The sequence below is a fragment of the Bos javanicus genome, chromosome 21, assembly GCF_032452875.1.
Source record: "Bos javanicus breed banteng chromosome 21, ARS-OSU_banteng_1.0, whole genome shotgun sequence".
NCBI lineage: Eukaryota > Metazoa > Chordata > Mammalia > Artiodactyla > Bovidae > Bos > Bos javanicus.
In genome coordinates, this window is record NC_083888.1 from 43,908,013 (window position 1) to 44,484,728 (window position 576,716).

A 576,716-nucleotide genomic window follows, 5' to 3' on the forward strand; every position below is an offset into this window, starting at 1 on the left:
ATGATCTATTGCCTCATAGTTTCTGCTTATTGCCTTCTCTTTCCACATCTCTGGCTTTCTTTCTGACAATGGGCTACCTTGTTTGCTGGTTAGTCTCCCTTCTCTCTTTTCTTTCTGGGTCTTTCTCTCCCCCTATCTCAAGTTCAAACTTCCCAAGAGAGAGGCTTTGATTGGTTCAGTCACAATCTGGTGCCATTTCAGGCCTCCTCACAGGGGCTGTCTTTGGTTCAGGTGTTGGTTCCTGGCTCAACCAGTTGTGGCCAAGGTTGTAGGGGAGATGGACCTGAGCATGGAGAATTCCCCATCGTCTCTTTCCAAAAAGAGGCAGTGGGCGCAGAAGCTTCTTTGAGTCTTAATGACCTCTGGCATACAAATCCCTGAAAGAGTTAATGATAAAAATGGTTTGGTAAATGCATTACTATTTAGAGAAGAGTTTTGCACAGTGTAACTTCTCCCATGATTGATATTGTGTTAAATATGTGAACTTTATTCAGATTTTATATGGAATTTCTCAGGCAATCAGAACTTTAAGTAAACAGTTGTTCTATTAATAAAACTTGGATTTTTAAAAAGCACTTTTAAATAAAATCTTTAGAGTTTTTAAAAAATAGTTCAAAAACTTCCTCTTCTGTGTACAGATTTGTTCTATATGGGTTTTTCCCTTTACTATTACCAGCAACTACCTGTAGTACTAAACCTCAAAGTGGCATACACTGGCAGCTTACAGATGAAAAAACCAAGGTAGTGATATAAAATTCGAGCAAGAAAGCCTTTGATAAACTGAAAAGACCTAAGTTACTTCAGCAGACTCTGCTTAACCTTAGCCAGTTAGTTCCTGCTCTTTGTGCTTTTCATTCGTTGAGCACGAATACCTGCTAGGCATTTTCCTAGTCTGATAAGTTTATAAAGATGGTCAAGACAGAAACGCTGCCCTCAGGGAGCTGCCTCCCAAGAGGGGAGGAAGGGGCTGCCTCTTCCTTCTCATCTCCCTTTGGTCTAGTTCATGCTCTCTTTCCTCCCTTCCCCTTTACTTTGTGCATCTTTGGGAAACAGGTTTGTTGCTATTCAGTTTCTTCTTTCTCTGTGTTCCTTTACTGCCCTTGTCAAGGGTTCACAGACACCCTGACTCTGGCTCCGTGAACAGGTACAAACTGAATGCGACTGGAAGAAATGGGACTGGGGAGGGAGCATGTGTTTTCATTTATGTGCCTTAACATTGTTCAAATTATTCTAAACTTTTATTATAAACTGCTCTGTATAATAGAAAAACAAAGAAGTTCAAAAGGAAGTTTTTATCTATAAAGAAGGAAAAGAAATGAGAAGGGATGGGCAACTGTGAACAAATGGAGTGGGTAAAATTTTCCATGACCCTACTGGCAAGATTATTTTGTTTTCATTGTTTTAAAAAAACCGTCTCAAAGGAAGTATTGTGGAGTGAAGGAGGACCATACTATAATCTGCAAATGACTGGGGAAAAAAATCTCTTTTGTCCTTTAGATTTGGTTGATTTCTGTAGATTGCTTTCTTATTCTTGAAATTCAGGAGACCTATTCCTCCTTCACTATAGAAAAGTAATTGGTGTGATAAAATAAGCAAGCATTTGGGAAGCTGAGATTTTAGAGGCAGGGAATGGAAAATTTGGTGGTGAGGGGCCAACAGGGCATGGTCTCTTAGATGTGTGAGCTTCCTGTAATGCAGAATGCGTACGTGTAAAATCACCAGTCACTACATTTGCAATAACTTAATAACATGACCGTTCCTCCACCCTATCCTCCTTCCCCACACCAAGTTCTAGTTTCACTCTGGGCTACTTACTGTAAACCTTCACAAAGAAAGAAGGAAGTAAACCTACGAAGGAGGCAGCAACGTGTTCCTCAAACCACATTCTTAACCTGATGAAAGCTTCTTTTATCATCTTTATTAATAGTGCTACATGGTTCAGAGTGGATGGTCCAGATCTTACATTTAATCATCTCTTTGTGCCCTGGATCTTCCAAAGTTATTCATAATTATTCAGAATCTCACTGGGGTAGAGTTAGCAGGCAAAAACAACCCTAACCAGGGTCAGCTTCATTCTGCCCCAAGACTGTATCTGGTCCCTCACCTGAACTAAAAAGGAAGTAAAATATGTGATATTTCAGTCACCAGTTCCTTTCCAATGTCAGGGAAGCAATGAGAGCTCCTGTTTATGCCATTCCTGCTAAAAGGTCTCCGTGTGTGTAACACCCAGTGGAATCAGTTCCCAGCTCCCTAAAATCAACTACAGCTGCAGAGGAGAGGCAGCAGCTGGCCAGGGCGGGGGTGGGGGTGGGGGGGGTGGATTGGGGGGGGGGATTGGAGGGGGGTTTGCGGGGGGCGGTGGAGAGACACCCGCAATCCCAGGCAGAGCACCAGGGGCAACAGGGGAGATAACTGTGTTTGAGGAAACTGATAGGATCTGGAGAAAAAACAAAGCTTAATACCTTGTCTGTCATTCCTCTGAAAAATTAGGAAATAGCAAAAGTAAGCAAATTGCTGTTTGAGTGGTGACTAAGGGAAGAAGGAAACTCGGGGCCTATAGCATTGTTCTAAGGCAGCCCTTGGATCCCAAACTGGGCTTGGAACCAAGCCAGTTAAAGGCAGATAGGTCTGTGCCAATGATTAAGTTCGTAATAATTCAGAATAATGTTACACCCTTAGACAAATTCAAAGTGGCATTTTAAACGCTATTCAGTTAGCAGAGCCTACCGGCTGACAAATGTGACCTTAAGAGAAGGCAAACCATGAGCACGTAAATATTTTAATTAAAGCTGAATAATATCACTGTGCTTAATATTGAATCTGAGACTATTATCACCCACTGCTTATGTTCTGACAATGGTAAACATGAGTAGCTAGTGAGAATGTGATGGTCTGCTTAACCAAAAAAAAAGCATTTTTGAAATCACCTGAGGCTAAGATTATTAACAATTCAAAGAGCAATAACAAAAGTTATGAATCTTGGTTTACAAATTCTAGAAAAATATTGTTTGTCTGTCCTTTGATTTTATGAGGCAATTTTGAAAAACATCAATCAAAGACCTGCACGGAATCGCCAGGTGTGAAGACAGGGTATGATGGGAAATCCAGATGGTCAAACCATCAGCAGAGTTTTTATATTTGTGATTGGTAGAGAGGAGGAGGCCTATGTTTGAAGTACAACAGATGGGAAATGCCAACTTCATCACTTAAAGTATTATCCTCGCTCCCTCCCCACAATCTGGAAACGAATGATGATGTTGCTGTGTTTAAAGACAGCAGTCCTTTTCTACATGAGGGGTGACTTAACAGGCCCCTTTAAGTACCCTTACACACCTCTTTGGGTTAAGATGTCACGATCACTATCTCCATCAGTTAATAATAAGAGGAGTGACTGCCAGTCATTAAAAAACAACAATCTTAGTAGAAATTTGAAAATTATGAACACATTTTACAATTCTGAAAGGCAAAAATGAAAAAATACTTTTAACGATGAACGATCAGGTAACAAAATGTGTAAACTAACACACACGCGTGTGTGAGTACAGCCATACTTGAGCAATATTTACATTTTTAAGTAGCAGGGGAAAAATGATACTTTGAAATGATTAGGCATCTTAATTTTGGAAAATACTACAAGCTTAAAGAGATCTAATTGGTGTCTCAACCAGCCCCCCCAACCCTCTTGCCTTAGGCAGGTAGCAGCAAAGAGAGTTATTTAAGGTCATATAACCAATAATGATCATAGCAAACACCCTCTTCTGACAACACAGGAAAAGACTCTACACATGGACATGACCAGATAGTCAATACCAAAATCAGATTGATTATATTCTTTGCAGCCAAAGATGGAGAAACTCTATATAGTCAGCAAAAACAAGACTGGGAGCTGACTGTGGCTCAGATCGTGAACTCCTGATTGCAAAATTCAGACTTAAAGAAAGTAGAGAAAACCACTAGACCATTCATGTATGACCTAAATCAAATCCCTTACAATCACACAGTGAAAGTGACAGATTCAAGGGATTAGATCTGATAGACAGAGTGCCTGAAGAACTATAGACAGAGATTCGTGACATCGTACAGGAGGCAGTGATCAAGGCCATCCCCAAGAAAAGGAAATGCAAAAAGGCAAAATGGTTGTCTGAGGAGGCCTTACAAACAGCTGAGAAAATAAGAGAAGAAAAAGGCAAAGGAGAAAAGGAAAGATACACCCATTTGAATGCAGAGTTCCAAAGAATAGCAAGGAGAGATAAGAAAGCCTTCCTCAGTGACCAATGCAAAGAAATAGAGGAAAACAATAGAAAGGGAAAGACTAGAGATCTCTTCAAGAAAATTAGAGATACCAAGGGAATATTTCATGCGAAGATGGGCACAATAAAGGTCAGAAATGATGTGGACCTAACAGAAGCAGAAGATATTAAGAAGAGGTGGCAAGAATACACAGAAGAACTATCCAAAAAAGATCTTCATAACCCAGATAACCACAGTGGTGTGATCACTCACCTAGAGCCAGACATCCTGGAAGGGAAGTCAAGTGAGCCTTAGGAAGCATCACTATGAACAAAGCTAGTGGAGCTGATGGAATTCCAGTTGAGCTATTTCAAATCCTAAAAGATGATGCTGTGAAAGTGTTGCACTCAATATGCCAGCAAATTCAGAAAACTCAGCAGTGGCCACAGGACTGGAAAAGGTCAGTCTTCATTCCAAACCCAAAGAAAGGCAATGCCAAAGAATGTTCAAACTACCGCACAATTGCACTCATCTCACATGCTAGCAAAGTAATGCTCAAAATTCTCCAAGCCAGGCTTCAACAGTACGTGAACTGTGAAATTCCAGATGTTCAAGCTGGATTTAGAAAAGGCAGAGGAATCAGAGATCAAATCACCAACATCCGTTGGATCATGGAAAAAGCAAGAGAGTTCCAGAAAAACATCTACTTCTGCTTCATTGACTATGCCAAAGCCTTTGACTGTGGAATACAACAAACTGGAAAATTCTTCAAGGAATGGGAATACCAAACCACCTTACTGGTGAGAAATCTGTACGCTTCCTGAGAAATCTGTATGCAGGTCAGGAAGCAACAGTTAGAACTGGACATAGAGCAGACTGGTTCCAAATAGGGAAAGGAGTACGCCAAGGCTGTATATTTTCACCCTGCTTATTTAACTTATATGCAGAGTACATCATGAGAAATGCTGGGCTGGATGGAGCACAAGCTGGAATCAAGATTGCTAGGAGAAATATCAATAACCTCAGACATGCAGATGACATCACCCTTATGGCAGAAAGTGAAGAAGAACTAAAGAGCCTCTTGATGAAAGTGAAAGAGGAGAGTGAAAAAGCTGGCTTAAAACTCAACATGCAGCAAACTTAATCTTATCAGATTGTTTGAAATATCTTACAAGTTAACCAAAAGATAAACAACATATAACATAAATGATCAAAAAATTATAAGTAATTTTTAAATGGACAACAATCATGGCATCCGGTCTGATCACTTCATGGCAAATAGATGGGGAAACAATGGAAAAAGTGACAGACTTTATTTTTTTAGTCTCCAAAATCACTGCAGATAGTGACTGCAGCCATGAAATTAAAAGACACTTGCTCCTTGGAAGAAAAGTTATGACCAACCGAGACAGCATACTAAAAAGCAGAGACATTACTTTGCCAACAAAGGTCCATATAGTCAAAGCTATGGTTTTTCCAGTAGTCATGTATGGATGTGAGAGTTGGACTATAAAGCTGAGTGCTGAAGAATTGATGCTTTTGAATTGTGGTGTTGGAGAAGACTCTTGAGAGTCCCTTGGACTGCAAAGAGATCAAACCAGTCAATCCTAAAGGAAATCAGTCCTGAATATTCATTGGAAGGACTGATGCTGAAGCTGAAGCTCCAATACTTTGGCCACCTGATGTGAAGAACTGACTCATTGGAAAAGACCCTGAGACTGGGAAAGATTGAAGGCAGGAGGAGAAGGGGACGACAGAGAATGAGATGGTTGGATGGCATCACCGACTCAATGGACCTGAGTTTGAGTAAGCTCCAGAAGTTGGTGATGGACAGGAAAGCCTGGCATGCTGCAGTCCATGGGGTTACAACTGAGCACAACTGAGCAACTGAATGGAACTGAACCAATAATGGAGAAAGAGAAAGGAACACAGTATCATCAAACTTTCAAATTCTTAGGAGTTCCTTTTGTCTGTCTTTAAGTTCTGACTCCACTTGGATTACTCCTAAAATAGGTGAACAGTATGTCCATGCAGTCCAGGGGGTACAAAGAGTCAGACACGACTGAGAGACTGAACTGAACTTTTGAGGAAAATAGAGGAAAAAACTACCCCACCCTTGAAGCAGCTGAATTAAAAGAAAATATAAATTGACCTTTAAAAATATTTTGAATTAAAGTTCTTTGGAAATGGGTGATATAAATATAAGATTGGCTAATGTTCAAAACTGTTTATAATTTTTCTTTATTTTGCTTCAAGTAATTATTTATCTCAAAATGAAACCACAGTTATTTGTAAAGATGATGCTTTCTGGCTCTCAACTTGGGAATATTTGCCAGAAAACAACTGAGGTATACACTCAGTCAACAAATACATCCACACACTGGGGGAAAGCAGCCGGGAGCAGGCTTTGTCTCTGTAACCAATCTCAGCTATACTGCTCTTCCTCTAAGGAAAAATCTGCCTCACTTTCATTTCAGTAGAGTCTTATCAGATTGTTCAAAATATCTTACAAATTAACCAAAAGATAAACAACATATAACATAAATGATCAAAGAAATTATAAGTAATTTTTAAATGGACGATGATTATTTGAAAGAATGTTTAACTTAAGAAGTTAACTCAAAGGAGTTAAAATAATAAGAAATATGAGATACTATTTTTCACTTGTCAAATTGGCGAAAATATTTAAATAATATCTAATGGTGGGAAATTATATACAAATATGTACAACGGTGTATACACACTGCTAGAATAAATTGAGCCAACCTTTCTGAAGGAATATATGTATATGTATAGGTTTTAAAGCCTTTAAAAGAGTACATATTCTTAGAGCAACTAGATATCTAGAAATTAATCTAAGGAATCATCATAGATGTTGATATAGTTTCAAGTATGGTCATTACAGAGCTACACACATTGTCCAGAACTTGGAGGCAACCTAGATGTCCAACAATAAAGAATTTTTTCAATTTTTATAAAACAATCATATGACAGAACATTATGTAGAGGGAGAAGGACATGTAATGTTCACAAGGCATGAAAAGATTTCAACACGACTTATTACGCTATTTCAGTTTTGTATTCATGTACCCAAGATAATAGAAAACAAATCAGGCTGCTGCTGCTGCTGCTGCTGCTAAGTTGCTTCAGTCGTGTCCGACTCTGTGAGACCCCATAGACAGCAGCCCACCAGACTCCCCTGTCCCTGGGATTCTCCAGGCAAGAACACTGGAGTGGGTTGCCATTTCCTTCTCTGGATTATCATTGGTTTAGTTTTGTTTCTTATTGTTTACCTGTCTCTTCTATAATCCTCTTGCTACTATTCTCTAAAAACAATTGTTTGAGATATAATTCATATATCATACTATTATGATTTACTTCTACAATCAAGAAAGAAACATAAAGTTATTCTTACCAATTGAGTTAAAGCTTTGAGAGATAAACATTTCATTAATATTTCATTTCCCACTTTGTACAACATGTTGCATCTCAGAGCACCTTTACCTTACACAGGGTCTTCTAGTCAAGTGGACCTCGATAAGATGGACAACTAATGATGTGTTCCTGCCACAGTGCAAGTAATTAAATCTTGTTGGTGTCTTTGCTCCCTCTTACCAGAAATCACACTATGAATAAGACAGCAGAATAGCCTTATTTTAAAGTCCTAAATATACATCATGTCCCTCTTTCTGACACACTGTGGGTCTTCATAGAATGACTCATACCCAGCATGACTCATACCAAGAGAGATGGTGTCCATTACATCAAGGATTTACAACCACAAAGAGGTGCAAAACTTGGGCGGCTATGTACACAATTGAATAATGCAATTTCTAATGTTTATTTCCTCTTCCATTAACACCAAAAAAAACCTACCTTCTTAAATGTGAATAAAATGTGCATTCAGAGACATCTAAAATACTGGCCAGTTCCTCACTGAAAAGAGCATAGTGATGCTGGGAACGCTGAAGAGGGGAGTTGGGGGCAGTTTGCAAGCTTTTGGTTGCCAGGGGACACTTACCATCTGTGGGTCGAGGAAACTGAATGCTCTCGAACTGATGGCGGAAAGAGCCAAAGCGCTGAAAAACAAGGGTCAGTACAAGGGTTAAGTGAAAGTGAAATTACGCTGACCCAGAAATGCAAATCAGTGTGCCTTAGCTCTCTGTAGAACTCGAGGTGCCCAAACACTCCATTGTTTCTTCGGATTACCTAGTGTCCCAAGAGAGGCTTCAGTGATTCAGAGAAAAGAGATGAAATGCAGAGGGAAACAGCAGGCAGTGGCAGAATCCAATTTTATTTGAGAAGCATCTCCACAGTTTATAGTGGCCTTCTCATAGGGAAGAAAAATGCACTTTTGAAGTTCTGTTCCCTTTCTTTGTACTGCTTTTACTACCTTTAATAGGCCAAATTCAAAGCTCAAAATCAGAGGTGATTTTAAAACTGAAAGCCAACCAATCATAAGAGTAAGAGGACACAAGCTTAGACATTTATAATTCTCATCTCCATTTTGTTCTACCAAGTTGCCTAGTGTGCAGGACTTCTGGCTGCTGATAGCTTCCTGAAATATAAGTTTCAGGTAAGTAACATCATGGTTCTCATCTCTAACAGAATTAGGACAGAGGAGGGGAAGGAAGATGGAGGAATGGAGAAAAGGAGTTAGGGAAGGGAAGAGAGGTGATAAATTAAAGAAGAAATGAGTACAAATTTACAAGAAAAGGAACAGAACTGAAGGTCAGATAGGGACTCACAGTGAGGGGGTAAAACAAGGAACAAGGTAAAGACAGTTAGCAAAGGGTTACAAACATGGGTAGAGGGAGAAAGGGCCTAGGCTTGAATCTAGGCTTCCAGCTTGACTTCTGGGGGACTTGGCAAGTTACTTAACTTCCTGAGGGACTGTTAAGAGGGATTAAATTTGAGAATGAACAAAGTGCCTGGAATGGGGCGGGAGCCCAGTGAATCTTCAGTGACCACAAGCTCAACTGTCAGCCCCTTCCTGTCCCAGAGGGAAGAGTGAGCCAGACTCCCAATCTCGACCCTCCTCTGTCCCCACACCTGACCATTTAGAGTTCTAGCCACACACTAAAGACAGGAGACACTGAGCTTTTGAGTTGAAATCTCAGCTCTGTCACTTGCTGGCTGTTAGTGCATTAATTCATGCAACAAATACTCATCAACTGTTTGCTGTCTTCAGGTTCTGAACTAAGATTTGGTGAATGCAAACAGACCTGGCCCGGGCCCTCATGCACCTTACAGACTCGTGAGACAACCAGATATTAATCCAATAATGAAGCAAATAAATATAAGATGAACACTATGGAGGAGAAGCACATAATGCCAAAAAAGTACACACAAGTCCCTTGAAGAAGACACTACTGAGCTCAGCTTTGTCAGCTGAGTGGGTATCAACCTAGGCTCTGAAAGGGATGGTAAGAACATTCCAGGCTGAGGGAACAGCTGGCTGGCTCGAGGCCCAGAAAATGAGGAGACTGGGTTGCCACATGGGGCCAGGCGAGGAGGGCATGGTGAGCCTGGTTAAGGACCCTGGTCTCTACCAGTGAACAGAAGTAGCATTGGAGGATTTTTAATCGAAAAAAAATCACATGATAATACATGACTTTTGAGAAGACCACTTAAGCTTAGTACTGGGACTAGATTTGAGGAGGTCTACTTTAGACCACTGGGGAGGCTCCTGAGCTGTCCACGGAGGGCAGACGGTGGCTGGGCTGGAATGGAAGTCAACAGGGAGTCTACGGGTGGACACTATCTCCACAAGACTTGGAAGCTTGTATCAGGAGAGGATTTCTCACTGGAGGAACTGGATGCTAAAATTTTCACTCACCAAGACAGGGAGTGCTGGGAGAATGCCAACCTGGGGCAGGCTTGCTCATGGGTTTGGTTTTTGACATATTTATCTAGGGGTCCATGGGGAAGCCATTTAACCCCTCTAAGCCTTGGAGTCCTTGTGAGGATTAAATGAGATCATATGCTTGAATGTTTGGCACAGGGCAGATGCCAAGGAAATGGTAGCTAGTGTGTTACTGGGACCTCAGACAGGAAATATGAAGCAGGTTTGCCTTGGCCCTTCCACAGAGGGAAGCCTTCCACTTCACAGCTCACATGGCATCTTTCTTGATATGATATATGATCCACACATACATGATCCTAAAGCAGAAAGTCCCATTTGAGCACAAAGTAAATCAGGATCCTTGGATCACGCTAGGGAGATACTCACATTTATTTATCAGGAGATTCCTTTATCTGCCTCCTTTAAGTTATTAGGAAAAGTAAAGTTCTGAGACTTGTATACACAGTACTTTCTTTTTCACCTCTTGCCTACATGCTGCTGCTGCTGCTAAGTCGCTTCAGTCATGTCCGACTCTGTGTGACCCCATAGACGGCAGCCCACCAGGCTCCCCCGTCCCTGGGATTCTCTAGGCAAGAACACTGGAGTGGGTTGCCATTTCCTTCTCCAATTCATGCAAGTGAAAAGTGAAAGTGAAGTCGCTCAGTCATGTCCAACTCTTAGCAACCCCATGGACTGCAGCCTACCAGGCTCCTCCATCCATGGGATTTTCTAGGCAAGAGTACTGGAGTGGGGTGCCATTGCCTTCTCTATCTTGCCTACATGGGATGGTTCAATTGATGAATTTTTAGGATAAATATAATCTGTTTGACAAATACTTCTTAAGCACCACCTTTATGTATGAGCTATAGAATATAAAGATAAATGAAACCCATTCTTGTTCTTAACTCATTGGAAAAAAACTCTGATGCTTGGAAAGACTGAGGGCAGGAGGAGAATGAGGCAACAGAGGATGAGATGGTTGATTGGCATCACTGACTTAATGGACATGTTGTTGTTCAGTCGCTCAGTCATGTCCAACTCTCTGTGATCCCATGGACTGCAACACGCCAGGCTTCCCTGTCCTTCACCATCTCCTGGAGCTTGCTCAAACTCATGTCCACTGAATCAGTGATACCATCCAAACATCTCATCCTCTGTCATCCCCTTCTCCTCCTGACCTCAATCTTTCCCAGCATCAGGGTCTTTTCCAATGAGTCAACTCTTCACATCAGGTGGCCAAAGTATTGGAGCTTCCACATCAGTCCTTCCAATGAATATTCAGGATTGATTTCCTTTAGGATTGACTGGTTTGATCTCCTTGCAATCCTAGGGACTCTCAAGAGTCTTCTCCAATGGACATGAGCTTGAGCAAACTCTGGGAGATAGTGAAGGACAGGGAAGCCTGCTATGCTGCAGACTTTTTGCATGGGATTGCAAAAGTCAGACACAACTGAGTGACTGAACAACAACAAATTCCTTGTTCTTAAGGAACTTGAGGTCTGGGAGGAGTCACAGGTACCCACTGAAATGCCAAGAGGAAGTGTATGATAACAAATAGTGGGAAGCAAGACTCTCAAGTCTAGAAATAGCACACCTTCAGTTTCAAATTAAAACCTGAAACATTAGCTGCTTTCAAATGCTAAGCCAGTCCCACGTGGTGAAGGGCACCATTTAAGTTTGGAGTCTGGAAAGCCAGCTGGATGAATATTGTCTCAACCCATGGCAGAAGAGAAGACAAAGATACTATCTGGTATAAATATAATAAACACAGACAGTCAAAATTCACAAGTAGAATGAATTTTGGGAAGAGGGGGTTGGGAGACATGTTAAGTGCTAAATCTAAAGAAAAGGAGTATTTTTACAGTGAAAGATTTTCTACAACATCAAATTAGAAAACTATTTGTACAGCCAGGGAAGTGATGGATATTATGTCACATGGTGGACACCCATGGTTTTTCCTCATAAAGGTAACTTGAAAAAGATCCACAAAATTCTGCCCAGCACTGGATCTGCTACCCACCTTCCAGGGTCAGTTGTCTACAGAAGAGCAAACTCAAGGAGCCAGCTTACCTGTTAGGTTCATGTACTTTGTAAAATGTCCTCTGAAATTTAAATTAAAACCCATTCTTCAGTAGTGGTCTTTCTTTTCACCTACATAGCAATTTAAATATGCCATTTATTTTCTGTCTGCCATGAGACTGGGAAATTAGGTATTATTAAACATAAAGCAAAGTTAATTCCAGGAGTTCCACAAATCAAAACTATCCCTCGAACATTTTTACAACAGGAAACTTGAGAGTGAGTTCCAGAGAGTCTGCTTTCCAGATGGTCTCTTCCTCCAATAACTGAAATACTTAAAGCCTAAATATTCACTGAATTGCTTGAAGTCAGAGTCTAGACTTTGCCTAATGGGTTCAGTCAGCTAGTTTACTGAGTGAATCCCAAACAAGTTCTCAGTTTACACTTCCCCCTTTAGCAGGCTGGTTGCCATTACTCAGAAAAAGTAAGCCCATTAGTGGCAAAATCAGTTCCAACACATTTTCTAAGACCTGACTCACACGTCACCTCCATCAGTTCCTCATTGGTCTTTATACACAACTCATTTGGAGTCTCTGTCACGTCGGATGAAAATTTTTTCCTGGTGCCATCTGCTCTTCAACACTATGAGTCCCTCAAAGGAAAGGACAAGGGGATATGTGTTATTGTGACGTAATACCTGACATACAGTAGGCATAGTCAAACAGGAGAAAAACTCAAATACATTCAGAGGGACAAGTGGTCCAGAGAAATAATGAAATGGCACCCTTCCGTGGGCATACACAAAGAGGAGGACAATGAAAGCCACTGCGGTTACGGCGCCACACCCAGGACCACGCTGCTCGAGAAAGCTGGATGCCAAGCTAAGACCCAGGCTTGAGGACCTGTCCTTGCTGCCTGCAGTCCCTCTCTTGGAGGGTGATTTTGCCTTGCTATTTCCCCTCGGGTCTGGCTCAGTGGTCAAGGGGATGGAACAATTCCAGAAGCTAGGTGTCTTGTCTAAGGCAAGTCTAGGCTCCCACCCAAGTAATACAAACATGGCAGGGGCTTGAGGACCTTGCTGTTGGCTTCTGTTTGCTGAGTTTTAACGGGGAGTGTAGAGGGGAAGGGTCTTAATGCCAAAAGTGCCTCATAAACTAACAACACAATCTCTGAATGGGCTACGTGCTTCAGGAGTAAATCTAGTTGCACAACCCCCTGGAGATACACCATGAAGCTGCATCAACCCCATTGGGAAAAAGCCTTTATCAAAGCAGGAAGCAGGGTATAAATTCTATACCCAAACAGGAGTTCAAATGAAAATCCTACATCTTTTGACTCAGAGGCTTTTCAAAGGAAATGTGTATCTTTGTAAACTCTCCTGGGAGCTGTTTTTATAAACATGATTTTTAAAGCAATCTTTTAGATTAGACATGAATAAACAGCACCAGAAATGTTACATACACTATTTTGATTACTAATTTTAGTCTTCACGTTCATAAAGTTAAATTCTTAATTCTATGCGCAGATACACTTAAGACACTTTTATTCATTTTTAAAATCAAGAATCAACAAACCTGAGAGCTCAAAGGGACCCCATCAGTCATGTGGTTCAATATACACAACTGGACTCTTGGCTTTGCAGAAGTAGAAAGAATCATGTTTTGCCCTGTCAAGAGGCAACTTGTGTACTGACATGAATCCAATAAATAGGGTTTGATTACAGATTACTGAAGACAGTATTCCCCCAAAAGTGTTTCCTATAAAATTAGAGACTTCTGAGGTAATTTTTTTAAAAGATTCTGTAATCAAATAAGTTTTATAACTATAGGACTAAACAAAGCTTTAAAAAGCTCTTTTTGTTTTGATTCTAAATTGTCAGACTTATAAGACTTGTCAGACTTACCAGAACTTATCAGATACCAATATATACATCATGAATATCCAAGAAGGAGATAAAGTATGTGACATGAAGGACCCCAAAACTCCTCTTCCCTCCAGGAAATATCCATAGTGTCAGAGAATGTCAGAGAGCAGTGGAACACTGCTTAGAAAAGCTGCCTACAAAGTTTTCAGCTATAATAAACATCTGTAATTTGTAGTAGCTACTGGTTCTATTCACAGAGATAGAATGTAAATTTGTTCCTGAGCATTCCTGCTGCTGCTGCTGCTAAGTAGCTTCAGTCGTGTCCGACTCTGCGTGACTGCATAGTCGGTAGCCCACCAGGCTCCCCCGTCCCTGAGATTGTCCAGGCAAGAACACTGGAGTGGGTTGCCATTTCCTTCTCCAAGGCATGAAAGTGAAAAGTGAAAGTGAAGTTGCTCAGTCGTGTCTGACTCAGTGACCCCATGGACTGCAGCCTACCAGGCTCCTATGTCCATGGGATTTTCCAGGCAAAAGTATTGGCGTGAGTTGCCATTGCCTTCCCCCTGAGCATTCCTAGTCAATGCAAAAAGCACTGATCACAAGATAACAATCACATAAAAAGTTCTGGGCATTCATCAGATGAAAACAGTTGTCCCAGGAGCACCAGCTATTTCTGGTACTTGAAAGATACGGCCCCTCAGGTGTCTTCATAAACAGGATCAGGATGATGTCCTCAGCGACACCCACTTCAGTGCATAGAGTTTATAGGCAATCTGATAAGACCCTTTTCTGGACACGGATGGCATGCTGCCACAGCTCAGTTAAGTAGAAGCAGCTTTATAAGAAGTCACACCATGTTTCACATGTTCATAGCATTCAACTGACTAACTTGACCCGAGACTCTAGCCGTGCATGCTCTGCCAATAACCAACCATGCCTGTCTCCAAGGGTAAATCATTTGCCTATTCAGGTCTTGAACTTGATGGCCCCTGCAGTCTAGCTTTAAAGTTCTAGAAGTCTATAGGGTTTATTACTTCATCTTTCAGAAAAGTGTCAAGTTTCCAGTCTTCTTCTGAAAGCATGAATTCATCCTGGTAGGTATGTGTACCTTAAGTAGCTTACACTCATGAAAGAAAGGAAGTGAAAGTGAAGTCACTCAGTCGTGTCGGACTCTTTGCTACCCCATGGACTGTAGCCTGCCAGGCTCCTCCATCCAGGGGATTTTCCAGGCAAGAATAGTGGAGTGGGCTGCCATTTCCTTCTCCAGGGATCTTCCCGACTCAGGGATCAAACCCAGGTCTCCCACATTGCAGGCAGACTCTTTACCATGTGAGCCACCTGGGAAGCCCAGCTTACACTCATAGGGGATATATTTAACACATCACTAAAACCTTAAGCCACGATAATGATCAGACACATGGCAATGTATCAGAAATCTGCAAGAGCCAGAAGAAAAGAAGAGGGAGAATACCAAAAATAATTTAATCTACCTGAGCATTTTGCTTTAAATCCTTAATTTCTTTCAAAGACTGTAATAATGATGGAAATAATACTCTCAATAATTTTCATTAAACCAGTCTATACATTCTCAGGAAATAATAATATAGTAGTAGCAGTAGAAGCAGCAGCAGCAAACACTTATTTGGTGCTTCCTATCTACTAGGCCTATTATAGGCCACACATAACTACTCTTTAAATGCTCGCAATAACCCCAAAAGGTAGATCTTTCTTATTCTATTTCACAAATGAGGAAATTGTGACTCCGAGGGGTTGGATAACTTGCCTAAAATCCTGTGAATAGGGGCAGCAGATCCAGAACTGGAGCCCCTTCTGGAGCTGAGTTGTGACCAGCCCATACAGCTGCCTCTGGTACCTGTGGTCAGAGATGGCCCCTGTCTGCCAGGAGGCCTCACTCTAGCTAGATCTTGGATGGTAGACAGAGCACCTTCCTCTTAAGTCTTTGCTGAAGAAAAGATGTTCTAAGAAAAGCAGATTTGTAAATGTAGAGAATAATAAAGGTTTTAATGACAGATGATTGCCACCAAAGTATTAATGCAACAGAAAACAATGCTGTAGCTCTCTTGAAAAGCAAAAGGTGGTTTTCACTGTGACAAGACAGCAGGTATTACATCATTTGGGAAAACTTGACCAAACAGACCACCCTAAAAGGCAACAGAGTTCAGACTGCAAGAAGGCAAACTGCCCTAGGGAATGAAGGCAGGCCCTGGTCCCTCCCGGGTCCCCAGGCTGTCTTCCTCTTGGTTAACATAAAATACTGCGGGTTTTGCCCAACGTCCTCTCCTCCTTCCAGCCCTGCTCCCTCCTCTCCCAATACCCATTTTCTTGTTTGCTGGAGAAGTAGGAGAGGAACATATTCTGGAATATGTGGTCTAGTGCCACTCCAACATGAAATCACATGCTGTCATCACACTCCAAGACTGATATCTCTGACTTCTCATTACCTTTCATCAGAGGATCTCAAATCACTTTTCAAACAGTTATGAATTTCTTATGTACTTTCCTAAGAGCTGAAAGTAGAAACACAACGATTCTGTCTTATTCCCTAAACTACCACGTCTCTTGAAATTCTCAGTCTAAACACATATACACATATGCATGTGCAGAGAGAGACTTTTTCTAAATGGTGACAAAGCTATGGAATTACTCACATTCTGTCCTCTGCTCACAATAGGGTGGGCCCCTGTCATCTGTATACTATAAGCGTTAATAATGACGTCAAGTATTCTGCACATCATTAATCAAGGGAGAATTCATTTCCTTTTGTGAAGTTCCCTGTCTCCTTTTATTAATATGTCTCCTCTGACTCATCCCATATACTGACTTCACAAAATCCTGACTTCACTTCATCCTTTTCTCATCTCCCAGCTGTGTGGTCCTGAAGTGTGCTGCTGCCTCCATAAAGAAAACTGTGCATTTCAGAATTGGGTGAATTGGTTCTTCAAAGTTGGCTACTTTCAAAGTGAATGCAACTTGCTTGGCTCTTGAGAATGAATTACAAACTCATCACGGTCATTGTCCTAATGGATATGCACAACCAAGAGGTGGAGTTTTAGCCTAACTTGCTTAGCTCCTGCTACTTCTCCGGTTTCTCCCCTACCTGGTGTGTTAAAGCCTGGGAGTAACCTGAGACAGCTGCTGTCTCAATATTCACTGTGGCTTCCTTTTAGAGCCCCACTTCCAAATCCAACATCCAGCCCCAGAGGCTCCACCTGGCCTAAGGGGCAGCTCCAGGCCATTTCAAGGTGGTCCCTGAAAGATGGAGCTGTGCTGCTTGTGCGGCAGACCACAGGGCCAGGAAAGCCCCTTGAGGCCCACAACTTCACATCACCTTTCTTAAGAAGCCATTGTGTAACTTATTGTTCTCTACAGTGAGCAGAATAATCTGGAAAGCAGATTTTTATTTCTTCATCTGTGATCTATAAGATTTAAGGTTTCATCACCTGTTATTTTCTAGTTCTCTTTCTAGGAAAGTCATGATTTAAAGTTATTCCCTCCCTGCTTTAGGCATCATATTAGAATCCCTGCCCTCAGACTTCCCTGGTGGTGCAGTGGGTAAGAAGAATCTGTCTGCCAATGCAGGGGACATGGGTTCGATCCCTGGTCTGGGAAGATTCCACATCCTGTGGAGCAGCTAAGCCCAGGCACCACAACTGCTAAGCTTGTGCTCTAGAGCCTGGGAGCCACAGCCACTGAAGGCCCCGCGCCCTAGAGCCACACACTGCAACTCCTGAGACTAAGTACTAAGTACTAACTACTGCAACTATTGAAGCTCGAGTGCCTAGAGCCTATACTCTGCAACAAGAGAAGCCATGAGAAGTCAGCACACCGCAAAGAAGAGTAGCCCCACTCGCCACAACTAGAGAAAACCCTTCCAGCCATAAAGACCCAGTGCAACCAAAAATAAAAATAATAAATAAACTTAAAAAAAAGAATCCCTGCCCTCGACTTTTCAAGGAAGGGGGGTGGGACTCTGATGAGACCTTGCCAGGCCTGACTCAAGTTCTTCTGGATGTCCCTCCACCCATCTGGATATGCATTATGTCTCATTGTTTTTCTTCCATTCATTCAATCTACTAACACACAACTAACCTAATATGTACCAGGCTTCATGCTGGAGAAAAGTAATGAACAAAGTAAACAAGGGCCCTGCTCTCCTGAAGCTACAGTCTTGAGGGCAAATGGCAAACAATCAGGCAAAGAGCTGCATTATTGCAGAGCTGTGATTTCGAGAAAAGTATAGGAAGTCACAAAGGAGCATAACAGGCAGATCTAGTGGAGAATATCATGCAAGAGCATTTGTCAGCCCACCTGTCGTGAACAATAGCCCCCATAGGTGTGGGCCACAGTCAGGGTGTGCTTCTCCTTGCCTTCCCAGTCTGGTGAGGATTCCCTAAAAGAAAAGCAACATCATTCAGGGTTTGCATCAGAGAGAAATCTAACTCAGCATCCTTGTTTGTTTTGAGACCCAAAGGGCTTCAGGAGACTGCAAGAAGCAGGATCACCTGTCACACTACTCCAGGGCTGTCCATGCAGCTACTTAATGACAGATCTCACATCTTCTAAGTAAGATCTTTAATTCAGTGGGAGAATATTTGAGCAACCGTGGATCTTCCAGAGCCTCTATCACCACTTCTCTCCCATTTCTGCAATATAGAGATGGGGAAGTGGGAGGTGCAGACTACTGGGTATAAGACATGTTCATGGATGGATTATACAACATAGGCAATGTAGCCAATATTTTGTAATAACTGTAAATGGAGTATAACCTTTAACAACTATACAAAAATAGAATTTTTAAAAAGAAAAAAAAAGACATCAGCAAACAGATTTCATCCCTCCTCAACAACTCTCCTCAGGAAGCATAAATTCCCCTAATTAACCCCAGATTTTCTAGCTTGGGCTTGTGATAGTGGGCGCCAGCCTGGATCAGAACCCTAGGCCTGGGTGTGATGCCTGGGTGTGGCTCACAGAAGTTAACTAGAGGTTCCTTGAGACCTTCACAGGGACACGGGCCCTAAAGCAGAACAGTCACACTGTCCATGAGAAAGCTATGCATGGACTTGACTACCCCAAATGTGTGCAGTGTGAGGCATAAGGGGCAGGATCTAGAGTCAGACAAGCTTGAGTATGTATTCCAGCCCACTACTGGTTAGCTACAGGACTTAGAGCATGTCATTTAACCTCTCTGGGCCTCAGTTTCCTCACTCAAAAACCTCATGTTCTCTGTGTACACGCATGTGTATAGGTTAAATTAGATAATGTATACAAAATGATTAGCAAACTACCCAACACAAAATCCTCAAATATATATGAATGCAGGTCAAAATCCAACAGTTAGAACTGGCCATGGAACAACAAACTGGTTCCAAATTGGGAAAGGAGTACGTCAAAGCTGTATCTTGCCTCCCTGCTAGTTCAATTTATATGTGGAGTACATCATGCAAAATGCCAGGCTGGATGACTCACAAGCTGGAATCAAGATTGTCAGGAGAAATATCAACAACCTCAGATATGCAGATGATACCACTCCAATGGCAGAAACTGAAGAGGAACTAAAAAGCCTCTTGATCAGAGTGAAAGAGGAGAGTGAAAAAGTTGGCTTAAAACTCAACATTCAGAAAACTAAGATCATGGCATCCAGTCCCATCACTTCGTGGCAAATGAGGGGTGGAAATGGAAACGGTGACAGATTTTATTTTGGGGGGCTCCAAAATCACTGCAGATGGTAACTGCAGCCATGAAATTAGAAGACGCTTGCTCCTTGGAAGGAAAGCCATGACAAACCTAGACAGCGTATTAAAAATCAGAGACATCACTTTGCCAAAAAAGGACCAGTAGTCATGTATGGCTGTGAGAGCTAGACCATTGTGAAGGCTGAGCACCAAAGAATTGATGCTTTTGCATTGTGGTGCTAGAGAAGACTCTTGAGAGTCCCTTGTACAGTAAGAAGATCAAATCAGTTCATCCTAAAGGAAATCAACCCTGAATGTCCAATGGAAGGACTTATGCTGAAGCTGAAACTCCAATACTTTGGCCACCTGATGTGAAGAGCCGACTCACTGGAAAAGACCCTGATGCGGGGAAAGATTGAGGACAAGAGGGGAAGGAAGTGGCAGAGGATGAGATGGTTGGATGGCATTATTGACTCAATAGACATGAGTTTGAGAAAACTCTGGGAGATGGTGAAGGACAGGGAAGCCTAGTATGCTGCAGTCCATGGAATCACAAAGAGTTGGCCACAACTTAGTGAATGAACAGCAACAAATGTATGTATATATGCATGTGGGTGTATACATATATATTATATATACATATATATTCTATATTATTGGAGTAGGAAATGCTAACCCACTCCAGTATTCTTACCTGAAGAATCCCATGGACAGAGGAGCCTGCTGGGCTACAATCCATGGGCTTGCAAAGAGTTGGACACAACTGAAGCAGCTTAGCATAGCATTCTATATTATATGCATATATATTCTATATTATCTAAAAAAGTATACATATATAAAATAGCAAGTACTTACATGTCAGGTACTTGCTCAGAATCACACGGCTATTAAGTGACACAGCAGTTTGCTATTTTGAACCTATATGATGTGACTCTGGCAGCTTAACCATATTGCTATGAAAGTGAAAAGTGAAAGTGAAGTCGCTCAGTCATGTCCAACTCTTTGCAACCTCCTGGGCTGTAGCCTACCAGACTCCTCTGTCCATCGGATTTTCCAGGCAAGAATACTGGAGTGGGTTGTCATTTCCTTCTATAATAAATAGCAAAAAAAGAAAAGAAAAAAGTGGGGGGAGGGGCGGGGAGCAGAGGAAGAACAAAAATAAGAAGGAAGAGGGGCAATAAAGATAAAATAAAATCTAATAAAGTATTTTTAAAAGTCAAAATGAATGAAAAAAATCCACAATGAACAAAATCTCAAAATGTTAAATGAAGACATGATTCTCCAAAATCACTTTAGTGGTATCCAACTTCTTGTAACCCTATGACTGTAGCCCACCAGTCTCCTCTGTCCATGGGATTTTCCAGGCAAGAATACTGGAGTGGATTGCCATTTTCTTCTACAAGGGAGCAGACATGATTGGTAAAAGTGATTTTTTCTTTTTGGTCTTCTCTGGTGGCTCAGAAAAGGACATCTTTTTTGGGTGTTAGTTCTAAAAGGTCTTGCAGGTCTTCATAGAAACAGTGGAAATGAGAAATAGATTTAAAGGAGTGGATCTGATAGAGTGCCTGATGAACTATGGACGAAGGTTCATGACATTGTAGGGGAGTCGGGGATCAAGACCATCCCCAAGAAAATGAAATGCAAAAAAGCAAAATGGCTGTCTGAGGAGGCCTTACAAATAGCTGTGAAAAGAAGAGAAGCAAAAAGCAAAGGAGAAGAGGAAAGAAACTCATTTGAATGCAGAGTTCCAAAGAATAGCAAGGAGAGATAAGAAAGCCTTCCTCAGTGATCAATGCAAAGAAATAGAGGAAAACAATAGAAAGGGAAAGACTAGAGATCTCTTCAAGAAAATTAGAGATACCAAGGGAACAAACATTTCATGCAAAGATGGGCTCGATAAAGGACAGAAATGGTATGGACCTAACAGAAGCAGAAGATATTAAGAAGAGGTGGCAAGAATACACAGAAGAACTATACAAAAAAGATCTTCACCACCCAGATAATCATGATGGTGTGATCACTCACCTAGAGCCAGACATCCTGGAATGTGAAGTCAAGTGGGCCTTAGAAAGCACCACTACAAACAAAGCTAGAGGAGGTGATAGAATTCCAGTTGAGCTATTTCAAATCCTGAAAGATGACGCTGTGAAAGTGCTGCAATCAATATGGCAGCAAATGTGGAAAACTCAGCAGTGGCCACAGAACTGGAAAAGGTCAGTTTTCATTCCAATCCCAAAGAAAGGCAATGCCAAAGAATGCTCAAACTACCGCATAATTGCACTCATCTCACATGCTAGGAAAGTAATGCTCAAAAATTCTCCAAGCCAGGCTTCAGCAATATGTGAACCATGAACTTCCAGATGTTCAAGCTGGATTTAGAAAAGGCAGAGGAACCAGAGATCAAATTGCCAACATCCACTGGATCATCGAAAAAGCAAGAGAGTTTCAGAAAAACATCTATTTCTGCTTTATTGACTATGCCAAAGCCTTTGACTGTGTGGATCACAATAAACTGTGGAAAATTCTGAAAGAGATGGGAATACCAGACCACCTGACCTGCCTCTTGAGAAACCTATATGCAGGTCAGGAAGCAACAGTTAGAACTGGACATGGAACAACAGACTGGTTCCAAATAGGAGAAGCAGTACGTCAAGGCTGTATGTCACCCTGTTTATTTAACTTATATGCAGAGTACATCATGAGAAATGCTGGGCTGGATGAAGCACAAGCTGGAATCAAGATTGCTAGGAGAAATATCAATAACCTCAGATATGCAGATGACACCACCCCTGACAGAAAGTAAATAACTATAGAGCCCCTTGATGAAAGTTAAAGAGGAGAGTGAAAAAGTTGGCTTAAAGTCCAACATTCAGAAAACTAAAATCATAGTATCCGGTCCCATCACTTCAAGTAGATTGGGAAACAGTGGCAAACTTTATTTTTTAGGGCTCCAAAATCACTGCAGATGGTGACTGCAGCCATGAAATTAAAAGACGCTTACTCCTTGGAAGGAAAGTTATGACCAACCTAGATAGCATATTCAAAAGCAGAGACATTACTTTGCCAACAAAGCTCCATCTAGTCAAGACTATGGTTTTTCCAATAGTCATGTATGGATGTGAGAGTTGGACTATAAAGAAAGCTGAGTGCTGAACAATTGATGCTTTTGAACTGTGGTGTGGGAGAAGACCTTTGAGAGTCCCCTTGGACTGCAAGAAAATCCAACTGGTCCATCCTAAAGGAGATCAGTCCTGGGTGTTCATTGGAAGGACTGACGTTGAAGCTAAAACTCCAATACGTTGGCCACCTGATGCAAAGAGTTGACTCATTTGAAAAGACTCTAATGCTGGGAAAGATTGAAGGCAGGAGGAGAAGGAGATGACAGAGAATGAGATGGTTGGATGGCATCACTGACTCAACGGACATGAGTTTGGGTAAACTCCAGGAGTTGGTGATGGACAGGGAGGCCTGGTATGCTGCAGTCCATGGGGTTGCAAAGAGTCAGACATAACTGAGCGACTGAACTGAACTGAACTGGTGGCTCAGATGGTAAGGAGTCTGCCTGCAATGTGGGAGACCATGCTTGATTCCAGGGTCAGGATGATCCCCTGGAGAAGAAACTGGAAACCCACTCCAATATTCTTGTTGGCACAATCCCATGGAAAAAGGAGCCTGGTGGACCATGGGGTCACAAAGAACCGGACATGACTAAGCAACCAGATGATGATGAAGGCTCCAATATGGTTCAGCATAACTCTGAAAGCAACACTCTCAGGAAAGAGTACTGCTTTGCTTGTTCTTCCTGAGGTTTGAGAATAAATGGACCTTAGTGAGTGAATGGAGCTGGCTTGCGGTGGCTGGTGAGAGCCAGTTCTCTGTACCTCTTCCCAACTCCACGTTAAGGACATCACCACGGTAGCTTGATATCAAATATGGTGAGAATATTTATAGCAGGGAAATTGGCAAAGGAGATATTGGTTTACCATCATCTACCTACTAGAAGGCTTGTTAAGTCTGTTTGGAAACAAACATCACTGGGGAGGGCAGGGTTTTAGAGCTGGCTATCTTGCAGGGAACAACTGAGACTTGGGGCCAGATGACCATTAGCTGTCACATGCATCACAGGATGCTGAGCACCATCACTGACCTTAGATGCCATTAGCACCATCTCTCGGGTGGGGACAACCCAAAGTGACCAAACATTGTCCAGTGTCCTGGGGCTGGGGAGGAGTTGCTTTTTAGAGAACCAACAGTGAGCAAAGGAGACAGCAGCAGGCTGAAGAAGCCCAGATACTAGAAAGAGTTCCTTCCAGCCCTTTCCCAGCAGGGAGAGGCAGCAGTCAGAAAGAGCCTACTTAGCCAGGGGTTTCCTGACTCTTGGGTAGAGATTTGTCATGCTCTCTGGGGCCTGAGGATTGGTCTCCTCAGACAAACATTTGGTTAGTATGAGGGGTAATCCAAATTATGATTAGAAACAGATATCCAGCTCAAGACTTTTGTTTGGCCCAGAACAAAACCACACACCGAAATCCCTAATCACTTTCCAGGAAAAGGCCTCTCTTCCACTGGGATTGGGGACATCAGCCTCCTCTTGAACTTTTAATCCATTCACGTATTTCTAGATTCCTGTGCTTCTCCCTGAGGCAGCAGCCTGGAGGCAGTTTCCAGCAGACCCTGCTGCTGCTAAGTCACTTCAGTCGTGTCCGACTGTGCGACCCCATAGACGGCAGCCCACCAGGCTCCCCCGTCCCTGGGATTCTCCAGGCAAGAATACTGAAGTGGGTTACCATTTCCTTCTCCAATGCATGAAAGTGAAAAGTGAAAGTGAAGTCGCTCAGTCATGTCCGACTCTTAGCGACCTCATGGATTGCAGCCTACCAGGCTCCTCCGTCCATGGGATTTTCCAGGCAAGAGTACTGGAGTGGGGTGCCACTGCCTTCTCCGCCAGCAGACCCTAGACTCCCAATACCCTCCACTGCCACTGTGGCCACGGTGTGCCAGCAACTGGGTCACCTGCAAGTTGGGGACCCTGAAAGTTCTAGTCACCAGGATTTGGAATAAAATAGGAAGTGAAGTCATCTTTGGTACAGCATTAAAACTTTTAAAAGAATATTTAATATTTAATTTACTTTAAAAAGTTGGCCAGTGCTTCTTCTAGAAAACATCAAATGATGGATGATGCCGTGGGAGGGCCTGGAGGTCCTGGAGAAGCCCATGGCCCTTAAAAATGGGGCCAGAGCAGCTGCCAGCTCCAAGACCCACAGCTGTCTCACCGTTGACCTCTGGAAAGAGATGGCGTTCGCCAAGCTTCCCTGTTGAGAATTCACTGACCATCTTGTAAAGACTCAAACTAGTGCTTCTGTGCAGACTCCACAGTAACACAAGAAAACTAAAGTGAATTAAGTCTGTTTAAAAAAGAGAGACAGCCAGCAATTTTGACCCACACCCTGCTATGAGTTTCTCTCTCTCTCTCACACACACACATACACACACATGCACGCTCATCTCCGCAGCAGCTGTGGCCCGACAGTGCGTTCATCCTGGACGCCTGCTTGGTTTCCAGCACACAGCTGTTGAATTGACCCTCACTCACCCTCCAGCTGTTGTTTGCAGATTGAGAAGCTGGACAACTGAGGGAGAAGAGGCAAAACTATGCTAAGTAGAGGAGGACAAGATTAGCCTACTCCTTTCTTGGAATCTCAGGGATCCAAGGACTGTGTTGTGCGGATCAGGATCAGCCATTCAGGCCCCAGAAAATACCCGTCCACCTGTCTTCACTCACACAGCCAGAAAGCCAAGCCCTTGTTTAGGCAGCTGAGGAAGCGAAACAATGTGCCATTGGAACTGTGACCACTGTGAGGCCAACTCCCAAATCTTCCTCTTGGGCCCTGACTACAGTCTTGAGCTCCAGACCTGCCTTTCCAGTGTCAGGTCCCAAGGAACATCCTGCCAGACCCTCAAATGCAGTGTGAGCTCGAGAAGATCCCTATTCCCAGCCTAGCAGACCCTCCTCCTGGGTTCTTCCTCTCAGTAGCATCCCTCCCCCAGCCCCCTGCCTGCAGTATGCACAGGCTAGAAACCTCAGGTCACTTTCAAAGCCCTCTTCTCCTCCACTCCACACCCCTTCCATCTCATAGATCTGCCCCTTACATTCATTTCTACAGAAACGATTCTCTCTCACCTAAATCACTACACGGCTCTGGCAACTGCTCACCCTGTCTCATTTCTGTCCTTCCTTAGACACTGTTTCCTAATCAGCTCAAATTCTGTCCCCTGCTTATAAAACAACAATGGCTCTTCTTGACCTATGACGCTCCTGAACAAGGTTTTCAAGGACCACCATGGTTACCCACCACTCCACTTTTCTCATCTGTCCTTATGTAATAGGAAATAACCTTTGTACTCCATTCAGTATTACAAGTTAATCACTAAAGGGATTTTGCCTATAAGCTTAAATGATACATAATGGGGGGCTTCCCTGGTGGCTCAGTGGTAAGGAATCTGCCTGCCAATGCAGGAGACACAAGAGACAGGTGTTTGACTCATGGGTCGGGTCACACCAATCCTCTGGAGAAGGAAATGACAACCCATGCCAGTATTCTTGCCTGGACAATCCCACGGATAGAGAAACCTGGTGGGCTACAGTCCCTTGGGGTCCCCAAAGAGTCAGACACAACTTAGTGACTAAATAATAGTACATAATGGCTCATCTCTGGGAACCCCGCTTCCCAGGTAATAAGCATTAAACTAAAATACCTTTGTTTAGCTTATAGGAAACATCCTGACCAGGCCCACCTCTGAATGACTGCAGGGAGGAAGAAATTAACACATCCCTTCCAGAGGCTGACCGGAACCAGGAAGTATTTTAATTTACTCCCTCTTCCCACCCTTCTTTTGTCCTTTTTTGTCTGGATTCTTTCACTCAACCTAATTACTCAAAATAATTCAAAAGTCTAAAAGTTGAATGAACTTCAAAAGTTCATTCATCTTGTTGCATGATATCAATAGTACATAAACAGTATTCCATTGTTTATCCAGTCACCTGTTGATAGACATACAGGTTGTTTCCAGTTTTTCTTGCTTGTTCAAACTTTGAATTTTTACAAATTGTATTAGTTTTGCCTCAAAATGAATCCATCACAGGTATACATGTGCTTTGAAATACCATCCCTCTGGGTCTTTTAAAATTTTTTAATTGGAGGATAATTGCTTTACAATATTCAAATTCTAACTGAGGCAAGATAGTTCTTTGGGGCACAAGCCCACTATCTCCTTGCTTTGCTGGCCTTCCAAATAAAGTCATTATTCCTTGCCCCCAAAACTGGTCTCTCAATTACTGGCCTGTTGTGTGGTGAAATGTATGAGCTTAGACTCAGTAATGCTTGGATCCCTCCTAATCTTCCAGCCATCACAAACTCCTTGTCTCCCTAAAACATGGCAAACATGCCCCACCGTTGCTCATACTACTTCCTCAATATGGAATCTCTTTCATCCCTTTCTTTGATTAACCTGAGTCTTAGATCAAAGGCTGCCTCCTCACCTCCTCCTTGGAAAATCTGTTTCTTCTTCATTCCCATGATTCTTTGAGATATAGATTATTTTTTGAGTGTAGTTTATGTTTCATGTCATCTTATGCCTTAGCCAGTTCACCCCTTTCATTCTATACATTAAAATACTGAGGCACAATATCTACATTTACTAGTAAATTACTTAGCAAATAGTGGTTGAATTAAAACCAATTCCTAGAAAGAACAGGCCAACTCACCAGGTAAAACTAGGATAAGATTAGCTTCACAAGGCAGCATGGGGTTGAGGGGATATTCAAAGAGTAATACCAGAGAAAAGAGTTGAGGGTGGAAGGCAAAGACGGATCACCGCCTTACTTTGGCAGTGAGCAAAAGGGAAGAGGCCCACCCCGCTCCAAATCCCCAGTTCTCTCAGGGATTCACAATCTTTATCTACAGAAATAAAAAACCCTGACCAGTGTCCCAATACCTGTGCTGTAACACAGAACAAGCCGAAAGTGGCCTTGGGGTTAATAGTTAAGAAACTGACCCCAGCAGTGAGCTCACTGGGCCAAGCACACATCACTGAGCCTTTCCCCTGGGATTTCTTTAAATGTGGTAACTGGATAGTAAATCTTCCCTTGGTGCTGATCGTATATTTAAACTGTGGTTCTTTTTACTTGAAATATTTTTAAAGAACGAGCCTCAGGGGACTGTTGATGAGAGTAATTACAAGCGAAGCACACATCCTCAGCCAAAAGTTTCTTCGAAAACTTAAACATCAGCTCAACTTAAGTGACTAGGAAAGCTGAAAACGTGGGCAAGACACAAACTGTTACTTCTTGAACTCATACTCAGACCTTACTGTTGAGCACCTACCCGGTTCACAGAAGCCACTGCGTCTAACTGTTACATGTCACACAGATAGGAGGAGTTATTTTCATTTTAGAAATGATGGCACTGATGTTCAAAAGAATGCATGTGAGTTTACCTATTTCTCAGCAAGCTGATGAGCATCTAGTGAAAGTCACTCAGTCGTGTCGGACTCTTTGCAACCCAGTCCTGTACAGTCTATGGGATTCTCCAGGCTAGAATACTGGAGTGGGTAGCCTTTCCCTTCTCCAGGGGATCTTCTCAACCCAAGGATCGAACCCAAGCTCCCATTGCAGGAGGATTCTTAACCAGCTGAGCCACAAGCATCTAGAGGAGAAGTCATGTACAGTTAACCCTACAGTATCTTCCATGGCATCAAAGAATAGTATGAGTTGAAAAAATACTTGCTGAGCCTCAAAATTAAGATTTCCCACCCTTCTGAGGAAGTCCTACCTTTGGTAATTATACGCTACCAACTACACGCCGGGAGCTGCTCGGCCACGCCTCCATTGCTAGGCCACGCCTCCCATGGTGTTCCCAGCCAATGAGTCAGTGCACTGTCCTGAGAGATGGGGCATTCCTCTGACCATTGATTCCCTCCATGGTCTCGCTGAACTTCCCCTGCACTGGAACATACAGTATGGTCCTCCCCATCCTCTTTACATCCCTTCTCTCTAGGATCAGACTTGCATCACAGTCTGATGAGGTTCTAGACTCCCTCCCATTTTTTTTTTCCATATTCCTTCCCCCAGTAAAATCCTGGCACATTTAATCCTGTCTTGATGTCTGCTTCTGACAGGACTGGAGACTGCTGCTGCTATTGCTGCTAAGTCCCTTCAGTCGTGTCCAACTCTGTGCGACCCCATAGATGGCAGCCCACCAGGCTTCCCGTCCCTGGGATTCTCCAAGCAAGAACACTGGAGTGGGTTGCCATTTCCTCCTCCAATGCATGAAAGTGAAAAGTGAAAGTGAAGTCGCTCAGTCGTGTCCGACTCTTAGCGACCCCATGGACTGCAGCCTACCAGGCTCCTCCGTCCATGGGATTTTCCAGGCAAGAGACTAACATGCCCCAATTTTTGCTTTAATAAATAATTGATAACCTTCATTCATTTCTGAATATTTGTGTGCTCAGTGGCTAAGTCGTGTTCAGCTCTTTGAGAGCCGATGGACTGTAGTCCGCCCAGGCTCCTCTATCCATGGGATTTCCAAGGCAAGAAAACTGGAGTGGGTTGCCATTTCCTTTTCCAGGGGATCTTCCCGACTGAGAGAACAAACCTGTGACTTCTGCATCTCCTGCATTAGCAGGTGGATTCTTTACCACTGAGCCACTAGTGAGCACTTATTATATGTATGCCACGAATACAGTGGTGAGCAAGAACAGGATTACTGATGCCCTTAAGAAACTGGTGTGAATCAAATAATTACAAAAATTAAAAGCACAGGGAGCCATGATGAGATGTAACAGGAAGAACCTGACCTAATCTATGGGCTTGAGAACTGCACTGTGTTTATTTGCTCAGTTGTGTCCAACTCTTTGCAACCCCATGGACTGTAGTCCACCCAGGCTCCTCTGTCCATGGGGATTCTTCAGGAAAGAATACTGGAATGGGAGGCCATGCCCTTGGAATCCTCTCAACCCAAGGATCAAACCCAGTTCTCCCGCATTGCAAGTGGATTCTTTACTGTCTGAACCACCAGGGAAGCCCAGGCTTGAAAGAGAATCCCCTAAAGATGAATAATTCAAGATGAGACATGATGGATGAGGAAGAGTTAATCAGGCAAAGGTGCAGAGCATTTCAGGCTGATGGAATAGAAGGAGCAAAAGCCCTGAGGTGGCAGGAAGCTCAACAAACCAAAGGCCACAGCGGCAGGGAATGGACAACAATGAGACTGAAGAGGAAGGCAGCGCCCATCTCAGAAGGCCTTGTGGAATATTTGGGAAGATTATTTATCTTTCTAAAGTGAAAATTCTTTAAAAGCAAGTAGCCCATACAGGCCCTCTTTGCCAGATCTAGTATAACACCTGGCACAAAGTAAATTTCACTAAATGTTTATTGAATCAAAGCAGTAGAAATCAGTGAAGAAATATACTATTTGCATTATTATCCCTAACATCAAGGATGCAGCAAATTAGACAAAAGCATCAACCAGGAGAAGTTTCTGTGCCCCACGAGCTGGTAAGACTGATGGTAACAATGAGGATGATCCTTCTCAGGCATTGGTCTCATCACTGTTGAGGCGGAAGCAGAGAGACACCAAAGCAGCAGCCACCAGAGTAGGTAGAAGATCAGGCTGCTTGATTTAAATACTGACATTACCACCTCCTCCCTGGGTGACCTTGAGCAACTTACCTAATAATGTCAATGCATCTCAGGGGCTGCTGCTGCTGCGGCTAAGTCGCTTCAGTCATGTCCGACTCTGTGCGACACCATAGATGGAAGCCCACCAGGCTCCCCTGTCCCTGGGATTCTCCAGGCAAGGATACTGGAGTGGTTTGCCATTTCCTTCTCCAATCCATGAAAGCGAAAAGTCAAAGTTAAGTCGCTCAGTCATCTCTGACTCTTAGCGACCTCATGGACTGCAGCCTACCAGGCTCCTCCGTCCATGGGATTTTCCAGGCAAGAGTACTGGAGTGGGGTGCCATTGCCTTCTCCTCTCAGGGGCTAGGCAAAGCTGATTATACTACTCCATTTGAGTGCTGGTGGGGGGACTGAGAGAAATCACTATGTAAAGCCCATAGAAGGCTACCTGGGGCATAGCATATGTTCAATTAATGATACCAATTGTTAAAAATCAAACGTGTTTCTCTCTGCTGAGATAAGAAAACATTAGCAGGGAGACTTCCCAAATAGGGGTGAGTTGTCATAAATCATCAGTCATCAGAACTGCGTGGGATCACTTCTGACTCAAGAGGCCAGCTTTGAGGACCAGCTGGGTGGGCTGAAGACCCTGGGGCCTGGCCAAGAAACAGGCCCAGACATGCATTTTATTAGACTCTGAATCCCACACTGATATCTGAATCAAGATCTGAACATCAGACCAGACAGTTCATCACTAATGTGGAGGTATATGCCATACACTCACACGGCAGGCTGTGAGAAAGGACACGCTGCTTTCAGCAGCTTCCTGTTCTGGAGGGCAGAGGCTGTGCCTTTTGGCTTCATTTCAGAAGAGCAAAAGGCAGCACCAGAGCAGATGCAGCTCAGTTCCTGACTTTCGGGTTTGTTTTCCCATGTTGGACACTGCAGTTAGAGCCCAAGCTTAGAAGAAAATACTGATGGAATCATCAGATGAATGGAGGAAAAATACCTGGCTCCCACCCCAAGTTCGGTGTCCCAGCTGGCTCTGGTTGCCTTGGAATGGGGCAGGGTGTTTGGGATGTAATTGCCTGGGCAGAGATATGAGGTATGCGGGCCTACGTGCTCTGCAGCACACACCACCAGGCCGGGAGTGACTCTATTTAGTGAGTGTCCATCTGATAACAGCCTGGATCCTTAAGATGCCAGCTGCCTGCCAAGCTGGACATGTCCAAACAGTGGCACCCAGAGGTCCAGGAGACAGAACAAAGGACCTGTTATTGGCTAGACCTGTGTTGGCATGTTATCTCCACCAAAACAAGTCTTGAGCCAGGCTGGCAGAGAGGCTGTATCCAGGCATCCCGGAGTCCAGAAGGGAGACTATCAAATTCTATAAGGGCTCTCTGATGGCCGTTTCAATGTCAATGGTTGAACCTGGGCTGTCCCCTTGGGATTTAGCACTTGGGCTTATATCTTCCTAAGAGTATTCTTTTCTATGCTGCCCATTGTCACCAACCCCCTAGAGTGCTGGCTCTCTTGGTACCCTCTTCTTTAGAGCACAGCATCCCTCAAGGTCTGAAACCTGCCCTCTCCCCACTTCACTAGGACATAATATTAATTATGACCAACATATATTTACTGCTTACACCTGCCACATACTGCTTTTCATACATTTTTAATTCATTTATTCATGGCAGCAACCTTATGTGTACAGCTGTTTCTCCATTTAACTTTCAAGAAAACCAAGGCACAGAGTGGTGAAATAATTTACCCAAAGTCACATAACTAGTAAAGCAGCAGAGCCGGGAAGCAAGTCCAGGTCGTTTGGATACAGAGTCCCTGTTCCTATCCATTAGGCTGTATTTTCTGTCTCTCCATAATTGATTTCTTACTGATACAAAAAATTTTAAAGGCCTCCCATTTCTAAGCCTGTTTTTCCAGAATGAACTGCAGCCCAGTGCAGAGCTAGGATTTTATAACTTCCTATTTTATGTATGGGCTTCTCTTGTGGCTTAGCTGCACTATGAATCCACCTGCACTATGGGAGACCTGGGTTCGATCCTGGGTTGGGAAGATCCCCTGGAGAAGGGAAAGGCTATCCACTCCAGTATTCTGGCCTGGAGAATTCCATGGACTGTATAGTCCATGGGGTGGCAAAGAGTTGGACACAACTGAGTGACTTTCACTTTCACTATTTTGTGTATAGGAAAATTGGGAAAAGCTGACAAATTAGGAGAGACTAGGAAGGAAAGATGAATGGCTCAAGAACTTGACAGCAGCACTCATACTGAGAACTCTGGTGTTTTAGCCAAGTGAGTACTTGGGCAAAGTATCTTTCTGGGTAGCAGCTATGTCTTGGAGCATCTGGTTTAAGAGAGACATAACTTAGCCCAGTCGAGGAAACCGGGTGCATAGTTAGGAAAAGCAGCTACTGACACATGGTTTATTTATAGCACTGTCTCCCCACAGAGAGAAACAGCAGCCTTGCACAACTAAGCTCTGCATTCATATTGGTGAGCCATTCCCAGGAATTCACCCCAGAAGGAACTCCTTGCCGTCATGGAAATGCCCGAAAGGAACAAACACCACTGAGCACTTAGCCAGAGCTCCCAGAAAGCCTAGACGTGGTTGTTCCTTTCTCCACCTTATAGATGAGGATTCTGGGGCCCAGAGACCTTACATACATGTCCATCACAAGTCCTAGGAAATCCATGGACTCAAACTACATCTGATTCCAAAGGAGGGAAGGACTCAGCACCAGTGCCAGCCCAGCTTTCCCAGGAATCTTCCCTGATTCCTCACATCAGTCCCTCTTTCTGGAATACCTGTACTACTTGTGATCTTTGCCATCATCTAGTGCTAACCCTGTTTCATACCGGGCTAATTTTGCTAGCCAACCAGGCTATAAATTTGTTGGGGTTGTTGGGGGTGGGTACAATAACTGGGGGTTCAAGTTTATTTCAAGCTATTTCTGGGTATTTCAGGGCAGGAAAATTAGGAAAGGTAAAGATCTAGAACCACAGCCTGGTGTCCTGGGTAAGAAGAGTCAGTCACTTCATCCCCAGAAGGTGCACTTTATGAACCCAGTGTTAGTCGCTCAGTCATGTCTGACTCTTTGTAACTGCAGGCTCCTCTGTCCATGTGATTTCCCAGGCAAGAACACTGGAGTAGGTAACCATCCCCTTCCCTGGGGATCTTCCCAACCCAGGGATTGAACCTGGGTCTCCCACATTGCAAGATTCTTTACTGTCTGAGCCACCAGGGCATGGCTTTACGAGTCTCTAAAACATAAGCTAGGAATGGCATTCATGATACTCTTGCCCTCCTTTGTCAGTCTCTCTAAAACTCCTAGAAATTGAGTCCAAACTTTGCCAAGCATCCCCCAAAGCAGGCGACCATGACTGCACTGTCACTAACTCGGGTTTGGTCCAAGGGGAAAGGAAGCTGCACTTTTGTTAATAACCCTGCTTCTGCTTTACTCTAGCCCACCCTGCTGCAGGCCCACCTCCTGGTCTAACTGCAACCCCTCCTGAACGCCCAGCACATCAGACGAGAAATAATGCCACACGGCAGGCGCACTTAGACATGCACGAGTTATTACCAGTCAAAGCCAAGATGTATTTCAGGAGAATTTATAAGGCAAAAAGCACCCTCTAATTTAACAAAAAAAAAAAAAACATGAGGGCTGGGTGTTCCTTTCTTTTCCAAAGCCAAGACACAAAAGCTCTTCTCATATGAAAGAGCCTGAACCCACCCAACCTGATTCTCTCCTCTCATTCAACAAGACTTCAGTGTCAACGACGGTGACCACGGCATACTGAGTCACATCAGAAAGAGGCCACAAGAGGAAGGTGTCATCCTGTCCTGCAATAAGAAAATGATGTCTTCCTGTCCTGCCACCTATCCAGAATATGGGACAGCGAGGGAGCTGACTGCTCCAAAGGCAAGCAGGGCAGAAGGCTCTTCCATGTGCTCTGGGAACCACAAGATCACCTCATATCATGATTTACGACAAAAACAGAGCTGGGACGGCAGAGCCGGGTCTGAAATAGGGTGAAGTGAAGTGAAGTGAAGACCTCATTACAGGTCCTCCGTGATGCCTCTCAGCTGTGTGATCACCCTGTTTTAAGACAGATAATGAGGTTGTCTTATGTTCAGCCCTTTTCTCCCTGCTTTCTAGAGGGACAATTCCTCCAGTCAGTGGTTTCATAGAGATATGTAGTGTATTCTCACATATTACAGGGCAATGACTGCTGGCCTCTCCCCTCCTGCTCCTAGGTCAGATGAACATCTTGTATATAGGTGACTCTCTTCAGTGGGACTCACAGATCTGGCTTCACTCCAGCTGTGGCTCCCCTCAAAGCCTTATTTGTCACCTGCTTCCGCCACCTGCTCCTGAGGTCCACTGTGAAGAACGTCTGCAAGAGTCAGGAGTTCTGTGTGATAACCCAGGTCTCTCCTGCCATTCCTGCCCTTCTCAGACTCTTTTCTTCTCTAACTGCATTCCCCTCCGATTTTGTCTCGACTGGTTACTCTTGGTGTTTGCTTCCCCAGGGATGTGTGTGTTCCTGGGTCAAAAAGTGAAAAGAACTACAGGCAAAGGGAAAGCCCCTTGTCCTCCCCCTCCCTGGTTCTGTCCCCATCTCCCTACAGGTCACCTGCCATCTCTGTGGGAAGGAACATGACCCTTCAGAACTGCCCTTCAGAGGTCATGGAAAGAGCTCAGTGCTTCTCAAATTATCTGAGATGAAAAACTACTTTATTTATTTATTTTTTAACAATTTCCAATCCATTATGAATCAAACCACTTGTAAAATAAAAATAAATTACTAAAAAAGAATTTTAAGTGAAAAGAATATAAAATACAAGCCTAACTTTTCTTGTTTTTAGATTCAACAGTCCTAACATGAGTCTAGAATTTTGTTATTAAAGTTTCTAAACGCTTGCTCTCAAATTCTTACTTGGTTTCCAGGCCAGCACAGGTTGGAGAAGCCCTGCTCTAACTTAGCTATTTACTTAATCACTTAGAACCTGGATCTCTTATAAGACGGTAGACCTCTACGTAGGTCAACCTCTAGGTAGGTCCACATCTGCACATTCCAGCAACGCATTTCTGATGCTTCCTTAGGTTTTACAAATATTTCTGACATTAGAATAATGCTGACTTCCTGAGCAGGGGATTAGTCTGCACTTTGTACTGCTGACTGAGAGCCACCCAAGTCTAAAGCTCCTTGGAGAACAATGAAAGAAATGTCTGAGAGAGGACCAGGCAAACATTGGCAGCTCACTGTCTCGGCTTTTCCTGTGTGGAACCAATGGGTGTTTTGAAAAGCATCCTGAAAACATGTCAAAGGTCTAAGAACTGTAATCACTGGAGCTGGTGAGTCACGGCCCAGGCTGGCAGTAAGGCAAATGCCAGCGACACAATGGGTGACTGTCTCTTCAAAAACCTTCCCCTGGAACCCTGAGGGGGCATCCCATAAATGACTACAGACAGGAAAAGAGGGTGCTTGTCAATTAACTGAGAGGGAATGGTGGCCCCGTTAAAATAATTTCTCTGCTTCCAGAAGAAGCAAAGAATTCTCAGGATCTACCCTAACAAAGGACAGATTGCACTGCAGGAACAAGATTGGGTGTGATCGTCCTTTACTACGAGAAGCTGGTAAGGGAGGTAGGACCCAGAGCAGGGGCAGATAGGGCATCATTTCCTAGAGACAACTGCAAAAACACCTTTATTGGCATCCAATCACTTCACCATACACTTCAAATATTTACAGAGCACAATTCGACAAGCTCCGACACACACAAACCTGTGAAACCACCACCAAATTCACAATAAGTAGCGTACCCATCACGGCCCAAAGTTTATTGATGCCCTTTTTTAATCCCTGCCTCTCACTTCTTCCCACCCCACCGACCAGGTGACACTTTCTGTCACTAAAGACTAGTTTGTATTTTTCTAGAATTTTATATAAATGAGAGCCTACAGGATATGTTCATGTTTGATCTGACTTCATTCACGCAGCAAAATTATCTTGAAAAACAAGTCTGAGATTCATTCATGTTTTTCTATCATTGTTCATTATGTTTACAGCTAAGTAGTCTTCTAGTTAGAAGTGATCTTACATCTCAAACAACGTTGTCTTGGGACTAAGATTCTGAGGTGTTAAGGAAAGTTTATGAAGATTTAGACCTTTCTTAGAGTGGAAGCGTGCAGCTCCTATCTTAGGAGATAAACTGTTTTTATCTTACGAGGTAAACTGCTTTTGCTTCAAAGTTAAGGAGAGAACAAAGAAACGTCAGCTGATCAAGATTCTTAAATGACAAAAAGGACTGTGCATTATCCAAGGTGTGGGGGCTGTGAGGAATAAGGAGAAAGAGACCCAAAGACATTGTTCTTACTCAAGATAATACTCAGACTACCCTCACTCTCAATTTTCTATTTGGTGTGTTTCTTGTCTTGTGGTAGTAAATGCTCTGAATGGAATCTTCCCACCACAGTTAGGATTTTGTGTTTGGAACTGCTATAAAGGAAGACTACTCTGCAACCACAGTTAGAGTTATTGGTTTATTTGTTCATTCACTCACTGGGTTACATGTGTGAGGTGTCATCTGTAGGCTGGGCATCATGATGGGGGTATGGAGACACGCCAAAGATGTGGAGAAAGACTTGGTTCCTGCTTTCACAGAGTTATAGGGTGTGCAGGCTTCATGGCTGGTTCATTTTACAATGAACTTCTTCTCAATAAATGAGTATCAGAGATGGCCAGGCTGACACCACCATGGAGACTAGAAGCCAGGACTGAAGGTAGATATGATGGCAGAAGCAGAGCTCTGGTTCACAGACTACCATCGGAAAGCACGGTGACCCACTGACAATGACGGCAAATGCAACCCCGACTCCCCAACACGGGGCAATGGGCAAGACCTGGCGCGTCTGTCTCTAAAAATTAGCTCTGGAGGTGTACATTGTTGTTTGCACCAAAAAGCAGAGAAACCTATTTTTCTAACTAGATGACAGTGTTCTAAAGATTTCTGTAAAAAGCAGACCAGTACTTACTCGTAATCCTTCTGTAATAAAGTTACACTGTAAGAGCACAAGTGGAAAATGGCAGGATATGAAACAGAATGAGTTGGATGATGATTATAATAAATCAAACAAGCAACCAAGTCCTTGGAAAGGAAGCACAGTAGAGAAATGTCCAAACAAAATGCCAAAAAATGTGAAAAAAAAAAGTAAAAAAAGCACTTGTTTGTGTCTTCATCAAATTTCCTTAGTGAGTATTTTGCTATTCAGGTTTTGAAGAATTACTCTGAAACACATTCTTCATGAAAAGTCATAGATTCTCAGCGAAAGGAAACCAAAGGCAACAATCTGAGTTTGCCTGCAGTCTAGAGAGGAACCTGCAACCACAGAGGGACTTTGGGGAAACCAGTGACAGAAGAAGGGTGAAACCTTGCAAAGGGGCTTTGCCAACTTGATGAGTTCACCTGAGGTACAGACAGTGACAGAGAGATGCGGATGGAAGTGGGAACTGGAGTCCAGCTGAAGAGCAGCAGTGCAGACCCAGGCCTACACAGCCTTCAAAGGGCTAGGGCCTGGCTGAGGGACCACAAGAAACTCATTTTCTCTGGGCCTCTAGAATCCTTGTCTGTAAATGGAAAAACAAGACTGGATGACCTTTACTATAACTCTAAATGTGTAGGAATCTGAATTGTCTGGTTCATTTCGATGTCTACCACTGAAGACCTTCTATGTGTGAAGAACCACAAACATCTCTTCAATTTAACTCACATCAATGCTCACATCAGTCAAAAACAAGTTTTTTTGATTGCACATTGATTGGACACCTATTAATAAATGTATAGTGTTGCATATTTTCTAGAAAAAGAGTTTTGCAAAGCAGTCTCTGATTAGAGCAAAGGCTAACAGAGCAAATCTACCTCTTCTATAATGTGATAATTCATTCTGATTAGAGACATGGGAAAAAGGATTTTGCAGAAGTCATGGAATAGAAATTGACACATATCTCAGTGGGAAGATGCCAAGGTGTTGAGCAAAGGCCTGCTGCCCTCATGGGCATTGCTATGGGAAGACTTATCCCATTCTCTCTCCCAGAACCATCTCTACTCCCAGCTGTCGACTGAAGTCAGAAGTAAGCTGTTGTCTGTTGATGAGGAATGTGAGAACAAATGCACAGATGGGTGGAGCAGGAAGCTTGAGGGAAGGTCAGAGAGAAAACAAACGGGGTTTCCTGTGATGAGTCACGGCCTTCTGAGAAATAATTTCAGAGGACACCACAAAGTCCCCAGCACCTGTCTGTCCACGGCTTGCACTTTGTACAGAGGAAAATGTAGCAAATGAAGTACCGAGCCACATCTGACAGCCCACAAGCCATACGCAGGGCAGAGGCCTGAGAAGGAGTCAGGCTGAAGCCAGGGACATGTGACAATTTGCACGTTGTCTCCCGGTATCTCCAGGGCACACTTATAGGTGGGCTGAAGATTCTGGGTTCAAGTTCTCCTTTTCTTTTGGCTGTTCTTTTCTTCAATAGTCACAGCTTGAATTTTCAGATAAAGAGTTTTCTTCTTTTTTTTTTCTATTGTTCTGTGATGAAGTTCAATGTAAATCAGATAAAGTTTTTAAGTGTAAAAAACTTACTGAATCTAGAAAGAAAACAAATTTGACCACCCCTGGTTCCTCTGTTGGTTTCTAGAGTTGCCTCTTACTCTATTCTTACATTTTGCTTCCTCTACCATCTTTGTAGCTCTCAGTTTTATACCCAGTCTCCTGGGCACAGTATCAACATGCCCTTGAGCAAAAAGAAAGTCCAGCTGTCTCTGTCTCCTTAGCTCTCAGACACCAAGGCTCTCCTCTTCCCTCACAAGGGCCTCCAGGAGCTGTCCTCCAAGAGGACAAGGTCCTCCAAACTACCTGGAGGTGGGAGTCACTGAACACCCAGAGGGACAAGAAGCCCAGGAGGTACCACAGGGCTCTTGATAAAGTAATGGGATTTTTGGTCATCTTAAGGACCTACTCTTTGCACAAAAATGATTATATGAAAGTTTTGAGTTTTAAAACTCAGTCCTCAATCAGTCAAAGTTACAAACTTAAAAATCTAGGTCTTCCTTAAACTTTTAAGTTCAATGTAGAGAGATTATTTCTCTTTCTCAATATAGCAAATTTTAATCACATTTAAGGGAGCTTTTAATCAATGCTTGACTCCAGTCACAAATTTAGTTCATGAAACTCAAACATTTTAAACCATGTTTATATAGTTAGCATTTTTAATCTCTCTTATATCAACTGACTAAAAATAACCTATTACAGATGCATTAAATTTAGTTTTAATGTATAAAAAATCTTTGATTCTCTCAAATATCCCAATATTGATTGATTGGAATTTTAGAATATCTTTTAATTTAAAATCACAAACCTAAATCAATTTCTTGATTACATATTTCAAATTGGTATCAAATGGGAGATCATTACTCTAATAGGCCAATTTCTCTTAACTATTGCAAATGTGTACAAATTAACAAAAATATTATGAGTCTGGTATTTCTCTTAAACATTTCAACATATATGTACAAATCCTCACAGGATTAAAAATGCTTACCCAATTCCAGACTTTACATTACAACTCACTCTTGGTGTTGTACATTCTATGAGTTTGGATAAACGGATGGCGACACTATTACGTAAACTATGAACTTTGGGTGATTGTGATGTGTCAATGCAGGTTCATCAATTGTAACAAAAGAATTGATGCTTTTGAACTGTAGTGTTGGAGAAGACTCTTGAGAGTCCTTTGGACTGCAAGGAGATCCAACCAGTCCATTCTAAAGGAGATCAGCCCTGGGATTTCTTTGGAAGGAATGATGCTAAAGCTGAAACTCCAGTACTTTGGCCACCTCATGCGAAGAGTTGACTCATTGGAAAAGACTCTGATGCTGGGAGGGATTGGGGGCAGGAGGAGAAGGGGACAAAAGAGGATGAGATGGCTGGATGGCATCACCGACTCGATGGACGTGAGTCTGAGTGAACTCCGGGAGTTGGTGATGGACAGGGAGGCCTGGCGTGCTGCAATTCATGGGGTTGCAAAGAGTTGGACATGACTGAGTGACTGAACTGAACTGAACTGTACCCCTGTAATGGGGGATGTTGATAATGGGAGGCTATGAGGCTATGGGGACAGTGGGTAGATGGGAAATCTCCTCCCTCTTTGGTTTTGTTGTTTAAAATTAAACCTAACACTGCTCTAGAAATATAAAGCCATAATTTAAAAAAATGTTTACTCTCCATGGGGATGACAAGATGGAAGTCTTGCATTCCCCTCCCAGGCCATTTCAAGGTACCATCTCAGCGGGGTTAGGTTTGGTAACAACCCCTGGGCCTGGTAGCGACACCACAGACCCCTGCATCCACCCCACTTGTCATGTTGAGGTGCGGTTCTGAGTTGCCTTTTCTCACAGTTTGCCTCCCAAAGATTCTAGACAGTCCTAACTTGAGACTTTTCTTTCCCAGTTCACCACCTGGTTAGTTTCAACCAATCTATCTGCTGCTCTACTCCAGTCTTAATTTTTTCTTTGTCATCCTTTGAGCACCACAGCTCTGACAGATATTTGGTTCTACACCATGGACTCCCTGACAGCCTTGTCCAACTCTGGTTTACAGTTCCAAGTTCATGACATTGATAAGTAAAAGATGGTAGGCAGAAAAGATGGAGAAGGTAAAGCATATTTAGATTTCTAGTTGACTTCCTGCAGGGCACCCTCTTCTCTACGAGGACCAGGGAACAAGCAGGGGATATATCATTAAGGCTGCATTCTTTCTCCCTAGTGGGGTCATCTCAGTCACTGCTCACTTGCCTGACCTCAGGATCCTCCCTGAGGAGTCCAAAAGGTCTACCAGGGTCCAGGCATCTCAGGTCAGTGCACAGAGCCAAAGGGCTAATCAGATCGACAAGTGACTTTGCTCATCTCTCTGTCTCTATTTCTCTTTCTCTTCTCTCTCTCACACACACCTCTCTATGCAAGTGATCCTCTGCTGCTTGGATCTCAGACTCAAAAGCATTCTCTATTTAAATATCATGAGGTCAGATACTTCCAAACTGAAAGCTCTAAGCAGGGATTACACTTATTCTATATCTCCTTCAACTATTGACCATGGAGCTACCTAACCTATTTCCTTTTTTGTCTTCTTTACAGCACTCTCACCTAAATATCAAATAGGTTTTTGTACTGAGGCAGACAAGTTGAACGACTAGTTGAAAACACATCATTTTGGAGAGAGGGGAATAACTGAACAAAATAGACATGGCAGATCTCCCTTTTTACCCAGGCAGTGAAAGAGTGCTGGGCACAGCATTGGAGGGCTTGGTCTCCATGCCAATTTCTGCTACAAACTGCATCTTGGACCCAACCTCTGTGAGCTTTAATGAAAGTGATAAGGGTGTTTCCAAGATTAAATGTAAAAGCATGGGAAACACTGTAAGTCTTTTCTTTAGTTGGGTACCAGGATCTGACATGTTCCTTGCTCTCCTCCTGCCTCATTGACAGGCCTTAGTATCTTTACTGGTTCCTCTTCGTCTCCCAACCTCTGTTGATTGGGTTCAATATTTGGACTTCTGCTTTCTATATCTTCTTACTTACTTGGTGATATTATCCAGTCTCATGGCCTTTAATATCATCCATTGGCTGATGATTTCGACACTCTGCTCTGCAGCCCAGAACTCTCCCCTGACATCCAGACTTGTATTTCCACCTGCCTACCCATTATCTCACTTGGGTGACAAATAGGCATCTCAAACGATCCGTTCCAAGCCTACTCTCCTGCTGTCTTTCCTTGTTCAGTAGATGGCAATTTCCATCCTTCTAGTTGATTGGATCCCAAATCATGCATTCATCCATGACTCATCTCTTTCATGCTTCCTGTCTATTCCATCAGCAAATCCTTTGAGTCCTATCCAAAAGCTATCCTGAATCTGATGGTTTTTTACCACCTCCACTGCCACCACAATGCAATTGAACATTATATCCCACCTGGATTCCTGCTCTAGTTTCCTAAGTGGTCTTCCTAATTCTGTCCTTGCTCCCTTCCACCCTCCTTGGTCTGTTTTCAACATGGCTGATATCTTGATCTTGTTAAAATATAAATTAGATCACGTCATTCCTCTCCAAGAAACCTTCCAGTTTCTCCCCCATCACATTCAGAGAAATTATCATTATATATTACTTACCATAAAATAGGGGTCATAACAGTATCTACTTCAGAGGGTTGTTGTGGGGATTAAAAGAGTCAATATAGGATCTTCCCTAGTTACCCAGTGGTTAAGAATCTGCCTTCCAATGCAGGGGACTCAAGTTCAATCCCTGGTTGGGAAACTAAGATCCCACATCCCGCAGGGCAACTAAGCCTATGTGCTACAACTAGAGAAGCCCCGAAGCACCTCAACAAAGACCCAGCACAGCCAAAATAAAAAAAGAGTCAATATATATACAACACTTGAACTAATATTCACTCAGTGTTTCCTGTGTATCAAGCACTGTCCTACTTATATATATGTCCTCATTATGCATTAACTCATTAATTCTCATAAGTATCCCAAGATATGTACTGTTATTATGCCCATTTTACAGTTGAGAAAACTGCACTACAGAAAGGTTCAATAACTCCTCCAAGGACACAGCTAATGAGTGACATCTGGCCTCCACAGCCTGTGCTTTCGCTACCCTGCCTAGTCAGTAAGGCTTCTTCTGTGACATACTCTGTAGACGCTGAATAACAGCCCATCATATGGAAGGGCCATTCCTTCACTTAACCAATTTCTCACTAAGCCATCTGATCATTCCAGAGGTTCTCACTTAAGCCAGAAAGTCCATTTATTCAATAAATATCATTGAGTGACAATATCCTAGGCACTGGGGACATGGCAGTGAACAATCAAAAAATGGACACAAAACTCTGTCTTCACGGAGCTTACATTCTTTTAGAAGTATCACTAGAGGCTTGACTTGTATGTCCCTAATGGTTCTTCTCAGACGATCAGGTCAGCTTCATTCGGCACGTCTCTTGGGCAAGGCACTTGGCTAACCTCTATGGGAGGAACATGAATGATTCAGATGTGAACCTTGCTCTCAGGGAAGTTGTACGTTAACGTGGGCCTGGGTATCTCTAGGAAGCAGTTCTTGTTTAACTTGTTTCTGGGTCGGTCCCATGGTTTTTCATTTGCATACTTCTCATCAAACATCAAAGGTGCCTACGGGGGACGAACATTCATGTGGTTTCCTATTTTTCTTCCCACAGAGCCTAAAAAAGTGCTTTGAGTACAGTGGCTTCTCACTTTTATGTTCTCTATGAAGGATCAGTTCTAGGAGTCCTCAAAATACTATTTAGTCACAAATTTTATTCCCCGTATTTCTGCCCTTATGAAGGCCACAGGAATTTAGTTCATATGCAGATAGGAAGAGGAAAGAACTAAGGCTATGAGCTAATTTTATAATTATAAATATTTTAATAGTCCACTCCCTGACTATTTTTAACCATTTGACCACCAGGATTGAGGAACCCTGATAATCTAACAAATCTGCACTTAAAAATACATAAGACTAATTGTCTCCACAGGTATACATGTGTTCCCTATCCTGAACCCTCCTCCCTCCTCCCTCCCCGTACCATCCCTCTGGGTCATCCCAGTGCACCAGCCCCAAGCATCCAGTATCATGCATCGAACCTGGACTGGCGACTCGTTTCATATATGATATTATACATGTTTCAATGCCTGTGGCGGATTCATTTTGATATATGGCAAAACCAATACAATATTGTAAAGTTAAAAAATTAAATTAAATTAAAAAAAAAAGACTAATTGTCTCTCTCTCTCTCTCTCACACACACACACACACACACACACATATACATACATACACATCCTTCTTAAAGTCCCTCAATGATTTCCCATTTTAGGAAAAAAAATAGCCAAGTCCTCAGCCATGTATCCAACTGCCAAAGGCCACGAGGGTCCTGGCTGCCCCTGCCTCTCCAGTCTGGCCTCACAGAGCACCATGAGTCCCCTTGCTTTCTGCACTCCAATCACAGGGTTTGTTCTCCAAACAAACCCACTCCATTCTGCCACATGGCTTTTGGATGTGGAGTTCCCTCTTCCTCGACTGCATTTCTTTTCTCCAACCTTCAGATTCAACTCAGTCATCACTTCTTTGAGCCAGTCTTCACTGGCCCTGGCCCCAGACTCTTCCACCCAATGCTGCACCTTCCTAAAACATCAGTACCTCTCCTTTAGGCTCCTAGTCATCTGTGCACTCAAACCAGTTGCAATTTTACTTGTTTAAGTGAAAATATGTCATTAATATCTCTCTTTTCCACTAAATATGCATCATGAGTCCAAGGGCCATTTCTCATTTTACTCACCGTTGTATATCCAGAGCTGAGGACAGCACTGGAAACAAACAAATAAAAAGTGCTTATTCATCCAGTGAATGTTTAATGAGTCCCTTCTTGTGCCCAGTCTTGTTCTATGTGCTAGGAATACAACAGTAAACAGGCCAAAGTCCCTGTCTTCCTGGAGGTTACATTCTAGTTTTGGAGAAGAATTAATAAACAAATAAGCAAGATGATTTCAAGGAATGAGTCTTCTCAGGGTAATGGGGTAGGATGTGACCACTGGGGACGGGATGGGATGCTACTTTAGAAAATAGTCAGGGAAGGCCTCTCTCAGGAGGTGGCATGGGAGCAGTGTCTAGAGCCTTCTGAAAGACAGACTGAATTTTCAGTGCAGAAATTGGGACAGTCTCAGGCAAGCCAGAACAGTTGATCACCCAGCACCAAATGCTGCTGGGAGCCTGGCAGCCTGCCTTCAGCCACTTACCCAGGAAAATGCTGCTCCTACACCTTCTAAATCTCTTTTCCAGAAATACTTACTTTGGGAGAAATTAATACAACTTAGGACTTAATAAATGCTTTGTAATGATGAGGAGGCTTCCTAGCAACCACACCCACTCAGCTCCGGAACAAGGCTGCCTTGGGGATTCCCACTCACACCAGGCCCCCTCTGTGACCCTCAGGCTCTTAGAGGTCCATATTTGGATTTCCATTTGGGTGGAATCCACCCACCAGGAAAAGCTCATTTCCTCCCCTTCTCTGGCTCACACTCCCAGCCTGGAAGCTTCCCCCATATTATCCCTTGGCAAACTCCCTCTGTGCTCCCTCCTGGCTGGTTATGTTCCCAGCAAGTTCCACCCAACAATAAACTGTCTGTAATCAACTACAGAGTGGTGGATTCCTGGCCCATGGTATTCCCACTCTTTGGGGAACACGTTCAAGCAGACCCTGCCTGAACAAATGGGTGGAGGCCCCTTGGCACAAGCGCTAATTCTTCCCACTCTAATTGCTCTAAATTCCCTCTTTAATAAATTTCAAAACAGTTCAGTTTGAGGGCTAAACTTACTGTTTCATCTTCAGTCAAATTCCTAAGCCACTGTCAAATCTTTCTTTCAAATAGATGTGTGTGTGTGTGTGTGTGTGTGTGTGTGTGTATAAATCACTTTGTTGTACACCTGAAACTAACACGACATTATAAATCAACTATACTTCAATGAAAAAAATAGTGCAAGACAACCTCCAGACTGGGAGAAAACACTTGTAAATGATGAGAACAACAAGGGCCTAGTTTCCAAAATATACAAACAGCTCATACAACTCAACAACAATAAAAAACCCCAATTAAAAAATGGGAAGAAGACCTAAACAGACATTTCTCCAAAGAAGACATACAGATGACCAATAGGCAAATGAAAAGATGCTCAACACCACTAATTATTAGAGAAATGCAAATCAAAAAACCAATGAGATACCACCTTTCACCACTCAGAACAGCCATCATTAACAATAACAAATGCTAGAAATGGGGAACCCTCTTACACTGTTAGTGGGAATGTAAATTGGGGCAGCCACTATGAAGAACACAATGGAGGCTCCTCAGAAAACTAAGGAACTAGAGTTGCTACATGCTCCATCAATTCCATTCTTGGGCATATATAAGGACAACACTATAATTCAAAAAGATATACGTGCCCCTATGTTCACAGCAGAACTATTCAAAATAGCCAAGACACAGAAACAACCTACTGCTACTGCTACTGTTAAGTCACTTCAGTCATGTCCAATGCTGTGTGACCCCGTAGATGGCAGCCCATCAGGCTCCCCCATCCCTGGGATTCTCCAGGCAAGAACACTGGAGTGGGTTGCCATTTCCTTCTCCAATGCATGAAAGTGAAAAGTGAAAGTGAAGTCACTCAGTCGTGTCCAACTCTTCACAACCCAGTGGACTGCAGCCTACCAGGCTCCTCCATCCATGGGATTTTCCAGGCAGGAGTACTGGAGTGGGGTGCCATTGAACATCCATCAAAAGATGAATGGATACGGATGTGGTACATATATACAATGGAATACTACTCAGCCATGAAAAAGAATGAAATAATGCCACTGACAGCAATATGGATGCACCTGGAGATTATCATTCTAAGTGAAAAAGTCAGATGGAGAAAGACAAATATATGATTTCACATATACAAATAAACTTATTTATAAACAGAAACAGAGTCACAGATTTAGAGAATGAACTTGTGGTTAACAGGGGGAAATGGTGGGAGGGGAAGGATAAATTGGGGGTCTGAGATTGACTTATAAGCTCTGCTGTATTTAAAATAGAAACCAACAAGGACCGACTGTATGGCAAAGGGAAACCTGCTCAATATTCTGCAATAACCTAAATCAGAAAAGAATTTGAAGGATACATGTATAACTGAATCACTTTGCTGTACACATGAAGCTAACACAGCACTGTTAATCAACTGTACTCCAATATGAATTTTTTAGAAAGGGAGACAAGTATAAATACATAAAAATAAAATAAGATCTGACACAACCTATCTATGAAACAGAAACAAACTCAGACACAGAGAAGAGACTTGTGTTTACCAAGAGGTAGGAGGAGGAGGAGAGGAATGGATTGAAATCGGAGGATTAGCAGACAAAAACAATTATATATGGGATGGGTAAATAACAAGGTCCTACTGTATAGCACAGAGAATTATAGTCAATATGCTGTGATAAGCCATCATGGTAAAGAATCTAAAAAAAGAATGTGTGTGTATGTGTTTGTGTGTGTGTGTGTATAACTGAATCACTTTGCCATACAGCAGAAATTAATACAATATTATAGATCAACTGTACTTAGAAAAGCCTGGCCCACAATGCAGAAATTAATTAATGAAAAGCATATTAAATAGAAACAATATATGTTCTCTTTAAAAAAAAAAAAGCTTCTCTTTCTCTCTTACTCTCTCTCCCATCTTCCCCTCTCCCTTGCCTTCTCCCCCTTCCTCCCTACCTGCTCCTACTGCTCTGAGTGTCCTGGCGCACCAGAGTCAAACATGCAGAGTTCCACTCCCAACTCTCCTCTCACCATCTCTGTGGGCAATACTAGCACTTACCTCATTGAGATATTAGGAGGATGAAGAGAGCTAATACATGTTAAGCACCAAGAACAATAGTACACATAGGCCTTCACAGGATTTACCAAACAAATGTTAGTTCTTATTGTCTCTGAGATCTGAGGGCCCTTCGTGCCCTGCTCAGAGAGTAAGTGACTGCCACCCATGGTTTTACTTGAAGGGACAAAATATCCTTTTGTCCATATGCCTTCCTGCCAACTTTAATATCCCCATAACTAGCATCTGTATGTAACAGAGCACATGAGGAGGAAGAGAAATCATGTAACAACTCTTCCCCATCCTTTTTCCAGAGGTGTTTATCTCATTAAATGGATGGGAAATACTAGAGCTGGACGGGGAGGAAAGAAGATGTGGCTTATTTACAAGAGATCAGAAGCTGGGGGTAGGCGGCATGAGGGCACTGGGCTCTTGAGCAAGTGAGAGCTGGAGCAAAAGGCATGGAGAAATAGAAAGAAAGTGTGTGGAGAGGAGAGACTCAAAGGAAAAATTCATCTAGGATTCTGGAACCAAGTCCTTTCAAAATCAGCACACCTTCCCCCACCATGTCCCCACTCTACCCAGATCCAGCTAGGCTGCTTACTGCAGTCAGCCTGCTCAAGAGAAAAGAACCTGGATTTTCAAGCCAGCATGAACTCGGAGCAAATTCCAGTTCTGCCATTTACTCATTGACAAAGTAAACCAACCTCTCTAAACCATAGAATCCTCCTTTGTAAAAATAAAAATCAAGACATTCTAGAAGAGTAGTTGTGAGGATTAAATAAGGTAACACATGCAACAGGCCAGCTTAGAGCCCACTAACTCATAGGTGCACAAATCACTCTACTTCTTCCTAATCATGACCCCGTGTATGCCCAGAGGTTACCCAGCCAGCTTTCTCAACGCACACCAAATGCATAACCTCTTGCACACGTTCACATCTAGTTTTTACATGTAATTTATTACATGTAATGCAATTCAACAAATACACCATTTGTAGATTTCATAGAATATAAACCAAGTATTAGGGATATAACAGGATCAAGTCCTACTTGCTCCTTTCCCCCTTCCCAAAATTTATAATCTATAAGGAAGATTGGCAACACTAATATACAGTTACAATGGTAATGAGCATTCCTGTAAGGGAAATATAAGCGCTGTCAGAACACAAAGCTTTCACATAATAAATACATTGATGAGACCTATGTCATTCATGCTGTGTCAAGATTCAGCAATCAAGTACAACCACAATAGAAACCCACACAGACATCACAGTGAAGCTGATTTTTATGTTCAAGGAAGTTCCAAAGTAGGCACATAACTGAAGACTACATAAGCAATCACCTTAAAAAAAAAATTCCCTAAATTACCTATCAAATACAGTATACATGGTTTTTATGCAAAATCATGCATAGCTATGTGTATGTAAACATGCAATAGCATATAATACAGAAAATTTATTGAAGAATAAATATGTAAAATATAAGTTTATAGATTTTTTTATTACATAGAAGAGAACAAAAGCTGAATTAGAAAAAGTTTGCAAAATCAATCTTCTTCATGTAAAAACTTTCTGTAGAAATGCATGTTTATTTCTGATAAAGTCCTGAAAGGCCCAGGAAACAGCAGCAATGCAAAGCACATTCACATTCATTTATCACTCTGATTTTTTTCTCAAAAAATGGTAATAAACTCAGGAAATCATCCTTTGGTTCTTACAGGATCTAGTTAATCTAACAGAGTAATAGAAAACTGGCCCCCAAAACCATGCTAGCCTTGTATCCTTGAAGAAATCTCGAGGTTTTAAGAAAACTTAAAGGTCACTAGTCCAACCTCTCATTCAATGTTTCAGTCCCTCCCAAGGGACCAAACAGCCTTTACTTAGATCACCCCAGTGGTTGGAAGCCATCCACTCCACCTAAGAACACCTCCAGCAATGAACAATCAGTTACTTCAAAAACTTAATACAACAAAATCATGTGTTGTGCATAAAAAAGAGTGAAATGATGCTATTTGCAACAACATGGATGGACCTAGAGATAATCATAATAAGTGAAGTAAATCAGACAGAGAAAGACAAGTCCTATGTCCATATAAGGTACACGTCTAAGTATAAAATCCATATTATATGTGGAATCTTACAAAATGATACAAATGAACTTATTTGCAAAACAGAAATATACTGACACACATGGAAAACAAACTTATGGTTACCAAGGAAGATAGCAAGGGGCAGGGAGTAGGGAGAAAAACCAGGAGTTGGGGATTAACATATACATGTGCTCAGTCATGTCCATGGACTGTAGCCCGCAAGGCTCCTCTGTCCATGGAATTTTCCAGGCAAGAATACTAGAGTGGATTGCCATTTCCTACTCCAGGGAATCTTTCTGACTGAGGGATCAAACCCACATCTCCTACATCAGCAGGTAGATTCTTGACCACTGAGCCGCCTGGGAAGCCATCAACACACACACACTGCTATATATAAACAACAAGGACCTGTATAGGCACAGGGAACTACATGCAATATCTTATATAACCTATAATGGAAAACTCTGGAAAACAATATATGTATATGTATAACTGAATCACTTTGCTGTACAACTGAAACTAACACAACATTGTAAATTAACTATACTTCAATTTAAAAAAAATAAAGGGAGAAAAATAATGTGTTGCATCAGGATCCTCCTGGCATTGCTTCACTTAAAAAATATTATGAAGACTTTACCCTGTAATATCCTTAGGTGTATCAAAGATTCACACAAATTGAGTTTTTCAACCACGAAGCTCTCAAATGATAAATAACAATGCAGATAATCACAACATCCGTATTAAAAAGTTCAGTCTAGCTCATTTAATAGGCAAAACAGATCTCACATTGCACTTCATTAAATAACAAAGGTTATGAAAATGATAATATGTAACGTTAGCAAAGGAGCAATGAAGCATGCTTAGGAACTGGTGGTAGAATGTAGATTGCTAAACACTTTTATGTATTTCAGTTTGGCAGTACTCATCTGTCAAAGAATAAAGACTAAGATCACCAGCGGTTCATCAGTCTGTTTGCTTGCTTTCAATCACAGTTGAGTCAAGCAAACACATACCAGTGTTGATGTTAGCAGAGTACTTGGTTCCCTGAGGAGGAAAAAGCTGAGAAGGGAGAGTATGGGGAGGAGGTTTTTTTCTCTTTGTTTTTGAAGTGCTAGGGAGGAATGCCTGGTGGTTATTTTAACTAAGCACTGAAAACTAGTGTTCTGGGTAGGCACTTCGTTTTAACAAGTCCCATTATTAACCAGTGAGAAAAGCCTTTCGTCAACTCTGGGGGTTGGGGGTAGGGAGAGTCCCTTAAAGTTCACAGTCCTTTATTAGTCTGAGCACGTTAGAACCAGTTGGGATGAAACACAATCTTTAGCTTTGATATTTCCTAGGCAAGTTCTGCTGCAAGTGACAATTTTTCATTCACTGATTTGACAATGAGTATTAAGAACCAATTCCATGCTGGATGCTGACAATGCAGTAGTAAGGAAGACAGATCAAGTCCCTACACTCATGGAAACTGCTACTTAGTAATGTGATCTTGTCACGAAAATGTTGATGTTACTTGATCTAAAAATTCCACCTCAGGAAGCCCATGCTAAGGAGATAATAAATAAAGTGGTCAAATATTTATACACAAAGATATTCACTGAAGTATTGCTCAACAAAAAAAAGAAAAAATGGAAACAACCTAAACGTCCAACAATAGGGAAACTGTTGGAAAAAAAATTCATAAAATTGACTACAATAGGCTTAATAACATGGGAAAACATGCTACAACTTTAAACAAGGCAAACAATATAACATAGACTGTGGTCTCAATTATATTAAATGAATTTTTAAATACCTAGACAAAAATATACCTGAAATGCTAACATTATTGGTATATGAATGTTAGATTATAAAAAGATTTTTCTCTTTATATTTTCCTTTGCTTTTATGAAAGCATGTGTTAATTTATAATCTAGAGTTTGGCAAGCCCCCTGCCCCTTTCAAAAAAAAAAAAAGACAAAAAGAAATCATAACACCGCCCCCCCCGAAAAAATAGGCAAAACTGAAAAGTTCTCCACAAATGGCTTAGCTGTGTGTTTGCACTGTAACCTAGGACTCGGTATCTAAAGGCAGAATTTCCATGAGAATGAATCTCAATTTTGCTCCTACTGACTCTATAAGAAACTATGCTCTCCATGGTTTACCCCAAGAGGAGCAAACAAGAACGATACACACTTTGGGAGGTAGACAGTGTCTCTCACTCTCCATCTCTGGTATTGTATGACCAAGGGAAAAAACCCATGTCTCATTTCTGTGGACCATGTAGTTAAGGAGACCCCCTCCACATACATTCTCATCTTGAGCCTCACAGCAACTCAAGACATGAAAATAAACTCAGAGATTGTCAGCGGCCCTGTGCCGAGTCTCTCAATGGTGTAACCAGGGCGTCACGACCCAGATGCAGGCCTAGGGGCTCCAGACCCTGCCACGTCCGTGGCAGACATCCAAGGACTCACTTGGTGGAGTTGAGAACTGGCCAGTTACTCCGCAAACACTGGTTTTACTGTAAGCTCAGCTGTTTCTACTTAAATCTACCAAAAGACACCAGAGCTGTAGATACTGAGATTTCACACCTACTAATACAAACTCTCCATCCTCCTCCACCCCTCCTTTTCCTACTTTCATTCGTCTTTCCATTGAACACAGGAGAATAGGAGATGTCGCAAAAACAGGCTACGCCAACACAAACACTTATTATCCAAGAGCTAAGTACTTCTATATATAAAAGTTATAGTAAATCGTTCTCCTGTCACCAGATAAAATACCTAAACACAAGTTCTGATTTCCTCATCTGCCAACAGGATTGACATGCGCTTGCCCTTCCTATCATTTCCAAGTCACAGGGTTGTTTAGGGATCAACTGAGATGAAAACGTGCAAGAGAACACGGGGACTAGGAGATGGCTTTTTCCTTAAGTAAAATGCAAACCCAGAGGCCTGGGTCCCGTGGAGTCCCCCAGGAGCAAGGAACGGCTAGCCCAAAGAGCCCCTGCGCCAGGGCAGACTAACGTGATCCTAGTTGCCTCTTCCTAACAGAAATCCCCGGGTGCTATCGCCGGGGATCAAAGATCACAGCCCCGGGGTAGCCATCAAGTCATAAAGATGCTCAAACTCCGCAGCAAGCGGGCCAGCGGGGGATGAAGTCCTCCGCAGGCAGGCGGCGGCCGGGACTGTCAAGGCGCACGGCGCCTGCGCGCGCAGCTGCCCCCGAATAAATAAATAACCGCGCCGGCGGGCGGCGGCCCCAGCTTGGCGCCCTGCCGGGCCCCGGCCGGCTCGCAGCTCACGTAGCGAGAGCGTGAGTCAGCGCGTTCGACCGCAGCCCAAACCCGGGTGGGTGCCCTCGACAGCGCCGGCCGCCTGCACGTACCGCCGGCTCTGTGCGCCCGGCGCTCCTGGCTGAGGGCACCCCTTGTGGCCCGGCGGGAGGGGCGCCTGGGCTTGAAAGCCACGTGGGGCGAGCTCGGCTTTCCCCTACCGGATCCTCCGCGGGAACTCGACCTTGCCCTCGTCCCTGTGTGCCTTCCCACTTGGAGCCGCAGTTTGGCCCGACCTGGTGACTCCCCCTCCCACCCTCTCCGAGAGGTCGGGAGGTAGATGGAGAAGGGGGCTCTGGGCTCCAGCTGCAGGGGTCGAGTCCAGGGCAGACTGGGGAGGCTGAAGCCAATAAATTAAGGGAGGAAAGTCCCTTATCAATTTAATCTCACACGCAGCCGGGACTTCACTCGAGTTGGCCTGCATTTCCTCAGATCTGCACCTGTTTAGTTGCTACAACCGACTTTATAAGAGGAAGTTGCCTACGTGCCTGCCGGCTGAAGGACGGAATTAGAAGTACTGTCCCCTGAACGTATGAGCAGAGCAGAGCCTTCTGTTCCGCTGTGGATCTACAGAGTTGCAGGACTGGGTCTCCTGAGGCCCAGCAAAAATTCCAAGTCCTCCTTTGCCCTTTGATACAACAGCCTTTCCCGCAAGTTAAAAAGCTTTCCTCTTCGTGCATCTGAGATGTGTCACTTTTCAAAGCCTGTGTGAGGGGGTAGGCTTGTTATGGGGAAGGAGACAGGAGAAGGATGCTTGTGAAGGGAAGGACAGAGATGAGGAAAGGAAAAGGAAAAGTTAATTAGGAAAGGAGCACTGAAAAATAAGTGATTCACGGAACATTACTGTGCCCCTAATGAAGGTCCACTCAAAATCCCATGGACGGAGGAGCCTGGAAGGCTGCAGTCCATGGAGTCGCTGAGGGTTGGACACGGCTGAGCGACTTCACTTTCACTTTTCACTTTCATGCATTGGAGAAGGAAATGGCAACCCACTCCAGTGTTCTTGCCTGGAGAATCCCAGGGACGGGAGAGCCTTATGGGCTGCCGTCTATGGGATCGCACAGAGTCGGACACGACTCAAGTGACTTAGCAGCAGCAGCAATGAAGGTCCGCATATCTGGGCACTGGAGATACAAAATAAGTAGCTCTCATGGTCCCTGCGGTCAAGGGTTCACAGTTGAGAGGGGGACACCTACCAAGTAGAGAGTTAAACATAAGGGAGACTTTAATGCAATGTTCAGCACCGAGGCTCAGGATTCAAGCTGTCCAAGTCACCATGCCAGTTTTGCAGCTTACAGCTTACATGTGACCTTAGCTAACCCACTGACTGTCCCCAACTCCCCTCACTTTCCTCGTTTGAAAAATAAGAATGGTAAAAACACTACATTTTAGGACTTTTCAGAGAAATAAATACATTAATACAAGCAAAGTCCTTGAACAGTGCCCTATATTCACTTGGCACTCAATAAATACTGTCAACAGAATGAATAAAGGAGACCCTGGCACAGCCACGTTCAGCAAGGCAGGCTGTGTTCTGCACCGCTCTGGGAAGTCACATACACAGAGATGTAGATGGAACTTTCCAGAGCTGTGCAGCGTGGTATTCCTGAGGACAAGTATGTCATTTTAAAATCATTCATAATAAAAATTGAAAATTCAAGTGCATTTATTCATAAATAAAATGTGGCCTATTCATAAAATAGAGTACTATTAAAGCCATGAAAAGGAATAAATTACATCTATGTGTATCAAAATGAATGTATCCAAAATATATTGAATGAAGAACAGTAAGTTGCAAAATGATACAGACTATGCCATTTATATAGAGAAAACATGCATGCAAAAGTTCTTTATATTTTATATATGTGTGTTTTTTAATACAGTGAGAATACACACAAACTTAAAAGTATCTCTAGATGGAGGAAGAGGAATTAGGATTTGAAATAATGGTCATTAGGAATTTAGCTTATTCCAGATTCTAATTGTTTCAAAGAACAATGCAGTTACCTACCCTGTAGTTTTGTGTATTTTTAAGGTATGGATACGTAAAATAAAACCAGAAGCAACTATGTCAACACTGGCTAATTTGGGGTTGCAGAAATGTGAGTGATTATTGGTTTTTCATTTGTACTTTTCTGTATATTCAAATTAAAAATAATTGCAACCTTGTAGTTGAAATGTTATGTAAGGGGTGGGCCTGAAAGCTAGGCTAGCTTACCCAGAACCTTTGGTAACAACAGAGGACAGAGCTGGCTTCCCGAGCCCCCTCTGTTCTAACTGCGCCCTATGGTGGAAGTGGGTGCCTCTGGCAAACCAGGGCTGCCAGCAGTCTGGGCCAGGACTTCCCTGAGTATGGTGATGCTGGAGCCTATGCTTGGCAAATTCCTCTTTCAATCTTTAGCATCCCTAAAATATGGCATGCTGGTGCCTGCTGGGGAAACACCATAAGACAGTAGAATCCCGGAGAGAGGGTACCATGCTCCACAAGCATGTCATCGATGATACTGAACATTTCAGTAAGCTGTTGAATGTCACACACAAGTGAATAGTACAGGTGGCCACGGAAAGCATATCCAGCTCCCATCACTGAGGTCCTGCTCTCCCCAGCCTCTGCTGAGATCCCTTTTATGGATGTTGCCCTCTTTGGTAGCAGCTCCATGCAGCGGTGAAGATTCCAGGCTTTGCAATCACTCAGAGCTAGGCTCAAGTTGCCAAGGACTATGATTTGGGACAAGTTACTCAACTTCCCTGAGCCTCTGTTTCCCCTTTTATCAAGTGGGGATAACTGCCTGCTGGGAAGACAGGACAGGAGCCCTGGGTCAAGGTGGCTAAGTGTGTAGCATCAGGAAGAAAAGTCTTTTGATAACTGAGCCTGTTTGAAAGAGGAGATTAGTTCTTATCCTGTGGCTCTCCTTTACCCTAATAAAGGGTTAAATAGCTGTGTAGAAAGGATGAAAGCCCTTGCCTTCATCACGTGACACTGAACTTGATATGGACATTCTGAGAGAGTTTTAGGGCTAGGAACAGTTGTTTAAAGAATGCCATCCCTCCACCCCTTAAAGAAGCAATTGTGTTTTTGTTTCTTAATAGCCAGAATGAGCCACTGAATGCCCTCATCGCCAAACAGGATGCTCTCACATTAAAAAAAAAAAAAAAAAATCACTGGGACACCAGTGACTTCTGAAGGAAGGAGATGGAACTTCTGATTTAAGTGAAACACACTAACACACTTTTTCCTCCTTTCATTGCTTGTTCTCCCTGGCACCCATAAACAAAAGTGTCTAAGGCATTTTTAACTTAGTCGTGCTGAAAATCCACAATTTAAACCCGATTCCCAGCTGTTCCTTTAGAACAAGTTGCACGAGATGTTGTTCAGTCCAACCAGCCCTGGGGAGGGTAAACACTTACAGCTGGATGGTGGGACGTGCAGAACATCAGGGGAACATAACCAAGCAGAGGGAAGCATGTGCTGTGACTAATAAAGAACAACCTGGGGTGTGGCTGTCATGAGAGAAATCACCTCCCCACAGGCCCTGGCACCTAAGAGAGCTGGGGAAAACAATGTCTGACTCCCAGGCAGTGTTTACCCAGCCAAGGTGAACAGGGCTTCAGTCATCACATTTGTGCTTTTCCAAGCTGCCCTCCTGTGTTTGTTCAGAAAGGGGATGCTGCTGCAGGGAGTGTAAACGATCGCCTTGGATGAGCCCCATGTCTATGAACACAGCAGCTAAGCCCACAGCAAAACAGAAAAGCCCCCACCCTTGGCCCAGCCTGAGCAGAGATGCCCAAACATTTTCCCTGAGCCTCCCTGGCCCAACACTCCACCCTATTCTCTCACCAGGGTTTGGCTAGGTATACAGGGAGGCTCCTGGCATAGGGCACCACCATCAGCTCCTCCCTCTCCTTTTCCTTCTACTCCAACCGTCCTCCCAAAATCTACATAAATGTCAAGCTCTGAAAACCCTTCCTGTGTAACATTCATAAATCCATCCTCCTTCTCCAGCTACCCTAGCTGAGGCTCCAGATCGAGATCAACATCAGCAGTGATAAATCATGTTGATACTATCTGCCCTTGATCTGATGTGATGAAAATGACAGTTAACTTCTGTGATCTTGATCCTCAAAACCATAACCCCAGTCTACTTGTGAGGAAAATATCAGACAGATCCAAGTTGAGAGACATTCTACAAAATACCCAACCAGCACTCCTTGAAACTGTCAAGGTCATCAAAACCAAGAGAAGTCTGAGAAACTGTCACAGCCAAAGGGAGCCTAAGGAGATGTGATGACTAAGTGTAATGTGGTATCCTGGATAGGATCCTGGAACAGGAGAAAGGACATTATATAAACGCTAATGAAATCTAAATAACTATGGTCTTTAGCTAATAACAGTGTATAAATATTGGCTTATTAATTTTGACAAATGTGCCATACAAATATAAGATGTTAATAACAGGGGAAACTGGGTGTGGATGTATACATGCAAAATCTCTGTACTTTCTTTGCAGTCTTTCTGAAACTTCTGAAACTACGCTGTCAATGATGAAATCAAATAATAAATTTAAAAATATCTTAAAAATATCTTGAGGCAAATGACAATGAAAAATACAACCACACAAAATCTATGGGATGCAGCGAAAGCAGTTTATACCAATATGGGCCTTCTTTAAGAAACAAACAATCTCAAATAAACAACCTAACCCACCACCTAAAAGAATTAGAAAAAGAGCAAACAAAACCTCAAGTCATTAGAAGGAAGGAGATAATAAATATCAGAGAGGAAATAAATAGTAATCAAAAACAATAGAAAAAAAATCAATAAAACCAAGAGCTGGTTCTTTGAAAGGGTAAACAAAACTGACAAACCTCCGGCCAGGCTCACCAAGAAGAAAAGAGAAAAGACCCAAATAAACAATATAAGAAATGAAAGAGGAAAAATCACAACTGATACTGCAAAAATTAAAAAAAAAAAAAATAAGAGAATATTATGAACAATTACATGCCAACAAATTTCACAACCTAGCCTAGAAGAAACGGACAACTTTCTAGAAACATACAACCCACCAAAACTGAACCAAGAAGGAATAGATAACTTGAACAGACCAATCACTAGAAGTGAAATAGATTCTATAATAGTAATTTTTTAAAACTCTCTACAAACAAAAATCCAGGGCCAGGTGGTTTCACAGGTGAATTCTACCAACCATACAAAGAAAAACTTATATCAATCCTTCTCAAACTCTTCCAGAAGGTTAAAGAAGAAAGAATACTCCCAAAGACACTCTATGAAGCTTCCATCATCCTAATACCAAAACCAAGTCACTACCAAGAAAGAAAATTACAGGCCAATATCCTTGATCAATATAGATGCAAAAATTCTCAACAAAATATTAGCAAACCAAATTCAACAACACATAAAAAATAATTATATACCACGACCAAGACGGATTCATCCCAGGGTCATAAGGATGGTTAAATAAACACAAATTAATGTAACGTACCACATCAACAAAAGAAAAGGCAAAAACCACATGATCACCTCAGTAGATGCAGAAAAAGCATTTGATAAAGGTCAACATCCATTCATAATAACTTTTATCAAAGTGGGTATGTAAAAGTGGTTCAGTCGTGTCCAACTCTTTGCGATTCCATGGACTATACCGTCCATGGAATTCTCTAGGCCAGAATACTGGAGTAGGTAGCCTTTGCCTTCTCCAGGGGATCTTCCCAACCCAGGGATCAAACCCAAGTTTCCCTCATTGCAGGTGGATTCTTTACTAGCTGAGCCACAAGGGAAGCCCCAAAGTGGGTATAGAGAGAACATATCTCAACATAATAAAAGCTATTTATGACAAACTCACAGCCAATATAATACTCAATAGTGAAACACTAAAAGCCTTCCTGCTAAAATCTGAAACAAGACAAGGATGTCCACTCTCACTACTTCTCTTTAACACAGCACTGGAAGTCCTAGCCACAGAAATTAGACAAAAAAGAAAAGAAAAAATGCATTCAAATTGGTAAAAGGTATTCAAAGAGGTAAAATTTTCATTATATGCAGATGACATGATACTATAAATAGAAAACTCCAAAGACTTCCCACAAAAACTACTAGAACTGATAAATGAATTTAGCAAGGTAGCAGGAAACAAGATTAACATAAAATTGTTTGCATTTTTATACTAACAATTAAATATCAGGAAGGGAATGTAAATAAACAATCCCTTTATTGCAGCAAAAACAAAATAAAATATTTAGGAATAAACCTCACCAAGGTGAAAGACTTACATGTTGAGAATTATAAAACATTAATAAAGGAAACTGAAGATGATTCAGTGAAATGGAAAGATATCCCATGCTCTTGTACTGGAAGAATTAACATTGTTAAAATGGTCATACTAACTAGAACTCTCTTATACTATTGGTGGGAAATATACACACACACACACACACACACACACTGGAATGTTACTCAGCCATGAAAAAGAATGAAATAGTGCCGTTTGCAGCCATGTGGCTGAACCTAGAGATTACTATACGAAGTAAAGTAAGTCAAAAAGAAAAAGACAAATACCATATGATATCATTTATATGTGGAATCTAAAATATGACACAGATGAACGTATCTACAGAACAGAAACAGACCCACAGACAAAGAGAACAGGCTTCTGGTTGCTATGGAGGCGAGCGGGGTGGGGAGGAAAGTGCTGCAAATTTGGAATTAGCAGATGTAAACTAGTATATATATAGGATGGATAAACAACAAGATCCTACTGTTTAGTACAGGGAACTAGATTCAATATCCATATCCCATTATGGAAAAGAATATGACAAAGAAAATATATATACATACACACACACATGTAACTGAATCACTTTGCTGTACAGCAGAGATTAACACAACCCTATAAATCAACTATATTCAGTAAGATGTTTAAAAATTAAAAATTAAAACCAAGCCAAAAAACAAGATTATTAAAAATAATAATGGGAATTTCCTGGCAGTCCCACAGTTAGAACTTGGAGCTTTCACTGCCATGACCTGGGTTTAATACCTGGTTGGGGAACTAAGATCCTGTAAGCCATGAGGCACAGTCAAAATGAAAAATAAAAAAGTAAATAACTCTGCGTGTATAGGGCATGGAGCTGGTTGTAGATGAGGGGAAGGATGTGAATAATCAGGAGTGTCCTTAGGGTAGCACATCCCCTCTTGGCCTGAAAAATCCTAATACCATTAGCTCATCCACTCCTACCTCCCAACCACCAACAAAGGTGTCTCTTCAAATGTCTCTTAAAATAAGAGATGAAGACATTTTCTTTCTTTTCTTGATTACATTTCAGAGAAGTAAAAAGAAACCAATCGCATACAGGTTAAAATTGTTACCTATTTTAAATAGGTCACTATGTTAAAATTTAGTATATTGCCCTAGCATGGTAATGTAGTCCTAAATTATTGTACATCCCATGTTTTAGCTCAAGGTGTTCTACAGCAGTGGTTCTCAAGCTTTGTTGTACTTCAAAATCACCTAGCAGGTTTGGTAAACAGATTTCTGAGTTCTTCCCTCATTAGGTCTGGAGCGGGGCCTGAGTATTTGCATTTCTAACTAGTTCCCAGATGATGTTCATGCTTCTGGCCGGCGGGACTATAATTTGAGAGTGGCGGGTCTAGGACTTTCTTCCTTACCTACTCACTTTTTTGCCTTCCTACCCCTGTGCCTTTGCACATTTAGAGTTTCATCTGGAACGTAGTCAACATATTTCATACCAAACATGCCGACACGTTTTCAGGTTACAACAGTGAACAAAAGAAATAAGGTTCCAATCCTCGTGGAACTTACATTCCAGTAGTTAGACAATAAATAAATAAATATACAAGAGAATTACAGATAATGGAAAGTGCTCTGAAGGAAATAAACAGGAGGATATAACAATAACTAAGAGGAGGACATTTGAATGTCTTCCCATTTATTTGTGCCTGCTTCAGTTTCTTTCATCAACATTTTATAGTTTTCAATGCGCGGATCTTTCTCCTTGTTGGCTACATTTATTCCTAAGTATTTTTTTTTTTGATACTATTATAAATAGGACTGCTTTCTTAATTCTTTTTTGGATAGCACATTGTTAGTATATAAAAATGAAACTGATTTTTGTATGTTGATTTTGTACCCTGAAACTTTACTGAATTTGCTTATTATTTTATTAGTCTTTAGAGTTTACTATATACAAGATTATGTCATCTGCAGAGATAATTTTACTTTTTCCTATCTGATTTGGATGCCTTTTACTTCTTTTTCTTGTCTAACTGCTCTGACCAGGACTTCCAGTACCATGTTAAATAGAAGGGATGAGAATGAGCATCCTTCTCTTCCTAATTTTAGAGGAAAAGCTTTCAGCATTTCAGTGCTAAGTATGATGTTAGCTGTTGGCTTGTATATATGGCAAGTCTATATGGCCTTTATTTTGTTCAGGTACACTCCTTTATACCTAATTTATTGAGATTTTTATCAGGAAAAGATGTTAAATTTTGTCAAATGCTTTGCCTGGCTCTATTGAGATGATTATATGATTTTTATCCTTCATTCTGTTAATGTGGTGCATCACCATTTATTGATTTCCATATGTTGAATCACCCTTGCATCTCAAGGATAAATCCCACTTGATCATGGTGTGAAAAGAAAGTGAAAGTGAAAGTGAGGTTGCTCAGTCGTGTCTGACTCCCTGCGACCCCATGGACTGTAGCCTACCAGGCTCCTCTGTTCATGGGATTTTCCAGGCAGTAGCACTGGAGTGGATTGCCATTTCCTTCTCCAGGGGATCTTGTCCACCCAGGGATCGAACCCAGGTCTCCCGCATTGTAGACAAACACTTTACCATCTGAGCCACCAGGGAAGTTGATCATGGTGTATGACCCCTTTAATATGCTACCGAATAGGTTTGCTAGTACTTGGTTAAGGATTTTTACGTCTATGATCATCAGGGATAGCTGCCTGTAGTTTTCTTCTCTTGCAGCATCCTTGTTTGGCTTTGATACCAGGGTAACACTGCCCTTGTAAAATATCTGGGAATACTCGCTGCTGTTGCTGTTTAGTCACTCAGTTGTGTCTGACTCTTTTGCGACCTCAGGGACTGTAGCGTGCCAGGCTCCTCTGCCCATGGGATTTTCCAGGCAAGAATACTGAAGTGGGTTGCCATTTCCTTCTCCAGGGGATCTTCCTGACCCAGGGATCAAACCTGTGTCTCCTGCCTGGCAGGTGAATTCTTTATCACTGAGCCACTCTGGAAGCAGAAAAATTCCATTATTTCCTCTTGGAAATGTTCCCTCCTCCTCTTCTCTTTTGGAAGAGTATAAGAAGGAGTGATATTAATTCCTCTTTAAATGTTTCGCAGAATTCATGAGTAAAGCCATGTGATCTACAGTTTTTCTTTGTTGGGGAATTTTTGATTACTGATTCAATCTCTTTCATGTTATTGGTCTGTTCAGATATTCTGTTTCTTCATGAGTCAGTCTTGGTAGGTTGTATGGTTTTAGGAATGTATCCATCTTTTCTAAGTTGTCCGATTTTTTTGGTGATGGACATGAGTTTGAGCAAGCTCTGGGAGTTGGTGATGGACAGGGAAGCCTGGCACGCTGCAGTCCATGGGATTGCAAAGAGTCGGGCATGACTGAGCTACTGAACTGTTCAATTGTTCATAGTAGTCTCTAATGATCCTTTGTATTTCTGTGGCATCAGTTGTAATAATTTTGAGTCTTTTCTGATTTTGAGTCTTTTTTTTTTTTCTTTTTTAGTCTACCTAAAGGTTGCCAATTTATTTTTTGAGGAAAAACAGCTCTAGTTTTGCCAGTTTTTCTAGTCACTGTTTCATTTATTTCTAGTCTGATCTTCATTATTTCTTAGCTTCTGTTAACTTTGGGCTTAGTTTGTTCTTCTTCTCCCAGTTTCTTGAGGTATAAAGTTAGATTTTTTACTTAAGATCTTTCTTTTTTCTTAATGTAAGTGTTTATCACTATAAACTCACATCTTAGAATTTTGCTGTATCCCATAAGTTGTGGTATACTGTGTTTCCAATTTCCTTTGGTTCAAGATAGTTTAAAATTTTTTTCCTGTTGATTTCTCCTTTGACTCATTGGTTGTTTAATTTCCACACATTTTCCAGTGTTTCCCCTGTTACTGATTTCTAGTTTTATACTACTGTAGTTAGAAAGGTACTTGATATCTCACAGGTATTTCTCAAAGAGCTCTTACCACCTGAATCACTAACTTGGATTCTGCTTCTGCAAAATGACCTAAGATAAATAAGCCCAAGACCCATATCAGGATTATTAGGCCAATGTGTATTTTTGACTCAATTTCCAGACTCTGGATGAGTTGTTGACAGGCTCTGGGAAGAAGAGAAGAACCATGCTGACTTTAAGGAAATAGAGTAAAAAATGGAAAACAGACCTTCATCATTTTGCTTGAATTGTGGCCAGATCCATGACACATCATTTAGTTATGTGAGACAATAAACCTTTTTATAAGTCATTTCAAACTAAAATCTCTGTTACTCGCAAGGAAAATTGTCCTAACTGCAATACAGGAGGGTCATCAGAGAAGCTGACCTTGAAGTGACATTTATTTATTTTTAATTTAAATTTATTTATTTTAATTAGAGGCTAATTACTTTACAATATTGTATTGGTTTTGCCATACATCAACTTGAAGTGACATTTAGATTGAAATTGAAAATATGAAGAAGAGCCATCCATTATATATCTGGGGAAAAAAACAAAAACACTAAAGTGAAAAGATAAATGTACTTCATTCATAGCAGCATTTCATAGTAGCCTTATTTACAATCACCAAGATATGGAAGCAAATTAAGTGTCCATCAACAGATGAATGGATAAAAAAGATGTGGTACATAATGTACAATGGAATACTACTCAGTCATAAAAAAGGATGGAATTTTGCCATGTGCCACAACATGGATGGACTTGGAGGGTTTTAAGTAAAGTGCTGTAAGTCAGACAGAGAAAGACAAATACAGTATGATATCACTTCTATGTGGAATCCAAAAAAATACAGCAAACTAGTGGATATAACAAAAAAGAAATAGGCTCACAGATATAGAGAACAAATTAGTAGTTAGCAGTGGGGAGAGGGCAGTGGGGAAGCAAAATATAGGGTAGGGGATTAAGAGGTACAAATCATTATGTATAAAATAAACTATAAGGATATATTGTACAACAAAATATATATTTTATAATATACTATATATTAAAATAATATATCTTATATTATAGAATGTAATCAATACTTTATAATACCTGTTTAAGAAGTTTAATCTTTAAAAATTCTGAATTACTCTATTGTACACCTACAACTTATATAATATTAGGCATCAACTCTACTTTAATAAAAAACAAACTAGTTAACTAATTTTTAGAAAAGAAAAACAGCCACTGATGCAAAGAGGCAGGAAAAGGAAAGGAGAGAGAATAACTAGTACAGAGGCTGTGCAACGGGAAAAAGTTTACCACGTGGAGTGATAGAAAAGAGGCCAGTTTAAGTGAGGTGGAAGGAGACAAAGTTGGGCCAGTGAACAGAGCAAATCTTACTGGACATTTTACCAATTAAAAAATATATTTTTTCAACCACATAGGCAAAAACAAAGCTTTAGTTCGTATTTCTTTTACTATTGAACTATATTTTTTATTTGCCTATTGGCCACTTATAATTCTATTTTGAATTCCTAATAGGTGTAACTTATCCAAGCAAGGTGAACAGAACTCTACTCAGCAAAAACCCTTATTCAAAGAAACCTTGTCTTAGCAAAAGATTAATGAACAATTCAAACTTAGATAGTTTCAGTGAAAATTTTGCTTAAGGTATGTATCTATCGGTTCTTATGATTTTTCCATTGAAAAAATTCAATTAAGCAAATACCCATCACAGTTCACATCAGATCAGAGCATCCTATCATATGAATATACTATAATCTATTTAACCTTATTGACTTTTGCCAGCATTTCATATAGTAATTAATAGTTTTGCAGTGAATGGCCTTGTACACCTTTTCACAGTTATTTAAGTAAAACCTGTAATTTTATAAACATAGACATTCTGAATCACAGAAAATCCACATTTCCATTTTAAATGGATTTCACCAAGCTGTTCCTGAAAGTATGTACCAATTTATACTCCATTTAGAGCAAATCTTACTGGGCATTTTACCAATGAAAAAATACATTTTTCAACCACATAGGCAAAAAGAAAGCTTTAGTTAACATTTCTTTTATTATTGAACTATATTTTTTATTTGCCTATTGGCCACTTATAATTCTATTATGAATTCCTAATTAATGTCTTTTTTTAATTTGATGTAAGGAGTGAGGCAAGGATTCAGCTGAATTTATTTTCCAGAAGTCTTGACAGGTGTCCCACTATAATTTATTGATTAATCAATATTTTCCTCACCAATTTGAAATGAGATTATTATCAAATATTAACTATTTTTATATGCTTGGGACTATTTCTACACCCACTATTGAAGTTCATTAATATATTTATTCCTACATCAGTACCAAACTGTGTTAATTTCTGCAACAAAAATGCTTGCTTTATACCTGCCTTTTCTTGGCTATTCACATTGCCAAGTTTTAAGGGTTATTTATTTGTCTTATCCCCCTAGTAAACTTAAGTTCCTTTAGAGCAGGAACTGTTGCTTAAGCATTTTTATAGCCTTGACAACTTGGCTGAGTATGTATTTATTTTTCTTAGTAGATTTCCATCCTGCTCCACCACCCCACAGTGCCTTGCTCAGAGTAATCATTCACTTTAATAATCACGTGCGTTAAGTTTTAAGTGTTAAAGAAGGAAAGGCAAGATGTTCCAAGATAAGAGATGGAAATGAAAAGAGTAAATTCATGAGAGGCTGAAGCAGATAGCCCTCAAGGTAAGAATGGAAGGCAACAGGATGATAAGCAGTCCCAACAGGGATGACAGTCTGTTCAGAGCAACACCGAACTACTGGTGTCATTGAATCAGCCTTGGTGTTTGATTAAGTGCTCTAGTCAACAGATCTTGATGACCAAAGGACTGACTGCCTTTGTCATCCAACTCTGAAATGGCAGCATGGAGAACTGACCACCCATTTCCTCCTGCACTTCGTGAAGAATGACTGTCACTATAAAGTACTGAGACTTGGCATACACATACCTAATCTTCTTGAGGAGCCCTCTCCCTTTCAGAGTAGACACCCGCATGTTGATGAATTGCCTGTGTTAGGAAGCTGTATATTTATTCCAATGATTTGGCTGTAGACCAAGAAGTTGTGTTGGCATTGCTCTCAGAGCCTAGGGATAATCCACGTGTAAGAGGATTTGGGATGAAGATGCCAGCAGAGAGTTAAACTCCCAAAACTAACACAGAATCATCATTTTCCAAAATTTGCATCCATGTTAAATTGTTAAAATTTTGGCTTTTCAGTCATGTGGAGAGTCTGGTTTTCGAGGCCATGGTGTGTTTGAATATGTATAACAAGTGCCCTTGGTGATTATTTATCAGTTTGGGAAACACTAACATAATAGATTGGATTAATCTGGGTAGAAATGGGTGCTCTAGGAGGCTTACAAAACAGGGGAGTCCAATTAAGTTAATTAGGGTGCATCCTTCAAACGAAAATGTAGCCAAAGAAAACCCAGCCTAATTATTTACACAGAAATCTTTTTTTTTTTTAAAGGCAACCTGTGCTGATAAAAGAGTATGTGTAGGACTCAAGTCTAAAAAAAAAATCAGAAAACATGTATTATTAAAATGAAAGAATGAATGACTACACAAACCAGCAAAAGCAAATTTTCAGTTCCCCTTTGATAAGATAATTTCAGAAAAGCTCTAGCCATGGCACTTGCTAAAATTAGGTAGACAGCTGGCCAGGATGACACCCACCCACCTGAATGCAGGAGTTTCAATATGGATTACTTCTGAAAAGTTTTTTACTTTTAAGTCACATTACATAGAACTGATGGACACAAAGTTTGGGACCTTGGGCAAGCTACTTAACTCTGTGGGCCAATTTCCCACCTATACAATGAAGTTACACTCTTTCTTAGTCCAGGTAATCTGTAAGCCCTCCCACAGGCCTTCAAGTCTTTGGTTGGTTCCAGGACGTAACCATCTTTCCTGTGATGCACAACACAGAGGTCCCTGATGCGGACACTGGCTTGGAATCTCATGGCCTCACTTTCTCCAGTCCTTCCCTAAGACAAGACCTATGACTCAACCTTAGGATGTAGACAGAGAAGGCAAACCACTTCAGAGAACATAGCCTCCTCTACCCATTATTTCCTGCTCTCTGAAGGGGGTCCTGAAAGTCTATAGATTCAGATCAGATCAGATCAGAACAGTCGCTCAGTCGTGTCCGACTCTTTGCGACCCCATGAATCATAGCACGCCAGGCCTCCCTCTTCATCACCAACTCCCAGAGTTCACTGAGACTCACGTCCATCGAGTCAGTGATGCCATCCAGCCATCTCATCCTCTGGCGTCCCCTTCTCCTCCTGCCCCCAATCCCTCCCGGCATCCGAGTCTTTTCCAATGAGTCTATAGATTAGATAAGAGCATTATGTCAGTTTCAAATTTTTCTGCTTTGATAATCAAACCATGGTAGAATGAAAAGAAAGAAAGAGGGAAGAGGGAGGGAGGGAGAATGGAAAGGAGGAAGGAAGAAATCACCTGGGCATCCCCGAAGCCAAATCAAAACTATCAGGTATTGTTCTTGGCTTTTGTGTAGAGATTGAGAATTACCAGCTGGGTAACAGGAAAGCCCTGAGACTTCAAGACACCCTCACTCAGACAAGAACTTGTCCTAAAGAATTCTAGTCTCCTACACTGAAGCCCTCGGGCCTCTGTCTGTGAGGTCACTAGCTGGCCCACTAACATATGATCCTTACAGAAGGGAAGAGCAAGTCTCAAATGCCCAACTCATAGCCACAACCCCAAACTGTTCATGACTGCTTTGTTACAAAAAGTAGGAAAAATACCTTTTTAAAAAGACAATGCCAAATTAAAAAAAAAATAAAACACCTAATCCAAAAAGATACATGTACCTTAAGGTTTATAGCAGCATTATTTACAATTGCCTAGACATGGAAACAAGCTAAGTGTCCATCAAAAGATGAATGGATAAAGAAGATGTGGTATTTATGTGCAATGGACTACTACTCAGCTATAAAAAAGAACAAAATGTTGCCATTTGCAGTAATATGGATGGATTTGGAGGGCATTATGCTAAGTGAAGTAAGTCAGACAAAGAAAAAAAAATATTGTATGATATCACTTATATGTGGAATCTAAAAAATAAAACAAAATAGTGAAATAACACGAAAAGAAATAGACTCACAGATGTAGAGAACAAACCAGTGGTTATCAGTGGGGAGAGAGAGGAGGGAAGAAAATCAATATGGGGATAGGGGAGTGGAAGGTACAAACAATTAGGTATAAAATAGACTTGAGGATATATTGTACAACACAGAGAATATTTTGTAATAACCGTAAGTGAAAAGTAAACTTTAAAATTGTATAAAAATTTAGACAAACATATATACTGACGTGTATAGCACACAAATTATGCTCAGTAATTTTTTTTTCATCTTTCCCACAAATGATAAGAATGTGCCTGATAGTATGAATATCTTTAAGATTGTGGCCAATATTCAAACATGAGAGTAAGTGGGAAAAAAATTCAAATTAACCAATGGTAAACAGATTAATTAATTCCAATTAGGAGGTAAACTAGCCAGAGCTGCAGGTTTAAATCAGAAGAAAGAATTCATTAAGGGTCTAATTTGAAACCAGAAGCTCAGCTGTGAAGATAGCCCTATTTGTAGAACATATATAAAGAGTCACTTGTTATCTCTGTGACTATTAAAAGGTGCTCAGCATCTCTTTCAGGCAATGGCACCCCACTCCAGTGCTCTTGCCTGGAAAATTCCATGGATGGAGGAGCCTGGTGGGCTGCAGTCCATGGGGGTCACTAAAAGTCGGACACGATTGAGCAACTTCCCTTTCACTTTTCACTTTCATGCATTGGAGAAGGAAATGGCAACCCACTCCAGTGTTCTTGCCTGGAGGATCCCAGGGACGGGGGAGCCTGGTGGGCTGCTGTCTATGGGGTTGCACAGAGTTGGACACGACTGAGGTGACTTAGCAGCAGCAGCAGCATCTCTTTTGGTGCATAGGCAGGGCATTCAGAACTTACAACTGTTTCCCAGCCAAAACTCTCAGTCAAAAGCAACCCCACCTTGCTTGAAACAGTAAAAACTGTCAACTCTGGAATGTTTAAAATTATAGAGAAGATTAAATAAACCAAACCATGCTGTTAATGGTTTTTTTCAGACAGTTAGGAATGATCTCTGTATATTTTATATTTTAAGTATCTGGCACTTTTAAGAAATTTTAGGAAATTTGGACTTTCATTCTAACTTAAAATGTATTTATTTTTCAGTGCTCAGTCGTGTCCAACTCTTTGCAATCCCATGGACTTAAAACATATAACTGAGTTAATTTTAGATTTAGATCTTCAATTGAAAGATAAAGAGTATTATGCAGTTTGTAAACAAAATTGGAGTGTATATGATTAACTTGAGAGCACCACATTCATTAATTTAATTAGATTTATTAGAATGGGAAGGTTTAGATAGGTAGGCTAGGCAGTCAAAGTGCTTTAAAAAAATGAGATTTAGTCAATTATAAATGCAGCCTAAAATGTTCAAGGGAATTTCATAAATTAAGATGTAAACAAGACAAACAGTTTAAGGCAATTTGGCCTGTTCAGCTACTCAATCAGATAATCAAATACCCCCCCTGGATTTATTATGTTTATTAATAAAATAAGAATTGTAATTTGAACTTGAATGTTTCAGGAACAGTAGATTTATTTTTATTTTTTAACTTTTCTAAATTGAAGAATAATTTTTAAATCTCAAGGTTTAAGTTCTATTTAGTATCCACAAAAATATATTGCACAAATACTAAATAACTCTTTCAACAGTACCAGTTTTTAGGTTGATGACCACTTAAGATTTCTATTGTATTCGGAGAAACAAAATTGATACAGAAAATGGAATTTATTCAATTTTGAATGAAATATTTTTAAACTATTTTAACCCTTAGAAGAAGGGGGAAAGGAAATAGAAAAAAATTCAAGAGCTGATAATAATGAGGATGATATGATAGCTAAAACTTATTTTGTGCTTAATATATTCTTTCAGTTCAGTTCAGTTCAGTCGCTCAGTCATGTCCAACTCTTTGCGACCCCTTGAATCACAGCATGCCAGGCCTCCCCGTCCATCACCAACTCCCAGAGCTCACTCAAACTCACGTCCATCGAGTTGGTGATGCCATCCAGCCATCTCATCCTCTGTTGTCCCCTTCTCCTCCTGCCCCCAATCCCTCCCAGCATCAGAGTCTTTTCCAATGAGTCAGCTCTTTGCATGAGGTGGCCAAAGTACTGGAGTTTTCAGCTTTAGCATCAATCCTTCCAAAGAACACCCAGGACTGATCTCCTTTAGAATGGACTGGTTGAATCTCCTTGCAGTCCAAGGGACTCTCAAGAGTCTTCTCCAAAACCACGCAGCACAGCTCAAAGATCTTCACACGTAGTTCCTAAGAACTCATGAAATCATGGAAGAATAGCTTACAAGAAAGGAAGTATGTGGGCTATCACAAGCTAGGAAAAACTCTTCTTAATATACATCAATCTTTTCTTTTCTAAGGTAGCCCAGTTATAATACACAGCACCCTGTGATATACCTGTTCACTTATTCCTTCACTTTTACAACCAACATTTATTAAGTTCTTACTATGTGTCAGGCTACTGAGCAGTGCATAGCGTATAGGAAAGCATGCCTAGAGAACAATTAGGAGGCTGATGTCGTGATCCAGGTGGACTTCACAGTACCTGATTTAGGGCAGTGGAGGTGTTGAAGAAAGGATGGACTGAAGAGCTACTTAGAAGTTAGAATTGATATAACCATTGGAAATAGGACATCAGGGGAAAGGTGGTATCTTTTCGCAGCTCCTCAAAATGCAAGGCCTGAGACCAGAGTTAAGGTCACAGCAATTGATTTGCTAAATGCAAGCCCAAAGAATTGAAGATGAGGAAAAAGGGAAGTGAACCAGGACAGCTATGCAAATGACAGCGTGCTGCATGGCCACCCTGGGTCCTGGTTCATGGCAGAACATAGAAAGAGAGACAGTGGGTCACTCAGTAGTACGTTTTTTGTTTTTTTTTTTTTAGCACACAAGACTCCTTACAAGAGCTACAAAAAACAAACATTACCTGAAGCAATCCACAGAAAGAAAAAGAGGGACTTTATCCCACAAGTTATCTCCTGTCTTCTGTTTACCAAAACAAACAAACCCTAAGGAAGGAATGTGTGGAGAGGTAGGAGGTGAGAATTCCATTTTGAAGAGTTTCACTGGCTCTTAAGAGATGTCCATATGGAAATTTCCAACAGGCAGTTGAACGTTGACAGAGTCTGGAGCTCAAGAGGGAGAAAGTCAGGTTAGAGAAAACCGGGTAGTGAGCACACGGTGTGTTCTAGGCTGTGCCCCCCAGAAGCCCTCTCTGGGAATGAAGCACTGACTCCCCCAGCCATCAGAATTGCTGCCTGCTGGTGGCCATGGCCAAATCCCTCTCCAAGAATGATCCTCTATCAAAGGAAACTAACTTACCCAAGTCTATGCACCTATCATGTGCATGCAGTGACAGATTGATGTGGGATTGCAAAGGCCTGTCCTCTCTGCCTCAGTACAGGTCATTTCTGCAAGATCATCCCAGCTTGAGTTCCCTAGAACTGGATGATGTCAGTATGAAACCACACTGCCGGTCCTGTCTCCTTCATCCCACTCCCAGGGTGGTTTCTAAGAGCAGCCACCTGCATGCAACTCTGTGAGTCAAAGTCTCCCAGAGAACACTATGCAACATAGAGTAGAAGCTTGTCTGTGACAAGAACGGAAGATACCTAAAGAAGGGTACTGTCAAAAGAGGGTCTTTTGAAGTATAGTTGATTTACAATGTTGTGTTAGTTTCAGGTGTACAGCAAAGTAATCAGTTGTTGTTGATCAGTTGCTAAGTCATGTCTGACTCTTTGGGACCCCATGGACTGCAGCATGCCAGGCTTCCCTGTCCTTCACTATCTCCTGGAGTTTGCCCAGATTATATATATTCATATTTTAAAGATAATTTTCCATTATAGGTTATTACAAGATATTGAATATAGTCCCCTGTGCCTCCAGCAAATCCTTGTTTTTTTTTAGTCTATTTTATGTATGGTAGTTTGTATCTGTTAATCCCATATTCCTAATGTATCCTTTCTCCCCTCCTTGCCCCTTTGGTAACTGTAAGTTTGTTTTCTATGAGTCTGTTGCTGTTTTGCATATAGATTCATTTGTACTATTTTTTATATTTCACATATAAGTGATATTTTATAATATTTGTCTTTCTCTGTGACTTACTTCACTAAGAATAATATTCCCTAGGTTTATCCATGATGCTACAAATGACATTTCACTCTTCTTTCTGATAAATATTTTATTTCTACCACATCTTCTTAAGCCACTTCTTAAGTGTCTATTGATGGGCACTTGGGTTGTTTCCGTATCTTGGCTATTGTAAAATAGTGTGGCTATGAACATTAGAGTGCATGTCTCCTTTTAAATTAGACTTCTTGTCTTTTCTGGATATATAACCAGGAGTGGGATTGCTGGATAATAAGGTAGCTCTATTTTTAGCTTTTTAAGAAAATTCTATACTGCTTCACATAGTGGCTGCACCAATTTACACTCCCACCACAGTGGAGGAGGGTTTCCTTTTCTCCACACCCTCTCTAGAATTTCTTATTTGTAGACTTTTGACAATAGCTATTCTGACTAGCGTGAAGTGATACCTCATTGTGGGTTTTGAATTGCATTTCTCTAATAATTAGTGATGTTGAGCATCTTTTCATATTACTGTTGGCCATCTGTATATCTTCTTTGGAAATATATCTTTTCAGACCTTCTGTCCATTTATTGATTGGGTTGTCTATTTTTTCAACATTGAGTTGTATGAGCTGTTTGTATAATTGTGGTATTAACCCCTTATTGGCCACACTGCTTGCAGATATTTTCTCTTACTCCATACCTTGTCTTTTCATTTTGCTAATGGCTTCCTTTGCTGTGAAAAACCATTTACGCCCCCATTTGTTTATTTTTGCATTTATTTCTATTGCCTTAGGAGATGTATCTAAGAAAATATTGCTATAATTAATGTCTAAGAATGTTTTGATTATCATCTTTTTGGTGTCATGTCTCATTTTTGTTGTCTTATTAAAGTATAATTGATTTACAATGTTGTATTGGCATGTCTTATATTTAGGCCTTTAAACCATTTTGAATTTATTTTTGCATATGCTGTCAGGGAGTGTTCTATTTGATTTACATGTAGTTGTTTAGCTTTCCCAGCACTTGTTGAAAAGACTCTTTTCTCCATTGTATATTCTTACCTCCTTTGATGGCTCAGATGGTAAAGCATCTGTCTACAATGTGGGAGACCTGGGTTCAGTCCCTGGGTTGGGAAGATCCCCTGGAGAAACAAATGGCAGTCCACTCCAGTACTATTGCCTGGAAAATCCCATGGACAGAGGAGCCTGGTAGGCTACAGTCCATGGGGTCACAAAGAATGGGACACGACTCAGTGACTTCACTTCCACTTTTGTTAGAGATTAACTGACCATAAGTGTGGGTTTATTTCTGGGATCTCTATTCTGTTTCATTGATCTATATGTCTCTTTTTGTGTCAATAGCACACTGTTTTGATTCCTGTAGCTTTGTAATATAATCTGAAGTCTGAGAGGGTTATGCCTCTGGTTTTGTTCTTTTAACTTGGGACTACCTTGGCAATTCTAGGTCTTTTGTTGTCCAATCTGTAGACTGCTTTGAGTAATATAACCATTTTAACAATATGAATTCTTCCTATTGAAGAGTATGGCATTATCTTTCCATTTCTTTGAATCATCTTCAATCTCTTTTATCAGTGTTTTACAGTTTTCAGTGTATAGGTCTTTAACCTTCTTGGATAAGTTTATTCCTAGATATTTTCTTTTTTTGATGTGATTTTAAATTGGGCTGTTTTACTTTCTGATATTACATCATTAGTGTAAAGAAATGCAACAGCTTTCTGTACATTAATCTTGTATCTTGCTACCTTGCTGAATTCATTAGTTCAAATAGTTTTAGGGTAGAAACATTAAGGTTTTTTATAGAGAGTATCATGTCACCTTCAAAAAGTGATAGTTTTACCTCTTCTCTTCCACTTTGTATACTTTTCTTTCTCTTATCTGATTGCTGTGACTAGGACTTCCATTACTATGTTGAATAGAAGTGGTGGGAGCGGGTATCCTTGTTTTCTTCCCAAATACAGCAGGAAGGCTTTCAGTTTTTCACCACTGAGTATTAAGTTGGCGATGGGGATGTCATAAACGGCTTTTATTATGTTGAGCTATTTTCTCACTATACCCATTTTCGTGAGTTTTTTATCAAGAATGGATGTTGAATTTTGTCAGATACTTTTTCTGCATCTATTGAGATGATCACGTGTTTTTTGTCTTTCCTTTTGTTCATGTGGTGTATCACATGATTGATTTGCATATGTTGAACTATCCTTGTGACCTTAGGTGAAAACAAATTTATCATGGTGTATGATCCTTTTTATGTGCTGTTGGACTTGGTTTCTGAATATTTTTTTGATGATTTTTGCATCTGTACTCATGAAAGATATTGTCCTATAATTTTTTTTCTCTTAATTTTGTAATGTCTTTGTTTGGTTTTAGTATCAGGGTGGGTGATGGTGGCTTCACAGAATAAATTTGGGAGTGTTCCCTCTTTTTTTGTTTGGAAGAATTTCAGTTCACTGGTAGAATTCCCCAGTGAACCTATTCAGTTGGTCTAGGACGCTTGTCTGCAAGGAGTATCTATTTCAATTATTCAGTTCAGTCGCTCAGTCCTGTCCGACTCTTTGTGACGCCATGAATTGCAGCACGCCAGGCCTCCCTGTCCATCACCAGCTCCCACAGTTTACCCAAACTCATGTCCATCAAGTTAGTGATGCCATCCAGCCATCTCATCCTCTGTCGTCCCCTTCTCCTCCTGCCCCCAATCCCTCCCAGCATCAGGGTCTTTTCCAATGAGTCAACTCTTCGCATGAGGTGGCCAAAGTATTGGAGTTTCAGTCTCAGCATCAGTCCTTCCAGTGAACACCCAGGACTGGTCTCCTTTAGGATGGACTGGTTGGACCTCCTTGCAGTCCAAGGGACTCTCAAGAATCTTCTCCAACACCACAGTTCAAAAGCATCAATTCTTCGGTGCTCAGCTTTCTCCACAGTCCAACTCTCACATCTATACATGACCACAGGAAAAACCATAGCCTTGACTAGACGGACCTTTGTTGGCAAAGTAATGTCTCTGCTTTTCAATATGCTATCTAGGTTGGTCATAACTTTCCTCCCAAGGAGTAAGCATCTTTTAATTTCATGGCTGCAATCACCATCTGCAGTGATTTTGGAGCCCAAAAAAATAAAGTCTGACACTGTTTCCACTGTTTCCCCATCTATTTCCCATGAAGTGATGGGACCAGATGCCATGATCTTCGTTTTCTGAATGTTGAGCTTTAAGCCAGCTTTTTCACTCTCCTCTCTCACTTTCATCAAGAGGCTTTTTAGTTCCTCTTCACTTTCTGCCATAAGGGTGGTGTCATCTGCATATCTGAGGTTATTGATATTTCTCCCGGCAATCTTGATTCCAGCTTGTACTTCTTCCAGTCCAGCGTTTCTCATGATGTACTCTGCATAGAAGTTAAACAAACAGGGTGACATTATACAGCCTTGACGTACTCCTTTTCCTATTTGAAACCAGTCTGTTGTTCCATGTCCAGTTCTAACTGTTGCTTCCTGACCTGCATATAGGTGTCTCAAGAGGCAGGTCAGGTGGTCTGGTATTCCCATCTATTTCAGAATTTTCCACAGTTTATTGTGATCCACACAGTCAAAGGCTTTGGCATAGTCAATAAAGCAGAAATAGATGTTTTTCTGGAACTCTCTTGCTCTTTTGATGATCCAGAGGATGTTGGCAATTTGATCTCTGGCTTCTCTGCCTTTTCTAAAACCAGCTTGAACATCTGGAAGTTCACAGTTCACGTATTGCTGAAGCCTGGCTTGGAGAATTTTGAGCATTACTTTCCTAGCGTGTGAGATGAGTGCAATTGTGCAGTAGTTTGAGCATTCTTTGGCATTGCCTTTGGGACTGGAATGAAAACTGACCTTTTCCAGTCCTGTGGCCACTGCTGAGTTAAAATTAAATAATTTTAATTATTACTATAGATTAAACTTCTAGTAGTTGATCTATTCAAGTGATTCATTTCTTGTTATCTCAGTTTTGGCAGGCTGTATGTTTCCAGAAACTTGTCTGATTCTTCTAGGTTGTCCAATTGGTTAGCATACAACTGTTCGGAGTATTCTCTTCTGATTTTTTATAATTCTGCAGTGTCGGTTGTTATTTCTTCTCTTTCATTTTTTATTTTATGTATGTCCTCTCTCTCTTCTTCTTGGTGAGCCTGACTAGAGGTTTGTCAAATTGTTTAACTTTTTAAAACACTCGTTCTTGGTTTTATTGATCTTTTTAATTATTTTTTTCTGGTCTCTATATAATTATTTTCCTCTCTGACCTTTTATTATTTTTTCCTTCTGCTTAATTTGGGTTTTATTTGTTGAATTCTTTTTGGTGGTAGACGAGGTGGCTTACTTGAGGTTCTTCTTGTTTCTTGAGGAAGGCCTGTATCACTATGAACTTCCCTCTTAGACCTGCTTTTGCTGCATTCTGCAGATTCTGTAAGGCTGTATTTTCACTGTCATTTGTCTTGAGGTATTCTCTGATTTCTTTTACTGTTGACCCGCTGGTTTTTAAGTAGCATGTGACTTAGCCTCCTTGTGTTTGTTCTCTGTTTTCTTTCTGTGGTTGACTTCTAATTTCATACTGTTGTGGTCAGAAAAGATGCTTGAAATAATTTCTATCCTCTTAGATTTATTGAGACTTGTTTTTGTAACCTAGTATGTGGTCTTTCCTAGAGAACATTCCAACCAAACTTGAAAAGAATGTGTATTCTGGGTTTTTTTGTATGTAGTATCTTAGACATCAATTAAGTTTGTAGTTTCTTGTTTTTTAATCCCATCTGCCACTCCATGGGGCTTCCCAGGTGGCCTAGTGGTGAAGAACCTGCTTGCCCATTGCAGGAGACCCAGGAGACGCAAGTTCAATCCCTGGATTGGGAAGATCCCCTGGAGGAGGGCATGGCAACTCACTCCAATATTCTTGCCTAGAGAATCCTATAGACAGAGGAGCTTGAGGGGGCTACAGTTCATAGGGTCACAAAGAGTCAGACACAACTGAAGCAACTTAGCACTCACGCACACCATTCTATGGCTTTTGATCACAAAATTTAGTCTATTGACATTTAAAGTAATTATTGATATATATGTACTTATTGCCATTTTAAACCTTGTTTTCTAGTTGGTTCTGTAATTCTTCAAAGGAGGATTTTCTAAGTTTAGAAAGACTAAGTATTTTTATCTGCTGATGAGAAAGAGCTAGTTGAGAGGAAAGAATGGAAGATTCTGGATGAAGAAAAGACTTAAAAGAAATGGCATCCAAATCATAGGTACAACAACTATCTAAGAGGTACAACAACTGTCCCTGTGATGAGAATGAGGAAGAAGGAGAATATAAGTGTGAATGTAGGTAAAATGTATTTTCACTGTAGGGAAGGTTAGATCATCTACTGAGAGTACGAGGAACTGGAAGCTGGAAGTCAGAAGCTTGATGAGAGTGGGGAATGTCAGAAATAGGTAGTGGGGACAGTGGCTGGGAGAACCACCCAGTAGAAGCCTATAGAACTGCTGAGCAGTGATGAAGTCCAGGTTGAGAATGAGGTCACCAGGAATTTATGGTGGCAGTCATCATAGTACTAAACATGGAAAGTTATAATTATTCACAGGCCTCTCTCAGCACATGTGCCTGACAAGTGTATCCACTCAATGCTGGACAAATGGATGGACCCAGTTTGAGTGAGCCCTCTAGTTGAAGGACCACATCTCCTCCACCAACAGAGTTTAATCAACTAAAACCATATAAAACCTATCTTGGGTCAATCTCTCGCTGATATTTTTAGTCTAAAGACATGTTAAATCTAAAGACATATATATGTTATATGTGTCTGTGTCTGTATATATATATGCTAAGTTGCTTCAGTCATGTCTGACTCTCTGCAATCCCATGGACAATAGCCCACCAGACTCCTCTGTCCAAGGGATTCTCCAGGCAAGAATATTAGACTGGGTTGCCATGCCCTCCTGCAGGGGATCTTTTCAACCCAGGGACTGAACCCACATCTCTCTCTGTCTCCTGCATTGGCAAGTGGGTTGTGCATAGATACAAATATATATGTATATGTATTACATTATGTATGGATGCTTTTTAATTCATGTATGCTATGCAATATGTGTATGCATTAAGTAGTTTTCCAAAGATCACTGGGCAGGGCAGAGCTCAGATCAACTTGGGTCATCTGACTTGCATTCCATATACTGGGATATATGATATGCTATGTGAAACTGCCAAGGAGTTCAGATGATTTACTACGCTTCCAGTGTTTCCTTCCTTCCTTCCTCCCTCCCTTCATCTTTTGTCTCTGAGCATGGTACACCTCTTGGAATCCTTTCTGATCTCCCTACCAAGCTGTCCTCCAGCTTCATTATGTTCAGCCCTCATTTGCACATGCTCTTGACACCTGGTGTTTGGTGGCAGAAATGGCTGATAAAATTCCACACTGATTAATTTCATGTTTAATCTAACTGATACTTCTGTAGCTTTTGCAAATAACCTTTTTGAACAAAAACTGCAACAGCTCATTCCAAACCCGATCAAAGAGGTATGCATGACTCACAGCCACTAAATAAACATTGATGCCTGATGGCAGTAATATGGCTATTTATATTCAGAGCCTGATTTAACCAGTGGCATTCCTGTAATAAGATAATAAGCATGAGCTGTTTACTAGAAAAAAAGGAGAGACTGTGGTGCTGGTGTTCAATAAAATCTCTTAACAGGCAAATGAGTCTCTGAAATTGGTTGGCAAATACATCCAGAATGAGATGTGCTAATTAGTTGCTGTTACTGATTTTCTAAAATAAAGAGTTTAGACTTAAATTAGCCCTGAAATTTAGTACAATAAAAATATTGGATATATGATATCATGTTGAGAGTCTTATAGATTATATCTAATATATGTCCAGCGATACAATTAAGAAAAAAGAACTCTGCATATAAATCACGGGATTTTAAACAGAAACTGTCTAAGAAGAGGTTTTAAATGTAAGGAATTAGATATTTGTATCTCAGGTTCAAGTTTTTTTTTCTATACGGAAAGCATTTGTAGGTGAACCTCTTGGCTATGCAAGCAAAGATGTCTATTACTATAAGCACTTTAATGTTTAAATAGGAAGAGCGAAAGAATATAAGAATTATCTTGATCACTTCTGGATATCCTTTAAAATAGATTAAGCCATTCAAAACCAAGATCGCAGAGGTTCTAGGTGAACATATAAGAGATAATCGTCTGGATTCAGAAATACATGATGAAAGTGTCAAGCTTATGAAGCCTCTCCCAGCACCATCCAGTGCTGTATTTCCTCCACTGCAGTAAGAGCAGCAGGCACGCTGTGTTTGCTCCCTTTCTCCTTCTGCCATCACTCCAGGCAGCGCCTTCCAGCTGCTAAAGATGCATGTTCAAGCTTCCATTTTTCACTGCTTCTTTCACCAACCCAGAAGGAGCTGCCTCTAATAGGACTTGCAATTTCAAATAGTGAGATGATCTCAGAAGATATCCAAATACTATTTTTAATCAAATATTATATCTAAAAAGATATGGCCAAGTCATAACAGGATTCAGCTTGTATATCCATCCTATATTTTCCCCAAACCAACTGAATTCAAGAACTTGTTGTTTGAACTTAGCTGTGAGATGATGCTTGTTTTCCCAGAACAAATAGTCATTCTTCTTTTAAAGCCAGCTAGATGGCTGATGTCAGTGCTATAGCCCCAAAGTAGTAATGTTTCTAATGTTAGCAATGAGTCAGTTCATTCATTTAGGTTCTATTTATCTATAGCTAAACTAACAAAGGTTGATTATTTATTTACTTTAATTTAGATGTTCAGTCTGTATCAGAGTCTTTAGTTACCAAGGGTAATTGATGATGTACATTTTTGTTTCCATGTCACAGCCGTGCCCCAGATCAGGTAGCAACATTTTCAGCTAACACTAAAATCTAGAATTGTTAGGGACACTCTCATATAGTCTAGCAAATAACTGAAATTACAAACAGAATCCTAAGTCATAAACATGTGGTCTTCCCTATATTTTTCAACAATATAACTTAAGGTTCTTTTGAAACTAATTCTAGCTAGCTTAAGACGAAAACTAATTTACTTGAAAGGATATTAGCAATCTTATAAAAGGTAAGGAAAACTTGACAAGTTGCACTCCAGAAGAGCAAGAACCACAGCCAGAAACATGAAAACACAAATTTCTAGGCTTATTCTCCTGTTTTTGGTAGCTCAAAGACTTAACATCTCTTGGTTCCTTTCTTTTTTAAGATTCCATACTCTTAGACAAAAAAAATCCAGTTGGTCTAACTGGGCTCAAACAAATGACCTGAACAAACCAGTTATGACTAACAAAGAGAGGGTCAGTATCACATGACATAGACATGGCTTCTGTGCAAGTCCCAAGAGACTGGAGGACGGTTATCCCCTGGGCAGCAAACCCAAGGGTCCTCTACACCAGTGCTCCTCCAAGTGCTGGTCCCCAAAACAGTCTGAGGCCAATCCATGAGGGTACTGTTTAAGGAGCAGGCACCAGAATCCAAATCAACACACTGATTACTTCACTGAGAGAATCTTGCTATTAAAAATTGTCAGCTGAATTAAAGAGAGTGCTAGTGACACACTGGGTCACCTCCTGGGCAGCACATCTTACCTCCTCGAGGACCAGTAGGGTACAGTCTGCAGACCACCCTCGAGTAGCAGTCTCTTCTCTTCAGCCCTTGTCTGACCTTATGGGACTCATACCAGGGCAACCGAGAACACAGACTTTGAAGCCACCTGGGATTCAGTTCTCACTATGTTGAGTTGCTGAATGACCCTGGGCTAATAAATACTCTGAGCCTCAATTTCCTCATCTAAGCTGGAGGTAATGATACTACCATATTTGTCAGGATTTCTTCAATTGCAGGCAGCAGAAAATCAAGTCATTAAGGTAAATCAGATGAAATTGTTGATATCCAATCTGCAAAAATGGCAATTTTATGTGGTTCAAGCTAATAACTTTAGCTAAAAACAATTTTATTTGCTTATGAAACTGGCAAGTATAACAGTGGTTCAAATGAATAAAGAGAACTAAGGCTCCAGTCTGAATCTAAGGCTCAAATGAATAAAGAGAAGCTCTCTCTTTTCCAGCAACCAGAGTTGGATCATGTGGCACAGTATGAGGCTAACCAGCCCTACTTGATGCTCCCAGTCCCTGGCCCAATCACTGTTTAAAAAAAAAAAAAAAATATATATATATATATGTTTCCTGATGGGCCAGACTTGGGTCATGAGCTTGGGAGACGATCAGGCAGGTCTGTCAGATAAACCCTTTCTGTTTTGTTCAGTCATATACCTAGTGCCTAGCACATAATAGATGTCCTCAAAATTAGGTTAATAAATGATTAAGGAAGGGGTATTGTGCAGCCTCTCCAGCCAAAAGGAGGCAGACAAAAGCAACAGATCAGATCAGATCAGATCAGTCACTCAGTCGTGTCCGACTCTTTGCGACCCCATGAATCGCAGCACGCCAGGCCTCCCTGTCCATTACCAACTCCCGGAGTTCACCCAGACTCACATCCATTGAGTTGGTGATGCCATCCAGCCATCTCATCCTCTGTCGTCCCCTTCTCCTCTTGCCCCCAATCCCTCCCAGCATCAGAGTCTTTTCCAATGAGACAACTCTTCGCATGAGGTGGCCAAAGTACTGGCATTTCAGCTTTAGCATCATTCCTTCCAAAGAAATCCCAGGGCTGATGTCCTTCAGAATGGACTGGTTGGATCTCCTTGCAGTCCAAGGGACTCTCGAATCCCATGATAAATGCCGACATCATACGGTTGTTGTGAAGATCAAATGAGAATGTGATGCACGTGGGACAGAGACAGGCACACAAGAGCACTTTTATCAGCCGCATTGATCAGGTCAGAGTGGAAGCCCCTCTCTTCCATGCGGTGATTTGCACATAGCAGGCACCCAGGTTTTTTAACTGACTGGATGAGCTAATAAGTGAACTCATGGACAGACAATGAGTAATCTGGATCCCATATCTTCCTTTGGAAAATGTTCTCTATCCTATGGCAATTCTGATTTTGTCTGAGGTTTTCCTATAACAACAGACACGAATCACATGATCAAATAAAAGCAAGAGCAAACAGGTGATAAATTACAGCTGGAGGCATTTTAGGTGAAGACCTACATTAGGACAACTTTCTAGGGTCTAGAAGACAAATCTTCAGTGACACCTAAAACAGGCTGGTTTATACTGTAATTCTTTCTGATAGAAAAAAAAGATGACTTCTATGAGTTCTTGCCCAGCAACTGGCAGCACTGGTTGGTCACATTCCAATCCAAGTGAGGACAGAGGAAAGGGGACAGGAGCAGCAGACACAGTATCATAGCAGGATGCTTGACCTGGAAGTGTTCACAGTGCTTGTCAGCCTAATTTCCTCTTTTTATCGAAGGGGAAACTGAGCCTGGACAATGAAGGGGCCTGTCTAAGGGGTGGAGCTGAATCCAGCTCTTCTTAGTCCATGTCAAGTATCTGTCCACGTCACATCACAGGCAGTGATGGCGTCCCATCAAATAAGGTTATTTTATTTATTAGGTTATTTCATTTTCTAAATTAAAAATGTGAACTTAACAAAGAATAGTTGAGCCTTTTCTGAACAGGAAAAACATACATTTAGATGCTAAAATATTAACTCTGTCAGCAGACTGTCTGCAATCAGGATGAACCAGGATATGTGCTCACTTACAGGGTTTGGGCATCATATTTCTGGCAGACTATTAGTTCCCCCAGTATAGACTCTCCCCTTCATCACTGGCAGAGCTCCTTCATTGCTGGGAATGACAGGATTCCCAGCCTAAAATTGTTTATGACTTGCTTGAAATGTAGGTAACAGTGACAGAGGCTTTCCAGAAAGCCCCCATTACAGGGACTGTCTTTCCTCTTTCTACATCTTCCAGATGCTAATCAGATGGCTGGAGGAACGGAAACCATACTATAAACATGAGATGAGGGTCTATCCTAGGGACTGTGGATGGCGAGCTGCCAGGAGTTTGGGTCCCCCTAAACCTCATGGCACCACCACATCAGCCCTACACTGACTACTTCTTGTTAGATGAGAAGAAAAGAAAGCCTGTCTTATTTAGACCAATCTTCAGATCAGCTGAGTACAGTTTCTGACTGATTCAAGCTTATAGCATGGTCTTGGCAAAGTTCTTTAGTCCCTTCGTGCCTTAGTTTCTTTCCCCTTAAAACTGAGTAAGAGTAATAAGCAGCTTTAAAAACACATAACACAGTGCTTTAAAATTCTAGAAAAATTTTGGATGTAATTCAACAGAGTGAGGGGGTGAATATATAAGCATCTGAACTTGACCACTTAGTCAATTCGAAAAGTTCCTGTTCTATTTAATTTTTACATGGAATTTCCAAGTAAGATTTCATTTGGAGGAAAGAAAAAAAGAATGTAAAGGCTAAAATAATTTGAAAATCACTGGCATAGAAAAATGTTTAATTCTTCACATGTGAAAAGGACAGATGGGGCACACTGCTGGTCCTGAGATGACAGTTTTCTAACATTGCCAATGGATCTGCTGATGCTCTTTGGGTCCTTCTTGGAAACAACAGCCCACACTTACAGACACTCACCTACCTATCAAGCAGTGAAAGTGCCCTGACCCCTGCACGAGAAAAACCAGCCACCCAGCTGGTTTAACCCCCGGGAAATAACTAATGAAGACTTTCCTAGTGGCTCAGTGGTTAAGAATCTGCCTGCCAATGCAGGGGACACAGTTCCATCTCTGCTCCAGGGAGACTGCTCATGCTGCAGGGCAACTAAGCTTTTCCCCCAGAACTACTGAGACCACAGACCGCAACTGCTGAGACGGAGTTTGAGAGCCCACGCTTTACAACAAGAGAAGCCACCACAATGAGAAGCTTGCACAACACAACCAGAGAGGAGCCCCCGCATTCCACAACTAGAGAAACCCTGCGCATAGCATCGAAGACCCAGCACAGCCAAAAAAATTTTAAATTATAAAAAACTTGAAAAGAATAACTAATGAGCCTGAGCGCCCTGTGGCGGCTGCTCTCTGGGCTGTAATAGAGACCGCAGGAAGCTGAGGAGCTGTGTCCATTAAGAAGTGTCTTGTCACTCAGTGGCTCCTCCCACAGCCCTGACCTCTCTGACCTGTCTGGCTCCATGCACCACTGTACCCAAGGATTCAATAGCCTTCCACGTGGGAAAGAGAGCCCTTCCAAAGGGAGGAAGGAAGGAAGAAACGGAGACGGAGGGAGGGAGGGCGGGAGACAATGGAGGCAGAGAGGAAGGCTGGAGGGGAGAGAGAATGAGAGGAAGGGAGAGAAACGGAAAAAAACTCCTGAGCTGTTCCCACACTTGGATTCCTAATCAAGCTGTCTCTCAGCAGAACATCTCACCTGAGCCCTGGCGAAAGAGCTAAACCACAAGGTTCTTGAGACCTTGGAAATCAGCCTTTGTCTGACAAAATCCCGTACCCATCCACAGAAGTAGCTTCAAAACCCCAGAAAATGATCCAAGCAGGGCCCTCTCATTATAGAAGGCTCCCCTCTACACTGCTGTTGCTGCTGCTGCTAAGTCGCTTCAGTCATGTCCAACTCTGGGCGACCCCATAGACAGCAGCCCACCAGGCTCCCCCGTCCCTGGGATTCTCCAGGCAAGAACACTGGAGTGGGTTGCCATTTCCTTCTCCTCTACACTAAGCCACCTCAAATCAGCACAGCTGAGGCTTACATGGTCAGAGTCCCTGGAGCAATCTCAGACACTGACTCCAAGTTCTCTTTCCCAACAGACTTGATATCAACTTTGACTTGACAATCGAGTTGCAGCTTGTTCCGCTCAAATTCTCCAGCTGTTTCTCTGAGTGTGATCACTGCCTGTCTTCCTCTCACTCTGTAGGGTCATGTCCCATCCCTGAGCCACAGATACCCTGTGAGCCCTTGTCTTTAACTCTTGCTGACTCTATACCCAGTCTCCAATCCACAGGTGCCAATCCAACCACTCCCAGCTGCCAAAATTCAGACTCTTCTGAAGACGGTCAGGCTCTGTCTGCCTTCCTTTCTCACATTCTCAAATATTTCTACATGAACACAGCTCATTCAAATACATCACTGAAACAGAATATATTTGATTTGCATTGCATCTGTCTCTTTCTTTTTCCACTCGACTTTCCCACCCCAAATAGACTGCAAATACTTCCCTCTGAATGGGTTTTTGAATGGTGATATGAGAAATAAAACAAAAAAGATGGCATTAAAAATTAAGAGACTTAAGGGAGAGTAATTGTGAAAAGACAATGGAAGGTCCCTGGTTTCTGTAAGATTCATCGAGGTAGAAAAGAGTGCTAGATCCTACCCCTTGGTCCTCAGCTTCTATTTCCACCCTTTTCTATGCTCCCCTCTGGATCACAGGGGCTGGGAAGGCATAAAACCATATTTTCCCAACTTCCTTTCTGCTAGGGATCTAGATGAGATTTAGCTTCTGGTAATAAGATACACACATATGCTATCTGGAATGCAGAAGAGAAGTGGAGTGATTCTCTCTGAGAAGTGGTGACTGGTGAGTGTGCTCCCATAAACACAAGTTTCACAGTGGCCACACTCCATGGTATACTGTCTGATGACCAGTCTCATGGGGATTAGGCAGTTGTCAAGCTAGCAGCATTTTCCTGACCTCTGGATGATAGTAGAGAGTAGGTGGAAAGGAGAAAAAAGGAACTGTGTTCAGTGAGGTGGACTGAGCTGCATGCTGTTTGCTAGAAGAACTCTAGCTTCTGATCCCCACATTCTCTCCCCACAAAATAGGCTCACATGATTAAGATACTACTCCTTATAAATGAACTTTAAAATGAGATAGTATCAGAAAGCCGGCTGTTCACAAATCAACCAATGTAACCCATCACACTAATAAATTCAAGAGGAAAAGTCACAAGTGTGTATCAACTGATACAAAAAAAGCATTTGACCAAAATTCAACACCCATTGATGATAAAAACTCAGAAAAGTAGGATAGCAGGAAATTTTCTAAATTTGATAAAAAAATATTTATGAAAAACTAACATTATATTTAACTCTAGAGGACTGAAAGCTTTCCCCCTAAGATCAGGTCCAAGGTAAGGATGCCTACGAGGATGTCTGCTACCAACACTATTACTCAGCCATGATCTAGCCAGCTTGATACAGCAAGAAAATGAAATAAAAGGCATACAGATACAAAATGAAGAACTAAAACTGCCCCTATTTGCAGATGCCATTATGGTCTACATAGAAATCCCAAGGAATCTCAGAGAAAAAAATCCTTTGAACTAATAAGTGCATTCAGCAAGTTCACTGATAACAAGATCAACATACAAAAATCAATTGCAACAATGGAAAAAAATTAATTGTATTTCTATATCCTAACACTGAATACATGGGAACAAATTAAAAATACAAAACCATTTATTATCAGTCAAAAAATACAGCAACAGAGTGACTGCTGTTCACAGGTCTCTCAGCTACTAGCAAGCCCAGTTCTGAGAGAAGACACCTCTCCACCCTGACTCTAGTAAAGAGGTCAGGAAACCTTGAGTAAGGTTGGAGGTATTAATTTCGGGCAGTTAATTACATTCTTTCAGCATCCATCTCCCTGAAGTTTTCACTGGGCAAATCCTTCAGGAGGACATTCACATTAGCTATTCATTTCCTTCCGCACTGACTAGAGAATGAAGTGACTATTGGCTATGTCACACAACTCGTCGAAATTCACCCCTGGGTGAAGTGATCCTCAAATAATTACCAAATGTAGGTAACTGAATTAGTGAATTACCTTGGCTCCTTTGAGATGAAAGACTCTTTAGGAATGTGAAATACTTTGGCTCTTTGTTATTAATAACCTGAACAATGAAAGAACCCAAAGTAGTATTCGATATGCTCCAAGAATAGGATGACTAAAATTAAAGAATGCAATTGGTTTTCATTTTCCATACTTTTCATTTTCTATCCTTTTCATTTCAATAGTCAGGACTGAATATGACAAGTCATCAAATCTCCTCTGATGTTAATAAGGCATCAACTAAGGAGCTCTGGGAAGAGAAAAATTCAGCCAAAGTGTGACAAGTACGTGGTTCTCCTTCCTTCTGTGACATATTATTATACCACTTCTTCTCATCCACCCTATTAGACTACTCTACAGGTGAAAACCTCCTACGTTGCTTTGTTTTCTTCTGTCCTAGTCTAATTTTCCAAAATTAAGAGTCTCAACTACTCTTTCACTCTCCAAACAATTGCTCCTATCAGTGATGCCCACCAGAGAAATACAGGATGCCCTCGGCTTAGTGCTCTCCCCTGGGTGTGAAGAATACAGAAGCCTAGAGGAGAATCTCAGGCAGACAGCTTGGCTTGGGGCTGGAGGAGTGCAAAGTGGTGGGGAGGGAGTTGAGGGCAGGCAAATCAAGGCCCAGTCTACCTGAGTTGGGGGGCAGAGGGCTGAAAATGGTGCAAGAGATGCTATGCTCCACTTATGCTGGATATGGGTATGCTGCATTTACTGAATCCAATTTATAGTCAAACATTTTTAGTTTTCACTTGTTGAAGCACTGAGGGTTTTCTACTTCTCTCCCTGTCTAAATATCTTTTTAAGTGTAATTTATTTATTTTGGAATTGGAATGGGTAATACCTTCAGATAGTTCACAATTCAAAAAGCATTCAGTGATATACAGTGAAGACTCCCTCCCAACTACATGCTCCAGAAACTCAGTTCTCCCTCCAGAGGCATCATCATCATCACCTTCCTACTTTTTCTTGCAGAAATATATAAGCGAATTTGTATAAGGCATACATTCACCATCTTTTATTTACACAAATGATAACTCACTATTCTGTTCTATACCTGCCATTTCTCACCTAATATATCTTACAAATCATTCCACACCAATACACAAAGACCACCTCAATCTTTTCTTGATGATGAACAGTAATCCATTATATTCACATTTCTTCATTTGTCTACCCACTCTCCCATTGACATTATATTATATTTGGACATTATAATGGACATTTCCATTATATTCAACTTTTTGATACTACAAATAGTGCTGCAATGATTACCCTGTCAATAAGTGATCTCTGGTGAGCAGCCAGGAGGAGATATCCCATGTCCAACGTAAGGAGCAGCAGCTGCACTTTGCTGGAGCAACCATGAAGAGATACCCTACGTACAAGGTAAGAGAAACACCAGAAAGACGCTAGGTGCTGAGAGAGGGCATCAGAAGGCAGACACACTGAAACCACTAACACAGAAAACTAACCAATCTAATCACACGGACCACAACCTTGTCTAAGAAGCGAAGCCATGTCGTACAGGGCCACCCAAGATGGACGGGGCTTGGCGGAGAGTTCTGACAAAATGTGGTCCTGGAGAAGGGAACGGCAAACCACTTCAGTATTCTTGCCTTGAGAACCCCATGAACAGTATAAGAAGGCAAAAAGATAGGACACTGAAAGATGAACTTCCCAGGTCAGCAGGTGCCCAATATGCTACTGGAGATCAGTGGAGAAAGAACTCCAGAAAGAATGAAGAGACAGAGACAAAGCAAAAACAACATCCAGTTTTGGATGCAACTGGTGATAGAAGCAAGGTCCAATGCTGTAAAGAGCAATATTGCATAGGAACCTGGAATGTTAGGTCCATGAATCAAGGCAAATTGGAAGGGGCCAAACAGGAGATGGCAAGAGTGAACGTCAACATTTTAGGAATCAGCGAACTAAAATGGACTGGAATGGGTGAATTTAACTCAGATGACCATTATATCTACTACTGTGGGCAAGAATCCCTTAGAAGAAATGGAGTAGCCATTATAATCAACAGGAGTCCAAAATGCAGTACTTGGATGCAATCTCAAAAACAACAGAATGATCTCTGTTCATTTCCAAGGCAAACCATTCAAAATCACGGTAATCCAAGTCTATGCCCCAACCAGTAATGCTCAAGAAGCTGAAGTTGAACGGTTCTATGAAGACCTACAAGAACTTCTAGAACTAACATCCAAAAAAGATGTCCTTTTCATTATAGAGGACTGGAATGCAAAAGTAGGAAGTCAAGAAACATCTGGAGTAACAGGCAAATTTGGCCTTCAAGTACAGAATGAAGCAGGGCAAAGGCTAATAGAGTTTTGCCAAGAGAACGCACTGGTCATAGCAAACACCCTCTTCAAACAACACAAGAGAAGATTCTACACATGGACATCTCCAGATGGCCAACACCATAATCAGATTGATTGTATTCTTTGCAGCCAAAGATGGAGAAGCTCTATACAATCAGCAAAAACAAGACCAGAAGCTGACTGTGGCTCAGATCAGGAACTCCTTATTGCAAAATTCGGACTTAAACTGAAGAAAGTGGGGAAAACCACTAGAACATTCGGGTATGACCTATTTCAAATCCCTTACGATTATACAGTGGAAGTGAGAAATAGATTTAAGGGACTAGATCTGATAGACAGGGTGCCTGATGAACTATGGATGGAGGTTCATGACATTGTAGAGACAGGGATCAAGACCATCCCCATGGAAAAGAAATGCAAAAAAGCAAAATGGCTGTCTGAGAAGGCCTTAAAAATAGCTGTGAAAAGGAAGAGAAGTGAAAAGCAAAGGAGAAAAGGAAAGATATAAACATCTGAATGCAGAGTTCGAAAGAACGCTGCTGCTGCTGCTAAGTCGCTTCAGTCATGCCCGACTCTCTGCGACCCCATAGGTGGCAGCCCATCAGGCTCCCCTGTCCCTGGGATTCTCAAGGCAAGAACACTGAAGTGGGTTGCCATTTCCTTCTCCAATGCATGAAAGTGAAGAGTGAAAGTGAAGTCACTCAGTCATGTCCGACTCCTAGAGACCCCATGGACTGCAGCCTACCAGGCTCCTCCGTCCATGGGATTTTCCAGGCAAGAGTACTGGAGTGGGGTGCCACTGCCTTTTCCATCCAAAGAATATCAAGGAAAGATAACAAAGCCTTCCTCAGCAATCAATGCAAAGAAATAGAGGGAAACAACAGAATGGGAAAGACTAGAGATCTCTTCAAGAAAATTAGAGATACCAAGGGAACATTTCATGCAAAGATGGGCTCAATAAAGGACAGAAATGGTATGGACCTAACAGAAGCAGAATATATTAAGAAGAGGTGGCAAGAATACACAGAAGAATTGTACAGAAAGATCTTCATGACCCAGATAATCACGATAGTGTGATCACTCACCTAGAGCCAGACATCTTGGAATGTGAAGTCAAGTGGGCCTTAGAAAGCATCACTACGAACAAAGCTAGTGGAGGTGATGGAATTCCAGTTGAGCTATTTCAAATCCTAAAAGATGATGCTGTAAAAGTGCTGCACTCAATATGCCAGCAAATTTGGAAAACTCAGCAGAGGCCACAGGACTGGAAAACGTCAGTTTGCATTCCAATCCCAAAGAAGGGCAATGCCAAAGAATGCTCAAACTACCGCACAATTGCACTCATCTCACACGCTAGTAAAGTAATGCTCAAAATTCTCCAAGCCAGGCTTCAGCAATTCATGAACCGTGAACTTCCAGATGTTCAAGCTGGATTTAGAAAAGGCAAAGGAACCAGAAATCAAATTGCCAACATCTGATGGATCATCAAAAAGCAAGAGAGTTTCACAAAAATATTTATTTCTGCTTTATTGATTATGCCATAGCCTTTGACTGTGTGGATCACAGTAAACAGTGGAAAATTCTGTAAGAGATGGGAATACCAGGCCACCTGACCTGCCTCTTGAGAAATCTGTATGCAGGTCAGGAAACAACTGTTAGAACTGGACATGGAACAACAGACTGGTTCCAAATAGGAAAAGGAGTACGTCAAGGCTGTATATTGTTACCCTGCTTATTTAACTTATATGCAGAGTACATCATGAGAAATGCTGGGCTGGAGGAAGCACAGGCTGGAATCAAGATTGCTGGGAGAAATATCAATAAGCTCGGGTATGCAGATGACACCACCCTTATGGCAGAAAATGAGGAGAACTAAAGAGCCTCTTGATGAAAGTGAAAGAGAAGAGTGAAAAAGTTGGCTTAAAGCTCAACATTCAGAAAGCGAAGATCATGGTATCCATCCCATCACTTCATGGCAAATAGATAGGGAAACAGTGGAAACACTGGCAGACTATTTTTTGGGGCTCCAAAATCACTGCATATGGTGACTGCAGCCATGAAATTAAAAGACGCTTGCCTCTTGGAAGGAAAGTTATGACCAACCTAGACAGCATATTAAAAAGCGGAGACATTACTTTGCCAACAAAGGTCCATCTAGTCAAAGCTATGGTTTTTCCAGTAGTCATGTATGGATGTGAGAGTTGGACTATAAAGAAAGCTGAGTGCCAAAGAATTGATGTTTTTGAACTGTGAGAGTCCCTTGGACTGCAAGGAGATCCAACCAGTCCATCCCAAAGGAAATCAGTCCTGAGTGTTCATTGGAAGGACTGATGTTGAAGCTGAAACTTCAATACTTTGGCTACCTGATGTGAAGAACTGACTCATTTGAAAAGACCCTGATGCTGGGAAAGATTGATGCTGGAGGAGAAGGGGACAACAGAGGATGAGATGGTTGGATGGCATCAACGATTCAATGGAGATGAGTTTGGGTAGACTCCGGGAGTTGGTGATGGACAGGGAGGCCTGGCGTGCTGTGGTCAATGGGGTCGCAAAGAGTTGGACACGACTGAGAGACTGAACTGAACAACTGAAGTGATCTCTACATATAGGAGTATGTCTGTAATTTAATAGAATTAGGGCTTCCCTTGTGGCTCATCTGTTAAATAATTCACCTACAATGCAGGAGACCTGGGTTCAATCCCAGGGTTGGGAAGATCTCCTAGAGAAGGGACAGGCTACCCACTCCAGTATTCTGGCCTGGAGAATTCCATGGACTGTATAGTCCATGGGGTCACAAAGAGTCAGACAAGACTAAGCAACTTTCACTGATAGAATTATTATAAATAATTCCTGTAATTAGAATTCCTGAATCAAATATTTAGTATTTGTCATTCTGATACTGCCAAATTGCAAATTCATGTCACCTGACACAGCATCCTTTGCCACCTTTCTATCGCGTTTATTTTTTTCTTACCTATTGTGTAGTGATGACATAAAAATATTCCCTGATTTGTCCATTGACTTTTGACCCAGCTATGATTGTTTTTGCATGGATATATTTTTTAAAACCTGGTTAACATTTTCAATCTTTTATTTTATGACTGCTATAACTTGTCATATATTTAAAGGTTCTCTTCAGTCATAAATTATAAGAAAATTGTTTATTTTTTTTCCTATTTTGTGGTTTCATATTTTTCTATTTAAAAATCTGTAACCCATATGTAATTTATTTGGTAACATTTGAGGTATGGCTCCAATTATGTACTTACTATTATAGCTAACTACCCTGTTGTCCAAATATCATTGATAAAAACCCAGTGGTTCCAGTGATTTGAAATGGGACCTTTTGTTTTGTGTGTTGTCTAGGCGCTAAGTCACACCCAATTCTCTGTTACCCCATGGACTGTAGCCTGCCAGGCTCCTCTATCCATGGAATTTCCCAGGCAAGAATATTAGAGTAGATTGGCATTTCCTTCTCCCAGGGTTTTTCCCAACGGGGATCAAACCCTCATCTCCTGCATTGGCAGACGGATTTTTTTACCACTGAGCCACCAAAGGAGCAAAATGGGACCTTTAGCATGTGCTAAATCCCTATATATATTTGGATCTACGTCTTAATTTTCTATTCTATCTCTTCATTTATGTACCAGTAGCACCCTCGTTTGATTTTTTTTAATGTAACTAAAAGTAGTTGTACCTTCAATTTTTAAAAATTTATTTATGTATCTCCTTAAGTAACTCTTTCCTTGGGTCAGTGATCCATGAAAACAAGGTTTCCTGTCTGTGTCTTACAACTTTGTTTACTTTCCCTCAGATAGCTCAGGACTAGATTTTTCTTAGTCTTTCAGGAAAAGAAATTTAGCCTCTACAACCTAAGTGCCATAGTCAAATGAATGGCATAACCTTGGGCTTATGAGATGACCATAGGAATATCATATTTTACTTTTCCAAATCCTGGTGCACAACACAGTCACAAGGAACAGGCTCTTTGATTTCTATGCTAATTCTAAGTCACTTCAGTCATGTCCAACTCTGTGCGACCCCATAGACGGCAGCCCACCAGGCTCTGCCTTCCCTGGGATTCTCCAGGCAAGAACACTGGAGTGGGTTGCCATTTCCTTCTCCAATGCATGAAAGTGAAAAGTGAAAGTGAAGTCGCTCAGTCGTGTCTGACTCTTAGCGACCCCATGGACTGCAGCCTACCAGGCTCCTCCATCCATGGGATTTTCCAGGCAAGAGTACTGGAGTGGGGTGCCATTGTAGCCACTTTAAAATAAAAGTTGTATAATAAATGAATATTTACTACATAGCAAGTTGTTTCAGTTGGGATGCCTTTGGTTTCAAGTCATAGCAACAGATTCAAACCGCCTTCCAGAATAAGGAAATGCATGAACTGTGATAACTAGTTCTCAAAGAGCAGGGAGATGGATAGGCAGTGTCAGTACCCTGGCCATGTCATTATAAATCCAGGCTCTTACCATTTTATGTTCCTCCATCCTCAGTCGTTGGCTCCATTCTCAGGCTGATGGAAAAATGTCTTCAGCGATTCCAAGTATCCTCTCCAGACATGACAACACCTTGAGAAAGAAGAGATAGCATCTATTTTTGTTCTTTTAGGCAAGGAAACATTTCCCAGAAGTCTCCCATGTATGACTGGTCAGAATTTGGTGACTTTCCCATTTCCAAATCAATTACTGACAATAGGAATGTAATCACCTTAAGGTGAATCAGACCCATCCCTAGGGTGGGTGAAGGTGAATTCCCACCAAGGTACACGGCTGCTTGCAAGAAAGTGAACATCTGCACAAAACCTGGATTCTGGTAGTGACAGGAGTGGGCAATGGAAGCTGATAATGAGTCTGCCCCATGCCCCTCTCTTTTTCTCTCTCCTGCTGTTTCCCTTTGCAAGACATCCAACAACGTCCCCCTTCACGTATACTTAGTGTTTAGTCACGTATTAACTGCAAACTACAAATTCAGTCAACACTCATGGAACTCATACTACATGCCCAATACTATGTGAGGAGCTGAGGACTAGAAGAAGGAAAGACAGGGATCCCAATCTCCATGATTTAACGGGAGAGGCAGAAAATTAATGAATTTCATAGTACGGTGATAAGTGCTCTATGTACATAATCTAAGGGTGCTATGGGAGTTCAAAAGAATGAATAACTTCATAAGGAACTTCACAGTAAAACAAACGGAATATTCCAGCTGAGCTTTGAAAGATAAGTAGGTAATCAAGGAAGAAGGATATTTAGGCAGGGAAATTAGCTAGTACCAAGGACCAAGAGGACATTGGGCTGGCATGGTCAGGTCACTACAAGTGTAAGATGGCAGTGAGGTGCTGCTTTAAACAAAGAATCAAGGCATCTGGGGGAAGTTTTGGGTCCTGATTAGCAACTTGTTTTATGCTGTTTAAGAGACATCATCAGTGGATATCATCCCTAAGAAGCTCTGAGAGAGGTTAAAGCTAATCATAGCATTCAAACACAAACAGCATATTATGAATCAACTATAGAGTGGCGCTAGTGGTAAAGAACCCATCTGCCAATGCAGGAGACATAAGAGATGCAGGTTCGATCCCTGGGTGGGGAAGATCCCCTGGAGGAGGGCGTGGCTACCCACTCCAGTATTCTTGCTTGGAGAATCCCCATGGACAGAGGAGCCTGGTGGGCTACAGTCCATGGGGTCGCAAAGAGTCTCACACAACTGAGGCGACTTAGCACACAGCACATTAGAGACAACACACCTCTCAGAGACCCCCAAATCTTCCTCTCACTTCACAATCACACTTCTTGCAAGTGATATCCACACTAACAATCTTCTTACTTCCATTCAATCCTTAATCCCAACCCTCTGAGGTTAGCGATATGGTAGTTATTCCTGCAAAGGTCACCAGTGGCCTCGATAACTATAAAAACATAATAAAACCAACAACAAAATAACTCTTCTTACATCCCACCTTCCAATCACATGAACTATTTATAATTCACAGATTACATCGATTAATACATTTAGAGACCATAGGTACTGAAAGTATGAATTCTTTCTCCCTTCAATATAAAATTAAAATTAAAAGCATTCCTAAATCATAATCTTTTCCATAGGGACTTCATTTATCATATTCTGTCCAAAAAAATTCCCTTTCTCTGTACCTCTGCTTTATTGCTTATTTAAACACATGCCCACCAATTGAGTAATCCAGCAATAAACATACTCATACCTCGTTTGTAGTAGGTAAATTGTGTCCCCCCCAAAAGATATATTCATCCAGAACCTCAGAATACAATCTTATTTGGAAGAAGAGCCTTTGTAGATGTAATGATTCTTAGAGATGGAAATACCAGATCACCTTACCTGTATCCTGAGAAACCTGTACTCAGGACAAGAAGCAACAGTTAGAACAGGACATGGAACAATGGACTGGTTCCAAATTGGGAAAAGAGTACATCAAGGCTGTATATTGTCACCCTACTTATTTAACTTATTTGCAGAATACATCATGCAAAATCCTGGGCTGGATGAAGCACTAGGCAATCAAGATTGCCTGGAGAAATATCAATAACCTCAGATACATAAATGATACCATCCTAGTAGCAGAAAGCAAAGAGGAACTAAAGAGCCTCTTGATGAAGGTGAAAGAGGAGAGTGGAAAAACCTGGCTTAACACTCAACATTGAAAAAACTAAGATCATAGCAACCAGTCCCATCACTTCAGAATAGAATACAATAGAAGGGGCAAAAGTGGAAACAGTGACAGATTTTCTTTTCTTGGGCTCTAAATTCACTGTGGCCGGTAACAGCAGCCACAAAATTAAAAAAAGACACTTGCTCCTTGGAAGAAAAGTTATGACAAACCTAGACAGCATATTAAAAAGCAGAGACATCACTTTTCCAACAAAGGTCCATATAGTTAAAACTATGGATTTTCCAGTAGTCATGTATAGATGTGAGAGTTGGACCATCAAAGGCTGAGCACTGAAGAACTGATCCTTTGAACTATGGTGCTGGAGAAGACTCTCGAGAGTCCCTTGGACAGCAAGGAGATCAAGCCCGTCAATCCTAAAGGAAATCAACCCTGAATATTCATTGGAAGGACTGATGCTGAAGCTCCAATATTTTGGCCACATGATGTGAAGAGCCAACTCATTTGGAAAAGACCCTGATGCTGGGAAAAATTGAGGACAGGAGGAGAAGGGGTGACAGAGGATAAGATGGTTGGATGGCATCACCGACTCAGTGGACATGAGTTTGAGCAAACTCTGGGAGATAGTGAAGGACAGGGAAACCTGGTGTGATGCAGTTCATGGGGTCTCAAAGAGTCAGACATGACTCAGCTACTGAACAACAACAAGATGTAATGAAGGTAAAGATCTCTAGAAGAGATGATTTTTGATTAGGGTAGGCCCTAAATCAAATTGATGAGCTTCCTTGTAAGAGATAAAAACAGAGAATCACAGAGACACGTGGGGAGAACACCACATGAAGATGAAGACAGAGATTGGAGCAATGCTTCTACAAGTCGAAGAATACCAAGAATTATTGAAACCCCCAAAGCTAGGGGAGAACATGGAAACAGATTCTTCCTCAGAGCCTCCAGAAGGAACCAACCCTGCCTGATGGGGACTTCTGGCCTCCAGAACTGTGAGTGAACACATTTCTGTTGCTTTAAGTCATGCAGTTACAATAATTTGCTATGGCAGTCCTAGGCAACCAATACATTACTGTGTAACGTTTTGAATTAAAATCAGGGAATTTTTTATTATAAGAAGACGAAACTCACTCCAGTTAGCTCAGGAAGAGGGGAATTTATTTTTAAGAACTGCAATCTCACAGGACACAAATATGAGAAATCAAGCCTCCTGCTTTTGGATCTGGAAACCAGGGCTGGAACGAAAAGTGACTCTCCATCTCCCAGAGACATCTAATAAGCTCTCTCATATTGCTCCCTTTGTGAGTCATCCCATGCTGTCCCCTGGCTGGCTTCCTTTGCTTCATCACTCTCTGGATATGTGTGGTTCATTAAGGTGTCTTCAGCCCCAAGTCTCTGTAAATTTCAGCTTTGTTCCCCACATCTGACTTTGTCTCTCCAGCATCCTAATTACAAATTGTCAAGTAAGAAACTGGGTTGGCTTGGCTTAGTTGTTAGTTGACCCTGACAAACCATCAGGTGCCCATCTCTGGCCTATATACAGCACATGAGGGGTGGAGCCCTGTGGCATGAGGGCTGTGCCTCCCAGGCTCTGGGCAAGAACTCCCCCTGTAGAGTTCACAGGAGTGCAGGTGAAGCTTGGCCTCTCTGGTACAATCTGGTCGTTTTTCTGCCTACTTCACTAGACTGAAAACCCCTCGAGGACAAGAATGTAGGTCTCAGTGCCTGAGACGTGGTAGATGTTCAAGATGAGTTTATTAAATACAAAGGAATTAGTTGAGCTTTGTAGAATTATATCTATTCAGTAGACCAAAAAAGGTAAATGTTTACGCCACTTTCTCTGTTCACTGTTTATGTCACTTTCCTGACAGAGTGGTCATTTTAAAGCTAACTTCCTTCCCTTAGGTCATTCTTGGAAATAGTAGAGAGATTATCTCTGTTTATTTCATAAAATGACACTCACAAAGCCACACAACCTCATCAGGTCCCTGATGAGTGGATATAAGGTAAACAGTTGTCTGACCTCTTTCTCTATTGGTGTCCAAACACCCTAGTCTTTTGGCCCGTGCTATGATCCTTCTTAACAGAGAGCTCAGGCAAAGAGGTTGTTTGAGTTATTCTTTGCCTCTCTTTCCTTTTCTTGTCTTCCCTTTCAAAAAATGGATTTTCCCCTCCAGAGAAGATCTCTTTCCAACCTTTTTTTTGAGTATAGTTGATTTACAATGTTGAATTCTTTTGCATACAGCAAAGTAATTCAGTTCTACGTGTGTATATATATATATATATGTATAGAGACACAGAGAGAGAGATTTTATTTTAACAAAACAATCTGATGGAACATTCTTTCAGAAGCCTGTTTAGCTTTCTAGAAATTTTTCCTTTGCTTTGGCTACCACTAGTTTGTTGAGTGGAGAAGGCAATGGCACCCCACTCCAGTACTCTTGCCTGGAAAATCCCATGGATGGAGGAGCCTGGTAGGCTGTAGTCCATGGGGTTGCTGAGGGTCGGACACGACTGAGCGACTTCACTTTCACTTCTCACTTTCATGCATTGGAGAAGGAAATGACAACCCACTCCAGTGTTCTTGCCTGGAGAATCCCCAGGACGGCGAAGCCTGGTGGGTTGCCGTCTATGGGGTCACACAGAGTTGGACACGACTGAAGTGATTTAGCATAGCATAGCATAGCATAGCATAGTTTGTTGAGACCCTTTCCTAATAGCCTCTCCCTTGGGTCTAAACTTCTCTAAGTATATAGTGCTGTGTCAGGGCCTGGTGAAGATAAGAAATAACAAAAGATCCAGAAGACATAAACTCAGTTACTGCAGAGTTCATGCAGTGTGGAGCACCCAGCTAGGCCAACACTGGGAGGGCTCAGGAATCTTCAGGGCCTCATTTGCATGAGATTTGCAAATTAAAAGGATCCTGGTCAGGAACCCATTCTTCTCAGGCTGGTGGGGAAAATCTGATCATTGTTGTGCTAATCAGGTGGACTGACTCAGCCTAGGCAGGGGAGGAGGGAGAAAGGTTAATTCCCAAAACCATTCCCTTTCTCCAAGCCCAGCAGCCAGCATCCCTCCTGGCTCATCTGAAAGCCCCACAAATTGTCATTAAAGCTGCCCCAAAGGAGAAATATTGGAAAGGGAATATATGTAGGAATCTTTTAAAACCCTGCAAGACCTTCACACCATGATTCCTTCTGTGATGAATTACAAGTACCGAAACCTAAGTAAAATAACTTGTCCCTAAATTTCTAACTTTAAATATCAATACATCTCATCAATACATATCATCTCTTCTATGTACCAGCAAGAGGTAGCCATAGGTGGTGTCAAAAAGCTGTGTAGATGGCAGACCCCACACACAAGGCATTATGGCAACACACACACACCACACACAAGGCATTATGGCAACACACACACACATCCCACACACAAGGCATTATGGCAACACACACACACCACACACAAGGCATTATGGCAACACACACACACATCCCACACACAAGGCATATTATGACAACACACACACACACCTTGTCCAGAGAGATAAACGGCCCAATTGTCCTGCAACCAAAACCCAGTTCCCAGCTGGCCAGATTTCCAGAGAGCTAAAGCGAGGGAGGCTGGTGTCCCCGGCATGGGGTAACTGCCAGGGTCCCCCATCAGGTAACCAGTAACTGTGAATGAGTGTTTCTTATGAATGAATGGGACCACTGGGCAGTTTGACCAACATTAAAACAAAGCATAGGATCTGGAGTCTTGAACATCCACAGAAAGGGCCTGAACCAGAGGAAGCTAACATAGAACATGGGACCTCTCCTCCCTGGAAAACTACCCTTCCACCCCAGCCATCCGTTTCCCAATTCTCTCCTCACCCTGCTGAGAGCTCCCAGGAGGTGTCCTACCCACCCAGCTCACTTCCTATTCATTCATTCACTCATTCAACAAACATTAACAGGCACCTACTGTGTGTCAGCCAGTGTGCCAGGCCCTGGAAAGACAGGGAGGCCAGACCCAGCCTGCTTGCCAGCCCTGCTGGGGACAGGGAGGCAGCCATTCCTCTGCTCCTCTCATCCCAGGCACGCACCACGCCAGGCCAGCTCTTCAGAGAACTACGGCTTCTCCATTTCTTCTTCCTGACACTCACCTCGTGCAGGAGCAGTGGCTCAGAAAATCTTTCTTTTCACTCGCATTATAGGATTTTTTTTAAAGCAGCAGCAGCCTTACCTTCCAAGAAGCCTGTGGCTTAGCCTAATATTTATATGTATTTGCATTTCCTTTGTACACATGGATGGGGAAAGAAAGGGTGGGGAAGGGAATTTGGCTGGGAATGAAAATTAGCCCTGAGCCAATCCTCAAAGTGTTATTGCAATTGCCAATTTAAAATCAAGATGCAACTTGTTTAGCTAAAATTCAGATTATTTCCATCACTCCCACCCTGACTCTTCATCCCCTGCAAACTTGCAGCTCCTTAGCTGGCCTGTGCATCACTCCCAGTCATATATGAGGGAGCTATATTTGGTGTTACTCTTAGATACACTGAAAATTTTCTAATTCTGCAGGTTTGGGTCATTTTCAGAGAGCTCTGCGGGCACCCTCTGGTGGCTGACTGAAAATTTTACCTGCAAAAATTGCAGTGGAACTGAGATGGCTTTATTTGGCAGTCGGGCTTTGCAGTTGGACGGTAAACATTGTAAGTTTATTTGCTGTACTTTGTACCACCTCTTTCGTCACACGATGCATGGCTGGAACCATGGCTCTGTGGCCTGTCAAAAGGATTGGCACCTTATAGAAAGGGCAGAGCTAAGGCATGAGGCCTACCTGTGGGGCAGTTTTTTCAAGACAGCCAGAGTGAGGAGGGTGAGGATAGCCCTTCCTTGGGCTCTCAGAGGACTCACCCAGGAGGAGAAGCCGCTGCAGGCCAGGCTTGAAGGGCTTTCTTCCCAGACTTCCTGTTTCTCTGCTGCTCCTAGGAGCAGCCATTCCTAAGAATCATCCTGATCTGCAGGAAAGAGCACCGATGGAAAAGTGGAGGAGAGGCAGGAAGAAAAACTCTCTCCACCTGAGGATGCCGCCCCAAGCCCTACAATCAGAGAATCTGAAGCGCACAGCTGCTCTGTCAACACAGTAAATACCCACACCTGATTTTCCTTGGCTCTTTCTCCAGGGATTTTATTAGTCTCGGGATACCCCCTCAAAGTCAGCTCAGGTGGCCTTTATTTTGCAAAGAGTGAAGAACTAATGTGATGTCACCCAACCTGCTGGGGACGGGGGAGATTCAAGACTGGAGTTTTCTCACCTGCCCATTGATGCTGGGGAATATTTACCTGCAGTGGTCTCAGTCACCCCTACCCTGCACTCTATCAGAGCAAACTACTCTTGACCAGCAAATCATGATGAGACCTCTAAAGGGCAAGGTCTTAGGGAAGGGTACACTTGAGGGTCAGGAGAGTAGCCATGTCACAAGTGGGTTCCAGAAGCTGGCAAGAGAACCCAGTACTCAGATTCCAGGTTCCCTCCATAGGCTTCATTTGGCCCAAACTCTACCGTTTACCTGGAATCAAAGAGGCGCTGTCTACTGGGAGCAGCCTTCTTTATTGCTACCATTTTTCATTTGCTTTCTTTCACAACCAGGCCCCAGGGCAGAAGAGAAGGCTGGTGAGCCATCAGTCAGCCCACACTGACGGGGGCAGCCCCATTCTGCCCCGCTGGGTCTGAGAGCACCACTGGAGCAGACAGTATCTTTGGTGGGCAGCCCAGAAGCTAAGATGTGACTGGAGCACAGCGAGAAAAAAAACTTTAAAAACCAGTGTGACCACACCCTGGGAATAGACAGATCAACTAGGTTCAGAGCCATTAGCCTGGAGGCAGGGCAGTCTGGGAGCTCCTGTTGAATGTGAGCTGAGCTCATGGGTTTCTCCCTTTAGCCTGTGCTTCCAGCAGAATGCAAATACTATGGCAAGGTTACTATGTGTCAAGCCCGCGGAATGGAGTGGACAGCGTGCTCACTGCAGCTCAAGATGCAGTGCAGCCACCACCTACCCTAAACCCTTCATGCAGATGAACTCATCAGCCCTGGTGACAATCAAATGAAGGAGGTGCTGATGCTGCGGCTAAGTCGCTTCAGTCGTGTCCGACTCTGTGCGACCCCATAGACGGCAGCCCACCAGGCTCCCCGTCCCTGGGATTCTCCAGGCAAGAACACTGGAGTGGGCTGCCATTTCCTTCCCCAATGCATGAAAGTGAAAAGTGAAAGTGAAGTTGTTCAGTCGTGTCCAACTCTTAGCGACACCATGGACTGTAGCCTACCAGGCTCCTCCATCCATGGGATTTTCCAGGCAAGAGTACTGGAGTGGGGTGCCATTGCCTTCTCCATAGTATATGATAGCAGTACCATTTTACTGTTGAGGAAACAGAGTCATAAGTAAGTAAAGTGTTAGTCGCTCAGTCGTGCCCGACTCTTTGCGACCCCATGGACTGCAGCCCACCAGGCTCTTCTGTCCATGAGATTTTCCAGGCAAGGATACTGGAGTGGGTTGCCATTTCCTTCTCCAGAGGATCTTTCCAACCCAAGGATCGAACCCGGGTGTCCTGCACTGCATGCAGATTCTTTTACCAACTGATCTCCAGGGAAGCCCTTGTAGAGTCATAGAGGAGTTAAACAAGGTTACACAGCTAGCAAGAGGCAGAACCTGAATTCAAATCCAGGCAACTAGACTCCCGAATCCCAGCTCTAATTGTCACACTCTACCACCTGTCTCCCAGGGCAGTGTTGCAAAGCTCCCACTTGTTAGGTGTTGCAAAATTTCTGCTAGACGTTGGTGAGCAACCCTCTGGCTTTGTGGCCCGCCGCAGAGCCCAGGGAGTGGCCCTCCTGCCCCCTAGAGCTGATGTGGAGAGGGCCCTGGCTCTGGGCACTGCTCCAGGGATCTCTTCCAGGAGCTTGGGGTTCACTGCCACTTCTGACTAGCAGAGTAACATGAGTCTTGACTCTGCCCAGGTAGCCTGGGTCTGTCTATCTAGGGCTTCAGACCTGGGCTGGTGTCCCTCTCTCCCTTGGCCGGATTATTCCGATTACCCTGGAAGCACAGATGTTTAGTTTATGGGACATAAAGACAGAGCCAGTTCCTTCACTGAGCATCAGGCTCCCCAGGGCTCTGCTTAGACAGCCACTCAGGAAATTGGGGAGGGGGGCTCAATCCCAGAGCTGCTCTGAGGAGGCAACATCCATAGGGTGTTACTCTACTTTCCATTTGCATTAACACTGATTAAATCAAACACTTAGCTATTTGATTAAGAAATGTCTCAGACAGATTTTCCTCCTTCCTCACTTACTGATCACATACCTGGCCACCTTCCAAAAGAGATCTGGTCTTTGTCTTTTAAGATTTGTATTCTGGCAGGTTGAGTTTTATCGAATGGGATCAACACCATGACACCAACGTTAAATTGCCTGGTGCCTGTGCTGGCTGTTTCCCATCTGTCCCTCCAGATCTCACTTCACACTTCTCCAACTGCTCTGTGTGACCCAGGGAACTGACCTACAGGGGGCCATCAACGGGTTCCTGTTCTTCCGGCTTTTGTTGAGTCCACCCAGTGGTCACTGGCAGTAAATAAGTAGGCAGGAGATGAGATAAGTCAGTGGGGTTGTCTCCCTGGCTCCCCTCCTGCCAGGCTACCGTGGATTATCTGTGTCCCTCTACTGAGGCCACAACTCATATAGCCCAGTAACCACTGATAGTTATAAACTACCCCCCGACACTTAATAGCTTAGCTCTGTGGGCAACTCATCTCTGTCCCACATGGCGTAAGCCAGAGCAGCATGCCTAGGGTTGGAGAATCCACTTCCAAGATGGCTAACAAGTCAGTGCTGGTTATGGTCTGGGCGAGCTTAGTCAGGGCTGTCAGCGGAGGTAGCAGTTTCCCAGGTGGGCCTCCACTTGGGGTTGTTAAACTTGCTCCCAGCAAGTGTCCAAGGGAAAGGAAATGGAAGCTTCTAGTCTTTAAGACCTGGGCCTGGAAACAGCTATACAAACTTCTGCCAGGTTCTGTTGGTCAAAGCAGTTGCAGAGGTCCCTTTGATTCAAGGTGAAAGACCACAGACCCCCACTCTTGATGAAAGGAGTATCAGAGAATTTTATCCGTCTTTAACCCACCACATTTTGTAAGTGCCCCTCCTATGGCTACCCACTCCAAGATCCACAGCCAGTCCCTCCCTTTCTCCATGAGGGTGTGGAGCAGCTAGCTCCCCATTAGTGTTCATCCCAGGGTTCTACAGTTTCCCTGGTTTGATTTCCCTAAACTCTGATCACACATTTCTAACAGTCTCTTTATTAAACTCCTCCTCAAAACATCCAGTTGCTGTGTTCCCAGGTATCTGGTGGGATCCTGGCAACATTCCTCTGCAAAGTTCCCACTTGCCCCCCACAGGTATATCCCCTGAAACCACCTCCTTAAGACCTTTCCTGCAAACTCCCACTAGCCCCCAAACTTCCCACACTCCGTCTGCTTCCTGCTTTACCCAGTGCTTTCCTTCTGGCCCTGGGAGAACTCTGCTCAGTCATTAACTGCACAGACGTATCAAAATAATTACTGCCTTCCTGCTTCCAGGGTGCTCCTGGCTTCCTATCCACCTCACCCAGAAAAATGTTAGCACTTTTATAGAACTCTATAGTCAAATCTAAACCCAAAGAGAAATCACTAAAGACAGATATTTGTGACCCTCCAGTTAAGCCAATAAAGGACTCCTCCTGGTCAAGCTAGGCTTTCAGATCCCCTCAGACCACACTGGCAACCTCCAAACCTTCCTGCTTTCAGCCTCCCCTAGATGTTTACCTTGACCTAGGGTCTCCATGCAGAGCTTGAAGATCTATTTTCCTTTCTTTGACTTTTTCATGAGGACTCTCATGCTTTTAATGTGGGAACTATAACTGATAAATTCAGAGCCAGGGCAAAAGGGCATATTTATTGCTCCAATGCCTCGTTTCATTCAAAGACAAGTATAGTTCTAGCAATTGAGAAGGAACAAAGGTTCTATTTCTATGACACTGTAAAAGATAGCATTTTCTGGATTCTTATCTGGAACTCTGATAGTTACGGTATCTGCCATGTACTTAATCAGCAGAGCCGAGAAAAGCAGCACTAAACTATTTCTAAAGCACTTTCTCATCTTCTATTACTTCTAGAATGTCTTTTCAATATTTAATTCATTGACGAAATATTTTTTGAACACTTGCTATTATGTGGCAGTACTGGGAACAATGATGAACAAAAACAGATGGACGAGAAGACACATGACTCAAAGAATTCCACAAATAAATCTAAGATAACACATTGCAATACCAGTTTCCTTGTAATATGACGGTGTAGAGAAGGGAGATATTGATAATCAGTCAGGTCAGAGATAGGTATCTGTCAGCCTTAAGTTCCACCAATGCTCTTGCCCTCTACCAAACTCAGCACTGCCCAGGGGATAAGGTGAAACAGCTAAAACGAAAGTGCTAGCCCTGCTGCTTGTAGCCCTGAGCTGCTAAGTGCTTAAGACCTCCACCTACAGCAGCCCTGTCAGGTCCCTAGTCCAACACACCCACCCTTTGAGATATCAGGAACCCTGGGCACCACTCCCGTCAGTGGCAGGCATATGGAGTCCATCCTGGTAAGAGGCTTCTTCCGAAGCACAGTGAAGTTGCACCTTGTCAAGGTCTTCCTCATGATGTCTACCTGTTGCCATGTTAAGCTGCCCAAGGTCTCTCATCCAAGCAGCCCCTACCCCATTATCTGAGATGCCTCAGGGGAATGTTGCCAGAGATGCCAGTGGCATATTGCCCAGGTCTTTTTTTTAATTTTTTTTTTTAAATTGAAGTATAACTGACTTATAATGTTATGTTAGTTTCAGGTATATAGCAAAGAGATTCAGTTATACATACATATATGTTCTTTTTCAGATTCTTTTCCCATATTGCTGTTGCTGTTTAGTAACTAAGTCATATCCAACTCTTTGTGACCCATAGACTGTAGCCTGCCAGGCTCCTCTGTCATGGAATGTCCCAGGAAAGAATACTGGAGTCTTTTCCCATATAGGTTATCATAAAATATTGAATAGAATTTCTGATGCTATACAGTAGATTCTTATCTATCTTATATATAGTAATATGTATATGTCACTCCCAACCTCTCAGCTTATCCCTCCCTGCCTCTTCCCCCCAGGTAATCATAAATTTGTTGCCTACACCTATGACTCTATTTCTGTTTTGTAAGTAAGTCCATTTGTATCAACTTTTAGATTATATAAATGTGATATCATATGATATTTACTTCACTTAATAATATGACAATATATAGGTTCATCTATGTTGCTATAAATGGCATTATTTCATTCTTTTCCATGGCTGAGCAATATTCCATTGTGTGTGTGTGTGTGTGTGTGTGTGTGTACATATACACACATATACACCACATCTACATCGTGTGTGTGTGTGTGTACATATACACACATATACACCACATCTACATCCATTTGTCTGTCAATGGACATTTAGGGTATTTCTAAGTCTTGGCTATTGTTAATAATGCTGCCATGAACATTGGGGTGAATGCGTCTTCAAATCAGAGTTTTCTCTGGATATATGCACAAGTCCAAGTCTTTAAAGAACTGGGCTTTAACCTTCCCTTAGTTCATGTGCAAATGGAAGTCTTTCTACCATGAATCTGGGCATTACTACCCTGATATTTAGTTTTAGTTGCTCCTCTCCTCATAGCTAATTATGGGTAAAAGTATACATTTAGGCAGTACCCCAGGTTCTCTGGGCCCATGTTCATCCTGTCTTCTAAGGAGAGCCAGGTGCAGTGGGCAGCCCACAGGGATTCTGTGTTGCCCAGATACTGCCTGTGTAACTACAGCAGGTACTCCACCAAACCCTGCCCTTCCCTGCTCCTCCCTGCTGGTGTGTGCACAATGTGTGTCTGCCTCACAGCTGAGGCCTACGTGCTAGGATGAATGTTCCCATCTGAGGATGCTAGTCTGGTGAGGCAACAAACCATCACTGAGAGAAACATGAGTCAAAGTTGGATTTAAATGCTGGTGCTGCCACTTACCAGGTATGTGCTTGTGGGCACCATCCTGAAACAGCCTTGGTTTCTTCATCAACCAAAAAAAAAAATGAGATAATCATTTCCACCTTCCAAGAATAAATAAAATAACAACCACCCTAGGACACTGCTGGGAACCCAGAAGGTATTTGACAAATATCACTTCTGCTTCTGTTCTGACACATCTGCTACAGCCAAAGACCCTCCAGCTAAGGCAATACTCAGCCATCTGCCTCAAGACTAAAGCAAAGGTGCCGATTATGAAAAACACACTCCATTTGCTGAAATAAAACACACTTCCCCAGAGTGAAGGATGGCATCCTGAACACTTTGGAAGCAGAGAAGTCAGATCCCACAAAGAACACCAGGGCGTGAGCTGAGTTAGGATTGCAGGTGCAGCTGGATGCTGGAGTGGGAGGCCTGCCAGATCTAAGTTGTTTTTGTTGTTCAGCCGCTAAGCCGTCTGACTCTTTGTAACCCCGTGGACTGCAGCATGCCAGGTTTCCCTGTCCTTCACCATCTCCCGGAGCTTGTTCAGACTCAAGTCCATTAAGTCAGTAATGCCATCCAACCATCTCGTCCTCTGCTGCCCCCTTCTCCTTCTGCCCTCAATCTTTCCCAGCAACAGGATCTTTTCCAATGCCAGATCTAAGAGATTCTGTTAATCCTGAGGGAGCAAGTGTGGATATGGGAAACATTTTGGATACAGTGGGCCCACCGCCCTAAAATGCTGCAGTGACCTTGACTCAAGCCAGCCAGTCCATGCCCACCCCCATCCCGTGAAGAAAATGATGGAACGGCACAGACAAGGACCCGACACTCCTGAAATGGGTGAGCTAGTGCCACGCCACTTCTGGGACCAGAACAGGATCTGTGAAAGCGTCTGACGTCACTAACAACACTGACAAGTGGGCCTTGATGACTCTCCAAGCTGAGTCCAGAGGGAAAGAGCCTCCCTCTGCCTGGCTTGGAAACAGGCGGCGAGAGGCAGCATCCTCTGGGGCTCAGCACAGTGGGCTGGCCTCTGGAGCATCTGAATCAATGTGTGTTGTTCTGTGCGCCCAGACTGCCTTTCCTTGGGTGACCTTGCTGCCAGCAGCGTCTTTGTTAGCGCATGGACTTTCATCATATTCAAAAGAGTCTACATTTGAAAGAAGTTAAGCTGAAGGAAGCTGGGAAAAAAGGATTCAGAGAAGGCCTGCTGGGATAGCACAAACCTTCAGCCAAGGGCCCGAGTGGATAGTTCGCAGAGGAGGCTTTTTCTCTCACACACACTTTTCCAAAAGCAAGGCTCACCCGAATCACCATGATCATCGTCACCATTATTGAAAGTTGACCATGTGCCCAGAACTCTCCAGAGCATATCACATCTCTTCTGGAATTTAACTCTCACAACCACTCTGTGAGGTAAGTGTATCTCTATTATCACCAGCCCCAGGTCATTCTTGTTAATAACTGATAAAGCTGCAATTCTCAATTTATGAAGAGTAATGAAGAAAAGGGCTTCCCTGGTGGCTCAGTGATAAAGAATCCACCTACCAATGCAGGAGATGCTGGTTTGATCCCTAGATCAGGAAGATCTCCTGGAGAAGGAAACAGCAACCCACTCCAGTATTCTTGCCTGAGAAATTCCATGGACAGAGCCTAGCAGGTTATAGTCCATGCAGTTGCAAAGAGTGGGACACAACTTAGCGACTAAACCAACCAAACAACAACGAAGAAAAGTATAGCATCTTCAAATTAGAGTCCCCTCAGGATAAGGACTTCAAAGTTATAGACTCTAAAGGGGTCTTCAAGCTGCCCTAGTCACTCCCTCCAGCTTCCTCTGTTTCCAAGGGCAGGAAGGATGGGTCCCTAGGCCCTCAGTGAAACATCACCTCTTTACTGTGCTCTTCCCTGTTGGCACACACTGTAAATTATATTCGGGAGGTTTTCAGTACTGCCTTCTTATCCTATCTTCTTATATATATATATATATATATATATATATATATATATATAATTTAATTATTTGCTTATTTTTGGTTGCACTAAGTCTTTGCTGCTGCATGTGGACTTTTTCTAGCAAGTGGCAGCTACTCTTTGTTGAGGTACATAAGTTTCTCACTGTGGTGCCTTCTCTTGCTGCACAGTATGGGCTCTAGTCCCACAGGCTTCAATAGTTGTGGCATGCAGGCTTCGTTGCTCTGCGGCATGTGGAATCTTCCCAGACCAGGGACGAAACCCGTATCCACTGCAGTGGCAGCCTAGACTCTCATCCACTGCACCACCAGGGAAGTTCCTTAATCTCGTCTTCTTATTTAGGAAGATCAGAGCAAGATCCAGCCCCTTGTATGACCTGTGATTCACCTGTGCCCCTTGCTCAGAAGAAAACCACACTGGATTTTCTGCTTTGCTGTCACTGCCTTAAAATTCTTAATAAAATTTTTAACAAGGGATCCTGTATTTTCATTTTGCAATGAGCCCCACAAATGTCATAGCTGACCCTGGACAGAGCTTTAGGATTAGGGCAGGGAGAGGCAGCCATTCAAACCACAGTGAGTGTCTTGCCTGCACCCTCTTCTCATAAGTGGGCTTCCTGGTTAGAATACTGCATGTGATAAAGCGCACTGATGTGCCCCCCTTCCAACAAATGCAGATGAAATAGTTACTTGAAATGTGTCACTATGACAAGTTCAGTAGTAAATGTGTTTTTTCAAAAATTTAACTGTATGGTACCTGGTTTCAATTGCTAAAGACAGCCACCATCTCTCCCAGGTTTTACTTGATTTCATAAAAACCACAAAGAGCTCGCCACCTTTTCCTCATCACTGCTGAGTTCAGGAATTTCAAGTGTACAATCATAGCAATTATCACAATTTTGCGCAGATTTCCACAGCAAGACAGAGGGTCATAAGGAAGAAAAGGAACATTGTTTGCTGTCCAATTATGACTAGCATGTACGAACAGGACTAGAAGCCCTGATGTCAAAAACTCTTGTGTTGATCCTACCCTAGGCTTCTGGACATGCTTTAACAGATAAAGAGACAATAAGCCTAAATCGTTTTCCTAGGGCTGTGATCTGGAGAAGGCAATGGCACCTCACTCCAGTACTCTTGCCTGGAAAACCCCATGGACGGAGGAGCCTGGTAGGCTGCAGTCCATGGGGTCGCAAAGAGTCAGACACGACTGAGCGACTTCACTTTCACTTTTCACTTTCATGCATTGGAGAAGGAAACAGCAACCCACTCCAGTATTCTTGCCTGGAGAATCCCAGGGACGGGGGAGCCTGGTGGGCTGCCGTCTATGGGGTCGCACAGAGTTGGACATGACTGAAATGACTTAGCAGCAGCAGCAGCAGCAGGGCTGTGATCCCCTGAGATAGCACTTGTTTTTACCCAAAAACAAAAAGGAAAATATGAATAGGGAATCTGTTTGTGGAGACTTAGGGTCGGGCATGACTGAGGGACTTCACTTTCACTTTTCACTTTTCATGCACTGGAGAAGGAAATGGCAACCCATTCCAGTATTCTTGCCTGGAGAATCCCAGGGACGGGCGAGCCTGGTGGGCTGCCGTCTATGGGGTCACACAGAGTCAGACACGACTGAAGTGACTTAGCAGCAGCAGCAGCAGCAGGTTCCTCCAAATCTTAAGTTCATGGCACTTAAAAATATGTCAGCAATATGAACCCAGGTAGATGTAAAATATTAAGTAAAAAAATAAGCAGAGTTTCCAAGATTTTTAAAATGAGGAACCACAGGACTTCCCCGGTGGTCCAGTGGTTAAGAATTCATCTTCCAATGCAGGGGCTGTGGGTTTGATCCCTGATTGGGGAACTAAGATCCCACATGCTGCGGAACAACTAAGCCTGCGTGCCGCAACTGCTGAGCCCCTGCATCCAACTAGAGAGAAGCCTCCACGCTGTACCAAAAGATCCTGCATGCTGCAACTAAAACCAGCACAGCCAATAAATAAATATTTTCAAAATAATTTAAAAAAGAAGCCACTATTTTGACAGGTCTATTAACCCCTCCTCGCCACACATACCATTTTACCTCATTAATTCAAAGCCCAGAGATTTTCCTTCTCTAGGTTTGGTGCTAGAATAGCTGACACTTAGTGATATTTATTCCAAGGCACCATTCATTCATTCATTCCCTCATTTACTTACAAGGTCAAGTCAAAACATGTGGTCTCCTGAATAGGCTAATAGTTTAGCATCCCTTCCACCAATGTGCTTTTTATTGTTTGTTCAGTGTCTGCTTAGTGGAGGTGGGGAAAGCTGACTTTACATTAATAAAAAATGAAAATATCTTTGTTTATAACCCACATGTCAGCTATTCTCTCATCCTCTGAGTATTTTCAAAGCAAAACTCCACTTGCAGAAGAGCATTGGTAAGCGATGTAATTTACCGACACATTTGAAATGGTGATATAGAAAGGCATTTACATTGTACAGGAGACAAAACTGTGCTTGAAAAATCCCAATACCACATGTGTAGGATGATATATGTTCCAGGTAGACAAAAGAAAAATGTATTTAAAATAAACCTGCTCCTTTTGTCCTCAACTTTTTCTTCTAACTCTTGCCCTCACTCACCTTCCTGTCTTCAAAGAATCTTTGATATGTCGATAGAATTAGTGGATCCTTGGTTAATCCAGCCAGTATGACCAGGAAGCCGAACAAAAGCAGGAAAGTCGGCTCTAGTGAGCGAAGACCAGCATCTCAAGGTGGCTACTGAGTCTGTATTCTCCTCCCCTCTCCCAAGCATCTCTACTCCCGTGCCCAGCTACACCTACTCTCACACCTGCCTTCAAGAAAACTTACCTCCCCAGTGGCCCACATACCCCAGAAAAGCCAGACACTGGCACACTCTCTTAGTCTAACTCTAAAGGGATGCTACCCATCTCATACTTGCCTGGATTTCCTCCATCGGGGTCCAAGGACCCAGGGCCCACTCTGAAATTGCTTCTGTAAACTAGATGGATGATCCTCTCTGATGGGTCACCCTTATCTGGGATCTCTTCAGTAGAAGGCCTCCGGCAAAAAAGATCGTAAGTTCTGGAAACAGAAGATAGGGAGTTAGAAGCCCTTAGGACTCTGGGTACCAGGGAGAAAAGGTCCCTGATGTGGCCTGCAGAGAGGGGAGGGGCATATAAGAAGCCAAGGGGAAAGTTCCCGCTAATAGACCTGCAGCAGGAGCTGTTCGAATTTCTACTTCTCCCTCTTTCTTTCTGTTCCAGAGCTCTTCTGAAGGCCCTCCTGGCATGTGCAGAAGTGCATAGTGACAGCTTCTTGCTCCCCTTTACTTCTTGCACAGTCTTCTCTCCTATCCATAGAGACGGCTACTCCTTAAGCAGTTTTGATAGAAAACCAACAGTGATGACCTAAAAACAAAAATCATTAACTGAGCCTCAGAATGATGGAACATCTCCAGAATGAGACACACAAAATCCTCCCCTCAGGTCATGTATATTGAATGGGTGTTACTCCCAGGCTTTAAATTATTTTAATATGCCTTTCAGGTCACTTTCCTCTCTGTATAAGCCCCGTACTGAACCATTTCTTTCTGTCATTGTTACTACCATTGCTGGTGCCCCTGAACAGCACTTAGAGCTGCCCTCTCTGCCCAATCTCACATTCTGGGTGGAGAAACAGGGAATACAGTAAAACAGCAACAACAAACCCAAATAGGATAAAGGGTGCAAGTGTCCAGAAACTGTTGCAGAAAGAAAGTAATAGAGAAATCAAGAGGAGAGAGAGCTTTAACCAGAGGCCCACAGAATAGGAGAAGCATTAGAAGCAGAGGTTAGTGGTGCTGATTGTAGACAAAAGGCAATTCTACTCAGGTGAAAGTGAATTCCTCAGTCCCAACTAGTCCGTTCATTCCAAGTGAAAGGGCTCAAGACAGTGGTGGTCCTAGACACGTTGGGCAACTGGCTCTGATTCATAGACTTTGCCAATTTCCATGGTGCCAATACTCCTTCTGTGGCCTGTTTCACGCTACCAACTTATGACTTAACACAGAGTTGTAAAGATACACACAAAGTTGACTGTGGCCAAGCACGTGTAAGTTGGTTCAATCACACTACAGGGGCAAGACCTCTGATACCTACTGCTTAAATTTAATCAAGTTCCACCAGCCCCCAAATAGCACTTGTCAAGATGGAGATGTACTTACACAAAGCACCAAGCAGCTACATCAAAACCTGATGTGCTGCCTTCATACATAGAATAGAGAATATGACTTATCTGTAGCTCTGCAATTCCCTGACTATTGTTTGTAATTCTCTGGTCCACCTCTAGTCTTAGTAAGTATTCCCTTCTGTAAAGGACAGGACATATTATCAGCCTCTGCTCAACCTTTTGGGCTAGAGAGAATGCGTACCAGCCCAATCTATACTGTTACCACCATTGCCGTGCCCCCTGATAGCACCTCCCCAACTTCTGTCTGGATGTGCCTAACAGCAAGGTGGTCACATACTAACTATATCCATTCACAGTGCTAAAATGGTGACTTGGAGCCTCCAGTCTGGTAACCTATACTAATAGAACTCCTAGAAGTAAATATACTTCAAGACCCTCTGAACTCAAAGCTGCTTTTTTGCTGCAAAGAGAAACTGGAAACATCAGAAAGCAAGAGTGAGGGCTCTTCACAGACCTCTAATAGGAATCTCAGCTTTCCCTGGGGCCCTTTCAGCATTACCCCTCTACCCTTTTACAGCCACTCAACAAACAAACTCTACTATGGGGGTCAGGCCATAGCAATACTTTAGGACCTACTACCAGCGCAAGTACAGTAGGGCGGTGGGAAGCAATTGGCTGAGGGTAAGAGGGAGCCTGTGAGAGACAGGTGAGGCAGTGTCTAGTCTGAGTCTATACAAAGGACTTTTCTTCCAGTCTATAAGTGTGTCAAAGGCAGAGCAGTTTCAAATGTAAGGATAAAAAAAAAAAAATCTCCCAAGTTCTCCCTTATCCTCTCTTCCAGTTGGAGATAAATGCAGGCTTTCTCAGAGAACAAGACAGAAATAAGAGACAAAAAAGATGTCCTGAAAAATAAATGTAAATATATATGTGAGAGGCTTTTTTTTTTTTACATCAAAATACTCCTGCCAATTATTTTTGAAGAACTTGGTTATGGTTCATTTGGAAAGAACTGTTCTGAGTAGCTGTTCTGAAAAGTAGTCAATAAGTCCATTTATCATTTCTTGGAGCCATCTGAGCTTTACAACCATCCTCTCTTTCTCTTGGCCTCTACCCTTTTGCTTTCCAGGTGAATTGCACTAAATTCATTATGAGAGATTTTATTGTCTCATATTCCCCCTTGCTAAATACCTGACTGATTTCATTGTTTTCATGAACCTAAAAACCTAATTGACAGAGGGATGTGTGTTCCCTTCAAATTGCACATTCACGCACTGGCGGGGGGTCTGAGTGTATACGAGCATTCCAGAGTCCCTGGATATCGATCCTGATGTTGCACAATTTTCCAATAAAGATCTGAATCACACAGATATAAGTTAGCAGAAGTATTGAAAATCTTGGGCTTTCAAGGTGGCTCAGTGATTTAAAAAATTGCCTGCCAATGCAGGAGATGCAGGAGACACGGATTCAATCCCTGGGTCAGGAAGATCCCTTGGAGGAGGAAATGGCAACCCAATTCAGTATTCTTACCTGGGAAATCCCGTGGACAGAGGAGCCTGGCAGGCTGCATTCCATGGGGTCACAAAGAGTCAGACACGACTGAACACACACGCGCGCATGCACTGAAAATCGTAAAGATGCACTGAATAAGAGATGCAGGTGGCTTCTTTGACTTAAAAAGCCTGCAGGCAATTGTGCGCCATGTTGAGAAGGGGAAGAGAATGCCACTGGGAGAGTTTATCATTCCTTAAATGTTTACATTTGTTTTCTCAGTTATAAAATTACCACATCCCTTTCAAGAACTCCACCAAATATGTCTATTGTCTGAAGAAACTGATTTTTTTCTTTTACTACAGCCTTCAAGATAGTCCAGGCTTCCCTTGTATATCAGGTGGTAAAGAATCCACCTGCAATGCGGGAGATCTGGGTTCGATCCCTGGGTTGGGAAGATCCCCTAGAGAAGGGAAAGGTTCTATTCCTGGGCCCAGAAGTTCCACTGGAGAAGGGATAAGCTACTCACTCCAGTATTCTTTGGCTTCCCTGGTGGCTCAGCTGGTAAAGAATCCTTGTAATGTGAGAAACCTGGGTTCGATCCCTGGGTTTGGAAGATCCCCTGAAGGGAAAGTCTACCCACTCCAGTATTCTGGCATAGAAAATTCCATGGATGTCCATGGGGTTGCAGAGTTGGACACAACTGAGTGACTTTCACGTTCAAGATAGTCCATGCACGACTTTTTAAAACACAGTTCAATAAGTCTGGGGGCTCTCTTTTGTCACAGGAGAGATGTGTGGGCTCACCAATTTCTTTAACATTTCTCTTCCCTAACTGCAGTGAAACACCATTCAGAACATTTGCAACACTCTCTCAGGAAGCATTGTCCATGACAGGAGAGAACCTAATACGGAACACACCTTGCACCTGACATTTTATAAACCTTTTCCTTCCTGCAGCAAAATCTTAAAATTTCAGAGTCAGATGAATTTATCTGCAGTGACCTTTACATTTTAATTAACTTCACTTTTGCTATCAGCAAAATGGGGAGAAACATATCTGCTGCTACCCTACAATGAAAAAAGAATGGATAGCTCGACTTCCTGGGGTAAAAGGCATTCCAAAGAGCACAGGGTAAGTGCTGGTGGATATAAAAGAAAAGCTTCCCAAGTAACTTACAATCCAAGAGACTAAGATGGGCCAAAGTCTACAACACAAGCCCAGAGACAACTCTATTCATTTATATTCCAGGATAAGACCTCCATCGTCCTTTCCTAATTTCCCAAGGTGCTTAGCACATTTTTATGTCCAATAAATGTGACTATGTAACTAAACGAAAGATGAATAGTCAACTGAATTAGTGTCTTATCTTTGGTTAACAGGTATACAATATTTATTCTTTCAAAATTGGAAATGGACAGATTAATAACTCTTGCTTTGAACTATAAAAGGTCCAAATATCCAAATGAAAAATGTCTTTTTGTTATCATTAGTGTAATTTTGCTATCATATCTTAATTTTACCCCATTTATCAACTTTCTAAGATACAAAGTAAAATGATAGAGTCTTATAGACATCTCCTGAAAAATCCAAGAGATGATCTCATCCCATATTTTACTTCTCAAATTCCTTTGGCATTCTTCTGTTTAACACCAGTCAAAATATCATCAATATGTTTTCATGTGACTTGCTAATTTGCAGAGAGGATGGTATGAATTTTAGTCTGAATTCAATGGTCAGAGAATGTCTTAGCTGGATAAAGAGGAATTGGAGTGGTTTTAATGTGTGGTAAAGCTTATCTCTACTTGATTTCTCTGAAATATTACCTGGGAAGTTAACTGTTGAGAGTGAGCTTCCGTGTAAATTATACTGTTATTCTTGAAATTTTTACTTTTACCCACTAAATGGGCTGCCATATTTAGAGGAAAGCCATCAGAGCTGATTAGCTTATTTTACAAGTGGGTCCTTAATAAGTATCTCTCAGTGATAACCAAGACAATGGTGGCAAAGATAAGCTTTGGGGAAGGGAGATGGAGGGAGGTTCAAGAGGGAGGGGAAATATGTACACCTATGGCTGCTTCATGTTGATGTTTGACAGAAAACAACAAAATTCTGTAAAGCAATTATCCTTCAATTAAAAAATAAATATTTTTTTTAAAGATAAGCTTTTAATGGATGCAGAAAACCTTTAAGCATCATGGTGTCAGATTTCTTATACTGCCATTTTCCAGAAAATTACTCTCTGATAATGCTTAAAGTATAAAATGTTTCCAATTCTTAAATGTCTATCATCAAAAAGAACACAAATAAGAAGAGCTGGCAAAGACAGAAAAAAGGTAACCCTCATGCACTGTTACTAGGAATGTAAATTGGTGCAACTACTGTGGAAAATAGTATGGAGGCAACTCAAAAAACTAAAGAAGGAACTACAGTATGACCCCACAATTCCACTCCTGGGTGCATGTTAAACACACACACCACAAACCGCAAAAAACACTAATTTGAAAAGATACATGCACCCCAATGTTCAGAGCAGCAATATATACAGTCACCAAGATTTGGAAGCAACCTAAGTGTCCATGGACAGATGAAAGGATAAAGAAGAGGTGACATAGATAGATACATACACACACACACACACACACACACACACACACACACACACAGATACATACATGGTGGAATACTACTCAGCCAGAAAAAAGCATGAAATTTTATCATTTACGGGAACATTAGTAGACTTGGAGGGCATTATTCTAAGTGAAATAAATCAGAGAAAGACAAATACTGCATAATATCACTTATATGTGGAATCTAAAAAATACAAAAACTAGTGAAAATAACAAAAAGAAGCAGACTCACAGATAGAGAGAACAAAGTAGTGGTTACATTAGGCAGACAGAAGAGGGGAGGGGCCGTAAAGGATACAGGAGATAGCTAACGGAAAACATTACAAGCTAGCGCATGGTGCTACTGCAAATCCATCAGTGGTTGGTTTACTTTTAGCACCACTACCTTCTTTGTTTATACAACATTAATTTGAATAGTTTATTACATTATAATCTTAAATTTTTATAAGAAGAAAACTAAAGTACAGGTGCCAGTGATGTAATGAACAGATTTTATAAACTTATTCCAATTGAGTTCAGCAAAGAAATCATTAGTAGTGCCAAGAAACTCATTTAACATTAACCTAAAAGAGACTCCTGAGCACTTGAGACAACCTTGTTTCTAATTCCCAGCATTCTAGACAGAAGCCATAGCCAGCCAAGTTCGGGTCAATCAAATTCACCTCATCAACATTCACAGCCTTTCTGAGGAAGGATCCTAACTCCAGAAATTGGAGGGATGGCAAAGGGACCCTGAGGCATCTGTGTAAATAGCCAAACAACTCCAATATTTTCTTTGAGCCAACATTTTCTGGATTGTCCTCTTTCAAAATCCAAATTAACTGCAGGAATTGCCATACCTTCCCTCTGCAGACATAGGCTTTTTGAACTCTTTGGAGGCAGAGCATCTGATAAATAAACCACTGCATAATAAATTAAATTTGTATCACTGCATCTCCCTCCTAGTAGGAAAGAAGCTCTTGGTCTTATTCTTTCAAGGTTTATATTTCAAGGCAAAACTTCAGCATAATTTAGAAAGTTTCCTTTTCTATTGAGTCAATTTACTGTTTTTGAAATATTGCACAAATAACTCACATACAGTGCGTTAGATGGGTGAATCATCTATCTTTTGATGAAAAGCATAAGTTCTCTTTAGAAGGAATCATTTATTTCTTAACATCCCCAAGGCAAAAACCTCCCAAGATAAAGCTAGGACTCTTACCTCTCTGGCTTGACAACATATTTATAAAATAAATTCTCTAAATCAAATGATCTTCAACATATGACTTTGAAAGAAGAAGGCTATTCAGAAATGTTCATTTATTCATTCAATCTTTCATTCTCTAGACATTCATTGAGTGCATAGGGTTTGCAGGGCACTGAACTAGGTATTAACACTAAGGATGGGGGTAGATAAAAAGACTAAGAAGGAATCCCTGTGCATTGGGAGCTCAAAACTTTACAATGAATGAGCCAGGCACTAAATACAAGGAGAAATTAGGAGGAACCAGTATACTTCCTAAATCTGGTTGCAGGCCAAGACCACTTGAAAAATTAAAATTAAATTAAAAATAAAGATTCTTGGGCCCTAACTACTGGGCCCAGATCTACTGAAATCAGAGGGGCCTGTAAGAACCTGACAATTAGTATTTTTATAAATAGCCCAGGCAATTCCAAGATTTCGGCCAGATACTGAGAATCACTAAAACTTAGAAAATATTCTAGTGGCTAGAAAATCCCACCCAGCCCCTACTACAGCCATTGAAAGTGTTTTGCTTTATGCCATGATCAAGATCAGGGTCATCAACATCCTCACTAACAAAGCCAGGAAGCTAGACTACAAAGAAATGGCCTGACTTGCTCAAAGAGAATTTTCAGGAAGAGATGCATTTTTGACCAGGAAGTCAAAGCTTTCTGAATGCCATGACATTATTAGGAATTTGAATACCCATTTCAGCAGTAGGCACAATGATTCACACAGAATCACAGCTCAGCAGAGCTGGGCAGAACCTCAGAGATCGGGGTTCACAAACTCAAATGATGACAGAGCTCTGGCAGCGACATATGACAGAAGCAGGCAGGGGGTGCACAGAGTTTAAAGGGGGCCTCTGTTACTCTGCTCCAGCTGAAACTTGCCGTGAAGAGTGTGGGCCCAATGTGCCAGGTCCTCCAAATTTTCAAGAAAAGCCAGAAATCTGGATTTGAAAAACTAGCCATGCAAATAAAAGACTTCTCAATCAGATTTGACATGTGAGCCACCAGATATATGAGGAAATAGCCTTGTCCCATTCCTTGTGTCTTTTCATTTGGCCCACCACAGTGAGGAGAGAGCGCTGTTGTTGAATTTAGTCTTGCTTTTTTTCCCTGGGTTTGAATTTTTCAATTTTCTCTATGGGTCCAGATGTTCAAAGGCAAGTATGACAACAGCCACATGCAGCATCCACTGTGCTGTTCCACCCAGATCCCTACTAACCCAGTTGGCTGGCCTCAGCTCCAAGCCCTCTCTTGCAGTTGCCTTCAGCTCCCTCACTCAAGTGTGTGTTCCCTCCCTCGGCATCCGGCCTCCAGTGACAGGAATATGCTCACGTATGAAGCCCCAGCCCCCAGCACCAACTCAGCACAGCTCTGCAGGGCCATCCCAGTTTCAGAGCTCCCATGGAGTCGGCTCAAGCTTTGCTGCAGCTGCATCTCAGCTCGGCTTCTCCCTCTGCTCAGCCCTGCCTCCCCTACAGGTGTGGATTCCAGAGTGGTCCCCCGTCCACTGCCTGCACCGTATCTCTGCCTTTGAGCCTTCTTCCCAAGAATCTGGACTGCAATACCAAGCACATCAGGATCTCAGTGAAAATAACCTCACCTAATGAAGTCCAAATTCACAAAGTCAAATCAGAGAACAATTTTTTGCTTCGTGAAAATGTCTTGTTTTTTCCTCGTGGTTTTATTAGTGTTGGAAAACCTATACCATAGTAGATGTCTCCTGTTTCATGTCCCCACCTCTGAGCTCAGATTTGATAGGCAGTCTAGAAGCTCAGACTCACCTGGTGCTCACAGAGGCCACCTCAAGGGTGGGCCATGCCTTTCAGCCTTCAAATGCAGGGCCTTTTCTGATGTTGCAGAGGTTCACAGGGCCCTCGAAAGCAGAGTTTGCAGAGGAGGAGAACTTCTTGACAATAAGGACTAGGAGACTACTGCTCCTGTTACCTGGCCTTCAAGCAAGTCCCCATGGCAAGGCACTCCCACTGCTCACCTTCACAGCCTGAGATATCAGACATGAGTTCCCCTCCCCCGCCCCACCTCCTTGCTCCATTATCCCTCATTTGGGGACCATGCCCCAGATCAACACACCAAGTATTCTCCATGAGGATCTGCTTCAAGTGGGACCCAGACTAAGACCAATGAAGGCTAGACTTCTAAAATCTTAACAATAAAGAAAAGTACAAGAAGAAAATGAAAGTTCATTTTTTGAAACATCCCTCCAGTCTTATTTCTGTGCATTAACAAGCTTTGGGCTTCCCTGGTGTCTCAGTGGTAAAGAATCCATCTACCACCAGTGCAGGAGACATGAGTTCAATCCCTGGGTCAGGAAGATACCCAGTAGAAGGAAAAGACAACCCACTCCAGTGTTCTTGCCTGGAGAATCCCATGGACAGAGGAGCCATGGACAGGGCTATCCCATGGACAGGGCTACAGTCCATGGAGTTCCAAAAGAGTCGGGCACAACTTAGCAACTAAACAACCACAACACAGTGGGCTTTAGAAACTTTAATACACCTGATCAAGCTAGATATTCTGTTCTGTAACCCTGCAGGTCCCTTCAAAGTGGTCTTACTGAGTACACTTTGTGCTTCATGCTCAGTCACTTTAGTCCTGACCAACTCTGTGCTACCCCCATGGACTGTAGCCCGCCAGGCATCTCTGTCCATGGGATGCTCCAGGCAAGAATACTGGAGTGGGTTGCCATGCCCTTCTCCAGGGGAGCTTCCCCACCCAGGGATCAAACCTGTGGCATCTCCTGAGTCTTCTGCGTCACAGATGGATTCTTTACTGCTGAGCCACCCAAGAAGCCCCACTAAGTACACTTACTTCAGTAAATTAAATTCTACAATTGTTTCATTCATTCACCTATTCATTTAACAAATGATCATTTTAGGTCTTACCTATGCAAGGCACAGGGCTAAATATTGTAGATGTTACAAAGATATGTCCCATGTCCTTAGGATGTTTTAATACTCTTCTATTTAATTTTTTAGGGGCATGTTGATTGAACAAATTAAGGCACATTCGTTTTCAAAAACCATATTAGAATTCCTTGAAATCTAATGCATAACCTTTAATTAAATAGAGTTTTCACCCAGATGGTATATACAAGATGAATGGATTCATGGGTTCAAATGTTGGCTCTGCTACCAAGCAGAAGTGTGACTTGAGCCTCATTTTTCTTATTTGTAAAATGGGGAATAAAAAAGATAACTACTGTAAGCAGTTGTGGGAAAAAAAGAGAGAATCAACATAAAGAACTTGGCATGGTACCTGACACAAAGAGTGAAAAAGTTGGCTTACATTTTCTCTGTAGTAACAATTATTATTTTCATCTAACCTCAGGCCCATTGCGTGTGTAGCATGGTTCCAGGCACCATGGGAACTGAGCAGAACAGACTGAACCTGAAAATACAGACACTGCCCAGCACTGTTCCACCCGTCACAGTTTCACCAGTTTGGGAACCTAAAGCACCAGGAAAGTATTATGCTCATCTGGTCAGTCCCTGGAACCTCGGAGGGCTTGGGCTCACCTGTGGAGGTGATGCCAGGGCACAGGTGCAGGCGGGGATTTGGCCACAGCTGAGTTTACCTCAACCCCTCAGAGTCTTGTACATTGCGTTTACCAGCCCTACAGGGTAAATACAAACCAAACGAATGCAAAGGGGATGTAAATACCAGATTTGCTCAGCTGTCTAGGCAAATATCTTTCTGGCTGGAGATTCACATCATGTCTCAACTCCCCAGGAAGTATTAGATCAGGCAGTCACTGCCCAGGACACACTGTCCCCACAGCAGGAGGGGTGTGTTCTCAAGGAGCTACTGTCTTCCTTCACGTGTAGTCTTCCTACTACCCCGCGTAGCCTCTTTCTTCAAGATGCTCGGTAAATATTTGTCAACCAGTAGATCAAGTGCTTAGAGAGTTCCTTGAATATTGTCTTGGTATAGAAAATATGTATGCAGTGTGGGCAATGTCGTAGGCAGTGCATCATTTTTAAAAATCTGACTTTCCAAAGACTTCCAGCTTATGCTTTGTAAAGTGCTTTTTACTTATTTTTTTTTTGTAAAGTGCTTTTTAAAAGAGAGAAAGCAGATGAAATTTCATTCTCTTCCTCATGCTATCGTGAGTGTCAGGTGGAAGTAGAACAAGGGTGGATGTAAGTACAGAACATCTGCCCCTCCGTGCCCAAAAGACTGCAAAACCAGAGGAAAGAAAAACATGGATTGGGAAAAAATGTCTAAGATAGTGAAAAGAACAGGTGAGAAATGAGATTGTTAAGGACAACAAGCCACTGCCTGAAGAAGAGTTTGTCTAAATCATTTGTTTGTTAAGACAACCCCAAAAATTGTATCCAAGTTAAATCAGAAATGCTAGAAACATCAGATACAAATTCTACAAGGTAACAATTGTCTTCAGTAGATTCACATTCAGGAGCTCATTCACTGTCTAATTACCTACCTGTCTCCACCGCCCTTCCCTGTCCACCTGCTGTAAAGTTATGTTTGAACTGCCATTTATCATCATGCTTCTGCTCCTGTTTTTCTTACAGATAAAATTAATAGTAAAATTATATATTTTTGCACTCTTGTCTCTATCAAAACCGGAAAAAATGAAAGATTGGGCTGAAAGAACCACATATTTCATTTAAAAGTTTTTACATTTTTATACATAGCTGACTTTATTCATTTGCGGTACATTCTGGACCTTACGGGCATTGTAATCTGTACCCTGTATTAAGTTTTTACTGTTATGAAAACAAATTACTATAAATTTAATGGCTTAAAAACAACACAAATTTATTATCTTGTAGTTCTGTAGGTGAGAAGTCCAAATGGATTTTGCTGGGTGAAACACAAGAGGTCAGCAAGGCTTGCATTGCTTTTGGGGGGAAGAACATGTTTCCTGGTCTTTCCAGCTCTCGAGGCTGTCCACATTCCTTGGCTCGTGGCCGCCACCCAGCAACAGCAACACTCCAAGCTCTACGTCGGTCATCACATGGTCATCACATCACATTGCACATCGCATCTCTGATTCCCACTTACCTGCTCCCTCCTTCCCTTCTAAGAACGCTTGTGATACATCAAGCCCATCTGGATAATCCCGGACACTCTCCCCTCTCAAGACACTTAATTTAATCACACCTACCAAATCCCTTTGGCCATGTAAAGTAATTCTCTGATTCCAAAGATTAGGATGTGGACATCTTTGAGAAGCCATTATTCTATCTACCACAATCCTGTTATAAGAGGCCAGGTATTACTATGCCACTGCTTTGAACAGGAACTTCTAAAGAGAAAAAAAGGATCGAATGCTTCAAAACTTTGGAAAATAATCCAATTAAAATTCAACTTACTCAAAAATAAAATTTAAATAAATAAATTAACTTGCTCAATAAGGAAATAGAATAGTAAAGTGTTGTGTCAACACTGAAATCTCTTTCCACGTCTGGAGAATTCCCACCTCATGAGTTTTGGGTGAGTATGAGGACAGCTTCCCATCACAGAGTACAGATATGCTGGATACTGGCTTCTACATCACCTTTTGCAGCTGGAGCTCAGGCCTGGGAACTGGCTGCACAATCAGACAGAGCCTCATGGGCTTGGAATAGAGAACTGGTGGCATAGAAAGTAAAGGTTAACCTCATGAAGGTTCAATGTAATAGCAATAGCACTGACCCTAAGTCCTCAGCATGTGGGCATTATTAAAGGATAATACACAGCAAGGCCTTAGCCCAGTATTTAGTAATGGTAATAACTCAGTCAATAGCAGCTATTATTAATTTTTAAAACTTTGAATTAACAATCAGTGGGGAATGCTATTGTCCTCCAATATTCATTCTCCTCTTTTTATTTAATAATAGAATTCCCAGTTTTCAGCCAGGCACAGGCCACAGGGTATAAAGCCTATTATTTTAGGCTCCCCAAAGCTCAGTGTTCCTGTGTGACCACGTTCTGGCCAATGGTGTATAAACAGAACAAAAAACCTCTAGGAAGTATCCTTAAAGGGAACAGGCATGCTCTAATTTGTCTGTTCCTACTAACTGGAATACAAATGTGATGGCCCTGGTGGCTCAGATGGTAGAGTCTCTCTGCAATGCAGGAGACCTGGGTTCAATCCCTGAGTTGGGAAGATCCCCTGGAGAAGGAAATGGCAACCCACCCCAGTATTCTTGCCTGGAAAATTCCATGGATGGAGGAGCTTGGCAGGCTACAGTCCAAATCGGACATGACTGAGCAACTAACACTGGACACTGGACTGCACTGAAAGCTTGAGCAGCTTTATTAGACCATGAGGTGGAAGCCAAGTGCTAAGTAAAGTGTAGGAACAAGACTGAAAAAAATCTCTGAGTATCATGACACACTCTCACACCCTGTACTGGTTACTTTTACTTCAGAGAGAAATAACCTTCCATGTTGTCTCAAGTCTGCGGTTTTTGGGGGTTGCCATGATTCACAGCTGAATCTAATCCTAACTGATCCAGAAGGGAGCTTCTAGTTTACCATTCAATATAAGAATCCCTTACAGTATCCCTAATGTCAAATCACTCAACTTTGGTTCAAACACTTCCAGTTATGAAAGCTTCACTACCTAACAGGGAGCCCATTTCTAATTTTTAAAGGCTTTTTTTTTTTGGTATTATGTAGCTAATACATGAAACCATTGTTATAGAAAATACATTAAAAGTAAATAATAAAACATTTTAAAGTATGAAACCCCCATGATTCACCCTCCCTGCCATGGATTTCCTTCCCAGAACCGACCATGGTCAACAGTCCACTGTGTGTCTTTCTAGCCCCCAACTCAAGGCAATTACATACACACCAGTAGTGTGAGAGTAGTGTAGTGGGAATAAAGGGGGGACCAGCACCCAACAGTTGATTCCATAAGGGAATGGTGGAAAAGAGAAGAGACAAGGGTCAAAAGCAAAGTCCAGGGATCAAGCATGGGTGAAACTGGGCAGAAAGAGGTGGCAAAGAAGGAAGAGGAGTAAGGTTGATAATAAGTCCAGTTCTGGACAGTTTCATCTGCTAAAGTTGGCTGAAGCCCCAGGCAGGCGTCAAGACAGGCTGGAAACATTGGCCTGGAGCTGACATTGAGGAATGCAGTCTCACACAAATAGCTAGAGTGCGTATGAGAATATCAAGGGCATAAGGGAGATGTCGGGGTGGGAGAGGGTAGGAGGGGTAAGGCAAGGAGAAGTGGGCCAGAGGCAGATTCAGAAGGAGTGGGGAGCATTTGCCTTTAGGAGAATAAGAGACAAAGCAACCAGAATAGAAAATAGGAAACTGGAAGGTAAGGGGAGATTTCCCAAAATAAGAATGTGTTACTTTTTTCATTTAAAATAATGACTCAAAATGGACTTCCTGGTAGTCCAGTGGTTGAAAGTCTGCCTGCCAATGCAGAGGACACAAGTTCAATCCCTCGTCCAGGAAGATCCCACAAGTCACAGAGCAACTAAGCCCCTGCACCACAACTACTCACGTCCATGCACCCTACAGCCCGTGCTCCACAAGAGGAGCCACCACAGTGAGAAGCCCGGGCACGGCAGCTTCACAGCATCCCCCGCTCACGGCAGCTAGAGAAAGCCCAAGCACAGCGAAGACACAGCGCAGCCAAAAATAAACAGATAAAAATAAAACAATAACGCAAAGGTTTAAGTGAGAAAGAACAGTTCCAAGCACACGAGGCAACCCAGCAGTACGTAGGTGATTAGTAATTACGGATGAGGTCATTGCTAAATCTTGAGAATTGTGTTCCCCTGAGCAGTGAATGGACACAGGACTACACAGAATCGAGGGGCAGGTAAGTGGTGAAGGAGCAAAGCAGCTAGCACATCCACTGTGCTGATGAGGATAGGGGGCCATCCATGCAGCCATCCAGACTAAACACCCACATCCCAGTGGTCAATAGAATAAAGGTGTGATTTCTTAGTCACATGAAGCCCAATGAAGGTCAAACCCCCATCTTGAAGCTGTAGTTGTGCCTTCCTTGACACAGAGCAGATGAGGGGAGAAATGGAAGTAAAATACTAGCTCTTTTTTCCCCTCCAGTTTTTTTGAGTTAAAATTGACATATAGAATTCTATTTATTTAAGGTGTATGATGTGATAATTTTTAATATGTATATGTATGTATGTGTCTGTGTGTGTGTGTGTGTATATACCTTGTGAAACGATTGCCACAATCAGGTTAATTAATACACCTATCACCTCACACAATTAGCTTTTGTGTAATTATAGATATAGACAAAAATGGTGTCTTTATCTATTCATCTATTGACAAACACTTGGGTTATTTCCATGTCTTGGTTGTTATGAGTAATGCTGCAATGAATAAGGGAGGGCAGATATCTCTTTGAGATACTGATTTGTTTCCTTCAGCTACATACCCAGACGTAGGATTTCTGGATCACATGGGAGTTCTATTTTTCACTTTTTGAAGAATTTCCAAACTGTTTTCCTGAGTAGGTACACCAATTTACATTCCTTCCATCAGACACTGGCTCTTTATTACCTCAATTTGGAAGCCACCTGTGTCAGTTCCCTGGTGGCTCAGACAGTAAAGAATCTGCCTGCAGTGCAGAAGTCCTGGGTTCAATCCCTAGGTCGGGAAGATCCCCTGGAGAAGGCAATGGCAACCCACTCCAGTGTTCTTGCCTGTAAAGTCCCATAGACAGAGGAGCCTGGCGGGCTACAATCCATGGGCTCGCAAAGAGTCGGACACGACTGAGTGTCTTCACCTGCTGCTGCTGTGTCACTTCTGCTCAGACTGCCTTGGCCTCAACCCAACAAGACAATACGTAGGACATACAGTGAGCACCAACTGTCTGCCACAGCACCTCGTTCAGGAGAAAAAGAAGGGCTGGAAAGGTAGCAAAAAGGAAGAGAGCCTGTGCTCACATGGGATTCAGAGGGAGAAGAGGACAAAGTTCCAGGGAAAAGAGGACAAAAGCGGGGAGGATTTCAGTTCTCAAGGCCCAAAGGAAACCTGAGCCCATCCCTGATGTAGCAGCTGGTCCTCACAGCCTTTCATCTTCTGCCCCTTGAAAAACCTCAGTCCTGTGCCCACCTCCAAGCCTTGGATTTATGATTTGATTCATGTGCTGTACAAATCGACACCAGGAACCTGCTAATCCAACAAAGGCTATTAGAATAGATAAGACCTTCCTGCAAAGTGAGACGACCATGCCTCACACTTGCACTTTGCAGAAGGCCTTAAATTGCACAATTTCAGTTGGTTTTTATTATAATATTGTGAGAGCGATGTGACCTGCAGAACTAGCATTCTCATCAGTATCCTTATTGATCAGAGGAGGGAACTAAAGTGCAGAGAATGAAAAAGGCCTACCCCAGGTCACCTGCTAGGGCTTAAGTCTGGGGCTCCAGGCTCCTGCTCAGTCTCTCTTTTCCATGAGATGCCATCCGCTTCTTTCTGTACCTTTGGGGGAAGATGTAAAATGGCTGATCCTCCCTGCAAACAGAGTGGACCATTACCTTGTCAGGTCTTTGGAATAGTTTGTTAAGCTTATTTTATTTATAATACTTGGCATAAACACAGAAATTGTTTCAGCAACTTCCACTCCAACCTTGGACTCTACCAATCCCAGTTCTGTCTGGGAGCAGATTTCAACTGGCCTAAGAAACAAATGTCACCACATCCCAGCTCCCTCCTCCGTGTACCTTGCTGCGAAGACACTTCGCTAGTGATCCAAGGTCAAATTGGTGGGGCACCATGTGCTGCTAGTGTGTGCTGTGCTTGGGCGAGTCCTTCATCTGCACCTCCACAGCGTCTGCTTTTTGTCAGGAGTCTCAAAAACGCTGCATGATCATTCAGTGAACTCGATCACCATTCACTGGGTGCTAACAGCTACCTGGGGCTTCGAACAGACTGTTCTACTGAATGCTCACAGAAGCCCTACAAAGTATTAATAGGTATTATTCTCAGTTTGTAGAGACCAGAGAATTATCCAAGGAACATTATCCAAGGCCCTACAGCTGCAAATAGTAGGACTGGGATTCAAAGCTAAGACCATCTCTCTCCAAGGCCTGAGTACCTTCTACTGGTTCACTAAGCCTCCTGGCTGAGAGACATGATAGGAACAAAGGAAAGCAGATCAACAACAATCTAAGAGCATTGCACAGTGACCTTTCTAAGAGTATATTTTCTCAAGGCAAGAAAATAAGAAGGAAGGAAGAGAAAGGAGACACTATAGACGCTGTCTAGAACACTCTATACATAGCTTGGGTAGCTGAAGATATGTTGTCCTTGGTTTTAAGAGCTACTGGTGAGTACCCAGGCTGAGCAGAGGACAGGGCCCTGGGAAACAGCAGCTGAAAATGAGAGGAAAACTAGAAGCAAGGGTCCAGGGGCACCATGGGCAGAGAGAAGACCCCATACCTTTCTATGCCAACATAACCAGTCCAATTAAGAGATTGCTTTCAGCTTTTTCTTTTCCTATAATGCCAAGCGAGGCTTCAACAGTACATGAACCGAGAACTTCCAGATGTTCAAGCTGGACTTAGAAAAGGCAGAGGAACCAGAGATCAAATTGCCAACATCTGTTGGGTCATAGAGAAAGCAAGAGAGTTCCAGAAAATCATCTACTTCTGGGGAAACAATGAAAACAGTGAGAGACTTTATTTTCTTGGGCTCCAAAATCACTGCAGATGGTGACTTCAGAAATTAAAAGATGCTTGCTCCTTGGAAGAAAAGCTATGACCAAACCAGACAGCATATTAAAAGGCAGAGACATTACTTTGCCAACAAAGGTCCATCTAGTCAAAGCTATGGTTTTTCCAGTAGTCATGTACGGATGTGAGAGTTGGACCATAAAGAAAGCTGAACACCAAAGAATTGATGCTCTTGAACCGTGATGTTGGAGAAGACTCTTAAGAGTCTCTGGGACTGCAAGGAGATCAAACCAGTCAACCCTAAAGGAAATCAGTCCTGAATATTCATTGGAAGGACTGATGCTGAAGCTGAAGCTCCAATACTTTGGCCACCGGATGTGAAGAACTGGCTCATTGGAAAAGACCCTGATGCTGGGAAAGCTTGAAGGCAGGAGGAGAAGGGGATGACAGAGGATAAGATAGATGGATGGCATCACTGACTTGAGGGACATGAGTTTAAGCGCGCTCCAGGAGCTGGTGATGGACAGGGAAGCCTGGCATGCTGCAGTCCATGGGGTGGCAAAGAGTCAGACCAGCGACTGAACTGAACTGAACTGACATTTAAACACTCTAAAGATTAGCATTTGAAGTTAAATGGAGAACACTAAATGTTGTGCTAAAAACAAAAAACAATACACGCTTTTTCCTCTTCCTCCTAAAGCTGCTCCCAGGCTGCAAGTGCAGAGATGCTTAATCACTGAGACTCAGGCAGCTCCTTTCACCCACCACTTGCAGGAAGGAAGTGACAGGCCCACATCAGAGTTCCATCTGATGTGTTTCACCTCACAGTCACTTGCAAATTCAGCCCTGATTCCTGGAACTGCCTCTGAGCCCACATTTGCACATCACGGTGTGTGTACGTGAGTCCCTTCTCGTGCTGCAATTAAAACCTGAAGCAACTACTATTTTCAGCCCAAGCATCTGCCCCGTCTTCATAGCCAGGCTGGGGAAAACAGCTCTTCACGCCTAAGCTGCCCAGTTGTGCAACATGAAGAAAGCATCTGAGGAGGTCAAAACCCTCAAGTTTTCTGGAAATGTGAGTTTCAGACACTCATTTCAGCAATATCCGTATAAACAGACACTTTTCCTTATTGCCAAAGCCCACTAGAAGGAGCCACAATGGCAGGTTGCATCTTGATTGGGTTTTCTGAAGTATCAGTGTGATGGAGGGGCAGGAGTTTGGGTGTCCCCATCCCAGGACCCCAAAGCATACAGGATGCTAAGGATTCTAAGATTTCAGCATGCAGAACAGGGTAGGCAGGAGCCCAGAGCCCCAGTCTAGACAACAACTGTGGCTCCCAGAGCAAGACTCACGAGAAAGGAGAGCTCTGATTTTTAAGATACACCTCAAATATTGAAGGACCAGCCCTTATTTTTCCCTTTGCCCTAAAATAACCACAAAGTAAAGAGTGAAGGTCATCAAGTTCAAAGAGATTCCACAGAAACAATTATGGGCTCAACTATAAGGCACAGGCCAATGGGTTCCCAACTGACCCGATGCATACGGTCAACTGTCTCAAATGCTTCTTCTCCTGGGCCAGGCTGATCCAGTCCACACTTAGAGTAGATGGACTGTTGTGTGTGTCCCATCAAAGGGCATGAAGTACAGCACTTCAGGGAGAGGATGGCCTAAGCCAAGCCATAATGTACCCACCGAAGCCACTCAAGTTCCACCCAAAAATCAAAGATGAATTTATGATACTCCCAGGGGTGTTCCTGGTGGCTCAGATGGTAAAGCATCTGCCTGCAATGCAGGAGACCCCAATTCGATCCCTGGGTCAGGAAGATCCTCTGGAGAAGGAAATGTCAACCCACTCCAGTATTCTTTCCTGCAAAATTCCATGGACAGAGGAGCCTGGTAGGCTACAGTCCATGGGGTCGCAAAGAGTCAGACACGACTGAGTGACTTCACTTCACTCAGGGGTGTTCTCCTCCCAGGAGACAGCTAGAGTTATTCTGACAAAACAGAAACCCAATCTGGACCAAGGCCAAGTTGGTCCAGGAAGGCAAGCCATGGGTGTGGAGAGGCAGGAGAGGGGAAGGAGGGTTTATTTGGGGCTCCCACAGAAGAGAAAGCTGTCTCCCTGTGTCTTGGTCATGTGCTCCATGCTGCCCCCAGTACGTACATTCTGTTACCCCAGCCTGGCCCCTGTGGTTGCCCAGTGTCCTTTCTTGGGCTACAGGCCTTAGTCTTGCTCAACTGAGGGAAATCATGAGAGGTTCAGAAACAAAAGCAACCTGCCAGCACTAGCTTAGAGCCCAGTTGCCTGACTTCTAGTTCAGTGGCCATTCCCACCAGAACAGGGATGACACACCCTGTCTCTTCAGCCACAAATAGCAATCTTCACAAAACTATCCCCAAGGCCTCTGCAGTTACATTCAGTCACATGGTCATTCTTTGAGTAGCCTGGGATCCAACTCCCAGGACACTTGGTGAGGGACAGCCATCTGACTCCTTTCCTTTTCTGAAGTGAAATCCAGGGGAAAGAGCACTTTCCCACTCTGGCAAAGAAGGCTAGAACTAGAGGTCTGAAGTGACAGGGCCAAAGGTCACACAGGCAGTCGGTGCTGGAGGTGAAAGCAGACAGACAACAACTGCACCACCCAGATCACAACAAGGCTCCCCTCTTATCCAGCCTCTGCACACCGTGGACCCATATCTGCAGCCCCTCTTCCCTGATGCTCTGAGCCCCCAGCCAAATGGTCTTTCCTCCCATGCACCCAGTATACAAAAATACCATCCCACCAGCACAAGGGGACTAGATAGATGGCCAATGTGTTAAGCGGATTCTAAGGGAGGGAGCCAGATTTTTATCTTCTTGTCTTGGGTAACAGTGCCATTGTGCTCAGTTGTGTCTGATTCTTTGCAACCCTGTGGACGACAGTCCACCAGGCTCCTCTGTCCATGGAATTTTCCAGGCAAGAATACTAGAGTGGGTTGCCATTTCCTTTTCCAGGGGATTTTCCCAACCCAGGGATCGAACCCTCATCTCCTGTGTCTCCTGCATCGAAGGCGAATTCTTGATCCACTGAACCACTGGGGATTATGTAACCTCAAAGTTTTAACGCAAATAAATGTCTCTAGGGCTGAGGAATTTCAGGGTAAGTAGGATATCTGGATAGGAGGGTTTAGCCCCAGGGACTCACAGCTGCCCACGGGACTCTGTCCACAGCCCCACGTCTCCCCTGGGAGCTTCTGAGCAACAGTGAGCACCTCTGAGCCTAACTGTGGGAGGTCACTGGAAGCCTCTTGAAATGCAGAGTGAAATCTGCCGCCTGACACGTTCACCCTAGCTGTTTGGCTGCTTTGCATGCCTATGGGGCAAGCAGGCTATTTTGAGCAGATTTCATAACCCTCTTTGTAGCTGCTGATTGCACATGTGTTTCCAGCTCCGTTCTTGTGGCGAGAATGTTTACAGAGACGGTGCATTGTCAGAGAATGAAGAGAAAGCAAGATTGGGAGATTAGGAGGACAATTTCCATGTCTAGACAGAGTTCGCACAGCCGGCGTCTGCGCCAATCAGGGTCCCTGGAATTCGGCACCCTGTGCAGAACACCCTCTGAACCCTTTGTCTCATCCGGAGAACTCTACTCTGAAATCTCCCAGGTGGTGGCAAGGGGAGAAGAGAGCTCTAGGGCATCCTTTCTGAGACTAAATCCAGAGTGGATTTCTGAGTGTTGTCATAGGAAATCAAAATATTGGAAAAATCTGTGAAAGCCTGCATACAATTTTCTTAAAAATCTCAAATCTCAAGCCTGATTCTAGCGCTGGTGCACGCTGCCTTTCAATGTCTTGGCCAGCAGGACTGTCTTCATCATTGTGTTGCTTATTTATTTATCCCAGTCTGTTTACCTCCTGTCAGCCTGATGGTGCGCCTGCTTACCTGTCTTGTTTTTAATTTATCCCTTTGCTCCTGTTTGCCACCTTGGCCCACTGCGTTCACGCCGTCCAAAAGCACTGCTACTCAGTTGCATTCAGCTTTCATTTTTGAGCCCCACCATGTGTGAACAACTGGCTCCATCGATCCCCTTCTTGAACCTTTGATTCCATTTGTTATGTGTCCCTTTTGCCCTATTCTTTCCTCCTGACTCCTGTCACATCCTGTGTCATGACTGCCCATCATAAGCTACCTCAGGGCAGGATCTGTGCCAATTTACTATTACCACCATCACAGCCGTCTGAGATGGTATTTACAAGAAAAGAATACCAGCCCACATTGAAACCACGAAACAGGCACTGCACTGGTGCTTCACATGCATTCTTTCATTTTCACTTAAACCTCATAACAATCTTCCAAAGAGGTTGCTGTTATTTTCTCAACTTTACACATTAAAGAATCTGGGGCTTTGAGAGGTAAAGCCATTTGCCCAAGCACATGAAGGTAACTAGTGGCAGAAACAAGCTTCAAATGTACATATGCTGAACTCTGGAGCCAGAATGCTTAAGATTCTTGAAGAATTTAGGGATGAACAAATGCATACTCAAGATGTAAAACTTTCTGGTCGTCTTGCTTCTCATATTTGCTTCTGACTCCTTTCTGACTCTAAAGACACTATAACAGTCTGCAGAGAGTTCTATGACTGACACCCAGAAAGTAACCCCCATTCTCCTAACAGCTGCTAGGAACTATGCACCTTTGCTTACGCAGCCTGGCAGAGAGAGGACAGTGGCCTCGCCCTTCATGTGGCCCCGGATCCACACTGCCGCCCTCTGCATAGATCTCCTGGCCCAGCGAGCGCCCAGGGTGGGCCAGCCTCCGCTTCAGAGAACATGCAAGTCAGGCCACAGCTGACTGGATAAACCGTGGCAAGACCATGATTTCCCCCCAAAATCAGAAGGGAGAACAAGGAAACCACCAAAGCAAGAAATTATAAACAAAGTCCTAACAGAGCCAAAATAAGCCAATTTTCTGGCAAAGTGACAGCAGAAATCTAAGTTTCTCTGAAACTCTTTCATACATCTGACTTCCTGAGGTAAAAGAGCCAAAGGAAAGCAGCTTCTTAAGATCAAGGTACTAGCCTGAGAGGACAAGAGCTTAAGTCCTAACCTTAGCCCAAGGTCTCCTGCGGATCCATATTCCTGGAACCGGTTACCCAAGATGGCAGAGTTTTCATGTTTGACAGGAAAATGTCATGTTACTCCTTCTTTGGAGGCCACCATTGGAGAGAGGTTAGTGTGAAAAGGCATCAAAGACAACTCAGGGTGCGTCACTACCATATCCTTCCGCCCCTCCTGCTGGCTAGAGCCAGAGCCTGTGTGTGAAACATGCCTTGCTGGCCCGGACTCTGCTTGGTGCCTGCTTCCTCAGAGTCAACTCCACTTAGCAAGAGTTACACCAGCTTCTCCCAGGTACTGGTACCAGTCACTATAATGGACTGAGAGGTAGGACACTGCTACTGCTACTGCTAAGTCACTTCAGTCGTGTCCGACTCTGTGCGACCCCACAGACGGAAGCCCACCAGGCTCCCCGTCCCTGGGATTCTCCAGGCAAGAACACTGGAGTGGGTTGCCATTTCCTTCTCCAAAGCGTGAAAGTGAAAAGTTAAAAGTGAAAGGGAAGTCGCTCAGTCGTGTCCGACTCTTAGCAACCCCATGGACTGCAGCCTACCAGGCTCCTCCGTCCATGGGATTTTCCAGGCAAGAGTACTGGAGTGGGGTGCCATTGCCTCCTCCGAAAAGAGGTTAAGGTATCAACAAAAGGAAGGAGAGAGAGGGAAGGAAGACAAAGAAGACAAGTATGGGGTTGATGCGTGAGATGGTCCAGAGCGCCCTCTAGAGGCTGGAGGACTGGAACAAGGCAACGATTAAGTTAGATGCATGGTTTATGAACTGGATCTTGTTTAGACTCTTAGAGTTGTTATTCTTGTTCAATCCCTAAGTCATGTCTGGCTCTGTGACCCCACGGACTGCTGCACGCCAGGCTTCCCTGTCCTTCACTGTCTCCCAGAGTTTGCTCAAATTCATGTCCGTTGAGTCACTAATGCTATCTAACCATCTCATACTCTGCTGCCCCCTTCTCCTTTGGCCTTCAATCTTTCCCAGCATCCAGTTCTTTCCTAATACCTCAGTTCTTCACATCAGGTGGCCAAAGTGTTGATGCTTCAGCTTCAGCATCAGTCCTTCCAATGAATATTCAGGGTTGATGTCCTTTAGGATTGACTGGTTTGATCTCCTTGCAGTCCAAGGAACTCTCAAGAGTCTTCTCCAGCACCACAATTTTAAAGCATCAACTCTTCAGCGCTCAGCCTTCTTTTTGGTCCAACTCTAACATCCATACTCGACTACTGGAAAAGTCATAGCTTTGACTGTATGGACCTTTGCTGGCAAAGTGATATCTCTGCTTTTTAATATGCTGTCTAGCTCTGTCATAGACTCTTAGAGAGACCCTGTAAAATAATGAATTCTTTAAAATATATATATATATATTTTTTTCAGTGGCATTTCTGCAAAACTGTGTTGCTTTAGATGTGATTTCATGTAAAAACTAAGCAATATGCCTCTACTTTTAAAAACTGTGAAAGGAAGCATTTTGAATCCCTTAATATCTTTAATATAGAAATATGATATTAGTTTTAAGTCTTTGTGCCCAGGGTTGCTCTCTTGATTCTTTGACTCCTGGTTTCTTCCATTTCCTCCCTGCTAAATAGATGAAAAGTGGAGGAGGAGATGGCTCCTTGAGGAGAGAGGGAAGTTTTCTAATTCACAAAAGAAAGCCCAAAATGGGTGCACAAATGCTTATTAAATGCTTATTAAATTAAGAATTCAAATGCCAACAATTTCATGTCATGAAAAGATATCCATATTATATCATGTGATCCAATAATTTATATCATATAATCTCAATATATATCGTATTGATGTAATCTCAATTTATAGCTCATATCATGAAAGTGAAAGTCACTCAGTAGTGTCTGACTCTTTACAACCTCATGGACTATACAGTCCATGGAATTCTCCAGGCCAGAATACTGCAGTGGGTAGCCTTTCCCCCTTCTCCAGCAGATCTTCCCAACCCAGGGATTGAACCCAGGTCTCCCACATTACAGGCAGATTCTTTACCAGCTGAGCCACAAGGGAAGCCCAAGAACACTGGAGTGGGTGGCCTATCCCTTTTCCAGTGGATCTTCCCGACCCAGGAATCAAACCAGGGTCTCCTGCATTGCAGGTGGATTCTTTATCAGCTGAGCTATCAGGGAAGCCCAGGAAGCTCATATCATATTTATATCATATAATTTCAATTTTCAAACAAATGTATATACCTATACATACATATAAAAAAATAAAATTACCAAAATATTAACAGTAGAGCTCTGAGTGGGGTTTTTTGGTTGTGTGTTGGGGGAGGGGTCTGTGTATTATCCAAATTTTCTGTAATAAACATGCAGTTCTCCCCATCTCCAAAATATATACTTTTTTAAAAGGCAAGAAAATTAAGATTGGTGCAATTGGCTGGTGGGATAGGTCTTTTGAGGAGAGGGAAATAGTCCAAACAGACATGAGATTCCTAGAAGGTCTCAGCCAGGAAGAAAATGAAGAAACCATTCCCCAGTTTACCATGGCAACCTTCCTGGCAACAGTTCTGTGCTCATGGGTTGGCTTACAAGTTGAACTTTCAAAAGAGAAGAGATGCAATTGTCCTTCAGTTAGGAAAATGTATTTGTTGTCAATCCCATGGACCTATAAACTTCTGGAAACAGGGAGAAATATTTCCTTTCAAAGCAACCATACCATTTTTATTTACCTTTCTTGATATTTATCACTCTCCACTTTGTTGTTGTTTAGTCACTAAGTCATGCCTGAGTTTTTGCAAACCCATGGACTATAGTTCACCAGTCTCCTCTTTCCAAGGGATTTCCCAGGCAAGAATACTGGAGTGGGTTGCCATTTCCTTCTCCAAGGCTTCTTCCCGACCCAGGGATATAACTCAGGTCTCCTGCATTGGCAGGCGGATTTTTTTTATCACTGAGCCACAAGGGAAGCCCCTACTCTCCACTTTGCATTGCATCAATTTATGGGAAAGACAAGAGGGTAGAAACTTAAATCAAAAGTTACAAATTCAGGACCTGACTGTATCACTTACTAGCTCAGGGACATCGAGCAAGTCATTTATCCTTTTCAAATCTCACTTCTCTTGACGTTCAAGGAATGCTGTACCATAAGAATAATAAAAGGGAAAAGAAGGACACAAAAGTCAGAACCAAGAAAAGACAAGGAATACAAGTAAGCTCCCTATGAGGGTTGATAATGCTTCTTTTTGGTCTGTTTTTCCTGACATCCGTTTTTGTGGCTATCCAGCAGGCACCATCCTTTCCATCAGTCTGCTAACCTTCCCTTTGGAGACTACATCATTAATCTTTTTTAAAAATTGAAGTATAGTTGATTCACAATATCGTGTTAGTTTTAAGTGTACAGCATGATTCAATTATATAGAGAGATAATTTTATATATACACATATATTCTTTTCTCAGATTCTTTTCCCTTATAGGTTATTACAAAATATTGAATACAGTTCCATGTGCTATACAGTAGATGCTTGCTGGCTATCTATTCTATATATGGTAGTGTGTATATGTTAATCCCAACTTCCTAATTTATCCCTCGCCCGCTTTCCCCTTTGATAGCTAGAAGTTTGTTTTCTATGACTGTGCTTCTCTGTTTTGTAATAAGTTCATTTGTACCATTTTTTTAGATTAAACATGTAAGTAATATCATGATATTTGTCTTTGTCTGGCTTACTTAACTTAATATGATAATCGCTTGGTCTATCCAAATGGCATTATTTCGTTCTTTTTAATGGCTGAGTAATATTCTGTGTGTTCTTTATCCATTCATCTGTTAATGGACATTTAGGTTGCTTCCATGTCTTGGATACTGTGAATAGCCTCCTATGAACATTGGGGTGTATATGTCTTTTCAAATTAAGAGATTTCTCCAGATATATGCCCAGGGATGGAAATGCTGGATCATATGGCAACTTTATTTTTAGTTTTTTAAGGAACTATATTCTCCATTTGCTAAGTAGCTTCAGTCGTGTCCGACTCTGTGCGACCCCATAGACGGCAGCCCACCAGGGTCCCCTGTCCCTGGGATTCTCCAGGCAAGAACACTGGAGTGGGTTGCCATTTCCTACCCCAATTCATGAAAGTGAAAAGTGAAAGTGAAGTCACTCAGTCATGTCTGATTCTTAGCGACCCCATGGACTGCAGCCTACCAGGCTCCTCTGTCCATGGGATTTTCCAGGCAAGAGTACTGGAGTGGGGTGCCATTGCCTTCTCCATAGTGACTACCAATTTACATTCCTAGCAACATATAGGAGCATTCCTTTTCTCCACACCCTCTCCAGTGTTTTAATATTTGTAGACTTCCTAATGATGATAATTCTGACTAGATGAAGTGATACCTCATTGTTGTTTTGATTTGCATTTCTCTAATAATTAGCGATGCTGGGCATCTTTTCATGTGCCTTTTGGCCAACTGTATGCCTTCTTTGGAGACTGCTTCATTAATCATGAGAGTGGGTGTCCCTCCTACTGTTGACATCAAAGGAACTAGCTCCCAAACTGAAGTTGAGCCAGTCAGAAGGTTCTCTCAGGACTTGATCTTGAGTGAGTGACCCAATCGCGAAGAGAGTTGGGTGTCTTCCTCACTTTGACCCAGCAGCATGACAATCAGCTTCTGTGGCCTCACTTTCCATAACTCCTTTGGTTCATATCTGTTTTCCAAACTTGGTCTTGGAATATCCCATCTATTTTGGGAGTTCCACTCTGATCGTACAACATTCTTTCAATGGCAAGTAAGTGAAATCTGTAAAGGATAAATGATTTGCCTGGTACCCCTGAGTGAATCAATGGGATAGCCAGGTCCTGAATGTATATGTTTTGATTTAAATATCCTTTCAACAAATTCCTCTTTTTTGCCTAAGTTAGTTGGAAATAATTTTTGTGGTTTGCAACTTAGAATCCTAGCTTATTCACAGAACAGAAATAGAAACGTATTAAGTTACAAAATTCTCCTATCTAAAAAGAAGATGTAGACCATTTCCTCATTTAGTTCCGGAGACTACATTCAAATAGTAATTTCCCAAGGGCCAATAACTGGAGAGGGTGACGTCATTAAGTAACATAAAAAAAAATTATGTCCCTATGAGACTAGATACTCTGTGAGAGCCAAGAACTCTGTGTTTTATATCTTGTTCACCTACGTGCACCCACAACATTAGCTGGTCCTACGTGATTGCCTATAGGATGGTTATTTTCTATATCACCTGATTCTTCACTCTCCCTCTTTACCAGCAAGAATACAACCTGTCAAAATTTATTCTTTGTGCTTCTGTCCTTTCTATCAAATCCAAAGCCACAGGTGGAAGGCAGCCTGGGATAGCAGAAGATCATGGACCTCATCCCTGAAGACTGCACAGACTGCATGTCAGGGACATGGAGCAAAAGAGACAGTGGGCCACGCCCTCTGTTCCCGCAGGCCCAGAGCCCTTCCCCTACATCTCTGGCTGGCTTAATAACATGATAAAACAGGATTTTAAATGCCACTCATACAACCTCACATGGTTAGAACAACAAGCCAGATCTCAGGTACAGAAACTACTACTCAGTGGGCCCTGCTGGCTCCATCTGCAGGAGGCACACACCCAGGGTACCATTCTGCTAAGAACTTGCCTTTTCCAACCCCATTGTTTAAGGACACTTTCTGCTTCTGTATCAAGTCATGTTGATAATAAGATACTCATTTTCTTGAACTTCTCACTTAAACTATAGACATGTGAATATTAAAAAGTGGACCAAGAATCCAGTAATATTTTCCAGAACAGTATTTTCCTCTGGAGGGTTGGGAAGGTCCATGAATAGTAGCTTCCATTCACCCTAGAGAAGCCTTTGCCTGGAGTCCCCCTGACATAAGTTGTGTTTCCTCAGATACCAGGAAACATCAGAGTGTGGAATAGGACTCTAGAAGACAGACGCTTTTCCCCCATCTCCCCTTTGCTCTCAGTTTCCTGGGTAAGATGTGTGCAAGCCAGGAGAATAACTTCCTCCAATACAGAACCAGAGTAAGGAAAATGGTATCCTAAGAGGGCTGCAACTTGCAATGCCACAGTGCCTGTTTTAGTTGAAAATGGGCAAAGCAGCCACTCCTACTTTGTCCTGAAGTCAGTCCTCATAATAGAGTCAAACTGTTTCCATCATCTTGATGAAAAACATTGTTTAATTCCTAGAGAAGCAGTGGAAGCTATTCAGCTTGGTGGGATCCGCTTTTCACTGTCTCCCTAGTATGGAGTCATGTAAAATTATGTTCCAACACCATCAGGAAAGCAAAGTATTACAGATCTGAATTAAAAAGCCCAGGGCCACCTCAACTCATTAGCATTTCCATGGATGGCTGGGCAGCTTCCTTCCCGGCTCCCACTGCAAAGAGACTCCTTGCCAGTGCTTGAGCCTTGTTCACCAAGTCAAGGCAATTCTCCAGGAAAACAGGTCAGCTGATGCAAAAAGGGAGGCAGCAAACAAAGAGCTGAGGCCACCAGTGGCCTTTAGCGGAGCCTCAAGGGTTACCCCCTTTGCTTTTCCTATTAAGCACTTATTTAAACTGAAATTTACATGTTTGACTGCAGTCCAAGGATTAATATTTTGAGCCCATCCTATTTTAGGCATATAGTAATGAAAATCAGACCTGGTTTTTGTCTAGCATCTCTCGATTTCCCAAGAAGAGAGAAAACATATTCAATCTATTTGTGATTTGTAGCCTGAGGATGCAAACTTATCTGCATGCCCTCCTAAATTATTACTTTCACAGATTTCCAGGTATCCCTCTCAGTAACATTTTTCAGAAAGCAAAGCTTTGAACAAGTAAGGGGGAAAAAACTTGTCTGAACATGTGGGAATTTTATAAATGTGGAGTTCTGTTAAGCTTTCAGGTGTCTGGGAAGTTGTGTAAATATGGACCGATGCTTGACAGTCTTGTAGCTGTGGTTTTCTGTTTGAGCCAGAAGATGACAGATGTCTCTGGGCAGCATTTATGTGGTCACTCCGATTGCTTCTCACAGAGCAATCAATGAAGCGGCAAAATGGCATTTTAAGTGCAGTGTTGGGCAGAGTTGGGGGAGATGGAGTGGGAGTAGGAGGGTGGGGAAGAGGAAGAAAGAATTGCACACCTGAACACAAAGTCAGCAAGCACTTGTCACTGAGGCCACACTTTCACATGCCCACATGTGTCGCTATAATAACCACTCAGTGAGTCAGGACTAAAGACAAATAAGAAAGTGGTGTCCAAAGGAAATTTTGGTCTGAAATACTTCACATACAAATCTACTTTTTTAAAAGCTTTATCAGGTTGCTGCCATCTTCAAAGAACATCAGTATTATTGTCACAATCCTAAAATCAATTCCCAATAGGCACTTGAAGCTTTCCCAGGGATAAGAAGTACATGGTTTGCTTGTCCATTTCTATTAACCAGGTCTTGACTTTCTAAAATACCCTCCTACCTTTAAGGTGGATTTCAAAAAGTGCTCACCTACAATTCTTTTCAATTCTGATCCTCTCCCAGATATATAAATGAATATACAGCATCCTGTTCAAATGGAAAAATGGTGGGGGGTGCGGTGACTGGGATGGCCAACAGGACTATGGCCTGGAAGTTATGGGCAGGGAGGGGGAGTCTCTCTTTGGGGATCTCTTTGCGATCCCCTAACGTGTGTCCATGACATCCTCAAAGTCACATTAGACTCACTGCTGCTTTTCCCCCAAACTGACACTTTAATACAAAGATTTCAAATCATTTTGAGGAATATCCTGTAGAACTAATGCTCTGTACATTTATATCTCAGATTGAGTACATACTTTCAAAATTAAACATTAATAATACAGGTGGTAAACAGCTATTGACAAATGAATGGATTAAGAAGATGTGCATATATACAATGGAATACTACTCAGCCATAAAAAAAGAATGAAATAAGGCCATTTGCAGCAACTAGATGGACCCACAGATTACCATACTACGTGAATTAAGTCAGATAGAGAAAGATAAATATCATATGATATCACTTATATGTGGAATCTTTAAAAAAAAATGATACAGTGGCAGAACCAATACAATATTGTAAAGTAATTAGTCTCCAATTAAAATAAATAAATTTAAATAAATAAATAATAAAATTTTAAAATGATACAAATGAACTTATTTACAAAACAGACACAGACTCATAGACATAGAAAGCAAACTTATGGTTACCAAAGAAGAAAGGCAGGGGGAGGGATAAATTAGGAGTTTGAGATTAACATATACACACTACTATGTGTGAAATGGATAACCAGCAAGGACCTACCATATGGCACAGGGAACTCTATATGCTCTAATAACTTAAATGGGAAAAGAGTTTGAAAAAGAAAAGGTATATGTATGTTTAAATCACTTTGCTGTACACCTAAAACTAACACAACATTGTAAATCAACTATACTCTAATATAAAGTAAGAATTTAAAAAGAATACAGTTGGCATTTGCCCTTTTATTAACTCACAGAATTCTCACATCCACACTGCAAGTGGGTATCACCATACTCAATCAAAAGATCACGAAACTAAAGCTGGGAGAGATCAACTGTCTTAAGTGAGGTCCCACAGCTAATGCACAGCAGAGCTGGGCTTGAATCCAGGCCTTCTGCCCTTTCCTACTGCATCATAATTGTCTCTCCAATTAGTAATAGAACACGCAAATCTTAAAACTGGTGAAATGCAAGTCCTAAAAAACAGAGATTATTCACAACATTTCCCAGTGTCAACGTTAGCTCTTGCCCAGTGTGATTCTCACCAAGAATATGCTGACTAAATTAAGACAATTTGCAGATTCTTGGATGCTCTGCATTCACATTTTGCCCCTTTCCAGTTCCAGAGGGGTAATTAGGTTTATTAAGAGTAGAATGGGGGTTGGAGGTGACTTACAGGGAAACTGAGGCAAGTGTGATGCCTAGAAAGCCACGAAAGAAAAGAAATTCTCTGGGAAGTGACCTCTAGAGACTAGTAAAAGGTGATGGAGACATAGAGATAAATAGGGAATTCTGGATCCAAATAAGCACAGGAAGGAGTGAATGGCTTGTGTTTCTCCCCAGTCCTGCCCTCCCCTCCCACCATTTCCTCTCATAAAGCAAGAGAACAAAAACAAACCCACACTAAACCCAACCCAAAAATACAAACAAAAGGATTAAACAGGGAATTCTAGCCAGAAGCAAACTCAGGATAAAGGGAGGAGAAAAGGGAGGATCTTGACCTTCCTAGGTATCTGGGTGGCTGGCAATCCTTTTACTGTCATTTTCAAAACCTGGGTTTTTCTAGTGTGCAGATGAGACAACCCTGGTATGTTAATATGAAACCCAGAGTGACATGGTAAAGAGAACATGAGCAACACATACCCATGGTAACCATGACAGCCTTGGATCAGCATCAGTTCGAAGCATCTTCACACAAGTACAGTGACTACAACTTTAGATAACATGTCAGATAGGATTGGTACTGCTTCCTGTTCTAACTTTATGATCTGGATAATTACCAGAGCTCATTAAGTTCTTCCTTGTTGGCTGGAATCTAGGGCTTTCACAACTGAATCTTAGTTTTACTGAGGGTATTTAAAAAAAAAAAAAAAAACCCTAATGAAGCTAAGAGTTTCAGGAGCTCAATCATTCTTTCCCAACACGGGTTTGAGACCTGTTGAGTCTAACACTGCACCATGTACACCTCTTCCCCATCATCCTCTTAGGCAGCAGCTTGGTTCCCTGTACACTTTAACTTTCATGCTTATCTCTCTTCCCGTGTCTAACACAGGAGATGTTGATCTGGGAATCTACAGTAGAAAATGTGATATTTCGCTTGTCTGTGGCATAATATGGATAGGAAAACATTATTGTAAGGCTCCCCTTTTACAGCTTAAATAAATAAAATACAAGGTCCAGGGAGAGTAATGGTTTCTTCAGGTTACATTAGCTTGAATCCTGGGATTAAACTCATGTCTTCCAAATGCCAAGCCACTGAGCTTTCCCCCACTCCACACTGGACTCCTATAAAGTACCATCCAGTTCTAGTTCCAGTTCAGTTGCTCAGTCGTGTCTGACTCTTTGTGACCCCATGAACCGCAGCACACCAGGCCTCCCTGTCCATCACCAACTCCCAGAGTTTACCAAAACTCATGTCCATTGAGTCGGTGATGCCATCTAACCATCTCAGCCTTTGTTGTCCCTTTCTCCTCCTGCCTTCAATCTTTCCCAACAACAGGGTCTTTTCAAACGAGTCAGCTCTTCCCATCAGGTAGCCAAAATACTGGAGTTTCAGCTTTAGCATCAGTCCTTCCAATGAACACTCAGGACTGATTTCCTTTAAGATGGACTGGTCAGATCTCCTCGCAGTCCAAAGGACTCTCAAGAGTCTTCTCCCATACCACAGTTCAAAAGCATCAATTCTTCTGCACTCAACTTTCTTTATAGTCCAACTCTCACATCCATACATGACCACTGGAAAAACCATAGCCTTGACTAGATGGACCTTTGTTGGCAAAGGTTTTTAATATGCTTTTTAATATGCTGTCTAGGTTGGTCATAACTTTCCTTCCAAGGAGTAAGCATCTTTTAATTTCATGGCTGCAATCACCATCTGCAGTGATTTTGGAGCCCCCAAAATAGTCAGCCACTGTTTCCACTGTTTCCCCATCTATTTCCCATGAAGTGATGTGACCAGATGCCATGATCTTAGTTTTCTGAATGTTGAGCTTTAAACCAACTTTTCACTCTCCTCTTTCACTTTCATCGAGAGGCTCTTGAGTTCTTCTTCACTTTCAGATTTTTGTTTTGATTTTAAGTATATTCTATTTTTACTTGTTATTGTTTTCATATTTTAAATGTTTACCTTTTTATTTCATATTTCCTATTTTTAATCTTTAATCTCTTTCAATATTTTGCCTTTCTAGTTCATGGAATATTTGTATTTTCTCTTAGATCTTATCTTCTTCATTTTTTATGTTTTTTTCTTCTACCTCACTGGTTTATAACCTGTCTTCTATTTTAAATCTCATCCACTTTATCTTGTTATTTAAAAAACCCTAACTGTTTCCCTTTATTGCACTTATGAGCTTATTTTTACCCTGTACTCTTTTTTTCTCTTACCTTATACTCTTTTTTATCTTAATGGCTTCCTAAGTTTCTACTCTACCTTCATTTAAAGATTTTCATTGATTTTTTACTTATTTATTTAAAGCTTTAAAGCAAGTCAAATTAAGTTATCATGAAAAAAATAAGAATAGTTGTTGCCACTGATGAGTGAGGGGTAAGGATATATCAGAAAGAGTATAATGGTTGTTTTCAGTGTAATGGCCATGTTCTGTATCCTGATGGTCATGTTCTGTATCCTGATAAGGATTTGGATTATATGGGAGAACTGCATTTATTACAACTAATTAATGGTACACTTAGTATTTATGTATTTCATCATACACTTTATGTCAAAAGAAAAAGAAACGCAGACATGCAACAAAAAGAAAAAAATATCCAGGAATAAACTTACCTAAGGAGACAAAAGAACTGTACACAAAAAATTATAAGACAGTAATGAAAGAAATCAAGGATGACATAAACAGATGGAGAGATATTCCATGTTCTTGGATAGGAAGAATCAATATTATGAAAATGACTATACTACCAAACACAATCTACAGATTCAATGCAATCCCTGTCAAATTACCAATGGCATTTTTCACAGAACTAGAACATAAAATTTCACAATTCATATGGAAACACAAAAGGCCCCAAATAGCCAGAGCAGTCTTGAGAAAGGAGAATGGAGCTGGAGGAATCAACCTTCCTGACTTCAGATTATACTACAAAGATACAGTCATCAAGACAGTATGGTACTGGCACAAAAACAGAAACATAGACCAATGGAACAAGATAAAAAGCCAAGAAATAAACCCAGGCACCTATGGGTACCTTATTTTTTGACAAAAGAGGCAAGAATATACAATGGGACAAAGACAACCTCTTCAATAAATGGTGCTGGGAAAACTGGACATGTAAAAGAATGAAATTAGAACACTTCCTAATGCCATACACAAAGATAAACTCAAAATGGATTAAAGACCTAAATGTAAGATCAGAAACCATAAAACTCTTAGAAGAAAACATAGGTAAAACACTGGATGACATAAATCAAAGCAAGATCCTCTATGACCCACCTCATAGAGCAATGGAAATAAAAACAAAAGTAAACAAGGGGGACCTGATTAAACTTAAAAGTTTTCCACAGCAAAGGAAACTATAAGCAAGGTGAAAAGACAACCCTAAGAATGGGAGAAAATAATAGTAAATGAAACAACTGACAAAGGATTAATTTCCAAAATATACAAGCAGCTCATGCAACTCAATACCAGAAAAACAAACAACCCAGTCAAAAAGTGGGGAAAAGACCTAAACGGACATTTCTCCAAAGAAGACATACAGATGCCTAACAAACACATGAAAAGATGCTCAACGTTGCTCATTACTAGAGAAATGCAAGTCAAAATTACAATGAGATATCACCTCACACCAGTAAGAATGGCCATCATCAAAAAGTCTTCAAACAATAAATGCTGGAGAGGATGTGAAGAAAAGGGAACACTCTTGCACTGTTGGTGGGAATGTAAATTGACACAGCCACTATGTAAGATAGTATGCTGCTGCTGCTGCTAAGTCGCTTCAGTCGTGTCTGACTCTGTGCAACCCCATAGACGGCAGCCCACCAGGCTTCCCTGTCCCTGGGATTCTCCAGGCAAGAACACTGGGGTGGGTTGCCATTTTCTTCTCCAATGCATGAAAGTGAAAAGTGAAAGTGAAGTCACCCCGTCATGTCCAACTCTAGCGACCCCATGGACTACAGCCTACCAGGCTCCTCCATCCATGGGATTTTCTAGGCAAAAGTACTGGAGTGGGGTGCCATTGCCTTCTCCAGGAAGATAGTATAGATTCCTTTAAAACTAGGAATAAAACCACCATATGACCCAGCAATCCCACTCCTAGGCATATACCTTGAGGAAACCAAAACTGAAAAAGACACATGTATCCCATTGTTCATTGCAGCACTATTTTCAATAGCTAGAACATGGAAGCAACCTAGATGTCCATCAATAGATGAATAAATAAAGAAATTGTAGTACATATACACAATGGAGTATTACTCACCCATAAAAAGGAACACATTTGAGTCAGTTCTGATGAGGATGAACCTAGAACCTATTATACAGAGTGAAATGAGTCAAAAAGAGAAAGATAAATATCATTTTTCTAATGCATATATATGGACTCTAGAAAAATGGTACTGAAGAATTTATTCACAGGGCAGCAGTGGAGAAACAGACATAGAGAATAGACTTATGGACATGGGGAGGGTGGAGGAGAGGGTGAGATGTATGGAAAGAGCAACATGGAAACTTACAATACCATATAGAAAATAGATAGCCAACAGGAATTTGCTATATGGCTCAGGAAACTCAAACAGTGGCTCTGTATCAACCTAGAGGGGTGGGATGGGAAGGGAGATGGCGGGGAGGTTCAAAAGGGAGGGGAATATATGTATACCTGTGGCTGATTCATACTGAGGTTTGACAGAAAACAACAAAATTTGGTAAAGCAATTATGCTTCAATTAAAAAGTAAATTAATTTTTTTAAAGAAATGCAAACAACCTAAGTTTTCATTGACTTTAATATTAGCAAGAAATGTGGTAGGGAGAGCTCATACAATAAATACATTTTGAAGGCCCACCCTTTCCTTTGGCTTCCTACCACCACCCCTGATTTTCCCTTAAAACTATTCTAATTTTAGGAATGGCTTTTAAAATACAGCTCACAGAAAGAAACCCTCCTACATTGCTGGTGGAGAATCCCTCCCAGCATCAGAGTCTTTTCCAATGAGTCAACTCTTCGCATGAGGTGGCCAAAGGACTGGAGTTTCAGCTTTAGCATCATTCCTTCCCAAGAAATCCCAGAACTGATCTCCTTCAGAATGGACTGGTTGGATCTCCTTGCAGTCCAAGGGACTCTCAAGAGTCTTCTCCAATAGCACAGTTCAAAAGCATTAATTTTTCGGTGCTCAGCCTTCTTCACAGTCCAACTCTTACATCCATACATGACCACAGGAAAAACGATAGCCTTGACTAGACGAACCTTTGTTGGCAAAGGAATGTCTCTGCTTTTGAATATGCTATCTAGGTTGGTCATAACTTTCCTTCCAAGGAGTAAGTGTCTTTTAATTTCATGGCTGCAGTCACCATCTGCAGTGATTTTGGAGCCCAGAAAAATAAAGTCTGACACTGTTTCCACTGTTTCTCCATCTATTTCCCATGAAGTGATGGGACCGGATGCCATGATCTTCGTTTTCTGAATGTTGAGCTTTAAGCCAACTTTTTCACTCTCCACTTTCACTTTCATCAAGAGGCTTTTTAGTTCTTCTTCACTTTCTGCCATAAGGGTGGTGTCATCTGCATATCTGAGATTAATGATATTTCTCCCGGCAATCTTGATTCCAACTTGTGCTTCTTCCAGCCCAGTGTTTTCATGATGTACTCTGCATATAAGCTAAATAAGCAGGGTGACAATATACAGCCTTGATGTACTCCTTTTCCTATTTGGAACCAGTCTGTTGTTCCATGTCCAGTTCTAACTGTTGCTTCCTGACCTGCATATAGATTTCTCAAGAGGCAGGTCAGGTGGTCTGGTATTCCCATCTCTTTCAGAATTTTCCACAGTTTATTATGATCCACACAGTCAAAGGCTTTGGCATAATCAATAAAGCAGAATTCTAAAACCAGCTTGAACATCTGGAAGTTCATAGTTCATGTATTGCTGAAGCCTGGCTTGGAGAATTTTGAGCATTACTTTCCTAGAGTATGAGATGAGTGCAATTGTGCAGTAGTTTGAGCATTCTTTGGCATTGCCTTTCTTGGGGATTGGAATGAAAACTGCCCTTTTCCAGTCCTGTGCCACTGCTGAGTTTTCCATATTGAGTGCAGCACTTTCACAGCATCATCTTTCAGGATTTGAAATAGCTCAACTGGAATTCCATCACCTCCACTAGCTTTGTTCGTAGTGATGCTTTCTAAGGCCCACTTGACTTCACATTCCAGGATGTCTGGCTCTAGGTCAGTGATCACACTATCGTGATTATCTGGGTCGTGAAGATCTTTTTGTACAGTTCTTCTGTGTATTCTTGCCACCTCTTCTTAATATCTTCTGCTTCTGTTAGGTCCATACCATTTCTGTCCTTTATCGAGCCCATCTTTGCATGAAATGTTCCCTTGGTATCTCTAATTTTCTTGAAGAGATCTCTAGTCTTTCTCATTCTGTTGTTTTCCTCTATTTCTTTGCATTGATCGCTGAGGAAGGCTTTTTTATCTTTTATTGCTATTCTTTGGAACTCTGCATTCAGATGCTTATATCTTTCCTTTTCTCCTTTGCTTTTCGCTTCTCTTCTTTTCACAGCTATTTGTAAGGCCTCCCCAGACAGCCATTTTGCTTTTTTGCATTTCTTTTCCATGGGGATGGTCTTGATCCCTAAAAATAGAGTTACTATATGATCCTGCAATCCCACTCCTGAGTATATATCCAGAGAAAATTATAATTTGAAAAATACATGCATCCCAATGTTCATTGAAGCACTATTTACAATAGCCAAGACATGGAGGCAACATAAATGCCCATCAACAGACGACTGGATAAAGATGGAATAGGGGAGAAGAGGGGCGGTAAAGGAGCTATAGATAACGCTATTAGGAAAATATACACATTTTAACATAGGCTGTGAATTAGATAATAATAATAATGTATGAACATTAAACATTCTGATTTTGACTACTATGCTGAGATTATAGGGCTTCCCAGGTGACTCAGTGGTAAAGAATTTGCCTACCAATGCAGGAGACTCACGTTCCATCCCTGGGTCTGGGCACATACAGGGGTCAGAAAAAGTCAATACAACTGAGTGACTGAGCACACATGCATGGTGAGATTATGTAAAGGAATAACTTTGTTCCTAGGAAGTCACACTAAAGTATGTGGGGATAAAAGTCTATGATGTCTCACTAGCCAAATCTGGGTCATTTGGGGCATCAAAATAGATAATGATGGTAATGAATTATAACCCAAGGGAACAGAAAGAGGAATTTATGAATCCATATAGATATAAATACATATATGAAATGAAATGAAAAGCTCTTTCTTACAGAATTATTCCCAAATTAAGAAAGAGAGTATGTGTGAGAGAAAACATATAAAACAAGCAGGGAAAATTATAACTGGTGCAACTCAGTCAGGGAGAGTTTGAATGCCGTATGCTACAGCAGGCACTCAGATGGGAAGGAAGGTAGACTGACTGTGGGAAGGTGCTGGATGAATTAGGTCTCCACTTCACTCAACTCTTGTGGGAGAGAGACAGTGGAGGATTCTTTTTTGGGCTCCACACTCCAGCCACCCTCTAATATATTTCTTTCCAGATTGTTTTATGTCCCTCCTCAGTAAGGTCAAAGGGGCAAAAGTCAAACTCTTGGAGAGTTCACTGCCTTCTTCATGACAGTTATGCTGGCCAGACTGCAGACTATTTCAACTGCTTGAAAATACATCAACACGTATGGACAATTAATCTTCGTCAAAGGAGGCAAGAATATACAATTGAGGAAAGACAGTCTCTCTAACAAGTAGTATTGGGAAATTTAGACAATCACATGTAAATCAGTGAAGTTAGAACACACCCTCACATCATGCACACAAAAAAATTCAAAATGGCTTAAAGGCTCAAATATAAAACAAGATATCATAAACACCTAAAAGAGAACACAGGCACAACATTCTCTGATGTAAATCATGTAAATGTTTTCTTAGGTTTTCTATTCCCAAAACAATAGAAACAAAAGCAAAAATAAACAAATGGGACCTAATCAAGCTTGTAAGATTTTGTACAGCAAAGGAAACCATAAACAAAATGAAAAGACAACCTATGAATGGGGAGAAAATATTTAAGTGATGCAATCAATAGGGTTTAATTTCCAAACTATATGAATAATTCATACAATTCAATAACAAAAAAAATCAGCAACCCAATGGAAAAAAGGGCAGAAGATCTAAATAGACATTTCTCCAAAGAAGACACATAGATGGCCAACAGGCACATGAAAAGATACTCATCATCACTAATTACTAGAGAAATGCAAATTAAAACTATAACGAGGTACCACCTCACAATGATTAGAATGGCCGTCCTTAAAAAGTCTACAAATAATGAACGCTGGAGAGTGTATGGAGACAAGGAACCCTCTTACACTGTGGGGGAATGTAAGTTGGTGCAGCCACTATGGAAAACAGTAAACTAAAAGTAGAGTTGCCATATGATCCAGCAATTCCACTCCTGGGCATATACCCAGGCAAAACTATAGATATATGCACCTCTGTGTTCAGAGTAGCATTATTTATATTAGCCAAGGCATGGAAACAACCTAAATATCCATCAACAGATGAATGGATAAAGGAGATGTGAGATATATATATATATATATATGACTGAATATTACTCAGTCATTAAAAAGAATGAAATAATACTATTTGCAGCAACATGGATGACCTAGAGATTACCATACTAAGCAAAATAAGTCAGACGAGGACAAATACCATGATATCACTTATATATGAAATCTAAAATATGATACAAATGAAACAGAAACAGACTCACAGGTATAGAGACGTAGTGTTGCCAAGGAAATGGCAACCCACTCCAGTACTCTTGCCTGGAAAATCCCATGGACGGAGGAGTTGCAAAGTCCGTGGGGTCGCAAAGAGTTGGACACGACTGAGCAATTTCACTTTCACTTTTTTAAAGGGGAAGGGGCTGGGGGAGAAGTTTTAAGAGTTGGGGATTAGCATATGCAAATGACTATATACAGAATAAATAAATTAAGTCCTACTGTATAGCACAGGAAGCTATATTCAATATTCTGTGATAAACCATAATGGAAAAGAATATATATATATATATATATATATATGTATAACTTACTTTGCTGTACAGTAGAAACTAACACAATATTGTAAATCAACTATATTTCAATATATATTTTTTTAAATTACCAATCCTGCCTTTTCTAGTCAGTTGCATTAGGCAACACAGGTCTACACAGGAAATCAGGAAAGCCTGTTTTAATCCAGGTCACAGGCCAATGTAATCCCTTGGAATATGTCTCAGCATGTAAGACAGTGGCTGACACAGGCTCTCAGATCCACTATCTGGCTTCTTCAAGGAGAAGATGTTATGGAGTGAATGGTCCTGAAGGACAAGTCAAAGCTGAGAATCTTGGTTTTAGTGACAGTGTACCTTTCTGCCCCACATCCCTTGTTAGATCCTCTTGTAGAATTCCACTGAGGGTCTTTGTACCTGTTTCAGGAAGTAATTTTCCCTGTAGAATGAAAAATGGAATCCTCAGGCCACTCAAGCCCACTGCTGTCAGACATCATCCACACTCTCTGGGGAAATTCTTGACTCCTTGTATAAATGAACCCACACTGAGCCCCACCCTAGTACCAGTGCCCTGACCCAGAAAATTCCAAGTGTTCCCTAATTCTAGGAATTGGTTTATGTTCCACCTTGGACTGGAAAAACTTGATTTGCCAGATGTGGGAAAAATCAGGTTACCTGAGAAAAGAGTTTAACTGGGTGATAGGCCTTAAGTTGCTTCCCTTTGGGCTTGGTAAGTTTTTGCCCCTTAATGAATAAGTTATACTAGTGTGGCAAAAATTTTAATTGAGTTTGTTGATTTTTTAAGTGGGTTCTAATACCTGCTTATAAGAAATCTCAATTTTGAGATATTAATCTCTCCAAATTAGTAATGAAAAGTTGAATAGCTGTGAGAGGAGAAAAGAGGAACAAGATATATGTAGCCACAAAATATTGCTCCACACATAATGCCCGTTGGTTACAAAGGGGAAATAGTAAATTTACAATAAGACATCTGAATAACACCAACTCAAACCAAGTGCCTCCAGACATGATACACTAAGAATACAATAACAATTATTGAGAATGACTGAGAGACTCCTTTCCCTTACCTCTGGACTGCTCCTAAGCTCCATCACTCCTACGACTGGAACCTCTTCTACCCAGCTCCCATTAATGCCCTTGGAAGCCGGCTATGATTTGTTTTAGCACCTTTCCTACACTCACCCTACCAACCTCCAAAGTTCACATTGTTTGCTCTCCATATGGCCTTTTTATGATGCTGTTTAAATCTCACGTTACTCAGTGTCTTCCATGGCAGAGTAGCTCATCTCTAAGACTCTGAACACCAGACCTTACAACCAATGAGACTGCCAAGAATCATTTAGGAAAGGATGGGTTAATTTCCTATGTGGTGAGAGTGTTCCTTTAGAGACTCACCAAAATTCATTATGAAAAGAATCTAATGGTACTAAAAGCTAGCTCATGGGAAAAATTAAAGACAAATTTTATTATCTGTCTGCCCCCAAAGTTACTATATTAGAGCTAGGTCTTGTCTCATTGCTATCCTTGGAGTTAATATTTAGGACCAAGTAGAAAGAGACAGCTTTCCCTAAGTTTTAAGTCTATGTATCTCCAACAACAGTTAGAACTGGACATGGAACAACAGACTGGTTCCAAATAGGAAAAGGAGTGCGTCAAGGCTGCATATTGTCACCCTGCTTATTTAACTTCTATGCAGAGTACATCATGAGAAACGCTGGACTGGAAGAAACACAAGCTGGAATCAAGACTGCCGGGAGAAATATCAATAACCTCAGATATGTAGATGACACCACCCTTATGGCAGAAAGTGAAGAGGAACTAAAAAGCCTCTTGATGAAGGTGAAAGTGGAGAGTGAAAAAGGTGGCTTAAAGCTCAACATTCAGAAAATGAAGATCATGGCATCCGGTCCCATCACTTCATGGGAAATAGATGGGGAAACAGTGGAAACAGTGTCAGACTTTATGTTTCTAGGCTCCAAAATCACACCAGATGGTGACTGCAGCCATGAAATTAAAAGACGCTTACTCCTTGGAAGGAAAGTTATGACCAACCTAGATAGCATATTCAAAAGCAGAGACATTCCTTTGCCAACAAAGGTTCGTCTAGTCAAGGCTATGGTTTTTCCTGTGGTCGTGTATGGATGTGAGAGTTGGACTGTGAAGAAGGCTGAGCACCAAAGAATTGATACTTTTGAACTGTGGTGTTGGAGAAGACTCTTGAGAGTCCCTTGGATTGCAAGGAGATCCAACCAGTCCACTCTGAAGGAGATCAGCCCTGGGATTTCTTTGGAAGGAATGATGCTAAAGCTGAAACTCCAGTCCTTTGGCCACCTCATGCGAAGAGTTGACTCATTGGAAAAGACTCTGATGCTGCGAGGGATTGGGGGCAGGAGGAGAAGGGGATGACAAGAGGATGAGATGGCTGGATGGCATCACTGACTCGATGGACGTGAGTCTGAGTGAACTCCAGGAGTTGGTGATGGACAGGGAGGCCTGGCGATTCGTGGGGTTGCAAAGAGTCGGACACGACTGAGCGACTGATCTGATCTGATTTGATCTCCAACAAGGCAAAGTGGTTGTCTGAGGAGGCCTTACACATAGTTGAGAAAAGAAGAGAAGCAAAAGGCAAAGGGGAAGGGGAAAGATACACCCAACTGAATGCAGAGTTCCAGAGAATAGCAAGGAGAGATAAGAAAGCCTTCTTAGGTGAACAATGCAAAGAAATAAAGGAAAACAACAGGATAGGAAAGACTAGAGATCACTTCAAGAAAATTGGAGATACCAAGGGAACATTTCAGGTAACAATGGGCACAATAAAGGACAGAAATGGCAATGACCTAACAGAAGCAGAAGAGATTAAAAAGAGGTGGCAATAATACACAGAAGAACTATACAAGAAAGGACTTAATGACCTGGATAACCATGACACTGTGGTCGCTCATGTAGAGCCAGACGCCCTGGAGTATGAAGTCAAGTGGGCCTTATGAAGCATTACTATAAGGAAAGCTAGTGGAGATGATAGAATTCCAACTGAGCTATTTAAAATGCTCAAAGATGATGCTGTGAAAGTGCTGCACTAAATATGTGGAATTTGAAAAACTCAGAGTGGCCACAGGACTGGAAAAGATCAGTTTTCATTTCAATTCCTAAGAAAGACAATGTCAAAGACTGTTCAGACTAGCATACGATTGCACTCATTTCACATGCTAGTAAGGTAATGCTCAAATCCTTCCAACTAGGCCTCAGCGTATGTGATCCAAAAACTTCCAGATGTTCAAGCTGGATTTAGAAAAGGCAAAGGAACCAGAGATCAAATTGCCAACATTCGCTGGATCATGGAAAAAGGAAGAGAGTTCCAGAAAAGCATCTATTTCTGCTTTATTGACTATGCCAAAGCCTTTGACTCTGTGGATCACAATAAACTGCGGAAAATTCTGAAAGAGATGGGAATACCAGACCACCTGACCTGCCTCTTGAGAAACCTATATGCAGGTCAGGAAGCAACAGTTAGAACTGGACATGGAACAACAGACTGGTTCCAAATAGGAAAAGGCAAGGCTGTATATTGTCACCCTGCTTATTTAACTTATATGCAGAGTACATCATGCAAAATGCCAGGCTGGATAAAGCAAAAGCCAGAATCAAGATTTCCAGGAGAAATATCATTAATCTCAGATATGCAGATGACACCACCCTTATGGCAGAAAATGAAGAACTAAAGAGCCTCTTGATGAGGGTGAAAGAGGAGTGAAAAAGCTGGTTTAAAACAACATTCAAAAACTAAGATCATGGCATCTGGTCCCATCATTTCATGATAAATAGATGGGAAAAAAGTGGAAACAGTACCAGACTTTCTTTTCTTGGGCTTCAAAATCACTGTGGATGGTGACGGCAGGCACAAAATTAAAAGATGCTTGCTTCTTGGAAGAAAAGCTATGACCAACCTAGACAGCATTTTAAAAAGCAGAGACATCACTTTGCCAACAAAGGTCCACATAATCAATACTATGGTTTTTCCAGTATTCATGTATGAATGTGAAAGTTGGACCATAAAGAAGGCTGAGCACTAAAGAATTGACGCCTTTGAACTGTGGTGCTGGAGAAGATTCTTGAGAGTCTCTTGGAGAGCAAAGAGATCAAACCAATCAATCCTAAAGGAAATCAACCCTGAATATTCATTGGAAGGACTGATGCTGAAGCTAAATCTCCAATACTTTGGCCACCTGATGCAAAGAACTGACTCATTGAAAAAGACCCTGATGCTGGGGAAGATTGAGGGCAGGAGAAGGGGAAAACAGAGAATGAGATGACTGGATGGCATCACCAACTCAATGGATATGAGTTTGAGAAAATTCTGAGAGATGGTGAAGGACAAGGAAGCCTGGTGTACTGCAGTCCACGGGGTCCCACGGAGTCGGACACAACTTAGTGACTGAACAACAACATGTCCATTCTGGAGTCAGACTACACTCATATTTTTCTGGGCTGGCTAGGAAATCCGGGGATGAAGAATAAGTTAATGGACTTTCAATTTCTATTGGTGGAGTGTTACCATCTTATGACCTTTCAGAATTTTACCTCTAAGCCTGAAGGAAGACATGTCTTTGTTCCCCTCATTGCAATTAGTTGCTAATCACTTGAAACCTGCTTCACCCACACTGAGGCTTAGCTGCATAGGACTTTCCCTCCAAGTCCCTATTAAACTAAAGAGAATTAGGGATTGCAAGACAGGAAAACCAAAACAAGAGGAAACAAACAAAACTGTAAAACTTAAATCATGATAATCAGAAGAACTTTCTGGGAGTTTACAAAACCTAAATATTACCATAAACTTCTTATCACATTAAAAAATACTTTATTATCAGTCTATATTGTAAGATCTGTTTGACCATTAGATACGGAAATGGGGACAGATTCTGAGACATTGTTATCAGAGCTATGAATTAGATGAATGAGGTTGTAGAAGTCCAGGTCTTGGTTAACTGCTGAGAAGCTTGTTTTCCCAGCTCTGTGAACCCAAGTATCTTTATGTACAGGCTGCTTCCTTGCTGAGTCTAAGTAGTGCTCCCTTGTATTGAACAACTGATTTGTGAAAATAAATATAACCAAATAAATTACCGGGGGAGACCTCCCAATACCAGAACCATTAATGAATTGTTTGGAAGTGTGTCCTTCAGGTCCCTATTTGTATATATTTTTATTATTTCTACTACTATAACTACCAGATAAAACCATTTTGAACTCCATCACAGTTTTTAAAGGGTAACTTCACTGTTCCCAAATTACAGAATCAGAGTGTTAGCAAAGTTAGTCCCCAAGAGCAGTCACCCAAAGGTGGTGGTATCCTCTAGGTCCACATGTCCCAGGACCAACCATTTTCTTGAACATCATTGCTGAGACCCTGGAAAGCTTTATGGGCAATTACCACAGAAGGGTGCCACTTCGCAGCAAGTCTACTCGAACCCTGACAGACAAGAAACTGAAGAAAGTCTTCTTCCCACCCAATCAAACTCTGTCAGCTTCCTATTAGATAGTTGCAGCTAAATGTTATGCTTCTGCAGTATCAAAAACTAATGTCACAGGGAACTTGCATGCTGAAAGAACCCAGCTAAAGAGAGCTGCAGCTTGTGATCACAGAAAAGGATGCTACTGATAGCAGTATGCTTATTTCCTTCCTGGTAAATTCCCAGCAAGCCAATACCTTATGCAGAAGGAGGTGACCTTTGGACATAGCTAATCCACTACTGATCACTGACAAACTCTGTTAACGTGTATGGAAATGTCTTCAGAGTTACACAGGATTACATATGTTCCTTTTAGATTTTTTCTTTATATTTCAGTGAATAGGAATTGATTATAGATGGAGATCACAAAATAGATGCACTATGGACCCTTGTTTTTGATGCTTCATGAGAACCTGATCCTTAACCCACTGTCAGAGTTATGATCTATAACTGATCAGGAGGAAATTGCATCAAGGGTGTCACCACTGTTTTTATCTTGTATATTCATACCACTCTCCACTGGGCTAGATCTGTACCTTGTCATGGATAGAGAAGAAAAAACACTCTCACATACAGACCCTATTCTTTCATCATTTGTAATATAGTGGCCTGCTATATAATTCCTGCCACAGAGAAGGGCTACATATAGGTCAACAATTCAGAAGTAAAGTCATTGTTTTGGGTAGGCATCTCCATAACATTTGGACTTGCTGCTGCTACTGCTACTAAGTCGCTTCAGTCGTGTCAGACTCTGTGCGACCCCACAGACGGCAGCCCACCAGGCTCCCCCATCCCTGGGATTCTCCAGGAAAGAACACTGGAGTGGGTTGCCATTTCCTTCTCCAATGCATGAAAGTGAAAAGTGAAAATGAAGTCGCTCAGTCGTGTCCAACTCTTAGCGACCCCATGGACTGCAGCCTGCCAGGCTCCTCCATCCATGGGAGTTTCCAGGCAAGAGTACTGGAGTGGGGTGCCACTGCCTTCTCTGAACATTTGGACTTAGGAGCCAGTTTATCTGGGTTTGAATCTCAGCTCTGCCACCAGTTGCAGTACCAGTTGCATGACTCATCTGTAACACGGCAGTAACAGCATCTGCCTCATGTGATTGTTCTGAAGGTTAAATAAATTCACTTATGTGAAGTGCTTATGTAAGGTACATACAGCATACAGTAAACTCTATGTAAGCATTAGTTGTGAATGTTGTTACTTGACTGGAATACAGTACACTCATTTATTCAGTACAGTAAGTCAACTAATTTAGGTAACTATACATAGACGTCTTTTAATAACCAATTTCTGGCCAAGGTGATAATTTACTATATCCGATTTAATTTTTCCCGAACTAAAATTCATGCAGCCATTGGGACTTCATCACCCTTTTGATTAGGCACTGATACACACCTAAGACTACTGAAGGAGAGATACTTAGCCATGCCCTCAAGTCCTTCTTGGCCCATGTGGAGGCAAAGTGCTCTTCTATTTATGCTTTAGTTTTAAAAATACTTAACTATGAGGCTATATTCCAGTTACTGCTCATAGAGCATCATTTCATATTCACTGCTCTCAAAACTTATCAAAAACTCAACTGTAAAAGTATTACTTATAAAAGTTTGCCTGAGAGACTCTCCTGGTGGTCCAGTAGTTAAGAATCCACCTTGCAATGCAGGGGACATGGGTTCGAGCCCTGGCTGGGGATGAAGCAACTAAGCCTGAGAGCCACACTACTGAGTCCAGGCACCACAACTAGAGAGTCTGTGTACACAAAAGATCTCTTATGATGCAATGATGATCCTGTGTGCCACAAGTAAGACCTGATGCAGCCAAACAAATAGATTTTTAAAAGTTTTCCTGAAAGATACACATTCCTCAAAACAATTAAATCATCATCATCCTAAAAGAATTTTATTAGGGTTATTGTTCTTTTCATTAGAGTAACCTCTCAAGAGGCATTCAAGGAGAAATTTCTTTCTGGTCTCACTGTCAGAAATTATAATAGAAGTCAGTGTTTATTGAGCATTACCAAGAACCTATTACTTGTCAAAGCACTTTGTGTGTATTAACTTGTTTAATCTGTGAAACATTTCTGTGAGTAGATACATAATAATCTTTGTTTTACAAGTGAAAACACTGAAAAACAGAGGTTAAGTAACTCACCCATATTTACATAGATCGTAAATTATAGAAATTAGAACTCAAGTAGTCTATCTCCAAGGAATAGTTTCCAAACCACCGTCCTATACTGACTCTTGGAAAATATATACTGACTCCTGAACAGCTTTTTGATCTTGTCTCATTGACTTTTATGAATCAAAAACTGATTTGAATTCATTACTAGGAAGTTCAGAGCCAGTTCCTAACCACATAAGAGATCTTATGGCATAAATTTTATATCACAATCTAAATTCTAACTTTCATCTTTTCTTATTTACATTTTTCCCTTGTCCCATCATCCTTATTCACTTACAAAAATTATATGTGCCTGATATCAAAACCTGTCCAGAACAGTAAGGAAAGAAACATCATAAGCCAGTCTTACTCATGAACATAGATGCAAAAATATTAAAAAACATTAGCAAGCTGATTTAAGCAATATACTTAAGAAAAAAAATATCATAACCAGATTAGATTTATCTAAGGCATGCAAGAGTAATTTATCATTAAAAAACATGTGAATAATAAAATTCATCATACCAACAAATTAATGAGAAAAATCACATGATTACCTGAATCTATGCAGGGAAAAACATATAATAAAATATAATATCCACTCATAATTTTCCAAAAATCTTAACAAGCTTGGATTAGAAGGGACCTTCTTTCCCTTCTATTAATAAAGGAATTTTAAAGATAAACCTATAGTACACAACACATTAATGCTGAAATACTGAAAATATTTCCTTTAAGATGAGGAACAAGACAAGGGCTCCCATTATCTTACTATTCAACACTGCACTGTACCTAGTCAACAGAGAAATGCAGGATAGAGAGGAAGCAAAACAATGACTATCTGGTGATGATATGACTGTGTATATAGAAAATAAAACTCTATGGGTAAATCACTAGAATTAATAAGAATCAATATACAAAAGTCAATTGCATGATACATACAACAAAAAATAAATAAGGATCAAAGTTTTTAATAGTTACCATTCTCAATAGCATTTTTTAAAAATTTATGGAGAAAAATTATAATCTACACTTAAACTCATTTTTTAAAGCCTAAATAAGGTCTTCCCTGGTGGTCTAATTGTTAAGAATCTGCCTGCCAATGAAGGGGACACAGGTTCAATCCATAATCCAGGAAGATTCCACATGCTGGGGAACAGCTGAGCCCGGGTTTCATATCTACTGAAGCCCATGCGCTAGAGTCCGTGCTCTGCAACAAGAGAAGCCACTGCAATGAGAAGCTCACTTACCACAGCTAGAGAGTAGGCCCTGCTCACCACAACTAAAGAGAGCACACGCACAGCAACAAAGATCCAGTGCAGCCAGAAATAAACAAACGAATATTTTTAAAAACCTAAATAAAAGTAGAGATATACCATGTTCATGGATTGAAAACCTCAATAATTTAAAGATGTCAATTTTTCCCAAATTGAGGTCATCTCAGTCAAAATCCCAGCATTCTGTGTATTTTTTTGTGAAACTTTACAGGACGATTCTAAAATTTATATGGAAAAACAAAAGGCCTAGAAGAGATAAACTCCTACCAACAAAAGACATAGTAAGATAACCTATTCTACCAGATATTAAGATGTTTTACAAACTATAGACTTGAGACAGTACAGTATTTGTGCAGAAACAGACAGATTGATCTAATTAAGTAATGATTCCAAAAACAGTCCAATACACACATGGACGCTTGATGTCTGACAGAGGTGGTTCTGTAAACCAAATAAGAAAAAAGACTTTCTAGTAATGGTGCTGAGACAATTATCCACATGGAAAAATGTAAAACTGGATTCTTACTATACACAAATATGAACTGAAGAATTAAAGTCCCAAAAGGAAATGGTAAAATAGAAAACTTTTAGATGAAAATATAGGAGGATATTTTAATTACCCATGGATAGAAAAAAACATTTGCAAATAAGGACAAACACATAAACCATAAAGTTAAAGCTCAATAAATTTGATGGAATTAACATTAAGAACTTCTATTTATAAAAAATCCTATAATAAAGGAGAAAATATGTCATAAAATTGAAGAAAATATGAGCAATTCATACAAGCCACAAAGGAATCATAACCAGAACATATAAATAACTCATATGAATCAATATTTTAAAGGCAAAGACTCAGAAAAGAATTTGAATAGGTTCTTTCACAAAAGAGGAACTCTGAATGACCCACAAACATATGAAAGAATATTCAATTTCATTAGCGATCAAGAAAACACAAACTAAAATACAATGAATTATAATTTTATACCTATAAGACTGACAAAAATGTAAAAGTCTTTCAATTTAAATTTTCAAATAGCATGCATTGATGAGGACATGGAGCCAAAGGACTCATCACCCACTTTAGGTGAGAGGGAAACTGGAGAAGTCACCTCAGTAAATGGTTTAACATAATCTAGTACGGAAAGATGATGAAGTCATACCACAAGTTTATATATAGGCACGGGAACTGTCTTTGTTAAGCAGACAATCAGCAAAGCATGGATGGTTCATTGCTGGCTCAGTCTCCCACAAAGAAGTATGAAGGGCCAGGGTACCACTAGACGCACCCGGGAGCTCTGCTCCAGAGGCAAGACCCCATGAGAATGGCCTTGCTAATGCGTGGAACAAGGGGTGGGCATGGGGTTTGGTCAGTGTTAAGCAAAATAGAAATTATTTTATATTTTCCTTTAAATTTTTATATAATTTTTAAAGGTTACTTTCCATTTACAGTTACTTCAAAATATTGGCTGTATTTCCTGTGTTGTGGAATGCATCCCTGAACTTGCCTTACACCTAATAATTTGTATCTCCCACTCCTCTACCCCCAGAAAACAACAAAATTGTGTAAAGCAATTATCCTTCAATGAAAAAATAAATTAAAAAAAAAAAGAAATCAGCAACAGAATTCAAAAAAGGCAAAACAAAAGTATATATTTTTTGCACGTGTGCTCAGTCATTTCTGACTCTTTATAACCCCATGAACTGTAGCCCTCCAGGCTCCTCTGTCCATGGAATTATTCAGGCAAGAATACCAGAGTGGATAGCCATTCCTTTCTCCAGGGGATCTTCCCAATCCAGGGACTAAAGGTGAGTCTGCTGCATTGCAGACAGATTCTTTACAACTGAGTCACCTGGGAAGTCCATATATTTTTTAGGGATATACTTATAAATGGTAAAACTATAGAGAGGAGCAATGGAATAATCATCACAAAATGATAATTTTATTATTATTGCAAATGTATAAAAGATTTGGTAGTGGGGGGTGGGGGGTGCGGTCCTTCCCTGGTGGTCCAATGGCTAAGACTCCAAACTCCCAATGCAGGAGGCCCAGGTTTGATCCCTGGTCAGGGAACTAGATCCCACATACTACAACTAAAACCCAACAAGGCTCAGTTAATTAATTTTAAAAGCAATTTAGTTAGGAAACAGGGGTAGGGATGTAGCTGCAGAAGGACCCAAAGGGTGCTTCTAAAGCACTGTCAGTGCTCTTTATCTTAACCTGAGTGGTCGATGACCAAGTGTTTGCTTTATTATTATTCTTTTAACAGTACATATACATGCTTATCGGAGAGGGCACTGGTGACCCACTCCAGTACTCTTGTCTGGAAACTCCCATGGACGGAGGAGCCTGGTAGGCAGCAGTCCTTGGGGTCGCTAAGAGTCTGACACGACTGAGCAACTTCCCTTTCACTTTCCACTTTCATGCATTGGAGAAGGAAATGGCAACCCACCCCAGTGTTCTTGCCTGGAGAATGGGGGAGCCTGGTGGGCTGCCGTCTATGGCGTCGTACAGAGTCAGACACGACTGACGTGACTTAGCAGCAGCAGCAGCATACATGTTTATACTCTTAAGATAGTTCAACTTAAAAACCAAAGTTACAAGTATATGAAAAACAAAGATAAACCTTTGAGCAGATTTTAAGTATTATCCTTGGGATAAATTTCTCAGGACATTATTGCTAAATCAAAAGGCATGAACACTTTGGAAGGGTCGGCATGTATACACACTTCAGTGGTACCCCTTATTTTAAGCTTTGTTTTATTATATATGCATATATGTAAATTGCCTTCACTCTTTTGGATCAAGATGAAGCCTAAATAAACCAACAATAAGATGAGGATGTGGGAGTATATGAAGGGAACAGAGTCCTGTTGCCTGTGTGGCAATTTTCCCCATTGGAAACATTAATAGATTAGATTTCTGAGAAGGAGACAAGCAAACATGGTGGTGTTATCCCAGGATCACAGATCTGGAACCTTCCTCACGACCCAATGTAAGGGACCAAAAACTCTTCTCACCTTCAGCCTATGAATACGCTTCTGGGCTTTTCTACCTGTCCGTAGCTGGAGGCCATCTCAGACCATCTAATATCAGCTTTCCTATCCACCTGGAACTCACTGCAGCCTTTTCCTATTTGTGCATGAGATTCTTTTTCAGCTCATCTTGATAGAAGTGACCAGTGACTTCAAACCCAACAGTAGCTCTTAGCAAAAAGCATAATGTAAACATCCTAAGAAATACTTCCTTTCTTCTGAGGCTTTGTAGGTTGTGAAAATAAATACTGTTGACTGGTCCTGGAGAGAAATAAATCTCCCCCTGCTACAAAGACTGCAGGAAAAGTAGAAGCCTCTGCAGCTCCCATGTCCTTGGCCTAACATTGTCCCAGGGACCACCCTGCTGATGCCCCATTGCCCTCTCCCTACGTTGCCAACAGAGCCCTTCCCAGGCAGAGGGAAATACTTGTCTCAATGCCTGTCTCCCTCTTTCCCCATCTGGCTCTATCTCATGTGCCTTTTATCCTCCTTTAATGACTCTGCTTCTGAAAGAAATCACCCTCAAAGACCAGTAACACTGCCATCTTTTTACCCAAGGGAAAATGTGGGTACAGACTGGCAAAGAAACATGCTACAGCTACAGAGAGGGTGGCAAGAGGCAGAATTGTTAGTCTTCTGAATCCTATTCCCGTTTACTGCCAGGATATGAAGTTTTCAGTAACAACTATATTGAATACAGTTCTTGCACTCCTCAAGTCTGTATCTCTGCCCTGGCAGAAACAAAATGAGCTAATTAAATGCTTGCCACTGGCTTATTTTGGAAACTTTATGGAGTGTGTGAAAGCCTGAATGAATTTCAGGCCACTATTGATTACTTCAAATGCAGAGGAAATCATCCAAGCATGGGAAGAAGGTGAGGAAGCTAAACCCATGGCCGAGGGTTATTAATATTGTAATGCCTTTGCTTATTGGCGCAGAAAAGCAACTCTTGGTATATAAGGGACTAAAGCTTTAAGACTATCATGGAGGAGAGTAAATAGAATCCTTCAAGGTTGAAGAAGAGTCCAACCAAATACTCTATCTAATTGCTTTGGAATAACCAAAATCACCCTGCTTACTGTGGGGGAAAGAAAATCAATGGATTGTATTTAGAGGAAACTAACGGCACACTTAGAGGAAACTAACAGCACATTTGGGTCATTCTCTGTGGGGCTAGTAGTGAGTGTTACTTTGGCACAGACCCCCAGACGGGCAGCGATTAAGTGAAAAGTAGTTCATGCTGCTTAAAATGATCTAACAACTTTTAAATATAAAATAGGCCACTGCAAAATGTAAAGGCTTCCACTGGATCTGCACAACTCCCTATGATTAAGAGCTTTCAGAAGGTGTATGAATCTTCCCCAACCCTCCCTCCAGCACGTACACCAGGAAGGTGTGACTGAACCAGTGGTAATGCTGATAAGGTTTTGGGATCACAGCATTAGTCTCCATCACAAAGATTTTTGGGAACCAAATTACATCTCTCCTATTTCTCATCAAGAAGGTTTTCTTATAGGCTTTCGCTCCAGTTTGGCATGTCCAACTTTTGAACTTTCCTATCCAAAATAACCTGACATGGTAATTTCCATCACATGGTGAAATCACTTCAGAGAACAAAGCATGCTTTGAAGAAACACGTACCATCCTTCAATAGTTGGCACAGGACTGACCCAGACCAAACAGCCTTGGGAACACCTGGCCCTGAGCTCTGGCTCTTCCAACTCATCACCTCTCTGTATGGACCTTTTAGTGGTAATATTTAGGAAGCCACTAATATATGTGAGAGCCTTAAGTTGGAATTCGGATGGATTTTTAAGCAAGGAAGATTAGTTTCAAAATAAATTATGGATCAAGTGATTTCCAATACAGTGTCAAACTAAATGATTCTAAAAACACTTTAAAAATTAAGAAGAGCTTTTTTCAATGTGGATTTTCAGGAGGTAGTATTAATTTATTCTCTGTTAGCAAAAAAAAGGGGAGGAGGGGAAAAGTATAATTCATTCTCTGCTAGCCAAAGAAAGTGTAACTTAATTTACAGATTATTCTACATGTCTGCCAGAATATGGCTCATGTGTCCCCTGGAACTTTTCATTCAGTCCATTGGCCATCAGACCCAGAAACCCCTGCTCTATAATCTGTTGGATCTTCTCCCTCCTCATGTTCCTCCAGCTGCTGGCACAGCCTCTGTCTGAAGCCTTTGCTCCACCTCAGGCCTCCTCACATCTCCTGCCTTTTACATCTTCTCAAGCTCTCCATTGCCTAGAGACAAAGTTCAGACTCTTCAGCAGCACCATGACCACTCATGAGACCCTTAGTCTACACTCCAGCCTCACCTTTGTCTGCCTTCCAGCACCCTATGCTCCAGCAGAGCTAGAGTCCCCCACCTCCGCCACCACCCCACCCCAACTGGTGTGGCAATTCATGTCTCTGTCTTTTAATACAGTACTCTGCCTAAAATAACTTATCCTTGCTCCCATATCAGAAAAAATTCTACTATTTCGATACCCAGCTCCTCACAACTTCTTGATATTTCCTCCTCTCCCCTCTCTTCTGCACTTCCACTTCTTTCTAGAACTGTATCAGTTACGCATTTATCATCCCAGGTACAGGACCTTGTGGGCAGGGCCCTTGCTGGCCTTACTTGTATATCTCTGCTGCTCTCAGTGTCCAGCACACAGAAGCCACAGTACATCTTTGCTGAAAGACTATATTCTATTGCATTTCCAGAGAAATGATATTGTTCCCAAGAGTCGAAATTGGAGAGATATCATACACTTTACAAGGAGCAACCACGCAGTGAGGTAACAGCCACACCCACTGAGTTCACAAAAGCACTTAATATATCACCAGGTTTCGATACATAGTGCTGATACTGCTGTGTTGACAACATTGCCTCTCTCCATAGTCACATATTTTCCCAGGAAGATGCTCCTTTTTTAATCTCTATCCAAGAAAGGTATTCTTAATAGTGTCCTCTCTAAACTTAAAGATTGGAGCTGCTTCCGTCTCAGGAACCGAAACGTTGCCTGTATATCTCCTTTGGTTTTAACTTTGTCATAAAAAGTAGCACTCACCATGTGGACTCATCTATTCGGTAGAGCTCTGGGACATAGGGACAGTACAGGCACATCAGTTCACCCACTGACTGCACAAACCATGCACCCAGGAAGTGATCACTGAATTATAACTGTTGGCCTGATTTTTAAAATATATATTTAAAGGATACTTCTCCTCAGTCTTAAAAATGTCCCTCTCCACTCTTGGGTCTCCACTTCCAACTCCAAAACAGAACATATTCACCTTTACGGACATGACTTTTAATATGGTTCTGGTTTGTTTCAAATGGTGTTATCTTTTTTTTATTTCTGTATTATTAACTTACATATAATCACATGGCACAAATTTGAAAGGAATTATACATATATTAAATATAACAGATCACGTGGTACAAAATTCTAAAGGGACCAAGATTGAAAGGAAAATTTCTTCCCCCTCCCCTTGTCTCCTACCCTTCTTTGAAGGTAATCGATGTTGCTGTTTTCCATCCTTCCAGGGACAGTCTATTCATATACAAGCAATCCATATTTTTTTCCTTTTATCACGATTGCCAATGTTTCATATACAGTGTTCCACACTTGCTCTTTTCACATAACATACCTTGAAAGTTGTTTTGTATCTGTTCATAAAAGCATTCTCACTTTTTTTTTTACAGAGGCTGGTCTTCCACTGTGGCTCTAAATTACTCCTCCAAGTATGGCAGGTGGAGTGCCCTGTCCCTAAGACATTCAGGCCACCACTCAGTGGCTGCTGTAGGACAAATGCCACGGATCAACCACCAGGCAGCATAGATCTCTTGAAAATGGATAATGGCTTATATGTATCTGGCACTTCTATGGACTGATGCCATACTCTGGCCTCTGTTGTACCATATCTAACAAAGCCAACTGACCAAAAAAATGAAGAAAATAGAAAAATACCCTTGTGACCTCCAGTGCATCCACAGGGCTATAAGCTCTGAACATAGTCTTTGGTTGATGACTCATGATGAACATATGGTTCCCTTAAAAATTACTCGGCAAGTTTCTTTGGAACTTGCAGTAAATCCAGTGAAACTAGGATTGGTGAGATATGCTTGTTCAGCTTTATCATCTGTGTACCACTTACACTTTATTTATATTACATATAATTATTATAGTTCATCTATATACATATACATATAATCATACAAGTTCATCTCCATCATCATCATTATATGACTGGAATAAGAATCAACACAACTTTGGAAGATATATTTAAGGTACTTTCTCTCTTCCTTCTTCTCCTTCTTTCTTCCCTTCTCCTCCTCCTCCTCTCTCTCTCTCTCATTCTCTGCATTGTATAATACATGAGTCATCAGGCACACGTGACTTGAGTTCTTAAAATGTGACTAGTGCTATAAGCTCAAATTATAATCAGATTTTGAAGATTTAATATGAGTAGATATATGTACTATCTCGGTAATAATTTTATATTGATCATATATTGAAATGATATTTAAATGTGCTGTGCGTGCTTTGTCACTCAGTCATATCTGACTGCTTGTGACCTTATGGACTGTAGCCCACCAGGCTCCTTTGTTCATGGCATTCTCCAGGCAAGAATACTGGAGTGTGTTGCCATTTCCTCCTCCAGGGGATCTTCCTAATTCGGGAATAGAACCCACGTTGCTTGTGCCTCCTGCCTTGCAGGCGATTCTTTACCGCTAAGCCACTGGAGAAATCTGGTATTTTGAATATATTGGATTAAATAAAATACATCATTAAAATTAATTTCACCTGTTACTTTTTCATGTGTCTTCCAGAAGATTTTAAATTGCAACTGTAGCTCACATTTATATTGGACAGTCTTGGTCTATGGCATACATTTATTTCCTACTTTATATGAAGGCAGACTAGTGGGATAAAAGTATATTGTTTTAGCTCTTAGAATCCAGGTTTTGCCTTTCCTCTTGTTTAATACATGTAGAGAATTTAAAATTCAGAACCTAAAACATGGTTTATCAGAAGGTAACAAAGAGAAGAACCAAAAAATGAGTTATTGAAAGTACAATTGGTACTGAGGATTAGGAATTTCAGAAGCATCAAGGAAGATGTCATTTTCACCAGCAGGTAACATTTGGAAAGTCTTGGAGAGACTCCCAACTCACTGGGAACAGGTGAATGGAGCATGGCTAGAAGGAACAGCAACTGAAAAGTCAATTCTGGCTTAACCAAGTCTAAACTCCTCTCCAAACATCCTCTGATGCTCTCTTCATCCAGTTTCTTTTTTCCTCTAGCTGTTTACACTTGAAAACTCAAAAGCAGAGTGTTGATCAGACTCAGCTTAAAAAAAAAAAAAATCCAGGATCTCATACTGTCAAAATAAAAATATCACAATTTCAAGATGTCTTTTATAAAGAATATGAATGATCAGACCTGACTTTTCATTATCAAATCTTTTCCAAGTTTTAATCATAAGAAGAACATTTTGCCAGGCACCAAGAATGCAAAGTTGTTCAATCATTCAGTCATGTCCAACTCTCTGTGACCCCATGAACTGCAGCACACCAGGCTTCCCTGTCCTTCACCGTCTCCTGGAGCTTGCTCAAACTCATGTCCATTGTGTCAGTGACGCCATCCGACCATATCACTGTCTGTCGTTTCCTTCTCTTTCTGCCTTCAATCTTTCCTGGCATCGGGGTCTTTTCCAGTTAGTTGGCTCTTTGCATTAGGTGGCCAAAGTATTGGAGCTTCAGCATCAGTCCTTCCAACGAATATTCAGGACTGATTTCCTTTAGGATGGACTGGTTTGATCTCCTTGTATTTTGCCAGGCACCAGGAATGCAAAGTACACAGTCCCTGTTCTTAGGAGGCATAGAGTCTACTGAGGACAGCAATCTGTCCATCCACAGTAAGCAAAGCTCTCTCCGTTCTCTTTCCTCAATGTCGCCTTCTCCCTTTGCTCTTTTCATCCTCATTCCTTCCCCATCAGGAAAGATATATTTTTGTGTTTAGCCTCCTTGGAGTGACCCAGGGGAACTCATTTGCCACCATTAAGTAGCTAGGGCTTCCCTAGTAGCTCAGCTGGTAAAGAATCTACCTGCAGTGAAAGAGACCCTGGTTCAATTGCTGGGTTGGGAAGATCCCCTGGAGAAGGGATGAGCTACCCACTCCAGTATTCTTGCCTGGAGAATTCCCATGGACAGAGGAGTGTCAGATGTGACTGAGCTTCTAAGCACACAAGCACAAATAGCTAATCTCCTGTGGTGCTGATACAGTACATGCTGTGTAGTTGTCCATCGGAGACACAGCTCAGTCCCAAACTGCCTGCAGTCCCGAGCATGGGCCCTTGTCACACTAGGTTTGTGGCTCACATGTGAATCACCCCGGGTGTCTTCTGTCCTCAGCCTCTGTAATATGGCCAGCGACTCCTAAACAGAAGGGACACAGGCCTGGAAACTTCCCCCTGCTGAAGTGTATCTTATTCACACAATATGGCCTATATTTTGAGTCAGAACATTCCACCTACAGCCTCCAAATCTCAGGAAAACCCAGCTAGCCAGTCCTGATGGTGTAGAAACAGTAGAGAAAAACTTCATGACATTTGTATAGACTGTTGAAAGTTTTTTTTGCTCCAACACAGATGGACAGTCAAGGGGAGGAAGACTTTTGGACGATATCTGTGCCCTTTTGAAGTCATATTCCAGCATTTGGCATTTTATTCTATTTCTTCTTGGCTAGATCCAGCCTGTTAGTTCCTTGGCTCCCACCCCTCCTTGACTTCCATTTACTCCACGTTCTTTTCTCCGTGTTAATGGGTAACAGAGCATGTACTGTAAATTAGCATTTATAAAAATCAATTACTCTGCTTCATAAGACAGAGCAGAAACTCAGATTGTCTTCATCAGATCATTTGTATTTATCTGTTAATTATAAACCCTAATTGTCTCTTTTTATCATATTAATTTGCACAAATTGTACAACTTCAGAGTTAGGCAGTTTTCAAGTCCTTGAAATACAATTATTCTCTCAACATTCTTTTCAGAAACATAGTATTCATTAATGATTAGGTTGGTAAAAATTAGCAGTTCTGATAATTGGCCTTGGCTTCTCCTTGGCTTTTTTTTTTTTCCTTTCCCCACTAAAATCCTCGTTCTCACAATTATGCATGCCTGTTAGCCTCTGACTGTGCCCAGCTCTGATTTAATTGGACTTTGTAGCCCATGAGACTTCACAGGGTTTGGTCTCTTGTCAAAGTAGCATACAGTTCTATGCCAGTGAACTTCTTCCAAGTAGGTCTGACTCCCGCCCCTCTCCCCAGCAGAACCTGGACTTCTGTCCCCGAGGATTAGTCTACTTGCCCATCCCTTGCTATCAAAAGACTTATACAAGAAAGGAGGAAGAAGGCTTTCCAAACTCCAGTCCCAACTGTGAAATCATTGCAGACTCTTACCTTCGCAAGTTGGCAAGTAAGCAGGAGAAAGAAGGGCCTCTCCAGGCTCTCCCAGCCTCCTCTCTACCATGGCTCTATTTCCACTCAGTGTGGCAGCCACTTAGGAGGAGTCATATGTCACGGAGCACATATCGAAAGGCCAGAACAAGCTTTCCTCTTTTGAGAAGCTGCACGAATCTGGATTATGTGAAGGAAATGATCCAGACTGAAGGTAAGGTACCCTGACTGCCCTGAAACCAAGTGGCTTCCTGCCTAGGGGACTGCGGGCACATTCCAGAGGCCTTGCATCCAACTCTGATGACACTAGCAGACAAACTGCAGTGTCCCAAAGGAGCAAAGAGGAAGGGGACCCCTGCTTCTGCTGCTCCCCATAAGGGAGCAAAGATGAGGATTCTGTCCTATCCCATTTGGGAAACCCAGTGTCCCAAAGGAGCAAAGAGGAAGGGGAGAAAGCTGAGGATTCTGTCCTATCCCATTTGGGAAACCCAGTGTAAGGGAGCAAAGATGAGGATTCTGTCCTATCCCATTTGGGAAACCCAGTGTCCCAAAGGAGCAAAGAGGAAGGGGACCCCTGCTTCTGCTCCTCCCCATAAGGGAGCAAAGATGAGGATTCTGTCCTATCCCATTTGGGAAACCCAGTCACCTTCCCTTGAATAGTGGGCTTCACCAAGCATGGGATGGCTGTCTAAGATTATAGAACCTAGCATCTGATACCGGAGAAGGCAATGGCACCCCACTCCAGTACTCTTGCCTGGAAAATCCCATGGATGGAGGAGCCTGGAAGGCTGCAGTCCATGGGATCGCTGAGGGTCAGATACGACTGAGTGTCTTCACTTTCACTTTTCACTTGCATGCATTGGAGAAGGAAATGACAACCCACTCCAGTGTTCTTGCCTGGAGAATCCCAGGGATGGGGGAGCCTGGTGGGCTGCCATCAGTGGGGTTACACAGAGTCGGGCACGACTGAAGTGACTTAGCAGCAGTAGCAGCAGCAGCAGCATCTGACACAGTTAGAATTCTGTGAATTCTCTTACTGGGTGTCTGTATATGATTAACTCATGATGATTCTTGCCCCTTCAGAAGCAACAGTTCAGAAGTCAGGCCAAATTTCCTCATCTATATGCTCTAAGCTACGACCCTAGCCAGGTACAAATTTGCAAGTCAATACCTTAAGTCTGTGAGCTGTGGTTCTCCAGGAATTTTGTTCATTTTATTGATTGAGGGGGTGGTTCTGTGGGAAGACTGGCTGACTGGAAGAGACACACTAGACAGAGTATGGGGTTATTTGCTCCATCAAATAGGAAAGACTTTTCTGTATGTTCCGGAATCAGAAACTCTCTATGATACTCTTCAGATCAGGTTACTTTTAAGAAAAGACATGCTTTCCCACATAAAACCACTTACCAGCCAGATCTGTCGACAGTCTCTCTGCAGCCTAATTTCCTCTCACGCTGGCTGGCACCAGCTTGTGTCAAAAAATGTGGTCAGAGTGCCTCTCAACAATCTCTCCCCAGCCCACAGTTTCCACCACATGGGGCGGTTCATCGTCTTATGCCAGCTCCTTACCTCAGGTACCAAATTCAGTGACTAGGTAGGAAGTTATTCCTGAAAATGTACCAAAAATGTTTGGCTGAAAATAAGGCACTGCCTTAGCCGTGTAGGGCTAAACTGTCACTTCTGTGAACAAGAAGACGAAACAGCTACCACTCCACCAGCAGAGTTGATAAGCAATGGCCAGGGGGGAGAATACATCTGCCTGGCTAGCACCCTGGGGAAAGGGTGGGAGAGGGAAGTAGGACTTTCCAGACCAAAGAGCCCCTTTATGGCATCTGGGCACTTTTAGTCACCTCATGCTAACTGCAAGTGTCTTTGCCAGTTATTTTCCTCCTGAAGGCCTACTGTGAATCAACAACAGTGTGCCAGACATACAGACCCACCCTTGTCTCTCACACATCCTCCTTGATAGATCTCTCTATACTCCCTTCTGCAGCTCAGACCTTACCCTCCTTAGACCTTGGCACAGCACAGATTCCCAGATGGCTCAGCTGGCAGGTCATCTGACAATCCCAGACTAAGGAGAAGCCATGGGGTTGATGAAACTGTAGCCACTGGTTGTCACTGAGTTCCCATAGGTAAAGAGAAAGGTGATAGCCACTTGTTCCAAGTGTAACCACATAGTCAAGACTATGCTGGGAACCACAATTTCAAACTGAGGCAACAAAGGAAGCCATTTGAACTCCACCTCAGGCAGGCTGCTGCTAACACATACCACACCTTTGTGAGAATGAGGAAAAGGTCCTCCTTCCCCAAGATATTTGATTTATTTGCATCTGTCAAAATATCATTATAATAAATACATAAATCTACCCCTTAGATATGGACCCTGGTACAGTGTATAACCTGTGCTATACCTGTAGTATCTCTATCAAAGATGTAAATCAAGTAATGGTAAGAGAAGCTAATGAGCTCTTTGTGTGAGTCAAGACCTGGGCTGAGCGTTCCACATGTATTATTCTCATCTAATCCTCACATCAAACCTAAGTACTACTATTATTCCATTTAGATTTTTAAAATCATGATACTAAAATTTAACCACGTGCCCAGACCAGAAGCTACTAGGTGACAGAGCCAAGATTCGAATGTAGATGGATCTTATTACAGAATCCAAGCTCTTGCCTACTGTGCTCTATGGAAGTGGAAACACAGCAACCTGTGTGACTTTGAATGTCTATCGAAATAAATGGCACTATCTCAGAAAATATATCCTTAAATTAGAGCCTTGAGGAAGGAATTTGGGCGCCTGTGAGCTGTTGAGGGCAATCCCTTCAAGAGAACTCCATATGCTAGCAAGGTAATCAGGGTAGGGAAAGAGAAAATGCTGAGCAGGACATGGACTCAGCTAACATGCAGCCTGGCCTGATCCACGAGGCTCTGGAGCATAAATCATACAGCAAAACTGCCCCAGCTTGAGACACAAGGGCCAACCTGTTGTATATCCATATATCATCCAGTCATTGGCCATGGGGATCAAGAAGTAGAAACTTCCATATGTTTCTACATAGTATGTGTAACTATGAGTTACACATACACGCTCAGTTGTGTCCAACTCTTTGCAACTCCTTGAACTGTAGCCCGCCAGGCTCCTCTGTCCCTAGGATTTTCCCGGCAAGAATACTGGAATAGATTGCCATTCCTTTCTCCAGGAGATCTTCTCGACCCAGGAATCAAATCCACATCCCCTGCATTTCTGGCATTGGCCAGTGGAAACTTTACTACTGAGCCACCTGGGAAGCACTATAGTACATACTAAAGGTACCCAGTACATTTTGGCTGAGTCAGCAAGTGAGGCCTTGGGATGTTTTTACGGTACAACTTCACTTGAGTTAAAAGTGGAATTTTATTATCATGTAACACTGACGTTATAAGACAACCACCACCAAGCTTACGGCACACACAAGGTGCTTGTCACTGTCTATGAAGACGGCCATGACACACTGGTCAGACTCTACCACTCTGCAATTCAAAAGCCAGCTAGGTGAGATCAGGCACATTCAGGATGGTATGACCATAGACAACTGATAACAAATATATGTAGAATCTAGAAAAATGGTGTAGATGATCTTATTTGAAAAACAGAAATAGAGACACAGACATAGAGAACAAATATATGGACACAAGGGGAGAAAGGGAGGGGGTAGGATCATGGAATCTGGCCCCATCACTTCATGGGAAATAGATGAGGAAACAGTGGAAACAGTGTAAGACTTTATTTTGGGGGCTCCAAAATCACTGCAGATGGTGACTGCAGCCATGAAATTAAAAGACGCTTACTCCTTGAAAGGAAAGTTATGACCAACCTAGATAGCATATTCAAAAGCAGAGACATTACTTTGCCAACAAAGGTCCATCTAGTCAAGGCTATGGTTTTTCCAGTGGTCATGTATGGATGTGAGAGTTGGACTATGAAGAAAGCTGAGCACTTAAAAATTGATGCTTTTGAACTGTGGTGTTGGAGAAGACTCTTGAGAGTCCCTTAGACTGCAAGGAGATCCAACCAGTCCATTCTAAAGGAGATCAGTCCTAGGTGTTCATTGGAAGGACTGATGCTAAAGTTGAAATTCCAATACTTTGGCCACCTCATTTGAAGAGTTGACTCATTGGAAAAGACTCTGATGTTGGGAGGGACTGGGGGCAGGAGAAATGGACGACAGAGGATGAGATGGCTGGATGGCATCACCAACTTGATGGACATGAATTTGAGTAAACTCCAGGAGTTGGTGATGGACAGTGAGGCCTGGTGTGCTGCAATTCGTGAATCTCAGCAGGGTCGCAAAGAGTCAGACACGACTGAGCGACTGAACTGAACTGAACTGAGGATGAATTGAGAGATTGAAATTGACATATATATACTATTGATACTATGTATAAATAGATAACTAATGAGAACCTATTGCATAGCTCAGGGAACTCTACTCAATGTTCTGTGGTGACCTAAATGGGAAAGAAATCCAAAAAAAGGGGGGTATATGTATATGTAACTGATTCACCATGCTATACAGTAGAAACTAGAACATTATAAAGCAATTATATGCCAATAAAAATTTTTTTTAAAAATGCAGCCAGACTCCAACTGCCTACTCAAAACTAAGAAGGGAATTTCTAAGGTTAATACCAGCTTCCAGACCATCTTTCCAGCCTCATTTTTCCATGCCATCCCTTCAGATACCCTATGCTGCAATGCCCATTTGTAGAACTCTTCCTAATTAACCCTGAACTCTCTCACTCTCATGCTTTTATTAATGCTGCTGCCTGAACTTAAAGTGCCCGCTTTCATCCCTTCTCTGCCTGTTAAAATCTTAGTTAAGACTCTTCTATTCCAAGAAATAGAAGCCCACTTGAGTTAGCTTAAGCAAAGTGGGATTTATATAAGGAACCCAAATCTCTTAAGAATAATGGAAAGGGCTTCACAAATGAAATGCTAGCAGAGCTGGACAGTCAGCTCTCTCCCTGACCTGTAATGCTCTTTTTATAGCACAAACCTTTGATGGTAGCTTCTCCATTAAGGCCGACTGCTTTTTTGCTCTCTCCACCCAGGAGTGGGCCTCCTATAGCCACATCCAGGCCCCATAATCTGCTCCCACTCTGCAGCCACAGGTATTGAACCAGGAAGAGACACTTGGTATACTCTGGAGCAATTAGAATTTGGAAGTAAGACTAAAAGTTGGATTCGAATTCAGTCTGGCTGGTGTCTTGATCAAGAAAAATGAAATGAAGAAGGTAGGGGATGGCTATCCTGCACCCACAAGATAAACCAATTAGCAGAGAAGGCCAGTTTGCAAACAAGAAAGGACAAAGCCACCATGCGGTGAGAAATGGCCAGGTTTTGACACCTTTTCAGTCTCTGGTTCCCATCTCAGCCCTGCTCATCCCTGTGTGTCTGTTTCAGTCATCTCTTACCCCTTCCCTCCCCTCTCCATCTCTTCTCTTCCCTTTTATTCCTCTTCCTCCTCTTCTCTTTTCTCTCCTCCTCCCTTTCCCCTTGTCCTCTCCCTGCCCCACCACCTTCTTCTCTCCTCCTCCTCTTCTCTCTCTTCCTTATTCCCTCCATCCTCACTGCCCCCACCCCCTTGCTTTACTGATCTGCTGTTCAAATCCACATGTAGCTGCAGCAGCCTCCTTCATGTCCTCTCAGCAACAAAGCCACCATTCAACTCTTCTCAATTCCAGATTCCCCCCCAAAATTTATTAACCCAGCCCTTGTGCCATCTCCCCTAAGACTTGGTCTGACCAAGGAAATCCAGAATCCCTTGCAAACACAGGTGCAGAGCCCATAGCCCCTACAGGCAGGCATGGACTGAATCACCCCAAATAACAATGTGCCTGGAAAGGGCTTCCATGTCCCCCAGTCAAGACTTACTGCTGCTCCCTCTATTTCCCATCATATGGTGCTTGCATCTCTAATGACTCTACCATTTTCCATTCTATTAAATCTTATTTGTGTATATAACCTGACAGCAAAACCTTCTTGTGTGCATTGTGGGCACATCATAGGCACTAAAAACAGTAACTTTAATCTAATTGGTGTCTATCAATAGAGGGAGGTAATACCTGCAGTTTGATGTTTGATGGCTGGTTCAAGAGATGATATGCATTTAGGAATGGAGAACCCTCCCAAATATGTTTTCTTCTATTTTTCTAATTATTTTGTCTTCTCTGATCCAGGGTACTTTATATGTATTTATTAAACACTCATCATGTTAAGCTGTCCTTATTTATCTAAATATCTAATGTCTCAACTGGACTAGCAGCTCTCTGAGGGCAGGGGTCATATCTTTTTTATCTTTCTATCCCTAACCTAGTACCAGCCTGACCCAAAGAAAATGTCTACCAAGACTGTTGGAGTGAACTGAATCCAAATCCACGTGAGATTTGGGCTGAGGACATCTCACCTGCTGGCCCTCAATCACCTGCTTTCCTGAGTGCTCTTTGAGGCCAATTGTGCTAAAACTTTTCTTGGAAACCACAGTTCTGGCAAGACTAGCAACCTTCCTTCTCTGAAAGGGCTTGCTTTGTTTGTTACAATAGAAGAGCATGATAAATAATTTTTCCCATAAGAAACATGCTTCCGCATTTTGACAGTTTTGACAGCCTATTGTTTAAGTTTGAAAAAGGAACTCAGAAATAATTTACAGCGGAAACATGGCTCAGGTGTCTTCCCCTGATGCTATTGGTATCTTGAGACTATCCAGAAATGTAATTTATACACACAAATGCATACACAACAGAATTTAAGTGCGCTCTGTGTTCCCACCGGGTGTCCAAATACTAACATTTGCCATCTGGCCTGCTCAGTTGGCTGATTCTGATGCCTTTCCCAAAGCCTGGATGTGCCTTTGTTTACTAGTCAAACATCTAAGGAATCTGAGCCCCATGCTAGGCACAAGGAGGCAAAGATAGAAAGCTGCACCATACAGAGTGAAGTAAGTCAGAAAGAGAAAAGCAAATACTGTATATTAACACATATAAATGGAATCTAGAAAAATGGTACAGATGAACATATTTCCAGGGCAGGAATAGAGACACAGGTGTAGAGAACGGACACAGGGGTGGGCAGGGGAAGAATTGGGAGACTGGGATTGACATATATACACTGTGTGTGTGTGTGTGTGCTTAGTCGCTCAGTTGTGTCCAACTCTTTGCAACCCCATGAACTACAGCCCACCAGGCTCCTCTGTCCATGGGGATTCTCCAGGCAAGAATACTAGAGTGGGTTGCCATGCCCTTCTCCAGGGGATCTTCCCTACCCGGGGATCAAACCTGCTTCTCCCGCATTGCAGGCAGATTCTTTACTGTCTGAGCCACCAGAGAAGCCCCATATTTACACTACCATGTGTTAAAATAGATAGCTAGTGGGAACCTGTTATAAAGCACAGTGAGCTCAGCTCAGTGCTCTGTGATGACTTAGAGGGATGGGGTATGGGGGGTGGAGGAAGGGAGATCCAAGATGGAGGAAATACATGCATATATATTGCTGATTCATTTTATTGCACAGTAGAAATTAATACAACACTGTAAAGCAATTATATTCCAATTTTTTTAAATGTGAGTTTAGACCATGAAAAATCATTGCACAATAATCTCATTAGGAAAAAAAAACTATCATGTGCTAAAGTAAATCTTAAAACCAGATGCTGTGTGAGTGTAGGAGATGGATAAATTAAGCCTGTATTGGCAAGACAAGGAAAGATCACACAGGAGTCAACTCTTGAGAGCATGAGTAAACAGTAAAATTATCAGAAGGCAAAGGGTGGAACCTGAGGAGACACCAACATTAAAGGATAAATCAGGACTCTGAGAATTCAGAGAGAGTAAATCCATGGAAAGGAAAGGAAAGAGAAAGCATGGATGTTCAACCTAGGATGAGAACACAAAGCGACCTTAGGATTTGGTTTTTTAGAAATCACACTGAACTTTAAATGCATGGTCTCTGGAGCACCTGCATAGAAACCTGCCAGAAATATGTAAAATCTTCTTTAAAGTTTGGTCAGCAGCATCTACATCACTTGAACACTTGTCAGAAATGCAGAAACCCAGGCCCGCCCAGGAGATTCATGTGCACATTAAAGTTTGTGAAGCAATCACATCTCTTCCCAGAAAAGACACAGTTTGGGAAGGATGATGAGATAGGTGACCTACAAGGAACTGGTTTCACAAGGTTTCAGATTAAAAAATCAACTTGACAGCTCAACATAACAAAAATATATATAAAGTATTCCTTTCCATAACCTTAATTTAAGCATTATGAATCATATAGAAGATACTATTACTCCCATTCACTGACCATTAAACAAGAGGCTGAAGGGGCTAAATGCCTTGTCAATGACCACAGTGATGATAAATAACCGAGTCTGCACTTGAACCCAGATCTTCAGATTCACTGGTAGAGGGGGAGAATTCTGTTCACTGAAAAGAAGAGGAAGTTAGAAATGGGTCTGAATAAAATGTCATTTATGACAATTCAGTTTTCTTTGCTGTATTGATGGGCTTGTCAAGCAACCTTCTGATGACTGCTCCGACTTCCTTTGAGTTCTAATTCAGAGATGGGGTGTCCTGGAACAAAGAGAAATGACAAGGAAATGGACAAAACTGTATATGAATAAGCTGACATTATTGTTGATCTTTTTTTTTTTTTCTGAGGTGGTTAGAACAGACCAGATTTTCTAAAAACTGAGTTTATGAATCATCAAAGCTCAGGGTCTGTCATAACCCATGTGGCCTTCACAGTAAGATATGCTGCAGCAAAGGGTCCAGGAGAGAGTACATGGGGAATGAGCAGGGCTGAGAATCCACCAGGCTTGGTGTTGGTTTCCTCAAGAGGATCGACTCTTCAAAACACAGTGTCTAAATAAGCTGGGTCTGATCTGGGCCAGCAACATTACCCAAGAGGTTTAATCTAGAGGATGAGGTGTGGCATCAGATGTTTCTGAGTTGATGTAATCATTTTTCTAACTAATTGGTAGACAAATTATGGTTCTGTGGAAGTCAGTCTAGGTTGAAAGAGTGTTGACCAATAATGGTACCCTCTCCTTAGGAAAGGAGTTGGCAAGAGTTAAGTTGGGCTCTAACCAAATGGTCTTGCTGCTGCTGCTACTGCTGCTAAGTTGCTTCAGTCGTGTCTGAATCTCTGCGACCCCATAGACGGCAGCCCACCAGGTCCTGCCGTCCCTGGGATTCTCCAGGCAAGAACACTGGAGTGGGTTGCCATTTCCTTCTCCAATGCATGAAAGTGAAAAGTGAAAGTGAAGTCACTCAGTCATGTTCGACTCTTAGCGACCCCATGGACTGCAGCCTACCAGGCTCCTCTGCCCATGGGATTTTCCAGGCAAGAGTACTGGAGTGGGATGCCATTGCCTTCTCCCATAAATGGTCTTGAGTTGAGGGCAAAGGGCCAGCCTCTAGTGGGAAGTAAAGTTAAGAAAGCAACACCCAACAATATATCATCCTATTTACAAGCATGGATTTGGGGATCAGGTAGGTCTGGTTTCAGATCCCAACACTTCTACTTACGGTATAACCTTGTCACTTAACCTCTCTAAGACTCATCTCTGCTGCTGCTGCTGCTGCTGCTAAGTCGCTCCAGTCGTGTCCAACTCTGTGCGACTCCATAGACGGCAACCCACCAGGCTCCCCCGTCCCTGGGATTCTCCAGGCAAGAACACCAGAGTGGGTTGCCATTTCCTTCTCCAATGCATGAAAGTGAAAAGTGAAAGTGAAGTTGCTCAGTCGTGTCCGACCCTCAGCGACCCCATGGACTGCAGCCCACCAGGCTTCTCCATCCATGGGATTTTCCAGGCAAGAGTACTGGAGTGGGGTGCCACTGCCTTCTCCTAAGCCTCATCTCTAATACTCAATTAATAATAACTGCCTCAGAAAGTTGTTAAAAGGATTAAAGGACAATAAATTATATAACACACTTAACATAATGTTATAACTCAGAGATGACAATTCAAAAACTAGAAGTTATTAACATCATCTTTATCATCTGGTCTTGGCATTCCCAATGGAGCTGAGGGTCAAGGTTTCAGTGGGTAGACCCCTGGGTGGGGTAGGGCCCAAGAACATCAGAAATGAAGTGGAAGACCTCAGCTGTAAGTGGATACGTGGCTTTGGAAATATTACCAGTTCTGGGCTGGGCTGGCTTCATCCCTGGTCTGGGCAGAGCCCCTTGGTGGAAGGATTTAAGTACTGCACCTTGTAGGGCCTAAGGGACTGGACAAAAAATAAACAAGTTTCTGGACAGGAATTTATTCCTGAGGCCTAGCTCTAGCTGCTAGTCAGCTAGCTCTTTTCTCTTTATAACAATGATAAAAGCTTTGATAAATGCCTTATAACTATTGACTATAAAAAATGATCTACATCTTTCTAGTCAGCCTTGTCTTTCTCACTCTTCATCCCACCCTACCTCTCCACCAATCTGAAAAAATACTAAAAAGTGTATTGGAAATGTCCTGCTATTTATTCTATGATGGAATGATTTCCCTGGAATATAAACAAAGGGAAAGGCCTTTAGGTGGCATTCACTCAAGCTGGTAGGAGAAGACAGAAATATCCCTCTACACTTGGGCAAACTGGAGATCACTCCTAGGATTTCTTGATAAGACTAATACCCCAAATTTCCTGGTGAGCTTTCTTATACTTTTGGAGGTGAGAAAAACTGTTTCCAGGGCTCCTAAGAGAGACCCACTATGATCCAGATAGCTAGTTAACATCTGAGGCCAGGCAAATAAAACTTCCATATTACACTATTTCATCGCCACTAACTCAGCAACCAAGGCTGAACTCCCACAGATCTACTGTCTGTCCACTAGGCCCGGACCTTTCTAAAGACCACAGAACTGCAAGTCATTCTTAGTCAGTAAGGAAATGATGAAGGTTTTTATCTCCTGGTTTTTATCTTCTGATTTTTATTCTCCTGGTTTTTATCTTCACTCTGTAATGTACAGATGATCCTGCCCCAGCAGGATTAGTCTCCCCTCTCTCTCTTTGTGTTCTGGGGTCATAGTTTGGCCTCAGGCACCAGCTTTCCAGTCCCTTCCATCTTAGCTTAGAGTCTTTTTGGTGAAATGCTAGAACTGAGAGTTCAAAACCATGAACACGGTCAAGGCTACCATTTCCAGCCTGAGAGCTGAGGCCAGAGCTGCTCAAAGGGTTCATCAAAGGCTGGCAAGGGAGTCTGCTGTTAGGAGAAACAGTTTGACCTCTGTTTCTCCAGCTCACAACATGAATAGGTTTTATTTAAGCATAAATGATACAAAAATGTTTGCTAAAGTTAAAGACAAAATTAACAGACTATGACTGGTAGAGGGGGTGGGTAAACATGCCAGCCAGGCAGATCAGAGAAAGTCTTTCAGCTACAACCCTCAGGTGAGATCACAACAATAATCTACCCCATCCCACCCCTCAAAATAGTCACCCTGTCTTTTTCTTAAAGGAATTGCTGGAAATGTGAGCCTATTTTAATTATGCCAACTCAGAATGCTTCTTTTTACTCTTTTCACGTTTGTCATTAGAAAAATAAAAATCTTGCATTTAGGCCACTTCATATAGCTTCCTTCTATAAGTTTTCAGTCTGTTTTGAAGTTGAGCTATGTTTTCCTTTAGGGGGATGTCTTGCTTAAAAAAAAAAGCAACAGGCTGGTTTGAGGCTTGGAAGCTGCCCAGACCATCAGAAAATCCTGGGGGCCTACATATCAGTCTCTTTGAAATTTGATTTCCCTAAAATAAAAAGAAGGTTGCAAGGAACCTCTCTAAGCCCCAGCCCTCCAGGGCCAGCTCTCTAGGGCCAGTGATTTGTAGCCATCAACAGGCCTAAGCCTCTTCCTTATGGAGCCCTTTGTCCTCTAAAATGTCAAATGGTTGTAAGAGCAAGAAACCCAAGGTCAACCTCCACTTGGAGCAAGCCTAGGAACTGGGGAACTCTGCTGGGGAGCAGCAAGGAGGTGTATTTTCATTTACATTCGACCTGACCTTCTTCTATTCCCACGGATTTTCCTTATTCTCTTTCCCCTCTACTATCCCAAAGGGAGACTGCTCAAGGTTTCAATAGTCCAGCACCTTAAAAAAAGAAAGAGCAAAATCACATGGCCAGACCCTTGGCATCCCTCCAGTTGCTACAGCTTGAGGTAATCATGGTCAGTATCAGGGCATGACGTTTATTTGCAAAATATCAATCTGTCAACAGGCACAAAATCTTAACTGCCTGTTAAACGGCAAATGGACCCATGCAGAGACTGTGTGAAACAAGTTCCAAGTTCTAACAGCAAAGCCTTACATATACAAGGTTATGCTTTTTCAAATAAAAATAAATAATCTGGCAATGTTTACCACCAAGATCTTGAAAACAATGGTACTCTCTAGGTTTCTTGATTTAAGTTTCATCCCTCTAATCTTTTTAATTGAAGGCCTACTCTGTGCAAAAACTGATGGACAGTGACAGTTCCTCTATCAGCCCTAAAACCTTGGCTTAATGGGTTCAGGGGGTGAATGAGAGCATTTGACCCAGTGGAGATGTATGTTCAAGATGACTACTTAGAATGGTAGAATTTCAGAGCTTGTTGGGGACTTCAGAAAAGACCAAAGTCTAGAGAGATGAAGTGACTTAGTCAAGGTCAGTCACACTACTCCAAAGCCAGGACGAAAGACCAGGTCCCCGAAGGTCCACTCCAGAGTTCCTTGCCTGCAGTCACCTCTTTAGTTTAGCAGAGGCTCATCAGCGTGAGCAACAAGGAGAAAGGCAGACCCTTTGGCAGCAGAGTGGGTGGGACAGATAGCACTGGAAAATTCATGTCTGGGATTCGCTACTAGGGAAAGCTACTGTAGCTACTGCTCATGTCACAAGAAAAGGTTGGGAAAAAATCAACATCGAAAGGGCCTGCCTGACTCTGAAACATGGAACAATGGGAAGAACAGAACTATTCACTCCGGTGGCAGCCAGTCTCCCCAGTGAAGCACAGTTCACAGTATTTGCTCACTTGCGAAGCCTGCTCAAATCAGTCCAGTGCAACAGAAATCATGCTAACCTTTCATCTTTCATCTTGGAATGCTCGCTCTTAGGATGCACCTTCTCAGAACCTGGCCACCAAGCTTTGAAAAGCCCTAGTTGTCACTTGTAGAGACCAAGTGTAGCTGGAGTTGTTCCAGCTACACTTGGTACAACTCCAACTGAGCCCTCAACCAACAACTGCCAACCATACCAGTGAGCCTGATGGTTAGCCAGCCCGTTCAGGTCTCCTAGAGGCCATGGCCATACCCAACATCTAACCAGAAGTGCAGGAGAAGGCTCTGGTGAAAACTGTCCAACTATGCCCAGCCACCCCAAAGACCCATTAGAAATAAAGACAGTGCTCAAAAGCACTCAGATTTGGGTGGTTAGTTACACAGCAATAGATACTGGAGATTTGTTTACACAGAAGGAAATCCTTAAGATCCCTGAAAACATATCAATTTTAACTGAGGTCTTCCATGTGATTAAAAAAAATCATACAACCTGAAAGAGAGATATGAATTTTTGTGGAGTGAACTCTGGCAAACTGTGAGGTTTATGTGAACAAATAACCAAAAGCATCACACATCAAGGACACTGAGGGGAAATAGAAACTGTTCAAACTTAACCTTAATGAATGCCCAAGGACATTCATTATGCACGTCACCCTAGCAATAAATACTCCAGAAGTAAATCAAATGGAGGACATTGCAGAAGAGTTAAGGAACGCAAAGAGTAATCAAGGGAAGAAGGAGGCATATGCTCTGCATGGTACAAAACCATCTGGAATGCTCCAGAGGAGGGTGAAACCACGTGGGATGAACAGAATAGCTTGCTTTGGAGACTACAAGAGATCTCCCAAGTCATTCAGAGGAGTAACAAGCAAAGTTAAGAGGGATAATGAGAAATGTTTCAAATGTGCATGGAGAGAAATGTCAGGGCAGGAGACAAGAGGTCTGGGAGTGACAAGGAAGAGCATTTATGAACAGCAGCAGCAATACAAGCTAAAGGAGCGATTATCACACAATAATCAGGCTTCATTGCTAGATGTTCACAGTCACTGCCCAGGGTGGGCCTTGGAGTAATGCAGCCAGTTACACAATCTTAGCAGAAATGTCAAAATCTCTCCCTAGGTCCCAAAGTTCACAAAGGTCGCTGTTGGAGTCTTGGTTAAAAAAGAAGCTTCTTATTCCTTCCTTCAATGACCACAAAGATTAAGAGCAAGTGCCTGAGTCAGACTCACTTGTGCCAGGAGGAGACATCTGATGGACATCAAGACTGGCTGAGAATGGGGTTCTAATGACCTCAGGGAGCACGGACCTCATTCAGAGCAGCGAGACTGCTTTGGAGACAATTTCAATTCTATGTTTCCTATCACTATCATAGGCAGCCTGGTATTACCTATACATTTACATCTTCAGGGCCTCAAACATAGCAAGGTAAATCAAGCTGAAGTTACTAATCATATATTAAAATCAAATATTCTTAAAAGAGCTTCTACTATGTACCAGAAATTGAGCTGGAAATTTTGCATGTATTCTATGTCCAATGGCCATGTTACTGGCCCTTGCTAAAGGCCAATTGTTAGAATTTGGAGTTGTTCTTGGGGTTTTTCCCTATAAAAATCAGAACTGAGAATGGCTCACTGAACTCTGGGTGAAAGAAACAGGGAACAGCTCAATGAGAAAGTCGGTATCCTGATACTATATATACCTTCAAGATCAGAAAGGCAAATAATATTATTTTATTGCAAAATGAGAAAGCACAGAGAAAGAGGAGATAGGACTAAGTGGCAAAAACAGGAAGAAATGATCAGCTACTAAAAGAACAGAGAGACACAGGTTGCAAACAGAAACCCATCTGCTTGGTTCTCACACAGAGGAAAAGGCAGGAGAAATGATGACACAGGCACAGTGTGAGATGTGCCTGTCCTGCCCAGGAAGTCTTTTCTCCCTTTAACAGTGCATGCTATCTGAAAGCTAGCACCTTCAAATTGTTATTAAAAATTCCTTTTATCTTAAGTTAATCTTCAGACAATAAGAATCGCACAATTTAGGGTTGCTGCTGAGGTTGTTTTCCAACAACAACAGAAATGACTTAGCTCCTGAGTTATTGGAAGCAAACACCCTAACACCTAAAGTAAATTTCATGGCCCAGAGAACCCAGCGACCATAAGTTTTATATAACCGACTTCACCATGGAATCTCTATACCAATAGCCAGGTCCAGGGGAGGCAGAAGAGTTTACAATGAGAATCCTAAGTAAGTATCATTTAGTTGTTCCCTACATTTGTTTCTCCACAGGCTTGGAGCCCATTTCCCATTCAGCTCTCGCTTGCTACCCGCCAAGGAATGTGCTTTCAATACACACAGCCCAGAAGGCTCAGCGCGAAAACAAACACAATTTCAGAGTTCTCCAAACACTGTTTCAGAGTCAGAACAAGCCTTTGTAGAATACATAAAGACAGGAATATCTCTGAGAAGCAACCAGAAGAAGGCATGAAAAACTGAAGAGATTTCACAACTCAAGTAGGTTTATAGTCACCCTGGGGGCAGAGGGCACAGAAAAAAGCCCTTTTGTCCCTCAGGGAGGGCACAAGGGAACAACACGGATTCATATGCCTATGTGCATACAACTTACGTGTGTACACACATACATACACACCGATCTCAAATTTCCCCATCCCTCCCCAACTGTACTCTCTGCGGACCTACAAGGTGAAGGCCAATCATACCCTAAGTTGATTAAAGTGAGCATCTGAGCAGGAATCCTATCCTCACCTACAAATGGTCCAGAGTAGCTATCACGGCCTCCTGTGGTGTGTGGGGTGAGACCCAGGATACATGGGCCTTTGTATCAGTGATTCATGCAACAAGTAATCCCACAATTTAACTGCCCAAAATAAGCATTTATCATTTCCTATGGTTTCTGATCATATATACAGTAACCCTGAAACCACTGGGTGCTTCTGCCTCAGGGGGTGTCACCAAGGTTGCAGACAAGACGTTGGCAGTTGTCTGAAGGCTTGACTAGGGCTGGGATCCACTTCCAAGATGACCCACTTAATAGCTGTTGACTGGAGACCTTAGTTCTTTGCCTCATGGAGCTCCTCATGGGGCTGCTTGAGTGTACTCACGATATGTCAGCTGGCTTCCCCCAGGTTATATGATCAAAAAAGAGCAAGACAGAAGTCACAATGTCCTTTATGATCTAGCCCCAGATGTCACACATTATTTCCACAGTATCCTATTGGTTTACCCAAGTCTGCCCTAGTCATTGTGGGAGGGAAATTCACTAGGATATGAATTCCAGGAGGACTGTGTCACTGGGGGCCTTCATGGACACTGAAGTTCCCACAGCTTTAGAACTGTGCTCTGCCTGGTTCCTCGTGTCTCATCAGTTCTTGCTGGTTCCTTGGCCGGCCTCCTAGTTCTTCTACTTGATAAACCTCAAACTGCCAACTGAACTGTGATCACTGGTGACTTCAAATACTTGTCTATTGTTTGGAACATTTACAGTAAGAATATGTTTTATAATTTAAAATGTTTTCAAACTAACATACTGCCAAGTTGATCAAGTTTCCCAAATTTTTATGGTCTTTCCATTGTTTATCATTACTAAGAAATTTAAGGCTATAATTTTCTGGATTTCTTACCAACTCAAAAAAGATTTGTGGTATATATGCAATTATTCAGAGGCACTCAATTTCTCCATTGTAATTGAACTTAACTACTTGGTGACCACAATTGTAGTCAGTGCTCACATGAATATATCTTAAGAACATAGTTACAATTTCTTAGTTGCACCAACCTATCATTACAAAAAGGTCATATTTCATTAAATACTTAAGAGTATTAGTTGGTTACAAGTACTAGAAAATCTAATGAAAAGTGACTTAACCAATAAGCAGATTTTATTCTCTCACAGCTCATGAAGCTCCCACATCTGTTACACATCTGTGGGAATCACTAGCTCTACAGCGCCACCAACTGCTCATGTCCTTTCCATATTCTGCTTTATCACTCTTAGCATGTTGGTAACACTCATAGTTGCAAAATGGACTCTGTCAACTCTTTGGTATCACATCCCCTCACAGCCACATCCAAAGCAGGAAAATAACCTCTTTCTCATCTGCTTCTCCCTTCTAAGAACAAAGAAACCTTTCCACACAAGTGATCCAGAAAAGTTCCCTTTGTCTCTCATTGGCCAGAATTGTATCACATGTCCATATTTTTCAAATCAGCAAGAGGGATGGAATTATCATGATGGACTTATTCACCCCTAACCCTGGGGTCTGGGGGTGGGGTAGGTGGGAAACAGCCTCCCCTGAAGATGGTCACTCAATACTTGAATGAATGGTAGTGCTGTTAACAAGGAAAAGGAGTGTTGAGTCAATGGTTTGAGCGTTCATCAACCAGTTGATACTGCCAGACATCAACCTCTTCTTCCTAACCCCCATAGAGACTCAGCTATTTCTGAGAGGTCCCACAGGATGCTATCTCAAGAAAGCCTGGAAAGAAAAAAATGATGACAAAATCATCTCCGCAAAAGAAGTACTCTTGTGCCTTCCAGTTCTCCCCAGAACTCATACCTAACCTCCACAATGAAGTGAAATTGCAGAAGTTTCCTCTTCTCAATCTAAGGTGTGCTTCTTGAGTCTCCTCTTCCTAGCTCAGAGTTGCCTTCTTCCCAGGATGACTGATAGTGAGGAAATATCACTTGCACCCACCCACATGGCATGACATGAAGCCTGATCGTATGGCTCTCATTACAAATACATCAGGAAATGATAAATCAATACTAGTAAAGTCAGGGTTATTCAGCTTGGAAGAACATCAGGTGCAGGACAGCAACAGTACAGCAGGTATGACTTAGGCCAAGACCAAGTTCAGGTCATTTTTGAAGTCTATTCACAAGTATGACATGAAGTTCAGGGCTGCATATCTTGCCTGTCATTTTGTAATCTCTGGCTCCAAAATGTGTGAGCAACTGTTTAAGAGCACACACTTAAGAATAAGCAATAATAGAATGCAGAGGGTAGCAAACTTTTTCTAGTGAAAGGCTAGATAGTTAATATTTAGGCTTTGAGAGCTATACACTATCTGTCACACTACTCGCTCTTGTAGCAGGAAGGCAGCTATAGGCAATATGCAAACAAAAGAGTGTGACTGTGTTCCAATAAAACTTTATTTACAAAACAGGCAGCCGGCCAGATTTGTACCATAACCCATAGTTTGCCAACTCCTGGTACAAGGCATAGGGCAACTTAAATCGACATAGAGAATAGTTTTACCACAAAGAAATAAAGATGTCTAGAAATCTCTGCTTTGATCAAATATACACATAATTTACATTTATAGTATTTAGATATTTCCTCTCAGAAAAATCTTGAGTTCACAGTTTCCCCCTCCAAACAATGCATAAGTACTCAAGATATTTTTACAAACAGAAGTTCCAAAGCTAAATTTAAGCTTTTATCTCTTAGGAGACAGACACTGCTTTGAGATTTATTTATTTAATTGAAGTATAGTTGATTTACAATGTTGTGTTACTTACTGCTTTACAGTAAAGTGATCAAGATATAGATATACATAAAGATATATACATTCTTTTAATATTCCTTTCCATTATGGTTTATCACAGGATATTAATACAGTTCCCCGTGCTATCCAGTAGGAACTTGTTGTTTACTGTTTTAAGTGACGGTCTTTCTAGCTTCTGGTAATAAATGAAGTTTAGAAGAAGGTTAGGAGTCAGAGCCTGAGAAGGATGTTTTTTCTAGGGGGTTGATATGGAGAAGGAAACGGCAATCCACTCCAGTATTCTTGCCTAGAAAATCCCATAGATGGAGGAGCCTGGCGGGCTACAGTCCACGGGGTCAAAAAGAGTTGGACATGAACTGAGCGACTTCACTTTCTTTCTTTGATTCGGTGTAAAGAATCAGAATCCAGGAGGAGAGAGGAAGGCATTACATTTATGAGCAGTTTATGAGCAGCTCAGTGTGGAGTGTCAGAGCCCAAGCAGGTCAATTAGGGTATTTTCACGGAAGGGTGGTCTAGCATGGGGATTCAGAGCGTGAGTAGGAAAAAAAAAAAAAAAAGAAGGTTAGGTTTCAACTTTCAGCCAAGACACCTATTGCATCAATGCAGTTCACTACTGCAAAGAATAAAGTTTACTCCAGAGTCATCAGTAGGTTCAAAGTCTCAGCACCAACCTCCACCACTTAAGGGGATCATGCACAATATGTCGTAAAATGTAGAAGCCGTGACAATATCCAATAATGTTACAGGAAGAGATAAAGCTGTATCGCTTGCAATCTGTAGATATTTGCTGCCCAGCATCACCTTCTCCTTCGTCATATCCCACAAACACATATATTTCATCAGAGAATTGAGTTCCAAACTGAACAGATTTCTTTTTATTTCAAACTGGATAGATTTCTAAACTGCTTGTTTTACTACATGCTTTTACTCAAAAGGCACAGATGCTCTTCTGACTACCTCCCTAGAGGAAACAGTAACTCATCCTCTGCCACCAATACCACTGTAGCAGGAGGATTAAGTCTAGGAAATTTTAATCTCCTTTAAAATAATGCCCATTGATTGTACATAGTAAGCACTTACTGTCCTGATCCACTCTTGTGTGTACTTACTGAAATTTATTTACTCTCTCCCATCATCAATCACAGAATCCCTGCTTAGAAAGGCACTGGGGTAGGGTAGGCAAGCTTGTTGTTCCAAAGCTTGGACAAGCCCTGACTTGACACATAGGGTCAGGACACCTGCAGGTGTGCTCTCCTAGGTGGGGAGCAGGTGCCAAACGCCCTAAAATGGGTAGAGAAAACACAAACTAGCAAACAATAGGAACGAACTACGGCTAAATGCTGGGAAGATCAGTGAGTGGGTAGATGGGTTTTTATATTTAGATCACTGTACTATGTAAAAGGAAAAAATATTTAATAACTGCTTCTTATTGTTATAAGAATAAGACAAGTCACGGCTTTTAGTTTCAAGCTGCTTCCTGGCATATATCTTTTGAAAAGTGTGATGATTCCCACTATTTTATCATAACGGCATGTCAAGGGGAGATGAGGTAAATTGTAACCAAAAGAGATTTGGAATACTTAAACCAAAATATCAGTGTGCTCACCTCTGTATTTTTTAAGAACACTGATAACATATTCTTTCCTATCTGCCCCTCACATACAACTCTTGTTTCTTTGGAGGTTTTTCATTACAGCCACCCAAATCAGTTTCCTCACAGCTCCATGGTACACGGTCAGGGGCTGAACCACCTGATTTCTCATGTTTTCCCCTTCCATTTTCTTTTCCCAATGAGATAGCCATGGTGGAGCAACTTACTAGTTGGGTGGCATGGCAACCCATGAAAGAACCACACCTTCCTGTCCTTCTTTTCCTGAACATTTCTAATTTAAGCACATTCAACAATAGCCCAAGCAAAGATTTGAACCTATCAGACGCCCTCTGACCATGACCCTAGGGCAGCGTTCTCAAATTTTAGTGTCATCAAAATCACCTCCAGGGCTTGTTAAAACTCAGATTGCTGAATTCTACTCCCAGGGATTCTAGTCTGAAATTCTGCATTTTTAACCATTTCCCAGGTGATGCTGATATTGCCAGTCCAGGGACTTTACTTTGAGAACCACTGCCCTGGGGCATTAGACCAGGATGTGGACTGATAGAATCACTTGGGTTAATAATAATAAATAATTCTGTGAAGACCACCAGATACCTCAGCCTTCACCTCTATGGCTACCAGATATAAGATTTGGAAGCAAAGGCAAGTTCAGTCAGGGAAGGCCAGGCCTGGGAATCCAAGTAGATCCTGAAGCTCAAACACAGACTACAGGAGATGGCGAGCCTTGTAATTAGAGCCCAGGACTGGAACCAGATGACTGGTTTGAATTCCTGCCTGCTCTCATGGGCATCCCTGGTGACTCAGATGGTAAAGAATCTGCCTGCAATGCAAGAGATTTGGGTTTGATCCCTTGGTCAAGGAAGATCCCTTGGAGAAGGGAATGGCAACCCACTCCAATATTCTTGCCTGGAGAATTCTATGGACATGCTCTCCTACTGCAACCATGGACGAGCCCCTTTCTATCATTAAAATAATTTCTTCATCTATAAAGTGGTGTTGATAATCATAGCTACAACCACAGGGAGTGGAGGCAATCCAGGTAAACCATGAAAAGTACAGTGTTTGGAGAATTCCAAATAAGTTAATTATAAATGCTCAATAAATTCCTAGCATGAGAATAAGGCCAAGTTGGGCCTTATTGGACTAAAGGGACTAACAGACAAAGCCTAGCCTGATGCTAGATGACCAGTCTACATGGGGAAAAGAAAGGTAACATATAAATAATACATTAGCCAGAGGTGGAAGTAAGGTCTCTAATACAGATTTTCTGCCCAGCAAGCCTTTGGATTCAATGTGCCCAGATCACTAGCACTAATATAGCATATCCCTCTGGAACTGAGCCCTCCCCTGCTTAGATCTGAAGTCTGCTCCTTTGCTAGAATGACAATCTCTTACCCTGTGACCTGTCCTGTCACCTTGCTGCCCACAATGAAAAAAACAAACTATGCTCAAGCTTGTACCCCAAACACCTTGCTGTGAAATCGATTAACTCTACAAGACTTCTTTAAATAAGCAATGCTCTAATCATACTCATAAAAATGATTTTCCTACCCTCACAGTTTTCATGTTGCCCAAATAAGCACGACTGTGCTGTTTGCCCATTCCAATTACTTAGCAATGGCTGCCTGGATTTATGCATATTTTTAATTATTAATTAAGTTTCTTTTTATTGTTTTTTTTTTAATTTTTGCATCATATAAGTATGCGTGTTTAAAGTTAATAGTCGAATAATTCTACAAGCTTTACTACAAAAATGTGGTAGCTTCTTCTCTCCCGTAGCCCCATTTCCCCCTTTCCTGCAGTCATTACTTTCACATCTTTTCACCAATTAAATGAAATTGGTCTCTGGGTCTTTAAATAACACTTTGTACTCTGCTACTTGATTGTTTTTTTTTTCTCCCAGGTTTACACATTATTTCTTAACCTTCTGCTATAAATTTTAAAGTTTTTATTCTTTTCCTTTTATCCATCCCACTGTACTCAAGTACCTTTCCCATTTTTTCATCTTCCCATAATTAAAATTCCACGATTTTAGATAGATCAGTATTTGTAATTTATAATATTATCACTATATGAATGCTATTCACAGATGAGTCATGTAATAATTATAATTACTTTTCTTTTTCTGCACAACTTTTTTTTCTCCCTGGAATTGTCTTACTGTCTTTACCTAGTTTTCTATGTGAAAGTGAAAATTGCTCAGTCATGTCCGACTCTTTGCAACCCCATGGACTGTAGAGTCCATGGAAATCTCCAGGTCAGAATACTGGAGTGGGTAGCCTTTCCCTTCTCCAGGGGATCTTCCCAACCCAGGGATCGAACCCAGGTCTCCCACATTGCGGAAAGATTCTTTACCAGATGAGCCACCAGGGAAGCATTAAAGCCTATCTTTGTCAGTTGTCTAACTCTTTTCTCAAGACATTCACACACGGGATATTCTGTGAATCACACCTTCCTGGATGTGTTCTGGAGATTTCTGATCTGCTCCAATATGTCTGTGCCTGGTACTCTCTCTGTCTTGCTGGTGCCTCCCTTCACTGGCTGATGATTCCTTTTGCTTCCAGTGAAGATGTCTTTATTCCTCCTTTACATTCAACTGATATTTTGAATGGGTATCAAATTCAAGACTGGCAATCATTCCCCTTAGAATTTGAAAGCATATTTTCTATTGTTTACTAGATTCTAATTCTGCTTTTGAGAAGTCCTAAGCCATTCTGATATTGACCCTTTATGTGGTGTACTTTTTCTCCTTGCTAAAAACTTGTAGGATCTTCTTTGTCCTCAATATTCTGAAATCTTATGCGGAACTTTGGTGTGAGTCTATTTTTATCCATTTTAAGGGGGTATAACGAATGAACCCTTTCAGTCTGGAAATGTATGTCTTTCTCCAGAAAATTGTCTTGAATTGTTTGATTGATGAGTTTCTCTCCCCCTGTTTTCTCTATTTTCTTCTTCAGGAATTTTGTTATTTAGATGTCTTGAACTGGTCTGTAAAATTTATTAACATGGCATCCTTATTTTCTATCTTGTTTTATGTTTGCTTTATTTTAGGAATACTCACTCAACTTTATCCTTAAATCTTCTATTGAGTTTTTCAAATTTGCTATTATATTTTTAAAATCTAAGAATTTATTTTTTAATCCACTTAATGTTCCTTAATATTGCTTTTTAAATATTCATCTCCTGGCTTAGTCTCTGATTCTTCCAAATTGCTTTGTTTCTGTTTGTGCTCCCTCTCTCTTCCCACCACCCTCCTTCCCCTTCTCTGTCCCCATTTTCCCCCTCATTAGACACCTCCTCTGATGTTCTATAATCTTTGGTTATATGCTAATAGTTGAGTGAGGACTGAAAAGCTGATTGTAATACAGGCACATCCCCAAATATAATTGCATGTTTATCCTAAAGAATGGTCAGGGTTGTTTCTATATCTTATTAATTGCTTTTCACCATAGTCACCAAAAAGGATCCTGTGAATGTCACCTTGAAAAGTGGATTGGTTACTATGAAAGGTAGAAAAGAAGAAATAAATGAGCAACATCCATAGCATGCTATATATAGGAGAAATCATCAGATCTGTCTTCCAAGTTTCTGGAATTACTAAATGTCTTTCCACTGAAATGTTTAAAGAATGAAGCAGACAAATGGGCTTTCCAAATGACTTAAGGACAAGTCCCTCTTACCTAGCATTTTAATCAGATGTTTTTTTCACAAGACTGACTTGTTGTACTATGTAGAGATGCTAACAACTGCCCCCCAACCACATGCCTTTCTTGGATGACTTGTTCACATCCCTAGGAAGGACATTCTTGTGTTCCCTTCTCCTCTGTCACAACTCAGTGGGCCATAAATGGGCTTAACTCAAACTAGGCCACTCAGATTTTCTCTGGCAGGGAATTGGAAATAGGACACTGAGAGACATGGTTAAACAGTGGGGATTCCTTGAACTTAGAGTTTAAATAGGGTTGAAGCCAGAGTTTGTGCCATGATCAAACTAAGTCAGAAAATCCATGAGAAAGACAGACAGAGAATGCCAATAAACAGAGAGCAGCAGAAGAAAGCAGATGTAAAAGAGTGGAGATAAGAGAAGACAGGTTGCCACCAGCGACTGAAGAAATGGTTTAGTATACTGACTGACTTTCCAGATAACTGGGTGTATGTTCCATACCTGCCCTGTGTCTTTTCAGTAAATTCACTTTGTACTTGAGCTAGTATGTGTGAGCTTCTGTTCTTTGTCATCAAATGAGAAAATATTCACCAAGTACAATAGTCAGAATCCAGCAGGAAAAGATGCCATACTTAAAGTGGTAACAGAGGAAGGTCTAGTAAAAAGAGGTTATTTACAAAAAGGGGCTGCATGTAAGCCCCTCTACAACCTTGGGTGTAGCCAAAGAAAAAAGTGTGAAGTGAAAGTGTTAGTTGCTCAGTCGTGTCCGACTCTTTGTGACCCCATGAACTGTAGCCTGCCACGCTCCTCTGTCCTTGGAATACTCCAGGCAAGAATACTGGAATGGGTACCCATTCCCTTCTAAGGATATCTTTTCCATCCAGGCATCTAGCCCAGGTCTCCTGCATTGCAGGTGGATTCTTTACCATCTGAGCCATCAGGGAAGTCCCAGGTAAACAGTAAATGGTGTCTACTGCTATAGTCTCCCATGTTCTTTTTAAGGCACACAATACATCACAGTTGTCATAAGATCCTCTTAATACATATTTATTTACTACTAAAAATTAAAACAGCATATCAAAAAATGTATTACAATTCAAGTTTTTGAAAACCAGAAAATCTACTTAATGCACTTTGCTCTAATTAGGCTTTAGCCAAACCACTAATGTTTTCTTTACATTTCTTCTCCACAAGTTACTTTGCTTCAAATTCTTGATATTGGGTTTCACCTCACTGACTTCAGGTTTCTAAAAGACATAGGCAATGCTTCTTATTAGTGCTTCTTTTGTTCAAAGACGCTGAAAGGGCAAGAAGAGAAACCATCTATCTTAGCCTCTCATAGAGAGTATGAACTTCCTGGCAAGACTTGTGATCATAGATAGATGGACACAGGCAACTCACAGCAACCTAGCAAGAAGGGATCTGAGAGAATAAATATTCTGACCCTGCTCCCCTCCTAACCTCCAGTATACAGTAGATGTTCCTACTATCAAACCTACCAGGAGACAGAGGGCAAGGGAACCACCAATGCCATCAACAGGTGAAGAGTTGACAGAGAGGCAAATGGAAAACTTCAAGGGCACAAGGTCACTTTTGTCTACATCTTCAGGAAAAAGCAAGCCTGGATTCCCAGGTGGCTCAGTGGTAAAGAACCTGCCTGCCAATGCAGGAGACATGGGTTTGATCCCTGGGTCAGGAAGATCCCCTGGAGAAGGGAATGGCCACCCACTCAGTATTCTTGCTGGGAAAATCCCATGGACAGAGGAGACTGGCGGGCTACAGTCTGTGAGGTCACAGTGAGTTGGACACAACTGAGCATGCACACACTTCTCCTGATCCCTGGGCAGCCTCTCTTTAGCCCATCTGTTAAACCGGAAGTAGAAGAAGCAAAATCAAAATTCAAACCAGTCCCAAATTCAGCTTCCTCACAGATGAGTACATTTAATTACAAAATAGCACCAACCTTTCATTCACAGGTAAGACATGTTCATCACAGATTTCCTACCAAATATTTTTTATTTCTTTAATTGGAGTATAATTGCTTTACAGTGTTATGTTAGTTTCTGCTGTACAGCAACACGAATCAGCCACAGGTATACATATATCCTCTCCCTCTTGAGCCTCCCTCCACTGCACCCCCCGTCCCACTCCTCTAGGTCCCTTTCAAATTTAGAAATATGAGTTGTAAGGTGTCCACTTTTGAGTGCAAAAGGAATACAAAAGTATGAAAGCTCATTTACTTTCTTGCAGAATTTCCAAGGCAGGAGTCTATGCCTTCTCTTTCCCTTCTAGCTCCCCCAGAGCTCCTTATGTAGTCATTCTCAATGTGTGGGGATGAAGCATAAAGTAATTAGTGAATGAGAAACCGCACACACGCATGTATACAACATTCTCGGAGAACAGCGGCTACATAAATGAGAGGTTTACCCTCAGAAGAAGAGCTCAGAAAAGTAAAACTCTTACTTAAGAATATTATATTTCCTTTAAATTTACCAACATTCCTATTAAGAGTATATCTGGATAATCTTCAGTTATGACAGAAAACTGGCATGAGAAGGTCAGAATTTCCAGAACCTCCCCTGTGGCTGCAGAATGTCTTCATCTCCCCAGGAGGGCCTGGCAGAGCCCTCTCAGGGCAGGCCAGTGAGCCTTGATTGCATGTCACCACCACTGTCTGGTTTTTGATAAGCAGATAAAATTGGTGATGGGCCTTTCATCTTCAGATTGTGGTTAGAAGCCCTGCGTCACTGAGTCATAGTTAAAAGCTGCTCCTTCTGGAGATGGTGGGAAATGAGTAGGTGTGCTCAGCCCACCTCTTCCTAGATGAAAGCTGCCTCATGAAACTACCTCAGTACATCTGGCACAAATTAACCAGTGCAGATTCCTGTGGTGAGGGAAGGGGAGACTGAGAAGAAACTCTGAACTCAGACTCTGAGAGTGAGGGGGCCCAATTATGACAAAACAGAAAACACCCTGGAAAGACTATTATTAAATTACTAGCTCTAATCACAGGATCTCAGAGGATAAGAAAGGTCACCTCTATCTTATGCTGGGGAGCTGGGACCACATAAATAGCATCCTTCCTTCATGAGTGAGAACCTTTCCAAAAGTGTGAAATCCCTACACAAGGTGATTAAAGTAGAAGCCAAATCTCCCAATCCTCAAAGATTTTCCCTGATCTCTCTTTTCTACCAATGGATACTGACATGAATGGGCAGAGAGCGGTATCGGGTTATAACTCTTGGCAGAATCAGTCCTCATGCCTTCCTAATGCTTGGTGTGAAATCATCACTCAGATCACTACTATTGCAGGCCCAAAGAGACTGGGAATATGGATTAAGGTGGGAGGCAGGTGAAGGGCAGAGCATGAGTAATGTCAATTTGTCTGTCTGACAAGGGCAAGCCACTGGCCCACCAAGGAGATCAGTCTAAACAAAAACAATGGTTAAAAGGAACAAAATCAGGTCATTTGCAGTAACATGAATGGATATAGAGATTGTCATACAGAGTGAAGTACATCAGACAGAAAAATAAATATCATATATTAATGCATATATGTGGAATCTAGTAGAATAGTATAGATGATCTTATTTGCAAAACAGAAATAGAGACACAAATGTGGAGAACAAATGTATGGACACCAAAGGAGGAAAGGGAGGGGTGGGAAGAATTGGGAGATTGGGAATGATACATACACTATTGATACTACGTATAAAATAGATTCCTCCGTCCATGGGATTCTCCAGGCAAGAACACTGGAGTGAGTTGCCATTTCCTTCTCAGGGGATCTTCCCAGCCCAGGGATCGAACCCAGGTCTCCTGCATTGCAGGCAGACGCTTTAACCTCTGAGCCACCAGGGAAGCCCATAAAATAGATAACTCATGAGAACAAACCAGCTCTGAGGTGCACTGGATAGCACATTGGACTTCTAGCCAGCCTGGGTGTAGTTATTCAAAGGTTGTGGGTTCAAATCCCACCAGAGTTGAATTTTAACAGCTTCTCCTTCACTCCTATTTGGATATTTTTTACTTCCCTGGTGGCTCAGACAGTAAAGTGTCTGCCTGCAATGCAGGAGACCCGGGTTCAATCCCTGGATTGGCAAGTTCCCCTGGAGAAGGAAATGGCAACCCACTCCAGTATTCTTGCCTGAAAATCCCATGGACAGAGGAGCCTGGTAGGCTACAGTCCAGGGGGTCGCAAAGAGTTGGACATGACTGAGAGACTTCACTTTCTATGTGAAGAACATGCTACGTATATGAGAACTTGCTATGTATCTCAGTGAACTCTACTCATGCTCTGTGGTGATCTAAATGGGAAGGAAATCCAAAAAGAAGGGATATATGTGTATATATATGTGTGTGTGTGTGTGTGTGTGTATATATATATAGAGAGAGAGAGAGAGAGGACACTAGCTTTTCTGTATATGTGTGTGTGTGTGTGTGCGCACGCGCATGCCAATGCAGGAGATGTAAGAGATGCAGGTTCGATCCCTGAATCGGGACGATCCCCTGGAAGAGGGTATGGCAACCCACTCCAGCATTCTTGCCTGGAGCATCCCATGGACAGAGGAGCCTGGTGGACTCCGAGTCCATAGGATTGCAAAGAGTTGGACCCGACTGAAGCAATTTAGCACACATAGCTGGTTCACTTTGTTGTACAGTAGAAACTAACACAACACTGTAAAGCAACTATACTCCAATAAAAGTTAACTAAAAAGAAAAAACAATGGTTGCCCATGGTTACAGATCAGCAAGACCCAACAGGTTAAAGTACACAGCACTGTGTGCCCTCCTGTGGGTCTCTTCTATGGAAAATGGGAGGAGGGTCAAAAGGAGGGGCTTCAAGGAACGACACAGGTGACAGTAGCAGTAGACACACTTATTTACCCTGGCTTTTGTTAGGGTAAATAAAACAGATTGCCCTGTTTGGCAAACCTTTTGCAAAGTCCAGAAAGTACATTGTATAGGCTCAGTGATGTACTCTCTCTACTGAGTAGAGGAAAAGGACACGTGCGGGAGAAGAGTGCCAAATAAGTCTCACAAACTTTCCATCGATGAGATAAGACTGTGTCATCCATCGTGTCCTAAATTTGGGACTAAAGATGCTCCCAGATCTGGCACGAAACACCCATTAGCATTTTCTGTGAACTGACCCTTTGTTGAGTAAATTGCAAAAGAGCATTTATATTATGATTTCATTTTACATAAAATCATATATGCAAACATAGACATATGTCTATATGCACATAGATGCATAGAGAGATGACTGGAAGAATGTTGTAAAAGTATAAAGAATAAAAAAAAGTAGAATAATTATCGGAAAAGGCAATGGCACCCCACTCCAGTACTCTTGCCTGGAAAATCCCAGGGATGGAGGAGCCTGGTAGACTGCAGTCCATGGGTCACTAAGAGTCGGGCACAACTGAGCAACTTCATTTTCACTTTTCAATTTGATGCACTGGAGAAGGAAATGGCAACCCACTCCAGTGTTCTTGCCTGGAGAATCCCAGGGACGGGGGAGCCTCATGGGCTGCCGTCTATGGGGTCACAAAGAGTTGGACATGACTGAAGCGACTTAGCAGCAGCAGCAGCAGCAGCAGCAGAATAACTAGTCTAAAAAGATGCAGAATAATTATTCCTGGATTGTAGACATTCATAACTTCATAATTTTCAAAACTGTTTTATTTTCTACAACGAAAATGTATTATCTTCATAAACAGAAAAAAAATTGAAATCATTTTCCTTAAACTATTCAGAAAACAACATATTCAGAAATTTTATTATAAAAGGCAAGAGAAAGAGCAAACCTTTATTAACTGCTTCCCTTGCACTCAGGACTACATGTGGCACAGACTCTGTGAACTGTCATTTTTATTCTACACATAAGAGCTGACTTCTCACTAGAAATCATGTAAGTAAGGAGAGTGTTGAAAGAACAAAACCATCAATGTTTAATTCTATATCCATTCAAATTATCCATCAGAAGTGAAGGAGAAACAGCAATTTCACACTCAAGACAAACTTGATAGGATCCATTGCAAGCCATTTTGCCCTATAGGAAAAGTTAAAAAATCTTCAGGCAGAAGGAAAATTTTGTAGGTCAGAAGGTTGGAGATACATAAAGAATCAGAGAAGAAATAAATGAAGATAAAATAAAATACTTTATTTTCTATTTTTTTAAAACTGAGAGTGCTTAGTTTGACCAAGATTTCTGTAAGTGTTATCAATCTTTCAGCAAAGCAGAGAATCCTAGGGCTGAATACTTTCCCCTTCAGCTTAGGAGAGAATCCTAGGGAAAGAGCATGTTTCATGTAGAAAACACCAGCCTGGGAACTGGCTCTCAAAGGACCCTCTGAGCCTCCCCCAGCTAATGGCAGAGCTGAGCTCTGAGTCCAAAGAATACTGCCTACCTCACAGAGATGTGGCCAAAACAAGTGAGAACAAGATGCCTCATGATCTTTGAGTAGCAGGTTAACTGTGAGGAGGCATGTGCTACCCGTGACACATGTTCTGGGGTACATCCACAGTGAAAGCAGCAGACCATTTTCTGAGGCCTGGTTGACCCTGCATTAAAACATAGTGCTAAGCAATCAGGAAACCCAGGTTCTAGCCCCATGATAATCGTTCAAAATAGCCTAGCTTCTCTGAGCCTCCCTTTCCTCACTGTAAGCAAAAGGCTTTACATAGAAAATCTCTAAAAGTCCTTTCCAGTTCTAGGAATCTATAATCCACAATCTAATTCCAACCATTGCTTCTGGATTCATTAAACAATTGCCCTAGCACGTTCAACTGGTCTATCAGACATTGCTTCAGGGCCCAAAATTATGTGTGCTAATGCAGAGATGTAAAACGTCTTTTGTAATCTGCGTAGGATTTTCTACCTACTTAGCTTTATTTCATAACCCACAATTATCTGAAAAACAGACAAGTCTATTTACTCTCTATTATCTGTATTCCAAATGGGGCCAAACCCTTCCTCCCCCTTCTTTATGGAAAATCCCAAAATCTCAGGTGGGAATCAGGATAACTCAGGAGATTTGTCACTATGAGCTTGGAATCTTTCCCACCGGGTCTCAAATGCTTTATTTCCTAAGAGCAGCTTTTGTAAGGCAGGCAAAAAAGGCTGAGTTAATAGTTAGAATTTATAAATGGTTTTTGCAAATTAAACAGAATTCTATAACTAAAAGGTAACCAGTAGAGTGGATCTGTTCTTCTATATTATTTCCTCACAAGCAAAAATTCAAAAAGCCAATTAAAGCCCCCAGGTACAGCAGGTAGACACTTTCTTATCAAAATGGGCCAGAAGAGTGAATCAAACCACCCAGGAAATCATATATCCACCCCTTAATAATATTAACTGGAAAAGTCTCAGAAACAATGATACCATGCACAGTTCTAAACATGGACTGCAGATGGCTGAATCACAATAGTCAAACTCAATTGCTTTTGGAAAGAATTAAGCCAGAAATGAATTTAAATATGTGGCTCAGAGGTCAAGTTCTAATATTTTATCTGGTGCAGTCCACATCCTGTTTGCCAGGGTAGGTGGGCAAAGACATCAAGTCTTTCAGATAGAGGGCCGCCTTCTCTGATTTGGAAATTCTTCATAAACAATATCAAGCCACTATTCATCCCCTCCTCCAAAAGGCTTATTCTTTTGTTCACTGTGGAGACACCATGGGCCAGAGATGCACTAACACCTTCCTCTCTTCACATCCTTTGCAGGACAATGTTGGCCCAGGGGATCCACCAGAAATTGCCCTCTTCATGGTCTCTAAACAGTCATTTGCAGGATTCACTCCTAGAAATCAATTTTCTGAAGTCTATTTCATAGATTTTAATAGGTTCTCTATTTTAAAAACAACCTTTGAAACTACTCAAATATATTTCATGCATCTCTATTGAGTCATTCATTTGACAAGTCTGTTGTTATCTGCTTACTCTTTAAAATATATTTTAATTGAGCCAAGTATGTGTGTGGAGAGAATTTTTTTTCATTTCTAGAGAAATCTTGTATCTAAGGGTACATCTTAATCCAAGTTAGTAAAAGAGTCTATTTACTTTCTCTGCCTTGGCATGTTCTACCTTTTAATGAGGCTAATGAGGTGACTCATATTTTTGGCTGACTTCTTGAATATCAGGTCTTCTCTGAGCAAGTAACTCATCTTTTACATAGATACTGGACACCTGCCCGCCCATCCCAGCTTAAATATTCTTTGTCCTGTTTCCTCTGATAGGAAAAAATATTCAGGCTCTGTCTTCCCACTAAGAGACTGGGGCGGGGATGGTTTGAAAAATTTGATGACGCCGGCTCTGAGATTTGCCCTTATTGTCTCTACTTTGGAACATGTCACCACTAGGCACCAGGTGACCCTAATTCCATTTACAATTTTCTTCTTGCATCCATGGATGCTTTCAAACCTGGTTCTAAATACCAGCATAATGCAAGGAACTGAACATACTCAGTAAATGGGAAAGAAAGTCAGAGATCTGCTTATAGTTTCATATATTTACCATGCACTGTTTCTTCCCTGCCTTTGCCAAAAATGCTCATCTTCCCTCTCACCCAACTCACCCCCCATCCTCACATCTTTAAGGTGTCCTCTGTTCCAGGAAGCTTCCCCTGGCCCCAAAAGTACACATCTTGGTTATCTATCACTCCCCTCTGGCTGCTCACATCTCTACCATTGCATTTAACTTCACTACATTATAATTACCTGTTTATAGGTCTATTTCCCCAATGAAAACAGGAACTAAGTGTTTTCATTTTTGACTGCCTAAGCTTGATCCAGTCTGGCACATTAAAAAGCATCCAGTTGGAGTGAGAATGAGTGGGCATTAATGTTGTTCAAGGGTTCTGAGTCATTAAGAAAATAAATACCTGAGACTTAAAGGCAAAAATACATGCAAATAGTTAAAAAAAAAAAAAGCCTGAAATTCCCTGTTTTTAAAATAATACACATGGCTGCTTGTTCCTCCAAGCACCAGTGCACGTACCTCACTCTGCCTGGTATTAAGATCAGATATTTATGTAACCCACCACTCCACCAGCTCTATCATCTTGGCTGCTGCCACATGTATCTCCATCAGCACACGACCACCTCCTGCACTACTCTTTCCATTGCCTCCATCACCTCCAATACATGGCACATTTCCACTTCCACCTACACCAGCATCCTCACCCTAATCTCTACTGCCTCTTCCACTTCCCCGACCACCTCCTTCACCTTCTGGCCACCATCTCCACTGTCTCCACTGCCTCCAAAACGCCATCACCTTCCCCAACTCTTCCACCACCACTTCCACCTTCATTCCTTTCATTCCCATCTCCATTACTTCCACCAGCTCAATCAAAACCTTCACCACCTCTGTTATAACCACGACCTCCACCATCATCACTTCCACCCCCTCTATCTCCAATTCTAGGTCAATCCTGAATATTCATTGGAAGGACTGATGCTGAAGCAGAAGCTCCAATACTTTGGCCATCTGAGGTGAAAAGCTGATTCATTGGAAAAGACCTTGATGCTGGGAAAGATTGAGGGCAAGAGGAGAAGGGGGAGACAGAGGACGAGATGGGGAGACAGAGGACGAGATGGTTGGATGCATCACTTACTCAATGGACATAAGTTTGAGCAAATTCCAGGAGATAGCAAAGGGCAGGGGAGCCTGGCATGTGCAGTTTAAGGGGTTACAACGAGTCAGACATGACTTAGCAACTGGACAACAACAAAGTGATTTTACAGTATTAATTCAATTCTCAACAACAATCCCAAAGGTATTATTATCAACTCTACTTTACTGACAGAAAAACTAAGGACCAGAGAGGTTAAGCCCTATGCTCAAGACCACACAGCACAGAAAGTGAAGCTGGTCTTCAAGTCCAGACAGTGTACTGGGTACTAAGAACCCGGGTACTAAGTCCCTCCCCTTGAGGGAGCTGAACTGCCCTGCTGGGTGTGCAGGCTCTAACTGTGTCTGTGTCTGTGTCTAACTGTGTCAGGCTCTAACTGTGTCTGTGTCCATAGTCCACTACACATCTTAGCTATACATGAGGGAGTAAATAAAAATTTCACCTAGAAAGCAGTCCATCAAGGATCAAGGATGTGGATAATATCTACCATCTACTTGGAGGAATATCATTACTGTCCTGTCCTTCTCCTGCTAACACTGGACTGCTGGTGTTAAGTAGTGACCTTCCTCTCCCTTCCTATTTCCTGAGTTCTCTAGGCTTAAGATGGGAAGAGAAAGTAGGGTGATAAGACAGAGGTACAATCTATCTGTCTCACCTTCAAATCATCTGTGATTAGCCTCAGGTGAAAAACAACTCCAAGAGTATTCACTGGAATGTTTAAATTATTTTCAAAATGAATATATAAGGTATTAAAGAAAAACACAATACCTAAAACATTTATGAAACATTTTATGTTTTTCAACTCTTACATACAGGAAAAGAATAAAAACTAGGAAGGATACTCCCACTCTGAGTATCATATTCAGGTAAGAATCCTTGGATAAAATGCAGAAATCCCTGTTCCATAGCTATAAAAAACTTAGTTCTCTCAATTCATGGGCTTTTTAAATTTTTATTGAAATATAGTTGATATACAAAATTATATGTTACAGGTATACAATATAGTGATGAACAATTTTTAGAGACTTACTCCATTTATAGTTATCATGAAATATTGGCTATATTCCCCATGTTGTACAGTATATGCTTGTAGCTTATTTTACACCTAATAGTTTATACCTCTTACTGCCCTTCCCCGGTATTGCCCTTTCTCCTTCCCTCTCTTCACTGGTAACCATTAGCTTGTTCCCTTTATGTGTGAGTCTGCTTCTTTTTTGTTATATGCACTAGTTCGTTGTATTTTTTACATTCCACCTATAAATGATATCATATAGTATTTGTCTTTCTCTGTCTAATTTATTTCCCTTTTTATAATACCCTCCATATCCATCCATGTTGTTGCAGGTGGCAAAATTTCATTCCTTGTTTACAGTTGAGTGGTATTACAAAAATAAACAAATGAGACCTGATTAAACTTAAAATTTTCACATAGAAAATGAAATCATCAAAATCACAAAATGAAAAAACAATTTACTGAATGGGAGAAAACATTTCCAAAGGATATGACCAATAAACAGTTAGCCAGTTCAGTTCAGTCGCTCAGTCATGTCCTACTCTTTGTGACCCCATGGACTGTAGCACGCCAGGCTTCCCTGTTCATCACCAACTCCCTGAGCTTGCTCAAACTCATGTCCATCGAGTTGGTGATGTCCTTCAACCATCTTATCCTCTGTCATCCCCTTCTCTTCCTGCCTTCAATCTTTACCAGCATCAGGATTTTTCCAAATGAGTCAGTTCTTTGCATCAGGTGGCCGAAGTATTGGAGTTTCAGCTTCAACATCAGTCCTTCCAATGAATATTCAGGACGGATTTCCTTTAGGATTGACTAGTTGGATATCCTTGCAGACCAAGGGACTCTCAAGAGTCTTCTCCAATACCACAGTTCAAAAACATCAATTTTTCAGTGCTCAGCTTTCTTTATAGTCCGACTCTCACATCCACAGCCAACATATAAACAGCTCATACAACTCCACATCAAAAAGTAGCAATCTGATTTTAAATGGGCAGAAGAACTGAATAGATGCTTTCCTAAAGAAGACATGCACATGGCCAACAGACACATAAAAAGATGCTCAGCATCTCTAATCATCAGGGAGATGCCAATCAAAACCACAAAGAGACAACACCTCACACCTGCCAGAATAGCTATCATCAAAAAAAGAAAAAACCCACAAATGACAAAGGTTGGCAAGAATGTAAAGAAAAGGAAGCCCTCTACACCGCTGGTGGGAATGTAAATTGGTGCAGCCCCTATGGAAAAACAGTAAGGAGATTTCTCAAAAAACTAAGAGCAGAACTGCCTTGTGACCCACAATTCCACTCCTGGATATATATCAAAAAAACAAAAACATTAATTCAAAAAGATAGATGCACCCCCAATGTTCATAACAGCATTATGTACAGTTGCCAAGATATCAAGTGAAAGTGAAGTCGCTCAGTTGTGTCCGACTCTTAGCGACTCCATGGACTGTAGCCTACCAGGCTCCTCTGTCCATGGGATTTTCCAGGCAATAGTACTGGAGTGGGGTGCCATTGCCTTCTCCAGGGGATCTTCCTAATCCAGGGATCAAACCCAGGTCTCCCACATTGTAGACAGACGCTTTACCGTCTAAGCCACCAGGGAAGTCAAGTGTGTGTGTGTGTGTATGTGTGTGTATATATATTATATATATAATATATATAGTGGAATACTACTCAGCCATAAAAAAGAATGAAATTTTTCCATCTGCAGCAACATGAATGGACTTGGAGGGCATTGTAAAATAAGTAAAATAAGTCAGACAGAGAAAGAGAAATACTGTAATGATACCAATTCATGTTTATAGAGCCCTAAAGCATGTCCACAATAAGAGCAAGTGTTAGGTTAGGACTGATTTCACCCTCCACAGCAAACGAGACCAGAATTTTCTTCCCACCCTTTGCTTTCCTAAACAAACCAACCAAAAAAAATAGCTTCAAACAAAATTACACCACTATGGTGAAAGATACTGTGACGTGGCATTCATATCCTCCTTCAGAACTGAAGGGTTTATTACTTCTTGCTGTCCCCATCGGAGCTGCCGGACTGAAAATAGCCACCAGGCTGAGGCACTCATTCAGCACAGACTTATTTGATGACTGGTAGTAGTGAGATATAAAGTTTAACTCAACCCGAAAGTGTTATCCCAGCTTCAGAACTTTGCTTTATCGCATCTCCTCTTCTGAGGCTTCATTACCACCCAGCTTCTGCCTCTGCCTGGTCTTGCTTCCTTCTCTTCCCTTCTCTAAGCATTATTCCAAGAGCACTCTCTAAGAAACCTCTCACATGCGAATCTCCATCTCAGAGTTGGCTTTCCAAAAAACCCAACCCGCTACAACTATTATGCCAACAATTATAATTAGCCCAGATTTCCTAGGTAAAAAAGTTTCAGTTTATAAGTAACACATGTTCACTCTAATAACACAAGCCTAGAGGCAAATACAGATGACATATGGTTCTTTGGGAAGAGCCACATATATCTATGAATTACCATTCCTCTTGATGTCCAATCATCATACCAAAGTTAAAAGAAATCACCTTCAGCTAAGGATATGCCTTATGTTCTCTATTTTCTATTTCCCCCAATTTTTCTCTCTAAAAATATAAATTGTATCTAAAGAAGAGATTTTTTCAATTGCTATAATTTCGTTATAGAGCCTCCCACCACTACATCAGGCCAAAAAAAAAAAAAAATCCACCAAATACTGAATGAAAAGATACATAGACACAAGCTTAATATAGAAAGAAATTTTTTTCTTGAATTTAGTTTTTACACACAAAACTTTTGAGCAAAATTTAAGTTTAATTTTTAATTTCCACCATTCAGGTTATCCCCTTCTCCTCCTGCCTTCAATCTTTCCCAACATCAGCGTCTTTTCCAATCAGCCAGCTCTTCCCATCAGGTGGACAAAGTACTGGAACTTCAGCTTCAGCATCAGTCCTTCCAGTGAACATTCAGGACTGATTTCCTTTAGGATTGACTGGTTGGATCTCCTTGCAATCCAAGGGACTCTCAAGAGTCTTCTCCAATACCACAGTTCAAAAGCATCGATTCTTCAGCACTCAGCTATCTTCATAGTCCAACTCTCACATCTATACATGACCACAGGAAAAAACCATAGCTTCGACTAGACAGATCTTTGTTGGCAAAGTAATGTCTCTGCTTTTGAATATGCTATCTAGGTTGGTCATAACTTTCCTTTCAAGGAGTAAGCGTCTTTTAATTTCATGGCTGCAGTCACCATCTGCAGTGATTTTGGAGCCCCCCAAAATAAAGTCTGTCACTGTTTCCATTGTTTGCCCATCTATTTGCCATGAAGTGATGGGACTGGATGCCATGATCTTAGTTTTCTGAATGTTGAGTTTTAAGCCAATTTTTCCACTCTCCTCTTTCACTTTCATCAAGAGGCTCTTTAGTTCTTTGCTTTCTGCCATAAGGGTGGTGTCATCTGCATATCTGAAGTTATTGATATTTCTCCCAGCAATCTTTATTCCAGCTTGTGCTTCATCTAGCCCAGCATTTCTCATGATGTAGTCTGCATATAAGTTAAATAAGCAGGGTGACAATATATAGCCTTGATGTACTCCTTTCTTGATTTGGAACCAGTCTGTTGTTCCATGTCCTGTTCTAACTGTTGCTTCTTGATCTACATACAGATTTCTCAGGAGACAGGTCAGGTGTTCTGGTATTCCCATCTCTTGAAGAATTTTCCACAGTTTGTTGTGATCCACACAGTCAAAGGCTTTGGTGTAGTCAATAAAGCAAAAGTAGATGTTTTTCTGGAACTCTCTTGTTTTTTCGATGATCCCGTGGATGTTGGCAATTTATATACTGAGATCTTATTGTTAGCATCAAAAATGTTCATGATTGTTATATCATTTTTACATATATACAATGTCCTTTATTTTCACTTATTAAGTTTTTCATTTTAAATTACATTTTCTCTTATATTACAAGTGCTACCTGTAATTTCTTTGCTTCATAAACACCTGATGTATCTTTTTCTATTCCTTTATTTTCCATTTTCTGTATCATTTTGTACTTGAGACTTAGGTTTTTTTACATATCACACATCTAAATCTTTGGTTTTTTAAAAATCTGACTTTTAATTGGTCACATTAGTATAATGTGCAATTAATTTAATTAAGGCACAATTAATTTGATTGCTCACTTATATATATTGTGATTGTTTTACACGCTTGTTGTCTTATTTGGTGCTATCAAATGCTTTCTTTTTACTTATTTTTCTTTTTTCCTTTTTCCTTGGTCTCCTTTAAATAGTTTCCATTTTATACCACTGGTTTAAATGTCATAATCCCATAATTATTGTTGTGGTAATTGCCCTAACTTATTAAGATTCATACTTACACTCAGTTTTCCTAACAGTATCTAATATTTATTTCCTCTCAATGAGCCAAAATTTAAGTGCCTTCTCATTTTTTGATCTCTTCCTACACCATTCCACAAATGGCTAATGAGTTTAATGTCCACATGTGACTCATAAAACTTGTCTTATTTAAAAGTCACTATTCATACACACTTTGAGTTTTAATTTCCACAAATACAGACTTAAAGGAAATCAGGCATATCGAGTCATCTACCTAATCATTTCTCTCCTTCCTGGAAATATGTCTCTGATAAATATGCATTTTAAATCATCAAATTAAGTTGTGAGTTTCCCTAAATCCTGCTTAATCCCAACCACCTCTCCAGCCCTGAGGTTTCCCAGGGAGATGTATACAGAGGGAAGTAAAGTAATTATTTCTGAACACTGTGTGACTTCTTTTTCAAAAGTTCTTCAGACTGACTTAGGAAAGTCCCAAAGCAACTTCTTTGCCCTTCTCTGACTATAGCTGACCTAGCCCATGTCCTGAATTTTATTATGGAGGAGAAAGGAAATGGCCAAATAAGGGACACGTGCCAGCTCAAGTCACAGATGTCCGAGAAAGGCAAATGGCAAAGAGTCTGCCTAGTGCGGAGCTGGCAGGGGCTAGGAGACAGCTGCCCTAGGCCCTGAGCCCCAGAATGAAGAGGGTCAGCCCCAAGAAGCTAGAGAAACAGATAAAATGAGGCTAAGGCCACCCCAGTACATTCCAAGCATAAACTCAAACAGCACCCTGAATCTAACTTGGTATCTCAAAGGCTGAAATATTTAAAGGTGCAAAGTCGAGGTTAACTGTGATGCCTGTGGTGTGCAGATCAAAAACTGTGTACTGAATACCATCAATGTAAAAACAGGTGAAAAGACACTGTGTCTGTCCCCATAGCGTTCATAGACAGTTAGAAAAGGCAAATGTATATAAGACTGTGAGATGTACACCATTATGAAAATTCTTTCGAAACTCAGCAATTCCCAAGACCAGTCACTAGCACTCATCATCCTGGGGTACAAGAACAACTGGGGAGCTGAGAGAGAAAAATACTTTCTCTTATGGACCAATCGCCTAGCATACAAACCACTAAAATGGCTTCCCTTCCCCCAAATGGTATCTTTCACTTATTACTAACACTGAAAATTTCTTTCAGAGACAAAGCCTGTCTTTCTGCAATTAGAGAAAACAGGCTTAAAATAGAAGTGCTGTGGGATGGTAAGCACAAGTAGAAATTAGGTCAAACCCATGTGTGAATGTCTAATGTCAGATCATTGCCAGTTTTGCTAGCAGACAGAGGTTAGTACTTCAGAAATGCTGGGACCCCGGAGGGCCCAAGCATCATCCCACTAAAAGAAAACTGGAACATCAAAGAATATGTAGGCATGTATCAAGATATTGTTCAGAGTTTGTTCTGTTGACTTTTTATGGAAAACCAAATAGAACCCAAACAGATACTGACTCTTATCTCTCTCTTCGTCACCTCTGAAGAGACCGTGTCTTGAAATCCTACTCTCTGTCTTCGTTTCCTGGCATCTGGCCTTCTGAATTCATATTCTGAATCCTACAAATCATGAATACCTCTAACCTAGCTATTTCCAGGTCTCTGCCTAGATCCCTCCATCCTCCAGTTCTTTCCTCAAGAGGGTAACTTGACCATGTTTCAGCTTACTCCCAGAATGGCCCTTAAATTTCCTCCAAGGTGTTGCCAGATCCTTTGAGGACAATGATCATCTCTCATGCCTCCCCATGCCCTTGATTATCTGATCATTCGTCCCTCATATTAACGTCATCCACAACGGCTCTTATTGCTCCTTTCAGTTATCCCGCTCTCCAAACAATTAGGTCTCCACATGGGTAGACAGTCAAGACAGAGGGTTTTCTAGGGGGAGAAATGAATCTGATGCCTTTTATGTGCCTGCAGAGCTCCAACTTGGTTTAATAATCCCTGAGCACCACTTTGCGTGCGGCAAGGTATAAATATATGCTAATAGGAGGTCTGGCTCCTTGTCACAACACATCGCAGGCTGCATTCGTGCAAGATAGAATAAAAAGATTAGATGCAATCTTGAAGTCAATCAGAAAGCAAGAGGAAACCAAAAAAAAAAAAAAATGGAGCTCAGATTGTCAACAGGAGAGGCAGAAAAATGACTTGAATCGAATTGCAGTTTATCTCGTTAAGCGTTAAAGGAAACCAATTTCTTTCAGAAATTGGAAGGCAATTTAAAGATTTCTACAGTTTTACTAAAGTTTGAAATTTTCCAGTGAAAGAATAACGTTTTCTTTATTTCTGCATATCTGACATTTTCCCTGTACTCTCAGGGACTAGAAAGCCCTAGATAAGAGGACAGTTAAGGAAAAGAGAGCAGTTATCAACAAGGAAGGGAAAGAATCTGTTAAAGAAATACTCATTTGATTTCGCCAGCTCTTTCAGGTTTCATGCCAAAAAAAAAAAACTATGGAAGCTAGAACTACATACAAAAAAGCCAGGCTATAAAATCTGGCCTAGTCTTGAATAAATAACCAGGCTGGATTAATGGACAAATATGGAGGTCATATTCAATTTATGAAGGTCAAATAAAATAGGCCAATCTCAAAACCAAGCTACATTCCACTGAAGTTGATGATATCACAAACCAAAGGTAGTATTCATAATGAACTCAAATCTTCTGGGATAAGCCTCTTTCTCCATTCCCAGAAGCAAGAACATATTGACAGCAGCCTGTTTTGCAAAACATAAATTGTTACTGCTGCCCAGCCTGAAATATATAACTCTCTTCATTGTATTGAATAAAAATTACTATCTAAACCTGCATCTTCAGAGTGAAGATCAAACCTTCCCCAGCACTGTGGTCCCTCTGAAAGTGGTTTGGTAGCCAACAAAAGCAAATGTTTTTTTTATCTTATCCTAGACAATGTTATCCTGGCTACATCATCAGGAACACCAGGTTTTAAAGGAGACATCTAGTGTTAATGGCCATTATCTCAGGAAAAGGATCAACCAGAGTGAGGAAAGGGACACTCAAATTTTACTGAATATTGAGTATTGTTTGAATATTTTATAGTGAAAAAAATCAATATTGCTTCTGTAATTTTTTAAAATGCACTTTAAGGTGTTCTGAGATGAATATGCCAAGACTTATTTCAGATCAACACCTCTGAAACACTGCCAGCTCTTGGGTGAGTTAATGTTTGGTTAACAGCTGGACAAAGCTCAAGTGTAACTGCCTGCCATTGTGGCTTTGGTCCTCCTTCCTTTCCTTCCTCACATACTCATTCAGTCTATAAACACTTAACTGAGTGCTTAATACCTCCTGGTCTGGAAAAAAAAAAAAAATGATGTGAAGCTAAATTTACTCCATTTAAAGAAAAAATAAGAAAAAAAGAAATCAGAAATGGCATGTAGGACAGCCAGTTGTTCTCTATTATGATGAAAAATGAAATCTCAGACAGATTCATCAGGGAGAATATTCAGGAAACAAAAAAAAATGTGCCTTCCCTGGTTTCTCACTCCCACTGACAACTTTTCCCTTTCAATAACTTGTTATGTGCCAGGAGCAAACAATATGAAATCCATTCCTAATGAGCAATAATTATAGCTTTAAGAAGCTGTACAATCAGTGTTCACTGATTTCATTATTAGATAGCACCATAAATTATGCTAATACTGATAACAGTTCTGGATGAGAGAGGTCCAGATCCAGGAGACTGCACTGGAATTATTTACATCCTCTATTTCTGAAACAATAGACCCAGCAATTTGAAAATCAGATGATCCAATTTATTCTGGCAGGACACACATGTAACAAGTTGCATCAACCATAAAATTAAATAGGTTTCTTTTTTTTCTTTTTTATATTTTAAGTTTTTCTCCTTGTTCTTCTCCTACCTTGCATATTACCAATCTCCTTTGATGAGAGATTTCTAATTATTGTAAATCTTGCTTCTAAAGTTGCTCAGTGATGGTGGTTGATGATGTCATATGACTAGCATGGCTTTAGCACACCCATGTCTTCATACAAGCTAAGCCTAAAAATACATTACCTGAAAAGTCGCAACTGCTTACCTGGATGCAGAAAAAATTGCAGGACTTCAGTGAAAGGGAATTATTCCTTCTTTTAATCAAAATTCCAAAATTTTAAGGGCTGACTATGAAAGGACAAACTCCAGATGAAAATGGAGAACTGGCCCAGCTCTCCCAACTGCATCTCTCTTGTGTTAAACACTTCCTCTTGGAATTTTCTCACTTCTCTTAATAGCAACACAGGCTACCATTTTTGAGTACTAATTGTATGCCTGCTGCTGCTGCTGCTGCTGCTGCTGCTGCTACGTTGCTTCAGTCGTGTCTGACTCTGTGCGACCCCTGAGATGGCAGCCCACTAGGCTCCCCCGTCCCTGGGATTCTCCAGGCAAGAACACTGGAGTGGGTTGCCATTTCCTTCTCCAATGCATGAAAGTGAAAAGTGAAAGTGAAGTGTCCGACTATAGGGACCCCATGGACTGCAGCCTACCCGGCTCCTCCGTCCATGGGATTTTCCAGGCAAGAGTGCTGGAGTGGGGTGCCATTGCCTTCTCCGAATTGTATGCCTAGCCCTTTCCAAAGAGCTTCATGCACACTACTCCAATTCACAAAAACCCTATGCAGTGATTCTATAGTTCCCATTCAGCAGGTGAAGAATAAAAAACTCAGAAGGCAACACACACCCATTGCCTAAGAATACACCGTAAGAATCTCGGAGAAGCCAGGATTCAAACCCAGGGGTATGTGAGATTGTGGCCTTTGACAGTGAATGTGAAGAATCCCACATAAATCGACTCCAAATGTGTGGTCCTTCCTGAAGCTTCAGGAAAGGGCAGCAAAGGGGGAAATTTTACCACATGATGCCCAGAAGACTTCCTTAAAGTTCTCATTAAGTGCTGCCAAAGATATGGAGCATCTAGAGCACTTGATACTCCTCAGGTAATGCCAACCATTACCTTTGCCAACTTTGGAGAACTCTGCGGTAATACCAGCTAGAGCTAAACATTCACATATATCCTGTGATTGAGCAGTTGCATTCCTAGGTATATCCCAACAGAAAACGACAGGCACAATAATGGTTAGAGCAGCATTACTCAAACTAGTCCCCAAACTGGAAGCAATTCACATGCCCATAGACAACAGAATGGGCAAATGAACTGGGATACAGTCGTGCAATGGAATACTGCACAAGAATGAAAAAGAATAAATGCCTGATGCATGAAAAAACATGTAGAATTATACTCCCACAGACATAATGTTGAGTGGAAGAAGTTAAAAACAAAGAATTCACACTATATGATTTCAAATATTTGAATTTCAAAAACATGATAGAAGGCACAATAATGATTATTCAGGGGCTGCTGACTGAGAGGGGCTGTGAGGAAGTTCTCTGGAATGGAAATTCCTATATACTGATGCAGGCGGTGGTTACAAAGAATATCCATATGTAAAAATGCATTGACCTATTCATTTAACATCTGTGTACTTTATGTAAGTTATATCTCAATTGTTTAATAAATAAACATTCTCACTGGACCTTTCTGTCCCTCCAAAATCCCAGTCATTGTGGTAACTGGTCTCCAACCTTTTCCTTTTACCATTCCTTCAAACTTTACCCCCACCCTTTACTCCTTCCTACTACCTTATAGATTTATTATTTTCTGTCCCACTGGCAGCTTCATGTCTTTTCCTATATGAATCAGTTTGGCTCTCTCCGGCACCTACATTTCTCCTCTCCGCACATTACCATAATCAACAGATCAAAAATTCCAGCAGTCAAACAGACCAAACGAACAATTCTCTTTAGAAGAACATACGTGTACCTTTACAGACATATCTCAATCGTTTGTATCTGTCTCCTTTGAGAGATAGTTAAGATCTCTGAGGGTAGGAGGTATAAATCCCCAGATACTCAGTAAATGCAGAGTTGTAGTAAGTGAACATTGTTATTCAACACAAGTCAAAAAACCTAGGCCACTCACAAAGTTCTCATCTTCCATTTGAGGGCCAGCAATCGATTAAAGTATAATAACAGAAAAGAACACTTGGAGTTGGGATCATAAAGCTATGTTTCAGAGGCATTTGCCTGAAAATTGTAGGAAACAAGATGGTTGACTTTCATGATCACGTCATTTTTATTACTTTTAGTCTTTTTATCTCTTCCTATCTTACTGCCTTTTACTAAACAAACATAACCAGGCAATTCCACGATCAGGAAGGAACAGAATAACAGTAACTCCCTTGGAGTTTTTGGAGGAGAAGACAAAAGGCAAGAAATTTAAGCATGTTATTAAATCATCTATCCTCTGAAATGTAAGAAGGAGGTCACGAAATCCTGCTGGTGTCATTTCTTGATTTTTAGTAATACTGATCCTGGAAGGGTGGCTGTTGTTGTTGATGTTTAGCCACTAAGTTGTCTGACTCTTTTGCTACCCCATCTGACAGTAGCCCACCAGATTCCTCTGTCCATGAAATTCTCCAGGCAAGAATACTGGAGTGGGTTGCCATTTCCTCCTCCAGGGGATCTTCCCAACCCAAGGACTGAACCTGCGTCTCCTGCATTGCAGGTAAATTCTTTACCACTGAGCCACCGGGGAAGTCCAGAAGGGTGATCAGTTGCATTTTATTACAGGGGTGAAAGAGTCATTCATCTACTTGCTTAGGGAGCTACTCAATGGTAGACATATCATAAGAATAAACTTATCTTTCCAACTAGCTGTACACCAGCTAACAATCACTGACAGAATCTCAAAATTCAAGCTCTGGAGTACAGGGGAAAAAACAAAGACAAAAGGATGAGTCCAACTTACTAAGGAAGAATAGTTAGCTTTCAAGTCCATTTGGAAAGGCTGTGCCATGCCAGGTTTAGACAAGAGAAAAATCTTTTATTCAAATCCTTCACTCAAATATAATTAAATGGACTAAAATCTGAGTCATGTAAAAGGCCTCAATTGTTAGGCTGTCAAAAGTCTGTTTGAAGTATAAGCCATTTTTCTGAGTATTGATATATTGCAGGTGTTTATGGAACATTGTATCACACAAAACATTTCCATGTTTAGGAAAAAAATGTGCGATTCCCTCCCAGTCCCCGAGGACAGCCACCTTAGTTGGATGATGATTGTATAAATACAGAAGTTAGCTGCTAAGAAGTACACCTTCAATTCTTAGAAAAGTATTCCTATGTTTATCTTCTGGTGGATCTGGGCTTGCTAGACATAAACCATTCTTCACCAGTAACAAGTAGAGGTTTATTTTTGTCATTCATAAAATAAACCAGGGCCCAGCCAAAGGAAACGACTCCTGGAGGCAGCTGCGTTGTAGAAGTGTTGTAGAAGTTACAAATGGCTCTGTGGCCCAGGCCATAAACAGTCTTCAGGAAGGCTGGTGCTGAGCTGTTGATATTAAAAATCACCTCATTAATTATGTTTGTAAACAATGCAGCTGTCTGTGCTTGCACGCCAGCTTCCTTGGCATCATAATATTTGTAACAATAATAACCATCATTTCAAGACTAGCAATAAATAGTCAATCCAAGAACCTCAAGTGAAATCGCATCTGGGAACTGGCACCTGGTCATTCAAAATACTTCCTCACAAGGTAGGAAGACTAGTTTATTTTCCACTCAGAAGACACTTAGCAGCATCAACTACTCCACCAGAATTTTTCCCATCTCAGTTTTGAAAGGAACAGGTGAATGGCTATTGCAAGATGAGAAACAAAACAGAGACACCAAGAGTCAAAAGAAAAGGAAGAGTGGCCCAGAAAAGGACATCACGTGATAGAGCTCTCAGAAGGAGTGATGGGAACAACCTTTCCTCTGGTGAAGGATCAATGAAATCAGGATTGTATGTCAGAGTACCAGTTAACCAGCCATGCCCCCTCAGCACCCATTCAGTTATAATTTTATTCTACAAAATATTTACTGAATACCTACTGTGTGTCAGGTATGTGCCATGTGCTGGAGAAAATTCACAAGCAGATATCCATTTTAGATGCCTGTTGGTGATACAATTGAAACATACCTAATCAACTCAGTAATTATATAATCCAAGTGGCCTAGTATTTATTTTCTTTAAAGGCACACTTTTGGAGAACATATTTCTAAACTTAGCCCAGCAGTTATAACCCCTTAAAACTGACCAAAAAATAAGAGGAAAAAACATTTTCTATGTCACATAGGTAAGCTGGAATCACTAGACCTCTTTCCACACCAGAGGACAACACCTTCATACCTCATTTATGCCTCCTCCGCATGTAAATTCTGATTCTGAACTTCACCAGAGAGAGATAAATGTGGTATCCAATTCCAAAGCATTACCCATTTTCCCTGTCTCTGTCCCTCTCTTTCCCCTCTCTACTCTGTGTATATATTAATTTTATAGATCTTTTTATTGTCTGAACTACACTGGTTGCGTGAGAAGCAGAACAATAGGCCAAGAAGTTCCATTTCACACATGCCATCCTTATAATTCAAATAGGACAATAAAGAGAGAGAGAGAGAGAGATCTATAAACTGGTGATAAATCAGTGTCCTAAACCAAATTAACCAGCGAAATAGATTATCATAAAAATAACGCCATGAAAAATATTCTTCACCTTCCTGGTTCAGCCATCTGTAATGGAGAGAGGAAGGCATGTGTGTGTCTGTGTGCATGTGTATATGAGACACACACATTTAGAGATGCACACATAAACCTTACACACACACACACACACACACTTATGAAGAGATCCAGGGGCCATGCAATTTATATGTGCTGCTAGCCCCTCCAGGAACAGGAGAGGTCTAAGAAACTCCACGATTGCTCATTAGTATTTCCCAGTTTCTAAAGCTCAGTTTTTCTTCAACATGGTAAAAAAAAAAATACCACGTGCTAGGTATTCTGCTAGACCTTGAGGAAACAAAATGAACTAAAAGAGACACAAGGCTTATCCTCATAAAATATCCAGGCAGGGCAGAATAGGTAGACAGTAATCGAATAAGGTCACACCTAATATTTTTAAAACTAAAAATCCTGATATGTGCCATTGAGAAAAGACACCGGTGCACTGAAAGCAGAGACCAGGGGAACCTACCCAAGATAAGGTCAAGAACAACAGATGATCGAGCTGCAGAACCAGTAGGGTCTAGTAAGATATAAATAGTCAACAAGCAAGCAACATCCTACATTAGTAGGAGGTGTGAAACACTCTTTCACAGGAGAAACCTGAGAAGGAAACATGACTGAGGCCTCAGGTAAAGAGAGAATGGGGTTGTTCCCATCAGAGGGAACCACATCTACAAAGACTCCAAGAACAGAGAAGAGACAGCACAACCCAGAACCGGAAGAAGGTCACAAAGGGCAGAGAGCAAGGGCAGGATGATGCTGGCAGAGACACGGAAGGTGGGCAGAAGCCCTTGGAGGGGAGGGGAGGGAGACAGAAGGTGGTCTTGGGTTTTCTTTTGCAGATGCTAATGTTGTTTCCATGTGGAGAAGAGTTTGACCTGAGAAAAACAAGACACTGGGAAGACAGGTATCAGTCTTCCCAAGGTTCACACGAGTCTAACTGGGAGATTGGATCTGAGTCTCACGCTAATTAGCTGTATGACCTTGGATAATTTGCCTCACCCCTTTAAGCATCAAATTCCCCACCTGTAAAATGGCAATAATAATGGTTTTAGTGGGGATTAAATGAGATCATGCCTGCAGAGCACCAGACCCACTGTAAGCCTTCAATAAATGTTAGCAACTGGTGGTGCTGGAGATGGAGAGAAATAGATTAGAGAGATATAAATAGCCCACTAGGCAGCAATCACTCTTCCTAACTCATCACTAGGAGGAGTGAGACACATCTTCTTTCCCAGGAGAAAGGTTGGAGAGGGATGAATGAGAGAAAAGTGATTGGTACCACTATGAAAAGTTTCCTAAATTTGAAATAATTTTTGTTTCTTCTGATAGCACTGCCAGTAGGTATCTGAGGCCACTGAGAAAATTAGTTACTAAAAAATGCTCAAATAATATCTTGAACAACCTTTGGGATAACAGCAAGAAAAAGATTACAGGAAGGGAAATAACTTGCCCAGGGTCCTGGGTTGTCATTGGAGTTGAACCTGGGTTGCACTCCAAGTTTATGCGTTTTGCAGGAGGGGGCACGGCCTTCAGAGAAGTCCAAACCCAACCCTCCCCTTCCAGAAGCTTTCAGTCTACTCATAGCAAAAAAAAAAAAAAAACAGCAAGCTTCAAGAAACAAGGTACAAGCGAAAGGGCAGCTCTATTGTTTACATTGAAAATTATGAGACAATATGGATTGCTTTGGTGTTGCAGTAAGCAGTGTCAAACTGACAGTGTTATAAAATACTTCTTGCCTTTGGATCTAGTATCATCACTTGGAGGGCTCTATCAAAAAGCAGATAGTTGGGAATTCCCTGGCAGTCCAATGATTAGGACTTGGAACTTCCACAGCTGGGACCCAGGTTCAATCTCTGGTCAAGGAACTAAGATCCCACAAGTCACACAGTGTAGCCAAAAAAAAAAAAAGAATACAGTTAATATTATATATGATAGGACTTCCCTGGTGGGTCAGACGGTAAAGCGTCTGTCTACAATGCAGGAGACCCAGCTTCAATCCCTGGGTTGGGAAGATCCCCAGGAGAAGGAAATGGCAATCCACTCCAGCACGATTGCCTGGAAAATCCCATGGATAGAGGAGCCTGGTAGGCTACAGTCCATGGGGTCACAAAGAGTCAGACACGACTGAGCGACTTCACTTCACTAATATTATATATAAAATAGAAAACAATAATAAGGCCCTACTTTATAGCACAGCAAACTATATATTCAATATTCTGTAACAAGTCATAATGGAAAATAATATGAAAAAGAATATATATATACATATTTATGCATATATATATGACTGAATCCCTTTGCTATACACCAATAATAATACAACATTGTAAATCAACTATACCTCAATAATAATAATAAAGAAAGCAGCATTATTTACCAATTACCAAAGGCAATTGTTATTTACTTTTAAAACAAATTGGTTGGTACGCTATTTACATATCCAAAACTTCTAATTCAGTAAGAAAAAAAGTTATCCTCTATATTAATCACAGACTCGAAAGACTTCCTTAATTAAGTCAAACAGAAGCTTTAGGCAGAAGCTTCTTGTGGGAAGCTTATGGTAATTGATCCTGAAATTAAGCACCTGTTCAAAATTCGGACACAGGATTTTTGGAGTACCCCCTGCAAAAATCTCATTCACAAAAAAACCAGAACTGGTTTCCCCAAGCTGATCCTTGAGGGCGTCCCCTTTAAACTTGCCAGCTTTCCCAGTAGAAGATAAAATCATGCAGGAGTATGGATTAGCTATCATGTCATTATAGCAGGCACAGCCGTCTGTTACAGGTAAATTGCTAAGCAATGTAATAACAATGCAGTTTATTTACTGTGCAGGGTGCTTATCTACAGAAATGTTCCCGACAAACAAAGAAAGGCACAGCTAAATGCCTTTTCCTTAGAATTACAGACTGAAGCTATGCCAGCACCCTCGGAGAATAAAAATGCTAAATAATCCCTGTAAAAAAAAAGAGTCCCTAAAAACTGAAAGCCTTTCCTAACAGAGGAAGCAGAAAAAGGAAATTGGCAGATGGGATGTCCACAAGGTCTTTTCCAGGCTCATGTTACCATTGACCAAAACATGGCAAGGGGAAGACGAGAGGTGAGGAGGACCCAAAGGCCAGTCAGGCTGAGTGTGGACTCAGAGCAGACATTAAAATACGACAACGATGATAGTGATGATGACAAGGACAGTGAGGCCGACTAGCATCTGTCATGCCTCTCATCTTCCACTGCACTTTTCAACATTATCTTTTAATTATCAAAACAACCCTAGTCCTACTATTACTCCCATTTAACAGTTAAAGAGATTTACAGTAGAGAATGTGTCCACTAAGCTGTCACCTTGAGATTGGAAAACAGGCTGCCTCCCTAAACAGAGCTCTTAATCTTATACTAGACAGTTCTCAAGAATCCGAAGGACTCACCTGAGGTCGGACCTGCCATATAGGATTCCTGCCCTCCCCTGGCATCAGCGCCCGCCTTATACACACACCCTTCATCCAGTGAAGCCTCAGTGGCCTCACACTCTGTGCTGCACAATGACGGCCCTACTGCATGAAAGTAATATGAAGGGCACCGTTTCACTGAAAACCTCGTAGATATCCTTGAAACACACAGCTTTCCATAAACAGACAAGCGAACTAATTAATGAAGGAATGAAGAACCCAATTAAAGAGTCTAGGATGAACCTAGAGGACATGACTGGAATGTGATTTCTCTACAAGAAAGCTATAACAATCAATAGTATAAACATATCTGAAGGTAGAATGTATCCACAGAAGGAAGGCCGTTTGCCCTGAGTTCAGAAAAATGGAACAGTATTGAATTTGGTAGTGTTTATTCAATTGTGCCACAGGGAGAGAGGGGATGTATCCCTGTAGTCAACATAGAAAGATGCACCAGGATTGTTTCATTTACTTCAGTAGACTTTGTGTACCTACTATGTGTCATAGTGTGCAACAGGCACTATGGTTTAGTGTGCGCGTGCACTCTCTCTCTCTCTCACACACACACACACACAGTTCCTAACACGGAGGAACCAGAAATAATAACAAAGAGCCCAACATGTAAACATCCCTTGACTGCAAAGCACTACAGTAGTGGTATGTGAACGAAGCACAGAGGAGATGCACTTCCTCTGTCTCAGGTCTAGGAAAGCTTCCTGAAATGTTTTCAGAGCTGTGTTTCGGTGAATAAGCAGGCATCATCCAGGGTATAAAAAACACCAAAAAAACTCCAGGCAGAAGAACTAGAAGTTATCTATATCACAGTTGGTTGGGGATAAAAGTATTAGTCTGGAAACTGAGTGTGATTATATGTTCAGTAACCTGAGATTTATCCCAAGGGAAATAGAAAACTACCAAAGGACCTTAGCTGGAGAGGAACAAGGTCAGCTTTCATTTAGAAAGATCATTCTCGTAGGAATATAAACAATGGAGGTAAATGAAGAAAAGCCAACAAGGCACAGAAACCAGTTAAAAAGACACCATCAAAGTCCCATGTGAGGATATGTCCTGGGTCAATGGTAGCTAGAATGAAGGGGAAAGAGAAAACTGAATATATATAGCAAATGATGTTATCTCTTGGATAGTTTGAAAGGATGGAGGAGAGGTAAAGAATCTAGGGTAACTCCAAGTTTCTGGCTTGGATGACCAAATTAATGGTAATACCTTGAACTGATAGGAAATACAGAAATACACGAGGGATGGGAAATTTGCATTTGGAAGATGAAGGAAATTAGTTTCACTTTGAACATGTGGAGTCCGCAGTGCCCACTGGACATCCAAAGGGAACTGTCCAGTGGGCTACTGGACATATAGTTCTGAAAATTAGAAGAGTCAACAGGACTGAAGATAAATATTTGAACATCATAAGCAAACAGGTGATACTTAAAAACTATGAGAGTAAAAAAGGATTAACCAAGAATGGATAGAAAAATGGATGTACAGCTGGATGGAAAAACAAGCAAATTAAAATATTAACTAGCTTTAATTTTAGAAAAATAAAAAGTAGTTATAAAGCTTTGAAACTTAGTTTTACTTGACTTTTAGATTTTAAAAAGATTTAAAAGTGAAGAAAACTTTAGATGCTTCTTTGGTATAAATAGTAATGTTTCTTAAAAACAGCCCACTAGGTTAAGAAAAAAAGATTATAAAAAAGCATAAAGTGGCTAAAGTCATTTTGAAAAATCAACTTCCTGCTAAGAAAGATGAAGAAATTCACACTTCTACACCTCCACTCCCATTTCCTGGCAAGGATCACCCTGCTCTTTTACTATGACTGCTCCACTCCTGAGTCCTTTCTTTTGATTTACCCTTCATGTGGTGAACCTTGATTTAGTTTTTTTCCAAGAACTTTTCATGCATTGTATATTTCTTGAGTTTGTTGATGTGTAATGATCTTTACCTGTAGTTTTCTTTCTTTTTTGGCTGCTCTGCATCTTCATTGCTGCACGAGGGCTTTCTCTAGTTGCCACAAGCAGGGGCTAGTCTCCAGTTGCAGCGCGTGGGCTTCTCACTGCGGTGACTTCTCTTGTTGCGGAGCACATGGGCTTCGGTGGTCCCAGCTAGTGGGCTCCGCAGCACAGGCTCGGTAGTTGTGGCTCATGCAGGTAGTTGCCCTGCAGCATGTGCGATCTTCCCAGATCAGGGATTGAACGTGCATCCCTGGCATTGGCAGGAAGATTTTAACCACTGGACCATCAGGGAAATCCCTACCTATAGTCTTTACATGTAATCAACACCTCGGCTGGATGTAATATTCTTAAGTCACTGCTTTCCCAAAACTAGCCATATTTTTCCTCTTAACAAATGACTTGCAAAACCCATGGTAGGGAAGGGAAGACTTAAAGAGTATCTCTCAACATGGTTGGTTCCTCCATTTTTTAAGGCAGCAATATTAAAGGCAATGTTAAAAGCTACAAGCCCTTCTCTGCCTCACTAAATCTCCTCTTTCAGGACTGTGCTCAAGTGTTGTCTACTGCTCTAAGTATTTCCCCTCTCTCCTTCCTAGGCAGAATTATTAAACTTTTGCAGTTGTTACATTTATAGTTGTATGCCTGCATGCTTTCCCTCTAAACTGTAAACAGCTTGAAAGAAGAAATACATTATCCTCTTTGTCACCCCAGAATTTATCACACTGCTAAAAGGCGGGGAGAGCGCAAATGTTGATTAGACAGTCTATTCTAACTTTTCCCCACACCTATCCGAGGGACTCTTTAGAGCAGTTGTGTTCAAATTTAAGCAGGCACAACAATTACAGAGAAGACTAGTTAAAACACAGGTTACTGGGCCCTTTCCAAGTTTCTGACTCAGGGAGTCTGGGGTGGGGCTCAAGAATTTGCATGTGTAACAAGTTCTCAGATGATTCGGGTGCTGTGTTGGTCCAAGAACTACACTTAACACGGATTGAGAGCACCATTGGAAACAGAAATACATTGAGCAAATCCTCACAACAAGGGATGAAAAAGGTTCAGATGATAAGCTTATGCATACTTCTCAAACCATCAAACTCTGGTGGGCTGAATTATGCCTTGGGGCTTCCCAGGTGGCAGCCAGTGGTAAAAAATACACCTGCCAATGCAGGAGATGCAAAAGAGACGTGGGTTTGATCCCTGAGTTGGGAAGATCCCTGGAGAAGGAAATGCCAGCCCACTCCAATATCCTTGCCTGGGAAATCCCATGGACAGAGGAGCCTGGCGGGCTACAGTCCATGGAACCACAGAGAGTCAGTCATGACTGAGCAACCCAGCACACCATGGGGAAAGCATAATGTATGCCTTACATCACAGGTGTTGGAGCACGTGGTCCATGAAAGTGACAGTCACTCAGTCCTGTCCGATTCTTTGCGACCCCATGGATTATACAGTCCATGGAATTCTCTAGGCCAGAATACTGGAGTGGGTAGCCTTTCCCTTCCCGAGGGGATCTTCCCAACCAAGGGATCAAACCCAGGTCTCCCGCCTTGCAGGTAGATTCTTTACCAACTGAGCTGTCAGGGAAGCCCATAGCTTGGTCCATTAGAAAACACATTTTATGACGTTTCATTTTATTTTTCTTTCTTGATTCATTTTATCACTCATAAATAAGTACCCTAATCAGTGTTACTTACCAAGACTCTCCAACTATCATGCTATAATTTAAATTACATTAACAATTCAATTCAGTGGTCAGGTAGGAATATAAATCCAGAGGACACCATGTACTTCAGACCAAATTCTCTCTCAGAATAAAACAATGATGATAATTTTAAAATACACTCTACTCTTACCCTGTTTTCTTGGGTTTTTTCATTTTTTCCACCTTCATATCTTCCAGGCACACAAGATAGTTGTGATTCATACTTGTGCCAAGACTTTGCAAACCATCACTAGGTACATATTCCTTTCTATATCACCCATGACATTTAGCCAGTTAGTCCCTAGAGATGATGGTCTGTGGTCCCAAGGCTTCTACAGCAAGCTCTAAGTGGTGATTTCTTTTTTTTTTTTTTAACTTTTATTGGAGTATAGTAGTTTCACAATGTTGCATTAGTTTCTACTCTACAGCAAAGTGAATCAGACATACATATACATATATCCACTCTTTTTTTAGATTCCCCTCCCATTTAGGTCACCACAGAGCACCTCTAAGTGGTGATTTCTGTACTCCTTTCCTTACCATGTTTTACTTTTCTGAACACTAAATCTTTCCTGGTTTTCATGCTAACCAGCCCGGCAGTGCACTAACGTTGCATTGCAGTGCCACCTAGGGTCTCCTGCCAGTAGAGACCCAGGGCTAACCAACCCTGGGTACTCACCACCAGCCCACTATAGTAAAGGAATTCTGGATTCAGATGAACCCTGCCTCTACAAGAAATTGTTCAGTATAGAGTCAAGGAGATCTCCCATCCCACAATCGATTGTTAAACCATCATTTGAAATGTTGTCTTCAGCTTAAATGGTCACTTCACATTAGGATTTTAACACTGAAGGTTTGTATATAAAACATCTTGCTGGCAAGAGACGTTCAATGGTGAGGGTGCGGCAAGGAGAAAACTGCAGCTCCTGGGCCTTTGGGTTCTCCTTCTCATGGCTGTGGCTGTGGATGAGCTTCGTTGAACGCTGCAGGATGAAAATCAGCTAGGCCTGGCCAGGGAGCTACATTGAAATGGAGCCACACATTAAGCAAGCAGCAGCCGCATTAGAGGCCGAGGGTCCATTAGCTCTCATTTAATGTTTCTTCTCAAGCAGATAAGTACAGGCATCAAACACCCCAGGCCTTTTATGACACATAAATCACAGGTCAGTGCCTTCCATGGAGACTCCTGTTTGCTAAGTGAGTAGTTAGACCAGGAGCAAGGAAGCAACGCACTTAGAGACCCAGAGGAATGAATTGACTGCACAAGGCAAGGCCAGGAATTTCTCCCTGCAATTTAATGATTAAAACCTTTCTCCTGCTTGAGAACTGCCACATCATTTAGGACCTTCCACAAGCAGCAGCTCACACCAAGAGCCTCCCTGGGTCCCTGTTCTACCATTAACTCCAAGTGTTGGTTTCCACAAGCCCTACTGAGTGGAAACCAGGCTATGAGAACCCATCTCTTGACACCCCACTAATTGGATGAAGGTGGACGTTTTTCCATACCTAATCCACGGAATCTGTTTTCATAATGTACGCCATGAGGCACACAGACAAGAGTGAGGGTGAGGGGTCTGTGTTAATGGTGGGCCTCTAAGTGAAGGTCCATGAACTTGGGCTGCCGAGGTCCTTGGACCTGCCCTGACTTCTGCCTTTCCTGGGCCTGCCACTGCAGCTTTTTGGTGGATTCCATGAGTTCTGTACCTAAAACCAACTTGAGTGGATTCAGTTTCTTATTACTAAAACTGCTTCTGAGAAACCCTGAAACTGAGGGAGAACACTGATCGAGCTCAGGCTGGGGCTTCTGCTCCCTCCTCCAGAGCCACACTCAGCCCGGCCGTGTGCCTGTCATCCAGGCCCAGGCAGGAGATGGGTACACCTGCAGGAGGAGGCAGGGGAAAGGGGGGCTGTGGGGGCCAGAGTGTGGTCTGCAGACTGCTGTCAGCCCTCCTACCTGTTACTGGTCTACAACAAGAAAAGAACAGCAACTGAGAAAAACTGAAGAACTTTTGCAGCAATTTTCCAGAGCAATTTGATGTCTATTGAATCTAATTGGCTTCCTTGGTGGCTCAGAGGTTAAAGCGTCTGCCTGCAATGTGGGAGACCTGGTTCGAATCCTTGGGTCGGGAAGATTCCCTGGAGAAGGAAATAGCAACCCACTCCAGTATTCTTGCCTAGAGGAGCCTGGTGGACTATAGTCCATGGGGTCCCAAAGAGTTGGACACGACTGAGCGACTTCACTTTATTTTTAAAATTTAACTGGAGGCTAATTACTTTAAAATATTCTAGTGGTTTTTGCCATACATTGACATGAATCAGCCACGGGTGTACATGTGTTCCCCATCCTGAACCCCCCTCCCACCTCCCTCCCCATCCCATCCCTCAGGGTCATCCCAGTGCTCCGGCCCTGAGCACCCTGTCTCATGCATCAAACCTGGACTGGCGATCTATTTCACATATGGTAATATACATGTTTCAATTCTATTCTCTCAAATTATCCCACCCTCGCCCTCTCCCACAGAGTCCAAAAGTCTGGTCTTTACATCTGTGTCTCTTTTGCTGTCTTGCATGTAGGGTCATTGTTACCATCTTTCTAAATTCCATATATATGTGCTAATATACTGTATTGGTGTATTTTTTTCCGACTTACTTCACTCTGTATAATAGGCTCCAGTTTCATCCACCTTATTAGAACTAAATCAAATCTAATTTATAAATAAAGAAAAAAGCTTGTATTATTATCTTTGCTTTTCCTTTTTACCTAGTATTCTATTTTTATTGTATTTTACCAAAAAACATCAATTCATAAATGATAGGAAATAAAAATAAACAATCTTTCATTGCTAGGAGTCTGAAGAGCACTACTTAAAATCCCTTTCCATGCTCTGGTCCAGGCCTCCTGCCCATTCAGCTGGCAGCATCTTGCCTAGAAAAGACAGGCTTACAATTGTGCCTTTCTCCAGGAAAAAGTGGCAACTTGCAGGCAGAGGCAAAGCCCGTTGTTCACATCTGTTCGTGAGGAGGGCCCGCCCCTGGATCAGCAGGTCAGAGGCAGGGCCCTAAACATGCTAAGCACCTAAGACCCAATGCACTCAGATGGAGTTTAGACAAAGTCTTCCAAGGGGCCCACACGGCAGGCTGCCCAGCACCTCCTGAGCTCCCAGGGCTCTCACTGCTGTTCCGCAGGCCCCCGGGGGCAGCAGGCAGGGCTGAGGGCTGCAGGCAAGGGGACGGCGGCCCCGAGGACTGCTTCTCTGAGCAAAACTCCTCACAGTTCTTCTTCTCCCTTTCTTTTTCCACCTTACAAAAAAATTGTTATGATGCAAGGAAAAGGCATTGATTTCATTTGAAACTTTTCCCAAACAGGATATGGACGCTCAAACAGATCCTCAGCCCTTGGCAACTGTTGTGCGCAGGTGTTTCTTGCAAGTGTCGGGTAGCACGTAGGGTGCTGTGATCCAGGGAGCACAGGGGGGTGGCCCGTGGCCCAAGCCCCAAGGGGCTGATGGCACGGAGCCCTGAGCATCCCTGCGTTCCAAGAATTTGACTCCTTCCCACAGGCCTCTCCCTGCCCCCTTGCTCACCTCACTTCCAGCCCTGTCTTTAGTACAATAGGAATTGAGTTTTCACTCTTGTTATTTCTGTAATTTATGTGATGAAGACAAACCACGGTCCCAAAGAGAGAAGTTTCACGTGCAGTGAACAAAATGGAAGCCAGGAAGCACAAGTAGAACTGCTTGATAACAACGGGCAAAAGCAGGATAGACTTTACCTACACAGGCAAAAACGAATACTTGAGCACTGACAGAGTTGAAGGAAAAGTTCATCAATAAAAATCAGTACACACACACCTTATTTGTTTTATTGAAGTATAGTTTATATGATACAGGATGAGATAGTTGCATTGGGAAAGGAGTATGTCAAGGCTGTATATTGTCGCCCTGCTTATTTAACTTATATGCAGAGTACATCATGCAAAATGCCAGGCTGGATGAAGCACAAGCTGGAATCAAGATTGCCAGGAGAAATATCAATAACCTCAGAAAGCAAAGAAGAACTAAAGAGCCTTTTGATGAAGGTGCAAGAGGAGAGCAAAAAAGTTGGCTTAAAACTCAACTTTCAAAAAACTAAGATCTTGGCATCCAGTCCCATCACTTCATAGCAAATAAATGGGGAAACAATGGAAACAGTGACAGGCTTTATTTTGGGGGGCTCCAAAATCACTGCAGATGATGACTGCAGACATGAAATTAAAAGACGCTTGCTCCTTAGAAGAAAAGCTATGATAAACCTAGACAGCATATTAAAAACGAGAGACATCACTTTACCAACAAAGGTCTGTCTAGTCAAAGCTATGGCTTTTCCAGTAGTCATGTATGAATGTGAGAGTTGGACTATAAAGAAAGCTGAGTGCCAGAGAATTGATGCTTTTGAACTGTGGTGTTGGAGAAGACTCTGGAGAGTCTTGGACTACAAGGAGATCAAACCAGTCAATCCTAAAGGGAATCAGTCCTGAATATTCAACGGAAGGACACTGATGCTGAAGTGGAAGCTCCAATACTTTGGCCCCTATGTGAAGAACTGATACACTAGAAAAGACCCTGATGCTGGGAAAGATTGAAGGCAGGAGGAGAAGTGGGTGAGAGAGGATGAGATGGTTGAATGGCATCACCGATTCAATGTATATGAGTTTGAGCAGGCTCCGGGAGTTGGTGATGGACAGGGAGGCCTGGTGTGCTGCAGTCTATGGGGTCAGAAAGAGTTGGACACGACTGAGGGACTGAACTGAACTGAGATGGTTGGATAGCACCACCAACTCAATGGACATGAATTTGAGCCAACTCCGGGAGACAGTGAAGGACAGAGAAGACTGGTGTACTACAGTCCATCGGGTTGCAAAGAGTCGGACACAACTTAGTAACTGAACAACAGATAGTTGATTTACAATATTGTGTTAGTTTCTGTTGCATAGCAAAGCATTTCAGTTATACAAATATATACATATTCATTTTCATATTCTTTTCCATTATGGCTTATTACTAAATGTAGTTCTCTGCACATACACATCTTTTTAATCAAAGTTTCTAAAAGTAAAATGGATCTCAAATTAGGAAGGGAACTTTGAACTCAATAGTGGTCATTCAATATAAAAACAAGAAAACAAATTATTACCTAAACTAATATAAGCCAAACCAATAAAAATCAATATCTTGGCAATGCTAAGTGTTAGAAGGTAGTATTAAGTTAATTATGTTCAGACATTATTGCAGGATGGTGCCTAACACGCAGTAAAATTCTAGAGAAAAGTCTGAAATCTGAGACTACAACATGTTAATTCTCTCACTGACTTAATCCATGATTCCCAGAATCTAAGAAAAAGATGTTTTTCCCCATCTATAAAATAGAAGAGTAGAGGATTTGTTTTCACATTATTAAGTTAGCAAGTAAGGAAACAGCACTTTACTATTGTCTGGAATATTAATACAAGAGCTATATTTAACTTAAGAATATGCAGTATTAATAACAGTAGCACATGTCTGAATACAGTCAATATGTTAATAAATTTCAGTAATTGCTACATTTATTAAAAGTAATAAAAATTAAAAAAAAAATAAAAGTAAAATGGAATCAGAGTATTGAAGCACGAAGGAATATCTCCAACAAGTAGGACTTTATAAGTAGCCCTGAATCAACAGTTAAACATAGAGTTAGCATATGATCCAGCAATTCCACTGCTAGGTAGACTACATATCCAAGAGAAATGAAAATATGGATATCTACATGAAAATGTATACATGGATGCTTATAGTAGTATTATTCATAATAGCCAAGAAGTAGAAACAACCCAAATGTTCACTGGTAAATGAATTAATAAAGTGTGGTATCTCTATACATTGGTGTATTATTTGGCCATTAAAAGGACTGAAGGTCTTACATGCTACATTGTGGATGAAACTTGAAAATATTATGCAAAACATTAAGTGAAAGAATACAGTCACAAAGGATCACATATTGTATTGATTTCATTTATACAAAGTGTCCGGAATAGGTAAATCTACAGAGACAGAAAGTAGGTAAGTTGTTGCTGATAGCGGGGAAGGGTGAGGGATGGTGGGATTCGGGGGTGGTAGCTAAGGGGAACAGGATTTCTTTTGAGGCTACCAAAAATATTCTAAAATTGTAATGATGATTGTTCAACTCTGAATACAATAAAAGCTACTGAGTCATACACTTTAAATGGGTGAATTGATGGAACATGTCCATGTAAAGAAAATTATGAAGGAAAAAAAAAAACAGGTCCTTTTCCAAGCAGAGATAAGAAAGGTGTGGTATATCTGGTGAATTTCATCAACCCCTTCTGGCAAGGAAAGGGTTCGGAAGGACCCTACATCTTGAAGTAACCAAAGGAATTTCTTCACTTTCCTTTGGATCCTCACTGTCACCCCCAAGGCTCCTGCTCCAAGGATTCCCCCTGGGTGTTCTGGAAAGGAGCCCTTTTTCCCCCTGTTTTCATAATAGAAAGGTCTGGTAAGCGCTTACAGGGTAACCCTCCCAGAGCTTTTATAATTTGGGATTACAGTCATAACTTAGAACCTTTGATGCTTAGAAACAATCTCTTCTACTGATTTCTGTGTGTTCCATGGAGCCCTTCAAGGCTATCCAGTTGGAACCAAGAGTAAGGAAGGAGTCTCCAGGGGATGCTGGGTATGCCAAAGCTTTTCGAGAAATTCTGACTTCACATAGTTAAACACAATGTTTGGTAATTTAAAAGATAAACCCTTAGCCATCACAAAGAAAATATCCAGAAAAACTCAACTCTGAAGTTTTTGGACAAATGACATTTGACTGAGCTCTCCCCAAACTTTACAACACCGCATGACCCACATTCCCCTTCAGTGAGTTTCAGAGAGTGCTTCCAGGCTCTCAGCGGCCTCCCCCCACCTCTGGACATTTTCCCTAGACCCTGCTCAAGGTCCTGCCAGATCTGATGTCCCCTACGATCCTGCCTAAGGCACAACCAGCTGACCCAGGGCAACAAACAGCCCGTGCCAAACAAATCCCCAGCACACGAGTCACCTGGAAAGTCTCCAGAGCCAGGCTCTAGATAAGCCTCTCTCTCTAGCACAGGGTCACATGATCCGTGACAATACATTTATATAAACAGGCCAGGAAAGAGATCAGAAGAGAAATGCAGCTGAGTTTGTCCATCACACCAGCCATATTTTCTTGTCTGCAAAAAAAAAAAAAGGCACAGTTGAATCCCCAGACATCCAACCAAAAAGCTGAAACTGTTACATGATGCTAGCTGCTCTAAACTACACACAACACTACCTAGAAAAACATCTATCAGTCTTCTTGAAATTTACTAAGCCCCAGAATGATGAAGTTGACCAAGGTAGCAACAAAAGTTCCAGAGGGTCAGTACCTGGGAGGTCTGTGATGTCTATTTACATTTTTTTCACTTGAATTCTCTCTCATCCAGAGGCCAGTTACTATAAAGCCCATTCTCTGAGCCTACCTTACTAAAAGAACTGGTAACTCAGTGCCTTGCGTACAAACAACAGGCATTTGGTAAATGCCTTGAGAAACTGATGAGTTAGTTCATGAGTTCATGAGTGAATTAATGACTTCAGAAGTAAAATTGCTTTAAAATCTAAAGTATTACAGTTTAGTCATTCCAATTTTTATCATTTCTCCATCACCTTATTTAGCACCTTCTTAAAGTGAACGTGGACCCAGTAATATAGAGCTTGGAAGGGATCTAGACACTGCCCACTCTGAATAATTTCAAACTTTTGCCTAAACAACATTCCAGAGGCCACCTAAAGAAACAAGTAGGAGGCCAAGAAGAAAGACATCTGAGATCTCTATTCCCACTGTTCGTTCACATACAAAGATAAAGCTACCTCCTATAATAAATAAACCTCAACATTTCAATGGCTTGTCAACAAAGAACTTGACTTTTCACTCAAATAACAGTTTGATTAGAGGATTTCTGGCCTGCAGGTGGCTCTCTTCCACAGGAACCCCGTCTCCTTCCATCTTAGGGTTCCATTATCCCCTAGGGCCACATCCAAGAGATGGGGAAGGGAGGAGAGAGAAGCATCCCTCCTTCTTTATCACCTTGGCCTGTGTACTGCCGCTAAGTCACTTCAGTCGTGTCCGACTCTGTGCGACCCCATAGACGGCAGCCCACCAGGCTCCCCCGTCCCTGGGATTCTCCAGGCATGAACAGTGGAGTGGGTTGCCATTTCCTTCTCCAATGCATGAAAGTGAAAAGTCAAAGTGAAGTCGCTCAGTCATGTCCAACTCTTAGCGACCCCATGGACTGCAGCCTACCAGGCTCCTCCATCCATGGGATTTTCCAGGCAAGAGTACTGGAGTGGGGTGCCATTGTCTCGGCCTGTGTACTAGTCAGGGGATTTTCAGGAGAACAAAGTTCAGGCCAGGTAATCAGAAAAATAGGGCCCAGGCCAGGCAATCCAATAGAGACCATTAAAATGGGAAACTACAAGAACTTAAAAGCCAGACAGGGGACATAAGAAAATTCAGAAGTTAGCATCAGCAGGAAGTCACTTCTGCTCCTAAGACAAAAGGATCCAGTTCACTCACCACTTACCTATCTGAGCTGCAGAGAAGGCTGCTGGGCAACTGAGACATGAAAGAGGGGCTGTTAAGTTAACAGCTGAGATGACAGTGATGTCACCTGAAGCAAAGAGATCAGGATTGAAATATCCTGTGTTCTCCCTGGCTCCCTCCCTCCAGTCTCCTGCCAGTGCCCAGGCTGGCTGAATCTAGTCAGAGCCAGGGCAGGAAGTCTGGGGAAATGCAGTTTGCAGGAACCAGTCCTCTGCAGAATGAGCAGATCAGGGAAAGGATGAGAAAGTAGATCTGAGGGCAAACAGGCAAGTGACAAACAAACATGCTCCATAAGTAACACAAACCACTGTCACTCCCATTTCATTCATAAGGAATAGTAACAGGACCATATCAAGAAGCAAGGGCTGCTGGGAAATGTAGTCCTGGGCTGGACATCCTTTACCAGTAACATAACATAGTGGGCAGTTGGCCATCTCTACCGGTTAGGTTTGAATAAATTTTCAACCCACTCAGTGGCTCCATTTTCACATGAGGTTCATGAGGGACAAAACCACAGGGAAAAGACCCTGGTGACTTTCTATGCAGTGTTATTATTTCTCCCTCCTCACATATCCCTTAGACCTAGAGCACTGGTAGGAAGAGGAGGAAGAGAAATCAACAACAGTTTCTTGGTGCTCCTGAGAGGAAGGGGCAGAGAGTGTCTAGGCATTCCTGAATCCTTAAATAGGCTGCTGATGGATGCCTTCATGGAACTTTGGGGTGAACTAGGGTAATGAAGCATGAAGGAACTGTTATACAAGACAGCTTTGGCTCCTGCCCTGTGGAGCATATGATTCTGCTCTATTGGGAGTTGCACAATAAGTGCTCTGGAGAAAAAAATGGAGCCCCAAAATGAAGGAAAACAGGTAGCCTTGCTCTGGCAAGTATCTCAGCCTCCCCACTTATACTTCAGCTCCAAACACTTACTTTCAGGCCAAGCTCTTTCTGTCATCACCTTACAGGTGTGCTTAGTTCCTATATTCATACTCCAATCAACACAGAGACCTCCTTGCACAAGGAAGGAATCCATGCACAAAACTACAAACACTACAATCCATGCACAAAAATTGCATTTCTGCTGCACTCCTGAACCCCAAGTAGGTAGGCTGAGGCCTCCCTCCACATCAGCCAGCGTGGTTCCACTCATTCCTGTATAAATTGGGATGTTTATCTACTTTTGATAAAAAAAAAAGTTTGCAAGCCTTGAATCTTGTTTAATTCTTCCCTTTGCATGTAAGAAAGAGGTTCAGTGAGAGAAGAGGGACTTCCCCAACACTGCACAGCACACCATGAGACAAGCCCAGATCTTCAGATTCTCAGAAAATCCTAGTAAGAATAGTTTCTCAAACACATGTTTCTTGTGGGAAGTGCCTAGAAATTCTCCACCCCTGAACATTACATCAATGGAAATATTTTCAGGGCCTATTTCCTCATGAATTAAGAGTTCTTTTGGTGGCAACAGAAATCCACTGAGATGACTTTGGCCAAAAAGAAGGGCTCCATGACAAGGGGCTAAGAGAACACAGAGCAGGAATGAATTCCAGGCCAGGAATGCAGCTGGAGCTAGGCATTCAAACAGCTTTAGAAATCTCTCTCCAAATCCTGCTTTGACTTTTCTGTATATCCACTCCATCTTCCATCCTCTTCAGATCAGATTTTTCTACTTTGCTATCCACGTGGCAGAAGACAAGATTCTACCTCCTCCCCGAGGTTTATGCTCCTGGACTGCTAGTTCCACATTTACTCATTTTTTTAAAATCAGTTTTAATGATGCATCAGTTACATACAAAAAATTTATCCTTTGTTAAATACAGAATTCATGCGAGTGTGTGCGTGCTCAGCTTTGTCTGACTATGAGACCCCGTGGACTGTAGCCCACCAGGCTCCCTGTCCAGGGGATTTTCTCAGCAAGAATACTGGAGTTGGTAGCCATTTCCTCCTCCAGGGGATCTTTCGGACCCAGAGATCAAACCTGCATCTCCTGCATTGGCAGCTGGATTCTTTTACCACTGAGCCACCTGGGAAGCCCACAGAATTCATGAGTTTTGACAAATGCATAGAATTATGCAACCACTACCACAATTAAAATATAGAATATATCCATCACTCCAATAATGTTTTTTTGTGCTATTTTCATTAGTTCCTTCCCCCATTTTCAGCCCTAGAAAGCACTGATCTGTTTTTCTAATATTTTGACTTCTCTAGAATTTTCTATAAATACAGTCACGTAGTATATGACTTTTTTTTCACTCAGCATAATGTTTTTGAGATACTTTTTTATTATGAGTATTGGTGGTTAGTTCCTTTTGTTACTCAGCAGTATTATATTACATAAGTATACCACAATTTATCCGTTGTTAATGACATTTGGGTTGTTTCCAATTGGGAGCTGTTATGAATAAGGCTGCTGTGAACACTCACATACAAGTCTTTCTGTGGACATATGTTTATGTTTTCATTTCTCTTTGGGAGATACTCAGGAATGGGATTGCTGGGTCATATTTTAAGTGTATGTTACACTTTAAAGGAAAGTCTCAAACTACTTTCCAAAGTAGCTGTACCATTCTGCATTTCACACAACAATATGTGAGCATTCCTGCTGCTTCACATCCTTGCAAACCCTTGGCATGGTCAGTCTTTCATTTTAATAGATATGCCATGTATTTCATTGTGGTTTTAATTGGTATTTTCCTGAAAAATAATAATGTTTAGCATCTTCTCATTGTTTATTTGCCATCTATATCTCTCCTTTGGTGAAGCGTTTAATAACTCTTTTGTCAATTTTTAGAGGGTTGCTGGTCTGAGTTGTAAGAGTTTTTATATGTTCTAGATATGAGTCCTTTATCAGATATGTGTTTTGCTAAAACATTTTTTTCCCAGTCTGTGGCTTGTCTTTTGACTTTCTTAACAGCATATTTCAAAAATTACTTTTTTACATAAAGTCCAAGTTATGAATTTTTTCTTATTGTTCTACTTACTGAGTCCTAGCAAAGACATATTCATCTAATTCAAGGTCTTATTCTTTCTGATGTTTTCTTCTGGAGGTTTATGTCAGTGATCCACTCTGAGTTCAATTATTTCTCTCCTCAAACCTAATTCTCTGTGGTGGGACTCTGTGAGCTTGGGTCTGATGTTCATTCCTAAACCAATCTGTATGGCCAGAGCCAGGGAAACACTCTGACTTCCCCAGCTTGATCACATGCCTACTCTGGTTCAATCAACAGTGTCCAGAGCTGCAGGGCAAAATATGGCTGCCGCCAAGACCCACGTGTTAGGAAAAGGGGCATATCACTAACCAGAGAATGAGGATTTATTAAGACAACCTAATGTGTCCATGTGTACTCTAATCTGGCTCTACCCATTTAACACTTCGTATTTTAACCAATTAGCTTGGAATATTACAAGCTGATTATTACAAGTTGATTATTAAATGAACAGGTCTTACCAATATTCAAACACAATTTTCCATATTGCCCAACAAAGTCCTAGTCATGTTTCCATGCCTAATCTACTACAATATCATCCCCATTGTGAACCCTTGAGGGACTCTTCAGACTTAAAACATATTTGTCTTCCCCAATGAACTATTAGCTCCTCATGGGCAAGAATCTTATCTTGTTTGTCTCTGTCTCAAAGACTAGTTTAGTTCCTGGCATATAATAATTTTTGGTACTTGTTGAATATTGAGTTTGTCCTATAACTCTGTCAAATATTGATTAAATAATGAGGAACCACTATGAAGACTCTCAAATTACTTTGCAGAATTTTTTATAAGAAAATTGTCACTTGAGATTGATGGCCAATTTACACTCAATGGAGAAAAAATTAAGGTAGACAATGTAAAATCAATCTCACTCTGACTTCATACCTTTGCTGGGGAGAAACATATTTCAAATGCTTCCTTGAATTCATGAAGTACAAGGTTGAGCTGAGGCCCACTGACTAGTTAGCTTTATCACTAGAGAGCCCTGTGATCAGTAGAGTCCAATACATATAATCTCATGGTATTCTGTATACTATAGTGATACTTCATTGGCACAGTTACTCAAAGAATAGCAAATATTAGAGGGAAAGTCTGTGGTCATGAACTATAGCAAATGAAACATCATTGAAAATTTACCCCCTCAAAAAGGTGTGACCTTCAAATAGGAATTTCTGGATAGGACTTAGAGACAGAAGTTGCCAAGAAGCAAGTAGGAGCTGATCAGGTCAGAGTAATAAGTTTAAATAAAAACTGTTGTTAAAGAAATTTATCTGGACTCTTCCTTCAGGTATTAAACATGGGCATAAAAGTTATAATTGTCACACATTCTTTGATTTTGAAACAAAACAATTTCTAAATGTTTAGAATATGTCCTTTAAATAAAAGAATGCGTACAAGCATAGAGAAGAAATTTCCATCATAAAATCTTTACATAAATCTTAAGCAGCGGTGGAAAGTGTATGTCCTGCTTTCAAGTGATAAAGGAAGCTTTTTGAAGGATATGCACATGCTTAGTTATTCAGTCATGTCGGACTCTGTGTGACCCTTTGTACTGTAGCCCACCAGGCTCCTCTGTCCATGGGATTTCTCAGGCAAGAATACTGGAGTGGGTTGCCATTTCTGCCTCCAGAGGATCTTACTGACCTAAGGATTGAACCCATGTCTCCTGCATTGCAGATAGATTCTTTACCTGCTGAGTCATCAGGGAAGCCCTTGGAAGAATATGAATGTGTGAACCAGCAAGACTTCAGGGTTGTGGAAGAACAGAAAGCCGTTCTTGGTTTTCTTTCTTGGTTCCCATCATTCTGGAGTCCCTACACCCCAGCCTTGGTTCCCACAGGCCCATCACAGCATGCTGCATGTTTGGGTAATTCTAGACATCTTCCTGCATGGGCAGTGTTGTGACTGGGTAAATAGGGTGGCTTCTGGATCTCTCCAACAAAGGACAAATGACTTTGAATTTGAGAAAAACAGATCCATAGATAACTCAAAAACCTCAAGAGGCAGAGGACAAGTAGAGAAAGGTTTTGTTTTCTTTTTAATTTTGGGAAGTTTCAGTTCAGTTCAGTTGCTCAGTCATGTCTGACTCTTTGAGACACCATGTACTGCAGCACGCCAGGCTTCCCGGTCCATCACAAACTCCCGGAGTTTACCCAAACTCATGTCCATTGAGTCAGTGATGCCATCCAACCATCTCATCCTCTGTCGTCCCTTTCTCCTCCTGCCTTCAATCTTTCCCAGCATCTGGGTTCTTTTCAAATGAGTCAGCTCTTCGCATCAGGTGGCCAAAGTATTGGAGCTTCAGCTTCAGCATCAGTCCTTCCATTGAATATTCAGGACTGATTTCCTTTAGGATGGACTGGTCAGATCTCCTTGCAGTCCAAGGGACTCTCAAGAGTCTTCTCCAACACCACAGTTCAAAAGCATCAATTCTTCAGTGCTCAGCTTTCTTTATAATTCAACTCTCACATCCATACATGACTACTGGAAAAACCATAGCCTTGACTAGATGGACCTTTGTTGGCAAAATAATGTCTCTGTTTTTTAATATGCTGTCTAGGTTGGTCCACCTAAAGGAGATCAGTCCTGGGTGTTCATTGGAAGGACTGATGTTAAAGCTGAAACTCCAATATTTTGGCCACCTGATGTGAAGAACTGACTCATTTGAAAAGACCCTGATGCTGGGAAAGATTGAGGGCAGGAGGAGAAGGGGACAACAGAGGATATGATGGTTAGATGGCATCACCAACTCAATGGACATGGGTTTGGGTGGACTCCAGGAGTTGGTGATGGACAGGGAGGCCTGACGTGCTGCAGTTCATGGGGTCGCAAAGAATCAGACACGACTGAGCGACTGAACTGAACTGAACTAGGTTGGTCATTAACTTTCCTTCCAAGGAGTAAGCCTCTTTTAATTTCATGGCTGCAGTCACCATCTGCGGTGACTTTGGAGCCCAAAAAAATAAAGTCTGACACTATTTCCACTGTTTCCCCATCTATTTGCCACGAAGTAGTGGGACCAGATGCCATATTCTTAGTTTCCTGAATGTTGAATTTTAAGCCAACTTTTGCAATCTCCTCTTTCACTTTCATCAGAGGCTCTTTAGTTCTTATTTGCGTTCTGCCGTAAGAGTGGTATCATCTGCATAACTGAGGTTATTGATATTTCTCCCGGAATCTTGATCCCAGCTTGTGCTTCTTCCAGCCCAGTATTTCTCATGATGTACTCTGCATAGAAGTTAAATAAGCAGGGTGACAATATACAGCCTTGATGTACTCCTTTCCTGATTTGTTGTTCTGATTTGGATTTGGATCTGTTGTTCCATGTCCAGTTCTAACTGTTGCTTCTTGACCTGCATACAGATTTCTCAGGAGGGAGGTCAGGTGGTCTGGTATTCCCATCTCTTTCAGAATTGTCCACAGTTTGTTATGATCTACACAGTCAAAGGCTTTGGTGTAATTAATAAAGCAGAAATAGATGTTTTTCTGGAACTCTCTTGCTTTTTCAATGAGTCAATGGATGTTGGCAATTTGATCTCTGGTTCCTCTGCCTTTTCTAAAACAGCTTGAACATCTGGAAGTTCATGGTTCATGTATTGCTAAAACCTGGCTTGGAGAATTTTGAGCATTACTTTCCTAGAGTATGAGATGAGTGCAATTGTGCAGTAGTTTGAGCATTCTTTGGCATTGCCTTTCTTTGGGATTGGAATGAAAACTGACCTTTTCCAGTCCATGGCCACTGCTGAGTTTTCCAAATTTGCTGGCATATTAAAGGCAGCACTTTCACAGCATCATCTTTTAGGATTTGAAATAGCTCAACTGGAATTCAATCACCTCCACTAGCTTTGCTCATAATGATGCTTGCTAAGGCCTACTTGACTTCACATTTCAGGATGTCTGGCTCTGGGTGAGTGAACACACCATCATGATTATCTGGGTCGTGAAGATCTTTTTTGTACAGTTCTTCTGTGTATTCTTGCCACCTCTTTTTAATATCTTCTGCTTCTGTTATTGGGTTTAGTTCAAATCAAAACTAGATGACTACGGGGAGGGACACTTGGTCTGAACTGGAGTAGAAGTTGACAACAAGAGCCAAGTGTTGCTTCTTGGTGGGAGAGAGACTTCCTCAAGATCTTGTACTTAATTCTGGACTTTATCCACCATCCTGGATTGCAATGTGAACTAGGGCTTAACTCTTTTTTTTGCCCCTTTATGCATGGGTTATGAATTTGTATCTTGTTTCTGTTTCTTATAATTTTTCTGCTATTTTGGAGTGGGAGGAGTGAAAGGAAATCAATTCTAAACTAACCAGGCTCATATAACAAATTTTTAAAGAACAGAAAATTTTATACGATTGTTACTTGACTATTATCCACCTTCCTTTTTAAAATTAAAAAAAAATTTTGTTTTAATGTGGACTCTTACTTGAACAACTGCTACTTTGGAAGTTCATGATGTTTATTAAAATTATGTGTTTTACAATAAATGCTGGAGAGGGTGTAGAGAAAAAGGAACCCTCTTACACTGTTGGTGGGAATGCAAACTAGTACAGCCACTATGGAGAACAGTGTGGAGATTCCTTTAAAAACTGGAAATAGAACTGCCTTATGACCCAGCAATCCCTCTGCTGGGCATACACACTGAGGAAACTGGAATTGAAAGAAACATATGCATCCCAACGTTCATCGCAGCACTGTTTATAATAGCCAGGACATGGAAGCAACCTAAATGTCCATCAGCAGACGAATGGATAAGAAAGCTGTGGTACATAAACACAATGGAATATGACTCAGCTATTAAAACGAATGCATTCAAATCAGTTCTAATGAGGTGGATGAAACTGGAGCCTATGACACAGAGCGAAGTAAGTCAGAAAGAAAAATACCAATACAGTATATTAACGCATATATATGGAATTTAGAAAGATGGTTAACAATGACCTTGTATGTGAGACAGCAAAAGAGATACAGATGTAAAGAACAGACTTTTGGACTCTGTGGGAGAAGGCAAGGGTGAGATGATTTGAAAGAATAGCATTGAAACATGTATATTATCATATGCCAAATAGATCACCAGCCCAGGTTCAATGCATGAGACAGGGTGCTCAGGGCCGGTGCACTGGGATGATCCTGAGGGTTGGGATGGGGAGGGAGGTGGGAGGGAGAGTCAGGATGGGGAACACATGTACACCCATGGCTGATTCATGTGAATGTATGGCAAAAACCACCACAATATTGTAAAGTAATTAGCCTCCAATTAAAATAAAATTTTTTAAAAAGAGAATAAATAAATAAAATTTTGTGCTTTAGTATCACTTGTGATTATGCTTTTGTTCCCTCTCATTTTTTTTTATGATGTTGGTAAGTTATTTACAATAGTATTTCTCATACTGAGTTTGGTAGCTCTGAGAGATTTCTAGAAATCAGAACAATCAATAATTGTGTGATGCTGGTGACTCTGAGCTATTTGAATGGGTAAATGGGCACTTCTGCTTCTAAATAAGAAATGGTTACCTAAAGAGCTACCTTGAGCTTTCCAACTATCAAAAGTCTTCTTGTTCAGTCACTCAGTCATGTCCTACTCTTTGCAACCCCACAGACTGCAGCACACCAGGCCTCCCTGTCCTTGACCATCTCCCAGAGCCTGCTCAAACTCATGTCCATTGAGTTGGTGATGCCATCCAACCATCTCATCCTCTGTTATCCCCTTCTCCTCCTGTCTTCAATCTTTCCCACCATCAGGGTCTTTCCAATGATTTGGCTGTTCACATCAGGAGACCAAAATATTGGAGCTTCAGTTTCAGTATCACTCCTTCCAATGAATATTCAGGGTTCAAAAGTCTTCTGTCTCACATTAAAAAAAATGTTATGGCTTGAAAAATGAAATCTGATGGAGAGATGTATGCTCAGCCAGAAGCTCTCTTGTTTACTTGTCCAGGCTTTGCATCTGTCCTATAAAACCCAACTGCGAATGGCTTAACCAAAAGTCTATTTGGTAGAAAGTAGCTTAGTCAAAAGTACTTTGGCTAAAAGGAAAATTAATCATTGTGAAAGAATTTAGTTGATATAAAATTTGATTAGAAAATGCTGACACCAGTTAGAAATTTTTGATGTATTACTAACTTGGAAGCAACTCTCCATGGATCTCTTTCTTGAGAATTATTGAAGGGGTTTCTTTTACCTTAAAAAAGTTCAAGTTCATTCTTAGTGAAGCATTCCTTCTCTGTTCTGTTTATGACAGTAAAAATTTGAAACAACCCTTCTCTAATGACAAGAGATGAGTCCCACATCTGAGCTGCTACTAAAATCCATGATCTCCGTCTTTATCTAACAAACTTTCACCTTTTCTTCAGCCTACTCCAACCCCACCTCCTATACCCTCACTTTCAACAGATGGCCTTACCTCCTTTTCTACAGAGCAACTAGAAGACACCAGAAGGAATGAAGCCTCACATTCCTCCTCGACCATCTGAGAACTTGCCTTCATCCTTCTGTTTCAGCAATGGAGGAATCCTGTCTTTATTTGAAGCTAATCCTTCTGTGCTCTGGGACTTACAATCTGTGTTCTTGAGCGAGCTCTCTCTCTCTCTCTCCCCCCCGCCCTCTGCCTCTCTCTCTCTCCTTCTACCCCCATCATTCTATCTCTATCCTATGACATCAATCTCTTCTTTACTCAGTTCAGCTCGGTCACTCAGTTGCATCCAACTCTTTGCGACCCCATGGACTGCAGCACACCAGGCTTCCCTGCCCATCACCAACTCCCAGAGCCTACGTAAACTCATGTCCATTGCATCAGTGATATCATCCAACCATCTCATCCTCTGTTGTCCCGTTCTCCTCCCACCTTATATCTTTCCCAGCATCAGGGTCTTTTCCAATGAGTCGGTTCTTCACATCAGATGGCCAAAGTATTGGAGTTTCAGCTTCAGCATCAGTCCTTCCAATGAATATTCAGGACTGATCTCCTTTAGGATGGACTAGTTGGATCTCCTTGCAGTCCAAAAACTCTCAAGTGTCTTATCCAACACCACAGTTCAGAAACTTCAATTCTTTGGTGCTCAGCTTTCTTTATAGTCCAACTCTCACATCCATACATGACTACTGGAAAAACCATAGCTTTGACTAGACAGACCTTTATTGGCAAATAATGTCTCTGCTTTTTAATATGCTGTCTATGTTGGTCGCAGCTTTTCTTCTAAGGAGCAACTGTCTTTTAATTTCATGGCTGCAGTCACCATCTGCGGTGACTTTGGAGCCCAAGAAAATAAAATTTCTCACTGTTTCCACTGTTTCCTCATCTATTTGCCATGAAGTGATGAGACCAGATGCCATGATCTTAGTTTTCTGAATGTTGAGCTTTAAGCCAACTTTTTCACTCTCCTCTTTCACTTCCCTCAAGAGGCTCTCTATTTCTTTGCTTTCTGCCATAAGGTAGTGTCATCTGCATATCTGAGGTTATTGATATTTCTCCCAGCAATCTCAATTCCAGCTTGTGCTTCATCTAGCATTTCGCATGATGTACTCTGCATATAAGTTAAATAAGCAGGGTGACAATATACAGCCTTTCCCGATTTGGATTTACTCAATCAGCCTGTAAATAATAAAATCACAAGTCTCTTCATCTTCATTCTAAAAAACAATAAATACTCTCACTTCACATTTCCCTGTCCTTTCCTTCCTCCACTTCATAGCCAAACTCCACAAGGAATCATCAGCTCTTTCTGGTTCTATCTGCTCTCTTTGCAATCTCTCCTTACCTGCCCCAACCTGGCTTTGGCTAAGATCACCACTGCCAATGACCATCAGATTCTCAACTTCAATGGAGACATTTCTGTGTTTGCCTTGCTTGACCTCTCTGCAGTATTGGATACCAACTTTTCCCTCCTTAATAAAAAATCCATTCTTTTGGGTGCCATGACAATTCTCCTTTCTGACTTTTCTTTTCCTTCTGTGGCCATACCTCAATTTCCTCTGGGGACTCTATTTTCCCACTCACCTTTTGAAGACCACCATTTCCAAGCCCCTTTGTTCAAACTTCTGCTCTAGTTCCTTCACCTGCTCTCCCTGGGCCACCTCTATCATGAGGACCTCCAGTAGAGCATTGTGGCTAAAGATGTGAACTATGCATTTAAATTCCTAGTTCCATCACTCACTGGTCATTTTCCCTCCTCCAAACTACTCTCTAAGCCTCAGGTTCCTCATTTGTAAAATGGGAGTAACACCACCTTTGCCATAAAGTTATTGTGAGGATCAAAGGTGATAATGCATATAAAACAATTAGCATAGTGCTTGGAAATGCACTAATAAATGATTCTCTTAGTATTATTAGAATTATCTTTCCTTAAGCTCTAAAACATCTGGTTAGATAAAAAGACTATCGCAATGCCAGAAATAAGGCCATCTACTAGTTGATCACAGAGTCTAGAAGATAATACATCTCTTTTCTCTTCAGCTTGCCTTCCAGTTGGTAGGCAAGTCTATCTTGGATGTTTTTCTCTGAACACAGAGGATGTATTTTTTGCCTGATCTCCAGTCCTCTACTCCTCTGTCCTCTGTCAGGGTCCCAGCTCCACTCTGCTAGCATCACCTCTACATGGCCTGGACTGTTGCTGCCTCTCTCCAAAGTGGGCACCTCCCTACAACCTTTCATAGGAGCAGGTCTGGGTTTTCAGAGCCTTCCATAGGGTTCCCACTAACCTATCTCTAATAATGACCACCTCTCATAGCACAGTTTGATGCTTTGTCATGCTTTAAGATTCTCTCTCCATCTGGGAGAGGATTGGAAGGGATAAAAAGGGTAAAGGGGACAGAGAGGCTTATTCTGTCTCCAAATATTTTTTCATGATAATAAATTTTATAGTACATGTCCAAAGACTTTTGTTTATTACTTATTTATTTCCTTGCTGCATGTTAGCTACTCCCTAGTTGAGATGCATTGGCTTCGCACTGTGGTGGCTTCCCTAATTATGGAGCACAGACTCTAGGTATGTGGGCTCAGCAGTTGTGGCGCAGAGGCTTAGTTGCCCCTTGGCATGTGGGATCTTCCCAGATCAGGGACTGAACCAGTGTGCATTAAATTTCAAGGCAGATTCTTAACCCCCAGACCACCAGGGAAGCTCCCAGAAACATGATTTAGATCAGACATTCACCTGTACTAGACTGTATTCAAACTATAATATAAAATATTTAATAGGCACTGAAATGTCACTATGTCCTGAACTCAATATCCCTGACACTAAATTAAATATTTTTTCTCTTCAAACTATTTCTCCCATTGTGTTCATCTATCCAGAGGAACCTGGGAACCATCCCAAACTCTTTCTTATCCTTTATCCCCCTTATCCATTTCTAGCCCCTAAATATCACATTACCTATTCTTCATCACTCCTACAACTACTCGTAACCCAGATCCCACCTTGAGTCATGCCTTGCATCATTCATTTCTGAATTAGATGACCCTCCTCTGAGTCACTATAACAATCTGTGCTTCTCTCTATGCTGTTACAATTAATAGCAGGCTGTGGGGGTAATTGTGGGGCCTCAAACGACCATCTCTATGCTCTCAGTGCCAAGAAGGTGGCCTGACATCCAGTAAATGTGCAATGAATACCTAATGAGAGGAGGGAAAGGGCTTCCCTGGTGGCTCAGGTGGTAGAGAATCTGCCCACAACATTGGAGGACCCAGATTCAATCCCTGGGTCAGGAAGATTCTCTGGAGAAGGGAATGGCCACCTTCTCCAGTATTCTTGCCTGGAGGATTCCATAGACAGAGGAGCCTGACGGACCATGGGTTCACAAACATTCCGACACGACTGAATGACTAACACACACACACACACACACACACACACACACACACACACAAGAAGGGAAAGATGGAAGGAAGGAAAGGAGGGAGGATAGCAAAGGGAAATCAAAGTCAATTACTAATCTTACAACTTTTTCTTTTGAGGACTATTTACAAACTTACATTTTGGGTACCAAAGACTCAGATCTATACATACTCTGCCTCTTCTGTCAGGCTCAGCTTGCTCTGCAGATTAGGGCTTCAGAGTAGTGCGAAATCCCATAAATAGTCATTTACAACTTATGGAGAGAAGGTAATAATTGTCTCTTAATGCTTCTTTACTCTAAGTATTTCCTAATCTAACATCTGCTTTAAGACACCATGTTTAATTCTTTGGGGTTTTACTGGCCTTCTCCTAAGCTTCCAGACCTGACCATTTTCTTCCTCTTGATTTCTTATTCCTCCACAGGGAAGAGTGTAAATGAAGGACAGGAGGCAGGAAGGCAGGGTAGTGTTTAGAATGATTTCACCTGGAATAGTGGAGAGAATGCCATCACTGGAAAGATGCAAAGAGAGAGCCTCCCTAGATGCCAGGATAGGCACACAGTATGAGTGCCCCTAGGAATTATAATTCTCCCTCTGTGTCTCGCTCCTCCTCACCTCCCAGCACATCTCCTTGCCTTTCATATTAAGATGATTTTCCACTGCACTGCTTAAAGTTTCTCCAGTATATATCCAACTGCTTTTAAACTATTTATTTAAAGGGCTTTACCACTTTCTTTTGAACATTTGAACAAATCAAAATTTTTCCTGAAAAAAAAAAAAAAGCCTGCAGTGTTCATTCAGTGAGGTACATAATACACCAATGACCACTTGTCAGAGATTTGGAAGGTAGATTTAGGTGAAATTTGGTATACATTATGATTTGTTCAGCAGGCAATTTGCACAATGATGGTAACCTTATAAAAACTGAAACTTAAAATGGTAAAGAGGGGCATCATCACACATATAGCAATCACTTGCTAAAGAAGAAAACCCCTTTGCTTCTAAATATGCCAGCACAAGTTATATCACCATTTCAATACACACATGTTTGTGCTTCAGACATTCTCTAAATATTTCCTCTGAGATCTCACAGATTCCCTTTTGCCCCTGGTGATTACAGAATGGTGATCTAGTTCGGATCTGTTCCTATTCTTACACACAGCAACACACACATACACAATGCTTTTTGCCAGTGGACATTGAGGGTGTTTTTTTGCTCGTTTGTTTTGTTTTTGGCTACCCCACATGACATGGCTTTCAGGATCTCTGTTCCCTGACCAGGGATCAAACCCAGGCCCTTAGCAGTGAAAGCGTTGAGTCCTAACCACTGGAATGCCATGGAATTCCTGAGATATTTTATTACTAGAGGCTTATCATCAATAGGATCTTGGGCACAGACTGCTTTTCAAAGATTTAGTCTATTCTAACAAGTATGAACTTACCTAAATGTACCTGCTGGATCAGATGTCAAACCCCATCACTATAGAAATCCTCAGTCACTGCATGGCTGCCAGTTTTAATGGCCTCTTGCCAGTCCTCACCTTCATCAACCCCCACATAGCACTTGAACAGCTAACAATTACCTCTTTTCCTGAAGGCCCTTTGATTTTTGTCTTGGGCAAGACCACTCAGAGAGTCCTATTCCTACAGAAGCCAAGACGATATAAATGGCCTGGAGGTTCTTGAACCTAAAATTGCCCAGGTGGGAATAAGAAACACACATATCTTTCTGTCCAGCTTGCATCCTGAGCCTTTGCCAGAAAGCAGGTCATGATGGAGTCCTTCCCCAGAGAAGAGTGACTCAGAAGGAGAGAGAAGGGTTAATACTCTCATTTTTTAGGGATGAAAGCAGAAAGCAGGGACCAAAGGGAATTCCAGTTACTATCTCAGCAAGGGAGTTAGGAACACAGATTGGGAATCAAAACCATATGAATTTTTTAAGATTCTCTAAATCTTATGGGTTTGTAAATTGTATTGTTCCTATTATATTAAGCAGTAGTGATTAGGAGTAAAATGTATTTCAAAAATAAATGGACAGATAACTAAGAGGAGCTAGTTGGTTGTCTTCAGGAATCTGAAGAGGAATTAGAAGAAGCTGGGGACATCACCTCCCTCTGGGGACAGAACCTCTGGGGAGTCAGAATTGGCCATGCCAGCACCCAGGAAAGGAAGGAGGTTGCATGTCTAAGACCTATTGCAAGAAACACAGGAGAAAACGACAAACCTGTCTGATCTGACAGGAGTATATGGGGCTTCTCTGTCTCCTCTGCAAGTTCCTTTTCTCTTATCTTCCCCTAAACGCTTAAGGTTATTAAATCCATAACCCTAGCCACACCCTCTCTCCTGACTCCAGACCCACATACCATATACATTGCCACAGCCCCCCACCCCCAGCTCGGCATATGCAAAATGAACCACCACCCGTCCATCCCCAACCCGAACCTATCCCTTCTCCAGGATTCTTGATCTCAGTGGAGGACATCACCAATCTCCAATCACCAAGGCTACCATCTTAAACTGTCCTCCCTTTCTATAAGCCATTGGCCATCAAGTCCTATCAGTTAGATATCACATGCCGCACGCTTTCGCTTCTCATCTCACAGTCACTGGTTCTTTCTCAGGTCCTATAGTCTCTCATAACACTACTTCAATTGCCCCCTAACTGCATCAGTTTTATCTCCAACCTGTGGCACATAAGACTTTTACAGTGAATCCTCACCATTCCTGTGAATTTATTTCAATACTGAATTGTATACAGCTTGTGAATCTGTATTTTTATTGATGATGAGAAGAGTTGGACTTGTTGATTTAAATTTATGGCATGAATACTCATGCAAAGAGTTGACTCATTGGAAAAGACTCTGATGCTGGGAGGGATTGGGGGCAGGAGGAGAAGGGGACGACAGAGGATGAGATGGTTGGATAGCATCACTGACTCAGTGGACATGGATCTGAATGAACTCTGGTAGTTGGTGATGAACAGGGAGGCCTGGCGTGCTGTGATTCATGGGGTCGCAAAGAGTCAGACACGACTGAGCAACTGAAGTGAACTGAACTGAAATATACTAGCATGTGTAAGATAGATAACTAGTGGGAACCTGAAGTATAGCACAGGGAGCTCAGCTCGATGCTCTGGGGTGACTTATGGGGTGGAAGTCCCAGAGGGAGGGGATGTTATGTATACACACAGATGACTCACTTCATTGTACAGCAGAAGCCAACTCAATGTCGTAAAGCAATTATAGGCCCCCCCAAAAAAAGAATCAAACAATGTTAAGTTCAATGGGAAAAATAAATGTGATGCATTCAAGCAAAAGTATGCCTATCCACCCATTGTTTTACCAGCACAAACAGAGGCCTGGAATGACGTTCACCGATGTTAACCCTGGTTATTTTTGGGTGGCCAGTTTGGGAACATGTATTACTTTGCTTAACTATTTTACTTGAAAAATAAATAAATCAGTCAACTTATGTCATCATCTCTGAACTAAATCTCTTCTAAATCCCCCATTTCTATTCCCCATGATCCCTTTCCAAAATAAACTTCCCACATCCAAGCCCTCATCTAGGCCCTGCTTTCTGGGGCAGCACAGGCTATGACACCATCCAGGCCTATGGTCTAAAAAGCCTCAAAGTTAACATCTCCCTCCTGAGCACCTAGCATGTTATGTGTGATCTAGGCTCTCCCAAGCATCCTGTAGACTCTAAGGGCCTAAGGGGGCTATATGGGTGGTGGTGATCCAAGAAGACAGGCCTTGTGTCTGCTGAGGCTCTGTTCTTCTGTGGTGGTTATGGCTGAGGTTCCACTGTCCCCTCCCCAGTTCACAGGTGCCAAGCAGTGGACAGGGGCTCCAGTGGGTCTTCACAAGGCCCCTCACCTGCTGTGGCTGGAGCTTCTCCAGACTGCTCCTCCTGGCTGGTTATCTTCCAACCTCAGTTCTCTAGTCTTCCCAGAAACCCCAGGAGCCACTGCTGTAACAAGTTCCTTTCTACTAAAATTAGCCTCTGTGATTCTGTTTTCTGAGACTAGGAATCCAGATCCAAAGCAGTTATTCAAAGTCTTATTCAATGATATTTGTTTTTGTTCTCATACACAGGAGAAGTCATCCCTTTATACCTAGTGTTGAGCAAAAATGTCATATATCTAAAATTTTTCCACTAGGAGATTTTGTTTACAGCTCTTATATTTCTCTACCTATGAGAGTTCATTTAGATAGCATGAATCAATGCCTTGCCATTAGTTATAAAAGCAAGAGTTTTACGAGCCTTGTATATGTAAAGTCCTATTAATACTTAATGTATTTTAATAATAATAGTTACATTTTTAGAGCCTATTAAGTATCAGTTACTTATTTATTCTCAGTACATCTGATTAATCCTGACAACCACAGAAACTGAAGGTCAAATCACACAGAGAGTAAATGATAGATTCAGGGTTTTAACTCAAGTCTTTCTGACCCCAAGCCCACGCTCTTTCCCCAGTGCTATGTTCCTCCCTGACCAAGACCTCACTATAATCTGAGCTATACACTTCTGGTCAGACCTCTGGCCTCCAGTTCTCACTACATTATCAGTTGAGCTCCCAGGAAAAGTGCTGGGCTTAGGGAACATATGTGCTAAGTCCTCAGAGACAGAGTTGAAGTAAATCAGCAAAATAATCCCCTCAGCTCCCAGTTCTGCATTAGTCAGAATTAGGTTCCGCTATAACAGAATAATCCAAAACAACTATAGCTTAACTTAGTTTCTCTCTCTTTCAAAAGCTATAGAGGTTGGTTAGTCAGGGGCTGGAATAGGGCTTTTTCACGTTCAGAAACCTCCTTCACGTTCAGGGTTTCTTCACGTTCAGGTTTCTCTTATCTTGCTTTTCCACTGCAGGTGGCTCCCATTCTCAAGGTGCCTTCACGGCCCAAAAAGGCTGCCAACAGGAAGATAAGCATGCAGTCCCTTAAACTGTACTCACCACTTCTTCTAACATCCACCAGCCAGAACTCAGCTAGTATGAGTTCCATACCTGTAAGTAAAGCTAAGAGGTATAGTCTTGGGGAGGGGGTGGTGATAGTCCATGTTTCAAGCCAAAAATCTAGATTTCTACTATCGTAGAAAAAGGAGGGGACAGGGATCAAGGCACACCTGCCAACTCTGTAACCAGAGTCTATGATATAAATGATCCATTTTGGTTCCTTAAACAATTTTTGCATTTGTTTTGTGAAGGAAACAAGAAATGCCAGTTTGTTTTCTGGAAGAAAAGGGGGAAGGAGTCAAGTCTTGGAGGAATAGGGTTAATGAAGACTTATATTTTAATATTAGATCAGGAGATAGAGATCTAGCAGCTTATCTGTCACCAATTCAACTTTCCCAGTTACCTATTCATTACATTTTCAACTTTTCAGGATATCCTTTCTTTAAAAATGACTCCAACCTCTGTGTAGGACTTGCACTGAAGATTTCCACCAAATCTTAGATGCAGCCTTCCTGCTGAGAGCACGGGACAAGCAGGGTGGTTATCTCAGGGACAGACTCTAAGTACAGGACAGATGTAGCAAACATCTCATAGAGTCATAGAACCATCATTTCATCTCCATGAAACCATTTCCCTTGACCTTTCCCTTCCTTGTTCTCCACTCATTATACAACAGAGTCATTCCACTCTTCATGACATAGCTCATTCATTCATTTATCCATTCATTCTTAATAAAAAAGAAACATTTTCTAGGGACTCCCTTAGGGAACTTCACCATCCACCAGATGGGATGAAACCCTGAACAAATCATTGCAATTAAGTGCTATACAGAGGAATTTCTAAAGCTCTGCAGGAAGCTAGAGGACATCTAGGAGATGCTATATCTTGTGAGAGGTGGCAATATGAGGTGGTTTTTTATTCATCTCTGAAGCCCTCCTCACCTCCACTTCCTTAGCAAGGTGCTGGAAATACAATATTTTCTGAATAAAAAATGTCACTATCCTTGGGCATTTGGTTCTCATAATCCTTATGATGAGAATGCAACTGTTCCATTGTTCTACAGGAGCGCTCAGCAAGAAACACCGCAACCCTTCCCAGGGATGTTCAGGTAGATAAACAATAAGTTATTACCTCACCCTACCCCCTATATGCTAGTGGTAAAGAACCCACCTGCCAACGCAGGAGACATAAGAGACGTGGATTCGATCCCTGGGTCGGGAAGATCCCCTGGAGAAGGAAATGGCAACCCACTCCAGTATTCTTGCCTAGGAAATCCCATGGACAGAGGAGCCTGGCAGGCTACAGTTCATAGAGTCGCAAAGACTCAGACATGACTGAAGTGACTGAACATGCATGCATACCCCCTATATATATAAATGTTTCTTTATCTATGCTATTTAAAGATTCTATAAAATCATGTACCATTGTGCTTGATCATCCTTACAGTAAATAAGAATATCAGTCTAAAATGAACTGTGTCTCTCCTTCTGTAACTATAATTCATTCCTGATTTTAAAACCTACTAAAATACGAAAACAAAAAGTACAATAAAGACTCCTTTGTGAATGGCTGCAGTACTTGACATAGGTTATTTTCTTCCCATTCCTTTGTTAAGATCATAATCTTGTTAAAAAAAAAAAAAAACTGGGTTGGAAATGAATAAAATTTTTCAGAAAAGAATTACTATTTTTTCAATATTGGGGAGGCAGGGGGTAGGATGTTTCTACTTGATTTTAATTCATTTTAGCCAATTGTGTTTGTTCTAGCTTTTCTTACAATAATGATTAGTTGAAAAAGTGGATATTTAACAGAAAGGACTTGATTAAAGAAAGCACAATAATATATACAATATGCATATATACAAAAGTTACAAATTAAACTGATTATTATAAATTGACTTTTCTAGTATTTAGTAAAATTTATTTTATTTCATGAAAATAAAACAGGTAGAACATCCTAAAAGTAAACTAGAAATTTTTTTTAAACCCTGGAATCTTTTCTTTTGAATAACTATTTTAGGGATTTTTTTTTAATACAAAACAACACATACTCATTTCTATAATTTACAAGAGGATAAAAAATATAAATATAACCTATAATTATACATATCAGAAACAACCACTACTAACAGATTGGCATATATCATTTTTTCATGTATATATGCAAAAATGAAATGACTTTAAACTTATTGTTTTATAACTCTCTGAAAATTACAGGCTTCCCTGGTGGCTCAATGGTAAAGAATCTGCCTGCTAATGTAGGAGACACAGATTTGATCCCTGGGTGGGGAAGATCCCCTGGAGAAGGAAATGGCAACTCACTCCAGTATTCTTGTCTGGAAAAACCCCATGGACAGAGGAACCTGGCAGGTTATAGTCCATGGGGTCACAAAAGAGTCACACACAACTTAGTGACTGAACAACAAAAATTACTTTTACCACTTCTCCCTCCAAAAAAGACACTAACACGGTGACATAATTAATGTAATAGCTTATCTTCAGAAAAAGCTTGAAGAAAGCCAGAGGGAGATGTGAACTCCTGGACTCCTGTGACATGACAGGTCAAGGCTTCATCCTGCAATCAGAGTTCTGTATTGTTCTGCGTGGAACATGCTAGAAACAAAGGCTCAGTTCTTTTGAGCCTCCACTTCCTTGCCCACAACATGAGCATAATGAGTGTCTCACAAGTACTCTAACAAACGGGGTCAACTTCTAAATGAGCTTTGAGTGTTGGAAAAATATCACAGCATTTTATTACGTTGTTGTTTGCTCATTATTAGTATTATCATTATTCTATTACCTGGTTTTGAATTTTAAGCTCTCTTTTTAAAAATATCTCTGTTGATTAACCCTGTGACACTCTAATCACTCCTGGACTCTGCTCTTGTTTGTTCCGAAGTTTATCAATTCTAACATACTGGAATAAACATTCTTAAGCCTTTTCCATGGGTGAATTCTCATGTGGACAGTACAGTACTTGAGGGCAGGGGTTGAGTTTTACACTGTATTGATACTTCTTGCAAAATCTCTCTGCTACCCTGCAAGCCCACATCTCAGTGATATTTGCAGTGTCCAAGTCCATGATGGCTTCATAGAGGAATGGGAGGTACAGGCCACTCAGACTCTTGTGAGAAGTTGTCCCAATGGGAATTGCCTTTGCCCAATGGGAAATGCTGGGAAGTACATTATGCTGCCAGGAAAGATTGCTAAAGCCAGTAAGCCCCTGCTGAAAGTTGCCTGAGGCCATTTCTTCAGTAACCCCTGTTGTTACACAAGGACTGAGAAAAAGTCAAAAAATTTACACTGCATCACCCTATCCTCGACCTCAGCCTTTATAATGTTGGGTTCTCAGAGCCCACGAACATGGGAACCTTTACTAAAAACATGTCTATGTAATTAAGACTCTTTTTTTACTTTACTAAAAACACGGTTATGCCCTTGTGTAATTATGCCTTGTGTAATTGTTAAGTACGGCAAAAACCAACATGACATTGTAAAGCAATTATCCTCCAATTAAAAATAAATTAAGAAAAAAAAAAGCCAGTGAACTATATGCTAAAAAAAAAAGACTCACTGTCAAAAAAAAAAAGAATCATTGTCTTCACCAAGCACCAAGCCATCTACTCATGGATGTATAGGATAATCTTCTATAATATAGGCGCTGGCCTCCTAAGGACGTAAAAACTAAACAAGATTTTTTTTTTCCTGCAACTCTGTCTATGTTTCTTTTTTCTTCTAATTCTGATTTTCTTCTTCAAAATTTTTCTTTTCTCCTTCTCCATGAATTCCTCTTCAAAATGAACAGAAGTCACCTTTACTAAGAAAAAATTCTATGAACCATGTGTAGCCTCACTTGGGAATTCACAAGCAGGCCCTGAGATCATGGGGATCTTTCACCTACACTTCATGATTTTCTGCTTCACGGGACAGGCAGCCTGACCTTCCGGCCCCCATCACCTCACTCACAACTATTCAGGACCAGTCAGGGATCCAAGCTTTGAAAACAACAGGCGAGAAAACAGGTGTCTTCCAGAGAGCCTGGTGCTTCCCAGATGGGAGAAGCGATTAAGGAGAACAGGAAGTGTTCTTTGCAAAGCTGGGGACAGACTGAGAATTGTGCTGTTCTGCTCAAAGTGCCAAGGTCATTATTAAATGGTTGGAAACTATTGTTCATGAAAGGCACTTACACAAACGTGAAACTCTCTTAACAGCCCTGTTTAAATTTATCTCAAAACAAAGGGTTGTCAGTGAAGAGTTGGACTACTTCCCCGCCCTGGTTTTAACCACACATAGACACGTCGTAAATCTTCCAGCTCTTATTCTGGGTGCTCCTGAGTGGCAGTGACGTCTCCTCCCTGCCCTGCTCTCAAGTGCGCCCTGAGCCCCCAGAGACCCCAATCCAAAATACACAAAAGCTGCAAAGGATCCCCACCTTGGAAACTAGTCCCTAATTCTCCACTATGGAAATTTAGGAACAATGATAAAAACGAAGTTACTAAATTTATTTCTCTCTGGGGTTCTGTGATGGCCCAACACATTTTATTGTAAACCAGCATTTTCCAGTCACCTTCCTGCTTCGCCTTTTCCAGGGTGGAACCTTCAGCGCACTGACCTCATCACCTCCTGATGGCAAGAAAGTTCCGGATTCCCTAGGGCATAACAGGGCTCTGTGCAGGAAGCTCACAAGGTGCCCCCGTGCAAAGCTTGGTCTATGTTATTCATATTCCCTCTCGTAAGCTGCATGTTACAGGAACACGGTTCCAGAAACTTGGTCTCCTGGCGACTCCCACCCTCAATACCTGGGTCATGTGGAAGGCTCCCAGGGGCAGGAAGCAGAGGGAGGTGAGAGTTTGTGCTTTAAAAAGATCAGAGAGACAACAAGGCCCACAAAATGGCAAAGTGTTCTGATGCCAAAATTTACGACTGTATGTGTCATCTGACATTTATAGTCTCCACATACTGGGAGGATTGAAGTGTGCTCCCACTCACAGGCTGGAGAGGAACTGGTTCCAAAGTTCCCAAACCCAGTTGCCCAGTGAAACCCACCAAGGTGCTTTCTTTAACCATAAACTCTAGGTCCTCAGAATGACTAAGTCAAAATTTCCAGAAGTGGGGCCTAGGAATTGAATTTTTCAGGCCCTAGAGAGAGGGCCTTGTTGCAGAGTCAGGTCTGAGAATGGCCACACAAAATGACCTTCTATGTCCCTTTCCCCAAGCCTGAAGACCTGGGTGAGTTCCTGGGTTTCCTTAGAATGCGTGGACTGCCCACATGCTCCAAGATACACACACTAAAATGCATTTCCTTGGAAAGAAAGAAGAGAAAATGAAAAACAGAAACACAAATTCATTCCTAGCATAAATTAAAAACACTGCAGCCTGGTCCTCCACTTCTGCCCAAAATGACTCCTCCCCAGCTCACAGGACATGACTTTGAAAGAAAGTGAGAGAGAGGCAGAAAAACAGTTAGTTGCAAGGCTGGTACTTGAACCTTGAAGTGAGTTCCATTCTATAGGGTCGTGTCACAGCCATGCACCCACTTTGTATGAGCCTCTGTCTGCATGGGTATCCCACATAACTCGTGAGCTACTTAACTCTTAACTAAATCTTCAAGAAATAGCACTGCCTTTTCGTCTCCTGCAATGATGGAGAATCTATATGCTCCTCATTTCTCAGGCCCTCTGCCAAAAAGATAATCAAAAAACAAATGCTCTAAACATTAAAAGATTCTAAAAGAGACGGTACAGAACTCCATTTCCCTCTCCTCCAGGAGCATATCCTGACCCAACACACACACTGTGCTGTGCTCAGTTGTGTCTGACTCTGCGACTATAGCCCACGAGGGAGCCCATGGGATTCTCCAGGCAAGAATCCCGGAGTGGGTTGCCATGCCCTCCTCCAGGGGATCTTCCCAACCCAGGGATTGAACCCAGGTCACCTGCATTGCAGGCGGATTCTTTACCAGCCGAGCTACCAGGGAAGCCCAACACACACACTACTTAAGGTAAATGTGCAAAAGACGTAAGACCAGAAGTTATCTTCATGCCCCATTCCTTGAAGAAGAAATAGAGACAGTGAAATATTTACATTACCCAATTTGAACAATACAAATGAATGCCCATCTACAAAACTGATTTTAACCAAAAACTGTAATAATAGTCATGCTCTAGCCTCAGATGTTTCTATTGTTTTATTCTGTGATAACCACTTGAAAAACAACTTATTTTATAGGCACCTGGTTCATTATGTATTACAAATTAAATCTTCATTTATCTATACACTCCAAACAGTACCTATCCATCGCCAACACTTAAAAACCCATTGCCCTTCTTTCTAGCCTTGTTAATTTCCAAATGCTAATTAAATTTAAACTCATAAAAGTATCTGTTTAGCATGCATGACAAGATCATCCCTCAATATCCATTACCCACTGTACATTCCAGCATGTTTACCCACAGTTTCCTATTTGCTTTGCCAATCTATATGCCCCAGTTTCTACCGACAGAATGGAGAAATAACCTGGAATTCAATCACTTTCCCATTTTGATCCTACAAAAGTTGTCCCCTTTGCTTGATGCCTTTGTAAGCAACTTTCTTTCAAATTATTTCTGTGAAGAATGACTTCCTGATAATAGCACTTAAATATGGAACAGGAGGATGATAAAGAAATTATGGAGGAAAGCTATATTTCAGCCCCTTTTCACCAGGCCATTACACAAAAAGAGAAGACCTCCAATCTCTGGAGACCCATAGTCACTTACTTATTGCTCTAAGAAGGCTGGCAGACAGTCTAAAAGTCACAGAGATGATAAGTGGTGCTGTTCACAACCAGCACCTAACATAAAGCATGCTACCATCCCACAGGGGCCTCGCAAAGGCCTGGAGAGGATTCACAGTACCACCCAACAGAAATGATATTCACATTCTCTTTCCTCACTAACGTAAGTCCTCAAAGCACGCAAACAGCAGAATAGAGAGAAGAGCTCTGCCTGAAGACAGCTGTGTTCTGCTCAGAGATGTCTCTGCTCTGACCTACTTTTATCAGCTGGAAGGATGTTCTCATGAGGACTTACACTGGGCCTTCAGCTGCATCTGGCCCGTGTGAGGATGTCCATGTCTCCATGCTCATGTCAGCAGAGTAAGGGATGTGTTACCACAGGCCCAAACAATCACCCTTTGCATCAGGGTATAACTGAAGGCTCTGCAAAGATAAAGACAGGCTGTGGTACCACCTCACCTTCTTGCAGCCCAAGAAAAGGTAAAATAAAAACTTGGAATCACAGGTCCACTTGAGAGAGGCTTCCTTATCCCCCCCAGTCTTTTACACAGAGCTTGACAAACTTTTCTATAAAAAGCCAGAATGTAAATGCTTTAGATTTAAGAGCCACACAAAACCTCAGCTACATATTCTTTTTCTTATTCTTTATACAATATTTAAAAATGTAAAATCCATTCTTAGCTGGTGGTCCATGCAAAAACAAGCCATAGGTCAGATTTAGATCATGATCTGTAGTTTGATAACCCCTGTCTTATTATAGAATATAAAGTAAAAAATGTGTAAGTTCTTCAGTTCATGTAAAACACATATTCCTTTTAAAGAAAAAAAGAATCCTTATTGTCCTCTAAGTGTACATCCACAGATCCCTGGGTACCACAAATTTGAAACTGAGGTCTTTCATTCCAGACTGGAAAAAAAAAACTTTGAGTTGAGTCAAAATAAAGGAGGAAAGTTTGGAAAAGGGGTTAAAGAGGACTAGAAAGTTAGACATGAGCATCAGAGGGGATCAGAGAGTTATGAAATCTAACTTAAATTATGAAGATCTCAGGAAAGTTTATTTGTGCTTTGATTCCTGTTCAGAATTTTGAAAGGTGGCTGTGTCATAGATGTGTCCTCACCATGAGTGCATGGGGCAGAGGCAATAGAAATAGACCCAGGGATAACACAGATATCAAAAATAGCCAACCAGGACTTTAAAACACCCACTACAAATAAGTTCAAGAATCTAAAGGTAAAGACTGACATGACAAGTGAACCTGTGGATGATTTCAGTAGATAAATAGAAACTATTGGATAAAACAATGTAAAGTCGAGAACTGGAAAACACAGTATTCAAAATGAATAATTCACTGGGTGAATTTTTAGCATGATGGTCACTACAAAGGGAAAGATTAATGAACTTGAAAATGAGGCAGTAGAAACTACAAATTGAAACACAGAAAAGGAAAGCTGAAAAATATCAATGGAGCCTCAATGACAATATCAAGTAGTCTGATATACTTGCTATTAGAGTCATGAAAAGAGAGGAAAGAAAATGGGGTGATATAATGACATATATTTGAGTAATACAATGATATAATATAATGAATATATAATTCTCCAAATCTGATTTTTAAAAAAAACCAACATATCAACCCAGAGATCCAATAAATTCTACAGACTCCAATCAGAATAAAAACAAAACAATACCTATTCATATCACAGAAAACTGTTGAAAAACCAAAGAAAAAAAATATAAGCAGCTAGAAAAAAGAAGATGTATCACAAATAAGAGAAAAACAATAAAGATTACTATGACTTATCATGAAACAATGGAATCTAGAAGACAATGGAATGATATCTTTAAAGCCTCAAAGAAAAAACTGTGAACCTAGAATTCTATATACTGCAAAAACATTTCTCCAAAATGAAGGAAAAAATTCAGTCTGAGAGAATTAGTCTCCAGAAGATACATGTTGCATTTAGAAATATTAAAATGACATTCTTCAGGATGAAAGGAAACATATTAGATAAAAATTCAGTTCTTTATAAACAAACATAAAGTTCCACAAATTTTTTTTAAAAAAGGTATACAAGGAGCAAATTTTTCTTGTTTCTTAATTTCCTTAAAAAATAATTAATCCATCAACGGATGGATGGATAAATAAAATGTGTTATATAATGGAATATTATATACACACACACACACACACACACACACACACACACACAGTGGAGTATTACTTAGCTTTAAAAGGAAATTAAATTCTCATATATACAACAACAAGGATGAATCTTCAAAACATGCTACGCCAGATAAGCCAGACACAAAAGGACAGATATTGTGTAATTTCTCTTATATAAGATACTTATAATAGGCAAATACATAGAAACAGAGAGACTAGAAGTTACCAGGGGCTGTGGGAAGCAGGGTATAGGGAGTTACTGCTTAATAGCCACAAAGTTTCTGTTCAGGACAACAAAATAGTTTTGGAAATAGACAGTGGTTGCGTAACATTTTTAAAGTAATTAATGCCACTGAAATGTATATTTAAAAACTTAAAATGGCAAATTTTGTTATATATGTTTTACCACAATTTTTTTTAAGTAATAATGTAATGCACCAAAAACCAATGAACTCTGTACTTAATATGGGTGAATGTTATAGTATGTGAATTTATATCTCAATAAAGTGGCTTTAAAAAAAAAGACATTTATATAAAAATAAAAGTAACAATGTACTGTGATGTTTATAACAGGTATAGAAGTAAAAATGTAATACAATAAAAACATAAATGATGGGAGGGAGATAAATGAAAGCTGACTATTCTATGATTCTTACATTTATGTAAAGTAGAATAATAGTAATTGAAGGCAGACTGTGACAAGTTAAGGAGGTATATTGTAATCCTTGGTGCAATCATTAACATACATACATACATAAGTCATGTTGTTGTTCTGTTGCTAAGTTGTGTCTGACTCTGCAATCCCATGGACTGTAGCACGCCAGGCTTTTTGACCTCCACTATCTCCCAGAGTTTGTTCAAATTCATGTTCATTGAGTCGGTGATGCCATCCAACCATCTCATCCTCTGTCACCCTCTTCTCCTCCTGCCTTCAATCTTTCCCAGCAACAGGGTCTTTTCCAATAAGTCAGCTCTTCGCATCAGAAGGCCAAAGTGTTGGAGCTTCAGCATCAGTCCTTCCAATGAATAATCAGGGTTGATTTCCTTTGGGTTGACTGGGGTGGATCTCTTTGCAGTCCAAGTGACTCTCAAGAGTCTTTTCCAGCACCACAGTTTAAAGCATCCATTTCTTGGCACTCCACCTTCTTTATGAACCAACTCTTAAATATATACATGCCTACTGGGAAAACCATAGCTTTGAATATATGAACCTTTGTCAGTGAAGTGACATCTCTGCTTTTTAATACACTGTCTAGGTTTGTCACAGATTTCCTTTCAAGGAGTAAATGTCTTTTAATTATGTGACTGAAGTGATTTTGGAATCCAAGAAAATAAAATCTGTCATGGTTCCACTTTTTCCCCTCTATTTGGATGAAGTAATGGGACTGGATGCCATGATCTTAGTTTTTTTTTTTTAAGTTGAGTTTTAAGTCAGCTTTTTCACTATCCTCTTTTACCCTCCTCAAGAGGCTCTTTGGTTCCTCTTCACTTTCTGCCATTAGAATTATGTCATCTGCCTATTTGAGGTTGTAGATATTTCATCCAGCAATTTTGATTCCAGCTTATGATTCATCCAGTCCAGCATTTTGCATGTTGTACTCTGCATTTAAGTTAATAAGCAGGATGATAATATACATCCTTGACATACTCCCTTACCAATTTTGAATCAGTCAGTTGTTCCATGTAAGGTTCTAACTGTAACGTTTTGACTTGTGTACGGGTTTCTCAGGAGACAAGTAAGGTGGTCTGTTACTCCCATCTCTTTAAGATTTCTCCACAGTTTGTTGTGATCCACATAATCAAAGGCTTTAGCACAGTCAATGAAGCAGAAGTAGATGTTTTTCTGGAACTCCCTTGCTTTCACCATGACCCAATGAATGTTGGTAATTTGATCTCTGGTTCCTCTGCCTCTTCGAAACCCAGGTGTACATCTGGAAGTTCTCAGTTCACATACTGCTGAAGCCTAGCTTGAAGGATTTTGAGCATAATCCTGCTAGCATGTGAAATGAGTGCAACTGTATGGTAGTTTGAACATTCTTTGGCATTGGAATGAAAACTGACCTTTTCATTTCACTGGAATGAAAACTTTTATACAAGTCTTTTATTTGACATCTTCCATAATATTTTTTATTTTTCCATATCATAATTATAAAGATATATAATACATCTTTTCACCAAGCCCTATATAGACTCTCACAAATCCCTCTAGTTTATCTCAATGTGCTATACAAATAACATTTTCTGTTTGCCATGAAGTGACAAAAGTTAGGAACCAGTGTAAAGTGAGACTCTCAATTCTGAAACTACTATAGGCATTCAGTTACCAATAGGAGAAGCTCTGGAAAAGAAATAAAGGATATAAAGCTCACCCACTGGAAGGCAGATCAGGAGATGGAGAGAAGCCTAGATCAATTGAAAATGTTTTGATAATGCTAATACATTTCTAATCCAAAAGAAAGTTTTCAAGTCAACACAAATGTACCATTAGAGCAGCCACACTGCAACTAGCTTCCACACAACCAAAAGGGCACTTTGGGTAGCATATTCTGTCCCTGGCAACCAAAAGTATTCTAAATGATCCATTCCATGTAAGAAGGGGGTCTCATAACCTAGGCAGTGGATGCACTTGAAAGTTATACTCTCAGGGGCAGCTACTATCAGTAGGAAAAGTTTATTGCTTAAATCAGCAATCAGTAAACTTTATACAAAAAGGCCCTGATCGTGAATATTTTAAGCTTTGTGGGCCATATGGCCTCTGTTGAAATAGTCAGCTCTGCCCTTAGATCATGAAAGTGGCCATAGACAATATATAAAAGAATGAGCAAGGCAGTGTTCCAGTAAAACTATGAATACTGAAATTTGAATTCTGTGTAATTTCCATGTCACTTAGTGTTATTCTTCATTTGGTTATTTTACTCAAGTTGGGCTTCCCAGGTGGCACTAGGGGTAAAGAACCCATCTACAATGCAGGAAACATAATGAAATGCAAGGGCTGGCAACACACTCCAGTATTCTTACCTGGAGAATCCCACAGACAGAGGAGACTGGTGGGCCACAGTCAATAGGGTTGCATAGAGTTGGACACAACTGAAGTGACTTAGCACTCAGGCAAAATGTAAAACACATTCTTAACTCACGAGCTGTAGAAAAACAGCCAGTCAGGAGAATTTGCCCTACAATTTGTAATTTGCCAACCCCTGCTTAGATTCTCATCCATAGATGAGGTGCTAACCCTCTATCACCCTCCTAGGGCAGAAAAGGTAGCAGGCCTTCCTGGTTCATCTACAAAGAGGGCAAAGCAAGTGGAAGAGAACTCTCTAGATTTCCTCCAAGGCTAACTATGAGTGGATGAGAGAATAACCCAAAAGGAAAAGTAAAGAAATGCTTGCTGATCTTCTGAACTTCAAGTGTGTGTGTGATTGGCTACAAGTAAGGTTACGGTCTTTGCAATGACAGACTCTTCTGGCATGCCCCTCTAGGCGTTATAGTGTTTAGAGATAAGATTATAGTTGGTGGTTTAGTCACTAAGTCCTGTCCAACTCTTGCAAACCCATGGACTGCAGCCTGCCAGACTCCTCTGTCCATGGCATTCTCTAGACAAGAATACTGGAGTGGGTTGCCCTTTCCTTCTCCAGGGGATCTTCCTGACCCAGGGATTGAACCTGGGTCTCCTGCATTGTGGGCAGATTCTTTACAGCCTTGAACTATGAGAGTAGTGTTTAGAGATAAGATTATAATTATTTCTTAATCTTGAATATTCTGCAGGATGAGATACATTCTAATCTCTCCACTGTGTGAAGATGTTGAAGGAAAGAATTTCTTGGCTGGTAGGCAGTAGTAATTCTCTGAAATGATGGGGTAATCTTCAAGCACAGGGAGAAAAAGTCTCAGGGAAGGTGGAAATGGGAGCTGTACACTCTTTCCCTCCTTAGAATTAGACTATGGGTCCTGAAGAAGGAAAATTATTACCGGACACAGGCCTGTCTGAAGCAATCAGGGGTCTCTGGGGGATGGAGAACTTTGTTGATCAAAATTTAAAAAAGAATCAGGGAAGGAAAAAGGGCAAACATATTTCATGAACATAAAGTTGCCAGATTTAGAAAATAAAAATACATTCAGTCAAATTTGAATTTCAGATAAGCAATAAATCATTTTCCATGTGACTATGTTCCAAATTTTGCATCCTGAATCTATCTGGCAACCCTACAAGCTGCAGTGAGGGAAGGAGTTGAAGGCTCTAGCATTGTCTGCAGAGAGAATTGGGACTTCAGGGAGCAACGGCTTCTCAGGGGCCTCAAATGGCTGTCAGAAGCTTCTGGGGACTTGTTAATCATCCCTTTCTAGTTCTGATCTCTTACACTACCCAGCAATGTTCTAACCTTCATTTGGAATAAGGATCTGCCATTTTGAAAAGGCAGCATGTAAGGCTTTTATGCCATGTAAACAAAAGCTCGTGGCCCCCCATACCTTAAAGAGCAAGGAAGACAAGACTGTGACCTTAAACTCCACCTGTCCCCTCCTTTGCTCTTCTCCCGCCCTCCTCTCTCCATCCTTTCACACAAGTGTCTATGGAGGGGTGGAGGGACTCTTTCTTGCTTGCTCTCTCTCTGCATTTTGGATACAGTCTTAACCAGTTCTTACTTAAATTGCTTCTCAGATAAAGACTTAAAAACCTCAAAAATGTACTACTTAGATGGGTAAATTCTTTTTAAGTCCCCACTGAGTTCCAAAGAACATGGATTCTTTCATCAACTGAAACAAGACTCTCACTTCTACCAGCTCTGAACCAGCTATTCCCAAACTATAAATGTTCAATTACTTCTCAGACAGCAAATGCACATTTTGCTTCCTTATGCAATATATCTTGTATGGTTTGCATTATCATTTGCTAAATACACTTAGACATTCTATTTACCTCTGGAAACATCTCTCAGAGCTTTGTGTGACTTCTTGCCCTCTAGAAGCAGCCCAAATAAATCACCGAGTAGCCATTTAGCACTCAAAAAGGAAAAGATTCCAATTTTCCAAATAGGGCCATTTGTTTGGCTGCTAGTGAGTTGTGGAAATGGTGCTGATGAAACTATCAAGCCCTTTAGGTTTTGTCTCTGATGGGAGAATCCAAAAGTTGTTACCATTTCCATTTTGAAAAATGCATGTCTTCTATTCCTGAACTGAGTGTAGGTTAATGAGTCTCTCTACTTAACACATGGGCTTTCCAGGTAGCTCAGGGGTAAAGAATCTGCCTACAAAAGAGAAGACATGAGTTTGATCCCTGAGTTGGGAAGATCCCCTGGAGAAGGAAATGGCAACCTACTCCAGTACTCTGGCCTGGGAAATCCCGTGGACAGAGGAGCCTACAGTCCATGAGGTCACAAAGAGTCAGACATGACTTAGCGATGAAACAACAACAATAATACCTAACATATAAATTATAAATATTCTAGACATCTATTCAAATTTTTAAAATTCCTTTAAATGAAAAATCTAGGACTTTCCTGGTGGTCTAGTGGTTAAGATTCTATGCTCCCAATGCAGGGGGCACAGGTTCATTCCCTAGTCAGGGAACTAAGATCCCACATGTCATGTGGCTCAGACAAAAAAAAAAAAAGTAAAGAAAAATCTATTCCCTACAAAGATAGAAATAAAGTGCCTTAACTTTCATGCCAACTGGAAAAGATCTCACTTTGCAGAGAGCAAGTCAAATTAAATGTATCTAACATCCAAGAGACAAATCACTGCACTAAAAATTAGAGACCTGGGTTCTAATCCCAGCTTTGTCCACAGTCAAAGACAAGAATTGCTTTCTTTACATTGTTTCTCTCTAGTTAATTGTTAGAAATAAATTATACTTTTATACGATATATTTGCCTAAAATATATAATATTACAAATATAAATGAAGTCCCCTAGATTTCTTCAATCCTTTCCCCCAAACCCAAGAGATAACCAAAACCCAAGAAATAACCTCTACTATAATCTAATATGTGTCTTTACTAGGCTGTTTAGCTATGCCATTGAAAATAGATAGTGTTAATTTTTGTGGGTCTTTTCACATAAATGTTCATAAAATACATACAACTCTATAGCTCGCTCTTTTCACTCTATGATACATTTTTGAGATCAATCCATGTTGATGTGGATAGCTCTAACTTTTTTCTCTGAGTAATATTTCACCATCTAATAGACCATGTCCTATCTATCCACTCTAGGGACAGTTAGGTTGTTTCCAATTGTTCTTGATAGAAACAATTTTAATAGATACTAAATTGGCCTCCAAAGCCAGGGATCATTTACCATTCCCACCAGAAGCACAGGAAGCAGCTCTTTTCCCACAACTCAACAACACTGAATATTAATAAACTTCATTTTTGTCATACTAGTAGGTAAAAATAAAATAGTATCTTGTGCTGATTTTAATTTGCTTTTCCTCCCTAGCTTAGTGAAGGTGAACACCTTTTCAAATGTTCTTTAGCCTTTTATATTTTTCTCTTCTGTGAATCCCATGTTTATATCACTTACTCATTTTTTCTTGGCTTATTTGTCCTTACTGATTTGCAGAGTTCTTAATAAATTCAAATTATTAATTCATTGTTATACATGTTGCTTTTTGTAACTTCAAAACATAGCAGAGTATCTGACTCTTATTAAGAGGTAATAACTATCTGTTGGTTACACGAATAAATGAACGTTGCATAAAAACCACACATTGGGCAATCACTGTAGCTTACAACAGAGCTATGGCACTTTAACTATTTAGCTGGGAAGAACAGGCAAGTGGGCACATTAAGTATGAACCATTAAATGGAGTGCCCTATCATTTCTGAATCCCCAGTACTTAGGACAAGGCCTTCTACAAAATAGCAGCTCAGTAAATGTTGAATGAATTAAAGATCAAAATTGAAGAAACCAAAAGAAACTCCTCCTTGACCAGGGTAGGGGATTACGAAGTACAAACTACTATGTACAAAATAAGCTACAAGGATATATTATGCAACACAAGGAACATAGCCAATATTTTATAATAATATAAATGGAATACAACCTTTAAAAATTCTGAATTACTATGTTGTACACCTGTAACATATAATATTGCACATCAGCTATACCTCAATAAAAAAAAAAGAGCCTCCTTCCTCTCACATGCCTGAGAGATCAAAGTTTCCATCCCATAATAAGCTAACAAAAAATTATAATAAAATATGGCATGCAGCCAGTACAGAAAAATGTATTCCATATCTGCTCTGTTCCAAATCTCTTGATCTCCACATCAAAAATGGGAAATTAGAGCCAAGCAGACATCTCACAAGAAAAGCAAATAAAGACAAAATGAATGCTTCGAGTCACTAGACCCAACTTAGGGAATTCATGGTAAAATCTGACTGCTTCATCCACTCCTTCTTTCCCCTGGGGACAGGGAAAGGACTGAGGAGCCAGGACTGCGCCTCCGCCTCGCCTATCTCTTCCTCTTTCCTCCTCCCTTCTCCCCATCTCTCCATCTCAAAATGCTTCCTTCTTTCTCTTTCTAGATTGTTGTTCTTTTCTACAGAGTGTTGATCCCTGGATTTTCCTGGATTGTCATGATTTCTGTTGAAAGACTCTCACAGCAGAAGCAACACCCACATATATATATGTTGCCTTTCTTCTGCTTTCTTGCTCCATCAGAGCTCTGTGGAGTTATTCAGTTTAATTACTTCTGGCACTTTGCCCATCAAAATGTGCAATTCTTCAAAGGGATGGAAATGACAGTGAATCTGCCTCCTCCCGAGCAATTGAGGTTTTCCTTTGAATCCTGTTGTCTTGGAAACAAGTGAGTTTCATTGAACATACACCTACCACAATGGTTAAAACATCAGCTAGAGGCATCACTCCCCCACAATCCATTCTCTGTTTTGCCCAACTCAGAGGATGATTGGCTGCTAGACTAGAAACAGGCTGTGAGTGAAGACATCTGGATTCTAGCCTTACCTCTGAAACTATTCACATGGCTATAGGCAAGTCAAATAACCTTTTTGAGCCTCTATTCCCTTATTTAAAAAGTGGAAAAAATAGAACCTCTTCTATCTATCTCAAATTCAATGGGAAGATTGAAAGTGGAAATAGACATGAAAAAGCACTTTGGAAACTGCAAAAGGATGGGCAAATATAATCACATACTTGAATTATTTTCCTCTTGCTCAAAATGAATCATGAAATTTTAGCTCAGATATGTATAAGTTCTGTTTATTATCTTGTCCTAATGGTAAAACAGACCACCTTTAAAGACCTAAGCACCTGAGAGCTGAAAATGGTCATCAGTGACCAGTAGTTACTCCCTTTATGGTCCATTCTGCTAAATGAAAAGTAACCCCATGCAGACAGGAAAGTTGTGCCCACTACTGTTGACTTCCCTGGTGGCTCAGACAGTAAAGTGTCTGCCTACAATGCGAGAGACCCGGGTTTGATCCCTGGGTCGGGAAGATCCCCTGGAGAAGGAAATGGCACCCCACTCCAGTTTTCTCGCCTGGAAAATCCCATGGACGGAGGAGCCTGGTAGGCTACAGTCCATGGCATCGCAAAGAGTCGGACACGACTGAGCAACTTCACTTCACTTCTTCACTGTTGACTACTCAGGGTATAGTACCAGGAACAGCCTAAAGTTACTTCTGTTTTAGTCATCCCTGGCTGCATAACAAGCCACCCGAATACATAGTGGCTTCAAGCAATCCTTTTCTTTGGCTCATAGTTTTATGAATCAGAAATTCAAGAAGGTCTTGCCTGGGGCAGTTCATCTCTGCCATATCCAGGCAGTTGGGACTGGAGGACCCACTTCCAAGGTGGCTTCTTCTATACATGTCTGAAACCTCAGTGCTCCTTGGCAACTCTCCACACCACAGGTGTTGGTGTCTCAACCTCCAACACCTCTTCACATGTTTGAGGGCTCTCACATCACTGTGGTCTCAAGGTAGGTCCTTTTATTATATGCTGTTTGACTTCCAAGAGACAGGAAGCAGAAGCTGCTGCGTTGGTTAATGGCTATACCTAGAAATGGCACAGCATCACTTCTGCCATGCTCTGCTGATCAAAGAAACAGGACCTGTCCAGGTCCAACGGAATGGAGAAACAGATTGCATCTCCTGATGGAAGAATGGCAAGGTAACCTTGCAGAAGAGTGTACAGAGTGGGAAATAATGTTACAGCCATCTCTAGGAGACTCTGACATCTCCTTTGGCATTTGTCATCCCTAGCAAGATATCTCCTAGTTCTGCCACACCAGGATTAATAAAGATCAATAGGTAGAGAACAAGATGGCAGAGGAGTAGGTGGATGTGGGGTACATCTCTCTCCACAGACACATCAGGAATACACCTTCAGACCCAGAAGTGCATGCAGAATACCAGCTGAGAGCAGCCAGGAGGACCTGACCAGTGGAAAAGAATATATAGACCCATGCAAAACTCAGTAGGATGAAGGAACTAGGAGGAAAAACAGGAGTGTTAGTAGGACAGGACCTTCCCTCGACAGGTGGGAGAACTGAAGCATGGGTCTGATCCCCACATCGGAGCAAGTGTCTGAGTCAGAGGAGAAAAATTTAAGCCTGAGAGTGAAACAGGTGATCTGTGGCAGCCTAACTGGAATGAGAATCAGACAGTCCTTGTCACAGCCATACATACCCTGGACAGGGATGCAGATCTCCTGGAAGGCACAGTGGCTGCAAGCTGGAGTTTAGATATTGTGGAGCAATCCCAGTGTGAGGGTTGCTGTTGACTGCAGAGAGATGGATCCAGGGGATGTGAGAGAGGAGATTGTGGTGGGAAATGCCTGTGGAGGGAAGCTGGGCAGCCATGGAACCAAGTTGATACTGCTGAGTCGGTGGAGCCATCATCATAGCCTCTCTTCCCCCACACGCCAGCATTGGCAGCTGAACAATAGAGAGGCTGGCCCATCAAACACGTGGCACTGAACTACAGAGTAGGACCCCACCCAGGGTGCCCCTTTAAGTGCCTGATGCACCGAACAACAGAGAAGGACCCCAGGCAAGGAAGCCTCTAAGTGCCTGAATGGACAGAGCTATGGAGAAAGACTGGCCAAAGAGGCCTTCTGATCACCAGCTACAAGAGGCTTGAAAAAAGACTCTGATAGAGCCATAACTCCTGCAGCGGAGGCAGTCCTGTCCCTGCACAATTGGCGCTGCCGGGGTCCCCACAAGCCAAGCAGCTGCACCACCTTCACGCTCAACTCTCACTGAGGTAGAGCTACCACAGGCAAAAAATTTCTTGTACCTATGCATGCAGGGTCACTTGGATCGTGTCCAGCTCTTTGTGATCCTGTAGACTGTGGCCTGCCAAGCTCCTCTGTCAGGAAGGGAGGTTCTCCAGGCAAGAATACTGGAGTGCATTGACCAATACTGGTTGCCATACCCTTATAGAGCACTATTTCCTGCTGCCCTAGACGCCAACTCCCCTGAGTACCTGGTGCTGCGAGAACCCCTGTGACCCAAGCACCTGCACCACCTCCACACCTGGCCCTCACAGGGGCAAACCCAAGTCCTCCAGGGCAGCCTCAGGAGCAAGCCCCAGTGGACAACCCATGTGCAGAGGTGGGAATAAAACCACAATTGAAACCCAGGGGCAGTGTGGCTAAGGAAGAAGACCCAAAACCTTCCCACCAGCTGTACAAGCTGCAGATTAAATCTACAAGATCAACTAGGCAGACTCTGTGTCTATGGAATACATAGAAGGTCATTGAGAGCTCCCAAAAAAGAAAACACACTAGTTGTGATAGCTGTAGATATTGGGGGCAAGAACACAGAGGAGTACAACCAGATTAGAATCTGAGCTGCCCCACAGCAAGTCCAGAGATCAGCACAGTGTTGGAGGGCATCCTAGGGAGGTGAAGTGGACTATGACTCCCAGGAAGGGAAAAGACTCACCCTGACAGCAGTGACTCAAGAAAAACATTTATTATTATTCTTATGTTTTGACTAGTTCTGTAGATTCTTTGGAATTTTTTTCCTTTTTCCCCCCCTCTGTTGTAGTTGCTGATTTTATTGGCACTAAGATATCCAATTAGGCTTTTGAACTTTTTTTTTTCTCAGTCACATTTTTTTATCATTGTCATAAACCTTTGCCTCTATGTTGGGCTTTTGCAGTTCTGTGCAATTTCCCTTTTTTTTTTTTAATTTTCTCTTTTTTAATTTTAACTGTTAAAACCTATTAACATTTTTTCTACATTTATTCTTTTGTTTGCTTTTCCTACTGTTCTTTTCCCCTTGCAGTTAACCTTTAATGTATATAAATTTTCTTCATCTACCTCTATTTAACTTTGCATATCTATTCTTTCTTTTTTTTTCTTTCTTTCCTTTCCTCTCAACATTTTGTTAGTTTTATTTTCATTGCTTTATTCCCCAATTGGCACCTTGCTTTTGTTTTCCAGTTTGTGCTTTTAGTTAGTTTTATTTTGGTAGATATAATTTTTGGTTTCCTTTGTTTGCTGGGTCAATCTATCGTACTTTATTTTTGTTGGCCTATTTTGATTTTGCTTATGGGTGTCTATGTATATATTCAGTCACACTTTTTATTGTTGTTAAACCTCTGCCTCTATGTTGGGCTTTTGCAGTTCTTGGAGTTTTCCTTTTTCTTCCTTGTTTCTTTCTTCTTCCATTTTGTTTTTCTTTTCTCTTACTTATAATTTTAATTTTTAATTTTTTTAACCTATTATATTTTTTCTACATTTATTCCTTTGTTTGCCTTTCCTACTGTTCTTTTCCCTTGCAGTTAATCTTTAATGTATATAAATCTTCTTCACCTACCTCTATTTAACTTTGCATATCTATTCTTTCTTTATTTCCTTTCCTCCCAACATATTTGTTAGTTTTGTTTTCATTGCTTTATTCCCCACTTGGCACTTTGCTCTAGTTTTGTTTTCCAGTCTGTGCTTTAGTTTCTTAACTGGTAAATGTAATTTTTTATTTCCTTTTTTCATTGGGTCAATCTACTGTATTTGTGTTGGACTCTTTTGACTTTGCTCATGGGTATATACGTATATGTGTATATTCCATTATTTTAATTATTATTTGCCTGATTTTGTAACTTCCATTTGTCTGGGGGTCATCTTTGGCTTCTCATTTTTGGATATTTGCTTAATCTCACTAAATGCCATAACAAACCACTTGTGGAATCTTTGTTCCTGACCAGAGATCAAGCCCTTAGCCTTTGGAGTGGGAGCACTGACTCCAAGACCCTAGACTAGGGTAGTCTAGACCCTAGACTACCAGAGAACTAACCCTAGGGAGTATCAAATAGTGAGAACTCCCACAAAGGAAACCACTTAAATACAAGCCCTGGCTTCACCCAATCACCAGTAGCACCCTGTGCAGAAGCCTCATCTAAACAACAAACAAAACAAAAATACAAACCCCATCATTAGCAGACAGGATTACCACCTCACTCAGCCTTGCCCATCAGAGGAAAAACAAACAAACAAATAAAAACTCAGCACAAATCTCACCACAAACCACTGGACCAACCTTAGGAGGGCAGAAACCAAAAGCAAGAAAGGACTCAAGCTTGAAGCCTGGGAAAAGAAGAACTCAAACACAAAGAGTCCCATACAGGATAAACTCAGTTCAGTTCAGTCACTCAGTCGAGTCTGACTTTTTGCGACCCCATGAATTACAGCACGCCAGGCCTCCCTTCCATCACCAACTCCCAGAGTCTACTCAAATTCATGTCCATCGAGTCAGTGATGCCATCCAGCCATCTCATCCTCTGTCATCCCCTTCTCCTCCTGCCCCCAATCCCTCCCAGCATCAGGGTCTTTTCCAATGAGTCAACTCTTCGCATGAGGTGGCCAAAGTACTGGAGTTTCAGCTTCAGCTTCAGTCCTTCCAATGAATATTCAGGACTGATTTCCTTTAGGATAGACTGGTTTGATCTCCTTGCAATCCAAGGGACTCTCAAGAGTCTTCTCCAACACCACAGTTCAAAAGCATCAATTCTTCAGCACTCAGCTTTCTTCACAGTCCAACTCTCACACCCATACATGACCACTGGAAAAACCATAGCCTTGACTAGTAATGTCTCTGCTTTTGAATATGCTATCTAGGTTGGTCATAACTTTCTTTCCAAGGAATAAGCGTCTTTTAATCTCATGGCTGCAATCACCATCTGCAGTGATTTTGGAGCCCCCAAAAATAAAGTCTGACACTGTTTCCTTCTCTATTTCCCATGAAGTGATGAGACCAGATGCCATGATCTTAGTTTTCTGAATGAAACTAACAAAGACTAAACACAAAGAATATTAAAAGCAGCAAGGGAGAAGAAACAAGTAACATACAAGGGAAACCCTGTACACTCAACAGCTGATGTTTCAATTGAAATTCTACAGGCCAGAAGGAAATGTCAGGATATATTTAAAGTACTGAAAGGGAAAAATCTACAATCAAGAATACTGTACCCAGCAAGGATCTCATTCAAAATTGTTAGATAAATAAAAAGCTTTTCAGACAAGCAAAAGTTAAGAAAATTCAGTACCACCAAACCAGCTTTACAACAAATGTTAAACAGACATACAGTTGAGAAATACAAGAGAAGATTCTACAAAATCAACCCCAAACAATTAAGAAAATGGCAACAGGAACGTCTATATCAATAATTGCTTTAAATGTAAATGGATTAAATGCTCCAACCAAAAGATACAGACTGGCTGAATGAATACAAAAACAAGACCCATATTTATGCTGTCTATAAGAAATCCACTTCAGACCTAAAAACACATATAAACTGAAAGTGAGAGGATGGAAAAAATATATTCCATGCAAATGGGAAGCAAAAGAAAGCTGGAGGAGCAATCCTTATATCAGAGAAAAGAGACCTTAAAATTAAGAAGATTACAAGAGATAAGGAAGGACACTACATAATCAAGGGATCAATCCAAAAGGAAGACATAACAATTGTAAATATCAATGCACCCAACATAGGAGCACCTCAATACATAAGACAAACACTAACAGACATAAAAGAAGAAATTGACAGTAACACAATAATAGTAGGAGATTTGAACGCCCTACTCACACCAATGGACAAATCATCAAAACAGAAAATTAAATAGAAACACAAGTCTTAAATGATACATTAGATGAGATGGATCTTATTGATATCTTCAGGACATTCCATCCAAAGGCAGAATACACCTCCTTCTCAAGTGCACATGGAACATTCTCCAGGATAGACTACATCATGGGTCACAAATAAAACCTCAGTAAATTTAAGAAAATTGAAATTGTAACAGCCATCCTCTCTGACCACAACACTATAAGACTAAATATCAATTACAAGGAAAAAAATGTAAGAAACACAAACATATAGAGATTAAACAACATGTTTCTAAATAACCAGCAGGTTACTGAAGAAATCAAAAGGGAAACAAAAAAAAAATTTCTAGAAACAAATGACAATGAAAACGCGACAACTCAAAACCTATGGGATGCAGCAAAAGCAGTTCTAAGAGGGAAATTTATAGCCATACAATCCTTCCTCAAGAAACAAGAGGGACTTCCCTGGTGGTCCAGTGGCTAAGACTCCAAGCTCCCAATGCAGGAGGCCTGGGTTCAATCCCTGTGCAGGGAACTAGATCCCACATGCCCCAGCTAAGACCTGGCACAGACAAATAAAAATAATAAATAAATTATTTAAAATCTTAAAAAAAAAAAAAAGAAACAAGAAAAACATCAAATAGACAACTTAACTTTACAACTAAAACAACTGGAAAAAGAAGAACAAAAAAAAAAAAATTGGTAGAAGGAAAGTGGCGGATTCATTTTGATATTTGGCAAAACTAATACAATTATGTAAAGTTTAAAAATAAAATAAAATTAAAAAAATAAATAAATAAATAAATAAAAGAAATCATAAAGATCTGAGCAGAAATGAATGAAAAAGAGGTGAAAAACAATAATAAAGATGAATAAAACTAAAAGCTGGTTCTTTGAGAAGATAAAGTTGACAAACCTTTATCCAGTCTCATCAAGAAAAAAGAGAAGAATCAAATCAACAAAGTTAGAAATGAAACAGCAGAGGTTACAACAGACAGGGCAGAAATACAAAGGATTATAAGAGACTACTCTGAACAACTATATGGCAATAAAATGGATAACTTGGAAGAAATGGACGGATTCTTAGAAACATTCAATCTTCCAAGAATGAACCAGAAAGAAATAGAAATTATGAACAACCCAATTACAAGCACTGAAATTGAAGCTATGATCAAAAATCACCCAAAAACAAAAGCCCAGGACCAGATGGCTTCACAGAATTCTGTCAAACATTTAGAAAAGAGCTAATGCCTATCCTTCTAAAACTCTTTCAAAAAATTGCAGAGGAAGGAACACTTCCAAACTCATTCTACGAGGCCACCATCACCTTGCTACCAAAACCAGACAAAGAAAACACAAAAAAAGAAAACTATAGCCCAATATCACTGATGAACATAGATGCAAAAATCCTCAACAAAATTTTAGCAAACAGAATTCAGCAACATATTAAAAAGCTTATATACCATGATCAAGTTGGGTTTATTCCAGGGATGCAAGGGTTCTTCAACATACACAAATCAATCAATGTGATATACTATATCAACAAATTGAAAGAAAAAAACCATAAGATCACCTCAATAGATGCAGAAAAAGCCTTTGACAAAATTCACCACCCATTTATGATTACAACTCTTCAAAAAATAGGCATAGAAGGAACCTGCCTCAACATAGTAAAAGCCATATATGATAAGCCTACAGAAAACATTATTCTCAATGGCGAAAAACTGAAAGCATTCCCCCTAAGATCAGGAACAAGACAAGGGTGTCCACTTTCACCACTATTATTCAACATGGTTCTGGAAGTCCTAGCTACATCAATCAGAGAAGAATAAGAAATAAAAGGAATCCAGATCAGAAAAGAAGTTAAGCTCTCAATCTTTGCAGATGACATGATACTGTACATAGAAAACCCTAAAGATAGTATCAGAAAATTACTAGAGCTAATCATGAGAAATGCTGGGCTAGAAGAAGCACAAGCTGGAAACAAGATTGCCGGGAGAAATATCAATAACCTCAGATATGCAGATGACACCACCCTTATGGCAGAAAATGAAGAGGAACTAAAAAGCCTCTTGATGAAAGTGAAAGAGGAGAGTGAAAAAGTTGGCTTAAGCCTCAACATTCAAAAAACTAAGATCATGGCATCTGGTCCCATCACATCATGGGAAATAGATGGGGAAACAGTGGAAACAGTGTCCGACTTTATTTTTTGGGCTCCAAAATCACTGCAGATGGTGATTGCAGCCATGAAATTAAAAGATGCTTACTCCTTGGAAGAAAAGTTATGACCAACCTAGATAGCATATCAAAAAGCAGAGACATTACTTTGCCAACAAAGGTTCGTCTAGTCAAGGCTATGATTTTTCCAGTGGTCATGTATGGATGTGAGAGTTGGACTGTGAAGAAAGCTGAGCGCTGAAGAAATGATGCTTTTGAATTGTGGTGTTGGAGAAGACTCTTGAGAGTCCCTTGGACTGCAAGGAAGTGTTCATTGAAAGGACAGATGCTAAAGCTGAAACTCCAATACTTTGACCACCTCATGCAAAGAGTTGACTCATTGGAAAAGACCCTGATGCAGGGAGGGATTGAGGGCAGGAGGACAGGGGATGACAGAGGATGAGATGCCTGGATGGCATCACCGACTCGATAAACATGAGTTTGAGTAGACTCTGGGAGTTGGTGATGGACAGGGAGGCCTGGCATGCTGTGATTTGTGGGGTCGCAAAGAGTTGGACACGACTGAGCAACTGAACTGAATTGAATCAGTGAATTTAGCATAGTTGTAGGATATAAAATCAATACACAGAAATCATTTGCATTTCTATACAGTAACAATGAAAACTCAGAAAGAGAAATTAAGGAATCAATCCCATTCACCATTGCAACAAAAAGAATTAAATATCTAGGAATAAACTTACCTAAGTAGACAAAAGAACTGTAGACAGAAAATTATAAGACACTAATGAAAGAAATCAAAGATAACATAAACAGATGAGGAGATATTCCATGTTCCTGGGTAGGAAGAATCAATATTGTGAAAATGGCCATACTACCAAATGCAATCTACAGATTCAGTGCTATCTCTATCAAATTACCAATGGCATTTTTCACAGAATTAGAACAAAAAATTTCACAATTCATTGGAAACAGAAAAGACCCCAAATAGCCAAAGCTGTTTTGAGATAGAATGGAGCTGGAGGAATCAGCCTTCCTGGCTTCAGATTATACTACAAAGCTATAGTCATCAAGACAGTATGGTACTGGCACAAAAACAGAAATATAGACCAATGGAACAAGATAGAAAGCCCAGAAAGAAACCCATGCATCTATGCATACCTTATTTTTGACAAAGGAGGCAAGAATATACAATGGGGCAAAGACAGCCTCTTCATTAAATGGTGCTGGGAAAACTGGACAGCTACATGTAAAAGAATGAAATTAGAACACTTCCTAACACCATACACAAAGATAAACTCAAAATGGATTAAAGACCTAAATATAAGACCAGAAACTATAAAACTCTTAGAAGAAAACATAGGCAGAACACTCAGTGACATAAATCAAAGCAAGATCCTCTATGACCCACCTCATAGAGTAATGGAAATAAAAACAAAAGTAAACAAGTGGGACCTGATTAAACTTAAAAGCTTTTGTATAGCAAAGGAAACTATAAACAAGGTGAAAAGGCAACCCTCAGAATGGCAGAAAATAATAGCAAATGAAACAACTGACAAAGGATTAATTTCCAAAATATATAAGCAGCTCATACAACTCAATAACAGAAAAACAAACAACCCAATCAAAAAGTGGGAAAAAGGCCTAAACAGACATTTCTCCAAAGACATACAGATGGCTAACAAACACATGAAAAGATGCTCAACATCACTCATTATTCAGTTCAGTTCAGTTCAGTCGCTCAGTTGTGTCCGACTCTTTGCAACCCCATGAATCGCAGCATGCCAGGCCTCCCTGTCCACCACCAACTCCCAGAGTTCACTCAAACTCATGTCCATCGAGTCGGTGATGGCAGCCAGCCATCTCATCCTCTGTCCCCTTCTCCTCCTGTCCCCAATCCCTCCCAGCATCAGGGTCTTTTCCAGTGAGTCAACTCTTCGCATGAGGTGGCCAAAGTATTGGAGTTTCAGCTTTACCATCATTCCTTCCAAAGAAACCCAGGACTGATCTCCTTCAGAATGGACTGGTTGGATCTCCTTGCAGTCCAAGGGACTCTCAAGAATCATCTCCAACACCACAGTTCAAAAGCATCAATTCTTCAGCACTCAGCTTTCTTCACAGCCCAACTCTCACATCCATACATGACCACAGGAAAAACCATAGTCTTGACTAGACAAACCTTTGTTGGCAAAGTAATGTCTCTGCTTTTGAATATGCTATCTAGGTTGGTCATAACTTTCCTTCCAAGGTGTAAGCGTCTTTTAATTTCATGGCTGCAGTCACCATCTGCAGTGATTTTGGAGTCCAAAAAAAATAAAGTCGGACACTGTTTCCACTGTTTCCCCATCTATTTCCCATGAAGTGATGGGACCGGGTGCCATGATCTTCGTTTTCTGAATGTTGAGCTTTAAGCCAACTTTTTCACTCTCCTCTTTCACCTTCATCAAGAGACTTTTGAGTTCCTCTTCACTTTTTGCCATAAGGGTGGTGTCATCTGCATATCTGAGGTTATTGATATTTCTCCCGGCAGTCTTGATTCCAGCTTGTGTTTCTTCCAGTCCAGCGTTTCTCATGATGTACTCTGCATAGAAGTTAAACGAGCAGGGTGACAATATACAGCCTTGACATACTCCTTTTCCTATTTGGAACCAGTCTGTTGTTCCATGTCCAGTTCTAACTGTTGCTTCCTGACCTGCATACAAATTTCTCAAGAGGCAGGTCAGGTGGTCTGGTATTCCCATCTCTTTCAGAATTTTCCAGTTTATTGTGATCCACACAGTCAAAAGCTTTGGCATAGTCAATAAAGCAGAAATAGATGTTTTTCTGGAACTCTCTTGCTTTTTCCATGATCCAGCGGATGTTGGCACTTTGATTTCCTGTTCCTCTGCCTTTTCTAAAACCAGCTTGAACATCTGGAAGTTCACGGTTCACATATTGCTGAAGCCTGGCTTGGAGAATTTTAAGCATTACTTTACTAGCGTGTGAGATGAGTGCAATTGTGCGGTAGTTTGAGCATTCTTTGGCATTGCCTTTCTTTGGGGTTGGAATGAAAACTGACCTTTTCCAGTCCATGGCCACTGCTGAGTTTTCCATATTTGCTGGCATATTGAGTGCAGCATTTTCACAGCATCATCTTTCAGGATTTGAAATAGCTCAACTGGAATTCCATCACCTCCACTAGCTTTGTTCGTAGTGATGCTTTCTAAGGCCCACTTGACTTCACATTCCAGGATGTCTGGCTCTAGGTCAGTGATCACACCATTGTGATTATCTGGGTCGTGAAGATTTTTTTTATAAGTTCTTCTGTGTATTCTTGCCACCTCTTCTTAATATCTTCTGCTTCTGTTAAGTCCATACCATTTCTGTCCTTTATCGAGCCCATCTTTGCATGAAATGTTCCCTTGGTATCTCTAATTTTCTTGAAGAGATCTCTAGTCTTTCCCATTCTGTTGTTTTCCTCTGTTTCTCTGCATTGATCACTGAGGAAGGCTTTCTTATCTCTTCTTGCTATTCTTTGGAACTCTGCATTCAGATGCTTATATCTTTCCTTTTCTCCTTTGCTTTTAGCTTCTCTTCTTTTCACAGCTATTTGTAAGGCCTCCCCAGACAGCCATTTTGCTTTTTTGCATTTCTTTTCCATGGGGATGGTCTTGATCCCTGTCTCCTGTACAATGTCACGAACCTCATTCCATAGTTCATCAGGCACTCTATCTATCAGATCTAGGCCCTTAAATCTATTTCTCACTTCCACTGTATAATCATAAGGGATTTGATTTAGGTCATACCTGAATGGTCTAGTGGTTTTCCCTACTTTCTTCAATTTAAGTCTGAATTTGGCAATAAGGGACTCATGATCTGAGCCACTCATTATTAGAGAAATGCAAATCAAAACCACAATGAGATATCACCTCACACCAGTCAGAATGGCCATCATCAAAAAGTCTACAAACAATAAATGTTGGAGAGGGTGTGGAAAAAAGGGAACGCTCTTGCACTGTTGGTGGGAATGTAAATTGATACAGCCAGTATGGAAGACAGTATGGAGATTCCTTTAAAAACCACCATATGACCTAGCAATCCCACCCCTAGGCATATACCCTGAGGAAATCAAAATTGAAAAAGACATGTATCCCACTGTTCATTGCAGCAATATTTACAATAGCTAGAACATGGAAGCAACCTAGATGTCCATCAACAGATAAATGGATAAAGAAGTTGTGGTACATATACACAATATAATATTACTGAGCCATAAAAAGGAACACACTTGAGTCAGCTCTGATGAGGTGGATGAACCTAGAGCCTATTATACAGAGTGAAATGAGTTAGAGAGAGAAAGATAAATATTGTATTCTAAAGCACATATGATTTTGGCTTCCTTGTATTTGTCGTTTCTTTTTAAAAATTACTGCTGAAGGACATTCTATCTTGTTCTTTGAAATCACCACAGAGAGTTGCTATCAAATATGTCAAATCAATACTGATGTTCAGAATTCTCTTCAGTTTTGTCCGAGAGAAGAATTCTTACAGTTAATTTTAACTTCCCTTTACTGCTTTGTTGAATCAAACTCTAGTACCTTCATGCCAATTTGGAAACTCCTTGTAGTTGTTTGGAAGATTTGCAAGTCTTTTGACTAAAATTTGGCTAAATGTATATGATGGGCTAAAATTAGAAAAAGCTATCTGCTTTACACTGATATTAGTGAAGGATCGGAGAAGGAAATGGCAACCCACTACAGTGTTCTTGCCTGGAGAATCCCAGGGATGGCAGGACCTGGTGGGCTGCTGTCTATGGGGTCGCACAGGGTCAGACACAACCGAAGCAACTTAGCAGCAGCAGCAGCAGCAGCAGCAATGCACATATATGGAATTTAGAAAAATGGTACAGAAGAATTTATTTACAGGGCAGAAATGGAGAAACAGACATAGAGAATAGATTTATGGACATGGGGAGAGGGGAGGAGAGGGTGAGATGTATGGAAAGAGTAACATGGAAACTTACATTACCATATGTAAAATGGATAGCCAGTGGGAATTTGCTGTATGGCTCGGGAAACTGAAACAGGGGCTCTGTATTAACCTAGAGGGGTGGGATCGGGAGGGAGATGGGAGGGAGATTCAAAAGGGAGGGGATATATGTATACCTGCGGCTAATTCAGGGCTTCCCTGAAAGAAAAATATCATATCAAGGGCCACAGTTTGGTCTTGCTACACAGATTTAACATATGTGTCATCTTGGATTACTTATATAACCTCTCTAGGTCTTGGTTTCCTCATCTGGACAATGTGGGATTTATACCTCTACTAATTTACCTTTCCAAAATTGCTGAAATTATTAAAGGAAATAATGTATATAATACACATTTTAGTTATAAATCAGATTCAGTTCAGTCGTTCAGTTTAGTTGCTCAGTTGTGTCCGACTCTTTGCGACCCCATGATTCGCAGAACGCCAGGCCTCCCTGTCCATCACCAACTCCCAGAGTTCACTCAGACTCACGTCCATCAAGTCAGTGATGCCATCCAGCCATCTCATCCTCCGTCGTCCCCTTCTCCTCCTGCCCCCAATCCCTCCCAGCATCAGAGTCTTTTCCAATGAGTCAACTCTTCACATGAGATGGCCAAAGTACTGGAGTTTCAGCTTTAGCATCATTCCTTCCAAGGAAATCCCAGGGCTGATCTCCTTCAGAATGGAATGGTTGGATCTCCTTGCAGTCCAAGGGACTCTCAAGAGTCTTCTCCAACACCACAGTTCAAAAGCATCAATTCTTCAGCGCTCAGCCTTCTTCACAGTCCAACTCTCACATCCGTACATGACCACTGGAAAAACCACAGCCTTGACTAGACGGATCTTTGTTGGCAAAGTAATGTCTCTGCTTTTGAATATGCTATCTAGGTTGGTCATAACTTTCCTTCCAAGGAGTAAGCGTCTTTTAATTTCATGGCTGCAGTCACCATCTGCAGTGATTTTGGAGTCCAAAAAAATAAAGTCTGATACTGTTTCCACTGTTTCCCCATCTATTTCCCATGAAGTGATGGGACCGGATGCCGTGATCTTCGTTTTCTGAATGTTGAGCTTTAAGCCAACTTTTTCACTCTCCTCTTTCACTTTCATCAAGAGGCTTTTAGTTCCTCTTCACTTTCTGTCATCAGTATATGAATGTCAATTATTAAATCAGAAAGACAACAGAGGTAGATACTGGCTTTGCCTCTTCATGGATGTGTGACTCTTAGGGAAGTTTACTTAAACATTCTGTGCCTCCATTTAACCTTCAAAGTCTGGTTTGGCATGCCAGATTTTAAAAATGTATCACAAATCAGGACTTCCCTGGTGGTCCATGGTTAAGAATTATCTGCCAATACAGGGGACATGAGTTTGACACCTGACCCAGGAAGATTCCACATGCCACAGGGCAACTAAAACCCTGCACCGCAACTACTGAAGCCTGAGTTCCCTAGAGCCCATGCTCTGCAACAGAAGAAGCCACCACAAATGAGAAGCCCACGCACCACAACTAGAGAGTAGACCCTGCTAATAGCAACGAGAGGAAGCCCACACACAGCAATAAAGATCCAGCAAAGCCAAAAGTAAATAAATATCACAAATGAGCAGTCAAAAGCAAAAATGCCAAACCATGCATCAAGAGAAAAAAAATGCATGTTGTAAGCACTATGGGATAGACTTACTGGTGTGGTTTTCATTTAAAATATTAAGCCAAACATTAGATGGCTAATAGAGTAAAATATATCTTCCATACAGTAACTGAATTTACTGGAAGGACTGATGTTGAGGCTAACACTCCAGTACTTTGGCCACCTGATATGAACAGCCAACTCATTGGAAAAGACCCTAATGCTGGGAAAGATTGAAGGCAGGCAGAGAAGAGGATGATATGGTTGGATGGCATCACTGATTCAATGGACATGAACTTGGGCAAACTTTGGGGGATGGTGAGGGACAGGGAAGCCTGGTATGCTGCAGTCCATGAGATCACAAAGAGTCAGATGCAACTTGGCGATTAAATAACAACAGTGGATGAGTTGGGCTCTGAAACCAGACTTTTGGATTTAAATCCTAATCCTTCCTTTGAACAGTTGTGTGATCTAGTGCAGAATAACTAACTTCTGACCTCTATTTCCTCATCTCTAAGATGAAAGTAATGATATTATCTACCTCATAGGGTTATTATAAAGGTTAAATGACTCAATGCCCTGAAAACAGTATGTAAAAACATAATGCTGCTGCTAAGTCGCTTCAGTCGTGTCTGACTCTGTGCGACCCCATAGATGGCAGCCCACCAGGCTCCCCCATCCCTGGGATTCTCCAGGCAAGAACACTGGAGTGGGTTGCCATTTCCTTCTCCAATGCATGAAAGGGAAAAGGGAAAGTGAAGTCACTCAGTCGTGTCCCACTCTTCGCGACCCTGTGGACTGCAGCCTACCGGGCTCCTCCGTCCATGGGATTTTAAGAATTAGTAAATTATAGCTATGACTCTTCGTCTCAGTCATTTTATGTCTGCTGTATACAAGCTCAACTCCAGTGTCAAGACTATGACAGCACACCTCAGGAGGGTATGAACATATATATTACTCATAGACTTGAGATTTATTCAGGCGCATGGCAGGACTCTCAAGCAGGTGCAAAATCACCTGAGAGAACAAAAAAAGGAAAAAAGACTTGATTTTTACTGAGTTTCACTGTGTTTGGGGAGGGAAGGGTAGCTTAGGATGTGTGTTCCCATATGAGAAAAGAGACTGTCTGCCACCCAGGCCAGAGGAGGCTGCACTTTCTTACCAACTTTCCCAGGTGTCTGGCACAAAGGGAGGAGGGACAGGTAAGGCTTACAAACTGTCAGAAGTTAAATAGTATCACAAAATGGTTAGGATCCTCATTTTAACATCATAAAGATCCTTTACGTTTCTTGTTAGCATACAACTAAGCACATGGAAAAGATTTTGTGAGTGGTCACCTTTGTAAACTCTATTACTAGTTTTAATAGTTTTTTAGCTAATACTTATGGGTTTTTAGAATAGACAATTACTCTAACTGTAAATAATAAGAATTTTCCATTTATAAAAAATTATTCAGTAAAATTCAAGTTACAAAGTTAATATACAGAAGTTTGTTGCATGTCTATACACTAATAAGTACTGAACTCAACATGTCAGGAAATTTGGATAACTCAGCAGTGGCCACAGACTGGAAAAGGTACGTTTTCACTGCAATCCCAAAGAAGGTCAATGCCAAAGAATGTTTAAATTACAGTGAGTACAACTGAGTTCATTTCACATGCAAGCAAGGTTATGCTCAAAATCCTTCAAGTTAGGCTCCAGCAGTACATAACCGAGAACTTCCAGATGTACAAGCTGGGTTTAGAAAAGGCAGAGGAACCAGAAATCAATTGCCAATATTCGTTGGATCATGGAAAAAGCAAGGGAATTCCAGAAAAATATCTACTTGATTGACTACACTAAAACCTTTGACTGTGTGGATCACAACAAACTATGGAAAATTCTAAAGAGATAAGAATACCAGACTACCTTACCTGTCTCCTGAGAAACCTGTATACAGGTCAAGAAGCAACAGTTAGAACCTTACATGGAACAACCACCTGGTTCAAAAATTGGGAAAGGAAAACATCAAAGCTGTATATTGTCATCCTGCTTACTTAACTTACATGCAGATATATCATGCAAAATGCTGGGCTGGATGAATCACAAGCTGGAATCAAGATTGTTGGGAGAAATATCAATAATCTCAGATAGGCAGATGACATCATTTTAATGGCAGAAAAAGAGGAACCAAAAAGCCACTTGATAAGGATGAAAGAGGAGAGTGAAAAGCTGGCTTGAAACTTAAATATTCAAGAAACTAAGATCATGGCATCTAGTCCCATTACTTCATTGCAAATAGAAGTGGGAAAAGTGGAAGCAGTGACAGATTTCTTTTCTTGGGCTCCAAAATTACTGAGGATGGTAACTGCATCCATGAAATTTAAAAATGCTTGCTTCTTGGAAGGAAAGCTATGACAAACCTAGACAGTATATTAAAAAGCGGAGACATCACTTTGCTGACAAAGCTTTGACATACAGTCAAAGCTATGGTTTTCTCTGTAGTCTTCTACAGATGTGAGAGTTGGACCATGGAGAAAGCTGAGCACCAAAGAATTGATGCTTTCAAATTGTGGTGCTGGAAAAGACTCCTGAGAGTCCCTTGGACTACAAGATCAAACTAGTCAATCCTAATGGAAATCAACCCTGAATATTCATTGGAAGGTCTGATGCTGAAGCTGAAGCTCCAACATTTTGGCCACCTGATTCAAAAAGCCGACTCATTGGAAAAGACACTGATGCTGGGAAACATTTAAGCAAAAGGAGAAGGGGGCAGTAGAGGGTGAGATGGTTAGATAGCATCACCAACTCAATGGACATAAATTTGATCATGAACTCCAGGAGATAGTGGAAGACAGAGGAGTCTGGCGTGCTGTAGTCCATGGGATAGCAAAGAGTCAGACACAACTTAACAACTGAACAATAACAATAACAAACTATCAGAAAGAGAAATTAAGAAAACATCCCATTTATAATTGCATCAAAAATAATAAAATACCTAGAAATCAATCTAATCAAAGAAGTAAAAGAGTTGTATTCTGAAAACCATAAGACACTGATGAAAGAAACTGAAGATTGACAATTAAAAAAATATACCATGCTCATGGATTGAAATTATTAAAATTACTAAAATGACCATACCACTCAAGACAATCTACAGATTCAATGAAATCCCTATCAAAATATGAAAGCCATTTCTCACAAAACTAGGACAAATAATTCTAAAATTTGCATGAAAACACAAAAGACCCTGAATAGCCAAAGCAATCTGGGAAAAGAAGAACAAAGCTGGAGTTATCACAATCCTTGATTTCAAACTATGCTATAAAACTGCAATAATCAAAACAATATGACACCAGCACAAAACCAGACATAGATCAGTAAAAAAGAATAGCGAGTCCAGAAATAAGCCTAAGTTTACATGGTCAGTACTCTACTACAAAGGAGGCAGGAATATACAATGGGGAAAAGACAGCCTCTTAATCAACAGTATGGGGAAATCTGGATAGCTGCATGCAAAAGAATCAAACCGGGCTAGTTTCTTACACACAAAAATAAACTCAAAATGGTTTACAGCCTTAAATGTAAGACCTGACCATAAAACTTCTAGAAGAAAACAGGAAATACATTCTTAGACACTAGTCATAGCAATATTTTGAGGGGATCTGTCTCCTCAGACAACTGAAACAAAAGCAAACATAAACAAATGGGACTACATAAAACTGAAAAACTTTGCACAGTGAAGCAAACTGTCAACACACCAAAAAGACAACCTGCCAAAAAGGAGAAAATATTTGAAACGTTGTGACCAATAAGGGGTTAATATCTAAAATATATAAATAGCTCAAACAACTCAATATCAAAAAGCAAACCACACAATTTAAAAATGGGCAGAAGATCTGAATAGATATTTTCCCAAAGAAGATACAAAGATGACCAACAGGCACATGAAAAGATGCTCGATATTGCTAGTCTGCCAAGAAATGCAAATCAAATCCACAATGAGATAACACCACACACCTGTCAGAATGGTTATCATCAAAAAGACCACAAATAACAAATGTTGACAAGGATGTGGAGAATAGGGAACCCTCATGCACACTTGGTGGGTAAAATGGTGCAGTCACTGTGGTAAACAGCACAGAAGCTCCTTAAAAAATTAAAATATAACTTCCATATGATCCAGCAGTTCCCTTTCTGCATGTTTAATCCAAAGATAAAAAAGACATGCACACCCCAATGTTCATAGCAGCATTACTCACATTACCCAAGACATGGAAACAACCCAAGTGTCCATCAACAAATGAATGGACAGAGTGTACACACACACACACACACACACTCACATATCACAATGGAATACTACTCAGCCAGAAAAAAGAACAAAATTTTGACATTTGCAACAACATGGATAGACCTAGAAGATATTATGCTAAGTGAAATAGGTCAGACAGAGAAAGACAAATAATGTATATTATCACATATTTAGAATCTAAAAAGTAAAACAAACTAGCAGAAAAGCAACAGACTCACAGATAAAGGAAACAAACTAGTGGTTACCAGTGGGAGAGGGAAGGAGAGGGAATAGGATAAGGGTAGAGGATTAAGAAGTAGAGACTACCATGTACAAAATAATAAAATAGGGGAAACAGCATCAATAAGGGTGGTTTCTATGAAGACCTACAAGACCTTTTAGAACACCCCAAAAAGATGTCTTTTTCATTATAGGGGACTAGAATGCAAAAGTAGGAAGTCAACAAACACCTGGAGTAACAGGCAAATTTGGACTTGGAATACGGAATGAAGCAGGGCAAAGACTACTAGAGTTTTGCCAAGAAAATGCACTGGTCATAACAAACACCCTCTTCCAACAACACAAGAGAAGACTCTATACATGGACATCACCAGATGGTCAACACCGAAATCAGATTGATTATATTCTCTGCAGCCAAAGATGGAGAAGCTCTATACAGTCAGCAAAAACAAGACCAGGAGCTGACTGTGGCTCAGACCATGAACTCCTTATTGCCAAATTCAGACTTAAATTGAAGAAAGTAGGGAAAACCACTAGACCATTCAGGTATGACCTAAATCAAATCCCTTATGATTATACAGTGGCAGTGAGAAATAGATTTAAAGGCCTAGATCTGATAGATAGAGTGCCTGATGAACTATGGAATGAGGTTCGTGACATTGTACAGGAGACAGGGATCAAGACCATTCCCATAGAAAAGAAATGCAAAAAAGCAAAATGGCTGTCTGGGGAGGCCTTACAAATAGCTGTGAAAAGAAGAGAAGCAAAAAGCAAAGGAGAAAAGGAAAGATATAAGCATCTGAATGCAGAGTTCCAAAGAATAGCAAGAAGAGATAAGAAAGCCTTCTTCAGTGATCAATGCCAAGAAATAGAGGAAAACAACAGAATGGGAAAGACTAGGGATCTCTTCAAGAAAATCAGAGATACCAAAGGAACATTTCATGCAAAGATGAGCTCGATAAAGGACAGAAATGGTAGGGACCTAACAGAAGCAGTAGATATTAAGAAGAGATGGCAAGAATACACAGAAGAACTGTACAAAAAAGATCTTCACGACCCAGATAATCACAATGGTGTGATCACTGACCTAGAGCCAGACATCCTGGAATGTGAAGTCAAGTGGGCCTTAGAAAGCATCACTATGAACAAAGCTAGTGGAGGTGATGGAATTCCAGTTGAGCTATTCCAAATCCTGAAAGATGATGCTGTGAAAGTGCTGCACTCAATATGCCAGCAAATATGGAAAACTCAGCAGTGGCCACAGGACTGGAAAAGGGCAGTTTTCATCCCAACCCCAAAGAAAGGCAATGCCAAAGAATGCTCAAACTACCACACAATTGCACTCATCTCACACGCTAGGAAAGTAATGCTCAAAATTCTCTAAGCCAGGCTTCAGCAATATGTGAACCGTGAACTTCCAGATGTTCAAGCTGGTTTTAGAAAAGGCAGAGGAACCAGAGATCAAATTGCCAACATCCGCTGGATCATGGAAAAAGCAAGAGAGTTCCAGAAAAACATCTATTTCTGCTTTATTGACTATGCCAAAGCCTTTGACTGTGTGGATCACAATCAACTGTGGAAAATTCTGAAAGAGGTGGGAATACCAGACCACCTGACCTGCCTCTTGAGAAACCTATATGCAGGTCAGGAAGCAACAGTTAGAACTGGACATGGAACAACAGACTGGTTCCAAATAGGAAAAGGAGTACGTCAAGGCTGTATATTGTCACCCTGCTCATTTAACTTCTACGCAGAGTACATCATGAGAAACGCTGGACTGGAAGAAGCACAAGCTGGAATCAAGATTGCCGGGAGAAATATCAATAACCTCAGATATGCAGATGACACCACCCTTATGGCAGAAAGTGAAGAGGAACTCAAAAGTCTCTTGATGAAGGTGAAAGAGGAGAGTGAAAAAGTTGGCTTAAAGCTCAACATTCAGAAAACGAAGATCATGGCACCCGGTCCCATCACTTCATGGGAAATAGATGGGGAAACAGTGGAAACAGTGTCCGACTTTATTTTGGGGGGCTCCAAAATCACTGCGGATGGTGACTGCAGCCATGAAATTAAAAGACGCTTACTCCTTGGAAGGAAAGTTATAATCAACCTAGATAGCATATTCAAAAGCAGAGACATTACTTTGCCAACAAAGGTTCGTCTAGTCAAGGCTATGGTTTTTCCTGTGGTCATGTATGGATGTGAGAGTTGGACTGTGAAGAAGGCTGAGTGCCGAAGAATTGATGCTTTTGAACTGTGGTGTTGGAGAAGGCTCTTGAGAGTCCCTTGGACTGCAAGGAGATCCAACCAGTCCCTTCTGAAGGAGATCAGCCCTGGGATTTCTTTGGAAGGAATGATGCTAAAGCTGAAACTCCAGTACCTTGGCCACCTCATGCAAAGAGTTGACTCATTGGAAAAGACTCTGATGCTGGGAGGGATTGGGGGCAGGAGGAGAAGGGGATGACAGAGGATGAGGATGGCTGGATGGCATCACTGACTCGATGGACGTGAGTCTGAGTGAACTCTGGGGTTGGTGATGGACAGGGAGGCCTGGCATGCTGCGATTCATGGGGTTGCAAAGAGTCGGACGTGACTGAGAGACTGATCTGATCTGATCTTGGTGCAGCGAATCCGACTCTCATTTTTTAATATACATGGAGAGAACAGGGGCAAAATCTCAAAACCCGGGACTCATTGAAAGCCTGCATCACATAGGACCCTAAGCAAAGACCACAGAGCAAATGCCAAGATACAGATCCCAGCTCTACTACTTCCTAGCTATGGACCCTTGGGAAAATTACTGAACCTGATAGCATTGCACTGTTCATCAAAATCAAGTTACACTGATTTATTCATTAGATTGATATTATTCATCATTTGCCCCTCCAAACTTGTTCTCCACCCTTCACACCCTAATCTGTGCCTGAGGAGGCTGACTTGTAAAGCTTACATCAATGGGCACCCTTGCCTTCTGGCTTCTAGTTGGGCTCCATCAGTAAGATGGAGGAAACTGGAGGAAACTAGAGCATGGGAAAACATAAAACATGTGAATTTATTCTCCCTGAGGCATCAATAGTTGCACTCCTCTACTTAAGGCAGTAGACCCTGTTGGGTAGCCCTCCTTGGCAGCCATGGTTGGCAGAGAGTTCACTCTGATAGATGTGGGTCTCAAGAGTTTCTGGTAGCTATTTCCAGCTCAAGCACAGGAGTAGCAACTGATTCCCTAAACCTGCGCACACCTTTTTTAATCATCTCGTTATCAATCTTCCCTTAACTTCCCCATCTGTGCCATCTGACTCTGACAGATACACTGACTTTTCTCTACTTCCTGTTATGTGGGAGGATTGCAGCCAAGGTTCTCTTGCCTTCCTTAGATCAATTCCAAGCTCAAAGCAACAGAGAGCAGCATCTACATTATACCTGTCTTCACTCTCCCTTCAATGTTCCCTTTGCCCTGAGCAGCAGTGGCTGATTCTCCAGACTCAGCCCAGCAACTGATTTCAAATAAACCCCAGAAGCCAGGATGATGGGAAAACAACATTTGAAGTAAAATTCTCCAAAATCTTCAGCTTGGGTGTCATGAGGGTCAGGGATGGAGTGAGGGCTAGTAAGAGCCTCAAATTTCCAGCAATGTGTACACAGAATGAATATGAGGGTCAGGGAAGTTCAATAACTTGCTCAGAATCACATGGCTAGTAAATGAAAGCACACCAGAGTTGAATCACAGAACTGGCCAACTCTAAAGTCACATAGGCCTCATGGTGGGCTGGGATTAAAGGACTCAGAGGACATCTACCAAATATTCATTTCAGAAAGTGAAGTCGCTCAGTCGTTTCTGACTCTTTGAGACCCCATGGACTATAGCCTACCAGGCTCCTCCATCCATGGGATTCTCCAGGTAAGAATACTGGAGTGGGTTGCCATTTCCTTCTCCAGGAGATCTTCCCAAGACAGGGATCAAATCTGGGTCTCCCGCATTCATTTCAGGGGACTCAACTATTTTGTAAACCATGACAACACTTTTTTAGTTAGGATGTTTTCAGCAGAAAACCCAGGTAAAGTCTGAGGTGAGGCAGCTGCAGCATGGGGGCGCTTGTGGCTCAATGTCAGGGGCTGTCTGGGTTCTACCTTTGGGTGCTTCTTCTGGCTTCCTTCCTTGTGGTCAGAAGAAATAGTCACCAAGGACCAAATCCTCACAGAGCAACATTCAGAGCAGAAAAGAAACTTCGCAGTTGTGACCCTTCTTGGAGGGAGAAAATCTTCTGAAGTTTGGCAAGAGGCGTCCTCTTATATCTCACTGGCCAGTGTTGGACTTGATGCCCACTCCTGAGCCACTCACTGGCACACTAGGATTGGCTTGGATTCATTCATTCTCTCCCTGGAGCTAGAAAGGGCCCCACTATCTCTGAGGCATATGGCCACCCAATACCTTAGAAAACTGGGGGTCTTTGGCAGGGAAGGGATGGAGTGTTGTTGATGGACATATAACACTGTTACTACATCACTACCTTCTTCCAAAGAGGTCCCAGTTACTTGCCTTAATTCCCCTGGACTTTGTGTACTCTTGATATCTGAGATGTGAGTTCTCAGACAGAACAGAAAAAGCCGTCCAATGCATTTCTCATAACTAACAGTGATGAGTCAACTATGTAATGAAGCAACAATGAAACTAAATGAAAGGGACAAGAAAAAAATTATAATCAAACATGAATTTTTTTAAGAAGCTATAGTAAAGCAGGCAGAACACAAGCTACTGGAAGGGCTGCTGCTGCTGCTAAGTCGCTTCAGTAGTGTCCGACTCTGTGCGACCCCATAGACGGCAGCCCACCAGGCTCCTCCATCCATGGGATTTTCCAGGCAAGAGTACTGGAATGGGGTGCCATTGCCTTCTCCGACTGGAAGGGCCAAGAGGCGCTAAACCCAATGAAGAGCTGAAATTCCCACATAAATCTATGCAGACTCTATGTCTACAGGACAGACATGGGAGAAAAACACTTCTCAGGATCCATATAGTCTGTCCAGGTGTGGTCTGCTCATTATAAGCCAGATAGAAAATGTGAACATATAAAAAGCAAGAAAAACATGAAGCTATTTTATATTATAGTTATATTCAATTAAATTCAATAAGCGCTAAGCATCTACTAAGCCCTTCAATATTTCAAGTAATATGCAGGAGCACCAAGTATGAATCAGTAAGGTTTCTGCCTTCAAGGAGCTTATGATGAATAAATCACAGACTTACAGATAAAATTCGCGTTAAGCAAATTGGTTTCCTCAATTGACTTGCGGTGAATTTAATATGGCTAAATGACTTTGGGGAATTGATCTTCAACCAATTGATCTGCTGCCCATGTGAGCAACTAACTTGGGAATGTCATAAGTGGTATGAAAAGAATACAAATTAGCTGCTTTGGGAGCTGAACAGTGGGAGCAAAGAATTTCTAAAGGGACAGTTGAATGGATCTTGAGGCATGAGTAGGAGTTTAACAGATCTAGAGGGAACAGAAATTGTGTGACACGGAGTGTAGCGCCAGGCTTGTTTTCTAATATCAAATTCAAGGTTCAAGCAGACACTCTCCCCATGCTCCCTCACATTCACAAAACAAGTATTCTAGTTCCTACTGAATTTTCAGAAATGACTGTTGTAGTTGGCCAAAAACAAGGCCTGCCAAACTAACCCAGCCATCTTCTTTTCAATGCTTCCATGAGACCCACTGTTTGCTGCCCTGTTTGCCAACCTAGACCCGGCCTATCTGCTCCCACCCCCAACGAAGTCAAGAGAACACGGCTGGCAATCACAGACACTTGAGATGTTCTTCAGACTATCAACCCCTGCCCAGGCCAATCAAAGGCCATAAAATTGTAAAATCGAATTATTCCCTCACTTCCCCAGTTTGAGGAAAGCCCTCTTGAGCCACATCTGGGATTCCTCTTCCCAGTTGTTCCGGTCATAAAACAATTATCTGTTTCTCCTTTAAAGAGAAATAGTCCACTCTTAAAGTTATTCAAATAAAGTTTGCTCTCTGTGGCCTTTTATCAGAGGAGGTACACGGCAACCAAATTTGCTAGCCAGATTTCTGAATATCTGACAGTCCATCATGTCACTCAAGTGCATCATTTTTTTCCTAAATGCTTTTTTTTTTCTCTTCCTGTTTCTCTCTGCATTGGAGCCTCCACCCATGAAATTGAAAGATTTCTAGTAGAAATTCCTTTGTTGCATCAGCTTTGGAAATATGGATTATAGTATTCTGTGAAAAACATTTATTACCCTGAACTGTGACTCAGACATTGTTGCATTTCTGGGGTTATAGATTTTCTTTCAGCTAAACCAAGGCTCTAAGTCACAGTGACAGTTGTAATGTGTGTAATACCACAGTACCAGATTCTATTACACACATATTTTTGCTAGAGGTTTACGATGTTAAAAATATTTCTTCTTTTTTCCAATACCTTTCTGTACCTGTTGTGTAAATATATTAGAACCTATAACACCAAAGTCAATTTCCAGATGAAATGTGCACAACAACAGCAGTTTGTCCTTTAAAGAAAAAAAAAGAGTGAGGGGAACGCTGCATACAAGCTAATGATATTCAAGTACAATATTGAATTGTAATAAAAGATGAATGAGAAAAAGTGTGTGTCATTGTGAGGGATGGAGAAGGTTACAGAAAGCTGAGGCCATGAAAGGATTTATCATGGTTGTTGCTGCAGGCATTGTGTTGAAAAATCTGCAGACCTATTTGCAAGTGTATTTTATGGGAAAATAGAGCAGTCTACTGAGGGAAGAATTTCTAAAGATTATCTTTTATACAAGATTAAGATAAAACTTAAGAAATATGTGAGAGAAATCTCAACCAGTTCTCGAGGGAGTGGGAACTTCAAATTCATCAGTAGGTCCTAACAATTGCATAAATGCAGGAAGAGGTCTTGCTGAAGTGCCATTGGTACTGTAATTTTTCAAGGTAAGTGAAAACAGGCACACGTGGAGAAATGAAGTGGACTTAATTACACACCCACTTGCAAAGCTGTAATCCTTTAGAGAGTCATGCCAACAAATCCTTCCACTTTTCTTTAGAATCCAAATTTTATTTAACATACACAACAGTTCTCCTGGGTATTTAACCATATTTCTCTTTCTCCTAGAAGAATCCAGTGTGACTAATTCTTTTATGGGGGAAAAAGTCTGATGGCAGTTGACTTAAATCATCTAAGGCAGAGAGTAAAAATATAGCAAAACCAGAGATATTTTAAATGCCTTCTTTTGACTAAGTTTTAACTTCTTACACTTTTCTATCTTCTGTTTAATAACACAATACAAAATTAACTGAGTTTCACTTGATCTTCTATATTTATGTAGAAGTGGTGAAAGATAAGATGCTCTAAAGGAGACAGAATGAGAACTAGAAGACAGATCAGCCCAGTTAGCTCCATACCGCTCCGTGAGAGATGACGTCCACCTCAGAATTTGTTCTCCTCAGTGACAGAAACAGCAATTATGATGCTGTCCAATTTCAGTTCACTCAGTGATTACTGAAAGAAAATTTTGAGAATGTACCATTGGTACATTAGTTTTGGGTTTTTGGCAGGGAGGGGTGGAGGACATTGGAATCTAGTATCTCACTATCTTGTTTCAAATTTAAGTCTAGAATTTAGTAAAAAGAAAAATATTTAAATTTCTGTAATAACAATCTAGTGTCATAAAAATATTTGTACCCTTTGATCTAGTCATTCTACTTCTGTGAATCTCTTCACAGAAAATGAACCAACATGCAAAGACTCAAGCTCATATATTTATTAATATATGCAAGGCTATTTCCAATACAAAAGGAGGAAGTAACTCTTTTAGTTACCAACTCAATAGCCAAATTCATCTTGTTAGCTCCTCAGTAGTTTGCTTAGGTGGCAGTGGCCAAATGCCAGAGGGAAATCATAATTAGTCCAAGAACCGGCATGAGACCCAGTTCTGAAGAAGCAGATGTAACAGAAAGTATCCTTAGAGGGATTTCCAAAATAGAATTACTAAATCAAAGGCATAAATATTGTTAAAGCTCTTAAAACTTGGCAAAGTTTTCCTCTTCTCCCCCCCTCCCCCACCCCAAAAAGGCACATATTTTTAAAAATCCCTTTTCTATTTGCCCCCTTGTTTCTGGCATTGGTTTCAAGTATGTAGGGACATTAACCTACTGTGGTTTGGAACCATGACAGCCATCCTGAAACTTTTACAGAAAATCCTGATGAACCAAGGAGATACCAATTTAGCACCCGGATTAACCCTGCTGCTGCTGAGTCACTTCAGTCGTGTCCAACTCTGTGCGACCCCATAGACGCAGCCCACCAGGATGCCCCGTCCCTGGGATTCTCCAGGCAAGAACACTGGAGTGGGTTGCCATTTCTTTCTCCAATGCATGAAAGTGAAAAGTGAAAGTGAAGTCGCTCAGTCATGTCTGACCCTCAGCGACCCCATGGGCTGCAGCCTTCCAGGCTCCTCCATCCATGGGATTTTCCTAGGACCACCTATGGTCAGACTGCATTTCAAATCACTCTAAATGAAATGCTTCTGTGTAAGAAGATATACCAGCTTTTCAAAATGATGCTTATGCAGCTTTTTTACAAGATGGGAAAGTTGATGATATAACACTAAGTAAATGAATAGCAGGTTACAAATCTGAATGCCTAACACACTATCAGCCAAATATACATAGAAGAAACTGGAAATAAACAACACAAAATGTTAAGAATATTAGTCTCTGAATGATGGCATCATAAGCCATTTACCTCTCTGCTTCTTTGTGTTTTTCTATGTTTTCCAAATTTTATACAATCAGTATACAGTCATCACTTGGTACCCTCGGTCCTAGTCTTGGCTCCAGGACCTTGGTGGAAGCCAGCATCTGCAGATGCTCAAGTTCCTTATATAAAATGATTTAGTACTTATATTGCATCTACTATCAGAAGACAGAAAGTCAAACAGAAAAGATTCCTGTGAGTTGAGAGAATTAAATTGACAAATTATATACAAACTCAAAAATAATATCCAGGGTAAATACGGCCAAGCATCATTTTCTAGCCTAAGGGCATACATTCTGAACATGTTCAAAGCCCTCATTTACTTTGTAAAAGAGAAGGAGGAAAAATTTTTTAATTAAGTACAATCCCTGATAATCAAATTATCTAATATCAGCAGTAATAGAACTATCACAAATTTTTCTTTTAGAAAAATAAAACAGATTTTATTGATTTTACAAAGGTAACTCTTATTCTTTGTCAAACATAACAAAGCAAGAACCTCAAGCAAAACAGAATATATTGTAGAAGTGAAAGCTTCCCACCACACCTGTCTTTGAATGTAATCACTGAAATTAAAAGATACTTGCTCCTTGGAAGAAAAGCTACAACAGACAAACCTAGACAGCATGCTGAAAAGCAGAGGTATCATTTAGCCAACAAAGGTCCATAGTTTTTCCAGTAGTTGTGTATGGATGTGAGAGTTGGACCATAAAGACGGATGAGCACCGAAGAACTGATGCTTTCAAACTGCGGTGCTGGAGAACACTCTTGAGAGTCCCTTGGATAGCAAGGAAATCAAACCAGTCAGTTCTAAAGGAAATCAACCATGAATATTCACTGGAAGGACTGATGCTAAAGCTGAGGCTCCCATACTTCGGCCACCTGATGCAAACAGCCAACTCAATGGAAAAGACCCTGATGCTGGGAAAGATTGAGGGCAGGAAGATAAAGTGATGACAGAGGATGAGATGGTTGGATGGCATCATCAACTCAATGGACATGAGTTTGAGCAAACTCTGGGAGACAGTGAAGGACAGGAAGCCTGGTGTGCTACAGTCCATGGCGTTGCAAACAGTCGGACACGGCTTAGCAACTAAACAACTGCCACTGTTAACAGTTCAGTGTGCATTTTCTCAAACATTCTGCTAGGACATACGCAAACTTTTTTAAACAAACATGAGCTGTTACTATGTAAGCTTTTACAAAAGTTGCCCTTTTTTCTCCTTGGCATTATGTTGTGGACATTTTTCTCTGTCTGTATATAAGATGACCTCATTCTTTGTAATGGCAGCATGGTGTTCTATTGAGTGGGAGTACCACAATTTATTTAATGGACATTATGATTGTTTAGAATTTTTTTCTGCTACTGAGCTTTGAAGGAGTCTATCAATAATACTCTGCTCTGCATTTATCTACTGTATTTCAGAATAACTGAAAGATAAAGACACAGGTTTCAGATATAGAAATATCATTTTCATTACTGAGTAAGCAAATCTAAAGAACGTGGCTTAGCTGTGAGAATCTAATGCATTTACTAATAAGATACCCACAGCCACCATAATCTAACTTAAACCCAAAACTGCCAGTTGCCCCACAGATCAAAAGGAGATGAGAGCTCATGCAGCTCAATTCCAGAAAAATAAATGACCCAATCCAAAAATGGGCCAAAGAACTAAACAGACATTTCTCCAAAGAAGACATACAGATGTCCAACAAACACATGAAAAGATGCTCAACATCACTCATTAACAGGGAAATGCAAATTAAAACCACAATGAGGTACCATCTCACGCCGGTCAGAATGGCTGCTATCAAAAAGTCTACAAGCGATAAATGCTGGAGAGGGTGCAGAGAAAAGGGAACCCTCTTACACTGTTGGTGGGAATGCAAACTAGTACAGCCACTATGGAGAACAGTGTGGAGATTCTTTAAAAAACTGGAAATAGAACTGCCATATGACCCAGCAATCCCACTGCTGGACATACACACAGAGGAAACCAGAATTGAAAGAGACATATGTACCCCAATGTTCATTGCAGCACTGTTTACAATAGCCAGGACATGGAAGCAACCAAGATTTCCATTGGCAGACAAATGGATAAGAAAGCTGTGGTACATATATACAATGGAATATTATTCAGCTATTAAAATGAATGCATTTGAATCAGTTCTAATGAGGTGGATGAAACTGGAGCCTATTATACAGAGTGAAGTAAGTCAGAAAGAAAAATACCAATACAGTATATTAACGCATATATATGGAATTTAGAAAGATGGTTAACAATGACCCTGTATGTGAGACAGCAAAAGAGACACAGATGTAAAGAACAGACTTTTGGACTCTGTGGGAGAAGGCGAGGGTGGGATGATTTGAGAGAATAGCATTGAAACATGTATATTATCATATGTGAAATAGATCGCCAGTCCACGTTTGATGTACGAGACATGGTGCTCAGGGCCAGAGCACTGGGATGACCCTGAGGGATGGGATGGGGAGGGAGATGGGAGGGGGTTCAGGATGGAGAACACATGTACACCCATGGCTGATTCATGTCAATGTATGGCAAAAAAAAAAAAAAACACTGCAATATTATAAAGTAATTAGCCTCCAATTAAAATATATTAATTAACTTTTTTTAAAAAGAGATGAGACTACAACCTCGCTGAAGGTGGCTGGATTCAAGCAAGGGGAGAGGGAGGAAGGGGACAAACAGAAATGCTCAGCATTTTGTACCAAACACACAAATAAAAACCTTCACTCCTTCACAGGGTTGACATAAGTGAGGACATGGGGCAAAAGGCCAGGAATACTAGGCTGGGAAAGTTCCCTCTACATGTAAACATGAAGCCAGGTGACAGGTTGCCTCTGCTCTCACTGTCCCAAGCTATTAAAATGACAGTGACTATCTTTCTACATATAAATTTGTGCTATTATTTGAGTTTTGATGTAGGATAAATTCCTAGATTTCTAGATTAAAAGTGGGTCTATTCCCAATCAAAAAATGGGCCAAAGAACTAAACAGACATTTCTCCACAGAAGATATACAGATGGCTAACAAACACATGAAAAGATGCTCAACATCACTCATTATCAGAGAAATGCAAATCAAAACCACAATGAGGTACCATTTCACACCAGTCAGAATGGCTGCGATCCAAAAGTCTACAAGCAATAAATGCTGGAGAGGGTGTGGAGAAAAGGGAACCCTCTTACACTGTTGGTGGGAATGCAAACTAGTACAGCCACTACGGATAACAGTGTGGAGATTCCTTAAAAAACTGGAAATAGAACTGCCTTATGATCCAGCAATTCCACTGCTGGGCATACACACTGAGGAAACCAGAATTGAAAGAGACACGTGTACCCCAATGTTCATCGCAGCACTGTTTATAATAGCCAGGATATGGAAGCAACCTAGATGTCCATCAGCAGATGAATGGATAAGAAAGCTGTGGTACATATACACAATGGAGTATTACTCAGCCATTAAAAAGAATACATTTGAATCAGTTCTAATGAGGTGGATGAAACTGGAGCCTATTATACAGAGTGAAGTAAGTCAGAAAGAAAAACACCAATACAGTATACTAACACATATATGGAATTTAGAAAGATGGTAACGACAACCCTGTACGCGAGACAGCAAAAGAGACACAGATGTATAGAACACTCTTTTGGACTCTGGGTGCAGGGGATGATTTGGGAGAATGGCATTGAAACATGTATAATATCATACAAGAAATGAATCGCCAGTCCAGGTTCGATGCAGGATACAGGATGCTTGGGGCTGGTGCACTGGGATGACCCAGAGGGATGGTACGGGGAGGGAGGTGGGAGGGGGGTTCTGGATTGGGAACACATGTACACCCGTGGCAGATTCATGTTGATGTATGGCAAAACCAATACAATATTGTAAAGTAATTAGCCTCTAATTAAAATAAATAAATATAAAATTTTTTAAAAAGTGGGTCTATTTAAAATCTAGAAAAGTATTCCAAAATCCTCTCCAAAGGGGGGAATCAATTCACACTCCCACCAACAGAGTATGAGTGTTTATTTTGCCCCTCCTAGCCAACTACCCTCAGTATTTTTAAATTTATCTATGTATTCTATAACAGATTGTTGTCATTTTCATGCCTTTGGCTACAATGAAGTTGAACACTTTTTCATAAAATGTACTGGGCACTCATGTTTGTTCTTCCGTGGCTGCTACTCAGGAATGCGCACTTGTTTTTCTAGCACTGATATTCTCTTGGATTGCACTTTTCACCCTCTCTTGCCCAGTCTTCTTGCAAACAACAGTACAGATTTATGAAATGTCCAGATGGCATTATAGGTAGTACCTCCATGAATGAATTTAGGTTTTCCCGGAAATATAAGCCAAGCAATATTCTTTGGCTTCGATAAAACTACATTCTAGTGAAGTTATTTAAATGATATGGACAGGAATCTTATATTAAATGCCCAAGTATTACTGGGAATTAAGAGGTCACATTTGAGGTATAGCTCTGTCATTTAATAATCTGGGTTACCTGGGGTAATCCACTAAACTTGTCTAAATTTTAGAGGCTTCTTCTATCAGATGGCAGTAGAATGAAAATAACTAGGTCTTTTTTTAGCAGCAGAACCCTGTGTACAAAAATGTACAAAGGCAAAAGTCAGAATGGCTCTGTGCAAAGCCAAAATGGGAGACCCCTAAACCCTAACTACATGGCCTCCAGCCTGTCCCCTGTGGTAGCCCCTGATATATTCCCCATGGAATTCGTACAACGCCAGCAGGCCCAGCTCAAAATATCCCTAGGACAGGCTTCAGAATCTGTGGGGCTCACATCAAATGAAAATGTGGCCTGGAGGTCCAGTGGTTAAGACTCTGAACTCCCAATGCAGGGGCCACGAGTTTGACCCTGGTCAGGAAACTAAGATTCCACATGCACACAGTATGGCCAGAAAGAAAGAAATGTGAGGCCCTTTGTTTAACAATTATTAAGAATTCCAATGCCCACACAGGTCCATCTAATCAAAGCTATAGTGTTTCCAGTAGTCATGTATGGATGTGACAGTTTGACCATAAAGAAGGCTGAGCGCCAAAGAATTGATACTTTTGAACTGTGGTGTTAGAAGACTCTTGAGAGTCCCTTGGACTGCAAGGAGATCAAACAAGTCAATCCTAAAGGAAATCAATCCTGAATATTCATTGGAAGGACTGATGTGGAAGCTCCAATACTTTGGCCACCTGATGCAAAGGGATGACTTATTGGAAAAGACCCTGATGGCTGGGAAAGATTGAAGGCAGGAGAAGAAGGGGACAACAGAGAATGAGATGGTTGGATGGCATCACTGACTCAGTGGACATGAGTTTGAGCAAGCTCCGGAAGATGGTGAAGGACAGGAAAGCCTGGCATGCTGCAATCTATGGGGTCGCAAAGAGGTGGACATGACTGAACAACAAAGAATTTCAATATGCTTACAGCAGAGCATTAAACTAAGTGCATCGTGCAACCTTGTACTACTACATGGGAAGCTGGGCTGAGTATCACCACTGCTGGGCCTAAAGGTGCATTGGGCCCAGACTCTGTGGAGCAGCAATGCCCAAGGCATGTCAGGTATGGGCACGAATGAGGGGAAGTTAAGTGGACCCCAGCATCAGAAGGGACTGAACTGTAGGAAACCTGGGTCCTGGCTTGTTAGGGAGTTAAGTAAACTATCCTGTCCAAGTCACACTGTTGTTTCATCATCCAGGAGCCTTCGGTCAATCTCCTTAAAACGGACTCCAGTTATGCTTCGTACTTTTTTTTCTAATAATTATTTCTTTACTTAATTTTTGGCTGTGCTGTCTTTGTTGCTATATGGGCTTCACTCTAGTTGCTAAGAGCAGGGTCTACTCTTTACTTGCAGTGCATGGACTTCTCATGGCGATGGCCTCTATTGTTGCAGAGCACAGGCTCTAGGTGAATTAATGGAACAGTGTTTTTTAGAATTATATTTGTGAATATATCTTTCAGAATTTGTTAGGTAATCACTAGGCCCAAAGAATGATCCACACAGGCTATTATAGCAAATGACTTCACTGTTAGTGAACAAAGATGTAACTGGCATTATTGTGGATAAACTTTCGCTTATATTTTAGATTAGTTCTTTAGAACAGATCCCCAGAAGTAAGAATACTGGGTCAAAGGTTTTTTGGGTTTTTTTTAATGTAAGGCTTTTAACATTGGGTTGGCCAAGACGTTTGTTCAGGGTTTTCCGTATGATGTTATATGAAACCCTGAAGGAAATCTTTGGCCAATTCAATATATACTTTCTATCTGCTTTCCAAAAAGGTTTTTATCACTTAGCACTTCACCAATGTATGAAGAAACTGCTTCATCTGTACCACAGCAGTACAGGATATCCTCATTCCATCATCGTTCCAGTTTGATATGTGAAAATGGTGTTACGTGTATTAAATTTGGTTGCTTTTAAGTTATCAGCAAGGTTGAACATTTTAAAAGGCTTATTTGCCATTTGTAGATCTTTGATCAATTGTCTTTGTCCTTGAATGTGTTCTTAATTTTTCATTACTGACTTCTAAGAGCTTTGTATGCATTCAAGATAATAAGCCTTTGTCACTCTATTTATTGCAAATGTTTTCTCCAGAAAATGTTATTTTATATATCTCCAAATTTTAATTAAACACCAACTATCCATTCCATTGGTCCTTTCCTTTGTGATCAAGAAATTATATCCAGTTCCTATATTCATTATATAATGCTATACCTATCACAAAGTTATAGGACAGATCTTTTCAACTGTATTTAATTTTATTAATTTCAATAATAGTCATTTGTCAAATATTATCTATATTTAACTTAATTTTTACATCTCCAGATGTCTTTTTGAAGTAAATTAGCAAATTATAACAAAATTTTTCTATGCTATTTTGCATCTCAGTTGTACTTTTTAAATGGAATTTGCTTTAGAAGAATGAAAAGATGGGGTTTCCCTGGTGGCTCAGTGATAAAGAATTCTCCTGCCAATGCAGGAGACACGGGTTCAATCCCTGAAGTAGGATCCCACATGCCACAGAGCAGCTAAGCCCGTGTACCACAATTACTGAGCTTGCACTCTAGAGCCACAAAGGTGCCATAACTACTGAAGCCTACATGTCCTAGAGCCCCTGCTCTACAAGAGAAGCTACTGCAATGAGAAGCCCCTGTACCACAACTAGAGAAAAGTCCATGCAGCAATGAAGATCCGGCACAGCCAAAAATTAAATAATTTAAAAAAAAAAAGCGATGTCACAGACTGGGAGAAATATTTGCAAGATAAACTAATGAAGGACTTATATTCAAAATATATGAAGAACCCTTAAAACTGAGCAATAAGAAAACAAACAACCCAATTTAAACATGAGCGAAAGATGTGAGCAGACACCACACCAAAGAAGATATACAAATGGCAAATAAACATATGAAAAATGCTTAACATTATATTTTTGGGGGGAATTGCAAATTAAAACAAAATACCACAACATGCCTATTCAGTTCAGTTCAGTCACTCAGTTGTGTCCAACTCTGCGACCCCATGGACTGCAGCACACCAGGCTTCCCTGTCCATCACCAATTTCCAGAGCTTGCTCAAATTCATGTCCATTGAGTTGGTGATGCCATCCAACCATCTCATCCTCTGTCGTCCCCTTCTCCACCTGCCTTCAATCTTTTCCAGCATCAGGGTCTTTTCTAGTGAGTCAGTTTTTCGTATCAGGTGGCCAAAGTATTGGAATTTCAGCTTCAGCATCAGTCCTTCCAATGAATATTCAGGACTGATTTCCTTTAGAATTGACTGGTTGGATCCCCTTGCAGTCCAAGGGACTCTCAAGAGTCTTCTCCAGCACCACAGTTCAAAAGAATTAATTCATCGGCGCTCAGTTTTCTTTATAACTCTCACATCCATACATGACTACTGGAAAAACCATAGCTTTGACTAGATGAACCTCTGTGAGCAAAGTAATGTCTCTGCTTTTTAATATGCTGTCTAGGTTGGTCACAGCTTCTCTTCCAAGGAGCAAGCATCTTTTAATTTCATGGCTGCAGTCACCATCTGCAGTGAGTTTGGAGCCCAAGAAAAGAAAGTCTGTCACTGTTTCCATTGTTTCCCCATCTATTTCCCATGAAGTGATGTGACCAGATACCATTATCTTTGTGTTTTGAATATTGACTTTTAAGCCAGCTTTTTCCACTCTCCTCTTTCACTTTCAACAAGAGGCTCTTTAGTTTCTCCTTGCTTTCTGCCATAACAGTGGTGTCATCTGCATGACTGAGGTTATTGATATTTCTCCCTCCAAACTTGATTCCAGCTTGTGCATCATCCAGCCTGGCATTTCACATGATGTACTCTACATATAAGCAGTGACTCTACAAATAGGCAGGGTGACAATATACAGCCTTGATGTACTCCTTTCTCAATCTGAACCAGTCTCTTGTTCCATGTCCAGTTCTAACTGTTGCTTCTTGATCTGCATATGGATTTCTCAGGAGGCGGGTCAGGTGGTCTGCTATTCCCATCTCTTCAAGAATTTTCTACAGCTTGTTGTGATGCACACAGTCAAAGGCTTTGGCATAGTCAATAAAGTAGATGTTTTTCTGGAATTTTCTTGCTTTTTCTATGATCCAATGGACATTGGCAATTTGATCTCTGGTTCCTCTGCCTTTTTCTAAATCTAGCTTGAACATCTGGAAGTTCTTGGTTCACATACTATTGAAGCCTGGCTTGGAGAATTTTGACCATTACTCTGCTAGTGTGTGAGACGAGTGCTATTGTGCAGTAGTTTGAATATTCTTTGGCATTGCTTTTCTTTGGGATTGGAATGAAAGCTGACCTTTTCCAGTCCTGTGGCCACTGCTGAGCCACAGGGTCAGGAAAATCCTGGAGGAGGAAATGGCAACCCACTCCAGTATTCTTGCCTGGGAAATCCCATGGACAGAGGAACCTGGAGGGCTATAGTCCAGGGGGTTGCAAAAGAGTTGGAACCTGGAGGACTATAGTCCAAATTTTCCACATTTGCTGGCAATTGAGTGCAGCACTTTCACAGCATCATCTTTTAGGATTTGAAACAGCTCAGCTGCAATTCCATCCCCTCCTCTAGTTTCTTCCCTAGTGATGCTTCCTAATGCCCACTTGACTTCACATTCCAGGATGTCTGGCTCTAGGTGAGTTATCACACTATCATAATATAGCATATTATATTATGTAATATATACTATACAGCACGTTATACCTATATACATTTTATAGTATAACATATATATAACATATTGTATTATATAATAAATTACACAATATAACCATAATAACAGACCCGTTAGAATGGCAAAACTCCAAAATACTGACAACACCAAATGCTAACAAGCAAGTGGAGCAACAAGAAGTCTCATTCACTGCTTGTGGGAATATAAAATGGAATAGCTATTTGGAAGACATCTTGGCAGTTTCTTACAAAGTAAACACAGTCTTACTGTATGATCCATCAATCATGCTCCTAGGTATTTTCCCAAATGAGTTGAAAACTTACATTTACAGGAAACTACACAAAAATGCTGCATTAGATTTATTGATAATTACCCCAAAATTGGGAGTAAATAAGATGTCTTTCAATAGGTAATGTCTGGGGAAAAAGTATACTGAACAGATAAACAAGGGCAAAGACCTAAGGTGGGAATGGCATGCTTTGTCAAAGGACCAGAGGCTAAAGTGGTGGGAAAACGTAAGTTAAAGGAAGTGAGATCAGAGAGACAGCTAGGACCGAGCCACTTAGGCCTGGGTAGGGACTTTGGACTCTAAGAGTGATGGATGGGCGGCCATTGGAGGGTTGAGCAGTATTGTGTTATGACTGGTTTACATTTTAACTGGATCACTTGGGTAGCTCTGTTGTAAATAATGTACAATTCCTGCCTCCTCCTGTGAATGCTTGTGATGTTGTGATTTACAATAAAAAATGTTCATTTAGTCTCTGTCCAACTCCTGGCACAGGAATTCCAAGGTTTTTGTGATAAGAAAGATAACAGTATCTTTTTTTTTTTTTTACTTACAACAAGGTCCTTTCAACAATATATCAGTTTATGTTAACAACAGGAATTTGGGGAAACCCCTAAGTAACCTAAGGATGGAAACTAGTTGCCAAGGGAACCAACCTTAATTAGAGGGTTGGAACTTTCAGGCCTCCCCTCCCCCACCACACCCCAACCTCCAGGAAGAGGCTAGAGATTGAACTCCAACACCAACAATCAATGACTTAATCAATCATTGTTCCCAAAGGTACAGGGTTCAGCAAACTTCTGGGTAGACACATGGTGATGCAAGGAGAGGGCTCACTAAGAGACAGCATGGAAACTCTGCACCCATTCCCCACACTTTACCCTGTGTTTTTCTTCCATCTGGCTGTTCCTGAGTTATGTTGTTGTTTAGTCACCAAGTTGTATCCAACTCTTTTGCGACCCCCCCTGGTCTATAGCCCTCCAGGTTCCTCTGTCCATGGGATTTCCCAGGCAAGAATACTGGAGTGGGTTGCCATTTCCTCCTCCAGGGGATTTTCCTGACCCAGGGATCGAACCCACGTCTCCTGCATTGGCAGGCAGATTCTTTACCACTGAGCCACCAGAGAAGCCCCCCCTGAGTTATACTCTTTTATAATCAATCAGTAATCTAGTAAATAAATATTTCCTTGAGTTCTGTGAACCTCTCTAGCAAATTAATTGAAATAGGGTGGTGGGAACCTTCAATTTATGGCCAGTCAGGCAGAAGCACAGGTGATAACCTGGATTTGGGGTTGGCATTTGGCAGGGGAGTGGGGGTGTCCTGTGGAACTGAGCTCTTAACCTGTGGCATCTAATTCTAGCTCCAGGTAGATAGCATCAAAATTGAGTTAAATTGTAGGACAACCAGGTAGTGTCACAAAATTGCTTGATATATGGCAAGTCCACCCATCTGGTGTCAGACAGGCTGTGGGTTTGGTAGTGTTGTAGGAGTAAAGGAGAAACACTCAAGGGGAAGTTTTTAGCTTTTCCTCACAAGGCCCTAGGATAATTCTCTCCTCTCAAGTGTGGCCTGGATCTAATGACTTGCTTCTGACTTGATTCTTGCACCATACTGCAAAAATCATGTCATTTCCAAGATTAGGTTACAAAAGACTGTGCATTTCTTCTTACTGTCTCTCACTTGCTCTCCCCTTCAGAGCGCTCTCTGAGGCGAAGTGTGCTGCCAGGTTGGGATTAGCCCTATAGGGGCCCATGTGACAAAGACTGACATTTCTAGCAAATAGCCAGTGAGGACATGAATCCTTCTAACAGCCATGTGAGTGAACTTGGCTGTGGATCTTCCCCCAGTGCAGTCTTGGGTTTTTCTGTTTGTTTTGTGGTGTGGGGCGGCAGGGGGTGTTTATTTGTTTTTTTGGCTGCACCTGGGCTTCCCTCATAGCTCAGTCGGTAAATCATCTGCCTTCAGTGCAGGAGACCCAGGTTCGATTCCTGGGTCAGGAAGATCGTCTACAGAAGGAAATGGCAACCCACTCCAGTATTCTTGCCTGGAGAATCCCATGGACAGATGAGCCTGGCGGGTTACAGTCCTAGGGTCACAAGAGTCAGACACGACTGAGCGACTAAACCACCACCACCAGGTCTTAGCTGCAGCTCCCAGGATCTTGTAGTGGTGGCATGTGGGATCTAGTTCCCTCACCAGAGGTTGAACGTGGGCCCTCTGCACTGGGAGCAAGAGTTCTAGCCTCTGGACCACCAGGGAAGTCTCCCCACCATGCAGTTTTTAAATGACTGCAGCTCCTTCGGTGCCTTGATCACAGCCTTAAGAGAGACTTTTAGTCAGAGGACATAGCTAAACCATGCCTGGATTCCTGACCTCAGAAACAGTGAGATACTACTTGTCATATTAAGCCTCTAGATTTGGGGTAACTTGTCATGCAGCAATGGACAACCAATATAGAGGGCAAGTTTGAGACCCAGAAGAGCAGGTTTGTAGGACATAGAAATGGTCCATCCATCCTAGTAATAATGGTGATTTGGACTAGCACATAGCAGTGGCCGTGGTGAGAAGCAGTTGAATGGAAGATAATTTCTGTAAAGTGCCTGGCACTTAGCAGACACTGAACAACTGTTCATACCATTTATATTCCTTGGTAAGAATTACTCTAAGCAAAGACTAGAATTTCTGGAGGAGACTAAATTGATTGATCATGTTTGGGAGATGCCATGATATGCTAATAGATAATATGGCAGAGTCTCAAAAAATATCTATTTACTTGTTACAGGTTCAACTGTGTCCCTCCATAAAAGGTAGACACAATTCAATCCCAAATATCTCATAATGAGTCCTTATTTGGAAATAGGGTCCTTGCAGACGTAATTGGTCATTATGGGGGTCATATGTGGGCCCCTAATCTACTTTATCTGGTATCCTTATAAGATGACAGTCATGTAAAGACAGACAGAGCAAAAAAGCCATGAGAAGATGGAGTCAGAGACTGGAGTTATACTGCCACAAGCCAAGGAACACCAAGGTTCAACGGTCACCCCCAGAAGCTAGGAAGAGGCAAGGAAGTATTCTCCCCCAAAAAACTGTAGATGGAACATGACACAGCCAACATTTTGATTCTGGACATCTAGCCTTCTGGACTGAGAGAATAAATTTCCATTGTTTGAAGCCACTTGCTTTGCTACTTTGTTATAGAGGCGCTATGAACCGATACAATATCTATAAATGAATGGACTTCCTTATTCACCACCACTTCACTAGGTCGGAAAACGCTGGAGTCAACCATTAAATGTCATTCTTTAGCACCAACACAGCCCCATATTCACAAAAATGGTTAGGAAACACTTGGTACTTGGTGGCAATGATGGCGATTTACTCTCTTTTGTTGTTTCCAATACACATTCCGTGCTGAATACACCAGAAATCCTCCCAATTAATGCTAATGGGTGACCAGCCTCTGGTTCCCTCCATGGGAAATGAGGCCACAAAGAGGAAGTTATCAGTAAGGGATTTATGTTTTAGTAGCATGTTTAATTATGATACAACCACGACTGTCTCTTGCACAGGAATTTAGCATTCAAGATTTACAGCTCTTAGCACAATTTTTGCCTTTGTTGTCTCAAAGAGCCATGCCACTGTTTTACTGGACTAGCAACCTTTTTTCTATTGTGTCAGGCTGCCCCCTACTGTTTTGGTCTAATAATCTCATCCTGGCTGATATCGTTTTGAGTTGGTTTTCAAAACGTGTATTTTCTGCCAAGGTCTGTAAACCTGCCCACTCTCATGCCTCAAAGCACACAGAACATTGGACTGGTGGGCGTGTGGGAAGGTGGGAAGGGGGTTTATTTTTCTTTTAATAAAACCACTGAAGAACCATACACACACACACAATATATATATATATATGTTTGTTTCAAAACACTTCGTCTGACCAGCTTAAGCTTGCAAGGGAAATTAAGTTTCCAAAATCAGAGCAGATCAGATTCTTTTCTTTCTTATTTCTTGAGGGCGGCAAACATCTTCAAGAGATATCCTTTCTTTTCATGATACGACAGCCTGGAAATTTTTTTTGAGAGAGAGAAGCTGATGAAACTTTAACTAATCCAACCAGCCAGAGGAAAACAATATTACAAAAGGGGCCTCAAAGGAAAGGTGGGATTTCTTTTCCGCTTCAAAGGCGATGATGTGCAATGCTGTGAGAAGGCAGCCTACTTGTGGGGGGCACTCAGAGTGCCGCAGACACTCAAGCCCATCCTCTTCTCTGTGGGCCTCCCCAGCCAGCCCACTGCTCAGCATATGGACAGGGCCAACCCTCAGCCAGGAAGAAAAGTGACAGACTCATATGTATCCCACGGGATATATCCATAAGGAAATAAAGAGGGAACCCGAAATCAGTGTTTGGGCTTTAAAACACAGATCTATTCTCAAGGTATTGGAGGTGGATGTTGAGGGAGAGGGGAGGATCCGAAAGCAAAGGATAATAACTGGGAACAAACCCTGTGCTGATGGTTTTAAAATAAATAAAAGGTATTGCAAAGCAGCTTCCCTGATTCCTGATCTTTTTCCTTTCTCTTCCTCAACCCGCTTTAGTGGTACCCAGCCCTCCCTCCAGGGCTTTCCATGGATGAGTGGCTAACATGATCCTCAGAGCTGTGCTTCTGTGAGACCACAGGCAGCCGCCTTCTACAGATTGGTGGTATTTTGGCCTCCACAGGAATCCTATAACTGCCTCTCAGCAGTCTGGTTTCCTGTGATCCTGGCCACTACTGAGGCTTTGTTCATTCCCCGCTGCTTGCGCACACCTTCACTCTCTCTGCAGCTGTCTTGTACCCTCCCCTGTCTGGACTAGAAGCCTCTGGCAGGGTTGGGGAAGGGGCATCCTTTTGCTCTGCTGGCACCAATAGGCACTACTGGCCCAGGCCTGGGACAGTGCTATCTCCCAGGGCTTGCAAAGGACAGTAAGGGCTGGCGGGTGAGGTAGGGCTGAGGGCAGGGGCGGCTGTCACTGGAGAGCATTTATTATTGCAGTGTGCCAGCTAAACCCATAACCTATTCCATAAAAGTTTTTTTTTTTAATCTCGCATGATCTGAGAGAATAGCCCAGCTGCTATCTTTGGCTTGCCTCCATTTCTTACTCCCATTCATAAAATCTTTAAAGAAGGCCATGTGCTGCTTCCTCACAGAGCAGATCAAGTTGTGCTCCATTCTGGAATGAACTAAATGTCTACGCAGGTGGCTAGAGAGGCCATGCACAGTCTGGCTGTCCTAACTCTCCCTACCTAGCCATCCTCCACTGTCAACCAATAAATCATATGCTCAGCCTCTCTGGAGACCCAGCCAGGGCAGGAGCTGGGGGATCACAAATGCTCACTAAGTTTCTGACACTTGTGGGATGAGCATTCACAGCAGTCTAAGAGACTCATGGCTGATAGCAATTTATGTTTTGCCGAGGCTCAAATTCAAACATTAAATCCCATGACACTAGTATTTGGGAGCTAGTCATTAATAAGAGAGCCTAGCTAGCTTTGTCAGTAACCTTAAAAACATTATCATGCTTTTCTTAATTTTCCAGGAACTGTACAAATTGCTTGCTATACATCATTTCATTGAACCATGATTATCCCCATTTTATAGATGAGAAAACTAAGATTCCCAAAAGTTAAGAAATTTTCTCCAGCTCGTAGTCAGTGAGATTGAGTAAGACCATAGAGCTAGTACATGTGACTGAGTAGATCACATAGCTCAGTAGTGTGATGTGAGCTAGTTCATGTGACTGAGATCCAAGAGTAAGGGTGAGTCGGAAAGATCACAGGCTAGCTGGTGAAGAGTTGGACTCCAGATCTGTCTTACTCTGAAACTCAAGTAGTTACCCATCTGAGTTCTGCCTCCTCTACCATTCTCTCCTGACTTTGGGCATGTGGCAATGAAAAAGACGTCACAGAATTTTATTACCATGTGGAAAATGACCCTAGGTACTGGAAACAAACACCTTTAGTGAGCACTGAAAAGATTATGTGATTGTGGTTTAAGAATACACAAGGATTACACTTGGCTCTGAATAGAAATACAAATCTGGAAAAGGCCAGGAGTCTGGTTTAAAACAACTGTACTTTCATGAATTTGAGAATTTTTAAAGATGAGGGTGCCAAGGGTTTTTATATACACAGAGAGAGAAACAGAGGTCAAAATATTATATACATATTAGTATCTATATATATGGATATCAGTATACAGATAAGACATATTTCTGGCTCTCAAAAATATAATAGCATCAGCATAGCATGAGAAAGAAAAATGAAAGCTCAATTATGCAGTGATGATTGTGCACTAAAGGCGTTCGGGACTAAAGTGCATTGAAAAAAAAAAAAAGAAGTGCATTGAAGCCTTTGGAGCACGTGCCTGAAAAAGAAAATGTGAGTGAAGCCTTCAAATATGAACACAGTTTAGGTGGCTGGAAGGGAAAGGAACAGCTTTCAGGTGGATGAAACAAACTAAAACAAAACTAAGAGGAAAAAATGAGCATAACACACATGGGAAATTTTAATCAAGATTGTAAGCTCCCTGGGGGCAGGAAGGTGTCTTAGTTTTTTCACAGTTCTAGCTCCAGAGACTAGCACATGATGGACACTCAGAAATTATTAGTTGATGAAAGAAGAGGGGAAAGAAAACAAAGAGAGGAGCAAGAGAGAGAACTCAAATGAAAAAGGACAGAGAGACAGAGTAGAAACGTCTGACCACAAAAGAAGGTGTGTGTTGGAAGTAGAGAGGAACAAGGTTGGTACGGTTGGGTGGAACAGAGAGGGAAACGGCCTTGACCAAAGTCAGGACAAAGAGTCTGATTTAAAGAAATGGGCAACAGACCTAGAAAGCAAATTTATGGCTGTCAAAAGGGAAAGGGAGTGGAGGGAGGGATAGATTAGGAGTTTGAGATTAGCACATACACTCATATGTATAAAATAAAAACAAGGACCTACTAAATGGCACAGGGAATTCTACTTGATATTTTGTAATAACCTATAAAGGAAAAGAATCTGAAAAAGAATAGATAGGTAGATAGATATGTAAAAAAAAATTAAGCTGCTTAACTTCTCTGAAGCCTCAGTTTCTTCCTCTGTAAAATTTAGCCCACTTCATAGGGTTGCAAAAGAAATTAGATGAGATAATGTATGAACATACGCTCAGCACAATGAGAACTCAATGAATCATAGTTTGTTATTATTGTTACTACTACCATTTACCATTTATTAATATGAAAATTAGCTAACTCAAAAATAAATCCAACTACAATTCGTTTGGAGTGGTAAAAAAAAATTTACCACACTTTAATACAGTAGTTGAACATGTGTTTATTATTCTGAACAACAGAATATGTATCTTATTTTGAGGCCCAGAAAGGTGTAAAAACTAGAAACTCAGAGCAAAAAGTAAATGGAAAACTTGAGTTAATTTCATATTCTTCAATCCCTTGGGAGAAGGAAATGGCAACCCACTCCAGTGTTCTTGCCTTGAGAATCCCAGGGACGGCGGAGCCTGGTGGGCTGCCATCTATGGGGTCGCACAGAGTCGGACATGACTGAAGTGACTTAGCAGCAGCAGCAGCAATCCCTAGAGGTTCAGTCATTTGAGGAGCAAGCATAGGACATGTGTGTGTGTCCAACAATCTCCCTGTCCTTTCAACCTCAAACAGCCTATGGAAGCACCCAGAGGTCAGCACCCTGGGAAGGGCTGGCACCTTTCTTTCTGAAAAGGCCCTTCTCCACTTGTTTTAGGAGAATTAGTAGGGAGGAGGTTGTTTTCCTATTTTGTATGTGTGGTAAAATGTCCTTTCTGTTATGAAATAATGGTAATCATAAATTGTAGATTTTAAGTGGTGTTACACTGCAACCCTAAAAAAAGAAAAGGCCATTCCACTGTTTCCCCTCCAGATGTCCTTCTGGCACCTTACACATCTCTCAATAATTGAGGAGACACACGTGTTTTCCTTCTACAAAAGGGAATATCTAGGCATGCAGAACCTAGGCCACCCCGAATCGCTGTCCTAATATCCTTTGCAAAATTCCTCCATCTTCTCAAAGTTTCACCTTTTTCCTGTCTTCCCACAGCTCAAGTCCTATCAGAGACAAATCCTAGAGAGCCACGCTGAGAATGCAGGTCTGTTTCAAAGAGTTACTTGACTTAGGCTGTAAAAAGCAGTCAGAGACATTGAATGCTAAATATTTGAGGATGGATGAATGGTTAGAGGAATAGAAGGAGGAGAGAAAGCGCCTTAAAATCAACCACATCATCTGACAAAATCAAGAAAATTCTCTGTTATGGGGAAAGAGGCATGAAAAAGAACAGTTGAATTGTTAAAAGCTAAATCTGGATTTCAAAGAGAAATTTTTTTTTATAAAACTAAGGCAATTTCATTGCAAAACAGACTCTATTTTCCAAAAAGAATAAGAAATAAAATCTCCCAACCTTTTGAATCCCTAGTCTGACTCCCTAGAAGTAACCATGCTTTATATTAATATCTTCTAATATATCCTCCTAAGAATTGTCCTGCATTTAAAAGAATATAGGTGTGAATATATGTGTATGTGTGTGTGTAAATCTTCTTGAATTATTTCTAAACCTATTACTGAAAAAAGTTTTTTTTAATTCGGATTTTTAAAAAAAAAGCTTTTTTACTGAAGCATAGTTTATTTATATTGTTGTGTAATCTCTGCTCTACAGCAAAGTGACTCTGATACATATAGACATTCTTTTTAAAGTCCTGATTCTAAAAGCAAAACTTTCTACTAATAAGAAGTAAAAGCCTTACACAGAACAATCTCAGGCCTTCACAAGAGTCAGCAAAAGTCCAGGTACTCTGTGAAACAGAAATAATCAAATGCTTCAAAATATTTAATTTCCTATTCCAGGAATGTGAAACAGGTGTAATTAAAATAACACTATTTTAATTAAGTGACCTCTCTTGACCAACCATCTGTGAATAATTCAGATTTCCTCCTTATTATTACTGTAAAATTAAAACGAGGTCATATAAACAGGAAGATCCTCTTTAACTATCTTTAAGCACCAGCAATATATATTTTCCACCAGTTAAAATCCTTAATGATACAAAAAATCTGTCAAGCATAACTCCCCCAATTCATTTGCCTGAAACCATCAATATTTTATCATGCACTTGCAGTTGGCTTTAATTTAACAGTCCAGGTTACTAATCAAACAAAACACCCAAGTCATTAAAAGTTAGCGTGCCATTTAGAAAGTGCATTTCACGTTTATTAAAATATCTTTCATGCAGCCATTAGAAACCTAAAGTTTTAATTACAATCAGATATTTAGTTCTACTCCCGTTATGCATTTGGCACTCTCTTGCAACTGCCCTGATTAATCTTCCAGACCAAGTTCATCCATTACCTCCTGAAATTATTTTCCTCTCAACTTCAGAATTCATCTTTCTAGCCCACCCCCTACAAAGAAGCAAAATGCATTTTAAAGGTGTGTAAAATAACTACCCAAAAGATGACTCATTTAAAAGATTTCATTTCAAATGTAATTTATCCTTCATAAAAGACCAAAGAGGTATCATTCAGAAAGACAAATTGAAATTGAAAATTAGCTCTTCATGTCTTTATTGTCAGTTTTCATTATTTATTTTTCTTTCTAAAGATCAGAAAAGCTCAACAAGCATTTTCCTACAATTTTCTAACTGTGTGATTCAATTAACTTTTATTTTTCTTCAAGCTTTTCAGTCTTCCCTACTCTTATTCCTGCCCTGACTTGCTCTAAAGTTCCATGAAAGAGGAATCAATATTTTTAAATGATACAAATGAACTTCTTTATACAACAGAAACAGACTTACAGACTTTAAAAACAAACTTATGGTTACCAAAGGGGAAACATAGTGGGGGAGGGATAAATCAGGAGTTCGGAATTAACATACACACACTACTATATATAAGATAAATAACCAACAAGGACCTACTGTATAGCACAGGGAACTCTACTCAATATTCTGTGATAACCTATAAGAGAAAAGAATCTCAGAAAGAATTAATATATGTGTATGTATAACTGAACCAATGTACTGTACACTTGAAACTACCACAACATTGTAAATCACCTATACTCCAATAAATTAAAAAAAATTTTTTAATAAAGTTTGATGAAAGATTACTGACATATAAAACATCAGATTCCATACGTAATCTAGATCTTGAGAATTACAGCATTTAGATTCTCCATCAGTCATATTTGCTGCACACTAAAAAGACATTTTAGATGAGATTTCAAGCCAACAGCAAGTATACTCACTTCTAAGAGTCACACCAATGAAAATTGTGGGACTTGCAATTGAGATGAAGGCCGCCAGTTACACAGGTATGAATGGAATTGAGAGTCTATTCAAAAAACAATGTGCGTGGTTAGTCACTCAGTCATGCCTGACTCTTCGCAACCCTTTGGACTGTAGCCCACCAGGCTCCTCTGTCCATGTGATTTTTCAGGCAAGAATACTGGAGTGGGTTGCCATTTCTTTCTCTTAAGGGATCTTCCTGACCCAGGGATCGAATCCATGTCTCCTGTGTCTCCAGCATTGCAAGCAGATTCCTTATCCACTGAACCACCAGGGAAGCCTTTAGGATATGCTTTAAAGACTAAAAGCATCTTGCATCTATCAAGCTATCGCAAACATAAATCTGTAAAAGCCATGTGCATGTCTGACTTTAGTCATGTCTGACTCTTTGCAACCCCATGGACTGTAGCCCACCAGGTTCCTCTGTCCATGGGATTCTCCAGGCAAAAATACTGGAATGAGTTACCAGAGAATCTTCCTGACCCAGGGATCAAACTCACATCTCCAATGTTGCCTGCATTGGCAGATGGGTTCTTTACCACTGGCACCACCTGGGAAGCCCAATAAAGGCCATAATTCTAAATAATATATGATTATGTTAAATATGGACTTTCCAGTGTCACTAATAGTAAAGAATCCACCTGCCAACACAGGGGAGATACAAGACACAGGTTCTATCCCTGGGCTGGGAAGATCCCCTGGAGGAGAACATAGCAACCCACTCCAGCATTCTTTCTTGGAGAATCCCATGGACAGAGGAGTCTGGCAGGCTACGCTCCATAGGGTCGCAAAGAGTCAGACACAACTGAAGCAATTTAGCGTGCAAACATCATCAGTGCCCGGGTTAGGGTCCAGTCATGTTCCCTAGGACCTGTGTTCCACATTGCTTGATTCCATGCTCTGAACCAAGTTGCCTTTTTCATAAGAACTAGCCTGTGGTTGTAGTACAGTAGCCTTTTTAATAGCTTCTTGCCCACTGAAATTTAAGAGCTCTTTTTATTTTGAATTATCTTTGTTCCTTTCAGTCAAAGTTGATGGAGTGTCCATCAATTCAATTCTCTTAAAAACTTCGTGGGATTTCTATGAATTTCACTGGAATGTACTTCATTAAATAAAAGCCACATCAACAAATCTCTTTAATATCTTTAAATATATTTAATCTCTTTAATTCTCTGCCTTGGGCTGAATCAGAGTGATTCATAATTATTCTGCCTTGGGCTGAATAATTAGAAGCCTTTTTTCTAGTTCTAGACATGTTTTTAAATCTTTCTAGAAGATTAACAAAGGGTCTTACAGCCATATTATTTATATGATCTTACTTCAAAGATCTTTGTCAATGGAGAGGAAGGAAATGAGAAAGTTTTATTTTCAAACCCATTAAATCCCAAGTCCTTATAGTTCCTTTAAAAATTGTTTGAATACTGCAAAAGTTCTTTTTTTTTTCTTTTTTCACACTTAAGTCTCTCCATCCAAAACTTTGGTGGCTCAGTCAGTAAAGAATCCACCTGAAATGCGAGAGACCTGGGTTTGATCCCTGGGTTGGGAAGATCCCCTGGAGGAGGGCATGGCAACTCACTCCAGTTTTCTTGCCTGGAGAATCCCCATGGACAGAGGAGCCTGGCAGGCTACAGTCCATGGGGTTGCAGAGAGCCAAACATGACTGAGCGATTAAGCACAGCACATCCATACCTTATTATCAGTGGCCCAAAGAAACCAACTGGCCCCTTCAGTATGCTGCCAGTAAATCTGAGCCAAACCACCAGTTTGTCAGCTTGTTCTATTTTCCCACATTACTGCAGACAACAATATTGTCTAACTTTCCTCCATTATACAAGGATCACATTTTTTCCAACCTCCAAAACCAACTTTCTCCCTCCTTCTAGGATTCACCAGCTTTTATCTTCAATGGTCTTCCAGATTTTATCAATAGGCTCCTCAAGGCCTTCTAGCTTCTGCTTACTGCCTAGTTCCAAAGCCATACATTTTATGGTTTTAGTAGAGAAGCACCCCACTTCCAGGTACCAAATTCTAATTTTCTATCACACCATACACTGAATAACTTAAGACAATAAGTTAAAGTTAATGATGTATATATTCATCATTATATTTCATGAATCTGTGAGTCAAGAATTCAATCAAGACTCAGTTGGACAATTCCTTTGTTCCACATGAAATCAACTGCCACCAATGAGTCACTGGGTGGTATTCAGCTGATGGGCTGGTTGGAAGGTCCTTGATGGCTTCATTTGCATGTTTATAGCCTTGGTGGAGATGGCTAGAAGGTTGAGTTCAGCTAGGACTGTCTTACACTGAGGCCCCAGCATGGTGGTCTCAGGGTATATGGACTTCTTACATGGTAACTCAGGACACTTAGAGAAATTTTTCCTATAAAGGGGAAGTAGAGGTTGCCAGTCTCTTACTAGAAACTGGCACACTGTCACTTCTGCTATATCCTATCGGTCAAGCAACCATAGAGCCCAGATTTAAGGAGCAGAGACATAGATTTTACCTCTCAGTGGGAGGAGTGTTCAAAAATATTGCAGCCATCTTTAATCTATGACAAATACTATGAGCTAGGCATTCTTATTCTCATTCTACAAAGAAAACTAAACTTAGAAAGGATAGGTAATTTTCCCAAAGTCATACAGTTATGGTAACGCTAGAATTCCAACCTAATCATCTATCTGTATGGAAAAGTAAATAAATTACCTAACAACTCCCAAAAAGTAGTGATTATAATAGCATCATCTTCTGGAGAAACAAGGTATATGTCTATGTGGCCCTGCTGTCCATCGGCTCAGGATACAAGCTTCCTCCCTTCCTTTCATCCCTGCTCTCAGGTCGATTTATAGAAGTTACACTTCCTGAATGTTCATAAAAGAACAAATGATCACATACTACAAATGTCTTCGAAAGATAATGTCCAAGTCCATTTATGAAGGTACATCTGACAAATCCAACCTGACAGTATGATCTCTCAGAGGTGGAGGATATAATGAGACTACTACTACTCTTCTGGACCAACATGGAGAGTATTGCTGAGGATGAAGTAACAGGAACCTTGGGGAGCAAGGGATTTTGTCATCCTGGAGTGATGACCATTATGGAAAGGAGAGCTGATATAGTCAGAGGCAAGCCCTCTCGCCCTATGGCAGGAAGAAAACATAGCTGTGGGTCCACAGTCTATGGTCCTACAAGGGGAGATTTTGCAGGAAGGATGGGACTTTCAACAATAAAAATCAGACCTAACTTCCAGAAATTATTCCTGGAAAGAAAAAAAGAGAGCAAGGATAAATGTGCCCACATATATAGTGTCCTAGAAAGTTCAGATTTAGAATATACATACCACAGACGGGGTCAGGGGACCCATGGTCAAAATTACATGCAAAATTTGGCACAGATCAAATGGGAATTGTGTCAGGAAGGCTGAAGCCCAGCATGCACAGAAAGTGAAAGTCAAAGTCACTCAGTCGTGTCTGATTCTTTGTGACCCTAAGGACTATACAGTCCATGGAATTCTCCAGGCCAGAATACTGGAGTGGGTTCCCTTCCCTTAGTTCCCTTCTCCAGAGGATCTTCCCAACCCAGGGATCGAACCCAGGTCTCCCACATCGCAGGTGGATTATTTACAAGCTGAGCCACTAGGGAAACCCCCAGAATGCACAAATGATGCAAAAGACAGTAAAGAAAAGTAAGATTTTTGTGTGATTTTGTTTGGGGCAGGAACATGGAAGACGTAAATCTGTCAAATAGAGATTATGGTGCGATGTTAGCAGATCATAGAGAAAGTAGTACTGCTCAACTTCTATTTTGATTCTTTTCTTTAAAGAGAATGGGCATCTGGCTGTAAAGAGAAGCATAAATATTGAAAAAGCTGAAGCCCAGGTGGAAGAGATGATGTTGAACAAAGTTCTCATTTTCTGTCAAAAACGAGTTCCTCTCTTCCTAAGAATCCAGTATAGTTGAATAGACGAAGAGTTGGGACACTGTAAATGCAAGATTCTCCTCTGCACAATTTAGGCTGCCAATGAAAACCTGTGCCAGTCAGCTCTCAGAGTGCAAGGCTCACAGGTGTGTCCCAGGGATCTATAGATAATACAGGAAGTCAGAATCCAGTGGGGCTGGAGACAAAGAGGCTTATATAGTGATTATTAACTGGTACAAAATTTCTTTGGAGGTAATGGAAATGTTCTGGAATTAGTGGTGACAGTTTTCACAACCTTGTGAATATATTAGGTTGGCCAAAAAGTTTGTTTGGGGGAAAACCCAAACAAACTTTTTGGCCAACCTTATACTAAAAAACCCCTGAATTACATACTTTGAAGGATGACTTTTATGGTATATGCATTATATCTTAATTTCTTTTGAAGAATACATTATCACATTTTTACCAACCTGAGTTCCAAGTTTCTTTTCTGTGTCTACCTATCCAAAATTTTAAAAAGCTAATGACCAGGACACATTCCTGTCAGCTAAAGAACAAAGCCAAATTCCATTTTGAAAGTTCTTATTCTTTGTGAATGATAACAAAACAAACAAACAGTTTGCTTTTTACTTTTATGGGGAAAGTAAAGGAATATAACCAAATCTAGTGTGTTTTTGAAGAAAGCATTTTGTGCTCATTTTTTTAAGCAAAAAAAATGAGAGCAAAAGATGGAATCACAACTGTGGCAATATTACACTAAATTGCCCATCACCAAAAAACTAGATGGGATAATATATTGGCTAAAGTAGTGAGCCCAGTTCACTAGTAACTCTTTAGGAACCAACTGCACATACAATTGTTGAAAGAGAGATAAGAAAGAGCTAGAATGGGAAAGTCTTAGTGACTTTAGCAGAGATGGTTTTAAAAGAAGCAGCAGAATGATGGAGCTGCTGTGCTATGAATGCATCTGAGTTGTGAAACCTAGAGTCCAGTTTAGTTTAGGGGAGGAAGGATAATGGTCCTACTCTAGTCTGTGTGGATCAGAATATCTGGAGCAGAAGCCTGGAAGGGAGGAGAGCTTGGGAGAGAAGGGATACATGTATATGTGTGCCTGAGTCCCCTTTGCTGCTCACCTGAAACTACCACAATATTGTTGATTGGTTATACCCCATTACAAAATAAAAAGTTTTTTTTAATTTTTTTAATTTCTAAAAAAGAATATCTAAAGCACTATAAGCCATTCTGAGTGCCACCATCCCAGAGGATCACATGCAAACTAGAACCTGATGGAATACTAAAGGTCTGACACCATGACATAAGTTAAACCATTAAAAGGACAGATACTATTTAGCTTAGAAAAGAAAAGGAAAAAGAGAAACCTAAAAGTTCTCTTTTTAAAAAAATTATCAGAAAGACTCAGTTTTTTGACTCTTCATGACTCTTATTAGCAACATCTCAGGAAAAGAAAAAAGCTAAGGTTGCCAAACATTTGAGGCCTGAGTTGAATAACCTCAGACAAACTAGGTACATTACCAGAAGTCACAGTTAACTGATATCACAAATAAATGTGAAGGAGCAAGAAAAATGGGGGCCTTCACTTAAAAGTGGAAGCAGAACATGGCCACAGGGAGAAGGGAAAAGACAGTCAATGGAGACATATGCTTGGTGATTCCTCAGGCATGTCCCAGAGGTCTGTATTATTTAAATGTCTCCAAATGGTTAGCAGACGTTTTGTCCAAACCAAAAAGCCCATGAGATATTTGGTTCATAAGACAAGTTGTCTATGCCAAAAGAAGTTTGAAGCTTCAGTTCAGTTCAGTTGCTCAGTCGTGTCTGACTCTTTGGGACCCCACGGACTGCAGCACACCAGGCGGCCCTGCCCATCACTAACTCCCGGAGTTTACTCAAACTCAAGTCCATTGAGTCAGTGATGCCATTCAACCATCTCATCCTCTGTCTTCCCCTTCTCCTCCTGCCTTCAATCTTTCCCAGCCATCAGGGTCTTTTCAAATGAGTCAGTTCTTCACATCAGATGGCCAAAGTATTGGAGTTTCAACTTTAGCATCAGTCCTTCCAATGAATATTCAGGACTGATTTCCTTTAGGATGAACTGGTTGGATCTCCTTGCAGTCCAAGGGACTCTCAAGAGCCTTCTCCAATACCACAATCCAAAAGCATCAATTCTTTGGCACTCAGCTTTCTTTATAGTCCAACTCTCATATCAATACATGACTACTAGAAAAACCATAGACTTGACTAGACAGTCCTTTGTTGGCAAAATAATGTCTCTGTTTTTTAATATGCTGTCTAGGTTGGTCATAACTTTTCTTCCAAGGAGTAAGCGTCTTTTAATTTCATGGCTGCAGTCACCATCTGCAGTGATTTTGAGCCCAAAAAATAAAGTCTGACACTGTTTCCCCATCTATTGCCCATGACGTGATGGGACCGGATGCCATGATCTTCGTTTTCTGAATGTTGAGCTTTAAGCCAACTTTTTCACTCTCCTCTTTCACTTTCATCAAGAGGCTCTTTAGTTCTTTGCTTTCTACCATAAGGGTGGTATCATCTGCATATCTGAGGTTATTGATCTTTCTCCCAGAAATCTTGATACCAGCTTGCACTTCATCCAGCCCAGCGTTTCTCATGATGTACTCTGCATATAAGCTAAATAAGCAGGGTGACAATATACAGCCTTGACATACTTCTTTTCCTATGTGGAACCAGTCTGTTGTACTATGTCCAGTTCTAACTGTTGCTTCCTGACCTGCATATAGGTTTCTCAAGAGGCAGGTCAGGTGGTCTGGTACTCCCATCTCTTTCAGAACTTTCCAGTTTGTTGTGATCCACACAGAGGCTTGGTCTGTCCAAAGCATCCATGAATATAGTTGGTCCATTACAAACAGTTTGGACAGGACCAAATATCAAGGGCCTTCGGCATAGACCAAATGTCCTATAAATGTTTTGGACAGAACCAAATGGTCCTGCAAATATCAAAGACATTCGGGGGTAAATCAACATCTTACGAATGTTTTTAACAAGAGCAAATGTCCTTCAGGAACCAAATAATTCTTAGGCAGCCAGAACATGATTAGTTTTACCACCTGATATTTGGAAACCACTCTTCTAGAGAGCACTATGATCATGTCACATATGTCCTTAAAAATCCTGTCATTCCCTGTAATTGCCAAAAATAAAATTCAAAAAATTTAACTTGACTTCAGAACTCTACCCAGGATGACCCAGTTCTACTTTTAAAATTTTATCTCCCTTTCCTTCCCATCACCAGTCTTGCTCTCTAACCAAACTCCTGTATGTATTACTCAGCCAGAATACATCTCTATTTGCTCCCTCTGCACATCTGTTTATTCCATTCCCTCTACCTGGAACACTTGTTCTCTTTGCATCCACCCACCCATCACCAAATCTGCTATTCATCCAATCCACCTTGAAGCAAAGGATCAAAAGTCTATTATGAGTTCTTTTTGGATTATTCCATGCTAAAAGTATTCTATCATCCACATCCCTCTCAATTCTCAATCATTAAGTTACAACTTAGGTCTCAAGTTTCTTTATCTGTAAAACTATAATTACCAACTTCATAGACTTTTTTGAAGATTGACTTTATAAATGTGAAGCACCTAGAATAGTGTAAGAATATATGAGCTCTATAATTTATCATTATTCTTATTAGCTGTATGATTCTTTTTACAGAAGGAAGTTAGTATGACAAATCATAGTCTCCACCGCTACAGTTGGTCCTGAAGCTATAACCAATACCATCCATTTATGATTCTCCATCGTTAATTCTAGATCCCTCTCCCTTTGGCTAGCTACTGCTGGTTTAGGTCGCTTGCCTGCTGGGTAACATAGCCAGTATAGGTATTCCGGCAGTTGCCATTAGTGTATATTTCAATATTACATTCAGGAGATGGGAAAACAACCACAGGAAAGGTCCATGAATCAACGGGAGCCATTGTGAGTTAGTTTCCATTTGTCATCTGACCACCATAAGCCCCCACTTTTGACTACCAGACCTTGCTAGCATTTTCAGAAATCAGATCAGATCAGTCGCTCAGTCGTGTCCGACTCTTTGCGACCCATGAACCGCAGCACGCCAGGCCTCCCTGTCCATCACCAACTCCCGGAGTTCACTCAGACTCATGTCCATCGAGTCAGTGATGCCATTCAGCCATCTCATCCTCTGTCGTCCCCTTCTCCTCCTGCCCCCAATCCCTCCCAGCATCAGAGTCTTTTCCAATGAGTCAACTCTTCGCATGAGGTGGCCAAAGTACTGGAGTTTCAGCTTTAGCAACATTCCTTCCAAAGAAACCCCAGGGCTGATCTCCTTCAGAATGGACTGGTTGGATCTCCTTGCAGTCCAAGGGACTCTCAAGAGTCTTCTCCAACACCACTTTTTCTCAAAAGCATCAATTCTTCGGCGCTCAGCCTTCTTCACAGTCCAACTCTCACATCCATACATGACCACAGGAAAAACTATAGCCTTGACTAGATGAACCTTTGTTGGCAAAGTAATGCCTCTGCTTTTGAATATGCTATCTAGGTTGATCATAACTTTCCTTCCAAGGAGCAAGTGTCTTTTAATTTCATGGCTGCAGTCACCATCTCTAGCATTTTACTTCCCAGGAAATTAGGATTAGTACAGAGCCAGTATCTAGTAAAACCCAGAGGTCTTTTACTCAATGCACATTTATTCTAGCAGATAGGCACCAGTCCCATTAGGACTGGTGAGAAGCCTTGAGAGGAGATTTACAGAATATACTTGTGGCAACAATACAAAGTCCTTCCCAAGGTGACCCAGCTGCCCTTCAATCAAGGAACTCTGAGTCTGTGAACTGGCTCAGTCTGGAAAATGGGTGACTGGCCATGACTCTCCATTGTGGCAACTCAAATCAGGTTGCTGACCAGCAGATGTGGAGTTTGTATTGTTGTTGCTTTCTGCTATATGAATGTAGCAATATTCTAGAAGAATGCCCATCGCTTTCTTTCATGATTACACCATGATCACTTGGCTTCTATGGGAGAACCCTGTGGACCAAAACATTCTGATTACCAGTCACCCTCCTATCCTTACCTGTAAAGTTTACTGAGTGACCTGGAGCTAGTTCACAGCAAACAGCCTGCTGGATTCCTGCAGCAACTTGTAGGGGAATGAGTACCAACGGGCCTCTGCCCACTGTTAAGTAGCCATACCAGCAGGGAAAAAAGAAAAAGAAAAAAAGCATGCTGAAACCAGAAAGAGAAGCTCCTTCCTCGCCTATGCTGTGCAGTATCCCTCCAGCACCCTCCATTGTGAAAGCCTAATATTGTACCAGATGACAAAGAAAAAATGATTACCTAGTCCAGCTCCAAAATCACAAGGTAAAAAAAAAAAAAGTGGATTTGGAGCTAAGAGATAATAAGCTGATAACTGGCACATATGCTCACTGCTCTGAGACTTTGATCCCTTGCTTGATACTATGCCAAGGTAGTTCTGGCCTTTCTATCTCCTGCAATGTGGCAGTCATCACTCTTCCCAAGCTTCCAGGGGCCATCCAGCACTGTACAGAGAGTGGCTTCAAGAGCCCTTGCCAGAACATTAAATACTGAACCACAGGCAAGTATATTCATTGTAGCAAACTCTTGCCTTATCTAACTCTATAATCTATACGCTCCCAGGCCATCACTCTCAAAACCCAATCCCAGGTTAATATACCAGTATTAGCATTATTATATGCTCAGCCTCTGGTCAGGGAACAAAGATTCCATAAGCCACATAGCATGGTCAAAAATTTTTTAATTAAATAAAATTTAAAAGAAAGATGTGGAACACACACATAAATACATACACAATGGAGTATTACTCAGGCATGAAAAAGACTTTCCAATGCCATTTGCAGCAACACAAATGGACCTAGAGATTATCAAGCCAGAGAAAGGCAAGTATCATATGCTATCACCCATATGTGGAATCCAATTTTAAAAAATGATACAAATGAGTTTATTCATAAAACAGAGATACTTACAGATATTAAAAACAAACTTAATGGTTACCAAAGGAGAAACCGTGGGGGAGGCATAAATCAGGAGCTTGGATTAATATACACATACTACTATATATAAGATAGATAACTAACAAGGACTGTATAGCACAGGGAACTCTATCAATATTCTGTGATAACCTATATGAGAAAAGAACCTAAAAAAGAATGAATATATGTATATGCATAAAAAAATCACTTTGCTGTACACCTAAAACTTACCCAACATTATAAATCAACTATACTCCTATAAATTTTTTTTTAAAAATTCACCTTTCAACCCTTCAATGATCTTCTACACCAGTTTTCTACAAATAGTTGGCTCAGTTTTTCCAAATTCCTGTAGTTACATGGAAGGAGATATTTCAAAATACTAATTTTTGTCATCTATAAGTAGTAGAATATAGAATGATTTTGCTTTCTTTTTTACATTAGTCTGTGTTTTTTCCGAAGTTTCTACAATGAACATGTGTTACATCTATAATCAGCAAGGGAAAAAACTGCTGGACTGGATTTTTTTTTTCACCTCATCCCAATGTTCCATCACTAACACCTTCTCTATATCTCCACCTCAGCCCTTCCTGCTAAATAATCTTTGAAAAGATAAAGTATTGCTAGCATAATATAGCTAAGCTAAGCAATGAGGGCCAGTCACTATCAGCAATGGAGAGTTTTATTATCTTATATTTCATTTGCCCTAAGAAATCTGAAGGACCTGAAAAGTCAAGTGCTATTTCTCCAGGGTGAAACTGAAACCCTGGAGGGAAGAATACCAATGTTGTGGGGCAGAAGAGGAAAAAAGGAGATCCACCCAGGGTGACTCTCTGGATGGACTGTTGGACAAATCTCTGCAGAAAGTTGATAAAATAAAAATTGGTGCCCTCTTGTGGACTTGGTGTGCAATTATGAATATGTACTCATATTGATCAGTCAGCTATTACAAGTGTAAATAAGGACTAACAAACAACCAAAAAACCCACAGTCTGAACAATCATATGATAAGTAACAAATGAGAGTTTCAAAAAAATAAGTGTCAATACCTATAGCACAGGGAACTCTGCTCAGTGTTACATGGCAGCCAGGATGGGAGGGGAATTAGGGAGGAGAATGGATACATGTGTATCTATGGCTGAGTCCCTTTGCTGTCCACCTGAAACTATCACAACATTGGTAATGGGCACAATCACAACAATGTTAACACAACATTGTTAATTGTTACAAGATTAAAAGTTTTTAAAAGATAAAAAATAATTTTTAAAATGAGTGTCAAGGAAGACATCTGATTCTTTTTTCCTATGATCATTGCCTTCCCTCTCATCCAGCCCTGAGGTATTTTAGAAACCAAGAAAAAAAAACATAGCATGTGTGTGTGTGTGTGTGTGTGTGTGTGTGTGTAACATACATATAAAAATGGGACACTTTTGAAACCACTGCTCTCCTGTTAAGTCATATCCAATCCTAGCCTGTGCCAATAGACTGCAATGGGCATCACCCTAGCCTACACAGGTTTCAAATAATCACCACAATAAAGGATAAAACATTCCTCTATCTTCTAGCAGGACTGCAAATAATCCTCAAGATAATCATGTTGAGACCATGACTAATTTATTTTTCACATTAATAAAGAAAGCTTTGACAATTTTCTTCATTCTTGATGTGACATATTCTTGGTTCCAAAAATCCTTTCTTGTGATTAACTTCTCTCTCTCCTGTGGTCATGAAGCCCATTTCTCCTTGTTCTCTTCTTGGAGAGTAACAGTTGCTTAGCCTTTTCCCCAGAAGCACTTTATTGTTAGAGTCTACCATGAGATTACTTATCCATTCTTTAAACAAAGTAATCCATGTTTATGTGACTCTTCCTCAAACATTTCATTTTCCCATTCCAATCAAATTTATCGTTTCCCTTTTTTTCCCAAATTTTCTCTGTCCCCTAAACCAAATCAAATATGTGAACTTCTGGGTGATTTCTAAGCATCACACATTCCCTATTATAAATGAAGGAAATACAGAATTGTAAAGGGATTTCTTTGATGTCCTGGAATATGTGGCTATGCTGAAGCAGACTGTAAGAACTGTCTTTTTTTTTTTTTTTTTAGCACTGGACAAGTGGAAGAACAAGTTATGCCATGTGTGAAAGCCATTGATACTTGGTAAAATGGCGCCATCTAGTGCCTACATCTGCAAGAGAAGGGTAGGAAGAACTGTAAATCAATTACAGTGCAAAATGACAACTCCAGAAACTGACAGGGCCAAGGCAATTTAATAACAATAGGTCGATTGACTCCGGGGACCATAATTCTTAGTCTATCGACTGGGTCACTGGAGCAGCTTAACAACTAATATAGCCTTTTTCCAGAGAGAAACACACTGTTCTGAGTGTGCTAGAGAGGTTTACAAAGAGGAGCAAGAGACAAACTCCAACTCCTTCATGCCTGGCTCTGCTGTAAGTGTTTGCACCCTTCCTTTTTTTTTTTTTTCTTTTCCATATAATCATGACATCATCTTATAAGGCAAGTATTATCATCCCCATTTTACAGATGAAAAACTGAGGCCAAGAGAGGCCAAAATCTTACCTGAGGTTTCAAACCCACTTTCTCTCTTTTGCACTACCCCAGAGAGAACGTATAGGACAACACCTCAGCACCTTTCCTACCCATCATTCTCCACATGGAGGACCGGGAGACACTGCTGGTCCAGTACTACCACCAGGGAGTCCACACTGTGATGTACAACTCCGCTGAAAGACGCCAACGGGGCAACCTGAAGACATGGAGTCAAGAGGACAAACACTGGCCTAGCATAAAAGCGTTTCCTGTAGCCCAGTTTGAACATCACTTTTTTGTTGCCATTGTTTTCGTCTGCCTTTAAATCAGTAGCTCCTAGATGCCAGGGGCTATACTCTTGATACGTCATGCTAAGTTGCTTCAGTCATGTCCGACTCTGCAACCCCATGGACTGTAGCCCACCAGGCTCCTCTGTCCATGGGATTTTTCCAGGCAGGAATACTGGAATGGGTTACTATTCCCTTCTCCAAGGGATCTTCCCAACCCAAGGATAGAACCTGGGTCTCCCACATTGCAGGCAGATTCTTTACCATCTGAACCACCAGGGAAGCCCAGAGTATTTTATGATATTACATTTTCATTCATGTATGATATTACATTTTTAATTCAACCAGTAGATCTACTTGGTAAATGAATCAATGAGGCCATTGGAAAAAAGTATATAAAACAGCAAGTATATTATCATTAAAAAAAAGAACAATGATGAGCTCCTGATATAACAAGGATAAAATACGTAAAAATAGAAATAAGAGACTTCCCTGGCAATCCAGTGGTTAGGACTCTGTGCTTCCACTGCAGAGGGCACAGGTTCTATCCTGGTGAGGGAACTAAGACCCCACATACTTCAGCTAGCAACTAAAGCTCCTACAGGCTGCAGCCAAGACCCAGTACAGCCAAACAAAAATATTTTCAATGCAGTGAGTTCTTTAAATTTTATGGGAACTTTTTGTTGATTTGTTGTTTCCTCAAAGAAATATCATGAAGTATAGTTGCATCTAGGAAAATCTTCTTGAGAATTCTAACTAGAAATATAAACAAACAAAAAAAAAAACTAAAGGAATTTTATACCTCTTCTAGAATATATGCACACACTCAATTTTGATGACTAGTAGGCAACTGTAAAATATTCTCAAATGAAAGAAAATCTTAGCCTGATACATATTCCAGCCTAAGTTTTAAAAAAATAGCATTCTGTAAGGGAGTTAATTACATTGAGTATCTGAAGGCTTCCCAATGAGTCAATAACATCTTCCAATAGAATCCAAGCCATTAGAATCTCTATATAGCGAAAACACACTTTAACTCTGTGGGCCTTCCCCTCATGTTGCAGGGGGGTTGGAGGATAGACAGGGTCTAGAACCTGGAGCTGTGCCTTTCAAGTGTGAAGGTGAGCTCATAGCTCTCATCAGTAGAACAGAAGGTTTGAGAGGTTTCAAACAAATAATCATCTCTGCTTATCTATCCATTCTCTCTTGAAGGGGGTGTCTCTGTTTTAAAAAAAAAAAAAAATTCTCTGTCTCTATGCCAGCCCTTCAGGATGCTGAAGGGAAAGAAGGCCAAGGGGAAGAAGGTGGCCCTGGCTCCCGCTGTGGTGAAGAAACAGGAGGCCAAGAAGGTGGTCAACCCCTTTTTTGAGAAAAGACCCAAGAATTTTGGCATTGGACAGGTTATCCAACTCAAAAAGGTCCTCACCTGCTTCGTCAAATGGCCCCGCTACATCCAGCTGCAGCAGCCAAGGGCTATTCTCTATAAGCGGCTGAAAGTGCCTCCTGCAGTTAACCAACTCACCCAGGCCTTGGACCGACAAACAGCTACTCAACTACTTAAGCTGACCCACAAGTACAGTCCAGAGACGAAGCAAGAGACAAAGCAGAGGTTGCTGGCCCAAGAGGAGAAGAAAACTGCCAGCAAACTGACCACCAAGAGGCCACCTGTCCTTCGAGCAGGGGTCAACACTGTCACCACCTTGGTGGAGAACAAGAATGCTCAGCTGGTGGTAATTGCTCATGACATGGTCCTCCTGTGCTGAAAGATGGGGGTTCCCTACTGCATCATCAAGGGGAAGGCCCGGCTGGGGCACCTGATCCACAGGAAGACCTGCACCACTGTGGCCTTCACACAAGTCAACTCGGAGGACAAGAGTGCCCTGGCTAAGCTGGTGGAAGCCATCAAGACCAATTACAACGACAGATACGATGAGATCCACCGTCAGTGGGGAGGCAATGTCTTGGAGCCAAAGTCAGTGGCTCTCATCACCAAGCTGGAAGAGGCGAAGGCCAAAGAGCTGGCCACCAAACTGGGCTGAGTATGCACCATTGAGCTTTCTGTACATAAAAGTAACAAAAAATTCTTTTAAAAAAAAATTCTCAAAACCCCTGCCTAAGCTTCTCTTGTTCAGCAATACAGCTTTGCTAACGAGCTTAAATTAGGATACAGATGGATGATGTGGAAGGACAAAGGGAATACCATGTGCAAAGACACAGGGGTGTAAGAGTGGGTTTCTTCAGGCAAAAGCAAATCAGTCAAAAGAACTGGCACAAAGGGTATGATCACTGAAAAGGGAGACAAGGGACAGATTATGAAAAATGCTTGCATGAGTGCTAAGGAAGTATATACTTTATACTTCCGACTAGTATTTCTCACATATAAATAGCATAAAAGGAGAAATATTTTCACAGATCCTGTCTTGACTTAAATTCTCTTTAAATATCATGGCAGACACAGTTTATAATTCCCTTATATTTGTTCTCGCCATCTTGCTCTTAGTTAATAGAATTCTTCAAATTTTACCTCGAGCCTACATTCCCCAGCCTCCCTTGCAACTGAGGGATCAAATGACCACATTCTGGCCAGTGAGAAGTACCTGGAAAGAATGTCTACACCTTCCGGATCATGTTCTCATAAGGAAGCTACTTGCCCCTTTACTTCCTCTCTACTCCTTCCCACAGGCTGGAAATCCAGAGAAATGGTGACAAACCAGCTTCAGCCATATGAATGAAGGCAATACTCCTGGATCTAACTGCTCACATGTGCTCTGTGTGACCAGCAACGTCAGCATCACCTGGGAGTTTGTGGAAGTGCAGAATCAGCCCGAACCAGACCTACTGAGGTTGATTCTATAGTTAAATAAGATCTCCAGGGAATTCCCTGGTGGTTCAGTGTGCTCTGTGCTCTGACTGCCAAGGGCCCAGGTTCAATCTCTGGTTAGGGAACTAAGAAACTTCAAGCCAAGCAGTGCAGTGAAAAAAAAAAATGTATATATATATATATCTCCCCAAGTGATTCATATTTACATTAAATTTTGAGAAGCACCAATCTAGGAGAAGGCAAGGGGAGCAAACTAGTAGGAAAATGGGTCTCCAGATGACGATGCTACAGTACTGGACAACTGACTAGCTCAGATGTTTTTGAGAGAGTGGACTTTCTACATTTGCTTAAGCCACCTTTTTTTCTTAATCTCTGATCCTATATACAAACTATATTAATATATACAAATGTAAAACATGGCATAAATACCCATCCATATTTTAATACCGATGTCTTATGTATCCTTTTCAAAACCACACACCTTGGATGAAACTCAAAACTACACTCTTCCAACAGAAACCACACAACTTGCCTCCAAACATATTGAAGCTCAGGTTCTTTATGCCTCAGCACAGAAGGAATTCAGCAAGAGGCAAAGTGATAAGTAAGAAGTATATTTATCAATATCCTTTGTGAAGAGGTTGCAGGAAAATGGGAGAGGTCACTCATCCAGGTCTTGGATGAGTTCCTGGGACAGGCCAAAGAGCAAGGGTCCCTGGCTTCAGGCAAGAAAGGATTCAAGAGCAAGCTGTATGTTCCATAGGCAGAATGCGGCCCATCTCAGAAGGTGAGAGCTGCCTGGAAATATGGGACAGTTAGATTTTATGGGCTGGGTAACTTCATAAGCTAATGACTGAGAGGGCTTCCCTGGTGGCTCAGTGTTAAGAATCCACCTGCCAATGCAGTTGTTGTTGTTCAGTCGCTAAGTCATGTCTGATTCTTTGTGACCCCACGGACTGTAGCATGCCAGGCTCCCCTATCCTTCACTATCTTCCAGAGTTTGCTCAAATTCAGTGATGCTATCTAACCATCTCATCCTCTGCCCCCTTCTCCTTTTGCCTTTCCCAGCATCAGGATCTTTACCAATGAGTCTTTCCAGGGTCTTTACCAGGGTCTTTCCCAGCATCAGGGGCTTTTCAAATGAGTTAGTTCTTCTCATCAGATGGCCAAAGTGTTGAAACTTCAGCTTCAGCATCACTCCCTCCAATGAATATTCAGGGTTGATTTCCCTTAGGGTTGACTGGTTTGATCTCTTTGCAGTCCAAGAGATTCTCAAGAGTCTTCTCCAGCACCACAATTCAAAAGCATCAATTCTTCAGCACTGCCTTCTTTATGGTCTAACTCTCACAACCGTACAAATTGTCAATGCATGGGGAGGGAGGTGGAAGGAGGGTTCAGGATGGGGAACACATGTATACCGTGGCAGATTCATTTTGATATATGGCAAAACCAATACAATATTGTAAATTTAAAAAATAAAATTAAATTAAAAACAAAAACAAATTGTCAATGCAGGAGACGGGGTTCAATCCCTGGGTTGGGAAGATCCCCCAAAGAAGGAAATGGCAACCCACTCCAGTTGTCTTGCCTGGGAAATCCCATGGAGAGGGGAGCCTGGCAAGCTACAGTCCGTGGGGTCACAAAGAGTCAGATACAAACTTAGTGACTAAACAACAAATGAGTAGAAGGATTACTTCAACTGCTTGAGGAAAGGTGTGGGGATTTCTAGGAACTGGGACACCACCCACATTTTGGACTTTTACGGTCTGCCCCAGAACTTCCAGGTACCTGTGGGTATGTATTTAGTATATGCTTTTGTATTACAAAGCTATGGTTTTTCCAGTAGTCATGTATGGATGTGAGAGTTGGACTATAAAGAAAGCTGAGCGCTGAAGAATTGATGCTTTTGAACTGTGGTGTTGGAGAAGACTCTTGAGAGTCCCTTGGACTGCAAGGAGATCCAACTAGTCAGTCCATCCTAAAGGAAATCAGTCCTGAATATTCATTGGAAGGACTGACGCTGACGCTCCAATACTTTGGCCACCTGATGCAAAGAACTGACTCACTAAAAAAGACCCTGATGCTGGGAAAAATCAAAGGCAGGAGAAGGGGATGACAGAGGCAGAGATGGTTGGATGGCATCACTGACTCAATGGACATGAGTTTGAGTAAGCTCCGGGAGTTGGTGATGGACAGGGAAGCCTGGCGTGCTGCAGTCCATGGGGTCACAAAGAGTCAGACATGACTAAGCAACTGAACTGACCTTGTATTACAACGAATGTATAACGAGGCTCAAGGTGTACAGGAAGTCAAATCATCCACTACCTTGGACTTAATTCTTCTAAACAGTTTTTGTCATATCCTCAATGGCTACATCATTCTTTTAAAGGTTGTGCCCTGTCCCCTTCCCTCCTCACTTTGACTTTATTCAGTACCAACACCACTACTAAATTGTATATGCTATACTGGTTTTAGCTGAGCTGATTATATGCTGGTCCAGAGCCATAAAAATGTTTTTTAATTATAAATGAAATAAAAACAAACTATGAAACCAATAAAAATCCAAATGAACAATTGTTTTAATATAATGAAATGGATGACGTTTTTCTGCTGGAACAAAGTCACTCTTCACAACACAGCAATGTACTGAGGCTTTCAGACAAATGCTCTTGAGTTTGGCAGGTTTGTCTACATGTGTTTTGTGAGAACTCAGTTCCCTTAGAACTTGACTCTGTTTGAAATACTGTCAACAATTAATAGCACCAAATGCCACGTCATTTGACTTTGCTTGGCTTAAGTGTATCACTTAATATATTAAGTTACCTCTTTTCATATTCACCCAGGACAATTCAAGAAGCACTACTTAACATCAGTAATTTTATACAATTTATAAATTTTTACAATTTATACAATTGCAAATACAGTTTATAAGACTCTCACACAAACCAAGAGAAATAAAACTTATTTTTATACACAAAAAAACTACACAAATGTCCATAGCAGCTCTATGTAATAGCCAAAAACTGGAAACAACACGAATATGTTTCAACAGGCAAATGGATAAAGAAGCTGCAGTACAGTATATAACACAATGAAATACCTTTCAGTAAGAAAAAGACATATTGATATGTATAACAACTTGAGGATCACAAATGCATTATTCTAACTGAAAAAAAAATCTCAAAAGCTTATATGGGACTTCCCTGGTGGTACAGTGGATAGTAACCTACCTGCCAATGCAAGAGACACAGGTTCAATCTCTGGCCCAGGAAGACTCCACATGCTGCAGAGTAAGCCTATGTGCCACAGCCACTGTGCCCATGTGCCCTAGAGCCCAAAAGCTGCAACTACAAAGCCCGATGATGCAGCTACTGAAGCCCGTACATCTAGAGTCTGTGCTCCAGAGCAAGAGAAGCCACCGCGATGAGGAGCCCATGCACGGAAAGGAAGAGTAGCCCACATCTGTCGCAACTAGAGAAAGCCTGTGAGCAGCAATGAAGACCCAGTGTGATCAAAAATAAATTTTAAAAAGAAAAAATCTTATTAAAAAAGTTTATATGTATGATTCCATACATATAAAATGTATGTCTCAAAATGACAAAGTTATAAAGAACAAATCATTACTTGTCAGGCGTTAAGTTTTAAGGAGAGTATGACTAATTATAAATGGGTGAAGTCACAGTTTCTTTTATGGCAATGAAATAATTTTGTCTCCTAAATATGTCAGTGTTTACACAAATCTACACATGTGATAATATTTTGTAGAATTATATACCTGAAAAAAAAAAGAGTGCATATAAAAACTGGTAAAATCTAAATAAAGTCTGTAATAGAGTTAATACCAATATCAGTTTCCTGGTTTGATAATGAATTGTAGTTTATGTAAAATGTTATCATTAGGTGAAGCTGAATATAGAGTATATGGGAACTCATCATATTATTTTTGCCACCTCTCCTAAGTCTAAAAGTACTTCAAAATCAATATTTTTGATTGTAACCTAATAACATAAATCAATACAGAACATCTTTGAGCTTTTGCATTTTAGCTGATCCAGACATGACAGGTGTCAAAGGAATACCCAGAGAAAGAAGAATTTAGAAAAGGAAAGAAAAATGCACCGTCAAAGAGAGCAAGGGAATCAGACTTTAGAAGGACTGGTTCATCAAATAAAAAACATAAGAAGGACTTAAAGCAAAAAATTCACAGTATTACCAAGGTTACGAAGTTTACATTATCCCTTCAAGATAAGAAAGCAACAACTTGCTCATAAGACAGCTATATTCACAATGCTCCTGACAATCTCCAGCCAACAACACAGCAAAAATTGGAGATAAAACTATTTTGGGAGGAGTCTAGGATTGTTGGAAATATTCAACATTTTATTAGTTGGGAAATCAGACCAGTCAGGGTGACTCTGATTTATCTCAGGGTGCAAAGTTTGTTGTTTATATTTTTGTTTTTACTGTGGTAGGTGAAAAGTATAGACACACTGGAAGCACAGCAGGTTTTGCTTTTGTGCAGACATCTGTGATTTGCCAAAAGTAGCTGCACTTCAACTCCTGGCATCTCAGTGACCAGGACAGACTATTTTCCTACACCACCTTCTGTGACCCTACTGGGCCTGAGACTGTGTCTACTGTTTCCCATTGAACATCTGCACTTGAAAGATGTGGTATACAATGAAATATTACTGAGGCTTAAATAAATGAAAATTTCACATTTGACTAACATAAAAACTACCATGTTATAAAGTCATGTATCTCTAATGGCTAGATTATCATTATCTGAATGAAAAATCAGTCAGTTCGGTTGCTCAGCCATGTCCGACTGTTTGCAATCCCATGGACTGCAGCACGCCAGGCTTCCCTGTCCATCATCAACTCCCGGAGCTTACTCAAACTCATGTCCATCAAGTCAGTGATGCCACCCAACCATCTCATCCTCTGTCATCCCCTTCTTCTCCTGCCTTCAATCTTTCCCAGCATCAGGGTCTTTTCTAATAAGTCAGTTTTTCATATCAGGTGGCCAAAGTGTTAGGGGAAGCACACTGATCGAAACCGCCCACCCTGGCCAGGCACCATAGTAACCATTTGCATGAGTTGTTTTATGACAGGAGATCCTGATAAGGAATACGGAACTAATAAGCCACCACCAACCGGAACAGTTCAGGAAAGGGGGAAAGGAGAGACCGCGTGTCCATCCACTTCCCAGAATCCCTCTCGCTAGCATCCATCTTGGCTGAGCGATGTGTGCACCACCAGGAAAGACTCTGAATTAGAATGATTGGCCATAGACCATCCAGAAACTAATCCCATCACAATAAAACCCAAGACTGCGAACCACACGCAGAGCAGTTCTCCTGGGTTCCCTTACCCTGCTGCTCTCCACCCGGGTGACCTTTTCCAATAAAATCTATGCCTTGTCAGCACATGTGTCTCCTCGGACAATTCATTTCCGAGTGTTAGACAAGAGCCCAGTTTCAGGAGTACTGGAGTTTCAGCTTCAGCATCAGTCCTTCCAACAAATATTCAGGACTGATTTCCTTTAGGATGGACTAGTTGGATCTCCTTGCAGTCCAAGGGACTCTCAAGAGTCTTCTCCAATACCACAGTTCAAAAGTATCAATTCATGGCTTCACTTTGCCATGAAGTGATGGGACCAGATGCCATGATCTTCATTTTTTGAATGTTGGATTTTAAGCCAGCTTTTTCACTCTCCTCTTTCACCTTCATCAAAAGGCTCTTTAGTTCCTCTTCACTTTCTGCCATAAGGGTGGTGTCATCTACTTATTTCTCCCTGAAATCTTGATTGCAGCTTGTGCTTCATCCAGTCTGGCATTTCATGATGTACTCTGCATGTAAGTTATATAAGCAGGGTGACAATATACACCCTTGATGTACTTCTTTCCCAATTTGGAACCAGTCTGTTGTTCCATGTCTAGTTCTAACTGTTAATTCTTGACCTGCATACAGGTTTCTCAGGAGGCAGGTAAGGTATTCTGGTATTCCCATCTCTTGAAGAATTTTTTCACTGTTGTGATCCACACAGTCAAAGGCTTTAGCATAGTCAGTGAAGCAGATGTTTTTCTGGAATTATCTTGCTTTTTGTATGATCCAACTGATGTTGGCAATTTGATTTCTGCTTCCTCTGCCTTTTCTAAATCCAGCTTGAACATCTGGAAGTTCTAGGTTCACATACTGTTGAAGCCTAGCTTGGAGAATTCTGAGAATTACTTTGCTAACGTGTGCTGCTGCTGCTAAGTCACTTCAGTCGTGTCCGACTCTGTGCGACCCCATAGACGGCAGTCCACCAAGCTCCCCGTCCCTGGGATTCTCCAGGCAAGAACACTGGAGTGGTTGCCATTTCCTTCTCCAATGCATGAAAGTCAAGTCACTCAGTCATGTCCGACTCTTCATGACCCCATGGACTGCAGCCTACCAGGCTCCTCCACCCATGGGATATTCCAGGCGAGAGTACTGGAGTGGGTTGCCATTGCCTTCTCCTGCTAACATGTGAAATGAGTGCAATTGGGGTGTAACAAACTACCATACAACTAATCCTGTCCTCAGATGGCCTGGAGAGACTTGTGAGAATATTCCACCAAGGGGGCAGCAGAGAGCAGCAGGTGGCTCCAAATAGTTTGTCCCCCAGGGCCAACTCAGTCCTCAGCCAAAGGCACCCAAAATCTCAGAGTGTGCAAACACAGAGCCTCAGAAACTCCACCTTCTTAGTCTCACTGACCCAACTGCACCACCACAACAAATGATACTGCCAAGCCAAATGGCTGGAAATGGGAGGTGGCAGGAAAAAGAAATTGAGTACTCACAGATTGAGGGTCAAGTTAGGGAGAGGGCAGGGCTTCACTCACTTTAACACAACTTGTTTTTCAGGTTCTGAAAAGCTTCACCCTTTCCAGCTTTGCTTCACATCCATGACTAAAAGGGTTTTAAATGGAGATTTCACACAGATAAAAGTATCATAAGAGATTTGCTTCAAAAGGCTCCTCTTGTCTCTCAGACCTGAAAGCTCAGAAAGAAGCTATGAGGCTATGGAGCCTGAAAGTGGGGTTTCCTTCCTGTCCTCTCAAATTCTTACTTTAAAGGCTACTGAAAGATTTGCTTTAAGTTACAGATTCCTGGGCCCCAACCACTTAGAGCATCCCAACTTTGAGAATCCTGAAATTTAATAACTGTTGACACGTGAGCAGTGGACGATAGTGTGTGAGCTGAAGGACCCAAGAATTCTAGGTCATTGTGTGAACTTAAAAAATATTCACAACCTAAAAACTGTGAGTTATATTTTATTCTGTAGGAATTTTTTAGGACTTCATGTCCAGGAGATTTCATGCACTGGAGAAGGAAATGGCAACCCACTCCAGTGTTCTAGCCTGGAGAATCCCAGGGACGGGGGAGCCTGATAGGGTCGCACAGAGTCGGACACGACTGAAGTGACTTAGCAGCAGCATCCCAGGAGATAGCATCTCAAGTAACCCTGAGAGAACATCTCCAAGGAGGTGAGGGGAGGAGCCAGGTTACATAGAAGTTTTGCAACAAAGGACAGGTAGTCTGAACATCAAACAATTATTAATTAAAGAAAACCAGGAATCCCAAGCTAAGGAATTTACTGCTTTTCTATGAATGGGAAGAGGCAAGAATCTGGGCTTACTGAAATCACTCCTTTGATATGCACCTCAGCTATCTGGGCCCAATATCCTGTATTTTCACATCCTGAGCTTCCTCAGGGCTTTCCCTGATAGCTCAGTTGGTAAAGAATCCACCTACAATGCGGGAGACCTGGATTCCATCCCTTGGTTGGGAAGATCCCCTGGAGAAGAGAAAGGTTACCCACTCCAGGATTCTGGCCTGGAGAATTCCATGGACTGTATAGTCCATGGGACCGCAAAGAGTCAGACACTACCGATCCACTTTGATTTCACATCCTGACCTTCCTCAGGGCTCACCTCAGGGAGTGGCTGGAGTCTGATGGCTGCTAGATAGCAGGTATTCTTTCCTTGCTGAGTTCCCTCAGGGCTCACCAGCTCACCATCTGTGGTGGCTGTAATCACTAAGACTGTTTGTTTGCTGATGTGCCAAGAAGTATTTCATTTCTCAATTGTTACATTGGCCAACAATATTAGGCCCAGAATGAGGGCTCTGACCTGCTAGGAGCCCAGATTTGAATCCAGTGGATGATCCCACTTGTACAAGAAAACTTCCTATCACCACAGAACAAGGTCTCCCTTCAAATTCTACCATATGGGAACAGGCTTCAGTTTGCCAGGACCACAGTTTGTCCTTATAATAGATGCCTGGAAAACTTTACTTATATTGGGGTTTTTAAATGGCTGGGGAGTGACCTGCATATAACCTGTGAGTGAGTGAAGTCGCTCAGTTGTGTCCGACTCTTTGAGACCCCATGGACTGTAGCCTACCAGGCTCCTCCGTCCATGGAATTTTCCAGGCAAGAGTACTGGAGTGGGTTGCCATTTCCTAGATAACTGCAGTTTTCCTCTTTTTTGTAGATCAACCTCACATCTTGTTGATCCCATCTCGTGGGGGAACTAGCAAACCCAACTCCAGAGGCTCTCCCAGTGAAAAGGTACTAACCACCCCCTCACATTTCTCTTTCCCTCGCCCCTCAACCAAAATTTCCTTAATCTAGTCCAAAAAAGTAACCTTCGACTAAAAGGTAGTTCTCTAAGGAAAGCTGATGGCCCCCACATTTAAAACTACTGCCTCTAGCAATTCAAAGGCTCTAGAAGCTAAAAATTAACCCCACAAGCAATTAACCCTGTTCAGGTGACCTCCGGGAATTTGGCTATTATTATTATTTTTATTTATCTGAGGTAATTCAGTCCCAGTATAGGGGGAAAAAATCTTTGAACTAAAATCCATAATCTCCAACATTTCTAATTTTTTTATATTAATCAAGACTCTATTAATCCATATCTCGTCCAGAAAGAAGGCCAAACTAAAGAAGTCTTCCCACTTAAATCTTTCCACTGATTTAATTTTAGATGCTACCCAGAAGTTCTTGGATATGTCTACTCAATTTCTTAGAGCAACTGGACTACTAAGAAGCCCTCCTATGTCAATCTGACCAACAGTCCAGAAAGATTTTTCTGGCAGTTTTTCTGAACAAGCTTCTCTCATTATAGACACCAAGGAGAAGCTGTACATTATTCAAATCTAGTCTTTAAAACAAAGGTGGCTGTACTCTACTGGGGGCTCCCAACAACAGACACAGCCCAAAGTAGACCCAATGCTGAAAGTGTGAGGGCCTCCAGGGCCATCCCATGTGAGAACTCATGATTCCTCCCAATTCAAAGCTCCATACAGTATCTGAAGCACAGTAAGCACTGGCAGTGGGGGTGGGGGAGTCTCTAATGCCTTTTGTGGCCTTCAGGGATGTAAGAGCTGTGGGAGAGGGGGGTTGAGACTCTTAAAAACAAATGATTTAAGACCCTTAAAGTTCTCTCACTAGAGTAAGAATCTTTTAGCCAACTAAACTTCCCACTCATCCTGTCAATTAGTTTCCAAATGAATCATTTATAACAGCCCATCTGGGAAGCACGTCCTGATGACACTCTCATTGAAAGGCCCCTGGGTCCCCTCAAATATTTTCTTGGCTATTGTTCCAATCCGGCCTTCTGAGCCTTGGCTGTACGGTCTTCTGGTAACAGGAGCCAAGACATCCTCACCATGCAGCTGGTTCCTGGATGAACATTCCCTTCCCTTCCTCAGATGCACTAGAATAAGAAGCCCATAAATCTTCCCATTAAAGATCAGCCTGCTACACCTTATCTCAGCTCAGATTAATTAGGTCTAATTGATGGTATTAATAAATCAAGATGTGTAGAATCACAAAACCTTTAAACCCAAAAGGAATTGGTTGCATTGTTTTTCCTAACCCTCAGAGTATTTTGGAATCTGCTCTTCAATGCTTTAGAAATCCTGAAATGTGGCAGAACGAGGACAAAAATGCAAGTGTCTTGGACTTCCCTGGTGGAGCAGTGGATAAGAATCTGCCTGCCAATTCTTATCCCCCTATCCAGGGGACATGGGTTTGATCCCTGGTCAGGGAAGAATCCATATGCCACAGAGCCAACTAAGCCTGTGTGCCACAGCTACTGAGCCTGCCTGCTGCAACTGCTGAAGACTACATGTCTGGAGCGTGTGCTCTGCAACAAGAGAAGCTATCTCTGTGAGAAGCCCTCACACCACAATAAAGAATAGTCCCTGCTAGAGAAAGCCTGCAAAAAGCAACAGAGACCCAATGCAGCCAAAAAACAAAATTATTTTTTTAAAAGAAATGCAAGTGTCCTGATCACCAACCCAGGCTCCCATATCATCCATAAGTTACTGCAGATCTAGTTGGCCCAAGATTTCTGGCCTTTTCCTTATCCCGCTTTCTGATACATAATTGTGATAAAGAAAACATAATTTATCATGTTATATCCAGTTAGCAAAAGTGAAACCACTTTTAAGCTATTTTTGGGTATTTCTTTCATTCATTCATTCAGTGGTTCAACAAATATGTATGCCAGGCTCTAAAGAGACATCAGAGAGTGGACAGACCTCTGCCCCCAACTTCACATCTAGTAGAGGAACCTGGACAAATAAATTGGCAATTATAATATAACAAGATAACCTGGTGATAAAGGAAGTTCAAAAGGGGCACAGTATGTTCTTATTCAAGCCAGTGGGTCATGGGAGAAGAGGAATCAACTGGGGAAAGAAATATTCTGGATATGAAGAAGGATCTGTAAAAGAGAACCAGGGGAAAGGACACAGATCAATGTCAATGGAAATGTAGTTCCAAGGGGCTGGAACAAGCACTACATGAGAGATTAGAAAAACAGAATTCAGATATGCTGCATGAGGAGGAGACGCGATTTAATACTAAAGGCAACTGAAACTATCAAAGGGCTTTAAACACATGCTCATTCATTCTAAGGGACTTCCCTATAGCTCAGATGGTAAAGAATTTGCCTGCAACGCAGAAGACCAGGGTTTGGTCCCTGGGTTGGGAAGACCCTCTGGAGAAGGAAATGGCTACCCACTCCAGTATTCTTGAATGGAGAATTCCATGGACAGGGGAGCCTGGCAGGTTACAGTCCATGGGGTTACAGAGAGTTGGAAACGACTGAGAGACTGGCACTGGCATTCATTCTAGGGGCCTGACAGACAAACAAAATTCAGAGTGTGATGAGCACTATCAAGAAAGCAATACAAAAAAAGAAAGAAAGCAATACAGAGAACCAAGAAATGGGTGCTTGGGGAAAACAGCTGCTTCAGGCTGAAGCCGTCCATGGTACTGTTAGGTAGGTAGAATAGGGAAAAGGAGTCCAAAATGGCGGTGGCTAAAAGACAAGGAAGGTCAAAGGAAGGTCCGAGGACCAGAGTGAAGACTTCAGGCAGAACAAACAGAAAAAACAGCACTTCTGGCTAAGCCCAATTTGCATAGGGCAGGCCCAGGTGGAGGAAAAAACATATAAAAGAAGGAGCCAAAGCGCTTCCTCACAGACTCTCTCTCCCGCGTGCGTGCGCTCTTTTCTTTCTCTCTCTCTCTCTCTCTCTCTCACTTTCCTGCTATCTTCTAAATAAAATAGAGCTGTAACACTGATTTGCTTAAGAGCTGTAGCACGGTTTGTCCAAGACCCAAGAGCTGTGACACGATGAGGGCTTTAATGTCCGTCGCTCCAAATCTTTGTTGTGACGAGACAAAGAACCGAGGAACATACACTCGCGTGACAGTACCTCCACCTGAGAAATCCAGCTGTTTCAGAAAATCTACTGGAGGGAAACCAATCAGGACTCTACTGGCTAATTCAGAGAGAAAAATCTATATTGAAAAAGATCAGTTTCCAAAGCCCCATTCTCCAGGCATAAGCTGCATGAACAAAAATAGGAAAATCATAGGACCTCCCTGGTGGTCCAACAGTTAAGACTCTGTGCTTCCAATGCAGGGGGCATGGGTTTGATCTCTACTCGGTCTAGAACTAAGATCCTACTTGCTGCAACTAAGACCTGGCACAACCAAATAAATAAATATTTTTTAGGAAAAAACTAGGGAAATCATGATACCAACTCATTTTTCAACAAAATCTAATTATCTTAAAAAGTAGAAATTGTGGAGTGAATTTTGTGTATAACTTTAATAAGAGGGTTGGTATTTTTTTATTATTTAAAAATCAATTTTCCTTTCCTTATCCACATCATTGAAGGGCTTTTTTTTTTTTGGCGGGGGTGGGGGTGGTGGGGGGGGGGGGTGGGCGGGAGGCCATGGGGGTGTTTGCTTGTTTCTTTTTGGATTTTTTTGACCAGGTCATGGGGCTTGTGGAATCTTAGTTGATACTTTAGACTGAGTTGACAATGATTCTTTATCCTCTAAACTTACTTCTAAAGGCAGACTAAGATTAGAGTTAAACAAAGGTCTTGTTATTCCTACAAGCAACTTTTTGAGAGTTAAAACAATGTAAACTTCTTTTCCGGAGCATTTTCCCTCCTATCAGCAGATAATAATATTCCACTGAAAACCAGCACTGACTTTTCTCGAGGGCAACCTCACATCGAGGCCCATCTCACCTCCTGCTTTAATAACTGCTTCCAAGAAAAAGAAAATCCTATCAACGTAGCGGGATCACAGACACAAGGAAAGAAACATTAACCACTTTATTGATTTCTGAGATTTGAAGGCCTTTAAATTTTTTCTCTGTTGACAGCTTAGGAAGACCCAAAATAGTAAAAAATCCTTTCATCTGGCATGCCAACTGGGATTGCTGCATGCAGCTACCTGAAGCATCCTCCTGGGAAGGCTGAGGATTTGGTGAGGTAATTCAGGTGCTCTGGTAATGACCACTGTGATCACGGAAGCTACCTCTGGCACAGAAGATACGAATTTGCCCTCCAGGAGGTAAGTCCTATTACAACCTACCCTGAGACAAGTACATCCAGCAGAATTATTTTGAATCATTTGGCAAGGATGGATGACCAACAGTCAGGGCAGAATAGGAATAATTCTGGTGGCAAGGAATCTGTTCCTGAAGCTCTTTGCTAAGTCTGGATAGCTGATTTTATGTTTTCAAGTAGATGGGGTTACTGAATCCCAGCTGGGGAGAATCTTATCCTGCTGTTTTATAGCTAAAACATGGAAAAACATCACAGAAGTTGTGATTCAACAGATTGGAGCTGTACACTTAAGGTTTGTGTACTTTATTACATATATAACTCACTTTTTAAAACTTAATTAATAATCCCATCAGCTGCTGATGATTAGCCTATGTTGGAGTTAACACTGTGTTGGGTCTTGTGGTGGTACAGTTCACTCCTCCGTCTCCACTGTCCCATCCAGTACCTGGTACTAGCGAGCAATCAATACATCAGTTCAGTTCAGTCACTCAGTCATGTCCAACTCTGCAACCGCATGAATCACAGCACGCCAGGCCTCCCTGTCCATCACCAATTCCCAGAGTTCACTCAAACTCATGTCCTTTGAGTCGGTGATGCCATCCAGCCATCTCATCCTCTGTCGTCCCCTTCTCCTCCTGCCCCCAATCCCTCCCAGCATCAGGGTCTTTTCCAATGAGTCAAATGAGGTGGCCAAAGTATTCGAGTTTCAGCTTCAGCATCAGTCCTTCCAATGAACACCCAGGACTGATCTCCTTTAGAATGGACTGGTTGGATCTCCTTGCAGTCCAAGGAACTCTCAAGAGTCTTCTCCAACACCACAGTTCAAAAGCATCAATTCTTCAGCACTCAGCTTTCTTCACAGTCCAACTCTCACATCCATACATGACCACAGGAAAAACCATAGCCTTGACTAGACAGATCTTTGTTGGCAAAGGAATGTCTCTGCTTTTTAATATGCTGTCTAGGTTGGTCATAACTTTCCTTCCAAGGAGTAAGCATCTTTTAATTTCATGGCTGCAGTTGCCATCTGCAGTGATTTTGGAGCCCAAAAAAATAAAGTCTGACAGTGTTTCCACTGTTTCCCCATCTATTTCCCATGAAGTGATGGGACCAGATGCCATGATCTTAGTTTTCTGAATGTTGAGCTTTAAGCCAACTTTTTCACTCTCCTCTTTCACTTTCATCAAGAGGCTCTTTAGTTACTCTTCACTTTCTGCCTTAAGGGTGGTGTCATCTGCATATCTGAGGTTATTGATATTTCTCCCGGCAATCTTGATTCCAGGTTGTGCTTCCTCCAGCCCAGCATTTCTCATGATGTACTCTGCATAGAAGTTAAATAAGCAGGGTGACAATATACAGCCTTGATGTACTCCTTTTCCTATTTGGAACCAGTCTGTTGTTCCAAGTCCAGTTCTAACTGTTGCTTCCTGACCTGCATATAGGTTTCTCAAGAGGCAGGTCAGGTGGTCTGGTATTCCCATCTCTTTCAGAATTTTCCACAGTTTATTGTGATCCACACAGTCAAAGGCTTTGGCATAGTCAATAAAGCAGAAATAGATGTTTTCCTGGAACTCTCTTCCTTTTTTAATGATCCAGCGGATGTTGGCAATTTGATCTCTAGTTCCTCTGCCTTTTCTAAAACCAGCTTGAACATCTCGAAGTTCACGGTTCACGTATTGCTGAAGCCTGGCTTGGAGAATTTTGAGCATTACTTTACTAGCATGTGAGATGAGTGCAATTGTGCGGTAGTTTGAGCATTCATAGGAGTTGAATAAACAAACAGATGCTCCACAAGAGAAATTCTTTTTATGGTTAAAGTAACCAATAACACCTGCTTTTGCATTTTTTCAGGTCCAAATTCTCTCTACTGGACAACAATGTACAAAGTCTTAGGACCTCACCCTTGAGCATGTTCAATGTTTCATTTCTGAGAAAAAACTTACCTTCCCCATAGCCATCTAAATCAGTCAGTGCACATGTTTGCTGGTTTGTCTATTTGGTCCTCCCAGCGTCCATTTCCTCAGCTTTGGTCTCAATTCCCAGTTTTCCCCCGGAGAGCCCACCCACTCTGGGTCCCCAGCTGCCCAGAAGTTCACTCCACTGCCCAGCCCTACAGTGCGTATGTGTCCCACCTCAAGGCAATTAGCCTGGCACATTCTCCAGGCCACAGTAATTTCCTCAGTAGAGGAAATTATTTGCTAGGCTCATGGGAAAGAGAAGCTTTCTCTTATCCTCCCAAAGATTGAGTCAGAAAGATGGGAAGTTGAAGATTCCAGGGACAGTTACACAGAGACTTAGGAGGGGCCAGCACAGAGCAGAACCAGAGGGGAACCCTGCAAGCATCACCTGAGTCCTGACTCAGGTCTCACCTGAAGCAGCTTTACCTGTGGACTTCCCAGTGACAAAAGCCAATGATTCTTTTGCTTTGTTTATTTTAAGCTAGTTTGTTTGGGACCTGCGGTCATTCACAGTAAGAAGATTCCCAACTGGTGTATCTTCCACCAAGCAAATATGAGTGAGGACATTGGTCTGACTTCTCCACTTTCATTAAAATATTGATAGGTGCATCTAAGGCACACAGAGATGCCTTACTCCAGAGACTGAATGATCAGCATCCTGACACTCCTGAAAGAGTTCAATTGTGATATTATCTAGAGGTCCCCTTAGTTATGTGAAAAGCAACCATCCTCAGGAGGTCTGAAATGAACTATATCAAAAGTGTCACAAATGTAGAGTAAAATGCTTGAAAACCGTGATCTAAAAGGACATATCCCATTATCCTGGGGTCTCTTCCTTCTCCACCTCTCTTCTCTTCCTCCTCTAGACCCTTGGTCTTCTCCTACTTGTCTGTCCCATTCTCCTGGGGGAAGAGTGTGGTGGGATCTTACTAGGCTTCACTGGAGTAGCCCTTTCCCCTCAGAATAGAGCGACCTTGGAAAATCAGCTCTTCTGTTGTTTACACGGACTGTCTCATGGCATAACTTCAATGCGTTATTATGTTCCTGAACATTCTGCGGTTTCCTCTATTTCACCGAAAGTCTCCTCCTTCTGGGGAGGGATAAGCTAAAAGAGGAAATCCTGCAGTGCCTCTTACCAACAAGCAGCTGAGCCTTTACTCTTTGAGAAACAGCTCCTCCCGCTGAGGAGAAGCCCTGCTCAAAGCCTGCTGTGCACACAGCCCGACCTACCCGAGAGCCACTGACAGGAACCCTACCTAGGTCAATTGACCCCAGAGGCACTCGAGGGTCATGGAGGGCCTCTTCCTCTCTCACCGAAACAGAGTGTTAGGGTGCTCCTGGACCAGGAGGAGGCTCTGGCTCCAAGTCAAACAAAGGTCACATCTTCCAGATGCAGGCAGCCACAGTGGTCAAGTTCTAAGTGGGAGAGGAGGGAGGTTCTTACCTATTTCCCGCACCCACTCCCTCCGCAGGGCCCCTTATCACCCTGCTACACACCTCTTCTGCCTGGATGATAACAATCTGCTTTTCACCCTGCTCCGCTATTCCTGGGCCACACAGCAGAGACTCTGAACCATTTTGTCTGAGGCTTGAGATAACCAGCATTCTATAAGTGTTCTCCATAGAAACAAAATCCATAGCGTGGGTGGGTGGGTGGGTGGGTGAGGGTGTGTCTGTCTCTGTGTGTGTAGAGGATGGGGGTGGGGAAGAAAAAGACAGGATGGCTTGGGGCAGGGGTAGGGAGGGGATTTTAGAAATTAGTTCACATGATTATGTGGTTGTTTTTCTTTAGTCACTAAATCATAGTCAACTCTTTGCAACCACAGGGAGTGTAGCCTTCCAGGCTCCTCTGTCCATGGGATTTCCCAGGCAAGAATACCAAAGTGGGTTGCCATTTCCTTCTCCGAGGAATCATCCCGACCCAGGGATCGAACCCTCATCTCCTGAATTGGCAGGCAGATTCTTTACCACTGAGCCACCAGAGAAGTCCTCACATGATTATAGGGACTGGCAAATTCAAATAGGGGACAAGCTGGCAATTCCAGCAAGAAGTTGATGGAATCGTAAGTAAGATGGAAGTCCTCTTCAACGGACCTGAGTCTTTTCTCTTAAGGCTTTCAGTTGATTGGATGACACCCACCACATGATGAAGAGTCATCTACTTTACTCAAAATCTGCCAATTTAACTATTAATCAGAGCTTTCAAAAATGCCTTCATAGGGACTTTCCTAATGGTCCAGTGGCTAAGACTCCATGCTTCCAATGCACAGAGCCCAGGTTCGATCCCTGGTTAGCGAACTAGATCCCACATGCTGCAACTAAGACTTCTCATGCTGCAAATAAAAGATTCCACATGGCAGAACAAAGACCCACCTGGCACAGCCAAATAAATATGTTTTAAATGCCTTCATAGCAGCATCTAGACTGGTACATGACCAAACAACTGAGCACCAGAGCACAGCCCAGCTGACACAAAATGAACCATCACTACCTGGGTGGCGGAGGCTGGTGGCCACAGAACCTCTAAGTGAGAGAAAGGAGTGCATCCCCACAGGTGCAGCCCTCCCCAGTGGAAACCCTGAAATCCTTCAAAAAGCAATTTAGAAAAAGGAGGGGGAGGGGCAAAGAGTGGGAGCTCCACAGCAGTAATTGTCTAGAAGGGCCAAGCCTCACTGTCAATATTATTCTGAGCCCAACACCCATCTTCTTAAGCCACTGGATAAATTCTTCATCCTCATTGCTGCTGCTGCTGCTAAGTTGCTTCAGTCGTGTCCGACTCTGTGCAACCCCATAGACGGCAGCCCACCAGGCTCCCCGTCCCTGGGATTCTCCAAGCAAGAACACTGGAGTGGGTTGCCATTTCCTTCTCCAATGCATGAAAGTAAAAGTGAAAGTGAAGTCGCTCAGTCATGTCCGATTCTTAGCGACCCCATGGACTGCAGCTTACCAGGCTCCTCTGTCCATGGGATTTTCCAGGCAAGAGTATTGGAGTGGGGGGCCATTGCCTTCTCCTTCATCCTCTTTAGGTTTAGGCAATTCAATTTAGTATCATATAAATTGCTCATGAGAGACAAAAAATTACTTCAAAGAAATCTAAAGCTTCACACATATATCACTTCAATTCATAATATTATTGTCAGTTATATTGACAATTTAGTAATGTTAGTATTGCAGTTTTGCAACTGTTTTAAGTGTAGAACAAAGCAAATAAACAAAACTTATTGATGTTATTAGAAACCAAGATTTTTAACATAAAAGAGACACACATATAAAATAAAAACAGAGTTAATGGGAAAAAAAATCCTGCAATGTTGAATTGGAATTATCAATTCAAATGCATGATTATTTTCTTTAGTGAATTTTCTACCTTTGCCCACTAAAGGAAACTAAAAGCAATGACTTCCTGGTATCAGTAAGCACCACTAGCATGCAGACCTTGGTTTTTAAATACTATTCCTTATTCAAAAGCATGAGGGCTCCTCAGAGAGATGGCAGATTCCAGAGCTTGGTCAGAGAACATACAAAATGAGCCCAGGACATCTTCTGCCAGAAAGTAAAAGTATACCAAGACCAATGGGGTTATAACCAAAGAAAATACTGTCCGGCAGTGTTGAATACAGTTGAGCATACTCTATGAACAAGCAATTCCACTGTTAGGCATATGTTCCCTGCCTCCAAAAACAAGAAAAAGCAAACAAAACTCAACAATATGTTCACCCAAAGACAAGTATCAGAATGTCAATAGTGGTACTGTTTTAACAGAACCCGGAATCAGCCTAAATGCCCACCAACATTAGAATGGATAAATAAATTGCAAGAAGGATGAAAAAGAACTACAACTACACACATCACAGATGAATCTCATAAACATGATGATGAACAAAGAATCCAGACACACAAAAACACTACATGTTCTATGATCCTATTTATACAAAGTTCCCAAACAGGCAAACTGATCAACAAGTTTAAAAGTAAGACTCTTAGTGGTTACTCTTGTGGGGAAAGATAGGAAGAGGGTGTGATGGAGGCTCCTGAGGTAATTTCATTGTTCTGTTTCTTGATCTGGGAACTGGTTACACAGGTGTTTGCTCTGGGAAATTTTTGAACTGTAGACTCAATCTTTTGTAGATTTCTCTATGTAATTGAATTAAATTTTTTTTACTTTTAAAAAAAGCCAGCTTGAAGGGGCTCCCACAGGCCAAATTTAGTATAATTTGAATTTCAAAAAGGATAATGATTGTAGCTGGTTAGTAAATAAAAATACATGTGTCCAGGGGGTGGTGAGAGGATAAAGAGGACAGATCTTCTTTACAAAAGAAAGTCAAATAAATGTGGACGTGATACCAAAACTCAAGTCCCTGTGTTCGTCACACAGTGAGGCAAACATACCAAAACTTCAGAGTTTGGAACAGAGAAAGGTATCTTGTAGGGCCCTGCAAGGAGATGGGTGGTGGCCCAAAATTTTTCAGCAAAGCCCTTTTCTAGGAAAGATGACAGAGGGGTGTGGTTAGCTGTTGCAAACTTCTTGGTATCAGAGCCTTTGTTCTGGAGGTCAGGTCAGGGTCAGGAATGATGTTCCTGTAAATCTCTACCAAACAAATGTTATTGCCTGTCTGACAAGAAGGCCAAGGTTCCGAAGCACAGCTTTGTCCTTTTGAGGTCCGGGTCCTGGCTAAGGAGGCAGATCTCAGTCGGCAGCTCCTTCAGGGCCAGGTCCCCAGACCCTGCACAACTGTCATCACTGAGGGAGCAAAGCGCCCAGGACACAACCAACCCTCAGGTTCCTCAGGCTCCCCAAATGGTGGGGGCCAGGGCCCATAGACTGAGGTTCACCACCGCCTCAAGGCCTGGGCCAAGGCCAGTGGGTGGCCCTAGCAAGGGCTCTGGAGCCCTGCAGGACACAGCCCCCAGCCTATTCCCTGTGGCCCACACAGCACACCTGCCAGGTAAGCTGGAGAGACCGACCCACCTCTTACCTCACTCTCTGCCTGACGACCACCACTCCACTGCCTGATTCGGTTGGCTGAATCCTCTCAACTAACAGTCCCTCCTTGACAGCTGGTTGCTTGTGGGCGGGGCTTACTGCTGTGCTGACCAATGACTGAGTAGGACCACTAAAAGGTCTCTCTTTGACAGTTGGTTGCTTGTGGGTGGGGCCCATTGCAGCGTCGACCAATCACTGAGCAGGGCCCCCACAGGTCCAATGGTAACCAGAGTTGGATGCGGCATAATGGCACTGCAGCAAGGGCTGCAGACTTAGGGCTGCACTCAGCCATACTCTGTTACAGAAGGAAAGACAAGATTAGATCACCATTTATACTCACCTTCCACGTAATACTTGATAGAGGTAACAATCACCAGTGGAAGCTAAAACCATTGGATTAAAACTTGTTAGCAGCACCAAGGTATCATCTCAGAGACCACTTACCTCTGGGAACAGGAGCACTAGTACGTTTGCGATGAAGAGGTGATGCAGAGGTCTGGTGTGACCACCTTAAGCCAGTGATTGAAACTGGCATCACAAATAATGGAATAGTGTGACATTGTGTGCCTCCTGATAGGATGCAAATTAAACAAGAAAATAATCTAAAGCAGTGGGTCTTCCTGGCTGCATTAAAATCACCTGAACAGATTTCAAAACTCCCAAAGCCTAGGCCATGCCGCCAGACCAACTATATCAGGATCTCTGGGGTGGACCCCCATGTATCAGTATTTTTTAAAGCTTCCAAGGTGATTGCAATGTGCAAAGTATTCCAGACAAAAGATGTATAGCCTGAGTCTAACTTCAATATATAGGATCCACAGGATAGAGCTGCGGTTCTTAGTGCTGATTACTTACCAGAATCACCTAGAGAATTTTGAAACCAGGATCACCTGAGCTTCAACTCCAGCGATTCTAATTTAATTGGTTTAGAGTGGAACACAGACATCGGTGTTCTCTTTTCTAGGCTTTAAATTTGATTTAAATAATTCCAATGAGAACAGAGTGGCCAATGAATCCCCCTTCCTTGTACTGCCAATTAATCAAGACAGGTGGTTCCAATGTGCAGCCAGGGCAGAGGATTACCAGGACAGAGGGAAAACTGAACACCATGAGGAAACAGAAATCTAGAATGTGGGACATTCATACAATCACTAGCCTAGGTTCTTCAGAAGGTCAATGTCATGGGAGAAAAAAAAAAAAGGAGAGGAACTATTCTAAGTTAAAATAAGTAACAACCATTAAAAAAAAGTAATTGATTTAAAAAAAAAAAGCTGTAGATGGGGAGGGATTTAAACATTAGGTTGATTTTATTTTTTATTCTTCATTACGTTGATTTTAGATGGCTTTCTTAATAGGTATAATGACATTGTGGGTCTGAAAACAAATATCTGTATTCTTAAGCAATGTATGTTAAATATTGAGAAGTGATGTGTCATATGTGTATGCATGTATGCATGCTCAGTCGCTTCAGCCCTGTCCAGATTTTTGTGACGCCATGGACTGTAGCCCACCAAGCGCCTCTGTCCATGGAATTTCCCAGGCAAGAAAACTGGGGTGGGTTGCCATTTCCTTCTCCAGGGGATCTTCCCAACTCAGGGATCAAACCCAGGTCTCTTACATCGCCTGCATTGCATGTGGATTCTTTATCCACTGAGCCACCTGAGAAGTCTATCATAATGTGTATATAACTTTAGACATCATTGTACTAATGTTGGGCTGCACCCGGCAGGCCTGTAAGCCTTGTAACTATCCAGCCAGGAGACCAAAGAAAATGACTAGAGACAGTGACAGAGACACCAATGACTTGTTGGATAGCTTAATCTTGCAAATCGGAAGCAAAAAATCCTGGAGAAACACTCTACCATGGGCAAAAGGCAAGACACAGCAGAAATCTCCTCTACTCGAGGAATAAGAAGGCTACCATTTACAGGGGGAACTGACATAACTAACATCAGGTTAGCTCATCAGTCACCAGGGAAACCAGCGGCTGGGGCAGGGGGCAATCACATAGGTAGTTACTCAATAAGCCCTAAGATCAAGAGGATTGGGAAGGAACCCGCCCACCAATGCAGAAGACATAAGAGACAGGGAGGGTTTTATCCCTGGGTCGGGAAGATCCCCTGGAGGAGGAAATGGCAATCCACTCCAGTATTCTTATCTGGAGAATCCCATGGACAGAGGAGCCTGGCGGGCTACAGTCCATAGGGTCGCAGAGGGTCAGACACGACTGAAATGACTTATCACACACACACTTGAGTAGGGTGTAGATGAAGCAGGGACTGGTCGAACAGGGGATGAACAGAGAGCTAGAGAACAGCCATCTTGAGTGGCCTGATCATATAGCTAATCTCTCAGTTTTCCTGAATGTTTGAAATAGTTGATATAAGAAAATGTTGAGGAAATGGGAAATTTGTTACTGTTGCCCACACTGTGGTGTGCCGCATCTCAATTCCCCTACCAGAGATAGAACCTATACCCCCTGCAGGGGAAGCATGAGTCTTACCACTCAACTGCCAGGGAAGTCCCAATTTTTTTAAATAGAGATTAAAAAAAAAAAAAAAACCTACTCAGCAGTCCTTGCAACTTCCATCTGTATTAGTTCTCTCTCGAGAATTCTCCAGTAAAATCCACTCACAACTCAACCTTACACAACCAACCTCACACCCCACCCAACAATCAAAGCTGTATTTCTCAAACTTTGCCCACTCCATTTCTCCTATTCAGTAGGAGTTATCTGGGAAAGATCTCTTACTCAAATGAGCTTGAAAAATGCTGGGTTATACCAGGTTTCCTTGCTACCCGATGTCTCATAAATCTTAATAGATTAACCTGCATTGGTCATTGGGGTCAGGGAAGAACTCTTGCATGGTAAAACATCAATTCTTAACCCTATTTTGTTTCCAGCCCTTTATGGACAACAGACACCTTTTGTTCCAAAAGATCTTGTAGATGAAATGTCCTGCTAGCATTTAGGGAAACACTAGCATGAGACAACTTCTCCCTTATTTTACAACTCCTCTATCTTTGATTAACCAAAGAGCCCCTGGACTTCCAAATGGATCCTAATGGCACACTGGCAAACAGATGAAGATTTATCTCCCAACAACTGCAATTTCCTAGTCACCTAAATACTAATTTTTTTTCAGGAACCTATTTTCTCAAATATTTATGACTGTTTTATGTGATTTCTATGCAAGCTTTGCTTCAAATGCACTCAAGATGTCTGTTTTAAAGTATGAGTTCCTCTCTCTCGTACACTGCTGGTGGGAATTTAAGTTCGCACGGCCACTATAGAAAACAGTATGGAGGTTCCTCAGAAAGCTGAAGGTAGAATTACCATATGACCCAGCAGTCCTACTCCTGGGCATACACTTGGACAAAATTACAATTCAAAAAGATACATGTAGGAATTCCCTGATGGTCCAGTGGTTAGGACTATGTGCACTCACTGCCAAAGGCCTGGGTTTAATCCATGTCAGGGAACTAAGATCCCACAAGCCGTGTGGCATGGCCAAAACAAATATACATGCACCCCTATGTTCATAACAGCACTATTCACAATAGTCAAGACATGAAAGCAACCTAAATGTCCATCAACAGATGAACGGATTAAGAAGGCACATGGGACTTCCCTGGTGGTCCAGTGACTGAGACTCCAAGCTCCCAAGGCAGGGTTTTGTCCAGGTTTTGCCCAGGTTTTGTCCCTGGTCAAGGAACTAGATCCCACATGCTGCAACGAAGAGTTCTCATGCCACTAAAGATGTCATGTACTATTAAAAACAAAGACCCCACGTGCCACAACTAAGACCCATGCTGCTGCTGCTGCTGCTAAGTCGCTTCAGTCGTGTCCAACTCTGGGCGACCCCATAGATGGCAGCCCACCAGGCTCCCCGTCCCTGGGATTCTCCAGGCAAGAACACTGGAGTGGGTTGCCATTTCCTTCTCCACTGCAGGAAAGTGAAAAGTGAAAGTGAAGTCGCTCAGTCGTGTCCGATTCCTAGCAACCCCATGGACTGCAGCCTACCAGGCTCCTCCATCCATGGGATTTGCCAGGCAAGAGTACTGGAGTGGGTTGCCATTGCCTTCTCCGACTAAGACCCATACAACCTAATAAATAAATAAACATTTTAAAAAGAAGATGTGGTACATATATACAATGGAATACTACTCAGCCATCAAAAAGAACAAAATAATGCATTTGCAGCAACATGGATACAACTAAATAATATCATACCAAGTGAAGTAAGTCAGAAAGATAAAGACAAATACCATATGGCATCACTTGTAAGTGGAACCTAAAGTGTGGCACAAATGAACCTCTCTACAAAACCGAAACAGACTCCCAGATATAGAGGACAGATTTGTGGTTGCCAAGGGGGAAAGGGCGGAGGACGGATGGACTGGGAGTCTGGGCTTAGCAGATGCAAACTATTACATTTAGAATGGATTAAAAACAAGGTCCTACTGTGCAACACAGGAGACTATATCCATCTCCATCTCCTTGTACAGACCATAATGGAAAAGAATATTTTAAAAAGGATGTATATATGTGTATAACTGAGTCACTTTGCTATACAGCAAAATATCAGTACATTATAAATCAACTATACTTTAATGAGAAAAATTTAATATGTAAATAAATTATGAGTTCCTTAAAGTCTTTATGACTTTTCTTTATGACTCTTCCATGTGTCTTCTTCCATTCTGCATGCAGGATGTCACCGACCACCACAAACATATCTGTTGATACCCAAAGAGCAAGAAAGAAATGGATAAGGACTCTTGTCCAGGGTGCCCCTACCATCCCAGTCTCCATGGTATGGTGGTACCCCAGTATTCCCCCATTACCCTCTCAAGGTGTGTGTTATGATCACAGTTGAGGTTTCTAAGAGTTAGAGAGCCTACGAGGCTTGTGTGTGTGAGTGCACTCAGTCATGTCCAACTCTTTGTGGCCCCATGGACTGTAGCCCATGCGTGTGTGTGTGTATGTGTGCACATTCAGTTGTGTACAGCTCTTTGTGACCCCATGAACTGTAGCCCGCCAGGCTCCTCTGTTCATGGGCTTCTCCAGGCAAGAGTACTGGAGTGGGTTCCCATGCCCTCCTCCAGGGGATCTTCCCACCCCAGGGACTGAACCTTCATCTCTTGCATTAACCACTACAGCACCTGGGAAGTCCCTGCCCATAGCCAAATAGTGGAGAAGCAGCTTGGCTGGGATCTGAGCCTCAGAGCTGTTCTCACAACAGTCACCACTGTGCTTCCTGCAACTTCAGCTTTAATCCTCTTCTCCAGCTCCTGCTTTGTCACACACAGTGTCAGGAATTTCAGTTCTTCCAGGAGAAGCAGACTCAAGTGGCAACCTGTGCCTTTACGGGGCCCAGGGAAGCTGGCAAGTGGCAAGTGCAGACTCATCAGGGGAGTAATGCTTTGACTAAGCCAAGTTGGTCAGCCCTGTGGTGCATCCAACCTTAAAAATTAGCCTTAAGCTAATAAAGGGCTAATGACAAGTGTGAAGACAAAGGAGCTTATGGAGCCACCACCCAGAACTACACAAAACTGCCTGGCAAGGGCTCAACCTGAAGTCTTTCAAACCTTGAGGGTACCTGAAAGCCCTCCTCGAACTCAGAAGAACAGCCTGGCAATTCCCCATTCACTCCCCTCCCTGCAAAACACAGAAGCGCTTCCAAGAAAGGCATATGGACTCCATTCTACAATAGCCAAATTAAGACTAAAAACTGGCCTTAGATTAGAGATGAGAACTCACTCTCAGTAGATCTCAGACTGGTATGGACTTTTCCATGGTCAAGGGTAGGAACGGCTCATAACATTTCCCCACTTGTTCAGGGGAAAGGGAGACCTCATACCACTCTGCAACTCCAGAGCCTGCACCAGAGCCCCAGGCTCTTGGGCTGAAGTCAAAGGCCAGTTAATTACTGGAGGCCCACATCTGCCACCTGCCCAGAGTTCACAGTCAGTCCAGAATTTAAGTTCCTACCCAAGATCTGAATCAGCCTGTGATTCAGAAACATAAAGTCATGGAATGATGAAACAGTGAAATCTGAAATTCAACTCCAGGCCATGAAAAACTAGTTCCTCAGCTTACATCATTGCTTTGCTCATGTCCTATCGAGATGATGGACATTGGCATCTGTTTTAAGAAATACTTATAAGCAATGTAAATTCCTGCTGTTCAGAAAGCATTTCCCAACCACCTGCTCTGTATCTGCTCTGTGCTGTGTGGCATCCACTATCCCAGTGCTTTAGAGACAGTTGTGTCCAAATATCATGGCAGTCTTCCCTCCCCCAGAAGCCCTCCCAAATGATAGGCAGATTCTTATTATAAATTAAGTTGAAAGACGTTCTGAACCCTGAGACATCAAATGGAAGGACTTTACAGCAAAGTCTCAGAATATAAAACTAATCTCAATCACATCCTGTCTAGTCTTTCATGGGCTAGGTATTTCATGAAATACCTAACATGTTGGTTGGGCTCTCCTGGTAACTATTTATCAAAGGAAAGAAAATTCTGAAACATGACAAATGGCCAAAGGCTCTCTCAGCCTGTTCTCCTAGACTCGTCAGGGGCTCTGCCCACCTGCTGAGAACACAAAAGCACATAAGATAATACCAGTCTGCAAAGAACTCATAATCTACAGATGAGTGACACCCTGCTTTTAATTAAACAGACCGTGATCATGGCCACAACAGGGACGCTCCACAGTGGTGTGGGTCTGCACAAAGGGTACCATACACTCTATCTCTACGGTGGGCAAAGTTACTCAAAGCAGTTCCTGGGCTTTTTACCACTGGAAATGTTGGGGAAGTGAAGGGAAGTGTGTACTGGGCAGAGAAAATCATGTCATCATATGTACCAGCAGGTAGAAGTGACCAGTGTGTGTAGGTGGGGGTAGATGAATACCAGCTGCTTGATAAGGAAATTATGTAGGAGATTCCAAGTTACCACAACTCCTGGACTGAGAGGAGCACTCCTGGAAACTAGGTCACTGAGTCCTAAAAGTAGCACAATGCAGTTGCTATATCCTAACAGCAGATGAGTTTATTCAGTGTTTTAAATTAAACTAACTTTACCAACATTGTTCATAAAATAAAAAGGGCTGAAATCATTTATGCCCAACACTGTTGGACACCATCTCTTGAAAAACTCCCAAGAACTCCATAAAAGAAGTACCACAGTTATGCCAATTTTACAGATCAGAAAACTGAAGCTCAGAGAAGTTCAGTAACTTACTCAAAATCACACAACTAGGAAGTGGAGGAGCTGGGATGTAAATTTCTTTAGTCCACCTCCAATGTCTATGTCTAATCATTTATGTTAAATACCGTAAGATACAGCAAATAACAGTTCTGTTGTGTTCTGATCACTAGGAACAAAAAAAGGCTTTTATTTGGGTTTCAGAGCTACCACATTCTCACCAATCTTTTATATTCCCCACAGCACACAACATGTTACTGGACACCACTGCTTATCATTCATCTTGATTTGTAAGAAACAAGTAAGGTAACATTATACTGAAGTCCCGCTAATAAAAGAAAAATGAGAGAAAGAGAGAGAAGGCAAGAGATTTGATCAATGGCTTGGTATGTCTGTCAGTCTGTACATCTGCGTCTCTTTCTTTCTTCTTCTCTTCTCTCTCTCCCTCTCTCATTCTTTGTGTATCTTAATATGTCTCTCTTTCTACCTAGCTCCTCTTTCCATCTTTCAGTCTATCACTATCTTCGTCTCTCTGTCTGTGTGTGCATGTGTTACTCTCTCTCCCCCTCACTCCTTCTCCTCTCCCACAGCCCCTTTCAGAGTGGCACAACACTTCCTAGATCTAGAACAGACCAGTAACCTGGAATTGATTCGATATCATAAAACAGTCCCACGGGAAGCCTGGAGTCCCCAGGAACTCCAGTTAACCACCAAAGAGCCAGTGAGAGTAGCAGTAAATAATGAGAACTCATGAGGCAGACAGACTTAAACCCCTACAAGCGACACAACCTCGGGCAAGTTACAAACCTATTTGAACCTCAGATTCCTTACCTGTGAAATGGGTAATGTTGTAACCATCACATACTGCTATTGTGAGGATTAAATGCAATAATGGATATAAAGTTCTTAATACAGAGTCTGATCCATGTTAAGTAACAACAATGCCAGTTGCTACTGTTACTATTATTATTCACAGGGTCTTATTTGCCTTTAGACTGTCAGAATCTAGCATAGCACTTGGCACACAAATGGAGTTCAACATCTGCTCAGAGAAACAAGATAGAGATAAGCATACTGAGACATACACAGAAAAGCACAGGGCAGAGAGTTACAGCCGGGTAAAGAGCTGGAAAGAGAGATGGAGAGACAAAGAGACACAAGAGAGGAAGGAAGAAGGAGGTGGACAGATGTACAGTCTGACATGCCAATCAACCCCTGACCAAGTCTCTTTCTTTCAGTTTAAATTTCCCTTTAGCAGTATGGATCTAACATAATGTTTCCTTACTGGTTTCTCATAATTCAACATAGACAAACAAGGAAGTCACATTCTCCATCCCACAACCAGGCTTCCCACGACACAGAAGGGGAGCTGAGCCATAGGGGGACTTGGTACACATATCCATCATGACACCACAGAAGCAGTGAGTGACTGGCTGTTCACTGGAACAGAAGCAAGCTGTCCTGGCCCTCTCTGAGGCATTGCTTAAGGAGATTAGTCCAGGGGATATTGAATCCACGACCTTGAACTCACTTGCCTGGACCTTTTAACTCAATGAGAAGGACATCCATCTCCCTCCCTGGCAGAGCTCCTAGGCAATGCCACAGGAACTTTTCTTCACAAATACAAAGGGTAAACTTTTATCCTCACATCAAAGGGAAAAACAAAACTTCCACGGTGGTGCCGCAGATAAAAATCCGCCTGCCAATGAAGGGACATGGGTTCGATCCCTTCGAATCTTCGAATCTCAGATTTCACATGCCGCGAAGCAACTAAGCCCACGCGCCAGAAGTCCTGAGTCGGTGATCTAGAGCCAGCAGGCTGCAACTACGGAAGCTGCACACCTTAGAGCCTGTGCTCCACAGCAGAAACCACAGCAATGAGAAGCCTGTCTCCGCAACAAAGAGCGGCGCCTGCTCGCCGCAACTAGAGAAAGCCCAAATGCGCCAAAGAAGACCCAATGCAACAAAAAATATTTTTTTTTTTTTTAAAGGGCGAAACAACCCAATCCTCCAGAGATATTTAACTCAGTTAGGAGGACATCAGCGTCCTCTCTTCGTTGTGTTGACCTTCAGTACCGGCTGTAAATTGTGAGCTTTATAACACGTCATAGCACACTTCGATAAAACAAAGGTGAGTAGGAATGAGATCGCTTTTGGAACAAGGCCATCTTTAGGGAACGAATATTGAGCAACCCATTGTGGAGATGGTATTTTCCATTCATGTGATCCCAGAAGAAGACTGAATCATCAGGAAAGAGCTGAAGCCCATCGGAGTTCTATGCTTGAAATTTCTAAACTACTCTCCACCCTGCTCTCCCGTCCTGCTGAGGACATCTCAGCTTGCACGGGAACAAAGGGGAAGTTTACAACTGAATATGAAGCTGACTTCAACTGTCTGGATGTGCTCTCTTGCCTCCAGTCAGCATGCCGGGTCAGTGCCCCTCTCACTCCCTGTGGACAGGTCCTGTGCCACCCCGTCCCCTCCCAGCCCCCTCCCTACTCCCTCTTACCACTTCTGAGCGGCATCACGCAGGCAGCTGCAGCAGCCAACTCCGGCCATCAACACGGCTGCCACCATGTCACTCAGCACCAAACATCCCCTAGCTCTGCAGTTCCAATTGTTACAGAAATCTGGGAACTCTCCTCTGCCCTCCAAATAAAACCACTTTGTCTGTAAGCCAAACCACACCTGTAAGGATCTGGAGGCTGGACTGTAATGCACTACTGTGGACCCTGATAAGATTTGTCTCCAATGGTGGGCGGGGTGGGGGGGCGGTGGGGGGGCAGGCGGAGAGGCTTCCTAGGAGCAAGGAGTCACTCAGTCTGCCTCCTGACTACAGATCCCTGGCAGAAGGAATTACCAAAGCCAGTAAACTGATAGTTTAGAAGTACAGCTAATTTTAGAGATGGAGGGTGCTGATGGTTGCACAAGAATTCGAATGTACTAAACGCCACTGGCCTGTACACTTAAAAAGAGCTAAGATGATTATATATATTTTACCACAATTTTTTTTTTTTGGTTCCAAGGTTTGCTTGTTTTTTTTTTTTTTGGATTTGTTGTTGTTTTGCTATATATTAGGTCCTCACTCATGATCCATCTTAAACATAGCAGTGCATGCAGGTCAGTCCCAAACTCCCAGATTCTCCCTCCCCACCCCCCACCCCAGCCACCATTTTTCAAAGTGAAAAAAATTTAAAAATAAATTGAATGCAACACATTTTTTTTTTTTAAAGGAAATACACCTAAGTCCCAGGTAGTCTAATGATCACTGATTTAGTATTATTCAATTTTCAACTGAAATATAGTTGCTATACCCTATTATAAAAGTTACAGGTATACAATAATGATTCACAATTTTTAAAGGTTATAGCTATAAAATATTGGCTATATTCCCCATGTTGTACAATATATCCTTATGGCTTGTTTTATACATTATAGTTTGTATTTCTGAATCCCCATCCCTATATTGTCCCTCCCTCCTTCCCTCTCCCCACTGGTATCCACTAGATTGTTCCCTATATCTGGGAGTTTGTTTCTTTTTTGTTATATTCTCTAGTTTCTGGTGGGTTTTTTTTTTTTTTTGCTATATTCACTGCTGCTGCTGCTGCTAAGTCACTTCCGTTATGTCCGGCTCTGTGTGACCCCATAGACAGCAGCCCACCAGGCTCCCCCGTCCCTGGGATTCTCCAGGCAAGAACACTGGAGTGGGTTGCCATTTCCTTCTCCAATGCATGAAGTGAAAAGTGAAAGTGAAGCCAGATGCTCAGTCGTGTCCGACTCCTAGCGACCCCATGGACTGGAGCCTACCAGGCTCCTCCATCCATGGGATTTGCCAGGCAAGAGTACTGGAGTGGGGTGCCATTGCCTTCTCCGCTATATTCACTAGTTTGTCAAATTGTTTAGACCCCATATATAAGTGATACCACACAGTATTTGGGGCTTCCCAGGTGGCGCAGTGGTAAAGGATCCATCTGTCAATGCAAGAGATGCAAGAGACTGGCGTTTGGTCCCTGGGTCAGAAAGATCCCCTGGGGGAGGAAATGGCAACCCACTCCAGTATTCTTGCCTAGAAAATTCCATGAACAGAGAAGCCTAGTGGGCTACAGTCCATGGGGTTGCAAAACGTTGGACACGATTAAGCACACACACACACATACATACATATAGTATTTGTCTTTGTCTGACTCAAAGTATTATTATTTTTAAAGAGAATCTCAGTAGTATAGAAAGCTAACCAGTAGTGAGGGTTTTTGAAAATCCAAAGTAGGAAAATACATGCTCCTATAATCAAAAATGCCCTTAAATTAAAAATCAACACACTCTGTCTGGTGTATAAGTATTTTCCATGAGTACAATTTTCCAAAGAATGTCACAAAGCTTTTCTTTCAGAAACCGGTTCTTCCACAATTGCAACTTGAAGAACATTCAGACCACAGGAGTGGCCTATAAGGGTTTCCAGTTCTAACAGTAACATGTTCAACAGGCTACTTTCATGGTACCTCTCTGAAAACAAAGACACAGTCCCCCATTACATAAGTGGAAAATATTATTTACATTAGCAGATGGTAAAGTTAACGCTTGGAAAATCTAAAAGACTGAACTGAAATCATCCTATGAGAAGAGAACTTCAGATTCTAGATCCTGAACTCCAGGCTCAGAGGCCATGCTTTTCCTGCCTTCTGGCTTGAGATCATTTAAGAAACAGAGGTCGCTCACTGTAAATTATTATAACAAACTTCAATAACTGTTCAGCCACATAAACACCTACTCTCTTGAAGCATGCCTATTAACTCACTCTTTGCCAGGAGACTCCAACACAAGAAGCCCCAAATTGGGGAAAAGCCCTGAATAAAGCTTACCTTCAGGAAAGGGAAAAGGCATGATTAATTGTTCACACTTGTCAGTTTCACCCACAAAGAGTACTGAGTGACCTGTAGAAGGTCTTAGGGGAAGGGCAGGGAACAGCTCCAGCACAGGTTAGGTTCTAACATGTCAGGTACAAGCAGCAGAGCACATCGGTCAGGAGCAATCATGGAGGCAGAAAGCCCAATGGCAAGCCCAAGAAAGAGAACAGATTATGACAATCTCTCAAGCAGTTATCCATAGAAAGAGTTTTTATCCTGATACCAAACCAAGTGCACCAAGAAAAGAGAGAGAAATGCAATGCACACAGTTCCCTGCCATGCTACCTACAAAGGTGTCTGCATCTGCCCTGGATTTCACAACTTCCCTTCAGTCTCTGCAGGGAAAAAAAAAAACAAACCTCTTCCCACAAAGGCTAATAATTGCTTTGAGCTCCGGTTTCCACCTTCCCCTCCTCCTCAAAGGCATGCGCCAGTTATTTATCATCTCTGTTTCTTTCACCTTTCCCTTTCTATTGCCACATTTGTTTCACCACCACGATTCTAAAGGTTTGTGGCTCAAAAGACTCTTTCTTTGAGAAGCAGGTAAGTTCTGCATGTCATTCCTGAGGGGCTGATAGATTCTTAGGCTCACTGAGCCCAGGAAAGAAAGCCCTGCTTTCTGTCTTTCCAAAGAGATGGAAGTCTCTTTGGTCTCAGACCTTAGCTGTTTGTGGACACCTCTCCTTCCTTTCCAAGCAAGCTTGTAGCATACACACCTCTCCACTCCCTATCTCCTATTTCCTCCTCTATCCACTGCCCTCACTCCACCAAAACTAATCCTGTAGTGTGTATGCTTAAGCGCTCAGTTGTGTCCGACTCTCTTACTACCCCATGGACTGTAGCCCACCAGGCTCCTCTGTCCATGGGATTTCCCAGACAAGAATACTGGAGTGAGTTGCCATTTCCAACTCCAGGGGATCTTCCTGACCTGGGGATTGAATCCACATCTTCTGTGTCTCCTGCATTGTAGGAGGATTCTTTACTGCTGAGCCATAAGAAAGGCCAATCCTGTTGAAGTTACCACTGACATTTCAAATGCCAAGTTCAGGGGATGCACTTTTCTCTCTCATTTGACTTCCTGCTGTATCTCACAGTGACCTATCCCCAGTAGACTAAAACTTCCTCAAATATCTTGATGTCACAGCAATAAAGCCCTCAGAGAGTCTGATAAACAATTTTTCCTTCCCTAGGAAATGTTCAAACCACTCTCCTGGGACCCAGCTCCCATGTTTTTGTACTTACATGCCTCCACCTCCCCACCTTCCCCACCATGGTCAATCAGCCCAGAGATGGGCCTCACCAAGCAGTACCTATCAGTGATTTCCCCAATAATTTTTCAATAGAGAGGGAAAACAAAAAATGCCTTGGATCTCCCACAATGTTTGGTAACACATTCCAATTACATGCTCATACCTACATGCCTGACTCCCTTATATCTTTAAAATACATTTCCAATTTTCCTCCCACCAGTTTGCACTAGGCTTCTGTCACCTGTCACCCCAAAAGGGTCCTAACCAATCTAAACATTCTCTTATCTCTAATTCACCTCTCTAGTCTCTGGCTGCTCCTTTCAGTCTTCTTAGCAGGCAACTCTCTCTGTGTCCATCCCTCAAATATGGCCTTATCTATCGCAATTCTAGGGGACAATGGTTGGTGAGACATAAACATAACTATATCAGTGAACCAGATTGACCCAAGTAAGGCTTTGAGTTTCACTGAACTCCACCAGGCCTCACTCAGAATAAGCTATTTGCAACACAGGTTTCTATGGGAAAATAGAATGAAGGAAAAAAAAATTGAAATTAACAGCTGCAAAGTTGATTTAGTAAAGTATCAGTCATTCAGTAGTGTCCAGCGTTTTGTGATCCCCATGGACTATAGCCTGTCGGGCTCCTCTGTCCATGGAATTCTCCAGGCACAAATACTGGAGTAAGTTGCTATTCTCTTCTCCAGGGGATCTTCCCAACTGAGGAAGTTCTTCAAACAAGGTCAGTTCTTCAAAACAGGTTTCCTTCATTGGAGGCAGATTTTTTTTTAACCATCTGAGCCACCAGGGAAGCCTGCAAAGTTGACTTAGGCTAGGCTATATTTTAAAGATGAGAGATGCAGAATATGTATCTCTTTGTAGAAAAAACCAGGATGTGTGTGTATGTGTGGACTGCAGCACACTAGGCTTCCCTGTCCATCACCACCTCCTGGAGCCTACTCAAACTCATCTCCAATGCAACAGTGATGCCATCCAACCATCTCATTCTCTGTCATGCCCTTCTCCTCCCACCTTCAATCTTTCCCAGCATCAGGGTCTTTTCAAATGAGTCAGTTCTTTGCATCATGTGCCCAAAGTATTGGAGTTTCGGCTTCAGCATCAGTCCCACCAATGAATATTCAGGACTGATTTCCTTTAGGATGGACTGGCTGGATCTCTGTGCAGTCCAAGGGACTCTCAAGAGTCTTCTCCAATACCACAGTTTAAAAGCATCAATTCTTCAGCTCTCAGCTTTCTTTACAGTTCAACTCTCACATTCATACATGATTACTGGAAAAACCATAGCCTTGACTAGATGGACCTTGTTGGCAAAGTAATGTCTCTGCTTTTTAATATGCTGTCTAGGTTGGTCAGAACTTTTCTTCCAAGGAGCAAGCATCTTTTAATTTCATGGCTGCAGCCACCATCTGCAGTGATTTTGGAGCCCAAGAAAACAAAGTCTCTCACTGTTTCCATTGTTTCCCTGTCTATTTGCCATGAAGTGATGGGACCAGATTCCATGATCTTAGTTTTCTGAATGTTGAGTCTTGAGCCAACTTTTTCACTCTCCTCTTTCACTTTCATCAAGAGCCTCTTCAGTTCTTCTTCGCTTTCTGCCATAAGCGTGGTGTCATCTGCATAACTGAAGTTATTGATATTTCTCCTGGAAATCTTGATTCCAGCTGTGCTTCATCCAGCCTAGTATTTCACATGATGTACTCTGCATGTAAGTTAAATAAGCAGGGTGACAATATACAGCCTTGATGTACTTCTTTCCCGATTTGGAACCAGTCTGTTTTTCCATGTCCAGTTTTAACTGTTGCTTATTGACCTGCATACAGATTTCTCAGGAGGCAGGTAAGGTAGTCTGGTATTCTCATCTCTTGAAGAATTTTCCACAGTTTGTTGTGATCCATACAGTCAAAGGTTTTGGCGTAGTCAATAAAACAGAAGTAGATGTTTTTCTGGAGTTTTCTCGCTTTTTCAATGATCCAGCGGATGTTGGCAATTTGATCTCTGGTTCCTCTGCCTTTTCTAAATCCTTCTTGAACATCTGGAAGTTCACACTTCACATTGAAGTTGAAGCCTGGCTTGGAGAATTTTGAGCATTACTTTGCTAGCATGTGAATGAGTGCAATTGTGTGGTAGTTTGAATATTCTTTGGCATTGCCTTTCTTTGGGATTAGTGTGTGTGTGTGTATATATATATATGATCCAAATATGCATATTTGTCAGATCCAATAATTTAGGCGGTTTCTGATAAAACAATAGTCAAAAATCTAATCATACAAAGGGCCTGTTCCTGACATTAGAACCTCTCTGACATGATGCAGTGGGAAGTAAAAACATTACTGATGAGCTAGTGGACATAACTGACCTAAATCTCACCATGGTCCAGAACGTGTAGTATCCTGTAGAACAACTGGCCTGAACCCTCAAAGCCCTCAATGTCATGGAGATCAGAAGGAGGTGGAGGGAGAAGGGAGACTTTCTAGACTGAGGCAACAGAAAGGTAACGGTCAAGTGCAAAGCATGAAACTTGAGTGGAGCCTAAATTTTTAAAAACTTCTTAAAAGAACAGTTTTAGGAATTTGAGTATAGACTAGATTTTGAATGTTATTGAAATAATAAATTTAAGTGTAAAAACAATGTCATGCACATTGCTATTTATAAAATATATAACTAAGAAGGACCTACTGTATAATATAGGAAGCTCTACTCAATAATCTGTATGTAACTATATGGGGAAAGAATCTAAAAAAAGAGTTGATATATGTATGTATATGTGCTAACTAGCTTCAGTAGTGTTGAATTCTGTGCGACCCCATGGACTGTAGCCCACCAGGTTCCTCTGTCCATGGGGTTCTCCAGGCAAGAATACTGGAGTGGGTTGCCCTCCACCAGGGGATCTTCCCAACTCAGGAATCAAACCCAAGCCTCTTAATGTCTCCTGCATTGGCAGGCAGGTTCTTTACCACTAGCACCAGCTAAGAAGCTCTGATATATGTGTATGTGCAACTAACTCACTTTGCGGTACACCTGAAACTAACACAACATTGTAAGTCAACTTTACTCCAATAAAAATTAAAACAAAACAAAAACTCACAATATCATCATTGTCTATGAAGATCTTCTTGCTCTTGAGAGAAGTTGTTGAAATACTTAGAGTTGAACTCACCTGGTATCTATAGCCTGGAGCTCCTTCCTTATCCCTCTTGTCTTCTGACTCTTCCAACTCAACCCTACTCATACTCATCTGCTCTACTCACATTTACGTACCACACCTATGGACAAGCAGAACTCCCTGATCAGTATCTCCAGCTTGGAACTCTCTTCTTAGCTCCAAAACTGTGCAGCTCCCTTTTTACTCAACATTCACACCTAAATGTTCCAGCAGCTCCTCACACTCACATTATTCAAAGCCAAACACATCTTTCCCCTTTTCAATGCCTGCCACCCTTCCCCCTCCCCCAAAAAAATCCAGCTGCTTTTTCTATCTTCTTTATCTCAATATGTCAACTTAGTAATGTCAAGTTGACCAAGCCAGAAACTTCCCTCTTTCTTTCCCTAACACCAAATCCTGTGTACTTGATCAGCTCTCTTCTCCATCTCCTCCCCACTGCACTATTCCTGCTGTCCTTGTCTCCCAAACTAAACATTATTGTCTCCCAAATTAAAGCATCCCCATTGGACTTTCTTGTCTCCAGTCTTGCTGCCATCTATTTTCCACCCTTCCATCAGAGCAGATTTGTAGATTTTTCTAACATACAGGGAACTATATATTCAATATTTTATAATAACCTATATGGGAAAAGAATCTAAAAAAGAAAAAAATATGTGTGTGTGTGTGTATATATATATATAACGAATCACTTTGCTGTACACCTGAAACTAACACAACACTGTAAATCAACTGTACTTCAATTTTTAAAAAATTATCAGTACACTGTTCAAAATTATTCACTGGTTCCTTAGTGCCTCCAAGACAAAATCTAATAAACTTCTTTTGCATGACATTTGAGGTCTTTGACGATCTTTGTTCCCACCTTCCTTCCAAGGTTCATCTCCTTCAGCAGCCCACCACTGGTCAGTTCCTCAAATATGCTATGCTCCTGTGGTCACTCTGTGCATCCCTTATCCTCCAGAGCTTCTGGGCATTTACACATGCCATCCTCTGAGCTCGGATGCCACACTCTGCAACCTCTGGACCAATCCCCGGACCAACCCCCCTCCACACTGCCTACAAACAATCCTACTGGAGAAGATAGGTGTGTGAGAATGCTGCCCAGGTCAACTTCTGAGCTCCATTTCTCCTATGGCCCCATTGACACTGACACACTACCATTTTAAAGCAGTTTAGCTTACTACATTAGGTTATTTGTTTATGTAACTGGTTTCCCTCAGACAGAAGATTCTTAATAACATGGAACTTTATTTTTAGTTTGTTTTTTCAAGGAACTAGTCCATTCCTAGAGGTGGCAGACACTCAACAATTATTGATTTTAAAAACTGACAAGGGGTGGGAGGGATGAATTGGTGGAGCCCAGTGAATTTTTAGAGAGGTGAAAGTGCTCTGTATGATACTATACAATGGATATATGCCCTTAGACATGTATCCAAACCCAAACAGTGTACAAAACCAGGAGTTAACATAAGCGACAGACTCAGTAATTATGATGTGTCAATGTAGGTTCATCAGTTGTACCAAACGTACCACTCAGCTGGGAGATATTGATAACAGAGTAGGCTGCATGTGTGTAGGAACAGGGGGAATATGAGGAAACTCTATACCTTCCATTCAATTTTGCTGTAAACCTAAAACTGCTCATAAAAATTCTATTAAAAAAATATATAGACAGAGAGAGAAAAAGAGAATCACCTTTGAGGGAGAAAGTACAAAAACAGAAAGAGATGAGAAATCAAATCCCAGATGAGAACATACAAATCCCAGGATGGACCAGTGGCGAGCAGCTATTCAGTGCCGAAATGAAAAAAGAAATGGACAGTCAGAGATGACCATTGAGAAGAATTTGCTTAAAAACTAATTTAGATGAATAACCATGGAAGTAGTACTAACTAACGAGCAGGAAAGTTTTAAGGGGGAAATTAGAAATTCAGCCTCCTGCCTTCAACTGTAAGGGACAAGAAACTAGTCAAGTGGTAGAGATGAGAGATAAGCCAGGAATGAAGTGAACAATTTGAAAGTCCCTTGCACAGACATAGCAGAATAATTACTTAAACTGTGAAGGCAGTATTTTAGGTCTAAAATGTCACCATCATCAAGTCTAAGTTTTATTGTAGTCTGTTAGGGAAGGGTTCTCTGGAGATTATGAATAACTGCTTCTTGAAATGAAAACTCTGCAAAAACAATTGACATTTCTATAATCCTTAAGGAATAGGACTTAGAGGGAAAATGATTATCCAGGTGGCTCTCTGAACATCAGTGTCTGAATAGCTAATATTCATCCTTGCTTTATGTCAGCCTCATTAATCAGCTCCTATTAAAGATAATGCCATACATGTAATTATATGGCATAGCATTATGCTAGATATTTAAGGCTTTCATATTGCACCATCTCTTAGGTGTGGTGATATATTGCCCCAATTTGAATGTGTCAATTTTTCATAGATTTCATCTATATTCATGGCTCAAGGCCCCTTAGCAAATTAATAACCAAAAGAGAATGGACTCCTCTATTTATAAGTCTATAGTCGATTGCTTAGCATACTTCTCCATGCGTGCTTTATCTCTCAAAGTCCTATTGGGCTTTCTAAAAACTTTGCCTATCCTATGCTTTCTAATTGCCCTAGTTCCCACATTAGATTTTTTTTCTAAATCTAATCACATGTAATTTCAAAATTGCATCACTCTTGTAAACTGAGTCATCAAAACAGATTATAAAGGAAATGAGCCATATACTATAAGTCAAATTAAACCAAATCCACGACCTTGCAGTAAAATCTCACTTATCTGCTTATTCTGCATTTTTAACATACCAAAAAACCTCATCTTTATAAAGTTTCCAAGTGCTAACATGGTGTTTGATTCATTACTCCTTAGGAAAAACCTTACAAAAAACAGTCAACACTGTCCTAATTATATAATCAGGAAAAGAGAGAAGACAAGAAACATTGGCCAAATTTCCATGACAAATAGCTGAATGGGGATTAAAATTCTGTGTTCACAGGCATTTTCTCCTGCATACTTTTTTTGGTGAAAAGTCTGTTGTCAGGTACCTGGCCTCCCCAAGGTTATTACCATCAATCATTAACCACCATTAAATCAATAAATTCCCGCTGCTTCCACCCTAAGGCCAACACACCCTTAGGAGAAGCAGCATTGTCAGAATTCAGTGCCTGACACCGCTCTAAAAATGGCTGCCTCTCTGCTAAGGGCCTCCTCCTTAGGAATTCCCAAAGTTCATTTCTTTTACCCCATCTTTTAAGTCAGACAAGCCCAAACATGCTCCTCCAGTTTGATGAGAATCTATCCAGCTGAATTCATTTGTTGTAATAAAGAAAAGGCAGAAACTTTGTTCTATCCAAGTAGGTAATACTGTCCTGACTCTGGGACAAACCCTGTGGCTTTCGACAATGCATGTCCTAATGCAATAAACTCCGCCTTGGTATGTGGTATTGATGAAAAGGCTAGATTATTTCTTGATTGGTGGCTTTAGAACAAGGAGCTTGTTAAAATGCAGATTCCTAGGTTCCAAGCTACCAAATCAGACTTTAGGGATGACAATGCATTTAAACCAACAGCACTGCAACTAGAGAAAGCCTGTGTGCAGCAATGAAGACCCAGAGTATCCATAAATAAATAAATAAAAATTAAACCAACAGCACTGTGATTCTTCTGCAATCGCCAGGAGGAAAGCCTTAGGCAGGACTAAGGCTTTTCACACTAGACTGCATGCTTCTGAGAATAGGTAGCAATTTTTATTTATCCTCATAGCCCCAGTATTCAGCTAAGGTGCTTAACAATGTTCAGTGATTGAACACATATGAATTGATTGTGTTAACTGGGTGTGCAATATAAGTGTCCAAAATCTTTTGTTAGAATTGGCTCATGCATAGTTACTTAGGAAGCAGTGTAAATACTTATAAACCCTTTGTACTGATGTTTAGCTTTGTCCTACTCCTGGTCTGCAGAGTGCAGGATTGAATTAGCCAAAGGCATGACCTCTGCAAAGCTCACATGTAGACTTCCTCTGGGAAAGATTGAGGGCAGGAAGAGAAGCGGGTGACAGATGAGATGGTTGGATAGCATCACCGACTCAATGGACATGAGTTTAAACAAACTCCAGGAGATAGAGGACAGGGAAGCCTGGCACGCTGCAGTCCATGGAATCGCAAAGAGTCAGACACAACTGAGTGACTGACCAACAACAGACATTCTCCACGGCAGCCTGAGGCCCAGAGATTCTCCAGTCACTCAGAACATTAAAGTGCTTTGGTCATTTTAGACAAAAATTCTAGTCTGGTCAAAAAGCCAATCTCCAAACTCTTTCATTAAATCTTCTCTCTTCCTCCATTGGGACCTAACTTTGCTGGGCAAACTGCTGAGCATGGGGTGCATGGGCCACTCCCTTCAGTGCCTCCTCTGCCATGCCCTCTGCAGCCTCTGGATCCCCTGGGGGCCAAGAGAGCTGGGAGGGGAAAGAGGTGGGGATGGTGAAGTCTTCTTCCACTGCTGGACTTGTAATCTGAAAGCAGACCTTGGCACAGCAGACGCACGATTACCAACACTTGCTCCTCACAGGAGACACTTTCTCCTCACTGAGGACCTGATGTAGTCGCCAGTACAGATGGTACTACTACCCGGTCCAAGCTGGCAAATACTTGCCACAGAACAGAGTTGTTAGGGCATGAAACAGCCACTTTATTCTGAAAGCCATCAGACCAAGAAGATGGTGAACTTGTGCCCCCAAAGAACCAGTGTGGCCTTGAGTTAGAATTCAGGCTTCTTTTTTTTTTTTTTTCCAGGCTTATTTTATACTAAAAGGGCCAGACATAAAGTTAAACATTTCCTATTTCCAATCTGTGTTATTTCTTCCTGCCTCCAGTTGTGCACAGGTGGGCCTGATCAGGCCCTCCGGTGAGTTAAACAAAGACATTTTAGCTTAAAGCTCATTGCCTGGGAGGCAGGGTTGCCAGAGATGGGCCATTGTGTATAATTTAATGTGAAAGGTAACACCCCTTTAGTGATTGACTTGTAATAGAATACAAAAGTTCTTCCCTGCTCTTGTGAGAAACAGGTACCAGTCCTTCCAGCTGGAACTCTGAAGGCCGCAAGATTTGGCTTACTACCCAGGGGAGCTCTCTCCCCCATCCCCAAGGAGCACACACTGATAACCCTCTCTCCAGAGAAGTCTCACAGTCCACCCCGATGATGTTGTCCCTCCTTTTCCCCCTCACCTGGAGCACAGGAGGGCAAATACTGTCCACACCAGATCCACAGTGTCTTAGCATGTCCCACACAGGTGGTCCAACATCTCACAAGGAAGAATTAATGGGAACATTTGTCACCAGTTGCAGTATCTGGGGAGACAGCTAACATCTAGTTACATTAGTCAGCCTCTTGCTGCTGCTGCTAAGTCACTTCAGTCGTGCCCGATTCTGTGCGACCCCATGGACTGCAGCCTACCAGGCTCCTCCGTCCATGGGATTTTCCAGGCAAGAGTACTGGAGTGGGGTGCCACTGCCTTCTCCAGTCAGCCTCTTCAGTTCAGTTCAGTCGCTCAGTTGTGTCCGACTCTTTGAGACCCCATGAGTTGCAGCACGCCAGGCCTGCCTGTCCATTACCATCTCCTGGAGTTCACTCAAACTCATGTCCATCAAGTCGGTGATGCCATCCAGCCATCTCATCCTCTGTCGTCCCCTTTTCCTCCTGCCCCCAATCCCTCCCAGCATCAGAGTCTTTTCCAGTGAGTCAACTCTTCACATGAGGTGGCAAAGTACTGGAGTTTAAGCTTTAGCATCATTCCTTCCAAAGAACACCCAGGACTGATCTCCTTTAGAATGGACTGGTTGGATCTCCTTGCAGTCCAAGGGACTCTCAAGAGTCTTCTCCAGCACCACAGTTCAAAAGCATCAATTCTTTGGTGCTCAGCTTTCTTCACAGTCTCTTAGTTACAAGTAAAAGACTCACTAAATCCATCTTAATTAATGGAGGTTTGGGATAAGAATAGTGGTGGAAATAAAGACCTCTAATAAAGCACAGCAGCCCAAGGGCAGACCTCGGTGAATGGCGACTGGAGTACAGTTCAGAGTGTCGAACAGGCCTAATGACCAGGAAGTCTGAACTACCTCTCTGCTCCTGCCGCCATTTCTCCTTTGGCTTCCACCCGCATGCCAGCTCCCACTCCCAACCTTGTTCCCTGGAACACAGTAAGACGTGAACAGGTCGGGGTTCTGTTGTCAAACACATCTAGGAAACACTGAGTTTGAAGGAGGAAACAGAACAGGCTCTGTCTTGAAAGCAGTACTCCATCTTGGGCCAGACTGTGGACTTTGAGCTATATGCCCAGTATCTATGGAAACGACAAACCAACTGGAAAACCAGGCCCCTGGAAGGAAGAGCCCAGGGCTCCTCCATCGCCTAAAAGAATACCCTAATTACCTGTGTAACCAAATAGAATCATACATTCTATTATGTTTATTGGGATATGACCACAAGCCTATTGATAATTGTCCACTGTTAACTACCTAGGCTTAAGGCATATGAATCACGGGTCAACTTTAATTGGATCTTTCTTTTTCCTTTGTTCAGACTAGTTTCAGGGAATTTGGGGAAGTGGGTTTGGGCACCTATGCTTAGGGTATATAAGGTTTTCACAAACCGGGTCAGGGTCCTTGGCTAAGAGGAGATTCTCCCTTGGACCTGCTGGTGTAATAAACTGCACTCCACTATCTGCATTGTCTTTCTGAGTGAGTTTGTTTCCTGGAACATGGGGCTGCAACAAGTTAAGAGTGTTTAGACAAGTTTAGTCCTGTGGGATCTTCAGAATCTTTAAAATGCTAATGCACCCTGTGACTTTCCAAGAGAGGATATGGACATGATGTTTCCCAAATCCTCTGGCCTGGAAACCTCATTCAAGGAACACCTGTTCCCATGTTCAGGCACAACACGTGCCTTTTCTCTGCCTTCTGACTTTAGCTTACTTGTGGCTTTGAGGCCCCATGGCAGACTGCCCTCTCGATGTATTCTCCGCTCCTGCACCCACAACCAACCGACTCTCTCTACATCTTGGTCCTTTGTCTTAAAGCCAAAGAAATGGCTTATTGCAGTGTCACTGCCATCAGGCCAGTAAGAGCAGTCTGGGCAGATCCTTGGTATTGAGCCATCTTATTCCACAGGGTCACAAAGAGTCAGACACAACTTAGTGACTGAACAACAACAACAGGCCATTGATTAATCTGCAGCCTGATCCACGTTGGTCTGGGTGCTCACCCTGATGAGGAGGTTGGAACAATATATGACTTCCCACCCTGAGCAGAAGACTGTGAAGGGGTCACCACCAATACTGACCTATAAACACCACAGTCTCTAAGGCCTTTGTGACTTCATTCAGCCACTGAATGAAGGAGTATAACTGGGAGACTTGAGAGTACCTTGGAAGGAAAGTTATGACCAACCTAGATAGCATATTAAAAAGCAGAGACATTACTTTGTCAACCAAGGTCCGTCTAGTCAAGGCTATAGTTTTTCCAGTGGTCATGTATGGATGTGAGAGTTGGACTACAAAGAAAGCTGAGCGCCAAAGAATTGATGCTTTTGAACTGTGGTGTTGGAGAAGACTCTTGAGAGTCCCTTGGACTGCAAGGAGATCCATCCAGTCCATCCTAAAGGAGATCAGTCCTGGGTGTTCATTGGAAGAACTGATGTTGAAGCTGAAACTCCAATACTATGGGCACCTGATGCGAAGAGCTGACTCATTTGAAAAGACCCTGATGCTGAGAAAGATTGAGGGCAGGAGGAGAAGGGGACAACAGAGGATGAGATGGTTGGATGGCATCACCAACTCAATGGACATGGGTTTGGGTGGACTCCGGGAGTTGGTGATGGACAGGGAGGCCTAGCATGCTGCAGTTCACAGGGCCGCAGAGTTGGACACGACTGAGCGACTGAACTGAACTGAGAGTACCACACCCCCCATCCCCAGCCTAGTGAAGTATACAGAGATCAAGATTAAATCAGGCTAGATATATAAAAGAAAAAATGAATGACAAGGTCATATTGTATAGCACAGGAAACTATATTCAGCATACTATGATAAACCATAACGGAAAAGATTATGAAAAAGAATATATAGGTATATTTTTATATGTATAATTGACTTATTTTGCTATACCTCAGAAATTAAAACAACAGTATAAATCAACTATATTTTTTTAAAAGGCAAAGAGAATATACAAGTAGAGAAGCTATGTTTGTGGAGAATTAGGTTCCTCCAAATCTTGATTTCAAAAAATAAAAGAGATGAAACCAAGCTCCATATTAATGCCTCTTAGTTTCCTCACTGAATAGGTAAGCCACATTTTAAGTACAGGGCATTTTAACTGTGTGTCTGTGCATAAATGTGCGTACTCTATAAGAGATAGAGGACATTTTAAATATTGTTTAGTCGTTAAGTTGTATCTGAATCTTTGTGACCCCACGGACTGTAGACCACCCAGCTCCTCTGTTCATGGGATTCTCCAGGCAAGAACACTGAAGTGAAAAAGAAAAAAAAGAATACTGAAGTGGATTGCCATTTCCTTCTCCAGGGTATTTTCCTGACCCAGAGATAGAACTAGTGTCTCCTGCATTTGTAGGTGGATTTGACCCTTGGTCTGGGAACTAGATCCCACATGCCACAACTAAAAAAGATCCTGCATGTCTCAGCAAAAAATCGAAGATCCCGCGTGCTGCAGAACAGTTAAACAATTTTTCTTAATGGGTAAATTGTTTCAATGCTTTTGATTACTGCTTACCCATACACTTAATGTCTTTAATAGCTAGTGGCAAACCCATTGTAAATGTTTTTTTAACTTTAACAATACAAAGTAAAAGAAGGGATGCAAAAATGTTTTGTAGGCTTCTCATTTTACAGATGCTTGGCCACACTGAATTGAAAATGTCTGAAGGTGGATTTTGGTCTCCCTGGCATGAGCTCATGCAGCCCTCTTCCAGTTAAATAAATCGGCCCTCCTCATTTCACCTCAGCCGTCACATTCAGCCCACACGAGGAAAGTACTGGTTCATTAACCTCATTCCACTGACTGGATCATAAAAATGCAACTTCAACATTATAAAAACATTAAGTCGGCCAATGTGACCAAAGGTCAATTTAAAAAGTCAGGCACTCTTCCGGTCGCTCCTTCATAGGGCCATCTGTGAGCCTTAATTAACATGCAATGTCAAAAGAGAGGACTCCCCACCCAGGAGGGAGTGAAGTACAAAGTGCATGGGCCTGAACTCAGAGAGATTAGCTCCATGACTTTGAGCGAGAGTGTTAAATTTTCTAAGCATCAGCTTCCTTTCATCCACAAAATGGTGAGTGTCATGTGTAATGTTCTGAGAAGGGCTATATACATAAAGGACCTGCTCTGTATATAGAGCACTGTAGCTGTCCAATAAACAGTGATGGTGGCTGTTGTGGAGGTGGTCTTAGCAGTAGAGACATCTCTTCGGTTGCCTTTTTTTTGTGTCTAGCCAATATGACTTTCCACATTTAAATGCAGTTTGCAGTTTTTCCAACACATACAGTACTAGCCTCATTCCAGCTCTGTCTCCTTCCTAGTGATCCAGTTCCCAAATCCACAAGGTTTTTTCTCTAAGCTCAGAGATGCTAGTCCCAGCAGAGCTGTGCCCCCTCCTCAGAGGTCTGAGCTCCACTCCACAGGTCCCTCCTTCAAGTGTCTATATTTCAGTAATCCCAGTCTTTGCTCCCAAAACCCTGTGAGTGGTCATTGCTTCCTGTAATTACTATCTCTATGAAGCCTTGGTGTCTTTTCTTGCCTTTTTGATTACTTAATTAACTTTATATCTAGTTAATAGTCTACATATTAAGTTCTTTGTTCAAACAGTTGGCATGGCTTATGACTCGACCGGACAATGATGGTACAAGTTGGTGTTTTTTGTTTGTTTTGTTTTTCTTGTTTAATTGTTTTGCCACAGTGCAAGGCATGTGGAATCTGAGTTCCCTGACCAAGAACTGAACCCATGCCCTCTGCACTGGAAGCACAGAGTCTTAACCACTGGGCCACCAGGGAAGTCCCAAGGTGTTTTAATGTAAGTATAGAATTGGCTTGGGTCCCTATATCTTATGGGATCAATGAGTCATTTTTGCCTGGGTAGTCCCAGTTTCTGAGCATTTGACCATTCATGTGATTATGTAACCCAACCCCTACTTGTCTACCTTGATATAATCAGGCCACCTAGGCCACCTGCACAAATTCTTTCCGGAATCTGAACCCACAGCTGGCCCCATTCGGGGAGAGCCCAGAGGAAGAGCCCAAGGCAACAGGACACGCACCTGGGTTTTATGTTGCCTCTTGCCTTCCTGAACTTAGTGGGGAAGAAAGAGGAGAGTCCCTAGGCCAAAGGGCAAGGGTTTATAGAGCAAGGTTCCATCCATACCAACAGCAGAGGAGGAGGACGGTGACATCCCAGTGGACCACGGATACTAGACAGTTCAGTTCAGTTCAGTCGCTCAGTCGTGTCCGACTCTTTGCAACCCCATGAATCGCAGCACGCCAGGCCTCCCTGTCCATCACCAACTCCCGGAGTTCACCCAGACTCACGTCCATCGAGTCAGTGATGCCGTCCAGCCATCTCATCCTCTGTCGTCCCCTTCTCCTCCTGCCCCCAGTCCCTCCCAGCATCAGAGTCTTTTCCAATGAGTCAGCTCTTATCCTGGTTATTTCATATCCTGCCTTTCTGCCTAGGGACCCTCCCCTTCCTTTCTTCCCCAGTGAGTCTAGCAAGGCAAGAGGCAACAGAAAAGATTGCTTGTGTTTCACCTGTACCCTATGTACTTCTGTCTTATCAAAAAGGCATTTTCATTTGGAGAAAAAAACTAATCTGTTTCCAGTTCTACCTCCAGAGCCAACCAACTAGCTCTGAACCAGTCAGACACAAATGGTGACTAGAATACAGTGCCCATCCTCAAGGAGCCTCAGTCCACTGGGAAGACAGACCACAGGTTTGTAAAGAGAATACAGGTTCAGATGCACGAAGTAGAGACCCAAAACTGCAGTGAGTTAAATAAGTTTATTTCTCCTCATGCAACAGCCCAGATTTAAATGGGGGCTGGCAGAACGGCTTTATTCCATGAGGTTGTCCAGAGACCAAGGCTGTTTCTATCTTGTTGCACCACCACTCTTTGAGGCTTGCCATTGTCCGCAAGCTCTAAGATGACCAGGTTCCACTCGGCACAGTAAAAGAAGGGAAAAAGAAAGGGTACGCCCTTCTTTCTGGAAGCCACACACATCACTTTCCCTCACATCCTAACTGACCAGAATAGAATCATAGGGCCACAGCTAGCTGCAAAGGATGCAGGAAAGTACAGCCTTTATTTTCAAGACAACCACACACTCAGCTAAAAATTAGAAATTCTATCTGTACATTAGAAAGAGGAAAAAGGATATTGAGGGGAACTAGCGGTCTGTATAACAGACAATTATAATAATGTGGAAGGTGCGGTGCAGTGAGGAAAAGGCCTGAAAAAGCTTAAAGGAGTCTTCATTTTCCTACACCCAAGAAATGCTTACCATACTTTCATTTAATAAATCTGGATAAACATAAAAATAAAGAGGAGTTCAGATGTAAACTGAACTGAAATCAAGTACCACCAAGCAAAAGCCAGTGGAAAAAATACATAAAATGTTAATCATGGCAGAGCTGGACATCAAGATATAAGATCTCTTCTTGCTCTGGATTTCTCATTTTAATAGTAAATCCAGTATTACCCACAATTCAATACTTCGAAGGACATTCCAGTAGGCTTTTACTTCAGACAAGCTAGAATACAAACAGCTTGACTCTGAGGGTTCCTCAAACTCGTACATGATAATGTTTTTAAATGAGAGATATCCAGAGTATCACATCCTCATTTCTGCTAATGATTGAGGTATCCTTCAATCCTGGGACAAACAGAAAAATTAGTATTGGTTTCTCCTAACACAGTTTGCCTAGGATTTTCTTCAAGGATGTTTGAAGGACGATCACTTGAAGTATTCAAGAGGGTCACCAATAACAGATATTTCTTTCTCTCTCAAATTCTTTAAAAAGGAAAGGAAATCAAGAGTTTTGGCTAAGGACAGAACTGATCTGCTACTAAATTTATAGAAGAAAACTCCTCTTGGCCAGCCCAAGCTCCTTGAATCAAAAGGGAAGTGCAAGGCCACTGTTTTTGTAGATAACAAATTGGTTCAGTTAAGGAAAGACTGTAGATCTGACAAGGAAAAAGTGGCATGCTCAAGAGATGAATTTTTACCATATTTCATTAGAGAAAACCACAATGAAAGAAAAATGACTTCATCAGTCCCATTCTAGGAGCCCTGGTGATGCTAAGGATAAAAGAAGGAAGCCTCTGGAACTGGCTTCCTGTCACACAAGTTGCATCCATCAATTCAGGGCAGCTTCAGAGAGGCACAAGCAATCACTGCTGACAGTGGATAAATCACAATTATCAAGATCTTATTAGCTATTGCCTTAGAGTTAAAGAGGGTCATTTGCCTCTATCGGGTAGCAATCGATTGCTTTGTATAGGCTACAACTTATAAGGCCAAGGTCAAGGTATGGTGATGGAAAATTAGGTTAGATATCATAAATCCTCAGGACCAATCCTTTTATCTGAACGAGAGTGCTATAAACTATTAACCCTGAAGACAGGTTTGTGGGAAATATAACAGAATCCAAAATCATAGTGAACTTTCTGATGGATAATACAGTATACCAGAAAAAGCTAGAAAGACTGACCTTTCTTCACTTGATGAGAAGAAAAGAAAATTGAATTCATCCTGCCTTGATGCACATGGTTAATTCTTCAGACCAGCAAGTACTCATCAAAAAGAGGAGGAAGAAGGAAGGTAGACACTTTATAGAGAGAATATCCTCTTATTTCCCCTCTTCTTCCCTTCCTGCTATAATCCAAGAGAACCCATGCTCTAAATGAATGGCTCACAAACAGCAGATACCTTGAGGTTGACACTGACCAAAGTAAGGAGACAATTTTGTTACAAGGTCTTTTTATCTCTATAATTATAGAGATAAAATCACCAAGAGGAAAACTACCAAAAAAAATTAACAGAAACAAAATATAATTCTCAACTGCCCAAATAAAAGATGTAGCTTTTTAGAACCGTTAGAAAATAATAACAGTCAGTAAACTGAGGTAAAAGGTACATGGTATTACTTCTCCCATTCATCCAATATTTCTGAATGACAAAAAATTCCAACTTAAAAGTTGGGAAAAAATCTTGTCATAGTTGGTACTAAAGTAAAAGTGGCTGTGATTTAATTATTAAAATAATTTTATGTGCTCCTGTATTTCTGTTTTCTTATAACTATATTTCTTATAGTTACTTGCCTTTTTACTGGCATAATAAGTGGTTTCCACTTTAATGTATATTGAAATTGCTATACCTAGAATTGTACCAAATAGAAATATTTATAAATCAGAGTTTTCATACTGATCACAACAAATATTCAATCAGTGAATCTACCTGGGTCCTTTTTGGCAAATTTAAAAAACTTTAAAAGACAATAAGAAAGTGAAGTTGCTCAGTCATGTCCAACTCTTTGCGATCCCATGGACTGTAGCCTACAATGCTCCTCTGTATGGGATTTTCCAGGAAAGAGTACTGGAGTGGGTTGCCATATCCTTCTCCAGGGGATCTTCCCAACCCAGGGATTGAACCTGGGTCTCCCGCATTGTAGGCAGACACTTTACCATCTGAACCACCAGGGAAGTCTTAAAGACAATAAGACACAAAGGCAAAAATTATCATCTTCTTTGATGACAGTTTTTAACATGGTTGAATCAAGCAAGGAAAAAAAAATGAATCCATTTTCTAAACTTTTACATAGCTAAAAAAATATAAGGTTTTATTGAATTCATGAGAAATGACAGATATTTTTCAAATGAATCTTGTTTAGAAATGTCAGAAGGTAGAGACTGTTCTTAAAAACAATGGACAATGAGAATGAATCTGATAAATTCTCCAGGCTCAGAAACAGGAAAAAAAAAATGTAAATCCAAAGTTGTCTCTGGATTCTCAGCTAGTTGAACAAACCTTGACACTAAATCAAATTTAGCTTAAATTAAAAATGAATTTTTCTATAGATTTACATAGAGGTAAAAGCAGGAAGCTTCAGAAATACATGAGCATGAAAACTTTCAAGGGTTACACATTATTACTTTGCTATTTCCCACTGATTTCTCCCACTATTGTTGGACACTACTCTCTCCTAAAATGATCCACTGGAAATGCTAGATTTATCATCGACTACTACATCTCAGAGCCTCACTCGCCTACACATGGTTCTCATTACTCAGTGACAATTCATGTTTGCTCTAGTAATCTTTTCAGTTTCAAGTATAATTTTTGACAAGAATCTTGTATTTTTAAATACTGGGATCCTCCACTACCGTGTTGAATTAAAAATAAAACCCTGGCTGCACTGCTAACTGTAATAAATTTTAGAAGATTTAGGGAAAACATAAAAGCTTTCTAGATTTACTTACATTTTTACATTAAGCTGAGGATTTACTGAAAACAGGAAAAGTGTCCTGGAGATATAGTGTCTTCTGCTTGCTAAAACATAACTGGTAAATAATAATAAAGTGAGCTTTTTCTTTCCAGGCTCCTAACTAAAGGACCTATGCTTCAGGGAAGAGTCTTTTCAAAAAATTAGTATGAGAGATGGCAGGAGTGGAAGGATTCCCAGCAACCCAAAAGGTGGGCAGCTTGTCTGTAAAGCACCAAGAGGTATCTAATAGCTCCACAAGCTGATAGGTAAGCTGTGAAGCCCCAGAAAATCCCTGGAATCTCACCAGGACTCAGATACATACAGGCCTTGCTAGAGAGAAAGTCCAGATCCCACTCTCAAAGTGTCTGAGGCCAGTGGTGAACTAATCCATTGGTTGCAAAAAAAAAGTGCACACCCAGCTCAATGAGAGATCAGATTGACTCAACCACTCTAGTAGCCTGGTATTTACCTTTCTGAAGGTGAATAGTATTTATTATTTAAAAACTAAAAGATTTAGTTCAATATTTTCTACTATTCTTTCACATTAAACATCCAGAGTGCAATTTAAAAAATCACAAGATATACCAAAAAACAAGAAAATGTGGACCCATTATCATAAAAGAAAATAGTCAGAAAAAGACCCCAGCCTGACCCACATGTTGAAATGATCAAACTAGAATTTTAAAGTGAGCATGGTAAAAATGCTGAAGCACCTGGTGAAAAAGAGGAAAACAAGTTTGAAAAGATGATTTCAACAGAAATATGGAAACTTTTTTTAAGAGTCTAATGGAAATGCTAGAAATGAAAAATATGCTATCTGAAGTAAGTAATTCATTAGGTGGGTGTAACCACATATCAAAGTAGAGGAGAGTATCACAGAGCCAAGTTTAGATCCATATACGTATCCAAACTGAAATGCAGAGGGGGAAAAAGAAAGAGAGGAAAAAACTAAATAACAGAACTGATCTGTGGGGAAATATGAAATGGTCTAACATTAACGGAATCAGAGTCCTAGAACAGAGGAGGGAGAAAGTGAAGTAGAAGAAATATTTGAAGATAGGCTGACCAAGAACTTCCCCAAATTGATAAAAGACAACAATTCAAATATTTAAGACTCTCAATGAATTCCAAGCAGAGAAACCACAAAGAACTGATCTAGTCATACCAAAATCAAACTTCCAAAAGTCAAAAATAAAAAGTACGTCTTAAAAAGAGCAGCCAGAGGAGCAGAAAAGGGGGAAATATACCATAAACAAGCAGGAAAGGATATATATACAGGCTGATTTCTCCCCAGAAATAATTTGTCAGAAGACAATGGAGAAATTTCTCTAAAGTAATAAAAGAAAAATAAATGTCAACCTAGAACACTGAATTTGGTGAAAATATCTTTCAAAAATGAAGATGAAATAAAGATATTCTTAGAAAGATGAAAGCTTCAAGAGAATACATTTCCACAATCTTTACTTTGAAAAAGATGTAGAGCTAAAAGGAAATAAAACTGACAGAACTCTAGGAAAAAATGAGCAAAAGAAAGGATAAATTATGTGAGTAAATGCTTTAAATGTTTTAGTTCCTTTATTTTATATACTTTCTTTTCAAATTTCTGTAAAAGGCCATCAATTTTTAAAGCAAAAATTAAGAAGTTGAGAAGCTTAGCGCACATATAGTAGTAAAATATAAGCAATGAGAACAAAAACGGTAGAGGAGGTCAATGGAATTGTGTTGTTGGGATGACCTTATACTGTTCATCTATTTCTGCTTTACTGACTATGCCAAAGCCTTTGACTGTGTGGATCACAATCAACTGTGGAAAATTCTGAAAGAGATGGGAATACCAGACCACCTGATCTGCCTCTTGAGAAATTTGTATGCAGGTCAGGAAGCAACAGTTAGAACTGGACATGGAACAACAGACTGGTTCCAAATAGGAAAAGGAGTACGTCAAGGCTGTATATTGTCACCCTGTTTATTTAACTTATATGCAGAGTACATCATGAGAAACGCTGGACTGGAAGAAACACAAGCTGGAATCAAGACTGCCGGGAGAAATATCAATAACCTCAGATACGCAGATGACACCACCCTTAAGGCAGAAAGTGAAGAGGAACTAAAAAGCCTCTTGATGAAAGTGAAAGAGGAGAGTGAAAAAGTTGGCTTAAGGCTCAACATTAAGAAAACTAAGATCATATTATCCGGTCCCATTACTTCATGGGAAATAGATGGGGAAACAGTGGAAACAGTGTCACACTTTATTTTTCTGGGCTCCAAAATCACTGCAGATGGTGACTGCAGCCATGAAATTAAAAGACGCTTACTCCTTGGAAGGAAAGTTATGACCAACCTAGATAGCATATTCAAAAGCAGAGACATTACTTTGCCAACAAAGGTTTGTCTAGTCAAGGCTATGGTTTTTCCTGTGGTCATGTATGGATGTGAGAGTTGGACTGTGAAGAAGGCTGAGCGCTGAAGAATTGATGCTTTTGAAGTGTGGTGGTGGAGAAGACTCCTGAGAGTCCCTTGGACTGCAAGGAGATCCAACCAGTCCATTCTGAAGGAGATGAGCCCTGGGATTTCTTTGGAAGGAATGATGCTAAAGCTGAAACTCCAGTACTTTGGCCACCTCATGCGAAGAGTTGACTCATTGGAAAAGACTCTGATGCTGGGAGGGATTGGGGGCAGGAGGAGAAGGGGACGACAGAGAATGAGATGGCTGGATAGCATCACTGACTCGATGGATGTGAGTCTGAGTGAACTCCGGGAGTTGGTGATGGACAGGGAGGCCTGGCGTGTTGTGATTCATGGGGTCACAAAGAGTCGGACACGACTGAGCGACTGATCTGATCTGATCTGATCTGATACTGTTCATGAAACAGTCTGATATTCTTTGAAGGTAGATTATGATAAATAAACATGCATGTAATATTTATCTCTGGACTTCCCTAGTGGTCCAGTAGTTAAGAATCCACCTGCCAACGCAAGAGACATAGGTTTGATCCCTCATCTGAGAAGATTCCACATGCCAAGGGGCAACTAAACCCAAGAGCCACAGCTGAGTCTATGCGCTGCAACTACTGAAGCCCACGCGCCTAGAGACTGCTCTGCAGCAACAGAAGCCATCGCGATGAGAAGGCCAAGAATCGCAACTAGAGAGTAGCCCCCGCTCACCGCAACTAGAGAAAACTCATCCACAGCAACAAAGACCCAGCATAGCCAAAAATTAACTAATTAAAAAAAACCCTTATACCTACAGCAGGTTATTACATAAAAGTTTTGCCTTAGGTTAAATCTGATCTTCCAATAGAAACAATGGCATTAAAGAGGATAATTTCCTATCTAAGGACTCAAATCCAAAGTCTCTCTCTGCTGCTGCCTGCTGAGTACACTCCCTGCTGAGTAGCAATGCCCCAAATTGACAATGAATGCACAGCCTGAGAGGAGATCTTCTCCCAGAGTCCTTCCATCCTCAGTGCTCCTCTCCACTGACCTAACATGGCACCCCATCACCAGGTCAAAGCCTCTGATGACACTCCTCCAACCACGTCTCTTCATCCCTCTTCTCCCACAATCCAAGGCTCTCCCACCTATTGTTTTGCTGCAAAAACTTCTTTTGCACTTCTAGACTTTTGTACTTGTGCCCAGATGGGATGATTCTGTAGATCTATTTTGCAACTTTGTGATATATTTTTTTTTTTTAACTTACAATGTATTCTGGACATTTTGCCAAGTCATTTCAGAGAGTTAGCTCATTCTTTTCAATAATTGTGTGGCCTTTTGCTGCATAGATGTACTATAATTTATCTATCAATCCCTACTGATGAACATTTCTAATTTTTTAATATTAAAAACAATGCTATAATTCACAAACACTGCTAGTAGGGGTATAAATTAGCACAGCAGCATGGATAAACAAATTGTAGCATATATTCATAAACTGGAATAATATAATGAAAATAAATTAATCACAGTTATATGTAGAAGCAGGAATAATTATGCAAACATAAGCAAAAGAAGCAAGATATGAAAGAATGCATAAAGCATTTTCCATTTATATAAATTTCAAAATTTGGCAAAACTGCCAGGAGAAATATCAATAACCTCAGATATGTATATGACACCACCCTTATGGCAGAAAGTGAAAAGGAACTAAAAAGCCTCTTGATGAAAGTGAAAGTGGAGAGTGAAAAAGTTGGCTTAAAGCTCAACATTCAGAAAACTAAGATCATGGCATCTGGTCCTATCACTTCATGGCAAATAGATGGGGAAACAGTGGAAACAGTGTCAGACTATTTTGGGGGGCTCCAAAATCACTGCAGATGGTGACTGCAGCCATGAAATTAAAAGACGCTTACTCCTTGGAAGGAAAATTATGACCAACCTAGATAGCATATTCAAAAGCAGAGACATTACTTTGCCAACAAAGGTCCATCTAGTCAAGGCTATGGTTTTTCCAGTCATCATGTATGGATGTGAGAGTTGGACTGCAAAGAAAGCTGAGCACCGAAGAATTGATGCTCTTGAACTATGGTGTTGGAGAAGACTCTTGAGAGTCCCTTGGACTGCAAGGAGATCCAACCAGTCCATCCTAAAGGAGATCAGTTCTGAATATTCATTGGAAGGACTGATGCTGAAGCTGAAACTCCAATACCTTGGCCACCTCATGCGGAGTTGACTCATTGGAAAAAACGCTGATGCTGGGAGGGATTGGGGGCAGGAGGAGAAGAGGACGACAGAGGATGAGATGGCTGGATGAGATGGCATCACCGACTCGATGGACATGAGTTTGAGTAGACTCCGGGAGTTGGTGATGGACAGGGAGGCTTGGTGTGCTGCGATTCATGGGGTCACAAAGAGTCGGACACAACTGAGCGACTGAACTGAACTGAACTGAAACTATCTTACATTACAGATGCATACACAGGTGGTAAAATTTTAAAGAAAAGGGAAAAAGTCATTATCTAAAAGTCAAGAGAGTAATTACTTACAGAGCTGTACTGTCAAATGAAAATATAACATGAGCCATGAAATCAAGCCATAAATGCAATGTTAAATTTTCTAGGAGTCACTTTAAACAAAGGGGAAAAAAGGGGTGAAATTAACATATTTTTATTTAACCCAATACATTTAAAATATTGTCATTTCTATTGTAATCAATATTAAAAATTACTAATGAAGTACTTTGTACTTTTTTATACTAAATCTTCATAATCCAGTGTGAATTTTATACTTACAGCACATCTGAATTCCACCTACGTTTCAAGTGCTTATCAGCCATGTGTGGCTGGTGGCTACCATATTAGACAAATCAGTTCTAACAGATATAAGAGTCAGGAAAGAAGCTATCTCTATAGGAAAGATTAGGATTGTAATTGGGTACGACACCTGGGCTTCTGGGGAACTGTCATTATTATCTTTTTTGACATGAGTATGGGTTATATAAGTGTTTGCTTCATAATTATTCATTAAACCATACACGGGGTCGGGGGCGGTCTAACTTCCCCCACCAGGGATCAGACCCATGCTTCCTGCAGTGGAAACATGGAACCTTAACTATTGGACCACCAGGCAAGTCCCCTCCTTTTTTTTAACGAGCTTTCTTTTAACACGTTCTGTTTCATTAAAAAAAAAGTTTTAAAAATACTGAATGTATATTCTTATAATTCATTGTTATAAACACGAGCAAGTCTTTCTGAAGGATAAATTTATAGATGTACAACTACAAGATCAAATGCTGCTGCTGCTAAATTACCTTCCAAATGCTTGTACGAATTCTCACTCCAATAACAAGGAGTGAAAACTCCCATTTCTCCACATACTTAATAACACTGGGTTTTATCAATTTTAGGACATTTTGACAGGTATGTGTAAGAAGATATTTGAAGAGTTAGGGTCACTCAATGACTACTTCAAGAACTTACAAAGTATTCCATTCAGTACAAGTTCTCCTTTCACACGTGTAGGCACTAACCATCAGCTTGGTCTTTCTAGTGCCTCTGAAAAGGATGGGACACTTGTGTTCCTGGGTTACCATTGCCTTGCACCAGCAATTTTACCCTGCAGCTAGATAATATTTGAATGGCCTTTCCTTGGAAGTACATACACCAACCCTCACCCTGACTGAACATTAGCATTCGATAGTTTGCCTCAGGGCTGTTCATTCTGTCAAGCTTTGACTTGAGTAGTGGCCAAAAGCAAAGGCCTCAAAACCAAAGACGACCTTGATTCCACAGAATGAAGAAAAAAAAAAATCTTCCATCTTGGCACAATTCCAGACTTTCTCCTCTAATGGCATTATAGTCCTGTTTCATTTTATATGACATTTTAAAATGTTTAGAATATATGTTTGGGACTCCTGTAATAAAACTGTCTTCAGAGATAAATTATCAGCCACATAAGAAAAATGAGTCCTATTACTCTATAATCACAAAATACTAAAATATTCCTTTATTTATCAAGTTCTCTTTCTCCCCTTCTCTTTCCTCCTTCCCTTTCCTCTTCCTTCTCTCGCCCAGAATTGCTTAGTTTAGTTCTGATCTCTCTTTCCTTGCTCTTCAAAGCCTGAGAATCCCAGAAGCAAGATGCCCCAGGACCAAAAAGTGGGCTGGAGACAAACTCAGGTGTTAACCATAGAAGGACGTACCCAGAGCATTAGCAAGTAGATCTATACAAGAGGGCACCTATGTTTACTGCTTATTTGCTGGCAGGAGTCAATAAATGGGCACAAATAACTTGGCACCCACATGAATTAATCAGCAATTAATTCAGACCTGCTTGTACTTATCTCTAAATTAAGAAAAGGAGACTGTCTGGTATTGTAGAACTATAATTACAGAACAGCATATCGGACTAGCAGGGATTTCCAGGCTCTACTGCAGATCTCCTGAATCAGATATACCATGGATGACCCTCCTGGTTAAGAATCACTTCAGAGAGGGATGCACACAGAGGTTCAGCCTAGTAGCCCAAGGCATAAATCTACAGACACACACGTACATAGAGGCCCATCACTTTTGATTAGCATCTGACTTTGCAAGTCATTATGAATCTTGCTTTCCTTATCTGTAAGACAGAGATGATGCCTACCACACAGGGCTGATTTAAGGATTCTATGCGTAAAGCACTTGTACGTATCAGATTCTCAACAATAAATTCTTATGATAGTAATAAGATGACTTTAACAAGATGATGAGTGGCATCCAATTTTTTTTTAAATTTTTTACAATAAGCTCATATTTGTTATACTTAGGGGAAAAAAATAAAGCTACTTCCATTTTTAATGGGTCTTACTTTTTCAAGAGCATAGGCTTTAAGTATCCATTATAGAATCTGCTATTAAAATTTTAAAGAGGAGGGGAAGTGTGGGTCAATTTCGTGGAAGAGGAACTAGGGGAAATAATTTCCATCTCTTCACAACATAACTTTTTTTCATCCCAGGTGTATTTACAGATATTGAAATAGAAATGAACAAGACAGATGCAAGATCTACACTCCAACACTCTTCATAGAGTAGTAGGAAAGCAACAACTCATAAAAGAAACCAATGGAACTGTGCTAAGTGACACGTGTCACAAGGCCCCTCACCAGATCTAGAGGGTCAAAGAGGTTTCCTTGGAAGGATGCCTGAGCTGCTGGGTAGAAAAGACAAAATCTAGAAGAAGGGTGGGGAAGCCCTCACCAGGCAGATGAAAAAGCCTGGGTAAACACCTGTGGGGGAAAGAAGCACAGGAGAGGGAGGGGTAGTTGGTTGGGAACAATAAGAAGCTTGTGAAGCACAGAGCGGGGATCATCCAGGCCTTGTGGAAATGTTAAGGATTTGGGACTTGAACCCAAATGCATTAGAAAGCCATGAGTGGGGGAATTTGCTAGTGGTAGAGAGGCTGGGACTCTGCACTCCCAACGCAGGGGCCCAGGTTCAATCCCTGGTCAGGGAACTAAATCGCACATGGCACAAGCAGGGGCCCAGGTTCAATCCCTGGTCAGGGAACTAAATCGCACATGGCACAACTAAAGATCCCCCAGGCCACAACAAAGCCCTGATGCGGCAAATACAGAAGTAAAAATAAATATTAAAAAAAAAATAGTGGGTTAATGGTGAAATCAAAAAGAAAACTCTAAGAACGAAAACTAGCTCTTTTTAAAAAAAGAAAACAAAGCCATGGATGCGTTTTAGGTGGAAGTGATATCATATGATCTGTTCCTTCATAGGTCAGTCTGGGTGCTACCATTTGGTAGCATAATCTGGCTTGACCTGAACTCATTTGTAAGCAAAACTTTCTCTGGACTGATTGAAAGGCATTTATAGTTTTATTGACCTCATTTACTGTGAATATTCATATAATTCAATGCAGAGCTAAAAATATATTTGATAAACTACATATTGCCCTGGGTCTGACCAGGAATATTAAATGATATATACCATTTACCTTTCTAAAACCCCCCAAAAATTAGAATTTTGAAAGATAGTCCCAAGTGTCTTTGATAAGGGATTATGGAACTCCTTATTGATTTCTAAACTGTTTTTGTAGATTAGGAAAGTTAACATATTTTCATGGCTATTGCCAGTTTTTCCCGATTTTGCAATGGTCCAATCTATCTTATACTATCATAGGGTTTTTTAAATTACTAATTCATGTTTAATGAAAAAAAAAAAAAACACTTCACATATAGATTTTAACGGTGGTTCTTAACCCTCTCAAGCAAATGATGACTTTGAAAATCTGATTAAAGTCATGGGAGAGCTCCCCTAGAAAATGTACAGATAATTTTGCATATAATTTCAGGAGCTTTAGAAGCTCAAACACCAGATTAACAATTTCTGCCTTCTATGCTCTTCCTAGGAACTTTCATCCTTTCCTTCAACTTCAATCTTCAGCCCATATCCATTTCCTGATTATATCTCAATATTCATCAGACTACTAAACATCTCCACTCAAATATTTCACTAACATCAAACTCAACACATCAAAAACTGAAATCATTTTCTCTATGCTAAATCCATTTATCTCTATGTATTAACTTTTAATGAATCAAAATTCATTAAAAATTCACTAACCACTCAACTGAGTCAGCCAAAAATCTGGTCAGCAACCATGACTTCTAAATCTCCTCTAACCTTGACATCTCTCAATTTTATCGGCTTCTCATGTCCATCGCAACAAACTTAGTTTGGTCATCATGCGTTGCCTGAATTACTCTGACAGACACCTAAAATAGTTTTTCTACCAGAGTTTTTATATCCTCTGTGGAGAGAGAGCAAATTAGCCAAGATGGCATGTTCAGGCTGTCCCACCCCGTTTTGTAAGTAATGACTATGCAGCTGCTGAGATCATTTATAGTACTGCACCTGTGCGTCATGAGATACTTGCTTAGTCATGGGTTGTGTGTGGTATGCCTGAATGAGCTTCACCCTGAAAGCCCTGGCTGCTGCTGCTGCATTTGGGCTAGACTGGCGCAACATCATGATTATGTTATATGAGGTTATGTTATGGTTCTGTTATGGCTATACTATGGTTATGTTGTGGCTGCTGCTCCAGCTGCTGCATCAGCCAGGAGAAAGGCTGTGTTATGGCTGCCGTGCCAGCCAGGAGATAATAAACATGTCTGCAGTTCCTACGGCTCTTTGAGTCTTCTTCCAGCCTCTTAGCTCACACCTTGCCTACCCTGGGTTCAGCAAATAGGGCAGACAATGTGAACAGCGAGACAACTGGCACTATGAGCAAGATCAGCAATACACCCTCCAATCCATGTTTAATGTTGTAACCAGAATAACCTTTCTAAAATGCAAATCCGGGGCTGGTGCACTGGGATGACCCAGAAGGATGGTATGGGGAGGGAGGTGGGAGGGGAGTTCAGGATTGGGAACACGTGTACACCCGTGGCGGATTCATGTTGATGTATGGCAAAACCAATACAATATTGTAAAGTGAAAAAAAAAATAAAAAAAAAAAAAAATAATAAAATAAAATGCAAATCTGGAGAATTTCCTGATGGTCCAGTGGTTTGACTCTATGCTTTCACTGGGGAGGTTCCAGGTTCAATCCCTGGTTAGGGAACCAAGATCCCACAAGCCATGCTGCATGGCCCAAAAAAAAAAAAGCAAATCTGATATCTCCTTCATTTAAAACTCTCCAATGACTCTCACTGCTCTAGGGATTAAGTCCATACTCCTGAAAATGGTTTACAAAGTCCTTTATCATCTACAACTCACTAACTCCTGCATGATCACCCTTATATCTGATCATCTCCCCCAAATGTTAGTGAATGTTACCACTTACCAAGTTATTCAAGACAGAAACCTGGACTCTCTCCTCCCCCTCCCCCTCTGTACCTAATTAGTCACCATATCCTGTTTCTACCTCAGTGCCACCACCTTGGTCCAAGTTACCCTCTTTTTCTCACCTAGACTACTAAACTAGCCTTCTTTCATTGAGGAGAGTGTGAAGCAGACAATTCTCATCAATAGCTTAACCAACCAGGCTTAGGCAAGAGTTCAACTTTGTACTGTACAAATGTTTGTATAAGTACATTTGACATACGCTTTTAAAAAACCTTGGCAAATGAATATTTAAGAATTATAGAAACTAGAGTTTCCATGTAACAACAAAATAAAATAAAATAAAAACAAGATTGAGACTTTGTATATATTCCAAAGACTGAAAGCTGACAAATAAAGAAAGCAAATACCAAGAAAAAATACCATGCTTTAATTAAACCATGGCACTATTTCATTACTCAAGGTCAACACAGTAAAGAAGTTTAAAGAAACTGAGATTTCATTCTGCTTGGTCTTTATTGTCCTCAGCAATACCAGTAACTGAAGGATAGCATTTTCCTACTGAAAGAAAACAAGCTCTAATTCTAAGAGAGACACAAAGAGAGCCTAGGTGACATCATATATACATCAAGTATACAGACAACAGGTTTCATTACTGACGAGAACCCCCGAGCTTCGAGAACCCATATCTTTTTATACTGGACAGCAAGCATGTCTCCACTCTCTGCAAGCATGTCTCCACTCTCTGCTCCAGTGGTGAACACTGTTACCATCCAAGACTCCAAGCAAGCCTACCATTTACCCTAAAAGGAGACACTACATCTTCCAAGGCCTTTTCTTTAATAAATATCCTTGGAAAGATGGTCTAGAACAAAACCAGTCACAACTACTGTTCGCAAGACATGCAGAAATGTGAGAGGCCCACAGAGGACTATATCCCAACAATATCCATTCCACACATCCATATATGTATAATTATGTTCTATACATAATTATGTTGCTCCAATAGTCACTCTAATCTAATCAACAGAGGCGAGAACCAAATCAACTTCTCTAGCACAGCATTTAATTTCTACTTCTGCTTTATTAACTATGCCAAAGGCTTTGACTGTGTGAATCACAACAAACTATGGAAAATTCTTAAAGAGATGGGAAATACCAGACCACCTGACCTGCCTCCTGAGAAATCTGTATGCAGGTCAAGAAGCAAAAGTTAGAACCGGACATGGAACAGACTGGTTCCAAATCGGGAAAGGAGTACATCAAGGCTGTATATTGTCACCCTGCTTATTTAACTTCATTGTAGAGTACATCATGCGAAATGCTGGGCTGGATGAAGCACAAGCCGGAATCAAGATTGCTGGGAGAAATATCAATAACCTCAGATATGCAGATGACACCACCCTTATGGCAGAAAGCAAAGAAGAACCAAAGAGCTACTTGATGAAAGTGAAAGAGGAGAGTGAAAAAGTTGGCTTAAAACTCAATATTTAGAAAACTAAGATCATAGCATCCAGTCCCATCACTTCATGGCAAATAGATGGGGTAACAATGGAAACAGTCAGAGACTGTTTTCTTGGGCTCCAAAATCACTGCAGATGGTGACTGCAGCCATGAAATTAAAAGACACTTGTTCCTTGGAAGAAAAGCTATGACCAACCTAGATAGCATATTAAAAAGCAGAGACATTACTTTGCCAACACAGGTCCGTCTAGTCAAAGATATGGTTTTCCCAGTAGTCATGTATGGATGTGAGAGTTGGACTATAAAGAAAGCTGAGCGCCGAAGAATTGATGTTTTTGAACTGTGGTGTTGGAGAAGACTCCTGAGAGTCCCTTGGACTGCAAAGAGATCCAACCAGTCTATCCTAAAGGAAATCAGTCCTGGGTGTTCATTGGAAGGACTGATGCTGAAGCTGAAACTCCAGTACTTTGGGCACCTGATGCGAAGAACTGACTCATTTGAAAAGACCCTGATGCTGGGAAAGATTGAAGGTGGGAGAGAAGGGGATGACAGAGAATGAGATGGCTGGATGGCATCACCAACTCGATGGACATGAGTTTGAGAAGCTCTGGGAGTTGGTGATGGACAGGGAAGCCTGGTGTGCTGCAGTCTGCCGGGAGCCGGCATATTGCATATTGAGTGCATATTGCATATTGAGTGCAGCACTTTCCACAGCATCATCTTTCAGGATCTGGAATAGCTCAACTGGAATTCTATCACTGCCGGGAGCCAGCATGAGGAACTCCGCCCATGACAAAGGTCATGAGGAAGGAGGCTCGGCATATGCAAAGGCGGGATCGAGCCTCAGGAGTCCCCCTGGAAATTCTCAAGCATCTACCCCCAAAACCAGAGTCTGCCTACTTTCTGCTTTGTGCTTTCACCTACACCTCTGACTTTACGGGGGGCTGTCCCCCACTACCTCTCTCTGAAAAAAGAGTTAGCTTACAGCTCTAGTTAATAATTCCTGGGTGTGACAGTGTTTAACCTACAAACTCCTTTGGAAATCCTCTAGCCTGCCTGAATAGGTTTTTCTGGCCACATGTGATTGTTCAGAGCCTCCCAACTGTGAGAGGCAGGAGATGTTCTAAACTGTCTAAACACAGATTCCTTTGAGTAGTTAAAAGATTGATTAGAAATTGTATTGGTGAAGGGTTTTTCACTTGTTGGGCCAATGTTTGCTGCTAAGTCTGCATACTCCTTACCTACTGTGTCCTTGGCAGTGTATTGATTGATATAATGGGTGTATAGAAATGTAAGTAGTAGCCTCAATGTTTGTAACCTTGGACCCTTGAGTTAATTCTTTTCTTGATTGAGCCCACCTCACCTTTGCCCTATAGGAATGCAGCTTTGTCCAATGCTGTTTTGGAGGCTGGTGCCTGACTTTGGAATAATCACCTTTAGAGAAAAATAAGTTTCTTAAAATGTTAACAGGCCTCCTGGCCAGAAGATGATGTAATTCACCTGAACTTTTGCATATGGTAAGTTTGCAGGAAGAAAGCCTGGCTTGCTGCATGACTCTACCCCTTCCCTCATTATCCTCTATGCATAACTTAAGGTATAAAAGCTACTTTGGAAAATAAAGTGCGGGCCTTGTTCACCGAAACTTGGTCTCCCCATGTCATTCTTTCTTTCACCTTCTAGCTGAATTTTTCCTCTGAGGCGGGGAAGCTCGTCAAGCCTACTTATTTTGCCTGGGCTTCTAAGATCTGACCCCCCGGGGAGGCCTTAGTGTCTCCTCTCCTTCGGGAGAACGGGAGGACGCCTGCGGCCTTCGTAGGTGACGTAAATTTCCTGCTTTGGAATTTTATTCAGCCTCTTTTCTCCACTGAATTTCCTCACTGAGCTATCCTCATTCTATTACTCTTTACATCTCTAGTTAATATCTAATTAAAGCTATTGTATCCTGACCCTCGCCAATGCCGTCCCCGCTTCGAATACCCTGGATCAGCCGGGGCTGGACCCCGGCAGCAGTCCATGGGGCCTCAAAGAGTTGGACATGACTGAGCGACTGAACTGAACTGTTAAATAGGATTCTGACAGGAAGCAGCCATCCTATATCAATCTCAATCATGGCACCCAGGGTCTGAGAACCTACCAGCTTAACAAATCCCCAAAACTATCAAGGTCTAATTTAGAAATCCATGTTTCTATAAAGACCTTTCCACTCGGCCCAAGGCATTATTAATCCAGGCATAGCCAAATGTACTTAAGATCGCACAAAATCCACCTTGGCCTTTAAGAAAGAAGTCTAGTGCAATTCTCTCATCCATAACAACCTTGCTTAATGAGCTGAGACCAGCCTGAAATCCCTCCAGAGCCAAGGCACTGTCATGGATCGCTTCAACTAAAATCATGAAATTTTGTACCACCTTTTCTAATCAGATGACTCCTGGTACAGAGATCACTGCCCATAACATATGCATGAATAATAAATCAGTTACCTTTCTGGAGAACCCTGTTAGAGAGATCTCTGCAGTCATCTGAGGGTCACATGATCTGTTAGTGTTTCTAAACACTTGCAGGCAGGTCTCTTATGATTGCCCTGAAGGGTGTTTTTCAGGACACAAGTTAACTTCTTGCTTCCAGAAAAGAAATAAAGTCCAGAAATCACGTAAGGTATCCCTGGAAAGAAAATGTTGTTACAACTGTTGGCCTCAAGTGAGACCTTCATCATTCAAAGGGCATAGGTTGACAGTTCTCCAATGGGGCCTTCTGGCAAGCTAGTATACCTCAGCTAGGGCTCACCATTCAGTTTAAATAACTGAATCTAGGATTGCCTGAGGGCCAACAGCCCCAACTGCCTTGTCAGTCCATGCCACCAGGAAGGTGGCATTTGTTCAGCCCCTAGAGACTGCGAATGGCTATGGGAATGAACGAAATCCAGAGGTGTTGACCAATGTTTTGCATGGAAGATGCAGGAGCAGGGGCTACCCTGTGCTTTACTTGTGAGTCAGTTCTGGGAACAGTAAGTTCCTGGCTGTTTTTCAAACAGACAGCCATTATCAGGGGGCAAGAGGACCCAGGAGTCCAAATATGGAAGGAGCACCTTAGATGGAAGATGTCTCTTTATGCCAGATTCTAAATGGCTAAATCATTAGTCATAGAGACCTGTAGCTCAAAGGGGTCATCAGAGTTGTGGAAATGCAAAGGTACTAGTATTTCTCTACATACCTCTCTTGCCAAATATGGGTATCATCTCTGGCACTTACAAGCATTCATAGCACAGACATGGACATCAATTGCATACTCACCATAGGAAGCCACAAGAGTATACTGAATTGGGCCTAACAAGGTCACAGAGATTTTCCTTCTGCATTACAAAAAATGCCCAAACTCCACTAGTTAAATACTGGTGCCCCTTCTCCCACAGGAATGGGTAGGATGACTTGGGTAAGTATATCCTACAGAGCCATCAAGTTTGACTCTCTCCCCTCTGTGAAACTCCCCAGCATACCCAGGCAGGGTACACTGGGTCTCACCTTTAATGAACCTGAAGCCAGGATTGGGGAGAAGGGGCACAGAGGGAGAGAGCAGCTCTGAGCCTATAAGCAAGGCTTTGCATTCAGTTCACCTGAATAAACATGGAATGTTTCAGACCACCCAAATGTGAATAATATGCCCTCGTGTTATTCAACAATTCAACAATGTTGTCACCATTGATTTCCATTTGGAGGTTCTTTGACTTAGCATGACAGACACAATGTCTTTAGAGCTGTCCCTTTATCACGAGGTTCCTTCTTCCAACTCCCCAGAGGAACATGACCAAGCACCAAGGCACCAGGTAAGCAGATTGGCACAATCATGTCTCTCGCTTCTCAGCTTCAAAGGATTAGTTAACAAGTAGGATAGCTGGGGACCCTGGTTCCCCTAACTACCCCAACACTTGAGCAAGAGCATTTACTACTGGATACCAGGGTGTGTCTCATCTCTGAATCTGGCCTGTGGGGCCATGGTCTTTCCTCTTCTAGCAGACACCACATCTCTTCTTCATCGCATTCTCACCACCAAAACAGTGTCAAGAACTGTGAAGAGTCTGCAAGCTAACAAGTTAGTTTGGCATAGCTTTGTGGGTGCTGGCAGAAGGCTGAACAAAACAAAACAAAAGACTTAGTTTCACACATAGAAATAGCCCAAGTATCACTTTCTTGTTTGGTTCCCAAGCTCCAGTCCCCACAGGACAAAGCAAAGAGGACGAGGGTCCTGTACATGCAGGAGGGTCACATTACAGGAGAGGAATCCTGAGCACAGGGAACTCAGATTGTTTATGATGTCCATTGCTTCATAAGGAGACAGTCTTTACCTTCACCTTCCAAAGCTCTAAGCACACCTGCCCTTTGTTCTAGACGGAGGTATTATCTCTTCTTTATCTTCTCTATCATACAAACATCCTTGAAAAATATTCCAGAAAAAAAGACAGTCAGTATCTCTGTTCAGAAGACACAAAAACATAAGCAACCTATATAGAATTATCTAATAAATACCTTCTGCAAACAGATAAAGAGAAATGATCTCCCCATTTGTTATTTACTAACAAATGGACCAGACCCTTGCATCAGTGGGTGAGAATATGCTTCCCTGATCACCTCTCAGTGGACCTGCTTCTATTTCTCTTTCTGACTCTTCTCAAAATTCTCTGTAAGATTAAAAAAAAAAAATTCTTTTTTAATTCTCTGTAAGGCTAAACTTATCTTTCATCTGTCTCTCAGGTCAGTGTTTCATAACAACCATTGGCTATACAACAGCAATTTAATGGATTTCAGCAGAGTGAGGATGAATTAAAGATTTCTGAATAGAGGGTGAAGACAGATTATCTGGATATCCCTGTCAACTAATGATTCTTGACTTGTCTTGTTTTCAACTCAGCAAAGATCCCGATATTAGAAGCTATTTGTCAATGATTAAGAGGGGAGAGAGGATGTCAATGGGGAAAGCCAAATTTGAGCAGTAATTGAATAAATTCAGACTTACATCCTCATATTCATTATTTCACTTGAGATAATCTACTTTTAACCACTTCAAAATCAAATTATACATTACCCTCACTCTCCCTATCTAATGGAGATGATACCAATTGATTCTTTAAAAATACCAGGCTTTCAAATATTACTTAGTACCTCTGGGCTAGAAAACACTTCAAAAGTCTAATCTGTACAATCTGATGCCAAAAATATTTTTCTAAAGAAAAAAAAATAGCAAAACATTCTGGGAGGCATGCTTTAAAAAAATGTCTAGTTTTTTAAACTAGCAATACTTTTATGTTGAGAGACATGTTAAAATATACTTACTGCTTATTGGCCCACAGTAATCAGTTCAGAAATATAAATATTAGATCAATATTTAACCATCAAGGGAAAAAAAAATACTGCTACATCAGCTGATTTTTCTCTCTTCGAATTTAATGAGTTTACATCAAAAAATTAGGTAGTCATTTTACATTTACGGAATAAAAATCTTTTTAAAAAAAAAAACAATACAAAGAGTGAGCAGATTTTAACCAAGTGTACATTTCTTTTTGTTATACGTTTTAACAATTCATCTCATCATATTGCAATGTGCAAATGCATTTGCAGCACCCATTACAATCATGAATCTAAATTTAAGGAAGTACAGTGCTACTAATGGCCCTCAGAAGAAGCTCATTACCTTCTGTTAAAAACTCTATGGTATATAAGCCTTACATAATAGTGCTACTAAACCACCATTTGTCACAAGAACCATCATCAAAGTTTTCTGGAAATGAGTTCACACATAAATTAAATATTTAAAAGGTGAAAGGTTCCTTATTTTAATTTTAGCGAGATCTTCCTTTTTCATTAAGAAACACTTTATAGTTTTAAAGCAAAAGCTGATAAGAGTCCAGATAACTAAAACTGTACTCCTGAGTTCAAACTTACAGATAAGTCTTTTGTAAATAGTTCTCAATAAAATATCCTCCCTCCCCAGCCCCCTTGCCCCAAATCTTGAATTTTTTTCTTACAAAACTTTGGTTAAGAGTATAAATATTTCCAGGCAGATATGTATGCCAAACAATAGCAAGAACAGTAAAGCCCAACTAATGACTTTAGGTTTTAGAAATAGAAGGCAATTAAAATGTACTCAAAGTTACATTAAGAAAAGCTTTCACTGGGTAATATTGAAACAGTCACAAAGGTTAAGAAAATACTGATATCAAAGTACAAATGACTACAATGTTAAAATAGACAAAAACTACTATACAAGAGCCTCTTTTAAAATTAAAAATAAAGAACACAACACATGAGTCAGGATCGCTTTCCTGTTCTACTCATGAATTTTAGTCTTTATATTCATAGGGTTGGTTATGTTGACATCTAGGAGAGTTTCTTATGACATCTGATGAAGTCTCTTTCCAAATTCAGGCGATGGGTCTTCCCTAAGGAGCTTCTTGACTTGGCCACATGTTGGTCACTGTACAATCTCGAAGTAGTGCAGTATCGCCATGATGTGCTGAGGCATGAAGACATATCCCGTGTACAGTGCCATCCCCACGATGGAAACCAGCATGGAATCTGAGTCACAGTTAAGGAAACTTCATTTGATTTTTCTCAGTTTATCTAAAACTAAATTCCCCAATTTTTGCAGCAACTGTTTTGTGTGGAAGTATCCATTCACTTAATTCTTTCTCATCCCTATCAAGTATTTATAGAGAACAAATAACTATAATTATAGCTGCTCACCTGAACTATTGTTAAAAACTATTGTTTTTAACAATTTTATTTATTTATCTGGCTGCCTCAGGTTTTAGTTGCAGAATGTGGGATCATGTGTTTGTGACATGTAATCGCAGGTGCAGCATGAGAAGTCTTAGTGGCAGCATGTGGAATCTAGTTCCCCGACCAGGGATTGAACCTGGGGCCCCTGCATTGGGAGTGATGAGTCTTAGCCACGGGACCACCAGAGAAGTCCCCATTCTAAATTTTTTAAGCTCATTTTATCTTCAGCATCACCTTGCATGGGGCATACTACTATTCTCCCTGTTTTATTTCAAAACATCAGGCTGCTTAAAATGAAGCAGAGAAAGTGACTGTTAACCTAAGAAATAGAAATGTATAGGAATAAAATTGTACAGTATTTAATGACTGCAAAAGGTCTTCGGACGTGAATAATAAGAATGTCTGATCCAAAAACTTTAGAATTATTTAGACTAGAATGTGGTAAGATATTGATTTTAGGGCCAAAGATAAGATCAATCGTAAGTATATAAACTGATAACATATATAACTGATAAGTATATAAAGTGACATAAACTGATAACACCAGCTATATTAAACACATATTATTCTCACTAAACTTTGCAATGTCAAACAAAAGTCATCTTGATAACCTAAACCACAAACATTCTGCACTGTGGTCCTTTCTCTGCATTCCAAAAGGAATTTAAACTGTATAGACACAAATCAACAGAGTCCTCCCTTTGGGCCACGTGAAACACTGTTAACAAAAATTATGTAAAACCTAAGGATTTCTAAGGGAGTAACTGCTTCTGAACTAGGACTGTGTTTCAGTCACTCCTTCATTCATATCCTCAACCTCCCCTCCCCCTACCTCTTGTCTTCCATACATTCAACTCTACAAACTGGTAGTTCTAGCATACCTTACATTCCTCTATGAGAAGATAGGGTTTAAATAAACAATGTGCTTACTACCAACCAATATTTGTATAACAGTTTAGTTGACAAATCTTTTATGTATTATCTCACTTGACCTTTACAGCTTTCAGCTTTCCTGTGAAATGTTTATTGACTACCACTCTTCAGAGACTGAGAAAACACTGAGGGGACTTGTCCAAGGCCACACAGGAAGCTTTCTTTAGAGTCGAAGCTCAAACCTGACTCAAACCCTAAGTTCATTCAGCAAACATGGGTGAAAAGTCTCCCACAGTGATTGCTTTTTGAAATGCAACTAAAATCACAATGATTTGGGGACTTTCCTTGACGGTTCAGTGGTTAAGACTCCACGCTCCCAATGCAGGGGGCAAAGGTTCTATCCCTGGTTGGGAAACTAAGATCCCACATGCCACACAGCGCAGCCTGAAAAAAAAACAACAACATGATTTTATAGTGGGATCTCACAGTCTTCATGGGAGGGGTCAGCCTACATTCAGTCTTAGCTTTTAAGTGAAGGTTGGTCAAACTGTGGGTCCTGGGATGGGGAAGGCAAGTTCTTGATGATTAACAACCATTATTTGGGGATTTACATTTTTCTGGTGGGGTGGGAGGAGCAGTGTGGTGATAGAGTTAGGAGGAAGACAAAGAGAGGGCCACAGTGGACATTCTTAGTCCTTCAGTGTCCCTCACCATACCCAGAATGGTTGACCCAGACAACCCGGACACAGGAATATCGTAAAGCGGGATTCATGAAGAAAATGGACAGGCCTTTGGAAACGAGTCACTAAAGATGGTGGTGGAGGCCAGTGTCACATCTGGAATGACACCAGTGACCCCGCTGGGGGTGCCTGGGTTAGTGCTGCTGTCCCTGTGAAGAACTTCACAAGAGGAAGAAGGGGGTTTGCAGGAAGGAGGTTGCCCCGGGGGGAGGTGGAACTGGCCACCATGGTGGAGACGCAGATGTCAGGTGTAGGTAATGTCCACCCATGACAATTTTTTTAACTTACTTTTTAACCCCCCCCTTAATTCAGTTCTTTCTTAAACAACCAGCCTGTATTTACCACTTAATTTCTTTTTTTAAAAAAGTGTATGTACGTGTTGTTTCCACATTACTGTTTATCATCCACACAACCATATGCCTTCTATCCCTCCAGGCTATAGACACTCTCAGGTCACTGATGACCCCCTACCAAACCCAATGGCTATTTGAATTGATGCCATTTTCGTCTTTCCTCTTTAAAACTCCTTCTACTCTGGGTTGAGGTACTTCTCTGGGGGTTCTCCTTCCTTCTCTCACATCATTTTCCTATTTCACTGGTTCTTTTCCCCTGTCTGCCACTGATATGTAAGATGGTTAATGTGCTTTCTCCCAAATATCCACTCCACTTCTCCTGCTAGTACAGCTGTCATGTTCCTTGAGTAGGCCTTATGCTATCCCATCTCCAGGGACAAGCCCTGACTGATCTGAACCAATTAAGATCTTCTCTTTGTAACAATGCCCACCCCCAAATCTGATCAGCCAGTTCAAAGTTTAAGACCTCACCAATCCTAAAAGAAATCAATCCTGAATATTCATTGGAAAGGCTCTTGCTGAAGCTCCAATACTTTGACCACATGATACAAAGAGCTGACTCGTTGGAAAAGACCTTGATGCTAGGAAAGATTGAAGGCAGGAAGAGAAGGGGTAACAGAGGATGAGATGGCTGGATGGCATCATCAACTCAATGGATACAAACCTGAGCAAACTCCAGGACACAGTGAAGGACAGGGAAGTCTGGCATGCTGCAATCCATGGGGATCGCAAAGAGTTGTACACGACTTAACAACTGAACAACAAAGATAATAGCAGTAGCAGCTTTCATTCTGTGAATATCTAGTGTGCACCTGGAACTGTGTTAAGCCCTTCAGTGAGTTTAAGTAACACCCCAAAATCAGAGTAAGCAATGGAGCCAATTCCAAACCAAATCACTCAAACCTCCAAAATGTGTTCTTCACCATTACCATAACACCTTCCTATGAACGAGAAGTCCTATTCCTCCAAATAAAACCTAATCATTCTCTCAGCGACTCATCCCTTCTTAGATGAGGCTTTCCCTAACACTCGCTTTTTCCATTCTTACCCCAATGTCCTGACAGAAGTAATTACTCCCTGATGTTTGTCAAACTCTTTATTAAATGTCACAGTGCTTATATCTGTAGATTTATTTATCTCATCCAGATTATCAACTCCTTGAACACAGGAACAATGTCTAATCATTTTTGTATCTCCAATATCTAACATAACACATGCTTAAAAAATGTGTGATGAATAAAGGAATTGCTCAAGAAACATTATTTGACCCTGGATTCACTGTAGTGCTTTCTACATATTCCACATATGTACTGTGACTGACAAACTCTACAGTGACTACAGCGAAGAAACACAAAATCTTTTTCTAATTGATATTTTCAAAATGTTTTTTGGTTTTTTTATACCTTTTATGTAAGATTTATGAGTGTCTACACCAAACAAATGAAATGACATAGTAATAAAATTCAGGTCATTGGCTCAAATTCAAGTAAGAAGTAATTACTAAAAACAGCCATTTGAATGATTATATTACCTACTCTTTATGGCACTGTAATCCTTCAATTTATTATGGAAAATGTATCAGTTATGGAACATGCATAAATTTAGCTTAACAGAGACTATTCCACATAAGATAGGAATCTGAGACTTAAGGTCAATTTTGTGAACACTAAATTCTCAAATCTTTAAAATTTTCTTTGCATATAAAATCAGGATGTTTTTCTAAATAAAACAAGAACTTACTGAAACTTGAAAAGATTTTTTTTTTGGCCTGATTAAGATATTAGACACTAGAGCTCATGACATTCTATAGCATTCTGTTGTAATGAATACATATGGAATAAGAGGACATATCTATACCTGTGGCTGATTCATGCTGATGTTTGGCAGAAAACAACAAAATTCTGTAAAGCAATTATCCTTCAATTAAAAAACAAATTAAAAAAAAAGAATAAATGGCAATTATATAAGCAAAATTCAGCTACTGGATACTTAATGGGGTGAAATGGGAAGAGGAAGAAGAGAGACCCGCAAGAAGGGGTGTAAAGGGGCTTCAAATGTATTAGTAATGTTTTCCTTCAACTAGTTGGTGGTATGGGCACACTTTCATTATATCATCCTTTATGGGGTGTTTCGCATGGTGGAATAGTCAATAACTTGTTTAATAAGTAAAAATTGCAAAGGAAAATGTAACTGTATATCATACTAGACTAAAAGCTATTTTATTTGAAGGATCTTCTTCCTTGACAAAGTTTGGGTTAGGCATCATTGGATCTAATTTGTTCTTAGGAAATAAATAGAAAGTCTTAGCTCTTAGAATAAATAACTCTCAATTCTGACCAAAATAAACAAAATCACCAAAAGTCACTTGAACCAAGATGCAAATGCCAATTTATTAGCTGCTCGAAATAATAATAATAACCCTAAATTTTTACCCAGAACCACTTATTAAACTTTTATTCTGTTTCCCTCGAAAGTTTCTATATTCTGACCCCAGTTCTCCTAAGTATCTTCAGAATCATAATAATAACTAACTCTCTAAAAGTAAGTTTGCTATACAATTAAATTTCAAAATTATTTCCAAAAATTATCCTAAAGCTCAACCAGAAAAGAATATTTTTCTAATTGAAGTACAGTTGACTTACAACATTTCAGGTATACAGCTAAGTGATTCAGATATACAGATAGATTCTTTTGTAGATTCTTTTCCATTATAGGTTATTATAAGGTACTGAATATAGCTCCCTGTGCTATACAGTAGATCTCTGCTTAACTAGTTTATATATAGTAGTATCTATTAAACCTAAATTCCTAATTTGAACGTTAAGTCACTCAGTTGTGTCCGACTCTTTGTGACCCCATAGACTATAGCCTACCAGGCTCCTCTGTCCATGGGATTTTCCAGGCAATAGTACTGGAGTGGATTGCCATTTCCTTCTCCAAGGGATCTTCCCAACCCAGGGATCGAACCCAGATCTCCTGCATCGTAGACAGACGCTTTACTGTCTGAGCCACCAGGGAAGTCCACACTCCACTAAATAAGGGACTATTTAAAACTCACAACTGACTTAACTATACAATGAAACTCATAATAAGTGAACAAATAAAACAATGGGACCATGAGGAATTTCTACTGGCCTTAATAATCACCTTGCAAAACATGCAAAAAAAGAAGAAATGCCTTTTATAATAGCTTTCTACAAATGCAATTTAAGCAATTTCAGCCGTGTAGTTGAAATAGCTCTAAAATACTGAGTTGGATATTCCCTGAGATTATGTTTGGCTCCATTTATAATGGCAGTCTACTGACATTCTTAGGCCTTGGTTTTATTGTGACATTTGCAAGGTTGGGGAACCTGTGACCTTCACCTCCTTAGAAATGTTCTCCCAAACAAAGCTAAAAGTATACTATCTAGAATACAACAGCTATTATTTGTTATCTGAGTCCTTGAGTGGATTTCTCAATCCACTGCATTCTTTTAACACGCCTCTCAAATTTTAAAGTGTCCTTGATACAATGTAAAGTTCAAGAAATGGATACTGGAATCACCATAGCACTAGAAGAGACCTAGGTCTGAGCTGACATTTTGTCAATCCCTGATTGTGCCAAAAATTATCTGATTACTAGTCTCTTTATCTATAATATGAGGATATAGATAACTTACCTTTCAGGGTTGATATAAATCTATTCTTCAACAAAAGGTAACATAATCTTTATTGAAATTACTGTTTTAAGGCTTGGGCACGTAACACTATGACTCAGACCTCTGTTTGGAAATTGCCCAAGGTCACTCTGCTATTAACTTGTTGTTAATTTATAGTATGGACTTCCCTGGTGGCTCAGATGGTAAGAGCGTCTACCTACAATGCAGGAGACCCAGGTTCGATACCTGGGTTGGGAAGATCCCCTGGAGAAGGAAATGGCAACCCACTCCAGTACTCTTGCCTTGAAAATCCCATGGATGGAGGAGCCATGGACGGATGCTACAGTCCATGGGGTCGCAAAGAGTCAGACACGACTAGGGCATCACAACTCTCTGAACCTGTTTCTTCTCCGTAAAATGAAATCCCTTCCTGCATCAACATGTTCAGATTCCACTTGCTTAGAGAAGGCATTTAGGCACCATTTCTCAATCACCTAATGTAATCCTCTGAGATGTTGACTCACACACACACACACACACACACACACAGATACACACACAGAAAATGTAAATAATCAGTGCTACATAATACACTTATATTAGAAGGTGACATAATCTATATTTAATGTTACATAATATACAAAGGTGATAGAGTAATCTTTCCATTTGGGCTTCCCAGGTGGCTCAGTGGCAAAGAATCTGCCTTCTAAAGCAGGAGACTTGGGTTCAATTCCTGGGTTGGGAAGATCCCCTGGAGGAGGAAATGGCAACCCATTCCAGTATCCTTGCCTGGAAAATCCCATGGACAGAGGAGCCTGGTGGGCCACAGTCCAAGGGGTTGAAAGAGACTTGGACAGGACTGAGCGACTAGACCACAACCAACTCTCCACTTACCAAGCCCTTACTGCTGTTTCCACAAGCATCAGTTAGCTGTACAAGACTAACCAGGTTCATGCTTTAAAGCAGGCTCCATGATTCAAGCAATACAGAACTAAGCTAGTGAAATCTAGACTAACAAACCAAAAATCTCAAGAACTAAAAAAAGTCTTTTCTGTTTTGTGTGTATGTAACTGCCTCTACCACTGATTTTGGAGTGCTTCAGAGGGAGTGCCTCGGCTGCTCTTTGCTTCTGGCTGTAGTGCATTGTTAGACAACGCCGGGACTTTGTCAATCATCAAGAACTGAGCAGATGATGTATAAAATAGATATCTAATGAGAACCTACAGTAGAGCCAAGAGGAACTCTACTCAATGCTTTTCGGTGACCTAAATGGAAAGGAAATCAAGAAAAGAGAGGATATAAGTAAGCATATAGCTGATTCACTCTGCTACACAGCAGAGATACAACAAAAGTCACTGTACTCCAATAAAAATTAAAAACAACAACAACAAAAAAGAACTGAGCACATAATGTGCCAAGACTGTGCAGGAACTGCCAATAAATGTTCAAGGGCTGAGTGAAAAATTAGAGGTTATTTATAAACCTGGACATAACTTAAATATTTTATGGGTTCAATGGATTAAACAGCAAATGGATGTGAAGCCATATATCTGTGTATTTGTATTGTTTTCTGTTTTCTTTAACAGGAATCCTCAATTAATCACGAGCTGGTAAGTTCCCAGCTAGATAGGAAAAATAAATAAAGACGTTTTGCTCATACAAGGAATTGGCCACCCTAGGCCTTTTCCCAGCAACCTAAAAACAAAACAAAACAGGAAATGCTTTAAAATACAGTACATCATAAGCTTGCAGAAACTAACATTCCTGCCCTAACCAGTAATCTCACACTATCACCACCTACCTTAGCAACCTGTTCGCAAGACTCTGGAGAAACCAAAATTAATTCCTCACTGGGAAAAGAGTAAAGGTTTTTGTTCGAGTGGGTATGATTTATTCCTCTTCACTGAATAGTTTCAATGTTTTTAGTCTCTGATGGCCCTGGTCACATCAAAAAACAGAGCTAAAATGTCGTTTTTCAATCTTCTACTAGTCAACCCAATCTTCTATTAATCAAATTCCTTTTGTAAAATGAACTCTCTGAATGCTACTTTTATCCTTGCTGCTGCTGCTGCTGCTGCTAAGTTGCTTTAGTCGTGTCCGACTCTGTGCGACCCCCGAGACGGCAGCCCACCAGGCTCCCCTGTCCCTGGGATTCTCCAGGCAAGAACACTGGAGTGGGTTGCCATTTCCTTCTCCAATGCATCAAAGTGACAAGTGAAAGTGAAAGTGAAGTCGTGTCCGACCCTCAGTGACCCCATGGACTGCAGCCTTCCAGGCTGCTCCGTCCATGGGATTTTCCAGGCAAGAGTACTGGAGTCGGGTGCCATTGCAGTGGAAAAGTGCCATTCTCCAACTTTTATCCTTAGATATATTCAAAAGTTTTGATAAATCTAATTTATTTTAAGGAACCATCTGAAAGAAAACAAAGCATCTGATAAAGTATAACCACAGGCTGTTTGGTGAAAAGCAATCAAAGTTCTAAGGGAAAGCAGGTGTCTGCTGTTAAACAATGCTATGGAAAGGAATCTCCCTTATTACTGCAGGTTTTGTCCCTTGACCGCGAAAAGAAATGTGCTCAGTCTTGTCCGACTCTCTGCAATCCCATGGACTGTAGCCCAGCAGGCTCCTCTGTCCACAGGATTTTCCAGACAAGAATACTGAAGTGGGTTGCCATTTTCTTACTGCAGTTTTTGTTCCCTGACCTTGAAAAGAAATGCTAAGAAAGCTTATTTTGGGAATTGCCTGGCAGCCCAGTGGTTAGGACTCCATGCTTTCACTGCTGAGGGCAGGTTTTCACTTCCTGGTCAGGGAACTAAAATCCTGCAGCCTCAGAACACCACCAAATGTTTAAAAAAAAAAAAAGTTTTTTTTCCCCAAATATGTTACTTTTGATACTCTGGTTGTCATATATGAAAGCAAGTAGAAGATACAGTCCAGTATATGTCAGCCAATTTGATATTCTTGGGCCATAGTAAAGGACGTCATGGGCTTCCCTGGTAGCTCACTGGTAAAGAATCCGCCTGCCAATGCAGGAGACATGGGTTCAAAGCATTGATTGGGAAGATCCCCTGGAGAAGGAAATGGCAACCCACCCCAGTCCAGTATCCTTGCCTGGAAAAATCCATGGACAGAGGAGCCAGGCGGGCTACAGACCATGGAATTGCAGCAGAGTCAGACACAACTTATCGACTAAACAACAACGAAGAACATGACATCAGCATCAGAGGTTAACGTTAGCAGGCAAAACCCATTCTCTGAGCTTTCTGTAGTGTCTGTCATACGTAAGTATGGAAACTGATTTTAGAACAACTCAATGATGAACTCTTTAAAAACTAAACAAGCAAAAAAGTCTGCTGCTAAAACCAGCAATGACACTGTTCAACTCTAAACTGAAATCCTAGAAATGGTTTGCAGATCTGAGCCCGGAGACACTGAAGCTACGTATGGCTATATCCCTTTTTAATTAGAGCTTCTGTTAATCTAATGAAGATCTGAAGTCCTGGAGTCAAGGGGTGGGGGGGGGCGGTGAATTACCTGTTTGCTCTAAAATATAATCTGCTATAACACATTTCTGAAACGTCAATCAGCTCATACATAACTAGGATTTGTTTCATATGGGATTTTTTCATAAATTAGGGGAGCCAGATTAGTGAGAAAAGAATACTAATCTTCAACAAGAAACATCCCTCAGCTCAGTGGCTGCAAGTCCTTATAGCTCTATTTTAAGAAAATTAAAAATTAGTGTCTGCACCGGTTCTCCCTTTCCAAAAAGGCACACCTCCCAGCTGGAAAAACTCTCCGCTAATGACAGGCCTGCACCGCCTCCTCCAAGGCAGCCCACACCATCTCTGTCACACCCCAGCATTTCCAGTCAACTCTGTCCATCAATTTTTAATGTCCCTTGGGGCAGCCTCCAGTCTGCTTGCCCTGGCTATCCAAGTTATCCCCCCAAATGCTAACCATTGTTCTCATTAGAAGTTGCATCAGTTTTGAGGAGTCTGCGCCAGTGGTATTTTCCCATAAACTATCTTATTTGAGAATTTTTTCAGGAACACATACAACACATAATGGGGTTCACCGGTGGCTCAGCAGTAAAGTATCCGTGTGCCAATGCAGGAGATACGGATTAGGTCCCTGGGTTGGGAAGATCCCCTGGAGGAGGGCATGGCAACCCACTCTAGTATTCTTCCCTGGGAAATCCCATAGACAGAGGAGCCTGGTGGACTACAGTCCACAGGGTCGAAAAGAGTCAGATACAACTTTGCAAGTAAACAACATCATGTGATGCCAAAATTCCTGTATTAGTAATAGTTCTTTTCATAACTTTTGATCATAAATACTCCTCATTCCATAACTGCTATTTTTTTAAGCACTGCAATTCATGAAAAGTATACATCCTCCATTAAGTAGATCTTCTGGAACATGTAGCTTTAAGCATTGGGCTTTTTTTTTTTTTTAATCTAAAGAATTTATCTTATCCTTACCCCTAAGCATCACCAATGTTAACAACACTCAAACTCTGAGCTGGGGTTGGGGGATGAGGTCACAAAGTCCTTGAGAATATGAAGCAGTAGAGAGAGGATCCACATTCACCTCTACTGAAAAATCACTTGTATCACACACCGAAACACTGTAGATTACATGTGCTTTGTCCCCTCAACCATCAGCTCCCCATGATTTTCCTGACATCCTAGTATAGGAGACTTACTCTTTGTGTAGCACAGTTCTGGTCTTTTGTTTTTGTCTTTTTGTTATTGTTGTTTTGCTTTTATATTCCACCTTTCTCAAAAGAAGAGTTTTTTTTTTTCCCCCCACTAAGGGAAAATACTATCCTAAGGAGTACAGATAAGGGATAGTCTAACATTCTCATGTAGCCAGCCAAATATCCAGGCAGTATGAAACAGGCGAGAGCAGCGATTTTCAAACTAAAGCCCACTGGAGCCCTGGAGCAACTTTTCAAAGGGCTTGGATCAGTTAGGGGAATCAGTTTATAAATCAGCTTCCACTGTTTTCTCTCCTCCAGCTGATCTGAGAACTGTGATCTGCTAGTTCTCCTTCTCATCACTCCCTCCCCACTTACAATTTCACTTCTCCCACTTTACTTCCAGAATCTTACAATCACACATTTCCCCAGACTATAAAATAACATCCGGGACAGCAAGCAAAGGAATGGTAACTAACTTACTCTGTACTTTATTTCATTCAAGTTACAAATTTCTGGCACAGCTCCAAGCCTCATCCATCTGTGTAATAACATGAATTTGGAAATGAGACACCTTTCCAATCTGGACCCCACAAAATGCCTCCTGCAAACAGGATACAGAGAAGGGCCATTCTGCCATCAATGAGGCAGTGGCCAGAGAATCCACTGCCAACATTCACAAGTACACCCATGGAGTCGGCTTCAAGAAGCATGACCCTCAGGCATGAAAGAGATCCAGAAATCTGACATGAAGAAAATAGGAAATCCAGATGTGAGCAGTAACACTGGTTTTAATAAAGCTTGGCCAAAGGGATAAGGAATGTCCCATACTGTATTCATGTGTGGTGGTGTGGCTGCCCAGAAAACATAATGAAGCTAAAACTTCACCAAATAAGCTCTATATATCAGTTACCTATGTACCTGTCAGCACTTGCACAAACCTAGAGTTAGTGTAGATGAGAACGAACCACTAGTTATCAGATAAATTAAAAAGCAACAACAAAAATTTTTAAATATAAAACAAATAAAACAGCAACAATAACAAGGTGAGACAGGAGTAAAGGTGTTTACATAAAAATCATTTGGACAAGAAAATGACACTGAGTTTTGTTTTTGTTTTTTTTGCTGCACCATAGGGCATGCAGGATCTTAGTTCCCAGACTAGGGACTGAACCCATGCCCCTGTATGGGGAGTGTGGAGTCTTAACCACTGGACCACCAGGGAAGTCAGATGTTAAGGCTTTTCTGACAGAAATTTAAGACTGAGTTCACCCACCTGGCTTCAGAGTGAGGACCAGCTTTGCTAAATCAGATCATGTGACGAACATTTTCTACGAATTGTATATGGAAAAAAATCATAGTTTAAAGCTTCTAGCAAAAATACACAGTATTTTTTTAATAGCAAAAAAACCCCTCCTGTTATTGTCTAAATTTACTATGAAAGATTTCCAATGTCAACTTAAATGAGTGAGAGGATACGTAGTATGTGCTTTGTGTTCTTTTAGGGGATACACAAACAAAATGTCTGAATACCACTGGGCTGGAGAATTGGAAGTATTAATTTATCAGTTACAGTTTTTCCTACCTCAGCTTTCCTCATTGAGTCCCCTCCCTGACAATGGAAAACTGCCTTCATTCCTCCAAAAGGCAAAAAGGAAATGGCATAAAATACAAAAGAAAGACTGAAGATTGTTGAGAAGAAATTCTTTCCCTACCTAAGTTGGAAGGTAGTACAGAATGTTCAGGTTATTTCGAGGTTATTTGGAAATCCTATTTGACTTGAAAGTACCTTAATAAAATCTTTCTAAAAGGCATTAAGCTTGTTTACTAATAATTTTTTTCTAAAAGTAACTTTCTGATATTAAGAATTTTGCCTCATCACAGGCTGATTTTTACTGGAAACCTATTTAAATTGTCAGATGGTTCTATATTTACAAACATTTTCTTCAAAAAAGGAGCTCATTAAGAAAAAACAAGTTCTAGTAGAAGACACTTGGTGAATTAGGGTTTTAATAATTTACTGACTAGCTCAGAGAAAGCTCTCCCAAAGAGACAGACAATGGTACCCACTGGCCTATATATAGGGGTTTTCTTTGTCAATTTTGTTTTGTGTGCTGTGTTTATTTACAAAATATACTTTATATAGAAAATATACAAAAAACAGAGACACTTCATTGTAGGGAACCATATCAATCATTATTAGTACCTCCAAAAGGGCATGGCAAAATATATTCTTCAAACAATTCTCTATTGGCTTATAAAAGCTTTGATTTCACCAAACTACACGCACCAAAACAACACCTATTACTTTCCAGGTGTTCAAAGAATGAAGATGCACAGGCAGCTGATGACAATGGTTGCCTCGAGGTGGCTGGGGCAGGGGTGGAAGGAAGACTTTCACCATCTACATTTCTGCACCTTTTGAGTTTTGACCCATGAGGATGTATAAACTATTTTTCATTTATAATTCAAGAAGGTGTATTTTCTAAACTCTCAAACACACTAATTATTCAAGTATATTCAGATGTAAAGAAAAATCTTTCTCAGGTCCAGCTTTAGACATTTGAGGATACAGCAAAACTCTAAGAAAATACTCTAGTCGCTACTGAAAAGAACATGTGAAAGCGGGAGTAGTTCAGTCGTATCTGACTCTTTGCAACCCCATAGTTCCTGCCAGGCTCCTCTGTCCATGGAAATCTCCAGGGAAGAATACTGAAGTTAGTAGCCATTCCCTTCACCAAGGGATCTTTCCAACCCAGGGATCGAACCTAGGTCACCTGCGTTACAGGCAGATTCTTCACCATCTGAGCCACCACTGAAAAGAACATACAGCTTAGAAAATGTAATGCTGGGGCTTCCCTGGTGGTCCAGTGGCTAAAATTCTATGCTTCCAGTCAGAGGGTCCAGGCTAGCTCCCTGGTCAGGAAACTAGATTCCACATGCTACAATTAAACAAAGATTCCACAGGCTACAACTAAGATGCGGTGCAATCAAATCAATCAATAAATAACAAAATGCTGGGGAGGGAGGAGGGGAAACAGTGGTGGGGGAGTGAGAGGTACAAACTATTGGGTGTAAGACAGGCTCAAGGCTGTACTGTACCATGTGGGGAACATAGCCAATATATTGTAATAACTGTCAATGGAAAGCAACCTTTAAAGTTGTATAAAAATTTTTTTTACAACGTATGCTGCAGCGAAGATCAAAGATTGAAGATCCTGCATGCTGCAACTAAGACCTGGAGCAGCCAAATAAATAATTTTTCTTAAAGTCAGATTGGAGTACTCTTCTACCAGATCTTCCAAGAGCACCCCTTTTTACCAAAATTAAAAACGAAAGTCCTCACAAAGACCTCCAGGACTTCCAATGAGTCTGATCTCACCAACTTCTACTCTCCCCAGCGCTCACTCTGCTCCAACCATACCTGCCTCAGTGATGGCCTTCATCCACGCCAGGCAGCTATGGACTCAGGGACTTTGCAACTGCTATTCCTTCTGCCAGCTACTGTCTTCTGTCAGATGTCTACCCTGCTAACTCCCTCAACTCCTTCATGTTTTCACTCTCAAGTACGCTTTCACAATGAAGCCTCTCCTGAGACCTTGTTTAAAAATAGTAACTCCATCCTATCCACACATTTCTTATCCCCTTTACCTATTTTTGTTTTCCATATGCTTACCACCTAACACACTATATATGTCACAAGTGCAGAGTCCTAACCACTGGACCACAGAATTCCCACATAGTTCACTTATTATAAAAGTTCCCAAAGACAAGGATCTCTGTCTTGTTTGCTCACTGACACATCAGAAAAAGCACCTAGAGCCAGCATCTGGCACAAAGTATACACACAGAAGCATCCAATTAATAAACAGCCTCAACCTGCTTTTTCAATTGTACTTTCCACCTATTCTGCCTTAAAGAATCTGTGTTCCAGCCAGTCAGCCTGGTATACTCACTCACCATCCTAACACATCTCTACACCCCAGTCCACATCTTCTTCCCATGTGGGGAAAATGCAGCCAAACCCTCAGATACCTCCCTCTGCAATTTCTCTAATCGCTCTTCTTGCCCTGGGTCCCAAAGCACTCAATCCCCAGCTCTTTCAGCTGAATGGGGTGAGGGGGAAGGGGGAATCTGAGAATATGTGTAAATTCTAGTTTTTCCTGAACTTGGATTTAATTTCCCCGAAGGAAAAACTGAAGTTCATATTCTTGGAAACTCAGAAGAACTCAGTACATTGAAAAAAATTTTAATTAAAATAAGTTTCAAAAATCCCATTCCTAGGGTGTATGTATGTGTGTGCATGGTTTCCATTCAGAATGAAAAGAGCTTTAAGTCTCAAGAGGAAAGGAAAAAATGTATATTCCTATTTCTGACTTTATCCAATATTTAAATGTCAGGGAGAAAAAATGTCAGTGAGAAAACTGTTACTGGATCTGCATGACTCTACTCAAAAGGTATGAGCACTTCCCTTCACGTCCAGAACTCACACTCCACGCCTAGGAGGCCCTACCGAATTGGATCCGACCTCTCCTGCCACTCACCCCACTTTCTCCACCCCAATTGCACAGCTATCCTTGAAACACACCAGACATGCTGGTGCTTCAGGGCATGGTTACCATTCCTGCTACCTGGAAAGCTCAATCCCCTGGGATTTTCTCCCTGCTTAAATCTTTCTAAATGTCTCCTTCCTGACCACTCTAGCTAAAATCAAAGAACAAGACTTCTTCCTTAGTTCCTATCCTCATCTCTGCTGTTTTTTTTTACCTCCATAACATCTATAAGAACCTAATAATCTATATTTTTATTTATTTATCTAGTGGCATTAGAATACTTTCATATTTTATTTGTAGGTAAATCTCTACTCTCTAGAATGGGCTTCCCAGGTGGCACATAGTATCTGCCATTAGAAAGTATATAATACTTGTGGAACAAAGAATTTAACAAATGTACATATTTTACAAATGAGGGGACAACAATGCAAATTTTGTAAACATCTCCAAAATAAAAGAAATTCTTTCAACTGACAGCTTTTTCTACTTCTTTAAGTTTGAATATAACTGAATGTTGTTCATCAGAAACAATCCAGTTCCAAAACTACTCTAAAAGTGGCTTAAAATCAGCACTTCTGCAACATATAAGCAAATATTTGTCAAGCATTATTTGTGTGCAGTAACATGTTCCTAAACAACAACAAAAAGAACTCTTTCTTTGAAAAAATCATGGTCTCTCCGGGGGGAAATCTAATTTCAAACATACACCAAAAAACTGCCCACATTTTGCTTAAAATAAACTAAAGTATAAAATGCCATGGAAACATAAGAAGCCATAGAAAGGTGGCAAAAATAAGTGATAACAAAATACAAGTTTATTTAGTTTTATTTTTAATTAAAAAACAAGGCTAAAATAAATTTTATGTATGCTTCTAAACTATGTTAACAAAGTATCTGTTAATTTTCCATCTCCCCTCAACAGCATGGTTAAAATGTTACTGGGTGAGCCACACTACAGGGAGTGTCTCACTGGTTACAAAACCAGTCTTGGTTACAAAACCTGGCCTTTTCCTTTCCCACTGATGACTTCCAGGAAGGAAAGGGGATTTCTGAAACATGTTAAAGCTTCCCCTCAAGAGGTGGAAATAAAAAGTTACCAGCAGATCTCCTTCTGGTTTTTGCAGATCTTATTATTTTTTGTGTTTTAGTAGAAATCATGTGGTTACATAAACCAATGAGAAGTCAAATGCTTCAAAGGCAAAGATCCACAGAGGTACTACAGACAATTTGATAATTTATTTCTCCACATCAGGCCCCCAAAGCCATCATGGAGCTATTTACAGGACATTGTTACTATTGCAACATAGTACAAAAAAGCCTTAACACCACTGACACTGTAGCATTTATCTATAGGCCAAAAAAGCCTTCAAGAGTAAAATCAAGAGTGTAGACTCTGATAGTGGGGCATTACATTCAACTTCTGATTTCTTAAAGAATTTAAATTTACCACAACACTGTTTAAACTCACTTTTTAGTCATTTTAACTAAGTCAAGAGATGGTCTCTATTTTACTATACACTTTACAAGGATGACCTCATGCACTCCAACCTACAGAACTTAGAGTGAAATTAAACTGCAAAAAAAAAAAAAAAAAAAATCCTAACTAAACTACAGCTACAAGTAAATGGTTCAGGAAACTAGAGCATGCTTTACATTCAGATTTTACATCCAAAATATGCATTCTGGTTCTTAAATTCCAGGTTTGAAAAGAAATGCCAACAGTAATAAAACTAAATGTCCTTATAGAGCAGCTAAGATGCCTCAAAAGTGCTGAAACAGAAGACAGCTTTGAGTACAATCTTATGCTAGTTCAATACAAATAAACACTTTTAAGGCTTGGAATGAAATTATCTCACTCTACCACAATGCAACAATGTATTCGCAAAGTTGTTCTGAAGCTACTTCAACTAAAGCTCATTGAAGAGGAGCGGCCCTCCATGGGGCATGCATGCTTTGTAAAGTATTTGTCTCAAATTGGTCCTCAAGTTCTTTTTTAAAAAGTTCTATCATTATTAATATTTATTCTGCAAGAATTATATCAAGGAACGTCAATATAGATTCAGGAACCCTTTCTTCACAATCATGAGTTATTCATTGTGGTTATTAAAGTTAAGATGAGTTAAGATACAGGAAAAGTGCTTAGCCCAGTTGTTTGGCTGGTAGTAAACGCCCAGCAGTCATTAACAAGTAGTTACTAGCTATCTACGAAAACAGAGTTTCAAACACTATCTGCAAATAACCATAAATTCCTTTTCGGGCTCTACTGTTCCGGACTGTGCAAACAGAAAATTAATGAGTAAAACACACTTTTAAAACTAACCATCTTGAAGATCAAAAAAGGTACAATTAACAGAGCTGCTTTCAAAAACTGAATTGGGATGCCATAACACAAATTCACAATCTCACTTGAAGGCTGATAAACTAGTTAGCATTCTCATTAGGATCGAAGCCAGCTAAATCAGGGACAGTTAAAGGTCAAAAGCGCCCAAGCCGGGAGCGGTCTGTTTCACTACCCGGTCCCCGCCTCCCACAGGAACAGGAGACTGAACCGACGGCTGGCGCGACCGAAGAGCAGGCGAGGGCACACCCGGTAGACGTCTCCCTAGGGGATCTCCTCCAGTAATAAAGACGCCTCTATCTCGGGTCTGGAGACTCACCCGCGACCGCTGATCTCAAGAGATCTCGCCCCCCCGGCCCGCTCCCAACCGCAGGAACGCCACCCGCGCGGCCCCCACACCTCGGCCCGCGTGTCCGTCGCGCAGAGGCTAGTCGGCGCGCAGCTCCCGCGGGGCCGGCCCTCCGCCCTTCCGCCTGCCAGGCCTGGAGCCCGAAAGGATGCCGCCCCGGCCCTCCGCGCCCCCACCGGCACCGCGGCCCGGGCAGGATACTGAACACAGTCCGCTCCCAGGGCTCCAGCATGTAGAGCGCCGTGACCAGCAGGTACTGGTAGTAGAACCAGGACATCTGCTTCCAGGCCCGCGCCAGCGCCATCCCCGCCACGCGCCTCCCGCGTTGCAGCCAAACGTCAGTCTGTCCGGCCGGCCTCCCGCTAGCGTCCTAGAGCCCCCCGGCCGTCAGGCCCGCCCGCCCGCCACCCCGCGCCCATTGGCCGGCCAGGCCCGGAGCGTCACCCGTGGGCACGCCCAGCCCCGCGCGCTCCCGGGCCGCCGCCAGCGAGCCCCGCCCGGCCGCGCTCATTGGCCAGGCCCAACCTCGCGCGGCTCCCGGCCCTCCGCGCTTCCCACTCCCGGCGCCGCGCCCACGCGAGCCCGGGAACTGTCCCCGCGAGAACGCCCCGCCCGGCCTCGCCCTGAGGCCGTTGGTGGGCGGGACCGTACTGCCCGCCGGCTTGAGCGCGGGGGCGGGCGCTCCTACTAGGGCCCAGAAACGCCGGTTGCAAAAATATCTGTGGTATAGCAGTGACTCCTTAGGCGTCCTAATGGGCTCGGGCATTACAAGTTGAATAGAAACTTATTAGGGTGCTTAACTCGTGCAGTTTACGATCTAGAGAGGGAGACAGGCATTCATCACACCAATGCAATTAAAGCTGTGATCGGTGCTGCTGCTGCTACTGCTAAAGTCACTTCAGTCGTGTCCGACTCTTAGCGACCCCATGGACTGCAACCTACTAGGCTCCTCCATCCATGGGATTTTCCAGGCAAGAGTACTGGAGTGGGGTGCCATGATCGGTGCAGAGGGAGAAAATAAGATGCTCCGAGAGAGTGTGGAGGCGAACATCCCCCACTCAAGGAGGTCATGAAAGGCATCTGTGAAGAAGTGTCTGCCCACCTCTCTTAGTAGCTGTAGGTGCCCTGTAGGTCAAGGCCGGGAGAAGGACGGTGATCTGGTTGGTTATGCAGATGACAGATTGCTTGAGATCCGTCGGTGGGGCAGATATTTCTTGGAGATGCGCTCTTAAATGTTCAGATTTTCCCACTAACAAATGGGCCCCGACGTCACACACACCTTCAGGAATGAAGATGCACGATTAACATGTGACATGATACTATTAAATGGCCTGCTATTTAAATGTTACAAGGTTTATATTAATAGGTTAAGTAGTTTTCTGCTACACTTTAAAGCTTTGATGGTTGACAACTATTTATTTAGAAATATCAAGTACTATTCAAGAGCTAAATAATGGGTATAGAAAGCCAGATAGACTGAGATCTGCCTTCATAAAGTACCCAGTAACTACCAGGGAAGAGAAGCAGGTTAATTGATTACAGTGAGATGTAGTAAAGGGTATTTTTATGTTTTGTGTAGGATGCTATGATAGCCCAGGAAAAATCACATTGGGATTGTAAAAGCCTTTGGGGAAATGGTGCTTGAGCTGAGTATTAAAGGACAAGTAGAAATGGGAGGATGAATGGGGTGGAGTGGATATTACAAACACTGGACTATGGATCCCCTATATGAATGCCTGGTGCTTTTAAAGAGCTGGAAGAACTTCCCTGAAAAGAGAAAAAAGAAAGGCTGAAAAGAAAAGGAAAATAGTGTAGATAGCAGCAAGAGGTAGATAGTAACCAGGGACTATAACCTAAAACACCTTGTTTGAGGAGCTAAAGAATTTTTAACTTACTGTCCAAAAGTTAAAATAACCAGTAGCTTAGTAAGATTTGCTTTTGGGATAAGACATGAGTATTAGCAGTAGACTGGAGGAAAAGAAGATCCAGTTGGAGACCGTAAGAGGTAGAAACTATAAAAGTATACTATAAACCACACTCACTTGGGGCCTCCTTATCCTTGAGAGATCTGAGTACTCTTGTCTCTCCCACTTCTGAATCTTCCTGTGTTGGGCTTCTCTCTCTCTCATCCTAAGCTATCTCTTCAGATCTGTTTGGGCAGGCAAACTCTGTTCCTTTCTCTTTAAGAACCCCAAGTATCTCAGCCGTTGGTGATGCTTGGTTAAGTTTACACAAAGTTGGAAGCATTATAGCTACCCTTCCCAATGCCAGGTCTCTAAGTGCCATTCCTACCATGTGGTCCTCCCTACTGTATGTAGCTCCCCAGTCCACTGCATCTCTTCAGGAGAGCAGCCCCAGCAAGTCAATTTCCATCCCTCAGCTTCCCCAGGATTCCAGCGAACATAACCCCCACCTCCACCCCATCTCTGTACAGTTGATGACTGACTAGAAGTGGTGAAAAGAGGCTGGGATCCTGGATAATGACAATATTCACAAAGAGTCCAAGAGGAAAAGTCTGGCTGAAAAGACATGAATGCTGTTAGGAAGAGGCTGAATCTGAGGTACCTGAGAGACACTCAAATGGAGGTATACAGGGGGCAGTTGGGCACATGGGTCCGGAACTCAGTAGAGAAGCCTGAACAGAAGCTAGAGGCATGTGGATTTTCAGTACGTGCTGGTAATTGAAGCCATGACTGCAGACGGGGCAGCCAGGGAAAGCAATCAGAGTGGGAAGAGCAGACTGAAGCAACTCTGCATTTAGAAGATGAAAGTCCAAAGGGACCCAATAAAGGGAACTCAGAAGCAGCTAACAGATTTGACAGCAAAGAGGACTAGCCAAATAGGCAAAGCCAAAGGAGGAAGGGACAACCAGCAGATCAAATAGCTCAGGGAGGACAAGAAAAAGAGGAAGGGACTTACCAATTTGTTTTGCCCATATGGGGCTCAACTGATGACTCATTGATTGTGGAATGATAAGGGCAGAAACCAGATTAGAGAGGGAATGAGAGGTAACAAAAGAAGAGATAGGATCAGACTTATCTTTGCAGGAAGGAGAGAGAGGATGATGAGGGTTTTTTGTTTAGTTTGATTTTCAGATGGGAAAGTGTGAGGAAGTTTATGAGCTTAGAGTAAAGATACAAGTGAAAATGGTGGAATGGCAGGGGCAGGGAGGGGGGCACAAATCTACAGCCTTAATAAACAGGAATTGGTAGCTCTTTTCCTAAGAGAGGAAAAAGGGAGCCAGATGGACATGAACATGGAAGAGTAAGTTAAGGAACTCTCTACTTGACAGCCTCAGTCTCAATCAGGCAGAAAGGACTTCTTAGAGCCTTAAAGTAAGGCTTCTGTAAAGAGTGAGCAAGACGTTGAGGTAAACAGTTGGAAAAGGAAAAGGGGGAATGGGAGAAATTTCCTAAACCTGCGGAGGGATCATCGGACAGAAAAAGCACATCAGTTTCACCATCAAGCCACAGGACCCATGGATGGAACCAGAGAGGATGAATTAGGAGTCTTGCTCCAGGGTGGAGTCTGGCTGACGGAGTACAAGCGAGAGACAAGGAAGCAAGAAGGTTGGTGGGAAGGGCTGTGAGAATTGGATCAGAGATGGAAGTAAATGCAGAATAGTAAAAATTCGATTGTCAAGAGCTGTGCAAGGTTGGGAACTGTAGGAGTACACGGTGGGAGAGCTTCTGTCCTGGAGGAGACATCCTGCCGAATATCCTGCCAAAGCTTGAGATCATAGAGATGAGCCAGACAAGGCAAGGAGAGGCACGAGCTATAACCATGGGACAGGCAGCCAGAGTAGGGCGGAGGGGAAGGGACTGTCATCACCAACAGTGTTGGCAGGACTGGGCACACGAAAGTTGAAGTGGACACATGAGGTCCAGGATGGTGGCAGGACTAAGGACAGAGAGGAAAAAACTGGAGACCAAACATCAAAGACTTCAGGGAGTACAGAGAAAGCTCAGAGAGAAGTGGAATGGAGGGGGCAAAGCCCAGTGGCATGTGGTCTCTCTTAGGAAGCAGTAAGAAGGCCAACCCGCTCTGCCTCCAGTAGAGGGGAGATAGGCTCTTCCACAGAGGGCAGAAGAGAGGTGGAGTGCTCACGATGAGTCAACAGTAGACTTTGTTTATATGCGAAAGGAGAACCTGGCCCAAGAGAGGGTTGGCAAGGAGGGCTCAGTGCAGGAATGTGTCTGGAAGAAAGAAATGTCAGAGCAGAATGGGAAGGTGGGAACTGGTACCCTAGGGAGGTAGTGCTAACAGCAACATGGGCCAGGCTAACCTCCAGATCTGGCTTCCAGAAACATCAGTGTGGACACAGCAGGACTGAAGTGGTGTTGAGGTACTTTGATCTCCAGGCCAGAAACTATGTACTAGTTTTAATACCCTTGTCTTCTCCCCTCCCCAAACCCCCAACTTCTCTCCCTAAGAGTAATATGGAATCATTCTACCAAGCATCATTTTTTTTTTTTCTTGAGGGGGGGTGGTAGGAGGTGGAGCTGCACAGCATGAGGGATCTTAGGAGTGATTTCCTGCCCTCTGCAGTGGAAGCTTGGAGGACTCACCCCTGAACCACCAGCAAAGTCCCCGTTTCAGTCCCAAGTATCTTAGATTTGCCTCCTTTGGTAGGATCTGCACACAGTCTCAGTCTTATGATGATGAGCTGGTCATTGTCATCCAAACTTTCCTTATCAACTACCATTGCCTACTTCGGCTTGAAAACTTTTCATTCTGAAAATACTTGCAGCCTATGAGAAGAGAATGGCAAGAGAAGAGAATTATCAAGAACTTGTTTGCATCCTGAAAGTTTTCACTTAAACCATCTTTTCAGTTAAAATGACTCGGTAGTTCACCAATCCATTCACTGACCGTCCATAATATGGCAGCTGTGCCAATTCTGGGTTACAGAAAGACCAATGCAATGTGACCTCTGCCCTCAAAGTTTATCATCTAGTGAGAAACATTTCCCTGTGCCCCATGGAAAGAATGTTACAATTTTGTTTAAAACTGCAGTGGGTGCTTTCTTCCCCAGGGGCTGTAGAGAGTGGCAGGGCAGGTCACCTAGAGCCACACATGGCAAGGAAATGTGGGATTCATCCTGCTTGCTAGGTTTTCACAGTATTTCTGGACCAGTAGCCACAGTAACCTCCATGTTCTGGACCCAAGCCCCTCCTTAGGGGCTGAGCAGAGCCTCTGGTGGCTGAGCTGTGCCAGGAGCAATGAGGTTATCATCTGTGCATGAAGGAGAAAGAAAATGAGAGGATGAGAAGCAGAGGCTCTGGGGTCAGCAAAGGTGAGAGCTGGTTCTGAGGGTAGAGAAAATGCTGGTCTGGTGGCTTGGTGCAGAGAGGAAAGGGGTCGAGCAAGGCTAGTCAATGAGTATAAACTAAGGAAAACCCTCTAAACATGTTGCACAATGTCTCAAAATACAGCAAGGGCTTGGTACAATTCTTGTGCATTTTCACTATGGCAAATACAGAGCAGCACAAAGCAGAAAGTTCACATTCACAATAGAATGACTACCAACACCTGCTCCATACACAATTTGTTCACATGGATTGTTTTTATGGAATAAGAACAGAGTTCAGCAAATTCATTTGCTTCCAAATGGGGTAGAATCCACTTCGGGGTTTCCCTCAGGCCCTGGTGGCTCAGTGGTAAAGAATCTGCCTGCAATGCAGTAGACCTGGGTTCAATCCTTGGGTTGGAAAGATCCCCTGGAGAGGGGAATGGCTACCCACTCCAGTAGTCTGGGCAGGGAGAATTCCATGGACTGTACAGTCCATGGGGTTGCAAAGAGTCAAATACAACTGAGCAACTTTCACTTTCAGCAATGTTATATGTAAAGGCAAATACGCTTTACCAATTGGTTTAAATATGGCAAGTAATTTGATTCAACAGAAAGAAGCTACAAGAAAGCTGATTTAACCATGACATTTTTTCATTCATGCATACATTTGGCAAATCCTTATGGAATTCTTACTATGCACTAGGTATCAAAGACTGATTTCTAATACTCCCATCTTTTTTGGCACTAGTAATGCCAAGGAGAGGATGCAGTGGCCCTAGTAGATCAGGAACCCTGGCATTAGCCAACAGGAAGTCCAGAGCCAGCGCTGTCTGTGGTTTCCTAGGAAATGAACAGCAGGAAGCGAGGGGCTTATTCCACAAACACAAAGGCTGCACCGTCAGCCCCATCCATCCCCACTATGACCTCAAGTCCTCAAGGAAACGAAAACCTGCTCTCTTTCAAAAGGCACACCTCTTGATGCTGTTGCAGGAAAATGGGGTGCAAGAGGATGTTGGATGAGTCCTGGGATGGGCCATCAAGTGAGGGTCCTTGGCTTGTCACAGGAAAGAATTTAAAAGGGAGCCAATGTAAAGGGACAACAAGTTAATCTGTTAGACAGAAACACACTCCATAGGCAGAGTCTGGGCAGTCTCAGAAGGCCGAAGGTGTGGAGATGGTTAGTTTTTACGGGCTGGTTAATTTCATACTCTAATGAGTGGGAAGATTACTCCAACATTTTGGGGAAGGAGTAGGATTTCCAGGATTTGGGCCACTGTGCACTTTTTGGTCTTTTGTGGCTGGCCTAGGAACCGTCTTGGCACCTGTGTGTATGTATTTAGCTTATGCTAATATATTACAATGAGTGTATAATGAAGCTCAAGGTTTACTGGAAGTTGAATCTTCCACCATCTCAGTCTTAACCAGCTCTAACCAGTTTATGTTGTATTCTGTTCTTAATGGTTGTGTCATTCTTTTAATGGTTGTGCCCTGCTCCCTTCCTTCCTGTCCCAGTGCTGTCCACAGGTTTGTGGGACTAGAAGGATGATACAATCTTACCTTCCTCCACCCAGAGGTCAAAGAGTTCATCCAAATACCCAGACCAACCAACCAATTGTGTGTCAGAGCAGGTAGAAGGGGCCTGAGGGAAAGAGACCCAGACGGTGGAAGGAAATAACCTCAAAGGAGACTGCACCTTGAGAAGTTTGAGGCTGAGGAAGCAAGGAGACTGGGGATGTGGAGAAAGCTGAGGAGATGGAGGTACATAGGTTGCTGGAACACGAGAAAGGCAGGGAGCAGTGTCGAGCTGGAAGGGAGTGGTTCTGAAGGTAGATCCAAAAACAAGAGCCAAAAGTACTCTTTCGGCTGCCCAGTGTTGCAAACCTGCAAGTCTCTTGAGCAAATGAACGTAAACCAGAGGCCCTACTTAAGTCTCACATTAACAGTTCCTCAGTTCAGTTCAGTTGCTTAGTCTTGTCCCACTCTTTGCAAACCCGTGGACTGCAGCACGCCAGGCTTCCCTGTCCATCACCAACCCCAGAACTTGCTCAAACTCATGTCCATCAAGTCAGTGATACCATCAAACCATCTCATTCTCTGTCTTCCCCTTCTCCTCCTGCCTTCAATCTTCCCCAGCATCAGGATCTTTTCCAATGAGTCAGTTCTTCGCATCAGGTGGCCAAAGTATTGGAGGTTCAGCTTTGGCATCGGCCCTTCCAATGAATATTCAGGACTGATTTCCTTTAGGATTGACTGGCTTGATCGCCTTGCAGTCCAAGGGATTCTCAAGAGTCTTCTTCAACACCACATTTCAAAAGCATCAGTTCAGCACTAGACTTTCGTTATGGTCCAACTCTCACATCTATACATGACTACTGGAAAAACCATAGCTTTGACTAGATGGACCTTTGCTGGCAAAGTAATGTCTCTGCTTTTTAATATGCTGTCTAGGTTGGTCACAGCTTTTCTTCCAAGGAGCAAGTGTCTTTTAATTTCATGGCTGCAGTCACCATCTGCAGTGATTTTGAGCCCAAGAAAATAGAGTTTCTCACTGTTTCCACTGTTTCCCCATCTATTTGCCATGAAGTGATGAGACCAGATGCCATGATCTTAGTTTTCTGAATGTTGAGTTTTAAGCCAGCTTTTTTGCTCTCCTCTTTCACTTTCATCAAGAGGCTCTTTAGTTCTTCTTCACTTTCTGGTATCATCTGCATATCTGAGGTTATTGATATTTCTCCCGGCAATCTTGATTTCAGCTTGTGCTTCATCCAGCCCAGCATTTTGCATGATGTACTCTGCATACAAAGTAAATAAGCAGGGTGACAATATACAGCCTTGATGTACTCCTCTCCCAATTTGCAACCAGTCCATTTTTCCATGTCCAGTTCTAACTGTTGCTTCTTGACCTGCATACAGATTTCTCAGGAGGCAGGTCAGGTGGTCTAGTATTCCCATCTCTTTAAGAATTTTCCACAGTTTGTGTGATCTACACAGTCAAAGGCTTTGGCATAATCAATAAGCAGAAGTAGATGTTTTTCTGGAATTTTCTTGCTTTTTCGATGATCCAGTGGATGTTGGCAATCTGATCTCTGGTTCTTCTGCCTTTTCTAAACCCAGCTTGGATATCTGAAAGTTCACAGTTCACATACTGTTGAAACCTGGCTTGGAGAATTTTGAGCATTACTTTGCTAGAGTGTGAGATGAGTGCAATTGTGAGGTAGTTTGAACATTCTTTGGCATTGCCCTTCTTTGGGATTGGGATGAAAACTGCCCTTTCCAGTCCTGTGGCCACTGCTGAGTTTTCCAAATTTGCTGGCATATTGAGTGCAGCACTTTCACAGCATCATCTTTTAGGATTTTAAATAACTCAACTGGAATTCCATCACCTCCACTAGCTTTGTTCATAGTGATGCTTTCTAAGCTCCTACTTTCTCTAATCCAATCTACTTTCCAAGTACAAATAGAATAATGATTTCCCACTTAGTTTCCTTATATTGCAAATAAATATCCATCCTTGTCAGTGGTGTCATTCTATGTAGTCTTTATAATAACTCCCTATATAAATATAGAAATACAGTTTTAAAACCCTGCTGTATATATATGCATGCATACTAAGTCACTTCAGTTGTGTCTGACTCTTTGTGACCTTATGGACTGTAGCCCACCAGGTTCCTCTGTCTATGGGATTCTCCAGGCAAGAATATTGGAGTGGGTTGCCATGTCATGCTCCAGGGGATCTTCCTGATCCAGGGATGAAACCCTTGTCTCTTACATCTCCTGCATTGGCAGGCGGGTTCTTTACCACCTGGGAAGCCCAAGTGTGTGTGTGTGTGTGTGTGTGTGTGTGTGTGTGTGTGTGTACACACATATGTAAACAAACATAATTTTATTTCTTTCAAACTCCAATCCAGGGGGATCTGTCAAATCTCTTTGTGCTAGATGTGAGGTTACTTAATATCTTGGCCACATTCCAAGGTTTTCTTGTCATTTTTGTTTGTAGAAGAGTCTAAAAGTGAATTATTTTGGCAGGTGATCATCAATTTTAGGGCCTGAAATTTTCAAGTCTAAAATTCACAGGCAGGGACTTCCCTGGTGGTCCAGTGGTTAAGACTGCATGCTTCCAATGCAGGAGGTACAGGTTTGATCCCTGGTCAGAAAACTAAGAGCCCATATGCCACATGGCATGGCCAGAAAATAAAACTTTAAAAAAGTAATATTCACAGGCAAGATATTTGGCTACTTAGGGAGATATTTAAACTGACCAGCAGTTCACCTGTGAGGCAGAATTCTACAAAATAATCATTTTGTAAATCCCCCTTATATGACTCTGAAAATTGTCAAATAAGTTTTGAACTGTGCTGTTCATTCCAGACATAAATAAATCAACTTAAGGTCCTGGAAAGACTTGTCCAAAGCTTAAGGTGGATGAGGTTTCCAACTCTTTGCTTAAATTGCACATCTGCTCATTAAAACTAATTAGTATTTTCTGTCATTAATGCTAGAACATCAAGCTTCCTACTGATGAATTTCAATCCCATCTGGAACATATATCACACAGGCCAGGGATTCTGAAGTAGTTGCCCTGTATCATTATGTCACATTACATGTTATCTCATTACAATTTTATAAATTATATGTATAATAAAAGCTGGATTGATAATCTGACACTGCCCTAACAAGTTCTAGGAATCGGTATCTCTGGTATTCTCCTAAAATAAATCTGCTAGCCAACTACTAATACTGAAATTCAACCAATGTCAACACACTCTGAAGACCTGTCAGAGTTCTCTCAGAGTCTTCAGATAAGCAGAGTAAGATAAGAAAAAAAAAATCTTTCTCCCAGTATTCAAAAATAAGAAAGGCTTCAGAGATTCATAAGAAATTTATTTTAAAAAATAATAAAATTTAGGATACTGATTTAGGGCTGTTGTATTTTTATGCAAGGGATGTGTTCCTAAAGATTTTATATAATTTAAAACATTAATTTAAGACAGAGCCTGACCAAGTGTAGCCTTTATTTTTGCTTATATCATAAAGAAGAAATGCCATGTAGCAATGCTTAAATTAAGTTTACAATTTACTAACTCCACTGAAACAGGGGGGAAGGGGGCAGGGCACAACACTTAAAGAATGACATAGTTCTTGAGGATACAGCATATACTGGTTAGAAACCACTAAGCCCAGGGTAGTGGAAGATTCAGCTTCCAGTAGATCTTGAGCCTCATTATATGCTCATTGTGAACATTAGCATTTGCTAAATACATACCTACAGGTACCATGACAGTTCTGAGGCCAACTATAAAAGGCCAAAAAGTGGGCAGTTGCCCAAATCCTGCAGATCCAGCCTGTTCCCCAAAATAGTTGGAATAATCCTCCTACTTGTTAGCCTACGAAATTACCCAGCCCATAAAACTAAGCACTCCGTATTTCGGGGCCGCTCTCGCCTTTTGAGCGGGACAGCATTCTGTCCTTCTCAAATTTAATGATTCCCTGTTCTTTTAAAATGTAGTAACAGCTGCAGTGTGTGCCAGCCGCAGGACTCTTCACTTGATTTTTTTCTCACATTTTGGGTAACATCTTCACTCTGATCACTAAGAGTCCTCCCTAGCCCCTTTCCTTTCCCCACCATCCCAGCCTAATTCCCAGTCTTGCTCCCTGTCTACCTTGCCCCTCCAGGCCTTCCAAAGGGAATAATCCTGGCCCTGAACACCACCCTCACCTGGCTTTCGTTTCACTTCTCCCTGGTGCCCACCTGTTGCTACTGCCAGGTGCCAAGAGGCTCAGCCCCCTGGCTGGGCCCCTTCACACAGCCTCCTCCTCGTGGGCTCTGGCTTCCAACCTTCCCAGGTAGATGTAATATTCATGACCACATTTCTGAATCCTCTATAATTTAACCAAATGGATTAAACTTCTGCTAAATCCAGGTGTGTGAATGATGGTGACTCGAAGGTGGGCAGGTGGGGCCTCCATTAAAAGAGTGCATGGTCTACTGGGGAAAACAGTGTGTAAGAGGCTGTGACTCTCCTGCATGGGGTGTGAGGGTGTCAGGAAGGCAGAAGAGGTGACATTCCACCTTGGCCTCGAAGGGTGTGTCTGACTCCCCAGTTAGAAATGGGGAGAAGGGTGACACATGGAGACATTCCAGGCAGAACACTGCCTGGGTCGGAGGCACGAAGGACATAAAAGGCTTTGGTCTCTTCAGAATACCAAGCACACCAGTGCTGTTAGAGACTGAGTTCTCACTAAATGTTTCCAATTATGAAATGTTTTCCCCATTCTAGGTAAGGGAAGAAAAGATTTTATAGGACAGAACTTGAGTGTGTGCTCACGCAGATCCTTACCAAGGGTAAACCTTATCCTTGAAAGTATTGAACAGATCCTTTTTGTAAATATCTCAAAGTCAATTTCAATCAGAGGACAATCCAGTCACTCATGTGGGTTATCAAACCGGTTCATGCTCTAGGGAAAAAGTAAAAATAGATGACCCAGTGAGTCTCTTTCATGCTCTACGGAGTAAAAAAGTAATGAAACTGATCTTCTTGGCCTCATAAAGAGACCCAGAAGGCAATTTTAAAAGCTAGTGACCAAACTGGAAATATAGCAATTATCCTAGACCACTTCTTCAGCCTCTACCTTCACTGGAAATTACTAACCAAGATCTGTAATCATTTGCCTAACCACTGAATGACTCCATTGTCCTGGCCACCTTCCTCCTTTCCTTCTCAGCCCCTACCTCAGGTTAATTCTCACCTGATGGGCCAAAGGTGCACCATGACTAACAGGATATTTGATGGGGCAGTGATGGCGAAACCAGGTTGTCATTTTCTATCTTGATGAGAAATGTTCAACTGTTATGTTCCTGTAGAACATGCGGAACTGTGGGCTACATTTCAACATGCACACATACAGTTCATGTACTGGACAGTTACCACACTGCTGAGAGTTGTAAGTGTGTACAGGATACACACTACTGTATATAAAATAGATCGATAACGAGGTCCTACTCTATAGTACAGGGAACTATATCAATACCTTGTAATAACTTACAATGGGAAAGAATCACATATATATATAATTACGTGTATATATTTATGAACTGAATTACTATATTGTACACCTGAAACTAACACAACATTGTAAATCAAGAACACTTCAATTTAAAAAAGAAAAAGTGCCTCTAGTACCTCTAGGAACTCAGGGAGGAGGGGCATATTCCCTTGAGCACCTCCCACCTCACTGCCCAGTTTGTGCAGAGAAGTACATTAGCCTCACACCTCATCTTCCTGTTTTGTCCCGGAAGCCAGTCCTTCCTCACTACTGCCAGAATCCACTTTCCAAGAACCTTTCCACAACCTTCTTCACCTCAGCATGGTAGGCAAGGCTCCTCCCCACCCCCAGCCCCCTGAGCCATCCCTGCTCTCTGCGGCACTCTCTTCTCACTCCCTCCCTACATAAAAGCATTTTTATCTGCTCTGCCAGGAGGCATCTGAGCGCTCACTCCTGCCCCCCTGGCAGACTCCAGCTCACCATTCAGCGAGCAGCTCCACAGCTTCCTCCGGCAGGCGCCCTCGCCGGCTCCTTCAGACCCCCAGCAGCCCTCTCGCCCCACAGGGAGCCAGCACTGTACTGCCCACCAGAGCACCTGCTACCTGAGCTCACTGTCCACCGATCAGTGAGCTCCTGGAGGACAGCCCTAGGCGTCTTCATCTTTAGGTGCCCAGCAGTGTTTGGGACAAAACAGATTCTCAACAAATGTTTGAGAAGGAATAAACAGAAGAATGAAGAGCTCTGAAAATATTTTAGCAACAACAGCATCAGAAAAACACACACACACGCACGCACAAACACAAAAAGACAGAGAGAGAAATAAGCACACAATTTCCCAAACTCAGTGCTATTAAGAATAAAATTATTTTGAAAGATAATGGCATGGCATACTTATATTGGATATTGCAGGCAGAAAGTCATGCTTTGACTTTTTTTTAATATAAAAGTTTCAGTGATATCATCTCCTGATTTTAAAGATATTTAAAGTGTGTTATACTTAAATAAGGGCTTCCCTGGTGGCTCAGAGGTTAACGCGTCTGCCCCCAATGCGGGAGACCTGGGTTTGATCCCTGGGTGGGGAAGATCCCCTGGAGAAGGAAATGGTAACCCACCCCAGTATTGTTGCCTGGAGAATCCCACGGATGGAGAATCCTGGTAGGCGACAGTCCATGGGGTCGTCGGACATGACTGAGTGACTTCACTCACTCACTCATACTTAAATATGTAATGTGCTCAGTTGTGCATGCTCAGTAGCTCAGTCGTGTCCGACACTTTGCAACCCCATGGACTGTAGCCCACAAGGTTCCTCTGTCCATAGGATTTCCCAGCAAGAACACTGGAGTGGGTTTCCATTTCTTTCCCAGGGGATCTTCCCAACCCAGGGATCGAACCTGCGTCTCTTGCATCTCCTGCATTGACAGGCAGATTCGTTACCTGGGAAGCCCCTAAATATCTAATAGTCATGACTAGTTAAGCCAGAAATGGTCACTTTCTTCTCCTTGTTCCAGCTTGAAATAAAGATATAAATCAGAAGACACAAAAATTTGGTGACTAGCAAATGCAAAAATCTGATGTACGGGTATCATTCTAAGTACTTAAAATATACATCAGATCAACCAACTACAAGGCATTTTTTGCCTTCTCTGCCAGCTTTTTCGCCTCCTTCTCAGGTCAGCCCCGCTAACAGCTCATGCAGTGAACTTCATCAATGTGTTGTGCGGGCACTGAGCTCGATGATCCCTACACCCACCCCTCCCCAAGTCTGAGGAACACTAGGTCTGGTCTGAAGACTTCCCTGGATGTAACTGCCCAGATGAAGGGCTCTTCCCATTCCAACCAAGAGCATCTTGCCATTTTCCTGGGCATGATTTGCTCATCCCCAACTTAGAGCCTCCATAAATGCTGTCCTCTGGAAAGCTTCTCTCCCAAGAAAGCCAATATATCCTCCTCCTGTCAGTCAGTGGTTCCCATTCAGGGGTGATTTTGCCCTCCAGGGAATATTTGGCAATATCTGGAGACATTTTTGGTTGTTAAAAGTGTTGCTCCTGGTATCTAGTGGGTAGAGGCCAGAGATGCTGCAAAATATCCTACAATGCACAGGACACCCACATATACAGACAAAGAATTATCTGGCCCCAAAATGTCAATAGTACTTAGACTAAGAATCTCTGCTCTAAGTTGAGCTTTAAATTCACCTGTTTGAATTAGGAAATATTCCCAAATTAACCACACCCAACTCTGACCATACGCTTGTTTTGCATAACCACAGAATGTACAGAGTGATCTACAGTAACTTGGATGTGAGGTTGAGAATCATAGAGTCTCTGGATAGAATAGGACTTCAAAAGTCATACAGTCTAACCACTTCCTTGTCAACACTGCTTTGTAAACTCCGTTTCAATTGCTGTCTTTCTTCAAAAAATTATAAGCAACTGCATTAAAAACTCCATGTCCATTCACTCTGCACGTCTTAAGCATCTGCTATGAAACAAGCACTGTTCTAGGCACTGAGGACAGTGATAATTAGACATTATCTATGCTCTTGTGGATATTAACTTTAGCAGGATAGATATTTTTTTAATTATATAACTTCCATAGTGGTAAGTGCTCCAGTGGGAAGAACATGGTTTCCCTGATAACAGGAGCTCCTTAAACTGATCTGTGACACCCGACAAGGCTTCCCTGAGGATGGCACATTTAAGCACCTGGTAGGCATTCAGTCAGTATTTGCTGAAAAAATAGAGGTGAAGCATGAAAGATGAATAGAAGTTATCCGGATAAAGTGTGCAGAGTTGGGAGGAAAGAGAAGGGGAGCTGAGTAGCCACAATGGGTTTAAGATGCCAATGAAACATCAAGATAGAGAAACCAGAGCCCAGATGGGAGGGGAGTTTGGGGGGAAATGGATAAATGTATATGGACGGCTGAGTCCCTTTGCTGTTCACCTGAAACTATCACAACCTTGTTAATCAGCTAAACCTCAATACAAAATACAAAGTTTAAAAAGGAGAGAGAGGGAAACTGCTTGGTCTGTTGAACGTAATTGTCTGGAGCCCAGAAAAAAAGGCTGGGATCACAGCCAGGGGACCTCCAATCCAACATGTAGGTCAGGAAGAGGAGGAAAAATCAATGAAAGACTAGTAATGAGAGGCCAGAGACACAGGCAGAAAACCATGAAAGGCTGTGTCATAGAAGGAAACTTTTTAAGAAACTCAATGCTGGGTATTGAGCAGTCTGTCCTGACTATAACAAGCATCCTACAGGATGAACTAACCACTGTTTTTTATTTTGAATTAGCATAAAATCTCTTCCTGATGAATTTCTACTTCAAGTTTAAACATGTTGATCTGAGTAGCAATCAGAGTTCAATTTTGTGGGTGTTTTCATTTATGACACTCAAATTATTTAGACCTTAGGGTTACAATGCTCTCCCAGCTACAGTATCAAAGGGAAATAGTTTGGAGCCAGGATTTCAGTGGCTTAATAAACAAAAGATGTATCTAGCAACACACAATTAGATCTTGATTATCTGCGCCAGTGAGAGGTAGGAATATATGAATAAAATTAATGGAATCTAAAACCCCAAGTTCAACCTTTTTTGCAATTAAATCAGATCAGTCACTCAGTCATGTCCGACTCTTTGAGACCCCATGAATCGCAGCACGCCAGGCCTCCCTGTCCATCACCAACTCCCGGAGTTCACTCAGACTCACATCCATCGAGTCAGTGATGCCATCCAGCCATCTCATCCTCTGTCGTCCCCTTCTCCTCTTGCCCCCAATCCCTCCCAGCATCAGAGTCTTTTCCAATGAGTCAACTCTTCGCATGAGGTGGCCAAAGTACTGGAGTTTCAGCTTTAGCATCATTCCTTCCAAAGAAATCCCAGGGCTGATCTCCTTCAGAATGGACTGGTTGGATCTCCTTGCAGTCCAAAGGACTCTCAAGAGTCTTCTCCAACACCACAGTTCAAAAGCATCAATTCTTCGGCGCTCAGCCTTCTTCACAGTCCAACTCTCACATCCATACATGACCACAGGAAAAACCATAGCCTTGACTAGACGAAACTTTGTTGGCAAAGTAATGTCTCTGCTTTTGAATATGCTATCTAGGTTGGTCATAACTTTCCTTCCAAGGAGTAAGTGTCTTTTAATTTCATGGCTGCAGTCACCATCTGTAGTGATTTTGGAGCCCAGAAAAATAAAGTCTGACACTGTTTCCACTGTTTCCCCATCTATTTCCCATGAAGTGGTGGGACTGGATGCCATTATCTTCGTTTTCTGAATGTTGAGCTTTAAGCCAACCTTTTCACTCTCCACTTTCACTTTCATCAAGAGGCTTTTTAGTTCCTCTTCACTTTCTGCCATAAGGGTGGTGTCATCTGCATATCTGAGGTTATTGATATTTCTCCCAGCAATCTTGATTCCAGCTTGTGTTTCTTCCAGTCCAGCGTTTCTCATGATGTACTCTGCATAGAAGTTAAATAAACAGGGTGACAATATACAGCCTTGACGAACTCCTTTTCCTATTTGGAACCAGTCTGTTGTTCCATGTCCAGTTCTAACTGTTGCTTCCTGACCTGCATACAAATTTCTTAAGAGGCAGATCAGGTGGTCTGGTATTCCCATCTCTTTCAGAATTTTCCACAGTTTATTGTGATCCACACAGTCAAAGGCTTTGGCATAGTCAATAAAGCAGAAATAGATGTTTTTCTGGAACTCTCTTGCTTTTTCTATGATCCAGCGGATGTTGGCAATTTGATCTCTAGTTCCTCTGCCTTTTCTAAAACCAGCTTGAACATCTGGAAGTTCACGGTTCACATATTGCTGAAGCCTGGCTTGGAGAATTTTGAGCATTACTTTACTAGCGTGTGAGATGAGTGCAATTGTGCAGTAGTTTGAGCATTCTTTGGCCTTGCCTTTCTTTGGGATTGGAATGAAAACTGCCCTTTTCCAGTCCTGTGGCCACTGCTGAGTTTTCCAAATTTGCTGGCAAATTGAGTGCAGCACTTTCACAGCATCATCTTTCAGGATTTGGAATAGCTCAACTGGAATTCCATCACCTCCACTAGCTTTGTTCATAGTGATGTTTTCTAAGGCCCACTTGACTTCACATTCCAGGATATCTGGCTCTAGGTCAGTGATCACACCATTGTGATTATCTGGGTCGTGAAGATCTTTTTTGTAGTTCTTCTGTGTATTCTTGCCATCTTTTCTTAATATCTTCTGCTTCTGTTAGGTCCATACCATTTCTGTCCTTTATCGAGCTCATCTTTGCATGAAATGTTCCTTTGCTATCTCTGATTTTCTTGAAGAGATCCCTAGTCTTTCCTATTCTGTTGTTTTCCTCTATTTCTTTGCATTGATCGCTGAAGAAGGGTTTCTTATCTCTTCTTGCTATTCTTTGGAACTCTGCATTCAGATGTTTATATCTTTCCTTTTCTCCTTTGCTTTTCACTTCTCTTCTTTTCACAGCTATTTGTAATGCCTCCCCAGACAGCCATTTTGCTTTTTTGCATTTCTTTTCTATGGGAATGGTCTTGATCCCTGTCTCCTGTACGATGTCACGAACCTCATTCCATAGTTCATCGGGCACTCTATCTATCAGATCTAGGCCCTTAAATCTATTTCTCACTTCCACTGTATAATCATAAGGGATTTGATTTAGGTCATACCTGAATGGTCTAGTGGTTTTCCCTACTTTCTTCAATTTAAGTCTGAATTTGGCAATAAGGAGTTCATGGTCTGAGCCACAGTCAGCTCCTGGTCTTGTTTTTTTTGTTTTTTGTTTTTTTTTATTATAGTGAAAACTTTTATATTTGGAATTAGCCAGCTGGACTCAGTTTAGATGATGCCAATTTTGTTGGCAACATCCAAAGCATCATAGTCAGGAGCCAGTCAAACATATGCCTTCTTCTCTCCATCAGGCCTGATCAGAGTATTGACCTTAGCCACGTCAATGTCATAGAGCTTCTTCACAGCCTGTTTTATTTGGTGCTTGTTGGCCTTGACATCCACAATGAATACCAGTGTGTTGTTGTCTTCTTCATGGCTCACTCAGTGGTGAGGGGGAGTTTGATGATGGCATAGTGGTCAAGTTTGTTTCTCCTAGGGGCGCTCTTCCAAGGATATTTGGGCTGCCTCCTGAGCCGCAGTGTTTTGGGCCGCCGGAAGGTGGGCGACGTCCGGATTCTTTTCAACACTGCTTTCTTGGCCTTCAAAGCCTTTGCTTTGGCTTCAGCTTTAGGAGGAGCAGGGGCTTCCTTCTTCGCCTTTGGCGCCATCTTCACAAAAAGGCCCTGGTCTTGTTTTTGCTGAATGTATAGAGCTTCTCCATCTTTGGCTGCAGAGAATATAATCAATCTGATTTCGGTGTTGACCATCTGGTGATGTCCATGTATAGAGTCTTCTCTTGTGTTGTTGGAAGAGGGTGTTTGTTATGACCAGTGCATTTTCTTGGCAAAACTCTATTAGTCTTTGCCCTGCTTCATTCCGTATTCCAAGTCCAAATTTGCCTGTTACTCCAGGTGTTTCTTGACTTCCTACTTTTGCATTCCAGTCCCCTATAATGAAAAGGACATCTTTTTTGGGTGTTAGTTCTAAAAGGTCTTGTAGGTCTTCATAGAACCGTTCAACTTCAGCTTCTTCAGCATTACTGGTTGGGGCATAGACTTGGATTACTGTGATATTGAATGGTTTGCCTTGGAAATGAACAGAGATCATTCTGTCGTTTTTGAGATTGCATCCAAGTACTGCATTTTGGACTCTCTTGTTGACCATGATGGCCACTCCATTTCTTCTGAGGGATTCCTGCCCGCAGTATACTTATTCTTTAAATTACTAAATAGCAGACAAGTTTAGAGTAATTTCACTGTCAGTTTCCTTTTACCCTGATCTGGAAGAGATGAAACCACTGAAAAGCCATCTAGATGAGAGTAAATTAATAACATGCCAGATAACCTAGAAATTGAAGAATCAACTCCTCAATAATGTTACCTCTTATTGTTTCAGGTTGGATCTCCAAAGAGTGCTTCTGTTTCTAATCTTTAATAAGCTATGATTGAATATTTACCTAAATCAGTACACATGCTAGAATTATGAAATAAAAAAGATATTGTCTTGCCCTGAGGGGTCTTAGATTCCACCAGTGAGACAACAGCTGCAAGGCTGAACGTACTAAGTCTAACAGAATCACTGACAAAACGGCAGAGCACAGGGGGAGGGAATGACTTATGTTCCAACGTGAGTAGTGCCTGGGGAAGGAAGTGGATCAGGGAGGCATTCGTGGGACATGATGAGAAGTAAGGGTAGAACATTCAGCGTGAAAGAAGAGCAGGAACTGGACTTTCCAGTTACTCTGTAGGCCTGAGGTAAAACTCATGATCAAGTTGGCTGAAATGTGCAGGAGCATGAGGAAATGGTGGAACAGTGGGTAGGAGGATCTGTTACGGCCAAAACATGGAGGATCTTGAGGATGGACTGTATTTTTTCATGAAAATAGGAAAGCTTTCTGAGAACTGAAATGCCAAGATGGGCTTTGTGAGTTAGAAAGAAAAGTGTGGCAAAAATATAAATCACAGTTTTAGGATAAAAGAGACTGGGGACAGGGAAAACCCCTTAGGCGGTTATTGAATGACCCAGTTCAGGGTTGCTCAATATGCTCCAAGGAACACTGGTATTCTCAAAAGAAAGGTGGGGGAGGACAGTCTTCTTGGGGAGTTATAATGCATAGTAGCTGTTCTTAGAAGTCCTGCAGTAAAAATCTAACTTTGCATAACCCAATGTATCCCAAACTCACTTGACCAAAGCATCTCTGTTGTGATAGATGTGTTGGTGGCTATAGAATATTTATTAATACTCAGCAAGATGCTAGGATTAAATAGGATATAATTGTGAAATGCAGTTCAGGTAGTAGATGACATTCTGAACTAGGATATAGCAGTATAAGATATAGCAATCACTCCTATATCCCCAGGAAGCTCAGTGGCAAAGAATCTGCCTAACAATGCAGGAGACATGGCTTGATCCTTGGGTCAGGAAGATTCCCCCAGGGGGAAATGGCAACCCACTCCAGTATTCTTGCCTGGAAAATCCATGGACAGAGGAGCCTGGTGGGTTACAATGCATGGGTCACAAAGTCAGACATGGCTGAGTGACTAAGAATGCACATACACACCTATATTATCTGTTTAAAATCTTGCAGTTGTTTCAATATGATGATATATGCTATATATAAAAATGAAAGAAAGTGTAAGAAGGTGTTTTGCTCAGTCGTGTCCGACTCTTTGTGACCCCATGGATTACAGCTCACCAGGCTCCTCTGTCCATGGAATTTTCCAGGCAGGAATACTAGAATGGGTAACCGTACCCTTCTCCAGGGGATCTTCCCAGTCCAGGGATCAAACCCAGGTCTCTCACGTTGCAGCCAGATTCCTTACTGTTTAGCCACCAGGGAAGTCCCATATCCTGTACATAGGAAAAGCCAAAGTTGAGAATTTGGGGTGGAGGGCAGAGGGAGTGAGATGAGAGGCTGAGGACAAGAGAAATGGTTAAAAGGCTGCTTAAGAAGCTGTTTGGCACCAGGTCTCATCACCACCCTGAAAAGCCAAGTGACTTTCCCTTTCTCCCAACCCTGCAGGAAAGAGGAAGTAAAGGCAAAATATAACTTCAGGAAAAATACAATGTAGAAGAACTATAACCATCTTACACTGCTTACTTCAGCCATACTAATGTAATCATTTAATACTGACATTAAAAAGAAAGCCTGCACCACGTTCATACTGAGAGGTGGCAGGGTATGAGAGTTCTAGGTCCTTGCTGGCCAGAGAGAAAGTAAACAACATGATCTAAGGTTGATTAGTCAAGAATCCATGGTATAAGCATATTATGTAGATAGAAGTGAATAGCAGGAAAAAAACAGTTACATTAGAAAGAGATGTCTTTGGGTAGTAGCAGCATGGCTGGAGGCAGGGAACATGGTTTTTGTTGCATTTGAACACTATTTTATTCTTAAAATTAAAAAATTCTAACATCTGCTGTGATAAAGAGCAAAAGCTTTATGCGTTACCTAAAGATTAAGTTCATTCTTTTATTCAAGGCACACTGGCAAGAGGCACTTCTATACTAGGCTGGACCATCTGTGAAGAGCTCTCTTGAGATCCCCAGATAAAAGTTACTGAAGGCACAAGTTTTATTTTGTCAGTGATTCTCCCTATGAATTATTTATCATATTTTTATATAGTGGAAAACTACCTTGGCAACTGGTATATCATGATTACATTGTGGATACAGACAGTTAATAAGCAGGGACTGCTATATTTGATTCAACAAAATAATCCTCAACCAGAAGCAGAAGTTACTTTAGAAAGCAGCTTACCACAATAAAGAGAGAGAGGAAATCACTGTGGCCCGGGTACCTAGACCTTGTACAAGCTGCCATTTCCATGTGTGCACAGGAATCCCAGGTCTAGAACCAGGCAATTGAAAACCCAAGAGAAAGTGATTTAACTTGAAAGCCTTTAAGGAGACTCATATTAGCTACTCCTATGACAACACAGATGGATTACATACCAATGAAGTTAGTTTAGGAAGCTAAGAGTTCATTTTAATATGAGACTGCTCCCTTTAAACTCTGTGAGTTGAAGAATCCATGACTGTTGCATACCTGTTGGCATTTTTTTTATATATAAGGATCTTCCAGAAAAGCATCAACTCAACAGCCTGTGCCTGGAGGGAACTTTGGTACCACACCTAAAGAAGGTGTTTTTTACATGCCTTGTTTGTAAAGGTGGGGCCAGAGAGTCTGCAAGAGGCTCAGAACAAGACTTGTGGCTCTGTGGAAGTCAGCTGATTTTAACATATATGCAAATGACTTCCCTGCCATTCTTCACTAACCAACCACACCAAGAGCCAAGAGCACTTTTCCAGTCCTAGGAACTCTAGGGACACACTGCTCAGGTGACAGGTAGTGCTTGCTACCTCCACCTTGGATGTGGCAGAGTGGCAGAGCAGTAAAAACTTAGGGGTGAGCAACCCTGATGACTCACGTGTGAATTCACTCAGCATCGTGGGCCAGAACTGGGAGGACAAAGGGAATCTTTGAAACGCCCGACACTCAAGATGCTCACAGCCCAGATTCATAAAGATGATTATATACCATTCTATTATAGAGGTACGCAGCTGATGCCAGGAGCAAGGAGGCCCACCAACCACTGGCTTCACAGAGGAGTGCCCCTCTTCATCAGACCCCTTTCTGCCTTTTGTCTACAGATCCTGCTTTATTATAATATGAGGACTGAAAAAGTCAAAATTTGGTAGGACCGAGAACATTTGAAACCTGTCTTGCCATTACCCAGGCTAGGCTAACAGACACAGTAAAAGGCAGCTGCAGAATAACAGAAGCATCTCTCCCCATGATACATTACAGTTGTAGAGTATCAAATAACCCCCATCTTTGTATGACTCCTGCTTTCTTACTCACTGGAAGCTTTTGTTCTCTAAAATTATTAATCAGAAGAAACTTTCCTATTTGAAATTAAACCCATAAAAATGAAATATTCCATTACTGACTGAACATCCAAGTCACTCTGACACAGAGAAGCAGCCTTTATTTACAACCCCGGTGTAAAGCCTCAGGAAAGGAGTTGTGGATGTAGTATTCCACAACTAAACTTTTAGTTTCCAAGGAAACATCACTCCTGAGCTCACTCTAACAGTTTAAACCTGACACTGACCATGGGAGCCCTGTTTTGCTATCAGCCTGTCAAAATACTGTTTCATTCACATTTTATCTCCACGCTTCCCTCAAATCCTGTATTAACTCTATACTTTATCTGGTCCTCTAGTGTATAGCCTCCCTTATTGTAATGGGTTAATAAACCTGTTTGTCAGATTACTGGTCTGTGGATGGGCTAAGAGGGCATCATAATCTATCAGAGACTTGTTGATTTCCAGAATCTGATCATAACAATCTAGACACTATTGGGGATATGACTATACAACTATGGTAAGGGGTTGTTCAGTCACTAAGTCGTGCCCAACTCTTTGCGACTCCATGGACTGCAGCACATCAGGCTTCCCTGTCCTTCACCAACTCCCAGAGTTTGCTTAAACTCATGGCCATTGAGTCAGTGATGTTATCTAACCATCTCATCCTCTGGGGGAAAGATTAACAGATTTATACTTGAAGTTTGGGCTTTCCAGGTGACTCAGTGAGTAAAGAAACTGCCTGCAATGCCGGAGATGCAGGTTTGAACCCTGGGTCAGGAAGATCTCCTGGAGGAGGGCATGGCAACCCACTTCAGTGTTCCTGCCTGGAGAATCCCATGGACAGAGGAGCCTGGCAGGGTACAGTCCATGGCGTCACAAGAATCAGATATGACTGAAGATGAGCACACGTGCACAAACCTGGAGTTTAGTTTCTTAGTAAATCTAGTCATTTGTTAGCTTGAAATTTGATTCCATGCTGAATTAAAATGACTGAACTGTGAAAATAGCCCTTACAGAACCTTAAAGTCTCATACCAAAAAAATAGGATATATGGCAAGCATTTCGAGAAAACAACTTTCCCAAATAAGTGTTTGATCTAACAGAGTTAGCAACCCCAGACGGCTAAATTCCTGGCCAATTCATACCAATTCTGTGAGACCCAGCTCAAGCCTTACCTCCTCTCCAGAGCTGTCCCAAGTCCTTCCTTTTCCATACTCTGGTGGCACCTGGTGTCACATCTGTGCCATGGCACACACCACACAATACCGTGATTGCTTGGTTACCTGTTTTCCCTGTTCATCTCAACGCGTTGAGAGTAGGTCCTTGTTCGTAAAGTCCTAGCACCTGACACAATCCCAGGCAGACAGGAGCTCAGTTAATGTTGATGAACCAACAAACGAAGAGACGGGGAACAAGAAAACCGGTTGGCAAGTGGTAGTAATGGTTCAAAAGGGATAGAAATGACCTGGACTCAGCGTGACTAGAAGGAAATGATAGATAAATGTGGGACATTTGAAAGGAAGATTAAAAAAAAAAAAAAAGATTTGTTAACTAAGTGGAAGTGGAAAACAAAGAAAAATTTTAAATCTTAAAACTACACAGGAAGTGGATATCACAACCAGAATAAAGGAATCCTAGACTATTTTGCTGAGCTTTTTTCGTTTTGATTTTTTTTCTTTTTTTGTCCTGTGCAGTATGTGGGATCTTAGTCTCCTGACTAAGGATGGAACCTGTGCCCCCTGCAGTGGAAGCTCAGAGCCTTAACCGTTGGACCTCCAGGGAAGTCCCTATTCAGCTTTAGAAAAGCACATTTCTCAAGGTCCTAGGACAGTCCAGGGTATTTCCAGACATTTAGAATTAGAGTCAAGGCTCAGAATACACTGGGAACCATTAACATTGAGGCAAACTTTAAAAAGTGGATGAACACTCATCCGAGGAAGAGACTATGCACTGAATGGTTGAAGGACTGAAACTTGGAGAATGAAGAGTTCTAGAGGAAAATAAGCAAAAAAGACAACAGAAAGAACACATTCACAGTATCCTGGACACCAGTGCAGAAGGGCTGCCTACAGGTAACAGGAGGACAACCCAAAAACCGTGACTGAAAAACCGTGACAACTTGAGGTTCATCACGGTAGCGAGTTATAAAATACAACAGTTGCTTACATCAGTGGCTTTCCTCCAGCTGCTATCTGTGAGAATATATAATGGACAAAAGATCCAATTTCAATGGCAAAAAACAAACAAAAATACCTGGTAGTAAACTTTTTTACTAATTTACAAAGACCAAGAGATTTTAATAACAAAGAGATGCAGTACATGGGAAACATGATAAAATGAAATGTTAGTGTCCTCCAAATGGACACATTAAATAACAATTTAAAGCCAGAATAAATTGCAAGTGGACCAATGAGGTATTTGAAAAACAAAGAAAAGCAGATAAAAGTAGCATAAATGGGGAGAAAGGGAGAACATTTTCTAGACATAATCCCCAAAAGCAGGACTTAAAAAAAGAGGATTGACAGATAAGACTGTGAAAAAACCTGATCCTAGAGTCCAAGCCACACAGCTCAGGCCTTTAAAATGTCCTTTTCAGTCCTTGGATCTGTGATCATTACAATCCCCCGACCCTCACCCACCACAAACACACACTGCACCATCCCCACCGCCAACCCTGGCCTGAGCAGATGAACCATCTGTAAGGACTCACCAAGGATCTTCACAGTCCCATTCTAGCTAGATCAACACTGCAGATTTTCAACTTTCAAAACCACTCTCAAAGCCTGTGATACAGCTAGCCCTCAGCTCTGTCTGAGAAACAGGATCAAGAGGAAAAAACAACCAGGCCATGGCTGCTGCTGCTAAGTCAAAAGCCAAGATTTGACACCACGAGTGTTTGGGCTGAGGTTATTTTGGCCCTAGAAGTAACAGCGACACACCCCACCTGACCAAAAGTAGAGACCAAAAGCAGAAGAAAGACAGTAGCAAGTATAAAACCTAATAGGGTATATGTTCAAATGTTCTCTGGCTTGTTTTTTTCCTTGACTTAAAAAAAAAAAAAAAAATCTATCATAGTGGTTCTCAAACTTCAGAGTACATCAGAATCACCTGGAAGGCTTTTGTAAAAAGATGGCTGGGTACCACCCGCCCCCTCCAAGTTCCTGACTTAGATGGTCTGGAGTGGGACCAGAAGGTCTGTATGTCTACAGATGAATTAAATAAAATTCTAAAACAAGTCAACAAGTGACTTCCCTAATGGTCTAGTGGCTAAGACTCCATGCTCTCATTGGAGGGGGCCAGGGTTCAATCCCTGGTCAGGGAACTAGATCCCACACGCCACAACTGAAAAAGATCCAGAATGCTACAACTAAGAGCTGGCACAGCCAAATAAATAAATACTAAAAAAAAAAAAAAAAGACATGGAGGAAAGCTATGTGTGCATGTGTCTGTTTAAATAATCACTTTATATTAAATCAATGACCCTGGAAGTGCTTTTCAGGTACTTAGCCCTATGGTAGGTAGTATCTTTTTCAGGTAGATCTAAATTTATTATGACTAAATAGAGGAATTCCTTGGTGGCCCAGTGGCTAGGACTCTGCTCTCACTGCCAAGGGCCCAGGTTCTATCCGTGGTTGGGAAACTAAGATCACAAAAGCCCCACAGGGTGGTCAAAATAAAGAAATAAATAGAGTTACAAATATTTCATATAAGTGTGTGAATTTTAATTGTCTAGTTATAACTATAATGTATATCATAGAGATATCATTTATATATGTCTCAAATCTTATTGGAGAAGGAAATGGCAACCCACTCTGGTGTTCTTGCCTGGAGAATCCCAGGGACAGGGGAGCCTGGTGGGCTGCCGTCTATGGGGTCGCAGAGAGTCAGACACGACTGGTGACTTAGCATAGCATAGCAAATCTTATTAACCAATAAAAATTAATAATACTGGGACTTCCCTGGCAGTCCAGTGGTTAAGACTCCACATTTCCACCACAGGGGGCGAGTTTGATCCCTGGTCAGAGAACATGGCCATGTGCCATGTGCCGTGGCCAAAATGCAAAATAATAATACCTAGCTTAGTTTACTATGCTTTATAAAACCATAGATATTAACACAAAAAAAGCAATTCAGAATTATGATTAAAGTGGGCATTTGCTTTTATATTTAAAAAGCAATTGCTCCTTCAATAGCTGAATGACTAAACAAACTGAATACATCCAGAAAATGAAATAAAAAAGGAATGACCTACTGACACATGCAGTGATTTGGATGGATCTCAGGGCATTTATACTGAGTGAAAAAAAAAATTCTCAGAAGACTATGTATTGTATGAGTCCATTTAGATAAATTCCTCAAAATGATAAAATTACAGATATGGAGAATAGATTATTAACTACCAGGGTCTAAAAATAATACTTGAATGCCAGGTAGATAGAGCCATAAATGGGCAGCATGAGGGAGAGCTTTGTGGTAATGGAATAGATGTTTCTTGATAGCATTGATGGTTACAGGAATCCACACACTTGACAAAATGACACAGAACTATACATATATGTTGCACCAATGTCCATTTCTTGGCTTTGATACTGTACTATATCCACATAAGACAGAACCATTGGGAAACTGGGTAGAGTACATGGAACTCTCCGTACTATTTTTACACCTTCCTATGAATCTACAATTGTATAAAAATTAAAGTTAAGAAAAAAAAAAAAGTCGGGAATTCCCTGGCAGTCTCATGGTTTGGACTTGGCACTTTAACTGCCATGGCCCAGGGTTCAATCCTTGGTAGGGAACTAAGATCCTGCAAGCCACATGGTATGGCAAAAAAAAAAAAAAGAGAGAGAGAGAGAGAGAAAGTTAAAAAGCAGTCACCTATCTATATAACAAAGTTAGAAAGCAATTTTTTTAAAGAGACAATTTAGGGGCTTCCCTGGTGGCTCAGTGGTGAAGAATCACCTGCCAATGCAGGAGACATGGGTTTGATCCCTGGTCCAGGAGAATCCCACATGCCTTGGAGCAACTAAGCCTGTGCGCCACAACTATTGAGCCTGTGCTCTAGAGCCCAGAAACTGCAACTACTGAACCCATGTATCCCAGAGCCCAGGCCCCACAAGAGAAGCCACTACAGTGAGAAGCCCCCACACTGCAACAGAGCAGCCCCTGTTCACCACAAGTAGAGAAAAGCCAGCACAACGAAGACCCAGCACAGCCAAAAATAGACCACTTAAATAAATAATAAAAATCATTAGTTACCTAGGAATTGTTCAGTCACTAAACAGTGTCCGACTCTTTGCTTCCCCACGGACTGCAGCACATCAGACTCCCCTGTCCTCCCAGAATTTGGTCAGATTCATGTCTATTGAGTCAGTGATGCTATCTGACCATCTCAACCTCTGCTGCCCGCTTCTCCTTTTACCTTCAATCTTTACCAGCATCAGGGTCTTTTCCAAGAGTACCTGGAGCTGACTGTGGCTCAGATCATGAGCTCCTTATAACCTACAAAATAAATCTTTTTAAAAGATATTCATGAGTGGCATGTAAAAAATTATAAACTTCATTGAAATGTAACTGGAGCAATATCATGTTCATTGATAGCAAGATTCAATATTGTAAAGATGTCAATTTCTTTAAAAATGACCTCAAGATTAAATGAATTTCCAATTAAGATCTCAAATAGGTTTACAGAACTTTTACTGGTTGCTTCTAAAATGTAATAGCATGACTTACCATAAAGCCACAGAAATGAACATGGTACACTGCACTGATACAAAACCACCAATAAAACAGAATGGAGAGCCCAGAAGCAGATCCATGCACACTTGGAAATTTGATAAGACAGAGATGCCATTTAGGTCACTGGAGAAAGAATGGACTTTTCAATAAAGAGTGCTAAGTATCCACAAGGAAAAAAGGAATCAGTGATAGATAAAATAATTAGATATGAGTACATATTTTAGAAACATTTCAAAGAAAATAGAGAATTATCTGTGACCTCAGGGTTAGGAGAGAGCTATTAAACAAGACACAAAAAGTGTTAACCATAAAATGACAAATTCGACCATCTTAAAAAAACTTTATTAAAAGAAACTATGAGGAAGGTGAAATGAGAGCCACAAAATGAGAGAAAATATTTGCAATATATCACTCACAAAAATCTGCTACCCACAATGTATTTTTAAATTTATTTTCAAAAGTAAAATAAAAAAACAGATAATAATCAGGAAAATAAAATTAAAATTGCAATGAAAAATTGGTAAAAATACATATTTAGATTGGTAAAAATTAAATTTGTGAAGTTCTGACAAGAATGAAGATTCTTATGGGAAGTTTGGGAGATTCTCAAATAGAATTTCTCCATTTTTTTTTTAATGAACCCTGGCTCTGAGTCTTTTTTTTTTTTTTTTTTTAGTTGTATTGGATCTTCATTGCTGCACAGGCTTTTCTCTCATTTTGGTGAGCAGTGGGGCTACTCTTTAGTTGCAGGCTTCTCATTGCAGTAGCTTCTCTTGTTTTTGTTTTTTTATTTAATAAAGTTTTATTTTTCAAAATCTACAGTTGGTGGGACCTGTTCATGCATCTTCACCAGCAGCTGGGACATTTCCACCCTTGGTGTGTCTGATGTAAATCACTTGAGCTCTGTGTTTTGAAACCAGTTTAATAAGTACTTTACTAAGGAGTTCCTGAAGGGCTGCCCTGGCCAGGGAACCACGAATCTTCAGACTCTCAGAGACAACAGCTGGAGTTATAAGTTTAGAGTTGGGAACTTCTTTACAGAGTCTGTCATGTTGCTTGTCAAACAAGACTAGTATTGAGCTTGTCCTGAACTTTGCCTTTGGACCACTTCTTTTTGGCCCCAGATTTGTTCACTGGATCTTTGTCTTTCTTGGTCGACTTTCTGGCATCTTTCTTCTTCTTGTCACCCTTGGGCGGCATAGCGAAGCCCGGAGAGCAGCTGCAACAACTGCCGCCTCACTACGATGCCGGACAAAAAGGCTGCGGTGGCTTCTCTCATTGCAGAGCACGGGCTCTGGGCACACGGGCTCAGTAGTTGATGCTCCCAGGCTTCAGAGCACAGACAGGCTCAACTGCGGCACATGGGCTTAGCTGCTCCTCGCCACGTGGGATCTTTCCAGATCAGGGATTGAACCCATGTCTCCTGCACTGGCAGGCGGATTCACCACTGAGCCACCAGGGGAGCCTATTAAATGGAATTTCTTTTGTTTCCTTCATGGATGTAAATTGGTATAAATATTGTGGAAAATGATTCGGCACCATCCTGAAAACTAAACATTCACATACAGAATAACATACAATTAACACTCCTAGATTTAACCTTAAAATTCTTGGAAATATCCATCAAGAAATGTGTGTAAGAATGTTCAAAGCATCAATGTTTTTAACAGCAAAATAAATAGGAAGAAAAACAACCCAAATATCCATCTGCAGGAAAGTAACTCTTCTTCTCAATGGGGAGGTTTCACCTCAAATACCACTTCATTAGGCCTTCTCCAAGCTCTATTTAAATTTAAAACACACATTCTCTTATAGTAGCTACCCCCTTGCTTTCACATCAAATCACAACTCTCAGTTACCATCTAAAGTCAGTGCATTTTTTTTAAAGGTCATCTTCCCACACTGGACAGTAAACTTCACGAAAAGAACATGTATTTCTTCTTACTCTGTATGTCTAGGCCTTTGCACACAGTAACACCAAAAATAAAAAGGAAGGTGAAAGAGAAATAAAAAAAAGACGGGGATAAGTGAGGTGGTAGAAGAGTTCATTGAAAACTTACCTACCAAAACGGAAACAGACTCGCAGACATAGAGAACTGACTTGTGGTTGTTAAGGAGAGGGGGAAGGGGGAAGGATGGGTTGGGGTTAGCAAACGCAACTATTATATATAGAATAAACAAGGTCCTACTGTACAACACAGGGAACTATATCCAATATTCTATAATAAACCATATGGATAAGAATACCTATCTATATATCTGAATCACACTGCTACAGAGCAGAGTACAGTATTGTAAATCAACTCTACTTCCATAAAATTAGGTGTTTTTTTTAAAACAGTTCATTGAGATCTCGGACAAAAGGGGAAAGGGAAGCCAAGTTATAGAATCTTCCACATGAAATGGAGCAACTCTGTATCTGGAAGGTATGCTCATCATTTGAAGAAGGACTGAAGACAATATAAATAAAAGACTTGGTAAAGCAGCAAGAATAAAATCAAAATTGCGGGGGTAGGATCTGGAGAGTACAGAGTAATTCAAAATTGTTTCTGCTTTTGAGCTTAAGGTCTTACTCTTGCTATCGATATGTTTCACTGAGGGGTGGGAGGGCAGTATATTCCCATTGGAAGACAGTAGGAAAACAGATTTACCTTAATTGAAGTGTGCTTTATCATCAAGTTTGCTACTACATAAAATAAAAGATGACAATTGTTATGGGCTTAATTTTATCTTCTCAACAAGCGTATATTGAAATCCGAACCCCTGGTACATCATAACATGACTGTGCTTGGAGACAGGATCTGTAGTGAGGTAATTACAATAAAGTGAGGTCACATAGGTAGGCCCTAATCCATTGTAACTGCTTTCCTTATTAAGAAGAGATGAGGATAGACCTGCATACACACAGAGAAAAGTCATGTGAAAACACAGCAAGGTGGCCCTCTGCTAGTCAGGCAAAGAAGACTCAAGACAAAAACAAAAAACCAAACCTGCTGACCTTGATCTTGGGCTTTCCACCTCCTGAGCTGTCAGAAAATACATTTGTTGTTTAAGCCACCTAGTTTGTGGTATTTTGTTGTGGCAACCCTGGCAATATATCACTCTAAATACTACTCTGCCTAGAACTGCTTTAACGCAAAAGAAATTTTCCTGTGCTTCCCTAGGTCCCATTAGCTAATACCTATTAAAAGATAATAAAATCTGTCATGCTATTAAGAATTACTGAAATTGCTTAATTACCTGAAATTACAAGATGCTTATTACTCCTTGGAAGGAAAGTTATGACCAATCTAGATAGCATATTCAAAAGCAGAGATATTACTTTGCCAACAAAGGTTCGTCTAGTCAAGGCTATTGCTTTTCCTGTGGTCATGTATGGATGTGAGAGTTGGACTGTGAAGAAAGCAGAGAGCCGAAGAATTGATGCTTTTGAACTGTGGTGTTGGAGAAGACTCTTGAGACTCCCTTGGACTGCGAAGAGATCCAACCAGTCCATTCTGAAGGAGATCAGTCCTGGGTGTTCATTGGAAGGACTGATGCTGAAGCTAAAACTCCAATACTTCGGCCACCTCATGCAAAGTGTTGACTCATTGGAAAAGACCCTGATGCTGGGGGGATTGGGGGCAGGAGGAGAAGGGGATGACAGACGATGAGATGGCTGGATGGCATCACCGACTCGATGAACGTGAGTTTGAGTGAACTCCGGGAATTGGTGATGGACAGGGAGGCCTGTCGTGCTGCGATTCATGGGGTCTCAAAGAGTCGGACATGACTGAGCGACTGAGCTGAACTGAACTGATGGGATGTTGATAAACTACTGCCAACTTTTTGTTCCCTTACTGATCCCTTCCTATAGGAAGACTTGATCAAATCCAATTTGTCCATTTCACACTGTAGGCAGGAAGCCCAGGGCCTGCAAACTTTTCCAGAAACGAAAACATACAAGAAAATGCCTGAGATCTAGGCATGAAAAGGGCAGACACCAATTTAAGAAAATTAAACTACAAAATTTTAAAATGTTCCATTAAATTCATATATAAACTTAATTTTTCATTTTAAAACATATGAATTTCCTCACATTTGAAAATAATTAGCACATTAGAGTTTTACATTTCTCAAGAATTCTGACATATCCATGACTGCTTAAAATGCGTATCAAATCATTAATGAGTCAACACAGTCAATTAATTTCCAAAACCAGGATAATCCATTCAGAAAATTTTTTGAGAAAAGATATTCAACATTGGATATGCGTGCATCTTAATATTTGATGACATGGGGTAGGGTCTCCCTTTTCTCCCTCCATTCCCTAACTGCCTGCCTCCTTCATTTCCAAATTACATAACAGTTCAGAGGTGGGTGGCAGTGACTCCTGCAAGGGAGGGCTAGGGAATTGTGAGGACGAAACATTTAGGGGTAAGGAGGATAAGGGGCTTAGAAAAGAAGAAATCACAGGAACTTCCTCGGTGATCCAGTGGTTAAGAAACTGCAACGCTTCCAATGCAGGGGACAAAGGGTTCATGAATGATACACATGAAAACACAAAACAGAAGCATAGATACATCCTGGCAGGAGGCTTCTAGAGAGCAGCACCTGGCTTACATCCAGCTAGAAAACAGCAACCTCAGTCCCACAACCTCACAATGTGCAGTAGCTTGGAAGTGCAGCAGTTAGTGGAATCTTCCCTGGGCAAGTCTTCACATGAGAATACAACCTGGCCAACAACTGCATTACAACTTTTTTGGACCCTCAGTAGAAGATACTGCTAAGCCACGCCCAGACTCCTGACACAATGATAGTAAGACAGAAAAAGATCTTATAAAGCTACAGTAAGACAAATACAAGGTTAAAGTAAGTAGACTAGTAGTAGTATTTTGTAATGTATTATCTGGCAATATGTTGAAACATAAAAGTATATCAGATCAGATCAGTCGCTCATTTAAAAGCATATATATTGTCGACTGAAACATTTAAAAGCATATATATTGAAACATTTAAAAGTATACATATTTCTTTCAACTGGATTTTTGTTGCTCAGTCCTGTCCGACTCCTTGCAACCTCTCCTTGCAACCTCACAGACTGCAATATGCCAGGCTTCCCTATCTTTCACTATCTCCCGGAGTTTGCTCAAACTCATGTCCACTGAGTCAATGATGCCATCCAACCATTTGATCCCCTGTCACCCCTTCTCCTCCTGCCCTCAGTCTTTCCCAGCATGAGGGTCTTTTCAAATGAGTCAGCTCTTTGCATCAGGTGGCCAAAGTATTGGAGTTTCAGCTTCAACCTCAGTCCTTCCAATGAATATTCACGGTTGATGTACTTTAGGGTTGACTGCTTTGATCTCCGTGCAATCCAAGGGACTCTCAAGAGTCTTCTCCAGCACAATTCAACTGGATAGATATCAGCATATCACAAAAATGATCAACTATGATATTAAGACACTGGAAATTTCCTAGAAGCAAATTCTTTATCATTCTTCTGCCTCCATCCAATTCCTACAAATACCACACTATCACTGTTTCCAGTTCACCTTATGTGTAGCCTTTTAGAAAGTGCAAAAGGCAGGGAGGTGGAAAGGATATGTTTTCCCTCCTGGAGGTATATCGTTCTCTGAGGAAGAAAGCAGAAGTCCCACTCAAGCTCTGTTGAGCCCTGACCTCTGTGGAAAATCACTGCTCTTTTCTAATCTTTTCATTTTATAGATGAGAAAACTGGAGCTCACAGGAACAGACTTGCCAAAGATTAGCATGGTAGAGCCTGAATTAAAACCTATTTCCTGATTTTTTTTCACTCTATCACATGTCTATTAAAATAACAAGAGGACCCTGAGTTTCCTAATGTTGTTTTTGGAATGAGTCCAGTCATATTTTTTTTAAAAAGCTAAATATGTACAGATGCCTACACTGCAATTTCCTTCAAGCTGCCACTAATGATTTTTCTATTATTAAGAGCAAAAACAAACATACCTTGGTTGCTTACAACAGCAATTCTGAAATAAATGGCAGCACAAGAGAGAGCAACAGAATTTTTAAGTCTAAAGCTAGAGGGTTAGTTTGCTCTTCCTTACCACAACTTTCTATTTTACTATGTTAATTCATTAAGTTTAGAATACTTGTAACTACCATCCTTCTAAGGGAAGACCTATGTTAATTACCCAAGGCACCCCCATACTAACTCTACCTAATTTTAACAGTTACTAAATACTGTTCACTCTATCCTATGGGGGAGAAGAGAAATAAACATTCTTCTAAGCAGAAACAATATAGTTTAAGTACACCAAGGGTATATCCAAAACAGAAAATAAAAGTAATACTCTGAAACAAAAGTTACCTGTAACTCTAGAACATTTTAATTCTACAGAGCTTTAATAAATAAAAGGCCCCAGCTTCCAAATATCTATCCAAAAAAGGAATGAATAATGAATCCCATCAGAACTGGGGAAATTTTCTTTTTCTTTAAAGGAAGTGGGGGAATGAGAGCAGATAACCATTTTCTTTCAAAAAGATAAAGATAAAACACTGCTTCCTCAAATAACCACTCAGACTGTCATTGAGATGAGTAGGCAAGAAGAACATAAATGTGTATTTGCCTTGTGTACAGTATTGGGCAATTAAATGCCAGCATGGCTATTTAGGAATGGCTTGCTAAAACGTTGAAAAAATGAAAGACTTCATCCTTGTCATAGACTGCCACTTCAGTGGAACATTCGGTGCACATGACTGGGTGATAGATTTCTTCCACATCTGTCTCTGCCTCCTCCGCAGCACCTTCTTGGTTAGACCTCATCTTCTTATGGCCTCGCCTTTTCTTCCTGTTCTCTGGGGGTTTGTATCTCAGAATCTCTTCCTTGTTGACAGAACAATTCATTACAAACATTGCTCTGTATTGGGTTTTATATGATTCATGCCTAAGAGGAAAATGAAATGGAGAATTTGGATGTATGTTCTATTTTAATAGTTACACATTTAGATAAAAATTTAAGACTATCTATCAAAAACTTACTGAAATACCAAACAAAGTTAAAACATGAGAACAAAACAAGAAATTCAAAAACTTTTAAGAGTTATTTTAAGAACAGGAAGGGACCTGTTACAAAAATAGATAATAAAGAATGAATATATTCTACTGCTCTAAAGCTAACTTTTACATCAGTAAAAAAAGTTTTTGATTTGCTCTTCCAACACAGAAAGACAAGAAAAGTTGTTGGAAACTTGAGAGGTAATGTTTAAAAATTCTTTGACTGCATCTTTTCCTATTGTGGCCTGAGACTCTGCCCTCCTCTCATTACAGGTGGTGCCATTCTGGTCACTATTTTAGTAAAAGCTACAATTTTAAATGCTTAAAGAGCACCTGACTTTATAATGTCCATTCTTGGCTTCACTCCAATAGTCTAAAGAATAAATAATGCTTTCTTTGTTCTCCTCAAATAACTTTTTTAATGTTTTTTCCTACTTTTCTTGACTTAGTAATTACTGTTACTTTTCTTTTCTCTGCCTTAAAGCTCATGCAACAGAAATATCTATTTGGCTAAAAACAGTGAAGTCAAGTTATGCCTCCACTGGTTCTAAACTCTGATCTTTTCCTCTTCCACCAACCACCAGGCTGGTGCTTCTCTAGGTGAGACCATAAAAATTACATTTATACTCCACCATATTGGAATCCTGTATTCATATGGAACACAATTTTTACCAAGACCAATTTCTACTGTTAGATCTTGAAGCAACTTCTTTTGGGTATAGGAATCCTGTAACACAGCAGTATGGTTTAATTTAAAAGAGAAGCAACTTAAATACACAGGTACTTTACTTTTTCTTTATTTCCCACTCTAGGTGTCAATTTATATACAAAAAACTTAAGAGTTCAAATGGAGAGTACAAAAATTCATTGTTGCAGATGATCAGAAACCTCAAGTTAGCTAGTAAGAGTAAAACTACATCTGGCTACTCAGTGACTAGAACAAATCTACCACCTGCATCATCATTTAGTTTCAGTTAAACTGATTTAGAACACCGACTAAGTTAGACGTTTATAAGGCTACTGGCAAAAAAAGGAGAGGAAAAAGGCAAGAGTATATTTGGATTAATAGAATGAAGGGGATAAAAAAATACATGATCTTCTCAATTGATGCATAAAAATTTTAGCATTTGAAAAATTCAACACTCTTTCATAATAAAAAACACCCAAAAACTAATATAAGGAACTCCTCAATATAATAAAGGCCATATATGAAAAATTTATAGCTAACATCATACTCAATGATGAAAGACAAAACTTTTCCTCTAAGACAAGGGAACAAGACAAAAAATACCTGATTTTACCACTTCTATCCAACTTGAAAGTTATAATAAGTGCAATGAGGTAAGGAAAAGAAATAAAAGGCATCCAAACTGGAAAGGAAGAAGTAAAATCTTCTCTGTTCACAGATGACATGATATTATATGTTTAAAGTTCTATAAAGATTACACAAAAAACTATCAGAGCTAATAAATTAAGGCAGCAAAGTTGCAGAGTGCAAAATGAAGACATAAAAATCTGCTGTTTCTATACACTAGCAAAGAACAATCCAAAAGGAAAGTAGAATAGAGATTACCAGAGGCTGGGATAGGTACAGATGGAGAATGGTGACTTACTGTCTACTGGGGAAACAGTTCCTAAATGGAGTGATGAACAAGTTCTGGAAATGGAGAGTCATGATGGCTGTACAATTGTACTGTAGTTCATGTCACTTAAATGTACACTAGAAGGTCAGGTGCACACTGCTATATTTAACATGGATAACCAACAAGGACCTATTGTATATAGCACAGGAAACTCTGCTCAATGTTATGTGCAAGGATGGGAAGGGGTTTGGGGGAGAATGGATAAATATATATATATGGCTGAGTCCCTTTGCTATTCATCTGAAACTACCACAACATCGTCAATCGGCTATACCCCAAAACAAAATAAAAAGTTTAAAGTTAAAAAAAAAAAAGGTTAAAACAGGCAACAAGATAAGAGTGTCCATTCTCACCACTCCTATTCAATATATTTCTAGAAATCTTAGTCAAAGCAATCAGGTTAAAAAAAAGAAAAGGTAACCAAACAGAAAAGAAAGAAGTAAAAGTATCCCTGTTTCCAGATGACATGATCTTATGTATACAAAACTCTAAAGATTCCAAAAAGAAAATGTTAGAACTAATGAATTCAGCAAAGATTCAGGATACACAAGCAATCAACAAAAATCTGTTGCATTTTCACTAACAACAAACTGAGAAATTAAGAAAACAATCTCATTCACAATAACATAAAAATAATGAAATACTTAGGAATAAATTTAACCAAGGAGGTGAAGGATCTATACACTGAAAACTATGACAGTGATGAAAGAAATTGAAGAAAACACAAATAAATGTAAATATATCCCAAGCTCAGAGACTGCTACAATGTCCATGCTACCCAAAGCCATTTTATAGAGTCAATGCAACCTTTATCAAAATTCCAGTGGCATTTTTCATAGAAACATAAAAAATTCTAAAGTTTGTATGGAACCATAAAAGACCTCAAATAACCAAAACGATCTTGAGAAAGAAGAACAAAGCTAGAGGCATCGCACTTCCTGATTTCTAACTATGCTGCGAAGCTACAGTAATCAAAACAGTATGGGATTGGCATAAAAAAAGACTCATTGATCAACAGAACAGAACCAAGAGCCCAGAAATAAACCCATGCATGTACCATAAACTAATATTTGGGAAGGAGTCAAGAATATTCAATGGGGAAAAGACAATCTCTTCAATAACTGGTATTGGGAAAACTAGATATTCATAGGCAAAAAAGTGAAATTGGACCCTTAACTTACACCACTCACAAAAATTAATTGGAAATAAAGACTACAACTTAAAATTTGAAATCGTAAAACTCCTAAAAGAAAACCTAAAAAAAAGCTCCTTAACACTGGTCTTGGCAATGTTTTGGAGCTGACACCTAAGGCACAAGCAACAAAAGCAAAAATAAACAAATGGGAACTCCATCAAACTAAAAAGCTTCTGCGCAGCAAAGAAACAATCAACAAAATAAAAAGGCAACCTATGGAATGGGAAAAAATATTTGCAAATTATATATCTCATAGAGGGTTAATCTCCAAAATATATAAGGAACTCAATATAAAAAAATCCAATTAATAAGTGGGCAAAGAAGTTGAATAGACATTTTTACAAATAAGACATACAAATGGCTAACGGGTATACAAAAAGGTACTCAATATTATCAGGGAACTACATATCAAAACTACTGCAAGATCATCACCTCAAAACTACAGTAAGATATCACCTCATAGAATAGATATGATCAAAAAGTCAAAAGATAACAAAAGTGAACCCTTGTGTACTACTGGTAGGAATGTAAATTGGTACAGCCACCATGGAAAACAGTACAGAGGAGCCTCAAAAAGTCAAAAAGAGAACCGTCATATGATCTAGCAATCCCACTGTTGGGAATGTATACAAAGGAATGAAAATACTCTCTCAAAGAGACATCTGAGCCCTCACCTTAGCCAGGTGATCAAGGTCAACATTAATAGCCATAAATCATGTTGATAGCTTGTTGCCTATGATATAATGTGATGAAAATGGCACTTTACTTCAGTGGTCTTCCTCCCAAAAACCCATTACAGCATTTACAACAGCCAAGATGTGGAAACAACATACATGTCCATCGACTGATGAATAAAGAAAGAAAATATGGTATATACACACAATAGAATATTATTCAGCCATTAAAAAGAAAAAAGAAAAAAATCCTGCCATTTGTAACAACATGGATGGAGCTTGAAGGAATTATGCTAAGTGAAATAAGTCAGAAAGAGAAAGACAAATAGTGTATGATCTCACTTATATGTGAAATCCAAAAAAAAAAGAAACCAAACAACTGAACTCATAAAGTTGGTGGGGGAGACAATGTTCATCGCAACACTGTTTATAATAGCCAGGGCATGGAAGCAACCTAGATGTCCATCAGCAGATGAATTAATAAGAAGGCTGTGGTACATATGCACAATGGAGTATTACTCAGCCATTAAAAATAATACATTTGAATCAGTTCTAATGAGGTGGATGAAACTGGAGCCTATTATACAGACTGAAGTAAGCCAGAAAGAAAAACACCAATACAGTATACTAACACATATATATGGAATTTAGAAAGATGGTAACAACAACCCTGTATTGCGAGACCGCAAAAGAGACACTGATGTATAGAATAGTCTTTTGGACTCTGTGGGAGAGGGTGAGGGTGGGATGATTTGGGAGAATGGCATTGAAACATGTATAATATCATATGTGAAATGGATCGCCAGTCCAGGTTGGATGCATGATACAGGATGCTCGGGGCTGGTGCACTGGGATGACCCAGAGGGATGGTATGGGGAGGGAGGTGGGGGGGGGGTTCAGGATGGGGAACACGTGTACACCCGTGGCAGATTCATGTTGATGTATGGCAAAACCAATACAATATTGTAAAGTAATTAGCCTCCAATTAAAATAAATAAATTTATATTAAAAAAAAAAGTTGGTGGGGGAGGGTAGGTGGATGAAGGTGGTCAAAAGATACAAACTTCCAGTTATAATGATTAAGCTCTGGAGATGCATGTATAGCATGATGACTATAGTTAACAATGTGCTGTGCTTAGTTGTGTGTGTGTGTGTGTGTGTGTGTGTGTGTATGTGTGTGCTTAGTTGCTCAGTCGTGTCTGACTCTTTGCAATTGCATGGACTGTAACCCACCAGGCTCCTCTGTCCATAGGGATTCTCCAGGTAAGAACACTGAGTGGGTTGCCATGACCTCCTCCTGGGGATCTTCCCAACCCAGGGATCAAACCCAAGCCTCCCGCTGTATCACATACTTGAAAAATGCTGAGAGTAGATCTTAAAAGTTTTCACCACCCAAAAAAAGGAACTATGTAAGGTGATGGCTGTGTTAACTAACCTTATTGTGGTAATCATCCTGCAATATATTTGAATATCTAATCATTACACTGTATACTGTATACCTAAAGCTTATACAATGGTATATGTCAATTACATCTCAATAAAGCTGGGAAAAGATTTAATTCTTAAATGGTCTAGCTAACAATAAATTGAATATTCAAATGAAATACTCTTACAGCAACATTTTTAAATGCTTAAAATAGTAAATTTTATGTTATCACAATAGAAAAAAAGAATGAGTCTATTTGAGAGATTTCATCATCTTAAAATATATATGCAGTTTTACTGAATCCTTATCAGCACTGGCAAGTACTTATTAGAAAACCTAGTTAGACTACATATAATCAAAATTATTTCTATAAAGATTAGTCGTGCAGCACAAGGGATATATGAGGACAGAACTTTATCAGAATTCCTAAGTACCTCAAAAGTCTATTTAAACAAGGACCACCAAGTGGTTTTATTTTCATGCGTGTGTGTGTATGTGTGTGTTGTTACCCTTTATCAGTTACCTTTGGCAATCAAGACATAGTGTAGTCATGCAGGCAGGGCAATTCAAGACAGCATCGCTATTCGGAACAGGCTGCTGTTGTTGACGTGGTCGCTGTATTCCAAAACCATGGTAGCTAGAACAGAAAGAGGAAGGGTGAAGCACATTAAAGCCAGATCTTCCTTTCTAAGGCCACTTTCCAATAAAAGAAATCAGTACCCTTTAGAAAAATGGTTAATTCTAGGAATGGGGCACATAAGGTAGACCTGGAACATCCTGTAGTGCCAGAAAGTAAGGCGGTACTCAAAAAGAAAAAACAAAACCAAAAATCCATGAGACAGTATGTTAAAGGGGCACAGGAGTCAACTCAAAGAGCCCCTGATGACTGAAATTAAAACAATTAGAGCATTGAAATAAAACAGTGTTAAATTATAAGCAAAGTATAAATAAATACCCATGACTCTATGCTGATATAAATGACTTAATATGTAAATAAATGGGGAGAACAGACACATCTCCCATATGTAAGAACTACAAATAATTTATGAAGATACTCTCCCCTAAAGGAGACGGAACATGACTCCTTAAGTCTAGGCTAAATATAATAACATCCTTCCAAATAGAAGGTACAGAAAGGTGTGGAAAGAGGAACTTTACAGCTGAGAAACTAAATCATGCTTGATAGTATGTGCCCTTGATACAAAGTGATGAAAACGGCACTTTACGTCTATGGTCTTTCGCCCCAAAACCTCTAATTCCAGTCTGATCATGAGAAAAGCATTAGATAAATTCCAATAGAGGACCCTCCCACAATATTCCTGACCCATGCTCCTCAAAACTGTTAAAGTCATCAAAACCAAGGAAAGTCTGAGAAACTCATAGCCAAGAAAAGCCTCAGTAGACATGACAACTAAATGTAACATGGTATCCCAGATGGGCTCTTGGAAGAGAATATAGATATTAGGATAAAAACTAAGGAAATCTGGGGGGATTCCCTGGCAGTCCAGTGGTCAGGTCGTCTTGCTGTTGGTTGCAGGGAGTAATAAGAAAATTCTCTGTATTATCAGCTGAATTTTTCTGTACCTCTAAAATTATTCTAAAAAAGTCTACTAATTAAACACACACACATCAATAAAGCTACTTTTAAAAAGCAAGCATTGTAAGCTCTAAGTGCCTAAGAATCTTAGTCTGTTTTGTTCCCTTTTGTATTTCAAGAGTCTGGAACAGTGTTTTGCGTATAGTAAGTGCTCAACAAATATGTGCTGATTGAAAAAATAAAGTATGAATTTACTTACAAAGACACTAAAGTATAAAAGGATATATTCTTAAAAGGGGCTTATAGATGTTACTTCTCAAGATTACATAACAATGAAAATACATTCCATCTTAAGTCACTGACAACTTCTGTTACCGGAATCAGGAGCTAGATCTTAAGCTCCTTAATTATTTCAACAGCGCTCATAGCACTTAAAATGTTCATCTCACACTGTAGGTGTGAAAACTACTCATCACTTAAATGCAAGCGACAGCTGTAAGTGGTGCACGGATGAAACTGAGAGAAGAAAAAAGAACAAAGTGGAAGAGTGGAAGCTAAAAGGTGGTACACAAAGACCCACACAGCATCACATTCCCTCTGGACTGGACAACTATAGATTCCTGGGCCCCACCCTCGATGAATCGAAACTTCCTGGAGTAGGACTCAAGGGTTTGCATTTCACTCTCACCAGTGATTCTGAAGCTCAGGCAGGCTAGGGTAACATTAGGTAACAGTGATAAGCTTTCAGCTTTCATTTTTATGATAAATCGATCTTCATCAAATCAAATTTGAAATAGAGTGTGGAGTTTCCTCTTGAAATGATGGAAATGACTTGAAACAACATAGGAAGTGGTTGCACACCCCTGTGAACACACTAAATGCCACTGAACTGCTAACTTCAAAATGGTTAACATTACGTCATGTGAATTTTACCTCAACTTTAAAAAGTCAAATTTGTAAACATGATTCGAGTATTCATATAGAAAACATCACATCCACTCTTAATCCACATAAACTCTTTTACTTTTGGCCATGCTGAGGCATGCGGGATTTTAGTTCTCCAACCAGGAATCGAACCTGAGCACCTTGCAGTGGAAACGTGGAGTCCTAACCACTGGACCCCCAGGGAATTTCCCGTATAAACTTTTAATCTCTAAGTAATTTTATACTGCTTATTTGAAAAAAGTCAGCTTTGTTTCTTGAAGGGAGAGACTTGACTAACTACAGCAGTTTGAATTCAACAACAGTTTTTAAAAAATATATGGTCTAAAGAATGTATATATGTATATAACTGAGTCACTTTGCTGTACAGCAGACATTGGCACGACATTGTTAATCAACTATGCTGTTGCTCTTCAGTCACTGAGTCGTGTCCAGCTCTTTGTGACCCCATGGACTCCAGCACACCAGGCTTCCCTGTCTTTCACTATTGCCCAGAGTTTGCTCAGATTCATGTCTATTGAGTCCATGATGCTATATTTCAAATAAAAATAAATAAATAACCAATGGCCTGACTGAAATTTGCTTTTCATTTTCAAAATATTCAGTAGTTTTTTTTCTCAAACTTTCTTTATGCATGACCCGGGTCTCCTGCATTACAGGCAGATCCCTCACCATCTTAGCCACCAGCAAAGTCTCTATAAACATACACACATACACTCAAAACGTGAGTACAGTGAAAATCATCTTTTAATCATTTTCCCTAAAGATCTGAAATATTAAATTTAAGTTCTTACCCTCTTCTCTGTGCGTCAACCCAGGCCTGATCTCTGTTATCTTTTTCAGGATCATATAGTAATTCATCATTTGTTGGAATTCTGTGTTGTTTCTTCTTTTTTTTCTTGGTCACTTGTGCTAATTTTGAAAATGTTAAGAATATGGCTAAGTAGCATGTCTAAAATTCACACCTTCTTTTACACAAAATGAAGAATCCTATTTCCTAAGGTACACATTTTTTCTATCTTCCTAAAAAAAATTTTTTAAACTATTCCTCCAAATAAAGTTCAGAACCGAGTTCAAATAATGAGAAGTCAGAGTCTCAAAAAAGCCACCCAAATCAAGTCAAGAACAGACACTAATTTTTTTTTTTTTGGCTGCACTGCTCGGCTTGCAGAATCTTAGCTCCCCAGACCAGGGATCAAACCCAGACTTCCAGAAGTGGAACCATGGAGTCTCAACCACTGGACCACCAGGGAATTCCTTAGAAACTATTTTTGATGTCTTAAATTTTCCATAAGTTCTCATACATTAAATGCGACTGATTTCAGAACAAAAATGAGTGGAACACTATGATCATATACATATACTAGACCAACTTGAACAAGTCAATATTTATGCAACAATATATAAAAATATAAAATCATTTCTTTACCTTATAAATATGTTATGTATGTATTCCATCATAACTACTGATATAATTTAGTTTTAGCTCTTGTCATTATGCTCAACTTTGCTCAAAATTTACACAAAATCAGGGGCTTCCCTGGTGGTCCAGTGGTTAAGAATCTGCCTTGCAATGCAAGAGACACCACTTCCATCCCTTGTCTGGGAAGATCCCACATGCCGCAGAGCAACTACAGCCTCAGCCCGGTGCCTAGAGCCTATGCTCCACAACGAGAGAAGCCACTGCAATAAGAAGCCCACGACTGCAACCAAGAGTAGCCCCTGCTCGCCGCAACTAGAGGAAGCCTGCACGCAGCAATGAAGACTCACTACAGCCAAAAAAAATTCTAATTTATACAAAATCAATTTCAAAGAACAGAGAGGTTGATTTTTTTAAAAAAGCAACAACTTAGGGAAAATTCTACAACAGAGTAAAACCTAGAAACTATCTGCAGTTGTGAAAGCAAATGCTGCTGTGCTAAAGAACCCTGAAGGAAAAAGAGGCCGAGAACCTTGAGCAGAGAGCTACTGAGTCAGGACTCTCCTCCTCTCCCCAGATGCGCCTCTGCACGCTGCCCTAGTCCCAGGCCCTCAGGTGTGTGTGCTTCCATCTGTTCTACGCACAATCCTGCTTTTGTTTTCACATCAACCGCCTGCAATTTCTTAAAAGATAAAACTCAAAGGGAAAACCTAATATCAAATTGCTAGGTAACACTTCTTTCATAAAATATAGCTGCTAAACCTGGTGAACATGTTCCTTACCTGCTTTGTCTTCATCTTCAGAATCAGAATCAAAATATATATTGTCATAGTACTTTGTCGGAGCTGTTCCAACTATCCCATCTCCTGAAGACCCTAGTCAAACCATAAAGGAAGTTTAAAGACTAAAAAATACAGAATTGACAAGATAAAAAACTCCATACATTCTTCCATCACTTCAAACTGCTATCGGCTCATTCCCAATTTCATTTCAGTGGAAAAATACTTTCACATCAATGACTTATTGGAGTCAATGACTTACTGTATTTCTGTACCCTATGCAATTACAGAGAACTTCTCGTCCTCGAATATGTGTTCCAAATCATGAGAAAATTATTCTTCCTCTCTTGCCAGAAAGAGACTGAAAGCACATATGATAATGATAAAAGCACATCTAATTAAACAAAATAGCCATATTTTCAAGTTACCAGCATATATATCTCTACCTTTCAGCCATGCAGTATACTGTAGAGAACAGGAAATAAACATCTTGTTTTAAGGGACTTTAGAAAAAAGAGGGTAAGAGCTCTATAAAGAGTCAGGAGGAATGAGTCAAGGACATGTTCTTCCTCTCCTCAGTAGTGCCCAGTGCTGTGACATTACCTACACTTCTGTCATCATATGCGTACATCCCTAATTCTTCCTCTTAATTAATATCTGCCTTTGCTTTGATCATTATCATATATTCTTTCAATTCTTAATAGTTAATATATGGCATAATAATATGGAAACCAATGTTGAGGAGTCCTACTTTCACAAAAGTTTTCAAGGCAGGTACATTTTACATAACAGACCACGCACCAGAATTAAGTATATTTCATTACTTACTAAAATAAGATAGGAATTTGTGGTGACACATTGCTCAATCTGCTATATCAGTGTTACATAACCTAAAAAGTACTTCTATAAGCTAATGTGTCTTTCTTTATCCTAGGGTAAAAAGTACAAAAGGAAATCATATAAGTAAACAACGCTTAACAGCCTCTTTCCAGCACCACAGGAAAAGTCTGCACTAGCAATGAAAGAAAAGCACGCTCAGGTTGCCAAGTACATTTATTCATTCACTCAAGACGTGTTTACTGGGCACGGACTGAAAGTGCTGGGGACACAACAGAACGCAAATAAGGGTCTCTGCCGTTATGGAGCTTAGAAAAATATCTATGTGAGAATCGAACTAAAAGTTTACCTGTTTCTAGAGAAGATAACTTGTCCTCCATTGTTTTTATGGTAGAATTTAATTCAGCTTCCATTTCTTTTTCAAATTCATCTTCACTAGAGGATTCACTTTCCCCAGTAAGGCATTCTCTGATAAGTTTTCGTTTTTGGTCAGGAGTTCCATGTAAAAGCACATCCACCTCATCTTCAGAACTAGAACACATTTAAATCACAAAGAACATGAACATTAAAGTATTAAAATAACTTGAACACCTATCATCCCATTGCCCAACAATTTTAAGTTTCATAAGGTTGCACTGGATTCAGCTGTCATTACATACAGCTCTTCTGACTTCAACCATTTCTGCATATTTCCAAACATATTTTTTAATGTCTGCATACCATTTCCTCTTGCAGATGCTGTATAGTTATTTGTCCTTGCTATTAAACACATACAATGAATAGCTCTGGATATATAATTTTGTTTCTGTTGATTTCCTTAGGTTAAATGTCTAAAATTAGACATAAACATCCTTCTGACTTCTGGAATTATCACACTACTTTTCAAGTGTATTGCACCAATTCGTAATTCTATCAGCAATGAAAATTTTACTGGGCGTTTGTTTCAAAGTCTGGACACTTAAATAAAACTTAATATACGTAACAGACAGCTAATATATCCACACAAAATGTTAACAGACAGTAAATAAATATCACAGTTTAAAAGGCACAGTGCTACAGGGAACTATAAAAAGAGAGAGAGACCTAAAGTATATTCCAAATTCTCCTGAGCAATGTATGCCGATTTGCCCTTCTGTGCCTGGGTTTCCCCATCAATAGCAGTATGGAATTAAACCAGGTATCAGAAGAAATGAAATGTTATCCAGATGAAATGCCTAAGACATTTCTAATACAGTCAATAGTACATATATAATGTTCAATGATTCATGGTCTGATGAACAGTTACAGACTATTCATGGTTTTTGCTTCACTATTTTTCTCTTCTATTAATACACCAGAAGAAGGTAAATAAGAATAATACAACTCATGCCAATCAATTTTACTAATGACAGAGGCCTTATCCAGATTTTACTCCCAAGAAAATTCCCCATCCTGATCAGCATGCTCCCTTTTTCATCACCTCTATATTCACTCAGGTTCTCTTATCTCTGCCTGTACCATCAAGGCCTAATGATCTCCAGGTCTCAAAACTCTTCTGCTTCCTTCCACCCTGAACCCTGATGCCAGCATATTACTCCTAAAGAACTGTTATCACATCACTACCCAAATCCAAAAGAAAATCATCCATGACCAAAACTCCGAGTACAGCATTCAAAAGAATCTTCCACAATCTGGTTTCAACTTATCTTTTCAGGCTTATCTTTCACTGTTACCCTTGAACTATCACAGTACTCTTCAACTGGGGGCAATTTTGCCTCCTAGGGAACATATGGCACAGCTAGAGATATTTTTGATTGTCACAACTGGGATGTGGGAGGAGGGGTTACTGGCATCTAGTGGCATATTTACTGCCTGCTGTAAAAGGTGCATTCTCCAAGCCCAAGTGGTCCTCAGCTATGATACCAACCCACTGAACACGTAGCAGCCATGTGGGCCTCTCCAAGTAACTCCTATAGATGGGAGTTGGAAGCAAGAGCAACCAACACAAACGGGATGCTCAGACTGCTTGCTCTACTGTGAGGTGTCTCTTACTCGGGAGACTCATGTGTTCTGCCAGCTTCCATGAAACAGTAACAGGCGATAAAGGAGTCACTTCTAGATAGAGTAAAATCAAATCCTGACAGACACCTCTTAAACACCTCTCTAACACAATTTCCCTTTCCAAAACAAGCATTGGATTCAGCAGGCAATACTGCCTAATAACACTGTTTTGTTTTCAAAGTATTTACAGTTACCTTACCAGTGGCAACCATCACAGGAATATAAAGTCTCCTTACAAATATTTAACTACATGGGAATTCCCTGGTGATCCAGTGGTTAGGACTCTGTGCTTCCACTGCTGGGGGCCCAGGTTCAATCCCCGGTTAGGGAACTAAGATCCCACAAACTGTGAGCCAAAAAAAAAAGGCATTTAACTACAAAAATGTAAACTGACTTAAAGAAAAATATTAAATGAATAATAACAAGGGTGAATATGGGAATGATAATGGAAGAATAACTCAAGTTCAGGAAACACTGAAACCAATCAAACTGAATTACTAATTGAGACCTACTTTCACAGACTGGGCCCCTAAGTGAAACTCTTCATAAGGGAATCCTGGAATCCATCCTCACTTCCCACAACAGAAACCCTCACAGCAGTCTGATCTCCCATCCTATAAACCTTCCTCAGGATAGTATGAGGAAGCACTGTGATTAAGAGAAAAACGGTTTCACAGAAAACTAGTCGGACAGAATGTTTTTAAGTTTATGAACAGGATCTGCTGACAGCTTTAAAAATGGCTAAACTTGCCTGGAAATACCTAGTCAACATAATTGCAAGTTTCCCCCAGGTAGGATTAATCCCTCCCTTCTGGAAATTCCCGTGGAACTTCATCTGTAACTATCCCAGGTCATCTTTTTCTACAGCGCTCTTCTGCAATACACGTTTATTTCCAAGACCTGTATCTCGCAAGATACTTATCTATCTTATGTCCCCTACTTTACCGTTAAACCTGTCGAAGACAAAAAATCTTATGTCTGATCTCTGTAGCCCAGAGCAAGCATACAATAGCCTAATTTCTGTTTATGGCAGTTTAATCTTCATGATGTTCAATTCACAGTTAAGTCCCAAGTGCCTCACAACAAACTCGAGATGTTTATTATACTTCCTTTTTACAAACGAGAAACCGACGATAAGAGACTGGCCCTCAGTCACAGCGCTGGTAAGCTGCAGAAGCAGGATTCGACCTCACGGCTTTTGAATCTTACGCTTAATTCCAGAATATGGACTATGGCCCTTCCCTGCGCCAATTTCGATCCTGCCTCCCCCGTGACTGCAAGACCTCACCAGAACCCCCGGCGGAGTTCCACAGACGACAGCGGGGTGCGACAGGGTCCCGAACCGCTGGCCGGAGTATCCGAAAGGGCCCGGAAAGCGCAGCAAGTCGGGAGGCTGAGGTCCGACCTTGGTCCGAAGCCTCGGGGGCCGGGGAGAGGCAGGGGGACGGGGCGGGCCAGGGGCCCACCTGCTCAAAGCCGGCTCCTCGTCGCTAGGCTCCTCAACTGCGTACGGGTCATAGTCGTCTTGGAGGCGGTTCATAGTGACTAGCCCCTCCGATACCATCCACAGGCGTCTGCCGAATGACTGTTTACTCCGCAGGTCCCTTCCCTAAAGTGCTCCGACACAACTTCCGCCCGCACTTCCGAGTCCTTAATGCGCGCCTGCGCGGTTATTCCCAGCGAAGGGCTGGTACGGCAGGCGGGTCCCAAAGACCTGCTGCTACCCTTCGCAACAGGAATATGTTCCTATTTGGAACATAGGAAGCCGCTACCTTATTACTGGAAGTTGCAGTCAGCACCCTCATAAGTGGCAGTATGTGAGATAAACACTCCACTTGCCGTGTTTCACGTTGTGACATGAAAAACCAGAAATCTATATGCTGAGGGACTTGTAGCCTTAGATCAGGGCCAGTAGGTCTCCAGACACTAGCATTCGACGTCCCTCCAGCCTCGTCGCCTGAAACACTTCTGCCTTTTTTTCTCGCGCTACTGCCTTGGTTTCACAGTTCTCCCTTCTCAGTCTGACTTCCGCCCTCTTCTGTCTTCCAAAAAGTTGCTAAGCTGTCATTCAATTCAGTTCAGTTCAGTCGCTCAGTCATGTCCGACTCTTTGAGACCCCATGAACCGCAGCACGCCAGGCCTCCCTGTCCTTCACCAACTCCCGGAGTTTACCCAAACCCGTGTCCATCGAGTCGGTGATGCCATCCAGCCATCTCATCCTCTGTCATCCCCTTCTCCTCCTGCCCCCAATCCCTCCCAGCATCAGAGTCTTTTCCAGTGAGTCAACTCTTCGCATGAGGTGGCCAAAATATTGGAGTTTCAGCTTCAGCATCAGTCCTTCCAATGAACACTCAGGACTGATCTCCTTTAGGATGGACTGGTTGGATCTCCTTGCAGTCCAAGGGACTTTCAAGAGTCTTCTCCAACACCACATTTCAAAAGCACCAACCTGTCATTACTTCCTAATTTGCCTTTCTTGACCTCTTCTTGCTGCTAAGTCACTTCAGTCGTGTCCGACTCTGTGCGACCCCACAGACGGCAGCCCACCAGGCTCCCCCGTCCCTGGGATTCTCCAGGCAAGAACACCGGAGTGGGTTGCCATTTCCTTCTCCAATGCAGGAAAGTGAAAAGTGAAAGTGAAGTCGCTCAGTCGTGTCCGACTCTAGCGACCCCATGGACTGCAGCCCACCAGGCTCCTTGGGATTTTCCAGGCAAGAGTACTGGAGTGGTGTGCCATTGCCTTCTCCATGACTTCTTAGTCCCAATCTTTTCTCAGCCCTTACCTTACACATCCACTGGATATGTCAGATGAGACAGATGACAGCGTCTTGACTGTAAGACCGTTTCTTCTGTTTCTTTACCAGCCTATATTCAAGCGTCTGCCCCCTTAGGGACAACTGACCCCTCTTAATGATCCAATTCAGATGACTACTCTGTCTTATTTAATCCTTGCCCTTTCCTCTGATACTTTGTCGAATTTCCTCTTGCTTGGCTAGATACCTCCGCCTGTTGCAATTCAATCAATGTAGCCCCAAACCGGCACAGCATTTTTCACCCCATTCCTATGCCTCAGCCAATAGCTACTTTTGACTCAATTTCTGCTCTTACCACTTCCTGACATCCTTAGAGTTGCCATAGACTGAAAGTCTTGGAATCGATTGGACTCCTTTGTCCCTTCTTTGCCAACAAAGGGCTGTCTAGTCAAAGCTGTGGTTTTTCCAGTAGTCATGTATGGATATGAGAGTTGAACCCTAAAGAAAGCTGAGCGCCAAAGAATTGATGCTTTTGAACTGTGGTGTTGGAGAAGACTCTTGAGAGTCCCTTGGACTGCAAGGAGGTCCAGCCAGTCCATCCTAAAGGAAATCAGTCCTGGGTGTTCATTGGAAGGACTGATGCTGAAGCTGAAACTCCAATACTTTGGCCACCTGATGCGAAGAGCTGACTCATTGGAAAAGACCCTGATGCTGGGAAAGATTGAAGGCAGGAGGAAAAGCAGTGACAGAGGATGATGAGCTAGTTGGATGGCATCACCGACTCAATGCACATGAGTTTGAGCAACCCTGGGAGACTGTGAAGGACAGGTAAGCCTGGCATGCTGCAGTCCATGTGGTCGCAGAGTCAGGCACGACTGAAACAGTAAGTGATTTTACAGATATTATATTTGTCTTCATCTGATCTGCTTAGTATAACCTCTAACACCTATTCAGTTCAGTTCGGTTCAGTCGCTCAGTCGTGTCTGACTCTTTGGGACCCCATGGACTGCAGCACGCCAGATCTCCCTGTCCAACTCCCGGAGTTTACTCAAACTCCGTGTCCATTGAGTCGGTGATGCCACCCAACCATCTCATCCTCTGTCGTCCCCTTCTCCTCCCGCCTTCAGTCTTTCCCAGCATCAGGGTCTTCTCCAATGAGTCAGTTGTTCACATCAGGTGGCCAAAATATTGCAGTTTCAGCTTCAGCATCAGTCCTTCCAATGAATATTCAGGACTGATCTTCTTTAGGATGGACTGGTTGGATCTCCTTGCAGTCCAAGGGACTCTCAAGAGTCTCCCCCAACGCCACAGTTAAATTCTTCAGTGCTCAGCTTTCTTTATAGTCCAACTCTCACATCCATACATGACTATTGGAAAAACCATGGCTTTGACTAGAGGGACCTTTGTTGGCAAAGTAATGTCTCTGCTTTTTAATATGCTGTCTGGTTGGTCATAACTTTTCTTCCAAGGAGCAAGCGTCTTTCAATTTCATCGCTGCAGTCACCATCTGCAGTGACTTTGGAGCCCCCCAAAATACAGCCTGTCACTGTTTCCATTGTTTCCGCATCTGTTTGCCATGAAGTGATGGGACCAGATGCCAGGATCTTAGTTTTCTGAATGTTTAGTTCCAAGCGAACCTTTTCTCTCCTCTTTCACTATCATCAAGAGGCTCTTTAGTTCTTCTTCGCTTTCTGCCATAAGGGTGGTGTCATCTGCATATCTGAGGTTATTGATACCTCTCTCTTCCTTTCCCGATTTGGAACCAGTCTGTTGTTCCATGTCCAGGTCTAACTGTTGCTTCCTGACCTGCGTATGGCTGACCTCAAGAGGCAGGTCAGGTGGTCTGGTATTCCCATCTCTAAGAATTTTCCAGAGTTCGTTGTGATCCACACAGTCAAAGGCTTTGGCATAGTCAATGAAGCAGAAGTTCTTCCTGGAACTCTTGCTTTTTCCGATGATCCCACGGATGTCGGCAATCTGATCTCTGGTTCCTCTGCCTTTTCTAAATCCACCTTGAAGAGCTGGAAGTTCAGGGTTCACGTACTGCTGAAGCCTGATTTGGAGAATTTTGAGCATTATTTTACTAGCGTGTGAGATGAGTGCACTTCTGCGGTAGTGTGAGCATTCTTTGGCATTGCCTTTCTTTGGGGTTGGAATGCAGACTGACCTCTTCCAGTCCTGTGGCCAGACTGCTGAGTTTTCCACATTCAGCACGTTCACAGCATCTTTTAGGATTATGAAATAGCTCACCTGGAATCCCATCAACTCCACTAGTGAAGGTCCTAAGGCTCACCCACTTGACTTCGCATTCCCGGATCTCTGGCTCTAGTTGAGTGGTCACTGCTGCTGCTGCTGCTGCTGCTGCTGCTGCTGCTGCTGCTGCTAAGTCGCTTCAGGCGTGTCCGACTGTGTGCGACCCCATAGACGGCAGCCCACCAGGCCTCCCTCCTCCCTTGGATTCTCCAGGCAAGAACACTGACTGGAGTGGGTTGCCATTGCCTTCTCTGAGTTGAGTGATCACACCACTTCACTACTTTCTGTGTAACACCTATTATTCAAAGTGTTGGTAAACTTAACAGAGATCCTTTCCCCAAATGGGGAAAGTGACAAGCGTTCATAAGAAGAGTTACTACTGGAAGTACAACTGAGAAGATTCCATGGTTTGAACGATTAAGCACATCACACTCAACTTTCTGTGCATCACCAGTACAAGTAACGAAACACACTGCGTAATGCCGAAGTGATAGAAGCTTTATTAGAAGTACGCAGCAACCGCCGAAAGAGCAGACTACGTAGCCACTATAAGCTCGTCTATTCTTCATAAACCACGTTGATCAGGGGAAAGCGCGAACGCAGTCCCCCACTACCACAAATTATGCAGTCGAGTTTCCCACATTTGGGGAAATCGCAGGGGTCAGCACATCCGGAGTGCAATGGATAAGCCTCGCCCTGGGAAAACCACCTTCGTGATCATGGTATCTCCCCTGCCAGGTAAGTATGAGTTGATGCCCACCCACCGCCCAGCACCCTCGAGCTCGCCCCACTCTGCACGCACGGTCACTTCCCTCGCACCACCTCCGCACACTCAGCTCCTGCTCGTCCCTCGGCCCGGCCTCGCCCACCCGGGGAACAACCTCAGGAACCTCCGCGTGTGCACACGCAGGACACCGAGGCCCGGGAGGAGCGGGACCAGCAGCCTCCGCGCGCCGCTCATCTACATACGCCACGCCCCCATACCGGTTGTGTGACCAACCAATCCCCAACCTAGACAAGTTGCCTTGAGGTTTCTGGGCCCGCAGCGAGAAGACGCGACCTGGAGGGGGAGCCCGGGAAAACAGGAGTTCTGGGCGGCCGGAACCCCGCATTTGAGAGTGAGGGTGTGAGTCGCGGCTCCGTTCTAGTCTCACCTTCCGATTTTGTTTTCACAGCCAGACCGAACTCATCCCCACTGGGCATGGTTATTATGAGGATCTTTCCCTCCCCCGACCCCCGTTAAATATTTAAGTAATAAGATTTCCGCAGTCAATTTAAAAGCGATCGCTTTATTCGTAGTGTCTTCCTGAGTTAGCATCTCCATCAACTACTTCAACACATACCTGCTTCAAGATACACACTAAACCAAGTGAAAGTTAGAGGGAAAAAAAGTCAAGAATCTAACCTTGAAGAAAGTAAACCAGGGCAAGGTACAAACTTCTTCCACTTTGCAAAGAATACAGTGCTTGAGTCAAGTATATAGTACTGGCAAATACAAAGTTTTAAATTTTATTTTGGCCGTTGCCCTGCGATTTGCAGGATCTAAGTTTCCCCACCAGCGACTGAGCCTCTGCTCCCTGCAGCGCAAGCACAGAGTCCTAGCAACTGGACCGTCAGGGAATTCCAAACAATTTTTAGAGAGTAAATGAAACATTTTATATCCCAGCTACTCTGCCCACTTAGAGTCTACCCTTCCCCTGGAATCCCAGTAACTAGGCTGACCGATAGAATGAGGCCCAAGTGATTTTCAGGGGATTGTGAGGCTAGGTCAGCAGAAGCCTTACATCTTCCTCTGTGTCTCTGAGAACCTTGTGTGGCCGACTTGAGCTGTGAATAAGAAGGCTGACAACACTGGGGCTGCCATGTTGCGAGGAAGCTGCTGCTTTAGAACCTGACTCTTCTCCCTCCCTAAGGAGAGAGTAAAGATAGAGGTGCTGCTGCTGCGTGACTTTAGTCGTGTCCGACTCTGTGCGACCCCATAGACGGCAGCCCACCAGGCTTCCCCGGCCCTGGGATTCTCCAGGCAAGAACACTGGAGTGGGTTGCCATTTCCTTCTCCAATGCAGGAAAGTGAAAAGTGAAAGTGCAGTCGCTCAGTCGTGTCCAACTCTTAGAGACCCCATGGACTGCAACCCACCAGGCTCCTCCATCCATGGGATTTTCCAGGCAAAAATACTGGAGTGGGGTGCCATTGCTTTCTCTAAGATAGAGGTAGGCCACCGTAAGTTGGTAGATGGCAGGTCCAAGAAGCATAGGAACTTACTAAGATTGTCTTGGGTGGCTGAAAGAGGAGTAGCTCTCTACCCCTACCTGCCAAATCTTAAAAGTTATAAAAAGGCCTTAACTGGGTTGTCAGGTATACTGTTCAGAGGATCTCAACAACGCCTTACTTCCTCAAGGTTTTTTCCTTGGGATAGCTCCCACTGTGGGAGTAGTAGGCAGAGGGTACATTCCAAGGACAGGGGAATGGTTGCCTGAGTCTAGCTCAAAGACCAGTGGTCACAGCCTACCGATCATCTTCTTCAACAGAAGACCAAAGTTTTGTCTCCAATCTGTTCCTGGTTGGAGAAGTAAGATCCCACAAGCCAAGAGCCATACATGGAAAAGGGACACACTCAGGTTTCAGCCCCAAACTGTGACCCCAGACATTGGGGAAGAGAGAAATCCCTTCCCAAACTGCAGATTTGGATGAAAATAGATGAGTGGTTTTGTTTCAAAGCTCTTAACTTTGGGGGTGGTTTTTTTTTTGGGTGGGGGGTGATATTTTTGTGCAACAATAGAGAAATGGAAGAGGGATACAGAAGTAAGCAAACAAGTAACATGAAGTAGAAGGGGGAAAAGTGGGTTAAGGGATAGAGAAGACACGACGGAGAGCAGGGATTGGGGTGAGGGCTTACAGTGTTTGACAAGGGGGTCAGGGAAAGCCTCTCTGTTTCAGTTTGCTACATACTCCTGCTTCCCTTTGCTTGCTTGTCATTAGCACATGTAACCACCAAAAATCGACAGGCTCAGCCCCTGAGTTTACTTGTTCTGTCCTAAAATCAAAGTCCTAGTCCTAGAATCAAAACCAACTCGTTAGCATTTCCAATTCTTAGTTTTAAATTTATGGGAGTAAATAAGTAATGACTTAACTTTGTGGATCAGAATGAATATGGATGGAATTGTGGCCCTGACCAGGGCCACAATTCTCAGGAAAAGAAAAATGGGTTTCCTAACAGGTGTCTCTTTCATGTCATTGTTACTCACAGGAGAGTATTGTACCTCCCAAGAAAGCTGGGTGGAACAATAGTTGAAAACCAGGGAAGGGAGTTCCCTGGCAGTCCAGTAGGACTCCTCCCTTTTAGGGCAGTGGGTCTGGGTTCAGTCCCTGGTTGGAAAACTAAGATCCCACAAGCCAAGAGGCACAGTCTAGAAACAAACAAAACCACAGAAATATATAGCATATGAGTGGTACATTATCCTACAAGATTTCAAAGCATAGAAAGAGCACAAGCAGAGGGAGAATCTGAAAAGGTATCACAGCAATCATACAGTTGGAGTAACCATAGGTGCAGCATCTCGTGGCTGAAAGGAATCCTAAAGGATCTTTCTATCTAGTTACTGAGCCACCCATTGCTTGCAGATGGATTTTGAAAGACGGGTAGGGTTTGGATGGTGCTTGCACTGCAGGGAGCAGAGGCTCAGTCGCTGGTGGGGAAACTTAGATCCTGCAAATCGCAGGGCAACGGCCAAAATAAAATTTAAAACTTTGTATTTGCCAGTACTATATACTTGACTCAAGCACTGTATTCTTTGCAAAGTGGAAGAAGTTTGTACCTTGCCCTGGTTTACTTTCTTCAAGGTTAGATTCTTGACTTTTTTTCCCTCTAACTTTCACTTGGTTTAGTGTGTATCTTGAAGCAGGTATGTGTTGAAGTAGTTGATGGAGATGCTAACTCAGGAAGACACTACGAATAAAGCGATCGCTTTTAAATTGACTGCGGAAATCTTATTACTTAAATATTTAACGGGGGTCGGGGGAGGGAAAGATCCTCATAATAACCATGCCCAGTGGGGATGAGTTCGGTCTGGCTGTGAAAACAAAATCGGAAGGTGAGACTAGAACGGAGCCGCGACTCACACCCTCACTCTCAAATGCGGGGTTCCGGCCGCCCAGAACTCCTGTTTTCCCGGGCTCCCCCTCCAGGTCGCGTCTTCTCGCTGCGGGCCCAGAAACCTCAAGGCAACTTGTCTAGGTTGGGGATTGGTTGGTCACACAACCGGTATGGGGGCGTGGCGTATGTAGATGAGCGGCGCGCGGAGGCTGCTGGTCCCGCTCCTCCCGGGCCTCGGTGTCCTGCGTGTGCACACGCGGAGGTTCCTGAGGTTGTTCCCCGGGTGGGCGAGGCCGGGCCGAGGGACGAGCAGGAGCTGAGTGTGCGGAGGTGGTGCGAGGGAAGTGACCGTGCGTGCAGAGTGGGGCGAGCTCGAGGGTGCTGGGCGGTGGGTGGGCATCAACTCATACTTACCTGGCAGGGGAGATACCATGATCACGAAGGTGGTTTTCCCAGGGCGAGGCTTATCCATTGCACTCCGGATGTGCTGACCCCTGCGATTTCCCCAAATGTGGGAAACTCGACTGCATAATTTGTGGTAGTGGGGGACTGCGTTCGCGCTTTCCCCTGATCAACGTGGTTTATGAAGAATAGACGAGCTTATAGTGGCTACGTAGTCTGCTCTTTCGGCGGTTGCTGCGTACTTCTAATAAAGCTTCTATCACTTCGGCATTACGCAGTGTGTTTCGTTACTTGTACTGGTGATGCACAGAAAGTTGAGTGTGATGTGCTTAATCGTTCAAACCATGGAATCTTCTCAGTTGTACTTCCAGTAGTAACTCTTCTTATGAACGCTTGTCACTTTCCCCATTTGGGGAAAGGATCTCTGTTAAGTTTACCAACACTTTGAATAATAGGTGTTACACAGAAAGTAGTGAAGTGGTGTGATCACTCAACTCAGAGAAGGCAATGGCAACCCACTCCAGTCAGTGTTCTTGCCTGGAGAATCCAAGGGAGGAGGGAGGCCTGGTGGGCTGCCGTCTATGGGGTCGCACACAGTCGGACACGCCTGAAGCGACTTAGCAGCAGCAGCAGCAGCAGCAGCAGCAGCAGCAGCAGCAGCAGTGACCACTCAACTAGAGCCAGAGATCCGGGAATGCGAAGTCAAGTGGGTGAGCCTTAGGACCTTCACTAGTGGAGTTGATGGGATTCCAGGTGAGCTATTTCATAATCCTAAAAGATGCTGTGAACGTGCTGAATGTGGAAAACTCAGCAGTCTGGCCACAGGACTGGAAGAGGTCAGTCTGCATTCCAACCCCAAAGAAAGGCAATGCCAAAGAATGCTCACACTACCGCAGAAGTGCACTCATCTCACACGCTAGTAAAATAATGCTCAAAATTCTCCAAATCAGGCTTCAGCAGTACGTGAACCCTGAACTTCCAGCTCTTCAAGGTGGATTTAGAAAAGGCAGAGGAACCAGAGATCAGATTGCCGACATCCGTGGGATCATCGGAAAAAGCAAGAGTTCCAGGAAGAACTTCTGCTTCATTGACTATGCCAAAGCCTTTGACTGTGTGGATCACAACGAACTCTGGAAAATTCTTAGAGATGGGAATACCAGACCACCTGACCTGCCTCTTGAGGTCAGCCATACGCAGGTCAGGAAGCAACAGTTAGACCTGGACATGGAACAACAGACTGGTTCCAAATCGGGAAAGGAAGAGAGAGGTATCAATAACCTCAGATATGCAGATGACACCACCCTTATGGCAGAAAGCGAAGAAGAACTAAAGAGCCTCTTGATGATAGTGAAAGAGGAGAGAAAAGGTTCGCTTGGAACTAAACATTCAGAAAACTAAGATCCTGGCATCTGGTCCCATCACTTCATGGCAAACAGATGCGGAAACAATGGAAACAGTGACAGGCTGTATTTTGGGGGGCTCCAAAGTCACTGCAGATGGTGACTGCAGCGATGAAATTGAAAGACGCTTGCTCCTTGGAAGAAAAGTTATGACCAACCAGACAGCATATTAAAAAGCAGAGACATTACTTTGCCAACAAAGGTCCCTCTAGTCAAAGCCATGGTTTTTCCAATAGTCATGTATGGATGTGAGAGTTGGACTATAAAGAAAGCTGAGCACTGAAGAATTTAACTGTGGCGTTGGGGGAGACTCTTGAGAGTCCCTTGGACTGCAAGGAGATCCAACCAGTCCATCCTAAAGAAGATCAGTCCTGAATATTCATTGGAAGGACTGATGCTGAAGCTGAAACTGCAATATTTTGGCCACCTGATGTGAACAACTGACTCATTGGAGAAGACCCTGATGCTGGGAAAGACTGAAGGCGGGAGGAGAAGGGGACGACAGAGGATGAGATGGTTGGGTGGCATCACCGACTCAATGGACACGGAGTTTGAGTAAACTCCGGGAGTTGGACAGGGAGATCTGGCGTGCTGCAGTCCATGGGGTCCCAAAGAGTCAGACACGACTGAGCGACTGAACCGAACTGAACTGAATAGGTGTTAGAGGTTATACTAAGCAGATCAGATGAAGACAAATATAATATCTGTAAAATCACTTACTGTTTCAGTCGTGCCTGACTCTGCGACCACATGGACTGCAGCATGCCAGGCTTACCTGTCCTTCACAGTCTCCCAGGGTTGCTCAAACTCATGTGCATTGAGTCGGTGATGCCATCCAACTAGCTCATCATCCTCTGTCACTGCTTTTCCTCCTGCCTTCAATCTTTCCCAGCATCAGGGTCTTTTCCAATGAGTCAGCTCTTCGCATCAGGTGGCCAAAGTATTGGAGTTTCAGCTTCAGCATCAGTCCTTCCAATGAACACCCAGGACTGATTTCCTTTAGGATGGATTCGTTTGATCTCCTCACAGTCTAAGGGACTCTCTCAAGAGTTTTTTTTATATCACTTATATGTGGAATCTAAAAAAAAGGAAGTCAACTTACTTATAAAACAGAAACAATCACAAACAGAAAACAGGCATCAAGGGGGAGTAGGGAGAAGAGGGGGAGGCAAAAGACAGGGATAAACTAGTAGAATGGGATTAACAGTTATAGAACACTATAAAAAAATAAGATTTTACTACATGGCACATTGAACTATATTCAATATCTTATAATAACTTATAATGGTAAGGAATCTCAACTGTATACCTGAAATTAACACAAGATTGTAAATCAACTAGTTTAATATATAAAAAATGTAAAAAAGAATGTGGAGGGAATTTCCTGGCAGTGCAGTGTTTAGGACTCCAGGATTTCACTGATGGGGCAAGACATCAATCCCCAGTCAAAGAACTAAGATCTTGAAAGCTGTGCAGCCCGAAAACAAAAACAGCAGATTTTTTTACATGTACAAGAGAACCCCCAAAGCAAGATAAATACCCCCAAAAGTGGCTAAGTGCTTCCTTTTATTGGCCCTGGTTCCTTTTGCTGGAGAATGACATTTAGAGACTAAAATCTGGTTCCTCTTGTTGATGAATACTGGTGTGTCACTGGTATTAAGTCCTGTACCTATTTTACTCAATGGATTATGTTCCATTATTATCATTACCTTGATTTGGCAGTGGGACTCCTTTCAAACTGGCTCCTGTGTGCTTGATATGCCCCCAAATCAGTCACTGTACATTTCTTCACTTTTCCAGGTTTGCATGTTCCACTACTAAGAGCCTCACCTTCCGTGGAAGCTGATGTACCCCTTCACCCTCCTGCCCACCATGACTTCGGGTTGCAGCGAGGCTTCCTGTGGAGTGATGGAGAAGGCTATCAAAAGCAATCAGCACACCCAGGCTTAACCAGGCCTGTAGATATCCAGCCTTGGCTGCTCTCCTTCGCCCACCTACCCCAATTCCTGGGCATAAGGGGCTCCTTCCTGGAAGAGGTCAAGGTTCTGTGGACTTCCTGGAGAGGGGGCTGGAGTCCAGAGCGGGGGGCAGAGGGCACGGGTGTCCAGGTTGGACTCTACAAACATTTCAGATCCCACTGGTGTGTGTCCACCACCCAAGATTGCTAGCCCACCCAGCAAAAGTCCTCCAGAGGCACAGCAAGCCACAGTGAAGTGGCCTTCCCTCAGCCCAGTGTGTTGCCACTCCCTGACCAGGCAGCGGGCACCTCTGCCCCTTTGAGGTTGGGGGACAGTGCCTCAGAGCACCCCTGCCAGTTTCTGTGACACCCGGACCAGAATAGTTGGCCATGCTGGTAACCAAAACCCACACCCCTTCCCACTTCCCCAAACCCAGGTCCCCATGGATTCTACACCTCCACATCCCTTCAGGAATAGATCCAACAAAAGCCTAAGGTTCTTTCTTTTGGCCCCATCTGCTGGTCTTTACAGATGGTATCATTCGAGGCTGGGGTCTCTGCATTCGCAGAGCAATGGACCCTTCTGGAAGGGCACTGGTCAGACTGCAGTGGCACAACCCTCTAGGCCCAGGGAGACTCCAAAGACTCCAGGTCAGAGCATGTTAGTTAGCAGTGGGACAATGAGAAGCGCTGAGATGAGAAGTGCTGGGTGACCACAGGAGTTTGCCAGGAGAGGAAGACAAAGCAGAAACACAGTCTCCAGTTTGAGAGGCAGTTCAGTTCAGTTCAGGCACTGTCATGTCTGACTCTTTGCGACCCCATGGACTGCAGCACGCCAGGCTTCCCTTGTCTATCACCAACTCCCGCAGACTACTCAAACTCATGTCCATTGAGCCAGTGATGCCATCCAACCGTCTCATCCTCTGTCTTCCCCTTCTCCTCGCGCCTTCAATCAGAACCAGAACCAAAATATGGCTTGTGGCCTCAAGGGTCAGGGACAGCAGCCCCGGGCCCCTGAGGTTTCAGAGAGCCTCGCTGCCTTCGGTGTTCTGCCGAGAGTCCTCTGAGATGGGCTCCAACTGTAAGCAGTCTCGAGTTTCTCTCCCATAGGAAGGGAGAAAGTACCACTCCCTGCTGTTCTCTGTACCCACACCCAAACCAATCTGTCCCCAAAATAAAGCTGCTCCTTCTTGGTAACAGTCCAGCCCAGTTCCTTCTGGGTGCTCTCTCCACTTCATCCTCTTCTTTCTCCCAATTTAGCCTTAAGGACCCAGCACTAAAGTTAGCCACCTGGTCAGAACCCACAGGCTAGTGGTATGTGCAACTAGGTGAATTTATGTGCCCCTCATGCTAACATCTCCCCACATGCCCCCCATCCCACCCTCCACCCTTCTCCCTGCCATCAGCTCCCGTTGCTCCCGACTCAGGGCTCTCTGAGCTCTTGTCTATACTTCTGCTGTCATCTCTACTTTGGCCACCTGATGCGAAGAGCTGACTCATTGGAAAAGACCCTGATGCTGGGAAAGACTGAGGGCAGGAGGAGAAGGGGACGACAGAGATGAGATGGTTGGATGGCATCATCGACTTGATGGACATGAGTTTGGGTGGACTCCGGGAGTTGGTGATGGACAGGGAGGCCTGGCGTGCTGCGGTTCATGGGGTCGCAAAGAGTCGGACACGACTGAGCGACTGAACTGAACTGATCTCTCCTCCATCAAATGTAGCAGAATGGTGGGGGCGCTTTTCCCACCCTTCTACAGAGTGGGAGCAATCCTTGTTCTTTCCGCAGGAACTTGAACCTTCCAGCGGCTACAGGGATAGGTGCAACGGCCTATGAAAGCTGAGGCTTCCCCGGGGGGCACTTCCGGTCCTCAGACGGACAGGACACCTGAATTAGCCGCGGAATTTCTCATCAAGACTGTCAGGCCCACTGAGAGCCCTGCTGACTTTTGCTCCTGCGGGTGCCTAGGACTAGGGTAGGCAGTGGTTCGGAAGATCTTGGGGTGGCAGCTCTGCCCCGAGAGATGGCTGGGAAAGTTTTCTGTCGCCCCAAGCCCGCACCTGCAGAGACTATATGAAAGGAACAGAGAGGGGGGGGGGGGGGTGGGAGGTTCAAAGACTGTGACTGGGAGAAACAGAGAATGTGACCTTCCTTTGAGGGGAAGAGCTGGAGGCTGAGCCGGCATTGAGGGGTTTTCAGAAAGGGTGCCCTGCTGTCCCTGACTCTGTGATGGCCTGGGTGCTTGTTGGCCGCGCTCCAGGGCTTTTGGAGCGCAGCTGCTGTTTGGTGGGCCTGGGCGCATTGAGCGGGGGCGGGGGCGGGGGTGGGAAAGCGAATAAAAGCGGAGAGGGCGCGGCCGGCGGCAGACCGCGCTGTGGGCCTGCGTGCGGCCTAAGGGCAGGAGACTGCGCAGGCGAGTCCCCAGGCCACGGCCAACGCGGGCCTGTGCGGGTGTCCCTGAAAGGCTTTCCCGCCTCTGGCCAAGAAGGAAGGTCGCTGCGCTGCCGCAGGGCGTCGGGCGGGGCAGAGGCGCCGGGGGCGGGGTGCCTTTCACTGGGGAGCAAAAGCAACCAGCACCTCCTTCGAGCCGGAATCGAACCAGCGACCTAAGGATGACCACACGTGTCGGATCTACAGTCCTCCGCTCTACCAGCTGAGCTATCGAAGGGTGCGCGCCACCAAGTGGCCGGGGACCTTACTTTTTCCGGAAACGATGCACAACCACACTGGGACTCTGGTCGGAAGCCCTTTTGAAGAAATCGGTGCGCGCGCTGCCAGAGTCCGGGTGCGGGTGAGAGGACCAGACAGTCCTGCGGGGTGGCTGCGGCCCGGCCTTTGTGTCGCCCGGCATCGGGGCAGCGAGTTTCAAGATGCCTCGTTTTCTCTCCCCCGTCCCTCTTTCTACAAGTGGGGACCGCGGCCTGAAAGTGAGGAAGAGGGCTAGGGGAGAGGCGTTGGGAAATGGATGGGTGCGTGGGGTGCGGGAGGCCGGGCCGAGGAGAGGGGCACCGCGGAGCCGGCTGCCAACCGCCTAGGCAGCCACCTGGTGCTCTTTAAGTGCCGTCAGTTCAAACTACTCTTTGGGTCAAAATGGTATTATTTGCTGTGGCACGTTGTGCCGCCCTTCAAAGCCAGTATCATCTTGCCTGCATTCTGCAGGTCTCCTATGGATCTCCCTGCTTTCGCTCTGTCACCTTTACAGCCAGAGTGATTTTCTCTCCTTTGCTAGGGGAGTGTGGAAGAGGGGTGGGGGTGGGATGTGGAGGGTTTAGATGAAGCTGCTTCTCTTCTGGAAACTTCTGGTTCACTCAGACTTGAACCCTTACACAGGTCTACACGACCCTCAGTTCTTGTCTCCACGCAGTCACCTCTCTCAGTTTCGGTACCATTCATAAATTTTGTTCTGTATTCAGGACCTTCATGCTCTTCTCCACACACTGGTCTAGCTGACCTTTTGCTAGGGATGCTCTTCCCAGAAGCCCTATGCCCAGCCCCCTCCTCCCTCCAGTCTGCTCACATTGTCACCTTCTCCAGGGAGCCTCCCCTGACTACCGAAATCAACACAGCAACCTGCCTCCTTATAGCAGTTCCCCATCTCCTTTCCTTCCTCGATTTTTTTTTATTTACTTTTTTTGTAGCTCTTAACAACTAAGGTACTAATTAATTTGCCTACGGTGTCTATTGTCAGTTTTCTCCCACCTCCACACCCCTTTCTCTAACTAAAATATGATATATAAAACATTTTGCCTTACACCTGAAACTAACACAACGTTGTAAACAACTATGCTGCTGCTGCTGCTAAGTCGCTTCAGTCGTGTCCGACTCCGTGCGACCCCATAGACGGCAGCCCACCAGGCTCCCCCGTCCCTGGGATTCTCCAGGCAAGAACACCGGAGTGGGTTGCCATTTCCTTCTCCGATGCATGAAAGCGAAAAGTGAAAGTGAAGTCGCTCAGTCGTGTCCGACTCTTAGCGACCCCATCGACTGCAGCCTACCAGGCTCCTCCGTCCATGGGATTTTCCAGGCAAGAGTACTGGAGTGGGGTGCCATTGCCTTCTCCGAAACAACTATATTTCAATTTAAAAAGTTATGAAAAAAAATTCCTGAGAAAGTCTGACACCTTACACAGGCCCCTGTCATCCCTTTTTCTTTCTTTCTCTTTTGTCTGCGCTATGCTGCATTTTAGTTCCCTGGCCAGGGTAACCCGTGCCCCGCCCCCCACATTGAGCGCTCAGAGTCTTAACCACTGAAGCGCCAGAAAGGTCGCTTGACTGCCCTTTGTTAGAGCATTCATTTAAAAGGGCTTGCAATTGTGAAGATGGTTCTCTTACAACCCAGAGCGTCTGTCAAAGACTGGGAGCCATTCCTTTGAAGTGTAAGCAAGAAGGATAGGGCCTCTGTCTCCCACTTTCTGTGCGAGGACCATCCTAACTTCAGTAACTGCCCGCTGACAAACACGTCTGGCCGGCCTCTCTACTGACCAGCTCTGGTTTTCCACTGCTGCCTCTTCTGAGCCCCCTCCCTCTCATCCTCCCTTTAAAACGTTCCGATCCCCTCGCCCATTTCGGAATGGAGCTCGGTCAGCTCTTTCCCCTGCTGTCAGTATTCACTGAATAAAGTTTGCTTTCAACACTTTCTCTACGGTCTGCTGTGTTTCTCTTTGACCGAGTCAGATCGGAAGGACAACTTCCAAAGGACAACTGGGGGGCCGCTCAGTGTCTGCCCGTTGGGGCAACAGGCGGGGGTGGTGGGGGGTGGGATGCGGGGGCAAGGCCCAAGGGCAAGGGCTCCTGACCCCGAGCACCGCGCTCCGGGAGCCCCCGCCTGAGGCGGTGGAGGCGACCGCTCGCGCTCTCACCTGGTTTTCTCTCTGCAATAGGACCCCGGGCTTTCCTTCCAGCATCACTAGGATAGGCTATATATCCCGAAGCACTTTCGTCACTTTTACTTAAAAAGACACCGTGAAGAAACATTACCACGCTTTCCTATTAAGGCGGCTTTATGGCTTAACGTCAACCGGCAAATAGTTCTATTCCTGAAATTTCCAAGACTAGAAGATGAGTTCAGAGAGGGGAGGGCAAAAATGGGCTGATATTTTGCTGAAAGGAAAGTGAGACCAGACCCCAGCCCCGACCCACCCCCTCAACTGCGGAGCACCGTGAGCTGACGTCTTCCCAGGTACCCCCCCCCCACGCCTGGACGCCACTCGCCCACGCACTCCCCTCACGAGACACCTGCGAGTCTCGGGTGGGTTAGTAGGTCCCACGCCCCCGCCTGGAAGACCATGACATCCGGGCATCCCGGCAGGGGGCGTGGTTATGTAGATACGCGGCGCGCGGAGGCTGCTGGTCCCGCTCCTCCCGGGTCTCGGTGTCCTGCGTGTGCACACGCGGAGGTTCCTGAGGTTGTTCCCCGGTTGGGCGAGGCCGGGCCGGGGACGAGCAGGAGCTGAGTGTGCGGAGATGGTGCGAGGGAAGTGACCGTGCGTGCGGAGTGGGGCGAGCTCGAGGGTGTTGGGCGGTGGGTGGGCATCAACTCATACTTATCTGACAGAGGAGATACCATTGTCACGAAGGTGGTTTTCCCTAGGGCAAGATTTATCCATTGCACTCCGGATGTGCTGACCCCTGCGATTTCCCCAAATGTGAGAAACTCGACTGTATAACTTGTGGTAGTTGGGGACTACGTTCGTGCTTTCCTCTGATACATAAGTGTTATAAATAATAAGCTTAAGCGTTTTCAGGTTTATCTTACAGTTTGTGACATTACAATTTTTTTGGAATAATGGGTAATATAAAAATTAGTCTTTACCAACTTTTTTTTAAGACGTTTATTCCTTAGAAATTTGTGAGTGATATCGGTATTATGTTCAGAAACAGATTATTTTGCCAGCAAAGGTCTGTGTAGTTAAGGTTTGTTTTATAGTAGTCATGCTCGGATGTGAGAGTTGGACTGTGGAAAAAAGCTGCGTGCCGGAGAGTTAATGCATTTTAAACTGTACTGTGGGAACTCTTGAAAACCCCTTGGACTGCAAGATCAGTCATGGGTGTTCTTGAAAAGAATGATGCTAAAGCTGAAATTCCAGTATTTTGGCTACCTCATGGGAAAAGTTAACTCATTGGAAAAAATCATAATGCTGGGAGGGGTCGGCGGCGGGATGCTGGGCGGGGACGACAGAGAATGGGATGGCTGGATGGCATCACTGACGCGACAGACTGGCTTTGAGTGAACTCCGGGAGTTGGTGATGGACAGGGAGGCCTGGCGTGCTGCGATTCATGGGGTCGCAGAGAGTCGGACACGACTGAGCGACTGAACTGAACTGTTCTCAGGATTGTGATAAACATAAAATTAATACTTGTGAACTATTTTTTAATTTCTGTTAAACAGATTTTAAGGCAATGAGAGATTTTGCCAAGTAAAAAGTTTTACTTGTTCACTTGAACAAGTGATAGAGCATATCTGAGTTTTTGACTATTTCAGATGTTCTTTTAAGTCTGCAGTGTTTGAGCTATTTGAGACTTGGTGTGTCGTGTCTATTTTTAAGGTACTATGAACATGTCAGGTGTTTTGTCCCTTAACACATTGAGCATAGTTTGAGCAAACTCGTTTTTGTTCATTGAATCGATAATGCTATGTAACTATCTCATTCTTCAGTTGCCTCCTCCTCTTGCTCTCAATCTTTCCCGGCATCAGGTTCTTTCCCAATGCATCAGGTTTTTTGCATCAGGTGGACCAAGTTGAAGCTTCAATTTCAGCGTCAGTCTTTCCAGTGAGTATTCTGAATTGACTTTCTTTTTTTCAGGTTGACTAGTTTGATCTCCTTGCAGTCCAAGGGACTCTCAAGAGTTTTCTCCATCACCACAGTTTGAAAGCATCAGTTCTTTGGTGCTTGATGTTTCTTATCTTTCAGTTCCCACATCTATAAATGACTAGTGGGGAAAAACAAAAACATAGTTTTGACTATACAGACCTTTGTCAACAAAGTGATGTCTCTGCTTCTTAATACGCTGTCTAGGTTTGTCATAGTTTTCCTTCCAAGGAGCAAATGTTTTAATTTTGTGGCTTCAGACACCCTCTCCAGCGACTTGGGAGCCCAAGAAAATAAAATCTGTCACTGTTACCACTTTTCCCGATCTATTTGCCATGAAGTGATGGGACTGGATGCCATGTGATCTTAGTTTTTTTGAATGTTGGGTTTTATTTAAGTCAGCTTTTAGAGTTAACCTCATATTTAAGTCAAGTACTTACATTGACTGGAGCAAATATATATTTTAAAATGTATATATAACAGTCATTTTGCTGTACAGTAGACTAACACAACATTGTACTCAATTAAAATTGTTTTCATGTCAAATTTAGCGCTTGAGGACATGGATTCAAGTTAGATTTATTTTGATATTATAAAAAGTGCTCTGCCAATAATCACCAATGACAGCTGTTCAACTTCAATACAAACCATTTCTGAGAGTGCAAAGTGGCATTGACTGGAAACATGTATCTGTAGGAAAGAATCATTACCTTTTCAGTACAGCTCAGTTCCAATGTCAGTTATTCCAGAAAATTTAAGTGTCAAGTTCTTGTGTAAATCACCCTTTGGTTTTCCTAAGGTATTTAACTGGCTTCACATGGGAAATATGAATCCAACTGATTTTCTCTTTCACTTTGATAGCAAATAAGCAACCCAAGGTCAGGGTTTGAGCCTTCAAAAAGTGTGGCAGCTGCTGCTGCAGCTGAAAAGCACACAAGTAGGCACTTCCAGGACACTGAAACCAAGAACTGAGAACCATACTATTAGGTTTATAGCCTAATCCCAACTTTTGACTTAAAATTCCATTAACACAACTTTGTTTTCATAACAAAATAAGTGAAAAGTTTTCTTTCTAAAAATTGGAATACCCAAAGTTGGGGGGAAATAGCTGATTTTTCTTCAAAATCTTTTTTCTAGGGACCAAACCAGTAGATAACTGACTCGATGGATGTGAGTCTGCGTGAACTCCAGGAGTTGGTGATAGACAGGGAGGCCTGGCGTGCTGCAATTCATGGGGTCGCAAAGAGTCAGACATGACTGAGCAACTGAATCTGATCTGGGGAATTCCCACGCAGTGCTTTGTCAGAAGTTTTGCCTCTGGAAAAGCTGAAACCTACCATCTAAGTACCTGACTAGTGCTGGTGGTGGTTTAGTCGCTCAGTTGTTTCCAACCCTTTGTGATTCTATGGACTGTAGCCCGCCAGGCTCCTCTGCCCATGGGATTTCCCAGGCAAGAATACTGGAGTGGGTTGCCATTTCCTTCTCCAGGGGATCTACCTGACCCAGGGATTGAACCCAGGTCTCCTGCATAGCAGGCAGATTCTTTACCGCTAAGCCACCAGGGAAGTCCCTACCTGACTAGTACTTGTACCTGACCCCAAACTGTCTTTTCTTTTTTGTACTAGATGTAGATGCTTCACTGAAAAATTAGGTGACTCCTAGCTTGTAACACTTTGCAGCCTTCGATTGACAACATACCCTAAATATTTTATTTATTTATTTTTTTGCCATTTTATTTTTATTTTATTTTTTAACTTTACAATATTGTATTGGTTTTGCCATATATCAAAATGAATCCGCAATATTTTACTTCTGTTTCACAATCCTACAATTTGTCTAGTGAGGCCTTGTTTCTCTGTGAAGCAAGGAGCTGGAACAAAGCTGAGGTGTTGGTTTTCCAGTGTCCTTTAGGAGACTGTTAGAAAATCATCTACAATTACAGACCCTTCTGCTGGGACATAGTTCTGTAAGTTTTCCCATAAATTTCTGTTTTTTTCCTACAGAAAATAGAAGAGTCCTGAAACCCTTGAGGAATCCTTTGCCATCAATATAGGACTCTGTGTTTGAAAACAAAGACTCTGCCATTAGGGGGACAGAAAAATAACCAGAACTCAGATCAACTACACAGATAAACCTCGCAGACGATGGTACTGAAGTCAGGATAACTGCAGGGTTAAAATTGCCTGGAAAATCCCATGGATGGAGGAGCCTGGTAGGCTGCAGTCCATGGGGTCTGAAGAGTTGGATACAACTGAGCGACTTCACTTTCACTTTTCACTTTCATGCATTGGAGAAGGAAATGGCAACCCACTCCAGTGTTCTTGCCTGGAGCATCCCAGGGACGGGGGAGCCTGGTGGGCTGCCGTCTATGGGGTCGTGCAGAGTCGGACACGACTGAAGCAACTTAGCAGCAGCAGAAGCTTACAGGCCTTAACATTAACGGAATAATAAATTAATTTTTCTGAGATCTTGTATAAATCTACATATTAGTCAATTATCAAATTTGTTACTTCTTTACAAGGTGAGCGCTGTTTTAAAATTCTCATTTTTCTAATTTTTTAAAAACTGGTTTATTCCTTCTAATTGAATTCTTTTTTAAAGCTTAGTTGTTTTTGGCTGTGTTGGGTCTGAGTTGCTGTGTGGGTTTCTCATTGTGGTGGCTTCTCTCGTTTTGGAGCACAGGCTCTAGCACTCGGGCTTCAGTAGTTGCAGCTCATGGACTCAGTAGTTGTGGCTCATGGGCTCTAGAGCACAGGCTCAGTAGTGGCGCACGGGCTTAGTTGCTCCACAGCATGTAGTTTCTTCCCTGACCAGGGATGGAACCTGTGTCTCCTGCACTGGCAGGCAGATCCTCTACCACTGAGCCACCAGGGAAGCCCCCTTTTAATTGAATTCTTGACAAAGGATATTGTTTTACACCTGACCATAGCTTATCCTTTTGGTAAATTATTGATTCTGATGGAACTGAATGTATAAACAGGACAAGAAAATTTAAGCATAACATAGTCCCTGCCCATATTGGGCCCTCCCTAGCGTGTGATGTGTATTATACATTAACCAGGTCTCCTTAGAGGTGGAAATGCCTGCTGGGCCATAAAGATCATTTTTTTTCTCCCTTTCTTCTGACAACAGCGATGTAACTTCTCAGAAGACTGGCATTCTTTCCCAGCTGTGTCAAAGGGTATGGTGGCTTGCTGCCTGATTTGTACATGCTTACCTGAACTATGCATCTTTGGTGAACTTTATGTAAAATGTCAGTATGTTATTTTGATGTATGATTCTTTGTTCTGAAAAATATATGTGACTGTGCCTTGGATTTCTGTCTCAGAGCTTATCCTGGGTTATAATCCTCAGTTTGACTAGAATAAAATTCTCTTTTTTTTCCTTAATTTGATTGTTAAGTTTTGTTAATTGTTCTCTATCTCAAACTAAAAAAGTGTCGTCATTTGCTAAGGCCCAGCTCCATACATGGATTTGTCTCTGTTTGGAGGGCTTTTCCAGTGAAGTGTGAGATAGTCACTCTTGGCCATCCATCTCTTCTTTCAGGAGGTACATAGTTACCAAATTAGGGGTCTTTTTCTCCAAGGAGCTCCACTAACATGGCATCTATAGCACAGGACATGATAGCTTTTAATATGTACAGCAGGTCTCCCCGGTACTTTAAAAGGAGAAAAAAATAATACGTGTTTCTCATGGAGGAAAAGGAACAAGTAGAAAGGTGGCCCAAAAAACCGGGTTTCTACTATGCTATCACCAGATGGAAAGTAAAACACTTCCAAGAAATTGAAGAGTAGTTCAGTTCAGTTCAGTCGCTCAGTCATGTCCCACTCTGTGACCCCATGAATCGCAGCACGCCAGGCCTCCCTGTCCATCACCAACTCCCACAGTTCACTCAAACTCATGTCCATCAAGTTGGTGATGCCATCCAGCCATCTCATCCTCTGTCGTCCCCTTCTCCTCCTGCCCCCAATCCCTCCCAGCATCAGAGTCTTTTCCAATGAGTCACCTCTTCGAGTGAGGTGGCCAAAGTACTGGAGTTTCAGCTTTAGCATCATTCCTTCCAAAGAAATCCCAGGGCTGATCTCCTTCAGAATGGACTGGTTGGATCTCCTTGCAGTCCAAGGGACTCTCAAGAGTCTTCTCCAACACCACAGTTCAAAAGCATCCATTCTTCTGTGCTTAGCTTTCTTCACAGTCCAACTCTCACATCCATACGTGACCACTGGAAAAACCACAGCCTTGACTAGACAGACCTTTGCTGGCAAAGGAATGTCTCTGCTTTTGAATATGCTATCTAGGTTGGTCATAACTTTCTTTCCAAGGAGTAAGCATCTTTTAATTTCATGGCTGCAATCACCATCTGCAGTGATTTTGGAGCCAAAAAAAATAAAGTCTGTTTCCACTATTTCCCCATCTATTTCTCATGAAGTGATGGGACCAGGTGCCATGATCTTCGGAGAAGGCAATGGCACCCCAATCCAGTACTCTTGCCTGGAAAATCCCATGGATGGAGGAGCCTGGTGGGCTGCAGTCCATGGGGGGTCCCTAAGAGTCGGACATGACTGACCAACTTCTCTTTCACTTTTCACTTTCCTGCAGAAGGAAATGGCAACCCACTCCAGTGTTCTTGCCTGGAGAATCCCAGGGACGGGGGAGCCTGGTGGGAGGCCGCCTATGGGGTCGCACAGAGTTGGACATGACTGAAGGGACTTAGCAGCAGCAGCAGCAGCAGCCATTATCTTAGTTTTCTGAATGTTGAGCTTTAAGCCAACTTTTTCACTCTCCTCTTTCACTTTCATCAAGAGGCTTTTGAGTTCCTCTTCACTTTCTGCCATAAGGGTGGTGTCATCTGCATATCTGCTGCTACTACCGCTAAGTCACTTCAGTAGTGTCCAACTCTGTGCGACCCCATAGACGGCAGCCCACCAGGCTCCCCCGTCCCTGGGATTCTCCAGGCAAGGACACTGGAGTGGGTTGCCATTTCCTTCTCCAATGTATGAAAGTGAAAAGTGAAAGTGAAGTCGCTCAGTCGTGTCCGACTCTGGCGACCCCATGGACTGCAGCCCACCAGGCTCCTCCGTCCATGGGATTTTCCAGGCAAGAGTACTGGAGTGGGGTGCCATTGCCTTCTCCTCTGCATATCTGAGGTTATTGATATTTCTCCCGGCAATCTTGATTCCAACTTGTGCTTCTTCCAGCCCAGCATTTCTCATGATGTACTCTGCATAGAAGTTAAATAAGCAGGGTGACAATATACAGCCTTGACGTACTCCTTTTCCTATTTGGAACCAGTCTGTTCCATGTCCAGTTCTAACTGTTGCTTCCTGACCTGCATATAAGTTTCTCAAGAGGCAGGTCAGGTGGTCTGGTATTCCCATCACTTTCAGAATTTTCCAGTTTATTGTGATCCACACAGTCAAAGGCTTTCACATAGTCAATAAAGCAGAAGTAGATGTTTTTCTGGAACTCTCTTCCTTGTTCCATGATCCAGCAGATGTTGGCAATCTGATCTCTGGTTCCTCTGCCTTTTCTAAAACCAGCTTGAACATCTGGAAGTTCATGGTTCACATATTGCTGAAGCCTGGCTTGGAGAATTTTGAGCATTACTTTACCAGAGTGTGAAATGAGTGCAATTGTGCAGTAGTTTGAGCATTCTTTGGCATTGCCTTTCTTTGGGATTGGAATGAAAACTGCCCTTTTCCAGTCCTGTGGCCACTGCTGAGTTTTCCAAATTTGCTGGCAAATTGAGTGCAGCACTTTCACAGCATCATCTTTCAGGATTTGGAATAGCTCAACTGGAATTCCATCACCTCCACTAGCTTTGTTCGTAGTGATGATTTCTAAGGCCCACTTGACTTCACATTCCAGGATATCTGGCTCTAGGTCAGTGATCACACCATCGTGATTATCTGGGTCGTGAAGATCTTTTTTGTACAGTTCTTCTGTGTATTCTTGCCACCTCTTCTTAATATCTTCTGCTTCTGTTAGGTCTGTACCATTTCTGTCCTTTATCGAGCCCATCTTTGCAGGAAATGTTCCCTTGGTATCTCTGATTTTCTTGAAGAGATCTCTAGTGTTTCCCATTCTATTGTTTTCTTCTATTTCTTTGCATTGATCGCTAAGGAAGGCTTTCTTATCTCTCCTTGCTATTCTTTGGAACTCTGCATTCAGATGCTTATATCTTTCCTTTTCTCCTTTGCTTTTCGCTTCTCTTCTTTTCACAGCTATTTGTAAGGCCTCCCCAGACAGCCATTTTGCTTTTTTGCATTTCTTTTCCATGGGGATGGTCTTGATCCCTGTCTCCTGTACAATGTCATGAACCTCCATCCATAGTTCATCAAGCACTCTATCTATCAGATCTAGGCCCTTAAACCTATTTCTCACTTCCACTGTATAATCATAACGGATTTGATTTAGACCTGAATGGTCTAGTGGTTTTCCCTATTTTCTTCAATTTAAGTCTGAATTTGGCAATAAAGAGTTCATGATCTGAGCCACAGACTGAGTGACTATATATATATATAGATAGATAGATAGTTAGATATGCATGAGGTCGCTCAGTCATTTCTGACTCTTTGTGACCCCATGGACTGTAGCCTACCAGGCACCTCCATCCATGGGATTTTCCAGGCAAGAGAACTGGAGTGGGTTGCCATTTCCTTCTCCAGGGGATCTTCCCGACCCAGGGATCAAACGCAGGTCTCCCTCATTACAGGCAGACGCTTTACCATCTGAGCCACCAGGGAAGCCCTGATGAGAGCAATGAAAAGTGAAAGTGAAGTCACTCAGTCGTGTCCGACTCTTTGGGACCCCATGGACTCTAGCCTACCAGGCTCCTCGGTCCATGGGATTTTCCAAGCATGAATACTGGAGTGGGTTGCCATTTCCTTCTCCAGCGGATCTTTCCAACGTAGGGATCCAACCCAGGTCTCTCGCATTGTAGGCAGATGCTTTACTATCTGAGCTACCAGGGAAGCTGGCATATATATATATATATATATATATATATATATATATATATACACACACACACACACACAGACATATTTCTTTTACCTTCAATGCTAATAGTGATCCTGAGAATTTTAGAACCTATGTTACCCATGCTTACTTAATATGTTGATATTGAAGCGGGTGGTTCCTCCAGCTAGAATTTGAAAAGAGCAGAGGGCTGAAAAAGGGCTTTTTTTTTTTTTTTTTTGCCACACCACATGGCATGCAGAAGTTTCCCTAACAGGGATCAAACCCATGCCCCCTGCACTGGAAGCATGGAGTCTTAACCACTGGACCACCAGGGAAGTCCTAAAAGGGAGACTTTTAAATTAAAATAACTCAGGGTCTTTTCTTACCTGACTGTTGTGAGACCACAAGACGTTTACCCGATTCAGTCAAGTCAAGAACCACCAAACCAACACTTGTCCTCGATGCCAAACCATTGAGAATACCATCTCCTGTCAAACCAGGGAATCCTCTCCATGAAAGTAGAAAGAAAGAAAATATTTTTACTGAAAAACTACTAAACCACATTGTAATGTACATCACAAGAAATGCACCAAATAGACTGCAAAGACAGGATATCATTCAGTTTGGGCCGCCGTAATAAAACATCATGGACTGCCAGGGAGGTTTGAATAATACGAACATTTCCCAGTTTGAGGAGCTGTAAATCCAAGACCAAGATATTGGCAGCTTTGCTTTCTCATGAGGCCTCTTCTTGGCTTGCAGCTGTCCCTCACATCTCCAATTAAGGACATCAGTCATATTGAATTAAGAGATCCACCTTTATGACCTCATTTTAATCTTAATTTACCTCCTTAAAGGCCCTGTCTCCAAATACAGTCACGTGAGGGCCAGGGCCTCAATATATGAATCTTGGGGCAGGGGGAATGACACAATTCACCCCATAACAATAAGAATGTTGCCTGTTATATAGGCAGGCAGATACAACTCATTACATATACGTCTTCAAGAACTTGTCCTCAATAGGAGGACTTGACAGCACCATTTGCTACACAGTTCATTCTAAATTCAACTGGTAATTGGAGTGGCCATCCGTGTGCCTTTATCCAAAAGGAAATAAAACTCGTATCTCCATGGCAAGCAGGTCATTACAACATGGAGCCAGCCACTTTAGCTAAACTCCCTGAGGTAGAGGGAGATGGAGCATTTCCTTGATGTTCACACTTCAAAAAGATGGCTTCAAAGGCCCAAAACAAACATTCTTAGGTTGCAACACTGACAAAAGATTTGTTTAGCTGTTAAAAACACTATGTATCTATGTATCTCAAAAGGACAGAACATGTATTTGCAAATTTTTTAAGAAACGGGGAGGACTTCCCTATTGGTCCAGGGGCTAAGATCCCACGCTCCCAATTCAGGGGTCTGGGTTCCATCCTACTCAGGGAACTAGATCCCACACGCTGCAACAAGGAGCCCGCAAGCCAAAACTAAGTCTGGCACAGACCAAAACAAAAACAAAAGAATAAACAGTTTGAGAAAGAGGAGTAAATATCTTTCCCTTTTTTGCACAGGGGAATTTTTTTTTCTGATTTAGTATTCATCTTCCATTACACATTACATGTCCCAGTGCCTATGGGGCCAGAGAGCCTGGGCCAGAACTGACTTGGATGATGAAGTGAGTGAAAGTCTCTCAGTCGTGTCCGACTCTTTGCAACCCTGTGGACTATGCAGTCCATGGAAGTCTCCAGGCCAGAATACTGGAGTGGATAGCCTTTCCCTTCTCCAGGGGATCTTCCCAAGCCAGGGATCAAACCCAGGTTTCCCACATTGCGGGCAGATTCTTTATCAACTGAGCTATCAGGGAAGCCTGCCTGATAGCTTTATCTTTATCAACTGAGCTATCAGGATGGGGAAGGGCAACATTATCACTAGAGGAAAGGCCCACATCAGGATTGTGATTCCAAGTCTTACAGTGGCAGTCTCCTTTTTTTTCCTGGGCAGTCAGGAGACTCTATACAGCACTTATGAAAAACCTTAGCAAATGGCCAGGGTTTTGCCTGGTCTTCTGAGTCCATTAGAAGCACAAGCCCCTTGTTTTGGAAGGGCTTCATAAACAGGTCTTCGCTGTCATCACATGCCTACATCTTGAGAGTGGGGATAATGCTGTCCCAGCCCCTTCTGAAAGCCTAGAATTTGTCCACGGCTGTGTATTATATACTCTCTACCCGCCAACCCTCCAGGACGAGCAAATGACTGGCAACTTACAGAACCCGGTCCCATCCAACGAGTCCTTCCAAACCTCACAACCAAGTTATTAATACCTGCAGCACCAGATTAGAACCTGTTCACGATCTGCTCCTGTCCAGAGAAGCCAACCCCACTGCTATATAGAAGCTCATCACCTTCACTCACTGCTAAGCCTTCTTTGCACAGACACAGAACTTGCCTTTTTCGCCTCAAACATCTCAAAAGTACAAGTCAGTCTTTTGCTCTGAGGTTTTCTCCTGCTGCCGAATACACAACTGCTATTTACTGGGCTGGGGGGTGGGGGGGAGTATCAGGCAATAGAAAACAACTCGATGGCAGGCAAATTAGAAAGCTTAAAAGAAAAACCTTCAGTTCAGTCGCTTGGTCGTGTCTGACTCTTTGCGACCCCATGAGTCGCAGCATGCCAGGCCTCCCTGTCCATCACCAACTCCCGGAGTCTACTCAAATTCATGTCCATCGAGTGGGTGATGCCATCCAGCCATCTCATCCTCTGTCAGCCCCTTCTTCTCCTGCCCCCAATCCCTCCCAGCATCAGGGTCTTTTCCAATGAGTCAACTCTGCATGAGGTGGCCAAAGTATTGGAGTTTCAGCTTTAGCACCAGTCCTTCCAATGAACACCCAGGACTGATCTCCTTTAGGATGCACTGGCTGGACCTCCTTGCAGTCCAAGGGGCTCTCAAGAGTCTTCTCCAACACCACAGTTCAAAAGCATCAATTCTTCGGCGCTCAGCTTTCTTCACAGTCCAACTCTCACATACATATATGACCACTGGAAAAACCATAGCTTTGACCAGACGGACCTTTGTTGGCAAAGTAATGTCTCTGCTTTTTAACATGCTATCTTAGGTTGGTCATAACTTTCCTTCCAAGGAGTAAGCGTCTTTTAATTTCATGGCTGCAGTCACCATCTGCAGTGATTTTGGAGCCCTCCAAAATAAAGTCTGACACTGTTTCCACTGTTTAACCATCTTGCGGCCGAGAGGAGCTACCCCACTTCCGAGGTCAGGGGTGGGGGCGGAGAGGAGCTATCCCACACTTGAGGTCACGGGCGGTGGCCAATAGGAGCAACACCACGTCCAAGGAGCAGCAGCTGCGCGGTTGCAGGAGGGTTGAAAGGAGATACTCCACGTTCAAGGTCAGGAGGGGCTACCCTGAGGAGATACCCCTCATCCAAAGTAAGGAGCAGCGGCTGCACTTTGCTGGAGCAGCCGTGAAGAGATACCCCACGTCCAAGGTAAGAGAAAGCCAAGTTAAGACAAGTGTTGCGAGAAGGTATCAGAGGGCAAACACACTGAAACCTTAATCACAGAAAACCAGCCAATCTGATCACACGGACCACAGCCTAACTCAATGAAACTAAGCAATGCCGCCACCCAAAACAAACTGGTCATGCTGGAGAGGTCTGATAGAATATGTTCTACTGGAGAAGGGAATGGCAAACAACTTCAGTATTCTTGCCTTGAAAACCCCTGAAAAACCTCTGCTGCTGCTAAGTCGCTTCAGTCGTGTCCAACTCTGTGGGACCCCATAGACGGCAGCCCACCAGGTTTCCCCGTCCCTGGGATTCTCTAGGCAAGAACACTGGAGTGGGTTGCCATTTTCTACTCCAATGCAGGAAAGTGAAAAGTGAAAGTGAAGTTGCTCAGCCGTGTCCGACCCTAACGACCCCATGGACTGCAACCTACCAGCCTCCTCCGTCCATGGGATTTTCCAGGCAAAAGTACTGGAGTGGGGTGCCATTGCCTCTACAAAACAGCAAATTAACAAGGTTAAAAAGCAAAAGATCATAACCTAGCAAAGCATGTGACAAAAATGTCAGAATACGTATACTTCAGTTCAATTGCTCAATCGTACTTCACAAACTCCTAGAATTCAAGCAAACGCAGATGCAGTGAGTCCGTGGTGGTATTCAACAAAAGAGCATACACTCCTATTTCCTATAGTTACTTCCCATTTTTTTTTCCCATTTTTACTTCCCCATTGGGAAGATTTGGGAGAATGACATTGAAACACGTAAAATATCATGTAAGAAACGAGATGCCAGTCCAGGTTCGATGCACGATACTGGATGCTTGGGGCTAGTGCACTGGGACGACCCAGAGGGATGGTATGGGGAGGAAGGAGGGAGGAGGGTCTAGGATGGGGAACACATGTATACCTGTGGCGGATTCATTTTGATATTTGGCAAAACTAATACAATTATATAAAGTTTAAAAATAAAAAAAATAAAAAGTAAGTTTTGGGAGGCATGAATTACAAGGAAAGTCTCACACAGGCTGTAATTAGATAAATACCTGAACTCAGTCGCCATGAAGATGAGAATGGGAGACAAGTTCGACATTTGGCAAGAATTTTAACAAAAGTCAAGACGTGACTGGATATTGGGAATGAAGAAAAATAGGTAGTTGAAGAAAAGTGAAAGTGAAGTCGCTCAGTCCTATCCAACTCTTTGCGATCCCGTGGACTGTAGCCCCTCAGGCTCCTCCTTCCATGGGATTCTCCAGGCAAGAATAGTGGAGTGGGTTGCCATTTCCTTCTCCAGAGGATCTTCCCTACCCAGGGATTAGAACCCACGTCTCCCGCAATGCAGGCAGACGCTTTAAGCTTTTCACATTATTTTTCTCCAAATACGGAGTGATAGGGCATTACAGTGAAGTAAGAGTACAATAAGAAAAAAAGAAGAAAAAAAAGAGCATATACTTGCATTTTCTATAGTTATTTCCCACTTTTCCCCAAGAACACAATTTTTACACTTGCGTACATTTTTTAAGATTACTAGCTTATTAAACGTAAACAAAAACTCCACCGCGAGACCTATGGTACTAGCTGCCTTTAAAACCAAAAAACACTCAGGGGAAAGCGCGAACGCAGTCCCCCACTACCACAAATTATGCAGTCGAGTTTCCCACATTTGGGGAAATCGCAGGGGTCAGCACATCCGGAGTGCAATGGATAAGCCTCGCCCTGGGAAAACCACCTTCGTGACCATAATATCTCCCCTGCCAGGTAAGTATGAGTTGATACCCGCCCACCGCCCAGCACCCTCGAGCTCGCCCCACTCTGCACGCACGGTCACTTCCCTCGCACCACCTCCGCCCCCTACGCCCCTGCGCGTCCCCCGGCCCGGCCTCGCCCACCCAGAGAACAACCTCAGGAACCTCCGCGTGTGCACACGCAGGACACCGAGGCCCGGGAGGAGCGGGACCAGCAGCCTCCGCGCGCCGCTCATCTACATACGCCACGCCCCCTGCCAGGATGCCCCGGATGTCATGTTCTTCCACGCTGGGGCGCGGGACATACTAACCCCACCCGAGACTCGCCGGTGTCTCGTGAGGGGAGCGCGTGGGCGACTGGCGACCAGTCGGGGGGACCTGGGAAGACGCGAGCTCGCGGTGCCCCGCAGTTGAGGGGGTGGGTCGGGGCTCGGGTCTGGTCTCACCTTCCTTTCGGCAAAAATGTTAGCCCATTTTTGCCCTCCCCTTTCTGAACTCATCTTCTAGTCATGGAAAGTTCAGGAAAGAGCTATTTGCCTGTTGACGTTAAGCGCTGCTGCTGCTGCTGCTAAGTCGCTTCAGTAGTGTCCGACTCTGTGCGACCCCATAGACGGCAGCCCACCAGACTCCCCTGTCCATGGGATTCTCCAGGCAAGAACACTGGAGTGGGTTGCCATTTCCTTCTCCAATGCACGAAAGTGAAAAATGAAAGTGAAGTAGCTCAGTTGTGTCCGACTCTTCACGACCCTATGGACTGCAGCCTACCAGCTCCTCTGTCCGTGGGATTTTCCAGCCAAGAGTACTGGAGTGGGTTGCCATTGCCTTTGACGTTAAGCCCTAAAGCCGCCTTAATAGGAAAGCGTGGTAACGTTTCTTCACGGTGTCTTTTTAAGTAAAAGTGACTAAAGTCCTTCGGGATATGTAGTCTATCCTAATGACGCTGGAAGGAAAGCCCGGGGTCCTATTGCAGAGAGAAAACCAGGTGAGAGCGCGAGCGCTCGCCTCCACCGCATCAGGCGGGGGCTCCCGGAGCGCGGTGTTCTGGGTCAGGAAACCTTGCCCTTGGGCCTCGCCCCCGCATCCCACCCCCGCCTCCTGCCCCAACCGGCAGACACTGAGCGGCCCCCCAGGTGTCCTTTGGTCCTTTCCGATCTGACTCGGTCAAAGAGAAACACAGCAGACCGTAGAGAAAGTGCTGAAAGCAGACTTTATTCAGTGAATACTGACAGCAGGGGAAAGAGCTGACCGAGCTCCATTCCGAAATGGGCGAGGGGATCGGAGCGTTTTAAAGGGAGGATGAGGGGGAGGGGGCTCAGAAGAGGCAGCAGTGAAAAACCACAGAGCTGGTCAGTAGAGAGGCAGGCCAGCCGTGTTTGTCAGCGGGCAGTTACTGAAGTTAGGATGGGTCCTCGCACAGAAAGTGGGAGACAGAGGCCCTATCCTTGTTTACATTTCAAAGGAATGGCTCCCAGTCTTTGAGAGAGACCCTTTGGACTAAGAGAGAACCATCTTCACAATTGCAAGCCCTTTTAAATGAATGCTCTAACAAAGGGCAGTCAAGCGACCTTCCTGGCGCTTCAGTGGTTAAGACTCTGAGCGCCCAGTGCGGGCTTACGCGTTACCCTGGCCAGGGAACTAAAATGCAGCATAGCGCGGACAAAAGAGAAAGAAAAAGGATGACAGGGGCCTGTGTCAGGTCTCGGACTTTCTCAGAGAGGAATTTTTAAAATTATTTTTAATTGAAATATAGTTGTTTACAACGTTGTGTTAGTTTCAGGTGTAAGGCAAAATGTTTTAGACTAAAATGTCATATTTTAGTTAGAGAAAGGGTGTGGAGGTGGGAGAAAATTGACAATAGACACCGTAGGCAAATTAATTAGTATGTTAGATGTTAACAGCTATGAAAAAAGAATAAAAAATGGAGGAAGGAAAGGAGATGGGGAACTGCTATAAGGAGGCAGGTTGCTGTGATGATTTCGGTAGTCAGGGGAGGCTCCCTGGAGAAGGTGACAATGTGAGCAGACTGGGGGGGGGGGGGCGGGGAGGGGACTGGTCATAGGGCTGTTTGGGAAGAGCATCCCTAGCAAAAGGACAGAGCAGTGTGTGGAGAATAGCATGAAGGTCCTGAATACAGAACAAAATGTATGAATGGTACCGAAACTGAGAGAGGTGACTGCGTGGAGACAAGAACTGAGGGTCGTGTAGACCTGTGTAAGGGTTCAAGTCTGAGTGAACCAGAAGTTTCCAGAAGAGAAGCAGCTTCATCTAAACCCTCCACATCCCACCCTCACCCCTCTTCCACACTCCCCTAGCAAAGGAGAGAAAAATCACTCTGGCTGTATAGGTGGGAGGGCGAAAGCAGGGAGATCCATAGGAGATCCGCGGAGTGCAGGCAAGATGATACTGGCTTTGAAGGGCGGCACAACAAATAATACCATTTTGACCAAAACAGTAGTTTGAACTGACGGCACTTAAAGAGCACCAGGTGGCTGCCTAGGCGGTTGGCAGTCGGCTCCGCGGTGCCCTCTCCTCGGCCCGGCCTCCCGCACCCCACGCGCGCATCCATTTCCCAACGCCTCTCCCCTAGCTCTCTTCCGCGCTTTCAGGGAGCGGTCCCCACTTGTAGAAAGAGGGACGGCGGAGAGAAAACGAGGCATCTTGAAACTCGCTGCCCCGATGCCAGCCGACACAAAGGCCGGGCCGCAGCCACCCCGCAGGATTGCCGGGTCCTCGCACCCGCACTTGGCGCCCTGGCGGCGAGCACACCGGTCTCTTCAAAGGGGCTTCCGACGAGTTCGGACGACCTCACCTTGGGCGTCTCAGTGTGGTGTTGCGGCATTTCCAGAAAAAGTAAGGTCCCCGGCCACTTGGTGGCGCGCACCCTTCGATAGCTCAGCTGGTAGAGCGGAGGACTGTAGATCTGACACGTGTGGTCATCCTTAGGTCGCTGGTTCGATTCCGGCTCGAAGGAGGTGCTGGTTGTTTTTGCTCCCCAGTGAAAAGCAGGGGAGGTTCTCACCAGGTGGCTAACTTTAGTGCTGGGTCCTTAAGGCTAAATTGGGAGAAAGAGATTGAAGTGGAGAGAGCACCCAAAAGGAAACGGGCTGGACTGTCATCAAGAAGGAGCAGCTTCACTTTGGGGACAGACTGGTTTGGGTGTGGGTACAGAGAACAGCAGGGAGTGGTACTTTCTCCCTCCCTTCCTGTGGGAGGGAAACTCCAGAGACTGCTTACAGGTGGAGTCCATCTCAGAGGATTCTACACTTGAGCCTCCGCAGTATGTTACCCCAGTTAGAGCACACAGTGCGTCTTTCTGCCTTCCCCCACCCCCGGCTGGGACTAGCCTTGACTGCAGGCCCCTGACTCCTCCGTATCCCCGCCTCGCGCCCCAGGTCCCCCGATCTGAAGCCTCCACCTTCAGTGCCTCCCACCACGTGGCCTACTTCGAAGCTTCTGCCAAACTGCGCCTCAACGTGGATGAGGCCTTCGAGCAGCTGGTGCGGGCCGTCCAGTGAGCTGAGCCCCCTTCCCGTGATCCTCCTCGTCCCCTAAGCCCCTGCTCTACCCAAACTCACCAGCCGATGGCAGTGTGGCTCTCTGAAACCTCAGGGGCCCGGAGCTGCCGTCCCCGACCCCTGAGGCCTTTTTTGGTTCTGGTTCTGATTGAAGGCAGGAAGAGAAGGGGAAGGCAGAGGATGAGATGGTTGGATGGCATCACCGGCTCAATGGACATGAGTTTGAGTAGGCTCCAGGAGTTGGTGATAGACAGGGAAGCCTGGCGTGCTGCAGTCCCTGGGGTCGCAAAGAGTCTGTCACTACTGAGCGCCTGAACTGAACTGAACTGAACTGCCTCTCAAACTGGAGACTGTTTCTGCTTCCTCTCCTGGCAAACTCCCGTGGTCACCCCCCCACCCCCACCCCCTGTTGGTCTCAGCCCTTCTAATCGTCCCACTGCTAATATGCGCCGACCTGGAGTCTTTGGAGTCTGCCCGGGCCTAGAGGGCTGTGCCGCTGCAGTCTGACCGGTGCCCTTCCAGAAAGGTCCGTTGCTCTGCGGATGCAGAGACCCCAGTCTCGAATGATACCATCTGTAAAGACCAGCAGATGGGGCCAAAAGAAAGAACCTTAGGCTTTTGTTGGATCTATTCCCGAAGGGATGTGGAGGTGTAGAATCCATGGGGACCTGGGTTTGGGGAAGTGGGAAGGGGTGTGGGTTTTGGTTACCAGCATGGCCAACTATTCTGGTCCGGGTGTCACAGAAACTGGCAGGGATGCTCTGAGGCACTGTCCCCCAACCTCAAAGGGGCAGAGGTGCCCGCTGCCTGGTCAGGGAGTGGCAACACACTGGGCTGAGGGAAGGCCACTTCACTGTGGCTTGCTGTGCCTCTGGAGGACTTTTGCTGGGTGGGCTAGCGATCTTGGGTGGTGGACACACACCAGTGGGATCTGAAATGTTTGTAGAATCCAACCTGGACACCCGTGCCCTCTGCCCCTCCCTCTGGACTCCAGCCCCGTCTCCAGGAAGTCCACAGAACCTTGACCTCTTCCAGGAAGCAGCCCCTTATGTCCAGGAATTGGGGTAGGTGGGCGAAGGAGGGCAGCCAAGGCTGGATACCTACAGGCCTGGTTAAGCCTGGATGCTCTGAGCCTGATAGCCTTCTCCATCACTTCACAGGAAGCCTCGCTGCGACCGGAAGTCATGGTGGGCAGGAGGGCGAAGGGGCACATCAGCTTCCACGGGAAGTGAGGCTCTTAGTTTCGGAACATGCAAACCTGGAAAAGTGCCGATGTGCCAAAAAGTGAAGAAATGTACGGTGACTGGTTTGTGGGCATATCAAGCTCACAGGAGCCAGTTTCAAAGGAGTCCCACTGCCAAATCAGGGTAATGATGATAATGGAATATAATCCATTGAATAAAATAGGTACAGGACTTAATAGCAATGACACACCAGTATTCATCAACAAGAGGACTCAGATTTTAGTTTCTAAGTATCATTCTCCAGCAAAAGGAGCCAGGGCCAATAAACGGAAGCACTTAGCCACTTTGGGGGTATTTATCTTCCTTTAGGGCTTCCCTCATAGCTCAGTTGGTAAATCATCTGCGTGCAATGTAGGAGACGTGGGTTCGATCCCTGGGTCGGGAAGATCCTCTGGAGAAGGAAATGGCAACCCACTCCAGTATTCTTGCCGGAAGAATCTCATGGCGGGCTACAGTCCATCTTCCTTTGGGGGTTCTCTTGTACATGTAAAAAACCTGCCTTTTGGTGGGGCCTGCACAAGTTTAGGGATCTTAGTTCTTTTATCAGGGACTGATGTCCTACCCCATCAGTGAAAGCCTGGAGTCCTAAACATGGATCTCCAGGGAATTCCCTCCAGGTTCTTAAAAAAAAAAATTTTTTTTAATGTATTAAACTAGTTGATTTACAATCTTGTGTTAATTTCAGGTGTACAGTTGAGATTATTTTCCATTATAAGGTATTGAATATAGTTCAATTGCTATGTAGTATATTATTTTTTATACAGTGTTCTACCTATTAATCCCATACTCCTAGTTTATCCCTGCCCCACAGATTTGTTTGTGATTGTTTTCGTTTTATAAAGACTTTTTTTTTTTCAGATTCCACATGTAAGTGATAGAAGACTCTTGAGAGTCCGTTAGACTGCGAGATCAAACGAATCAATCCTAAATGAAATCAACCCTAAATATTCATTGGAGAGACTGATGCTGAAGCTTCAATACTTTGGCCACTTGATGCGAAGAGCTGATTCATTTGAAAAGACCCTGATGCTGAGAAAGATTGAAGGCAGGAGAAAAAGAGGTGACATACAGGACGATGATGAAATGATCGAATTGCACCACCGACTTGATGAGCAGAGATAGTGAAGAACAGGTAAGCCTGGCTTGCTGCCGTACAAGTGATCGCAATTAGGCATGACTGAAACAATAAATGATTTACATATATTGTATGTCTTTCCCTCGCCTTTTTAATACTACAAACGGCAAAGCTTGCTTCGAGAGGCCTTTAATCAAACAGGAACCCCTTTTCCCACCTAACCAGGTAACGCTGAAAAAAACCCACAGTTGTTGGAAAAATAATGCTTGCAAAAGAATCTCTGAGAGAAAAATGAGATAAAGCCAAAAATCCAATTCAAAACAGTTTATTATTTTATTAACCAAAGAATCACAAAACTGTAAGTTAGAAAAACAAAACATATCAGAAAAGACTATATCAGAAAATACTAGAAAACTAAGAACCATGAATACGCAGTTATCCATATTCTTCTATTAGAATCAAACCAGATTAATCAGGGGAAAGCGCGAACGCAGTCCCCCACTACCACAAATTATGCAGTCGAGTTTCCCACATTTGGGGAAATCGCAGGGGTCAGCACATCCGGAGTGCAATGGATAAGCCTCGCCCTGGGAAAACCACCTTCGTGATCATAGTATCTCCCCTGCCAGGTAAGTATGAGTTGATGCCCACCCACCGCCCAGCACCCTCGAGCTCGCCCCACTCTGCACGCACGGTCACTTTCCTCGCACCATCTCCGTACACTCAGCTCCTGCTCGTCCCCGGCCCGGCCTCGCCCACCCGGGGAACAACCTCAGGAACCTCCGCGTGTGCACACGCAGGACACCGAGACCCGGGAGGAGTGGGACCAGCAGCCTCCGCGCGCCGCTCATCTACATACGCCACGCCCCCTGCCGGGATGCCCCGGATGTCATGTTCTTCCACGCGGGGGCGCGGGACCTACTAACCCCACCCGAGACTCGCCGGTGTCTCATGAGGGGAACGCGTGGGCGAGCGGCGACCCGTCTGGACCTGCAGTGGGAACCTAGGAAGACACGAGACCGCAGTGCCCCTCAGTTGAGGGGTGGGTCTGGACTCGGGTCTGGTCTCACCTTCCTTTTAGCAAGAAGAAAATATCAGGCCTTTTTTGCAGTCGCCTGTCTGAACTCATTTTCTAGTCATGGAAAGCTCAGAAAAGACCTATTTACCGGTTGACATTAAGCACTAAAGCCTCCTTAATAGGAAAGCGTGGTTATGTTTATTCACGGTGTCTCTCTAAATAAAAGTGACGAAAGTGCTTCGGATAATGTAGCCTATCCTAGTGATGCTGGAAGGAAAACTCGGGATTCTGTTGCAGGGAGAAAACCAGGTGAGAGCGCGAGCGGTCGCCTCCACCGCCTCAGGCGGGGGCTCCCGGAGCGCGGTGCTCGGGGTCAGGAGCCCTTGACCTTGGGCCTCGCCCCCGTATCCCACCCCAACCCCCACCCCCGCCTGCTGCCCCAACGGGCAGACACTGAGCGGCCCCCCAGGTGTCCTTTGGTCCTTTCCGATCTGACTCGGTCAAAGAGAAACACAGCAGACCGTAGAGAAAGTGCTGAAAGCAGACTTTATTCAGTGAATACTGACAGCAGGGGAAAGAGCTGATCGAGCTCCATTCCGAAATGGGCGAGGGGATCGGAGCGTTTTAAAGGGAGGATGAGGGGGAGGGGGCTCAGAAGAGGCAGCAGTGAAAAACCACAGAGGTGGTCAGTAGAGAGGCCGGCCAGCCGTGTTTGTCAGCGGGCAGTTACTGAAGTTAGGATGGGTCCTCGCACAGAAAGTGGGAGACAGATGCCCTATCCTTCTTGCTTACACTTCAAAGGAATGGCTCCCAGTCTTTGAGAGAGACCCTTTGGGCCGTAAGAGAACCATCTTTACAATTGCAAACCCTGTTAAATGCTCTAACAAAGGGCAGTTAGGCTACCTTCCTGGCGCTTCAGTGGTTAAGACTCTGAGCTCTGCATGGGGGCAGGGGTTACCCTGGCCAGGAACTAAAATGCAGCATACAGAAGCCAAAGGAAAGAAAGAAAGAAAAAACGGAGATCAGGGGCCTGTGTCAGGTGTTAGATTTTTTGAGACAGGATTATATGTATTATATATACTGTAGACTCTATTCGCATGTTATTACAGAATATTGAGTATAGTCCTGTGTGCTATACAGTAGGTGCTCTTTGTTTATCTGTTTTATATATAGTAGTGTGGATATGTTAATCCCCAGTTCTGTCTTCTCCCCACCTTTCCCCTTTAGTAACCATAAGTTTGTTTTCTATGTCTGGGATCAGACAGACATTTTAATGGGGGTGGAGGTCAAGGCAGGGACAGGACCTTATGCTGCTGAAAGCCAGGCTTGAGTCTGGTCAAGTCTCTTAGTGCAGGAAATGGTTTGGAGGGGTTGCTACCTTGCTCTATTTTGTGACCAAAGAAGATACTTCTGCACATCCCCCTGGGCAAACCCTGGCTACTGGCCCCTTCTTTTATATCCTGATCTTCTCTTTGACAGTACTGGGCACTTTTCCACTCAACAACTATGTGTTGAATACCCCATGCCAGACACTGTTCAGGAATTTGGCAACAAAAAGGCCTCTTGATACTCATATTTTACTTAGAGAAAGGGGTGTGGGGTGGGAGAAAATTGACAAGAGACACAGTAGGTAAATTAATTAGTATGTTGCTGCTGCTGCTAAGTCACTTCAGTCGTGTCCGACTCTGTGTGACCAGAGCTATGAAAAAGAAAAAAAAGAAAAAAACCAAGGAGGAAAAGGGGATGGGAGTTGCTATAAGGAGGCAGGTTGCTGTGTTGATTTCGGTGGTCAGAAAGGCTCCCTGGCGAAGGTGACAACGTGAGCAGACTGGAGGGAGGAGGGGGCTAGTCATGGGGCTGTCTGGGAAGAGCATCCCTAGCAAAAGGTCAGCTAGACCAGTGGGTCTGGAGAATAGCAAGGAGGTCCTGAATACAGAACAAAATTTAAGAGTGGTACCGAAACTGAGAGAGGTGACTGTGTGGAGACAAGAACTGAGGGTCTTGTAGACCATTGTAAGGGTTCAAGTCTGAGTGAACCAGAAGTTTCCAGAAGAGAAGCGGCTTCATCTAAACCCTCTTTCCCACACTCCTAGAAAATGAGAGAAGGTCACTCTGGCTGTAAAGGTGATAGAGCGAAAGCAGGGAGATCCATAGGCGATCCGCGGAGTGCAGGCAAGATGATACTGGCTTTGAAGGGCGGCACAACGTGCCACAGCAAATAATACCATTTTATTCAAAGGAGTATTTTGAACTAACGACACTTGAAGAGCACTTAAAGGGCACTTAAACGCTCTCTTCAAAGGGGTTTCCGACCAGCCCGGATGGTCTCACCTCGGGCGTCCCAGTGTGGTGTTGCAGCGTTTCTGGAAAAAGTAAGGTCCCCGGCCACTTGGTGGCGCGCACCCTTCGATAGCTCAGCTGGTAGAGCGGAGGACTGTAGATCCGACACGTGTGGTCATCCTTAGGTCGCTGGTTCGATTCCGGCTCGAAGGAGGTGCTGGTTGCTTTTGCTCCCCAGAGAAAGGCACCCCGCCCCCGGCGCCTCTGCCCCGCCCGACACCCTGCGGCAGCGCAGCGACCTTCCTTCTTGGCCAGAGGCGGGAAAGCCTTTCGGGGACACCCGCACATCCCGCGTTGGCCGTGGCCTGGGGACTCGCCTGCGCCGTCTCCTGCCCATAGGCCGCACACAGGCCCACAGCGCGGTGGCCTCCGCCGCGGGCTTTTATTCGCTTTCCCACCCCCACTCCCGCCCAGGCCCAGCAAACAGCAGCTGCGCTCCAAAAGCCCTGGAGCGCGGCCAACAAGCACCCAGGCCGTCACAGAGTCAGGGACAGCAGGGCACCCTTTCTGAAACCCCCTCAATGCCGGCTCAGCCCCCAGCTCTGCCCCCTAAAGGAAGGTCACAGTCTCTGTTACTCCCAGTCATAATGCTTCAACCTCCCAATCTCTGTCTCTCCGTCCCTGTCTTTCATATGGTCTCTGCAGGTGCAGACTCGGGGAGACAGAAAACCTTCCCAACCATCTTAATCTATTTATGGAGCAGAGCTACCACCCGGAGATCTTCGGAACCACTGCTAATGGAACAGTAAATGCGATGGAAACAGAAGATTGAAAAGTAGTTGCTTATCAGGATTTGCTCTTATTTGCTGTCCTGAGACCACCATGAGACGTCTGACTTAGCCTATTGGAGGATGAAATATGGGAGTGAAGATGAAATATGTCTGCTGAGGCCCTTAGACCAACCTGCCTCAACTGTCCGACAAGCTGACTGCAGCTGTATTAGTGAGCCTACGTCAATGCCACAGAACAGCCCAGCTGAGCCCAACTGCAATTGATAACCCAAAGGATGGTGGGCAAATAACATGGTTGCTATTTTTTAAATTAATTAATCACTTTATTTATTTGCCTGAGTCAGGTCTTAGTCACCATTGCCTAGGCTTAGTTTCTCTGCAATTTTTAACCACGGGACCAAGGAAGTCACCCACATGGTTACTATTTTAAATTGCTAAGTTTTAGAGTAATTTGTTACACAGCAGTAGATGACTGATACACCACCCTAACCAAATAATGAATGTTAACACCATCAGTAACTGAACAAACTGGCTTCACATGCTGCCAATGTGATGCCCACAGGAGGACACTGGATTAACTTGATAGGGCTATCATAATAAAGTACCACAATCTGGGTGGTTTGAAACAACAGAAATTAATTTTTTCACAGTTACGAAAGTTAGAAATCCAAACTCAAGGTGTCAGCAGGACCATGCTCCCTCTGAGATTCTGGGTAGACTCTGTCCTTGCTTTTTCCTAGCTTCTAGAGGTAACAGTCAATCCGTGACTTGCAGCTACAAGTCACTGCAAGACCACCACTACAAGACCACTGCAATCTGTCCTTTGTCATTACATGGCATTATATATCTCTGTCCTTACACAGCATTTTCCTCTTATAAGGGCAATATTCTTACTGGATTAGGGCCCACCTTACTGAACTTTTACTGAAAGAAAGCTGAGGGCCGAAGAATTGATGCTTTTGAACTGTGGTGTTGGAGAAGACTCTTGAGAGTCCCTTGGACTGCAAGGAGATCCAACCAGTCAATCCTAAAGGAAATCAGTCCTGAATATTCATTGGAAGGACTGATGCTGAAGCTGAAACTCCAATACTTTGGCCACCTGATTTGAAGAACTGACTCATTAGAAAAGACCTTGATGCTGGGCAAGATTGAAGGCAGGAGGAGAAAGGGACAGAGGCTGAGATGGTTGGATGACATCACCAATTCAATGGACATGAGTTTGAGCAAGCTCTGGGAGTTGGTGATGAACAAGGAAGCCTGGCCTGCTGCAGTCCATGGGGTCACAGAGTTGGACACAACTGAGTGACTGGACTGACTTAATTATATGTACAACGATTCTATTTCCAAATAAGGTCATGTTCATAGGTACCAGGGATTAGTATATTGAGGTGTGTTGTTTTTTTTTCCTGGGGGAGGGGTGGCAGGACACAGACATAATTCAACCTGTAAACGGATACAGTATCATTTATGTTGTCTACCTGTCAAAAAATACATACTTGAATGTAATTAGGAGGACATACAGGACAATTTAAAAATCAAAGGCTATTCTACACAATAATAACTGGCCTGTAATTTTCAAAAATGCCTGCATAATGAAATAAAAAAGACAGGGCTGGGAGTTATATCAGATTAAAATTTGTTAAAAAATCAGGATACATAATGTAACACGTGATTCTGAATTTCCCTTTGCTATAAAGGATTACTGTTCATACTGTTCATGGGGTTCTCAAGGCAAGAATACTGAAGTGGTTTGCCATTCCCTTCTCCAGTGGACCACATTCTGTCAGATCTCTCCACCATGACCCGCCCATCTTGGGTTGCCCCACGGGCATGGCTTAGTTTCATTGAGTTAGGCAAGGCTGTGGTCCTAGTGTGATTAGATTGACTAGTTTTCTGTGAGTATGGTTTCAGTGTGTTTGCCCTCTGATGCCCTCTTGCAGCACCTACCGTCTTATTTGGGTTTCTCTTACCTTGGGCATGGGGTATCTCTTCACGGCTGCTCCAGATGTTACTATGTGTTATCCAGACAAGAAAGTACAGGTAGAAGCCTGAGGAGCTTGGAACAGGTGAAACCAGGGCTTGGAATACAGCCAAGTTGCTTGCCCCACTTGGTAGCTGTTTCTTTCCCAAATGGGCATTATTTGTAAGCAGATAGGGTGTTGGGGGGTCCCATACTCGAGAGGAACTGGTTCTCTCTCTTCCCAAGAGGTCTCAGGAGACGACTCCTTGTAAAGAGACTTCTGTCATTTTAGAACATCACTTGGCGTGGACCTCGATCACTCACTTAAAAACATCCCACCAGCAGTGCAAGCAGCGGGGACAGTGCGGCGGGTGGAAGGGACATTTGCAGGAAGCCTGCTCTGGGCCAAGGTGGCTTCGTGAGGCCGAAACACAGGCAAGATGGGAATACCAGACCACCTGATCTGCCTCTTGAGTAATTTGTATGCAGGTCAGGAAGCAACAGTTAGAACTGGACATGGAGCAACAGACTGGTTCCAAATAGAAAAAGAAGTTCATCAAGGCTGTATATTGTCACCCTGTTTATTTAACTTATATGCAGAGTACATCATGAGAAACGCTGGACTGGAAGAAGCACAAGCTGGAATCAAGATTGCCGGGAGAAATATCAATAACCTCAGATATGCAGATGACACCACCCTTATGGCAGAAAGTGAAGAGGAACTCAAAAGCCTCTTGATGAAAGTGAAAGTGGAGAGTGAAAAAGTTGGCTTAAAGCTCAACATTCAGAAAACGAAGATCATGGCATCCGGTCCCCCCACTTCATGGGAAATAGATGGGGAAACAGTGGAAACAGTGTCAGACTTTATTTTTCTGGGCTCCAAAGTCACTACAGATGGTGACTGCAGCCATGAAATTAAAAGACGCCTACTCCTTGGAAGGAAAGTTATGACCAACCTAGATAGCATATTCAAAAGCAGAGACATTACTTTGCCAACCAAGGTCCGTCTAGTCAAGGCTATGGTTTTTCCTGTGGTCATGTATGGATGTGAGAGTTGGACTGTGAAGAAGGCTGAGTGCTGAAGAATTGATGCTTTTGAACTGTGGTGTTGGAGAAGACTCTTGAGAGTCCCTTGGACTGTAAGGAGATCCAACCAGTCCATTCTGAAGGAGATCAGCCCTGGGATTACTTTGGAAGGAATGATGCTTCAGCTGAAACTCCAGTACTTTGGGCAGCTCATGCGAAGAGTTGACTCATTGGAAAAGACTCTGATGCTGGGAGGGATTGGGGGCAGGAGGAGAAGGGGATGACAGAGGATGAGATGGCTGGATGGCATCACTGACTCGATGGACGTGAGTCTGAGTGAACTCCGGGAGTTGGTGATGGACAGGGAGGCCTGGCGTGCTGTGATTCATGGGGTTGCAAAGAGTCGGACACGACTGATCGACTGATCTGATCTGATCTGATAAAGGATTACTGGGAGAATTGAGCAAATGGAATAATGTCTATAGAATAAATAAGGTATCAATGTTAATTTCTTGACTTTTATCAAGAAACACTGGGGTTAGATAAGAAAATCCTCTATTTTTAGGAAATATTCACTAAGAAAGAAAACTTCCTGAGACAACCAATAATCAAAAAGGGTGCTTGGGACTTCCCGGGTTGTCCAGTGGTTAAAACTCCATACTTCCACTGCAGGGAGGCGCCGGCGTGCGATTCCATCCCTGTCGCGGGAACTAGCATTGCCCCCACCAGAAAAAGAAAAAAGGAAGAAGAAAACAAAGGGTGCTATAACACGTGTTCTAGGATCTTTGAGCAGTCAGGACCTCAGGAAGCCTTCCCTAATCTTAACATCACCAGTCATGCCTCTCGCCTCCCTTTGCTCCCTAGCACGGACCACCCATGATCGCGCAACAGTTCGTTCAGTCGTTTTGCTCACGTTTGGGGAGGAGCCACTTGATTCCGAGAAATAATCTTCATGTACGGAAGAGGAAAAGACAAATCTGGCGGTTGAAAGGGCAGCCTAGTCCTTCAGGATGAAAACGTGATATTTGCGTGTATTTGATTTTCAGGGACCATCCAACGCCTCACCCAGCCCATACACATCTACCCCTTACAGGGACGCTTTGCCCTGATAGTCTGATTTTCTTTCGCTGTTGCAAGATTAGATTACTACATAATCTGACAGAAAGATCATGGACGAGGACTAAATTTCATGCTAAATTTATGACGAAACTCTGCTCTTAACTATTTAACGTCCGATTGACATTCTGTTGCGTGTCAATTTCAGTAAAAGAAAAGTGAAACCAGACCCAAGCCGGGACCCACCCAGTCCCCCCTCAACTGCGGGGCGCCGAACGCCGCGAGCTCGTCTTCCCTGGTCCCCTCTGCAGGTCCAGACTTGTCGCCACGCGCCACGCCTCCCTCCCCCACCACCCCCCCATCGGAGATATCGGCGCGTCTCAGGTGGGGTCAGTGGGCTCCGCGGTCCCCAAGGCGAAGCAACAAAGGACGCCGGAGACACCCACGCAGGGGCGTGGCGTATGTAGATAAGCAGGCATGCAGAGGTTGCTGGTCCCGCTTCACCTGGGTCTGCGCGTCCTGCGTGTGGACACGCGGAGGCTCCTGGGGTTGGTCTAAGGCTGAGCGAGGCCACGGCGACAGGCGTGCAGGGGCGGAGGGCCCGGAGTGTGCAGAGTCGGCTGAGGAAGTGACCGTGCCTGGAGAATGGAGCGAGCGCGAGTGTGCTGGGCGGTGCGTGGGCGGAAACTCATACTTACCTGGTAGGGGAGATACCATAATCACGAAGGTGGTCTTCCCAGGGCGAGGCTTATTCATTGTACTCTTGATGTGCTGACTCCTGTGACTTCCCCAAATGTGGGAAGCTCGACTGCATAACTTGGGGTAGTGGGGGAGTGTGCTCGTCCTTTCTTCTGGTAATTTGTGAATACAGATAAAAAGGGACTTGCTTGGTGTCTGGGTATGTGTGTTTCAATGTTTTATACCCAAAGGGATTTGTAGCGGTGCTCTTTTTGTTTTCTGCTATAAACTTGCTTTCTGTTAGCTATTGTTGTTGTTCAGTGCCTCAGTCCTGCTGATTCTTTGCCACCCCACGAACTGCACCATGCATCTATAGAAGTTTGCTCAAACTCATGTCCATTCAGTGATGCCATCCAAATGTCTCATCTTCTGTTGCCCCCTTCTTTTCTTGCTCTCAGTCTTTCCCAGCATCAGGGTCTTTTCCACTGGTAGCCAAAGTACTGGAGCTTCAACTTTAGCATCAGTCATTCCAATGAACATTCAGGGTTGATTTCGTTGCTGTCCAAAGGACTCTCAAGTCTTCTCCAGCACCAATTGATGCTTCTTCCAAAGCATCAATTCTTTGGCTCTCAGCCTTTCTTTATGGCCCACTTCTCACATCTCACTGGAAAAACCATAGCTTTTTATGTGGACGTTTGTAAGCAATCTGATGTCTGGTTTTTTTAATATGCTGTCTAGATTTGTCATAGCTTTTCTTCAAGGAGCAAGCATCTTTTAATTTCATGGCTGCAGTCACCAACCACAGAATTTTGGAGTCCAAGAAAATAGTCTGTCACTGTTTCATTCTCCTCTCCCATCTATTTGCCATGAAGGGATGGGACCAGATGTCATGATCTTTTGTTTTTTGAATATTGAGTTTTAAGCCAGTGTTTTCACTCTTTCCAACAAGAGGCTCTAAGTTCTTCACTTTCTACCATAAGGGTGGTGTCATCTGCATACCTGAGGTTATTGATATTTCTCCTCTACCCATAAGCAGTGAAAAATCAACTCCTTTTACACTATGTGCCCACTGGAAAAAACTCATCCAGTTGGAGCCTCACTGACCTCAGGCAGGCTTGCCTCACCTTTTTCACTTATTTCCTCTGGTCACTGTCCTTGCTCACCACATAAACTCCTAATCTCTCACATCATTGGTTCCCACTGCAACCAACAATGACTCCCCAAGCCATTTCCACAGACCAGGTTGCTCCTCTTCCTCTCAAAGCATAGAGTATCTCCTGAGGGAAACCATTTTTTTCCATTGCTGTCCTGTCTCTGCCACTAGGTGTCCTCCTCTTGCACCTCTGCCACGCTAAAGCTTTATGAATGCCACAACTCAATCGACAGCAGTGAATCCAGGGTGGGCTATTTTTAACAGGGACTAGCAGTGAGCTATGGAATGCTTCAATTGTTCTGGAGGTACAAAGTAAATTTTTGCCCTAAGACTTCAAAGGAGTAACACACATTCTTTCCCAAGACCCTTGGATAGTAATAACTCATTTATACATGTATTTATTAAGCACGCCTCACCTCCCCACACCCATAATCGTCACCTCCAGTTTACCCCATTCCGTCAAGCATTCTAAAATGTAAACCAAAAGGTCAGGGGATGTACTTTCCACTGTACTTCCTTCCTAGAAAAAGGCCACCTTGGTAGAAACAGATTAGTTGATGGCTGTGTAGAAAATTGTGAACTTGCTATTTTTTAGCATTAACACAGCATCTTCACATTTCCAAAGCACTGTACCAACATTTATTAATCCTCACAACACCCCTGTGAGGTAGGTCAGTATATCCTTCATGGTGGAGAAACAGGCAAAGAGCTCAAGTGAACCCTATGGTCTGAGGCCACAAGGGCAGCTGGTGAAGGGACTGCCCTTGAATCCAAAGGCTGGGGCCCTCCACCCCACGTTCACCCACTGGTGGGCATCACAGGGGCATATTCTCACCAGTGAAGGGCACAAGGAGGACAAAACACAATCTCTCAGCCAACACAAACATGGACAATTCAAACACACTGAGGAACAACAGTAACAGAGAGGAACACTGAGCAGCACACCAGCGAGGCAAGAGACAAGCAGCAGAGGAAGTCTGGAACCGTAGTAACTAGCCCTGAGACCCAGGCAGGCGGTCTTCAGAATGGTTTGCAAAAACAATTAGGAACACACTGGAGGGGTGACCAACCCAAATGCCTGTGGTTTCTACATGGGAGACAACTTAGAGTGGAAAAATCCAACCACTCGAGCTAATTTTAAACCAGGAATAACATAATGTTCATTCACATTAGAAAGGTCTATCATATTTGTAAAGTAGCTACTGACATTACCTTAACTTTGTACCCTAACTTTTATTCCAAATATTCCAACTTTTCCCCACTGACAAGTACTATTCCCTATAGCAGGCCTCTTTCTCTCTACATACCAATCTATACTCTGGCATATGTCTCATGGTTAATTGGCTGAGCTAGAGGTGGAATCCTGGAAATTAGACCAGAGTCTCTGTTCCAGTTTTACAAACAGCGGTCTCTAACCTGTCTCTGTCCAATTCCATCTTACACAAAGTGCTCAAAGCACCCAGAGAAGCAGTTCATTCTTCTGTAAAGCGGTGAACTTGGTTCCATATGCCATTTTAAAAGAAAGAAAGAAAAGCTAAGACCTGCACTGTAAAAGCATAGTATAGGAGTAGATTATAGCTACTCCAAATTTGAGAGTGATACAATGACCAGAGTTAAAAACTATCACTGTTATCACTGTTTATTTGACAATAGTTGGTTTAGTCTACAAGTTTAAGGCAAACATACTAATGCATTTGCTTTTCTTCAGAAATTATACTTATAAAGAGTACATAAAGCCTGTCCCAAAAGTTCTAAGAAACGTTAATTAAAATAAGTCTGATTAAGATGCTTTACCAGGATACAAGAGTGAACTATGGTGGTGTATAATGTTTTTTTTAAACAAAATTTAAAAAAAAAAAAAAAGGTAATGGCAATCCTTATCTTTGTTTAAACCATGTATTTTTGAAAGGGTTAAACTTCAGAAATTATTTAAAGGTAAATAAGATTGGTAGCCAAAAGGAATACTATTCATAAAATAAACAGTTATAGAGGCTACTTAAAAAAGACAGAACTTTGGACTTCTGAAGAGGAGGAGGGCACGATGATGGGCAATTGTCCAGGGCGCAGGTGCGCAGGTGCCACCACGCAGCCCGCAGACCCGTGGGTGGCACTGATCCATTATTTTTCAGAAAAAGGGAGAGGAGATGCACTCTGTCAGCTGTTTCTTTCGTTTCCAGTGAGCAGTAAATGCCTAACATCATTAATAAAAAATAAAATCTGAAGGAAGGCAGCCCTTTTTAACTGGAAGGCAAGAGTGTGGCTTATGTGTCTCCATTGAGCACTGCCAGGCAGTTCTGCAGCAATTGTAGATTACCCTGCAAAGGAAGGGAACAGCAACAGTGAGCTTCAAATAGTGTGAAAAAGTCTTACTGAAAACACATGGCATTAGAAATCACATTAAAATACCAGAATTGTGAAAATAGTCATTATGTAGAAATAAAGGTTTAAAGACATAAAATTACAGAATCTGTTCCATGCACAATAATATTTTCCACATACTAGATGCTTCAGTAAGTTTCTATCTAGACTAATATATTAATATTTGGCATGCACTAGTGAGGGTTATAAAATATGCCCTTTGTATACCGATTAAACTACTGAGCATGTTCTGATGGTAAGGCAGGTTCTTATTCTTTAGCTATTAAAATATACATTAGCTTAGACTTATAGCAGTTTTATAAAAATAGTAAGATCACACAGAAGTATTCTACAAAAGTCATACCTAAATGCCCATTTATAAAACATGTGAACTGGCATCCAAATTTAGGAACATACAAAAGTAAATTTAAGTATATTTACGTTACAGTAATATATTAACAGGAGTGAAGGAAATCCTTCTCCTTAGAAAGTCAACTAAAATGTATAAAGATGGAATTAGAAAATGACCATTTGGCAATCATCACAAATTAACTGACTCAGGCAAAAAACATGAATGGATGCTACTATGAGACTTAAAATGCTAATACTATAGCCATTAGCTATGTACAGCTGCATAATTAAAATTTCTGTTAATTAAAATTAAATGAAAACTCAGTCCCTCAGGTGCATTATCCACATTTCAAGGGGTCAACAGCCACACGTGACTAACGCCAACCACACGGGTAGTGCTAATGAGAGTACTTCCTCCATGGCACGAAGTTCTACTGGTCAGTGCTGGTTGAGTGATGGGGTATTTAACAGTTTCAAGTACCTCCCCACAGTATACCTCTTAATTCCAAAGTATAAAACAGCAACTCGGCCACTGTGAAGCCTGCAGACATCACTTTAGGCAAATGATCAATGTTGTACATTGCCAGTAAGGCAGCTAATCAACAGCATGTATCTCCTCACATGCGATGCAATGAGACCATCTGAACATCACTTCTGTGTGGGACACCTTCCCAGAGTGCAAAACCCAAACCCAGGAATCAGACAAACCCAAACTGAGGGACATTCTACGGGCCTGTATCCAATGCTGCTGCTGCTGCTGCTGCTGCTAAGTCGCTTCAGTCGTGTCCGACTCTGTGTGACCCCAAAGACGGCAGCCCACCACCAGGCTCCGCCGTCCCTGGGATTCTCCAGGCAAGAACACTGGAGTGGGTTGTATTCAATGCTACAAAACACAAAGACTCAGCAACTTTCCAAGACACCAGAAGTCTAAGACGACAGGTGCACTGAATGCACACGATCTCTTCACTCCTTCTGCCATTAAGGACATTACTGGCACAACCAGGGAAATGTGAATACAGGTCTCTGGGTTAGATAACAGAATTATGTCAATATTAATTTCCTCACCTTTATAACTGACTATTTTAAGAGAATTACTTGGTTTTAGGAAATTCACACTGAAACATGTAAAAGGAAGAAGCATAGAATCTGCAACTTATTCATACGGTTTAAGACAAAAATAGGTATGTACAGGGATGTGTGTGTAAAGAGAAACAGGGAAGAAGGGAGAGAAAAAGACAAAACAGATGTGATAACATGCACATTTGGGGAATCTGTGTGAAGAGTATTCAGAAATTCTTTGTACTTTCCTTGCAACATTTCTGAAAGTCTAAAATTAAGTGAAAATAAACAATTTTAGATGTTTAAGTTACTGTCAATTTTTGGCTGGTATAAGAACAGAACTGTGACAAATGACTCTAAGCCTGCCTATCGTCATGAAATTACCTTCTTACAGCTGCACCCCCCAATGGGAACCGCCGAGTCACGAGATGTATGTGCTGCAGGCTGACACCAGATGCCCTGCAAAAGGTGTACCTTGCTCTGCACCTACAGTAGGGTACGTGGGGACTCACGTCACACCCCCACAGCTGGCTCATCACTTTCTCTTGTTACTGCCCCATCATACATTTTTTATTTCCTTAATAAAGAATCTGAGCCTATTTTCAAGGAAACAAAAGTGACCTAACTATCGAGTTTTCTGTTATAACTAGACTTCAGTTATGTGGTAAAGTCATATATGTCAGTTATAATAAATAAAATCCAAAGTAGTTTCAAACATCTTGCTGTAAATTTAACCGTTATCTACTCTTTCTGGAATGGTTTACTTGGATCCTGGGACCAAAATGAGATTTTGTTCAGACTTACAAAATCAGTAAGAAATCTGAGACAACAGAGTTCTCCAAGCTCAGCACTCCTGACACGGGGGCTGTGATCCCCTCTTGTGGGGGTTCTCTGTGCATCGGAGGATGCTGAGTAGCAACCCTGGCCTCTGGCCTCTCTATAACCTACCCATCCTGATTGGTGACAACCATAAATGTCTCCAGAAATTACTAAATGTCTTCTGGGGGGCAAAATCACTACTAGTTCAGAACAACTGGACTAGAACAGCTGTGAGAAACTGGCACCCAAAGAACATACCTCAGAAAGAATTTGAAAAAGTACAAAATCTGGAAACCAGAAGCTAACACCAATCTATAGCATGGGTCAGTGAACTCTTTTTGTGAAGCGCTAAACAGTAAACATTTTAGACTTTCAGAGACGTTTGGTCTCTGTTTCAACTACTCAACGTTGCTGCAGTAGTATGAAAGCAATCATAGACAAAGTGTAAGTGAATAAGCTTGGCTGTATTTCAATAAAACTTTATAGGTTAAATTTCAATAAAACTTTATAGGTTAAATGAGTTTCATATAATTAGCATGTCAAGAAGTATTATTCTTTTGATCTTTTTATAATCATTTAAAGACATGAATGCTATTTCTGACTCACAGGCTGTACAAAAACAGGTTATAGTTTGTCAACTCATCCTTAATCTATAACAAAACCCGTGATAGTTTGTAAGGTCTTTAAAAAGAACATAAGCAGTGAACATCAGAAAACCAACACAGGCTCGATCCTAATGTCCTTCACAGATAAAATGGAGAAATAATGGTGGATAATAGTATAAATAAGTGAATTCATAACCATTCAAATAAATATAACCAAATAATATTAATAAGTTAGTATCAATTAGTATAGAAAGAACAGAAGGGAACTAAAAGTTTTTTGGTGCCACTTTTATAAATTAGATTAACAAACACTGATTCCTTTAATCCTGATCAACCTTTTAAATCAAAACTTAGATGAAGACATAAAAAGGAAGTTCATACAAATTGCAAATATCAAACAACTGACAGGAAAAACTAGTGTAATAGTCAAATACAACATGATCAAACCCAAGTTTCCAAAAGATCTCAATGAGCTAGGCTAAGACTAGCAAGCTAAAATTTAACAGACACACATGTGGCCTGCAATTATATTTTTAAAATAAATGTTCAGTAAATGAAAAAGTTCTAGAGATCCGGTATACAACAATGTGAATATACTTAACACTACTCAAACTTCACATTTAAAAATGGTTAAGATGGGAAATTTTATGTTTTTTAACCACAAAAAATATGAATTTGAGAGTAACATATACACACTTTTTTTTTTTGAAAGTTGCTCAGTTGTGTCCAACTCTTTGCAACCCCATGGACTATACAGTCCATGGAATTCTCCAGGCCAGAATACTGGAATGGGTAGCCTTTCCCTTTTCCAGGGGATCTTCCCAATCCAGGGATCAAACCCAGGTCTCTCACATTGCGGGCGGATTCTTTACCAGCTGAGCCACAAGGGAACATACACATGCTGCTATATATAAAATAAACAACAAGGACCCACTGGATAGCACAGGGAACTATACTCAATATTCTATAATAACCTATAATGGAAAAGAATCTGAAAAAGAATATATACATATATGTATAAAACTGAATCACTTTTCTGTACACCTGAAATCAACGTAACATTCTAAATCAACTATATACTTCAATTAAAAAAACATGCTGCAACAAGAAATGTGTACAATAATCATTTCACACATGCAAAAGTGTTCCCATTTTCAGGTATAGTATTTTAAATGAGCAATGACAGTAAAGAAAATTTATTTTTTTAACTAGTCAAAAAATGACACTGTTTCTCCATATTAGGTACTGGAGTCTTGCAGAGCTAACCATTAGAGATACTATTAGAGATACTGCAGATACTATTCTTGCTGAAATTAGATAATCTTTAAAATCCCTCTCAAGTCTAAGATTTCCTATTTTTAAAATTAGTATAAAGTATCATAACAGACTCATTCCTAAATTTTAAGTCACTTAAATTGTTATATCTTTAATATGACACTACCTTTGCATGCTTCAGTTCTAACTCTGCCAGTTCCACTAAATTTTTTCTGAATGCAGCAACTCTTCTTGTCTTAAAATCTATAAGTTCTGTGAACAAAACAAATTAGGATTAACTACTTGTGTAACAGTGTAAAACATACCTGATGACTAAAGGTTAATATAAGAGTACCTTGTTTTGCAGATTCAGATATTTTTTCAAATTTCTGACAACATAACTGTTGGGATGTTTCAGCCTGCAGAACATCTTTATTTTTCGCTCTTGCTTTATCCAGTGCTTTATTGGCATTTTCATAATCCACTAATGACCTAGATCTTCGATAGAGGAGATCCTATAAAACAGAATGCTGCATGATAACACATGCTGCTCGTGTCTAGTAGCTGCTGCCAACCTCCCCCCACCCACCCCTAACAACCATCATCGGAGCTAAGACTTACACACGGAATGCCACAGGTCAGTTACTCTTCCACATTTTTTTGGTAACAGCTTTATTGAGGTATAACTCATATCACCATATAATTCACCCATTTAAAGAGCACAATTCAATGGTTAATATGCACACAGAGTTGTGTACCCATCACTACACTCAATCTTAGAACATCTCTGTCACCCAAAAGGAAATCTCATATCCATGGCAATCACTCTCCATTTCCTCCTACAGCCCCCACCTCCAGTCATTCATCTGCTGTCTCTACAGATTTGCCTATTTTGGACATTTCATTAAAAAAGGAATCCTGGGCTTCCCTGGTGGCTCAAGGCTAAAAAAATGTGCCTGCCAATGCAAGAGATACGGTTTCCCTCCCTGATCCGAGAAGATCCCACCTGTCTAAGACAAGCAACCCCATGTGCCGCAACTATTGAGTCTGCTCTGGGGCCCGGGAGCCACAACTACTGAAGCACGTGCGCTGCAGAGCCCGTGCTCTGCAACGAGAGAGGCCACCACAATGAAGTCCGTGCACCACAAGCGGAGAGGAACCCCAACTTGCCAAACTAGGGAAAAGCCCACATAGCAACAAAGACCCAGCACAGCCAAATAAACAGATTTCTTAAAGGAATCATTTCATATGCAGCCTTTTGTGCCTGGCTTTTATTTATTTTTTTCCTTTTTTGGCTGCTTGCCTTGTGGGATCTTAGTTTTCTGACCAGGGACTGAATGAACCTGGGCCCTCAGCAGTGAAAGAGTAGAGTCCTAACCATTGGACTGCCAGCGAACTCCCCTGTCTGGCTTTTTCACTTAGCATAAAATTTCAAGTTCATCTATTTGTAGCATGAATCAGTATTTCATACCTTTGATTGCTAAATATTTCACTGTATGGATATCAAAGTGAAAGTGAAGCTGCTCAGTCGTGTCCGACTCTTTGCGACCCCGTGGACTGTAGCCTATCAGGCTTCTCTGTCCATGGGATTCTCCAGGCGAAAGTACTGGAGTGGGTTACCATTTCCTTCTCCAGGGGATCTTCCCAACCCAGGGATCGAACCCAGGTCTCCTGCGTTGGAGGCAGACGCTTTTAACCTCTGAGCCACCAGGGAAGCTCTATATTTCACTGTATGGATATACCACACTGATTGATCCATTCATCAGCTGAAAGATTTGGTTTGTTTCATCTTTTTGGCTATTTCATAAAAATGCTGTTACGAACATGTGTGTTTAAGCTTTTCTGTGGATATGTTTTCATGTTTCACTTCTCTTTCATAGCTCATTATTTAGAAGTAGAATTGCAGGGTCAACTTGTAACTCTATGTTGAACCTCTTGAGAAAATGCCAGACTACTTTCAAAGTGACTGCACCATTTACATTTTTCCACCAGAACTATGAGGGGTCTCATTTCTCCACATGCCTGTCAACACTGTTGTCTTTTTGATTAGAGCTATGTAGTGGGTGTGAAGTGATATAACTCCATGGTTTTGATGTGTATTTGGTGGCTCAGGAGCTCCCCTGATGGCTCAAATGATAAAGAATCTGCCTGGCATACAGGCAACCCGGGTTCAATCCCTGGACTGGGAAGATCCCCTGAAGAAGGAAATGGCTACTCCCTCCAGTATTCTTGCCTGGAGAATCCTCATGGACAGAGGAGCCTGACAGGCTACAGTCCATGGGGTCGCAAAGAGTCAGACATGACTGAGCGACTAACACTTTCCTTTCCCTGACAGTTAAAAATGTTGATAGAAAGGACTGCTATCCAAAATACACAAATAACTTTTTTTTTAGAACAGGTAGCTCAGCAAAGACACAGAGATGGCAAATAAGCTTGTGAAAAGATGCTTCACATCAAATGTTATCAGGGAAATGCAGATTAGAACAAGGTATCACTACACACCTTGTCAGAATGGCCAAAATCTACAATGCTGATAATACCGATTGCTGGTGAGGATGTTATGCAACAGGAATTCTCATTCATTCTGGTGGGAATGCAATGATATAGCCACTTTGGAAGACAGTTTGACAGAACTACTCTTATCATATGTTCTAGCAATTACCCTCCTTGCTGTTAATTACTCAAAGGAGTTGAAAACTTATGTTCACACAAAAACCTGCACACAGATGTTTATAGCAGCTGTACTCATAACTGCCAAAACTTAGAAGCAACCGTTCAGTAAGGTTAGTGGATAAACAAATTTGATGGATAGAGGCTATTAACTGCTGAAGAGATAAGAGCTATCAAGTCCTGAAAAGCACAGAGGCAACTTAAATGCACGTTACCAAGTGAAGAAACCAGTATGACAAGACTCAACAATATGTCATTTTGGAAAAGGGAAAACTATGGAGGCAATTAAAGTATCAAAAAGTGTTAGGAGAAAGGCGAATGAACAGATGGAACACAGGGTTTCTGGCAGGAAAACTATTCTGTATGATACTTATGTCACTACACTCTTGTCCAAACCCACAGAAAGTACACCACCAAGAGTGAGCGCTAATGTAAACTGCAGTCTTTCCTGCCGGGCTTCTTTCACTCAGCAAAATTATTTTGAGAGTGACCCATCTTGTTGCATATATGCATAGCTTATTCCTTTTTACTTGTTGAGCAGCCTTCCCTTTTATGAATATATTACAAACAATTACATATTATAATAATAAGTCTTCAAAAGTGAACAATTTATTTTAACCCTGCCCAACCAATGTTAAGCAGTTCATAATACACAATCTGATTTAAAACAAATTCGATATGGACAGTATATCTGCAAGTACTTAAGTCCTCAAAGTTAAAAGGGTTATTTATAATTTGATGAGAAATAAAAGAAGGGTATTCAAAGCAACAGGGACCAGATGGGAATTTTCTGTACATCTCAATTCATAAATTAACACTGAATTGGAATATCTGAGTCACTAACATTTCAGTGCTTTTAGAAGTTTTTGTTAAACATTTTTTTGATTAGTAAAGAGTTTTAGTTTTACACATGGACAGATTTCCAAAAGGAAATTTGAGATGCCTTAAAATAAAACATATCCTTGTTTTATGACTCGCTCACCCTCAACAGAGGGCTTCCCTGGTGAATCAGTGGTAAAGAATCTGCCCGTGATGCAGGAGACACAGGAGACGTGGGTTCAATCCCTGGGTCGGGAAGGTCCCCTGGAGGAGGACATGGCAACCCACTCCAGTATTCTTGTTTGGGAAAATCCCATGGACAGAGGAGCCTGGCAGGCTACAGTCCATGCAGTCATAAAGAGCTGCACACAACTGAGCAGACACCCCCAACAGAGGACTTAGATAGGCCAAATTAGGAATCCTCTAACTGTACAACTGTTATTTGGGCGTTTTCCTTTTGTCTCTGCAGGTATTTCACCTGGCTAAATATATCAAATTCAAAAAAAAGATAAGTTCTAGACAAACTGTATCAGAAGTTAATAGAGGAGACTTTAACGTGGGGTTCTGTGACCTACAATCTATAAAAGGAGAAAAAAAAAATCACACTTGAAAATATGATTTAAAATCAAGAGATAAGTCATCTTAAACCATCTTAAGTCTAACAACTTCTAAAGAGATGATGGGTTTCTGTAAAGCAGTCCATTTTAAAAAACAATGAATAAAATTACCTTAGCAGCTTGGGATTCTCTTAAGTAATATTTCAAAAGGTCAGAAAGTTTGAGGTCCTCATCAGCTGACACTCGTGCTTCTATTTTCTAAAATAGGAAAAAAAAATTAAGTATTTAGTCAGTATTTACATTCTACACTCAGTACTTTTTTCTTATTGTAAAAAAATTAAAGTTATAGCATACACAAAAATAAACTCAAAATGGATTAAAGATCTAAATATAAGACCAGAAACTATAAAACTCTTAGAGGAAAACATAGGCAGAACACTCTGACATAAATCACAGCAAGATCCTCTATGACCTACCTCCCAGAGTAATGAAATTAAAAACAAAAACAAACAAATGGGGCCTAATTAAATTTAAAAGCTTTTGCACAACAAAGAAAACTATAAGCAAGGTGAAAAGGCAGCCTTCAGAACGGGAGAAAATAACAGTAAACGAAACAACTGACAAGGAATTAATCTCCAAAATATACAAGCTCATGCAGATAAACATCAGAAAAATAAATGACCCAATCAAAAAATGAGCCAATAGAACTAAACAGACATTTCTTCAAAGAAGACATATAGATGGCTGACAAACACATGAAAAGATGCTCAACATAAATCATTATCAGAGAAATGCAATCACAACCACAATGAAGTACCATTTCATGCCAGTCAGAAAGGCTGCCATCAAAAAGTCTATGAACAATAAATGCTGGAGAGGGTGTGAAGAAAAGGGAACCCTCTTACACTGTTGGTAGGAATGCAAACTAGTACAGCCACTATGGAGAACAGTGTGGAGATTCCTTAAAAAACTGGAAATAGAACTGCCATATGACCCAGCAATCCCACTGCTGGGCATACACATCGAGGAAACCAGAATTGAAAGAGACACGTGTAACCCCAATGTTCACTGCAGCACTGTTTACAATAGCCAGGACATGGAAGCAACCTAGATGTCCATCGGCAGACGAATGGGTAAGGAAGTTGCGGTACATATACACAATGGATTACTCAGCTATAAAAAAGAATGCATTTGAGTCAGTTCTAATGAGGTGGATGAAACTGGAGCCTATTATACTGAGTGAAGTAAGTCAGAAAGAGAAACACCAATATATTAACGCATATATATGGATTTAGGAAGATGGTTAACAATGACCCTATATGCAAGACAGCAAAGGAGACAGATGTAAAGAACAGACTTTTGGACTATGTGGGAGAAGGTGAGGGTGGGCCGACTTGAGTTATTAGCATTGAAACATATATATATTACCATATGTAAAATAGATGACCAGTGCAAGTTCAAAGCGAGAAGCACGGCACTCAAAGCTGGTGTTCTGGGACAACCAAGGGATGGGGTGGGAAGGGAGGTCGGAGCGGGGTTCAGGATGGGGGGACACGTGTACACCCATCGCTGATTCATGTCGATGTATGGCAAAAACCACCACAATATTGTATAGTAATTAGCCTCCAGTTAAAATAAATAAAAAAATGAAAATAAAAAAATTAAAGTTATAAGTAACTACAGTATCAGTTCCTAGTTAAGCTAAGTTTCCTTCCATTCTTTCTATGAGCCTGTTATTTTGTCTTTGTATGTAACTGACAAAAAAAAATTAATAGAAAAATGATGAGATCAAATGAGATTAGTGAATTTATGGAAGGACTCTATATTTGACTCAAGTTCTTGGCTGTAACTAGTTTCAATATCATCTTTTAGGTTCACCTGTATTTTTCTATTCATTTTAATAGCAACTGATACGTACACAGACTATAAAGTAATAGAGGCTGGCAGGAGTACTGCACTAGGTAATTCAAACCAATCCCCCTGCTGCAGACAACCACAAAACAACATTAAAACATTAACAAAATGTGCCTGAAAATACCAAAGAGTGAAAGTTAAAAACAAACAAACAAACAAACATAAAACTAAAGTGGTGTGGTGAGTCTGAGGTGAGGTGAAGTGGGAAGCAGCCATGTCAGACTAAAAAGATGAGAACTCTTCATTCACTCTGGAGAGACAGAGGATAAAGAAGAATGTACTATGTCAACCAAATCTAAGGGAATCTGTATGCAGGACAAGCAGCAACAATTAGAACTGGACATGGAACAATGGATAGGTTCAAGTTGGAAAAGGAGTACATCCCATGTTCGATGCACGATACTGGATGCTTGGGGCTAGTGCACTGGGATGACCCAGAGGGATGGTGTGGGGAGGGAGGAGGGAGGAGGGTTCAGGATGAGGAACACATGTATACCTGTGGTGGATTCATTTTGATATTTGGCAAAACTAATACAATTACATAAAGTTTAAAAATAAAATAAAATTTAAAAAAAATTAAGATTTTGTTATTGGCCTATTTATCTTTATTATTTTTTGGTTACATTTCCAATACTGTTTGTAATGAAGGAGTATCCCATAAAAATTTATTAAAAGTATTTTACCCCTGAAAAAAAAAGAAAAGGAGTACGTCAAGGCTGTATCCTGTCACCCTGCTTATTTAACTTATATACACAGTACATCATGCAAAATGCTGGGCTAGATGAATCACAAGCTGAAATCAAGACTGCTGGGAGAAATATCAACAACCTCAGATATGCAGATGATACCACTTTAATGGCAGAAAGTGAAGAGGAACTAAAGAACCTCTTGATGGGAGAAGGAAATGGCAACCCACTCCAGTAATCTTGCCTGGGAAATCCCATGGACAGAGGAACCTGGTGGGCAGAGTCAGACACGACTGAGGGAGGGGCAGGCGCTCACTAGAGGCCCCAGAGCTTTTGATGGCAGAGCCAGCACTGTGGCTGAGTGGACTCCCGGCTCCCAGGCCTCTCTCACCAGATAGGAGCGTGGAAAACTAGTCTAAAATACGCCTGAGGGCTTTCCTGGCGGCTCAGTGGTAAAGAATCGCCCCCCTGCCAAAGCAGGGGACGTGAGTTCCACCCCTGGTCTGGGAAGACCACACGTGGCAGAGCAGCTGAGCCCATGCATCACAGCCACTGGGCCGGGGCTCTCGAGCCCGGGAGCCACAGAACTGAGGTCTGTGGGCACCAGAGCCCATGCTCCGCAACAAGAGGAGCCACAGCTAGAGAAAAGCCCACGCAGCATGAAGACCGTGCACAACCATAAATAAAATCATTAAAAAACAAAACAAAACAACAAAAAAAAGAAGCTCTTGATGAAGGTGAAAGAAGAGAATGCAAAAGCTGGCTTAAACCTCAACATTCAAAAAACAAAGATCATGGCATCTGACCCCATCACTTCATGGCAAACAGATGTGGAAAAAGTAAACAGTGTCATATTTAGTTTTCTTGGGCTCCAAAATCACTGCAGACAATGAATGTAGCCACAAAGTTAAAAGACTCTTGCTCCTTAGAAGAATAGCTATGACAAACCAAAACAGTGTATTAAAAAGCAGAGACATTGCTTTGCCAACAAAGGTCCATTTAGTCAAAGCTATGATTGTTCCAGTAGTCACGTATGGATGTGAGAGTTGGACTATAAAGAAGGCTGAGCACTGAAGAATTGATGCTTTGGAACTATGGTGCTGGAGAAGACTCTTACGAGTCCCCTGAAGTGCAAGGAGATCCAACCAGTCAATCCTAAAGGAAATCAACCCTGAATATTTATTGGAAGGACTGGTGCAGAAGCTGAAGCTCCAATACTTTGGCCACCTGATGCAAAGAGCTGACTCACTGGAAAAGACCCTGATGTTGGGAAAGACTGATGGCAAGAGAAGAGGGTGACAGAGGATGAGATGGTTGGATGGCATCACTGACTCAATGGACATGAGTTTGAGCAAACTCTGGGAAATGGTGAAGGACAGGGAAGCCTGGCTTGCTGCAGGTTCATGGGGTTGCAGAGTTGGACAAGACTTAGTGACTGAACAACAACAAAAGGAAAGGAAATCTGGGTGACATGTGTACAGGAATTCTTTGTACTATTCTTGCAATCTAAGTCAGAAATTGTTGTCAAAATAAAAAATTTAAAAAAAAATCCTATACATCCACCAGAACAGCTAAAGTAAAAAAAGATACCAAATATTACAACCCTGTGCAGCAGCCCAATGCTCACATTCATTCTGGTGGGAATGTGAGTTGGCACAATCACTTAGGGAAACAGTTCACCTACAAAAGCTTTTCACATGGGTATCCTATGAACTATCACGTCTCCAAGTTACATACACCCCACAGAAATGTGTACTTATGTTCAGCTGAAGATAAATAAAAAATGGTCTTAACAGTACTCTGTGTAAAGTACCTCAAACCGGCAACTATCCAAATGCCCACCAGTAGAACAAATAATAAAGTTAGGTCTATTCTTGCAATGGAAAACAATACAGCAGTAAGAATGTAGAAACTATACCTACATGCAACACCACCAATGAATCTCATGTATATAACAATTAAAAGAAACCAGACAAAGAACAATATATACTGCATATGTATTTATATAAGATATGAAAATAAAACCAAATTTTGCTGTTAGAAGCTGGACAGTGGTAGTCTTACAGGAGGTGGTGACTCAGAAGGCAGCTGAAAGGGGAGTCGGGTACCTGAATTGCTGTAATGCTCCATTTCTTCGTCTGGGTATTCATTACATGGGTGTGTGAAATAACATTTCACTGAGCTGTACGTTTCTGTTATGTGCTTTTTTCTACATGTATAGTATACTTTAATAAAAAGTTAGAAAAAACTTTGTTTCTTTGTGGAGAAACAAACTTAACTTCCTGACATGCTAGTTAATGTTGGGTGCTTTTAAACGGGGCTCCTCTCCTGCCATTAATAAGTAGGGTGTGTGTCCCCTCTCTTTGAATCTGGGCTCTAAGACTGCTTGGCCAATACAGGAACGATGCCACGCCAGTTTCTAGGCCCCAGCTTCCTCTTCCCATCACTGGGGATGCTCACTTTTGGAACCTCTTTACCAAGCTATGAAGAAGCCTAAGCAGCTCCATGGGAAAGCCACATGTAGGTGTTAGAGCCAACAGCCCTAGCAGAAGTTCCAGCTGCTAGCCAGTATCAACCCTCGGACACAGGAATGATCGAGCCTTCAGATAGTTCCAGGCCCTGGCCTTCACAGCCTTCCTGTGGAGGCACACCATGGGGCAGACACAATCATCTCTGCTGCGCCCTTTCTGAGTTCCTGAACCAGAGTTCACTGGCTTAATCAAATGGTTGCTGTTTAAAGCTACTGATTTTAGGATGATTTGTAACACAGCCATAGTAACCAGAACACCATGCACATGCAAAAGGAAATAAGAATTTGGGGGTTATCGAAATGTGCCACCCGGACCTCGGTCAAGAGAAATGCTTGCTGAAAGGATTATAGCTGGCTGGCTGATAGCCCCAACTATTGTATCTCTGGATCTGGAATCATGTTCATACCAAAGATATGTTCTATGCTCCCCACCCAGCCCATTTTTGCCTGACACAGAACTCCTCTAACAGGCAGCTCTGGCTTAGGGACTCCCCTGTGACCTGGATGAAGCTTTCTCAGAACTATGCTATAGTCTGCAACCCTGCTTAGCCAGTCCTCTTTCCTCTTCCTCTCCTTTCACAGGTGCAGACTGGCACTGTCATCTGAAGGCTCCTCCTGTCTATTACTGCTCCTTCCTTTTTGCTTTTCACAATAAACCTCTGTGCATCTAATCCCATCCTTACATCTACTTTTGAAGAACTGGCACATAAGGCTATTTTGTGATAGATCCCTATCCTTTTGATGTAAATAGACTCAAGAAAACAACTATATCTTTCCAGAAATGCTCACTGGTACAAACATCAAAGGCAGAATAATGGGCTATATGGACCCCAGTATAACATCTACGTATTTAAGAACTTGTTCCTTTGACAGAGAATATTATCTTTTTCTACTTGTCTTCAGTATAAATAGCTCAATTGACAAGATCATGATGAAACCAGACTTCTACTTGGACTAGCCACCACCGATCTTAATTAGCTAAGTACCATTAAACATTTAGTAAACACTTTCACTATTCTATCAATTTATAAAAATGTTAAATATTATTTAACTATCATAATGATTATAAATAAATATGACCTCTGAAAACCAAGACTGTATCAGTATTAAATTACTAAAATGAATGAAAATTTCATGCAGTTATATATTTGCTTTACATTGATACAACTCACTTTTAACTCAGTATTTCATGGGGGATCAAAAACAATAATCTTGGTAAAGTTATAGTGAATCCAAGATTTTCTTCTAGCTTACAAAATCCCCAAGAAAAAATGATTTTTTTTCATAAAAATAAACAGTTTCCTACTGAACACATTTTCTGATCAAGAATTTGAACTTAGGGTGGGATGATTTGGGAGAATGGCACTGAAACATGTATAATATCATATATGAAACGGATCGCCTGTCCAGGTTCGATGCATGATACAGGATGCTTGGGGCTGGTGCAGTGGGATGACCCAGAGGGATGGTACAGGGAGGGAGGTGGGAGGGGGGTTCCAGATGGGGAACACATGTACAGCCGTGGCGGATTCATGTTGATGTATGGCAAAACCAATACAATATTGTAAAGTAATTAGCCTCCAATTAAAATAAATAAATTTATAAAAGAAAGAATTTGAACTTTTATACCGTAACAAAAAGTGAATTTCCTGAAAAACTCATTATTTTCAAATCTAAATCTGCCTCTTCATGATTCTAAAGTATAACTCATCTTTTTCATAAAGTTAAACACAGCCCAACAAGTTAAACATTGTTTGCAGAGACTTATACTCCCAAAGGTTAATTATTAGTACTTACTCTCGTCTTATCGAACAGTTCTGAAACTTTAAGAAAAAACCTGGAAGGGAAAAATATTTCATCATAAGCTATCTTTGAAATAATTTTCTATTGCAAATGTTCAGAGAACACACCGCAAACCATATTAATAATAAACATTCTTATCTCATTATAATAATAATGATTTTTTTCACTGCAGATTTCATCTAGTTCGACAAAAATCTTTCTTTGTATAAGCACCCATATAACAGATTCCCCGTGATGTACTGTTATAGAAAATCCTCCCATTTCAAGGTAACAGTCTAAGCCATACATTAAAAACTTTGTCTTGGGAATTCCCTGGTAGTCCAGTGGTTAAGACTTCATGCTTCCAATGCAAGGGCCTAGGTTCAATCCCTGGTCAGGGAACTAGATCCCACACAGCATAACTAAGACCCAGTGCGGCCAAATAAATACATTAAATAAATATTTTTTAAAACAACCATCTTTGTCTTGATATCCTTTAGTAATACGCTGCATAATATTAAATAAAGTCTATACCTTTAAATACTATAGAAGTACAGAACAATCACATCCAAAGAACTACATTTTAAATATTTTCAAATGGAGCTGTTTTGTTTTGGAAAACAATAGAAACAAATAGCCAATTTCTATTTCAGGATTCACTTTCACTTTCTGGGGGTGGGTAGGGGAGCTGCACTTGCAGCTTGCAGGATGTTCCTGACCAGGGACTGAACCGGGGCCAACTCAGTGAAAGCCCGGACCCTAACTGCCAGGCCACCAAGTCCCCACTGTCGCTTTTAACTAGAAAGTCCATCTTTCAAATGCTGATGCCAACTAAAAAATATCCCAATGCCAAACTACTGAAGGGTATTCTGTAAAATATGACAGACAACATTATATTTGGATTAGGGTATATACTATTGAAAGCTGAATTTTATGAACTTCATTTCACTCTTTGACAAGTTTATGTAAGGTAACACATGGCAAGGTTGCCTTTTTTTCCTTATCAAAGACTTAAGAACTAACTCTTTGGGAAGGTAGCATGTTAATTAGTAGGCTATGGTATCCTGTTTTGCTGAAAAATTTGATCTGACATGTCTACTGAGACAGGATATACTAGAGAAAAGTTCAAGGATGTGGTTTAGAGAAAGGCATGGACTATGGAAACAGTTTTTCTTCTTAAAATATTAAAAGTATGTTTGAGCTATTTTCAAAGGAGAGTTAAGTTTAAACAACATTACACGAGCAACTAAGATTTATGGCTAGATTAAAACTTCAGTTTAGTTCAGTTGCTTAGTCGTGTCTGACTCTTTGTGACCTCATGGACTACAGCACACCAGGATTCCCTGTCCACAACCAACTCCTGGAGCTTGCTCAAACTCATGTCCATTGAGTCGATGATGCCATCCAACCATCTCATCCTCTGTCATCTCCTCTTCCTGCCTTCAATCTTTCCCAGCATCAGGGTCTTTTCCAGTGAGTCAGTTCTTTGCATCAGGTGGCCAAAGAGTAAAACTTGGCCTCCAACAAAATATATATTAATATATATATACTCTAATTCTAAAACAGAATTTCTTTTTTTTTTTTTTAGCATTTCTTATTTAAAAGAAACTTTATTAAAATCTAAGAACATTTTAATATAAATTCTCTTTCACACACATAAATTGGCAAATTTTCATCAACTAAAACACTGTAAATGTTAAAAATTATATATACTAAGGTTGACTTTTATTTCTCGGAATTAAAAAAGTAAGAGAGAAAAGGAAGAGAAAAATAACACCAACCTAACTTTATAAAGAAGCTCTATACTGTCAATGTGTTTTGACAAAAATATTCCAAAATGCCTGCTGGGTCAGCAGTAGTGTGTGTGCCCGAGCTGGCAACAAAAATTTTGTTTTATTTAATGTTTTAAATCAGAATCCTTACTTGCATATATCTGTAGAATCCTGAGTTCCTAAAGCATATAATGAAGAACCAATTCTATTGTAATCATCTGCAGCACCTATGGAAAAAGTTTTAAGGATTTAATATATTTATTCATGGATTAAAAAAGTTACTGAATACGTACCTGCCAAAAAATGTGTATGTAATATGAGATACCGAAGTCTAGAGAAAGAAACCACACAAACTATAATACATTATGATGAATATGGAACTGGAAGTAGCTATAAACTACTTAAGGAGCAGGGGAAACAGATATTCCACCTGAGGATGTCAGGGAAGGGTTTACAGACACTACAGCAGGTGTTGGAGCTTGCAGGGTGAGGAAATCTTTACTAGGCAAAGTGGAGGAAAGAATTCTAGATAAAGAGAAGGGCATGGAAAAGAACCAGGGAGACATACAAGAGCAAAGAATATTCAGAGAGACTTCTGGGTCTGTAGCACTGTAGAGAGTGTTATTTTTTTTTTAAAGTAAAACAAAAAAATTTTTAAGTATTTACTTTTTTTTTTCTTAAGGAAACCACCCAGACAGCATTCTCTCCCTCTTACTCTCCCAAAGGAGGAAGAGAACAATCATCAACAGCAAACAGCAACTGCAGAAGCAACACCACGAGCCAGCTTCACGCTGAGGAGAGACTGCTGTGTGAAGTATGTCTCCTCCTCATGCTTTCAGGTGCTCTACATGTTCAGAGAAACTTCTAGAGTAACAAACAACAGAAACGATCCTCAAAAGTACAGTCTTAATATTTACTATTTTAAAATAACAGTATTCAAACCATTATATGTTAACATAATATTTAAACGAAAAATATTTAAAATCAGTGACCATGGTGACACTTAGATTTTGCAAATCTCCTTTTTGTGTCTGGATTAACAGTCAATAGCTCCATTCTCTTATCTGCTTCTGCACTCACTGTACTGTGACACAATATTTTTGCTCAAGTATGTGGGGGAAAAAAAATCTAGCTTCAAACAGGTATGTTGTTGGAAAAGCAGGAGGTATTTTACTAATATTTTCAGATAACTGGATACTCTACTCAACAAGCAGTCGTTTCTTTAAGGGTTAGTCACACTGGGGAACCTAAAGTCCTATCAGTGAAGTCTGTGTACTCTATCACATTAAACTCCAATGATATGTAATATTTATCCCAAGAATATAAGATTGGTTTAGTATCTGAAAATCAATCAATATGATTAACCATATTAGCAGACTAAAAAAATAAAAACCGTATGGTTATCTTAATTGTTGCAAAAAGAGCATCTGACAAAATCCAACATTCATTCCTAACTGAAACCTGCTAAAAGGCATCTAGGAAAAACCTATACCTAACATCACAATTAAAATGGATGCTTTCCCACAAGATAAGGAACAAGGTCAAACCGCTTGCCCTCACCACTTTTACCAAAATGGTACTAAAGGGTACAGCTATAGTATAATGGGCAAGGAAAAGAAATAAACATCATTCCAACTGGAACGGAAGAAGTGGTAACTGTTTTTATTCAAAGATGACCCTTTATGTAGAAAATGCTAAGGAATCTACAAAATAGTTAATAAACTAATAAGTGAGTTGATTTAGAAAGGCTGCAAGATATAAGCTCAATGCTGAAAATACAATGTATTTCTATATATTGGCAAAAAAACTAGAAACTCAAATGTAGAAAACACATCATTTAGAATCGCATCAAAAAACAGAGATCTAACTAAAGATGTATAAGAGCTTTACAAAGGAACCAACAAAAAATTGCTGAGAGAAGACCAAAGTAAATAGGCATATACCCTGTTCATGTATTAGAAGAACCAACACTTTTGAGATCTTAATCCTCCCCAAACTGATCTATATTCTACACAATTCCAATCAAAAAATCCCAGCAGGCATTTTTGTAGAAAGTGACGAGCTGATTTTAAAATCCATCCAAAAAAATAAAGAACCTAGAGGGCCCAAAACAACTTTGATAAAGAAGAATAAAGTTGAAAGACTTATACAAGAAAAGAAGTTCAATATCATCAATCACTGAAATTAAAACCATATTGGCCTAGCAGAATGGATAAAATTTAAGACTGACTTTGTTGGTAAGGATATGAAGCAGCTGGAATCCTCGTGCACAGCTGGTATGAATGCAGAATGATACAATCATTTTGGAAAAATGTTTGGCAATTTTTTAAAAAAAGTTAATTATACACTTACATTTGACCCAGTCATTCTACTTCTAGGTACTACCCAAGAGAAATGAAAGCCTATGTTCATACAAAGACTTACATATGTCAGCTTTATTTTGAATGGGTGAAAGCTAGCCAACAATCCAATTGTCCAGCAACAGCTGAATAGATAACTGTGGTATATCTATACAATGGAATACCACTCAACAACAAAACAGAATGAACTACTGAAGCATACAACAACATGGATGAAACTCAAAATAATTTTGTTGAATTTCAAAGCCAGACCATAGAAAGTACATACTGTATGATTCCATTTTATTGGCAACTCTAGAAAATGCAAATTAATCTACAGAGACAGAAAGCATTATCAGCAGTGGCCTGGGGACAGGGACAGGATGGAGGGATTATGAAGGGCCACAAGAGGACTGTGTGTGGTGATGGACATGTTCATTATACTGTCTCTAGTAATGATGTCATACATGTGTCAAAACTTATCCAATTGTAAACTTTGAACATTGCAGCTTATTGATATCAATTACACTTCAATACAGCTGTTAAAAAAACCCATTAATCTAACGTGTACTTAACATGATTTTGATTATTTAGAAAATACTGGTTCAATGAATCACACACATCTTCCAAATGCAGATGCACTTCAGTATATAAAAAGTATCACACTCAGTAATATCACCATCAATCTCCTCAGACAAGTCTTTAATTACTGAAAAGCAAACTCATGGTGACTGACACAAGTTTTCCAAGATTCTAATAATTGCTGGAAACCTTGATTTTCATCCTTGTCAACAAACGCTGCCAGTAGTTTTCCATGAAGTGTGAGGCTCATTTAATTAATTTTTGATAAAATGTCTACCAAGACACAAGTTTGCATAATAGCAGCTTGTCTGTCAGTTGTTCTTTCAAGTAAAAATGGTACTGAAAAAAAGCAGCCAGTTCAGCTGCAACTCAAGTTGCTTTTCTAGAAAGAACCATCATACATCCATATGCAAAGTGCCTTATGCATACCTCCCGATCCATCATTCAGCATATTAAAAAAGTATACTCAAGGGAGGAGACTTTCAATAAGTAATAAGTTTCACTGCTTCATCAAGGACATTCTTAATTGAATTTTTAAAATTCTGAATGCACTGTGGGAAAGAATACAAAGATTATTAGTACAGTTTGGTGCCACTGCTTTGATTTGTCCTAATACACCAGCAATTTATCCATCACAACTTTTGCATCATTGGTGTAAATGTCAACATGGTGAAAAGGACAAAAAAATCATCCTAGTTATTATTATGAAATTAGTTTTGTTCTCACAGACTTGCTTAAAAGGGCCTTGAGATCAAAGCTTCATAGACCACAGTTTGAAAATCACTGCCCTATATCAAGACTTTTACAAACTGTAAATAACATAATAACTTGATAATTATTCCATTAAACAATGTAAACTTGAGCCACAGAGAAAAACCTTACTTTTGTGGGATCTTGTCATCCTATCAGATTTAGCAGATGCATCCTTAACTCGGTTATGATATTCTAAAAGGAATGTTCGTTCATGCTCAAAGAAATCATCTACATCCTATGGGATCAAAAGAAAATATGAGCTTTTTTCACTTATTTGCTTTAATCTAACATATAACACTTTGCTTCCCTTATAATCATAAAAGATCATCATTAAACAGCATAGCTATCCTCTAATAATCAGACATTATATTGATTTCACCAGCAAGTTCAAACTTCAAAAACATGTTAAGTTCAAACTTCAAAAACAAGTTCAAACCTCAAAACCATCTCTCTATCAAGTAAGAGGTCTTCCACAGTGCTACAGCAGAAGGCTTACGGTCCCACATGGTCCAAGCTTCCATGCTGTACCTGAACCTATTCCAGCCTGTACTCTTCCACCACAGTCCTGCTTCTCCAACACATTTATTTCCTCCAGTGGGAGCAATCAATTGCTTTTGAGGAAAAAAAAGGGGAAAAAGCCCAGCAGACAAGTAGACATCTGCTTCTCTTGGTCTGTTATGCATTTCATGAACCATTCCTGAATGCTGCCAAGCCTTAGTCATTGGCCCTCTCTGACTGCTTTGGGGAACCTGGCCAAATTAGCTATCTGGGAGCAATTTTTGTATTAAACACTGTTTTCAATCTTTTTTGGAACAAAGCTAGAAATCCATTAAAACTAAAAACAATGAACTCCCTTCTAAAATAGCAACTGTTTACTGAAAAAGCACCAGCTGAAATGATGTAACTTGAGACCCGTATTAACAGAACATAGTAGCAAAAGTTAGTGTGACAAAATGTGACTTAAAATCTGTTAATGCATGTGTACTAGTTTTCTTAACTAGTATAGTGAGGTCTATTGGAAAAACAGAGATAAAACTAACTTGCAGAGTTGTAGTGAAGATTAATGAAATGTGCGCTACCAAACACCACATTGCAAATGTTCAAAAAAATGTTAGCTATTACTTTAATAAAATTATCAAACTACTAATCAGTATAGTGGTTTATACTTAATGTTAATCAAAAAGTTCAACATAAGTAGCATCAAAATGGAAATAATCTGAAGAAGAAGAAAAAAAAACAAAAAAACCAGCCTGAATCTTTTTTTGGTCTCACTGCATGGTTTGTGGGATCTTAGTTTCTTGACCAGGGATTGAACACAGGCCCTCGGCAGTGAAAGCGCTGAGTCCTAACCACTAGACTGCCAGGGAATTCCCATGTCAACCCTTTATTAAAAGTAGCCAAAGGAGATGCACTGTCAACATATCAACTGACCTGTCTCTACAAAATCAAAGTATAAACCAAATAGTACTTTACACCAAAGTTTTAGTGTAGATATATTCATAAAAACAGGCAATGATGATAAGGCATTATTTATTGCTTTATTATTTGCTTAATAATATTATTATTGGAGTACAATATACCATAATATGATTCTATATAAACTTTGAAAATACATTCTGCAATAAACATTTTTCTCAATATTGATGGTAAGAGTTTTCAAAAAAATCAATTCTTGTACCATTTTCAGACCATCATTAAGAAAAATCCAGGTGTTATCTAGGTAATTATAAGTATATGCATACTAGCATCTCATTCTTTCTAAATCTAACTCAGTGTTTCTAACAATCCTATAGCTAGGTAGCATTACTAACCACGTTTTCAAAATGGGAAACCTGAGATTTAGAGAAAGAAAAGTGACTTTTCTCAAGGTCACGTGGCTACTATGAGACAAAACCAAAACTTCAACTGAGCTCTTCTAACTTCAAATCTAAACCCAAGTCGGCCCCGAACATTTGTAAAGCCAAGGCTACGTGTACAAACCGAGGCAGCCCCTCGGTGCCCACCCTGTGACTCTGTAAGGCAGAGTCACAGGGTAAGGCCAGACAGTCATTCCATCCCGCACACTGCTCTTCTTTCTTCCCTGTGCTGGCCGTCTACTCCATGACTACCCGTGGAGGACAGACCACCAGAGGCACGGTCTACTCACCAGCAGATGAATTCAAGGAGGAAGTCCAAGCAGGACTGGAAGGCAGGCTTGGAATTTGGGCAAGAAAATGTGGGGTTCTAGATAAGGAGAATGGTCTGGTTTGGAGGACAGGGGTGTGGGCTCTGGGTTGGCAAATTCCCTTGGAGCTGCAGACCTATCACCCCTTAGAGAAAGGAGCTCTCTGAAGAGGGGAACTCAGGGCAAGGGGCCCAGTTTCCCAGCCCTAAGAAGTCTACTATCCAAACTTCTCTTCCATTCCAATATAATGGCCTACACATCGGAAAATCTCAAAGTATCTCCCTCATAAAAGAAGTAAATTCTCAAAGCAGTACCTCTGTTAACCAAATAGTGTCTTACCTTTACTCCAGAAACAATTACTCCATCTGCTGATTTAACCATGTTTTTAAAGAAATCTTCCAGTTTCTCTTTTTTATTTTTTCCTCGCACACTCAACTGAAAGAAAGGTAAATTTAAGTTAGTATTTCTTTTAAGATTACAAATGAGAAGTTAATACCTCCTTTATTCTCTGTCATCAAAACAGCAATCTCAAAAGGACTCCAGTTTTTAAACTTTTGGCAATTTCATTATGTATGATCAGTGATTTTCAAATTCTGGGAACTTAAAGGAGTCTGGCCTCAGCCCCAAAGATTCAGGTTCAGCTGATCTACAGTATGGCTCAAAAGTGAAAGTGTTAGCCGCTCAGTCGTGTCTGACACTTTATGACCTCATGGACTGTAGCCTGCCAGAATCCTCTGTCCATGGAATTTTCCAGGCAAGGATACTGGACTGGATTGCCGTTCCCTTCTCCAGGGGATCTTCCCAATCCAGGGATCAAACCCGAGTCTCCCACATTGCAGGCAGTCTTTACTGCTGAGCCACCAGGGAAGCCCCTCCAAATTGTGTAAATGTAGTTGGTAATTCTGCTCTAAGGAGCCCTTTCATCATACTTTGTCAAACACTACTACATCATATGAAGTCAACTAAAAATTCACTCAGGAGCTTCTCTGAACATGTAAAATTTACTGGAGTACAATATACCATCATATGATTCTATAGAAACTCTGAAAATATATTTTGCAGATTTTTCACTCTGAACTCCAAATCTCATCTCCCGACCTATTTTGGGGTCAGCAAACTCATGAGACAAAGGACACAAACGATGACTCTGAATGGCATGAATAGTATATATCTAAAGGCAAAACTGAGAAGCAGTCAACTCTGACTTTACCACTTATTGCATCAGTGCCCCATGAAGGAACATCTCATCTAACTTCCTTATCTGCTGCCATGGCTTCAATACTCACCATTAAGCAAGTGACTAGCACATTTCAATCACTACGCAGAGGCTCTTTCCTGAATCTTAGATTCTATTTCAAATTGCCTACATTGTATTCTTTACATATATATTCTGCTAACCGCACATTGAATATTTTTTAAAATATTTATTATAATCTGATCTCCAAGTTTTCCCTCTTCTTGGTTCCCTATTCATGGTTTTCCCATCTATACAGTCTCTTAGCTTCTCATCTGGTCCCTAAAACCCCATCAGTTCAGTAGCTCAGTCATGTCCAAATCTTTTCGACTCCATGGACTGCAGCATGCTAAGCTTCCCTGTCCCTCACCAACTCCCAGAGCTTGTTCAAATTCCCATCCAACGAGTCAGTGATGCCATCCAACCATCTCATCCTCTGTCGTTCCTTTCTCCTCCTGCCTTCAATCTTTCCCAGCATCAGGGTCTTTTCAAATGAGTCAGTTCTTCGCATCAGGTGGCCAAAGCACTGGAGTTTTAGCTTCAGCATCAGTCATTCCAATGAATATTCAGCACTGATTTCCTTCAGGATGGACTGGTTGGATCTCCCTGCAGTCCAAGGGACTCTCAAGAGTCTTCTCCAACACCACAGTTCAAAAGCATCAATTCTTTAGTGCTTAGCTTTCTTTATAGTCCAACTCTCATATCCATACATGACTACTGGAAAAAAGATAGCTTTGACTAGACAGACCTTTGTTGGCAAAGTAATGTCTCTGCTTTTTAATGTGCTATCTAGGTTTATCATAGCTTTTCTTCCAAGGAGTAAGTGTCTTTTAATTTCATGGCTGCAGTCATCAACTGCAGTGATTTTGGAGCCCAAGAAAATAGTCTCTCACTGTTTCCATTGTTTCCCCATCTATATGCCATGAAGTGATGGGACCAGATGCCATGATCTTCGTTTTCTGAATGTTGAGTTTTAAGCCAGTTTTTTCATTTTCCTCTTTCAGTTTCATCACAAGGCTCGTTAGTTCTTTGCTTTCTGCATTATTAGTTAAATAAACAGGGTGACAATATACAGCCTTGACGTACTCCTTTCCCATGTTGAAACGAGTACATTGTTCCATGTTCGATTTTAACTGTTACTTCTTGACCTACATACAGATTTCTCAGGAGGCAGGTCAGGTGGTCTGATATTCCCATCTCTTTCAGAATTTTCCAGTTTGTTGTGATCCATACAGTCAAAGGCTTTGGCATAGTCAATAAAGCAGAAGCAGATACTTTTCTGGAACTCTCTTGCTTTTTGATAATCCAACGGATGTTGGCAATTTGATCTCTGGTTCCTCTGCCTTTTCTAAATCCAGCTTGAACATCTGGAAGTTCACGGCTCATGTACTGTTGAAGCCTGGCTTGGAGGATTTTGAGCATTACTTTGCTAGTGTGTGAGATGAGTGCGGTTGTGCGGTAGTCTGAACATTCTCTGGCATTGCCTTTCTTTGGGATTGGACTGAGAACTGACCTTTTCTAGTCCTGTGGCCACTGCTGAGTTTTCCAAATTTGCTGGCATATTGAGTACAGCACTTTCACAGTATCATCTTTTAGGATCTGAAACAGCTTAACTAGATTTCCATCACCTCCACTAGCTTTGTTCATAGTGATGCTTCTTAAGGCCCACTTGACTTTGGACTCCAGGATATCTGGCTCTAGGTGAGTGATCATACCATTGTGGTTATCTGGGTCATGAACATCTTTTTTGTACAGTTCTTCTGTTTATTCTTGCCACCTCTTCTTAATATCTTCTGCTTTTATTCGGTCCACAGCATTTCTATCCTTTATTGTACCCATCCTTGCATGAAATGTTCCCTTGGTATCTCTAATTTTCTTGAAGAGATATCTAGTCTGTCCCATTCTATTGTTTTCCTCTATTTCCTTGCACTGATCACTGAGGAAGGCTTTCTCATCTCTCCTTGCTATTCTTTGGAACTCTGCATTCAAATAGGTACATCTTTCCTTTTCTCCTTTGCCTTTAGCATCTCTTCTTTTCTCAGCTATTTGTAAGGCCTCCTCAGACAACCATTTTGCCTTTTTGCATTTCTTTTTCTTGGGGATGGTCTTGATCATTGCCTCCTGTGCAACATTCCACTGTATAATTAAGGGATTTGATTTAGGTCATACCTGAATGGTCTAGTGGTTTTCCCTACTTTCTTCAGTTTAAGTCTGAATTTGGCAATAAAGATCATGATCTGAGCCACAGTCAGCTCCTGATCTCGTTTTTGCAGACTGTATAGGGCTTCTCCATCTTCAGCTGCAAAGAATATTATCAATCTGATTTCAGTATTGACCATCTGGTGATGTCCATGTGTAGAGTTATCTCTAGTGTTGTTTGGAAGAGGGTGTTTGCTATGACCAGTGTGTTCTCTTGGCAAAATTCTGTTAGCCTTTGCCTTACTTCATTTTGTACCCCAAAGCCAAACTTGCCTCTTACTCCAGGTATCTCTTGACTTTCTACTTTTGCATTCCAGTCCCCTATGATGAAAAGGACATCTTGGGTGTTAGTTCTAGAAGATCTTGTAGGTCTTCATAGAACTGTTTTAACTTCAGCTTTTTCGGCATTAGTGATTGGGGCATAGACTTGGGATTACTGTGATGTTCAATGGTTTGCCTTGGAAATGAACAGAGATCATTCTGTCGTTTTTGAGATTGCATCCAAGTACTGCATTTCAGACTCTTTTGTTGACTATGAGGGCTACTTCAGTTCTTCCAAAGGATTCTTGCCCACAGTAGTAGATGTAACAGTCATCTGAATTAAATTCGCCCATTCCAGTCCATTTTAGTTCTCTGATTCCTAAAATGTCAATGTTCACTCTTGCCATCTCGTTTCACCACTTCCAATTGATTCATGGATCTAACATTCCGGGTTCCTATGCCGTATCGTTCTTTTATTGTTCTTTACAGCATTGGACTTTAGTTCCACCACCAGTCACATCCACAAATGGGCATTGTTTTCACTTTGGCTCTCTCTCTTCATTCTTTCTGGTTATTTCTCCACTCTTCTCCAGTAGCATATTGGGCATGTACCGACCTGGGGAGTTCATCTTTCAGTGTCAAATCTTTTTGCCTTATCATACTGTTCATCGCATTCTCAAGGCAAGAATACTGAAGTTGTTTGCCATTCCCTTCTCCAGTGGACCACATTTTGTCAGAACTCTCCACTATGACCTGTCCATCTTGCGTGGCCCTACATAGCATGCCTCATAGTTTCATTGAGTTAGACAAGGCTGTGGTCCATGTGATCAGTTTGATTAGTTTGTTTATGGTTTTCATTCTGTCTTCCCTCTGATGGATAAAGATAAGAGACTTACGGAAGCTTCCCGATGGGAGAAACTGACTGTAAAGGTATGCAACTATGAAAACTCCATACCTTTCAATAAAAATCTTGACACAATCTACAGCTTCTTTCTTTTTCCTTCCAAAATCACACTTTGAGCATCTCTTCCATACTTAAATAAGTTCATAGAGTTTCATAATGTTCAGAGACTGAACGCCAATCCCCTTAGCAAGATACTCAACACTTTGAAAAAATCTGGTTCAGGTTACCTTCCCAACTCCACCCCTACCCCTAAAGAGCCTTATGCTCCACACTGTTCTCGAAAGAGGCTCTGAACTCTTAGGTTCCTCTGTATCTGAAATGGTATCTCCTCTTCCACCAAAAACTCTGTCGGACTTTAATATTCAAAATAAAAGGCATCTCTTCATGAAACCCTTTCAAATTCCCAGTTAGAATTCACTGCTCTTAGGCCCCTCAAAGTACTCCAGCTTTTTTTTAACCTTATTTTTTATATTAATTATTTCACTGCTGCTGCTGCTAAGTTGCTTCAGTCGTGTCCGACTTTGTGCGACCCCACAGACGGCAGCCCACCAGGCTTCCCCGTCCCTGGGATTCTCCAGGCAAGAACGCTGGAGTGGGTTGCCATTTCTTTCTCTAATTCACTCATTTAACAAACCATAATGAATGTATATTATAACCACACACTGTGCTGGGTGTTACAAATATTAAGATGATTAAGAGGTGGCTCCTACTCCTAAAGTAACTAAGGAAGACAGAGAGAAGCAAACATAATTACACACAGTAGGGGAAGTATAGTGTTAAAGCTATTCATGGGGCATCAGCAAAGCACCCAAAGAACTCAATACAACTGAGGGGTTGAGAAAGGTAAGACTGGAGGTTGACGGACCAGTCAGGGTCTGCTTCAATAACCCAGGCAAAGTCTGGACTAGTCTTCAGGTCTAGTGATGGAACCAAGTATCCACAGTAAAAAGACAGAGAGAATCTGGTGACTCCTGACAGGAACAGACAGTAGGAGTCCTCAGTAATTTTCACGGTGGAAGGGAACGGGAGTTAGTGATGCCTTCTTTGAGATAAGACAAAGAGTACAAAAGGAGGCATGGATTTAAAAGAAGGGTTCAGCTGAGGGTAAAAGGCCAAGGGGACATCTAAATGGAGGTTTTTCAGGAGGCTATTTAATGAATAGTGCTGGGCCTCAGGAGTGATACAGTTGGGGCGGAGGGAGCCGCCAGGCGGGGCTGTCCCATTTGGCTTGTGGGATCTTAGTTCCGTGACCAGGGATCAAACCCATGCTCCCAGCAGTGGAAGCACAGAGTCCTAACCACTGGACCGCCAAGGAATTCCCATAGATTTCTAAGTTAATAGCATATTAGAATCGCTGGAGCCACAGAAGCAGGTATTAGAGAGAATTTACAGAATTAGAAATCTTATAGATTTGTAGAGAACTCAATGAAGAACCTTGGAAGAATCAGATTTAAATGAACGGATATATGGCGGGAAAAGCCCATGAAGCAGACTGGGAAGCAGCCATAGAGTTAAGAGGTGAACACATCAAGATGGATTCCCATAGATCCACAAGAACATGGGAGTCAGCATAGCTAGAAAGGTATCTCAGTCAAAATGGAAAAGCATGATGCATTTTACCACATTAACAGAATAAAAAACATGAATCATCTCAACAGATGTACTTTTTCATGATAAAAACACTCAACAAACTAGGAATAGAACTTCTCTAAGCTGGCAAAAGGTATCTATGTAAAAAGCCACATTTAACATCACACTTGATAGTGAAGGAGTGCGTGCTTTTCCCCTAAGATCAGGGACAGAAAACAGATGTCTGCTCTTATTTAACACTGTACTGGAGGTTCCAGCCAGGGCAGTCAGGCAAGCAAAATTTTAAAAAGGCATCCAGATTGGAAAGGAGGAAGTAAAAAAGAAAAAAGAAAAGAAAACTATTAAATGAGTGTGGCTGCCAAAGTGGTTGAAGACTATGGGGGGATACAGGAGGTTTGGGTGTTTGCTTTCTGATTGGTGTCCAGTCCCAGTGAACAAGGTCATTATTTGATCTAGAAGAATTATTGAAATTAGCTTTAATGGAAAACGAGAGATCTGTCTAAAGTCATAACATTGCTATAAGTGACAGAGCAGGCACGCTAGGCAAGATAAGAAAGAAAGAAAAGAGCTACTGCCGGGGTCAAAGTGCAGGAGAAGTCAAGGGTCTAGATGCAGCAGTGAATCAAAGAACAACTGCAGTGGGAACAGGGAAAAAGGGAGTTGTGAGGACAGAGGGCTACGCTTGGAGTCCATAAGGTCAGGGTTTAGGAACTCGGGGGTGAGATGAGGTCCTGGGTGTGGTCACTGATGCCATAGGAAGAAATGAACGAAGGTTAGGAAATATCTCTCTTCTGCTAAAATCATGAGTTAATCTTGTCATCCAAATAGAGACTCCAAGATCTGTATCACCCATCCACTAAAAAGATTTTTTCCAGGACCACGAATGAAGAAATCTCTTGAGGCTGGGAGGGAGGAAAATTAGCAGCAACCAGCACTGAAGGAAGCAGGTTAAACAGATTAAGAGTCAATGATCAACCCAAAAGTAACTGGGAATTCTTTAGCTTAAGAACTTCTCTGAATTCTCCATAAGACTTCAGAAGCCTCCAAACTCAAATTTAAGAAACATTAACCAATTTAATAACCCTATTTCTTAAGAAGTTCACATTTCAGGATCAAAATCAATCTCTCATGTAGTAACATAGTTTAGCATCATTTAAAAAATTAATCTACTTAAGTTCTACTGAAATACTGTATCATTAAAAAAGTCATATTAAAAAAAAAAAAAAAAAAAAAAAAAGTCATATTAAACTGCCTTGAAAAATCAGAACATTTTATAAAATGTATTTATAAGGCCTTAAGCCTTTTCTAACAACTCCCTTCTCCTTCCAATGACTCTTTAAAAATAAACCTTGATCACTGCTTTGATCAATTCAATACTCACATCTTGATTATATTCCAGGAAGACATGGAAATTTAAATCTTTCCTCAAAATGGGATGTGCAGCCACACGACACAGAAACACTTCATGCATTGCAACCGTCTTCTTGAATATTGCCAAATACTCACTAGAAATAATACACAAAATTAAAGGTAAAAACTCTGCAGAAAAACACCCGCAACAGTTTTTTAACCAAATACTAGGAATTATTCTAAATGCAAAACTAGAGGCACGAAGATATAATCCATGTAAACAAAGGTTTTAGTTGAACTGTTAACAAAATATATAAAACCCAGCTCTGAAAAGACTTCATGCTAGTTAATAGTATTTATTATATATAAATGTTATTATTTTTAAGTTTTATGAACCTTTCTTCCTATGCAAGTTGATGTTAAAGGTAACTATAGGGCTTTTTGTTTTTAGCTTCAGAGAAAGTACATTACAAATTATAGCATACAATTTTAATGATTCAATTTCTAGATAATTACTGCTTTTATACACCTTCATACAAATAACTAAAACAAACCTCAGTAAACATATTTTCAACTTTAATAACTATTTTCATCTAAAGACCCAAACACACAAGAAAGAAACACACCATGGAGAGACTAGTGTTTTCCATTACATTGAAGAACTGTGTTTAAAACATTTTAATATCATCAGTGAATCACAGTGATCTTATAGTAATACATGTCAGTTTGGGGGGGGGGGGGAACACTCAAGGAAAAGGCCCAATATTCTTGCTTCAACTACGTGCAAGGAGGTTAAGTTTTACATACCAGCAAACCAGCAGGACCAATGTTGGGAGAAGTTTGATCTCTGTGAGGGTAGTCATTCAGTGAAGACAAAAAAGAAGGATGCAGAGGATGGAGGTAGCAGTAGAATAAACCAAAGGTTCTCTGTTATCCAACCCCTAACCAGACCACAAAAGAATCATGATCAGGGCCACTGGAAAACCACAGATTCTCTCAATATTAATGTGCGCTGCTCATTTCCAGCTGTCAGGCTTATCAACTATAGAAGTCATACCTGTCCACTATCAGGCTACTGCTTGCACTCAGTATTGACAGAATTCTTAAAATATCTGTCACCTTACACTTTAACAAAGAAGACCTACTTTGTTAATTTCTCTTGTCAAGAGTTTAGCATTTTGAAGAAGAGTCTAGTAGCAGCATGAATATATGCTTAAAAACTGAAATTCAGTGGAAGAGAAGAAAAGGAAATGCACAAACAGGAGAAATGACCAGAAAAAGTGATGGAGGTGATGGTAATGCAAGGAAAGCTATTTCCTTGTTTAACTCTCAAAATACAGAAAAACAATATGCAGCAATCCAAAATTATTTCAAATGTTCAAGAGAAGGGGAAAAACTGTATTTTCAGCGAATATGCTAAAAACGAAATAGAATTTTTTCAAGAATTTAATATATGTCTAGTATATACGAAACTAATCATCATTTAATAAAAAACACTAAAAAACTATTCTCTCATTGCTTTGCTCCTATTCTTTTCCCTTCAGGCAGAAGCCATAGTCAGACAAAAGAGTGGGAAAATTACACACACACACACACACACACACACACACACACCGTTTTTGAAAAAGAAAGAAGAAAATATCCAGAGTTGCTTAGTGCACACTTATATGAGAAACAGAAATCTTGGTAGTATGCACTTGTCCAAACAAGAGAACCAGGTGGGTAATGACTAAGGCCTTGTAAAAAATGATCTACATGTGTGTTTTAAAAAGTCATTATTTCCCTTTCTACTATCATTTATGGACTTGTGGATCTTCTGTTTTCAATCTTCAGAGTTTATTTAAAACAGTAATTTAAAGAATTTTACAATGCAGACAATTATTCTATAATTTTCCTGTAGGCTCTGATCATGATAGTTAACACTGGTTGTATGGCTTAAACCTGCATCTTCCAGAAAGGGTCACTGTGGTGAAATGATTGAAAGGATGGGATATCAGAGAGCAGAGAAACAAAAACAAAAACCAACCAAACAAAAAAAGGGCATAAAAACACGCACAAATAACAACAAAAGTCACATACGCTTCCAATTCCTGTTTCATCTTCGTGAATTCCTCCTTTGTCATAGACCCTTCTCCTTCTCCAAGTTTCTGTAGTTTCTCCCTTGAGGCATCAAAATCAGGTCTTGGTGGTGCTGGAGGGATCTGTCACAGAATAAAACCACTAGTTTTGTTTTGACTGTGCCATGCAGGATCTTAGTTCCCGAAAAGGGATAGATCCCACGCCTCCTGCAGTGAAAGCATGGAGTCTTAACCACTGGACCACCAGGGAAGTCCCCTAAACCACTAGTTTTTAAAGACTTTTATTTCCTTCAGTAGTTGCACTATTGCCACTATAGAAGACTGTTGTCTCGTCGGTTCTGCCTTGAGCTGGCCCGCTGTTCTAACAGCATCTCCCACTCAAACTTACTTTGTTTCCCTCTCAAAAAAAAAAAAAAAAGACTGCTGTCTGAGAGAGCTAACGACATGATGAATGAATGAGGAATATCCTAATTAAGGTTAGAGAAGTTGATTAAGTCTAGAAATTAAGTTTCTTGAGGTCCTGAACACCAAGGAAGAAACAGAGTGCAGCACTATATTCTGGTATTAGATCGTAGGACCCAAACTTTAGGAAAAGGAGTACGTCAAGGCTGTATATTGTCACCCTGCTTATTTAACTTATATGCAGAGTACATCATGAGAAACGCTGGGCTGGAGGAAGCACAAGCTGGAATCAAGATTGCCAGGAGAAATATCAATAACCTCAGATATGCAGATGACACCACCCTTAAGGCAGAAACTGAAGAAGAACTAAAGAGGCTCTTGATGAAAGTGAAAAGAGGACAGTGAAAAACCTGGCTTAAAGCTCAATTCAGAAAACTAAGATCATGGCATCCAGTCCCATCACTTCATGACAAATAGATGGGGAAACAGTGGAAACAGCGGCTGACTTTATTTTTGTGGGCGCCAAAAATCACTGTAGATGGTGACTGCAGGCATGAAATTAAAAGACGCTTACACCTTGGAAGGAAAGTTATGACCAACCTAGACAGCATATTCGGAGAAGGTGATGGCACCCTACTCCAGTACTGTTGCCTGGAAAATCCCATGGACGGAGGAGCCTGGTGGGCTGCAGTCCATGGGGTTGATAAGAGTCGGAAACGACTGAGCGACTTCACTTTCACTTTTCACTTTCATGCATTGGAGAAGGAAATGGCAACCCACTCCAGTGTTCTTGCCTGGAGAATCCCAGGGATGGGGAGCCTGTCGGGCTGCCGTCTATGGGGTCGTACAGAGTCGGACACGACTGAAGCGACTTAGCAGCAGCAGCAGCAGCAGACAGCATATTAAGCAGCAGAGACATTGCTTTGTCAACAAAGGTCCATCTAGTCAAGGCTATGGTTTTTCCAGGAGTCATGTATGGATGTGAGAGTTGCACTATAAAGAAAGCTGAGCGCCGAAGAATTGATGCTTTTCAACTGTGGTGTTGGAGAAGACTCTTGAGAGTCCCTTGGACTGCAAGGAGATCCAACCAGTCCATCCTAAAGGAGATCAGTCCTGAATATTCACTGGAAGGACTGATGTTGAAGCTGAAACTCCAATACTTTGGCCACCTGATGTGAAGAACTGACTCATTTGAAAAGACCCTGATGCTGGGAAAGATTGAAGATGGGAGGAGAAGGGAACAACAGAGGATGAGATGGTTGGTTGGCATCACTGACTCAATGGACATGAGTTTGGGTAAACTCTGGGAGTTGGTGATGGACAGGGAGGCCTGGCATGCTGCGGTTCATGGGGTCGCAAAGAGTCGGGCCAGACTGAGCGACTGAACTGAACTGAACCCAAACTTCAGTCTGTAGACTCCTACGTGACAACCTAGAGCTCTCAAATGTATATGCACAATAAGCTCTAAGTACACACTAACTAAATGTATTGCAAATATGCATGCTATTTTTTCCAAAGTATGTAAATGGTATGACTGGAGTGTACCAGAGGCAGAAAGCACTGACTTAACTACAAGAGAATACGGCACAGACTAATGACTAACCTCCCCCTATTCTCTCACAGTGAGGGGGAAAGTAAGCACTTACTTTAAATAAAAACACAAGGTCTAAAAGAGACGTATCACTCAAGGGAATGATAAAAGAAAAAAATCTATCTTAGAGGAAGAGCCTGCAAGTAAGAACTGTGAAGGGGAAATGATGGAAAGCAAAGATAGCAAATAAACAGAAAGAAAGGTAAGTAGGGGGAAGTTTAAACAGCAATGACCAGAAGAAAAGGATTATACCAAGGAAAGCAACAGAGAAGGAAGCACCAAGTACAGACTGGCACATATTCATTGCTGCCCATGCACGACATCTACTATGTGCCAGGCGTGATGCTGAACGACCAGCAGATAAAGATAAATAAGACATGGTCTTGATCTTTGAGGAGTGTTTAGTCTATGAGAGAAAAAAGTAGTAAGAAAATAACACCATACAAGAAGATGAGGGGGAAAAGGGTGGAAACAGGAGAGCTTCCAGACTAGTAAACACACTGACATGCTGGTGGTACATCCTGGAAAGGGCATGAGAGTTCTGTGCCAATCCCTCACCCCAATATCTCATCCTGTGCATCTTTTCTACTGGGCTGTCCCTCAGTTGTAGTCTTGATAAAAACTGGCAATTAACAACAACAAAAGCACCGCCACTCGTGCATCAAACTGGAGTTGTAGAAAGAAAAACAAAAGCAAATGACTGAGAGTAAGGGCCACAAGGATAAAGATGGAATCAGGTCAGGACAATTTCAAGGAAATCAAAAGAAACAGTTACAGAAATCTGAGTGTGGTCCACAGCTGAGCCATAACACCGGGTGCATATTTACATTAGACAACCTCTCAGGAGCCCTCCAACTCTAAACTCTGTCTACCTAAGCCCTCCAACTCTGTCTACCTAAGGGTTCAAGACCAATACGGTCTCTAACACCTCCTTAGTTATTACCCCCCAGGACAAGCCCATTTCAATTCTAATAAACAGTAAGAATTTAAGTTTAAATGAGGGAGCATTATATATCGATATCGCCACACTCCCAAACAAGACAACTTGGGATAAAAGGTGGCAGTCAATTATGTTTTATAGCTGGAAATTTTTTAAAAAATTACATCAGTTCACTAGAAGTGTTGAATAAAATCTCCACACATAATAAAGTATCTAAAAAGTTCCTAGAAAATAGGATTAAAATGGAACCTCAATACTTACAATGTAACCTGCATAGTCTTCATTTTCAATGAAGGAATCGTGAAGCCAGATAAATTCCTCATGTTGTCGAACAACAGAAAACTCATTCTGTTTAAAATTTGGCAATGAACTCTGCAAAGACAGAGATTTTCTCAAATAAAAATTAAGATTAGACTATAAAAGTTTCTATGAACATTTATACCTTATTTTCTAAACTTAGTCTTTAATGAAAGATAATAAGCAGCAGTGAATTATAAACTAAAATACAATTTCTAATTATGTTGAAAACCAAAATTCTAGTCAGTGTACTATTACATATATAACAGCACAATAATTAAAATAACACAAGTAAAAAAACCCCATTTACCTTTGTGTGAACAGTGAATTTTACTTTGTCTCTCTCACTCAGAGCATCAGAAATGTCCACCTGCAGAGCAGCATCACTCTGAAGATCTACATTTATTGCTTTAAGCTAGAAAAAAATAATACCTCAGTGAAAATTCTATAGGTTTTTATGCAAATTCATTCTTCTCCTAGACAATAAGACAGTGCAAAAACAAAACTAAAATAGTGAATCTTAGATCTAACAAGTACACAAGTTCATTTAATCTATCTTCTGGGGGAGGTGCTTTGGGTATGTTATCTTAATCAATTTTCATTCTACATCATTCAACTATCCTTTGTATGAGTCAACATGCTAACTATGATTTACTATAGTTTCACCCAAAAAGTAAACTAGTAAACTATTTCCCAAAAAGATGCTCCTTTACAAGTTCAAATGTCCTAAAATTAAGAAATGTATCTACCTTTAAGAATAAGAAAAATAATAAAAAGAATAATGGCCAATCATTTAAATTTTATTGCTTATTTTAATTTAGGAATATATAATAAAATAACAGTTCAATGTACTACATATGCAAAGTGCTAAGAAAAATGCTAATAATAATTAACTCCCGTGATATGTATTAAATTTTACTCTACAGTTTTAGTACATTAGAAAAATTGGGTATATTCCCTATTTAGTGCTTCTATTTACTCATCTACGAGAAGACGTCACTTATAATTCTAATCACAATTTTTCTCATTCTTAAGTATCACTCATTTTTCTTCCCTTTTAAACAGATTAACATTCTAACATCTTAAGGTAATTTGTAGATTTACAAAAGCAAATACACTAAAAGATAAAATCAAGTCTAAGCCAGATGTAAAGATACAAAATATTAAAAATCTAACTAGCCTGCTTCAAATACTCTAGCTGCAAAAGCAGGATTGCCTTTGGAAACTTACCTAATCATTAGTGTTTCAAATTTCAATTACGGTGCAAATGGAAAAAATGCTAGAAGCAAAATTGTTCACTCTATGATCTCAATTATATTTTTAAAAAATGCACACATAAAATTATTATGTATAGGAAATACAACAAAATGTGAGTTGCAGTGATTTTCCTCTATGTTCTTTTATTCTCCCAACTTTCCACAATATGCATGAATTTTATAAAACTGGAAAAAAGCCTTTAAGAAATCTTGTGACTTATTCAAAGATGAATTTTGTGAAGTTTCTCATTAAATAGAGTTGTTTATTAGTAATGAAAGTAAAATACTATTTCACTTTTGCACTACTGGTTCTATATTGAGTAGACATATTTTTAAAAAATAAATACCATTACAATCTAACAACAGTCACAGAAGAAATGAATCATTATTTAAAATGCATGAGGGGTACTCTTTCTGCCCCCTTCTGATGCCTATGTCAGAAGCTTTCTCTATCTCCTTTATACTTTAATAAAACTTTATTACACAAAAGCAAAAAAAAAAAAAGCATGATACTATCTATGATGGCCTTTAACAAAAACTTTATTGGTAACTTTAATAAGTTTATACTGAATTAAATTTCAATCAGCAATCATATTTTTAAGTTAACACTATAAACTTACATAAAAATGTTTTAAAAAATCACTATTGTACTCTGCTACATGTAGCCATTGTCTGATAAAAGAAATTTAAAGGCTGTCCTGAATTACAAAGAAGTTTTCTTTTTTATTTTCCAATAACTTCATTGCTTCTGCAATATTGGAAACATTAGAGAGTATGCTGTTCTTTGGTTTTCTTGCTTTTATTTAGTCTTATCAGGTCTTCAAACTGTTTCCTACCTCTTCTCTAACCCCTTACCCTAATTCTAATTTAAGAAATCTGTTTCCTTATTTCTTTTTACTCATATTGAGGCCACTCTTAAGATGTTTATTGTGGTTGGCTGAATTACAGCTCCCCCAAAGACATCCAGGTCCAAATCCCTGTGGATGTAACCTTATATGGTTTTAAAAAAAAAAAAAGTGGAGTTTATCCTGGATTATCCAGGAGAGCCCTGAATACAATTACATGTATCTTTATAAGAGGGAGATCTGACACAGACAAAAGAAGAGAAAGCAACTTAACTAAGGAGGCAGAGATTAGAGTGGTAAAGCCACAAGCCAAGGAGTGCAGGCAGCCACGAGAAAGCTGGAAAGACAAGTAACTAATTCTTCGCTAGAGCGTCAGGGAGCATGGCCCTGCCAACACCTTGATTTCAGCTCAGTGATACTGATTTCAGACTTCTGGCCCGCAGAATCATGAGAGAATAAAATTCTGTTGTATTAACCCATTAAGTTTGTGGTAACTTGTTACAGCAGTCCCAGGAAACTAATAGATTTATCTTACGGATTTTGGACTAACAATCTTGGCAGTTCTTCATTTATGTTTTCACTGCCTGGTCTAGCATTTCTCAGACACTACTGGTAAGATTCAACTTGGATGCTTATTAAAAAACACAGAATCCCATGTCCTACCACAGACATATCAAAACAATTTTCAGAATAAGCCTTAAAAACCATATGAGGGAACATTAGTCTAGATTCTTCCGGACTGTCTTTACATTCTGTCAAAACTTTATCTCAGTTGCTAATGATGATATAAAACATTCTGCCAGACTGCATGTCTCTAAGTACAATTTAACTTTCAGGTTTATTTTTTTAACCATTTCATTATTAATCTGGAAATACATCTTTCAGGAGTTCTACATATGAACAGCTGTTATTTATTCTTCCAATTAAAGATTATTTCAAATTATTAACATACTTCTCTGTCTTCCATTTCAGTATCCTTTTATACCACATCCACTATTTCCTTTTTGCTTTGTTTAGTCTGACAGTAAAACACTTGGCTTTTTAAAATTGCAACTAATCAATAAAAGTATTCCTATATACAAAAAGTATAGCTATATTATACATTCCTATACTCCTATATCTCACTTTTGGTCTTGTACTCTATATTTTTTTAGGCACAGTTTACATATAATTAAATGCAGATTTTAAGGATATAATTTGAAAAGTTTTAACAAATACATAGATTATACCCTTGTAATCATCACCATAATCAAGATATGGAACATTTCCATCAGTCCCAGAAGTTTCCTCCTTTGCTTTTATTCCTCTACTTCCTTCTAACCTTTCTATAAATTCTCTTCTTGTATGCTTTACTAAAGCATCCCACATAATAGCCTTAATAGCTATTAATTCAACCTGCCATTTGCTTCTTTCATTCTTAGTTCTAGAACTGATCTTAGGAAAATGTACATGAATTACAAATGTGGTCACAGCAAAACGCTGATGGTAAGATTCTGATTCTTCCTCTTTATATCTCATAGGAACGTTAGCTACATATCAGCAGAAGCATTCCTTTTGATAGTGCATGTTCCTATGGTCAGTTCCCATATACACTTCAGACTTCAATTTTTTTCCATTTCCTGGGCCTATGGAGAAGGATTATTTTGTCTGACCACAAGATTTGTTTCACACACATAAGGGTTTGCCAGCCAATAAAATGATCTCCCACATCAACACAAAACTTTCGCTGAAAGATAATCTGGATGGATAAACAACAAGGTCCCACTGTATAGCACAGGGAACTGTATTCAATATCCTAGGTTAAGCCACAATGGGAAAGAATTAAAAAAAAAAAAAAAGAAGAATGTCTGTATGTGTATGGGCTTCCCTGATAGCTCAGTTGGTAAAGAATCCACCTGCAATGCAAGAGACCCCAGTTCAATTCCTGGGTCTGGAAGATCCGCTGGAGAAGGGATAGCTATCCACTCCAGTATTCTTGTGCTTCCCTTGTGGCTCAGCTGGTAAAGAATCCACCTGCAATGCAGGAAACCTGGGTTTGATCCCTGGGTTGGGAAGATCCCCTGGAGAAGGGGAAAGGCTACCTACTCTAGTATTCTGGTCTGGAGAATTCCATGGACTGTACAGTCCATGGGGTCCCAAAGAGTGGGACACACTGAGCTATTTTCACTACTATCTATGTATAACTGAGTCACTGTGCTGTATTGCAGGGGTTGACACAACACTGTAAATCAACTATACTTCAATTTAAAAAATTAAGTTAAAAAAGAAAGATAATCTGATATCATATTTCATCAATTCCAGATACATATTTTCCACATTTTAATGCATCTGAAATAAGGATGCCCTGTAATTGATGACAAATTAATAGTTTAGTTGGCTGTATTTTTTCCTTAGTGGTACATGTAAGAAAATATATCTTCCAATCAACTGCACCTTAGATTTAATAAAATATCGTACTGTAAATTTGGTGGGTTTTTTTTTTTTTTCTCTTTCTTTTCTTGGCCCTGTTGTGCGGTTTGCAGGATTTTAGTTCCTCAACCAGGGATGGAACCCTGCCCCCTGCAGTGGAACCACAGAGTCCTAACCCTGGACTGCAGGGAACTTCTGTAAATTTAGTGCTAATTAGATACAATGTGCACTGATTTTCCTGGAGAAGGAAATGGCAACCCACTCCAATATCCTTGCCTGGAAAATCCCATGGACGGAGGAGCCTGGCAGACTATATTCCATGGGGTCACAAAGAGCTGGACACAACTGAGTGACCTCACACACACACACACACACACCCCCAGATTTTGCAAGCAGAGTACCTTCTTGATTTAGAGAAAAATAAGTAATTTTAGGTAGCTTTTATTAAGGGAAGGAGTGAAGCAAACAACTGTGATTTATTAACATTTAATTAACTTTGTGCAACTAGTCAGGTCAGTTTGAGGATATTCTAATTAGACTACATTCATCAGTTTAATCCTTATCTGGGTCAATAAACTTTGTACTTTATTTTGTCAAAGACTTACTAGGTTAAACATTTGTGTCATGGTCAAGAGAAAGCCCAGGCAGAGGAAATGGATTAAGCAACATAAATACACTATCCTTAGAAATATAAAGACACTGCCCTACTGCTGACTAATTCATGTAAAATTAGTAAGGAGGACATTCACTACTAGTTTAGTACACTGATGTGTTTACACATTAAAGTACCTACTTTATGACATTCCTAAAAAACTGTTTATCTTTTGTCAGAAAAGTAAATACATGTACAGAGATAGACTGATGGAAGGAGGAGGAAGAAGGAAGCAAAGTAACTGATTATTGCCACAGCTTCCCAACCATTCTCTTGTTTCTGTCCTCTTGCCTCTTCAATCTATATTCCATATAGGGCCACTGGAACGATACCAGTAAACTAGAACACATTCCTCTGCTCAAAACCTAAGGGGTTCTCACTTGGAGAAAAGCCTAGTCCTTACAGCGAGCCCCCAGGCCCTATTCTTCTGGCTCAATGCAGCCCTGAAAGAAAGGCGCAAACCGTAATCGTGCTAAGAAACTATTTCTAGGGAATTATAGTACAATCAGTGACCCCATGAGACAGACAGAAATTGTTAAGTTCACTAGTTCTGGCCAAGTTTTAAATCTATTTTACTCCTAGTTCAGTTAGGATTTAAAAAAAGAAAAAAAAATTTTTTTTAATTGAAGTACAGTTGATTTACAACCAGTTATAATTTTGGAGATGGTGAGGGACAAGGAGGCCTGATGTGCTTCAGTCCATGGGGTTACAAAGAGTTGGACACAATTTAGCAACTGAACCACAACAAATAATTTTGGAAGTCCTGTAATGAATTATTTCCATTATTATACCCAGTATACTCAGCAGTCAAATCAATGGTTGATTATACATACATATACTTTCTGGAAACTAGATTTCCTTTCATCTACCATACCAAAAATAAGTCACTTGATGTCACTCCAATGCCTTTCTCACAGGTCTCGTCAACTCTCACTGCTCTTTGCCATACCTGACTTGCAAATTCCCACCTGGAGGAGCAATTCAATCGACATTTTTTGCTTTCTGAGCTGAGTGTGGCTAGAGGAAAGTCACAACTGTTTGTTGCACTTGCCCACTACAAAGTACTGGTCTCCAAACTGCATAAGATCCTTAAAATCATTCAACAGTCCTAGGCTGATCTGCTCAGCTCCCCTTCTGACTCCCTGAGCAACTACTCCAAACCTTTCCTGTCTCAAGCCTCAACCACATTTCCACGCCTATGCTCAATAAGTGACACTGCCTCCCACATCTCCAAGAAATAAACACTAGCAGCTGTTACCCCTTCAGACCCATCAATACACCTTTCTACAAATAGATTTGGATGGACTCAATGCCTCTGCTTTCTCAGAAGACATGGTGTCCTACAGAGAACTGAGCTTTCTGGCCACCTGAGCATGTAACCTTCTTGTCTGCTCTAGCACTGCTCTTCTAGTCAAATTAGCCCTGATCTCACAAAACCCCCACACGGTGAGGACCTTATTTCCAAATCCAATACTTTGCAGTCTTTTTGACCTCTCTTCAGTATTTGCCTTAATGATCATTCTGATCCTTTCCATTAAAACTCTCAGCTTCTGGAACACTTCTCATTTTCTTCCCGACCATCTCAGCCCCATCAGTTAGTCCATTTTCTCCCCTTGGCATGTGAATCTTATTTCCTCTGGGTATCTAGCCTTTGTAATTTCAGCCATTCTTGACTAATAACTCCTGAATTTATACCTTCAACTCACATCTCTTATTCTAAGTTCTCAATCATAATTTCAACTTACCAACTAGATATATCCACCTGGATGTATTTGTTGTTTAGTGTTTACATATTTATTTCTTAATACTTATTAAACAACCGAGTGCCTTCAGTGTGCCAACTACTGTCAAAGGTGCTAAGATGAAAAGACACAATCTTTGTCCTTTCTGATCTTAGTTTGTAGTTTTGGCGGAAAGGGATTAGGCACTTCAAATCCAGCATATGTGAAAACCAAACCTATTATCTACCTTCTAACTCTACTCTTCTCTCCTATATTCCTCATCTCCTTCTCCTCTGCCCAGCCCATGTATTTCTTAAGCCACTCTGCCCTGTCCATTCTATCTCCTAGACATCTCTGCTATGTCCTCTCCTTCATCCCTTCTCCCACTGCACGGCCTTAGTTCTACCTTTAACATTTCTCATCTGGACTGCCACAAGGGCCTGCTAACTGCTTTCTCTGCTTTCTGCAAGAAGGCAGCAATCCATCTTCCACACTGTAGTCATCTACAATGCTATTTTCATCTTCTAAGATGAAGAACCAGCTAAGAACCCTCAGAACTTCCCACTGGCTGGATTCTTTATCATTATGCACTTTATCTGTACTACGGTATTTACTCCTGCTTCCAATGTGAGAGACCTGGGTTCAATCCCTGGGTTGGGAAGATTCCCTGGAGAAGGAAATGGCAACCCACTCCAGTACTCTTGCCTTGAAAATCCCATGGATGGTGGAGCTTGGTGCAGGCTACTATCCATGGGGTCACAAAGAGTCGGGCACAACTGAGCGACTTCACTTCACTTCTCTCCAATAAGAACAAGCGCTGCAGGTGGAACCAAATGGCTTATCTACACATGTTATCTTCTCTGCTGACAAGCCCTCCCCTTCCCTGACAGCCTACACAATTTCTGATCAACATTTAAGGTTTAGCTCCTTTAGGAGACAGCACCACGGTTAACGAGATTCTCTGGTTGCTCAGCAGTAAAGACTCCACCTGCAATGCAAGAGATGCAGGTTTGATCCCTGGGTCAGAAAGATCCCCTGGAGAAGGAACTGGCAAACCACACCAGTATTCCTGCCTGGAGAAACCCATGCACAGAGGAGTCTGGTGGGCTACAGTCCATGGGGTCACAAAACAGTCGGACATGACAACCCAGGACCCATAGCTAGATTTCCTCTGAGTTTGAATCTATTTCATACTGGCTGTGGGAATCTGGGCAAGTTACTTACTCTTTCTAAATCTCACTTTTCCTTTCCAAGTAGGAATAACAGAAGCAGTTACTTCACAGGGATTTGAGAAGTGAGTTAATATATGGAAAGTCCCTGGCATGCAGCAAATGCTTCAGCAGTGTGTAGCAATCGTTACGTATTCACCCTCCTTGGTACTCCCTCAGCACTTCACCATAAATCTCATGCTACACTGCCATGGTCCCAGGGCAGGAGCTTTCTCTTCTTCCTCTGCCAACATTCATCTTATCCTTTGCTAACAAAATCTATGAGACATTTTTATCTGAAATAACTACCAATAAATGTGGAATGTATTCAAGCTAAATGCTGAGGAGGTACAAAAGAAAATGTACACATCTGGGCCAAGTCTTAAAAGCCAAATTTCATGTGGAAAAAAAGAGGTAAAGGGAAAAAACCACTCCACAACATTGACAAGCATGCATAAAATAGACATTAGAGAGGGCAGAGATGCTTGAGCAATGACAAATAGACTAGAATATGCCTACACGTGTGTTTTGGGGAGGGGATGTGTGCTGGGGCATCTTGAGAAGGAAGTCGGCCAGAAAGGATGATGAACGGTATTCAATGCTAGAATAAGGAGTTTAGACCTTACTGCAAAAAGAACTGGGTCCAAGTAAGTCCTTGTGACTACTGGTGCCATATGATTCAATCATTTCAGTTAGGTAAACTAGCAGTCATGTGAAGTCTGGACTGGAAAACAGAAAGACCAGAGATAGAGACCAATAACAGATACTGCTACAAGCCCTGCAAGAGATGGCAGGGACCTTAACTGGGGTCATGTAAACAAAAGATGGGCTAAACAATATTTCTGAGGTGAAATTATCTGGCCTTGATGATTGTTCTGGTATGGGGATGAAGGATATGATTCAGAGGCTTCTTGCCTGCAGGAATGGAAATGACCATTAATGAAGATAAGAAATGCAGAGGGAGGAGCAAGGCGAGAAGTCCAGGAGAGGTGCAGTTCCTCCACCTGAAGTAATTCTGAAAACAATAAACATATTATTTAGAGTTCAAATCAAATGCTAACAGAACTATGCCATCATGCTGGCACCTACCGCTCTATTTAACAAGGACATCAGAGCAAAATGCATCCAGTTCAAAGGGCTCATTTGTTTACTAAATAATATGTTACTGTCCTGCCTTTGGGAAAGAAAAAAATACCCTATTATGTAGAGGTGTAACCGAAGAGATTAAACGTGACCAATATTTTCAATATTGTGTATTCTTAAAGTCTGCTTTTTATGTTTTCTCCCGAAACAGTATTTTCTTAAAGCTTTAAGATTCTCTTCTGTTCCAAATATGAAAATTCAAGGCTGCTTATAAATGTATTTAAAAATACTGTCTTTAATTTTGCTTACTTGCTGCTTTGAATGAAGTGCTTACACTATTATTTTTGAATCTGTGATGTTCCCCTCTGTAATTTGTATCAAATAGGTATTTCACACTTTCTCTTTATCAAGACTTTCTTAAAAGGCTGAATAAGACAATCTGAACTAAAAGTGCAATGCCTAAAAGTTCTACTAATCTATTTCTATCAAGACAAACACAATATAAGGAAATTAACAGGCCTGCAATTTCTGTTCCTGAAATGAGGAAAGAGCAGGATAACTTTGTGCAGCCATAATCAAACTTCATGTGCAGTGGAATCTTCTTGCTTGTTAACAAAGTAGTTTTCTTCCCTCCCCATCTCAAGAGACTGATTTACTAGACAGTGGGCCCACAACCTTTTGACTTTAGCTCTTCAAACACCCCAGGTGATTCTGATGCAAGTGTTTCAAGGAGACTTTGAGAAATATGTGCACTGGCTTTGATGTCAGCTACATGGTTTAAAGTCCACCTCTCCCACTCACTGACTATATGACTTCAGACTATTACTTAGTTTCCCTGAGGTTCAGATTTCTCATCTGTAAAGGGGGGATACTAAAAGTTTCACAAGAATGATGAGAAGATATAAGGAAACTGTGCTTACACAGTGCTAACACACCGTCCGGCTGTGGCTATTACTATGATTCACCTAGTCTCACAGGACAAAAATAAGGAAGAACTGGACATGTAGACATATTCATCATGACCTTCTAAATACTTTCAAATTCCTGGTGATGTTTGTTGTTGTTGTTGTTGTTTTTTCCATTTTCATATTAAAATTTTCATCTGCAAGGTTCTGTAAGAACCTCCTGGTCACCCATGCCTTTCATCTCACCCTGCCTTTAATCTGTAATACATGAAAAGTTTCTGGACACATTACTTAAGAGGTTCCAGTTTGATAAGCAAATCTCATCAAAGGCATAAGGCTTGGAACACAAATATTCACCAGAAAATACTCTATTTTTCACATCAACATAAATACTCAAAAAATTAATACTTTTACTGAACATTAGGTTTTACAAGAGAGCAAATCCTGTTTGCTTTTCCTGTTTTGTGTAAACAGATAAATGTATTAATTCCTCATCTATAAAAGTATACTGCACCCTTTGCATCTTTCTATGTTAAAGCTTTATAAAGGTCATCAGTTAATACTACCTTATCTTTACTTAAAAAAAAAACAGGAATAAAATCTTATAAAAATACCTTATCATCTGCCAAAAACCGACTAACAAATGTGTCTCTCACATTATCAAAGATAAATAAGTAAAAGCAAAAAAGAAAAGTAAAGCTCACGCTGTTAGATGTGAAGGAACCATGAAACGCTGCTGAGTTGCAATCATCATGTATCAGTATCTTTCAAGTGCTCACTTGTACAAGGCACTATAGAGATTACCACCCTTCAGCCAAGGTAAATGGGGGCAGGGTGGAAGGGAGGAATCACAGCTCTGAAGGCCCTTTCTGAAGGGAACTGCAGTTTGCCTCAAATCACCACCAAGGGATCTCCGCAAAAGATGTGTCTTTTGGACATTAGGAAAAGTAAAGGTACAGTGGGCTACCAGCACTTTGCAAAATCTCGTAGGATACTGGAGAAGAGATAAGATCCGGCGACTGTAAAATCCCTTGCAAAAGGATAATTTACAACAGGCCAGTACTACAATGTTTTAGAGAGAGAGAAGGGTAGGCGGAGACGGGTTCGAGAGGTCCCCAAGGGGAAATTCAGGGTGCGGGCAGGAAGGTCTGACAATGGGTTTCATAGCCCCCAACGTGGGGCGGGGGGCGGGGACTGTCTAACTCCGACTTCCCCCTCCACTTCCCCACCTGCACCCGGAGCGGGCGGGGAAGGAGTCCACCGGAGGGTCGGAGCCGGGGCGGGGGCCGAGGGCAGCCGCGGGTCCCCGGGAAATCAGAACCGCACGGCCCCAAGGGAGGAAGGGCTGCAGGAGGGCGGGGCGCGGTGCGGCGAGGAAACCGAAAGGAGGCCGGCGGGGAGCGGGTGCCGCGCGGAAGGGAACCCCCCCTCCGGTAACCCACCCCAGGGCCAAGGCGAGGAAGGGGGTCCTGCGACCCAGAAGGAGGCAGAACTTACTCCGCGGTCCTCCTCCGAGAGGAAGTCGGGGCCGTCGTCCAGGCCTTCCTGCGGGGTCGGAAGGGCCCAGCGCGCCGGGGGAGAGGATGGAGTAGGGGAGACACAAAGGGAGACGTTAGTGCCCGGCCGGCGCGGCCCCCGCGCCCGCCCCGCGCCCGCCGCCCCCACCGCGCGCCCTGGGCTCGGCGCCGCGAACACCCACCATCATGGCTGCTCCGAGGCGAGGGCCAGCGCAGGCGCGCACCGCACCGCGGGCCGGAGGGAGCCGGCGGCGGCGGCGGCGGCGGCTGCAGGCGGGCGGGGCCTCGAAGCAACTCCGCCCCGCCCCGCCCCTCCCGCCCAGACGCTGGGGGCCAGGGTCTGAGAGCGCGGAAGAAGGACTCAGTGCCCTCCGCCCAAGGTCGTCGCATCCTGGGCCGAGATCGCCCAGGCCCAGGCGCACGTGTCTGGAGACCGCTCGCGGCTGGCCGGTTCAGACCCAGGAAGGGCCGAAGGCCACCCGGGGAGCTGTCCAGTTCCCTTTACTTGAGAGCTGTAGCGAAAACCAAGCAAGTGCCCTCCGGGAGCCACAAGAAAACTTCTAGTTTTTGTATGGTGCCACACGATAATTAATCACAATTAATATTTTGCCCGTAGATGTTGTGGGAACCAAGGCCCTTTATACAGTCATCGGTCAGGGGCTGTAATAAAGCTTTACTGCTGGCAAGGTAATTACCGCAGGGTGTGGTGCGCTAATAGTTGAGCACTATATAAATGAGCTGTACACATTACTAGAGTATTCCTTTTCTTTATATCAAGAATTGTCCCCAGGCCCACTCTACCTGTCCAGTTCTATAGCACCACACAAGTGTCCACAGGCACTTGAAACAAGACAAAACCATTCCTTAGCCCCTGCCCCACTTCTGTTACACAGAAGTGCACACACATGTACAAACAAGCAATCCTACGTTTCCACTCAGTTTATGGCATCAGCATGTTCAGATGTTCAGGCCAGAAACCTCAAAAGTCCCATTCAAGTCCTTCCTTCCTCTCCCTCAGTCCTCACATCATTTAGTAACCAAATCCCATTACATGTATAGTTGATTATCTGCCATTACCTCTTAAACTGGTCTCATTCCTCCTTCCAACCCCCTTCCACAATAATTACCCTCAGCATCTGTCTGGCCTCTTTTTAAAAACCATTTTTAAAAACTGAAGTAGAGCCCCTAGTGTATAGCACGGGCTTCCCTGGTAGCTCAGCCGGTAAAGAATCTGCCTGCCAATGCAGGAGACATGGGTTCGTTCCCTGGGTTGGGAAGATCCCCTGGAGGAGGAAATGGCAACCTACTCCAGTATTCTTGCCTGGGAAATCCCATAGACAGAGGAACCTGGCGGGCTACAGTTCAGTTCAGTCACTCAGTTGTGTCCAACTCTTTGCAACCTCATGGACTGCAGCATGCCAGGCCTCCTTGTCCATCACCAACTCCCAGAGTTCACTCAAACTCATGTCCATAGAGTCGGTGATGCCATCCAATCATCTCATCCTCTGTTGTCCCCTTCTCCTCCTGCCTTCAGTCTTTCCTAGCATCAGGGTCTTTTCAAATGAGTTAGCTCTTCGCATCAGGTGGCCAAAGGATTGGGGCTCAGCTTCAGCATCAGTCGTTCCAATGAATATTCATGACTGATTTCCTTTAGGATGGACTAGTTGGATCTCCTTGCAGTCCAAGGGACTCTCAAGAGTCTTCTCCAACACCACAGCTCAAAAGCATCAATTTTGGGCACTCAGCTTTCTTTATAGTCTAACTCTCACATCCATACATGACTACTGGCTAGAGTTCATGGGGTCACAAAGAGTAGTACACAACTGAGTGACTGAGCATGAGTGCACAATAGGTCCTTGTTGTTTATCTATTTTATATAGATAACAGTGTGCATACGTTAATACACGCACACACACATATATATAGCAGTGTGTATATGTTAATCCCAAACTCCATATTTATCTCTCCCCACCCTTGTTCGGCCCTTTGCCAAAACTTCTCTTGCCATTCTATATATTTCTCATAACTTCTATATATTCTATATATAAAATATTCTATATATTTCTCATAACTTCTTTGCCATTCTATATATACTGCTGCCAGTTTTCCTCCTAAGACACAGATATTGGTGATTATGTTACTACCCTGTTCAGTAATCTTCCCAAGTCTCCATTATGTGAAAGTTCAGCTCTTCAGCCTGTGAGTCCCTATTTTGCCAGGCCCTCCCATCCTATCTTATTAAATTTAAGCTCTCAAAACAGTATTGGGTTTTATTTTGCTTCAGTTTTTTTTTTTTTTTTGGTCAGGTTCCGCAGCTTGCAGGATCTTAGTTACCCAACCAGGGATTGAACCTGTACCTTCTCCAGTGAAAGCACACAGTCCTAACCGCTGGACTGCCAGGGAATTTCTACAAAACAATAATGTTAAACTTCCAGACATTTTCATGAGAAATTGTAGGTTTCATTTTATACGTAAGAATTGAGGCATAGAAAGAGTTACGTTATTGCCCCAACAAGGGTTATTCTCCAACACGGGAGCGGGGGGGTGGGGGGGTGACTTTATTTTTTGTTTGTTTTTTGTTTCCAGTGCAATGTAATAACTACTAGGGTGATGTTTTTCATTGGGAGTCATGAGGCATCATGTGGTGTCAGTGTAGTGTGATGAAATGTCAGGAGGAATGTCCCAGTAACTTGTTGCTGATAAAATGTGTCAATATTTCCCAATAATTTGTTTTGGGTTTTAAGATAATGCCTATAAGGTTACATTTCCTAGGTGGAGACAGAAGCAAGGAGCTACAATTAATGAGCTCAGGATTTGTACACAACTGGTAGGAGGGTCAGGTGTGTTCTTGTGGACAAAGATCAAGAAGTGCCACATAAGATGATTTCAAATGCTTCTGCATCAACCAAGGGTTTTAAATTTCAATATTTAAGCCAAGTCCAGGAACACTATAGAGAAACACTGAAATTCTCAAATGCCAAAACTTTAAGATCACTAGTTCTGGAAAAAAAAAAAAGGGCAGGATTGAAGTTATGAGGAACTGGGACTTTCCTTGTGGTCCAGTGGCTAGGAATCTGAGCTCCCAGTGCAGGGGGCCTGTGTTTGATTCCTGGTCAAGGAACTAGATCCCGGATGCTGCAACTAAGAGTTCACATACCACAGCTAGGATTTGGTGCAGCCAAATAAAAATAAAATTTTAAAACAAGATATAAGTAACCAACTAAAATGATCAACAAAGACATATAGTACTTACTGTAGCTAAAATCAATAGCTGAAAACTCACATGAATAGAGAACCCAATCTTGAAATAAAGTTGTTCATTATCATCTGAGCCTTCCTTTCTGAGCAAAGGTCTCAAGATATATTTTGTAAATGATAAAAAAAAGGAGTTATAAGTAACTGATACTAATAACTATCAAGAAGACAGTTATAGAAGTTCAGGAATATGAAAAGAAATTAAGGTAGAAGTTTACATAACAGGTTTTTCAACTACTTGTAAAATAAATCAAGAAGATATTAAAGCTAACCCCTTTCCTAATACTTTAAACCAAGTAATCAATCTTCATCTTGTTTTGATAGATTTCTATGAAATTACCTACTTTATATAAATTTCATGAGCAAATTATGTTGAATCACAATTTGATTACTTCACAGATTCAACAGGAAAGTAAAATGTTATAATTATGAATAGTTTCCCAGTGGTGTGCTTCAAAAGGCATGCATTGGGGGAGTTCCCTGGTGGTAGAGTGGCTAAGACTCAATGCAGGGGGTGCGGGCTGGATTCCTGGTCAGGAAACTAAGATCAAACATGCATGATGCAGCCAAAAAAAAAAAAAAGACATGCATTGGAAGATTTTAAAGAACAGTAAGATTTCAGAGAATAATGAGTGAGTTACTTTAAAATTCTGGAAATAGACTATTGGGGTTGAACATATTTTGTCAAACAAAAGTCAAGTTTTTTTTTCTAGAAGAAAAATTTTAAACATATGAAATAGTAATTGTTTAAGTGAGATGAAGAAGGGGCTTCCCAGGTAGCTCAGTCATAAAGAATCTGCCTGCCAATGCAGGGCACCTGGGTTCAATCCCACATGCCACAACTAAGACCCAGCACAGCCAAAAAATAAGTAAATAAAAGAATAAGTTTAAGAAGTTTACTATCTGTTTTCTTCTAGGAGTTTTACGGTCTCAGGTCTTACATTTAAGTGTTTAATCCATTTTGAGTTAATTTTTAATATAGTGTAAAAAATTTCATTCTTTTGCATGTGGCTATTTGGTTTTCCCAACACCATTTATTGCAGTTCAGTTCAGTTCATTTCAGTCACTCAGTCGTGTCCGACTCTTTGCGACCCCATGAATTGTAGCACACCAGGCCTCCCTGTCCATCCCCAACTCCCGGAGTTCACTCAGACTCACGTCCATCGAGTCAGTGATGCCATCCAGCCATCTCATCCTCTGTCGTCCCCTTCTCCTCCTGCCCCCAATCCCTCCCAGCATCAGAGTCTTTTCCAATGAGTCAACTCTTCGCATGAGGTGGCCAAAGGACTGGAGTTTCAGCTTTAGCATCATTCCTTCCAAAGAACACCCAGGATTGATCTCCTTTAGAATGGACTGTAGAAGTACCAGATATTAATTGATGTGTTTTTTAAGGAGAAAGTTTAGAAAATAAATTGAAGATTGTCTCTTCACACACATATATCTCGAAAAGTAGATTGTGATTGCTAAGGGCTGCTGCTGCTGCCGCTGCTAAGTCGCTTCAGTCATGTCCGACTCTGTGCGACCCCATAGACGGCCTCCCACCAGGCTCCCCTGTCCCTGGGATTCTCCAGGCAAGAATACTGGAGTGGGTTGCCATTTCCTTCTCCAATGCATGAAAGTGAAAAGTGAAAGTGAAGTCACTCAGTCGTGTCTGACTCTTAGCGACGCCATGGACTGTAGCCTACCAGGCTCCTCTGTCCATGGGATTTTCCAGGCAAGAGTACTGGAATGGGTTGCCATTGCCTTCTCGGGCCAACGGCTGAGGGATGGAGAAATAGGGAATGATTGCTAAAGGGTATGTGGGTTACATTTTTAGGGTGATGACGATGTTCTAAAATTAGTGGTTTTGGTTACACAAGGTAAATATACTAAAAACCATGCAATCATATACTTTAAAAGGGTGAATTTTATGGTATGTGAATTATCTCTCAATTTAAAGAAGAAAGAAAGAAGTGATTTGGGGAATTTCTTTTTTAGGATCCTACACATGGTCTTTTTTTTAAGAATTACATTCCAAAAGGTCACAGAATTGTTTCGTGAAAAGATAGCTGCATCTTTGCATAAAGGGAAGATGAGTAATGTTTACAAATCCCAGGCCTTGCTTGGAAAACCTGCTGCTTCCCTACCGCTTTCATCTTTTGTTGTTGTTGTTTAGTCACTAAGTCATGTCTGACTCTTTGCATTCATCTTTTTAGGAGTAGCTTATCCCATTGCTTAAGATCTAAGAGTACCTGGGCAAAAACCATTTTTCCAGCAAAGACTAACGGGCTTAAACCCCGTTTAAGGAATCCTGTGAATTGGCCTCAGCCTATGGCTATGTCATGGGAGTCTCAAGAAAGGAAACTTTCAGGATTTAGAAAACTCTCCGAGTTTCCCAAGCAAAAGGCCTAGAAATCCTTCCAAAAGGCTGAGCCCAAGGCCCTCCTCCTCCTTCTGTCTGTCTCTTCAGAAGTGTTGCTCGGCCCCAGCTGGCACAAGAGAATCCAGACACATGAAGTTCTCCACTTAGGAGTCAGTTTAAACACTGCACTCAGTAGGAAAAAAATGACAGGTCCAGGAACCCTTCACTTAGTGGTGCTGAACTTTCCCTCTCATTGTAGGGAATAGAATCAGACTGGGTCTGGCCCAGAAAGGGGAGCTGCCCAGATTTTAGTCTGTGCAGGTAATGCAAGACCTCCCCTGTTCTCACAGCCTGAACTCACTTCCCTCCTCATCTGTGCCTCCCCAATCTTACCATCCTTCAAGATGCGCCCAGAAGTTGCCTCCACCACCACCCCTACTTTACCTGGAATAGTTAGCAAAGAACATGGGCTTTGGGGACAGTCCCCGTCCAAATCTTGGCCCTGTATCCTATAACTGTGGGTGAAGAAAGTTGTCTTTCTGAGCCTGTTTCCTTGCTTTGTAATATAGCAATGCTCATGTAGACTCTGGAGTTAGATGGGCTGAGTGTAATCTCGCCTTTGCCATTTGATTATCATGGAGCCTCAAACACTTTTATATACTTTTTTGGTTCTTTGGTTTCTTCATTAAAATGGAAATAATAGCACATACCTATCTCAAAGTGGTTGAAGAGGTTTAAAATAATCCTTATAAAGCACACAGAAGAGTACCTGGCTTACAGCAAAAGCTCAGATATTTGTTTTAATGCTATTGTTATCATTTGCTTAGAACTATCTGTCCACTCAAGAGATAGTGGGCCTCCAAAACCATGTTTCAGTCATGGACAGTAACTCCCTGGTCACAGATGACTCGGCCAGAGAAGGATATCTGACTGAAGCTGGCTGGGCCAATCAGATTCTTCTGGGTAAGGGTCTTTGAGACATGCAGCAACAGAGTTGGAAGCCCAGTCATATTAATGGCAGGGCCTGTCAAAAGAGGCAGGCACCCCAGAATACTGCTGAGATTCCTAGAGCTTCTCTGACTCCAGTCCATTAAGACGCCTGATGGTTTACCTTACCTTTGTATGCAGTGAGATATTCCAGCTCTCTTCCAGTAACATCTCCTTCTTTGGTTAAGCTTTTGGTTACTTGTAAGGAAAAGAAGTCTCAATGAATACAAATATATGTACTTTTGTATTGTTAGTTAATACAAGTGTACATATAAATAAAATTTAATGTTTAAGAGCCATATTATTTGAGATTATGCCAACTGCTTTAATAGATAAACCTGAAACTTCAATGGTGTAACCCTGTATGATTTACTGCTAACTTAGGCAAAATGTATTTGGCAGTGGTGGGGGTGTCGGGGGGCTATTTTGAGAGTCTCAGCTACATGAAGATTGATATTCAGGAACTCAGGCTTCCAATCCTGGGGTTCTGCATCCCTTTTAAGACAGTCATGGTGGCCACAGAATTCAGAGAATCTGTAAACTTGGATGGGAAAAAATTTACATCTCTATTTTCTCTAGCCTTTACTGTAGGCAAAAAATCTCAGTACCCATGACTGCCATGAAGACAACTCACAGATATTTTCATGTTATACTACAGTTGTTACAGAATCTCAAAATAATGTTTATGTTCACTACTATTTCAAAATCAAGGTAGCTACTAGATCTAGTTATGTAATGTGTTAAAAAAAGAGAAAGCACATAAATTATTGTATCACAGTTTTAAAAAACTCCAATACCTATATTTCAATGTGGTTTGTTTTCTTTATAATCCTGTTTTATGCGTATAAAACATTATTCTGGATTTCCACAAAATTCCTGACCAGTTCTCCTCAAAAGTACCTGTCAAAGTCATGAAAACCAGGGAAGACCAAGACATTGTCACAGACTGAAGGAAGCTGAGGAGACATAACCACTAGAGAGACAATGTGGTATCCTGAATTAGATCCCAGAACAAAAAAGGGATATTAATGGAAAAACTGGTAAAATCGGAATAAATTCTGGAGTTTACTTAATAATACTGTACCAATGCTGGTTTTGGCAAATGTACTGCAATAATGTAAAATGATGACGTCAGAGGAAACTAGAGCTGAGTGGACAGCATGTGGGAATCCTACTATTACAATGGCCTGAATGTTCACATGCCCCAGATCCATATCCTGAGCCCCACGGTGATGGTATTAGGAGGTGGGTTCTTTGGGAGGTGATTAGTGTCCCCATGAATGGGATTCAGTTCAGTTCAGTTCAGTCACTCAGTCGTGTCTTACTCGTTGCGACCCCATGAATTGCAGCACGCCAGGCCTCCCTGTCCATCACCAACTCCCGGAGTTCACTCAGACTCACATCCATCGAGTCAGTGATGCCATCCAGCCATCTCATCCTCTGTCGTCCCCTTCTCCTCCTGCCCCCAATCCCTCCCAGCATCAGAGTCTTTTCCAATGAGTCAACTCTTCGCATGAGGTGGCCAAAGGACTGGAGTTTCAGCTTTAGCATCATTCCTTCCAAAGAAATCCCAGGGCTGATCTCCTTCAGAATGGACCGGTTGGATCTCCTTGCAGTCCAAGGGACTCTCAAGAGTCTTCTCCAACACCACAGCTCAAAAGCATCAATTCTTCGGCACTCAGCCTTCTTCACAGTCCAACTCTCACATCCATACATGACCACAGGAAAAACCATAGCCTTGACTAGACGGACCTTTGTTGGCAAACTAATGTCTCTGCTTTTTGAATATGCTATCTAGGTTGGTCATAACTTTCCTTCCAAGGAGTAAGCGTCTTTTAATTTCATGGCTGCAGTCACCATCTGCAGTGATTTTGGAGCCCAGAAAAATAAAGTCTGACAGTGTTTCCACTGTTTCCCCATCTATTTCCCATGAAGAGATGAGACCAGATGCCATGATCTTCGTTTTCTGAATGTTGAGCTTTAAGCCAACTTTTTCACTCTCCACTTTCACTTTCATCAAGAGGCTTTTGAGTTCCTCTTCACTTTCTGCCATAAGGGTGGTGTCATCTGCATATAGCACCCTCATAAACAAGGCCCTAGAGAGACCCCACACCCCTTCTCCCATGTAAGGTTACAGTAGGTAGATGACTATCTTCCTATAGTAAGAAGCAGGCCCTCACCAGACACCAAATCTGCTGGTGCCTTGATCTTGGACTTCCCAGCCTCCAAAACTGTGAGAAATAAATTTCTGTTGTTTATAAGCCACTGGATCTATCTTTTGTAATAGCCCAAAAGGACTAAGATACTATCTTGGCCACTTCTCTGTAAATCTAAAATTATTCTAAAGTCTAAAGTTTATCAAAAAAGAAAAAGGTTCTGAGAAGGAATGCAGGCATCGATGGTACAAAATAAATAGGAACGCCTGCCCAGGAGGCTCAGATGTTATTAAACAAGGGCAGAGAAAGCACCAGGATCAAATAGGAAGCTTTGGTGGCCCAGGGCTGGTAACAGGAACATCTCCTCTGCCCACATTCAGTCACGAGGCCCCTCCTGAGGCACAGGGTCTGGGAAATGACAGTAACCTCTGGGCTGAGCGGCAACAACTCCGTGCTTTGGAAGGGCGTGTGACTCAGCTAGCCATCTGCCACTGGAGTTCAAGCAGTGGAGTCACAGACTTCCTGTCTACCAGTCAAGATTCTAACAGGAAACAGATGTCACACTCCTTAAGAGATTCAAAAAGGGTTCATTTACAAAGTGAAAAAGTTCAAGGTTGAGGGTGGGGATAAGGCAGGACTAGGGCCAGCAGAACCCAAGCCAGCAGAAGTCCCAAAGGACTTAAATCTTGAGGACAGGAATAAGTCCACCATAGCAATAGCACAGTAAGGAGTCCTTAATGGATCCTCACAAATAGTATTAACTAAATTGCAATAAACTGGAATTTAAAAGCTGGGAAATATATATGGAATGGTCTCCAAGATATATTATGGGAATTTTTAACTCATAGCTGCATATGATATGAAATTAAAAGATAAAAAAGTAAGAAAAAAAAGCTGGGAAATACGTTATAGAGTAAGGCTGATGATGAGCAAAAAAAAAAGGTTAAAGAATGACTCCTTCAAGCGCAAAGACATGAGTCAGAACTGTACTTGAGTACTTACTCTGTCATTTCTTGGTGAAATAGGACTTGTTTCTATAAATATTAAAACACTGAATATAAATACATCCCTAAATTGTGTTCCCTAGCTTTCCACCTCTGACTTGAGTCTAGAGGGTGACTGCCCTGGGGCAAGAAAGCGTGGACCCTTGCTCTCGTTTACAGGAGGAAGTAGTTATAACATAGAGCGCCCACAACAGCTGAAGCAAGATATATATATATATATATTTTTTTTTTTTTTAATTTTATGGCTGCACAGCAGGTGGGATCTTAGTTCCATGACCAGAGATTGAACTCCTGCTCCCTGCAGTGGAAACTCAGAGTCTTAACCACTGGACCACCAGGGAATTCCCTGACAATATGCTTGCCTGTTCCTAAGACTTTGCCATGGGGCTGGAGTGGAGAGGGAGAGAGTATCACCAGTTCCTTTTAGCCTTGATGGAGAGAAAGGGAACTGAGAAGAGAAGAGGGCATGGACAGTCACAGGGGTCTTGATTTCCTCTCTGCCGACTTTAGGTCTGGAAAGCATGGGGCATCAGATGCATGGGGCATACGCTAACGTAGGGAGATTCTTGCTCAGTTTTAGGGCTGAGAGGGCTGCCCCCTTGTTAATCTAGCAGTTCAGCCCCACCAGGCAGAGAGAAGTCTTGAGTTTTCTTCTCTTGGGATATGATTGAGGCCCAGAGTTTCCCCACCCCTCAGGCCTTCCTCAAAGTCAGAAGACAGCTGAGTTGGGTGCTGGCAAGTCTTCCATGGGCAAGGCACCTAGCAGATACTGGCATTGCGTATGTCAGCTATGAGGACTCAGACAATACCTTGAAAGTTCTATACAATCTTCTCCATGCTTAAAGATCCGGGAGTAGG

The 576,716-nt window shown here is 41.8% G+C and overlaps 2 protein-coding genes, 5 long non-coding RNA genes, 13 other non-coding genes and 3 pseudogenes across 22 annotated transcripts; 10 read left to right on the forward strand and 13 right to left on the reverse strand.

Annotated features, from left to right (window-relative positions):
• Positions 1 to 8,250: 8,250 nt before the first annotated feature.
• LOC133234422 (uncharacterized) lies at positions 8,251 to 357,633 on the reverse strand. Its single transcript, XR_009732135.1, has 4 exons — positions 353,740 to 357,633; positions 297,064 to 297,160; positions 94,342 to 94,440; positions 8,251 to 8,309 (listed from the first exon to the last, which is right to left on the reverse strand). It is a non-coding gene; the product is annotated as an uncharacterized LOC133234422 (long non-coding RNA).
• On the reverse strand, positions 112,511 to 169,131 carry LOC133234421 (uncharacterized). Its single transcript, XR_009732134.1, has 3 exons — positions 167,426 to 169,131; positions 112,778 to 112,974; positions 112,511 to 112,648 (listed from the first exon to the last, which is right to left on the reverse strand). It is a non-coding gene; the product is annotated as an uncharacterized LOC133234421 (long non-coding RNA).
• Positions 332,087 to 333,770, forward strand: LOC133234419 (large ribosomal subunit protein eL8-like; annotated as a pseudogene).
• A 51,514-nt stretch (positions 357,634 to 409,147) lies between the features above and the next one.
• On the forward strand, positions 409,148 to 409,220 carry TRNAC-ACA (transfer RNA cysteine (anticodon ACA)). Its single transcript has one exon. It is a non-coding gene; the product is annotated as a tRNA-Cys (tRNA).
• Positions 409,221 to 439,004: 29,784 nt separating this feature from the next.
• On the reverse strand, positions 439,005 to 439,695 carry LOC133233955 (large ribosomal subunit protein uL23-like; annotated as a pseudogene).
• Positions 439,696 to 450,230: 10,535 nt separating this feature from the next.
• On the reverse strand, positions 450,231 to 450,662 carry LOC133233957 (small ribosomal subunit protein eS25-like; annotated as a pseudogene).
• A 5,127-nt stretch (positions 450,663 to 455,789) lies between these two features.
• On the reverse strand, positions 455,790 to 470,619 carry EAPP (E2F associated phosphoprotein). Of its 2 annotated transcripts, XM_061394141.1 has the most exons (6): positions 470,440 to 470,617; positions 467,283 to 467,464; positions 466,100 to 466,192; positions 464,692 to 464,809; positions 461,942 to 462,055; positions 455,790 to 456,370 (listed from the first exon to the last, which is right to left on the reverse strand). In XM_061394141.1, the coding sequence occupies exons 1-6, from the start codon at positions 470,535 to 470,537 to the stop codon at positions 456,094 to 456,096; spliced, it is 882 nt and encodes a 293-aa protein (XP_061250125.1). In that variant the 5' UTR covers positions 470,538 to 470,617; the 3' UTR covers positions 455,790 to 456,093. The 2 variants fall into 2 exon arrangements, with proteins under 2 accessions (XP_061250125.1, XP_061250126.1); XM_061394142.1 differs by lacking the exon at positions 464,692 to 464,809 and having other exon boundaries at positions 456,282 to 456,370; positions 470,440 to 470,619.
• A 3,942-nt stretch (positions 470,620 to 474,561) lies between these two features.
• LOC133234773 (U1 spliceosomal RNA) lies at positions 474,562 to 474,725 on the reverse strand. Its single transcript, XR_009732280.1, has one exon. It is a non-coding gene; the product is annotated as a U1 spliceosomal RNA (small nuclear RNA).
• Positions 474,726 to 478,479: 3,754 nt separating this feature from the next.
• LOC133234784 (U1 spliceosomal RNA) lies at positions 478,480 to 478,643 on the forward strand. The gene has a single exon (XR_009732288.1). It is a non-coding gene; the product is annotated as a U1 spliceosomal RNA (small nuclear RNA).
• Positions 478,644 to 484,411: 5,768 nt separating this feature from the next.
• Positions 484,412 to 484,501, reverse strand: TRNAY-GUA (transfer RNA tyrosine (anticodon GUA)). The gene is given in 2 exon segments: positions 484,412 to 484,447; positions 484,465 to 484,501. It is a non-coding gene; the product is annotated as a tRNA-Tyr (tRNA).
• Positions 484,502 to 487,371: 2,870 nt separating this feature from the next.
• LOC133234830 (U1 spliceosomal RNA) lies at positions 487,372 to 487,536 on the forward strand. The gene has a single exon (XR_009732327.1). It is a non-coding gene; the product is annotated as a U1 spliceosomal RNA (small nuclear RNA).
• A 979-nt stretch (positions 487,537 to 488,515) lies between these two features.
• Positions 488,516 to 492,031, forward strand: LOC133233959 (uncharacterized). 2 transcript variants are annotated; one of them, XR_009731933.1, is made up of 2 exons: positions 488,516 to 488,603; positions 489,780 to 492,031. It is a non-coding gene; the product is annotated as an uncharacterized LOC133233959 (long non-coding RNA). The 2 variants fall into 2 exon arrangements; XR_009731932.1 differs by having other exon boundaries at positions 490,646 to 492,031.
• LOC133233960 (uncharacterized) lies at positions 488,603 to 504,434 on the reverse strand. The gene is made up of 3 exons (XR_009731934.1): positions 501,020 to 504,434; positions 495,992 to 499,615; positions 488,603 to 488,763 (listed from the first exon to the last, which is right to left on the reverse strand). It is a non-coding gene; the product is annotated as an uncharacterized LOC133233960 (long non-coding RNA).
• LOC133234807 (U1 spliceosomal RNA) lies at positions 500,721 to 500,884 on the reverse strand. The gene has a single exon (XR_009732308.1). It is a non-coding gene; the product is annotated as a U1 spliceosomal RNA (small nuclear RNA).
• TRNAY-GUA (transfer RNA tyrosine (anticodon GUA)) lies at positions 503,745 to 503,834 on the forward strand. The gene is given in 2 exon segments: positions 503,745 to 503,781; positions 503,799 to 503,834. It is a non-coding gene; the product is annotated as a tRNA-Tyr (tRNA).
• Positions 504,435 to 504,758: 324 nt separating the features above from the next.
• LOC133233962 (uncharacterized) lies at positions 504,759 to 507,310 on the forward strand. Its single transcript, XR_009731936.1, has 2 exons — positions 504,759 to 505,745; positions 506,481 to 507,310. It is a non-coding gene; the product is annotated as an uncharacterized LOC133233962 (long non-coding RNA).
• LOC133234796 (U1 spliceosomal RNA) lies at positions 507,171 to 507,334 on the reverse strand. Its single transcript, XR_009732298.1, has one exon. It is a non-coding gene; the product is annotated as a U1 spliceosomal RNA (small nuclear RNA).
• A 2,784-nt stretch (positions 507,335 to 510,118) lies between these two features.
• TRNAY-GUA (transfer RNA tyrosine (anticodon GUA)) lies at positions 510,119 to 510,208 on the forward strand. The gene is given in 2 exon segments: positions 510,119 to 510,155; positions 510,173 to 510,208. It is a non-coding gene; the product is annotated as a tRNA-Tyr (tRNA).
• A 5,310-nt stretch (positions 510,209 to 515,518) lies between these two features.
• Positions 515,519 to 515,682, forward strand: LOC133234838 (U1 spliceosomal RNA). The gene has a single exon (XR_009732334.1). It is a non-coding gene; the product is annotated as a U1 spliceosomal RNA (small nuclear RNA).
• A 1,593-nt stretch (positions 515,683 to 517,275) lies between these two features.
• SNX6 (sorting nexin 6) lies at positions 517,276 to 566,550 on the reverse strand. Its single transcript, XM_061394143.1, has 14 exons — positions 566,298 to 566,550; positions 566,096 to 566,143; positions 554,830 to 554,934; positions 554,484 to 554,594; positions 551,291 to 551,412; positions 549,243 to 549,366; positions 542,013 to 542,108; positions 539,639 to 539,744; positions 535,987 to 536,062; positions 534,079 to 534,118; positions 527,323 to 527,409; positions 523,461 to 523,620; positions 523,293 to 523,378; positions 517,276 to 518,974 (listed from the first exon to the last, which is right to left on the reverse strand). The coding sequence occupies exons 1-14, from the start codon at positions 566,301 to 566,303 to the stop codon at positions 518,921 to 518,923; spliced, it is 1,221 nt and encodes a 406-aa protein (XP_061250127.1). The 5' UTR covers positions 566,304 to 566,550; the 3' UTR covers positions 517,276 to 518,920.
• Positions 524,747 to 524,819, reverse strand: TRNAW-CCA (transfer RNA tryptophan (anticodon CCA)). Its single transcript has one exon. It is a non-coding gene; the product is annotated as a tRNA-Trp (tRNA).
• TRNAW-CCA (transfer RNA tryptophan (anticodon CCA)) lies at positions 534,394 to 534,465 on the forward strand. The gene has a single exon. It is a non-coding gene; the product is annotated as a tRNA-Trp (tRNA).
• LOC133234840 (small nucleolar RNA U3) lies at positions 536,521 to 536,743 on the reverse strand. Its single transcript, XR_009732335.1, has one exon. It is a non-coding gene; the product is annotated as a small nucleolar RNA U3 (small nucleolar RNA).
• Positions 566,551 to 576,716: the final 10,166 nt, after the last annotated feature.

What these genes read in the sequence shown, in the direction of transcription:
- EAPP (XM_061394141.1), bottom strand. Translation starts at nt 470,537, where the DNA reads ATGGTATCGGAGGGGCTAGTCACTATGAACCGCCTCCAAGACGACTAT. An exon ending in GTTGACGCACAGAGAAGAGG is followed by an intron (nt 462,056 to 464,691) that starts GTAAGAACTTAA and finishes TTTCTGTTCTAG; the next exon opens with CTACCATGGTTTTGGAATAC. An exon ending in CTATGTCTTGATTGCCAAAG is followed by an intron (nt 456,371 to 461,941) that starts GTAACTGATAAA and finishes TTTTCCTCTTAG; the next exon opens with GCATGAATCATATAAAACCC.
- SNX6 (XM_061394143.1), bottom strand. An exon ending in TCTCGGAGGAGGACCGCGGA is followed by an intron (nt 554,935 to 566,095) that starts GTAAGTTCTGCC and finishes ATTTTTTTCTAG; the next exon opens with CTTAAAGCAATAAATGTAGA. An exon ending in AATTCACTGTTCACACAAAG is followed by an intron (nt 554,595 to 554,829) that starts GTAAATGGGGTT and finishes CTGTCTTTGCAG; the next exon opens with AGTTCATTGCCAAATTTTAA.